This window comes from Rousettus aegyptiacus, unplaced genomic scaffold (assembly GCF_014176215.1).
Source record: "Rousettus aegyptiacus isolate mRouAeg1 unplaced genomic scaffold, mRouAeg1.p scaffold_m13_p_13, whole genome shotgun sequence".
NCBI classification, from domain to species: Eukaryota; Metazoa; Chordata; class Mammalia; order Chiroptera; family Pteropodidae; genus Rousettus; species Rousettus aegyptiacus.
Genome location: NW_023416288.1, coordinates 36,551,958 through 37,105,043, shown reverse-complemented (window position 1 = coordinate 37,105,043; position 553,086 = coordinate 36,551,958). Strand labels below are relative to the sequence as shown.

The window sequence follows — 553,086 nt, the reverse complement described above, 5'->3', positions numbered from 1 at the left end:
TTCCTACAAAGCCGGAAGGTGATAAGGCTGGCATTAGCTTGCTGGGGCAGCTGTCACCAAGCAGCACATTTTATGGGGGAGGAAACCGAGGCACAGACTGTGATTAAGGAAGTTACTTTATCCAACTTGTAAGATGCGAAACAGCTTCAGACCCACGTTTGCCCCTGAGCCGGCTTGCACAGCAGGTAAACCTCGTCTCTTGGACCGCGTTTCCGAGAGTCCACCTGAAAGCGCTATAATGGGGATTGAGATGATACTGCCCCATACAGAATTTTTGAGGGGCTTGCTAACTTGGGGTCAGGGTGTTAGGTGTATTTTAGGTTGAATGTCATTCTATTTCAACATTGAGGAATTTATAAGCAATACTGTCTACCTATATTGTATCAATAAAACTGAATAGAGTGTTACCTACTTTTTTAAAGAAATGCATCTGAGAAAGTTTTTCCCTTGGCTGGTTTTTCCAAATATCCACTAGTTTAGTTAGCCTACGACCACCAGGAAAACATGACGATTCAACTACGAGTTTGTGTTGTTTCTTCAGAACTGTCAGCTCAAAAAAAGAAGCCCCCCCGCCCCATTCTAACACAGGATGTAACAGCGAGTCTGGGGTCCTGGGTATATATCTTTTTTTGCCGTCATTCTTAGAAGCCCTCCGAATCCTTAAAAATGGTCGGCTGAGACGAATACCGGTGACCGCCGATGGGTTTTAACAAGGAAACGACCGGAAGCATTTCCGCTTATTAAAGTTTATTAGGTACAAAGAAATGAATCAGCAGAGGGGACAAATGTCAAGTACGTGGGAGACGCTGAAGGGACCTGGACAGCAGTGCCGGCGGGCGTGCGGGGATCCGGGGGGCGGGGGGGCGCACGGCGGCACCTCCGTGTGAATTTATGGTCAGGGAGCTAAACCTTTGTCCTGCCGGAGGGACTCGGTGCTCCAGCATGGGTCCCGAGGGCCCGGATTCAGGGGTAGGTCTCCAGGAGAGATGTGTGTGACGCCAGATTCCTGAGATTTCTCCCTAATGGTGATTTTTTGGTTTCTGCTCGCTCTTTTTCCTCTCTGTCCTTGAAGAGTTGTATTTCCCTCCCAGCGGCGTAGAGCACAAATGTACAAATGCCGCGTCAGGGCAGGCAGCGCATCCCGAAGGTGGAACTTGGTTTAGGGCGTTCTTATCCACGATGATGAAAAAACCTCTGGAATTATTTTGTACAACTGGGGGGGGGGTACTGTTACACTGCAGAAAGTCTGACCTTCTGGAAACCTTCTGGAAACCTTCCAGAACCAATGAAACAAATCGGGTACGCCCAGGGCCGACGACCTGGGAAAACCTCCTTTGCATCGAGTTAGCTGTTACGGTTTTTGGCATGATGTACTCCCTGGAGGAGCCCTGACCTTGCTCCCTTGCTTCTGCCCGGAGGGAGGAAGCACATGACGACGGAGGCTGGCATCTCGGTCTTTACTCCAGACCACAGCGAGGTGTATGCGGTCACGTGTCTGCCCAGACCCTCCGGCCCAGCTACCATTTTGGGGTGGCTCGGTCTGGGCGCGAAGTCCTTGAGGTGCGAGCACGTGAGTGGACGGTTCCCAAGGAAACGCATTTTTCGCGGCCCTTCCCGCCTCGCCGTCCTCGACTTCCTTTCATCCGCAGCCACTCTGAGCACAGACGAGGGCTGAGTCTGCTTCCTCCTCTGTTCTCTCCTTCCTCTGTCGCGGCCGTCCTCTCCGACGGCGGGGGGCCTGTGGGGCCAGGGGGCGAGCGACAGCACACATCCGCCCCCTCGCCGGGCCAAGACGAGAGGTGCGAGCGCGGCAGTCGGAACCCGTCCTGTCCCGTGCCGCATTCGGGGTGGCTGAAGTCACACGCTGCTCCTCCCACCTCGTGGAACGGGAGCTCCCAGGCTAGTCAGGTCCCCCCCTCGCTCAGAAGGGAGCGAGGTTTTGTCTGATGGTTGGTTCCAGGTTTCCCAAGGGGGGCGGGGCACCGGATACTTGAAGCGGATACTTCATAATAAGTTTTGATGTCCACTTTTCAGTGTTGTATTTTCCATGGAAATCCTGCACCCGGTGGGGGTCAGGGGAAGACCTCTGAGACAGGCTTAGTAATTTACATTCGCGATGAGTCATGTAGGTTTGTAGCAGGCAGGGGAAATACCAAAACCTCATCGGGCTCCCTCCACCTCACTCTGGCTGCTGGGATGGGGCCGGGGACCTGCAGGAAAGTCTCGGGGCCTTGGGCACGAGGGTCACTGTAAACAGTAAGAGCGTTGGCTACTTGTAGGGTCATTGGGGCACAAAAGGGGCCCTGTGGTTGGCGTTGGAGGGACCGAGGCCACTCCTGCCTTGATTTTGCATTATATTTACATTAGGCAGAAAAAAAAGAGAGAGAGAGAGAGAGAGAGAAAGAAAAAGAAGAATTCCCTGTGCTGCGAAACGGAAGCGAGACGTGGCATCTCGTTCACTGGAGGCCGTGTGGCATTGCCTGGGTGTGACACACGACTCTCTCTGCGCCGCGTCAGGTATAAGGCAATATTTGGTCTGACTTTGCAGTATGTGGGCTGAGCATATAAAATCCTGCCAATGAGAAGCCGTCGTGGATACTATGACTCTGGAACTACTTGCAAACCAAGGAATCTTCTAAAAACTGTTTCGAACCTAGGAAGGGCCAGCCTGCACGCATATATTTACAGTCACAGAATGGACGTCGCGGGGTGGGGACTGGGCTTTCGCGGCACCGGCAGACAAATGCCAAGATGCGTTTTTAAAAAAAAAATGGAGAAATGGTGCATGGGGATTTTTTTTAAAAAATAAAAGTCGACTACAGCATTGATTTAAAGCCTGTGCACACCACGTATTTACAATAAATAAATGCTCCATTCAGAGCCTGTATGTCAAATGAGTTACAATGCGAGAGGGGTGAGGTCGGGCACGTTCACGGCATGTTGGCGTCAGCTGACTGCTCACCGGAGTGTCTTCAGGGACAACTGTGGAAACAAGACATTACCAGGTGGGGTTAGAGGACTCACCGTGCCCAGATGACCCGCCCCGGGGCTGGGCGCCGAAGCTTTGCCTCATTCATGCAAGGAAGCCAGGGCCTGAGGGGCTCATGGGTGGAAAAAGGAATGAAATGGGACATGTAGGTCATGGCACGTGGGGACCTAATGCTATCATAAACACATTTATAGGACGGAGCAGCAGCTGATTCGCTAGACAGGGAGCTTAGGGAAGGCAAAGAACTTGCTGGAAGTCCCAAGACAAGGCGATGGAAAGAGAGACAGGGTCCCGGGCCTTCGGCTTTCCCGCCCAGGGCTCCCGCCTGTGCACGGACCACCTGGGCTCTGCAGCCATGAAAGATGAGCACCGAGCACCCTCTGGGGCACCACTCGCCCTATCTGGAGCCCAGCGATTCTCTGGGTGATCGCTTTTTATCTCGGCGAAGTGCAAATGAATTAAGATGGTGCCCAGCTAGACGGGAAGGAGAACTCGACAATGGGATGACCAGGAAAGACTTTCCGGTCCATCCCCGACTCAAGTTGTAGGGGCTCGGGTGATTCAGGCATGTGCTGGCCACGAGGCCAGGGACCAGACACTGCACAATGTTTGATCAACCCTGAAGGTGATGGTGACTCCTGTCCTGGCCAGTCTGACATGCAAGGAAAAGCACTGAGGTATAGTGGAAGGAATACCAGACGAGGAGCCAGAGGTCGCGGCATGTGACCTTGGGCAAGTTCCTTCACCCCTTGGAGTTGCGTTTTCTAGTCTGAAAATGGCATTAACAGTCTCTCTCCAGCTTACACGACAGGGTTAACAAAAGGGTCAAACGAGATAACGTATGCAAGTCATCTGAGAAACGTATAGAGCTATATAGTGTGGGGACGGCTATTTTGATTGCGACTACATTTTTATGATCACGGGAGTAATGCAGTCACTGTAGACAATTCCGAAATAGCAGAAATGCACTAGGGAGAAAGCAAAGCTCAGCCATAGTCTCCCGGAGCGAAAGCCTGTGAACAATTTCATCTTCTTTGTCCCTGCACCCAAGTACTTGTACGTCTCCCTCAACTGCAAGCAAACGCCCAGCTTTCAGCCTGTGATCATCTGGGAACGGTGACTGCAATTCTTGGATTAGCTGTGGCAGAAAAGGGACAGGCGCTTGTCCTCCTTCCAGGAACTCATCCCAACTTCCTCTTTTCCTCGGGTCACTTTCCTTGAGGGTCCGCGCGGTTTCGGAGGGGCCTAATTTAACAGCGGGCCACCCTCTTCGTCACATAGAACTCTGAAACGGTGAGGGGAGAGGAGGCCAGCTTTCCAAGATGCAGAGGGCCTTTAAGATGACCCTGTATCACGTGCCGTGAGCGGCACCGTCCCCGCCCAGAGGGGGAAACACCGTCCCAGCTGTCCCGCGTGAGAATGAGCGCACTTCAAAGAGTGTCACCACACAAGCAGCTGTTGGGTGCCCCTCTCAGCTTTTCTCTCGCTACTAGGATTTGAATTGTGACTAAATGTGGTCGAAATAAATAATAATGTTGATGGGGGAACCCCCTACGGGTGCTGTAAGAAACCATGTGTTCTAGAGATGAGTGAGAACGCTGAGCCATGTCTCACACGTGTCAAGAGTTTCTCAGACTTCTCACGATGAGGGAAGGATGAATGGGGCGTGAGCAGGGTGACCATTGCCAAGTGATTCTCAGGGGGCTCGGGTCCCCAAACTTGCTTCTGTATGTGGCGGTGATTCCAGAGAAGTACCCCCCCCCCCACCCCTTTCATTCTTCAGATGTTGAAATTGTGAGTGTTTCATTCTCACTGGAAACAAAGGTCCACCCAGTGGCTTTCACTGAGGAGAAAGTGTCTGAGGCAAAGGGTAAGGCTGTCGGGGAGAAAGCGCAGCCTCAATATCTCTGGGCTTCTCGAGAAGAGTTCCTGGTTGTGCATTCAGAGACCCGAGGGACGTGTTACCTGAGAGTTTCTGCCTTTGATGTCATCGGAGCTCTGCGCCGCTTCGGTGTGGAGCCAGGGACCAGCTGTACGGCCTGAAAGACATGGGAACAATCGCACCATCTGTTGGCCCAGGGACCGGCTGCGGGCTTCACAGAGAGACTCAGGCTAAACCGGCACTCACAGCGACCGCGACGGAACCGAGGGAAAGGTGAGCCGGTCAACCCGAAACCTTCAGGCTGCTGGCCCAGACCGTGTGTTTCCACCCCGTTTCTACATCACGCACTGTGGCTACGGAGCCGTCACGCTCGGCGTACTAAGGGGAGAAATGTTTATGAAGGCTCAAACGATTTGGGGCGATGTTTGAAATGTAGGAGAAAAAAATTGTATAAATTCAATGACTTCAACTAGTTGTAAAATTCATAAAAAAAATATAAATAATATACTGGAATGATTCCTCCTGAGTTCACTAGGTTTTTTAATGCCTAACAAAATACTTTTCTAGTTTTCTACAATGACCACGAGTCATCTCAAGAATCTGTGAAGGTGAGATACAATTTTTTAAATGAACTGTCACACAGAAGAGTCTCCACAACTTACGAACCCTTAATCCAACAGGCGCTGTAACTTTCGTTAAAGTGCTTTTTAAATTAACGATGTCTGTTCTAGGATAAAGATGATTTTATCAGGATAATGACACAAGGCGCCCTAACTTCTTAGCCAGTTCATTAACTAAGTACGAAGTGAAGAGACACTGATATAGAGCCCCCGACCTAATTCCACGTGGCAGCGTGACCTTGACGTTACTGTGCTTAGGTTTCAGAAACTCCAGTCCGCTACAGGAAAGGGTTCCTCTTGGCCAGTGTTTCCTAACGTGGCTCTGTTGGCGTGTTGGGCTGACCGATTCTTCGCCGTGGGGGCCACCTGCATGCTGCAGGGTGTTGAGAAGCATCCCCAGCCCCTACCTACTACATGGCAGTAGCACATCTGTGACCCAGATCATCTGTAACGACGACAACAGAAGTATCTCTAGACAGCACCCATGTCCCCTGGGAAGCAGAATCCCCCCGCCCCCAACCCCACTGGAGAACCACTGAACAATGAAACAGGCTTCTCTGTAGGTCAGCCTCGTTTTCAATAAAAACCACTGGAAACAGCCGCAGAGCCGGAGGAGACTCCATTTCTTCATAAAACAGGAAGGAAAACTCTGCATCCTGTTAAGGAAATTTCATGGCTGTGGAAGTGGGTGACCAGCAGTTAGTCTGGGTCACTCAGAGTACTTTTGATCCAAGTGTCTCCTTAGAGGACCGTCCCTTATGAGATGCCACCAGAATTCACAATTCCAAGCAATTCTGTTGAAATAGTCCTTCGCTGGGCTGTTTTCTCATACAAGAGTATTTCAGAATTGCTGAAACAGTGGTTTTCGAATTTCGGATACCACGAGTTGCAGTAAGAAATGTTTTTACATCTCGACCCAATGACATGTGTCTCCTGCACTCAGAGCAGCCGGAGTGACCGCTGCTGCCGCCCCCTGGCAATCAGAGGGCGCCCCTCCCGGGCGTCAACCGCCGTGCTACGGGGGCCGGCCCCTGCACTGGGGGGCTTCACGAAGAATGTGCTTGGGGTGAAGGAGCAGAGGCCGGGGTCCAAGCTGGCTTCTGACTTTATTTTTTGTCATTTGTAAACCAAGCCAGCCATGTACTTTCCTTCCAGGGACAGAGATACTTTCATGTCAGAAAAAAAAAAATCTATTTTGTAGCCAACCAATAAGAGGACATGTCCTCCTGCAGGGCTCGAGAAAGGCCGGGAAGGATACAGACTTGGCCGGCCGTCAGTGCTGGGTCCCTCTGAGCCTCCCAAAATTCCTCCCGGCCTTGGAGGACAGTCCCTGGCTGGGAAGTTGGGTTAGGAGAAAGGTGGGCTCCTCGGAGAAGCAGACCTAACCATCAGCTCCAGGTCAGCGTGGCCTCTCTGCGGTCCAGTCCACATGGCCTGAGGTTGAGGGGCAGCAGGTTGGCATAGAGAACACTGGTTAAGGAGCAAAGAACCTCAACTCGAGCCTTGGTTTTGCCACCAGCTGTGACCGGGGGCAGGTCCCTCGACTTCTGCCTTGGTTTCTTCAGCTGTACATGAAGGAGTTGGGCTGGATGACCTCAAAGGCCTCTCCTGTCCTAACACTGGAGGCGGAGACTGAAGGAAATGACAGGTTTCACGGGAAATGATAATTCTAGTATCTGCCAAGTCTAAAGCTTCGGAATCGCATGTCTGGCCTTCGCTCTCCTTCCCACTCACTGTCCCAAGTGAGGCTGGTGTGAGGGGCCCGTCGTTCCTTCCTCGGCCACGTCCCACTTGTGGAGAACTCGGAGGGGTCACCCTCTGAGTTCTACTTCCCCTGCCACAGGTGCTCAGACCAGGGGCGGGGTGATCACAGTCTCTCTCCCTATGATTTGGAATTTTACAATTAGCTGTAATGATTATTAAAAATCATATATTTGTTACAGAAAACTTGGACAAAAGAGTGAAGCAGAAGGAAAACAAAAATCACCCAGCATTCTACCACTGAGTGGCACCATTTTTAACGCTTTAAGCCGTCTGTATTTCTAGCCTTAATTCAGAGAAGTAGTATTTATAGATTATTTAAAAAACACGCAAAGTCGCTTCTCTCTAAATGTGCAATCCCACAGGCCAGCGGAGGAAGAGCTGCCCCGGCAGAGCCTGAGAGGCCCGTGAGCTGAGCAGACAGCAGACCTGAGCTCCCCGATCTGCTCTGCAGGGAGCTGAACCCTCGCCAAGGCACCTTGCCAAGGTCCCTCTGAAAGGACAGGCCTCAGGAGTCTGCTGCCCAGTGCTGGGTTAATCCCAGACGTGATTTTCCATTGCTGGTTCACAAGAGTCTGGGATTGGGGGCCTTACTTAGGATGAGGGTTGGGGACGCATCCGACCCTCACCGCATGTTATTGACTCTGTCCCCCTCTTAGCAAGTTCTGTCCGTTTGGACTGGCTCAGATCCCGACAAGCATTGGCTCACGTTAACTAACAGGGAGCATCATTGCCGTGTGGTCAACACCCTTCTTTGTTTATCTTTGCTTCCTGTTTTCCTTAAGCACTTGCCTTCCCTGGCCTTCCGGCCTGAGGGGCAGGCTGGCCGGTCTTTCCCTCCTCCACCCTTGGAGCTGAACGGGCCAGCCGAGTGAAGGCAGTTCTTGGGGCCTGGCCACATAGGCAGAGCAGCTCTTACTGGGCTGAGATGTTCAGTCTTGGCTAAACATTGGAATCACTTGGTGGCTTTCAAAAATACCGACACCCTGGTCCCATGCATGTATTCTGATTTAGTTGGTCTAGGTGCAGCCTGGCCTTTGAGATTGTTAAGTCCTCTAGGTCAGGGGTCCCCAAACCCCGGGCCACGGACTGGTACTAGTCCATGGCCTGTTAGGAACTGGACCACACAGTGGGAGGTGGGTGGCAGGTGAGCAGCAGCCGAGCAAGCTTCATCCGTATCTGCAGCCGCCCCCCAGCGCCGGCATCACCGCCTCAGCTCCGCCTCGGATCATCAGGCATTAGATTCTCACAGGAGCACCGGTCCCTGGTGCCCAAAAGGTTGAGGATGGCTGCTCTAGGTCATTTTAATATGTAGCCAAGGTTTAGAATGACTGGCCTGAGGACTTTCACCGTTTCACTGTCCGCCACGGTTCTAAATCGAGGGTTTTCAGGCTCTTTCCCAGCGATTAATGCCAAGTTCTTGCATCCCATTTTCTTGGCGTATTTATCTCCCTAGTCAAAAAGCCGCGGGGAGGGGAGAGACACGTAAATTCAAGCACCCAAAAATCTGACACTAAACAATTGACTCTGGCATTCTGTAAAAGCCTCAGAATGAATCCCTGGGGACTGGGACAAATCAATGTTCTGAACCTTCCAGAAGTAGGAATAGCACTGCATCCTTGTTGCATAGGACAGTGAAATTACGACGTTATCCTCTAGACAGCTGTAGCCAATCAACGAGCACCAAGTTCCAGGGGGTCAGGGACAATCAGGGGTCTCACAGGGATGGTACTTTGGTACTTACTTCTGGGGATCTTGCTGGGGTAAACCTTCTGGCATGGTTTGTATTCATCCGGAGGAGGGAAGTCTTCCACGGAATGGAATGTGAATTTAGACTCAAAGTCATCTATACACACGAGAAATGGCAAAATCACTCTGGTTACCGTGGCGACCCAAGTTTCGATTCTTTCCAGGAGCACACAGGGTGTGCGTCCGGTGCAGGCATTTCAATGATATCCATCTATTTCTCATTTTTTACTGTTTAGCTGAGACGAGGGGAATCAGGGAAAGCGAAATCAACAGATCCCCCCACCGCCCACCCCAATGTACTTGAGCCCACAAGGAGCAGACGTGCCAGGGCTATCCAGGGCTCTGCGTCCAGGACAGAACCTGACAGCAACCAATGACCAGAAAAGTCCCTGTGGCCTGAAGCTCCTCCCCGCTGCCCCCCACGCCCCCGAGCTCCTCAGGACATCTTCGGTGGGAAAGGGGGGCAGGACAGGAGTCCTCGGCCTGGCTGGTGGGAAGGAGCACAGCTTCTTATGTCCAGCTGGGGACCTGGGCTCCCCAAAGCAAACGGGTTCTGTCCTGAGCCCTTAGAGGAAAAGGAGAGGGAGCTTGTGACCCTTTCGTGGGTTGAGTCCCTGCTTTATGAGCCTGGCTTTGTGTCTGAGAGTAGCTCAACCTACAAAGGGATTCAAAGATTTTTGGTCACACCTGACCCCAGGTGACTTTTGTTCTTATCTCCATGTTTTTGCCCTGATTGTCCCCCTGCCCGCTGAGCCTTCATTCACTCATTGACCTTGTCTAAATCACTCTCTTCTTTTAGCCTTATGCATAGACTTCTCCATGGAGACACACACACACACAGGATTTGAAAGTTGGTTTTCTTCCCTCTCTCTAAGTTCCATCAAAAGGTTGGAGAGTGGGTTCCGGAACCCACAGAAAACCTCGAGAGAGACCCTACGTTTAACACAAGCTGTAGGTTGTTCTGTGCCACAGTGAGCCCCTGTTCCTGCAAAGCATGTGCCCTAAAATGACAGCACCACAGGCTGGCAAACTCCCCCCTGAGCCCGGGGAAACCGGTTCTTCCCCAGCAGCCAACGCGGCCGGCGGTGGCCCTGCTCACCGATGATGTGCAGGCTCCCATTCCGCAGCTGCCCTCCGGGCGGCTGTGTCGGGGTCCACGCTGGGGCCTGCTGGCTTTTGCTTGAAAGCTCTGTGGTGGGTGATCTCGCAGGCGGTGCTGGGGGCGGATTCAGTTTTCCTCCGCTGGTCCCTGACAGAGAAGACCATGGTGTATTCAGACACAGGGATGGAATTCAGGTTCTCCCACTGGGACAATAACGCAACCTTTTTGTGCCTCTGTTTCCTCATCTGTCAAATGGGAATACTCCCAGTACACACACCTCCCGGGGTTGTCGAGAGGGTTAAGTCAAGTGGCCTGTAGCAAAGGCTCAGTAATTGTTAGCTGCAGCGATGCTATTAACGATGATGATGTCATCAGTCGGCACCGCCCACAGAAGGGGAACCACCGCAGTGTCCTAGTCCTACGAGAGGGAAGGACTGTCCCCAGGCCTGGCTCAGAAGGAGGCTAGGGGAGCGAGCCATTGGGGGCTTGCCGCTGCCAGTTTCTGCTCACGCTGGTTCCCCTGCGTTGCAGACCTCGTTTCTCCCTCTGGTCACTCTAAGTCCACCCCGTCTACCCGGGGCCCAGTTCGCATCCCAGCTACATCATCAGACCTTCCCTGGCGACCGCTCTGGGAGGCGCACTGTCTTTTGCTAGTACTTTTTCGTGTGACTCGTTTGGCAATAAATGGCCATTGTCTCGGCACATCCGTGTGGGTGGTTATTCTCCTGATTCCCTGTCACGAAATGACAATGGCGCTGCCGTGATCTGTGCTAAGTCGTTCACAATTACAACCCCTTTCTCTCCCCTGCGGTTGGCCTGAGCAGAAATGACCTTTGTTCTATTCGTGGAAAACTAGGTTTCACAACCAAAGACACAATGAAAGAGGCCAGACGAGCTTCTGTTCCTGGCCTTGAGTTCGCTGCTCCGGTGCAGGCCAAGGCGTCCGCTTGGCCAGCCGTTCTCTGTCACCTGCCGCCATCGGGGCTCTTCCCCGCCCTTCGGTTCCAGACCCAGTGCGGAAGGGCAGCTCCCAGACCCTGCCAGCCATCTGCTCAGTCCTTGGTCCCCTGCCCTCCAGCTCCCCACATCCCAGCTGTGTCCCCGTCTCCCCACTCTTCAGCCGTACCTCAAGTCTGTCAGCTCTTGGTCACATTCCCAATCCACACCAGGCTCATGGGACCAAGGCCCAGAAACCCAGCTTATAGTTCAAGGAGCTAGGGTTGCCTCCAAGAACCGGCAGCATTCTCTGAGGATAAGAACCACCGAGGGGTCCTGGAGTCCATCCTGTCTGCCCACATCCAAAGAGGCATCTCACGGTCCCACCTTCGGATATGAGCATGAGGCGCCCTGCACCTCCCTCTGGGCCCTGGTCCAAGCTGCCAGGCTCCCTCCCCAGCTCCCTGCACTTTCTGATAGAGCCACAGCCTGAATGTGAGCAAACCCAGGTGGAAGGGGGGCGGATGTGTGCACACAGGTCCATGCCTGTGGGTGGACAAACGGTCTGCTTCCTTTGAGTTTTTTAAAGAAAATAATCTCATCCTTCCTTCTCTTTCTGGTCTTTCCTTCCTCGATACCAGGCTCCACTAATTTACTGGCTCCCACAAGCTGACTAAAGGGGTTAAGGGGCTGCTGACCCCTCTTCTAGATGAAAAGCTGCCCTTCTACCTGACAAGGGAGAAGGAAAGGAAATAACGCCGCCTTGCCCCGGCTACATGCAGAGTACTTCAGGCACGTTTTCTCGTTTAAAATGCGTAACAATCCTATGCGAAAAGTGCTATCATTTTCATTTGTCAAATAAAAAAAGAGCAAGGTTCAAGAACATTAAAAAAAACTGGTACGAGGTTACAGAGGAATAAGTGGGGGAAACCAGAATTTGAACTTAGATTTTTGTAAACCTAAAGCATTGTTTTTTTTCTTTTTCTTTAACCACACGATGAATATTTAAGAGTCACAAGTAACAGAAGGGGCTCACCAGCACTAATGCTGGCCCTTCTGGTGACTAGTCAATGAAGAAGAGAATGATTAAAACCTTGTCTCTTGCAACTAAGAGCCTTAAAAATATTCTTGCCCTTTGTACCAAGAATTCTCTCTGGGAACCCATCTTTAAAAAAATATCCAAAATGTAGACTACAATTGCTATGAAAATATTTCCTGCGATATCCTTGATAATAAAAAAATAAAATCAACTTCGTGTCTAATACTATAAATATGGCATATACTGATTATCACATGAATGTGCTTATAAATTTTAATGATTTGACAAATTTGTTTTCAATGCAATATCAAATAGAATTGAAAAGAGTGTATATAAATAGTATTAACAATGTAAATATTTAGATATAGTCAGAAAAAAAAGAAAGGAAACATCGAAATAACAACAGTTTTACTTTTGGGTGATGCTATTACGGGTGATTGCAATTTCTATCTGTTTGCTCTACCGTGAGTTTATATTATTTTCAATGCAAAGAAATACATTTAAGAGACTTTCTACACCAAAAGACTTTCTGAGAGACCAAGGAATATGCGTACAAGTGCGGATGTGTGTTGAGGAGTGTGTGTGGATGTGGGTGTTTGCATGTGTGGATGAGCGCGCGTGTGAGTGCGTGTGCGTGTATGTGTGGGTGCGATTTCCACTCAGGAGGAACCGAAAGTGAACGTAGCCACTGCTCTCCACACAGATCACGGCCATGGGACACCTGTACTCAATCCAAAGTCATCGCTGCTGGATGGGTGAAAGAATTATTCTTAATATTTGGCTGAAAATATAGACACTCAGTTTTTTGAGTCAGTGGGAGGATCTGCCAAAAATAAGGCAGCGTGATAATCCCATCTCCTGAGGACCGGTGAAGATTCCTGCTGGCAGCCAGACTCGTATAACTCAGCCAAGAACTGAATGGGAGAGCTGGCTCTGCCACGAATTGCACCCACAGCCCCTCTGCCCCAGGGAGAAGATCTGGGGTCTGTACCAGGGTGGCAAGAACAAATAACCCTCCTCTAGATCTCACTGGTGCCAGGCCCAGTTCCAGCAACTGCGCGAGAGGGAGCTACTGCTAGTCCCGTTTTACCGAGGAGGGAAAGAAAGCACAGAGAGGCTAAGTGATGGCCCAGGGTCACACAGCTAGTAAAGGCGAGATCCTGGCATGGGGTCTGCGTGACCTTGGACAAGTCTTCCAGGCTCCCTCACTCTTGCTTTCCTGTCTCTAGCAAGGGAAAGTCCCATGCGACGAGATCTCACTGTGCTTCACAGAGTCACTGAACAGGTCTGTTCTCACCTCAGATCCCAGGCTAAGACCTCCCAAGGTGTTCCCAAGTGGCTCGTGGGAGCGGGCCATTGCCCGCGACCTTCCACCTCCGTAATTGCTGGCAACGGTCAGGCGATCTGCTCCCCTGGCCACCCCCGTCCAGAACAGCGGCGCTTACCTGGGCCTCGGCCTGGCCTCTTCTTCTGCAGGAATGTCTGTGACCCCGGAGGGGCGGGCGGCGCCGGCAAGGCCTGCGCGCCAGGCTTCGGTGGCGGCTGCGCTTGGAAGCTGGGGGACTTAGGGGGCAACGGCGGTGGGGCTTCGCTGCTGCCGTTAGCGCCTGGCAAAGGGGGCGCAGGCACTGAGGGTTTCGGGGTGCATGAGGTATAAAGGGGGAGTGGGGGTGGCGGGGGTGGCGGAGGCGGTGGGGGCGGCGGGGCGGGAGGCTCCCGAGCATCTTGGGTGGGGCTGGCCGCATCGGCATTGAGCCCAGGGTACCCGCAAGGAGGGAGGAGAGGGAGGGGCGGTGGGATGGGCGGGAGGTGCAAGGGGGCTAGCTGAGGCTTCGCTGCCTTGTCACCGAGCGTGGAGGCCGGGGGAAGAGGGGGCGGGGCGGGGGGCGGTGCAGCGGGCACGAAGGGCGCGACCACCAGCGCATTCCCTTTGGTCTGTGGGCCAGGCGGGGACACCAGCGGAACTCTGATGGGGGAGGAGGCGGGCAGGGGTGGGGGTAAGGGTGGAGGAGGTGGGGGCGGGGTCGGAGGAGGCGGCGCAGGCACGCTGGGCCGAGGAGGGACTGCCCGGGCAGCGCCCTGCGCCTCGGAGGCGTTGCCTAGCCTGGGAGACGCTGGGGGGTTCAGCGGGCTGCTGACAGTTTTGGTGGGAAGCCGGGGAGAAGGCGCGCGGGAGCCAGGGGCCTGCCCTGTCTTGCCACCTGTAAGGGAGACAAGTTCCGAGTTAGCTCAGCGACAGAGGAAAGAGACCTCAAGTGCGTGGGAGGCAGGACCAGCACTCTCAAGCCTGATGTCGTGAATCGCATGGCGGATGCTCTCTGCCTGCGGGTCTACCGAGAGGCCCCCGGTGCAGCAGCTGCCACAGAGAGGGCCAGCTGGACTTGCCCCAAGGTCCTGGCCAGCACTCCTGTGCTGTCCAGCTCTGAGACGAGCCCAGCTCAGGCCACCAGCTTTCACATTGCCTTCCTCCATCCGCCTCTGCTGAGCCCTTCCCAGGCTCCCAGCCCAGCCGGGACTCCTCCCCCCTCCTTTGCCCCTCCTCATCCCAAAGCCACCATCACACTCATTCATTCTTGCCCACTAGGTCCATCAACCCTTATGTCCTAGTCTGGATCCTCAGGTGTCAACCAGAATCTTCTGGAGAGGGAGGAGGTGTTCCTCACTTGTCCTCGTGAACGAGGACTTCGTTTCTGCAGAGAACAGAAGCTTCACAATTCCCTGAATATATAAGGTAACTCCCAAGTTGGTGGGAACATATCCTGCCTTGGGGATCCTGGTCCTGTGACCTTGAACCTCCCAGTCTCTTGGCCTCTGGAAGTTCAAAGCGCCTCTTCCCAAAGACGTGTGCCCTTTTCTAAGGGGCTCACTGTCTCCCGGCTCCTGGCTTCCTCACCCTGTACCTCCCCCCACCACATTGACCCCCACCTTGAAATCCAAGGCCTCTGGAGCTCAACAACAACAAATCGCTCATGGTTAATTAAGCATGTGTTTGGTGGAAGACTGGTGTAGAGGGTGGTCCCTGGGAGTGACCTTGTCACTCTTGGCACGCACCCTTCCACCAGACTGCTAGTTCTTACCCTTTTTTCCCTTTATTTACAGAGGAAAATGTTCCTCTCCCTGTTTACTCCATGGAAGTTCTGTAACCACTGCTTACCTATGCCCTCTCAGAATCACTCTCCACCTCGAAGGCATTTAGAAATACTTCTTCCTAATAAGTACAGTGTTCTCCCTAAAAGGAATTCTGGGGAAGACTTTTTCCCTGTTTCAGTGATCCTATATTTTCTGGTTTGCGCAAGAACAGCAAGAGGGCTGAGTGGCCGGGGCAGTGCAGGGCGTGAGCCAGCGAGAGCAGGAGGCAAGAAGGTCGGAGAGGCAGCAAAGGCCAACGTCCTTTTCTCCGAATGACGAGGGGACTGTTGGGAGGGTTCCGAGAGAGGAGAGCCGTGGCCGTCACACTCTGACATGGCATCCGTGCCGTGCATCTGTACCTTTTGGCTCTGCCCTTGAATTTCCGTCCTATAACAGGCATCATTAATCACTTCATTATGGATTTCGATCTCCTCTAAAGAGATCAGTTCTTGTCTTCGCAAACGCAGTGCCTCAAACACCTGACAAGTGTGTCTTATTGGAGACAAGGAGGAATTCTGCCGGTTTCCTGTGGCTGGTCTCTGTTACGACCTGACTGGGGGCTATTTCTCCTATCTTTATCTCTGTGAAGAGAAGTCAGTAGAAGTTTCCCAAAGGATATATATATATATATATTTTTTTTTTGATACCACTCAGAAAGTTTGAAAAAGAAGAGGACACCGAAGAATGCCAGCTCTTTTTTTCAAGTCGACCTCACACTTTCTTATCCAACAAACGCGCAGCAAAAACGAGGAACGAAATGGTCTCTGAGAAGGTTCCAGTTCGATCTCAGAGCATCCTACAGCCCTTATCTCTGCTGAATTTTATCAGTAGGCGATGGCAGCAAACACATCCCATACGGTCAAACAGCCGCAGAGCCCACCAAGAAAGTCAGCAAAGTCACACGGTAGAAGATTCTACACCAGGAATGTTTTGGGCTTGACAGTCCCCAGAATAATGAACTTCCTAGAGTTTATTCAGCTTGCTGGCTAAAGAGCACAGTTATAAGAAAAACACTTTTTTTTTTCACACGATAAATATGTATTTGCCTGATTTTAATGCAATGCTTTCGAAACATCTAATACCCACTAAAACACAAGTGACCGTGGTAGGCTGGTTGCAAAAATGGCCTTGACTATCCATTCAGTCCTGATGCCATAATCTTTGAAAGGTGATTTTGCAATTTTGCAGTTCCTCTCACCGAGAGGTGAAGTCTCTTTTCCCACCCTTGCCTCAGGCTGGCTTGTGACTTGCTTTGCTTTGGTAGGAAGTAACACTGTGCCAATTCCAAGACTAAGCCTCAAGAGACTTTATATCCGTCTGTCTTCTATGCTGAAACCCTGCCACGACTAGGAAAACAAACCCTGAAGAGTCTGCTCGATAAGGAGAGACCACATGGATCAGTCAGGCCAGTCATCCCAGCTGAGGCATCAAAGATAAAGCAATAATATCAAGCTAGCAAAGCCACCAACCCGACCTGCAGAGGGCGCCCAGCTGAGGTCACCCTAAATTGCCAATTCACAGAACTGTGAGCTAAATAAATGGTTGTTAAAAGGCCCTACGTTTTGGGGTGTTTTGTTACACAGCAATAGCGAACCAACACAACGGGAGTTTACGACTAGCACTTTGCCACAGTGACGTCACTGAGATCTTCTCATGGGATCTGCACCTTCTGCCTGTACTCCGCAGCCTGGGCCACGATCACACCGTTGCAACATACTGCGCACTATGGCAAAGTATTCTTCAATTGTTACAATGGGACGATTGCAACAGGACGATGATTAAAAAGATCCCGCGAGAACGATTTTGTGCTCTGGCAACTTTCAGTGCTTAAGTTCCCAAACAGATGATCTCCTGCTCCATGGCTGTTCACTAAAAACGTGTCGCGTACCGGCGTGTGAGGATTTCCCAGTTGGTTCTACAAGTGAAGGAGATAAAGGTCACAAGGCAGCAGGTCTGAGTTCTTCCTTACCTGCCGCATCTCTCTGGCCCGCTGGTCGCAATACAGGAAAGCCACCAGCAAACAGATCTCCCAGGGCCGGGGGTGTGCTTCCGCCGCGGGAGTTTGTGGAGCCTCCTCCTTCTTTGTTGTTGGCTCCTTTAGAACCTTTAGAGAGAAGAGGCAAGTCGATGAGGACTTGTGAGCAGGACTGAGCTGCTGATTCTCACCTGGAGTCATGGTCTAACGCTGCCCACGGAAGCCTTTCTATTCTCCCACCTACAATGTAATCCTTTTAGTTGGTGTCTTTCCCAAACACCCTCTGCCTTGAAACCCTGCAGACTCATGTGCCCAGGCCTGTCTGCTGTCCTCTCTGGACCTACCAAATAACCAACTGTCAGTGGCCGACCACTCTGAAAAGTGACCAAAACAGTCTATGTACTGTAATATAATAGATGCCAATGGACAATCGGAGCGCCTTTCAAATCAGAAAGCCCAAACATGGTTTAGAGCTGGTCCTACTTTCGACTCGATTGTCGTTGTGGGAGCACTAGCCAGAGAAAGCCCACAGATTGAATTCAGTCGGTACTTTGAACTTCCTGTCCACAGAGCCTGGCCCAGAACTGCGAGCAGGAAGTGAAGGTCCGCAGTGATTTGTGCTTCCGCGTTTTCCTGTCCTGTCTCCCTGGCTCTCACTCCCCGAGCCCCGCGCGCTCCCCTGCACCTTTTCTTCCGTGGAAGAGAAAGCGCATGAGCTTCAAAGGACAAGTATCATGAATTCCCGCCTTCTTGATGTGTGTGATTACCGGCTATGTGAAATGAGAAGTCATTTGGCTTAGATAAGCATTCCTGGCAAAAACAAAAAATCTTCACAACCTGAAGCTAATGTGCACAGAGAAATTAAGATGCAGTGCCCACTGGTAGATACACGTGGCCAGGTTATTCTGAATATTAATATTATACACGGCCTCCTCAATGGAATGATTAGCAAGTGAGTGTTCCAATAAAGTGGACTTATCTATTAATTGGGCTGCACCAATTAATTAGTGGGTCTGAGCAGAAACTAATTTTTATTGTGATTGTTGAAAATATTTCTTAAAATAATTTGTCTATCCTTATGTATTAACATATACAGCTATAGATGCAATTATGTTTTCAGGGCTGTCTTTGAGAATTACCATTATGCTCATCATTGAAAAATATATGAAGACATTAATAATACCTTACATTGATAAATGGTTCTGCATATATTATTTCAACCTTCCACAATCTTGACCAAAAAAAGAGCATGTATTATTATTATTATTTCCCCTAATTTGCAGAAGAGCAGATTGAGTCCCAGAGAGGTTCCCTGAATTGCCTGGCATCAGAAGTTGACATGGGTCATGTGACCCAAGCACAGGGCTCCCTTTACCTTACGAACTCCTGAAGATGCAGAAAGCTACAGTTGTGTGATCCTGGGAGAGAATTCTGAATAAATCTTTTTCCTTGGGGAAAAACAAAACTTTGCATTTTTACATGTTGAGACTCGACTTTTTCTCTCATTGAGTTTGCATTTTTACATGTTGAGACTCGACTTTTTCTCTCATTGAGTTTGAGGACCACGTTGAGACGGGACTGTGACGTTTGTTACCTCACAGCAAACAAACGCAAAGTGGTGTATCCATATGAGGACGTATTATGCAACAATAACAAAGAGATGAAGTTCTGGTACTTGCCACAGGGTTGAACCTTGAGAACAAGATGCTACGTGAAAAGAGCCAGTCATGGAAGGCTACAAATTGTATGACTCCACTTTTATGAAATCTCCCAAACAGACAAATCCATAGAGATAGGAAGTAGATTTCATGGTTGCCAGGGGTTGGGAATTGGGGCATGGGGACTAACTGCTAATGGGTATGGTTTCTGTTTGAAGTGACAGAAATGTTCTGGGATTAGACGGAGTGATGGTTGCAACCACACTGCGAATCTTTAAATGCCACCGAATTGGACATTTTAAGTAGTTAAATGGTGAATTTTATATTATGCATATTTCATCATGACAAGAAAATACATTATCTCCCCATGATTTTATTTTTAGTATTTGAAGAGTGATGGAAGATCCGTTATAAACCACCTGCAGACTGGAAGGGAAGCTCTGATTCTCTCCCCATGTGGCTTGTATGCCGAGCAGGTCTGAGATGGCCTGATATGTGTCCTGGGTAACAAGGAGGACCTTGTCCTGGGCAAGCCAGGGGCATCTGGCTGAACCTCACATGGCCGGCCCCTGGCTCCCGGCCAGCCTGGCCCAGGTGCTCACTCACTCTCGATTTGTGGGGCGCTGCGGTCATTGATCTGCGTGACTTTTCGTAGGCGAGTTCCTTGCTGGATGTCAGCCAGCAGTGCGCTCCGGCCTTTGGGGTCTGCCTTTCTTGAGCTGGAAGTGTCTGTACTCACCTGTAAGAAAGTAAGAGGGATTCGAGTATAATCGCATGTAACATTTGTGGATAAGCCCGATGTCCTGTTGGCTGTGTAGTTTACCTCCCATGGTTCTCTGCCTTCCGTTTGCCCTGCCTAACACCATTCCCAAGGCTGATCTCACCTGATCTCTGTTCAGTTACCTACAAGTCTCAGTGGAGATTTACCTCCTGCCCTGCTCACACTCCTTTCCCTGGGGACCTAGAATGGACACCTTCTTGTGCTCAAACTCCCAGAAGTCTTAAGGAGCCCTGAATCACAGTCGCTCTTGATCCTCCTAGGTGAGACCCACCTGCAGGCCTGGGCTTCTGTCTGGGTGCCCCTGACCCCTGCTCCTAGGTTCTGAGTGATGGCCCTGCCTGGTATCCCCAGGTTCTCACCTGGATCGAATCCTTTGCTGACTCCAGGATGACGGGTATTGGTCCTGTTACCCTGTCTTGCCCTGGGCTGTTCTCCTGAGTGGTATTAGGTCATGCTAAGTCCCCAGTACTCACATCCTCCCTGCTGTCGGGTGGCCCAATGTCTCATAAATGAAGCAGATTCATCCTCGAGGAACTGGCATTGAGGGAACAATGGTGGCTCTCATGTGGACATGGAGCAAAGGGGAGAGCTGGGGCCCAGAGGGGTCATAGAATCAGGGCGAAGAGGGGGGCAGGGGATTACGGCGAAGGTTTAGTGACCGCCCATGTTCTGTGCCCGGGTGCATTACACTAATCCTCATAAAACCTTGTGAGTGTCAAGTGAGCTGGCCCTCATTTTATAGATGAGAAAACCGAGACTATGAAATTATCTGTTCAAGGTCACAGGGCTCGGTTCAAACCCAGATTTGCTGAATTCCGAAGGCTTTTTACTCTGCTTTTTGTAATCAGCCACGTGCCATGGTTAGGATAAGTGTCCTGCAGATGGCTAAAATGCTTCATAAATATATTTGCATTTGGTCCAAACTCTGCTTTGCTTCCATTGTACCTGAGCCGACACAGAGGGAAGGGGTCTCCGTGGGCTATGGGAACCAGGGAGACCACCAGGAAGAACATTTGTAGGTTGGCGTCAAGCAAGGAGAGGAGTGGGGTTGCACGGGAAGATGGCCAGAGGGATCCTCTGTGGTTAGAAGGTTTGTCCCACGTGCCCTGAGAGCCGGTTACGCATTTCTTAAAGCAGGAAATACTTCTTTGCACCTGCTATGTGGGGAGTACCATGTGTCTCCAGTTTTCAGCTCAAACATCACCACCTCGGAGGCCTTTTTGACCCTCGATCTAGATAAGGTCTCCCAGTGCTCTCTTTTAGAGTGCCATGTTTTTTTCCCTCTGTCGCTTTTATCACAGGGTATACATTTTTATTTCTCTTTCCACTGTGGAAATTTCCCATTTGTGGTTAATGAGTTTAAGGTTCACTGTCCCACGTTTCTCTCTATCGGGAAAAAGATCTTGTTCATTTTGCTCATTCGTATATCTCCAGAGAGTAGACTAGGACCTGGCCCCAGACAGGCTCAATAACCGCTCACTGGATGAATGAACGGGTAAGTGAATGAATGAGTGAAATGAATGAACTAGACCCAGGGTGTATGACACACTGGCCTTACCCCCAAGGGCATTTAACAGGGAGACAGGACATACATGTAAAGAGACCACTCTATCATGCAGTGTATGACCACGCGTCCACGTGGGTTTCACACAGAGGAAGACCCCGGAGAGTCAGAAACGGCCATATTTGTCAGGCTGAGCAGGAAGCAAGGGAACATCGCGACCTTAGAAGGTCCTTGGAGTATAGATAGGATTTGCAAATCCTTGTTATAGTCATTTTCTGTCCATAAAAGGACAAATCAGTTTTGCTAACTAGACAGTCAGAGACTCTCCAGTGTCAGAGATTAGAAACACAGGCAACTGCGATTTCAGCCAGAATGTGCTGAGTTTGCATTTTCGCTGGCTGACTCTTGTGTGCATTGGGGACGAATCTTATGTGGGCTTTGAAGGACACACGCGTCAACGTCAGGTTCTTATCGCCTGGAGACACGCTTTTTGAACCCTTGAGAGGGGCTCATAGACGATGGTCAACAACACAGCTCCGAGCAAGGCACCCCGACTCGAATGCTCTGTATTTTCCAGGAATGCATGTGAACTCACACACGGCAGGATACTTCCCGCACGGCATGCTTTAAAATGCATATATATAAAACACCGATGTCAATAAGTTATTTTCAACTGAGAAGTTTTGAGATTTTTTTTTAGTCTCCTCTCACTTTATTTACAAACAGTGACAGGAATAAGGGACCCATAGAAATTTCGTAACCCTAGTCAAGACAGGAGGAAACATTTTGTAAAACTCTGGCGTTACCATCTCAGACATGTATTATGGTCAGAGATTAGGGGAGAAACTGCTTTGTCATTTTTTTTCCTAGTTACAAGATAAACAAGACAGTGAATTATAATGACAATTAGGACCCAGATTAGGTGAGGGCCTAGGGAAGGCAGGGTTAGAAAGGTGTGTTCTTCTGTTTAAAGAAGCAACTGGAGATGAGCAAATCTTAGCCCTAATCACCTGGTGGCGAGGGGGAGGGATCATCTCATGTAATTTAGATTTAAATTTTTTATTTATTACCAAAAGGCATCCCCCCATCCCCAACTTCTTTACTTTGCCCATCGCAGGCTTTTCAGGTGAGGGCTATGAAGAATGTTGTATATCCTTAGAATAATGATTTTCATTTGAGTGCCTACTTAGCACAGACCTCCATATGTTCTTGATAATTCTGCATGACAGATTTCTTGGTAAACACCTTCCAAAATCAGCAGGAGGCTATGGCAGGTCATGTCATGTTTACATGACGCAGTTCAACTGGCCAGACTAAATTTAACATGCCCCCTGTGGCTTCTGGACTCTCTTTCCGCTCCACTGCAAGTCCTGATGATTTTCCGCTAGAGGGCTCCCCATCCCGTGACAGCATGGTACCCTTCGATCCTCTCCTGGGAGAGAACAGAGCGAATAACTTCGCGGCTAAGGTGACCAGTATAGGAAGGCTTAACAGGTTTTGTGCAAAAGACCATCCAAGGACTGACGTATTTACACGTTGAAACCTCTACTGCTCAGCGACAGTCATTTCTGTCACCTTTAATATTTATTAATAACTCAAGCATAATTCGCTTTCTTAAAAATCTACAACCTTAAGAAGTCTTGTTACTGTGGTTACAGGATAAAGAAACAGGTAAGAGAAGATTTCCAAATATTCACTGGGTCTTTTATTCTATGGAAATCCTGATAATTGGCAACTACTACAAATATAATCAAGAGAGAGAAAGCCATTTCTGGACAATTTTCCCATACATAAAGCCACCAAACCCACCTCCTCCTCCCCACCCCTAAACAAGAAACCAAAACATCACTTTCAAGTCTGTGTTGGTTCTTCCTTGTTAGCATCATTATGGAGTGTGACCATGTGCTGCGATCCACACAAGGCTTTTGTTGGCTCAGCTCTCTTAGAGTAAGCATCTAATGGAACAGACCTGACCCTAAAAAGATGCAAAGCAGCAAAACGGTAATGCAAATGAGCTCGATTTGGGGGGTTTGCAAAGGCTGAGAAACTTGCAGTGAACCAATAAGATTGGAAATGCAAAAACTGAATGGCAACGCTACCAGAGGCGAGGGTGGGGAGCTGCCTGTCCCCCCACCCTGAGACACTATAAGAGGTTTCGCACATCCATTTGCCATCCCAACAAACAGGTCGATCAGGCTTCAGTGTGGTCTGGGGGAGGAAGGGTGGCAGTTCAGCCCAGATCACAACTTCGAAACGCATGGCCTCCTGCCATTTGTCACCCTGCCACCAAATGCCATGCCTGCATCTGTCTGATTGATACCGGTTTCTGTGGAAACGCTAATAGAAATCTAGCCCGTGGATCCCAATGTAGCATTTTGTCTGTCTCAGGGGTGACTGAAACCCTATCATTTTCATACAATTTCAGCCTTGCGGCCTCCTAAAGATACCTTCTCCCACATGGCTGTTAAATCTAAAATTGGTACTCAGGTTTCCAGGCACACTGCCTGCTCATTAGCCCAGCCCTCGGCCTCCTCCTGCCTCCTCCGGACCTTGGGGGCAGAACAGGTGTCTGCAGCCAGGGTACCGGCATCTCAGGACGAAGTCTGAATCCCGAGTACGACCAGCGAGGCGCCGCCCCCCCCTGCTGCTGTACCACCTTCACCGAGGAGGACACAGAGAGCCTGGGATGCAAGAGAGCGGCATGGAACACTTTCAGAGAAAACCCGGCCTCCTTGTCAGGCCTGACACGATGTTCCTTGCACCCTACGTGCGTAATAGGCAGGCTGTTCCCAAATGAGGCAACAGTTCTCGGCCTCATTTTCAGAAATGCGAATATGCTTTTAAAACCCACGAGTAGAAATAATGGACCCTCTAATCTCCTTTGCTAAAATCTATTTTTTTTTTGAAACAACAGATAGACCCATGACTGTTACCTAGAGCACAGAGCTGCCCCATGCATTGCCTCCTCTCTTATCCAGAGCTAAAGGAGAATTAAGGGCCCTTTTGTTGGGGCCACAGGCTATCGGCAAGTCTGGTCCTATTTTCTACACCTGCAAAAAAGTCATCCATCAGAGTCATCTCATCCACTGGCTTGACTTGGGTTACTGTATGCTGGCGGCTACCTCCTTGTCCAAGGACCTGGGGGCCACCTCAGACCTTTCTCTCCACCTGAATCCCAAGAGCCACTCAATCACACACGCCCATTGATTTTTCTGGAGTGATTTCTCGGGAATCTGGCTCCTTTTCTCCATCCCTGCGATGCTGACTTAATGCTGGCCACAGTCACCTCTGGATTCTGTCGCCCGGGCCTTCACGCCCCTTGTCCTGCTCTCCTCCACACAGCCGCCAGAATGCCCTGGATAAGCGACATGTCTCTCCCCGCTATAAAACTCTGCCTGCTCCCACTGCCCTCAGAACCAAGTTCAAATCCTTTCACTCTGAGTAAGGCCCTTTGTGACCAGCCCGGACCTTCCGCTCCTTGAGCACTCCTTGCTGGAGCTCACCTCTGGACTTTTGCTCGAGCCAATCTCTCTGCTCTTTTTTTACACTTGTCTCTTGGCTACTTTCCAGGAAGTGTCCTGACCCCAGAAGGCCTGGGGAGGAGCCTGTGTTTGTTCCTAGAGCAGCATGCTTCCTCTCAGCAGACCACTGGCCTCCCAGACCATGTCGTTCTGCTCACAGCTGGCACTGGTTTTCCATCTCGCGGGGGATAAAAAATTCAAAGTCCTCCTGAGCAGAGGCTTCCGGCGTGGCTGCATGTCCGTGTGCTGCCTTGCGTTTACTCTGAATGCCAGCATCTCCCTCCCCACCCCAGGGTTACAGAGCAGCTGTGTGGCAAGTGCGACTCCTGGTACTTATTCCCAGCAACAGCGACAATTTTGATTCCAACATGAATTCCAAGTCCCTTTTAGTAGGGGATTCTTAGAAAAGCAGGAGACTATGGGTTGGGAATGGAAAGCATAGACATAAAGAAATATGCAGAAAGAGGGATCTGAGATGCGTATAAACAGGGCCCGTGAGACAGATTTCAGAGGCAGGGATTAGAGCGTCAATTATCCCAGAGCTATGCATTTAAGAAGGCAGTCAACGTAGGGATCGTGGATCAGACGGTGAACAAAAAGACATCTTTCAGTACAGGTGGTGGGTCTTTTATCTATACTGATAGCAAATTAAATTCGTAAGTAGCTCGCAGAAAGTGCTGGAGAGAGGGGGCCCGAAAAGATGGCAAACAGGCATCAGTAGAGCCTTGGTTATTAACGTAACCCAATCCTACTTAAATATTGAGTGCTGACTCGGTGCCAGGCATGGGTTAGGTGTGGGGGGATACAGCATGGGTAAGATTGCCAGCATCCTTTCTCAGAGAACGTATGTGTGAGGGCGGGATTGTCTATGCACGTGCATTTGCATACGTTACATACACACACGTACATATAGTCCTCATTTATTTTCTGGACCAGAGTCACTCACCTGGTCTCCACAGTCAGGATTTTGATCTGTCTCAGAGGACTGTACTGAAGACATCCATCGACTCTCCTCCAAGTGCTTCGGTGACTCTCTGCTCTCTGCCAAATCACGGTATCCAGCCACACCGCCCCAAGGAACCCTACAACCTCATCATATTGCTCGAGGAGTTAAAACTGCTCTAGATTTCCGCCGTGTTTCTTCTCTACCCCCGAAGCCTGTGCTCACGCTTCTGCGTCTTCTGGGACTGCTCCCCCCGCCTCACCCATGACATGCCTGCCGAGCCGTTTACTGCTTTTAAACTTCACATCAAAACCAGTTCGTAATTCTTTTTTCTTTTTCACTTCTTTAACTCATCTTTTCCTTGGATGATCCACATCCGGCACCAAAGTACCTTGTCATTCTCTATGGCACTACTCATAGCTTGCCAAATATTATAGCTTTATATAGTGGTCTTTCCCCTTCTTTTTGAGTGGAGATTCTTAGCATGCAAAAACTAAGCTATTCCCCTTTTAGTATAAGTGTATCTTGCTTTATATATATATATATATATATATATATATATATATATATATATATAAAAAAACCATGTGAGTTATCTACCAGTATTTCACTGAAATGAACTTTATATCAGCCCAAGCTCCTGGAACTTTGAGATCCGTCTGCTCCGACGGACACGCAGTTGTGGGAAGAGCTGCTGCCTTCGGGGTTATGCCACAGCCCTCACCCTTCAAACCGTCTTCACACTTTTTATCTCTAGATATGGGGGTTCAGTTCGGCACCATTTTCTCTTTTTTGATGATGCCAATATTCCCAGGCTTTTGAGACTCAAGCAAAATTAGGAGAAAACCTGATTTTAAAACCTGCATTGGATCTGAAAGGAACAACTTTGTAATCTCAGATAGATAGATAGATGATGATAGATAGATAGGTAGGTAGATAGATGACAGACAGACAGACAGACAGATGCCAGCATTGCCAGTCAAGGCTCTGGCACCAGGCGAAGCGTTGCTAATGAATAATAATACATAAGTTTGAAGAGTGTCTCAAAAACTGGTTAACGTCCTATATCTTCTTTTTCTTTTAGAGAAAATGTACTACCAAAAAGAAACATGCTGCCCCCGCCCCCAGTAGATTAATGTGCAAACCCTCGTCCATTTCAGCTCGTGGCATCAGCATGACCGTCCCGTTAAAGGCTCTCTCCCTTCCATCCCGACTCCCTTCCCTCTTCCATTTGAAATAACTCGCCTTCGCGGAGACCTGGTTTCTCCTCTCTACTGTGCGCACAGAGGTGGTGCTGGGGTCCGCGTCAGGAGGCCGCGACATGCGAAGGGGGACGCCGACCACGGCGGCGATGACCAGGAGGAATGGGGAGGCATTCGTGCGTGCCGGGCACCGCTCCAAGTCCTGCACGAGCACTTCCTCATTTAAAGGGCCCCTAACGACCCCGCGGTCTAGGTACTAGTTACTGCATGTCCTGCCCGGCTTACAGAGGAGGCACAGGGGGACACAGGCTGTCTGGCCCTAGTCAGCGGAGCGCCGAGGGGTGAGCAGGCAAGTGTGGCTCTCTTAACCCCCGTGCTATAGCGTGGGAAATAGTGAAGGTGAAACACCCAGGAGATACGGCAAACCAGAATGTGCCAGCAGAGCGGAAAGGAGGCAGGGGCTTGGGGAGGGAAGGGTATCGGGAGGGAAAGAAAGGGCGGGGGGAGTGGCCGAGGGAGAACTAGAGAGAGATGCTTCTAAGAAGGAGGGGCCCACGGAGCTAAGAGCTGGGCTTTGACCAAGCCAGAACGGAAGGCAGAGGCTGAGTGGCGGACTCTGAGAGCAGTCTGCTCGGCGCAGTAAGTGCGAGCCAGCAGCTGCCCTGGCGGGGGTTATGCTGAGAGCACGTAAAACGGAAACTGCACGGAGTAACCCTAGTAACCCTACGCTGCGAGGCTGATACCCTTGGCTGTAAATAGCCTGCACCTGAAACCCCTTCGTCAGGTAACCAGGTAACGCAGTAGCTGCTGCGGGCCCACCCTGCTGGCGCCCCTCGTTCTCACCAAGCGTCGGCCCCCCAGTCTGCTCTCGTGCCTCCCTGCAGGGCAAAACGCAGGGCCTTCAGCCTATGGCCTCCCTTGCCAACTCCGAAATAGGTAAGGAGTATGAACATTGCCCAAATACGAAAGGAGACCAGAGTAACAAAAATAGCCAAGAGGGGGTAAACCCAAAATTTCTGGAAAGCTCAAGAGGCTTCCAAAGTATTGTACCTATGATAAATAATAGTGTAAATGGATCTAGACCTTCTTTTCTCACAGTCTCTTTTCTAGGTCCTTCGTGTGGTGAGTCCAATGGAAGCTTCTGGATCAGGACTGGATTGGACTGGATCCTAGAGAAACAAAGACTAACAGCTTAGCCCAAGGTCAGCACCAAAATGACCTCTCTGCTGGATCTGATGGTGTTCTCGTGTATTCCAGAGCCTGCTTCCCAGTCTCTCTGGGCCCCTCGGTCACCAGACTTGGGCTGCTCCACGTACGTGCTCTATCACTCTGTAACTACCCTCGGACTTAGGTCAAGCATAAGTAAATATAAGAAATTATTTCCATGCCGCAACTTCAGGAAAAGTATACATTCTTCTTCTAGCCTCGCCAGACTGAGGCTATTGTTCTCATCATTCAACAGGAAATATTCGCTGAGCATCTCCTATGCGCAGGGACAGAGCGGGGGGAAGCCAGACACTTCCACACGTAACTTGCTGGGTCAGACTCAGAAACATGCCAGCAGAGCCGAACCGCCTGCAATCTGCTCAGATTATCTTCGGCCGCTGCTGGCATTTACGCGACGTAGAAGGCTGGCCACAGAGGAAGCTGAGTCCGCAGCCCCGGGCTTAAGTTTCCAACTGGCTGCTGAGTGTCTCCGTTTAAGTGTCCCACTAGCACCTGAAATTCAAAACACCCAGAACAAACTCATCCTCTCCCCTGTGTTACTCCCAAAGACAGACAGACAGACAGACGGATGGACACAGACATGCATACCAGTTACTCCTCTTGCGATAAGGATCTCAGCAACATCCTCTAATCGACCAGGCTCAAAACCAAGAACTTCCTATATCACACTCCGGACATCCTGTAATTGGTCAAATGTACCTACTATCGACTTTCCTTTCAAAACACATCTCTTCTTCCCACCACCTTTTCTCGTTCCGCCACCACTTTTTGTGTTCACTCCCCATTTCTCACCCCCCCTCCCCCACTTAAACCGCGGCTCCATTCTTAGCCATGGGAGTAGATGAGGCTTCGGGTGGGCAGGCGGACGTGGGAGGTCTGAAAGTCATGCATGTACTTGGTCTCCTAAGGGCCCTCTTGCCTTCAAAATCTCCACTCTCCAGGTAAACGTTCATGTCATTTCACCCGCTTTCTCCTTTAGGTCTAGATGAGACGTCTACCGAATCAGGACAGAATTCGCTTGGCACGGTGGTCAGGCCTTCTGGAACCTGACTGCAGTCCGCGTTCCCAGCTCACGTCCACACATTGCACATTCCAGCCACACCTGCCTAGCTTCCTGTTCCCTCTATCGGTCATCCACACGGTGTCTCGAGGTCAACGCATCCCCGCTACGTGATATGCCCTTATCTTCCAACGCCGCCAATTAAAATCCCAATCATCTTCCAAGGCTTGGCTATCAAGCCTTTCTCACAGAAGCCTAAATTAATCCGAGAGTCAGAATTAATTCTTTGCATTTGAGAAACTTAATCCAGATAAACAGATATCAGCTGGGGTTTCCTCAGCCTTTGAGATCTAGAGGAGACTGGCTCAGAGCCTGATGTGTGATGCCCTGGGAAGCTCAAAGCCTCCCAAAGATTTCTCCAATTTCAGGAGTTCAGGTCTCATGGGCATGTTTGCTCTTGGGTTTTTACTTCCATACCTCCTGTCTCTACTCTAATCCTTATGGTCTCAGAAAACACCTCAAACCATTCACATGAAGCATTCATGAGCACGACAGACTTTACTGAAGTGTGAGCGGAGAACAGGAAGGCTTTGCACTGCAGCAGCATCAACAACCTGTCACTGAATCCTGGGCGCCCTTGGCCCTCAGATGGCCTTTGACCATCTTGACACAGGCGGACTTCACCTGGTCTGGCATCCCCCCCTTAGTTACCACCTCAAACCAGTGCTCTGGCTCCTTCCTCTCATTCCCCTTCTTAACCACCCTTTCCCTCTGCCCGACCTCTTATGAATGAAGCAAATTCTTACCCTTGCTTCCTGTGGTGCAGACTAATCATTTTTATTGTTGCCTTGTTCCTGCTCTCAAGTTCCACACCCCGACTCCTCCACAGTTTATCAAGATGTGTTCCCAAAGACAGGTCCCTCCCTAGGAAGAACTCTGGTGTCAGCTGCTGAAATCAGGTGTTACGTCTTGATGTGGATCTGTCTTTCTCCAAGTTAAGTTTCTTGAGGCAGAAATTATGTCTTAATCGACCCTTCAGCACAATGGCTTATGTATAATAAACACTCCAAAAAATTCACTAAAATAAAATCGGTTCTTCAGTGTGAAAAGACAGTGTGAATCAAAAATAAAAACAAGGACTTTAGTCGTGAGAATCACAGAAGGAGCCCACGGGAGCACCCGAAGTGTGACTCATGCAACAGACTTTTATTAACGACATTCCTGTATATTTTTAATAAAATGGGGCCACCTCAAAGCCTCCTTTAAAAATACAGTAGCATCTGTTTAACTGAATGCCAGCAAGTCTAGAGAACAGAAATAAATTGAAGGTCGTGACAGCTGCAATGAATCAAAATGAAATGTTGGCTTTCCTTGTTCTTAATAACCATCAACACGGCTTTGTGACAATTATGACAGGGAAAGAATTTTGTTTAAATGGAACAGGCCTAAAAGAGAATTGTCACAGAATAAAGGGGGGAGGGGTTATTTTTAGTTCACTTCTCTCAGCTGTATTTTTGTCTTACATCTCCTAAAATTAGGCCCGCTGATTGAAGCTACATGTAATCAGAGCGGTGTGGTTCCTGCACTGAGATACAGCCCCATCCGCTGACCTTTTGCCCCGATGGATCTCAGCCACCATGGCATCTCAGAAAAGTAGACTCTACCCTCTCAGGAAGGGGCTATAGCCCTGCTCGAGGAAAGGGCATTTAAAGACCACTAGGTTGCTGGAAAAAGTGATGGCCGCCGATCCTCTCGCAAGCTGAAGACAGGTCAGATGACGAAGCATCTGGAAGTCACAAGACTCTTTAAGGAATATAATATCAATAGAGTCAACAAACATCAACTCCCTTTGATGTGCCGGCTGCTACTCTGATCTCTAGTACATTTAATTCCATTTTAAGAACCAATAGTGCTTGTACTGGCAGAAAATATGACTACATTATATGAATGTAAAACACTAAAAAATTAATACATGAACATTTTTTAAATCACTTGAAAAATCCCACTAATCTTTGGTACTTATCCATTCATTCTGAGTAACAATGCCATCAAAGGAATAATTTTAAAGATTATGAATCTTTAACAAAACAGAGACTTTAAGTCCTAATAAAATCTGATGTTGATAATGGGGGAGGCTGTGAGCAAGCATGTGGGGGCAGGAAGTGCCAGGGAACTCTCTGTACTTTCTGCTCAATTTTGCTGTGAACCTAACACCGCTTGAAAAAAAAAAATAGTCTGTTTTGAAAAAGTCAAATTATATACACACAGAGAGAGGCATTCCAGTGTTTATGTGGAAATATTTTAAAGAAAATCACAATATTAAAGCACTCTGGTCACAGAAGGGTCGTGTGGGGGTCAAGGAATGCTGGAAGCCCCAGAAAACACCAATGGCCAGCAGCTGGTCCCCAGGAGTTGGAGACCTGGAGTGTGTTTTATCATCGAATTAGTGGTTGCCTGTACAGAGATTTTTGAGCTGTTTTGTTAACAAATGAATCAGGCACTTCATAAACAATCAAACAAATCTGTAGAAGCAAGGCACCGTGGGAAGATTTTGGGAAGAGTCTGGAGAAGAAGAATCCTCAACAATGGCTGTCAACTTTTTTTGTGGAATAAGGTGAAGCATAACATAAAAATTTGAAATAGAAATCCGAAAAACAAGTTTGTTTATTTATTTATATTTTCCCCCAAATAACCGGCCAAAATGCTGCCACGATTCTCTGGGAAAAAAACACAGCACGGTTTAGCTTCTCAAATGCTGGGTCGTGAGGGCACAGAGCTTAACTGCGCCATGTCACAGAGCCAGGGTGCGGGCGAGGTGACAGAGGCGCCTGGGCTGCAGAACGAGGAGCTGTGTCCGTGCCCGGAGTGGGTGCCAGGCCTTTCCACCCGACCCCACGGCGACAAAGGTCTGTGATCACCCAGTTCTGGCTCGACCTATACTCTCTTCTATGCCGCAATGGATACATATCACTCTGTATTCTTATTTTTTTCATGTCTCTTATGTGAGGGTAAAGATCAATGGGCTTCACCGATCTGGGAATTGCTGCGGCCTTCCATAATGATTTGCAAAAAAAAAAAAAAAAACCCCAAATGAACCAATGAACAAAACAAAAAAATCCACAAAAACCCAGACGTTAAGAGTAATTTACGCCTACCCACAGGTAGATTTTAAGAGTTACTAATGAGTGGGAAGAAAGTAAAAAGTAAAAATAAAAAAATCCCATTTTCTATTAAGAGCTGGTGATCTGACAAGGCAAAAATAAAGGTAAATGAGAACAACAAAATGCAAATTAGACTATCTAAACTGATAATGACCCCGTCTTATTGGTTTTTAAAGAGAGAACTATCAAATGTTTTACTTCTCAAAATTTCAAAGGGAAAAATAAATTTATTCAGTATGACCAACATTTAAGGAGGGGAAAGCTATAGTTTTTAAAGATAGATAAAGGAGCTATATCATATGGAAAGAGCTGGGGAAGAACGAACAAAGAAGAAAAGAGGAAAATGTAGAAACACCCAGAACCTACGCACGAAGGAGGGGAGTGTGTGCTGTTTACAGGGGGGAGAGAGGTAAGTAAACGCTCTGAGGGAGATGGCCGGACCTATTTTTATCTCTATATCTACACACATGCGTACACATACGAGAAATACATGAAAGAAGGCATATTGAGAGACAGAGAGAGGGTTGCCAGAAAAAACACAGAATGCCCAGTTAAATCTGAATTTCGGATAAACAACCCGATCTCATAGTAAGTCCATATTTGCTTCCTAGTTATACTAAAACATTATTCGTTTTTATTATCTAATTCATTTCGTTGTTTAATTGAAATTTTAGTAGAACTGGGTGTCGTGCAGTTTCATTTACCAACTCTGGCAATGGAGACAAAGTAATAAAGGGGAGGTAGAATGAGAAAAAGTGAAGGAGACAAAAATAAGGGGAGGAATAAGATGATTTGTAAAAAAAAAAAAAAAAAAAGAGCTCTCATTTCTTGTTTCTTCTCCGGTACCATTAAAGACTTTAAACCATTTTGCACTCCTGCAAATTCAGGTCTACACCGGATGTCCTGGGGGTCTCCCTAGGTTCACCCATCCACTCCAGCCATGACCAAGCCTGTCATTACAGCAAGAATCGCTTAGCAACAACAGGGACCCGGGGAGGGAGCCAACAGCTGCTGCGTGGCGTGCGGGCAGAATAGTTTGCTCTGCGATGGCTGCAAGACTGTCCTATAATGGATGCTAAAACGATCTAAGGTTGCAAGGAGTCGTCACAACTCTCCATATGAGCTTCCAGAAATAGCGGTTATCTGTGTGCATTGATTCTGAAATGCATTCTCCCTGCAGCACACTCAGCAGTTTATGTCATTAGAAGCAAAGGCCTTGGAGGCCTTTCGACAAGGTCTTAAGGGCAGAAGTCCTCTTCTCTGTGTTTTTCTGAACAGCAGACAAAATAAGACAAAACAGAACAAGGAAGAACAAAACAAAAGGAAAAAAGCGCCAAACTTGGGGGCATGAAGAAACAAGATGCAGGTTCTGGCTCGGGGTGGCTGACCCTGGAACTCGATTTGCCTCAGGTGACCTTTCCTCAAGGTGTGGTGCAGTCGCCGAGGACAGAAGCTGAGACATCACTGAGCCGATGTGGCTGGAGAGTGGCTTCTGCGCCAGCCTGGTAATGAAGGCAGTGTGCACTCGTTTGCTAGGACTGCCCTACCACAGTACCGCAGCTGCAGTGGATTCAACAGGGGAAATTAACACAGACCTAGGGGCTCGGAGTTCAAGATCAAGGTGCCGACAGGGCTGGTTTCTTCTGCGTCCTCTCTCTCCGGCTTGCAGGTGGCTGTCTTCTTCCCGTCTTCGCACGGTCGTCCCTCTGTGTGGGTCTGTGTCCTAACTTCTTCTTATACACCAGTCACACTGGATTACGGCCAACCCCAACGACCTCATTTAACCTTACTTTCCTCTTTAAAGACCCTATCAGTCACATTCTAGGACTTCAACATATGAATCTGGTGGTGGTGGGGGACACAATTCAGTCCATAACATGTTGGGTCTGTGACTTGGTGTTGAGGCCATATAGCCATAAGCCACACCCCACTACTAGGTACCTCTTTGCTTTACCTGAAAAAACTTGGTGATTGTGAGCAAGCAACCTGGCTTAGGTTAGTTCTGCCTCAGGGTCCTCTGCACGCCTCAGTGCACTGAGCTCCTTCTATGTAAAACAGGACACCCAATTTGACCCTGACCCATTTTAACAGTGTGTCAAGGTCATGTCAAAATTAGTCCACCTGTTGCCACACAATGTTATCTGTAGTAAAACAGTAACACCAATAATCACTGTTAAATGCTGCACACATAGGAATGCCACACTCCAAATTTGAGCTTCCAATTTCATCCCCCTGAGGATTAAAGACCTGACCACAGCTGAAAATTCTTCTGAGGGTCTCAGAATAGTGTTCTATAAATAAAGAGAAAATCTAGGAGGAGTGCATCTCTGGTGCGGCCTTTCAAATTCCTTTTACGCTGATGTCACCACCAGCAGGTGGCTCGGCCGTGTAACATGAGCTTTGGTGACACCATGAACCCATGGAGGGTGCACTCTCATTCACTGAACACACATTTCCTGAGCAGCTCCCAAGGCCATTCTGAAGGTCAAGGCCACATGCTCTCCCTCCTTGAGTTTATCAATGTGCAGTCAAGACAGTCGATCAACAAATCTAAAGTGTAAGGTGTTTAAACTTGGCGAGATTCTCCCAGACGTGAATGCAGCAATGAAATGCGAGCTTTTGCTTTACAATGAGTTCACATGAATTCTAAAGCCAGGAACATGTTAGTAAAAGAAAAAAAGAGCATCCAAACGCACAACACTGGCAATGAACACTTTACAGTTCTATTCCCTGCTAAGTGCTTCACAGGTATTGTCTTCACATCACTATAACGAAGCAGGTAGTATTTTAATGGAGAATGAAACCAAAGCACAGAAAGTGCCCAGTAATTTGCCCCAGGACACAGGATATCCAGGACAGGCACACGGGAAGTCTGGCTCAGGAGTCTCAGAACCCGCATGCTATGCCGCCTCTGAAAGGAGGGTCGGTCGCCTCAGTCACCGGAAGGTCCCCGTGGACATGGAACGTGAGCCGCACTGTCGGGGAAGGCCGCTCTGCCAGTGCTGTGCTCAGGCGTCCTCACTCTCGCTGCCCTGCGGCTGGGGGGACGTCCCGGCCATCTCTGCCATAACCACAGCCCTGGAGGCGAGGGACAGAACACGGGCCGAACTGCCCGAAGGCTCTACCAGCTGCGTGACTCTGAGTGAGTACTAAACATCTCTGGGCCTCAGTGTCTTCCTCCGCGAACCTGCAATGACTACGGCGAATGCTGCCGGCACCCCCTGCGTACCCGCATGCTGTTGGTGGGTCTCTGCCGGGACTCCCTAGAGGGTAACGTACTTCCCTGCAGCACTGCGGAAAGAGCCGGAGGGTGACAAGAGTTAGGGGACGAAACCCCCAGCTCTCCACCCCTCGGTGACACCAGGCAGGTCCACGCAGACTCTTGGGGTTCCCTGGCAGCATGGAGCGCCGACTTCCCACCCCCCTTCACTTCTTTCTCTCCTTCCTCTATTCTACTTCCTCACCCCCTGAGTAGGGCTTCTGAGAATCACCTCCCCAAATCCTTGCCTCGAAGACTTTTACGGGAACCCCAAATGAGACAATGATCTCATCTAGCTCACAGAGGGCGAGGGAAGATCGAACGAGACTCTCTGAGAAGGCGTTTGTTAAATTGTCAAGCCGTTTACCGTACTATGTTAGGGGATCGCTATCGTGAGTCATAACTCGAAGGCACTACTACAACTGCCATGGAAAAGTTTCCATGCCGAAAAGCGACTTTGGACGCACCCCCCCTTTTTTCCAAACTTGTCTTCCCAGCATGAAACTCAGCCGTCATCACGGGTCTGTGGCAGAATCTAAATGTGGCAGCAGAGAGAACCAGAGGTTTGGTGAAATGCACGGACTCCCCAGGAGGGCGTGTCGACAGGAAGGGGCAGCGTACAAGAAGTTACAGCAGGTCGGGGAGCCCTGAGGGTCAGTGGTCTGGATGTCAAAGCAGAGAATTAGCAGACTGGGCGCTTGCGGGGTTCGTCCTAGTCTTAGGTCTTCTGGAGTCTGGGCCTTAAAGCAACACATTCTGGAACAATGTGTCCCAATATAAGCTGTCCTGAGTCCGTTCATGTCGCCTTGGAGCTAAGCCAAGGGCGGGCTTTTGTTAGTTTAGCGTTTCCATCGGTTCCTCGCATCCTCTCTAGGAGGCTGGATGATACAGTCAAGTCCTCTCTCTCCCCTTGCCAGGCCTCCCCATATTTCGTACTAGAGAATCCAGCCTTCGAAGAACAAGTTTAAAGCTCTGGGATAGCCTTTTTCTTTAGGTATTACCTAACGACGATAAAAATGAAACGACACAAAGACAAAATGAAATAAGAAGAAAGTCAGCAGTGACCCCCCCTCTCTCCCACTAGGACTGTCCCCACCGGGCAGCCTGAGAAGTGCAGGGCAGAGAAGTCCAAGGTCACACAGAGCGCACAGGTGAGGCAGGTGGACAGGAAGCGCCACTCGGAGCCAGCCCGACCTGCACGGGGTGTGGCTGGTCTCGCCAACAGACTTCGCCTCCATGCGCCAAAGTGCAGCAGGAAGAAACGCCATTGAACTTCGTAAAGTTCACTGAGCCTTTCAATCAATCACTTGACTGCTGCCCTTATCCAAGCCAAACAGGCCGCATCTGGCTCTGTTACTAAGGGAACATGTATGTGCCTTGAACACAAAACTGAATTACTCATGTTAACATAAGTCCGTGGTCCTCGGTGGCCGTGGTGAGGAGAAACAGCCATGGTTTTTCCCAGATGATGGTCAGGAACTGATGATCCAGGGACATGTTTGGTCAAAAAAAAAAAAAGGGGAGATGAGGTTGGGCTAAAATGAGAAAGAGAAGCCGATGTGTGAGTTTGCGTGTTGCTGAGAGATTACTGGACGCTGCCGAATGGAAATGGAGAAACCAGTGTGCCAAAGAGACAGTCTCGGACACCAGGCAGTGACCCTCACAACTCACTCCAGGGAGCTCCAGGGAGAAGGGAACGGCCGTCTGTCTCCCCGCCCCTCTGAGTCCTCCAGGGACGGCCTTTCCTGGCTCAGAAACAGAAGCCTCCCTGGGCAAATCCCACTAAGGTGAGTGGACCTGACAATAGCCGAATGGGGCGCAAGCGGGTTTACTGTGCTCCCGGAGGGGACACTGTGAATCCCAGGGAGACGGTGCTCCAGGGAGGGCTGGGGGAGCAGGTTACGCGGCTGCCACTAACCGAACTGCACACTCGTCTATGTCAGACACCGGGCTGCTGTTTTCAAAGCCTCATTTAAATTCCTTCCTTTACCACCCTGGAGTGTATTATTATTCCCGTTTTTTTCAGGTAAGGAAACGAGATCTAAAAGGATTTACCCAGATTCCAGTAGCCACCAAGCCTGGAGCCAGGTCCACCTGACGTGGGAGGCTGCGGCCATCCCTCCCCACCTCGGGCGTCCGCCCGCCGCACGGGGCTGGTACACGGGTGCCCCGTTGGCGCAGGGCTCTCTGCCGCCCCGGAATCACCATTATTACCGGTAGCGAGTCTCCATTTTAACTACCTCAACCTTAGCTTTCCTCAGTGATTCTCCAAGGGGGAAGAAGGATGGCCAGCTCCCCTGGGAGGGCCCAAAAGGCCTTTGAAGACGAGACCAATGACATGCCACGTTTCCAATGACTCTCCTTAGCAAATGGCTTTTTTTTTTTTTAATCCTTTCTATTGGATAAAACAATGTGCTTTGGTGCATTTTTTTTTTTTAAGCAATAGTTGTTAATAAATGGCAAAAAAAAAAAAAAAAAGTCACTCATAGACTAGCCCTCAGTCGTGTTTGCGTGAGGACCCTGAGCCAAAGGAATGGGTTTTGCGGGGCCACCCAGCCCGGTGTGTCCAGCCTTCAGTGGAGGCTACACTCCTTCCTGGTCACCATTCTGATCCCCAGCACAGTTGTCTTTTTTTCCTTCTAGTCAAACCAATAATACAGAAAATGTGACGGTCTGCAATGCCCTAGTGTAAAAATCTATTCCACACTTGTGAGCTTTAAAGAAATCCTGTGTACCTGTGGTCTGACCTCTTGAGAATGTTGTTCACCTGCTCAAGAACCCACAAAGTGTTTTTTAAAGCCAAAGCACACTTTCCGAGCTATCTCCACTCCCAGAGATTTTGCATCAGGGTTGGTTTTAAAGTTCCTTGCTCTTCAGTGCTCTCCAGAAGCCTTCTGCAGTCACCAGAGGCATTTAGTCAGACAAGAAGGAATGGAGAAGGTGGAAATTCTTCCCTATCTGGGTGACCTTGGCGTTGAGAAGAATTTCCAGCTGGGAAAGCCTTCTAGGGTCATTCCCACCACTGTCCTCTGTGCTTTGTCTGAGAAGAAAACACCAGATAGTGTTAGATGTCCTTGTACCAGGGCAAAGAACGATAAATGCAACAGTTTCACAAACCACTGTGTGTTATCTGGAGTGGGGTTGGCACTAGGTCTCAAGGTTTATTTAAATAGAAAGTAGCGAGAGAGATTGTGGTGGCCCGCTTCACGGCTCCTTTGACTCGCCCTATCAAAGCCACTTGTATCAGTTCTTAGTCTTAGGAGAGAAAAAAAAAAGCACCTAACCATTCCATAAATCAGCTCGACGATTATGGTTGACACACCGCTGCAGGGAAGTGGCACTAAAATTTTCACCATTAAACGCCTCGCAAAACAAGGAGCCACATTTCATGGGCCGAGGGCAGGGGTGTGGGGGAGAGGCATGCGGAGAGCTCCAAGAAGACATTCTGTGCCTCCGCGGGTCTTATTTTTTAAAATTAAAAAGCATATAATATTTGGTTTTAAACACCCATCTGAATTCGTGAGAGCATGCTACAGAACTCCCTCGTTGGCTCTAAATCACCTCTATCTTGCATATTTTGAGGTTGTCGATGTCCGTTCATTTTTTTTTTTTATTATAGAAATTAACATGTACGAAAGTTGAGGGGCATAAGTAGCACCTGTGTACATCATCCAGTCTCGTTCTATCTTCACCCTGGCCTGCTCATAAAAAACACATATCTGACATTAGACGACGTCAAAAAAAAAAAGAAGAGCTTCTAAAACTGTAACTATAGAATTAGTAAACAGAATGAACTATAGTTTCTGTCACTGTTCAAATTCCCCTGATGAGCAGAGTTTTAAATGGAAGCCTGAGCTAGGCAGAGAAAGACCAAGCCATAGCATGTGCATCTCAGCTTCCTCAAGCTCACACGAGGCCTGAAGAACATCTTTCTTTGCTTTCGATGGGGGCTCAGAGCCAGGCAATCGAGAATTCTTGCGTGAGCGTCACCATTAAACCTTCCAGGAAAACGTGTGCCCTTCCGCTAGGCAGGCTCTTGGTCTGCTGCTGCCAAAGCGCCTTGTAAAACGACAACTCGAAGAGCGGCTGAGAAAACAAAGCATCCTCGGAATGTTTAAAACATTTGAACCAGGCTGCCATTTCACTGGAGTGGATCGAAGGACACCTCCAGACCTCCAGATCACGGTGCCCTCCTCACTCACGGCCCTGGTCCCACCGCGGAGGGCTCCATGCTCTGATCTGTGGCCGGTTCCAAGTATCTCTTGTTACACCCGCAAATTCAGGCCACTGAACTCAGCACGAAGCCCGGAGATAAGAGAAGACAAACTGTTCGACTCCTCAGCAGGCACCGGCATGGCGGCGTCTGGACGCCCGGGAGTGGCAACCTCTGCCCACCTGGTTTTGAACTATTTTCAGACTACTGGCCTGACTTCCTGCTTCGAGGAACTCAGGCTCCCAACCTTGATCTTGACATCTGGGGTCTGACCTTTCACCCTGCACTGACCACAAGAGGCCTCAGGCCTTGACTTATCAGTCCCTGACCTGGTGACTTGCCCGGGTGATTTCTGGTCCATGAAATAAAAGCAGCTACCATCGGCCGAGCCGGCTTTGGGCAAACACAGCTTCTATGGTCTTATTAGATCCTGACAAAATCCCCTGATTACAGATGAGGAAACTGAGTCACTAAGTAACTTGCTCGACACCATGTAGCGGTGTACGGTACAGCAGGGATTCACTTTCCAATCTGCGTGACTCTGAAGCCCGCACGTTTTTGTTTTGTTTTGTTTTGTTTTTAACACACCGCATCGCAACATCCCAGGCCCCCACTGAACCCAACAGCTGGGCATAGTGAGTGCTGTCAAGGCCGAGGAAGATGGAAGATCCAAAGTAGTGGCCGGCTGGCGCGCAGTGGGTCTGCCATGTAAATTACAACGTCTTTGCTAAGCTCTCTAGTTTTGGAAGTAATGCTAGGTACTGAGTGCCTACTATGTGCCCAGTACGGACTCCCTGTCTCGGAGTCACTCACTAGCTGCTCCAAGTTGACTTGCCTATTCCGCAGAGATCTCAAAGCATTAATGAGACACGCTCAGCACCTGATGCTCAGAGACGCAAGCTTAGGAAGGTGATAGCAACTTATTTAGAAGACACGGGGCTCTTTAAAGGTGAGAGTTCAAGGGTCTCACATGCAGGAAATACAGAATGAAGAAGCAATGCAAGGGACGCGGTTCTGGCCCAAGCTTCTCTGGATTCAGGTTCTGATCCCTTCACAGGTAGAGACTGGGTAATTACGCGCAGCAAAAGCTGCGTAAATTTGCATGATGGCTCGGTCAAGGTGAAGGGCACAGTCTGCAGTCACCGAGCTCACAGGCATTTCCTGTACCCACTGTGTGCCCAGCAGACACCCAGCGTACTGAGCCCATCGACAGCTCAGCTGTAACTAAAGACAAGGCGTAACTGGTTTCTTTTGTAGTTCATCTGCCTCTTCGATGCTGATTCTCTGCTGTTAACCCATGGGTTTTATTCAGAGGGTAACTTGCAAAAGGTTTTTTTCTATTAAAAAAGAGGGGAAAAAATAAGCAATTCAGGGGGAAATTATGGAGCCATAAAGAAAAAAGAGAAGGGCAAAATTAGCAGGGGGCTTCGGGATACAGGGAGAAACCAGAGAGCTCTGACATTGGTGTGGGAAGGGGACCCTTGCCTTCCTGGCTTTTACAAGACCGGCGCTCTAACCCCTGAGCTATAGGGTCTCGACTTCCTGGCTTTTAGGTTCAATCCCTGAGAAGGTCTTTATCAAAGGCCAGTGGGTTTAGTGGTTCGGAACAGGGGCTCTGGCACCGTTCTGACAGCATTTGAACCACAGCTCTGCCAGTGACCGGCCCTGTGACCCAGGGTAAGTCACCTCCCGCTCTGTGCCTCAGTTTACTCGTCCAAGAAAGGGGAATAACAACAGTAGTCTGTCTCAAAGGGAGACCGTGAAGATGAACTCGGTTATGTGCTAAGCACTGAGAACGATACGAAGCATACAGTAAGCGCCGCCTGAGTGTCCGATGCGATCGTCTTCGGCACCTTTTCTTCCACACACACACACGTTTGGAAATGGGGGAGCAGAGAGCAGTCAGTCTCTCAGAAAGCCTGAGGAGGAGTCCGGGCTCCGCCACTCTCTGGCCGTGCGACACTGGCACCCTTGGTGACCTCTCCACGCCTCAGTTTCCTCAACGGTAAAATGGCACTATCCAGGCCCACCTCGTGGGATCGTCGTAGATGCGAATTTAGATAACCCACATGACGTGCTTAGCACAGCGCCTGTTACACACGGCTGTTCAGCAGGTGTCTGCTATTATTATCATGTATTAAGATATGACCCAGTTCAGACACTCGGTAAATAATCATTTATTCATTTTTCTTTTAAAAAAATCTTTCCTTCTAATGATAAAAGCAATAAAGGGCCTGTGTAGATTTTCGAGAGAACACGGAATCATTAAAAAAAAAAAAAAGAGTGCAGAGATCACCCATCCCCCGCCCAGGTAAACGCTTGATGTTATCGGTGTCCTATCTCTTTACGGCCTTTGCCCGGGAGCCACATAGACACACAGTTCTGTTTCAGACAGCTGGGCCCACTCCACCCACGTGCAGCCTGCCTTACCTCACGTCACGTCACCTGTCTTCTCATTTAATATTCGGGGAAACACGACGTTCCCCACCGCAGAGATGCGCTCGAGCTAGCAGGGTCCCGGCACCCCTCCCCACCTGCTCGCAGCTCTCTCCCCCGGCTCGCGGCTGGGTATCTCATCGCCAGCAGCACCCTGACATGGGTAGTTTTCTCTCTTTTTTTCTGGCCAGAAAGGGAAGAGCAGCTTCAGGGAAGGCGTGCACGGCAGCAGAGATCCCAGCTCCAAACCTGGGTGGCCAGCCTAAGTACGACAGTGTCTGTGTGAAAAGACCGCCCAGGGGCAGAGGGACGGCTCCCTGGCAGTTGTCTAGGAATCATTAGTTACAGGAATTCTAAAAGATGCCAAAGGCAAAGAGGCAGCAGATTCAAACAGGCTTGGATTGGTAGGTGCTGCTAGAGGCGCCTTCGCGGATCACCCTTTGGCCTCGCGCCCCAGGGCATCTTCCTTCAGCATCCTACGGCTCTAGGATGACGGATGACGTGTGAGAGAGGCTTATGCTCCCGGGTGCCTATGGGATTCGATAGAGGCCTCTCACTCTCACGAGTGAGCGCTGGGAGGCTTTTCTTGCCAAGTCCCAGGCATCCTGAGCACGTGACATGTCTCCAGCATACCACGGCAAGCCTTTTCCTTTTTGTTCCTGCCACCCCTCCGGCCTCACAGCTGTGAAAAAGGAAACACATTTAAATACCGTCCTGAGTCCTGAATGGCCCTTTGGAAGTGTGAGTGGCGGGTCCCGACACACCTACCTCTCTCTCGCACAGACCAAGCATATCTACTGCAAAGGCTGCCTCGGTCCTGCACCGGAGCAGCGCCACCGCCAAAGGGGAGAGGGAGAACCGGGGTTTTAAAATTACTCGAAGACAAAGGTGTCGTTTTGCAAACCGTTACGCAGAGACAAATGTAATACAATCTTAATAGCTTGGATGATGCAAAAACATTCTCTTGGCCCCCGCAGCCACTGCCGACCCTGGGTAAGTGTCCCCAATCCTTTATTAGTGACACTAATCAAAGCGCCAGTGCCAAGAGAATCTAAATGAATGACAGTATTTAAGATTTTTTAAAGCCTTTCGTTATTCCAAATGCACCACTAAACATGCAAATTACCTTTTTCCAGAAGTAGGGTAATATGCAGTTCTAGTAAGCCCCCTTCCACCCAGCACGCCCTTGCCCCCGCAAATTTTTTAACTACAGCGAACACAAAACTCTGCAAAAGGCTCTCATGGGATTTCAGATACCGCTCCGTTTTCCATGTTTTCTTTCACAGAGTGACATGTGTTTCTCTAGGACACGAGCTCGTGCATCCTAGAGATGGTGAGAAAACCTCCCAGCGTAAGTCATAGCTGATATTTCCCGACGCTCTGGAAAGTCTGCCTCGGCCATGAGTCATGCAATCTTTAGGCTACAAGGAGAAACATTAACTCATGGAGTTGCCTGAATGCAGACAAAGACTCAGGCAAATAGTATGGACGGAACAGAATAGCGAGGGGCCACAATATGCTTCTCTTTGTAATGGCCCGTCAGCCTTTTTAAAAGTTACCCCTGGAAGAGGCAGGCAGAAACACATGGTACCATAGCATCTTCCTACTCAAGAGCTTTGCTTTTCATGGTATATAAATGATTATCGAACCAATTTCTTCTTTGTTTTTAAATAACGGTTTCCTCCTTAGGATGTTTAAGCTTGAACAGCAATGTTAAAACATAAAGCTACAAAAACTTATAAATCTTTTTTTTTTTTTTAAATAAACACACCTGCTGTGGCCATGACTCTACTGTCAGGCTTTGCCTGGGCAACCTGGCTTCAAAGAATTTATCAGCTGAGCAGAGACACACATATTTCCTTCCTCTTGTGTAGATAGTGTTATGAGATTGTGACGAGAAGACAGAAATCACGGGCTCTCAAGGAGTTTATTCTGTCATCTCGGACACGATCAAGGGGTCAGATTCGAAAACAAAAGTTCGGTAAAATTTGCTGCATTTCAAAAATCAAATCCATTATCTTTAGATTTCTAAAAAATTACATTCTGTAACCAAAGCGACAATCATGATTTAATGGTAAGTGGACCAATGCACCATGCAGGCAATGTGTATATTGCTATTGCATTTTAAAGGGATGAGATAAGGGAATAGAGCTCAAAAGACAGGGAAATAGGGGGCAAGAAAAACAGGGAAGCAAGATGGTGAGGGCTATCTGGCTTTAGGTAAGCCTGCTCCCCAACTTGCCAGGTTCCATCAGACCTTAGTCTGCTTCCACTTCTACATTCTTGGAAAAAGAAAAGATGCAGTTTAGAGAGGAGGTGGAGACCAGGAGAGAGAGGCAGGAAGGGAAGAGGTGAAAGGTACAAGGAAGCAACCAACAAACTTTGAGGCCTCGTCTCATCCACAGGTCTTCCAGAGCTAAAGCGATGCTTGTAGGATGCTTTTCATTATAGATGATCAGACACATCGCACAACATGCCCTTCCTTGCAAAGATTACATAGAATAAAGTCTGCCATGCTGGCCCACGAGCACGGATGTTTGAAGTCCTGAACGATAAATATGAAGAGGTTTAACTCCCTATCTTACCTCTATTTACACAGATATTCATTCGTGCATGCATGCATCTATCCATTCATTCATTTAGTGAGCGGAGCGCCAATTGCGAGCCAGGCACCATGGACAGAAAAGCCTACAAACCATAAATGTGGACCCCGGTCAAATAAAAACAAAATTAAAAACCGATTACTGCTATGAAGGAGGGTTTTAAAAGTATGTGACAAATGCCAGTTTGAAGTCTCAGGAAGTGATGCTCCACGGAAGTGACAATCGAGCTGAGATGAGCAGTTTCCAGGCAGAAGGGACAGTTTTGCCAAAGTCCTACAGTAGGAGACGTGGCGAGAGGGGCATAGTACGAGGTCTGAGAGGTAGGCGGGAGCATGATCATACAGCCGGAGTGGGCCACAGCTAAGGGGGGATGCGAAGTCCTTGACAAGGGATGCAGGAAAGGGACCTGATCTGATGCAGGATCACTGGCTAAAGGAAACCAGCTGTCTTGTAGGACAGGTGTTGGCAAATTTCCCATAAAGGGCCAGACAATAGATATTTCAGGCATTGTGGGCCAAGAGGCAAAATCATGGATTGTATGCAAATTCTATATAACAAAAAAGAAAACAAATTTCCACGGAATACTTATTGCTGAGATTCAAAATATAATAATGATTGAGTATAATTTTAAAAATACAGGTCGACGAGTGAAATTTTTGTAGAGGGGATAAGAAGTTGTTTAATTGGTATTCTGCCACCGTAGCCATAAACAAGATGTAAATGAATGAGCATGGCCGAGGACCAATAAAATTTTATTTATGGACCGAAATTTGAATTTCATATAATTTTCATGTGTCCCAAAATATTATTTTTCTTTTGATTTTTTTCAATCATTTGGAAATGTAAAAACCATTTTTAGCTTGAAGGCCACACGAAAACTGGAAGCCGGGCTCTGCCCTGGTTTGTCACCCTCTGCCGTGGACGGTCCCACTTTGCAGGTGTCTAGCTGTTTGCTGAGGAGAACCTTCATTTTGGCAGATTTCTACAGGGCGATCGTATGTATTTCTCGATGCATCATATCAAAAGACTTGTGATGTGAGGTCATTCTATTATAGGTAACACTAAGTTTGATCCATTTCGAAGGTGGATTTTCCCCTTTGTAATTAGAAGCCATCTGATGGTTGATACTTGGGATCCTATGAGCATCCTATTCCCCCAAAACCTTTTCCTAAGTGACTTTAGCTTTTATGAATGCTCCTTGCCTGAGTCAATCATCATACTAGAAGTTATAAAATAATTTTGATAATAACTTTTAATAGCTGCCTAGTAGACCACTGTGTGGATTACATAATTATTTATTTATTGCATCACTTGGTATTAAAAATTTAGATTTCCTTTTTGTTCTTTTTTGGTTGCTATTACAAGTAATGCTTTCATGAATATCCTATAGCTAAATGTTTCTGTACATCTATAATTAGTTACGTAAAGAAAATTACTTGAAGTGAAACTGGGTCATAGAGTCATTTTTCAAGGATCTTGATTTAAATTAACAATTGTATTTTAGGGAATTATATGAATTTTTGCTCCCATTAAGAGTGCTCGGTTCCTAACATTCCGGCCAACATTTAAAAAGTGTTATCACCAAATTGATAGATGAAAATGATTTCTCATTATTTTAATTTGTGTTTATTTAATTGCAGTGAGATTGAAACATCTGTATTTCTTCTACCTGGTCAGATCCTATGCCCATTTATCTATCTTTTCCATATTAATCTTTAAAAGCTCTTTAAACACTAAGAACACTAATTCTTTGCCTTTTAATATGCATTATAATTTTTCCTCAGATTGTAGAAAAATACATTTTTTATTAAAACTTACATGGTTATTTTCATCTTAAATTGATCTGATCCTCCATGAGACAGATTACAAAAAATATTAGAAATGGGGAAAGGAATGTAAAAAATAATTAAGCAAATGCAGAATTATTTTTATTATGAACTTAAACATCTTTCAAGAAAAATAATTTCCTAATGAACTTAAAAATTTTATTATCAGCATTCAAAATTCTCTTTTGATCTTTCTTATTGACTGTAATGTTATATAGCTGATTTCATTAAGTTTTTAATCCATCGTTCCACATCTACTTTACATAATTGGCGCAGTTATAACTGTAATTCTTAATTAACATTGTGGCACAACGCAATTTTTAATTAACAGCGCATTTTGTTTAGTTCTCATCAACCATCTAAGATGTAATTTTTCACTAGGATAAATTGCATTGTTGTGCCTATCCCTAGATAAATTCTTTCTGTTCCTCTCGGGTTGAATTCTTAAGTCAGTCTCAAAAATAAAACAACTGGATTACCAGGGGGAAAAGTATGATACATTCAGGTCGATTACTTTCTGCCAGAGAACACTGCAGAAAGACTCGCTCTGCACTGAGCCCCAGGTGTACGTGTGTCACGAGCAATAGTTTAGAAAGAGCTTACTTTCTCAAATTCCCAATAAAATGGGTTCTGGTAAGTTCATTTATTCTGGCTCAGTTTATGCATGTATTGTGGCATTTGAGGTTATTGTAAGGAGCACTTCGGTGCTAACAAGTCTGTGTAAGATCCATACGACAGTTTGATTTATGTTTCCTTCACTTACGCACCTTTATCACCTGTGGGGTCAAATTCGACGCTTACTCCTATTCTATCTACCAGTCAGAGAGCTTTCAGATAGAATTCACCTTACACGCTTGCTTTCCACTCTCTTCAAGGGCAAGGGCCAAGTTTCAGGCAGGCATATGTCCCTGGCATGTCAGATACGGTTGGCGTGCAAAGCTAACATCCTAGGCGGGGAATCCCAAGCGCACCCTTCTGTCTCCGTGGCCTGTGGCCTCGCAGCGCGGCCTCAGATCCCCCTTCACAAACAATACTCCCATGGTCATGTCATCACGGATCTGAGGAGAGGAGTGGCTTGGGAGCGGATGAATGGCAGGTGAGGCTCAGTTCCCGGCCTCGGCCGACTGGGCTCCTGTCATCCCTAGGCGGTTCTGCCTCTGCATGCCATATCGCCATGGCAACCATATCTTTCATCTCCCACTGAAAACAGGGGCTGCGGTTCACGCTAGACCTCACTCTCTGAAGGCCCCTTGGAGCGGCGGCTGAGGGCGTGAGACGTGCCCCAGGTTTTCCTCAGAAAGGTTCACTGTAAGCAGTAAGCACTAACATTCTTCTCAAACAAAAGGGGGTGCTTTGGCTTGCCCCTTCCCTGGGGCATTTAGCAATATCTGGGGATATTTTTGATGGTCACAATTGGGGGTCCTACAGGCATCTAGTGAGCAGAGAGGCCAGGCATGTTGCTAAATATTCTACAATGCACAGAAAAGCCCTCCACGACAAAAATTATCTGCCTTCAAAGGCCAGCGGTGCCAAGGTTGAGAATTCCTGTTCTAAAACGAAATAACGGCCCTCTGTGCCTCTCCTTCTAAACCCAAATTAAACTATTAAGCCAAGACAGAGTATCCGGCAACACAAATTAAAATAGACCGAATTCAGTTTTGTGTAGATAGGGATATTTCATTTAGAGATTTGTATTTCATTACGGCGTTTCGTGTGACACTGCTCTGACTGGGGCCCAGAACCAGGCACCTGAAGCCCAAGCTATGGTTAGTGCCATCGTTACGCTCTGGAACTTGGCTTTGCAGCGCACCTCACTGGCTGTGCGCTTCAGCACCAGCTCTCACGGGGCCTTTCCAGTGAGACAGGGATACTCGGGACATCTGTACATAGCACCAGGAATCAGAAGAGAAACATTATGTAGACAGACGATACTGAGGCAGAGCCGCCAAGGAATGGAGAGAGAGAAATACCTGGCCAGGCTGGTTTGGAAGCCACCAGAGCCAGCTACCGAAGATGCTGCCTGCCACAGGGGAGCTGAGCGGTGGCTGCTTCTGAACATTTAGAACCTTACGGTCAAGTGTATTCAAAGCAGCTTATGCTAGACAGGAAATCAAAAAAAAAAAAAACAGGTCTTACCGGAGGTGCTGACGGTGGGGGAGGAGGAGGAGCCCCCACGGGTGGAGGGGGTGGGGGCAGAGGGGGAGGTGGCGGCGGCGGTGGCACGGGCATGTGTCACAGTGCTGGCGTCTCTCGCTTGCGAACGGTCCAAAGAGAATGGCTTCCGGTCTGAAAATGAGAAAAGGGATAGGTTTCAACTCGAATGCCTTTATGTTCATGCACAGGTCATACATGTCGTGCAGGCATATGAATATTACAGTTACATTCTCTAATTCGCTCCTTCATTCATTCACTACTGAGTGTCCACTGTGAGCCAGGCATTGTGTCGAGTGCTGGAGGTTGAAAGAGCAGCCAGATTCCAGAGAGCGTTAGATGAGAAAAAATGATTTAAAAAATTAGCTATTTACGTCTCAACGGTAATAGAATATATAAATATATAAATAGTGACATCTCATGCCTTGACGATTTTTCCAAATAACTCATTTCTACCTTTTTGGCATTACACTTTGAGTTTTATTCTTTCCGATGCCATTCGAAAGCATTCTGTACCATCTCCCATTTTCCTCTTCAGAGCACACGATGAGACTTAAACTTTTCTGAACGTCACAGGCTCCACGTGACTCACGATGCCAGCCTCGAAAAAGGCTTAACGAGGGGCATTCGTTACTTTCCTGCTTCCCGCTCTGCTGTCAGCTCTGACTTTTCTTGCTGTTCCTCTGTTATTGCTACACAGTCCCCTGGGCGGGGGCCATGACACTTCCCCTCGGCAAAGACTTCCTAGCTGGTATTTGCTACGCAGAGGGCTTCTGGGCACGATTTTGCAAATGCAGTTATGTTTCAAACAGTTAATATCGTAGGCTGTCGGATCTCCAAATAAATACGGTATTTATCTGCAGAGCACGTATGAGCGTGTGTGCATGCGTACGTGTGTCTTGGAATCTGTATCGAGACACACTGCAAAGGCTTAAAACTTATACTGAAGAAATACCCCACAGTTTATCTGAAGGAGGAAAATCTGTGTGAGACTCTAAAAACAATGTAAGCAGAAAACAAAAATACATATCAGACTTAGGCAGGGGTGAATGCGCGTTTCTTTTGTCTCTTTGGTCACTGGAGGGTCAGAACAAGGCCTGTGGTTGTTTCTCCAACTTTAAAATCCTATGACATTTGCATTATTCCATGTTAATATTCTTATCTCTTGGAGATAGAAGGCAATTATGCAACATAGTACTTTATTCTTAACAGAGTCACCGATTTTGCTTATTTAGTAGATATTAGCTCTCTTTATCTTTTTATATAGTGGCTACTACGTGACAGGCTAATCGCATTAATTTCTACAACAGTCTTCTAAGGTCAGTGGTTTAGTCCCAACTTTATAGGCAAGAAAAATGGCATATGGAGGCATTAAACGGTTTGCCCCGAATCACGCACAGCTAGTAACTGCTAGACCAGGGATTGGAGCCTCGGCTGATCAGGCTCTTACATCCAGCTTCCTTTCAACGTGATTCCTTTTATTGTAGTAAGATGCATCTAACATAACATTTATTATTTTAACAATTTTAAACGATCCAATTCAGTGGCATTAAACACATTCACAACGTTGTGCCGTCATCACAACTATCCATTTCCGCAACTTTTTCCTCATTCCAAACAGTAACTCTGTACCCATTAAACAATAACTTCCTATCCCTCCTCTTCTGGGTGACTTCTATTCTCCTTTATATCACTGTGAATTTACTAGTTCTAGGTACTTCAGATGAGTGGGACCGTACGATCTTTGTCCTGTTGTATCTGGTTTATTTCACTTATCCGAATGTCGTCTAGGGTTGTTCATGTAAGAGCCCATGTTAGAATTTCATTCCTTAATTGTATGTATACATCACATTTTGCTTATTCATTCATCTGCAGATGGATACTTGGGTTGCTTCTGTCTTCTGGGTACTGCGAATACTGCTTTCGTCTCTTTTGGGCATATAACTTGGGTGGAATTGCTGGATCATATGGTTCTTTCTTGTTTTCGGCAGGGTCAAGAATCCTCTAAAATTGTACAAAATTTTAAAATGCTATAAAATGTATATGGAAGTTCAACTTTTTGTGGAAAAGAGTCCAAGATAACTTTTCCTGAGTTCCAAAGAAGTGCATGAGCTAATCATGGTAAGAGACCACAATGTTCTTATAAAGTATCCTCCCGAAAATTACGAAAGCCTGATAATTACTGTGTCGCTGCCTCTTCACTTGATTGTAAAACAAGGACAGAAAGACTGAAAAAAAAAATATTCATCAGAGTCCACGGCATAAAACTATAGTAAAATTAGGCAGAGGGTAATTAGTACTTCTTCCAGATAGCATCGATAATATTTTATTACACAGTCTAATCTACTCAGTGATGCAGGGTCAGACAAAGCTGGCATTTTACTGGCTAATTGCTAAAGCGAGTTGGATATGAGTCCACGATTTAGTTGGAACAAATATCAATGATCGGTTATTTGTATTTTAACAGTTTCTTTCACAGAGGCGCTAGGCATATTCTTTACATGACCCTTAATTCAGTGGCGAAAATAGTTTCAGCTAAAAATTTATGGTAGAAATTAAAGTGTTGGTTGAAGTATTAATAGAACAACAGAAAATATAGAAGTCTCATTATATGAGGATTTCATCTTTTAACCAAGACAGGTGAGACAGACCTGCTTACCTTGGTGACTAACTAGATAGTGACTACAAGAGTAACTTTAAAAACTTAAATGTTGCTTACCTAAGAGTTTTGCTATTTATCTGAGGAAAAAAGACCATAGGAAGTGACCTAAAGGAGAACTTTGGCAGAGCTATTCACGTAACCCTTCCGCACACAGCTAGGTTATATTTCCCAGACTCCTTTGCAGGTAGTTATAACCATGTGACCAAGCTCCAGCCAACAGAATAAAGGCAGAAGTGAAGTGTTCTACCTGTAGACTGGTCCACAAAGACATTCTACCCATAACTTTTCTCTCTTCCTCCATCTTTGGCTGGAAGCAAATTTCCTATGTGTGGGCAGAACCAAAGATGTCAGGAGTCAGCTCCTGACTCACTTTTTAATGCCACCTGCCAAATACTTGGTTAGACTTTACGTATATGAAAAATAAACTTCTACTGCATTAAGCCATGAGAGTTTGGAGTTAATTTGTTATAGCCACTAATTTTTAACCTACCTAATACAGGAACTACATAGAACACAGCCGATTCTCTTAATTGCAGTAATTATGTTTTATAAAGTTGCCATGAGCACTGAGTTAGCAAATACTGCACCATTGTCCCTAGGAGAAATACAGGATTAGGTTCCCGTGAACATCTAGTCACAAGACATTTGTCGCATCATTCATACATAATCTTGTTTTATGTGTATTTCTGCTTAAGGACAACTTATTTAATATCCACTGTTGATAGATTAACATTGAACTTATGCCAACAGCACTATCATTTACACCTGAATGAAGCTTATCTAATACACACATATCTTATTCATAAGGCACATCATAGCCTTTTTAGATCAAGAACACTATTTAGAATTTTAGCATTACACTCAGAGGGCCCTTTAAAATAGCAGAATCACCAACAACATGGTCAAAAAATTGAACAACATGGCACTAAACAGAATGTGTAAAGGACTCTTGTTTATAGTATGAATACTGGAACAAAGAGGCAGAGTGTCACCTTGTTGAACCCCGGTTGAAAACATGTGCATCGGGCCACTCAAATTTTCCCCCACTTTGTACATGTCTTCAAAGGACCGTGAACGCGCCTGCGAGTATTGACTTTGGGGTTACACGTAAAGTTTAGTGAGCAAGATTAGCAAACTACGGAGTCCATGAGGAACGAGACTGCCAGGATAAGTTTTCGAACCCCTGCACACGCTCAGCACTGCCTTATGTATTTATAATCCACTGTTTTATTTAATCGTCTCAACAACTCTATAGTAGACACCACACGTCCAAGTGACAGATAACCACATTTTGTCTCAAAGAGGTTATGCAATGGCTACTAAATTTCAGAAAGAGGACCAGAGCTCAGTTAAAGCCCTGACCTTTCTGATCCAAAACCTCATTTCTTTGTTTCATAACTTGGTGTGATTCGAGCCATATTACTTCTCTGCTTCCATTTTGCAAAGATGTAAAATATCTCTGAGACCTTCAAGTGAAAGGAACCTCATTCAAATATACTTCTCCCGTTTGCTCCCCCTAACCTAAGCAGCCTTTTCCCCGACTTAATTTTATCCTTCTAAATCTGAGGATGATTGGATACCGCTGGGCTTCTGTCTTGCTGAAATCACAGGAATGATTTTTCAAACTCTGAGAATAAAGGATATTTTTATATGCAGTACTTGATGGCTGTGAAGGCTTTTTCCTGACAGTATAATAATTAAGCAATTATCAAGAGAAGTATTTGTTAAAATCTGACAGTTAAGAATGCAGAGCTCCAGGAAGTCACAGGCTGTACCCATGAGCTCTTTGATGCTTTGCGTTCTCCTGACACATTTTAAAGTGTTATTTTGCTCTGTAATATATTAAATAATGCTTAGGATAAAAAAAGCTAGATTCTCAAAGGCTTTTACATTTTCTCTCGACTCATGAAATAACCCTGAAAAACAGCGTCAAAATTCAGGTTAGGGATTCAAGCAATGTTGGAGGGTGGCAAGGGGAACAGAGTTACCACCACGTTCAAATGAGACCCCAACGCAGGGGACAGTGTTGGCCTTAGAGTCAGACAGACCTGGCTTCTACTTCTGCCTCTGCTTTTTTCCAGCGGTATGGCCCTGGTCAAGTCACTTACCCTTAGTAGATCTCATTTTCTTTATTTGTAAAATAGCTATAATGCTTAATTTCTAATGTGTTGCCAGGAGTAAAGACTATATGTGAAGAACAGAATACAGGTCATGACACACAGCAGACACTTAGTCGAAAGCTAACTTATCCTCATCACACCACCACCATCTCCATCACCACGAGTAATTGTAATAAAAGGTAGAGTGAGATAAATGCTAGGGAACGTCATCATCAGCTGAAACACAAGGGGGTGGGCGACAATAAGTAAATGTTTGGTAGAAGCTATTGCATTTTTCAGCAGGTGCAAAGGTGGCTATAGGAGTCCATTCTATTCGGAAGAGGACCATGTGAGAAGAGACACTGAGCTGGAATCATGCAAACAGCTTGGGAGACTTTGCATATCTGGGAGGGAAGGAGAGAAGGCTGGACCACAGAGGGGCTTGAATGACCTTAAACTATTCTGCACGTGTCTCCCTCCTTGGGTATGGGTGGACATTGGTCTTGTGGTGGCCATCCATCATCTTTTAAAGACTTTCTGTATGCGTGAGGAACTTCTCACATTATGAGTCCTGCCTCCCCCAGCCAGAAGCCGGGAACTCCTTTTCCCAGCAACCTTTGCGAGCAGGGGGCCGACTTGTGACCATCGACCCAGAGGTGGGGAAACAGTGACGGGACAAGGCATGGAGGGGCCCTGGCTAACAGGCGTGGCGACTGGGGTCTGGAGTGGGTGGCCCTCATCTCAGCTCTGGCCGATCGATATTCAGGGAGAATGCAAGGCCAGCATTGGCCAGATTCCTCCCTTTTCCCCCGCAAGGACCTCGAATCCAGATTTTTGTGTGAAATACAGTTTTGAGATGTGGGTAATCGATTCGAAAAGCATTAAAGCCCAGTATGCTAAAAGAACGTGTCTGCCCCAGTGTGGCCTCTTTAGGGGAACGATAGGGGTGAGGGTGGGGTGGGGGGAGGAGAACCCACTGCTACTGGGTGCAGGTGGTCAGCTCTCCCTCCCACCCCTCTGCTCCCCTTCCTGCCCCACCCATCAGTCTGTCTGTAGCCACTCGGCAAGAGATGTGGACTGGGCTTACTTATCTTGTTAACATAAAAAGTTTGGTAAACCATTTTACAAACTCGTTACTTTTCTTAGACTCACTTTTTCCCCCCTAAGAGTAGCTTCTCAGATTACAGCTGTTCACAAATAGAAACCGTGCCTATTTAAAAAATATGAGCCAGAAGGGTTACTGCTTACATTTTTGACACGACTTGACAAAAGCATCTTTCGCTGGTTCTAAAAATACATTTCAATAGGAATCTGAAAATAAGGTTCTCCATGCATATAACTTTTTATGTTTTGACACTATCCCACTGAGTCTCTTTGGCTAGGAAATCAGGGGAAAGAACGGAGATGTCTCACCTCTGAACTAGTAAAGGCGAACGAGCCCCAGGAGGCAAACCATCTCTCACCTTATGGTCTCAGCAGGGTCCTGTCAGGCTACAGATGAGTCATTTATTTATCAAAAGTGCCCCGCGGCCAGGCCCAGGAGCATACAAGGCACATACAAAAAGGTTCTTGAAAGCATGAGGTGAAGTTGCCAAAGCTCTAAGTAAAATAATAAAGGATTAAAAAAAAAAAAAAACCACACAAAAAACCACCTTTTCTACAGGTGATAGTGAAAATGAGTTGTGATTTGTGAGTGGTCATTTCCTTGTCATTTAAGGAGTGAATTCTTTGGGCACAGCCCTTTCCTGGGACTTCCTGCCTCTAGGTGTCATGGCCACGCACCAGCTCTTCCAGTGAAGACTGTCCTCTTACGGGCTAAATGGAATTTGCTATTCTCACTCTCCTCAATAGTATAAAAGTCCTGGAAATATTTAGCCTTTTGGAGGGGGTGTGACATGTTCGTCTAAGTCAACAGAAAAGCAGGGACAGGGTAGGGGAAAAAAAAAGCACAGGATTAAAAAATCCTTGAACATTTGTAATAGTAAAACAAGTTAACAGTAAAACAAGCTCTGACAAAGCCCTTACTATGTGTTAGGCATTATTCTTAGAGCTCTTCAGGTATTAAGTCATTTAAGCCCCCAAAGACCCCAGTCAGATAGACAATATCATCTCCATTCTTCAGAGGAGGAAACCGAGGCACAGAGAGATTCAGGAAGTTATAGAAGTCACACAGCGAGTTAGTGGAGGAGCTGACATTCAAACACAGGGTGTCTGGCTCCAGAGTCCAGGTTCTTAAGTCACTTATTTACATCTTTTACAGTTTTTGGCACATCCACATACCACGTGAACTTACTTTTAGTTAAAGAAGTTTATTTTTGAAAAGAAGCTTTAAATTATTATTGTAAACGGAAGACTAATATCACTTGCCATAAACAGATGGTAATTATAAAAATAAACACAATAATCATTAAAATGAAAATATTCATCTATGTGTCATATAAACTCATTTCAGGTTTCTCTAATGATACCTATATCTTTGTGCTTTGGGGAACAGTGACCTAGAGTGATGCTTCCTAACTCTGGTGATGGATGCATTAACAAGGGATCTTGTCAAAATGTCGATTTTGATTCAGTAGGTCTAGGGTAGCGCCTGAGATTCTGCATTTCCAACAAGCTCCCAGGTGAGGTCCACACCCTTGGTCTGGGAACCCCACTGTGCAAACATCTAAGAAAAGCACAGTCTCCTCCCCAGACCTCACGAAGCAGAATCTTTAGGAGTATCTACCAACAAGCGATTTTTCTGTATGTCTGCCGAAGTTTGAAAAGACGTATTCTAGAATACTTGGGATGATGGAACTCTCTGCCCCACACAGTCGAATATTGGGTCCTTTACTGAAAAGGCTCTCTTCCTGCAGACTCATCGAATTTCAGCCGATTGGATCCGTGAAAACGGCACACTGGACTTAGAACTGGAATTGACACACAAAAGTGAAAGAGAAACCAAGCTGAGTTTCACCTCTCACACAGGTGATATGACGAAGTTTGGACACCTGAGAAACACCAGCCTTGACAATGGCTCCTGAAGCCGATCTGCTCAGCCCTAACTGGATATTGAAGTTAATGATCTGCTGAAATGCTTAAAGGGTTGTCTGGGTCAGCTCTAAAACAAAAGCATACTTTAATCACAATCTCATATGAAACCCAGTTACACCTACAATGAGCTTGTAAATTGGTTTCCTTTCTTTAGGCTCTTGTAGAAACACACATTTGTTCCCACATCATTCATCCAATTTATTATCATATTTGAACAGTATTTGGTGAAGGGAAAAATGGAGATATTTATTAATAATATTTATCATTGACTCGGGTATTTATATTATGGCTAAATGCCATAAAAATTGTGTGTTTGGTTCCAAAGGGTGAAAGGAGAAAATATTGATTTCCTGTCTTTGAAAAAAAATTATTTATTGCCTTCAAATTAGCTAAAATAAGAACTAGGCTTATTAAAAATACATGATACTAATCACACGTAAGTAAGCCTCATTTTCTATAACAGCGATGCTTCCGAAAAATGGCATCTCTAATTTTGTAATGTCGAGGCATGTTTTAAGTATATAAAAGGAGTTTATTATTCAATGGTAACCCACAATCGATGTTACAGAAAATGACTCATTTCACAAAATGAAGCATTGCCTCTAATTTATTTTATGATGTGAGATTTTTATAAGGATGGCGTTTTTGACTCTCTAAGGCTAAGGTGGTAACTTTTCACTTAGGATTGTAAGTACTCCTGAAAGTGCCGTTCTGACAATCAGTGAGGAAATAATGTGCAGACTGGAGGTGGCACAGGGCACACGTCTACGAGACAAGTCCTTCTTTTCGAGTTCTACGTCCGAGGCTTTACATCAGCGTAAGTATTTTCGCCTTATTCCCACTGCGGTAGCTTGGGCCAGAGAAGGACCATGCTGGTACCTTCAGTCTCCCGTCCAGCAGAACTTCAAACAACCTGCTGCAAGGAGCCACTGTCCTCTCTGTCGCCGGGCAGATTCCGTCCTACGACAGACGCTCAGTTCACTGGCAGCCAAGTCTGATAAACTGACTGGAGGTCCTGCCTCTCAGACGACAGAGAATCACTCTCCAACTTAACGCGGACTCCTTTCAAGGCTAAGGCTGTTGACTATGGCACTAGGCACTCTGGCAAAGCTGTTAAAATGTGGGGGAAAGTTCATTGTCATGTTGGGGGAAACGTTTGTCTGTTTGTCTTGTTTTAGACAATATTGCGCCCATTTCTGAAACTGCTTTATTTTTTCCTCTGATTTGCTGGAGAGCAGCATGACTGAACGAAGATATTTCATTCAAAAATTTAAAAGAGTATCAGAATAAACAACAGCTTTAGGGGATACTGGAGACTTAGAAAATCTATTTCTGTGATTAAAAGGAAGTATAAAGGACATCCTAGGTCTTTTTTCTTAGTTCCGCCACATGGGGAAAAAGTGTCCCTGCTCTATTAGGGCTGTAGTAATTTATGTCAGACATATAGCAAGGGGGCCAATGTCACTTTTTACTATAAGTTTATTCCTTGGGTCAATGTCATTTTTCACTATAAGTTTATTTCTGGGTAGACATAATTGATGTTTTAACACTGACATATATGGTTAAGAGAATGCTTTGTTTAGCAGTTCACTAATAAAACAACAGTTCACGTGTACTAAGTGGATCCCGTGTACTGGGGATTCTGATTGTTATTTATGTAATTACCTTTCACCTGCCCCCCCAAAAAAAAAACAACTACACGACAGACGTTATTATCCCCATTTCACAATGAAGAAACAAAGGCTCAAAGACGTAATTAGCCTAAGATCAAATAACTGGGACATGACCCAACCGTATCCAACCTAAGTGAGTCGACCCCAAGACAGTACACTTTCCATTATCCACTCAGCCCCTGACAAGCACAGTAGACTCGCCATGGACAACGCAATGGAGCAAAGACTTCCTGAGCTTCTTCTGTATGGTACCCACCAGTGAAACTATAAACATGAATAACAGGTAATCAAGAAATATTTGATGAATAAGTAAATCTATCGATTATTTGTGGCTCCTGTCCACAAATGATAGCTTATAATACTTACCTATTGAAAGTTACTACGTGCCAGGCACTTTTCTAGGAAAAGGCAGAAAAGAAGAACAAAGGTAACAATAAAGCATATGCTATGTAAAAGGACAAAATAAATTCCAACATATCAGTAATCACGACGACCATAAACTGATTATTAATTAAATTCCCTTTCTAAAACACAGAAATATTCAAACTGCTTTAAAAATCAGCCATACCTTCTTTATAAGAAATGCAGTTAAAGCAAAATGTTTAAAATGTTGAAAATAAAGGAATGAAAACAATAGCCAAGGTAGATCCTAAAAACTCATGCAGAACCCTCATACATTGCTGGTAGGGACGTAAATAAATGTAACCTTTGGAAAAGTTTGGGAGTGCCTTGAAATGTTAAACAGAGTTATCGTAAGACCCAGCAATTCCACTTCAAGGTATCCATCCAAGAGAAATGAAAACATATGTCCACACAAAGACTTATACGTGGACATTTATAGTAGCTTGTTCAAAAGAGCCAAAATGTAGAAACAACCCAAATGTCCATTGACTTATGAGTGGATGGATAAACAAACTGCAGTATGGCCATACAATGAACTATGATTCAACACTGAAAAGGAATGAAGTCCTGATTCATGCTACAGTATGACTAAACTTGAAAGACATTCTGTTAAGCAAAAGCAGCCAGTCACGAAAGGCCACAAACTGTATGATTCCATTAATAGGAAATATCCGGAATAGGTATAATAGACATAAAAATTTGATTCCTGGTCATCAGGGTTGAGGAGATGGGGGACGGGATGTGATTGCTAACGAATTTCTTTTTGGGATGACGAAATGTCCTGGAAGTAGATGATGGTGAGGGTTGTGTGACTCTGTGAATATTCTAAAACCACCGAATTGTATACTTTTAAAGAGTGTGAATTATATCTCAGCAAGGCTGTTATTTAAAAAAAAAAAATAGGGGTACGGTATGATTAGTATCAGGCAAAACAGAATTCAGGGCAAAAAAAAAATATTAATAGAAATGCAAAGCGCTTTGGAAACATGAGTAATAAGGCAATTAATGGCTTCCACTAGCTATGGACAAGTAAACGACAGAAGAAACCTCTTAGCCAGGCCTTGCATGACGGAAGGAGTGGGGAGGGTATGAGCAAAGCTTTGCTAAGTGCGCATGTGCGGGCCGTGTGGCAACCAGTCACAGGGAGCGTGGTGCTCACAGAGCCAGGTTGTCAAGGAGTTTGAGCTTGATTTTGTAGGCTTGTAAAGAAAGGAAAGTTGTTAGACATTCACGCTTTAAGAACAGCAGCGTAGGGGCCATGCGTGGAAAATGAATTATAGGACGGGCAGCAGCACACAGGTAGACCAGGTTGTGGACCCACGTGATCGAGGACGGATATTTCTTTGAATTAGAATAGACAATGAGACAGAGCCAAGGAGGATATTAGTCTAAATGTCTGGGATGGGGGAGGAGGACGAACCCAGGATAATCCCCAGGCTCCTTGCCAAGACAATCTAGTGTTAATAAGAAAGACAGGAGAAAATGTGTGTTTGGGGGGAGGTGGGGGGAAGGAGGGGAGGATGAATGGGCAGGGAAAAGTGAGTTTAATTTGAAGCGTATGAGGTGCTTTTGGCAAGTGGAAATTTAGATCTGAAAATTGGAAAGGAAGCAGTGCTGGCGATAGTAATTTACGAATCTTTACACAAGGCAGTTGGGTATGTTTCATTCTCTGATGCTAATTGTATGAAGAGCTAGAAAAGTATAACATTTTAAATGACTGAGTCTCCTGTAATTTCCAATGAAACCAGGGACACGGCTAATAGTGGCAGTAAGGCCGGTGGCTGACACTGCTGGTCGCCTACTCGATAACCACTCTCTCTTCTTCCTCGGAGTGGAACCCTTAATTTGAGAAGGGAGCGACAGTTGCAATTCGCTCAGCTAAAAATATTTGATTTCTCAGACTCTCTTACGTTTAGAGTAACCCCGTGACGCCATTCTGGACAATGAGATGTAGGTGGAAGTCCCCGGGGAGGGCACCGCTTGCAGAATACGACGGCAAAACTTCTTTAACAGAAGCGTCCTGACTCTAGCTATTTACACTTTCCTGTTCTTCCTGCCTGTACTACGGATGTAAGCCCCGAGATGCAGCAGCCATATTGCGACCATGAGGCAACCAAGTTTTGGATGGGGCCCTCCAGGCTAAGGACAGTGAAGCAGGAAGATGAAAAGAGTCTGACGGCATTGCTCGAGCTCCTGCATTGGCCCCGGACTGCCTTTCCTGGGTGTCCAGTTCCACGGGACAAACTTGTATCTCTTGAAGCCAGATTCTGACATGTGCACTGTTCTGTTTTAGCAGCTGAGTGCAATCTTAACTAATACGACACACGTACACACACACACACACATACTCAAACCATGAGCATTATTTCAATTACTAAAAGGGAAAGTTTAAAAATAAAATATTGAGAGCAATAAGTGATAGTAGAGAGCACTGATATTTTCTTTTCCCAAACAGTGTGATAAAATTTGCAGCTAAAGGGAGATTATAAGACTCCAGGAATAAGAAAATTGACAAATACATACTTATCTACTAATGGGTATATGTGTATGACGACACCCTTTGGGCTTTTTCTGGATCAAACTGATCTGGTTCATTTAAATGGCTTCAGCCAGAGCAAATAAATGTTCTTAAAATGAGGATTGTTCACCTGACTCTAACAAGAATCATAATCTTTGGGGAAAGAATCTTTCTCCTCCCCAGGCATGCAGTCAACACAGCTAAGGAAATAGCACGTCTTTGAACCACAGTCTTTTGGCCCTTGGCAGAAGGGCATTTACTGGGCTGTGCTCTGGGATTACGTCTCCGGAACTACAGTCAATAACGTAGGAAACACTGATTGTTGTCTTCCACCACAAAACTTCTATTGTCTTCCTGGTAGGGACTGTGGTGAAGACCTAGATCTCTCGGGCAACAGTGACTGCTTTGAAGACCGGCCAGGAGAAAGTTATGCCAGGCTTAACGACCAGGAAAAGCTGAGTAACTGATCTGCTTCTATCTCATGGCCACTGTGGATCCGGTAACAACGATTTGTGTTTTCCTTGCTGTTTTGGCTACTGGGAAGCTCTGACAAATTTATAATCCCATCTCCGGAAATGTTAGACTTTATAGGAAACTCATCTCTAGAAACTACCTGTACCTTACGATATATATTCTTGTTCTCTAAAATAGCTGATTTTATCTCACTTTCTAGTCTGCATGTTCACTTTAGTCCAGTTTTATTATCTATTAATTTTATGTTGTTTACTGCCTACCTTTGTAAACTCCTCAAATGCTGTATGGAACAGGAAACATTTAAGGCAAATAATTTTTTAAATCATCAGATAATGATAATAAGCTAACTTACTGAACATTGCTATGAATAGGGCACTGTCCTAAGCACTGAATCTATCTTAACTTATTTACCCTAAATATGGGGCAAGGACCATCATTATGCCCATTTTACAGATGGAAAAACTGAGCCACAGAGAGGTTAAATAATTTGCCCAAAATCGTACGATAAATAAATGATGAAGGCAAGATTCAAACCCAGGTATTCTGAATTACATAAGTTATACAACAGAAGGAATAACAATATTTAATTTCCAAAAGAAGTAGAAGCTTTCTGATTTTATAGGGTGAGCTTAGCATTCTTCAGCTTTAAGGGAGATCGCTATTATACATCTCATTCATATAGCCATGCCTGGTGATCCATATCAGCAGAAGAGAATGAGATAGTTAGAGTGAAAAGGACAGATAATTCAAAGATAATTGGCTTTCAATCTTGTATCAAAAAGGTATTCGCGCACCCACTCATTCATTCAGGACCCATCATGAGCCAGGTGTGTTTCAGGTGCTGGGAACAGAGATGAAGTGGACCCAGTACCTGCCCTCCAGGAGCTCAGGTGCAATAAGGTCAGGTCAGGCAGGTAAAGGGCACCTCGGAGATATTAGGGCCAACAGCCGCCCGGAGCACGGTGTGACATCGGCATTCTGAGAGCCGTTTAGCTCTTGTACTCTGTGTCCTAATCGATAATGGGAGTCAGAAGACTCAGCTCCCTTACAGGGCTGTCGTTACGATTTCATCCACGTAGAGCTCTTAGCCCAGCCCAGCACACTGTGTTCGGTATGCGTGAGCCTTGAGCTCTTAAGCTATAGTGGATGGCAGCTTGGGCGCCTTGCTCTGACACATGTGTACTCACACGAACACATGTCCTCGGAAGCTCAAGAACTGAGGCTGGCTACTCCCTCCTCCCGCCTCCTCCCAGCAGCTGACTAACTTAGAGTCCGCAGGCAGGCCTAGCACCCTTTTCTGGATGGCCCCATCTCCGATTCCGAGTACATCGCCCACACAGGATGAATATTCCTTCAAGATGCACTTGAAAACCTTCCTCCACAGTGCCTGGCCGACACGATGCCCGCTCGGCATTTCCGCCACATTTTCTCTACTCCATTTTACCTCTTTGGCACGTCAACAGTGCAGGGCACTGCGCGACTCCCCAGCTGCAGAACGGGTCAGGTTCCTGCTTGAACAGGGCTAAGGAAAGACCCAACTAGAATTGCAAAGGGGGAGTTTCAAGTGTGTTATTGGCCAAAGCCAGGGGAAAAAAAACAATGTGCTGCGCCTGCTCAGCATCAGATGGGAACCGTGCGTCTCTTCGGTTTTGTGCGGTGGCTAAGTAAGACGGGATTGATCATTTTCTCACCGAGCCTAACTCATGTTCAAGAGTTCCCTCTCGAAGTTTGTTTTGTCATGCCATCAGCGAAGTCAGTCAAACATTACGGTTCCTTTCTAAATATTCCAGCAGCCAGATGGCAGGAACACTACTGTGACAAGGCAAAACCCGCCTAAAGATAACTTGGTGATGCATAATCATGCTGGATGGCACTCGGCTGAGCGGATTCACCCAGAGAGACCTCTTCAGCCGCCCCGCGGTTCTTCAAACCACAACCGTATAATCCCAAGAATGAGACAAACATGCAACTCTGCGATGTTAAACTGGCTGGTAAAACAAACACGTTTCGACTTCTCTAAGCTCTGAATTGTAGGCAGAGATATAAAATTGCTAGAAGACCACGTATCAGGACAGATTTTTCAAGACTTTTTTTCTAGATATCATGTTACTGTATCCTAAAGTTTCAAATATTTCTGCACTAAATTTAATGGATATTTACAACAATGTTTGCTAGAAAACAAATTTCCTTCTGTCGAGTTAGTTAGTTTGTTTTTTTTACTTAAGCATTAGTGAACACATATTTATAAAATCTAGAATGTAACAAAGTTGACTGTTCCTTCCTGGCGAAAATTCTACTTGTTCTCCTCTAGAGTCAATTACATTTTGGTTTCTCAGATCTTGACTAGGTTATATTATTTATCCTTTGTATGTGCGTTTGAGTGACTGCAAAGTCGCAAACTGTACTGTATGGTTTCTGAACAATAGATCTAAAAAGAGCGTTGCCAGGCTAGACCAGCTGGCTTTCTCCTGTTCCTAAAACTTTATGTTCTGAGACACACGGCCTCCATCCCTTCTGCTGCTGGCTGACTTCAGTCTGTGACACTATCTCACATTCACAATGGTATGAAGACAACAGAGATTCCTGGACAGGAACAAAAAAGGGAACACAGCAGAAAGCCAGCCTTCGAGTCTCTGTCAGCTTGATGGTTCTGCCCTACCTGACTCAGGTGACTGAGAATGATCTGCTTCAGGTCGCAAGCACAGAATTCGAAGTCTGTGCACTCAGATTCTTTACCCTGCCTCCTCTTAGGAAGCCATTTAACTTCTGCAACCTTTTGTTTTCTCATCGGTAAAAAGGCACAACACTATGTCCCTCAAAGAATTGCGAGCCACACGAGGTGGTGCATAGAAAGGCAGTTCGTAAAGCCTCCTGCAGTGCATAGTTCATTTCCTGTAATGCCTCAAATTTATTTTGCTCCCCTGTCCTTCCCCCCTCCCCTCCCCGATTTGGTTTCTGTGGTTTTTAAATGTATCTCTAAAACGCATTGGCTGGAAAACTGCACTAATCTACCTGCCACCACAGCGAGTGGGCTTTAGCGTTAAATTTTATTTACTTTTTAATTGAGGTAAAACTTACCTAAGTGCACAGATCTAAAAGGAAATTTCGATATGTGTACACCTGTGTAACTCCGACTTAGGTCGAGGTGGGGGGGGGCCTTTATGGTACCTCCCCCAGCCTCCCTCATTCCCTGCCCAGGGCCCAAAAGGCACCCCCTCTTCGAACCTTTATTGCCATAATTAGCTTTGCCTAAAGTTAAAGAAAAAATTCGGGGCCGGCTGGAGTCCCAGTGATAACTACTAGTGCCGACCGCAAGAAATGTACTTACAAGCCTTCCTCTGAAGAGATGAAAGATTCTGGAAAGGAGGAGAGGGACGTGAACTTTCTAAATCCCGCAGCTCTTGCCGCACTAGGCCTTCGCGTTGCAGCCAGTGGCCCCGCGGCTCTGACAGGCCAAGTGACAGCCCAACTTCCTGCTACAGAGTAACTTTCCTTCCACAGGCGGCCGGTCACGGCGCAGCCCAGGTGTCTGGACAGCTCTCCCCGTCTCTCACGGCAGACCTGCTCTCCCGGGAGCCGGGCACGCTGGGCGCCCCCGCCGCCCCCGCTCCCGCCGCGGGCACACCCACGCGGCCCGCACGCCGCGTTCAGAAGCCTCTGTTCCTGTGAGCCAGCCCCTGCACCCCTTGGGGGGGGGTCCCCTCCCCCAAGCCTGCTACCCACGCGCCTCTGGGAGGTCTGGGGAGGAGGGGGTGAGGCTCTGCCGCCTTCTCCTCCTCGACTCATCCCAAGGACTTTGAAGCCCATTTGTGGCCAGATCGAAATCTCTGGAGCACAGGCGACTGACCTCAGACGGGGCGCTGGGAGCCGAGTCCCCCGGACCTGCGCTCTGGCCCCATCCCAGTTACCACAAGCCGTGTGACCTTGGGCAAGTCACTTCACATCTCCGAGACTGGCCTCCTCTGTGGGGGCCGCTTCTGCGTCCCCAAAGCCACCTCTAGCTCTGCAATGTCCTAGCTCTTCTCTCCTCCGCCCCAGCTCTTCCCGAGACGGCCCCCGCCTCGGCGTGACCCCAGCCTTTTGTTCTGGGGGTGACGTGGGGAAGGAAAGGAGGGCTTCGCGAAGGACCAGGCCGGGCGGCCTTGGCGCCGGGGGCCGCTCACCGGAGGGCCGGGTCCGGGGAAGCCACTCACCAGGCAACCAACCCCGCGGCGTCCTCGGCCCCTCCGCGACCCCGCTCGCCCCGGCCGGGCAGGCGCGGCGCCGCGGGCAGCGCGGAGCCCCGACGACGGCGCCGGGCGGGGGTCCCCCGGGCACGGGCGCGCGCGCCGCAGCCCCGTCCCCGCCGGGGGTCGCTCCGCCCCGGGACGGGCCTGAGCGGCCGCCGACACGGCGCGTCCCCCCCGCCCTCAGTCACGGACGCGGACACGCGCTCGGGGCTGCTACCTGCGCTGGCCGAGCCGCGGGCCGGACGGGACTCGAGCTCCGGCCGCCGCCCCCGCCACCTGCAGGCTCGCGGCTCCGTGCCGCGGCACCTGGGCTCCGGGACGCGCGGCCGCGGCCGCTCCGTGCTCCGCGCGGCGCTCGGTGCGCCCGGCTCGATCCCCCGCCGCCAGCTCTGGTGCTGCCGGGACGCGGAGGCGGGGCCGTCGCCCTCACCTGCTCCGCCGGCTCCTGCCCCGGAGCCGCGGCCGGGGCGGGCGGGGTTTCTCGGGAGCCCGGGAGGCGGGGCGCGCATCTCAGGGACAGAGTCCCAACCAAGTCTCCGCTGCCGAGAGAGTGGGGCCTAGGAGAAGCCGAGGTGCGGGCGGCACATGGCTCAGCATCGCTGCTCCGGGGACATTCCGCTCCATCAGTGTATCCTGAAGTATTTTGAACCCTTCCTATGCCGCAGACGGCGTCAAAACACAGAACGAGAGAGCATCTGGCAGAGAGAGCATCTGGCCCTCGCAGAGTCCACGGTCTAGAAAGGGAGGCCGACTAATGGGCAGCTAGAATCCAGAACCAAGAGGGGGTCGTCAGAGGAGTGGCCCCTGACCCAGACTTCGAAGAGGTGAGGGATGGCTTCTGGAGAAGCCGATGGCAAGGAGCGGCCTAGGGAGGTTGATTGTCCCAGGTGGAGCAGATGGAGAGAGGAAGCAGATGTGACAACAGAAATAGGTGTGAGGAGTCGGAAGAACTTGTCATGGCTAGCAACTCCCTGGCACACTTCGGGCCCGTCGGAGGAGGTCGAACGTTTGTGCCGAGGCTGGATGTCTTCCTCTGGGTGTAGCGATGGTTTAGTGAGGATTCCGTATCTCCCGTGTCCTGCAGAAGAATCGCTGCGAGAATGCTCGCGGACCGTTCCCTCGGCCCTGCAGTGTTGGGGCGTCTTCTGTGAGCCAGGCACTCTGCAGGGTCCTAGGGTGTGCTGGGGAGGTAAGCAGTGTCCCTACGCCAGAAGGAGTGGCTGGTCTGGAGTGGAGGTTTGTGTGAAGTGCACAGGAACAGGGGTGAGGGGGACATGGGTACCGGCAGGGAGAATCTCACTCATGGGTTGCAACCTGTTTCCACTTTCAGATTCTGCAGCGGCTGCTGTCAGATTCTGTCCCCAAGCAGCCCTTAGCTGGTTTCTTCATTACTCACATTTATAGCCTGACAACGTGTAGGCTTGTATTTGTAGCAAGGATAAATAATGCACTCCTGACGTCTTTCACTCCCGTGTGAAGAACACGGGTTTCCGTTTCATTTAGGTGAAGAGGGGTGTATGTGTAGCCAGCAGAAGCCAAGGAGGTACACACTTCCCACCTGTTTGTTCTGGGCCCCTCTTGCCTTCTTTGGGCATGAAATGGAACATGGACATGAACTCTGAAACACTGTGCTCAACCTCAAATTCACAAATCATTTGCCCAGGTGATCACTACTTATAAAACAAACATCAAAAAGCCAGAAGCATTACCAGACACTCTTCGTCTCTGGATCCCCGATGCTCGTTCCCATTAAACACATAACTGCTAGTATTCTAATACAAAAAGGAAGAAAAATAAATAATCGGACCCCTGGGTAGGAGCCCAGAAATGCCCTGTCAGGTCTTCTGCTGAGTGGCCCGAGCAGGAGCTAGTTGAACGGAAGGGCTGTTCTCTTGAGGGATAGATATGTGCCGACTTGGATCAAATAATTTGTGAAAAAAACGCTACTGGTTGGGAAGGTTGGGGAAGTGATGAGCGAGGAAACTGTTTGTAAAGTGGAGACACTTGGAGCTGAAAGCTTCAGGTGCCCAATGTCTCATATCCCTGTGAGGTAACTCTGCCACCGGTATCTTGTTTCTATGGACATTAGAGAAAGATTCCTCTCCCCCCACCCTTCCCCACCAAGGTGATATAATCGCAGGACAGCACTAACCATTCCATGTTGATGATACTTGTTTGGTGGCAGACACTGTGAGTCACCTTCCCAAGGGCCAAACCATTCTCCCTTTCTCTCCTGTTAACAGAACCAAGTGTCACAATGGGGCCGAGACTACCATTACAATACCATTCCCAATTTCCCAGCTTTTCTTGCAAGTAAGGAACTCATTGACCCAGTTCTGGCCGATGCGTAGGAAGAGGGAGTTGGCTGGGGGTGCTTCTGAGAAACCTTTTGCTGGCTCTGTCCTTTCATTTCCCACGTTCTTTATGCCCTGAATGCAAATGAGAAGCCTAGTGATGCTGCGGCCAGATCACAACCAAGAGACGGCGAACACGAGGCCCCAAAACTAATATAATCAGAACGCCAGTGGAAAATAGAATCAGCGTGATACTGCTGGGCATTTGAACCGAAGCCAGCAACAGCCCACCTCTGAACTTTTTGTCGTGTGAGAATAACAGTCCCCATTTGTTGGAGCCACGGAGACTGGGTTTTCTATTCCTTGTGGCCAAATGTTTCCTGACAGATATAGAGACCTGGGAAAAAGCAAACGTCCTTTCCCACTGCTCACCCTGATGTCTGTAATAGCTCACTTTTCACACCTCTACTTATGGACATATATTTATATCTGCTGTGACTTATTGAGCTCGTCAAGAAAAAGGCACTACAGAACTCTTAAATGTTTTATCCATGTATTCACATCAACACCTCAAGTATTTACAGAGCAACTATTAGATGGTGATAATGTACTGGTTCTGGGGTGCGAAGCTAAATTCACAGCCCTGGCCCCAGGGAGCTAACAGCTTAGTCGAGGGCACAAGCTTGTAAGGTTAGAGTATTGCAGTTCCTTGTGATAGAGGAGTTTGTCCTGGAGAGAGAGGTAATGTGGGAAAAGCAATGATGAACTCCGCCTGGTGAGGGGAAAGAGAGAGACGGTGATACCTGAGCTGGGCTTCCATGGATGAGCCGGAGCTTTCCTGGTCAGAAACTGGGGAAGGGAGGACGTTCAGGGAAGAGGAAGCCGACAGAGCTTGGCGGTCTAGGAGCCTCGGGCTCCACGTGTCTGAAACGGTGCTCACGGTCTTCCTCCTGTTCACTGTGTTGTCCATCTTCCCATCCATCGAGTCAGACCACCCAGAAACTTCCTCAGCTCCCTTTTCCTCATCACTCCTCCCCGTGGTAGATTTTTGCCTCTCGGAACCTTCTGGTGTTGCCTGTCTGCACCATGGCCATCCAGGACCAGAGCCTGTCACCTGTCGCTGGCACTTCTTCAGTAGCCTCTTAGCTGGTGGCTCTGCAACTTAGCTGCTGGTGCTTCTCTCCCCCAAACCTTCCTCCACCAGGTAGTCAGAGGCTTGAAACCCAAACCGATCGTATCAACACCCATGAGCAGCAGTTAGTGACTTCCCTGTGCTCGATGACGATGACCAGGATCCCAAGCTTCTTCTGAAGGCCGTCACAGTCTCGGCAGAGCTTGCTCAATCTCTTCACTCTAGCTGTGTTGGCCTGCTTTCGGACCTTCGAACAGGGGGCAGTCTTTCTTGTCACCAGCCCTGGGCATACGTTTTCCCATCCTTGCAAAGAACATCCTCTGAGTGAACTCTTCTTTGTTTTTCAGATCTCAACTAAGCTCAGCCACCATTTACCAAGATCTTGACTAGCTCAGCTTCTTCTATCATAAACTCTCAATCCCAACATTGCTGCATTGATTTGTAGCTGTAATGATGCCATTTTCTGGTTGATGACTTGATTAAGATCTGTCACCCAGACTAGGCCGTAGTATCCACTTCTGTGACCTCAGCAGCCACTTCTTCACCAATGTATCCTCTTACAGCACAGAGGCAAGCACACAGTAGGCACTCAATACATATTTGTTGAGTTTTGGAAGAAATGAATAAATGAGGGTTGGAGTCTTGAGTTATATATTTGAGAGTCTTTTTTAAAAAAAAAAAACAAACTTTATATCGACTGCATCGAGATATACGATTAAATGCACTTATTTGAATTTCACGGTTTAGTGAATGCCAGCTAAGGAGTACTCTGATGTAACCACTATCTTTATCAACATATAGACTTTGAACCACCTGAAAAAGTTCCCTTGTGCCCCTTCGCAGCCAGGCCCGACCCTCAGCCCCAGGTAACCACAGACCTGTGACTATTGATTAGTTTTGTCTTTTCTGGAGCTTTGTATACTAGCACATACGTGATACACTCTTTTGTGTCTGACTTTTTTTGCTCAGCATAATGCATTGAGTTTTACATACATGTTATATGTAGTTTGTTTCTTTTTACTTCTGGTTAGTATTTCATTGTACGGACATGCCAGTATTCTGTTCATCTATTCACCTGTTGGTAGAATCTGGGTTGTTTCCAAGTTTTGGATGTTGCAAATAAAGCTGCTTTGAATATTGGTATATAAGTCTTTTTTAAGATAAAACATTTTTATTTCTTTTGGGTAAATATTTAAGATTGTAGTTTTAGGAGTTATTAACATTCATAGGTAAAACCTTGGAACCACGATGAGGTACTACTTCTTAGCCACTAGAAAGAGCATTAATTTTAAGAAAAAGGAAAAAACAGGAAAACAAGTATTGGTGAAGATGCAGAAAAGTTGAAACCCTCGTACCTTGAAGGTGAAAATGTAAAATGGCACAGCTGCTGTGAAGAACAGTGTGGCATTTTCTCAAGAAGCTAAACATAGAATCACCATGTGACCAAGAAATTCCAATCCCAGGCATGTACTGAAAAGAATTGAACAAGGAGTTCAAACAAAATGTTCAAACAAATGTTCATAGCAGCACTATTCAAAATAGCCAAAGGTGGAAGCAACCCAAATGTTTATCAACAGACAAATGGGTAACAAAATGTGATCTAGACATATAATGGAGTATTAGCCAACAATAAAAAGGGACGTAGAACTGATACACACTACCGCATGAGGGACCTTTGAAAACGTAATGCTGAGGGAAAGGAGCCATTTGTATACAATGTCCAGAATAAGCAAACCCACCGAGACGGAAAGCAGGTTAGTGGTCTTGGGGTCTGGGGGACGGCTGCTTAATGGCACAGGGTTTCCGTTTAGTGCTGGCTGCACATCGGGAATGCACTTAACGCCACTGAATTATACACGTTAACATGGTTAAAAGAGTAAATTTTATGCTGCACATGTTTTATCACCGAATAACAACAGAAGGATACAAACTTAGAGGGGTGTGAGAGTCTAGTGCTGTGGTTCCCACCCTCCGTAAAGGCTGCCCCCCACCCCATACCCCAGAAGCCCGCGGCATGTGGAGGGTGGTGCTGCCTGTCAGTAGGATTCCTACATGAGATGGGCCTCTGAGCAAGTTTCTGCACAGGGTGGAGGCTCCAGCTTGCTGAGGGCGGGAATTAAGAGGCTTGGCCGTCCCACACTTCTCATCGGGCTGGGGCTGATTCCTGTAGGTTCTTGGGAAGGTTGAGAAATGAAATGACTTCCTAGGCCCAGTGCATAGAACAGAGAGGGCAGTTCTCAAACGGCAATGCTGTGCCAGGCGGGTCGTTCACTGCCTGTGGATGCAGTTTAATCTCATCGCGCCGCCTCCAAAAATTGTCCATTTCTAAAACGTGCTGCCAATACAGAAGGGTTGAGATCTGGCTTCTTCACTTGCAGAGTGAGAATTGGGGAAGATCGAGGCCTATGGAGAGCACAGGACTTTACTGAATAGGTAGAGAAAGAGGAGCCAAACCGTGAAGGAGGAGGGAGAGAAGGAAAGAGAGGGAAAGAGAGAGGAAAGAGCAGGGAGAGAGGGATGCAGAAACTGAGGAGAGAGAGGATGTGGCCAACAGTGTCATTCTGCGTGGAGGTCACATTCAAGGGCCCAAAAATGTGACAATGGGAGGTCAATGCTTACCCCGTAAGCATTTATTACGCACTGCAGTGGACCAAGCAGAAGCTTGATCCAAGTGCGTTGAAATATGGAAAGATGCTGAGGGAGTATAGACCGCACTTTGAGTGTGTGCTATTTTTAAAAAACCTTGACTAAGAAGAGAAGGAGAGAGGATCATATCTAGAAGAGGGGAAAGAGTCATGGGCGGGTAGAGACCCTATTATGTTGAAGGTTAAGAGAAAAAGAACCAGGAGAGAAAAAGGTTTCAAGGTTTAAGAAGTGAGGGAGTTGGAAATGGCACAGGGAATTATTTTTAGCCTTGTTCTTTGAGACGCAGACAAGGGATTTGCTGAACGATATTTCACAAAGTTTTAAACCATTGATCTCGTCTGAGTAAATAACATAAAGTATTAAAAAACCTTGATCTTGGAGACAAAAGATGTGGATTCCAGCTGTCATCGACTAGCTGTGTGATGTTCACTATTTCGGCAGCTTGTTAGAACATTAAAATCTTAATCTTTCATCTATAAATCAAATGCAATAATTTCCGCTATGGCTCAGAGTCATTATCTGAATACCAAGTGGTGAATTCTAGGAAATTCATAAAATCAAAAGCACTCAATTTTACTGATTAGGGCCACAAAAAAATCTAGATAAATTTACCCTTTTTAATGTACCAAATTTTAAATTAATCTGCACTCACTGGAAACACCAAGTAAAAGAATTATTATTGAAATGAAAAGTATTTCTGATAACTTCTCAACTTATAAACTATGTCATGCTATTTCAGAGTTTCCCTCTTTATGCGCAAAATGATCACCTCCTTTTAGCACCATGGGTAAAGGAAGAAGGGGGCGATGGGCCTTCTGAGTCCCTTCCTTGCTTCTGTCCAGGTCTGTCACACTTCTAAGATTAGTTTTCGTCACCTGGATTTTCTTGGCTCTTCTGCAACCAATATGGTTCATTATCCACAAAGAAAATTCTGCTTTCAGGTTGTTGAAATTATCATTCAGGTTATTGTGATTACAATTTACCAATGACTTTCCCAGTGGTATTACAATGATCATCCTAACAAGCTGAGGGGCACCATATGTGAGATGTCAGGATGGACGCTCGGACGTTAACGGGCTCGCGAAAGTCAAGTCTCTATGCTGGCAGGGAGTAGAATTGTGAATGGGCACGAATGTCATGGCAGGACTCTCGCCTCACTGCTCAGCACAGGGCCTGGTGCAGAGCACATCCATTGAATGCACGGCTAGAGGAATGAATGATCACCACCACCTCAGCTCAGTCATGCCCTGTGCAGCCTCCATCTCGGTAAGAGCTATCATGCCAGACTGGAAGCCTTCTTTGGTGGGATGTTCATCCTCCTTCTGGATTACTTGTTTCTCTTAATGGCAATGACACTCACCAATTCTCTCAAGCCTAAAACCTGCATCATCCTAACCTTCTTCCTGACTTCCATCACCACCTTCTGATCCATCGCGACACCCTACCCATTCTGCATTCCAGACATCTTCTTTTCCTGGTAGTTCCCTACTGTCACACGACTGTAGTTTAGGCCTGGTCTACTGCCAACATCTCCAAACTGGTGTGTCTGGCTCCAGCTTCCTACCCACTCCTCCCAACTGTTCCCCACTCGGCATTCGTGGTGATCTTCCTAAAGTGAAAATTTAATCATCTAACTCGCATGCTTAAAATCCTTCAGCTGGTTTCGTTTGATCTCAAGATAAAGCCGAACTTACTATGCCTATAAAACTCTCCAAGATTTGCCTCTCTTACCTCATCTTCCATCCCTCATCTTCCTCTCCATATTGCACTGTGGTCCAGCTACCCCAAAGGACGTGGAACCTTTGGATTGACCATATGATCTCTTGGCTCCGCCTCTGCCCAAGTCATTTCTTCATCTTAGAATACCTTTTCCCTCCTTAGTACCTCCTCATCCTCTATTACCAATGCTCGTTTACTCTAGGAAAGCTTTCTGAACCCTCAAGAAGACAAGTGTCTCCTCTTCTGAATATTTAACACCCTCTTCCTCTACCTGTACTGCAGCACGTAGAACATGGTGTCATAGGTATTGTTTTATTCGCCTGTACAGGAGTTCCGCCTCATCCATGATTTCACTTTCCATAGTTTCAGTCACCCGAGGTCAACAGCAGTCCCATAGTATTAAATGGAAAATCCAGAAATAAACAATTCTTAAGTTTTACATTGTACGGCGTTCTGAGTACCTCACTTCATCTCATCATGGAGGCATTTGTCATCTCACATCAATCGCAAGAAGAAGGGTGAGTACAATACAGTGAGACATTTTGAGAGAGAGAGAGAGACTGCATTCACATAATTTTTATTATAGTGTCTTATAATTATTTTATTTTATTACAGTTATGATGTTGATCTCTTACTGTGTCTAACTTATAAATTCAATTTTATCGTAGGCGCGTGTGTATGTAGCATTTCGTACTATCTGCAATTTTGGGCATCCACTGGGGATTCTGCAACATATCTCCTGTGGATAAGGGAGGATCACTGTATCCTTAAGGGTAGAAATGGTGTCATTGTCCCAGTACTACCAGTACCAAGAAAAGTAATCAGTATTCAACAGGTGTCTCATTGATTAATTACTTAACAAAAAAGTATTTAGCTTTTTTTCTCATCTGTCCAGGGAAAATTCTGCACTAGAAAGACAACACCTTAAAGGTAATAAGGCAGCAAAAATGGATGCTTTATTTCCCTTCATTTTGGTTAAAGTGGAGCAAACATCTTGAACAACAGCTACACATATTTCAAATGTTAAAACAAAAAAGTAGCCTAATGTCAAATAGACATATTTTATTTTTACTTTTTTTATTTTGTCTTTTTGGACTGGCTGTGTTTGTACTGGCCAGAACGGAGACACCCTGTTTGCAAGGATGATCAAGAACTGACTGTTCTTGAAAGTCTTGGAGTTCTACACATTGAGATGATAACAAGGAGTCGTATGTGACATGGCGTTAAATTGCCACTTAATGGCAACAAAGGAGACTGATGGCTCCACTGCCCGGAAGGCCAGTCAACCAGGTGACGCAACCAGGCCTTGGTTAGTCAATTCTCAAGAAAAAGAAACCTTAGTTTTTCTCTTCTTACATCTATAAGGCAGCATGTTAAAATATCAGATTAGCTTTGTTTTCCTTTCATTAAAAAGAGTGGTATTTCTCTACTTTTTTCCCAACGCTGGTATTTCTTGATCAGAGGCAATATAAGTGTGCAGAAAGATTTGCATCCTATAGAGAAAAAAAAAAAGACTAGCATGCTTGTCTAATGGCATCGCCTACCAGTTTTCTACAGATTAGTAAGAATAAAGACTGAATCCTGAAACCACTTGAAAAGAGATGACCATAAATCAGAGTACATTTAAATCAGCTTAAAGTGCTCATCCTTCTTCTTGGCTATTCAGGCGAATAGTCAGAAGGCACTTAGTGAAGATGGGGGAAGGGATGAGGCTAAGTCTGCTGAAGAATGAAACTCCAGCAGGGCTGCCAGATGATGATGCTAAAGGCCATGTGATCCGGCCAAGAAAAAACGTACAGGAATTTCAGGGTGTAACTCCCGGTATATCTCTACACATCCAAAATTCTCATTATAACGTAGAAGATGTGAACAGGTACAAAATATGCCAGACGTTCCTTAATTGTTTGTTGTCTTGGAGAAGAGAGGATCTAGGGGTGGGGGTGGGGTGACAAGAGAGTAAAACAAAAATCTCTTTAATAATAATAGTAGTAGTAGTAATAATAATAATAATAATAATAATAATAGCAGCAGCTAACATTGATTAAACACTTCCTACCTATGTACCAGAACCATTCTAAGCACTTTTTGTGTTAGTTTCCTTCATTCCCACAATAACAATGGAATCCACGCTCTGGCCTCTGCTCTTACCCACCAGCCTGTCTCTGAGGGCGGAGCTCAGTAGAATCTCCCAGGTGTGGGCAAAGAAGACCTCGAGTGGCGAGTTCATTAACAAATCCCACGTCCTCCCCCTTCTCCTTCTCTCCCAGGCAGGCGAGGGTGATGCCTTGCTTTAAAGAGGAAAAAGAGCTCTATCCAAGGTTTCTTTTACTTTGTTTTAAATACTAAAGTAATACATGTTCTTGCCTCCTTGTAGAGAGAATTTGGAAAACACAGAAAATTGCAAAAAAAAAAAAGAGAATTGGTAAATAACCTAGAATTATCCTACAACACAAAGTACAGATAGTATTTTAATGCATTTCTCTGAAACACACACACACACGTATACACTCACATATATGTAACATACATACATACATGTTCTCCTCTTTTCACTTAACACTGTATCATGAGCAAATTCCTTTGTCGTTACATAGTCCAGTGGTAAGAACAGAGGGAGCTAGGTGTCCGAAGCTTTGGAGCAGTCCACTCCTCACTTAATGGCCAACCTGGGAGTGACGTTACTCTCGAAGGCAACTGGGTTTCAAAATCCAGTGTTTGTTTGGGGTGGGACTGAGGGCTGGATGCCACTGAGGAATGGAAAGTCTGCATCTGTTAAATAAAAGGACATTTCACTGTAGATCGAATGGCGATTGAGCAAAGACAGGAGAGCACAGAGCTCGGGGGTGGCAGAATCGAGCCCTCCCTGTTCTTTCTCCTGTTTGGGATCAGCCTGGGACGCTGACCCGGCCAGTGGAATCAAAGAGCCACGTGATGTGGCTCTTATTTTGTTCACTTCTGTCATACATACTTTCGAGGCCTATTAACTGTTTTCCAGTTGTGATCTACAACGGAGCAAAGCTTCCTGGACTCTTCGATCCACTCTTTCGGAGAGAGAAAGAAGAAAGAGAAAGTCTGGGTACTTTGGCACAGGTCAAATAACATGGTACACACATCCCCTTGCCAATGTCAGCCCACGAAAATGCTTCGAGTAACTGGACTTCTTAGTGAGAAGCTGGCACCGTGAGTTTTCAAATAATGCTTATCTTCGATAGATGTTATGTTAGCCGTCTTCCTCCCTGATGCAGTTTGGCAGATTCCTTCCCCCTACAATTTATCTCATTAATGCATTTTGGCCTCCCCCCCACCGCCACTCCCCATCAGCAGTTAAACCGAGTTCCTAAGGATCCAGGAATTTAAGAGCCTGGTACTTCTAAACCATTCCAGAAGATCTATTGTTCTAAAGCCATCAAACTGAATCAGTGAAACACGGACATGAATTCTGTGCGTGTGTGTCATGCTGACCTTCTTGAGATAAATTGTCATTTCTCATAGGTACTGAGACTGAGAGAGACAGACTTCGAATACAGAAACTTCGATTTCTAGAATTCATAGAATTGGTTGAATAAATGTAATGAATCTCAAATAAAGATAAGATTAATCCAGACTCATCCGTTAGTTTTCTCATTTAATATTTTATTTCTCAATAATTTCTGTGGAGGACGCCACTGAAGTAGCTTGAATAATTTAGAAAGGAACAACAACATGGTGGCTCGTTTTCGTATTTTAAAAATGGACGTTTTAAAATCCAAGTGATAATACACATAAGTTTGAAATCAGTGTTAAAAGGCTTATGTGAAAAATAGAATCTTCTTATCCCAACTCCCACTTCCTTCTTCTGCAGAAACACCCACTCTCAACTCTTTTATTTTATTTTTTTTTAAATTTATGCCCATATTTTAAACAATGTGCATAAAGAGCTTTTGCTCAATTAATCTGTTTTAGACATGATCATCTAACTTCTGTCATGGTAGAGACGGATTTTAGCTTTAGTAAATGCTTCGTTTTAAAATTCATTTTCTTTTTATCTATTGCTAAGTTTTCCTACACCCCCTCATAGGTTCTCAGTACACATTTGAGATGCTCTATTGAGTCCGTGCTCTTACTCCAAACTGGGCCAGTTGCGCCCTGGGCCTGCTGAGCAGCTGCCGCCCTGGGAGTTTTCTCACCCTCTCATACTGAATCCTCTGTCTCCTGGAATGTACATTTTCTTCTTTCTCAGCTTTCTCTTGAGCACATTCTTCAGCAGCTGAAAGTTTATGCGCTGGATCGTTATTTTTGCCAGGTATGAAACTCTAGGATAAAAACGATGTTTCTCAATTTTCATGGCACTGCTCCGTTGTCTTCTAGCTTCCAGTGGTGCCGTTGACAAGTCCATTGCTATTCCTAGCCCTGACTTTTTGTGGACTTACCTTAGATCTTGTCTGTTTGGCCAGTAATCTGAAATCTTATAAGGATGGGCCTTGGTGGAATCCTTTCTCACTTATTATGCTTGGTAATTAGGATTGCAACCGCTAGACTTCTATCTTAGTAACACATTGTGATTGCTTTTTTGGGGGGTGTAGATTTGCAAATAAAAATTCAAAAACCATAGAAGCTTAGCTGCTTTGGGAAGTTGAAAACAATTAGTTCATAAGTCTTCTCTATTCCTCACTCACTGCCCCTTCAGCATAGTTTTACGTAGTTGAGCTGATCATGGCACGTGAACATTTGTAAAGGTGCTTGACTGTTCCTGGGTTTGAGTTCACTGGCAGGGGAAGGAGCGGGAATACAGCACATAACCCAGTAGCTAGTCAGGATTACTGTTCATCAATTTTCTTAAAGAAATAAGGTGGGAGAAGAGAAAAGATTGACAGAGCGAGGTCTTCCAGTTTGTCCACTGGACTGGATCCTGATGATTCCAACAGAAATGAATCAGACACACTGAAATTGTCTACAAATTGCACCAAGTCTAAAACTCAGTAAACATTAAAGCCCTTGGATTGTGTCAGGTTTAATATTAACTTAAAAGACAAGATAGAGGGGGACGAAAAACAAAACAAAACAAAACAAAGCACTGTTCAAGCTCAGAACATCGGCTCATCGCATCCTGTTGGAGGATCCAGATTTTTTGCTTTTTGCAATGATCTGGGAGAAAAACAGAGAAAGAGGCAGAGGATGAAAATCTGGATTGTGTCCCTGTATGGATTTGAAAAAGAAAATGTTCCTTAGAAACAGAGTTTCAAGTGCTGCCCAATTCGGGGGTGTCTGTAATCCTTCAGATTGGAACATCTGGGTACAAGCTGTGCCCTGGTGTTTTTCTACGAACCCGTAAGATCACAAGAACTTGCCTGCACCATCTTGTGGGAAGAAACAAGAAGACAGAGAGTCTGCCCTCTCTCCTTCTTCCTAGGTGTCCTAGTCTCTTCTCTCTGAGGACCTTGGCCAAGGCTCCCAGCTCTGACACCCATCTTTATTTTGCTAATATTACTGCTTGACTGCACTCAGGAGATGGAATCACTGTTCATTTTCAGGGTGAGTAACGACAGGGTTCACCATTTTCCACCACGCAGGTTTCCAGGAGCTTTTAAAGAAATCATTAAGGTTAAATAACCAGAGGCAGGGACCTTAATGCACTCTCGTTGGCAGCTGCTCTTCCTCCAGCCCAGAAATGGAATGGTTCCCTCTCCCCTTCTCGACACTTGTGTTTGCGAATATCTTCTACATGGTCAAGTAATGTCAAATTTTTAAAAAGCCCTGAGAGAGGAGATGGGAAAGAATCAATCTTTGCACTCAAAATTGAGAGCTTTTTGGGTTTAATGAACTTAGACAGAAGGTGAAAAATCTCATTAGTCCATGAAAAATCTCTTCCCTTTCTCCTTAAAAGGGGATTGGGGTTGCCCAGGGAATAAGCCCCAAAGAGGCTTAGCAGCCTGGCCTGAGGAGGCCTCACCCCCACAAAGCAGGCCCCACTCTCCTGGTTTGCACCCCATGGCTTCAGAAAGGGTTTTGAAAGCTCCGCCCCAGGCCCTTCTTGCTGGGTGGGCTCAGGATAAAGAATGTGGGTGTTGATATCCCAAGACCTGGCTAAGGCTCTGGCCGCCACCTCCTCTCTGTGAGACCCTGGGCAAGTAGTCTGACCTTCCTTATCTGGATTTCTGAGGTTGACGACAGGAGTAACACCTATTTTGTAAGACTGAGCGTGTCGCATGGTGACATTTATGGAGACCCTTGTGTAAACCAGGGGCTTAATCAATGCCCACGGTTATATGTCATGATATTGTTTAACTGCCCACTCAGCAACTCCATCTGGATGATTCATAAGTGTCTCAAATGTGACATGTCCAAAATGGAGCTCTTGGCTCCTAAGTGCCACCCCCTTCCACGGTACCCTCCCCCAAGCGATCTACCTTTGCCTTCTCTATCTCAGCCAAAGGTGTCGCCATCCACAGGAGGCTTGGGAATTATCTTTGTCTTCTCTTTCCTTTAACCCCTACGACGAATCCAAATCAAGCCCTGTTCTGCCGTCAAAATTTACCGCAAATCCCACCACTTTTCCTAACGCTGTCGCTACCACCTGGTGCTCGGCCATCACCTGTATTACTGCAACACCTGCCGCCCCCTCTCCCCTCCCCACCCCCCACCGCCACTGGTCTCCCTGCTCCCACTCTTGGCATCCCTACAGTCCATTCTCCATGGTGCTGCAAAGTGCTTGCAGACTCTGAATGCCTTCCAAACTCTTTTCCACAATCTGGCTTTCTTGCCTCGCCAACCCGATCTCCTAACTCCTGGCTCTTTATGCCCACGTCATGGTCACACATCAGGTTTATGCTCACCTCAGGGCCTTTGCACATGCTGGTCCCACGTGCCGTCTGGAACATTCCCCCTCCCTACCACCCCCCGCCCCAACCCAATATTTACACGGTGGGCTCGCTCTCATCATTAAAGACCCTGCTCATATATCACCTCCTCAAAGAAGCCTTTCTGACTTTCCCACCAGGAGTCAATGGGTCATTCTCCAGTTACTCCCTATCTGTAAACCTTTCAAATTTTTTCACAGCATTTACCATGATCTGAAATAATAATAAAAAAAGGATATTGATAAAATAAATGTGTCTGTGCTTTCTTCATGTGTCGCTCTGTCCTGGTGAGTAAGCTTTGAGAAAACAGACCTTCCCTGTCTTAATCACAGCTTTATGCTCAGCACCTAAAATGAATGAATGAATGAATGAATGAATGCATTATTAACAGTACAGTGTTTTGACTCCATCTCTTGCTCCTCCTTCCACAGCGCAGGCACATGTGCCTCGTTCACTGGTTCTTATTCCTGGCTCATTCTCTTTTTCCTTTAGTGCTCACCGATGCTCACCGAACGACTGACTAGCAAAGCACTAAGAGTAGGGGAATTCCTATCATAGGATGTGCTTCTTCTAAGTAGAGTTTTTGTCGTCTCATCAATTTGTAGCTTTAATGGTGAAAAATTAAGACTATGCCAAGGTGTGGAGAATATTTCCGGGCCGTGCCCTCCTAAACCTTTCCTTTTACCCACGTGGAGTGGGCGGGAAAGGAAGACTAGCTCTCTTCGTGTTTAATTCACTGAACTCCTCCATTCTCCCACCAGAATTCCTTAAAATAATTGAACGTGACACACGATTGCGTCTTTTTTTCCTCAGGTGGAATGCCTTTGGATTTACCCACTTTTATTGGCATACATTTCTCTACCTGACTTTTGAACATAAAACGAAGAAGGGAGTAAGATAGTTGACCTCTTCTAGATAAGCACTTTGTGGAACACTGTTTTAAGGATATTAACAAAAAAGAGAAAGACAAACACAAATAAACAATCAACCAAATGTCCCTACTTCAAAATACTTAAAGGCTCATATTTCAGCTAAAAGGGGCAAGCTCTGTCCAACAGTTGGCGGCCAGTCTAGTCTGGTGGAGTGACAAGAGCTTGGACACTGGAGTCAGACAGGCCTGGGTTTTATCCTGGATCTGTCTGTTCCTCAGTCTCTTTGCACTCGATGCCCTCGTCTGAAGACAGACATGCTAAGACCTACTTCATAGGGTTATCTGAGGAGCTAACGAGCTAACACGGTTAAAACAGCCCGATCCCTGATGTACAGAAGCTGCTCCATACAGATTAACTCCTCGTCACCTCACCGTGATAAAAGCGTGTACCTGCTAGTAGTGCTTTTGGCTGCAAACAACAACAGACCAACCAGAGAGGCTTAAATTGGTAGAGGTGTATTTTTCTCACATAACGAGGAGCCAGAGGAGGGCGGTTACCTAATGTTGATTCAAGGCTGATGTCTCTGCATTTCTCCTGTTTCCTTTAACTCGCAAGGTGGCTATTGCCGTTCTAGTGTCCCGTTTGTGTTCCTGGCAAGAAGGAGGAGGAAAGCGGAAAGTGAAAGCAAAGGAGGAAGGACCCAGACAAGAAGATGGAATAGCATCCACTACCCCAGAAGCTGCACCTAGTGAGTGTCTGCTTAAATCTCATTGGATGAACTGGATTTCCTGGGCATCTCTAGGCCAATCACAGACCGAGGGGAATGAGTTTGCTGAGTATCCCCTGGAGCAAAAGCGGGGTTCTGCATCCAGGGCGGGAGTGGAAAATGAACACTGAGTAGGCTGTAAGTGGTGTCAGGGTTTGAGGTGGGGGGTGGGGGTGGGGGTGGGGGTGGGGATAACCCAGCTGTATAATTCTGGTTAGAAAAAAACAGACTTCCATTTTGTACCGCAAGTTCCAGCCTTTGACGGATATTAACAGTCAATGACAGAAAAAAAACACTAAATGCCTCAGGTATAAATTTTCTAAGATGGTCTTGTGTACAAATTGGTCCTTCCTCCAACTACTTGAGTTAAACATATAGAAGAATTTTGTTGCCCAAATATCGGGGTCCAGATGGGAGAATAACCCACATGACCTTTAGTGCACTATCCACTAAGTCTAAAGAAAATTGAGACTAGCCTGAATTTAAAAGTTTCCTCTCCAAAACTCTCTCTAACTCCAGCAGAGAACATTTTCACAGGCTGTGACGAGAGGCTGTGATCCAGTATTCCCAAATTGTTCTTGGCAAATGATGCCACTTGCTGAAATTCATGGAACGATGAGCATTGTTCCCTTGTAAAGGCCACAGCAGGAGGGCTGGGTTTCAGAACAGGGAGGAAGAATCAGGCACCAGGAGCACAATGGAATAACCAGGCAATGAGTGTGAAAAAGAATCAAGGATAATTTACTAAATAAGATGATAATCACAAGCATTCATGCTTAATAAAGAATAATTGCCGTAAGAGACTGCATTTTCTCTACGGTAAGCCTGAGTATCTTTTGACGAATAAAACCCAATCAGCATGACAAAGGGCCGCTTGGGCCTGCATTGCCTGGAGATAGGGTAAATCTATCAGCCGCAAAGCTGTGTCTTTGTTTATCCCCTTGAAGTAAGAACAAGTTGTTAGAACTGGAGTGGCGACTGGAACCAGATTAATAGTCTCAGACCTAGGCACCTAAACCCGATGGAAGGAAAGAGAGGAACATATAACGAGGAGAGAAGGACTGTGGAAAGGCCAGCCGGGATCCCCGAGGACACCAAGCAGTAGCTAAGGGTGGCCTCCAATGGGCTCGAGTGGAAGGGAAATTTGGTGTTCACATCCCCAGTCATGGCTCACTTTAATCTTACCCCTACCACTAGGCCTTTTCTTCTGTCTTAGGGCTCGAGGTCTTCACAAGCGAGGATCACCCATGAAGGTGTTTTAATTGACATCCCCACTGGTAGGATGGGGGCTTCCAGTTGCTCGCCTCCTCTCCTGCGCTCGGCACTGTCGGTCTTTTATTTCAGCCCTTCCAGCGGGTGAGTAGTAGTATGTCCCTGATTTTACACGTCCATTTCTCTCATCGTTAATGATAGTGAGCACCTCTTTAGGCCACGTTGGCCGTTTGGGTATCTTCCCTTATGAAGTGCTTGCTCAAGTCTCGTGATCACTCAAATTTTCGATTTTGTTTTTTAGAACTTAATTTGTAGGAGTCTTTTAACACCATAGGTTAGGAAGTCTTCGTCAGACACACGAGTCGCAAATATCTTCTCCTAGTTTATGGTTTGCCTTTTAGCTCTCTTCGTGGTATCTTTTGATGGATGGAAAGTTCTTAACACTGAAGAGAAATGTTTTTATCAATATTTTTCTTTTCTAATCACTTCTTTTGGTTCTGTTTAAGAAATTTTTGCTTACCCCAAGGTCATGAAATAGTCTGCTTTTTGTCTAGAAGCTTGATTGGTTTTGCTTTCATATTAAGTCTATGATTCACCTTAAATAAAAATTTTCTCATTTAATAGTCACTGTTGTGGCATGTTCATATCTGAGACCCACGGAGCCAATTGAGATTCCTTATGAGCCTTTATTAGCCGGCAGGCGACTAACTCTCTCCACTAGAGAATCAGCCCAGAGCTTCCAGAGGAGGCAGTTTATAAAGCCTAAAACTGCATCAAACAAGCAAGCAGGTTTACAGAAGCCGAAGTCAGTCATTAGCATATCTTTGCACAGGATAACTACACTCTTAACTTTAGCATAATTTGGCCATTCGAAAATTTTCCACCCTTAACAGTCACCACCTCTCTTTCTAATAATACCTATCGAATGATTGAAAACATTCTGAAATATTTTAATGCAAAGATTTACAGTGCCATTTGCAAGTCAAGATTCAAAGGGAAGCTATGTGCTATTTATTTCATGCTGGCAGAGTTTCAGAAGCACTCTGGGCACATTTTAAGGCTCCCACTAATGCACAGACAACATCCTTCCTTTACACCCACACTTTGAGGTCAGAATACGTTCGCAGAAGTACGGTAAGCAGAGAGGGGAATGGAAACAGACAGCCAGTCATGACACCCTTTGAAGTCTTGACCTTCCAAAGTGAAATATTTAAAAAAACTCATCGGTGTAGAAATACAATTGCCCTTAGGTTGCATTTTGCCAAGGACTTCAGATAGTGCTTGTAAGCAAACCTCTCAGGCTCCTTGAACTTCTTCAGCTTTTTGAGGCTCCAGAGGGTGGAGTTTCTAACTACAAGAGCATTTTCCTGGGGCGTCGTGCAAGGTGAACTGTTCCGCCACAGCACACCCAGGCCCTGCTGAGTGAGGTGGGAGACCCACCTCATCAAGTGGTCAGCAGCCATGGGAACGGGCATGGGAAAGGCCTCTCTGACTTGGACCCAGACACGTAGATCTCTCTTATTTTGAAAAAGAATCATGCTTTGTAGAAGTCTCTGCCGCATCCTGAGCCAGAGTGGTACATTCCTCTAATATTTATTGCGTGCCTGCTTCCTGGTAGGTGCCTGCACATGTTAGTCCATTTAGTCCTTGCCACAAGCCCACGAGGTCAGTATTATTACTTCGGAGAGGTTGAGTTAGGCGCCCTAGTGATGGATTCACAGTCCTAGTAGCGGCAGAGCTGACCTGTGAATCCAGACCTTCTAACTCTACACTGAATGTCTTTTGCTCTAACCAACTCCGCTGCTCATTTCTATACGCTTTCTTGAGCAGTAAGCTTTCTGAATGTGCTTCTCTTGGGTGGCATCTTAGCTCGGGCTGCTGTAACAGAAGACCATAGGCTGGGTGGCTTAAATCACAATTTATTTCTCACAATTGGTAAGCTGGGGGTTCCATGATCAGCAGAGTTGGGTTCTGATGAGGACTCCCTTCTGGACTGTAGACAGCAGACTTCTCATTGTATCCGCACATAAGGGAGACGGGGAGCTCTGGTCCCTCGTCCTCTTGGAAGGGCATCAAACTTATTATGGAGGCTCGACCTCCATGACCTCACCTAAATCTAATTACCTCCCTAAGTCCAAAAACCATCCCATTGGGGGTTAAGCCTTCAACATATAAATGAAGAGAGCAGAAATATGCAGTCCGTAAAAAATAGTTAGTTTTAAATCTAAAGTCCCCTTTCCATGCTTTTGAGAAGGTGCGACCCCTTGAAATGTTAAGGATATTGTATTTTCTTATGTGATGATTCACACAGAGGCCCTCTCTTCCATCAGATTCCAATGATCGAAAGGGTCCATGAAATAAAAAAGTTTTAGAGTCACATCGCTGGATGGTAATGAAGAAGGGACCCCCAAGGCGGCCTTGTCGGCCTCAAGGCACGGGTGGTCCGGCTCGGAGGCAGTAGGGGTGTCCTATGCTGTCCCCAGCTCCTCAGGCTTCGCACACTTGGCAGTCCTCCTGTCTGTAAACCCTGAGAGGCTTCCCCATCTCCCGTTAACATGCCTCGACTTCAACAATATGCTTTCTTTTCTCCCGTGATTACAGGGAAGAATAATAATGCGGATAATAAATAGTCGGGGCTCCTTGTAAATAAAATAGAAAGCACAGAATGTTCTTTGCAGCTTCTTTCTAATTCTCTTCCCACATGTTTCTCCTCTGTGTGTTGTACACACCTCCCACAGCAGTGAGCAGCATTCAGACTGGCTAAGAACTGTGTGTCGACGTCATTATTATAGTTGCAGAATCTCTGGGAAATGCCTGCTGCGTTCGCTTAGTGAGGAACTGAATAGCAAGAACCCTAGGGAGGATTATTCAACTGAGGCTGTTACACAGAGATCAGAGAGAAGAGAAATAGAAAGGGAGATGGGGAGGAAGGGGGAAAATAACAGCATGAGGAGAAAGCATGAGGCAGCAACTGGATTGCGATGTTTTGCACACGAGAGGGTTTTCACGGATTGTACCAGCCAGATCCAGGAGGGGCCCTGTCTTGAAGGTAGCCCTATCAGTCAGTGTGCGCGCCGGCAGAGAGACAAGCAGAGCCGGTATCTGTTGTACTGAGTCAAGAATTGAGTTGAGTTTGCTCATCAAAGGTTAGTCCACGGACCAGCAGCCTTGACATTACCTGGGAGATTGGCGGAAATACAGAACTGTAGGCCCCACCCACACCTACTGAATTGGAATCTTTATGTTAACGGGATGCCCCTAGTGATCCATGTGTGTTTTTAAGGTTGAGAAGCACTGACCCAGGGGACACTCAGGCAGATGGCAGAGGGGCTGGTTATATGGTTTGGAGTGAGACACCAAGAGCCATTACTGGAAGAAGCCGGAAACCAAAAACGCCCGAATTCTTCTGTTGACAGGTGAACGAGTACGGCAGTGCAGCTGAGTGCTCGGGAATAGTACATGGGTTCAACACCGGGCGGCCCTGGACAACGACTTAAACTCTTTGGGTTTCAAGACCGTTATCTATAAAACTGACAACAATAGCACTTCCATCGGAGTGTGGTTGTAAGAAAAATTGAGTTTATGTATACAAAGTCTTAAAAACTGTTTTGAGGTGGTTAGTTAAAATAGTTGTTATTATTGTGATTGTTGTGATTCTACATCTGGCTGGAGAAACTAGAAACAGGGGGCGCAGTTTCCAAGTTTCCCGAAGAGTCAGATCAGGCTGGGAAGAGAGTGGAGGCGGCCATCTTTGGAACTGGCCCCAGTACAAAAACAGCTGATGCCATCCCCGTGAGCAGCTCTCCTGTTTACCGAGGACACTAATAACAACCAGCCCTTGCATCTGCTTCACACGTCACCTCCCGCCTACACCTGCTTCGGTTCACAGAAAGCTGCCCCATGCACATCTACCCTTCTTCCTCCTTCTGGCCATGGGCATGGGGTGAGTTCGAGCGTACCCTAAACGGGTGGGCAGTAAGATAAATGGGACCGAATTCCAGAAGTCAAAGGAAGTCCTGGCTCGGTCCGGGCCCCCGAGACTGCAGGCACTTTGTCAAACCACCACCCACCTGCCTTGACCAGCTGTGTGATTAAGAGAGAACATCATAGTCGTTAGCACCAGCACTGCCTGGCATTGGCATGAATTGGATGGGCACTTAGACATAGCTCCCTACAGCTCTCTCTCTTGAATTTCCAAGGATTTAAAAGGATTGACAGCTTTTCCAAAGTGGTCGACTATGGGAAGGCTAAGTGGGAGCTTTTATATTTTGAGGAGGAGGCAAGTAGTTCAAAAAATTTGCCTCCCTCCCTCCACTGTTGTAAGTGCTCTGGGTTAGCACCTGTTATAAAATGTGAATACCCTTAGAAAGTAACTGTTAACATTGCAAGTAATTTCTCCTTTATTGTGACTAACTCTCACTCGATAATTTTCTATCCTGCCAGTGACAACATTAAGTGAAGAGCGACTTCCTGGGTGTGCGGCAGGAAGAGCCCGGGCTGGGTTCGCAGAGCAGGGAACTCACCATGGGGCGCAGTGGGGGAGCCGTGTGGATACAGGAAAGCGAAGGCTCTGGGTGGAGGAGAAGAATATCACGGAGAAGGCAGCAGGAGGTCACAAGTGAGGTGGGGTGGCTCCCATGAAAGTCTTGTTGACTTTGGAACTGGGCCCATGGTCAGTGGAAGCAACTACCAGAATGTCATTGCAAATCATCTCCTGGGCTGCTCTGGGCATTTATGGTGTAAAACGCCAATGTTTTGCTTGCAAAATAAACTCAAGGTACTTTGATGAACACCCCCACGATTGAGTGGAGCTCAGCTTCATGCTCATCGCCCACCACCGTCTTGCATGAACTCTCTGCTCCAACCTCCGCTCCGTGAGCAGGCCAACTTCCTGGCCTGACGTGCTCTCCCGCTTCCTCTCGGCCCAGTCACACCTGCCGGTACTTCAAGGTCCAGCAAAAGCTCTGTCTCCTAGGAAACCATTCCTCCTAACACATGGCCCACCGTGAACTCCCCTTCCACTAATTTTGTTTACCATTGGAATATTTTTTTTTTGGCACTAACTGCCTTTTATTTAAGCAAATATTTTTTTATATTAAAAATTAGTGTATGCTCTGCTGATTATGGAAAATTTTGAAGACATAAAAAAGCCAGAAAGCAGAAAAGAAATACAGAACCCATTAAATTCTGGTGTTCTTCCTCCCAGGCGTTTTCTCTTCACATAATTGTTCTTCACATAGCTAATATAATGGACGTATGTATATTGTTCTTATTTTTGTAAAAATAATGTCTACTTTGAATGATTACAAAATATTCTCATTCAAAAATACTAAAAAGTAGAGAAAAGAAAATTCAAATTTCCTAGGTTTCCAATACATAGAAATAATCACCCTATACATATTGATGTGTTTCTCCATAATCTTTTCTACATATATTTTTACATAGTCTGGAGCATATTGTCAAGGTTGTATAGAATGTATTTTAAAGTCCAGTTAACCCAGGAGTATCAGCAGATCCTGACGCTGTGAAGAGAGATCTGGTGATAGGTGATAGCTTCTCCTGGGTAGTTTATTACATGTTTCCAACTTAAAAGACTCCTCAAAATTATTTAAAATAAGTTTAAAGATCCAAAATGCCATTATTCAAGTCGCCCAGTGTAAAAGTGCCCATTATGTTGTTCCATGTAATTCTGCTTTATAAAGGGAAAAAAGACTTTTTGTTAAGTATTTCTTCTGGCACAGTGTTCCAATCAAGTGAAAACTTAGCCATTGTTAGCAGGTTCTGGAAGAACAACAGCAGTTATTGTTTTAAATAGTCATCAAACAGGTCAAGAGATTCCATCTGATTCGTTGGGTGGAGATTATGGCTCAAGAAACATTATACTGAGAAAGGAAGAGAGAAATAAGGTGACGTGTTAACTTAAACAACGCAAGATTAAAATTTATCTCAAGACTGCAAGATCCACTTTAAATTTCTATAATTCAACCAGATTCCTGAAGTTGGGGTGCAAACTGAATAAAGGGAGTTCTTCTTATCCTTTTGGACAACAAATATTGCATTCTTGCTAAGTTAATTTTTTTTTTGTAATTAATCTCTGATTTGGCTGAAGTATATGTTCAAATTATTTTGAAGTATATCTCCAGAAAGTGTATGAGAGGTATCTCTTATGAATAGTTTAACATCATTCATTCATTCATTCATTCATTCATTCAAAATGTTGGTCAGGGCCACCACATGGAAGCACTCTGCTAGGCATTGGGGCTATATAGCACTTACGTTCTGGTGGGAAAGATAGACCAGTAACTTGTAATAAAAATACTGTGGTAGAAAGACAGGGTCCTATAGAATTACATGGGGTGGCACCTAACCAGACTTATAGGCTCAAGGAATCTTTCTCAAAGAAGAAATATCTACGCAGAGACTAGAATTCGAATAGGAACTAGCCAGAAATTATGTGCAAAGGTGTGACAGAGTATGATGTGTTTGGAGGCTCAAAGATAGTATAGCCAGAATGCACTATGAGAGAGAAAGAGGCAAGAGAAGTATCTAGAGAAAGTAGGGGCTAGATGCTGAGGGCCCATAGGCCAACAAAGAGTGTTTAGACACTCTTTAAAGAATATTAGGGAGCAATTGAAAGGTTTTTGGCCACAAAAGAATCTGGTTTCATTAATAGATGGATAGAGGGAAAGCAAGAGTAGACTTGGGGAGATAGTCTGGCAGGCCGTGTTAGTATCCAGGTGGTAGCTGATGGTGACCTGAACTTGGGAAGAGAAATTAGGCATAGAAAAAAAAGGAATGGGTTCATTAGACTGTAGAAGTGATACAACTTTGAACTTGAATGTGGGGCATGAGGAAAGGGAAGGAGGCAAAATGTTTCTGGTCTTTAGTCTGGGAAAATAGATATATGGTCATGCCATTCACTGAAAGAGAGAAGAATGGAGAAGAGCAGGATTTCGAGGGGGAATGATGAATTTCATTCACCTCTCTTGAATCTGATGTGCTTCTTAAAATGTTTTTCTGTTGACTGGCTATAACGGTTGGGAGTTCCAGAGTTTTTTCTACACAAAATTTAATAAACATCATTAAAGTAGTCTCATGAATTAAGAATTGCAAATAAGTTCAAGTTAACCATTTCGTTACTTATTTTTCACCTGTTTTTGTCTGCCTGGATACTTTTAAGACTTTAATTCATCTATGTGATTTAAAAGTTTTGCCAGGACCTAAATGTAGTTCTCTATACATAGATCATAGTCACCTACTGTCATCTATAGGTTGAGTTCTTTTATTTACGCCCTAGTTTGGTAGATCATTTCTGCTCATGTTTTCATGTTTTGAAACATTCGTAAAGTTAAATTAAACCTTTTTCCTTTCTCTTTATATCATTTTTCTCATAATCTTTATCTTTTCCTCTGAATTTGGGAAAAGAGTCTCAGTTTTTTCTCTGTTCTTGGTTAGAGTTCTTTTTTGGCGATTGTCCAAATCTTTATGGCCTCTGGTATGAATTTTTATTCTTCATCAGTTTTAGTTTCTTTGTAATTCTTCTTCGTATTTGCAGGCAACTCTGACACTGTTTTTGTGTTGAGTTTTTGGTGCTTCCAATATACTCTTCTGTTATGTGGACATGACTATGACATAATGGCCATGTAGCAGATCCCTTCTTCTCTCCAGATCTGTGAAAGTAGCCTGGTAGCAGAATGATGTCTCACTGTGTCCACGAGCTTTTGCTGAAAGAAAAGTTCAGATGGTCTGGATCAGCTCAGAGTAGAGTTGGAAGTGAGCATGTCTGATGCAGAAAGATGGGGCTAGACAGTGAATTGTTTTCCTTTCATCCCATTTCAGATTTGAGCAGGGAGTGGAGAACAGCCTTCTGTGGATGTCGCAGGCAATGGCCTATGGTGTAAACCTATCTCTATGTCATCCTTAACTTGGACTGGACACAGAGGATATTATCAATATTCTACTCTCTTAGACAACAATACAGGAGTAGATTCCACCCAACCACGGTACAAATGCTTACATGGCCCTACACAGTATATTCCTATTTTCTGGGCAGATGACATCATTGCCACATTGATGCAGAGGGTCACCCTAAACCAGACTCAGGTTAGCACTGTGTGACCAGGACTGGTTGCTCTATCTCTGTGAGGTAGGCAGGATCATCCCTGCCTTTTCCTTGGACCTAGTACTGCTTGTTTCCTGGGAATTACATGTGACCCTTTTGCAAAGCCCCAAGCCTCGATGGCAACAGTGATATCCTCAGCCTCTGGCGCAAATGTCAGGAATTCCCTGGGGAGGACACAGACACGGTTTTAACCATTTTACCCAGTTTTTTCTCCCAGGTGTACAGACAACATCTTTCAGTAACCCTAGGGCAGTAGTGCCAATTAGATAGCCATTCTTTGTTCTGGATTGTTTGCATTAAAGGCTTGTCTAATAAATCTGTAGTCTTAAGTACAGTGAAGAAAATTTAAAGGCAGACCTTAGGGATGGAAGAGATTCAATTTTTAACCTCAGTCTTCTGATAAATTTTTACTGCAACCAACCAAACAGTAAAAGTATTCCCTAGAGGAATCTTGTTTTTTCTGTTTCCTATATAAATTTGATTTTAACATCGCATCATTATAATTTCCATAACAATGCCCTACTACCTGCATTCCCCAAAAATATTCACAGAATTAATTTCCCTAATTATGCAACTATGCAATTTAGAAAAATCTTTTTCCAAAAGCACATGGACTATCTGTGCTCCAGCGTGAAAAAGTTTTATGACATGCCCATTTAATTCTCTGTGACTCAATCAAACATTGTGTAGGACTATGTTCTGTTTAGGCAGCTCATTTAAACTTTTTGCAACTTTTAGAGAACTAGTTTAACTTCTGTCTCTCAACCAGGAGTCACTCTAAGTGAAGTTCTATTTAATGCTGGTTGTTCCTGAGCTGTCAGAAATGTAGATATTCTGTGGCCTAAAAATAAATATAATAAGTTCCCTTACTCAAAAATGGCAGAACAGGTTTGATACAACTGTTCCACCAAATTTACTGCATGACTCTGGGTTTGGAAAGTGTCAACACCCAGAATAACACCGTGGAAACTTTCAGGCATGAAAACAGGGGCTAGAATGGAAAGCACTTCCTTTCCTTCCATGTGCGAAGAGAGATAACATTAGCTCCATGCTCTGGCAAAGAGAGGAGCAAAGGTACACAGTGTTTCTGGATTCCAAATAGGACCAAAACAAAACCCAAAAAACCCTCAGGAATGCAAACGCAATTAGTTTGCAAAGTTTTCCTTGGCCATTCCCCAAACTCATCAAGAAGAGCTTCCGCCCACCAGCAGATAGACTCTCACTTACTATCACTGTTCAAAATCATCAGACCATTGTTTCCTGAAGATAGTTTCAGGAATTACTAGCTCTAAATGATAGGTGTTATTCGAACGAAGGATTTAAAGGTCAAAAAATATATATTAAGAAACACCGATTTAAACAAGGCTTTATTGGTTTATTTATTTTTGAACCCCAGAATGTGTTGATGGATACGCAATCTGAATCACTAAGGGTAAGCTAGAGAGAATCATTTGGGACTTTATTTTTTCAGCGACATAGTAAGCTAGACATCCTAAAAACCTTCTCTTTACAAAACACTTAGAAATTCTGGATAAGACATAATTTAAAAGGCACAGCTATGCAAAATTAGGGAAATCCCCAGCAGCAAAAATGAAAAGAGGAAACTGGACCAGCAGAAGTCTCATCTGAACTGGGAACATTTTCTAATCCTGAAAACCCAGCATTCTGAGTTTTAATAGCTGCATGAGAGACAAGGTTTGGAGCTAAGACATCTACATTAAGTTGGTATCTTCAAATGTCTACCCTGTTAGATCAATGGGAAACTACAAAAAAAAAAAAAATCCATTCAAGAGAAGAGAAATGACAAGAGACATTTCTATCATAAGCTATGTTATTTGTGTAGGGAAAGTCTCACACTATATTTTATAATAAGAGACTATCTTTATTGTCTGAGACACCACAAGGTAGGAAATTAACTTACCATAGTTTTAGATTAATGCTCTAGAGTACATGGAACAAGAAAACAAAAAACCTTCCTGGAGGGAATCATTCTCCATCTAAGCCTCTCAGTATTCCCACAGATAAAGCTCACTGAACATGAGTTCAAAATAAAAATTATAAAACACATAAAGAAACAAACTATCCTGACTTTGCAGAAACAATTAGCATCAAAGTTTTATCTTTAAGGATTTTATGTACTGGAATTATTGGATACAAAATATAAAATCAAAGTATTTAAATTATTTAAAGAAAAGTAAGAGGGAATTAAAAGCATGAACAAAGAATAAGATGCTTTTAAAAAAGAACAGGTAGATTTGGAAAAGAAACAGAATTTCTAGAAACAAGAAACATCATTATTGAAATTAAAGGTCAATATTCAGATTAAGTAGCAGATAAGCTATTGCTAAAAACATAATTTGTAAACTAGAAGATAAATCTGAAGAAATTATCCAGCACAAAGAGACAGAAATATGAAGAGTTTAAAAGAAATGGCAGAATGTGCAGATGTTACTATGTCAAATGGGTGTTCCAGAAGGAAAGAATAGGAAAAGATATTATACAAATAGCTAATGGCAAAAATAATACGGAATTTATAGAAGGCATACATCTATAGACTTAGGAATTGCAATGAATCTGGAGCAGAATTAATCAAAATTAATTCATGTCTGACTCGATTGTAATGAAAACTATGAAGACTGAGAAAGGATCTTTTATGTTGTCAAAAATAAAAGACAGGCTCCACGCAGAGAGATTCCATTACACTAATGGCATGACAACAGACTTCTCAGTCCCAACACCAAAGCCGGAAAACAGCGGAATGTTGAGTGGGATGCTGGGTGAAAATAATGGTCAACTTAGAATCGAGTATTCAAACTATCTTACGAGAAAGAGGTGAAATAAAGGCATTTTCAGACATACAGACGCTGAGAGTTTATGAACAGACCCACTAAAAGTAAATTTTAGTTCTTTTTCACTAAAGGATGTCCTTTAGGACAAGAAAACTGATCCCAGGAGGAAGGTCTGAGATACAAGAAGGAATGGCGAGCAAAGAAATTGGTTAAAAAAGGTGACGAATCTAAACAAACTTTTATGCATAAAGCTAATGTTTGAAATATATATTTATCATACAGACAACATTATACGTTATGGTTTTTTTATATAGTAAAGTATTACGTAGGCAATAAAACAAGATAGAACCCAAATACTAGACAAGAACAACCTGTAAATGGGGATGGAAGTGTTGGGAGTTAAAGACAATGCAGAGTTTCTCAAATTTACTTGAGCACAGACCTCTAATTTGCATTGCGTGGGATTTACGTTGCCAGGAAGTGGACTTTGTGTTTGGTGGCTCAGTGAAGGCGAGGCTGTCCATGTCCTAGATGTTACGTTAGGGCCAGCAGAGCTGCTGTTCTACCATTTAGGAAGGCTTGAGGCACATATGCTCACGGTGGGCGGAGGCAGGCATGCCAGATAAATATAGAACACCTGGTTAAGTTTGAATTCCAGATAAACAACAAATAAAAGCTAATCCCCGTTTACCTGAAAATCAGACGTAACTAGGTGTCCTATATTTTCATCCACTCAATATGGCAACTGGAGGTGGATGAAGAAGTGGAGAAGGAATGTGGCTGAGGAATGAAGGAGGTGAGGAGGTGATTGTCTACGTGACCTCGGGGTGCTTGTACTTTTAAGTCATGAAAAAACCAAAGCCGAGGGGTTTGGTCACATTAGCAGGCTCTCAGCTGACCTTCGTGGATAGGCAAGTTGTGTGTGTTGTAGACACTCATCTAGGATCAGCTCTGGGGATTTTCATGCTCTGCTGAGGAAGAAGGACTGTGGAATGGGCCGAAAAAGTGAGCAAAGAACCGAGCTCAGGGCCATCGCACAAATCCATGCTTCACTCCCTTAAGCCCTAAGGAAAGCATTTACGTCTTCCATAAAGCGAAGCGATCCTGTAATGCATGCATCACGGACCGATAATGAAAAGTTCTGAAACCTTTCGTGAGGTGTTCACCCCTCCACAGTTTGTTCAGAGATCGATCCTTGGAGAGGGAGAAGCAGACACTGTTCCAAATAGTTTTCTGATGTGAAAGTTCTAGAAATTCCTTTTTTAGAGTTTAATATATCCATTCAGAGTGTCTTGAAGGGGAGTAATTCTCAACTAGGGTTGGCCATCAAGAGAAACCGTAAAAGTAACACACACACACGCACACACACACACACACACACACACACATTTGTGTATGCTAACAAGTTCATGGCTCCTTCTAAATATATGTTATAAATAGTATATAAAAATAACTTAAATATATAAATATATTATATTAATATATAATCACATACATAACTATTAAATACATATTATATAAAAATATATGTTTACATTTTGAAGAAGCCATAAACTTGTTAACATACACAAAATTTTAACTGTTTTTCTTTGAGGTCTGATAAAAACTAATCTGTAAGAAGAGCTCCCTCTGCTGCTACTTGTGCAAAATAGATTTTCTGTCTGGCGATACAGAAAAAAATACGTTAAAAGGCTGTTAGGCTATATCATTCAATCCAGTGGCTGTCTATAACAAAAAATAAAATTACATTTAGAAAATAAAATTATATTTAAACTAGTAGCATCTTCATCTCTTCAAATAACCTCCAGATTTTTTCTGTTTGGCAGAAAAGCCATGTCGCTACATCTTTCAATTTGATTTTTTTTCTTTCAGTGGTTAACTGTAATGCAAATATAACTGGAAACATGGACATCAGATAATGATGCAGTATGCGATTAGGAGCACTTTTTCCAAACTTTTAACTAAATAAAGTAAATCCTTCTCTAGGTGCCCAAATCCATAGGTCGGAGGTCATCATCGTGGGCATAGAGGTCATCACAGCTCCGCACTGACTTGACAATCAGCCGTGCTGTTTGTTTCTGGGGATAGTAGTAAAGAGAGGCGTTGGAGAAGGTGACCATTCAATGTTCTGTACCAATTCCACAGCAGCAACGCCCCAAGGAAACAGAGGATGCGTTTGCTTGGCATTTTGTACTAAGCTGTACTTTGGAATGGATTGGTCCCAGATCCTGAGTGCTCCACTCATACCTGACCCATATGGGCATACTAAACACAGACAGGAGAGGCATCACTGCCGCAGGTGCTAGCCTGGAAAGTTCTACCACTTCCCTGTGTTCATACCTGCTTTCACCTCCGTGGTTTGCAGATTCCCTGGCTCTGGTTTGTGGCTTCCAGAATCAGCTTCTGAGCTCTTGCCCTTTTCTCATTTATCACTCTTGGCTCACTGCTTAACTCAGGATTTTGTAAGAATTTCTTGATTTTGAAATATTTGCATTATTCAGGAAGGAGACATTCTTTCAGCCAACTTTGTCCTAGCCTTTTAGCTAGAAAAAGGGAGTTAGTCATTGCCACATCTCTGAGGAAAGTATTTATCTTCTCTAAGCTTTCTCCAGTTTCCTTATCATCCGTAAATGGGAACAATAAAAGAACTCATTTCATCATGTTTTTGTGAGAATTGCAGCTGTTAAAGCACTTATAATAGATGCTAATTGTTATATTTGATCATAAAGTAACTACAAGGTATTATAGAAATTTTCTGAGTAAAGAAAAATATTAATAGATAAGCGTCTGGTGGTTACGATGAGGTCAGAGGGAGAAAAGGGAAGGCACTTTTGTCCATAATAAATTAAATGTTCAAATACATACTCTATGGCCATGCCATCTGAACAAGCCCAATCCTGTCTGATCTTGGAAGCTAAGCAGGGTCAGGCCTGGCTAGTACCTGGATGGGAGACCACTTAGGAAGACCAGGTGCTGCAGGTGTACAAAATAAAAAAATAAGGGATTGTAAGTTGACAAGGTCCTTGCAATCTGTGACCTCAACTGAGGGTTGCCTCGCCTGAAAAAACAAAAGCAAAACAAAACAAAAAAACAACAAATACATAAAAATAAATCCAAAGATACCAAATGTTAACAATTTTTATCTTTGAGTGAAGAAGTTACAGGTGAGTTTTTTCTTTTCGTGTACAGGTGCAGTTGTTGTTCTGGGTTACAAAAAGATAGGTCTGACTGCCGAGGCGTCGGCTACATGATTTAAAATGTTTAACCGATTCTGTCAGTGTTCTCTAACGTGACTCCGTCCCTGCCCTTTCCTTCCCACTGGCAGTGTTTAAGGGTTCTCGTTGACCCCTCTTTCACCAGTCAAAGTATGCTTCCACTTCTCAATATAATGCTCCAATCACTGTGAATTTATACAAATAACCATCCATCAGCTGCATTAATAGACTCCTTCAGCTGAATACAGTCAGCCGACACTCAGCATGCATTCCTTCCTGATTTTAGTGCACTTTTGGGAAAGCTTTTAAAACAAACTACATTTTTACGCTCCCTCAGAGGCAAGGTTCTGCATGCAAAATCGGTCCTGCCAATGAGATGCTTTCATTGGACGTCTCAAGGTGGAGATGCAGTTGAGGGGCCTTCCTGTTGCTTGGGGGGCGGTTTCTGACCTCTCATACAGAGATGGAATGCAGTGTTATCGTCCCCCCAGAAGTGGTCCGGTGTCCAATCTGCAGATCTGTGGACGATGAGAGTGCCAGCAACTTCTGGAAACCAGTTACTTGATCCTGGATCTTCTCTGCACTGGCATTTTCTTGGACTTGGTGGTCCCAGTGGCAGCCTCTTAATTTGCCACCTTCCTGGTTGGCACAGACGTAAAAGCTTCCCTGGTGGCCAGTTCTGCAGCGTTCCAAGCATCGTTCTTGGAGACCTCGCCTACAGCCCAGTCCTCCAGCCTTTCCACCAACTTCCTAAGCACCTAATCCCTTATATTAAATCCCATTCTGCATGAAATCCTAGGTGGTCTCTGTTTCCTGCAGCTGAATCCTGACTGATGTGTACCTGCCACATGGCATCTGATTTTACTTCTCAATGGCCCCGCTTAGCCATAATAGATGGCTTCACTTCATTGCAGGTAGGCTGGGTAGTGAGACTCTTGGTATTTGGTACAATAGATTCCACAAAAAAAGTATTTAACTGAGCCTCAGCTGCTGGAGCTAACAGGTGAGAGACCATATCAGGCTGTGCATAAAAAGGCTTCAATTCTGTATCCACTGTTCTAGCCTTGGCTTTGCCCCTTAACAGCCAAATGACCTTCATTAAATTTCTTACCTCTTATTGGACTGAGTTTCCTGGACTTTAAAATAAAGAGTTCCAGATAGCTTTTAAGGCCATTTTTAGCTCAAAGACTTTATGATCCTAGGAAATCATTATACAAGCCTAAGCATGAAATGGTTAACTGCTGAATAGTTAATACTTATACTCGCTAAATATTAAAAGCCTTGCAAATGACACACTTACTTTCCTTCCTCCTCGTTCTGCTTGTCAGTCTTAGGAGCTCAGGTTTCTGTGTTATGTCTGCTTTCTTTTGTTTTGTCTTCCATTAATAGTAAATTGACATAAAATTGCAGTTCCAGAGAATTAGAGGTGTTGCTATGGAAACAGCCTTGATTCATTGATGTAAACATTAAGCTGTTGATGCTGTTCTCTGAGGTGCTGGTAAAAAGAAAAACACAAAATAAACATGATAGTAAGAATAACATTTTTTTTTTTCAGGAAAAATGGACCACACTCCGAAGGCTCGATCTGAAGGTGTAAATAGCACATTACCGCAGATTTGGATAGACCCCGGGTCTGTTGAGGCTCCTGACTCAGTGGCTGATGTGATGTAGCAAGACTGGAATGTGGGTGCTAGTCCCATTCCCCGATGCCTGGGTTACAAAGGAGCCCCAAAACTTCCATTGTGATTAACATACAATAAACATACCTCCACTTCAGGCTCATTGGTTGCGGCTCAAAATTGTCCCCTTTTGTGTGTGTGTTGGGGGAACCACTGAAATTTTGTTTCTTCCCTTTAAGCCATTTCATTTACTTTCAGAATGAAGATTTCCTATTCTTGGCTCCTTCCTTCCTTCCTTCCTTCCTTCCTTCCTTCCTTCCTTCCTTCCTTCCTTCCTTCCTTCCTTCCTTCCATTTTATTGAGATGTAATGTATATACAATAAAATTCACTCTGTTTAAGTGCACGTTTGATAAATTTTGATGATTTCACAACAGTCACTTAACTTTCATCAAAATTGGATAGAGCAGACTCATCATCCTGAAAGTTCCCTCTTGCTCCTCTTCAATAGACCCCCTCCACCCTGACGCCCGGCCCCAGACACCCACTCATCTGCTTTCTGTCCCTATAGTTTTTTTTTTACCTTTAGTAGAATTTCACACAAATGAAATCATGCAGTATGTTGTCTTTGTGTTTGACTTTTTTCACCTAAAATAATGTTTTTGCTATTCATCCATGTGGTCGTATATATTATTCCATTCCTTTTTCTTGCTGAATAATATTCCATCATACGGACATGTCATAATTTGTTTATTCAATTAACTAGCAGCTAGGAATTTCGGTTGTTTCTGGTTTCTGGCTATTGTAACTAATGCTGCTACATACCAGTCTTTCGTGGACATACATGTTATTTCTCTTGAGTAAGTACTTCAGAGAAGGATTCCTGGGCTGTATGGTAAGCGTGCAGAGTGTCCTAACTTTACGAGAAACCGCCATGCTGTCTTCTGAAGCAGCCGTACCATCTTCCCCTCCCTCCAGCAGAGTGTGAGTTTTGCATCCTTGCCAGGATGGGTATCGCCTCTCAATTCCTGTACTCATTTCATCTTAGACAAGCACCAGTTTGCGAACCATACTTTGAGTGGGACTACTCCAAGTCTTTCCTAAGAACATGTCATGATCCCACATGTAATCTGAAAAATAACTAGGCGTTCTGGTGTCAGCAACGAGAACAACAGGATCTAATGCAAAACTCCCCCTGGATCAAGAAAAGGAAAATTATACGAGTCTAGTTCTACAGCTTTTTATGGATTCTACTTTCAAAGCAAACACTGCAGTATACATTTTGTTGACGAAGCACTTTGAGTTTTCTTTCTTTCCTAAATAATGGAGAATAAATATGTCCATTTCTTAAAAATGAAGCCTAATCTAGCTCTAACACGCCTTGTGGCTTTGAAAGCATGTCCATTAACATCATTTCCGGTCTCTTTAGCAATGCTTGCACTGAGCTTGGATGAGGGAGATAAAATGAGTGGACGAACAGGCAGGCTCGGGAACAGAGGCCGTGATACCTGTGGTAGGTGGGGGTGGATAGAGTCACAGAGATGCACCTTGAGCCGAGTAGGAAAAAAATCAAGTTGCACTCTAATTAGGAGCCATGGAGGATAGAACATATTGCCAGAGGGAGTAGCTAAAGCAACTTTCCTAGTGCAGGTAAATTTAACATTCAGTGGAAGAAGGAAACACACCATCTATCTGAGATGTCAAGGTGGCTGTTAGCTGTTTTATTTTCTGCCTCTTTAGACGGCAAATTTGAGTCACTGCACAGCCAAGTGAATCAAGTGTCACACAATTATGTGTGTAGTTTTAAATCCAGACTCCACAGCCCCAAGGGCAGGTTGATTCAGCTGCTTATTTGTGATTGAAGAGAGTATTAGAATAGAATATTCAGAAATGCATTAAAACATGCTTATCTGTAATTACTTATAGAGGCTTGGTTAGAGCTGAGTAGAGTTATTTTGCTAAATAGTGCGGAAGAAATGCCATTAAAAGATGAATTCACTAAGGAGTGATTGTGCTATTCTCAAAATAAAAGCAGCCATAAAGTATTTGGAGATTCTGTGGAGACAATGTGGCTGCCCCCGCTAATGGGTTATTTTTGGCAACATGTTCTGGAATGGGATATGGTTAATAAAGACACATGAAGAATCAGACCTGCATTAAAACAGAGCGCACATTTTTTTTTTTTGTACAAGAAATAAAGTTTGGGAAAAGTTTATGGTGAGTTTTTTTGGGTAAGAGAGGGTTACGGAAAATAAAGCATGTTATCATTTTGATTTGGAAAATCTTTTTTTCTCCCTTTGCTATCATCAGCCTTAGGTTACAATGGTTACAAGTATTAAAATGTACTTTTTAATGTATCTTTTAAGAAAAAAAATACCAGGTTAAAAAAACAAAGCTTATGAATAGTGAAGCAAAGCACTGAAAGATGCTTTACATATTTTATGTCCATCATGAATTTATTACATAATTAGTGGGTTGGCAAGTATGAAGTCCTCTCCAAAGGACTGAGTCAAAATAAATAATTTAAGTATTAAAATAATTATTAGACATCTGGGTTAATAAGACTGATAGGCAGCGAGATGCCTAATTTATCACTCCCCCTATATATACACTTTCTAAAACAATTCATGAAGCTTCCATGAATCCTGAGACCCCAGAAATGTGCGGCCTTCATAAAGGGGTGACTGTCAGTGACCTCTCCATCACACAGGATCAGCTCTGTGAGGTGGTCAAGGCCCTCGCACCCTAGACTAATGCCTGGCTCTCTGCTTCTCCTCAAGGGCTGTAATTTAAGAAACGCAATGCACTTGGACGTGGACAGGCTTGATGGGAGGTTCACTGCAGCGAGGAGCAGGAAGGTGATACAAGTGCATTCAGGAAAGGTGAGGGGAGAGGTAGTCACCAGGGGGTTTTAGTTTCTATATACTGCTTCTAGCAAGTGGTGACCTACAAACTGCTTCGAATTATTCTGGAAGAAGGAACCAGGTCACTGGTCCGATAATTATGTAACAGGTCTAAGTAGACATGATAATTTACTATTTCGATAGTTGGTTAACCATCTAGGAAAAAATAATTTAGATCCTCATTTTATATCATATATCAAAATAAATTCCAGGTGAGCTAAAGGATTAGATGTTAATGATTAAGCTATGACACAAAGAAGAAAAGTAATTGAGTTTGGGATGTGGAAGAATTTTCAGGTATAAAAATCAATGGAAAAAAAATGCAAAAGAAAAATTTGTAATAGATTTGACCACATAAAACATGTATTACTTCTACACACGTATTTAACAACCACAACAAACAACATGAAAATATAAAATTGAGTAAACATTTACAAAATTATTATAGAAGTACCCTTATTATAGAAAGATTTCACATGTTAACCAGAACCATTTTTCCCAAATTAAATTAAAATAACAAAGGACGTGGAAAGGCAGTTCAAAAGTTTAATATTTTATGAAGATAGTAAATAATATATTAAAACACACAGCCTCCCTAGGAACTACATAAAGCTAAATGAAAACAATATTGTTTCTTTTTAATTATCAAATGGCAAAGATTTTTTAAAAAGATAATACACAAATATAACTTGATAAACACCCTCTAATCATTGGGTAGAGCAATTTGGCCATATTTGTCTAGTTTTACCATATTTTAGTAAATTTTTCTTTATATCCTAAAGAACTAGTCAGAAAAGCAAGGACTTACATATCAAGATATTCATCTATTAATTTGTCAAAAATTTGAAATGACCCAATACTCAACACTAGAGAAATCTTATATAAACTATAGTACAGCCATAAAAATATATCATTTTTAAATTATCTATTTTAATTTAATTTTCAAAAATGTTAATAATTATATGAAATTGTAGCTAGTGACATGAGAAATATTCAGAATACAGTGAACTTCTTGAGGTGTGACATACTTTATTTCAAAATGAAACTGGTTTATTTATTTATTTATTTTGTTATTAATTTCAAGTATACAGTACATTGACTAGACATTTATATAGTTTAAAAAACGATCCCCCTGATTGCTCTTTCTCTCCTCTGGCTCTCCACCTCTCTATCATATTAATGCTAACTGCATTCCCTCTGCCGTGCTCTCCATTCCCATGACCATTTGAAAATGGTTTATTTTTTTATTATAAAAATAAAATTAAAATTAAAAAACCAAAACAACGCAGAAAGCCCACAGAAATACATAAAGGTAAGTCAAAACACCATCTCTCTGAGATTAAAAAAAAATTAAACTGATTTTCCTTTAAATTATTCTTTCCTATAGTCAGTCCTCCGGGCATATACACAGGCACACATTCTCATGTATTAACTCACATAATATTGTTTTCATGAGCGACTGTTGACTTTGTTATTCCTTGTTCTGACACTGGGGAACTGAGACCCCAAGAGGTTAACTAACCTGTTTGAAACTATTGGAAAGTCGATGACAGCACTAGGAGCCGAATGCGTAATTTCTACTCCTGGTCATCCACTGGTAGGAAGTGATTAGTCTCAATTTCCTTCCCGCCAATTTCCTTGCATTTCACCCAGGGTGGACTTTTCCATCAGGCACAGCTCCTATAGCTCATGACACATTTAGGGGTCCACAGAAAAGGTTCTAAAAAAAAAAGTTACATCAACGTGGTCATAATATAAAGTCTGGAACACTCCCTTAATGGAGGAAGGGGCCTGCGAAAGTCATAATGTAGGTCTGATCACACCTACCTCCCACCACGCAGTGAGGAGACACACTGGCGGGTCCCCCTTCAGGAAGAACAATATTGGGGTAAGATGGCAGCACGTTTTTCAAAATAACACCCTTCAGTCAAAGCTTCTACCCATCTCTCAACTGCCCCATGTTTAAAGTCAGGCTTATGGAAGTCTGATACAGTACGATTCGCTCTTTTTACCGTACAGCTCCATGAATTTCGACATATACATATAGTTGTAAAACCACCCTCACAATCGAGATATAAAACATCCCCGTCACCTTTGAATGTTTTCTCATGTTCCTTTGTAGTCAACCCCTCTTCGCTAGCCCTTGACGACCGCTGATTTATTCTTGGTCTGTAGCGTTTTATTGTCTACAGAATATCGTATAAATAGAATCATACAATATATACCCTTTTGAGTCTGGCTTCTTTCAACTACATATGTGAGATTCATGTACGTTGTTATATGCATCAATAGTTCGTTTCTTTTTAGTGCTGAGCGGTATTCTGTACGGTGCTGTTTGTTTATCTGTTCACCAAAGGAAAGACGTTGTGTTGTTTCCAGCTTTTGAAAATTACAAATGAAGACATTATAAGCATATAATGTTTGTCTCTCATCGTCATTTTTTCATTTTACTTGTGTGAGTACCGAGGAGTAGGATTGAATAGGGAAATAATAATGGTCCCCCAAAGATGTCCACATCCTAATCTCCAAAAACTGTGAATATATTATGTTATACCACTAAGGGGAATTAAGTTTGCAGATGGAAGTGAACGAATCGGATGGCCTTAAAATTGGGAGATTATCCTGGATTATCGGGTGTGCTCGATGTATTCACTTGAGACCTTTGTCTAGCCGTGGTAAGAGATGTGATGAAAGAAAGAGAGTCAGGGAGAGGAGATGCTGTTGGCTTTGAGGATGGAAAAAGGGGCCATGAGCCAAGCTGGCCTTTGGATACCGGAAAAGTAGAAGAAACAAATTTTCCCCTGGAGCCTCTAGAAGGGAATGCGGCTTGGCCGACACCTTGATTTTAGTTCGGTAAGGCTCACATCGGACCTCAGCCCTACAGAACTGTATACTAATAAATTTATATTGCCTTATATTAGTAAATTTGTGATAATTTATTACTGAAACAACGGACAGTGAATACACTGGGTCATATGATTAAGAATAAGCTTAACTGTATGAGAAACTTCTAATAGTTTTCCAAAGGGGCTGAATCATTTTGTGTACCTTCCATCAGTGTGTGAGAATGCCTATTGCTTCACATCCTCATTAAAACTTAGTATCATCAGTTGTTTTTAAAATCACCCATTATTTTGGAGGGTAGTTTTAATTTGCATTTTCCTAATGACTAATGATGAATGATTATTTGCCATCTATATATCTCTTTTGATGATATGTCTGTTCAAATCTTTTGCCCATTTAAATAAATTGGTTTGTTTTCCTGTTATTGAGCTATGAGAATTATTTATCTACTCTAGATGCAAATCATTTATTAGTTGTGTTTTGAAAATATTTTCTCCCAATCTGTGGCTTGTCTTTCATCTTAATATTCCTTTTAAGGAACAGAAGATTTTAATTTTCGTGAAGTTCTAGTCATCATTTTTTTTCTTTTATGAGTCATCCTTTTAAGTTGTATTTAATAAATCTTTGTCTAATTCAAAGTCGATAATTTTTGCCCGTATTTTTCCTAGAAGTTTTATAGTTCGTCACATTTTTTGAAAAAATTAGAGATCTCAAAGAGACAAGCCTGGTGAAAACATGAAGCCATAAATTCATACAGTAGATGACATTAAAAACATGTAAATTTTCAAACTTTATTTGACCCAATCCTGAGATAAGATTGACCACCTCCCATTGTTACCCAGGCCTGAGCATGACATACAGGCATTTACACACTCACAACCTGTGAGGGCACTTGCTGTTTGTCTGCCTTCCTCACACGGCCCCAGAGTTCCCTGAGGCCAATGACTATGTTCGGTTCATCTTCACATCCTGAGCTTTCAGCCTGGTACTCTGCCCTGTTAACAAGGTAACCAACTCAATTTAAATACATCTGCAAAGTCTCTTTTGCTATGTAGGTAATATATTCTAAGTTTGCGAATATCCTTGGAGGCTATAATTCAGCCTACCATAGTAGCATTAACACACAAACTAACAAACAAACAAACAAACAAAAATCTCCAGTGTATTATTGATGACAAACTTACCTCGTTCCGTCCAAAACTTTCTCGGCTTTTAGCACCGGAAATCTTGCGTCCCAGGAGATCCTTCAGTCCCGGGTAAAACGTGATGGCTGCTCATCCTACTTGATAGACACAATAAATGTTTAATAGAATGAAGAAATGAAAAGCAAATAGATCATGAATTTACTAACTTAGAAGGAATCTTAGGATGTCATTTCTGAGAGCAGTTTTGCTTTCACTAGACAAATGCCAACGGCACCACGGAGCTCCCCACCGGTAATATCTATTCATTCCCTGAGACTGAGGGGAATCACAGACGAGGGAGAAGGGATCTGGGGTTGAGACAAAAAGGATATTCATCACCCTGGTTTCTCTGGTGGCACGAATTTATTATACCCATGTGAAGGAGATAATTTGAAAATATAATTTAAAAATACAAGAACTTAAAACATGCTTGTAGATTGACAAAAGTGAAAAAAGCCCACAGGAGGGATTTAGGCCCGTGGGGCAGTCTAGGGTTTCGTTCCAGGATGATGATGGTAAAACCCTGGGCCGTAGTCTCCTCATCTATTACATGGGGTTAAGACTGTCCATTCTTAACTGACAGAGTTTCTGAGGACAAACAACATCTCACACTGAAAATGCTTTGACAGGGGCAGAGGAGCTTGACTATTTTTTGACTTCAGGTAAAATAATGAATAGCTCCTTGCCTCAGTTTCCCCGCCAATAAACGAGGGTTCATTCACACAACAGATATTTATTGAGCATCTTCTATGTGCCAGCGCTCATGGTATACAGTGAATAAAACAGACAAAATCCCTTTTCTCATAACAGTTATATTCTGGGATAGACCAAAAAAAATGTGCGTTGGAGTGATAAGTGCTAAGAATAAAAACAAAATAAGAAAATAAGAAGAAAGAGAATGGCCGAGGAGGGTGTTATTTCAAAGAGCATGGCCAGGGAGGGTAATGTTTGAATAGAGTTTTAAAATGAAAGCAGGAACCGAGAAGATGCCCGAGGTGGAGGGTTTCAGGCAGAGGGAACAGCGAAGGGGCCGCAAACGCTCTGAGGTGGGGGGTGATTGTTGCCTCGACGGAATAAATGGTAAGGAGGCGTGAGGAGCTAAAGCAGAGTGAGTCGGGAGAAGAGGTACGAGACGAGGCCGCAGGAGGAGCCAGGTGGGGCGAGCATGGTGGCCGTTTAGGCTGTGCAAAGAAGGACTTTGAATTTCAACTTGGCCAGATAGGAGGCCACTGGTGCGCGTGAGCAGGTGAGCGAAATGAGCTGACTTTCTTTTTCAAATGATCACTCCAGTTGCTATGGGAGAGGAACACGGAGGACCAAGGCAGGAGCAAGGAGATCAGCTGGAAATCTCTTGCAAAAATTGTGGGGTGGACTAAGATGGCAGAGGCTATGGCGACGAAAAGTGGGTAGATCTAGGTTATATTTTGGAGATAAATTGAACTTTGTGATTGATTGGATGTCAGATAAAACACAGGATGCCTAATTAAATTTGAATTTCAGATAACTAGCGAATAATGCTTTCGTGAAGTATGTCCCAAATGTTGCTTGGGACATACTTATGCTAAAACACTATACATCGTTTATCTGAAATTCAGGTTGAACTGGGCATCTGTATTTTTATTTGCTAAATGCGATGACCCTAGATATGGGTCTGAGAGAAGAATCAAGGAAAACTTTCACTTTTTTGGCCTCCAAATCCCAAAGAATGGCATTGCCCTTTTCAGAGAGGGAGAAGACTTAGTGGTGGAAAAGTACTGTTCAAGCATCCAAATTTAGTTTATTATTATTAGTAGACATTTGAATTGAAATATTGAGTACGCGGTTGGATAAAGGAATCCGGAGTTTAAGGGAGAGGTCTTGGATGAGGGATAGATATTTAGTAATAGTCAAGATGTCGAAGATATTTGGGGCCACAGACTAGACGAGATCACCTCGGAAGTGAGTATGTTGTAGAAGAGAAGAGGCCAGACGAGGAGAGGGAAACAATAAACCTTAATTCATAAGGCTCTTCATTCATAGGTCTTCAGGGACAAATAAACACATGTAAAATACTTAGAACTTAGCACATAGGACATGCTTAACAAATGCGAGCCTCTATTATTTATGTATTCATCAACCTTTTCCCCTAAAGATTTAAGTTGGACACGAAGCAGTGCGTAATTACAAAGATTCCGTAACTGCACAAGTATCTATTGAGCGCACACTGTTCACTAAACACTGATCCGGGTGCCAGGGAAATGGCAGTGAGGTGAGGACGGGCGGGTCACATAATCGACAAAATGAATAAGCAGAGTCTGTAGTACGCCAGATAGAGATGAGACCCGCCGCTGGAAGAGAAGAGTCGGGGGCAAGGACAAGGTGGGACCACGATCTAGAGCTCACGGGAAGCATCCGAGATGCGACGTCTGAAGGTGGGAGGGGAGAGGAAGTGGAGAAATCGAGGTCCTGGCGGAGGGGGCAGCCGGCGCAGAGGCCCCGAAGTGGGAGCCCGCTTGGCCTGCCCAAGGAGCTGGGCGCCTTGAAGGATGTGAGTGAAGGGGGCAAGGAGCAGGTGACAAGGTAGAGCTGGGGACCTTGTAGATCCTGCGCGGCTTCATGAGTAATTATCATGGCTTGGGCGTTCATTCTCAGGGAGATAGGAGCTGCTGGGGGCTGAACTGATCTCTGTCCCTCCCGCTTTATAAGAAACTTTGTCATATGACAGATTTTTCTGAAACACTAAAAGCAGAATTCTCGTCTTAGTGGAAGTCAGTGAAAGCAAACAATAGAGTACGATTCAGAACGACCCGGCCTTAGGAATTTTAAAATTCACTCATTCTTTCGTTCAACCAGCATTTATTGATCGCAGGAAATAAAAACAGGCCTTATGACACTGACGAAAGTGATGGCAACAAGACTAAATGCTTAGTATTTATTTAACAATTATAACGTCGCGTCCTGGATTAATATCAATTTAAAGAAGTACTGCCTAAGCAGAAATTTCAATGGCCTCATTTTACAGATGAGGAAACCGAGGCCAAAAAAAATGTTAAGCAGCTTCCCCAACGGCAGATGGTAGAGAAAATGGTGCCGGTATCTGCCACAGAAGGGCTGACGAATCACGCGATGCACCCTCTTTTCTTTCTGTACCTCCATTAGCACCAGAAGCAGTGTTGAATAAAATAACACGATTCAACCAAAAAAGTGCAGGCAGGTTCCCATGATACTCTACTAGTGAATAAAAAACTCCGTGGTGAATGGGCCTGTCCCTTCCCTTCTTCCCTTTGCCCGTATCAAAATGCAGAAAGTGGTCCCTGTAGGAATCCAACCCCGTCGTCATCGCCACCCTGACCCATTCCGCTGTCTGGGTCATTGCAACTCAAGGAGTGTCCCATTGAACTGCAGGCATCATGGAGAAGCTACCCAGGCTGGGACCTGGGATTTAATTCACTGACCTCATTTTTTTATATCTTTAAAATACAAGATCCAAAGAGATGGTCTCTGAAGTCTCTTCCAGCTTAGAAATGTTAACATTCTAATTGGACAGTTGCTTGGGATTTAGTGGCAAAGGAGACACCCGGGGGGGAAATCAGCTACCTCTATTCTCGCTTTATTTTCTATGCAGGTGAAGCTGATACCTGAAATGTAAACAACCTGGGTCTTCTGACCCTTAAAACATCTCTCTCTCTCTTTCTATTTAACTTCTTTCCTTTTGAATCTCTTTTGTGTTCTCCGATTCACAGTCAACTTTGGGTTTCTATAAACTTTTAAAAGCCTTGAGCCAACCTTTCTGGTAAATCGTTGGGGCGAGGGCGTGGGAAGAAAGGAGAGAAGAGAACGGCTCTTGTCTTCCCCCGTGGAGCAGCATCCGTCCTCGATTCGAACAAAGCAGATGAAAGGAGAAAGCTGTTCTCATTGCTCGGAAGGAAACAGAGACGGCAAAGCACAGAAGCCTCTCCTTGGCCAGCATCACGATTGTGTTTCCTTCTCTTCACTGTCCTCCCAGGGGCTAGACACCTGACGTTCTCCCCAAGGTTCTCATGACATTGACAGTTCAGCGGGAAACCCAAGTCCCGCTCCTGGGGGATTTTCCTTCCCACGGACTGTCCGCCCTGCAGCCCTGGAGGGTGTGTCAGCAGGCAGAGAGAATAAGGGAAGGCCATAGTGCCCGGTGCCAGGTGACACGTCTGCTCTGGGCAGCCCCCGGTGGCCAGACTTGGCCAGCTAGTCTGTGAAACCAGAGACTGGCCCAGCGCACACAGAGACTCTCGGGCCACGCTGCCTCATTACTATGCAACCAGGGCACTGGGGCCCTGCCGGGGGAGCTGCTGCTCCAAACGCCTTTGCTCAGGGAGGCTGGGAAGAGGGATGCCGTGGGCTCTGGGCTCTCCCCTTGCTTCTTGTTTTCCTTTTGTCTTCTTCCTTAACGATCTCTCTCTTGCTCCCCTCTTCTGCCTCCTCATTTCCTCTTCCGTTTCCTTTTTATCCCTCTCTTTTTCTCTATTCTTCCACCCCACCCACTCTCTCACTCTTTCCCCCATCCATTCCCCCATGTCTCCCACCTGTCTCTCATCTGCATCTCTTTCTCTCTCTGCCGCTTCTGCTGCATGTGGAGGGTTTACCCAAGAAGGGCTGACGGGCTTCCCAACCAGCTGCCAGGGCACCAGGTGTCCAGGTAAAGGCACCTGTCTCAAGGAATGCTCAACATAAACACGCGGGGATGGGAGGAGATGCGAGACATTTGCTTTACGCTCACGCCTGCAGAGATTGTTTCCGGACTTCATGCATAAGCTGGACTATTGTCTTTAAAGCTACAGCACTGGACCCCTGTGCTCTGTTGTTTGGACACAAGCACAATGAGAAAGACTTCTCTTCCCGCCATAGTGGGACAGAGGACAGCCGTAAATGGGCACTGCGGAGCTGGCTGTGATGCTGGGTGCGCGAAAAGACCATTGCTACCGCCTCCCAGGGCGGGGCCGGTGGGCATTACCTTGTCGGCAGCCACACGGAATGCTGTTCCTCTATGCAGTCCCAGGAAGACAGGCCCCCGAGTCGAAGGCCCTGGAGGGAGAGACTGTGATGGCAACGAGAAAGTGTGCCCTGTCCATTCTCACCCTTTCTTATACTCAGGCCGGTCCCCTGGAGCAAAGAATCTCATGTTAATTCAACGACTGCTGTGACTTGGGGCTCCACCAACACATCCAGGTGACGGTCTCTGAGGTGGTCTTCAGATTCATTTGTGTGGATGTCCCTGGAAGACGTCTCCTGTTTCAATTTAATAAATTTCAATGAGATTTCATCAAAACCGGCTAATCTTTTTTTGTTTTTGTTTTTTTGGGGGTTGGTTATTTTGCAGTAAATATTGACATTTAAGTAAATATAGTAGTCTCGAAAAACATGATGGTGGAGATAAATGCATTCTTTTCACTGTGGATGAGAAAACGAACTTAACGCAATTCTGGGAACAGAAATGGAAACAGTCTTCCCACTTGGAAACTGAAGAATTAGGGGAGGCACAGTCCGTTATAAACACAAGCAGATCTTACAAATTCCATTGGTTCCAATTATAGAAACAGAAAGTCATGCATCCAAAACGTATTACTTGTTCAACTTTAAATGTATGAGATCTTCCTCTTCTAAATGAAAAATCTACCAAATCTAAAAATCTAAAGTCAAAAAAAAAAAATCAAAACCCAAAAAACAACAACAAAAACAAACTAAAAAGTCTGCTCAAAACTGGAAGAGTCAGTATTACTCCTATAAGCTCCGGTGTTCACATCTTACAAGCCGGATCTCTGCGGCTTCGGAGGAGTGTTCCTGTGGTGTGTTATGGAAAGGGTGTTGGCTTTGGTTTCAGACCAGTGGGGGGCAGGATTCCATCCCCAGATGGCCCTTAATCCCTTGGCACCTCACTCAGAGAGATGGTAACAGCTATAATGCAAGGTTGTCGTAAAGATTAAACAAAACAAGCACAGCGCTTGCTCAGTGAGATGCCATTTGTCATTGTCTTGGGCAATATGTTTACTTTCCCTTCCCCTTTTTGCCCTTGACACTGGGAGGAAACCTGGGCTGCAGACCCTACACCACTAAACCACTAGATGGCGCTAATCTAGAGACTCCTTCCTCTACCATCTAACAGCAACTGGAAGTGTATCGCCATCCTGTACCCTTGGTGTTTACCTAAGTGTTGGTGGTCTAATCTGTGAATTCTTCTCCTACTGGCTTAAACCCAGTTACCGAAAGTGAATTATTTGGACTGACATTACTTTATTAGCAAAGCAGATACTCCACCTAGACCCGCAGGATAAACAGGGTGGAGTCTAACCCACGGAAGGAGAGGGGTCGAAAGAAGAGGAAGGAGAGACAAGGAGAGTGGAAGAGAAGCAAAATAAGAAAGGTCAACGAGGAGAAAAAGTGAGAGAATAAAGGCAGAGGACAGAAGAAGGGAGGCTGGGAGAAAAAGAAAGGAATTAAGTTAACATTTGACTTAAACGGGGGAGAACTTTATTTTCGTTTCACTTGCCGTGAAGCCAAGAGAGATACTTCCTTTCCTTTATAAACCAAGAGGCTTTGAGAGCTGTGCCCACAGAACAGTACGATGTATCTGGCTGCCCAGCCTATGAATACTGGAGACATAGAACCTGGACGACGGCTGTACCACACCCCGGTGACCTTTCAACTGTCAAAGATATCCCCTCCTCCCTGAGTTGCAGAGGTGGGATAAGTGAGAACATCGCCTAACGCTATGGAAAGGTCTGGAGTGTGAGGAAAGGTAGCCACACTGTTGTTTATCACTCTGATAATTCTGAAGGAGAAGCTATTCATGGACCTTGAGAACTTTTTAGGCTTGAGATTAATTCTTCAAGACAATGAGCCGCTAGTCACTAGGAGAAGGCAGGCCAAGGGTAAGTGATTGCTTGTTAGGATGCCGCGAGTGAGGATGAGGGTCCTACACCGAGCAAGACAGGACCCTTAGAGTCCTGCCTGATGTTACCTTATTTCTCAAAAACATGGAAAACAGGACTAGCGATGGCAAGCTGCCTGGCCTTTACCTGCACCCCAACCACTTTGCAATTGGGGCTGCAGGTGGGTATGGGGAAAGAGGCAGCAACTATTTAAGGACTGATATAAACATTCCTGCTCTGGCACTGATATTTGCAGATTTCGCCTCCTCTGTGCTGGGAGAGGAGAGGAGGGATTGTGCATTTACTATATGGTCCACAGAGGAGAAAAACTAAAAAGGAGCCAACCTATGAACTTGCCACTTTGAGAATGTGATGCTGTTGGAATCAACTAACTAAATATTTGCAATTAGCTCAGTCTAAGAACATGAAGTACCATAGTCTCCTGAGATTGGGGGGTAAATCTCCAAATGCCTCACTGTACCAGTGCATGAAAAATCAAAATGCTGTTTTCCTTTACCATCATCCTCACCATTATGCTGATGTTATTGTTATATTGCAGGTTCACTGTTGTGAAAGCCTGCTTAGTTGTCAATAAGGCATTTTCTAGAATGTTTGTTAAGGAACTTGATGGCAAACAGTCTGGGTTTTGAATCGTGGCCCAGTGGCTTTGGGTAACTGACTTAATCTCTCCAAGCCTCAGTTCCTTCATCTGTAGGCGGAGCCAAGTTATTTTTACGCCTCATAGAGCACCTGTAAGAAGTAGATGAGATAATACAAAATAATTAGTTCAGTGCCTGACACAGACTTATTAGCGTTACAATTATTATAATGTAGAAAACCTCTTTTGCATTTCCGCGATATTTCCAAAGGAGACGTATACCAGGCCCTGAAGATGTGAATTAATTTGTGTGCTTTCTTGTAGAGGTCAATTTACTATTGCTTTTGAAGGGCAATTTGCAAAACTGACTCAAGAACTACAAAAGCGCTGAGTTAATTGGAAGCAAAAGCACACACAAGAAGAGAAGAAACAACTGCTACCTCAGGGCAAGAGTCACCAGCCAAGTCCAAGGCATGCAAATGTGTTTTATAACCACCGTTTGCTAAGTAGTCTTGCTCTGTACGAACATACATGTATAGCAGGCGCTCGGCTTTCACTATATCGGGATCAATTGGAACTAATAAAGAAAATCTACTCAGATTACTAGTCTAATAATTTTTTGAGAAAGATGAAAAAATTTTAAGTCTATTTTTCGCTCGTTCCAACAATAAAATCAATCTATTTCAGCATATTTCGAATAATGCTTTGTGAGTTGACTTGGAAACTAAATTCACGTGTGTTTTTTTTTTCATCTTCTAGTCCAACTGAAGAAAACTCTGGAAAATACTTGCTGGTGGCCAAGCTCCCAATGGTTATCTGTCATTCAAACTTATTAGTAAAGATATTCTCCATGCTGTCTAGACAAGCAGGACCCATTTTATTTTTAGTGTGCAGAAATTCTTTCAGTCTCAAAATGTTTCCCAACTCCCACGTGTGTGGTTTTTGGTTTTCCAACAGCTCTGTTTCCTTTCACAGGACCATTTCTTCTCCTCCTTTGGCCCTTGTCTGGGACGGGGCAAGGGCAGGACACACGAAACCGAGCAAAGGCAATCAACCAATCACAAGTTCCGTTCCTCTGGTCCCAGCAATCGACTCAGAGATGATCACCTATTTATAGCAGGAGACAGAACTCATGAGATCTTTGCTGGGAATTCTGGGAAAGATTCCTGGTGCCTCCTGCTGGCCTGGGTGTTGAGAGATGAGAACCTGGATGTCTGCGTCCACTCTCTGAGCCTGAGAAAGGAGCCACTCTGTACAAGCTGAGCCAACATACAAGGAAAGACTGGTGACATCCTTGAAGCCATCTCTTCCCCCGGATTTTCATTTAAGTGACAATAACTTTTTTATGTCTTAATCCAGTTGCAGTTGGAGCCACTTGCCAAGGAAGCAATGCTTACCACACAGAATGGGTGTGTCGATTAATGAGATGATCCTGGAGGAGGCACTTAGCACAGTGCCTGGCCTAGGGATGCTGGATGCGTTTTGTCATCTCTGTCAGCAGTGGCAACTGCAAGAGTCACTAGCAAGGTGTCCTAGGATGCTCGAGAGAGCTTCATAAAGGGTCTGAAGGTTTGGGAAGGGCAGAGAAAATGAAGAAGAGGGAGAGGAAGGGATGAGAATTTCAGGTAGCGAGAGTAAAAGGAGGAATGTATAATGTACATTTGGGGCACGTTGAGACCAATCGACAGAGTGAGGACTCGTGGAGAGGAAAACGGATCAGCCAGCTGGACTGAGGCTGGGATGACTGCAGGTCTTGGGTGATGGCTGAAGAGCTGGGACTTTGCCCTGTATGGTATAGGGAAACATTGAGTCAGCATTAGTCTGACAAATCCCTTCCTGTGGTCAGTGATGTGGCATGGAGGCCATCTCCAGGGCCAGCCCAGGCCTGCGCCAGAGCAGGGTAGAGTGGGGCCGGGAGGGTAGCAGAGGGTGCAAGGGCCGTGTTCTCAGCCCTGTGCACTGGGCAGCTCTGTGCACGAGCTCTTCCTGGCTGGCAATGAGGTGTCAGCCTCAAAGCACCAGATGCCATTAGCCTTTGTCCCTGAGCAAGGCTAATGGAGATTTCATGGCATTTGCTTTGTTTGGCTTCCTCCGTGTTTATCAGTTTTCTGTTTCTGCTCTCTCGCCGCGCCCTCTGACTCACCCTGTGTGCTATAGGCGTGTGTTCCTTTTCAGAGCTTATATAAGACTTTTTTTTTTCTTCTACACATATCTCGTTTTAAAGAGTGCGTTCAACTTACATCACTTTACGTCGACTTTTTGAGAGACTGGAAAATCATCCTGGTAGAATCCTTGCTCACTAAAGCAAAGAGGAATTTAACAATTTGTTGTTAATTTGACACACAGATTTTATGAAAACGTCAGAGGAAAACAAAGTGAAGAGTTGCTTTTCCTAACCGTTGCTTTTCCTGACTGTTAACCTGGTATTGTGAGAGGCCTGAATTCCAGTCTGAGCTCTTGCATTAACAATCTCGTGGCCTTAAACAAGCTCCTTAATATTTCTGTCCCAGAAGGGCAGGATTTCATCTTTTCTTATGGCTGAGTATCTGCTGTTTGGGACAACACGGATGGACCTTGAAATAATCATGCTAAGTGAAATAAGTCAGACAGAAAAAGTTGAGAACCATATGATTTCACTCGGTTGTGGAATACAAACCTGAAAGCAGCAGACAAGACCATCAAAAACCCAGAGACACAGACCACGGTTTAGTGGTTACTAGAGGGAAAGGGGATGGGAGAGGAAATGTAAAGATAAAGGGGGTCAAAGATGTGGTGACGGAAGGAGATCGGCTTTGGGTGGTGAAGACAATGTAATATACAGATGACATATTATTGGATTGTACGCTTGAAACCTATATAATTTTATTAACCAATGTCACCCTGAGAAATTTAATAACAGAAAAGGAAAAGAAAAGCCTCTATCCTCCTCACCTCCTATATATATATAGATATATCTATTTTGTCCCTGAGTTTTCTCATCCATAAAATGAAATGGCTATATCTGAAGTGCTTTAAATACGCTCCCAGCTATATAAGTCTAAACATGTCTCGAGACCAAGGGTTGGGGGCCATTCTCTAAGGAAAAAGTGAAAGTAAGGACTTTGCTCTGTGCGCCACGGAGCAGTACTTACCCCAACCCCATGGCCGCCTCGTTAGTTCCGTTGGTCTGTTGCAAAGCAGTCTAACTAGAACCGATTTTACTCTTAAGAAGTACTATATTTTATTCAACTCTTAATGGACCCGGAGCTAAAATGAGGAAACCATTACAGATTTTTTCCCCATAAGTAAATACGAGGAACGTTTAAGGAGCCTCGTTATTACCCCAGAGGGAGGCCATAACGCTTCATGGGTAGAACAGCTCAAATTCTCACTCTGCTTCTTACAGGCTGAGTGACCTTGAAAGACACTTAACTAATTTGATCGTTTTTAATGTTTAACTGGAGATAATACTACAGATCCAAAGGATTTATCTTGAGGGTTACACGATATAATGTACATAACGTGTTTCACACGGACCTGGCACTTAGCTGGGGCTCAGCAAACGGCCGCTATGAGAAGTAGCGGTGCGAACTCATTTCACAGGCTCATTGTCTGCAGCCTAAGTTCCTTCATCGCGGAATTGGATCTGACCATTTACAGCTCTCATAAACTCCACCCGCATTAACTAATCACAAAGGTACTTTGTGCCACCACGGTGCCGCCGACCCTCCATGTTTACCTGAACCTCGGGTGTTCCTCGACACCTACGTTTGCACACACACAGGTGGTCGTGGCAGCTCCTTTTGTCCTCACGTGTGTTTCCTTCACAATCCCTCTGAATACTTTGTATCACAGGACATTCCATCCATTTAAAACCTTCTCTCTCACCGAATGACAAGTAGCAGACGACGGCGTCCCAGGGGGATGAGCGCCGGGCAGTCGCTTGGTTTGTCCCGTAGCTGTGCTCGTTCCTCCCACGCGCCCGCCTGGCAGCTCACAGTCGAACGTGTGCCTGAGTGAAACGACCGCTTTCCATGCGTCACATGCCATCGGGATAATTGAAGAAAAGCTGAAACTGCTAATTGCTAATCTGCGCGCTCCAGATTCCTGGCTGCCCACCTCCTGGAGCCGCGGGAGAGTGTAGGATGGAGAGGTCTAGGGCGGAGATGAGAAAATCAGGTAGCAGTCCTCTCTCAAAACGAAGAGAAAGAGCTGGTAATTCAAAACGCCTGGGAGTCCCTGATGCGATCTTGTTCCATCGCCCATCAAAATTTAGAAAACAACCCCAAACTAGGCCTGCTGCCCTCGATATTGCCAAAATGGCCAAATGACATGCTAGCTACAAAGCCTTTGGAGCTGTGTTATCTGAAAGAGCAAACCAACCTGCCAAAAATGAAGCAGGAAATTACTTCAAGTCGGACCCCTATTCTTTGCCCTCTGACTCAGAACACCAGCCTAAACCAACAAGAGACTCAGGCAGACACTTCTCTGTTGCACTGGAATTACTATATGAGGTGAAGAGCAAGAGTCAGGACAAAACCAGCTAGCCAGAGGTCCAGCAGAGCTACCCAAGATAAAATTATATGAAATGTGGAAAAATCGGGCAGGAACTTTGAGCATCAGCCAGCCATAGTGGCACTGAGCAGGACCAGAGTTAATCTCTACACCTGACCATTGGTAAAGACTTGACCTGACTAGATCTCTTGAAGTTCAAAGATAAATGAATACAAAAAATGGGACCTGTGAAAACACATTGCAGCATAAAAAATGAATCTTTAAATCCGATTGGCTTTGAAGATAATGCCTGTCAAGAAACAGGAGACTATTCCAGAAAACTACTTGACAGGGTCTCTATGAAAGAGGTGTAGAAAGGCTACACGAATGTATCGAGATGAGAAGAAAGCAATGGGCACGGAGTAGATAAAAGGCTCGATTTGATTAGGATAAGAAAGAATTATACTTAAAATTAAAAAAAAAAATTGAGATTCTCTTTATCGCAGCAACGAGCAACGTTTAAAAAGATGGAAACTCAAACGAGTGGTGCAAAGAGTAAGCTCGACTGCTCTCCGAGAACGAAGAGAAAAGTGATATGTAAGCCGTGAGGCAAAGATGACGACCGTGAAGGTTAGTGTGAAGAGACCTCATTCAGGAAAGAGAACAGTGAGAACAGAAACAGTAATTCAGCGTATTCGAAAAACAATCTTACGATGCGAAAAATTCTTTATACGTGCAGGTAAGAAGAGCTTATTTTGAAAGGAAATCCAAATTCATCGTGGCAGAGTGTTTTGAACTACAAGCACTGCGATGGTTAACTTTGTGTGTCCATTTAGCTACGTCGCAATGCCCGGCTATTTTGTCAAACTTCACAGATGTTTCGTTAAGGATTTTTTTAAAGATGGAATTGACATTTAAATCAGGAGACTTTGAGTAAAGCAGATTACCCTCCATAATGTGGGCAGGCCTCATTCAATCAGGTGAAAGTCCTTCAGAAAAGGCTCCTCTCCCCATCTCCTCCACCAGTGGGCTATCATAACACCCTTTACTCGCCTTCAAACTTCTATCAAAAAAATTGTTTTTTAATTACACATCCATTTGACACCTTGTGATATTGCAATTTATAATAAGAGATATATATTTGGTCTTCATCCTGGTTCGGGGCATGGAGCTCCTAAAACTTTGTAATTTCCTGAATAAATAACAGTGTCTTCTGTTATGTTAATGAGGGGACAAGGGGAAGCCCCTCATAACTTAAGGATTGCGGCTTGTTCCCAGGGGAACCAACCACATGATTAGAGAGGTGGAATTTCCAGTCTCTGTTCCCACTCGTAAACCTCCAGGGAAAGGAGAGCGACTGGAAATTGAGTTCAATCACCGATGACCAATGATTTAATCAATCGGGCCCACGTAATGAGGCCTGTATAAAATCCTGAAAGGGTGGGGTTTGAAGGGCTTCAGAGTTGGTGAACACGTGGAGATTCAGAGAGAGTGGTGTGCTCACAGAGAGAATGAACTCTCTGGGCCCTTTCCACAGACCTCGCCCTATGCCTCTCTTCCAGAGTTATATCCTTTTATAGTATCCTTTTATCAGTAATCTGGTAAGTCAAAGTTGTCTCTGAGTTCTATGAGCTGGTCTAGCAAATTAATCAAACCCAAGGTGGTGGGGGAACAGTCATTAGATCCTCTGATGTATAGCTAGTTGATCGGAAGCACAGTTGATCGGAAGCACTTTGGGCTTGTGACTGGCATCTGAAGGAAGATGGGACAGTCCTTCACTTCTGGGATCTGATACTACTTCCAGGGAGAGAGTGTCAGAATGGAATTGAATTGTAGGACTCAGCTGGCGTCAGAAAATGGCTTGGCGGTATGGAAAAAAACACATACGTTAGACACCAATATAGAGACCAAGCCCGGATGCTCTCTGTGGTAATGTTAGCTGTAGGCAGAGTAGCAGGCACATGGGAAGCACTTGGTGAGTATTGGTTGGATGCAGGAATAAATGAATGAGTGAATTATGGAAGTGAAAAGTGGTCAATATCCTGGAAAACAACGTGGCTCAATGTATCAGGAGCCTGAGAGGAGAACATGCCTTTGGCAGTAAGATAGGCCTCCCAGGAGTCTATTATGAGGAAATAATCAGAAATGGGTACAAAGATTTGTAGAAAATTGCTTACTGAAATGTTTTTAAAGATCGTTGTTACTCTCTTTATGCTTTCAAGAGTAATCATGCTCACCATAAAGCATTTAAATGGCACATCAACATATAACGTACAAAGTAAAAGTGTCTTATAGTCCTATATTCCTGACAGCGGTGTTATTGGTCAGTGTAATTTTCCCCAGTTTTCTTTGCATGTATTAACATTATTTCTAATATAATACTTTTTTCCCTCTTTTTACAAAAATAGGGTTATAGGAATGTACCTCATTTAATCCACCCAAATGATAATTTCACGTAATATTATTTTTCTCTCAAACATTTTCCAAAACGTACATGAATCTATTATAGTATACCACTACTTTCTCTATATCCTGTATTGTTCTATACTCTGAGCCCAACAAGAGCCAGCAGAGCAGATTCAATTGTACACTCTTGGCTGGTGAGGGTTTATCTCCATGCTCTTAGCCAATAAGAGCACCTGTCGTAATGGTTACATAATATATATTATTTAGGCTTCTGTGGCTTCTCTTGCTGCTACTTATTTTGATTTCTGGAAGAAAATTTAACCTACTATTGACTCGTAAAGGGTTTATTGGTGCTTAATACTTACAGTAAGTGCTTATACACCTGCCTGTGTTTAATGGTGCAGCATCTGGGCCAAAGAAGGGAAAGAAGAGAATCATGCTACAACTTCCAATGAAGATGTTATGAACTTTCAAGGTACTTTAATGGAAGGCATCCGGGAGACAGAGGATAAAGATTAACGGGCAGCTAGTGACTGAGAAACTCCTTGACATCATGAAGGGCATCATAAATACCACCTTTCCCATAAGCGTGGGCCTACAACGAGAGACCATTGTAGGCATGCTATTATTTCAAGGAATTTCAGGAGCAGGGAGAAGCAATTGCCAATGCAGAATGTACTAAATGCAGATCCCTAAGGGCGGGGCTGTAATTACCTGACTCAGCTGACTCAGCCAGAGCTCCCGTTTCAGGAACTAATTAGTCCCTCACACTAAGCCAGTGTGTGTGTAGAGTACAAAGTATTTCATATAATCCTTTTAATTTTTAACTTTATAATACGTCAATATATTCTGGACATCTCTCCATGTCAGCATGTATATAATCTATCTCATTCTTTCTAAAGACTCCATAATATCCCTTTATATTAATTTACTATAATTTATCTAATTAATCCCTTCTCAATAAACATGTAGATTGTTTCCAATTTCCTATATTATGAACAATACTGCAATTGCCATAAAGCTCTTAGAAGTTAGTATATTAATTTACATTTCTATACAATTTATGAGAATGTGTATTTCTCAATGTTCTCATCAACATCAGGGATTATCAAGTGTTTTAAAATATTTTGCAATTTATAAGTGAAAATAATCTGATTATTGTTTAATTTGAAGTTCTTTAATATTAATAAATTTGAATATCTTTTTATGTTTGTAGGACATTTGCCCTTCAGATTTGATGAATTCCTTGTTCATGTCATTTGCCCATTTTGATTTTCGGATGTATTTATGACACTAAAAACTTGGAAAGAAATAAGTTGTTTCATGAGTTTGATAAGTTTCATACATTAAAATATTATGTAGTCATTACATATTGTATTTTCAAAGGATATATTTTTAATGATGGAAAGCAAAACAGAATAAAAATTGTATATCATGTATCATACTGGTTTTGTTTTTAAAAACACATGGGGTAATCCAATTTTCTGCACGTTTTCCATCCATCCAAATCCAAATAAAGCGACTCGGCCCTCCTCGCAGAAGCGCTTCCCGCGAATTTCCGGTTGTCGCTCGCCCCGCCTTGTTTTGCTCAGCTGCTCCTGATTTCTCTCCTTGGTTACCTTGTTACCTCCAGCAATCTTGCCAACAGTCTGCAAACCGCAGACTTCTCACTCCGGCTCCTTCCTAATTTCCCAGGGATCACCAAGCAAGGCTGTTGGCATAGCCGACTTGATTGAAGATCGGAGGTTTGCATGCGGCTTTGTAGAGCAGAAGGAAAACCCGGCAGCAGACCAGAGGCCATCAGCCTGTCACCATGACTAACACGGTGTCTCTCCTGTCCCTGGCTGGCATCTGCTCCCTGTACATCAGGGCATCTTCTCCTTCCTCACTCTTCACAGAGTCCCCACGCCTTGGTCCCCAGCACGATGTTAAAATTACCCAGGAGCCCTCAGCACAGCAAATGTGGATCTCTGTACAAAGAAGGTAGTCTTTTCACAGAGAAATTTCAGCCTTGCTCTGTGAAAAACACTCTCGCCCAAATGATGCATAAGCAGAAAGCCCATTAAAAAAAATATCTCTTCCTTAGAATTCTGCAGTTACCGCCTTAAGGTAGGGCGTTTAAACAGCAAAGAGTTCTCAAACAGCAGTTTTTTTTTTTACTGCCTCCTGCTCTATGGTTCACTGACCGCTCTCATTAAGCCCTCTGTTGAAGTCACTGTCACACAGTCCTTATAAAGGCACAAGGCTTCTATTGTGAATGTGGACATTCAGATAATTGCGATTCCAGCAATTTGGGGGGAGCACTTTTTTGTCATTCTGCCTTAGGTGACTGTACTTTTCGATTGAGGTTTTTGTTTTTTTAAAAGTATTATATTTTAACTATATTTAATTATATAAAATTTAATGTAGAAAATGATATATAAGATTTAATTATATATTTAATGTAATTCTACTTAATTATATATTACTGCTAGTTTAGTTTATTATAGGTAGTTTGGTTAACTTAATAGTGAGTAGTGGTGAATACTTTAATCAACAATATTTGAAGTCTATCACATTTCAATAACTTGATTTTTGAGATACGTGTGTGTTTCATGTAAGAAGCATTTAATTCTCTATTATGAAAGCAGATGGATATATACACGATTATTCCATCTCCCATTTGTTTCTACAAAATACTCCATTGTTTTCATGGATTTCCCCTCTGCAAAGGTGTGGGAGCAGGTGCCCTAGGTGAGCAGGGGAAATTTTACAAAGTCTGACAAGTTTGAGAGAAGACGATGTAAGGAGAAGTGATATTAAAACTATCTGGTAAGTGGTAAAACATAGGCACCGGACTGCTGGAATGACTCTGGCTGTTAGGGGGGAACCAGACCCTAGAGTTGCTCTCACAGGATAGGCATTAACTTTTTACTTATTAGATCCTGGAGAGATCCGGAGTTCCTGGGAGATGGAGCACATGGCAGGTCCACAGTGTCTCAACCAGTTTATAAATATCTCATTATTTTAATAGCCAGTGGGATCTTAATAGTGGTACCTGGTGTCAGCCATGAATGCAGAGATACAGAATTATACAATCCCTAAGTTGGAAGATACAGGAAAGTCTCTAAAGAAATCACCTAAATGATGCCTCGAGGGAATGACCCAAGGCAAAGACCACAGTGCCGCCTGCAGTGACTGCCATACCATAGACGCTGTGCAACAGACGACTGAGTCGATGGGGAAATGAGCCAACGCTCGCTGCTGCAGACCTGACGAGTTGTCCCCGGGCCTCTCCTGATCATCATCTCCAGTGACAGGAAACTCCTTCTCATGCGAGGCTGCTGGAGAGTTTGTTTGTGGACGCCTCTCATTCTGTGTAGGGCAGTGTGACCTCAAGTAATTTTACTCTTATTTTCTGAGATGTGCAGCGAATGTCTAGATCTCTATATATTATACATACATTAGATATGTAATACATATCAACGTATGTCTTGATATATGTTTCTCTTCTGGTTTCTGCATTCCTTTTTCAGGCAACCTTCTTTTCCTGTCATAACTCCTTAGTCTCAAATTTTCTATTCTTTATGCTTAAGCAATAGCAGATGAGAATCGCTAGCTGGGAGGTGGTGACATGGATGCAAGAGACATGGTAAAACCAAGAAGAGTGAAGAGCAGAGAGAGAGGCGTAGAAGCAGCCTCGTGAGCACTGCGCACTCCTTTTGACCTTGAGTTAAGATCGCTCTCTTTTGCGGAATCATTTATATGGACCTTGAACTCTAGAGCCCTGCAGAGGGTGGGGTGACAATTAATGCTCTTGGACTCGCCGATGTCTTGGACACCCAGAGAGACCAGTGCAGCCACAGGCTCAAGCTTATCGCGACAAGGTTCTTCTATAGGGACACATAACATCCATGCTGTACTTTCAAATCTTTGGACCCAAATCTAGTGTGATAGAGGGAGATGTTTATTTTGTTAGATTGCCTTTGCATCCTCTTTGGGCTGAATTTGCTATGTTCTCCATGTTTAGTATGAGTATGATTGTTATTGCTTTTATTAATGAGGAGAGCAAAATGCAAGTACTTAACATGCATCGTTTCTACTTCTCATAACGCCACCATGATGTGGACATTATTATTCTCATTTTACAAATGAAGATCACACAGGAAATAAATAGAGCCAGGTAATATTTAGGCCTCAAGTCTATACAGCCCTTCCTCTTTTCATGGATTCATGTCAAGTAACACAAAAAGCCCTGGTGGCCTCCGACCAGGACAAGGCTATAGGCTTGTACTCTTCCCAACTCCAGAAAGATAAAGTTTTCAAATTTCAGATTTCCTTTACTTTCCAAAATAGGAATCTCAGCATTTTCTCATTTAAAGACTATCAGAGAGAAAGAGGGTGGGTTTCGAGAGGCTGAAGACAAGGTGCCATTCTAAGACTCTGCGGAAGTAAGAAGAATGGAAACTTTGTAGCTGTCTAAACACCCCCAAATGCAGGGCTGCCCTGGTAGTCAAACTGCTGTGTAGGAATAACATGCTCTTGTTACATATTAGAAATGACACTGTGGCTGCAAATAGTCACAACTGCCAACCACACTAGTGCAATCTTATTTGGCCATCAGAGAAGTGTCCACGTGAATACACATACACATCCACGTATGCATACGATACCCGTGTTCAGTTGATCCTTATCTTTCACAGAATTCGTATTTCTGAATTCACAGACTCCATACCATGAACTCTATTAAAATTTATTTGTAAGCCCCCAAATCCATACTCACGGTACTTTGTGGTCATTCACACATACACAAAGAGCAGTGAGAAACTTGGGTCACCCCATGCTCATTTTCTCAGCTGAGTTCCAACAAAGTGGCGCTCTGCTTTCTTGTTTCAGCTCTGATACCCTAAACACGTGCCCTTTTCGTGGTCTGTTTAGTGCCATATTATTCACATTTTGGTGCTTTCCGTTGGGAATTTTGCTGTTTAAAATGGCCCCCGCGTATCTGAAGTGTGGTCCAGCGTTGCTGAGCACAGGAGGGCTGCGATGTGTCCTGCGGAGAAAAATACATGCATTAGATGAGCTTTGTTCAGGCACAAGTGATGTTGGCCGTGAGGCGGATGGGAATGAAACAACAGTGCAGAGTAAACATCGTCTTTAAACAGAAACACACGTAAAACAAGATTAGGTATTGATCGGTTGGTGAAAACGTCGTAACAAGGGGCACAAAGGAACCTAACTCTATATTTCTCCTAGGAGCAATGGTTCAATATTTGCTAATTCAGTGTTTGCGGCAACTCTGCAGAACATAACTACCATGAATACCAAGAATCGATTGCATGTTTGCATGCACAGTATGTATGTGTATGTAATGTGTGTGTGCCTTTGTGTGGGGCCTCATCCTAATTCAGCGAAGCCCTGAAAACTTAATTCTACATTGTTCAGTGATACTTGGAGAAAACATTCAATAAACTTCATTTTTCTAAATTAGGGCTTACAGCTTCTATAATTGATGTTTTGTTTTGCTAGCAATATTTTTGATCAGCAATGATTTGATTGCACCAGCGTGATAATGTGGCTTCTGCTTAGAAGCATGGGTGTGTGTGGGCTCGAGTAGTTTGTGAATGTTATTGCGAAACCATTTACTTGAAATATGAGTACATTCCAAGCAACATTTTTACTCCAGAAATCTGCCCAAGAGTTTGTTATCTAGTTGATGGATGGGCTTTTGGACATAATATTCTGTCCAAATCTCTTTGCCATGTCAACATAACCGGTACCCTTGAAAAACAACTCAAACTGAGTCAGATCTTGCAAAAGCCAACCTCGAATCCTCCCAAATCCACTCCTCTCCCTGCTGCCATGTGAGATGGAGCAAGACGTTTGTCCGTCTCATTTATCTGCCTCAGCCATTATCTTCCAGGAGTTTCCAGCATCTTCCTATTCTTCGTGTTTGACCAGATCCTATATCAACGCATCTTAAGTTTGGGAAAGAAATTAACTAAAAATGATGGTGAAAAAATAAGATATAGTTGTCATTTCTTATTTGGTCATCTCCATAATTAAATTATAAAATGTGGCCTGCATGGTAGAAAGAGCCAGCCCTAGACTGAGAGTCAGGGTATTATTTCCATCGATGATGTTAATTGTCTGTACCAACCAGGCAAGTGACCCCACTAGGCCTGAATTTCCTTATCTGCTAAGGTTGAAGTTGGACAAAATATTCTTTAAGATTCCTTTTAGGTGAAATATTCCTGGACTCTATGCTTCCGGCTGGACTACTCAAGATAATCTTGAGGTTTTTTCAGATGATCTTGACATTAGAGGGACTTCTAATGTGCTTTATGTAGACCCTGAAAAATGCATGAGACATCATACTGTAAGTAACACATCATACTGGGTCTGGCAGTAGTCCTATTCAGTCCAGGTTGGTAGAAGAATATGTTCATTTTTCTCCACATCATCCTCAGAGATTGCGGGTGTGATTAATTTGTTAATCATGCACTTAACACATATTACTGAACCCCTATTCTGTTGTAGACACAGAGAAAATAAGACGTGGTCCCCAACCTTAAGCCAAACAAAGATCGTGGGTGCCCAAAGTCTTATAAAAACATGGTGTTCAAAGTAGATTAATAATTCGGTATCTTATCAAATTTTATTCTTTAAAAAATATGCTCAATATTTTAAGCAATGAGAGAAATGTCAGCATCGAAGAGAAATGTTTTTCTATTTGACTTAAAGATATAGGACTAATTTATATGGTTCCCTATAAGAAAATGTGTTTGACAAGTGATGTTGATTGGCATCATGTTTTTCAGTTGTTCTACAGATATTGTAGTGGCTATGAAATCTGCCCCCCTCCCAATCAGCTACTCCAGTCCTACCACTCAATCACCCCGTGCTGCTTCCAATAATTACAGCCCCCCCCCTTTTTTGCTTTCAGTAATCAATTATAAAGTGAAATAAAAAATGTTTATTACATAACTTGGTATAAGGCTATAATTTCTTTTGCTCTGGGTGTCTAAATATTTATTTTATTGTTTTTTGTTATTTTTATAAACTCTTTAACACTCTTTGTGAAAAAAAATGAAGTAGAAATAGACTATGACTTAATTAAGATTGTGACATTTCTATAACCAATTTAGCTAATGTCCTCTGTTTATATTTTAACCCATCTAAAGTTTTTTGGGTTTTTCTGTTTGTTTTTTCGTTTTTGGAAGGGCAAAATCTTCCAAACATATAATCTGCCATGTAGACAATTACATGTTTCCTTTTATTAGATTTTATAGTATCTCCTATAAGCAAATCATATTTTTTCCTAGCTTACATTATAGAGTCAAGTCATTTTTATTTACTTATACATTTATCTTTAATGTGGACCCTCATATTCTCATTCTGGAAACTTTGCTCTTTTATCTTTTCTGCACCTACAAACACTATGGTCATTTTGAATTCAAGAATAATTTTGGCAAATCTTTTCGTAGAGTATTTTGGTAATAAAAATAATTTCTGTCCCTAAGTCATCAGTTCTGTACATTCGGACTTTTCTTAACTTACAGTTTATTACACTGAGACTTATCTATCAGTACGTGACTTTGCTAAGTAATATTTCCTGGACATCTTAAAAGGCAGAGATTAAGATTTCATACAGAAATATTTGAATTACTCAAAATGCTAGATATGGGAGGGCAAGACCAAATAGCCACATAACCTGACTTCACAGAATTAAATTAATTAAAAAACCCAACATTTCTCTTACTATTCAGCATATGTCATTTTTTTCTTATGAAATTAATGAAATCATTTTGTATAGAAATAGTGCTTTTATGATGTATTCTTATCACTTAATTTTGCTAATTAGAAAAAAGAAACTACTGTGCCATTCGCTACAAATCCAAAACCTACAGTGCCTCCTGGAATCTACCTGAACAGAGTGAAAGTTAGTAGTTCTTTCAAGTTTTTATCCCTCATCGAAAAGAAATTATTTGTCTTAAGCATATTTCTAGAATTAGTTTAAAGAAAATAAGATTTTTCTAAATAATTTAGCTGGTTCTTTTTCTACTTTAGACAGTCAATATTTTCAATCGAGTCCCTTACATGATCTTATGTTATCTTATAATTCAATTATAATTGATGTGCCTCTCTCAACTTTATAAGAGAAGCAATGCTTATAATAAGACCTTTGCCATTTAATACTGTGTTCAAAGGAAGAGAATTAGGAAAGATAAGGATGCCTATTACAAGCTGCTCATCAACTAAGAATGTATCTGTTCTTGAGGTAGTTAAGGTGTGGTTGATGTTTAAATGATTTGTTGACAGAAAGAATTTTTTAAACACATAGACTAATCTTTGACCTTCACTCTATTGGGTCAACAGAGTGCAGGAGAACTCCCAGTAATTTTTTTGCTCCTTCTCAAGAATCGAGGGAGGAAATATCACTAGAACTTCCATGTCTACACGTGGATGCTAAGTATTTTATATTTTTATTACTTATTATGTTGCGAAAAGACCAGAGAAATGTAATTGTGTTTTGCTTTGAGTTCTGTTATAACTATGTGCTCAGAAATATTGAAATTTGATCAAGAAAATGAGGAAGAATATTAAATAATTAAAAGCACTATTTCTTATTATCAACCAAACATTATGCTTAGCATTTAAGTAAACAATGAGTTTATTTGATCATAACGATGATGATGACGAGGACACTCGCTAGCATTTGTTAAACAACCATTTTGTGCCTAGCATCAGCTAGGCGCCTGAAATACAATAGTGTGATGCACGGTCCCTGGCCTTCTAGAGATTATGGTTAGTGACAAGGTGTAGACAGAGCAGCAGTGAAGACACGGTATGATGAGGGCTGCGATGAGTTGTAGAAGCCCACCGGGAGATGTCTGACCCCGAGGTTACTGGGGCATGAGGAGAAGGTGTGCATCACACAAGACTCCCTGGATGAACTAGTATCAAAACAGATACGAAAAAGATGAATTGGCCACAAAAAGAAGTCCAAGAACAGTTCCGGAAGGAGAATGAGCATGAAGAAACAGCTAGAGGGGAGAATGCGCACGACTCTTTCAAAGCACTGAAAAAATTCCAATATGGCAGAACTGGAGAGTACAAACATGGAAATCCTAAAACACACGCTTGGGAGGAAAGTTTGCGCCACGTCGAGGGGCTGACACTTGGGATCTGAGAGGACAGGGTCCTGATCAGATATGTCCAGTAGAAAGGTTACACTGCTACCGTGTAGATAAATGATGGCGGTGGGCAAGACCATTGACAGCAACAGAAGTTAGTAAACTTGAAGTAATTTGGCGAAAAAGTGACAATAGCTTCACGCTGGGGGAGTGGCAATGAGAAAGAATAAAATGTGATTTGATTCGGAAAACATTTGGAATGCAGATTTGTTAGACCCCAAATACGGGCATGGCGGAGGCTGAGGGAGAAAGGTATTGCTAAGCATCTGCTTAGGTTTTGGGGAGAGGACATTGGGATTTCATAAAATTGGGAACAGAGGAGAAGGAGCAGGTTTTGGAGTGAGGGCAAATAGAAGATTTAAGTTTTGGTGTGCTGAGTTTTAGGTGGCTATTGACTATTTTATTAAATCCAGTACTTGTATATGAGGAAATGAAACTTACGGAGGTTAGTTACTTATCCATAGTCACAAAGCCGGATTCGAGCCCAGAATGGGCTGGCTCCCAAGTCCCTGCTCTTAACCACGACACTACACTCCTCAAATCTTTGTGCGGAACCCTTCTCCAGAGACATAGATCCTGACTGTCTGGTTCTCTCGATGCTTCTAATTTGATCCTACAGGACAGTGATACTGATTTCTAATTAAGCCGTTTACTGCTTGACACTGGGAAAATCGTTAACCTTTCAAGATCACAACCTCTAAAAGGAAAGAGTCGGACCAGGTCAGTGTTTTACAAAGAGGCTTTGGGAGTAAGCATGGAAGAAGCTTAGAAGGAGAGCATGAACATGTGTCCCTAGAAAAGGCTTATCTCCTGGAAGGATTTCTCACACCATAAACTCTTCCCTAGGTCCCTCTCCTTCCTCTCCATTCTGACCCCCTGCACCCCGAGAGGGCGTCCCTTCCAGCTGAGACTCATGGCCTGTGCTATACCCTTCAGATATGCTCAGAGAACTGGAGATCGATAACCCCCAGACCTCCATCGGCTCTAAGACATTTCAAAATTCTGTCTTTACAAATGGACTTCTTTAAAGTATACAATAGAATAGTGGTTTTGTTACATCTTCTTTCATGCACTGTATATTTACTGAGTAATTACTTTGGGCCAGCTCATGCAGTGGACACTCGGGATATATCAGTAAGACAAAGTCCCGTACTTAGGACACTCCCATTCTGGTGGGGAGGGGCAGATAATAAGCCAAAGGATGGACAAAATAACAGGTGATGATAAGTGCTGTGCAAAGAACTTCAGCAGGATGATAAGCACAGTGAGGGCCAGATAGCTCTGTTAAGATTAGAGAAAGAGCATTTCAAGAAGGAAAGAAAATGGTGCAAGAGCCCTAAGACATCAATTATTTCATAGAGCACAGTGTTCGTAAGAAGTGTTTTTGAGGACCTGGTACTGCCATCCGCAGGACTAAGTTATCTTAGGCTGGTGGCCAGACTGTGGTTCTCGACAACAAATGGAGTTGCGTGGTTTCTTGCCCGGGTCCCAACAATGAACACGAAGAGTCTCTCCTCTGACTATGGGATGAAAGTCCAGTACTCAGTCCTGCACCAGTAATAGTCAGCAAGGAAATACTTTGCATGGCTCAGTTTTAGCGTGGATTTCAGAACCAGTCATTGGGAAGGGGAATGAGATAACTGTAAAACTATTTTAAATTTTAATGAGGACCCATCTCTTGATCTGGGACGGTGGTCAACTTTCAGGTTTTTTTTTTAAGCATTTTAAAGATGTTATTTTACTATGTCCTATCTTGTAATTGTTCTGATAAACTGTCATTATTCTTCTTGTTGATCCTTTGCATATAATGTCTGATCTCAAGATATCTCTGGATATATAAGGAAGGAAGACCCTGAGAACATTAAATCTGAGAGAGTACTTAAATCTTCCCTCTACTACAATTATTCATTAATACAATTTTTTTTTTGGTCCCCATAAATCTATCACAATCTCTAGTTGACAAACATATTTTTTCTTTCCATTCTTACCACTAGTATCAATTTATTCCCTCTTGTACTGCTTTATAGTCCTGACAGTATGATTTTGGAAGAGATAGGCAGTAAATTGTTGACTTAAACTGCCATTTTAAACCAGAATTGTCAGAGATTTCAAAAGGAGGGTTATTAAAAAAAAGAAAAAGAGAGACTTCCACTTCCAGTAAGAATGTAAAAGGATGGAAAAGCCTTTTGCTTTCATGGTAATCACAAAAAAAAAAAAAAAGAAAAAAAAACCTAGACAAAATAAAAATAGTACTTTTCTGTGCAGCTAGTGAAGAACGATCAGCTTAATATTTAATTATCCAAAAGAAGGTCAGTATTTTAAAAATCGATCATATTTCTATATACTAGCAATTAACAGTTGGAAGGTGAAATTAAAAAAATAAGAAACACCATTTATAATGGCTCCAAAAATAATGAAATACTTAGGGCATAAATATAACAAAGTATTTGCAGCATCTTCATGCTGACAACTACAAAATATTGATGAAAGAAATTTAAAAAGAACTAAATAGAGAGAATATTGTGTTTGTGTGGTGAAAGACTAAATATCAAGATGCCAATTATCCCCAAATTTATCTACATATTTATCATAATCCTAATAAAAATCCCAGCAGGATTTTTTTTTCAGTTTTTGCCAATATGATTTAAAACATTATTTGGAAAGTCGAAATAGCCCGAATATACAAAATGATTTTGGAAAAGAAAAACCAGGTTGGAAGACTCATGTTACCTGATTTTAAGACTTACTATGAAGCCACAGTGATTGAGACAGTGGAGTATTTGTAAAAGAATAGACATGAAGAAGAATGATATGATTTTAAAGTCCATAAATAGATCCATAGCAGCATTATTCATAATTGCAAAAACCTGAAACAACCCAAATACCCTTTGCTGGGCAAATGGATAAAGTGGTATACCCATTAAATGGAATACTACTCAGGAATAAAAAGGAACGAATTGTGAATGTGCTGGAGAACATGGACACGTTATGTTAATCGAATATGTTGTAAAAGAATAGACATGAAGAAGAATGATATGATTTTAAAGTCCATAAATAGATCCATGAAAATATATCCAATATTTTTTTGACAAAGATGCAAAGATGATTTACTGGAGAAAGTATTTTTTGAACAAATAATACTGTAATAATTGAATAACATACATTAGTGAAAATGAAAGTCAATGCATCTTTGCATAAAAATTAACTTAATATGGTTCATAGATCTAAAGGTAAAACAAAACTTTTGGAAGAAATCATTAAAAAAATCTTCATGACCTTGCATTGGCAAAAAATTCTTAGATATGATATTAAAGGTCTAATACATAAAAAAGAAATTGCTAAGTTGGGATTCACAAAATTAAAAACTTTTGCTCTGTGAAACATGCTGTGAAGAGAATAAAAGACTGAGAGGAAATATCTGCAAATCATATAACTGACAAAAAATTATATCTATAATATATAAAGAACTTTCGAAATTCAACAAGAAAAAACTCTAAAAGAAAAAATGGGTAAAAGTTTTGAACAGACACTTCACTAAAAAGCTATATGGATAGTTAATAAACACATGAAAGGATGCTCAACACTATTACTATTAGGGAAATGCAAATTAAAACCACAATGAGATACCTTTACATACCTTTTAAAATGTTTAATATAAAAAGAAAAACTGACAATACTAAGTCCTGAAAAGAACATGGAATATCTGTAACTCTAATACTTCTGGTGGGAGTGAAAATGGTCCAGCTACTTTGGAAAACAGTGTGTCAGTTTCTTGTAAAGTTAAACATACATTTGCCATATAAATGTAGCAATCTTACTCCTGTGCATTTATCTTGGAGAAACAAAAATTTTATGTTCACACAAAAACCTGTATTCAAATAATTGTAGCAGCATTATTCATAATTGCAAAAACCTGAAACGACCCAAATACCCTTTGCTGGGCAAATGGATAAAGTGGTATACCCATTAAATGGAATACTACTCAGGAATAAAAAGGAACGAATTGTGAATGTGCTGGAGAACATGGACACGTTTTGTTAATCGAATATGTTGTGATAAGAGAAAGAAGCAAGGCTCAAAAAGTTATGTACGATTCCATTTATATGAAATTTTTGAAGAAACAACATTGTAGAGATAAAAATAAGGTCAAAGGTCTTTCGCTATGATTTATAGGTGTGCGCGTTGGGGTGAGGGGGTGATTTGAAAAAAACTGAAGTCGAAAAAGCTGGAGTTGAAGTGTGGAAGAATTTTTGGAATGAAGGAAGTGCCTGTATCGCAACTGTGATGTTTGCTATAATTTGTCAAAACTCACACACTGTACACCAAAAAAGGGGTGTACAGCTTTGTGACCAGAGGTGTACCAGACTGCACCCCAAAATTTACCATAAGTAAATGAAGAAATAATGTTTTTAAATAACAGAGATCAGAAAAGGAAAAGAAAAAGGAATTAAGTCTTAAAATGCTTAAACATATTCTCTCTATAAAAATAATCCTAAATAAAATTTCTAAATAAAAACAAGAAATTTCAAAAAATGGGTAAGGGTGGAAATTACCAGTAACGAGGTCTTTTAGGGGAACACTACTGCCGGCAGCCACTAGAGGCAGCACAGAGACGCCAAAAGCTCTTCAGCCAAACTCCGAAGATAAACAACAAAATAATCGCGACTTTCTTCTAACCTTTGGAATTTTTTCAGAAGGCACACTTCGCAGTTCTGGGTTAGGTCCTTTGTTTCACTCGCTTGTGTCGTGGGCGGCAAACAGAGTGGGCTGATGTGACCGCAGAAGCATTCCAAGCGGGTGCTCGGGACATCGTAGGTTTTGAGTGCCCAGCCTTGGCCCAGGAGACCCTCAGTGCTAGAATGGGCCTGGGTCTCAGGCCTCTCCTTAGGGTGACAGACGGAATGGCGGCGGGGGAGCTTTCTGGGTGACCATGTGCCTCTGCTCAGGCTTCTAACCCTGGTGCCTGCGGATTAGAAACCAGAAACATGGGATGAGTCCAAAAAAATGTAAACGTCACAAAAAATCAGCTTGCTTAGTGCGACAGAATGCGGGAGGAGGCTGGGAGAGGCCGAGGGAGAGAAGAAAGAGACTCTGTGTGGGGAAAGATGAGGGCAAAGGAGAAGGCCAAATATCTGAGCAGATGCCAACCCGTCTTTACCTCATTTTCCTCTATTTTTGTTTCATTTTTTCTCTCTCTTCCTTCTTTTCCTCTCCCTTCTCATCTTATTCCCATTTCCAACCCCAACCCCACAACCCTGCTTTCTCTCTCTCTTCTCCTGTGCTTTTCGTAGCTTCTTCATTCCCTTCTCTCTAACACTCAGTCAGGTGAAATACATGTCTTTACTGAATGTGGCAGAGGGAAGGCCAAAGGAGTGAAGGACCATTGTTCTCTCGTGGCCACCATAACATATTACCATAAACTTGGCGGCTTAAAACAACACAAACTCATTCTCTCACAGTTCTGGAGACCAGAGTCCTGACATCCAGACGTTGGCAGGGTTGCACTTCCTGTGAAGGCCGTGGGAGGGAATCCTTCTTGTGTCTACCTGTTTCCGGTGGCTCCGGGCACTCCTTGGGCTGTGGCTGCCTAACTCCAGCCTCTGCCTCCCTCTACGCAAGGCCTTCTCTTCTCTCTGTGTCTCGTATAAGGACAGTGTTGACTTTGGGGCTGACCCGGATAATATAGGATAATCTCAGCTTAAGATCCTTAACTTAGGAATCTGCAAATTCCAAATAAGGTTATATTCACAGATCCTGAGGGTTAGGACAGTCTTTTGAGGGGCCATCATTCGACTTATGGCAGGCGAGATCCCAATCTTCAGACAACATTTAGTTCTGTTCCCGCTGATTCGGTAAGCCAACTAATTATTCTTAGCAAATTATTACTTAGCCTCACGCTAGAAGAGAATAAGAAGTAAATGATCCATAGATCCTGTACTTAGGGAATTGACAATTCAGAGATTCACAATAAATCCATTACAAAAAACTCATAAAAACCATATAAAAGCATGAAAAAAAAAAACAACGTAACACCAGAAAGTTAAAGACTATAATAGTTAAGAGATAGTTGAAGAAACAAGACCAGCATATGTCTCATAATTAAAGAACAATTAAACCAATAACATGATAGAAAAATGGACAAAGTACATGAACAGAGTTCACATCAAAGATATAGAAATTAAATGTTTCAAAAGATGCTTAAGCTTATTCATCATAAGAAAAATACAAACTAAAGCCACTTTGCATTCATATCATTTCTTACCTATTATGACGCTAAAATCCAAACGTTTAATAACACTCTCGTGGGGAGGGTATGGTGAAACGGTCGCATTCGCATGTTGCCTGTGTGGCGTAAATTGGCGCACTTATCTTGGCAATGTGACTGTATATAAAATTTGTCTATAAAAAGGTTGTGAAGTATATATTCTTTGACCCAGCACACCTACTTCTACAATTTTATTTTACAAAAAAAAATTTACACAGGTGCAAAATAATCTTCGTTCAAATTATTTTATATAGCATTGTCTTAAAGAGTAACCTATTAAAAATAAACCAAAGATTTTACAGTAGGAGGCCGAGGAATATGACTGTTAACACAGGGAGAGAGGTCAGTGCTGGGGAAGTTCACAAGGGGATCCCATAATTCAAGCCCCGCTTCATGGCCCTGGTCCATTAATCTTTTCAAACGGTGATCATCTTCCATCTCAGTGAGGTTCTCTCTGCAGCCTCGCTCTCCTCCTGACCTTAGGTTTTATACCGCGTTCAGCATTTCAGGGAAAAGGGTTGAGAAACACTCTCTGTGAGGTCCGTAGCTAAGGAGCACATTGAAGCTCGTGCTCACTTTTACCGGGCAGCTGTTCCGGCCAGGCTGACATGGACATGCAGAGTCGGGTCTATTACAGCCAATGAGCTATTATTCACTTGGGATTATGTAGCCTGATTATCCCTGGGCCTGTGCCCTTCACAGAAAATACAGGTACCAGTACATCTACACATACGCACGCCACACATGCCCGCACATATTTACGTACACGCTCACTCACTCTAAAGTCTAGCACATTAGGAATTGACCTGCCAAGAAAAGTTTCATCATAAATCACCCACTTTAATGCATTTATGTCTCCAGACTCTGGGTCCATCTTTCCTGAATTAGAATCGGAGGACAATGGAGAAGGCAAAGGATTTGAATTCAGAAGACTTGGATCTTTAAGACTTCCTAGCCATAAAACCTCGAGTGATCGCTTAATTTCTTTGAGATTCTATTTCTCATCAACAGAATGAGGATAAAAGTAAAATCTGCCAAATCAGTTAGCTTTTGCTGCTCGACAAGCCACCCCCGAACTTAGTGGCTTAAAACACCAACAGTAACTTTCCATGCACAATTCTGCAGTTCGCCAATTTGGACTGCACCCCGCTGGGGGGTTCTGGTCTCATCTAGGCTCTCTCCCGCGTCGACAGTGGCTAGGTTGGCTGGAGGTCTCAGGTGGCCTCAGGGGAGCAGCTTATCTGTGCTTCAGGTGGTCGCTCTGCTCCGGCAGGCTAGCCAAGTCTTGTTTCGAGTTGGACGCAGGTCCTTAGAGAGATAGCCGAAGCTCGTACGGCCCCTTGAGGTGCAGACTTGGTGCTATGGACCGAATCGTTCATATCGCTCCCAGTTCATATCATGAAGCCCTGATCCCCAGTGTGACTGTATTTGGAGACAGGACCTATAAGGAAGTAATAAAGGTTAAATGAGGTCGTAAAGGTGGCACCTTAATTTGATAGGACTGATGTCCTTCTAAGAGGACGAAACATCAAAGGAGACCAGAACCATGCAGCCGAGCCCAGTTCAAAGCGGTGACCTGCAGAATGATGTGTAAAAGTAAGAATACGATTTTTTTAAAAGATGAAGAAATTAAAGCATAAGTGAAATGACAGAGAAAGACAAATAGCGTATTATCTCACTTACAAGCAGACTCTAAAAAAAAAAAATCAAACTCGTAGACACTGAGAAGAGACGTGGTTGCCAGAGGCAGGGGGTGGAGGATTAGAGGGTCAGATGAATGGGTAAATGTGGTTGAGAGGTACAAACTTCTAGTGATAGGATTAATTAAGCCCTGGGGTTGGAATGGTGATATAGCCTGGTGATATAGCATGGTGATATAGTTGCTAAGAGAGAAGAGCTTAAAAGTTCTCATCACAAGAAAAAAATTTTGTAACTATGGATGATGATGGATGTTAACTAAACTTACTGTGGTGATCATTTTGCAATATATACATATATCAAATCATTATGTGGTATACACCTTAAACTAATACAATGTCATATATCAATTATATCTCAATAGAACTGGAGAAAACACAAAAACGAACAAAAACTCTACAAACAAAACGAAACAAGAAAACAACAGAAATGAAAGCATAGCTACATTGTGTACCTCACACAGGTTCACAGATAGAAATGGAAAAGTCAGGATTTAAATCTAACCCATCATCTGCGGCCATGCCGCTTTGAGCACACCCAAGATCTCGTCTGATCTTGGAAGCTAAGCAGGGTCAGGCCTGGTTAGTACTTGGATGGGAGACCACCTGGGAATACTGGGTGCTGTAGGTATTTAATAAAAAAATAAAAATTTAAGAAAACTGAAAAACAGATTTATCTAACTCATCTGCCTTCTGAGTCCACTGTCTTAACTACTGTATTATTCCACTTCTCCTTGGAAGAAATTCGACTTAAATCCTTATAGGCTCAGCAAATATCTAATGAGTACCGTGTGCCAGGAGGCACTGTGCTGGCCACAGCAGGGCCAGCAGAAACCAGAGTCCCTGCTCTAACAGAGTTTATCAGCTGATGAGGAGACAGTGACGATGCTGTTTGTGGGATGGGGCTGTGGCAGGCAGGAGTCTGCAGTACGCTGTGGGAACGCAGGCAAGGGAACCTAAGTCCATCTTGGGGTCCTTACTGGAGCAGCCAATGTCCCAGTTAAAACTTAAAGAACAGGAGTTATAGCACTATTTGTACTGTATACAGAGATGGACATTTCAAGATAGCTAGAAAGACTGATATTAGTGGATGTGATCACAGCACAGAAAAACATGTCAGCGGGGATAGGCACCACGTTGATTGCAATCCTACTCTGGAATTTAGTGCAGGCGTTTGGAGATCCGGTCCATTTTTGAATATAAAGGTAGACACTGCTTCTCTTACACAGACATTAAAATAACAAAAATTTCCAATTGAAGTGTCTGAACTTCTCGTTTTACAAACGAGAAAAATGACAGTCCAGAGCAGGTAAGTGACTTGCCCGAGATCACAGAAGCACTGGTTCGAGAAGGGGATCCAGAACTCGAGCGTCCTGTCAGGCCAGCCAGTCTGTCCTTCTCCAAGTCCCTTCCCCTCCCCCTTCGGGGCATAGTTGCGTCTACCTTTGCACTCACAGCTGCTGTGACGGCTGGGGCGGCTGTTCACTGCTCTGGAGTTCCTGCCTCGGGGCAGTGTGGGGGCTGAAGTCTACCCACCGAGGGAGCACCTTTTTCTCACCTTTGCAAAGGCACTTTATGGGCAAGAACTTGCCTTCTCGAAACTAATGTAGCCCCGGCTACAGCAACACAAATTTCCTTCCACAATGTATTAACACAGTGATATCTCCTATATTTTTATCCAAGAGGCTCAAAAAATTTAGTGATTAGAGCCTCAGTGCCTACTGGCACACACTAACCAGTTCTAGTAGGTGGATTTCCAATAAGTTCCATCTCTGTGGCCCACAGCAATTCTTTCTGCCAATCAGTGGCTTACAGCTGTGCCCTTTTCTACGAGGTCTAGAGGCTTGAAAGAAAGAGGGCGTCTTCCTTGTGGACTCTATCTCAGCTCCAGAGTGGTGGCTGACCTTTATATCTATTCCTGTATTCATTAGGGTTCCCCTTACTTCTTACCAGCCAATTCCTCATTAGTCCAATCTCTGTTCAGGTAATAGTTTTTATATTAAATGCTCCCTGTTCAAATCATCCTGTGTTTTCTCTCTCCTGATTGAATTCCAATTCATGACCCTCAGAAATGTTTCTACCAGCCAGAGATACAAACTGCTAGCCTAGAGGAGAAAAGATTATGGCCCTATCAGGAGCTAAATGTGAGTTACACATGCTACCCAGAGGGCTTATATCCTTGTACATTAGCCTGGAGTTCATGAAGGGGCATGAAGAATGAGCATTGCCCATTGAATTTCTCTGCATTCCCTCGTAAAAGGGAAGCGAGACCCATGAACCCACGCGCATGATATGGCCAGCGGTAGTGGGGAGGGAATACAGGCTTAAAGGTACTGCCCACAGCTGTTTTCCCAACAGAATGATCAGCTCTGCCTGGGGGAGGAGGACCGCAGCGGTTACATGGGAGTAGACTCTTGAGTCTCAAAGGTTGATTGAGGCTTTGCCAGGCAGGTGGTGGGGAAAGAATATGCCAAGCAGAGGCAGTGGGACGGACAGAAGCCTGCAGGCAGGCGGGGCATAGCCACTTTCAGGGAAGTGCCAATCATATGGAACGGCTGGATGTGAGTGGCAGTCCTAGCGAGTGGGTTCGACCTCATCTTGCACCATTGTAAACAGAGTGGAGAGAGGAGTTAGGAGGTGATTGTCTGCAGGCCCCTGTGTCTGGAGGAGATGAGTTCGTGACCTAGGACAACACCAACGGGAATGGAAAAAAAATTGAGTTTAAACAAGAGGAGAGAATCAGGTGGATTAGTGGGGTTCGAAGCCTTTGAGGGTTAGTTTTGAGGAGCAAAGGGACGATAGCTGTGAAAGCCCCCTTTCCTAGTGCTAAGACACGATAATGAGATAGCCTTACTACGATCTGATTCTAGACATGAGCGATGAGGCTGGAGGTTTCCATATAGCAGCGTGGTGGGGGCCGCACCATGCCACCAGGCGCTCGCCTCGTGGCGCTTGGCTCGTCTCTTGGTTCCCCATCTGACCGTCAGTACTGGACTTACGGAACTTTGGGTTTTACAGTAAACGACGAGCATAACATGAGTTAGCTTTTACAACCAGTTGCTCGAAATGGCAGGATCCCGACAGAGAATTTTGAAGCTGGAATGTAGACTTCATCCCGCCATTCGATAGAGGAAGAAACTCACACCCGGATCCCGGAAGACACATCCAAGAGCAAGTCGGAGGGAGGACTACAATCAGGTGTCATGGAAAACTGCGTCTTGCCCTTCTTGTAGGGTGTGAATCAATCGTCATACTTGTCGGCTGGTACTAGAGAGAAATGAACAATCCAGGGTAATTGTAACTCAAGAAAAGTCCCTTTGAAAAAGGCACAGAGGGACACGATGGCCCCATATTCCTGCTCTACCAAGTCATCTCAGGACAAGGGCCCTTTGGCCTCTTTGATAAGAACCCTTCTAATTTTAGGGCCAGACAATTTTGTCTTGTGGGTCAACAGTCTTGCTATACACCTTTTTAACGAATATTTTTATTGCATGGGTTTTTATTAACAACTCTGACATGAGAATTATGAGTCCATCATTTCATCATTGACATCTAATTCGATTTGGAAGCAACACTCCGTTCCTTGCTTTGAATACCCAGAAGGATCGCGATATCCTCTGCCAGTCTTACTTGTCATGGGCTATAGCTATTACATTTCTCTACAAATGGTCAAGCGTCCACCGCGCGGGCGAAGCCTGTGTGGTTCCCTTGTAGCTTATCTCCTTAGTGATAATTTCCTCTCGACACAAATGCTATGCATCCCTCATTTCAAATCTGCAAGGCTATCTTGGACACTGTGGTTGTCATTAATACACGGTGCCTGCAGGGGGCTGGAGAATGTCCCCGCGCCTCCGGCACCCACTCTTCCGTGTTTCTGAGCCTCATCCGAATGCTTGTGTGAAGGCTCAGAGGCACAGTGACAATGGAGCCAAGGAGTACAAGGTGCAAAGAGCAGTGAGACAGTGAGCTTCCCTGGGACGAAGCCGGCCCTGGTCTGCACACTTGTTTCCACTCGAAGGTGTAAAATATCTCTGGTCCCACTTTCTACTTGCCATAGAGATAAACTTGAACTTATCCCAAGAAAGAATCTCCTAAATGTCTGTATAATTATATAATAAAATGTTTCATGAATAAAATAAACTGTTCAAAGATCAGTTTCCCTTACAATAGCTATCAAACTAGGCTTTTGTGTGTCTCTTCCGGTCTAGCTGACACTTCTCAGCCAGGGAAAAGTAATATTTTCTCTCTTTTTCATAAAGGCCCCTTGTGGTCACTGGATATTAGTATGCCATTCTTTTACTTTCAAGTTCACCTTTTATTTTATTCTTTCTGTTCATTGTAACCATTTATTTCCATGCGCCCGAAATTCTCTTTTGAGCATCTCGAGAGAACTGCCTCTGACAAAGCTTTAGCCAATGTTGCCGTTCATTAGCCTTACTAGTTCCGTTCTAAGACTCGGCAAGATCAGTGTGGCTGAGTTCACATTATGTTTCCCAGCAGAAAAAAAATATTCCCAAGTGTTGTACTGAAGCAGAAGCTCCTAACTGCGTATGCAAAATACAGTCTTTACTCTTGAAAAGCAAGTCACAATGGGGGGAAGCACACAGAAGCAGAAACACAAAGGGACTTTCAGGTGACCTGTAATGTGAGTCGCTGCTTGGCCACCGACTTTGCAAGGAGTCACTGAGGCAAAAACTACCGGTGCATATAATTATCATGATTATGAAAGTATTTAGCAAACACATTCACTAGTTTTTTTGTCTCTTTTAAAAATCTCGTTTGAAAATATAGTCTTAAAATTTCTTTAATTTTCAAACGTGTGGATGAAATTTCATTTGCAAGGGGATTAAAAGAAAACAAGAGTCTCTAATCTAATCAACTCCAAATTTATTTATTTGTTTGTTTTAGATGAGGTGACCTTCGGTTGACCTCACAGATTGCAAGGACCTTGTCAGCTTACAATCCCTTATTTTTTTGTTTTTTACACCGACAGCACCTGGTCTTCCTAGGTGGTCTCCCAGCCAAGTACTAACCAGGCCTGAGACTGCTTAGCTTCTGAGATCGGACAGGATCAGGCTTATTCAGGGTAGCATGGCCTTAGACTTAACTTCACATTAAATTCAACATTTCCCCTTCATTGACTATAAATTATCTTGAAGTTTAAACAATTTTTAAATCTGTATACATATTATGAAAATATAATTAATCATTTGTATATCATATAAATCCCAGCAAGATACTTTGTCAGATTATCTCATTTTACTCACGACCTTTTTATCTCACTAATTTTGCTTGGTTTCTGGTTTCACTGAGTTGGAATTAAATCAGGGCACTGCATGATTAGGACTGCTTTAAAACTATATAATTACAAACCTCGATTGCAGATCATGAATTGCACTCACTGTCATAACTGCCATTAGCATGGTTTTAAATTCTGTCAGAACAGTGGAGTAAAGATGTCTTGCGAATAAGTTCCGCTCTATATGTCTGGTATTGATTATCTGCCACAACTATAGACCTGGATGGGATCCAAACCAAGACACAGAACCAGGAAAAATGACAATGTCTTGCTGATCTAAAGGAACTGAGAAAAAATTCTTTTTAACTGTGGATTAAAGAGTTGTAGTCTAAGATTTTTAAATTATGCAGTTGCAAGCTTAATTTTATAAAATCAGTACAGTCCTAATATATTAATCTTCCTGGGAGGGGAGAAGTATTTTGGATACTTATCCACTCTAGTTTTTGTTACTTTCTGCAGAGTGAAATTAAAATACTTTATGCAGGTATTCCAAAGCCTTATTTGACAGCTTCTGCTCTATGCACTCACAGTGCTCCGCCTGCCCACAGTCCCCTCCCTTACCCAAGTTCTTCATCAGAGGCTAGCAGTGGTAAGCCCATTTGAAATTGATGTAAAGTCTTTCTCATCCACTAAGATCACCATGATGAGACTTTGGTTACATATTTTTCAGTTCTAAATACACATCAAAAAAGTCTTTTCATGATTTTAAAAAAAGGTTCACATACTTCCTCTTATAATTCAAGATGCTCATCATCCCCATGTAAACAATTTCTTTCAAAGTAAGTCTTTGGTATGTGAAAACTCATGTATCAAATGGTGAACTCAATTATTCTGCTGGAACCCCAGCTCGATTCACTAATTTAAATCCATTTTAGCCATTTTCATCAAGTTTCTTTGTTACATCTCTTTAGACAATCAACATGGTTTGCTATTTATAAATTACTAATTTGAGAGAACCAGAAAACTGCCTTTTCAAATACCTATAACAAATTCAGAAGCTCCAATCAAGTCCTTGCTTACAATCATCTAAAAAAATGCACTTTGATCATTATAATTTCCCTGCTATACATTTCTGGATGTTTATAAATGAACTGAATCATGGTGGGAAAAGGTCCTGGCGTCTCCTACAGACTACAATAACTCTCTTGTAATTTGCTGAAAGTGACTGGTATTCATTTACTTTCTTCCTTGAAATTCGTAACAAAAGCAAACAGGTAGATTTTTGTTAAGGATCTTCAGGTTGGTAGATCTAAAGACTTTGAAACCAGATAAATGCACAGGTCAGACTAAAGAAGCTTTGAAACGAAGGCATGGGAAAAGAAGCAGGCTTTGAACAAACTAGGAGTCCAGTCCTTTTTTTTTTTTTTTTTGAGTATTTTTAGACAATTGTTAGTAACGTTCACGAGGAGACTGAAAAGAATGATTCCTAGCATTTTGACTTATGTACGAAGATGCACTGAAGTAAAAAAGAAAATGTAGGAAGAATGAACGAGGGCCTCTTCCTCCCTTCCTGGAGTTTGGTTAGTAAGTAGGGATATCTGGCTAACTGGTTCCAGTCTGAGTGTTGCTAGTTTCTGGAACTGTCCTGCTCTCTGCAGCTTCCTGAGAGTAGCTGTTATGTTGTGTGGCAAATGATTAACTCTGTCACTTCGGATTGTGCACACCTGCTTTAAGTATGACGGGCTTCGGTCTTGCAATGGAAAAAGCACAAAAGTCACCTTACGTCTTGCAGTGCAACTATTTTAATAGGCCACTCTAAAAAAAAAAAAAGGCAGGACAGTTTTGAAGTTCAAGATTAAAAAGCAACCTTGCCTTGCTTAATGGGATGCTTTCTGCTCTCTCTCCCTTTCCTTCACGTAAGGTATAAGTCTACAGGAGGGCTTCTAAAGTGCATTTCTCAGGCGTTAAAAACAGCACTGGGATTTGCTGTCCCTTACATAGCAAGTTCTGCATTGGAGCCAGGCTTCCTCGTCCCAGGGGCAGCGCAGTTCTAGTTAAGCTAGCACGTCTTAGAAAAGTACCTTTCCCACAGGGGACACAAGGAGCGGAAGCCACAGGATAACCTTCTGAAGATAATAATTACGTCAGCTTCTCCTGTGGCAGGGATTTCTCTTACCACAAATAAATATTTAATGTGTCCTTGAGTCACAAAATATTGAAAACTCAACCGACACTTCCATTTCCAGGAGAATAACATCTCGGAGGCCTCGTGTGACTATTCTGACATCGGTGGGACCGGACACCAAGCGCGGGGCCGGGGCCAGGATTCTCGGGCTTAGAACTGGGGGTTCGGGGCGGCGTGGCGGGGGAGGAAGGCAGTCCGCCCCGGCTACTGCTTGTCGTCGTAGGGGTCCCCCGCGAAGTCCTCCGCCTCCAGGGATCTGACTCCTTCGGGGAGCAGAGTGGCGCGCATTTTCCTCTTCTCCTTAAAGCGCCCGGAGCGCGAGATCTTCAAATTGCGGCGGCTGTTGCCAGATTTCTCCGCGCCCGACTTGTCGGGCTTGTTGGGCTCGCCGGGACTGGGGGGCCGATTCTCCCGGGAGCTGCTAGTCCAGTCCGCGCTGGGCGGCGCGGGCTCCCCGGCGGCAGGCTGCGCGGCGGGCTGCGCCCCCGGAATGGCCTCCTTGCTTTTCTTCCTGCTGTTCGTTAGCGATTTCCACCAGGGGCCCGAGCTGTCCGCGCCGCCGCTGTCGGCCATGGCCGGCCGGCGAGGGGCCCCGGGCGCCGCGAGCGGGGACGGGCCTCGGCGGCAGCGGCCCCTCTCTCCCGGTGGCCTCCGGGGTCCCCTCCACTCCCTCTGCGGCTTCTCGCTCCCGGCCGGTGGGGAGGGATCCGAGGCAGCGGCTGTGCCGGGGAAGAAAACAACACTTGGTGACTGGGTGGGTCGGAGTCACGTGTTCCGCCCTCCCCGCCACCCCCCACCCCAATTCCTCCCCTTCGCTCCGCGCGCCACGGGACCCGCTGGGGTCCCAGCTCCCGGAGCCGCGAGCCCAGAAACTAGCAGCTCTCAGAGGGCGCCGCAAGGGCGCAGGGGGACCAGTGGTCTCCAGGGCGCCACCGTCTGGTCTCCAGACTGAGGTTGGCGCGCTCCGGCCTCAACCTTTGCCTTCCTGGCCTCCTGGGCGCGAGGGGCGCTCAGGGTCGGGCGCCTGGCATCTGGCTTAACCAGGCCCGAGAGGGAGAACAGCCTGTCCTGTCGGCCTGATTGCAGGCCGATGCCCCACGGTGACTCACTCGGATGAGCACCTGGGAGGAGGGGGCCAGGAAGCAAGCGTGTCCCAGGTATAGGTGAACATTGAATATGAGACCCCTATCAAAGAGGCCGTTGCTCCGTAGACTTCTGCCCCAGGGTCCTTTTCAATGTGATTCTCCGTGGCAATTTACCGAACAGTAAGAGCGAGGGACAAGATCATGGCGTTTGCTGTTTCTTTAAAATTCTGCTTTTGAACTAACTTTTGCCTTATGACTTTCGGAGAAGCGTTAGACTTAACTTCTCTCGAAAACCGCCAGCCTCGCCTTTCCGTTCCCCAGACACCAGTCTCGCGCCTCTTTGCAGCAAGCCGGGCCGATGGTTGAGACGAGCCAAGCGGCAAATGTCCTCTTCCCTCAGTTCTGCATTAAAATCTGCCCCGAGTCTATTTGCACAAGGCAAATCGACTCTGGAGAATTTTAGTTACAAATTAAAGGCTCCAGTTCTTTTCTTTGCGCAATTCCCTCCTCCAAGGAGGGAGCGCGGGGCCAGAAACTCCGAGCCGGTTTGCGACTGACTTCCCAGCTTTCAAAAGGGCATTCGCGGGGACGACCCGGCTGTAGATCGGCGTTTAGGGTGCTCATCTCGGACGCGAGGCTCCCCTGCCCGCCGTCCGCGCTGGGTGCGTCGGGCGCCAGCTCCACGAACGCGCAGGATTCGCGTGCGCCTGGGCGGCCGTCCAGGTCTTCGCCGGGCTCTTTCCCAGCCCGCGCGCCCGGCGCTCCTGGGATTCGCCCGCGCGCCCCAGAGCGAAACTTCGGCAGTTTGCAGTTGGAGGTTGAAGTCCCGGAACCGCGAGAGAAAGTTTGAGGGCCCGCACCAGGAGGCGCGGCGTCCCCTGCTGCGCGCCCAGGCACCCGCTCCTCCCCCGGGCGCCCCGAGGGCACACTCCGACCGCGGCTTGAAAACAACACAAGAAAAAAATGGCCCAAAGTTCTTTCCGTGCAAAAGGCACCCGCACTCTCGGGCACGATTCGCAGTTGGCTGTGCAGCCACCCTGCTCCCTACACAGATCCGGAACGCGCCCCCCGCTTATTCCCTGGTGCTGACGCCGGGACGTCCTCACGCGGCTTTCTGTCTCACCTGCACTTTCTTCTCTGCTATCAGCTCTGTGCACGGAAGGGCTTTGCACGAAAAATGGCCAATTACGCACAGGTACGCAGAACGCCTGCGGCTCGCTACTTCTCGGGCGCCGCGGGAGCCCCCCAGGGTGACACCGCGGAATGTCCCCGGTCTGGAACGCCGAAGCACCCTGATCGCTCACCTGCTCGGGACTCCGCAGCCGCGCGCCGCGGTCTCGTGGAGCGACGCGGAACCTGGGGCGCGGCGTCCCACTGCGCGGGCCCGGGAAGGTCGGGCCTCTTTCTGGAAGATGTGCGAACCTAGATCTCCGCAGTCCGGCTAAGCCGAGTGCCGCTCTTGGTCTCCCCTCGCGCCTCCGACTTCTGCCCGCTGCACGGGCGGCGGCAGACCCGGCTCACAGTGCGGTCGGCCCCGGCCCGAGGGCGCCGCGGCGAGCGGGGGCAGGTTCACTGCCCCCGGCGAGCGTCCGGGCTGCCCTCCTGGTTACTACCCGTTCATTCTCGGGCGCGTCGCGTCTCCCTGCTAGCGCCGCGCGCGAGCCGCCGGGAGATGGGACCTGGGCTGCTCACTCTGGTGCTTTGACCATTCCTGCGCGTTGGCGCTCGCGCGGGAAAAGACATCTGCCCACCTGCTGGTCATTCGCCAAGTGATTGGAGAAACCAGAACCCCGGGGGCAGGGAGAAAAAAAAAAAAAAAACAACTAAGAGGCGGCCACCACCGCCACAGGTGCAGGTGCCGACTTTGCGTTTCCACCCTCCAGGGACGAGATTGGCCCAGGTCGCGGACGTGGCGCCGGCCGTAAGGTGTCTGATTGGAGAAGGGCTGTGCTGCCCAGCCAGCCTGTCCGACTCCTTCTCCGAGAAGAAACGGTGGAGGAGACGCGAGGCCAGGAGACCGAGGCTGAAGGTGGGCATAAATGTCGCCGCAGCTCTCCCTCTGCTCCTACCCTGATTCTTTTTCCTTTTTCCTCGCCAGGTCCCCAACCATGGCCTCTCAGCTCCCGGATCGCAAGGTTCGTAACTCAGAGGGACTGTTTTATATCCAGGCAGAATGCCTCAGTTGAAAGGCTGTAATATTAACAAGTTTACCGCGCACCAGTTAGGCGCTGTTCCAAAGGCTTCTGTGGATTCACTCACTTATAACTCACAACAGTCTTAGGAGGTAGGTACTATTATTACCCTCACTTGACAGGCAAGGAGATCCAAGCACTGAAAGGTTAAACGGTAACCCAGGGTTGCACGGCTGTTAGAAGCAGAATCGCCAGAATCGTATCTGAATCCAGGAGGTCTGACTCCAGCTCCCGCGGTCCTGACCGGCATGTGTTATACGCAGCTTGCCAAGCTTGGGCTTTTAACACGACTAAATGAGGCTGTGACTGTCCCTCCCTCAGGCCTGGAAGTCCAGTGCACAGCCACCCCAGCTGGGGAGTACAAATCCAGCCCGGAGCTGCTGCAGGAAGTGGACCGGTCAAGTGCGTCAAGGTTCAGGAGGCGTTTGCTCCTTGTCACATGCCGCTGATTTTTATTCTTAGGACACAAAGTTATTTTGACGTAGGGCATGTTCATTAGTGAAAGTAGAGATGCAGTCTGCTTTATCCTCCACATGCTCTTCTTTTTTAAAGAACTGGGGTTTTTTTTGTTGTTGTTGTTGCTGTTCCTTGAACTCATGTATAACTCCTCCGAAGGCTAGTATGGAGCAACTGACCTCTGAGCATCTTTGTTCTGAAGACTTTCTGAAGTATAGAAGTAGCAAAAGGCACGATGCTTACCTCAAATGACTTACATTATAGAACTAGTAGAAAGAAATGTTTATAGAGTATTTCAATGCATGAAATATAAAATATGAATAATTTATATTGCTTACTTCTTAGGTTAGCATTCTTGGATTTTAAATGATATGCACAGCAGTGCGTAATTGAAAGTGATGCATTTTCACATATTATTGAGATTAGTTTGAGACAGTAAATGACAGGCCTCCAGCTATGAGAGGAGGATGGGAAGAGTCATCTCATTACAGATGAAGACACTGGCCCAAGGAGGAAGGCCTTGCCAGAGGTATCATTGCCCCAGGAAGTCGTGGAGCTGGGTTGCTACATTATAGATCAAATGGGTGAAAGAAGAAAGACATTTAGGAAAAGAAAATTAGTACCGCCAAATGCCTCCTCATCTAGTGTGATTTAGTAAAGGGGCTAGCAGTTTCTTCATAAAGGAACTTCTACTAAATGCTGACAAAAAAAAAATCATTCTCTTTAATACCTCCCACTTCTGGTTAACAACTTTGATATTTCTGTTGTGTTTCATTAACTGAATGATAACACCTTACAAATCACCCTTGTATGCAGGGAAAACATTTAAATGGAGACAGAAAGCAAAGGAGAAATCAGGCAGAAGGGACTAGGGAGGCGGAGAATGGATGAGCGTTCCAGACAGAGGGGAAAAGCATGTGCAAAGGCCTCAAACAGTAAAAGAGTTTAACATTTTCGAAGAAGAAAGAGAAAGCCAGTGTGGTCTGAGTGCACGGAGAGAGCTGAAGTAGGGTGGGAAGCTGGAAAGGGGACCGTTCAGGACTCTGTCAGTCAAGGTAGGAGTTTTTAACATAACCCATTGAACAGGAGGCGACATGGTAAGATTTGCGTTTCCAATAACGCTGTAGCTGTAAAGAGTGGGAGGGGCCACGGCGGGGCCCCAGGAAAACAAACCATTTAGGGACTGTTGGAGGAGTTCAGGTGGGACATGTTGATGGCTTGTAGGAGAGTGATTGCAGTTGGGGAGGGGAAGAGAATTAGATGTATGCAAAATAAGTTTTGGGGGTAGAATCAACAGGACAGTATTTCGTTTAATTCATACAGACAAGGAGCCTGAGTTTTAACTAGGGTCTTAAAAGGGAGAGATTCTCACAGCCTTCCTCATAACTGGGAGCACCCATGTGATCCATTTCTGATTTATGTGCCTTTATAAGGAAGACTTCTGGAAATGTGTCCTCCCTGGAAAAAAGAGCCTTTGGGAGAAGAGCATCTTTTGTTATACCCTTGATTCTTAACATTTAAGCACAATGTGAGGATGCTGCAGCAACCATCTTGCAACAGTGAGGCGATGGGCATGGGAGTAAAAATCAACATGCTCAGGGTGATGGCTTGGGAGTGTGAGAAGTGTCTGGGCCCTTGATGATACCGATGGGCTCTTGAAAGAACCCTCCCGACTGCTCGTCCAGTGAAATAATACTTATTCCTATGATTTAACCACAGATTTAAACACGGTTTTCTGTTACTTGTAGCCAAAAACACTCCTCCTTGTTCAAATGGGAAAAACGACAATGTCGCATTTTTTTTTTTTTTCTGACCAATCTGAAATGTTCTTCGCGGAAGGAGAGTTTCGTGAAATGTTTACATTACGGGAAGGTTTTTAGAGGCAGGACATGCATCTGTAAAATAAGGCGCTCTCATCGAAAAGGCCTGAAGTTAAAGGAATGAGTAGATAAAGGTATGTGAACGGCGCATAGGCAGATGAATAAGCTGGAGAAAGTCCAAAAGGTGGGACTCATCAGATTATCTGAGACACCGTAGTAATTTGACTTTTAAAGATGGAATTTTAAATCAAAAATGATTATGATGATTTTTTTGAATCTAGAACTCTTTTAATTTATAAAATCTTTCATAACTATCCCTATGCGTGCATACACACACACGCACCCAAAACAAAAAGCAACCTCACACAAAAACAGTTATTGTTTGACAAATATAGTTCTGTTCTGTACCTATTGGCCTAGGAATCCTGCTGTTTGGTTCTATAAGGAAGTCATGGGCTGACCCTACACATCAGTGTTGGTAAGCTGGACATCCATCAGACAGTTGTAGATACATTTAAAGTTGATTTACCTATCCAGTGAATAGTAGGTGTCTTTTAATATTACAGAATTTAAATATGCTCAGACCAGGCAATGCTTACATTTCTTAATAATATTTAATCTTTTCGTTTTGAAATCTCTCAAAAATGTATTGATGGTCTGAGTAAAGACACTTTATTTTCTTTTTTTATTAAATTGCTCCTTTCTCAGGTGACCCTTCAAGTATAATAAATGATCACACTCCAAGGCAATAGAGAATGAATTCTAGAGAGCAAGATTTGCATGATAGAAACTCACATAAGAACTTTAGAGGTTAAACCTGGCATTTGCAAAGCTACCAAACCTAGCATTGCCTAGCCATTAATGTTTAAGTTAGTTCTTTTATTCTTTTTGCCCCTACTTTCACTCTCTTTCCCTTCTTTCTCCTTCTCTTTTCCCCTCCCTTCTTTCATTCCTTCCTTTTACAGACTCCTCCATTCTTTGAAAATTAGATATGTCCCCTGGCCTAGTTTTTTTTAATAGTCTCCAGTTAAATATATATTTTTTCTCCTTTCTGCATATTCAAATCAGTGTTGTTGGACTTGGCTTATAAACGTTTTAAAAATTTATTTTTTATTGAGGTAGTGTTAGCTAAGAACACATTAGCCATGCCTGATGTTGGAATCCGCTTTTCATAACATCTCATTCTGCACTGTGTCAGGTTAACGTGAATGCATATCTAGAAGTACAAAAGTTATAATTGCAAAATATTACGAACATTTCGGTTTTACACATGACCTAAGCAAAGCTGATTTATATAGTGCAGACTCTCTCTGAAATTCAATGAACGCGGTATGAGTCTTCCTAACTCCCCCTTCCTACTCCCTTTGTTCTTGTTTCTTGGTATTCTTGGATATTCTTATATGCTCTTCATTTTCCTTAAAAATCATTTGTAGGAAAATTTAAGACCTAAGGAAGGCAAACTTACTCTAGGCAGGATTTTCAAGAGCTCAGGGGCGCTGGCAGACAGGACCACTTTACGCTAAGTCCACGGCTGGAGGATTTTTGGATAATGCAAACAAGAGGTCCATGGAGTGCTGGCCCATAGTCACGCCCCCTGGGGGACAAGTTCATTTGTTCTTTCCTGCCCTGCACCCCCACTCAGATCTTTTCTTAACTTAATTGTCCATGCAGACCTGTGGGTGGGTATGAATATAGCTTGTTGCTGGGTTGCGCAGACCTTGACAGTATGACCCACTGGGGTTTATGCTTAACAAGAGATGGCTCGCTGATTGGTCACTCTATTTTGGGTGAGCTTTCATTTTAACATTCTGTCCTTTTTGCTCCAGGAGGCTGTCCAAATTGATGTTGTTTAGTGCCCAATTGTTTTCAGCAGGATAAATTATTTGAATAATTTAGCCACCACTGACAGGAATGGGTGTGTTTTAATCACACTGTAAATCACTTGCTTGGTGTTTGTCCCCTCCACTAGACTATAATTTTCTTGTTTACTTATTTGTTTATTGTTTGCCTTTCTCACCAGAAAATGAGCTTTTACGTAACATTTCCTATATACCAGGTATAGTTCTAATTGCTTTGTACATATTAACTCATTTAATCCTCCTAAAAGGCCCAGGAAATAGGCACTGTTATTATAGATGAGGTAACTGAGACGCTACAAACTTAAGTTACTTGCCCAAGGTTGCACCGCTGGTAAGTATCAGAGCCAGCATGTGACCGCAGGAAGACGGCTTCGGAGTCCAGGAACCTAACTAATCACTGTGCCGTGTGTCTCCCCATGAGCACTAAGACATATTACTAATCAATCTGTAGGACCTGGCATGTTGCCCAGCAATATTAACTCTCGATATTGTTGAATTTATTATACATCAAAGGTATAAATATGAATGCTTTTGATGTAATAACATGATTGACTTATAAAAAGAAATATAATAAAAGTGGCAATGAAATAAAATTTCAGTCCATCATTACATCTGATAATAGCCTGATTTTCCTTAACTCTGAGATGTCAGTACAGTAGGTAGACCAACTCATCTGATACATTTCTGTTTTTGTTGTTACAATATTAGAAGAACACTATCATGTTGCAATACCCTTTGAAGGAGATGGAGTTAAGGGGTAGGATACGAATGGTGCAGAATATTGTAATGTTAGAGGATGGCTGCTGAGATTTTTATTAAATATTGTACTTAGGGAATAAATGAATGAGCTAGGGGACAGGACATCTCGAAACAAGACTCCACAGCACAACTTGACTCTCTCAGGAAACAAAGATACTTCAACTTATATTGTTAGAAAATCATCGATATAAATAAAAGTCATATGTAACCATCCAAAGTAATGTTCTCTGGCTGGTCACCTGGTTCTGGGTCAGTGCTGGGAGAAACTAGCTTCTTTAGAAGGTGACCTGCTATCTGCAGTTGAAGGGTTGATTCGGTTATGCTCCATTTGCCAGGTAATATTTTTCTCTCTTGCGGTTGTCAAGGTGTTAGCTCATTACATCACATGAGTACAGCTAGAAGGTGGATATCTGATGGAAGAATAACATGATGCAGGAAGTGAATCTTTTGGTTTCCTCACCTGCAACAAGGCCAATGTCAAACTTACGTATTTAGAAATGGACAAGAAAGAGCTGCTTTCCTAAGTCACAGGCTGCCAAGGGAGGTAGACTAAAATTTGGGGACTCGGCTTTCCTCAGGGCTAACACAGGCAAATCCTACATGGTACACTCACTTAGTGACTATTCAGGCTTATCTTTCTGATATAATTTCATTTATATAGTGAGGGAAACTGCTTCAGTTGCAGTTACCTTATATAATAATGGCAAATCTAAAATTTTTACTGTGGGGTTTTCGCTTTAGGTTTATCCCAAAGTGGATAGTGTTCTTTCTCCTTTTACAATGGAAACACAACCCTGAGAGGTAGATATTATGAATCCTACGGGTTTATCCTAGAAATTTGAAGCAAATTGCTCAAGGTTACAGGACCATAGGAGGCGAAATTATTTCGATTCAGTTTGTTACTCTGTCTCTAACACGGTGTTCTTCTAATATTGCCATTTGAATCTCACATTGCTTTTTAGTTAATCACTAGGTCAACAAATGTTTGTCGGTATCAAAACTACTACATCAAAAGAGATAGTCATACTTTAAAAACTCTAGGTCATTATTTTCTAAGTTTTCCCTTTAGAATGATGCTAAATCGTATATGGATGCTTAAATATTGAAGCCCAATGGAATCACAGAGCACTCAAAGCTCAAATGAATGCTGGGAGTTGTAATTATATACATTTCTTGTGAAAAGACTTGATGGTTGGTTTGAATTGCTAACTGTGCGGCTTTGGGAAAATTACTTAATAGCTTTAGGCTCTGGTTTCCTTAAATGTAAAGCGGAGAAAATACTATCTCTGTGTCTGGGTGGTTGCCAAGATTGAAGTAGACAATACATTTATTAAAGTCCTTAGCACCGTGCCTGACACATAATAGGCACTCAGTAAACATTAGTTTTTCCTTGAGTAATTTCTTTCTTTGGCTATGTGGGAAGATTATGTGAACAAACTCTACAGATCAATCACTTCCAAGTGCTTTTTGAAAGTAATGGTAAAGAGTCTTAAAGATTACTGTCCTTGTTGTTTGGGGCCAATTTTTTTTCACCCCATAATGTAAAAATATACTGGAGAGTATTTAATATACAAAAATTTGCTGTGAATCTAACTTTTTTCAGGAACACACTTAATGAATAAGTCAAACCAAGCAGAAGTTTTTCTGTATATGATTCAAGAATGCTCTTTATGCTTTCGGCACCAAAATTACATTACCTGTCAGTATAGGAGGAAGTGTGCTCAGTTAAGCTTGAAAGCACTGTTACCAGAAAAGGATTAACGAATCATAAGACGAAATCCTTAGAAGTAAGGTCACCACCAGACGGTGGCTAGGGCACGAGCCAAGGGATGTGTTTAATATGTGCAGCCGCCTTACCTCCCAGAATCTTAATACATAACCCGCACCCCCGAATCATGCTGGAAGGAGGATGAGAACAGGGGCATCACGTCTCGGCTGCTTCAGACAACACGGCGCTGTTTCTTTCTGGTTTTGTTTTTGTTTTCTTTTAAAAATTAGTTTTTATTTTATTAAAGTAATAAATGCACTTGGTTTAAAAGTCAAATGTTATTACAGGGCTTAAAACAAATGACGGGATTTCTTCCCTTATTCCTTCCCTCGGTCCTCCTCCTCAATCACTTTCGACAGTTTTGGGTTTTTATTCCTGGCATGTACCCATCTCCATAATTCTAAACGCCATGGATGTTACGCTCTCTTTACATTTATCAAAGAGATAAGTTATTATTTATTTGGATGTTTGAGCTAAGCGTTGGAGTGAACAGATGATGATATTTGCTTTCTTACCTTTCGTCTTTTCCTGACGTTAAGAGTGGCCTTTGCGCCCCCTTTTTAAAATTTACCTTTGTTCTTATTTCTAATTCTTTCTACACCTTCCACTGGCTTCTGGGCACACTTCTATTTATTTATTTTTTTACAGTTTCAATCATATCCACAATATGTGTTCCATTTTTTTTTCCTTAAAAATATCACTCCTACACCTACTGCTCCTTTGATATGGATCTCTCTCTCTCTCTCTCTCTCTCTCTCTCTCTCTCTCTGGCCTGTGGCACAGCTTCCCCCTGGGGATGCCTGAGGCTGGGTCCCCATTTCCTGAAATGTTGCGTCTCCTTCTGGGTAGACTCTGTCATTTTGGCAGAGCACATGGCCAGATGGTGCAGTAGGAGAAGTGTGGCTGTCTCTTTAATCATGCAGTTCCAGACTGGACTATGGGTGCTCTATGCCTAGCACGAGCTGTCCCTTTAGGATCCCCTTTTACCCTTATTCTGGAGAGTCCCTTTGCTTCCTTCCAAGATGACTGGACATCTACAGGCACAAAATCAACCTTGACCTAGACATCACACAATATACTATAAGTAATTCAAAAATGGATCACGGATTTTAAATGTAAAACTATAAAAATTTTAGAATAAAGATAAACCATCTTTAGGACGGACCTAGGGCTAGATGAAGCATTCTTAGACATGGCTGAAAGCACAATCCATAAAAGAAAATAATTAAATTTGACTTTATCAAAACTAAGAAAAACTTTTGCTCTGAAGAAGACTTGGGTAAGAAGATGTAAAGATAAGCTACAAAGAGAAAATGTTTGCAAACCACATATCTCACAAAGGCCTTATACTTGTAATACATAAAGAACTCTCAAAATTCAGCAATAAAAACAATCCAATTATAAAACAGGAAAGACGCGTGAACAGATCTTTCACTAAAGTGGAGATACAGATGATAAATAAGAACATGAAAAGGGGTTTAATATCATTAACCGTCAATGAAATGCAAATTAGAACCACAGTGAGATATCCACATGCACTTACCAGAACGGCTAAAATAGAAAATGACAACACCTAATGCTGGTGAAGATGTGGAGAAACCGAACCACTTACACATTGCTGGTGGCAACTTAAAGTGGTACAGCTGCCCCAGAAAACAGTTCGGCAGGTTCTTAAAAAACAAAACATGCAAATATGACCCAGCAGTTGCATTTCTGGGCATTTATCTCAAAGAAGTGAAAATACATGTTCACCTACAAACCTCTGCATGAATGTTCATACAGCTTTATTCATAATAGCTCCAAACTGGAAACAATCTGGATGTCCTTCGATGGGCGAATGGGAAAACAAACTGTGGTAATAACTTCATGCAATGGGATATTTCTCAGCAATAAAAAAAGGAACAAACTATTGATTCCCACAACCAACTAGATAAATCTCCAGAAAATTATGCTAAGTGAAAAGAGCCAGCCCCTAAGAGTTCTATCCCATTTGATGCCATTTATATAACAAAATTATAGGTCTGGAGAACAGATACTTTTAGGGAACAGGGACGGGGAATGAACACGGGTATAAGGAGACACCAAGTAGTAGTTCTTTGTGATGATAGATTATATCTTAATTTTGGTGGTGGTTACACCAATATACACATGAGATAAAATTGCATAAAACTAGACTCCTAGACATATATACGCAAACATGAGTGTGGAATTCAAAGCTTGTGGAAACTGAATAGGATCCATAGTCTCTGTTTTTGGCGGCGCCTTATAATTATGTAAGGTGTCACCGTTGGGGAAGCAGGGCGAATGGGACTCTGGACTCTACTTTTTTCTCAACTTGTAATTGCTTTAAAATAAAAGTCAAAAACACCCAACCTCTAGCAGAGTGAAAAACAGGACCGTCTCCAGGATGCCCTCCCGCGTCCACAGTGGGAGGGACTGTGCCTGAACTTTACTTCTCACTGGACCAGGGGCCTCTGAGAAGTCCAAGTGCTGAGCAAGCTGGAACCTGAATCTAAAATGTTTATTCCAGGCCACTCACCTGTTCCCTGTAAGAAGGAGTTCCGCAGCCCGGCCCCGATGGGGTGTCCGTCTGGGCCTCTTCTCAAGATGCCTCTCCACGGGGCACCAGAGAAAGGGGATTGCGTTCCCGCTGATCTTTCTCACCATGAGTTCCAGCCTGTTCCGGGTGATGTCCGGTGGTATGTGCATAAGCCCTTTGCTCAACGGCCCCGAATGTGGAGAGGGAGACAGCTGTGTGGAAACTGGGGCAGAAGGAAGAGCGGCCCAGACTCCCCAAGGCGGGAGTGTGCCTGACATGTCTGAGTCTGCAGCGCAGTGTGTGTGGGTGTCAGGAGCAGGAGAGGAGATGGAGAACCTACGGAGATCCGGAGAAGTCACGCATGTCAGCCTCGTGTGTCGCTATAGAGACTGGCTCTTAGTATGAGTGAGACGGGAAACCAGGGGAGGGTTCTAGACTATGTGGAGACGAGATCTCACTTATATTTTGCTGTGATGAGATAGACTCTTGGGGGCGGGATTGAGGTGGGGGGCCAGGCAAGGGCACAAATAAGGAGCTGAGTTAGGAGGCTGTTGCAGGTGCCCAGCGAGAGGCAATGAAGGCTTGGACCAGTGAGGTAGCTGGGGAGATAGTGAAGGTGGTCGTGTGTGAATCCATCCTGAAGTAAAGCCAGCAGGCTTTGCTCCTTTTCTGCCGGGGGTGTGCGGAGACATGAAGGAGTCAAGGATGACAGCGGTAGCTTCCTCCTCCACGCTGGGCAGTGTTTTTAAAAACAATAATAGGGTCATCACCTGCATAGCCTTTCATTGCTCAATATTGAGAATCATTTACAAGTCCGTAAATATAGAAACATTCCTTTTAATGATTGGATAATATCCATTAGGTAGCAATACCAAGAGTGATTTAACAAATCCAATATTGATAGATAGGTATTATATTATTTTTCGATTTTCCTTACATGGTGAATTCTGGGACAAATTGAGTGATCCAGTCATCTTTGCCAATGTAGTAATCTATCAGGTGAATCTGCACGTCGGTTCATTTCCTGAAGCCAGTCTATTTTAAACTGCTTAAATGTTTATTTTTGCAACATGCTTTTGTTTCCTGATTGCCAAAATAATATATCCTTATTTAGAAAAAAATGTATCTTACAGGATTGCAAATGAGACTTTCCTTACTGCCACCAAGTTTCAGCCAAGGCCCCACTGCGCAGGGAATGCTGAGAGTATGAAAACTATTTTTGTGGTCCTTAGTTTACCATCCACCTTGAGGGTTTCCAAGGGCAAGTAGAGAAGTGAACAAGAAGCTTGAAAGGAGTTCATTTAAGAGGGACAATCTTTGGAGTACTGTTGGCAATGCTCTTGACTTATTCTGAATCTGTACGTTGTTTTCATGCAGTGCAAGCATGGCGGACGTGAAGATTTAAGAGCTGAGTGGTGGAGTCCCGGGCGCGTTCGTCAGGAACCTTGGCCGTCGGCAATCAATCACATGCTAGCTGTTTTAAGCAGAAGGGATCTGATACAGGGCACTGGGGTCGTTTATTGAATCTTAGGGATTGTTAAATGTGGCGACAGATGGCATTTGGAACCAGGGTGGATGCGATTGGCCACGGAGAAAGTAGGAAGAGAAGCAGCATTGGGGAGTGTGCCAAGGGACAGCTTATCGAGAGCGAATTGGCAGAAAACTTCGCCTGCGCAGAGGATGGGGTTGAGGGCGGTGTCACAGCAGCTAAGAAAGAGGGTTCTGGGAAGAAGGGAGCCGTCAACTGCGCCAGCAGCTGAGAGGCCAAGGAAGCGGGGCCAGGATGCTGCAGGGGGAGGTCGGTGGGGCTCCAGGGAGGGCCGCCCAGAACAGCACAAGCGCCAGACGGAGCCAGACAGAGCGGTGCGGGGGTGCGTCAGCAGGCGTGACAGCACCTCCGCCTGCCTCTGGCCTCAGCGACAACCCCGGGAGGTTGGTAGGTCAGGCAGGCAGGCAGGCAGGCGGGCAGGGGGGTGGTCAGGGCAGGCAGGCAGGGAGGCAAGTACACAGGCAGAGAGATTGGTAGGGTGGGCAGGGAGGTTTGTAGGGCGGGCAGGGAGGGAGGTTGTTAGGGCGGGCAGGGAGGGAGGTTGTTAGGGCGGGCAGGAAGGGAGGTTGGTAGGGTGGGTAGGCAGGGAGGCAGGCAATCATTCATTTTCAAAAGGAGAAACCCGAGGTCAGAAATGTGGACGGCCTTGATCGTGACCGAGCCAGGCCTCGTGGCCCCGAGTCCAGTGTTCTTGTAGGGCCACCGCGCTGACTTCCCACCACAGCACAGCACGAGACGGGTGTGGTTTGGCTTCGAAACCTCAGTGGGCAGCAAACTGCTAAAATTTCTATACCTCCCTAATTGGCCAGGCAGCAAGAAGTGGGGACGCCTTCTAGCTATGAAGAAAAGACACCCACGGCCTGAGCATCCAGCACCTCCCGAACCCGTTTCCCTCCTTATGTTCTTTTATCCTCCTAAATGTTCGTTTGGTCACAAAAACCAGACTGGTGCGGGGGCGCGGAGGCGGGGGCGGGGGTGGGGTTGTCATTACGTCATTAGTGACTTCTGTCTTCCTTTCAACTCTGGCATCAAATGGGTAAGTCCTGACGACCTCTTAAGTTTCTCTCTTATCTAGGCCTCTTCTCCATCCCTCCTGCTGGGAGTCGAGTTCAGGCGGTCACTGCCTGTGACAGCTTCCCGATCGGCTCCCACGTCTCTCTGGTCTTATGTCCCTTGGTCCCTCCTTCCTGTGTGACCAACCGGATGTCAGTCCGCTTTGTGCTTGGCGCACAGGTCGCTCATTCCCTGGTGCGGCCCTTGCTGGTTCGATCTCCTTCCTCCTCCTCTCCCCTCACACTTCACGCTCTGGTTAAAGCCAACACTTTGCAGTTCTCTGAACTTCCTGTACTTTCGCATGTTTGTGGCCGGCACCTTCTGCGTCCCCTGCCTGGGTAAGCCAGCGTCAGTCTCGGGAAGGAGGTAAACCTTGGGTTGAGGTTTTCAGGATGAGGAAGAGTGTCGTCTGACTGTCATGTGGCGGTATCCACAGTTCTTGATCTCAAAAAGTGTGTAATTCAGAGGGAGACGAAAACCATACGTGATTCCAGTTATTTGTGATAACTGCTGGATTAAGGAGTACAGACTCCAGTAGGAAGGCAGGGAAGGAGGACATTGCGTATTACAACACCTTTTCGACTCAATTTAGAAAAAAAAATAAATGACACTGGCTCATTTGCATTTATAATCATCTAACTAAGCCCACCTTTGAAGTGCAGTCTAACATGGTGACTTGCACATAGCAAAATAAATCTAAGTGGAACAGAAATGCATAGGACATTATGAAACAGACCCGAAAACAGGGGAAAGAATCCTTCTGTACTGCCCTCGGGGGACCCTCCACGCTTTATCACATTAAATGGACCTCGCTTTCCCTCTCCTCTCTCTTCCTCCTCCCTGAACGATGGTGTTCCAGGGAGCTCTGAATCAGGCCTCTCCTGTATTTCTCTGTTCCTTGTCCCTGGGTACCTGTTCCATGTCCTACCCAGTCCTGTGGTACCAGTTGTTACCTCTGGGGTCATTCCCAAATCGCACCTCCAGCCTGGGTCTGTTAATACAATTGCTCACGAAACATCTCTGCTTGTAAATCACACAGGCATCTCCGGTTCATCATGTCCAAAATGGAAGTCACCGCCTTTCTGGCTGCCTCCGCCCCTCCCCAGGTACCTCTACTCTTCTTTTCATCTTCATTTCAGTAAATATTACCCGGTTGTCAAATTAAGCAACCCGAGACTCAGCCTTGATTCTCTAATCCAATCTGTAAGCAAACCTTTTGACTCAGTCCTATTGCCCCCTAACTCAGTCCTGTCTATTTGTCTCACCTGGTCGAGGCTCCATCACCTCAGTCCTATGTGACAAAGATGAACATCTCACCGGCTCCCTGCATATCCCCTACGTAGTCTCTGATGGGTCCACAGTCGTGAGAGTGATCTTTGACAGGTGCAAACTAGACTGTGTCATCTGCCCATTAAAACTCATTAATGCTCAATGTGTGGCATGCTGGATTGTATCGTGGAACAGAAAAAGGACATCAGTGCAAAACCTGTGAAATCTGAGTAAAGTCTGGAGTTTAGTCAATAGTAATATAGCAGCGTTGGCTTCTTATTTTTGACAAATGTACTGTGGTTTTGTATGGCGTTAACTTTAGGGAAAGTGGGTAAGGAGTCCACAGGACCTCTCTGTGGTATCTTTATGACTTTTCTGTAAATATAAAAAATGTTCCAAAATTAAGGTTATTAGAAAAAAACATTAGCAGGACCCCTTCCCCTTATGTTCGAGCCCAAAATCCTTAGTATGACCAGCTTTGTCTCTCTCTAGCCAGACTAAACTTACTAATTCTTTCAGTGAGATAAGCCTCTTCCTTGCTTCCAAGTGTTCCCAACGTCCGGCCCATTAATAATAATAAGTGCCTGAGAGAAAGAAACATTGTATTTTTAAAATCAGAAGATGATAAATTGGGGGGTGGATAGGACTTGGGAAGCGGTAAGCTAACCGAGTTGGGTTTTCAGGCGGGGCCAGGACAGCCCTGGCAACCTTTCGGGCGTGGGGTACACTCTCGCTGTACTCAGCGCCCCCCTCTGCGGCCAGGCTGCTGCCCTGGGAATTCTGCACCGGGCCCCCTCCGCGCTATGGAGACCAGATGCTCATTTATGTTAATGCGGGAAGGAGAAGGATCTTCCCCCATCTCCCCGGCCCCTGTTCCACTTCCTAAACCCTACCTGTGGACAATTTAATATGGGGTTCCGGAAACAACACTGCACCCCTTCAGGTCTACCAACTAGAGTTATTCCCATAAATAAGGAATTTCAAGCCGGGCAAGGGGAGCCATGCCAGGCTGCCCGACGGTGGGGGCGATCGGCCTGGGCGAGCAGCTTTCAGACAGCTAGCTCGAGGGGATCGAGGGCTCCAAGTGTGCCCAAGAAGAGGAGTCAAGTGAACCTCATCGCACATCCTAGAGCCCTGTAATCACACCCCTTAACATCGCCTGGGCTTGGATTTTAACCGGCGACACATCCTTCTTGTCACATGCTTCTTCCCTTCCCAGCCACCATGCTGTATCCCTTCCTCTTCTAAGTCACCGCTCTTACAATACTGATAACAGTGAGACATAACGATTACTAACTAGCTACTGAAGATCGTCATTTCACCTGAGATCTCACCATCGGAAGATCGCCCCCAGTTTCTCAGAGGAGCACATTCATTCCCAAGTTCACGCGCAGCGGAATGCAGGCAGAGCTAGGATTCAAATGGGTGTTTTTCGGACTCCGCAACGTTTGTTCTGCTCTCCCGCGAGAGTCCCAGGGTGATGTGGTCTAAATGTCACACCTCTCAGCGAATCACATAAACTCAATAAGTCTTCTAGAAAGTGCATGTGGAGCATTAGAATCTCCACCTTAAGTAGGCGAAAGCCGGCAGAGGGAGCGGGCCAGCGAGGAGGGGACCCGTGGAATGTCTATTTTCTCATCATAGTTTGGCGACGACAGAAACTTTAATACCAACATCCATCCGGGGGTGATCTTTGGAATATTCTCTCTCCATCCCTGTCCCTCACGACTCCCCAACACCAATTTCCTTCATATACTCCGAGGCGATAGACAGAAGAATTTCATACATTTAATGCTTTTCCTTCCATTTACACTATCATAAATTACAAAGTATTGTTCACTTCACAAAATAAAACCATTTCCAGATATTTTTTTTTTTTTTGACAGTATCAAGAAGTACATAAGCTACAACGCACAAATCTGGACAGTCGGGAGGAGGGCAGGGCCCGAGCGGGAGCGTCTGAAGCCCCACGTGCCCGTGGAGCCCGTCCACACAGCCCTTGGGACCGTCCAGGACGATTGCACCGCCACCTCCTTTCAGCTCACCTGTCACAGTAATTCTTTTCCGGTCACTCCAAAACAAGACGCGTGAGTAATTACATGAACCATCTCAGACCATCAGAGGAGAACACACCATAGTTGGACTGAAGGGGGAAAAAAAAATCCGGATTTACCCAGATTTTTAAAATATTTTTCCTACGTTACAAAATATAGAAATCTTGGGTGTGAAAAGCTCATTCTAAGATAAATATAACCAATCAGTGGGAACCACAGTAAGAAAAATCATATTAAATTATTATCTATCCAGAGCTACTTTTGTCAAAGAGGAACAAATATTCATTAAAAACTAAACTTATTCATTCTTACTTTAAAAGTAGGCTTGTTTATAAAACAAAAAGGAAAAGGAAAAAAATCAACAATTATTCTGCAGATTCACTTGTCATAAATACAGAAATGTGGCAAAACTACAACTTGGCATTAAGAGATGAATTTAGAGTACTTGCTCGAAAAGGAGAGAGAGAAAAAAAATGCTGACTTTCTATACAGCCCAGATCCAACCAAGGTTGTATTTTATGTAAATTAAATTATTTTAGGTAAAATGACCACATTCAGCATGTTCTGGGATATATACACATGATGTGGAAAAACTATGACCAATTCTAAAGCATACTTTGGAATTCCAGAAAATTTTTATGGAAAGAAAATTCGTGGGTGTTTCGGACCATCCTACGATTGCTACAAACATACACCTCACGATAGCAAAATGCCAGCGCTTAACAGCAAAAACTATCGAAAGCAGGGACACAGGTGGCGGGCGAAATTTCATTGCGAAGCGCTGAGAAGGACAGAGGTATGTCGACATAATACTGCATTCGCGGTGAACTTCTCCAGGGATCACAGCAAGAAGGCAGGACAAGGGACACAGGGTAATAATCAATGCACTGCATTGAGTTCTATTTGCTAAAATAAAGTAACATTCTTGCAGCTGAAATAAAAATACGCTTTACAATAGAAGTCTTATTTAACATTTAACATATAGAACTGTCCTCTTTCTGTAAGTGGAAAATGTATAACTGTATCAAGTACCTCTATGAATTAAGCTCCTCTTTATTACTGAGATTGAAGTTGAAAGGTTTACACTGTTCTTTTAATAAGTTAAAGATTTATTTAATCACTCTTCCAGCAAAACAGACACACACGCGAGGCCCGGCAGAGAGCCCAGGAGAGGGGCATTTCTCACTCTCGCCCTTACTGTTCTCACGTGGAGGAGGCAAGTATCTACGAGACGCAGTAGGTGACTTGGCCACCCACTGCGGTCCAGGAACGCTGTTGCTCGCTTGGGAAACAGATTGGCGTGAGAAATGTTTTTACGTCCTGAGCCTCGTCAGCTTCGACGGGGCCGAGGCCCTCCCGCTCATCTCCCTGGTGGATTAAAACAACACATCTTCATTTTCGATTAAAATCTGCACAATCAGCTTCTGGTATCGCATGTCGTGCAGAGTGGTGAGTGTGCTGTCCTCGGGGGGTCTCATCAGGGTGGGCCCGAACACGATCCCCAGATTTTCGGCATTCATGAAATTGTCTTTTTCATTCATAGTCACCCTGTGAAACAGATATATACACAGAGAGACGATTTCAACTTGTGGGCAAATTTATATACTGATGACACACATATGCTCCCCAAGAACATCTCTGGTTTGGGAGACTGCAAAAGGAAATTGAGAATCAGAATTACAGAAAAGTATTTTTAAAAGGATAATTTTCTGATATTTTCCTTTTTAGATTGTTGGCCTTGCCTTCAGCCCACAGAAGCCTAGATCTGGTATCGACGCGATCTTCAAAATTAGAAAATCAGTCCTTCTTACTAAATAGACGTGAAACTGTTGTTTGTGGAATATTGCCTTGAAGGGCAGAGTACTAGCTGGCACACGGCGCACCCAGATCTCAGTCTAGGCTTGTACGGAAGTCTTTCTTCCCCCCTGTCTTTTCTCTGCTTAAGCTCACAAGTAGGAAAGCTGCAGGCAGATTTGTTGTGTGTTGGCAGGGCTAATGCCAGAGCAGAAAGGTCACTTGTAGGGTGGGGGTGTCACGAGTTAAGGGACAGCTAGGCCATTACCATGGGGCAGGGGGATGGCTGGAATGTGGCCAAACAGGAAAGCAGTGGGACGTTATTTCTAGTTCCCACAGGATGAGGTCTGGAGCAGTAATTGCTGTTGGAATTGAAAATCCCCATTTCGACATCCAGATAAGAACTACAAAGCCTTTAAGAATGAAATTCAGACTCCAAAGTTGGCTTAGTACCTTCTAGTGGAATAAAATGACAACCTTCCAGATTCTTGCTTCGCTTGAGGAAACTTAGATTTTAGGATGTTTACAATAGATCCGAAAGGGGTAGGTTTTTCAAAAAAGGGAAAAATATGATGCAACATGGCTAGGTTTTGCAGGGAAGGCCATTCCATTGTGTTTATTCTCTCGGAGCTAATTAAGATGAGCCATTTAGCATTAATTTAGGAAGGGTGATTTGGCTCGCGTTATTTTCATGCTGCAAAGCTAAGGAAGAGGCAGGAAAGAGGACGTTCTTCACTAAAATCGCTCACATCTCTTCATTAAGTCAGGCACCATGCCTGGCCAAACACGATGGCTAGCGGACCGTCTACAATAAAAACACTAAGTTTTTGGCATTTAAGATTCAATTGGGACATGTCAGCATTTTTCTGATAATAATACTTTGCCTTCCAAACTACAATAATTGGACACTGAAAAAAATAATTTATAGCTAATTAGAAGCCCGGCCGACATTCACAATCTATTACTTATCGAAAACTTATCTGTACTCTTAAATTTAATAAACTGATCAAAATGGAAAACTTCTGAGCTAAATGTTACATTTCGGATCAACTTGAATACGAGTGACAGCATTAACTGCTTTATACAGTAGGAAAAAAACCTCCACACCTGATGTTTATGCCTTAGTCTCAACTTGCTTCCTTTCACTTACTGAATGGATCTGAAAATTGGTCAATAGAGATGAGTTTTGGTTTGTTTTACCTAAGAATGGGCTGCTACCATGTCTCTCCCGAAGGCACACAGAAGGGCCCTGCTCCCTCCGACGTCCCAGAGACCAACCCATTGCCCTCACAAGTACGGCGAAGGGCAGAGCCGCGATTTAGTAGAAGAGTCTGGAACCAGAGGTTCTAGTCGCCTGCAACACTCATCCATCTGTCTTATATGTGTTCTCACAGATAGCCGTGTGGCCTTCTGTGGCAGGCCACCTCTGAGATGGCCCCCAGCGATCCCCGCCTCCTGGAATTCGTGCCCTTATGCAATCCCTTCCTTTAGAGTGTGGGCTGGGCCTGGTGACTTGTTTCTAGTAAGTACAATATAGCAAAAGCAATGAGATGTCACTTCCGAGATTAGGTTACAGAGAGACCGTGCCTTTCGTCTTGGGTGCTCATGCTTGCTTGCTCCCAGGGGAGCCAGCTGCCACTCTGTGAGCCGACTGTGGGGAGACCTGCGTGGCAGGAAACTGAGGGCGGCCTTCAGAGAACAGTCAGCGAGAAAGAGAGGCCTCCCGTTCAACAGCCTCTGAGGAACTGAATCCTGCCAGCAACCACGCGAGTGGGCTTCGACGTGGACGCCGCCCCAGTCCAGCCTTCAGAGGAGACTGCGGCCTGGTTGTCAGTCTGACTGCAACCTCGTTACAGACCGTGAACCAGAGGCACCCTGCTGAGCCACACCCGGATTCCTGATCAGAGAGGCTGCAAGGAAATACATGCTTATTGTTTTAAGCCACTCAGATTTGGGGTAATTTGTTACTCGGTGGTAGCTAACTGATACACCAAGAAAAACAAGGGCCCGGGATTGGGAATGCGCTTGCCTCGGCTCGGGAGTCTGGGACCGGAGAGAGCAGAGGGCAGAAGAGCAGGACACAGAGCACAGGGCTCGTCACAGAGGAAGAGGCAGCTATGGAGGCAGATGGTTAAGACAGAGTGTGCGCTCTGGATGAGATGCCTGGGTTTCTGTCCTGGCCTCCTTCACCTCTTCAAATCCACTATAGAACCACCCTAAGCTTCAGCAACCCCATCGGTTAACACGGGGGCCCTAACAGACCCCGCTTCTTGGAGCTAGCACATGTAAAGTGCGTGGAGCATTCAGTAGCTCTGACGGGGCCGACCTGGAGAAGGCGGCCTCGTTCACCTTGAAGGAGCGTCTGTCCGCTCAGTGGGTTGGGGAGGAAGGCTATGAGCTTTTCCAAAGGCATTAACTGCCAGGGCAGACAAGGGTCTGCAGAGGAGGTGTCAAGGAGGCGTGCGCTTACTTCTTGAGGTGAATCATCAGGTATCGGAGGGTCTCGTAGTGGGCAGGAGGCAGCAGCATGAGCACGTCGTGGACCGCTTCCAGCCTCTCATCTGCATTGGCGATTTCTGCGAAGGTTACAAGTAAGAATAATCAATGCAGCCTTGTGGCACGAGAGTCTGCAGAGAAGTAGCAGAAGTTTGGCTACAGATGGAGGGGAAGTCTAATAAGCTCAGGTGATTTCAGGTAACATTTGACCTAAAGTAATCAACTGCATTGTGTCCTGGCTCTTTCCAGAAAGGGTCTGGGGCTGGGCACCACACGCACGTGGAGCTTCTACTAGGTCGGAGCTTCTACTAGGCCCGGGCTGTAGATGCTTGCTCGTGGCACATGCACTAACTGTGCTTTGCCCCTCTTATCCATGGCGGATTTGCCAGAAATCTCAGCATCACAAGCTTTAACTTAACCCTGATCATACTTGGCAGCGTTCTCCTGAAGCTGTCTGATAAGTCTTTCCCGGGCAGGATAACCGAACACACCTCACGATGCAAGGGCACTGGCAGGTGAGCCAGCGCGGCCTGCATTCATGGCACTTCCCACCAAAGCGCTGGCATGGTGACCCCGGGGTCTGGTCCAGGCTGGGAAGTAGATGCTGGGCACATTAACAATGGGAGGAAGCTGCGTGCTTCTGCTTTTTGGGCCTCTGGCAGCCAACCAAAGAAAGCGCTCCTGAGGCTAGGACTGTTGCCAGGACCGTCTCTGCTCAGGGCCACCAGGACCCTGAGGAATGCTCTCACCAGGAGGCAGGGCCACAGCTCTTCCGCCAGGGGCATCTCGCGCCCCTCCCCGCCTGTCTGCCTATGTCCCTGTCTCATCACTGTATTGAGTCACACATGTCTTTAAGGACGATAGAGTTTTATAAAACGTCCTCAGAGTGGGTCTGACATCTATGTCATGCATTCCGGCATGCGGACCTCCCCGTCCTCACTGCGTTCCTAGCGAGAATGCAGGCCCCTTGTCCCTTCTCCACTATGGGCCCCTCTCCTGACAACAGTGGACCCAGGTGCCAGGCCCTGAACGAGCAACCGTGGGCGGACGGAAGACCAAGGCTGACGTTCCATTCCTAGACCTGTGAGCTCAGCTGGCCACGCTTCGCTTTCCTCCGCTGTCAAATGGGATGATAATATCATTTGCTTCGTTGGGTAGGTAAGATAAAACTAGCTGGCACTGGAGAGAGTCCCTAGTATAGGACACGACGCAACATATTCTTGGCATATTATTAATTTTGAACAGCTTCCATGGGCAAAACTCGGGGTATGACTTTAATGGATCAGCAATGGGATTCTGCCTAACGGATGACAGTCGCTAATCTGTCCAGTCCTCATCAGAATGAGATCTAATGTTTTACTTCCGGGACATTCCTGCTTTCAACATGTAACAGAGGAGGCCTGACTGTGCTGGTTCCCAGCACAGAAGAAAGGACGGGGAGAGAAGGATCTGCTCGCCGTCCACCTTCAGCCCAGCAGGGTTGGTCTGGCGTCGGTTCAACTCAGCTGGTGCCCTGTGCTCGGTTCTCTATTAACTGTACCATTGCGCCCACACTTGGCAAAACGACAGGCCCATGCCATAGTTTCAACAGGTCTGACTTTCTTGAATTCAAGAGCACTGTACTTCGAAACTTGGTACAAATGAAAACTTAGTTCTTAATACTTACTCGCTGCCTCTATGAATTTGGAGTAGGTATCGTACGTGATGACGGGAATGGGCAAGTCTCTGAAATACAGTTTAAGGGCCCCAGTGATGATGTTTATGTCTGGATAGGTGTTGGCAGATATATCTGCCTTTTCGCCATCTGAAAAACAATCGACGATCCAGTTCTTAATGAGGACCTTATTTCACCACGTTAAAGCCCAGAAGGAAAAAAAAAAAAATCCAACAGCGAATGTTCCCTTTGGTGTCTGATACCACGGAGACGCAGGAATCAACCAAAGAAGTTCGGTGAGAGGGATTTGGGGTCTGAGGGGAAGTGGAGACAAAAGGAAAGCGAAAGAGACTTAAAAATCGTTCTTTGGGTCCCAGCCCCTGGTAATTCGCTAAATAGAAATTTGGCACAAAGATTCATAATCTGGACACAAGATTCATAACAGAATATAGTAATAACCTAATTAAACAAACAAACAAACAAACAAACAAACAAACAAACAAACAAGAAGCCCTTATATATAGTCCCACCAGGATTCTTTGGACTTGGATTTCAAGACGACAGATACAGAATAATTGTTGAATATCTTCAGTTTCTATTGTCTCCAGCTGGCTCACTGGAGTTTCTTTTAATTCTTCCTCTCCTCATCCCTAGGACTTTAATTGGGGAAACTTTAACGTTCTCTCGTGTAGGGGTAATGTATTTCTTGTCATTTTTATAATCATTCTCAAGACATTTTTGACTTTCTGTTTTTCCATTAAGTAAGTATCAGTCCAATTTAGCTGTCACAGACTATAATATTACTTTAGATAAAAAAGTTTCAATCGTATAAGTACTATCGGCATTTTCTTTTATATAGGGAATTGAAAAAAGAAACAAAGCATCTCAGGAAATTTGGTTTTGACGCTAAAAAAAAGCTGACGATGTACAGAAAACAGTAAGAGTGTGGCAAGTTGCCATATAACACCATTTACATATTCAATAAGCACTTATTGAAAATCTACCATGTATGAAGGACTGTTAAGCCCCAGTGAATCACAGAAGAAAGAACATACTCCCTTCATATAGCTTGAGTGAGGCTGGGGCCAGGCGTGCAACTCAACGATTATAAGGAAATGAGGAGACGGTTTTGTGGGAGACACGTGAGAACATGGAGTGTGGGTGGGGGGGGAGGGGACACAGGAAAAGGAAATGGAACTCCTAAGTCAGTGTGGGGTGGTCAGGGAGGGGCCGTGAGCGAGGAAAGACTTGAGCTGACACCTGATTGATAAGGAGTGCTCGCCAGGCAGAGAGGTGAACACGTTGCAGGTGCACAGAGCAACGTGAGCCTAGGGGCTCGTTCATGCAGACAGGTAAGGTGTACTGCAGCGTTGCTGGGGTGTAAAGTACACAGGGAGGAGGAAATGGCCATGACCCTGAACATCAGCGGAGACCTTGTCTCCTATTCTACTGAGTAGAGGCTCCGTCCCGTAGGCCAAAGGTTCTATCCCTTGATTGGCTGCACCAGAATTATTAATTCAATCGTTCATTAGAAATACAGATTCTGGGGCTCATCCAGTTTTCTGAATGAGTTGCAGGGGCGGGCCCTGGTGAACTGAAATTTTAAATTCTCAAGAGTCGAGAACACATGAAACAGTCATAGAGAACAAAGGGAGTCGCTTTCTGTATGTCCCCCGGCTCCCCCGCTTCCCAGTGGGGGTGCTCCTCCGCCCCTTCCCCATGCTCTCTCATTTGGAGATGGCGGGGGGGAGAGGGAAGGCGAGGAATCAACAGGATCCTAAGACGGGGGATGCAGAAAGGTACCCCGGTCCCATGACTGAGCGTAAATGTTGGGAGGCCAACCAACTCAAAAACCGTAATGGCACCAGAGGCTGGCTACCCATTCAAGCCGTATTTTAAACTCATTTCCCGTGTGGTCATTGTCCACAACTTTTAAGGAAACGCTTCCCCTGGAGAGGCAGGGAACTCTGAGATCTGTGAACCTTTATTCCTTGGCCTCTTGCAGAATAGCCCGCAGTAGCCCTGAAACCTTCGTTCCACTGTGAATAAAATCTGGTTCCGAAAGGGAGGGAGCTAAGGAGGCGTCATCTGGCTTGCAGGAGCGTGAGCCTACCTCTGTCAAATGCCATTTTGACATCTTCGATGTGTTCGGTGAACCCAGAGACTCTGTAAAGGCCTTCTGACTTTAATCCTGTTTTTTTAAAAAAAAAAAAGAGACAGAGACTTTAGCGTCTTGAAATATCTAAAAAAAGACTTATCTCACATCTCCACTGCGTACCATCAGGAAACGAGCAAATATCGTCAATGCTCTTATACATCACACACTGTCGTGTCGGAACTCAGGCTTGTCCACCTCGGTTTCCGGGCAAGTCCGTCTTCACTTGCTCGTGCAGCGGTGGGGTCCTCAGCAGCCTGGGCTGCTTCCTGCCTGGCTCTGCGAAGCGAAGCCGTGTTTGTGATTTTCATCAACTGCTTCTTTGTTCAGCAGACCACTTGGTGCAATTTCACTGCTTTAGGCAGCGACTCGCTTCCTCCCCAGTATCATCTCGATCCGTGTGTCCTACTGCGTGCGGCGCGGTGCTAGGACCACACGCATCCGTGCGCACACGCGCGATCCATGTTATCCTGATTTTGTTGAAACGATCCAACTTTTATAGCCGTTTATGTTTAATCACAAATACAACAATATGTTAGACGTTTCAATATTGATTTAGTTGTTATACCTTCAAATCAAGAATCATACAAACCGATGTAGAAAAATAAAATTCTAACCAATGGTTCTGGAAACTTGATCATTGGATATTTAGGATACGAAAAATACGTTTCTGTTAAATCTTCCTGACTCATTAAGATATGTCCTAAGGCCCAGCCGGGTCCCCGAGGTATCAGAAGGAATAGAGGAACAGATTTCAGACCTTGTATGTAAAAACTGGGTACTACCAAACTCTAGCTACAGCAAAAAACACGCAAACAAATAGCTGCTCCTGCTGCTGTGGTACATTCTGTCCAACTCTTGAGAGCTAACGTACCTTCCTGCTTTTCATCTGGCAAACATTTACTGAGCGTGCTATCTGCCATAAAGAACAGTCTGCATCAGGTCTGCATTAGAGACAGAAAAACGCATGCCGTAAGTATTGCTCCTCCTCTCTCCCAGGACCATCAGAGACTTTCTTAGTTGATCTGAGCTCCTTCTCCCACTGAGCCCCACTCGGCCTCAGAATCCACCTCGATACAGTCGTCCAGGCTGCCACTACTGATCATTTAATTGAGGTGGTTCAGAAGACGAGACCTGCTGTCACCCTGTTCCGGTTGGCGATGCATGTAAGCATGCCCAGCACGGCTGAACCTTGCACTGCGACAGAGGTGAGGACCCCGCGGCACACGGGAGCAGGACACAGGGAGCAGGAATCCTGTCTGCAGACAGAGAGGCTGGGGGGTGGGTCTTACTCGCGAGCTGCCTTTGAAGGACGTCTCGGAGGACGGGCTGGAGTTGGCTGGTGCGGCGGAGGCTGCCAGCTCTCCCTGCAGTGTTAGTTCTCCCGTCCTTCTGTTTTAACGGAAACTCTGAGTTTTAGAACGAGAGGTGAGGTGTATGGCGCCTGGGGCGTAGACGTGAAGAGGGCGAGCAGGCCCTTTCGCCCTCGGCTGGCATGCAGGTGAGATGGGACTGGCCGCCAGAGGAGCCTGCCCTGGGGCGGGCGCTGCTCGTGAGGGACGGATTTGTGTCCTGGTGAAGACATTGCTGGGGGTCACCGTGACAGCATTGAAACATGGGCTAAATAAGTTGGTCAGGCAGATGGATTTGGAGGTGGAGGTGGATTTGGGGTGTTGGTCATTCCAAGAAAAGGCAAAAATAAGTAACACAGGTCGAGTCCTACATGTTGGGCCCTGTACTAGGTCATTATTATGGATCGACTCATTTTAACCCTCACGACCGCCTGAAATCGTACAACTGATTCCATTCACTTCATAGATGAGAAAACAGATATTCAAACGGAGTAAGTGACTTTCCCAAGGTCTTATTATAGCTCGTATGAGATGGGGCTGGAAATCTAACGTTGAGTCCATGATCTTTTCATTCTGCCACCTCATGCAGAAACGAATGGCCATAAAAGAGCATTTGGACAACAACAAGGCCTTTGCTCTGGACGGAAGAGGTGGTACGATGTTGGCAGTGGTGGCCACGGAGCTCGGAATGGAGGAGTCACGCGAATTTCCTCCAGCCCATGCTCCGGTTCTGCCCGCAGGTGCGGGCCCCTAGTGCCTGTAGCTCCAACCCCTCTGCTGTGATGCCTTGGCATAAATTCCTAACTTGTGCCGTTCTAGGTCTTGTCTTAGGCGTGCTTAGTGCTGTGCTCACCGTGGACATGGCAGACATAAGACAGGGTGGTAACTTTGCCCGGGTTATCAGTCATCTCTGATGAGGATCACTGTGGGATGGCGACAGCTTCCCCAGGAAAGCACAGTCCGGACTGCAGGCTCCAGAGAGGCTGCTGATCTGACTCCAAATCGCAGAGCCTTCTAACCAGCAGGACCCAGGGTTATTTTTCCCAGACACTCATCCAGAGTCGGGGAACCCCCTGCTCAACTGTTCTCCAGCTCAGCCCCTTGCATCAGCCCCTCACCAGAGCCCAAAGCACCCACAGCCACAGCAATCAAAAGGCAGGAGGCATTTCTTACAACTGGAGATTAAATGAGCAAGTCTTAATTAAGGGGACAGAAGAGCTAAAGTTTTCATTCTGCATTTCCTGTCTCTAAAAGGTTTGGGATAATGAGCTATAACACTCTCTTTTGTTTGGTTTTGGAAAGAATGGGACAGTTGGCCAGTTTGCAAACACCCATAGAACATATTAACCTATTTTAGACACAATAATGGATATCGACTACAGCGGAGTATATACGTGGCATCACTGAACATTTGGATACTGAAGAGCTGGAGAGTGGCCAAACGAAGCACGAATAGAGGAAAGATGACTCACGCGTAATATAAAGAATCTTTTCTTTGAAATGTTTCTACCCTCCTTGCCTCCTTGGCTATTCAATGCATAGTGATTTTTAATCTTTTAACTCTTCTCTTTGAAATAAACAGAACCAGCATCAGGAGCGAACTTCGATGTGGTAGAAAACGTAGGTGTTGATCAACCATTTCTTTACTTATTGAATAGGAGTCCTTTCTAAGACTCAAATCTCCTCTCTCCCATAAACTCTTTCTGAACTGTTCTTTAAATAAGATTAAAATGTATTCCTCTGTGACTCCACGGGCCTTTGAATACACACACCCACAACATATATTTATCTGGCCCTGTAATTCTGCATACTACAGTATGAATTTCTTAAAGGTGAGAATGTGACTTTTAGATTCTCAGTGTATCGCACATATTAAATGCTTAGCCAGGATGTACCAAATGCACATACGAATGCATTTCATGCGTGAATGGTTTATGTAGGAAACAGACATTGATTTAGTTTGTGTGGAAGGAGAGAGAAGATTCGGCTCAACAGTAGTGGAGAGAGTCGGTCCAACAATTATAAGAAAGTTTTCTTGACAAGGGTAGAAATAAATAGTAAAAGTGAATCGCTACAACAAGGAGTCTTCTCCCAACCTCTTGCTTCGATTTCCCGGATGCAGATGTCCACCACCATGGGCCTCTGGGTGTTGTGCGCCTTCACGAGCGTCGTGAGGTCACAGCAGTACACCTTTTTGATCCTCTTGAGGTCAGGCTGGCAGTCATTCGGGACGTGCTTGGAACACTGTTTGTGCACGTTCAACCCACAGTCTGTAAACAAAGAAGCCACATTAGACTCGCCCGGCCCTTTTGTCAAAGCCAGACACAAATTCTACGTTACCAAAAATAAAAACGAAAACGCCCGACGGTTTGCCATATCTCTCTGGAACATCCATCCTGCTTAGAGGTGTTACTCGCTGTGAGGTGAGTGTGAAACCGTTTTTACCCATGAAACTCGTATATAATTCCATTTTCCTCGTTAAGCTTTCTCTGCCGCTGGACCATAAGGATAGAACATCTCATTGAGATAGGTTTGGTAATTAGCCAGGTTATTTGTATGTTTTTTTTTGTTTCCTTTCGGGACTGGAACCTTTGTACCCACAGGTAGGCTTTTGGGTTTGGGTTCCCAGAGCAAGTTATGGCTCATAAAGGGCACCCAGGACTCTGTCGGGTTGTTTCCATTAAGTCCTTGATGCTCTTTTTGTGGGCAAGACGGCCATTCTCTCCCTATGAACCCATGACCACCAGCATCTTCCTGCACTTTCCTGGAGAGCTGCCCACAGCCTCCACTCCCTTCCTCCTTGCGGGCAGGTTGGGCGGGCCATTTTCCTTTCTACTTGCCTTATTTTGACACCTGCGAGTGGAAATAATGTCTAACTGGACACCAGTGGGAGTATCTGAGAGTATACAATTTAGAGCAATGCCATGGAATGTGATGATTAAAGCAATTATTTATGAAGCTCATATCAAGATCTGAAGCCGAAAAGGTGCCTTTAGGTTCAGTGAACACGGTGTGAGCGTAGTAGAGTCCTGTTAGCAGTTAGTGTTCACTGATGGACTGACTGTGACAACAACAAGGAACAGTTTACATTCCGCAAAATAAAAATTTAATGCTGAAGTTGTTCAAAGTTGATGTTGCTGCCTATTCAAAGCGGTTTCTAACATTGCTTTTTTCTAGGTATAAAGAGTAACAGTAATAATAATATATTCTATTATACATATGTATTACACACATAAATATTATCACCTGCTTTATAAAAAAAACACTTAAACCACATCAAGGTTTAGAGAGGACTTTTTGCGAAACCATCAAAAAAATGATTTTTAAAAATGAATACATTATGTTCATGTAACGTTTACTGGCTGAGTTCTGTCTACCCTCCTTCCAAAGGAGGGGGGGGGGCGGGGGAAACAGTTCTAACCCAGCTTTATCAACATGAGAAATTCAACAAAGCTCAAGCAAACATCAATAATAGTTCAATAGCTCTATTTAGCGAATATAAATTTGGCCAATTGAACTAATTAGAATCGGTTGGTTTTCTTGTTTGGATCTTCTTTTATGAAATAAGGAATCATGACACCTACTTCCAGGGTTATTATGAGAATCAAGCGAGTTAATATATATAAAGTCTGAGTTGTAATGGATACTACATGAGAGTTCAGTAAAAGAAATAGCCAATATGGTGATAGAAAATGTAAGGATAACCGCTCTGCTATTCTTAAGTTATTTCATCAGTAATTTTTATGATATTTGTATAAACTTCATTTAAAACAATTCTGAAGAATTGTGGTAAAATACACGTGACATAAAATTCACCATTTTCACCATTGTTAAGTGTACAGTTCAGTGGCATTAAATTCCTTCATACCATGTGCCGCCATGGCCACCATCCACCTCCAAAACCCTTTCCATTTTCCAACATTGAAACTCAGAACTATTAAACCCTATTTCCCCAGACCCTCCCCTGCCCAACCTCTGGCAACCCTATTCTACATTCTGTCTCTATGAATTAGACTACATTAGGTACCTCATGTAAGGGCAATCATAATGGTATTTTGTGACTGGATTATTTTACTTAGCATAATGTGCTTAAGGTTCATTCATATTGTAACACATGACAGGATTTTCTATAATGTTTCACTGTGTGTATGCACTCCATTTTTTATCCATTCCTTCACTGATGGGACACTTGGGCTGCTTCTACCTCTGGCTACTGTGAATAACGCTACTCTAAACATGGGTGTGCAAACACCTTTCTGAGTGCCTGCTTTCATTTCTTTGGGGTATACACCTGGAAGTGAAATTGCTGGATTATATGATAATTCAATTTTTTAATATTCTTATAAACTTCATTTTAAGATCTGAAGCAACCGTGTGTTTATGCAGAATCAAATACTGGTATTTTATCAAAATGAAGATGCTTTATAATAAATATTCAGTTTTTGTAAGCTAATATAATTACATATGCTTTAAATAAAGCTTGGTTCATTTTTAAATATTTATTTAATCTCCATAAAGATATGGAGATTTAAGCTGCAATGATTGTTTTTTCTAAACTTTAATGGTCGGTTTTTAGTTTTCCTGCTGCTCAGGGGAAATACGAGGCTAAATGATGGTCATTGGAGAATACTAACATTATAGCCTGAGAATATGTTTTATTTAAAAAAAAAAAATTGAAAAAAACCCAAACCCGTTTAACCCAGAGAAAGTCGCTGTTCATAGCTGATCTGAATTCCAGATTTTTGTTTTCATAATATTGACTTTGGACCAATTTCTCACTGAAACTGGATAGTGCCAGCAATGAGGGATATTTTTCATAGGTATAGTCAGGTGGAGCAGGCTGAATTAATGACCACCGAGTAATTCAGATATTCTACCACTCTGCTCCATGGTGGAGCTGTGAGATACTTTGTAGGAAGTATGTCTTTTGTGTTAATCAGGGTATCTGGAACATTTCTGGAAAGCCTGCTTCAAGCCTTTGTGTTCCGCTTGTGGATCTGGGATGGAGCCAGGTACCGTCAACTGACCAACATGAGCCCATGTTAAGCCATCCAGGTATCTCCACCAGCGACTGCTGCATCTACCCAGGAAAAGCTGAGATAGTGCCTTTCAAGCAGAGAAAGGACTTAAGGTCCCTCGATCCTGTGAACCAAAATGGGTAATGTGGGAAGATAGATCATCGCAATGTATTATCATCAGCTTATTTTATTTTAAATGCTTCATAAGAGTTATGTTTTAAAATTATACCCTAGCAAGAAAAAAAAAAATCAGTCATGGTGTTGATGGAAACCCAATCAATACACCATAGAAGGCTGTTCTTGCTCCTGGCCGGGCTTGCCAGAAAAAGCATGGCGAGACGAATCAGGACTCCCAGTTACACATCAATTTGGTAATTCGTCACTATTTTTGTTAGCTGTATCTTCATAAGATGTGTTGTGTGCTGTTAGCAATGGGGGTGTGCGTCCAGTTCTAGGTGGAAAAGCATTCAAGGTTTCGAAGTGTTTTGAAAATATGTGATATCAAATTAAGGTGTGCAGTTTCATCGTTGTCTGATGGCAGAAAAATACTGAGCATGGGCTCTGGAGTTGAATTAATGTTCCACCACTTACCACGTGGCCAAGGGCAATTAACAGTGGCTTGTAAGCCTCAGTATCTTCACCTGTGTGATGGAGAATAATGGCATTTGTCGGTGAGGCTACACGGGGTGATAAATAGAAAGTGCTTAGCTCGGTGCCTGGTGTGTGGTCAGCGTTCACCAGTATTATTATTTTTAGGCCATCCCTTTTGTAGTAAAGTGGGGATGGGAAAGAAATGTGGTTTTTCTATCTATGCAATTCCATTGGAATTAATTTCCTTTTCTTTTAAGGACTGTTACTTATTGTAGGTGGCAGGTAGTTGCCTAAAGACATGTACTTGCTTGGAATTTTTTTCTTTTCTTGCATAAACATGCGATATTAATGGAGTCTTTCCATTAGGCACAGAGATGCCTCAAACTTTTACGAAAGCTAGACTTTTGAGCTTATCTGGACCTATTTTCCAACTCTGGAGAGATGTCTCCAGACATGGTGGCACTTTACATAAATGGAAAATAATAAAGAAAGTTCTGTGTCTACCTGAGCACCGGACCCCTTGGGCGATGAGCCCCCACATGAAGTTGGCACAGTATTCGCACCAGTGCGGGCCTCGGAATGTGTGCACCTGCAATCCGAAAAGAAGAAAAGTGTCTGAAAATTCAGAGTCATTTGGAGGCAGGTGGCCTCAGACATGACACAAATATGTGAAGCCGAGACACAAAGGCCGCAGCAGGAATGAGCATCCGTCACTGGACCTTTTCTTTCCAGTGAGGTCGAGAGTAAAACTAAGATGTGCTTTGATCTTTGAGAATCCTCCACCGATCTACCACACCCAGGGCCAGGGTCTGAAAGGAATGTGGAAAAACGGTAAGATTATAGGGCCATGTCATCAGCTAGAGAATGAGACTCTCACCACCCCGAACGAGACACTACTGTGTGGACAAACCCAAGACAGCCTGCGCTGGTCTCTGTAACCTGCATTTAGCTCAGCAAGTTCTGAAAGGCAGAACTCAATTACCGTGTCCTTTTGACCAAAGTTGTCCCATCTGTAGAATATCCAGGCAGGTATAAATAAAGCATGATTGTGGGATACTTAAAAGGTTCTGAGGCTTTGAATCACTTCCAAAAAAGGGCATTAAAAAAGTGAGGAAAATGGCTGAAAACAAAGGGTACCAACAGGGTCTACAGACCTGCCTTCTTCAGAGACCGGGTCTGTACTCAGCAGGCCCTGGCGTGGCCTATGGATTTATAAACCGGAAGTCGCTCTTGCTGGCTGAGGTAACAGTCTCATTGGTTGGTGCCTCAGCCAGTTGTTAAATATTTTGAATATCATGAAGTAAGGATGGTGTTATCTCTAATTATTCAGGCATAGGTCATCCTGGGACAGGACCACGTATTAAGTCATAATTTAAAACAAAACAAAACAAAACAAAACAAAAATACATGTTCTCTAGCAACAATGAGTTTCAAGAAGCAGAGCTAGTAAATCCCTTGAAAGCAAATGTGGCCACGGTAAACCAAAAACCACCACAGGCAGTCTCTTTGGAGGCATGCAAATATGCATGAAAATGCTTTAAATTTTTACAAAATTAAAATATTATGAGACGTTATATAAGGTCTTCCAAAGTTTAAACCTCCACTAACAAGTAAAAAATGCAGCACAATGTATTTTTTAACAGACTGGGAGGCCTGTATCCTACTTTTACTTAACAAAAAATCAGGATGACAGCTATGGTCACGATTTGGGGAGATGCTCATCAGAGCTCTACCTAAAAAATGACACTGCTTCAAGATCTTTATTTCTACATGCTAGCAATTGGGTAGGTATAAAGTGACAAACAGAACAGACCTGGTTCCCTCTTAATGGAACTCACAGACTTGTAAAAGCACAGAAAATAAGCCAGTTAATAAATCTAAAATAGCACCTTATGACCATGGTTTCTGTGCAATAAAACTAAGTGATGGTAGTCTTTTGGTATTGCAGTTCATCACATGCAGACTGCTCATTACACTATTTCGGCTTTGAAAATCGATGAAAAAAAACAAACCTCAGAATTGTTCTTACTAAAATGGAGAATCGTGCCGCGAGGCAATGATACTGAAACACGACAATGCACTCCTTGTGGGAATGTGGACAATCCGTCCCAGGGAACACACACATTCCCACAGAGCCGAAATGCCACGATCCTCTTAGCCCACTCACACGAAATGCGGCATTAGAAGAATTCCCCAGTAATGCCTCCTACTGAAAGGTGAACATTTCCTAAACGCGGCAATCGAAGGTTCCTTCGTATTTTACTAGAAATGCTCGAAAGAGACTGCTGGTTAACTGTGGCCTCAATGTCTGTTGTTAATACACGATTGGCATTGCGTGACTAATTAGATATGTAAAATTATACAACTCTAAAAAAAAAAGAGATGAGAAAAGGGCTATAAAAGGAAAAATGAGGCTGCTACTGGAGAGATTTAAGAGAGGCTCCAGTGTTGTCCAGGAAAACCAGGAAGGCCTCCCTTGGAAGGTGGTCTCAAGTTGCTTGAAGAAAGAGAAGGAGCCAGTCCCAAGGAGGAACAGAAATGAAGTCTTCTAGGCAGAAGGAACGGATTGAGGCCCTGCAGAAGTAAAAGGGCTGCTGTGACTGAGGAACGGGGCGGCCAAGGGGTGGCCAGAACACCAGAGTGAGGGGTCAGGGACCAGGACGAGGCTGAGGGCAGGAAAGGGCCTTGACGTCTTTATTAATGAGCGCGGATTTGGTTTCAACCTAGTTCCAAAAGAAAGTGCTTAAAGGACTTTAAGTAAGAAGATGGTTTTTATAAAAAATGATATTCTGACCGCTGTGTAGAAAGTGATGGGAGAAGGTTATTTAATAGTGGGAGAGATTCGGTTTCTAGTTGAGAAATGACAGAGGCCAATGTTAGGATGTTGGGGGTGGAGATGGGAAGTGGATAGAGTTGAGATGCATTCTGAAGATAGAATTTACAGGACTTGTTAACAGAATAAATGTGGGTCTTTGAAGGAGAGAGGACTCAAGAATGATTCCCAGATCCTAGCTTTAGAAACCAGATGGATGGTGATGCCATTTGCTGAAAAAGAAAAGAGACTCTTTTGGGGAGAAGAAAATTCAAGAATTCAGCTTTGAACAGTTTAAGCTTAAATGCCACTAATATTTCAAGTACTAGGATCAAGCAGGAATTCACACATAATCGAATAGCTCGGGAGGGGTGAGAGCAGGAGGCATATATTTGGCCATCGCTGACAAATAGATAGCATTTAAAATCGTGGAATGAATAAAAACTATCAGGGGTACAGAGAGAAAATGAGGAAAACAGTGCAATCCAAAGCCGATGGCACTCCAGCATTTGCAGAGAACCAAGAAGATAAAGTGTCTCAGAAGCCGAGAGGTGAAGAGTGTTGGGGAACGAGAAATGTGCCATGCTGGATGCTGGAAAGAGGTCCAGGTAAACGAGGATGGAACGCTGGTTCAGACACATGAAAGTCATTAGCAATCTTGGCGAGAAAGGTTTCTTTGGATCCGTGAAGGCAGAAGTCATAGTCAGGTGAACTGAGGAATAAACAGGAGGAATGGAGGTGGAGAAATGTGTAGGCAACTTCGCCGAGAAGTTTGACGATGTTGTTCAGCATGGCAACGAGGTAGCTCCAGGGACAAATGTGGTCAAGGAAGATTTTTTTTTTTTAATGATAGATAGGAGACATTAAGGCATGTTAATTAGTGGATGGGATTGTTATGACAGGTAGAAGAGACCAGACCTGCAGAAGAGAGAAGCAAAGAAGTAGTGATCCCAAAAAGCTGAGAGATGATTAGGTTTAGAGCATATATGAAAGCAATATTTAAAAAGAGAAACAGTCGAAATCTTTCCAGAATTAGCAAAAGATACAAAATCTTCAGATTAAGACAAGCTAATTAAATCTCCAGCACAATAAATAAAAAATAATTGATATCCACCAATATTACAGTGAAACTTCAGAATAGCAAAAGGCAAGCAAAATCCTAAAAAACAGGGGACCTGCAAGAGGACACTAATTAGGATGAAAAGAGAATACTCCTCAGCAAAAAAAGACTAGTAGATTATGGAATAATAAGAGGAAATTAGTACCAACCAAACCTCAATACCTAGCTATTTAGCATTCCAGAGCAAGGGTGAAATAAAGATATTTTCAGACAAACTCCAAGAGTTTCCACTCACAGATACTCACTCGAAGAAATACTAAGAAATATACTTCTGGAGGAAACATACTGAATTTAGTGGGAGAAAACAGGATTTAAGAAGCCATGGTGAGCAAGAAAACTAGTAAACATGGGTCAGTTTAATCGAGCCCAGTCTGTTTATAACAGCAAGATGACTAATTTCAAGGGGACTTAAAAACAGGGTGAAAAAATGACGTGGAAGATTTGGAGGGCCTTAGCAGACTTAAAGCATTCTAAAGTCCTTGTACTTTGGAGTAATGTAAGTATGGCTACTAATTAATTGACGAGGATTTTTAAGTTCAATATGAATGCATTAAAAATTTTAATGTATACAGAAAGAGTGGGATGGAATCCATAAATTTTAAAAAATGCAAAAAGGCAAAAAAGATAGGGATTTGATTTGGATAAAAAAAGCTTAAAAGGAGAAAAACAAAGCAATAATAATAATAATAAAAGCACAGTAAATATAGAAAAAAAGAAGAAAAATCCTTCTACATCTCTAGTCACAATAAATATAAATATAACTCACGAAGAAGAGAGAGAAAAATCTAAGATATTTTAAAACCTTTGCAAGAAATGCATTCAAAACATAATGCGTTAGAAATATTAAAGGGCTAGAAAAATACAGACCCAGCAAATGCTAGCCAACAGAAACCCAAAATAGATAAGTTAATATAAAGCATATATTTTCATTTTTAGTGATAAAGATGGTCATTCTATAAGAGAGATTTAATTTTTCTATAAAGATATAATAATCCTGATCTTTTATGCAGTAAAACGTCTACCCTCAAGTTGTCACTGATCCCAAATAATTTTATTAAGTTTTATCGAGTTTGTAAGAAACAAATGATCTCTAGCCAGTATGGATTCCTCCGAGTGAGGGGTGAGGGATAAGAAAAACTCCACAATTTGCTTTATGAAACTTATATAATCTTGACTCAAAAATTATACGAGAACATTACATAAAGTAAAATTATCGATCAATTTCAATTATGAACACAAATGTAAAAATCTTAAAAAGAGATCCTACTGAATGTAGTATTATATTTAAAAAAATGTCCTCATTAAGGAGGTTTTCTTTCAGAGATTTAAGGTAGTTAACATATTTTTAGAATTCACGAAAATAACAAAACAAGAGAGAGAAACCACATAATCATTTCAAAAATTAGAATACCAACAATCAATAAAATTCAACATTCACTTATTATAACAGCATTTAACATAGTAGGAATAGAAGGAACAATCCTAAAAATAAGTGATTAAGGGTATATATGTTACACACATAATAAACATCACCTTCAAAGATGAAACATTAGAGTAATTTCCTTTAAAGTTGGCAAAAAGATAAAGCTGCCTGCTATCAATACTTCTTTTGAGCCGTATTCTGTTGAGGTTAGCCAGGATAATAAAACAAAACAAAGAAATACAATATCTAATTGGAAGAAGAAAAAAGGCTACAAAGTATGCTTAATAAAAGAGCAGTATGAAGAGATCAGTAGCATTTCTATATATAAGTAATAACTCATTTTATTAAGTAATAAAAATTAAAGACTCATTCACAAGAGAAGCAAAAATCTAAAATAAATAAATGACATTAAGGAGATAAATAAGGAGATACTCTATATTCATGCATGGCAATACCCAATATTATAAATATGTCAATTATCCTCCAAATGAATCCATAAATCCAATGCAATTTCAATAAAAATCTCCATGGTGCTTTCTACAAAATTTGACAAGACGACCCTAAAATTCTTGTGTAAAAAAAGCCACGATAATTTTGAAAAAGCAGAAGGTAGGAGAACACATCTGACCAAGTCTTGGAAAACCAAGACTTCTATGGTTACAAAAAGTAAAAATACCATGAGGGTAGACAAACAGACCAGTGTACAGAGTGGAAAGGCACACATATTTGGAGACTTGGTCTATCTCAGAAGTGGCTTTACACATTAGTGGAAGAAGGATGTCAGAGAGATGAATTAATTCCTGTTCCATTCACCTATCCACCCATTCATTATTCACTCATTTATCTGGTACTAACATGCTGATTATCTACTTTGAACTTGGCACTGCACTAGTCCTCGGATATACAAAGTCAAAATAAATCAGAGGAGCACAGACCTACCCTCTCTGCACTCAAGAATCTCATCTACAAGAATAAATAGGCAATATAAATAATTGTCCTATGGTAGTATAACGGGGAGAATAATAAATCCTTCCCGGGAAGTCTAGAGAAATTGGTATTTAGACTGGGTTTTGAAGGATGAAGAGGAGTTCACCCTGGGAAAGAGCGAGCTAGTGGGGAAGAGATGGTGTCCACTGGGGAGAGAGAGTCCTTAGGAAGAACGTTCCAAGGAGAGAGCACAGTGAAAAGCCAGTGTAGGTGAGTTTGGTGTTTCGCAGACATTCTTTTCTTGCAGGTCATGCAAAAAAAGGAGTGATCAGGTTCTTCTCTAGAATATCTCTAGTGGATAAAGAAATCTCACAGGAAATATCTCCATACCTTTGGCCAAAAATGAAAAGGCAATATCTAGAAATCAGGAGAACAGCCATCCTATCCAGGTAGAAACTGGTTTATTGAATGCTCAGCAAGGGCAGGACACACTAATCACAGCTTTTCTGAATTTTCACTTTTTGCCAATATTTAAAACAATAATTAAACAGAACAAAATTGCACTTGAAAGTTTATTAGCCTCATCCACATTTGGCAACATCCTTTCTCATCGAAGTACCCCCTTCGCCTTTGATCTCATTTCTCCAGCCGAACAAATGCAGGCAGACATTTCTGCATAGCAGATAACTCTGAGCACCCCCACAAAGACACCTCCCCACAGAAATCAAATGAAATGATGGAGAGGGGCATGCGAAGTTAGTTAAACATTATTTTAGGCCCACTGCCTGATTTCCTCTTTGTGATGGGCCACTGTTTATTTTCATGGCCGATATATTGTTCAATTTTCTTTTGAGTCCACGAGGACAATCTCTAGACAGTAAGTTGCATGTAAATGTTCAGGCACTCTCTCTGAATCCACTTTAGTTCTGGTTGAGTTTATTATGTCAACTCTCCCGATGAAATACCCCATATCTTGAAAAATCACTAATCAGCCTTTTCCCATTCTCTGAAGTTTATTGATTTTTAAGAATATCTTTTCAGAAAAAAAAAAATTTAACAAACTTTAGGGCAGTAACTAAAATACCCTAGACAGGAAGAAAATACCCCAGACAGGAAGAATGTCTGTCCAAGACTATTATACTGGGCAAGGTCTGCCTGGAATTCAAAAACCACACCAAACAGAAAAAGATGATATTGCAGGAGATAAGGTATGTTTGACAAATAGCCCAGGAATGGCCATTTCATAAAAACAAGAGCAAGAAGCATTTGTCGAGAAAATTCTCCAGCGCTCAGCGAGTGTCCCCTGACACGACTCTTTCCAAATGAGCAGGATGTTATTTGTCTCACATCTGCTGAAGCTGGAAGGCAGGAGTCCCTGGTGGGTTCATAACAGGCATGTTTTGATGGGTCAGTGTAGATACTGCCCAAGTGCATAATCAGCTCAGCCCAGGTTCTGGACCGTAAGGAGCAGAAAGAGCTATTTTTGATGTGCTACGGTTGAGAAAGTTTGCTTTTTCTTATCAGTCGACATCAGGGTTTCTCTGCCTTAGCACTGTTCACGTTTTGGCTGGGTGGATCTTTGTGCTTCGTGGATGTTTAGCGGCCTCCCTGGCCTCTAACCCCTAGATGCCGGTAACCCCCGTCGGCTGAGACCACCACAAATGTCTGCAGACTTTGCCACTTGTGGTCCCGGGAGCAAAGTGGTAGCGAATCACCATTATAGACGGAAAACATATCACCTCGGTTTGTCACTTTTATTATTTATATTAAAAATGAGAACTTTACTCTTTTATTTTGCTTTGAAAAACTCATTGGGTCAAAGGCAATGTTTTCGTTGCTACCTTAAATGCATGCAGGAGCAGGGTAGAAGTGACTACAGTCACTTCCAGCCACAAGTCGCTGAGTTTTGGGGTGGGGGGGGGCGGTCATCTAGTCTAGCCTTTGTCTAGAGTTACCTGAGGAGAGCGGGCAGCTTGTCTGCGGTCAGGAGCACTTGGCCTCCTCGTCTCAGCCAAGGGTTTTTCCTATAATCTACTGCATTTCCCTGAATCACATGACATTGAATTTAAATGAGAAATCAGGTTAAACTTGGGACCTGGGATTTGTAAGATCAGATGAAATACTGACCTTGAGGTGAACCTTTTCGGACCTGAGAAAAATAGCGGCATGCGATCGTGACAGAAGACTTCGGGGTTTCCTGAGAGGCCTGCTGAGCAGATGCTGCAGGAGAGCCGGTCTCTCAGCCATGGCACCACTGACCCCCCAGATTTGTCTATTTAGCAGCTGTTCTAGTACATTTAAAATAGGATTTAATTTCTAAAAACACTGACAGCCACATATTGGGTATCTCCCATTGCATAAAGTGACATCTTCTGCGGTAGTAACTTCCTCTCAGGTATATGAAGCCATCGGCACCATTTTTTTTTTTTTTGACATCTCCCTGCTCAAAAACCTCCAGGAGCACCCCCATTGTCTTTTGCAAGTTTTCTCAACCTTGACACTGCTGACATTAGGGCCACATAAGTCTTCGTGGTGGGTATCTGTCCTGGTCATTGTAGGATGGTTAGCAGCATCCCTGGCGTCTGCAAGATGCCATTGGCAAACCCAACTGTGAGAATCAGACATGTCTCCAGACATGGCCAAGTGTCTCCTGGGGAGCTAGACACAGCAGCTGAGAGCCACTCAGAAGAGGAAGAGTTCACATGCTTAGGTCACCACTCTCTGCCTAGCACCTGGCCGTGCTGGCACGTAATGGGCACTCAGTCCGTATTCACCAAATAAAAAATAACTGTCTAAATAGTTTCTTCTTATTAGAACTTTCAAGAACACCCAACTAATATGTACAATAATCACTGGTGCTTTTTTTTCTTCCCACAAAACACAAAAGGAGTAGTTCTCTGGCCTCAAAATGCCAGAATCATCCATTGAGTCATTCAGAATCATCTCTTTGAATTATGTGGCCTTTGGAATAAAACAAACTCTCTATAAAAATAATAACAGCTAAACACTTGATGTGGGTCAGACTTGTTAATAGATGACTTTCATTCGTGAGACAGCTTGGCTAAGCCACTCCCTTGGGGTGTGGCCGAAGCAAAGAGTCCTTGTTAGGTTTCTTGTCAAAGACTTTTCCCTTTCCACGAGACTTGCTGGTTTGTTAAGAATTTATAGTGACAGTGTCCCAATATTTACATAAAAATGTGTCAAGGAGGTATAAGATAAGCATTAGGCCAGATACTGGCAGGCTGAGAAGGCACACACCCTCATGAGAACCTTATCCAAAAATTGTTTCCTCACTTGCCCCAAATCCTCACCATGAATGAAATGCCATTGGATAATGGCCTCGTGTTGTGGTCTCATGAGGACCCATTTAAAGCACGGCCACTAGATTAATTTAGCTGCCATTTTCTTAAACAAGCACTTTTCGAATTTAGCATTGCACTATCCATGGAGCAATAGTGAATCTCGGTGAATCAGAGAAGAAAGGGTTTTCGAAGAAACCAGGCTCGTTTGTCAGGAAACAGGTGATACTTTAAATCAATGGCCATGTGTAGCGTGTCAGCGGAACGCAAACCCTCGAGGAATGAGGTGGAGGAGAAGCTGCGAGCTAGACTCTAAGGTTGCGGAGACTTCGCAGGGTGGTTCGGCGGAGGACCTCAGCAGGCGCCAGCACTGGGGTGGAGGCTGGGCCGGGGGTCGGGGCAAGAGAAACAATCCCCGAGTAGACGGTGGAGAGCTGGAACAACTCGAAGGCAAGGCAAACTTCATCACCTTGAATGTAAAATGAGAGTCAGAGACAAACCTCACTTACTGACTGGTTTTGCTGAGGGCTGGTCCTAGCTCCAAAATGGCACAAGAGGGGTGGGCACACTTTGTAAAAGAACTGAAAAAAGTAGAGACTCTTCCTTTCATGCAGACAGAGGCCAAGACTAATTTGCACTGTGGAATGCCTAGGCTTGCAAGTATTAATATTAATAATAATACATAGGCTTAGAGTAGCTACATGATTTACTTCAAACAGAACCCAGTGGAAAGAATTTGACTTGGATGTCAAAGTTTAAGGGGAATTCTTGAAAATGAGGAGGACGAGATTACAGCTGACATCTCCAGGAGGACTCCCAGGAGGACTCCTTTCTTTTAACCTGGGCACTGTCCACCCCTGGACATCCTGTGGCCCCATCTGCAGGTTTACGGGGTAGGGAAGGGGTGCTCCATGGCCACAGTTATTTGAGCACGCCAGACACCTGGTGCAGGCCAGGCTATTCCGATTCTCTCTCTCTGGAAATTAGGAAATGGGTTTTTGTGGCTGGTCTTGTAACATAATCCAGGGGTCACCATCAACCATATTCTGCAGACCATATGGACTATGATATTTTTGTGCAGGGAAAGAACAATGAGGCTGATAACCAGAAGGCAATGAAGTGGTGCAGGGGGAAGGAGAGAAAAATGAAAGAAAGAGGGAGGGGGAGGGAAAGGGAGAGAAGAAGGAAGGGAGGGAGGGGCAAGAGAAAGAGAAACTGGTCCTCGTGTACTTCCGGTTCCTGTTTCCTCCCCTGCTTGAGTCCTGAGCAGACCCCGGGGATTCTATGAAACCTTCCTATAACATAGCCTCTTATTTAGCTTACGACAGTTTCTGGGGGTTCTATTACTGGAAAATAAGGAGTTTCTAATCATTATAATGGTGGAGTGAGGCTACAGTAGGAAGCAGACAAAGAAGGATTCTATATAGCACTTTGGGAGCAGAAACCATTTTTTCTGCATAAAGCCCAATCTCTCCAGAGCCCATATATTCTTCATCCAAGGCGATGAAGTTTGCCTTTTCTTTGAGCTGTTCCAGACTTGTTTCTGCCCAAACAGCCTTTTCTGATTATTAAACAAAATAAAACCCACAACCAGTTCTGAAGCCGATTCCTGCCTGTTCGGGCATGATTGGGGATGAAGAACCAACATGTTTTTATGAGGTCGAGGAGGACGGAGAAAAGAGAGGTTTGCATATGGGAAGCAAAAACGGCTTGTTCTAAAGCAAATGGCCACTAGACTGATAAGAAAGCAAAGCGATGATAGACCTAGAACCTCTAAATGAGCCACAAAACCTCCCCAACTTCCAGTCTTGCCCCCCAGGATCTTATGGGGCGGACAGGCACGTTAGAAGGAGCATGCTACCTGAGCACACGTGACACCTGGTGTACCAAGGGAAGAGGATGCTACTGCTGTAGCCCCGGTCTATTGAGAGGGACATAAACAAGGTAAGCTGGGAAACTCTTTAATGTTTGTCCAGATGGGGCCAATTTTGAGCGTCACCACAAAGGAAGCCGGGACGAGAGGAGTAAAGCGGGGCGTGTGTCTTTCCCCATCCTGGCTTCCCCGCGCATGAGACGCTGGGCAGCCCTGCCGGCCAGGCCCTCTGGGAAACGAGAGCTGGCCTGACACACCCAGATACGGTCTCCATCTCTGGTGTGGTCTGGTGACACTGGCGAGGGCCCACTACCCGGGAGGACTCGAGCACAACTAACCCGAGTGCAACAGGCCACGGATGAGGCAAACTGTGGGGTGGGGACCAGCAGGGACACTGTACTCTGAGATATCTGCTACGCATGCTTTCAACCAAAACGTACTGACATTGTGCTCTGGACAAGCCCTGCTCTGGACACTGGGGTTTCTTCTGCAAGAAGTAAAACAGACAACAAACAATCCCTGTCCCCACGCCGCCCCAGGGGGGTGGTGGGTGTTTCTATATGGTAAGGGGAGGGCAGACACATCAGTAAATATGTATGATGTCAGCTGGTGGTCAGAGCTACAGAGAAAAGGAAAAGCTGGCGGGGGCCGGGAGAGGGAGGGACGGGGACATGGAAGGAAGTGATGGTCAGAGGATGAGGGACACGGGGTGAGCTGGGGCTACAGCGGTGTGCTCTTCGCGCTTCGGAACTTTCCGGACCTCTGCTCTCCATCTACGTTCCATCTAGGGAGAGAAGAGTGGCCCTGGAAGGCCTGGGTAGCGGGAGAGAAGCTGGAGAAAGACCAGGGATGAACAGACACGCAGCCGGGGAAAGCTGGGAACACGAGCGGCTGAGCGCGGAACCGCCCAGGCGGGCCTTCCGCCGCGATCCCGTCAGCCCCCTTAGCGCCCGGAAGTGACGCGCGCGCCGCTCTACCCCTGCTGGCCTCTTGCCTGCACCCTTCCCCTCCCAGGCTCACTTCTAACTCCAAGCTTCCACGCCTGCCGTTCGGGTTGCCCTCAACGCTCTTTCACTTTTCTGCGCCATCTAATGAACGACAGAGGAAGAGAGCGTTGAGAGAGAAAAGAAAGAAGGGCATGAAGAAGAGAGGGTGGAAAATAAGAAACATAGAGACGGAGAAAGCTAAGCACAAAAACACGAGATAAATGAGAGACACAAAGAGATAAAAATAAAGTAAGACTAGAAGCTAAACTTACTGGGTGCCAGAGACCATAAGTGACTTCTTTAAACCTCACAACGCTCCCGTTTTACAGATGAGGAAACTGAGGCCAGGAGAACTAAGCTCTTGGCCAGTGAGTACCAGGCTGGCCACAGCTACCCCATCGCTGTGCTAAATGGGGACAGTTATCCCGACTGCTGGGGCTCTGGGGTTGGCTGGCCTGCAGATTTTGAGAGCTCAGCCACAAGGTGTCGTTGGAGTAGCCCATCTATAAGAGAGCTATTCCATTTATAAGAGAGTGCCCCCTTAAGTCAACTAAGTAAACAGAGGTACAGTTGTAATGAGAGTTAAATAACGGAGTGATTTTTCTGTTTATCAAACAGTTTTCATATTGGATGGGAGTCTATTACTTTCATCATTCCTTCAACAGCCTAGGATGTGCAAGTAACCCCAGAGAATTTAGGGTTTAAATTAGCAACAACTGTATCTGCATATAGTGCAGAAAAGTACATAATTATTGCATGAAATGAGGCACGACGTTAATTTGCTTCCGAAGTCTTTTGTCGACACGCTTTTCAGAGTAAGGACAATAGAGAAACGGCCTCAGAAGCAGTGACCAGCTTTCTGAAAGAATGCGCCAGGAATCCCCACCCTGTGCCTACAGTGGTTCACTCCGCTCTTCTTGAAGAAGTGCCTGGGGACACTCAAGAGAGCTTTTGACCTGGGTGAATAGTCCAGATCTGGGCAAAAAAAAAAAAAAAAAAAAAAAACATCTCATTATGGTGAGTCATTAAGATTGGCTGGCAGAGAGAGCTAAATCTCTGGTAAGAAGCCTTTAGGCTCATTAGGTGGTCAGCATGAAAATGTGACCCTTGGTTGCTTTTATTGAACACTTACTCTATGCCCTGCACAGAACACCCTCAAATAATAACCCAAATTACAAATCAAGAAAGTTTCAAGAGAAAGCCAACTAGAAGTTAACATAAATAAAAAGTTTGTGTTTTATGTCTTACTCTGACACTAATGGAGATGGCAGGAATCTTCAGTCAGTTTTCTTTCTTCGGTTCAGCCCAGTGGTGTTACTAAAAACCCACTGCTCTATTTAGAGAAGGGACCTGGTTTTAGAAGGGTCTTCCAAAGACAGTTGGGGGTGAGACGAGATCTGAAGGAGGGTGGGAGGGGAGGGAATGACAGAGAGAACCACCCCCTCCTGCCCAAGCCACTCATTCTTAAGGACAATGGCACCAGCGGTACCACTGGAAGCCACAATCAACTGGCACAGCGACTCAAAGGTCTGCTGTGTCTCTAAGATATCTATTTAAAACTGAAGAGAAATGTTCCAGTCTGGCCTGTGTATCCTCTCTAACAACTTGTCTGTTTTCTGCTTTTTATTCTCTGTAGCTGTAAGTTAGAAAAGAGCACACTGAACAGATAATGACTTTCGAAGCAAATTAAAAAAAAACTGTTGGTGTTTTTCGGTGATAACTGATACAGATCGTGTTAGCAACAGCACTGTTTAAGAAAGTAAGATTCCACTCTCTTTCTATTTTAAAGGTCTTCGTTTCCCATTCAGAGTTCTAAGATTAAAAAATTGAAATTATTTTTGAAGATATCAATCAACTAAATACGTTTGTGCATTTTTCACACAAACTCAGGCATGGACAGCTTCTCTCTAGAAGCTGTCCATGCAAACGAATTATGCCCTACAGTGATAATACGTTTGCATGGACAGCTTCTAGAGAGAAGCTGTCCATGCAAACGTATTATCACTGTAGGGCATAATTCCAGTTGTCTCTTAAAGCCAGAAGAATTAGACTTTTCAAGAGGAAAGAAAAGAATGTGCAAGTCCAAGAAGATTCATGTTCCCATCCTTGGCTGTGGGTCCACCAGATGCAAAGGATCAGGATTTTTGCTCAAAGTTAGACACTTTCTTAAGGCAAAAACATTAATGAAGGTTAAGGTAGAAAATAAGAAAGAGAAAAAAATAACTTTTTTTTTTTTAATGTCCCAAATTAGGCCTGCTACTATCCAGTGATGGGAGAAATGTCAAGAGCCTTGGCAAGGATGAGGACACATATAATGCAATTCTTCATCCTCACGCCAAATTTGGAGGGCTGAACGAGACCGTTCCTGAGTTCAATTATAGCATGCAAATGCCTGAGCTGCTCGCTTTCTAAAAACGGAAGCAGGGCAAACAGACCAAACTAACGCAAATGTTTATTTAATAGATACATATTTGTCCCTAAGAAGGATCAGAAAGCAAAGAATAAAATAGGTCTCCTTGGTCACCTCTGACAAAGGGCTATCTAGTTCCAAAAGTCGCTTGTGCTACCGGCCCTAAAGGAAACAAGAGTTTATTTATTTATTTTTTTTGTTTTTTTTTAAAAAGGCGATTCACAATTTGCCTCCACGTCTTCTTTTCGTCTTGGATCCTTCTTCTGCACACTCTCCAACTTCCCAATTGTCAGCCCGTTTGCTGGTGTAGGCGCGTAAAACCTCTACCCCAATCCCATCTCTCCTCCGCCCAAAAGCATCTGCAGCCGAACTGGCATCAGCACCTACTCCCAGCCCTTCTTGGAAAACACATTAGGGCCAAGGAAATAAGCCGTAATTTTCTGACGGCAGGCCGTTTCTACCAGTGCTTGTCTGAAAGGAAGATAGCAGCGTTTCCGGTTTATAAATACATGTGGGAAAATCCACTTAAACTCCCACCGACTTTCCATATCTTTTTGTTTGGTCTGGTGAGCAAGATCAAGGCGAATGGAGGGAGCCTGGCCAGGCAGCCAGGATGCTCCCTGCACCCGAAGGGCCGACAAAAGCTACTGGATGGTATCGCCTGTCATTTGCTTTCACAGCTGTCCACACATAAACCAAAGGAATGAGCATCCCTCAGAACAAAAGACAAAACACAGAATGTGAAACGGCAACTGTTTTCGCTTGCTCGGAGACAGCGATATTCTTACTGCTGCTCTGAGTGGAAAAGTACCTCTTAGCTGTCCCCAGAAGGTCCCCGAATGACACAGAGTGGGCATGCTCTGTTTCTCTTTCATTGGACATGGGAGTCTGAAGAAGAATTGGGTCCAACTCTCCAGAACTAAGTTAACACACATATAGGTGATTCTAGGCACGAGCATCAAGCAGTGTGAACTGATACGAAAAAAAAAAGAAGCTACATGTGGAAAGCCAAGGAATTCGCTGTCTCGTTACTTTACTCTCGAAGACCAGATGGAAACCATACACTGCTCCCGCCCACCCGCTTTTACGCAGAAGAAAGCATGCAGAGTCCTGCTTACCTTGAAGTTGTGCGTCTTCTCGTAGTTGAAGTGGTTGTCGTTGTGCGTGAGGGCGGCCCTCCGGACGAGGGAGGAGATCTGTGGACAGGCAAAGAGTCTGAGAGGGGGCCAAAGAAAGCCGCCTTTGACTCCCACCTTCACCCCCAAGGCCACGGCCAGCAGCTCCTGGCGTTTCCTGCCCGGCTTAGGCTTTCGGACCACCGCACACTTCTCATGTTCCAGCCACAGTTCCTGGGAGAACATAGTGCCCGGACCCTGGATCTTTCCAGTTTCCCCGGCGGAGTCCGGGAAGCTGGGGGCTGTCAGGGTTTTCCAGCGGCGCTAATGTTAGGCAGCGGATTTGAGGCAGCTGCGCCCTGTCTGCAGAGGCCTCCCAGCATGTGACCTGGGAGGGCCGGGTTGAGTGATGGAGGGGGCTCTGCCTCTGAATAAGGACGGGCCTGTTTCGTGCTATGTCTTAAGGCCGACGTGTGCCTGGAACAATAGAACACATTGATGTGCACAGCAACCCCCGGAAGCTGTGTCCAGTCAGCCGCTGAGGAATCAATGGAGGAGGCAGGGGCAGGCGGCTTCCTCCCGCCCGCCACGCACAGCACACTGCCCGGGAGGGACCGCTCCTACCCGCTAGCGCACTTCACGCAGACACACGGACACAGCCACACACACGCAGACACACACACACAGACACACACACACACACGCAGACACACGGACACAGCCACACACATGCAGACACACACACACAGACACACACACACAGACACACAGACACATGCAGACACACAGACACAAGCACACAGACACACACAGACACACACACATGCAGACACACACATGCAGACACACAGACACAAGCACACAGACACACACACAGACACACACACATGCAGACACACAGACACACACACACGCGCACGCACACCCCAAATAGCTCTGATGTTCAAAGCCTGAGACTGCATCCAATTATTCTGGGGCTCTGAACCCCATCCTGGGCTCAACTCCAGCAGATTAAACCTTTAAACCCTGATGATTATTTAATCTTATAGGGATAAAGCTCGAGTCTCTCTCTCTCTCTCTCTCTCTTTAAATCTGTCCCAACCCTTGAAAGCTTAATTTTTATTCTTATGTGTGGATTAAATTAGAACAGTCTGAGCACCGAACGGGGCAAGGAATAAAAGCATAGCATTTCAGCTCTAAGTTCCACAGCCAAAATTTTAAAATAAGAGGTAGATGTCCTGTTCTAGAATACTCCCCAGTCTCCTCCCCGCCAACTACAGGCAACTCCCCACAACCCACACACAAAAGTCCTTAAACCAGTCTGTCAGGGCGCCAGCCTGGTGCCCTCCTTGCTCTTCAAAATCATCATCTGTGTGACAGTCTCCTTTGGGACCACAGTTTTTTGGTCTTCGGTCTCTCCATTAATAGGTCCCAGGAATTGGTGACAGCGATTTCTTTTCCAGATATTTGCTCAGTAGAATTTACCCGAACATAAGACACATTCAGACTTGTGAAGGAACTACACGCTGTTCACATAAGATGTGTCATGACGAGGAACCAGAAGTGTTGGCATCAAGCGAGCATTACTGTGAGCAGTGAGGATGACCTCAGATAACCCCCTCACTAAAGGAAAAATGATTACAAATGTCTCTTGGAAAAAACTTCCTTCTTAAATAATTCCACCACACAGAGTGCTTTTTTAGCCAAGTGTCTCAAGGACAGTGCCTTGGTTTCTTTTATACCTCCCCACAATGACTAATGCATGTTCTTATACACGTGGGCATTTAATACTTTTGCTGACCGCCTTTTCCTAATAAAATTTCCTGTCTGATGGACTGTTATTTATACATACGTTCGTTAGATGAAACACATTTCCCTACATGCTCTTTTTAAATCAGAGATTCTCAGTTTTGGAGCTACTGACATTCGGGGCCAGATAATTCTTTGTTGTGGGAGGCCGTGCACCGTAGGATGTTTAGTGGCATTCCTTGCTTCTCCTCACTAGATGCCAGTAGAGCTCCCCCTCCACTGTGGTAATCAAAAATCTCTGCAGACATTGCCAAATCTTAACTCTGAGGCAAAACTGCTCCCAGTTGAGAATAGCTGGGTTAAATGAGTAATACAAATATCTGTGGCATGCTGCCTACGCGCCAGGTATTAGACTGAGCACTTTGCATGTGTTGACTCATTTAAGATTTATAACTCTGTGAAGTAGGTACCACTACAATGACCACTTTACAGATGAGAAAATGGTAACTGAGTGATTAAGCGACTTCCCCAAGGTCACACAGCGAGTAAGCAGTAGAGCTGACATTAGAACCCAGGCACAACTAACAACCCAGGTCTATGATTTCTCCTCTCCCTCCGAGAACAATTTTTTTTTTATTATAGTAAAATACACATAACATAAATGTTACCATTTTAACCATTTTAAAGTATAGAATTCAGCAGTTTAGTAGCATTAGGTAATTCACAGTTCTGCTATCATTACCTCTACCTAGTTCTAGAACATTTCCATTACCCAAAATGAAACCCTGTACGCATTAATAAGTCATTCACCATTCCTCTCTCTCTCTCCAGCTCTTGGAAATCACCAATCATCTTTCTATCTCTAGATTTGCCTACTCTGAATAATCCATGTAATGAAATCATACAACATACAGCCTTTGTGTCTGGTTTCTTTCCCTTAGCATGTCTTCAAGGTTCATCCAGGCCATGGCATGTATCAGTAGCTCCTTGTTTTTATTGCTGAATGAGAACCCATTGTAGGGAGAGAGCATATTTTGTTTATCCATTCATCAGCTGATGGACAGTTGGGTTGTTTTTACCTTTTAGCTAATGTGAATGGTGTTGCTAAGAACATTTTTGAACAAGTTTTTGTTTGAACATCTGTTTTTAGTTCTTTGGGGTATACACTAAATCTATGCTTTTAACTATTCTCTAAGCTGCTTCCCATCCAAATAATGTTCACTTAAAAAAAAATATCCAGGGGTTAGATGCCAGAATCACTCTCTCCCCACTGTTAGCCTGTTAACGACTCACAGGGCTGGTGTTCCCTGGTCTGGTTTTGAAAAGGAGACTTTTGTTCTCCCTGAGACCTCTTCTAAAGCAGGCACCACTTAAGATACTTTTAGAAGTAGGCGGGGCTATAAATAAGTGGTGAAATAAGCTCACCACTTCCTTTTTCTTTTTTTACAGAAAAGAGTTGGGATTCTGTGTTCTATGGCCTCTCACTGTGTTTCTTTCTATGACTTGGATCCTGAATGTGAGAAGGAATCAGGTAACAAGAAGGCAGCACAAAGTCGTCAGGTGAAGACAAGGAGGCAAGGATGAGTCAATGAGCAGGAAGGCGTGGGAAAACATCCCACGGGGGTGACCGCGCACATGTAAAGTGTCTGAGGAAAAGGGACAGTGGGAGAAAGAGGAATAGCCTTCCCTCAGGGCTGCCTTTGGTGACCCGGCATCATAAGCCTAGAGGGACCTCAGAAGTTCCTCTGACCTATGGTCCCTTCTCTCCCTGGTGCAGGCAGACCCACCTCTCGGGACCATGCCATTCTGCCTCATTAATAGCAATTTCCAGAAAAGATGATTTACCATCAATTGGTAATTCTTCTGCAGACTTCAAGTAAATTCTAGTTCTGTGTTTTAAAGAGGATTTATTGAACATGTCATCATCAGTCCCTAGGTAGTGTGTTTCCCCACTATTCCGACCCCAGTCTTTGTGCTCCCAGGGTCCCCCTCACTTCTCCGCCTCTTGAATTTGAGGTCCCCTTAAGTGCTGAAAGACTGAGCCCAAGCAATACCCCTGCTAGAGACACTACTCCGCAGCTGCAGGCATTGGCCGCCTCGTGGCAGTACATGGGAGGAAATCAATGTCACCAGCGCTAGCGAGGGTGTCATGAGGAGAGCTCTCTGATATGCTGCTGCCGTCTGCATGAAGTGGCTCGTGTCTGGGGAAAAGAGTCAGCAACGTACCAAACGCCTCATGCGCATCGATGCAATGATTCTCTTTCTAGGATTCAATTAAGCTCTTTAGACAAAGAATTAGATGAATAAGTAAACGCATAGATAATCGATAGGCAAATATTCATCATAACAATAATAAAAGAAATGAGGAAAGGCCTATGCATCCAAGATAGGGACAGGTTAAGTAAATTACAGTGTAAACACGTAATGGAATGTTACGTAGACAATAACAAAGATGATTCAAGTCATTTTTAATGATGAAGGGGTATAGCCCTGATACAATGTTAGATAAGAAGTGGGCTCCTGACCATAGACAGTATGATTCCCAGCTTTGTAAGTAGATGCACACAGAAAATAGAAAAAAACAAACTAACATATCTTCAACACACCAAATTGTTGAAGACAAAGCAACATAAATTGACATTTATTTTCTTCTTTCTTTTTTTTCTGTATTTTTTGAGCTTCTTACAATGTTTTGGTTCCATTATTTAAAAATACACAGTTTTAAAAGAACATTGTAAAAATTTTATGATTTAGTGTGTATAGATGATAGATTCCTAACATCATAGGTAAACCTTGAGCTCTTCTAATCCCACCTGTTCTTTCTACAGGTAAAGAAACCAAGAGTCAGAGAAGTTCAATCACCTGTATCCTTGCCCCCAACCCCCTAGCATAGGGCTATTCTACAGCTACATCTAGAACCAGATCCAGACTTCAGATTCTCTTGACTGCCAATCTCTACAACTAGTGCTTCTCACACTCGGGCCAGCCTTAGGCCCCCCAAAAGCTTGTTAAAACACAGACCCAGCCCCAGGGTCTCCAGCTCAGCCCCAAGAATCTGGACGCCCTACAAGTTCCAGGTGACACAGATGCTGCTGGTCGCTGGACCCCACTTTGAGGATCCCTGTTTTGTGCTTTCCACTGAACCTGTGGGTCTCAACCTTGAGAAAACGAACCAACCAACCAACCAAATAAACAATCTCTTTGCTCGAGCACCATCCACCTCAGACCAGTTAGAGCCACAAGTCTGGGAATGGGCCATGTCTTTAAAAACATCTCCCAGGAGATTCTAATGTACGCCTAACGTTGAGAGCCCTGATGCTAATCTCAAGGGCTTCAGTTCAGGGGGGACTGTCAGAGAAGACGGAAGTATGAAGGTCATAAATGCCACTGAAGACCCCCACCCGCACCAAAGAAACCATGCCCTTTCAAACACAAAGTGTGATCATGGTTCTATGCATGCCCACCCCGTGCCCACGTCCCATCATGCCATGGAAAACCTCCATAGATTCTTAAGCTAAAGGCAAAATTCCGTACCATGGCCTACAGGGGTCTGTGCGGTCTGGCTCCTGCCACCTTTCCAGTCTCACTTCCCATCTCATTCTTCCTGTCACCATGAGAATTTATAACCATAACCCAGCACTATGATTTTTATATTACTAGCTACGAACCCCGGTAGACTGCTGGCTTTATGAGATCAGGCACCATGTGAGCTCGGGTTACAGTTAAGACCCTAGTGTCATACCTTGGACCAGGGCTTGCTAAATTTTGCTGAATGAATGAAAGTCCATGGCTACAGTATATCTTGAGGTCGAAGGACCACTATAGAGCTTATCGTCATCATTAGCTAGTATTTTGTCAATAAACTGTTGTCTCTGGTATAAAACCCTAACAGGTGTGTTCTGGGGGATGGCATAAGCTTTCCTGACTGTCTTTCTGTGGACTTGCTGGGGCTCAAGTTGTAGCAAATTCATAAAGCTGGCTACTAGCAGCCCACTGACACCAAGACCCGCCCCATCTCTCTCACACTAGGGGACTTCCTACAGACTTAAATGAGGCCCTCCCCATAGTTCTTAAGCCAACTCTATCTCCGGTGACTAGCATGAGGTCAACACTAGCTTGGCACTCACAAAAGTTTTGTTTTACGAAAAAGAAACATACCCGCTTTTTAGCAGTCTTTCTATTTTCCTTGCCTTCCATCCAAATGACTTCTAATTTTAAAAAGAGTCAACATGGTCATGTTTTTTCCCCTTAATTCTGCCCTTCGCATCCCACACATACGTCTGGGGTTCTGGGATTGGGCGATGAGTCTGGGCTGCATGTTCTCTCCCCTAAACCACGAAACATTAACTCTTGGCCAGAGACACTCAGTAAAATGCTGCAGGTGTTCATTCAGCTCAGAACAGTGGCGGGAAATCTTTTTTCCTTTTCACGATCTGTGAGTCACACTTAAACACTTTTAATGGCTGGTTATGGGTGTACTGAGTGTATGCTTACTACTCATTATTTTCGTGTCTAAAATATCTACGTGGAGAGAGGGGCAGGGAGATTTTCATTATGGTCTTGCCGTGGCTTTCTGATGGTCCACATGGACTTCTGAGATGTAGATACAAAAGATTCTCCACGTTACAGAAGACTTTTTAGGTGGTGTTATGCACCTCATACAGTTCAACATGTAGTTGTTAGCTTTGTTGTTGTTGTTGTTCTGTTTTGTGTGCAATTTTTGAACGAGGAAAAAGAAGTTTTACAGCTGAGTATTGTAATCCGTTTCCTTAACAAGAACTTTAAAAATCTTGGTCAAATGTCTGAAATGCGAGTATCAAAAAGTATGAGAGGGTTATTTTGGAAAGAATAGACCATTTGTCGAGGCAAGCCTCTTAAAATTGCCTTATAATACTCTAGGTAAACTTTAGGTAAAACTAAGACCCAAGTAAACAATTCACGTTTTAAGGGACCAACGGCTATCACAAAGTTCCCAGATGCTGTTTTGCTTTTCAATTTACGTCATTCTCATCTCTTATTCCATATACATCTCATTTTCTTCGTATTTTCCTTCCTGTCATGTGCCTTTCCGCCTCTGGCCAAAGAAGCAGGTGCCCAAAATGATGGGTTTTATTACAAAAGTCAAAGATGCTCAATTTTCGGTGTAAAGCGCCCAACTGTATGGTACCTCATGTGTACTTCTGTCTTTTCCACTCTCTGCCACAGTCACTCACTCAGCTGAGCCTGAGAAATCTCTGCCAGAGGCTATAAGTTTGCTAAATTACATTTTCTCGTCATACAGTGGTATGGCAATTTGCAGAGTGGAATGTACCAAACAGGGCGTCAAGCTGCCATTCTACTAGGTTCTTTGGGTAGCAGCTGGAATAAAGTACACCTTTACTGACAGAGGGAAAAAAAATCAAATTAAGCAGCTGTTTTCTGCATGCAAACTGTCCCACATGGAAAATGATTTTTTAAAATTTCATACAAAAGAAATCTCAAATTTCCTACTGCATTTTTTTTTTTTTTATAGTGAACAATCACCCAAAGAAAAACAGTCCTTGAAGCCATTCACAGCTGATACTGCCCAATACAGTTCCTGGGGATGTTTACAAACTCAGTAGTTGTAAAATATGGATGCTTGCCTATTCCCAACGTGAACCTAAGTTTATTTCTGGTCTCCTCCGTAAGTAATGATTGAAAATTTCAAATTCTACAATTGGACCTCATCTTTGCGTGTTGGAGAGACTGCCCTATGCCAAGTCTGTGGCCCCAGAGCCTCTTCCCAGATGGAACGTGAGGCTTCTTCACGCAGTGATGCAGACACCTCTATCTGCCACCACCTTCCCTGGGAAGAGAGATTGTCGTGCTGCTGCGTGAGCATTAATATAGTCCCGAAAAACAATTCAGTGTGAAATGACACATCCAATTTGACCTCAGCTCTATTTTAATGCAGTAAAATTATTCCTGAACATGTTTCAAACATAGTTATTCCCTTCCTGCTCTCCTTCCTTCCCTCTTTCAGCAAATATTTATTAAGCACTAATTATATATCAGGTAGTGTTTTAGGCCAGTGGGTATAGAGTGATGAGCAACTGACAAACATCTCTGCTCTCTCAGAGGGCAGGCAATAAACAAAATAAAACGAGTACGCTGCAAATTATTCTAGAAAGTGACAAGCGCTATGAAGAAAAAGGAAGCAGGATTATAACTGAGTGATGGGGGAGGGAGGAGGATGGAATTTACAGCACGATGGTCAGCAAAGGCCTCACTGAGAAGGTCACATCTGGGAAAAGACTGGCAGGAGGTGACATCTGGAGGAAGAGCATTCCGGGCACAGGGCATAGCAAATGCAAAGGCCCTGAGGCAGGAGCATGGCTGGGATGTTCAGGAAGTAGCTAAGATCAAGAGCAGCTAAAGAGGCATGCAGTGGGGCATGCGGTGAAACACCTAGGGCCTTGCGGGAGGGAGAGAGGGAGGAAGGACGTCTACCTTCACTCCGAGCGATGCGAGCAGCCACCGCAGGGCTCTGAACAGATTTGTGGCGTGGTCCACATTACTTTTTAAAAGCATCACTCCGCCTACTGTGCTCAGGACTGTAGGAGGGCAAGGTGGAAGCAGGGAGACCAGTTAGAAGGCTAGCGCAGAAATCCAGATTAAAAAAAAAAAGACTGTGGCTTGAACCGGAGTGAGCAGTGGAGGTGGTAAGGAGTGGTCAGACTCTGGATAGCGTTTCCAGGTAGAGTCCCTAGGATTACCCGACAGGTTGGATGTAGAGTGCAAGAGATGGAGAGGACTCTGGGATAACGGCACAATTTGGGGCCTGAGCAAATAGATGAAGTCTCAGACCATGAAAGGAGTAAGAGTGGGTGGAAGGCCAGGAACTCCATTTGGGGTGTATTAACATCAAGTAGGCAGCTAGACATACAAACCTGAGTGCCAGCGAGAGAGGGGTGCTGGGGATACGCTCCTGGGAGTCGTCATGAGTAGATGGATTTAGAATAAGAGAGAGAGTGGAGACAAAGAGTAGCAGATACCCCAAGACTGAGCCCTGGGACACTCCAACCATTACGAGGTCAGGCAATTGAGAAGGAACTAGCCACAGAGAAAGAGAAGGCAAGCTTGATATCCCAGAAGCTGAGTGAAAAGATGACCAGTTGTGCCTAATGCTGCTCACAGGTTAGGTATAATGGAGACTGGGAAAGAGCCATAGGATTTAGCATCATGAAAATGAGTGATCTCCTTGACAAGAGCAGTTTCCAAAGAGGGGTAAGGGAAAACCTGATTGTAGAGGCTTTAAGGGAGATGGGTTCTGGGGATTTATCTAAAGAAGAACAAAACAATAATTTGTAAGGATCTATGCACCCAAATGTTCATGGCAGCACAATTTACAGTAGCCAAGATATGGAAGCAATCTAAGTGCTCATCAACAGACGACTGGATAAAGAAGTTATGGTTCACATATACAATGAAATATTACTCAGCCATTAAAAAAAATGAAATCCTAACATTTGCGACAACATGGATGGACCTAGAAGTTATTCTGCTGAGTGAAATAAATCAGAGAAAGATGAATACCATATGATTTCACTTATATGTGGAATCTAAGGAACAAAAAGAACAAACTAATCAAAAATAGACTCACATATACAGTGGACAATTGGTGACCGACAGAGGGAAGGGGGCTTGGGGAACTGGGAGAATGGGGTGAAGGGCTAAAGAAGTACAAATTAGTAGTTGATGGACGGTCACGGGGATGGGGAGCACGGCATAGGGAATGCAGTTAGCACTAATACAATGGCCAGGTGGAGGGCCAGGGGAGGGAGGGAGCAATTGGGGGAATCGTTTTATGAACTGTATAGGTGTCTGACCAATGTACTGTATACTTGAAACTAATTTAAATAAATCTGAAAAAAATAAAAAAGGCATCTGAAAAAGAATAAAGAGAAAAACTAAGACAAAAAAAAAATAGAGAATGGGAGGTAAACAACTGGAGCAGCAAAGAGGGGCAGGAGAGGTGGGAGCCAGAGAGACCGTTTGCTTTTCCTTTCAAGAAAAAAAGAAAGCCAGCGGGCTTTCCTTCACCCATCAAAAACCGTAGCCCGTATAATAAAGAGCCCGGCTCCACTTTTGGTATTTGCTGACAGTTCCCAGGTCAATCAGAAGGCCTGATGCCCCTCCCTTGGCGCCAATGGGAAGTCTGAACCACGCCAGCCTTTGCCGTACAGGCCGCCTCCCCCACTCGCCCCCTGACCACCACAACACCCAAGCCACTCGTCCCTCCAAGCTCTCTCTCTCAAGCCATTTTCAGACCTGCTCGGGAGTCTGTCTTGCTCTCCCCTGAAAGGCTCTTTATGTGAGTGATGAGACTTTTCACATCCTCTCGACAGACATGGAGCATCATCAATCTCAACAGCAAACTAAATTCTGGGTGGAGGGTCCACTCTGCCTCTGTGATGTGGCCACCACAGCCTATGAGAAATGAAAAGCTCCTTAGACGTGGCTTGCGACTCTGACCTCCCAGAAACCATGTGTGTCTTCCCACTCCCCCCCACAGTTTTTCAATGCTCAGAACCTGGGGTCCAGTCCATGAACACGTGATATTCCTTGGTGAAGCCTCTGCACACATGTCCCTACCACTTAAAATGTAACCAAACATATTAGTATCACATCAGCAACATTACGGAAAAAAAGAACCCTAACAATTATTGGGCACATATTGTGCAGGTACATTAACCACTGTCTCATCTAAACGACAGTTTTGTGACGTAGGCATCGTCACCCCCATTTCGCATATGGGAAAACTGAAGCTAAGAGCGCGCTCACGGCTCAGGCTTGCAGAACTCATAAGTAGGGTTTGAACTCAGGATGGGCCACTTCCGCAGTTCATACTCCTACATTTCATGTGATTCTACCTTCACACATTTGTCCCCCAGTAGAGCGTTGGATCCCAAGAAAGACCCCTGCATTCACACTTTCTAATTTCTTTGGCACTAAGAATCATCGAGAGCATTGAAAGGTTTATGAATAAATGAATGTGACTGGTCCGGCCCAACCTCCACATTTACAAAGGGCACAGTGGTAAGTTAGTCGCCAGGTTCTCACAGCTGGTTAGCTGTGGAGCCAGGACAAAAGTAAGGTCCTTGGACCACGGGCCAAGCTCTCTGCAATGACCACGATGCAACAACCTATCTAATCAATACCCATGCTCTTCCGGGTCACACAAGTTAAATAAGACACATGCGTGCGCGCGCGCACATACACACAGACACACACTAAAAATATATCAAATATAGGGGGGTGGGGTAGGGTGAAGTGGGCAAAAAGGATCAAATATGTGGTAGCTGAAGGAAACTGGACTTTGGGTGGTAAACACACAATAGAGTATACAGATGTCAAATGATAATGTACACCTGAAAAATTATACAATTGTATTAACCAATGTTATCCCAATAAACTTAATAAAAAATAAATTAAAATAAAAATATATCAAACATAGGCAGGAAATTGCCAGATAGTGGGCATTGCTAAAATCATCTCAGAAAGTAACATGGTCATGTGTATTAAGAGTTTCAAACTATTAATATCCTTTAAGATTCTGTAATTCGATTTCTAAGGATCTATCCTAAGGAAATGATCTTAAATACAGAAAGGCATTCATAACGGCATTATTTCTACCAGGAAAAATGGATCATATCGTGCATGCGCTAACATCAGGAAATAATTAAAGAAGTATGACACTCATGTGACAATCAAAAATGACGTTTGCGAAGAGTGTACAGTAGGGCGGCTGTAGCATGCCACTGGAAAAAGGATACGTGTTATAAATGTACTACGTTTAGAAATATATTTTAAAATCCCAATGCATAGGAAATCGCTGTAAGGAAATAGACCGGTGTCTATTTTTCTTTATTTTAAAAAATTCCTTTAGTAATTGGAACGAGGGGGAAAAACTTTTGCTACAGAGAAACAAAAACATTTAGTTTTTCCTGGTTTGCATCAGTTTTATTTTGTACTAGGAAGTTTTTACCTTAGAGGAAAAATTAGGTAGGTTTTAAACATAACTAGAAATTGGATAACTGTAAAGTATTAGAGACTTCTGGGGTCTGGATCTCATAGCTATAATATATTTAAAGAAACTCTCAGATATGCAAAATAATTGAGTAAGTAACATTACTGAAATGAAAACTTCTAACCTAGCAGGTATTAAGGAAGGATTCACTCTTGTGGGGCCTACGACATGCCATATTATGGCCTTTATTGATCTAAATTGAAATCTTTCCAAAATGCAAGAGAGAACACTATTTCATGTAAAGACATGATTTAGGTTAAATTTCTGAAGAGATTCTGACCTCGAGCCAAGAGACATAAAAGTTTAAAAATAAAAATACTGTTTCTATCATACATATTATCGTTTGTAAGACTCAAAAGGTAAAAAAATAAAGATCATGTTCACATAACATAGACTTTCTCTAAATAAATTTATTCATATAAATTTATACGTAACATAAAATTAATTTATTCATTTAAATTTATATGTAATATAGCCATGAGAATTTAGATTTGTAATATTTCGATAATAATTTGGGATAGAGGTGTTTCCATTTTTAAATAATTCAAATATTAAAAAACCTTTTTTTCACTTCACCCTTACAACAATAAAAATGAAATATGGCTTCGTTTTTAACTTTTATCAATATCTAAGTGTTTTCAGCCATCTCCTGGAGAGCCGTATAAGAGGCTAACCCTGTAATTAGACACACACTATTTCAGGTGAAAATGCTGTGTGCTTATCAATCCCCGTGGTCATACGAGTGGCAATTAAACTCTAAAAATGGTGAGAGATTTTTGTTTGCTAAGAATTCCTTGTTAAGAGTAAAGACCCTGGAGCTAAGACGCCTGCGTTCAAATCCCTGCTCCACCCCTTCCCAGCTGGACAACTTTATGTCAAATTCTTAATCGTTTTACACCCCATTTCCTCAAATGCGAAACATGGATAATAATAGTAGGTATGTCATAGATAATTAAATGTGCAATTTAAGTTATAAGTTGTAAATTGCTCAGATCCACGCTTGGCATAATTTTATATGTATGTATGCATAGATAATTTAACGAATAAATTAACTTCAGTGATTATGCAGGTGATGCTTTCAAAGTCAGGCCTCAACTTAGGAAGGTGTTGACAACTGTGTTTACCTAAGGCTGCCTTTACTCCATGGGATATGGCAAAAAAATAAAAAAATCTTTTCTCTCATCTGCCACAACTAAAAAAACACACGGTCATCTTAATTTGATCAGAATCACCAGAGAGCTTGCTAAATAAGCTGGCAGTATTTTCATCACAAAGGGCAGGTCTTCGGAGGCATATGGTGGAGTAAATACAAGGTTGCCTCGAAGATGTGTCAATGCTACAAAAGCAGTCTTGTCTCCCGAAATATTTCGTAATATCAGAAGGAAAAAAAGATAAGAGGGATATATTTTAGGATCTGAATTTATAAAGAAAAAAAAAAGAAAAGAAAGAAAGAAAAGGAAAATAAAAGAAGTGTATAGTGTCCTGGGATGAAAACATGGCTGGAAGCTTTAGTCCTGGGCTCCAGCCTCGGACTCAGAAAAGAACCTTCCAGACTCCTGGGAGTGTGGTGAACAGCAGCCGGGCAGCCTGTGAACATCATGCTGGGCTCAAAACGGGCTCAAAAATCTTCCCTCTCTGTTTCCTCCCGTTCCACCTATGACTGGTCGTTGGCCGCATGTGGAGCTCCGTGGTCCTGACAGAGCGGACCCTTCTGGACAGCTGCGGAGCCGATGACACGTTTCCACACACAAACCGTCGGCTACTTTCGGGAGTCACCAAGGCACCCCTGGTGTATCAGGAGATACACCTGTTTTCAGAGAGGGTCACACCAGATCCAGCTCCGGGGGGTTAGACTGCTACCTGTTTCTCTATGGTTCTTAGACTACTCGCAGGGCACGAAGGACGTTCTGTGCTGACCCGCTTCTCTCCCACCCACCCAGGTCTCAAACTGGTGTCCCTTAAAATATCAGTCATCCCCGGCTCTCCTGTGAGTAACTAAGTTTGAAAAATTCTACATCTATCCCCCCGACCCCTCGGCGAATTACCATTTATATTCCTGAAGTATCGCCATTCCTCACACCTACTTGCAGCCAGGTCATAAGGCTGACGAGTATCTACGAGAACTAGTGTTTGGAAAATTAATACTTGATACTTAACCTCAGTATTGTTCTAAAAATGAAAACAGATAATCCCCACAGCTTGCAGTGCCTCTAACACACCAAGGGCTCAATGGACGTTAACTATGATTATTATTAACAACAATTTCTCTTTAAATAAGCTTAGCTAATGGCCCTGCTGTGTCCTGAATGATGCACACATACGAAAACAGGTCCTGGTTTTGCCAAGTGGCCCTGGTGACAAGGTAGGGAGTGTAGATGGTTACTGCCGTTCTTTGTCTTCCATGTGGTGAGTCATTCGGGACCGGCAGAAAAGGTAACATGAGACAAGGTAAGCACGGCGTGACGAGCCACAGCTGAGGGCCTAAAGTGTGCTCTGGGACGTGAGTTCCAGAAAGGCAGGGCAGGAAGCACTACCTTTGGACACTCATCCCCAGGTGTGCACACCAGCAGAACTCGGACACGCACGCTGGTCCTTGCGGGTCCCTCAGAGTGGGTATGACGCCTCGCTGGACAGAGCCCAGAGTGTCATCTGAATCCCAGCATTCCACATCTTGACCTCCCGGCTCCCTGGTGCCAGTTAGTCTGAAGTTCCAAGATCTCTAGGCCCTGACGCGAGGTCTTGGCATCCACCCACCCTGTTTTCCAAAACCCCTGCTGGATAAAAAAACAATCTCCTAGCCCCAAATGATATGTCTTAAATACTGTGGATCCACAGGAAACTGCCCACTTGCCTGCTGCCCTGAGCCCTTCCAGAAACTGCTGCATTCTGGCCAAAGCCCCAAAACCAAATGACAAGACCCTGAGGAGAAAGAGTCCGTGTGTGGGGCAGGCGGAAGTGTGGAGGGTGTCCCTGCTCTGGGCTGGCTCGGTTGCAGACAGTGCTACGCACGGTGGTAGGTTTTACGCATGATGCATTTGTATTTTAGTTTCTCTGCACGAATGAAACATACATAAAACAATGGGTATTTTTTCAGGATAAGAAGGACACTGTTCCAAATATAGTATTAAAACAGGTTAAATGAGTGGGAATTTCTAGGTACAAATATATTACTGTGTATAAAAAACAAGGTATTTCTATGCTCTCAGACAACAGAAATATAAAATTATAATTTATTAGATGTATATCAGACAGTTCTCCAGATGCTTTATGCTCCCTCTCTCCCATCCACCCATCCACCTATCTTTTTATCCATTCACCCACCCATCTACCCATTCACCTATCTATCCAGCTAGTCAGTCAGACCACCAAATATCCAACTATCTATCCTTTGATCCATTTTTCTATCCATTCTTCCATCCATTCTTCTTTCCATCCATCCATCCATCCAGCCATCCATCCATCCATCCATCCATCCATCGTCCATCCAATCAACCAACCAACCAACCAACCAACCAGTTAACCAACAGATCAATCAAATAATCAGCCAACATTGTATTCAGCACTGCACTAGGCTCCAGGCATCTAAGGCCAGATAAGATCCAGTCCTTGCTCTCACTTAAGACAGTTCACAGACTAGAAGAAGTGTTTATAGCCTAGGAAAGGTGACATGTGCAGGGCTTTGCTCCTTATCACTGTTGCATTTTACACCTGAAAGTCTCTCGTACCTATTTCTTAGCCTTTACTCATCTCTGTACTTGGCATCGTCCTAAGGATACAGACCTTTATTGCCTGAAAATAAAGAAATTCTTCTGCTCAGCATATAACTTAGAATTTGAGTTTATACACACACACACACCCACACACACACACACATACATAATACATATATACATATATACAGACGGTTTCTGGCAAGCAGCTATCTGTGCAAACCTCTCATCGCAAAAAGGAGACTGAGCCTCAGGGAAGTGGAGCAGGGTGTCCCAGGTCCCCAGGCAAGTTGCCAGCAAAGTAGCAACACAGAATGAAGCTTCTAAAATCCTAATCTACTGTTCCTTCTACTTCACCTCCCTGTCCTCAGCAGCCATTTGCTCCCTTCCGTTGTCAGAGAATGACCCTGTCCGAAGAAGCCACACCTGGAAAGGTTCTGGGATCTAGGAATTTCTCATGCTCTCATCGAAAGTCCTGAAGCCAAGGTGATTTTAAATAAATCATTGTTGACCTTGAAAAACAATTAAATGGTGACATTTGGAGCTACGGAACATCTCCCCAAAGTGTCAGATTATTACCCTTTGACCTGAAAATACAAGAGAGACTAATAAGAGTGTCTGATAAACTTGACATTTTTGAGAAATTCTGGTCAAAGTTAACATTCCTAGGGCTCTCCCCAGGAGACACAAGGCTCAGGTGCAAACTCACAGTGTGGGTGGGCAGGGCCAGAGACTAGAGCTGAATGATTTCCCTGTAGATTGAAAAACAAGGTCATAAATAAAAGAATGACTGCTACTAATTAGCAAAAACTTCTAAGGCATGGGAGAGTAAACACATTGGGATTACAGAAAAGGCACATGCGTCTGTTTATAAGACCAAGACACTGATGACCATTTTTGACATTTACTTCCTTAAGCTGTGTCCTATCATTCTGACGACGATAATGATGATAATGATAATAAATACTTATCTAGACACTGTGCTTGTGCTTTACATGCATGACTTCATTTTATACCAAAACGGCCCATAAGGAAGATACCAAATGGGTAAACTGAGTCTCATGATGATAAATAATTTGTTCAGTCACACAGCTAATAAAGGACAGAGCTGGCTTTTGGGACCAAGACTGTTCTGGCTTTACGTGATTTTTGCACTTTTCATAAAAAATCCAAATTCAAAGTTTGGGTACATATTTTAGTTCAGTGTGGTTGGGACGAGCCCCTCAGTTCTTTACTTCCTCCCCCTGCCTCTCTGCAACCTCTGGCCTTGTGAAACCTTCCTCTCTCATTTGTGAACATCACACTGTCTGAGGAGCATCTTGGAAGCAGGAAGCCATAGATAATAAAGATCAGGGTTATACACTTCATCATAAGACGGCTCTTCATCTTTTGAATGGGCACTTGCCAAGAATCTCCCTGCTGCGTTAAAGACTAAGCACAAGAAGTTATCAGCACAGGGCATGGCGCATAACAGGTATTCCGTAAATATTGACTGGATCTAAATCTGCTCCCAAATTTCTATTGGGATGGGTCCCCCAGAGGAAGTGCAGTGGAACCGGTCACCAAGATCCCTTCCGAGGGTATGCGAGGTAGGGTCCGAAGAATTACCTGGCTACTAATACAGTGGTCCCAAACTTTGTTGCACATCAGGATCACCCAGGGAGCTTGACAAATCCAGATGTCTACTTGCCTCCCTGCCCTGATCAATGAAATCAGAATGTCTGGGGGCGGGAAGCCAGGCACTGATAGTTTTCCAAGATGCGCAGGTGATTCCAGTGCGCGTGTGCGAAGGGAAACTCGCTTCCAAAAGGACACTGAGGGACACGGTGAGACTGCAGCTGCTGGTTTGGAAAAACCGGCAAGCGTGCCTGACCTGCCTTAGTGGCAGAGAGGGAGGAGGAGGACGGACGTTGAATGCCCATGCAAACGTGCTTCGCCAGAGCGTTTTCCATCGTGTGGACAGCTCCTCTCCGGCTCCTCCTCTTTCCTCCTGGTCGCTTCCTCTGGCTGCTGCCTCACTGGCCGCCTGGCTGCTAGCCATAGCACTAAGATCTGAAGGCTTCCCAACACTGGATATAGAGGCTTCTAGAAGCTTCTCCTATGCCGCTCGTGGCTTTGCTGGGGCTTCGTTCTTGCTTTTGTGGATATTTGTGAGCCTGGCGTGCAGGGAGGGAGCGGGGAGAGATGACGCTCTCCTGGGCCGCAGGCTGCTGTCACGCGCCTGACGGGTGGGGGTACAGGGTGCCCAGCAGAGGCCCCCACCTACTGCCCTGCGCTGCGTTGTAGGGTTGGGTCTTGCCTCTGGAACTGGCCGATTCATCTCAGAAAGGAATTTCTTATTCTCTCTTCTACTGCACAATTGACCCGATGTTTTACTGCGTCATGAGGCCACTGCGGCTTCTCTGGCTGACCCATGGAGGTCTCACCTAATAAAGACCCCGGAGGGGAGGGGAGCTGGAAAAGTTTGATCTGTGTGGATGAGGGATGAGCTAGGATCACCTCACCCTGATTTGTTGAAGGCTGTGTTCCTTTTTCAATGGAAAAGAAAGAAAGAAAGAAAGAAAGAAAGAAAGAAAGAAAGAAAGAAAGAAAGAAAGAAAGAAAGAAAGAAAGAAAGAAAAAATTTCAAATTACATGGGAAACAGGAGGGGGGGGTAGAAGAATGAAGAAAAAGAGAATTAGTACCGCGTTGAAAAAGAAATATGGATAAAAACACATGAGGGAAGAAATATGACAATTTTTTCCCCAAACCTACAAGTCTTTGAAGGGACATTTGAGAATAAATTCTTAAAAAATTAAAATGTGTGGTCCTGAGCCTTTCGGAGCCCTCAGTAGGAGGAGAAGCCGAGCCCTGCTCACCACGTCCCTGGCCAGGTGTCCTGCCCTGGGAGAGACGGAAGGGTTCCTGAGAACACCCGAAACCACATGAAAGGGAACAAGGAACTAGTCTCTCTTAGTTTAGTGTAACTTAATTCAAAACCAGAGGAGACATTTTTTGTAAAAGAATCACTGTCACATTCAAGGCAACAGAGTTCTTAACTGGTCGAATTTCACGAATGCGTCCTCTGGGCGGGACATCTGTCTGTTCCTGAATTCTGATATTTTGTCATACCCCTGGATCATGACAGAAAGATGAAACAGGAAAGGGGAGGCCAAAGCAAAAGGACTTATCTTCTGGGGTGTACATGTCACACGAAAAGCACGTGCTTTCACATATCCAAGTGATTCAGGGAAACTAAGAATTTTGATAGGAGATACTTGATAAATATTTTGGATCTGATTGAAAAACCTCCTGCTTATTACACATGCGCTTTTTTTTTTTTCTCCCGACTGCACGATCTGGGCCAAGGATAGCAGGTCCTCAAATAACGTCGTTTCACTCAAAGTTGTTTCAGTATAACTAACGTTGACGAGAAAAAAAATTGATTTCCGGCCAGGGCAACTGTGGGTGTGGAGCCCGCCTGTCCTCGCCATGGCTGCGTGGGTTTCCTCCAGGAACTCCGCTTCCTCTCACCTCCCAAAGAGATGCACGCTAGGTGAACTGGCGTGTCTGAACCGTCCAGGTCCGAGTGCGTGTGGGTTTGACTGGCCCCTGTCATGGAAGGGTGTCTGGTCCAGGGTGGGGTCCTGCCTTGTGCCCTGAGCTGCCGGGAGAGACTCTGGCCACCCACGACCCTGAACTGGAACAGGAGTTGGAAAAATCATTCTCTTACTTGTTTTTTCCATCTTTCTCAAATGTATGTAGAGCTCACATTTCTTTCAATGTTTAATATTAGAAGTGTTTTGAGTCTTTATTTAGAAGTTTGATGATGTTTTTTTTTTTCTGTAACCAGAAATAGGAACTGAACTCTTGTTTATACATCAATTAGCCTATGGTAAAGTTGGTTTCGTTATACATCATTTCGTTTAGAGTCATAGTTTCCGTGACCCTATCGACAAAGTGAAGACTTACTGTAATCGGATGTATTAGTTTCCTTATTTCCAAAATGAGGGCTTAGCTAGGATCACTTTCCGTCTTCAAGTGCTCAACACACATTAATGCCAGGCACTAGGACTACACATGCCCTTGAGAAGGTAAAATTTGAGGATGGGGTTGAGACAAGTGACCAGATAATAATATAATACTGGACCCATGGGAATACAGAGACGGACAGCTCCCATTAGAAGCCGACGTCTATTTGTGATGTGTGTGTGTGTGTGTGTGTGTGTGTGTGTGTGTGTGTGGTGTGTGTATTGTTCTCGTGGCATCTCTTAGTAAACTAATTATTTAGTTGTGTAACTTGCCTCATGGTTTCGAGACTCAGATAGAACCAACATATCCCACTACCTCGAGAATCTTCACCATCTAAAACTTACTGGAGACTTATGCTTCGATTATGCAACAAACGCCCCTAATGATAGCCTGTGAAAACAACTGCTCACTGGAGCTGCATTTCACTGGGAAAATTTGAACTTAAGCAAGAGTGAAAAAAAAATGTGTGTCTTTTGTAATACATAATGATAGGGGCCCGGACTCTGAAAGGTTAACGAGGGATCTATGAAAATCGTTTTTTTTTTTTTAAAAAAAGAGTGGGCAATTGAAATTATAGCATGATGACTATTTGCTTGGAAATTTTAGGTGGAATAATGTGTAAGATTTAAAAAGTATGTACTAATTCATAAACAGAGGCTGCTGAGTCTGGGGCAGGCATCACGTTGGAATAACCCGGCACTGAGAGGAAGGCCACCCACCCCCCACCCCCCCGCCCCTGCACAGCTGCACAATTCATCAACGTCAAAGCTCCGCAGGGCCACCGGCTGACCTCCCTGACTTTCCACGCACTGAACTGGAACCTGGCCCTGCTGTGTCAGGACGTCCAAGCACTTCAAAAGCTGCCCCTTTCAACACTTGGTTTCTCCTCATAATTACTTCTCGCGTTTCCCTCCTGATACTCATTTAAATGCTAAATAAACGGAGCTTGTTCTCCAAGGCAAGAGATTCATGGTTGTAACCTGGAGCTACCTCAGAGTGAAAATTAAAATCAATTAGACCCCATGTGGGTGTAATTATAGTAACTTAATGAGTAGGAATATAAAATGATCGTCTCCTGGGAAACAAATATACTTTGTCATGTGAATGAGTGTGACAAGGGCCGCTCAGCACCTGTCAGATTGTTTCTCGAGTTTGGTTCTGAGTTCCACTCAGGTGGGGTCTGCGAGGCCCCGAAGTGCTTAGAGATGGCCTGGGGGTGCCGAGAATGCTGGGAATGTGCTCTTTCTAGGAGGTGACAACCTTGTTACGACTCGGCGGCAAGGACAGAGGTGGCTGTTGGCGCGGTGTGTGTGGCAGCTCCCAGGGTGTGTATGACTTGAGGAGACGACGCTGCTATTATTGCTGGGGCCAGGGCAGCACGGCTGGTCTGAAGGAGGCTCAAGGTCGGCCTGTGAGGTGCTCTGACAGCGGCTCTGGCCGAAGTCGCTGCTTTGCTGCAGGTCGTCGAGACCAGGGTCGCGCCTCATGTTCCTGAGCCATGTCGTCACTGGTACTTGGTCTGCTGTGCAGCTATCCCACGGCACGGAATGATCAAGGAAGGAGCTAGAACTGAAAATGCTCAGATGTGCCCTTCGCATGCCGAAAGTCTGTTAAATATTCTAGAACAAGAGGTGTGGTAGTGTGGCTTCTGTGTGACTGTGGCCTGAGTGAGTGCGGAGAGCTCACGGGCGACACCCTTAGCATCCTCCAGCTCCCGGAGATTTTGGAGAAACAGTGCAGGTTGTGCAGCGCCCTCTACAGGCCAACGGGTACTCTGGACGCGAGTCTGCACCCTCCGGGGACCCAACCTTGTCTGCATTCCTCTAACTATCTGACCGGTGCTTGCCAAAAGTGTCCGGCCGGCCACCTGAGTAGAACCTCACCTGGAGTGCTTGTGAAAAGATTGCTGCTTCTCCCTCAGACCTATACATCAGAATAGGGGTGGGAGGGAAGACAGAAGTCTATATTTTAAATAAACACATTTTGGCGATACTGCCCCAGAGTGCACAGTCACTTGGTGACTTAGGGGCACGAACGGGCACAGAGGACTTCACTTTCCCCAGAGAGACTGCTTTCAGACCTCTCTCTCTCTCTCTCTGTTCCTCCTCACTGTCTGCTCTGGGCTGGGCCAGGCACTATGGCGGGTGCAATATGCTAAAGATAAATAAGAGCTCGGCCTTGACTCAAATATTCAGTCTCACCGAAGAGATAGATATCCGGACAAATAATCGCAGAACACTGGGAAGGAGCCGTGGTGAAGGTAGGTGCAAAGCCTTCCAGGAGCGGCGCAGAAGAAATGCTACGTTAGACCAGGAGATAGAAGGTTCTGCAAGATCAAGGTCGGAAAGCTCGTCAATGAAGAAGTGCCCCTGAGATGGGCCTTGAAGGGAGAGCGACAATTCATTAAACTGAGAAAGCGGAAGAAAGACATCTAAAGTGTATGCTCAGAGAGGGTCACACGAGTTTGAAATATACTTGGGGGATAAGTCTGGCTTTACCCCCAACTAGTCATTATTATGGTAGAGTCAAAATTATTATGATATTATTGGTTTCGACTCTACCCTGAGACCTGCAGAATGGACTCATTCTCCCCAAGGCTTTTCACAGCTACCACAAAGACTGGTTGAGATGGGAAATGCTCGGTGGTCTTTCTTTGAACACGTGGCTGCTGTGACCTTTCTATAAATGTGCGGCGAGCTGGGGGATGAGCAGAAAAGGCCGGGGGCACCCATGGAGAGTGGCTCCCAGGTGGGGGATCCACAGCTCTCAGAAAAGGTGTCCATGTCCCTTCCGTTCTCCCAGGGCAAAACACCTTGTTTGGATTGAGTGGCTCTCAAACAACACCTGACACCCCTCCCCACCCTGCCGGCCTGGCCGCTTGTTCACCGCAGGCACGGCGTGGCTGACTGTGTCGACCTTTTAAAAATAATACTTGTCAGATGGATATCTGAAAGCGAACTAGGAACAATGGTACATATTCAAACACTGGGCTCCCACAGTGCCTGCAGTGGTGGAAAACACACACACACACACACACACACACACACACACACCCACCCACCCACCCACCCACCCCAGGAGATCAGGAAACCTCAGTTTTGGTTCCGGTTTTGCTAGGTGCCTTGAGGCACACCTTTTACCTTTCTGAGCATCCTCAACTGGAAAGTGAACTGCGCTATCTGATTGGTATATTATTATTACTATTATTATCATCACTACTAAGTCTGCATTACTAGCAAAGTGGGAATTTGCACAAGGGAATCCTGGAACGTCGCGAAGATGGCCATTACCTTGCTGCTTATTATAACGTGAAATAGAGCGCAGTTTAATATTTTTACTGGCGTGCTGGAATTGGCTCAAACTGCGTGCATCCCTTCCCAGACTGGTTAGTCACATTACACTGGTAGCTCGAAATCAGCCACGGTAGGAGTATTTACACCGCGGAAACAGGCAAATATCAGGGTTCCCTCCCCGATTCCAGAGGGAAAGCATGTCTGGTTGTTAAACATTTAGCAGCACACCCCCGGTTATGGTGTTTCTAAAAGAAAAAATAAAATTGCTTTTTAGAAATCGAATCATAGTGTAAGTGGCTGTTTAGATCATGATTTTAATAATTTGTAAAGGTGGGCGTTTGTGCTTTTTACAGTCAGAATTGTTGACATATACTGTACACGCAGTAAAACGTACTCATTTTGACCACGGTTCTGAGTTTTGGCAAACATACACCGTCGTGTACCCATCCCTATGAGGTCGGGCTGCACCGCCCTGTTCTTTTTGAGGTTGGGTGTGGCCGTGTGACTTTCTTTGGACGATGAAATGGAAGTAGGGATGGGGGTTACTTTGGGACGGAAGCGTGATGCAGCAAGGTCACAGAAAGAGGACACCACCAGGAAAATACTGTGAGGAGCGTGGAACATGAGTGAGAAATTCGTATTTGATACTTTAAGCCACTGACATTCGGGGGCTGTTTGTTGATGCATCTTAACCCAGACCATCCCCACCGGGACAGTGATGATTACCAGGGAGAGACTAAGCGGGTGGATTAGCTGGCTAAAATGCACTGCAAATAAAACATCTAACTTCCTTAGCACACTGTTCAAGGCCTTTCACAAAAAAAAAAAAAAAAAAAAAAAAAGAAAAAGAAAGAAAAAAAAAAGAAAAGAAAAAGAAATGATTTCCAATTACCTCTCTAATTTCATTTCCGGACCTTCTCCTCCTGTATTCTAGTCATACTGGGAATTTGAAATTCCTTGAACACATTACTACTACTACCACCACTTGCTGAGCACCTACTGTGTGCCGCACACTGTTCTGAACACTGCACAGTTATCATCTCATCCCAAGTACCACATCTTTGCTCCCTGTTTTCTTTACTTAGCATACTCATCTCCCCCTTTTTTTGTCCTAAAAATTCCTACTTATTCTTCATGCTATAGTTCAAATGTCATCTCCTTTTCAAAGTGTCCCTGATCCTCTCTGATAAAATTAATCCCCCACTACTAAGCTCCCAGAGCGTGTTGCACAAAATTTATATTATGCTATTACCTGTCTACTTCTGTAGTTCCCCGCACCCTGTCACCACAATTGAACGACGTACCTATTGCAACACTTATTTTGGGTAGGAGCTAAAGCCAGGGAGCAAAGGATGAGTAGAGGTGGCATTTTAGGTAGACAAGGAGCAAGTAGGAACAACTCTGGTTAAAGTGGTCAACTGTGATTGCATTTTAGACCAAAAGGTCCAAGTGAGTCTTTCAAAATTATACAGAATCCTCTTAAAAGAGTTCATGAATAGATGGATCTAGATTCAGTCTAGGTAGACCCTGACCTATCGAATCTAAGCTAACCACGAACAAATCCTGACACGGCCTAGTTAGATTTTAACCCCGGGGTCAGCATGATGGTCTCTTTTTCCAAGATATCATCATGCTCTCATGACGGAAGGAGCAGGTGTGTGTGTGAAAATGCTCCTAGGTGCACACCCTAGATTATCTATCTGGTTAAAGAGTCATGGGGCTGGGGTTCTAGCTCATTCACGCTGTGCCCAAGCTCTTCTTCCTATGGGACAAGTGGTGTCCTCTTCCCAGGGTGACATTTCTTGGGTCTCAAGGTCCCCAGGCGCTGACAGCCTGCATTCCTAGATAATTCCTATAAACAGCTGACACTTAAATCCAGACTGCCTGGTGCCAAAGTAGTTTTATTATCTCTGCACTAATAAAATCGCTCTTACACTTGGCCCATAAAAAGGGAGATAAACAAGGTGGAGACGGGTCCCCCCCTTGGGACACAAATCCATCCAGCAGAGTGTGTGGCCTCAGCGGGCCTTTCCGTCTTCTCTTGAATGGCAGACCTGGCTTCGGCAGCTTCTTCTTTTCCTCCATAAAGCCTACTCAAGGCCAAGCTCAAATCGCGGGCGTCGTGGAAGTGACTGCTAACCTTGTTGGATGACAGGTAGCAATTCGGGATGGACCCATCTCGTAAAAACGATTCCCCTCCCCAAATTGAGTATTCGTGTCAACGACCAGCTGGCATTTTTAGAATTTGCAGTGGGTGTTCAGATGCATCAAATCTCAGTTCACCGTCCCCTCGCCATGGTCGTGTGAGACAGAGACAGCTTTATTATTCCTATTTCACAGGAGAGAAAACCGAGGCTGAGAGGGCGCGAAGCGTTGCCCAGGGCACACAACGAATGTGCGGTGGAACTCGGGACAGAAGCGGGGTTTCCTGAATTCGCACCGCGCTCCTCTCGTTCTGTGGTGACATGAGGAATGTGGCCACCAGTGCCATCTACTCTTTCACTCTTCCCATAACACGTTTCACGGTATTGACAGTTCAGCTTTGTATTGAATTACACTTACACAGTAGAGCACACACCGGACAGCCACAGCCAGTCTTGCAGAGAAAGAGGAAATACAATTCTTCCTTAACGAAGACTGAATAAAAACACTTTCAGAAAAATCTAAGAAAAAGTCAATAGGTAGGCTTCTGTGTGTTACCTGATCTAGCGGATGAAAATTCAGTGACCGGAGAGGCCCATATTCACTTCCAAAGACAAAGAAAGCAGAGCAGAGAGTATAGGATACTGCAGGTGCGGTCCAGGCGTAGCCCAGGTACACTGCGGAGTGGGACCAGGGTGAGGCAGGTGAGGCACAAAATTTAAGGGGCACTCACTCTTGGCGGCTAAGCCTGTTTTTGCACAACTCTGAGAGCAAGCATCTCCTTATGCTCTGTGCCCCAGGCCCCCCCTTGCCTCACCCAGCCCCCAACTCGGTGTACCAAGGTTCCTTACCCCGCAGCTAACGGCCTCTCTCACCTTGGCAGACAGCAATGAAGGCTGCATCTCCAGAAGGAGACCCGAAGTGAACTAGAAAGAAAACGCAATTAAATCCAAATCATCTTGCCCAGAAAGGACAGGCTGTAGAATGTACAGGACCCAGTGCGCAGTAAACACATGTGAGCCCTTTAAAAAAATTATTGAGAATTTCAGAAAAGTGACAGCAGAGCATTAAGTCAAGTAAGGTTTTTCCAGCCATAGGGCTCTGTGAGGCCACACAGGTCCCATGCCGTTGAAGTTGGCCCTGGGCCCAGGCATGTCGTAACTGCCCTGCCATCCTCCATCAAAGGCGTGGCCCTAGTGGAGATGCATATCCTTCAGCTATGAGCACACACCTGGTTGCCTAGGAGATGACCTCTAGGAAGTCCATGGAGATGTGTCATCAGCAGCCACTGATACGGTACCAGAACGGGGTTCAGAAGCGCAAGTCTGAGTTCGCTCTTGTCTCACTAATTAGACCAGAAGACCCCAGGCCAATCGCAGGATGCCTTTAGGGAACCCTAGCTCCCTTGCTTGGGTTCGCTTCTTACTTGGATCCTTCTGGCTATGGACTTCTAGGGGTCCATGGTTATTCTAGGTGCTCGGAGAATTGTCTATACAGGCAGAGCTCGGAGATATTGTAGATTCAGTTCCATACCACTCAATAAAGTGAGTATCAAAATAAAGAGAGCTTCATGAATTTTTTGGTTTCCCAGTGTATATAAAAGTTATGTTTACAGTATACCGTAGTCTATGAAGTGTACAATACTGTTATGTCTAAAAAACAATGTACATAACTTAGTTGAAAAACACTTTACTGCTAAAAAGTGCTAACCATCATCCGAGCCTTCTGCGGAGTCATACTCTTTTTGCTGGTGGAGGGTCTTACCTTCAATTTGTAGAAAACAATATTTGTGAAATGCAATAAAGCGAAATGCAATAAAATGAGGTATGCCTGCATTTGAATAAATACAGCTCCCCAATTATTTGTCTCTCATATATATATATATAACCATTTTAGAAAGAGATAAATATGATGTGATTAATAAAAATACAAATTCATTGAAAAACATCAGTGAATTTACAGCAGCTTTTAAAAAATCAACTGTTATTGTTTCAATTGGTGGATTAAAAAAAAGAAAGTACTAAGATGAATTTCCAGAGGCATCTGTACTACCGTCCGTATCTCGCCATGAACTGGTAACAAATGATTCTCAAACAGACAATGGTCTGCAGACCCGTCTTTAATCACAGTTTTCATCTGGGATCCCAATACAGTCACAAGTTTCACAATTAAATCCAGAACCTGACCTGCCTTGATTTCATTTACTTACTGAGTAACTATTTGTTGAGCGTCTATTATGTTCCAGGGCCCTGTTCTCAGATTTGGGGACACAGTGAGCATAATATACAAAAATTTCTGCCCATGTGGAGACTACGTCCTCAAGTAGGGAGAGACAGACTTAAACGGATAAGCAAATCTGTATCGTCAGTCTCCGTGCTACGGAGAAAAATAAAGCAGGGAGGGAGAGGGCTGAGAGGGGGATCTCCGCCTGGTGACAGAAGCCTCGGCGGGTCCCTTCCCTCCCACGCTTCCAAGCGTCACTTCGCTGCTGCTTCTTGCATCAGGCTCCCCATGCGCCTCCCCCCCCCCCCAGGCATGAGTTCAGTAACTTGAACTATTCATCATCTTCCCCTACTTGTACGGATGAAGGAAAACGTGTGTGTCCGCGGGGGGAGGGTTGCCTCTTCCTTTCCCCGCTCCTTCCCTCCCTCCCTCGCTGTCTCTCTCTCATTTATTACGGTGCACAAAGCAACGCAGTAATGTACACACTTTCTGTTTGATGAATACATCTGTAGGAGTTTTCTATGGCTGCTGTAACAAATGACTACGAACTTGGTGGCTTAAAGCAATGCAGATTCATTCTCGTCACAGCTCCGGAGGCGAGAAGTCTGGAGTCAGTTTCTGTGCTCCCCCTGGACCTGTAGGAGAGAGAATCTGTTCCTTGCCTTTTTTAGCTTCTGGTGACTGCTGACATTCCTCAGCTTGTGGCTGCATCGTTCCAGCTTCCTCAAACTCAAACTTCTCTTTACCATGACCTCCTCTGGGCCCGTCTGCGAAACCTCCTTCTACCTCTCTCTCACAAAGACACATCTGGATACTTCGGGATAACCTCATCTCAGGATCCTTAATTTAATCACATCTGCAAAAGGACCCTTTTTCCAAATAACATCTATAGGTTCCAGGGATGAAACCTGATTACTTTGGGGCCATTCTTCTGCCCACCAAACATCCTTAACAACCTCCTCCCCCCTATCCCCCACCTTCTAACAGTACATCCTTTCAGGTTACTTGATGCTGAATGAGGAGACCGGTGATTCACACTCATGTGCAAACAGACGTGTGTATTGCAAACAGACAAAACGACCCTTCCTATTTGCCTCAAATATATCCGCCAAGTGAAAGTAAACTACACACCCTGAATTTCTTAAATTTCACCACATCCCCTGGGGAAGATCCTGGAAGCCACTTCATGAAACTCCAAGTGAAACACTGACCACAAAACGAGCTTGGCCCGCCGTCGTTTTCTTTGGAAGTAGAGAGAAGGAAGCGAAACATTCCCCAAGAGTGGTTTTCTTTAGAGCAGAGTAAACGTGAAGTTACCACCCACCTGCAGCTCTTCCCTCTGCCCTTGGCCTGTGCCCAGACTGTCCGGCACGCCATGAACATCTGTGCTCCTGCCTTTTTAGTAAAGCTGTAGGTTACTCAGCCGCCCGGGGTTGGTCCTCAGTGTCTACCCACCACACTGCCGGTCACGGCCAATGTTTGTTTGGGTTCATGATGCGCCAGGTACCCTGCTCAACACATCGCAGACCTTACAATCCATACGTGGTACGGAATGACTCTTGAACGACACGGGTTTCAGCTGCGAGGGTCCACTTATGCACTTTTTTTTTCCTCCAATAAATACTGTAAATGTTTTTCCTCTTCCTTATGATTTTTTAAAAAAATTAACTGTATTGAGGTAACAATGGTTAATAACATTATGCAAATGCCAGGCTCACAGCTTTATAACGCATCTGTGTACTCTATTGTGCGCTCGCCACCTGAAGCCTAGCTTCCTCCCGTCACCGTGGATTTGACCTTTACCTTCCCTGTCCTCTCCCTTCCCCTCGGGTAACCGCCGTTCTCTTGTCTGTATCTATGAGGATTTTTTTTTTTTAATTATTTGTCTGTTGCTCTTTTATATCCCAAATGATGATATCATACGGTTCTTGTCCTTTTCTGTCTGACTTATTTAGCAGAATACTCTCGAGATCTATCCACGTGGTCACAAATAGCACTATTTTACCTTTTTTATGGCTGTGCAGTATTCCATGGTATGTATGCACGACCTCCCCGTTATCCAATCATCCATCACAGAATACCTGGATTATCTCCACGTTGTGGCTAATGATTTTCTTAATAACATTTCTCTAGCTTACTTCGTACTAAGCACATAGTATATAATACATGTAACATACAAAATACGTGTTAACGGGGACGTTTCTGAAATTTTCTGCTCGGAGTGATTTTCAAAAAAGCTTGCCACACATCCCTCAACTCTCAGTTCACTGGCAAGGCGTTCCTCGACACCCAAAGGCCCTTCCCGGGGTTCCAGGCCTTATCATCGCCAAGGAGCGTAAGTCGACTAACTATGCCCTGAGTTTTACTTCCTTGGGTTCACACCACTTTTTGCCAAAGCGCACCTGAAAACTATCCACCTGCACAGCATGCGGCACTGTGCATTCAGCACGAGAGGTGCGTGTGTGACAGGTATTTGCTGTCTTAAGCACCAAATAGAAGAAACAGCACCAAGTGACACAGGTCTGCCAGGAAGAGCTGGTCCCTCTGGCAGGAAACCTGTGCCCGGGTGAGAGCTGCAATTCTTTGCGGTAACCGGGCTCTAGAATGTCTTTTCATGCACCAGGAGCTGCAGAGCTGCCGGCCAGCGGAGAACTGTTGGAGCCACAGCCTCCCCGTTGTCAGCTCTGCCTCCGCATGAGCCTTTTCCTTCTGTTTGCAGCAGCCAAATTATAGCTCAAGAGAAAAACATAATTATCTTCCAAAAGGCCAGGGAGAGCCGCTGAAAATACCCTAAGTATGAGCAAAACAACAACGACAAGGAATAAGGGAGGATTACCCGTGAGGCACAGCTAATCCAAAATATTTCGGGGGCTATTATTAAATAATTTTATGTACACTTTTGTCTTCTGTTCCCCAGTTTAAAAATATTAGTTAAATAGTGGCCAGGTTGACTGACAGGTACAGATAAATCTGTCATATTTCTGTAAGTATTTCTAATTAATGTTGGTTCCTTCCAGCACATACATATACCCACACTCCATACCTGCTCACATAGGTAGCCCTATTTCTAGGAGGCTCCCCAATTAAAGAGCAGAGTGAATTCCTCCATGCACGTTTGTATACATAAGGATCTTCGCAAAATTCTTGCGGACCTATCTGCATTTTGGGTATGGTATCGAGTTGTGATTGTGCCTTAGTTCTTTAGTGTTTGGAGTTCAAGCAGTTTCACGTAACCAGAGCACACAGTTTGGGAAAACGGGAGGTGACAGCTCTCAGGAATGTGATATGCTGTACTTCTGACTGAACGGGTGGGTGAAATGTAGATTCCCGAGCCAGCCTCTTTTAACTGGCTAACCTTGAAACGTTTCATTTCCTTCTGGGTCACCTTGGCAAGCAGACCAGACGCGGCGAATTTACGGAGAGTGGGCAGTGTTGGCGAGAGTTCCTAGCTGACGACAGGAACAAAAGGCGAACACCAGACTAGAAACAGACGAGCCTGGGGCCACTCCCTGGGGGAACTCCAGAACTCCAGTGGCGTTTGGGGATGTCAGGGTAGTGTGGCACAAGGTGCAAGTCATGCCTCTGGGTCAGGACGTTATTACAGAACGTTTCCCTTCAGGCATTGATACGCGGTGTCGAAGTCAGGCGCACCACCTAAAGGCAGCGCGTCACAGGAACAAGTGGAAACCAGCACACGGCTCTCGGACACTCACACCAGAAGGAACAAGAAACAGAAGGCTGCCGCACTCCAGGGAAGGGCTCGTGAGGAGCGTCTTGGCCAGCTCGGCCGTGAGTTGCAAACCCCCTAATCCTGCAGTAATGGAGGAGTCTTTGACTGAGGTGCATGCGACCCAAGCCATCTCAAGGTGAACGCCCACCGCTGTGGGCCCGCGAGGTGCTTCTGGGAAGAGAAAGCATCTCCACCTAACGCAGGGCGACCACAGACAGATGTTACCTGTGGACCAGAAGTGGGTCACACAGCAAGGAGGGTTGCCAAAGAGGCTTTCAAATTCAGGCTTTCGGGATCATCTAGAAGGTTAAAAGAAGTTGGAAAAAGAGAGTTCTCTGTGAAGGGGACAGTGGGAACCAGTGGCTAAGGGGGACGTGGCCGCCGGAGGCGCAGGTGCATTGCTAAGGCCATTCTCGATGATTACCCCAGAGAATCAATGGTCCCAGCTCTGGGCCATTGGCCCATGCACTCTCATTGGCACTGTCTGGAAGTGAAAATGTTTGGAAGATGAGCTGTATGGTAACCCAGGCATTACCTGTGTAATAGTAACTGCAGCTGGGGGATCTGGTGGGGCAGCTTCCTAAGAACGCACGAATGCTCCTACCGGGCCCAGTGAGTGTGAGGCCTTCTTATGATAATGCCAGTCAAGGAAGAGCTCTCTCCTGTCTCTGCACCCTGACTCTGTGCGCAGGGGGCTGGGGAACAAGAGCAGAGAATGGGAGAAGCTGATCACAACTCTGCCAGGCAGAAGGCATCCTCTCTGTCAGCCAGACTTAACCCTGTCTCGAGTTTGGATTTTGTATTCGTCAGGACTGGGAATTCTAGCTATTAAAACAAGACTGTGTTTCGAGACTGAAAGCGATGGTGGGGCTTTGTATTATTAGCTACCAGCGGCTAGAAGAGTCAGGGGGGCACAAGAGAGGCTTTTTCCTAGGAGCAGGAGAAAAACTTCCTCAGCCGTAGGGCTGTAAGTGGGCACTCGCACTTCGAGCACCTACTGTGAGCTGTGCTTGCTTTGTGCATCCGGCACACTTACATGAGTTGTCCCCTGGGGCAGAGCCCCACAGCTACTTTCTCCTTCTCACTTGCCAACAGGACCCTGATTTTGTTTGGGCAGCAATGTGCCGCGATCTAGAAAAGAGATCAAGTCTGATCCAAGCCAGTTCTGCCTCCTTGTTCTCTTCTGCCAGTGACTGGCCTACACAAAAGGGCCCGGGACCTGTGCTGCTGATGAGACGTGATGGGAAGTCAGCTGGGGAGAGGTTTTCTCCTGCGAAGGAAGGGACAGAGAAGTCCCTTTTTGCTTACCTCCCTTGCCCTCTGCTTTGGACATTGTCGTGGCTGCCTGTGATGGAAAGATAATACTGCTATTATTGTGTACGTGTTGACCGCATTGAGAAGGAAGGCCAGAAATAAAAAGAGTCTGGGTCCATGAGGAAACCATCGGCCCCAACCCATCCTGAAACCACCTATCTTGGCAATGTTGGTAAGAAAACAAGAAATGACCTAAGGGTTTAAATCCGTTAGCTGGCGTCTACTACTTACAAAGGACTGTTACCTTTAAACACTAAGAAAATGCCAGACTACAGATCCTGTGCAAAGCTTGCTTCTTTTTAAACACAACAGAAGTGATAAAGAGGAGAATCCTACTTTTTCCTGGGAACAACATGCTTATATTCCTTATCGAGGTTTTATACTTAGCTCCAATACATCATGGCACAAACAGTGAATGAAAGCAAAGATATGGCTATGAATCGTTACACAACATGGTAACGATTATACAAGGCCTTTTACCATACGATAAAGTTCACGTGTAGCATTAAAGCATACCATACTGTTACACATAAATTTTTAAATTTAGGTGTAATGTAAACATCTAAATCTAATCTAGTCGCAATATTTAAGAATCAAATTTCCACCTTACGGTTTTGTCTAAGCCTACGTTAATACCCACCCAAGTCTTGATCTCAAAGTTTTAGTGCTGTAGAATTGAATCACACACTCTAGACAACTAAACTCTGAGCTAGGTGTGTGTGTGTGTGTGTGTGTGTGTGTGTGTGTGTGTAATGCATACTTGTTACAAAAAGTATAAGATGGATGACCCATGATGTAGGCTGTCAAAAGTTATCAATTTCTCAGGTTATAAAGTGGATTTTGCATGAGTGGTATAAGATATCAAAGTAAAAACCAAAATAAACCAAAAAGAAACAAAACAAAATAAAAAGAATCTTTCAGTCCAGCGCCAGCCATCTCTCACTATTGGTTTCAAACGGGATCGGAAACATTTATGAAACATATCACTCTTTTTGTTTAATCACCTGATTGGGTTTGGTTCTAAAAGAAACAGATATCTCTTTTTACTCCTTTGGCTAAATGCATTGCTATTTCAGATAAGTCTTCGCCAACTTCTGAACTCCTAAGGCAAAAAGTAGGCTTATGTTACAACTCTGAAAATTTTTGAAGTTGTCTGATTATGTTTAGCCAAATATTTCTGGTCTTGGAAAACACTACACAAGACCCTTGTGATACATGTGCGCAAGATTCAATAAACCCTTGGTAACAGTCAAATGTGGTAAAGACGGTGAGATGGTGAGCAAACCCATGTCCACCTTCTCTGGGGCGATGGCCAGCTGTATCCCCCAGCCTCCCCTCAGTCTGGTGTGGCTGTGAGCCTCAGTTCCAGCTAATGAAATACGAGCGGAGATAACGTGCTACTTCCAAGACTGGTCCGCGGAAACCTTTCTATGTGATGCTCTGGGATCATCTCGCCCTCCGAATGGAAAAGTCTCCCAGGTTCTATATCGCTGGGTCTCTAACTTTTGGTCTCAGAAGCTCTTTTTACTTTTATTTAGGGCTCCCGAAGCTTTTATTTCCGTAAGTTACAACTATTGAGACATGCCAAGAAAATTTTAGAATCTTAATTTATTAAAAAGTAAAAATATAAACACTATAAGCCCTAACTGTTAATATAAATAAGTTGTTTTTACAAAAATTAACTATATTGGCCCGAACGAAACAATCTATTGATACGTGGCACTATTTCACATTTTTAGAACTCTACGTCTAACTTAATAGAAGACAGATTCTCACGTGTGCTTCTAGGAAACTTAAAAAAGAACTGCCACCTGGTGCCAGTGGGTGCTATTATTCTGATAACGCGTCCTGTCCAGCCCTTCAGAATCCAGATTTCCGTCCATCGGCCTCCCTGTCGTAGCCTTACCAGTGAATCATGACCGTGTGCCGCGCAAGTATCACCACGTTATACTTCCAAGGGTCCGAAGCACTCGCATGAAACAGGTATTACTTTGAATCATACAAAATTGCCTTTTTTGTAGGTTAAAAAATACTATCGAATGTCAACATTTTCATGTGGTTCAACCTAAATCATTTCTAGGTTTTCTACTTACTAGATTTTCCTCTAGTTTTAAAAGTTAGAGGAAAGATGTTACACAACGAGCCACTGGAGACAATTCCCTTCCCTGTGTTCTCCCTTCCTTCTCTTCCTTTTGTCCCTCCACAATCTTAAGTGACCTGTAAGTACCGAAGTCCATCAGCTTCACAGCTGAGAGAGGCGCAGCCCTGGACCCCGAGTGCCGTGTAAGCCAGCACATGGGGACAGCTCACAGCCCAGAAGGGCGGGGCTCTGAGGAAGGTACCGGTGAGATGCCAGCGGGGGTGCAAGGAAGGAAAGGGGGTGCTGGAGAGCCCCGAGGAGCAGTCGCTGGTTCCTCCTGTGGGTGATGGCTTGCTCCGTGTCAGGCACGGAGGGGTGTCAGAGAGATGAAGGGAGCCCGCGGTCTCAACAGCACAGAGATGGCACGGGGTGCAGGTGCCGTGGGAGGGTGGGAGTATACGGGGTGCCCGGGGGCCGTGGTGACGAGAGAAGCACCAGGCCGGCCTCACACAGGCTCACGTCATGTGCCAGGCCAGGCACCGCCCTGGAGTGTCGCCTAGATGAGCTCAGTCGCCTGCACGCCCTTCCCGGGAGGTGGCTGTGGCTGCTTTCGCACGGGGAGAAGGAGACACGTGGGGTTTACGTGGCCTGTCAAGGGCCACACTGCCACTGGCCCAGGAGCCCACGCCCGTCACCTTTGTCATCGACCACCTTTGTGGAGCCACCGGGGAGAGTTTCAGAACAGAAGGGAACATGTCACACAAAAGTGATGACTATTTAAAGAATACTCAGGATGCACTTTGCTTGTAGTCTAGGAGAGCTGGAAATCTATCTATCTATCTATCTATCTATCTATCTATCTATCTATCTATTTATCTAATCTATATCTATATGTATACACACACACATATATAATGTATTATAATATTTAACTCCGGAACTAGGCAAACTCTGAAACTAGGCAAAACAAGTTAATTAATAATATATAACATATTATCTATGTTATAGATAGTATAGTAATGATATGTAGTTAACTGATAATATACAATTATTACACATTTATTATATATATTTATATTATTAATCAACTATTGTTTTGCCCCAGTTCCAGAGTTAGCTACACACAATTGTTAGATATATTACATATTATAAATAATAACATTATTTATAATATATAATAATTACACATATCACCCATCAGCATTGTACCGCCCTGCCCCAGAGCTGCCTTGCAGAGTCAGCAACAACCCTGCTGTGCTGACTAGACCAGCGTTCCAAAGGCTGGTCCCTGGACCAGAGCCTCCACGTCTCCTGGGATGCTGAGTCCCCAGCCCAGAAATCCTGCATCAGCAACGATGCGGATGGGACCTGGAAATCTCTGCATAAACCAGCTTTCCATGGGATTCTCATATATGCTCAAACTTGAGAACCCCTGGGCCAGAGAAAATGCGATTAGCAGCCTCAGCATCGCTGACCCCTATTTACCCCATTTTTAGCTGTAATACTCTCACTGAGTGGGAAGAAAACCTTTGCTCTCTTAAGTAGTAGTCACTTTCATTTTAATATCTTCTAAACTATTTAATCAGCAGGTAAATTTTTCATAGACGGTAAAGGGTAGGATTTGTGAGGTCCAGGTTAATGAGTATTTTTATTTTGTTACCAAATTCAACCTTACTTTTCAAGTCTACGGCTTTTCTAAGGAAGGCGTGCATTCTCTTTCTTTCTTTGCTGGTAGAGGAGGAAATGAGGGAAGAATACAAATGCATGAATTCCTTTAACAAACACTTCTCGGAGTGTATGTAAGGGACGTTGTCAGAGGGCCTTAGAGAATAAAGATCGTTGCACAGATAAGCCTGTTGGGCCAATACGGCTCCGCGGGGCCCAATTTACACACGGAAGAGAGGTAAGAGGTGTCTAGTCCTCCTTGCACACCCCAAACCTGAAAGAACCTGTGAAAAACCCTTTACCAAACTTAGGCTTTCTGAAATTGGGAAAGAGTAGGATAATTAGCTTCGGGAATAGTGTCATCATTTAAAACAGGAGCAGGTGGGCTTCTAAAAATTTGCCAACAGCTATTGGCTTTTGAAAGAAAAGAATGCCGACGCCTCAGTATCACTGCATCTGCCTCCTGCAGAGACCCCGTCTCTCCACTCCAATCCTCCCTCCACGCCGCCTTCAGCTCATCTTTCTAAAACTTGCATCTCAGGCAGCTCCTCAAGCTTTCAGACATAAAGTCCAAACTTGTCAGCCTGCTTTACATGGCCCTTCTCAAGTTTACTCATCCTTCAACCTCCTGTCCGCTCCCTGACCCTTCTGTCTGCCAGAAGCCTCCCTCTTTACGATCTGTCATCCAGGCTCTGCCCACAGTCCCCCCTTCTCTATGTGGCATGCACCTGCTTTCCTCTGTGACTCCGTTAGAGACCTTCCCACTGCGGGAAGCAGGACTCTACTCAAACCAGCACCAGAACAAGAGGAAAGGGAAATGGGTTGGCGCATAAACCAAGGCCGGAACTGCTCAGACGATTCTCTAGAGAAAGAGAGAGTACACCCAGGGGCTCGCGTACTGAGCTTGCGACACTGGCCCACTCTGAACTAGTCACTGGAAGCGTGATTGGCCAGCTTTGAGCAGAACGGGGCTTGGCAGAGATGAGGTTCTCCATGAATATTTAAGTGTTAGCATTAATTATTAACAGTTACGAAGGAATGAATGAACCCTCCAGTACAGTTTGTTAAGTGTAATCAGAATTATATCGAAGCCACAGTAAAGTGGCCAAAGAAAGACAGGTCCAGGTAGGCTTGGGCGGGTTTAGGGAAAACTAACCTCGGGCAGGGCAGGAGATACCTGAGCTTGGTCTACAAAGATAGGTGAGTCCCCAAGTCCGGGGGCATGAGGAAGGGCTGGGTGAGAGAAGGAACCTTGCAAAGAGCGGGTAGATGCTGGGGAAAGGCGGACGGCCGTGAAACCAGCTGGTGAGCTCAGAAGGCAATGGCCAGATGTGCTGGAGTCTTATATACAGGCGGGGAGAGGAAGTGGACAGGGGCAAACGGATGTGTGCGTGCGTGTGCAGGGTGTTGGGGCAAGGGGGCGAGGTCGTGAAAGGCCTGGCGCGCCACCTCTAGGTGCTCACTCTCAGGTAGCGGCAGCTCTTTCAAGCCGGGACGGCCCGGCGTTGGGTTCCAGCTCACTTACCAGCTGGGCGGTCGTGAGAAATCCACATTCGGCGCCGTGATGCCTCCCTCCCAGACCCGTCGTGGGGACAGAAAATGACAAGCGCCCCTCCCTGCGCCTGGTGCATGGTAAGCACTCAGTGAATGCCAGTATTTCTTCCTTTCCTTGTGACCCAGTTGATTTTTATAGTTAACTCACTGGAGGAAAAAAAATCCAGTGAATTAGAAATTCCACGTATCTTGTTTCACAATCCCAGAGTTCAGCCGGTGTTTTAAAGCTGCTCTGAACTGGGTCACACATGGCTGCGTGAGGGTAGCTGTGGTTTCAATTTCCTCTCTTTCCCATTCATTCCATCGTGCTTGGAAGAGGTCAGGTGCAGGCTTGCTGCAGAAGGCATTTCATACTCATCACTTTGGGATTTAGCGAAGCTTTATACAGCTTCGCAATACTGCCGAACCCTTTTAAAATTCACGTAGCTCCAGGCTGAAGATGCACACAGGGATTTTCTTTTAGAAGTCACAGAAGTAGGCATATTTGTCTGTCATGATCACTTGCCTTCTCAAGGAACTCCCTTAGCCATACACACATCTTCATAAGAACACAGCAGTCAAGAACGGATGATGGGTAGAATCATGCCACTGATATTTGAAATGGAAAACAATTCCCAGTATAAAGCTTTGTTTAGAAGCTTCCGAGTTAGACACAAAGCAAATCGGGTTACTTTGTCATTATGGTGGAGTGCAAGGGGCAGCCGCTTTGAGGTCAAACGAGCCAGGTTCTAATACTAGTTACTAGTGACATGACCTGCATGCTACAGGTTCTGTGACCCTGGGCAAAATCATTGGGACCTCCCCCCCAAGCCTCTCTTTTCTTGTAAAGAGTAGGAACACTAAACTTAAAAGATTGTTATGAAAATGAAGGAAATAATGTAGGTTTGTAATGGATTAAAAATTATGCCATGCTTGATAAATGTAAAGTTGGGAAGGTTTTTGGTAATTCTAACTTTCTTAAAACCGTTCGGGATTAAAAATAAAAGAAGTTCCTTATATCATGAATATGCGGAATTTATAATACTGTGATAAAACATAACTGCTCTTACTCTGTTGAAGGCATGTTGGGACTTGCGTAGCTCATAATTCTGTGTCTTATTTCTGACTCTCAATTAAGTATTAAGAAAGATCTGTTGCAAATGATAGTGACTTGACTTCTTAATTCTCTGAAGCCACCAAATCACATGAGAACAGTAAAAGTTGCATTCGTAAACTCTGACTTCGTCTTCAGATGGTTGGACTTCATTAGCTTCATAAATCAGGACTAGGTACAAAGTGAAATATTAACTTTCTGGAAACTTCAAAGTGATTTTGTGTGAGAAGAGACAAAACCAATTGGGATATTTATAAACTGTCACTGAAAACCTGGCCAGACATTTCGTTATTGAGGAATGAGTAATGCCAGTTCTTTAACCTGCTCCAGAGGCAACAACAACAAATAATCTAAAGTATAGTTTTGACAATCTCATTTCCATTAACGTCAGTGGAAATTATTCAGAAAACAAAATCCTTCCTCTGCCCCACAGTTGATCTGGGGGAAAACCCTGCACATTCTTATAGACCGAGTTTTTAATTCACAAAGACTGTGGATGGAATTTTAACTCTTCTTTCTTCACGGCCTGATATCGTCTGTTTTTGCTGACAATCCAGGGGGTCCCGTGTTCAGCAGAGGTCCTCTCTGGCCAGATGCAACCCTGCGGATGGGGCTGTGTTTCTTTCCATTTTGTTAAAATGAGTTTTCTGGCAATATCATGAGAAGATAAAAATCTGGCTTATCAGAATTCGCTGGGGCTCTTTAACCTATTGCTTCAGTCTTATTCGAGGGCGTGTAATTATGAAGAGACTCCAGATACACTTCTTCAGAGCCAAGATGGTGAAATGTATACCGGAAGTTGTACTGGGGTTACTATTACTGCAATCCAGGCAGTGCATTCCTACCCGGTTAGTAAACACTAGATGTCTCTTTTTCTGATTTAACATCACCATGTTAAAGGAGGATACTATGGGTTATTCAATTAAAATTATAATGACCCCGAACCTGAATACCTGAACTTTCTCACTAATGGTGATAGGTAAGGTGAGCAATGAGGGCTGCAGAAAGAGGGCAGAGGGCAGCTGATGGGCAAGGTAAGAGGTGCAGTTCTGATATAAAGACGGTAGATATCTAAGCTCAACACATACATCACTATTGCCCAGGTCAAAGGCTAAACAGGAATTCGCTAACATCATTGAAACACAGGGTGGAGGGCGGGGTGCCCGCGGCAGCTTCCTCAGAGGCCCAGACCGAGTCCTCGGGACTCGGTTTCTCTCCATGTCCAGGCTCCACTTTCTCCGGCTCTGTGAGCTAGTGAGAAGGCTTCCGCCACCCAGACTCTACTTCCTGTTGAATTCAGCCCAGCAGAAAAAGGGCAAATAAGGTTTCTTTCTAAAACTCCCAGTGGAAGTCTATTGGTTTCACTGGTTCTGACTTGGCCACGTGCTCATCCTGGAACCAACCACGGTAGCCAGGAACTTGTGACCCCTTGGTTCGGCTTTGAACCACAAATTCCCCTTTGGGACCAGGGCCTGGGTCTGACTCCCGCAGAAGCACATAAACTGAGGACGGGAGGGGAAGTGGCTCTGGTCCAGTTTTCAGAAGAGGAAACATATAGGTTGTAGGGGACCAAAAACGACAGCTACTCCCTGCGGGGGTGGAGGTGAGGAGATGAGTAAGTCCTGATTCAGTGGACACGAAGGCGGTAAGAGGGGAAGAGCAAGGGGGCGAGTGACAGCTTGAGCTGAGCCAAAGAAAGAAAAAAATGGGGATTCCGGAAAACTGCCTCCGCCCACCAGTGTTCATTGTCACCATGTCACCCTAAGCTTTGGACCTCAGTTTCTCATCTGTCCAGGAAAGAGAGTAAGACCAAGTCAGTGGTTCTTTATTGCGAGGGTTCATCAGAATTACCTGGAAAGCCCTTTCCAAATGACAGGCCCCAGGATCAGTTTCGCTGGCCATCGCCAGCAAGAGCCACCGGGGAGAGCTCCGAGGCTGCAGCCAGGCCCAACGCTGCCGTCTCTGTAGGTGGACCGCGGGGCTAGGTGACAGAATCGTTTCCCTTCCACAGCCAAAGGGGACACAAAGTTGCGTAATACTTCTTTCCGAACACCTCCCCGCAGACATAGAAATACATAAACTCGAAAAAGTGTGCTTTTCATCCATCAAATGTCCACCTAGAGCAGCAGTTCTCAAAGCGCGGTCCCTCAATGTTTGGGGACCTCAGCATCTGTCCAGAGAGAACCATGACGGCCACACTATTTTTCATTCATTGCCTCTTCCACTGATTGACTTTGCAACTAACCTTTAAGAAACTACCCTTTGTTTTGTTCTATTGTCAAAAATAATGACGACATCAACACTCACCTAAAAAAGCTACAAAAAACATTCTTCTTTTTTCCAGTGACATACCTGTGTGGGGACAGAATTCCTTCCTTTACTTCAAACAAAAAACAATATATCATCAGGGATTGAACACAGAAGCAGATGTGAGAATCCAGCTGGTGTCTATTAAGCCAGACACTAAAGAGATTTACAAAAATGTAAAACGATGCCAATATTCTCGCTGTTTCTTCTTTCATTTTGGAAACGGGGTTTTTATTTTCCCACAAAAACGTTATTTGCACATACAGATTTATTAGTTAATTTAAAAATATTTTTAAATTTTCTCAATTTTGCTTTCTGAAACAGTCAATATTAACAGATATTACCCACAAAAATAAAAGCTACTTGAGGTCCTCAGTAACTTTAAACCATACAAAAAAGGATGCTGAAGCCCCAAACTTTGAGCAGCTCTGGACCAAAATCCCAACGAATCGGATCACTGGGACCATTTTTTACATCAAAATGTCCCAGGCTGTTAGCACTGCCCACCTGCTTATGCAGATACGAGCACGGAGTACACAACAGACACCCCAGAGCCACTGCACAGCCTGATCTGTGCCATAAAACCCAAAGAAGCGGGGACGATTCCGTGGATTCATTGCTGAGAATTCGTTCTTGCTCATTACTCCCGCATCTGTTAACCGTGGCCCTTTGAGCGTCGCCAGCATGTAACTCTCCTCTCCGCCACTAGATGGCACTGCTAGCATAGAAAAGAGAAGCAAGGGCTGCATCTCTAGCTGTTTTCGAGAGAGATTTTGGAGGGAAATGAATAAGGAGGGTTTGGCTCATCTTATTCAGATACACACTGAATGTATTAAGTTAACTTTCCTTTTTTTTCTTCTTTTTTTCTTTTTCCTGTAAAGCTCTCGCCTTGAGACCACTGATAATGAGGAAGCGGTAAGAAGAGAAGCTTTCTGATAAAAGATATAAATCCAGGGCACAGAATGACTTAACTCATTTTTAGTTATTCTTCTATAACAGAGGTTCTCAGCTTCAGCTGCAGAATCACCTGGAGCACCCCAAATCCAGATGCCCAGGCCTCGTCCCAAGTAGTTCAGTCTGCTTTGTGAGGTATTTTCTGTTTGAGAACTCCCCAGGAGATTCCAGTGGGGCAGCCGAGGTTGAGAATCACTGTTCTATAAACATTGTCATTAAGAACCACCAGCTGGCCCCTAACGAAGAGACATTGATTTTTCCTTGTTCCTTCATTAAATTCTCTTAGTCCTACTATAATTAAAACTTCCCTATCATTTAATTTTTAGCCAATAATCTGGGAAAAGCAGCCCGGGGAAAAGGGAGCAAAACAAACCTCTGGACCCACCTCAAGTAACCAGGACCACCAGTGTTTACTACTTAACAATGTTTTCGGGGAGGGCGGATGTGTGGGCCGAGGTAGAGCAAGAATGCCAGGGTCTAAACGAGGACATTAAAGACCCCCCCCCCCCAAGTATCTGATAACCTTTGCTTCCCCATCTCGCCTTTCCTCTGTCCCAGGGTGGAGAACTTTAGCATCACCTGGAGAACCTTAAAAACAGAGCCACCTGATCTTCGCCAGTGGGGGCTTTGATTCAAAAAGTCAGGAGGGCAAACACAGGTATTTTTAAAAAGCTCCCGGGGTGATTCTAACCTGCAGCCAGTTTCAGAACCACTGACCTAACCCAATCAACCACTTTTCAGACTGCACGATAAACCCCCCAGCATCAAGGATCCCGATTTAAAATCACGCTCGGTAAAACCTGGTTTCATGAGCAAATGTGATCGACGTTCGAATCCATTCTTACAGCATTACAGCGCGTTCCATTTTATGACTCTCGGTGTGTCATTAGATCAGAGTCAGGGCTGCGCCTGTCACTTTCAGTGGCTAAGTCGGGCTCATCGTCATTTATCCTCGACTCCCGAGAAAAGGCTGGTGATGTCAGTTATGTGTTATTTCCAAGGGACCTCCTGAGGAGCCCATCCACAGGGTTTCCAGACCCTGTAACCTGAGCAAATCTTTCTCGACTCTTCAACGCTTCTACATGAACGATTCAGGCTCTTTGGCAAGTGAACGCTGAGCCCCTGCTCGGCGAAGGGCGATGGGCAACAGACACCATGCTGGAGTCACAGAGCCTCTCCGCCGCCCAGGGCCACGATCACTCCCAGCACGGTGCGGCCGTGGAGCCGTCCAGGGGAAGCGGCGACCTCACCGTCTTACGTTAACGCCCATGATGGCTTCTGAAACTGGCGAACTTTGCCTAGCAATGAGGACGTGCCGACACACGGAGCAGGAGAACTGCTCAGCACAGGTTGTGTGCTCGTGGCTCCTTGCCCTGGTTACCCTCGGCCCCATCTCCCCCACGCCCAAATCCCCGCTCTGTCCGGCTCTCAGCCGTGGCGGGGAGACTGACTCCTGTGCACTGCATCCCGGGCTCCTTTGTCCCCCAGCTCCTTTGTCCCCCGGCCCCCGTGGGCTTTGTCCAGTGGGAGGTACTGGCAGGAGATCAGAGGGTGGGAGGAGAGAGAAGGTGGGCTATCTCTCCCCTGTCCCCTCCCTCTTGGGTGGGGCGCGTGGCTGGAACCTGGCTCCACGGTGGGAGCCCTCCCTCCTGTGGGAGTCCCCGTCCCCGCTCTCACCAGCCTCTAGCAGCCCCGGTACCTTCCCTGGGTCCCTTCAGCGCTGGGAAGGTGACTGCTTCGGCCACTGCCAGCCCCTGGGAAAAAATTGCTCGTTCGTCAAATTCTCTTCAAAATCCCAGTGATGTGTCTTCCATGTCCTGCTGGGCCCCGACCGCCGGGACACCTTCTAGACTAACTGCCACCTACATTTACTTTTCACTTTCCAATCGCTTATAGAAGAGTCCTATAGACGTAGCTCGTGTTCCCCAAAGATCTTAACTTTACGAGAACTTCCGAGCTGCAGGCTACGTTAAAGCCTCCTTGTCCATGCAAGCCTCCACGGCCTCTGTCTTGGAAATGCTCCAGACTAATGAGCTGATGCCTCTGCTCTCTGCTGTACGAGGTGGTCTTCAAGACCAGGCTCTGGCTTCCCACGACGCCACGGGGAGTCGGACCTTAGCCCGGGGAGGAAGGACCTGCGCAGAGAGCACGCGGTGGGACGTGCTGACACACCGTCGTGGTACATCTGAGATGCACTGTTCCTTTGGGTGGCTGCGAGGCCATCTGTGCCATCTTCAAAGTCACCCATCTGTCGTTGATCAGACAGTGCTTACTCTGCCGAGCCCTCACGGCCTCGGCTACAGAGCTGGGAGTGAACCGAAGAATGACCGTGGCCTCCAACCAGTCAACCTCTAGGGAAGGAGAGAGGTGACCAGACCCGGGTTCTCAAGCTTAGGTGTGCACCGAGGCCACCTGGAGGCTCAGCCACACGCGGACGGGCAGGTGCTGCCCCCCCAGTTCCTGGCCCGGTCATGCTGGGTGGGACATGAGAAGGTACATTTCTAATCAGTTTCCTGGGTGATGCCGACGCCACTGGTCCCGAGGGTCACCCTTTTGAGAACCGCTGAAGCAGTATGTCAAATGATCACGAAGATTATGTGCCAAACGCTGGGGCAGTTGCGACATGGGAGTAATTTCTTCACGGTGGGCGAAGAAGGGTGAGTCCCAGCAGGTTTTATTAGAGCTCGTGCTGGACTCTAAAGGGCGAACAGGAAGTGGCGGATCGCGGGAGAGGGAAGGCGTTTCGGACGGCACAGACACAGGGCGGGGTGGCGGGGGGCACACGGGCGTCTGCGGACTGCAGGCCAGTGGGGGGGGGGCAGCAGCGGAAGGCAGGCGGTGGGCGTCTGTCACTTCTCCAGTGCCCCTCCCACCTCCCGGCCCACCTCCTACCCCGGAACTGCTGCGACGCTCGTCTTCTCGCACATTCTACCTGGGAGGCTGTGGGCACCCACTTGGATCTCTGCCCGTGCATCCTGGCTCACAAGCCTGCCTGAGCCGACGGCGGACAGGAGGCGGTGGACACCCCGGCTTCGGTTCCTCTCACGAGCAAGTCCACGTGGCCCCCTCAGTAACGTGCATTTCTGCTGGCTTCCCTCCTCTTCTGTCTCGCTGCCCCGACCTCACCCTCCTGCTCCCTGGGATGCCTCCCCAAATGATGGAAGCACCAAACCCTTGCCTCAGGCTCTGCTTGCAGGGACACCCAGGCTCAAACGGGCTGCAAATGTCCTGCTGAAGAATCTGAGCTTTGTCCTAAGGACACAGAAAATCGGAACATTTCCAAGATGAAAACAACAACGAGAAGAGCAACACTCTGATGAGTAAACATTCGCCGAGGGGCACCGGCCGTTAGGGGCCCTCATGGGCCTCGGGGGAGAACCACTCAGCCTGAGCTCCACCCACTGCTGCGGCTTCTGTCGGCGGGCACCCCTCCTACTCCAGGGCAATGGAGGGATTAGGCAAAGACCCCTGGCAGGCCGGCGGAAACGGCGAAGTGGGCAGGAAGAGGGTCACCCTGGATTGCAAAAAGGAAGAAGCATGGCGGACTGGGGCGAGATCGCTTCCTTCTGAAACAGCCCGCCTGTGAAGAAGGACATCCCGACTGAGCTCGAAGCCCTCGGTCCAGAAAAGGTCGCTGCCCCGGTTTTACAGACCTCCTGGCTGTCACGAGGAAGCAAGTGGGACCTGGGCAGCTTGAGGAAGAAGAGGTGGGGTAGGGTGAAGGGGCACAGAAAATGGGGGGACGGCAGGGGCGGGTCCCGGGGGGCACAGCGGAGAGCAGGGCAATGCCAGGCAGGAAGCAACAGCCGACTTATCTCTGGGGACAGTGTTTACTGGGCGGTTTGGTCCTCTCCTAGCCCTGAACCTGTAGTGAAAGGCTGCTAGACACATTCTCCGTTAACGAGCCAAGAGAGAAATGAAGGACCAGAGAGCTAGCAGGATGGGGAAGGTGGCTGGTGAGAAAAAATGAGAAAAACAGCCTGGGTCTAGAGGGCTGAAATTGCCTACAGCTCTGCGTGTGTGTGTGTGTGTGTGTGTGTGTGTGTGTGTGTGTGTGTGTGTGTGTGAGAGAGAGAGAGAGAGAGAGAGAGAGAAAGAGAGGAGAGAGAGAGAGATACCTCGAGAAGACGTTTTACTCAGCGTTTGCTTTAACATACATAACGCGATCTTTTTCTTCACTTAATTTTGGAACAGGACAATGCGTTTACCACGGTTCGAAATTCAGAGAGTATGAACTGGTATCGCAGAAGAGTCTCCTTCCCACGCTTCCCCCTCAGAAACCTCCTGCCCCTCCCACAGGCAACCAACGGTACCAGCTCTTGCATCCTTCGATGGGTAGTTTATGATTTTGTGAGAAAAAAAAATCTCTAAAATCAGTTTTCCCTGGTTTACATAAGTAAAACCATACTACACACACTATGCTGCAAGTTGCATTTTCATTTAAGAACTCTGGGTCACCTTTCTTTATGGGCCTGCCTGAGTTTCCTCGTTCTTTTCTGTGGTTACATGTTATCCCTTTATGCGGATGAACCATAATTCAGCTAAACGGTGCCCAGTGGATGGGTATTTAGGTCGTTTTCTAACTTCTGCTCTTATAAACAGCAGTGAAGTGAATAAACTGGTAAGATAAAACACATTCTCACATGTGCTTTATTATATCAAGGGTGCAGATGATTTTTCTCCAGTGAAACATAAACTCAATTTAATACGACGCACCAGATTTATCTAATAAAAATGTGCTGTTACGAACATCACTGTCACATATGTTTGATCCAGCCAGGTATCCCTCACAGGATAAAATTTAGTTATTATAACTAGCACTGGCAGTGTATTTTCAAAAACGGAGCATGTAAATATTGAGTGATTTTTAGCATCGGTTGACCTAGGATGGTCAGAAGCGGTCGGAGCAATAAGAACAGAATGAGACCCAGCCGCTGCGCCCAGTTACGCAGCTCTGAACTTGGACTTGTAAAGCCTGTGTTTGATTCCTTACCCAACCACTATGATTTTTTTTTTTTCCCAGTAAAATGGGGATAATGATTCTTGTCCCATGTACCTTGAGAAGTTGTTCTGAGCACAAAATGGGAAATTTTGCATATGGGAAATCTGTTTATGAACTACCGATGTTTAATTATGTTATTCTTACATTGCTTACAGTGCTATTTTTGGATAATCTATGGAATAGATTCTGGAATAGATTTCATAAATGAAATTATACCAGGTATGGCCATTTTCATTAAATGCACCCAATGATGGCCCTGCTATACCATAATGTTTTAAAAACCAATTATATAAAGAATCAGAAAGGAAACAGGTTGCTGCTATTGGCTAACTACCACAACTTTTTCTTTTGGACCCTCCCCATCATCTATAGTTATTAAAATCAAGTTCACTACTAACCACCTTGACAGGAGATAAATTTGAAAAACCACTCGAATCTGATGAGCTAGGTAATACCTTTCTGCCAATTAACACCGTTCATATTCTCAGATATAGAAGTGACGTGGTCTCTCTGGGTGCATTTGGTAATGATCAATAAAATAAATGAGCAAACAAATTTTAAGTACTCTAGAACATGAAATGCTGGGCCCTCTGGGTTTGGGAACTATTAGGAGACTTATCTATGTCACTTATTAAAACCTTCGAAACGCACCATCACCGAAGCAGACCTGGGCACTCTCAGCCAACCCGTTCAAGTTTCTGCCACCTCCTCTCTAGTTGCTGCCTCCATGACAACAGTCCACTGACCTGCCCTTAAGGGAAATATAATTTCTGGCAAGACTGAGACTTTTACTAATTCCACGTGTCACTATAGGTCGGAGAGAGATGGATGTGCCCGTACCAACTTACTTAACAAACCACTAATAAGGCGAGGGACCCCTAGCAAACGACGAGACCCGGTGTTCAGAGCACCCCTCAGGAAAGCCAAACGTCTCATCGTTCGTGTCCCAGGAAATCGGCACCGCCGCCACCTGTCCGTCAAACCCTTCGCCGAGTCTGGGCTTCTTCCTTCGACATTTTCTTGACCTTTTCCTAAAAAGGTTGAAGTGCACCCAGGGGCTCATCCGAAGTGGTTATCAACCTGATTATTAATTTCCTCCAAAATTTAGTTTTAATAAATAAATACAAAACGATCTATAGTAAAAAAGACTATTTTGTCATGCAAGTTTCCTTACAGGAATGTCATCTAGAGATCTAGGTTTCTATTGACCAAACGTCCCTCTCAGGGGAGGGCGAGGATCTAGAAATAATTCCAATATGCGGGATCTAAACTCTCATCCCAAATACACAAGAGACGCTTTTCCTACGCATGTCTTTCCCTGAAAAACGTTCTGGTGTGCAGCCTGCAATTCGGAACAGATTGCTTTTTTAGTGGCATTGCTCCCTGATTCAGAAATATAAAAACGCTGCTTCAGAGACTTATTTTACAATTCATCTTCTGATCTGTCATGGCCGAGGTGGTCAGCTTCCAGATATTCTACTCTAAATTACTTTTGAATACATTTTGCAAATAGACTAGGGAGTGACTCTGGCCTGGACCGGAATGGACTTTGAAAGTTGGGACTCAAGTCCTCCCTCTCTTTTGTTAAAAGGTAAACAATCAGAAACGCCACTATTTCCCAAATCGATTATTTGCAGAAAGAATAAACAGGTGTTTTGGAGACACTGGAGTTATGAAAAGAAAATGGTAAATGATTTTTTTCATGGGCCAGCTGCTCAGCTGATATGATTCTGGGGAAGGGTCTCCTAGGCTCTAAAACTCAATTAGCAAATCAATTAAAATCATCCCTCTGTCTGCCAGCAGGACCCTGCCGTCCTCTGTGTCCCCTCCCCATTTCAGGGCTTTCTGCTGTGTCCCCGTCGCCAAAGCCAAAGTCCAAGCAGGTCCACCTGAGGTTCCTCTGCTTTCCACTAACACTGGACGATCGGGAGGGGAGTGGGTGCCCTTCCGGTTTAATTAAGGATTAGCAACCACCAGAAGGAGCAGTGTGCACGGTTCTGCCCCACTTATTTATATCTGTCCTGATCCCAGATCGCCTCAGGAGCCGGGCTCGGCACACACTCAGTGGGGGCTGAGTGGCGTGGCTGGCTGTCACTTTCCGTCAGTGGAAAACCGACAGGACCAGGCAAAGCAGATGGTTTCTAAAGGGGCACATCCGAAAAATCTGCTCGCGAACTGTGGTGTCGTCTTTCAAACAAACGGCAACTTACTGGAGAGGAAAATCAGATCTTCCTCGCCACATCCTGCCACGACCCATCCAGCGTGAAGCTCGCTCACCCAGGTAGGGGCTTTAATCCTTGGTGAGGCATAATCACTTTTTTCTTCCGGGCAAAAGGCAGCCTGTCTTTCTAAGCCTCCCAGAGATTGCTATCATCGCCGATAATGCTCCCATCTCTGTCAGTTAAGGCTGTCATCTAGGTAAGACCTTCTTCAAGGGACAGCTGACCTGTGGATCACACGTCCTCGTGTATTTGCCCGGCTCAGCGTAACGGAGATGGAGCCAGTAACGCCTCAAACGGCAATTAAAAACAAGTCACTATTTTCATCATAAAACACTAAAGGAGTTTTTTCTTTTTTTCTTTTAAATTCCAAATAAATTCACAGGTAATTATTTGTGGAAGTCCTGGCTCTGACTGTAGGAATTTGGGCAAAATATTGAACATTTCTGGGCCTCAGTTTCCTCACCTGTCAAAGGAAGGGATTGCACTGCAAGGTTTCTAAGCTTCCTTTTAGCACGAAAAGTCTAGACTTTTTAGGGTGGGCTGGATCTTCTCCAATATTTCGGCAAATCGCACATGTAATTAACCGACCGGTTTCTCGGCGCGGAGTAGCCGCGGACCATTTCCGTCCCGCGGGCGGCTTACCTTCTCCACCGCGGTGTGCTCTTCGCTTGTGACGCTCGTTTTCCTCGACTCGTTTTTAGACCTGCTTAACCTCCGGGATACTTTTTCTCTGAGCAAAGTGGCATATCCGATGTGTTCGTAAATGGGGTTCGTCGTCATTTTGGAGATGTACTCGGAGGCTTTAGTTTCTATGTACAGGGTTATCAAGCCGTCCGTGACCAGATCGTGAATCGATTCGAACCTCTTCTCACCCACGAAGTGTTTCCCATCATAGAAGAGCCGGTAGTTTAGGGTCTGGTTCCCAAACCTGCCAGGAGAGAATGAGACATCGCGACCACATTAGAAATGAGACCAGTGAATAACAGTAGCAGCCGACTTTTATTTATTTATTTGTTTGTTTGTTTGTTTATTTTTTGAGAATGTACTGTATGCCAAACGCTGGGCTAAGCATTACACGTGGTCCCCCTCCTCCTCCCACCGCGCCCCATTTAGTCATCAGAGAGACTCCTTGAGACAGGTACAATTATCATCCCTGTTGTACGGCTGACGAAACTGAGATTTGAAGAGGCGAGGTACCTGCTTGTGGCTACATTTCCAGAAAGAGGCAGAGGTGGGATTTAACTCCGGCCCGTCACATGGTAGCACTGGATCCTAGAAATCACTAAGGCCGTTAGGTCCTTATCATTCTCATTTGCAAAAGTTAGATGGCGGCAGCAACTGATTTACGAATATTTCTTACTTATAAACTTCCTGTACCGGGCTATGACCTCTGCAAGGGAAGCTACCACCACTGGCTGTGAAGTTCTCCCTTATTACAGCTTTGTCCGCCACCAGCAGAACATTCGTGCCTCCCACCCCAGTCAGTCATCTGCAGGGAAATGAGGGGAGCCGTGCGAAGCTTCCTGTTTGAGCTGCCATGCCAGAATTCCAGCGATCTAATTTACAGCATCCTCTCGCTTGAGTACTTGGCCTTGGTCCTATGTCTTACAGCTCCTGCTTGGTTCCCCACTGAGAATGCCAGCTTCTTCCTTTGGGGTGCAGGGAAGACGGGCAAATGCCGTGCATATCTAGAGCATTTGTTAGCTTCTGAAGTACTTCCTCACAGTGACATCACGTAAGGCATGTTCTAGCCAGCCAGCCCCTAGTTGCAATTTCAAAAGAATCTTTCCATAGACACAGAATTGGGAAGGTGCATTGAACACACCTTTGCGGGCTGGGCTGGGAAGTGTTTCCACTGAGACCATTTCTTCTTTGGAGACAGATCTTTCCAATTCCAGAAAGTTCGAAAAATGAATTTTTGGAAGACCATCTGATTCTAAAATTGGATACCTTCCCCCAAACTCACAGGATTGTTGTGAGGATCAAATGACATAAAACAGTTGATCGAGGTTAGAAAAATGCAGCGAATGCAACGGCTTTCTGTCGCTGTGCTTGGAGCTCTGCTCCGATGGCTCCCTGCATGGGGCCTCATGATGGCCGCTGGGAGTTCTTTGGGTCAATGCGATCCCTCAGAGAACCTCATGGACAAACCCACACAACAAGAGGTGACAAGATTTTTGACAAGGACCACTGGGGACCAACCGAGGCAGAGAGGCCTTTCTCCTCAGCAGGCTCGATGTTTCACACAGAAGTCACCGTAGGAGCATTAGCTTTCCAGATAATTCTTCGGTTACTGTGTGTGCATAACCCAAGCCTTACTGTCCATCCTGCTGATACCATCTGTAGTCCAGGAAATGTGTAGGACCCCAAATATGTTGCTGGTGCTTTGTAAACAAAGTGGAAATTAAAAATAAATAGGGGGGCACGGGGAGCGATCGTTTAATGGGGTTAGAGTTTCAGTTCTGGATGCTGAAAGAGTCCTGCAAATAGATAGTGGAGATAGTTGCCCAACACTGAGAATATATTTAATACCACTAAATCGTACATTTAAAAATGGTTAAAGCGGGGAACTTTATGTTACATATATTTTACAGCAGTTAAAAAAATAAGTAAAGTCACTTGTAAGGCAATTGCAAAAAAAAAAAAAGAAAGAAAAGAAAAATGAAATCAAGCTCACCTTAGAGCTAATGTGTAGCATCCTGGCTGGCGCTGGCTTTCTCTAAGGATGTAGGCACCCTCCACGCCTCCGAGAAGCTGGTCGGCCTGATCCCGGGAGATGATCCCGTGAAACCTGAGGACAGAGGGGACCATCGTTGCTCCAAACAGGCCACACGCAAAATGTGGACCACAAAGAGCGTCTAACAAGGGTGGCGGGGCCGCCGGAAGCTAGGAATCCACAGCGCCCCCACTGGATGAAGAGGGGAGTGACTCCCGAGCATCTCCAAGATGCAGTTGGAGGCACCTCTCAGCACGCAACCAGACAGATGAGCACTCAGGAAGCAAAACGAAATGAACACTCAGGCTCCCTGGCTTTCTGCTATTGTCTCTGCTCACAAGCTGAATATGAAGGTGGAAACAAAAAGCCTTTTTTTTTTTTAAACCATGGGACATAACAAAAGAGCAATTACCAATTTAGCTCTCCCCTCAGACACAGAGGAGAGACTATGTCTTATCCTGATTGCAAATGAACACTTATTGATTAGCAACCTGCTTACTTCAGGTGTGGGGTGTTGTTAATTTTAGAGGCTCAATTCTCTGGAAAGAAGAGCCGGCTAGAATCGACATTCTTCTACTTCTTTGAAAGTTGAGAGTGATAGCTTATGGATAGTTCTGAAAAACATTCCTTCCTGGAAGGGGGAAGGGAAAGAGGGAAGTGGGCTAGACAGCAAGTTAGGTCTCCCCGCTGCCCCCCCCCCCCCGCAGGCATGCAAAGATTAAGTCAGAGGACAAATGTAGCCTGATAATACTTTTGAAAAAATGCCCATCACAGTCTCTATTTCCTAATTCCCTTCTATTCTTAACAAGCAGATCTTACGAGCTGAAGCTTTGGAGCTGAAGCTTTGGTCCTCGGGGAGCGGGGATAGAAGCTGTGGCTTTGCATTTCAAAACTGACTCTCAGAAGTCTAAGGCAGTGACAACTTGGGAGAAAAGGGTTTTCTGGCTTCCGCAATTTCGAGAGCCAATGCGTGGCGATCTCGGAGCGGTGCTTTTCCGAAGTGAGGGTGAGTGTGCTGTGACCTAAGAGAAACCCTCCTGCCCGGAAAGAAACCAGTGTCCTCAGTTTTTTCGGGAGGGAGATTTGGAGAGATTTCAGTAGAGCCCAGGTCAGTGGATCCACGGGGTCCCCACAGAGCATGTATGGGACTGGAACCGGTGGGTCGGTTCCTGGGGATCGTGGAGCTGAGCAGAGACGTTTGAGGCTTTGAACCTGAATGTGGCCACTGGACCCTGCAAACCTCTTGGGGAAGTCCCCTCTGTGGCCTGAGCTGGGGCCAGAGAGGGCTGGACAGACGGCCTGTGCAGAGAGCTGATACACAGGGCCAGTGGGGTGGGAGGGAGGGGAGAGAGAGGAAGGAAGAGAGAGGGAGTTGGAGGGACACAGGGGGATAGGTGGGGCATTGGGCATCATAAAGTTTCCCACGCCAGAGTCAGAAAGGACAGGGCTGGTGCCACAAGAGGTTTGAGGCTGGGACGTCCAGGCCACACCCTGACTGTGGGCCGGGGCGCACAGGGGAGGGCGCAGGGGTCCGATGCTCCTGCCCCAGGTCGCTCTCGGGGAAGGCAGAATGTCCTAAACAGGCAGTTAATCTAAAAGCAGTCAGTTTTTAATTAATCATTTTTTTTTTTTAGTAGTAAGTTTTAACTCTCTCGCATTGACACATTCAAGTGATGGCCAACAGCTGACATAGAGCATCAAGAACCAAGTTAAATTTAATAGTTTGAAAAAAGAAAATTACGATTTTTTGAACCCAGAGACCCGGTCTATGGCTCATCATCCCCTTTATGCATGGATTTAAAAACATCCATGATGTGTCTGTCTATCTTACGATCTCAACTCTGTGAAAAGAAAGCACGCCCCAAGACTGGAAGGACGAGACAAAAAGCTAAGCATGATCTTTCATGGTGGCTACGGCTGTTCTGCATCTTCAATACTCGTATATTTCCTAATTTTCCCAAATTAGAAGCTATTCATTTATTAACTTTTAGGAACGAAAAGAATACCCATGCGCAGTGGGAAAATTCGACATTCACAAGTTAAAGACACGAAAGAGGTAAAAATGTCACCAGTACATAAGTAAAAATTCTACTTCCCTCAAGGTATCCATCATCAACAATTTCCTGTGATTCCTTCCATGGGGGGAAAACCCTATATATTTCCTGAATAGAGCATGTATTACTTTTTGAATGGAACAAAAAACGTTTCATTTTGAAAAAAGAAAGGGAAACGTGTAATCTGAAGGTTTGAAGCAAATTTCCCTCTAACACAACATGTTCCTTTTCTGTGCCTGAGAAAATGTTTCCTGGCTCTCCTCTCACTATCGGGGGTTGTAAGATGAGAATGAGAAAGTTATTCAATAAAATTTTTATGCCAAAAAAGGAACTGCCCCAAAATAAATGAAGTTCCGTTTGGAATTCACATTCGACAGTGTTCCCTTTGAGAAGTACATGATAGGTTTCCATTTTTGCTTGTTTTATGAATCACCCACTGTGAGCGAAATCCAAATCAGCATATCGAATTTAAAAAGGTATACTCCGACGAACTAGCTTGGACGTTAGGGGTGACGTAGGGACGTGGGGAATGATGAGAGTGGAGGCGCGTACCCCAGAGGCGCCGGCTGAACTCCCAAGGTCGGACAGAAAGGTTCGGAAATGCAGCCTTGGGTCATTAGGAAGTGGCTGGGGACTGGGAGAAATAAGAGGCTCATGAATCAGGAAGATGAGGCTCTGATGGGTAAGGGAATATAGGAAGAAGGTTTGGGATTGGTCGGGAGGCCTTGGGAGGTGGACTTAAAAGACACTTAGCCTCCTAATGCCTCCAGGTTGGATGTGGGAAGAAAAGGGACCTGGTATCTGCGCCCACTCAGACTGTCCTGCCTGCCCTGTGAGCTGTTCTCCAGGCCACATGGCCCTAACGACTGTAAATAAATAACAAAGCATGTTCGCTTTGCAGTAGGTTTCTGAGAAAGTTAAGCAAAACGAGACTAAAAATTAAGAGGAAAACGATTTAGCTAATATAACCGAGTCAAGTGAGAAGATCATTTTGGTTTTATGGGACTGCAGGGACGTGCGGATGATTTTCCTGAGTACTGTGTTTACTGAAGCACATGCAAGTGAGGAGTTTAGCTACCGTTTATGACCTTTGACACCTGCATGCTTATGTAGCATCGAAATAGGAAGTGAACCGTAATGCTAACAGGGCCTCGGTTGTGGAAAATGCTGCCTTACGTTTCCGAGACTTGCTAGGAGGATCTCAGTGTCTGCTTCTGTGGAGAGAATTGCAGTGGGAGATACTGTCCCTTCCACATTAATAGAAGCCAAGACTTGAGTATTTTAAAGAAAATTCAATATACAAAGGAATCTGATTGCATTCATCATTACTATTAAACTCTTACACAATGGACATTTGATGAAGACACTATGTTAGAAAATTTAAAATATTTATATATGAATAACATATGAAGTGATTATTTATTATATTATTAAAACAAAGAATAGCATAATACATACTCTCTTCCATAATATTTTGGTCTGTTTTCCACCTATATTAAAAAGAAGAAAAAATATTAATAATGCGTTTGAACTCAAATCAGTTAGATAAAAACACTATTCAAATAAACAGAGCTAGAGTCCTGAAGTAATTTTATTACAATTATTCCCCAAATCAGAGATCTGTGAAACTACAGAGTTAGCAAACACATTCCACTATCTGGGGTAGGAATGATCTAGAATTGCCATATTTCTTTAATCATTAGGCTCATTCCTCACCCAAACCTAATCACCCAATAAAAGAATTTTCAAAGGAAACAAAGTGATGCTTATTTTAATATTAAGGAACTTATAAAGATATTACAAGGCTTCATCCTGAAGGATAGGATAAATATTTTTAGCATGAATAAAACATAAGCATTTATTTCAATCTTCATCTAATTGTTTCGTTATGTAGTTATGATAAAAACGAGTGTACCTGGATTAAAAAATAACTTTAATTTAGTCTCTTTCCAGATAAAATCAATATTCTAACATTCTTCTTTTTTCTTTTTTTTTTGACAAATGGCTAATGAGCTAAAATTTACTTGACACCAGAGGTAGAGGATATAGAGGACAAGATTTATGATGCGACTAAAAATCGCAAGCATTCCAGAAAAGATTTTTCAATCACGACTTCTGCCTTGGAGTTATCCCATCGGATTTTTATCACATATACACAATAATCTACTTTCATAAGAACTTTGTTTCCTCATGTTCATCTTTTGTTCTTCTACTCCGACTCCAGGGACACTGAAAATATAGTCAGGCCACGCTAAGTGATGGATTTTCACTGACGCACTGATGGTATGACAGCAAGTTGGTGTTTATTTACTGCAGTAGCCTGCGAGCCCACAGCTGTTTTATTTACAGTCATTTCCATCGAAAGTCCAATGGGAAGTTTTCTCAGCAGGCCTCACAGGTGGGCACAGTGGTGGGATTTCAAGGTACTGGGCAGTCTCCCGGCCTATGTCCACCCTCCAAAGGACGCAGGGGATCTGAGCGGGCAGTAGGTGCCTATGGACTAGAGGGAAAGTTCATTCAGGAAGGGCGAACCGGGAATCTGAGAACCACATTCACGAGCCTGCTCTGGACAGCCTGGCTGGCATAAAACTAATCATCTAGACACTTCTAAATATGTGCCCACTCTTCTGTGCGTTTTATACTTGAAAAGCACTGAACCAAGAGAGAGCATTCATAACTCTTAATCTTCAAGGTTTGAAGCCGGCTCAGTATCATTTACAAAAGGAAGCTCTAAAAAATGTCATTAATAGAAGCACAAAGTGTGCAAAAAGGCACCTTGTTATCTGATGTGTACCATTACTCTACATGCTGGAAAGCTTTTTAATATGCGTTGAACATTTTGTCATTTATATCAAAGTTCTTTCTTACTTTTATGATACTGTAGATACCAACATGCCATAGAAGAAATTTAATACTAGAAAAGCCAATGGAAGGAGACAATATATAATTAGCAAGGCATCTCTCCATTCTTCGAGAGTCAGTATTTCACATTTTGAAACGACTCTCTATATAGGACGATTTTATCTCCATCTTTTTGGCTGAGCCTTAACACACGTTTGCAAATCAGGGTATAGCTTCCAATGCCATTTCCTTCTCCTATGCGAGCCCCCTCAAAGGGAAGAATAATTCATCAGATTCCCCAGATGGACAGCATGGTGGACAGAGCCTACGACTAATTCCTGACATGCAGGTAACTAGTTAACGAAGATTGAATTTAATGGACTCTTGACAATTAAATTGAATTTAATTGCTTTCAGTTCATCAATCGATCATAAAAACAGATGACTCACTTACTATGCTCGGTGCTAAGCCCTGTTCATTGTTCGTGAAATAATGATTTCACAGATATGAGAGGAAAGGTATAAGGAGCTCAGAAAGCGCTTGAAAAGTCTAACATAGGCCCCCCAAATGGGGAAGTCAATATTTATGGTGCCCTGAGGGATACCAGAAAAGACCCAGCCGGAGGGACAGTTGGATCTAACTGAGGGACAAATTCGCACATGAAAAAATAAAAAAAATGAGCGCCGAGTGGTGTGGGACAGGCTACGGGTGGAATACGGCCTTACAATATGTCCCAAACATGGCACGAGACATATACTAAAATATTATTCTTTGTGCCCTTGAGATTTAAACTTAACTAGGCATCCTGTTTTTATTTCTCTCTTCTCCTCCTTAAATTTGGCAGCCTACATAGGCGGAGAAGAAAGGTAGGTAGGAGACAGCCAAGGCAGACCCTGTGGTCGTCGATCTGGTCACCGGCCGTCCTGGTCCGGGGCTGTTTCGGTGGTAATCTGATTCAGTCTCTCTTCCCTTGGTTCTCTCTGTAGCTTTAAAAATATATAGCTGTCCTTGTTAATGTTAAAGAGAGAAATAATGACCGGGAGAAAAACCGCACAAACAATAACCCCTTCCTTTTCCTAAACTTTTGCTCACAGGAGTCTAACACAACCTCTGACTCCACACTTCACTAAGCCTTGGACCAGCCAACAGCTTGATCTAATGTAGATGATCCTAGAAAAATCACGGAATGGTCCTACATGTTCAAAGTGGGTAATATCGGATCCTTAGATCCAGACAAAACACAGTCAAAAGTATCCATGTCCCAAGTATTACTAATATGCTTTCAAAAAACCATAAAAGAGTCTGAGAAGAATTTCTGCATAAAACGAAATATTCAGATACCAAGTACGTAACTGTTGAACACTTAATGGAGTAATGAACAGGGGTGTTTGTGTGTACAACAGGAATTTGTTTTCCTTCTACACTGAGTGTGTAGTAACAACGAAATGAAACTGCCGAAGATACTCTCTAAATTGGACCTGCGTGGGTAGTGGCACCAGGCACCCGGCCTAAACCCTCAGGGGAAAAAGTAGGGGGACATGTGGATATAACTAACGTGCAATATGCTTAAACGCGAGGCCGACAGGAGAGCACTGGGACTTCAGGGGAGTCCCCCTTCCGTCTTCCAGCGGCCTCGCAAAGGGCGATCTGGGGACTGGCAGCATCGGCATGATCATGGAGCTCGTCAGAAATGCAGAATCGGTCCTCCGAAGGGGAGCCATGAACGCACGGCAGGCGAGAAGCTGCCACGCACGTGAGAACTAGCCACGGCAGGCTTTAAGCTGGAAGAATGATGTGGGCTAAAACTTTTTGTGAGTCGTTATGACCCACATTCGGACAGTGAGTGTTCGCAGAGCAAAGGGGGCCTCGTGCTCATTAAGTGCTTGCGGAAAGAGGCAAAGAAGATGAACGCCGAGCCCCGCTGTTCATTTAATTGCTGCGTGATCCCGAGTAGGTTATTAAACTTCTTTGCATCTCATTTTCTTCAATTTTCAATAAAACTGGAGTTATAAAAACGTACTATTTTAATAAAGCTGTTTCGAAGGTTAGATGAGATGATGCATGTGACAACCGTGAGGCTTGGAACATCGCAGGAATACGGGGACACTTATCGAGTGGCTACTCTGTGTCAGGAATCGTCCTTAGGTTTTCACATGCTTATCTCATTTGAGCCTCCACTGGGCCCTGGGAGGTGAGGGAGTGCTATTGTTTTGCAGAGAGCCACTAAATAATTAGCTTGAGGTCGCAGAGCTAGTTAAGCGGCTTCAGATTCAGCATATTTACCTTTACCGTACTTTCCGGCATCTTTAGAGCAGGTACCAACCGATGCTGATGCCTTTGTTGGCTCTCACGCAATTCTACACTTGGATTAAATGACAGATATGCGACTTGTCCTTGATTTTTCTTTGCCAGGACTGAACACCTTAAAATCTCTTTGACTGAATTCTGTCGACGAGTTAGACTGAACACCTTAAAATCTCTTTGACTGAATTCTGTCGACGAGTTAACAAATGAGGACTTAGGATACATTTGCATAGATGTAATGATATTTTAGGTTTCTCAGCTATTTCTCTGTAATTTAGAATTATATGTGTTCCAAGCTACCTGGCTTATTTTCCAATTTATTCTTCGAATCTGAAGGAAGAATTCTCATCATTTTCGCAAAGATTGAAAGAAACAGTAGGGTGACAGCTGCAGAGTGGGAGACAGGGACGTAATCCTTAAATGAGTTTGCTTTATAGTCAGATTATCGTTGCCTAGATAAACACGAGTTCTTTTATATTCAACACAAAGACGGTTAAGGAATATTGTGAGTCCTCTGTAAACAAGGTTTCCAATTATTGAAAAAATAAAGCTTTTATAATCCCTCAGCAGCTGGTATATGTTAAGTTTTTACTTAATAGAAATAATTTAATAACCTAATTTAGCAGCCTCCTACACAGGGCAGCTAGAGTGCTGGAGTTTCTGAGATACAGACCCAATGAGGAAAAAAGGCTTTTGATGAAGGGATTTGTACTGGTGATACTGGGGCAATTTCAACCAGAAAAAAACAAACGTGGATAATTCTCTTCTAATTAGAAATCAAAATTCTGTATTGAAAAGGAGAGATGGAAAATCGAGTACTGAAATTTACATTCTTGTAATCAAAGGGCGTAGTATAGAATAAAAATTGAGCAAACTTTAAAAATTTCCCTATTAATTTAAGGCTTCCAGAATTCTGATGGGGCACTGAGGAGGTGAAGTCCTTCCTGCCTTGATTAGAATGTATTATTTGCAAAAAATCTGCTGGCCAGTCTCTTCATGATAAACCTTACAAGGTCACCCATGGCTTTGCAAAGTTCTGTAAGTGCACACAAGAAAGGCACTTGACTAACTGACCGTAAACGGTCTGCTAACTTACAGGTATTCACACTCCGTCAGGTTGGGGTGCTCAGGACAAAGCACTTCCCATCCACTGGTTGGTTTTCTGCTGCCTTTTTCTTCCAGATTTTCCCAGGAACCATATTTTTAAAACAAGTAATAACTTATTAGAACAAATAAAAAGTAAAAGACTTTTCTTAAACCAGTGGTTCTCAACTGGGAGGGGAAGTATTTTCATTCCCCAGGAGACAGTAAGCGATGTCCAGAGACAGTTTTGACTGTCATGACTAGGGACAGGGTACCACTTGTATCTAGTGGGTAGAGTCCAGGAATGTTGGGGAATGTCCTGGGCCGCACAGGACAGCCCCCACAACAAAGAATGACCCCACCCAAAATGTCTCCGGTGCTGAGGCAGAGAAACCCTGCTTCAGACTTAAAAAATTCTGGAGTTCTGAGTATTCCCACAGAAGACTGTAAAAAAAATTTTTTTTGGAACCAACATGCAAACAAATAACAAATACTTTAAGTACATCAAGTAAAATGGAATAAAGGAAATGTAAGAGAAAATGTCTGTTTTTGATAATACTGATAATTTATAAAAGTACCTATTAAGACAGAAATACCTCCAACTACGCTGGGAAGCAGCAGCTCAGGTACATACAAAACTGAACAGACTAACATTTCGATAAGATTAATAAGGGAACCTTCCTCTCCCCTTGGAAAAATTGTAAACAATGCAAAGTATAAAAAATGGGAAAGAAAAATTTTAAGTTATTACTTGGGCGTCATCAATTTTAAGTTATTACATGTGAACTGACATGTAACTCACTCCCTACCATGGGACTCCACGCCTCACAGCACGTTGTTTATAAATTTTGCCCTGATCGCTGCGTTGGAAACAAAAATTCTACCACTGCTGGCTTCCCTGGGTCACAGAAGACACCCCGGGAGCTGAAGCATGGTCTGGATGGCTGTCCAGTACCTCAGTGATGCCCCAGTTTCCTAGGTTTCATTATCATTATACAAGCAACTATCCAAAATGAGCATCATACAAGAAGAAGGTGAATTGCTCAAATGACTTATATTTGGACTTGAAAAGTAATGGAAGGGCAACTACACTCAAATACACACTCATACATTTAGCCCCTTTTCCTGGTCCTGGTTTTCTCCAGGTTTAAATCCACTGACTGTTAGTTAGAACCACCTGAGGCCCAGGAGGATAAGAGGAGTCGACACTTAACAGGTGCCTTTGGTGTGTGTGCTTTAGTTTTCACAACAGGCAAGTCACCTAGAGATTTGCCATTCCCATTACAGACGAGGAGAAGAAGGCCCTAGCATTACATTACTTGAAGATCATGCAGAGGCAAGGAGACAGAATCAAAACCGATGTCTGGTTGACATCGAGGCCCATAATCATCTCCTATATCAAGAGGAAGGGAAATCATCCAGAGGAAAGAGAGATGATGCACTCATCATCTGCTGATACCCGAATTGTTAAAGCCCTCTGTGTGCTCATTCTGGAGACCCGTGTGGGATGAATATTACAGGATGATCTTTCCATCACATCCAACCTCTTTTACGCCTCGTCCTTGTGAATGATACCACCCAGAGCATCATCCGCCCAGCGTCCAAGCGAGAACTGTCATCCTAGATTCCCTCCTCTCTTCCAACCACAACTGCAATCTGCTACTAAGTCATTTCTATTGCATGTAACTTCTTAATTGCTCTTGAAATGGTCTCTTTGTCTCCATGATATCGATTCGCCTGGGCCACTGAAATAGTCTTTTTACAGGTCTCCCTATCTGCACTTTGATCACCTTCCAATTAATCTCTCACACTGAGATCAAAAAAATGCAAATCTCATCATGTTGCTCCCTGCTAGAAATTCTTCACTTGGCTCCACGTTGCCAGGTGGTCACACCTGTACAACTTGGTGGGACCTCTCCAAACTACGTGCTTAAAAGTGGCACCTCCTCTCCTTGTCACATTCCGTCTTTCTTTTCTGGTTTATTTTCTTCCCACTACATTTATCATCATCTAAGACACTACATATTTTGCTTGTGTGTCTGTGTGTCTCTGTGTGTGTGCGCACATGCTACTCTCTCCCATTCAAATGGAAACTATACAAGGGTGGATTTTGGTCCACTTGCACATTAAGCTTCCAAGAATACCCAAAGCCTAGCCAGCCATGGGCAGCGCTCGCCTCTCTGGCTGGCCCAGGTCACCTTCCCAGCAGCTCGTTCCGAGCCAGTCTTCCTTGCTACATCTTCCCTGGCACTGATTCCTTGGCTCCACATGTTGACTGCCAACACCCCTCTCAGGCCTTTGTTGTCTGGACATCCCAGTTAGATGTTCTGCTCTGGCTCTGCCCTGATGCTCTTTATCCTAGGAGTCTGTACTCATCCTCTGGCATCCCAAAGCCACAGCTGCAGGTACAATGGCTCTTCCTTCCTTTCAAGCCAGTCCCCACAGAGGCCAGGCTGCCTGGCTGGCTTCCCACCAGGCCAGAGAACCAAATGTGCTGGATCCACCTGCCCAGGCTCCTGAAACTTCCTACAGACAGGCGCCTTATTATTAAATATCCCATAAAGGAGAATCAAAATCCAACACTTATATCATAGACAGACATTTTCTCTTAGCATCTAGTCTCCTATTCCTCTTGCTTCAAAACGCACGTTTGCCCTTCCTCTGGTCTTCAGTACAGATGAGAACCTGAGAATATTCTCTGTAGGATAAGGTATCCACCATCATGGCCAAGTCCGTGCCACCTCGTGGCCCGTTCTTCTCACACTAGATAGTCCTTGTTCTTTAAGCCTTTTATAATAGATTCTATTTTTCACCCCTTAATCCATCTTCATTACTCTCCTTGGAACTCTTTTTAAATTCTCCACATACCTCTTAGGCTCAAAAGAGCTTGAAGTACCCAATAGAATTGAATCAAATCAAGGGAAAACTAAAGCTGCGGTTAAATTCCTAGGGTGAAAACGATTGGGTGAATACACTCGTTTAATTTCTCATTCTTGTTAATAAATTCCTTCCTTTAAAGTTTAATGGTATTCGGGTTTAGTGATACTATGTGTGTTTTGGAAGAGGCAAAGAATGTCCATCATTATCATTCTTCTTTCCTGTTTTTTTCTCCTTCCTTCTAGAAATGTAAGAGTTTTCAAATGTAAGTGTTCGATGTAAATATTCAATGTAAGTATTCGAATGTCTGTTTTCAAATTGATGGCTAAAATTAATCTACCTAACGGAAAAAAAAAAGGGAAACAGAACTTGGGAGATCGCAGAAATTAAAGATCGTCCGATGAAATATTCTGAACCGTTTTTCCATTATGGCCTCCTATGGACTCTTTCTATACACATTTTTTTTTTCTCCCTAATCATCTCTCCCCAATGGAATTTTAACACTGCAGATATTTTCTGTAGGTATATCTGTTCTTTATACATTAAATGAGTATTATTTATTTTTTTATTTTTTTATTTTTTGCATGTCCTTCAGGAACCAGTTCCCCTCCCTGCCTTGGGAGTAATATTGCTGCAATTGAGAACTCAATCTGGTGAGCTCTTCATGGCTTTCAGGATGCTTCCACCAGGAAGATGGAATATATGTCTTTGTATCTTTCTTATAGATGAGAAGGCTTTAATTCAGAGTGGTACATTGATTTGCTCATAGTCCTATGCTAGCAGCCAATTTAGGGTTGAAGCCCAGTTTCCGATTTCAGGTCCAGTACTCATTTCTCTATATTGTGAAGATAAGATCTAGAATCCTGTTCACTATTACTTTAAAGAATTACTTAATTTAGCATTTCTAAAACAGGCACTCTCCCCAAAATAACTCCCAAATTGGTAGTAAATAAGAGTAAAAGTGCCTTATTAATATTTGTCCTTGCTCTCCAGTCCTGTCCCCTACAAATTATCCCTGGTTAAAAATTATTGAGCTAGAGCATGCCCTGTCATTTACCTCCTTATACAATCTTTGCTTTTTCTTCCTGGCATTTTGTTATGAAAATTTTCACACTTGCAGAAAGAATGAAAGTCTTTTACAGCAAACATCCATATGCACACCACCTGGATTCTATAACTATACTTGTCTTATGGCAGATCTATTTATTCACCCCTCTATCCACCTATTAATCTAAGCTTTTTTTTTTTTTGGATGTATTTCATAGTAAGTTGCAGACATAGCATTCTTTCCCTCAGATGCTCCGGCATGCACATCAGTAGTCTGAATTCAATAACATACAGGCTTTTAATATGAGGCTAACACCAGCTTTGTTTCTGAAATTAAAGAAAGCGAATTTAGTTTACATGTTCAGATAGGGTTCCTGAATAAACAGATGCCACACGCCTCTTTAATTTCCTGCTTACGGAGTGAGTATTGTGCCACCTTTTCTAACAGGCCACCATTTCTTATGTGGGGAGAAAGTAGCCAGGAGAAATCAGGTAGAAAGAACACCTGCTGATTGTAATTGCCTTGGCCTCTTTTGTCAACTCGCAGGGGTTAGATATGAAGGCCAGAACATTTCTTAAAATGGCTTGGGATCAAATTCTTCCTAAAGTAAGGACCAAAATTCCTTTTTTAAAAAAACATTTATATAGTGCTCGGAAAATGGTCAAAATTAAAGGCCATTCCTTCCAATATATAAATGCCAGGCACTGCTCTGAGTGCTTTATGTGTATTAATTCCCTCTTCAAACTGACTTCTAGAGCAAGACTAGGGATCAGCAAACTTTTTCTGGCGAGGACTAGATAGTAAAACCTTTAGAGTTTGAGCACCTGTCTTAAGTACTCAGCTTGTATGGGAGCATGAAAGCAGCCAAAGAGGACATGTAAAGGAATGAGCATTAATGTGTTCTAATAAAACTTTATTCACAAAAATAGTCAGCAGGCTATAGTTTGTCAATGCCTGTGCTGAACTAACAAACGTTGAGTCCATTCTCAAAAATCGGTTTCAGGATGTCTTATAATTAGCTCAGAACTCAAAGCTTGCCAATGCCTCAAAGGCCTTTTTAGCTAATGGTGGGTCAAATCATTCTTTGTGTTTCTACTGTTCTGTCTCTTACTGAAATTGGAGAGGATTATGAAATTTTAATCTACGACATACCAATGCCAACTTAAAATGAACTAAGGCAGGAAGTGGCTGAATTATATTGTAACTGAGAATACTGTAGTACTAAGGGATCTGACCCGCATCCTTGAATTGAAAGGTATTGCCAAAGCATCGTGAAGCATGGTCTTTAAGAAGTTGTGGAACCCTGAGAACCCCAACAGAGCAAGGGACAATCCGAACAGTGTCATTATAGACTTAGTGAAAATAGTCAGGGAGCTACAAGAACAATTCACCAAATTACTGATGTGTCATTACCTAGAAGGACACAAGGGGTTGGATGGCAACCAATATGCTTTTGTTGAGCTGTGCCAAGGCCATTTAATTTCCTTCCACAGTAGATGGGGTGATGACACTGGCCATGTAAATAAGGAGGAGGAAAGAGATACCGTTGCTAAAGCAAAGCTTGCTATTCTGTTCCACGAGACAAGGAGATACAATGTAGTTAGAGCGAATGTCAAGAGGGGCTACAATCTGTAAAAGGACACAGCCAAGGAAATTGATTACCAATGGCCTGAAAACGACGAGGAGAGTGGGAAACTGAGGCAAGGAGGCGGGACCAAGAAAGCGCCTGGGCTATACTGGCTTTTATTAGCAAATTAACAAACTCGTAACCTAGTCACCTACAATCTTGAATTGAGAAGCGCTCATTAAGCACCCAGCTAATCCCCTGAATTAAGGGACCAGCCCTCGGAAAACAGAAATATAATTTAAAGTATTCCTGACATAATGACAATGGATGTGGTGTTTTTATGAATGCGAAGGTCCATTAAAAGCAAAAGTAAATCTAACAAGGATTTGCGCATAGTCAGAAGATAAGGAGAACACCTTTAAAAAACTGCAGTTCATTATAGTATATACCAAGTATGAATCATCCTGGAACTGAATTGGAACATATTTGCTAATTAGTAAGGCGAACATAACAAACTGGAAGGTGGGCGTAGGAAACCAGGATAAATTAAGCACCGACCATACTTGCACAAGAATTCATAGTTGGCCTCTGCAACATACGGGGGTGTGGGAAAGCTAGGCATTGCAAAGAAGGAAAGCAAAGACAAAAATATTTTTAAAGGGTGGAAAATACCGTCTAGGAAGAAGTTCATCTAGAAAAAAATACTACGGGGCTGTGGGGTGACTGTGAAGTCCAAGAAAGGTCTAGCACAGCGCTGGGAAAGTGGTAAGCATCACCAGGAGACAGAGCACCGTGATTCTCCTCTGGGGCACAGGGGAGGGAGGACAAGATAGTAAGCAGAGGGAGCGGTTATGACAGGGGACCTCATGCTTGAGTGCATGTCAGGATCACCCTAAGGGCTTGTTAGAGCCCATATTGCTGGACCCCAACTCCAAGCCTGTTATTCAGGAGGTCTGGGGTGGGCCAGAGAATCTGTATGTCCGACAAGTTCCTGGGAAATGCTGTAGCTGCTGGTCCTGGAACTACATTTTGAGAATCATTTGGGTTAGAAGCCCAGCCCTGGATTTGCTCTGGGTTTGCCTCTGGCTCTACCTGTCCTGAGCTATTTGTCTCATTTTCTCTTGTAAAACAAGAGGGATAACAATCCCCACGGGACTGTTGTGAAGAATAACATATGTTAAAACTCTTAACCCAGTGCTCAGGACTGGGTTAAGCACTCCACAAATGTTAGCCCTCCTTACTATTAAAGACTGTCAACAAGCAAATAATTAGGCGATATCACTTAGGGTAGTCGTGTTAAAACTGGGATGATCTGAGATGGTACCATATACGTTTTTCTGATGGAAAGTAGAGTTGAGGTTACAATTGTGTTTTCAAACATCTCACTGCTTGGTTAGCCAGGCCACCTTAGGACAGACATATGCTTGCCTGGGGTAAGGTGGAACCTGCTTTTATCAGCATTATCTCTCAGCTAATGTTTAACCAGGTGAGTAAAATGTAAAGCATGTCTTTAAAATTTCACCAGTGAGCCCAGTGCTCTGCACCTGCTGCCTTTCTCAGATGGTCCCGGCCATACATGAAATTTTATTGGACCGCTGAGTCGTGAATCAGACATACCCCAAGTAGCTCAAAGAGCAGTCATTGTGAGGGTGTGCTATCTGCTTTCTGTTTGGATGCGTAAGGATGGCCTTACAAAAGCTTGCACCTCCTCATAAGCATTATGCCTGCAGTCTGGACCACCTCTCTCCCACCCCCATCAATGAGTGATGGTACCTTGGGTTAGGGGTGTTACAGCCCAGGTACCGCTAACAGAGCATGCACTGAGATCCACGATGCATGATGCTATAGGTAGTTCTGTTTTTCTAAAAAAAAAAAAAAAAAAAAAAAAGCTAACTAATGTAATATTTCATCTCTAGTAATTATATAAAGAAATACACATCTTCAAGTTAGACTTTAAGAAGTAAAAATCACCGAGAGAGATTAAAGAAGATTCTCAAGAAATTTTACTTATTATCCATCACTGTTTAATCGCCCCTTCATTTTCCTTATTCTGTTTTAAGAAGAAACCTTCCGCTTTTGCTTCGACTTCTGCTTCAGCATACACACTGTTCCTTGGTGGTCCTCTCCAGGTCAGGCTTTCTGTCCCCCGAGCCTTCAAATTCTAAGGCAGCTCGTCCTCAAGAGCCCTTTTCACTGCTCGTGGCATCACCTTGGAAATGACTAAATATTTTCTATGTGCAAATGTGCAACGTCTGCATTACGTTAGGCGTTCCGAGTATTCCAAGGAGAGAAAATGCTTTTTTTGCAGGGTTATACATTTTAGTAGGTCACAGTACTTGTCAGTTAGAAAGTTTTTATTTTTAAAAGCAGAAAACTTTTGGTGCTATCTTTAGGGAAAAAAACCCACGTGTCTAAACTTTTTTTTTTTCTAATATTCGTTTTACTAGTGTTTCCCCTTCAGTAGTCCAACAGGTCTGCAACCAAAGCAAGTCTGGTTTAGGACCAAGAAAAACATGTGACTACATTGGGAAGTGAGATGAAAGCCTGGGAGGAATAATGATGGGAAAAGCCCTTTATTCTAGGTTGTGTGATTATTAAGGGGGATGGGAATAGACAAATGGAAAAAGTCTTGGATATAAAGAAAAGAAATATTTCTTACCAGGGATGAAACAGCCTTCTGATTACATAAAAGCCAATTAAAAGGCAATGGGATTGATTTTTGTTTGTGGCTTGCAGAATCGATCTCATTCAGAAATATATCTTATCTGGATATCTAGAATCACTAGAGTTTTCATGTTCCCCCAAACGCACATTTGTTTTAAAGTATTTCATTTCAGTGAATAAAAGGAGAAAAGAGAGAGGATTATAGTATGGTCGGAACCCCTCTGAGTTTACTTTAAATCAGTGGTTCCAAATGTACTGAGTTAGTTGAGTGAGATATAGTCAATCAATATGGCTTGTTAAGATCTTCCAGACACGCCTAAAACTGGATTAATGCCTGGAGCTACAAGGCTACAAGACCATGAAGTTTAGGCGTGGCATGTCAACATTTTTAAAGCATAAAGATAGAATGAAATGCTCTCACAGGCTTAAGAGAACAGTTTTTGTTACAAAGAAAGGCAGAAGAGAATGAAACGGGCAGATATTTAGGAGCATCAAAAAAGCACAGAAAGCGAGGAAATGCACAGGAAGGAAGGGCATGTAAAGTGGTATTTAAAAAGTGAATACAATTCACCAAGAGATAAAACACAGTGTTGCAGCAGTTCAAGACAGGTCACTGTCATCTGTAGTTGGCTTAACCTTTGGCAATCAAGAAAAAAATGCTGTTTCTGACCATGAATGCTAGAAATATCAGTTCATCAATTTACTTCTGCATTAAAAAGGTTTGTTTTTTTTTTTCCAAAGTAGATTATTCTATGGCAAGGGAGATGGGAAGCAAAGCTGCATAAAATGGAGAATAATTTGAAATAATCACATGTAATTTTATTTCCTTTTTTTAAAAAATTGCTTTTTATAATCCCACATTCACTACAGGAATTTCAAAAAAAGAAACACAAATGACACCAAATCATTTACAGTTACAAAAGAATTTCTACTTAGTGTGGATGTTTTAAGTAACTCTAATGGAATTTAATTTTGTATTAGTCATGCAAGTGAATCTCGCTGTTGGCCTCAAACAGAAATTTCAAATATTCCAGGAAAAAATATTAGTCTATGTTTAAGTAAGAAGCCGAACTGCCAAATACCCAACTCACTAGCCTAATAACAGCATTGAGTAAATCTGATATGCTATTAGTAATAGCATGAGAATTCTAGATGTCTTAGATTAGTGGTCTCTATCCTTTTTCTCATCATTTTACCATGTAGTTACTGGTTGCCCACTGCTGCTTGGCATTGTGCTCAATGCTAGGGAAGAAAGTACCTACGATCAAGACTGATGAAGTCTCTGGAGCTGGTGTTCTCCTGAAGTAAGATGTACAAGCACCGCGTGAACAATGACGTCTGATAGTAAAGTATATCGGAGAGTGTACTCCGTACTGCGAATAAGACACATGATGTGACAGGACAGAGGAGACCTGTGGGTGCTCATTTTTGTAGGGTTCGGGGAGTACTTTGGTTCTCTGGTGAGATTTGTTCTGAAACCTGGACACGCAGAGGAATGGAAGCCAGGCAAAGAGCAGACGCGGAATGGAATGGAAGCCAGGCAAAGAGCAGTGCCGTGGTCTGATGGAAGAGCTGGCGGGGCTGCAACGATGGTCCAGACGAGGCAGTAATGGACGCCGGGGCTCCACCATGGCTCGCAGGCGTAGCGAGGAGCCTCGTCTTTATTTAAGGAACAATGGGAAGCCGTTGAAACTGTTGAATTTATAATCTACAATGATGATTTGGGCTCCTGTTTGGTGGATAGAGTGTGTGTGCATGTGTGTGTGTGTGTGTGCATGCATGTGTGTGCATGTGTGTATGAATGTGTGTGCATCCATCTGTGTCTGTGTGTGCACATGTGTGCGTGTGCATGCATGTGTGTGCATGTGCGCATGTGTGCATGTATGTGCACGTATGTGTGTATGAATGTGTGCGTGGCCGTGCATCCATGTGTGTATGTGTGCATGTGTGTATGTGTGTGTGCATGCATGCGTGTGCATGTGTGTGTGCGTGTGTGTGTAGGCTGCAGGGAGAATGCCAGGAGTGGAAGCAGGGAGACCAAGCAAGAAGCTGCTGACTTGTAATAACCCAGGCGAGAAAGGATGATGGTCCAAACCACAAGACAGTCATGGAGATAGAGAAGAGTGGGCAAATGCGAGATATATCTGGAGGTAAATTTGATTATTGCTAAGAGAAAAGGGTAAGGGCCAGGAAAACAGACGTCAAGGTTTTTAAAGTTAGGTGACAGTTAATGGAGTGGGGCCCTGTTCTGTTTTGAACATTAGACTAATTAGACTAGAGGTGGTCTGTGGGACATCTACTTAAAGAGGTCAAGTAGACAGATGGAATGAGGTGCTTAGGGCCCCGGGGAAAGGTTTTAGCTAAAGATACAAATTTGGGAGTCGGTATTCTGCACAGTTCCTGGTAGACCACCCAGGAACGCATTCAGTAATTAATAAGTGTTTATGAAATGACCGATTGATAATTGACAGAAAGGGCAAGTGAGAATCTTGCATACTGGAAGAGGTTCTGAATCTCCTGGCAAGGAGTCCTCGGGAAATGCCAGCAGAGTGCCAGGTGCCAAGGCTGCTCAATAAATATTAATTTACGGCGGTGAATCTGAAGAAAGCAATGAACTGTTATTTCAGTACCCGACCGGAGCCGTCGTTCGGCTGCTTGTACCCTCCGTTCCTCTTCCTTACTGTCTTTTCTCCCGGTGGTTTAATTCCGAACCCAGGCATCCTGCTTGGTTCTTGATCGCTGCCTTTTTCACCCTCACGTCCAGAAAATCCTGTCGCCGCTCTGACTCTGTCCCTAGTGCCTGTCTGAGACCCTGTTCTCCACGGGTTTCTGAGTCTGCCGCGTGTCATGACTGCTGAGTACCTGTTAGGTGCCAGGCACCCAGCAGAGCAGACGTCTGCCCTCGGGGTAGCCCTTAATCCCCACCGAGACCCCCGAGGGAGTAAGAACGTGGGCGTAAGTCGGCGAGCTATCAAGTGGTAGGGCGAGGATGCAAGACAAGTCTTGCCGGCTCTGCCGCCAGGCTCCCCTGCCTGGGTTTGCAACGCTCGTCGGACTTTTTTTTTTTTTTTTAATATTAGTTTCATCTAACCATTCATTGCACGGTATACCTGACAGCTCACTGCTGCCTGCTGAATCGGTCTGCTCCCATGACTCCCCCGGTTCCCCAGCAAAGTCCCTTAGGTGGTAGGTAGCTGTTGACAGCCACCAAGCTTTCAAGGCAGTGTCTGTACCCTCGAGCGACAGCGTTCCATATCTCTGTGACTGCAGGCTCACTCAGTGCTCCAAGGTGGGTGTTTGCCACATTCAATGAGAGGACCCTAACCAGAACAGCCCATCGTCTGGGAGGTTATTAGTCATCAGAGAAACAAAGAGATTGAGTACGTTGGAGCAAGACCGTTGGGCAGGCTGGCCAGAGACAAGGTGGCTTAGAGGAGAGATGCTGAAGACAAAGAAGGGTGTCGGGAGGACTGCGTGTAAAAGAAAAACGTGGACTCCTAACAGCTAGCCGAAGGGTGAGATGGCAAAGACATAGGGAAAAAATCATAACTCATTGTTCAAAAGAAATCGCCTTTATGGCTTTATGTAAATGCGTTAATAAAGCTTCACTCTCCCTGGCCAAACTCACCAAAAGGCTTTCTGTCTTCGTTAGGCACGTCCCCTGAGCATGCAGGTGCGCTACGAGGCAGACAGACATTTGCACAAACACGATCCACTGCAGGAGCAGCGGTTTCGCCCACGGCCAGGAGGAGGGCGCGCCTTCACTAGGAGGCCGCGTCCTGGGAGGCCAAGCCAACTGGGCAGGAGTCATTTGCAGTTAATGCCACAAGGGAGGACAAAGGGAACTGAAGCCACTCCTGCTGGCACTCATCAGCAGCACCTGTCTTTCTAGCACGCCCGACCCTTTATCGCTGACACCTGTCTGGCTGGATGGGCCCCACGCTGCCTGCTGAGGAAATGGAGCTGAGGAACATCCATTTCAGGGTAGGTTTCACGGCAGGAATGGGATATGGAATTTCTAGAGGCAAGCTACCTATGAATCCACCATCCACCCAGCAGAACTTATTAATGAATCAAATTGATAAAAGGTCAAAAGGTGAAAAAGCGAGATTTAAAAGACAGATGAGAGAAAAAAAGCTGCACGGGTATCGTGTCCCTTAGTCTCAGCAGATGGTGGTGGCTGTGGCCAGCCCTGGTTTGCTAAGGCATCTGTAGCATTTCCTTTCAACACAAGTGCCACGTTAAAGAGCGATGTGGTGGACCCTCAGGCTGCCGGATGTCTGAAGAGTTCCAGCCGGACCCTAGAAAGAGCATCTACGCATCTAATCCGAATTCACCAATTTCTGCTGCTAAAATTCCACCTGGCTTATAAGGACGACTGACATGGTTGCAAGGATTCTGAGAAACAAGAAGTCTGTCTGTCCATCTCTCTCTCTCTCTCTCTCTCTCTCTCTCTCTCTCTCTCACACAGACACACACACACACACGCAGGTAAAATCTTAAATATATCTTTCATTACATGCATCATGACTTTGTTCTCTTTTAATGACACTCAAAGTATCGATAGGTTCTTTGCTATATCCTCAGCACTTAGATCAAAGTCAGAATACAGTAGGCTCTCCATACACATTTGCTGAATAAACAAACACATGAATATTTACTATACCCTTGGGTTTCTGGTGCTCAACCTTGGCTGGAGACTTTTTTGCTAATACTCCTAGGAAGAGTCCATAGCTGCATTCTAATCTCACAAACATTCTTTTCATGAAGACCGTTAAAGTCCTCTAGCTCCCTATACACATAGCTATGTTTTTTTCTGATGGAGACATACTAAATGTAAAATAGGAACGAAGGAACTTTTAACAACCCATTCTTAATTCTTACCAAAAACACTCTATTTAAAGCATTTTATTAAAATTGTATCCTAGTCTTCTCTTATTTGGATATTATTAGATAACCAAAGGACACCAGTCAGCAGGGTCAGTAACAGGACAAGATCGGACTACCAAAGAAGTGTGTAACTTCATTCTGGATTTTTCCTTAAGGATTAGATACTTGCTCCTCTTACGCCATATTCTTAGCATGAGAATGTCGATTCTGTATTAACATTCAGATTACTCGATGAATTTCAATGCCCTTCAACAGAAGTAAAATTTTATGTAGAAACAGTTATTAAACAGCACTAAGTTGGCTTGGGGTGTGGGTCCCCAAGTCTGAGACAGGTTCAAAACCGGACCTAGTCAGTCTGGCGCAAAGTATCGATGTTCAAGAATGAATCTCAAGAGTGTTGGAACTGGAGACTTTCTCCTGATAAAAGCACATGTGACCTTTTAAAAGACATCTGCTACTCTGTATTTAATCAAAGTCATAATAACAAAAATAAGCAAGGATCAACGACTTTTGTTTGAAGAATATTAATTTGGCTGTTAAAAAAACTGGTCAGTATAAAAATAGAAAATAGAGCCTTAGTTTTGCCTTTCAAATCTTGCTGGCATCTCAGACAATAAGGAACTGATTAGTGAAGGAGGGCTAGGGAAAGTTTGTGGGCTGGTCAGCGTTTTTATTAGTTGATATATTGTTCCAGCTTATCTCCAAGAATAAAACCGCAGTCACTTTTCTCGTAGACTTAAAATGTCAAGTCAATATGACCAAGTATAAAGGTTTGCTAAATATGGGTGCTGAGGGTATCTAGATATCTCTTGTTCTCTATCTTTTCTCTGTTGGAGCATTCTATAATTAAAAAAATGATAAACAAATCAAATCGGCAGGAACAAGGAAAACAATAAAAAAAACCCATGTTTTGGGGGGTTTACAAAGTGTACTTACTTACTTCGCCAGTGCAATCGTTAAAAACATGAGACATTTGATTCCAAGTCTGTTAGTATTTTTAAAATAAAACCTGTCTTCAAAATATAGGTTAAGATGTTAAATTTGGTGACATTCTAACAAGTGTTACTAGAAACCAGCTCCCAGGAAACCTGCCATCCCTCCTGAGTCAGCCCCGTGCTGACAACTCATCACATTTAACAAGGTGCATTGCAAAGAGCTGAGTACTGACCTCCCCAGGACAAATAATCCTCTTGGGGCGAGGAGCCTCTTGCTGTAACTGGTACACTGCCAGAAACAAAACAAAAGATAATTATAATTAGACCACAGTAACACATGTCAACCTGCCTCATGCCTTCACAGAGTTCCGCCTGAGCACACCTCAAAAAAGGCAAGTGTTTCGAACCAAGAAAAAGGATACGGGCCGTTTTTAGACCACATAAAGTCAGATCATTTATATGGAAATTAGTCACTGTGAATGTAAACTGGCAAAATTGATTTTTTTTTTATTCTTATAAGGCCAATTTACTTCCGTAATCATTACTGGCATTGTTCGCTTTATGGCTTTCTTGGAAGACTAGATAAGGACTAAAATTCTCCTATTTATTTTAAAGATGAAATTCTACTTGGAAAGACCTAAGCAGTAAGATCATGTACTAATAGGGTTCCTGAATTTAAATGCGGATGGCTCCTGACATAGCTGGGAAAGACAGGCATTATTAGAACAGGAGTGTCATTTTCTGAAACGTTACAGTTACGTACAAAGACACAACTGAGTCTGCGAGCGGATGGAACCCAAGCCACGGCTCCCTTCACGTGTCCCATTTCTGCCCTGTCACCGTGGCTTCGCAACTGTTTGACTGCTCCTCACACGTTGTCATTCCTTTTTCTTGGGCTCCTTCGTATCTGAAATAATAACTCTCTTACATCCCGTTTTAAAAACTGGCCTTCGGGCTCGGGCATGGAGAAAAAAGCAGGCGATTCTATACAAAAATATCATTACTCAGACTATTATTTGTGATTTTTTTTTTTTTTTCACATTATGACTGATTTTCTGCTGCTCAGCTAGTCTGGTTACTCCTCTTGGAAGACACGCCCCTTTGTGGGTCCCCGTGGATTCTACTCCCACGGAAACAGAAGCCGAAAACAAGCCGAGCTGTCGTTATCTTCAGAGTCTTGAGAGGAAAGAATTCATCTTAGATGGAATAAATCTATGGAAAGTGAAAAACTTGATTGTATAAAGTACAGATGATGTAATAAGATAAGGAGAATCTTCTGAGTTATCCTTAGGTCTAAAAATAAAAGAAGAAATTTTAATTGAAGTGCAGATGGTTATATGGAAACGATGATGGAAATGATGGAAATGATCGGATATGTTTCATAATTGCGGCTCCCTCCACCCTATGCCTTCGGCTCAGTGTGGTTCTTTTCGTACCTAATTAAGTGTAGACTGCCCAGCTCTAGCACAGAGAAGAACCTATCTAACTCTCTTACAGATGCTTTAATGTACCACATTTCTGAGCTTAGGTTGCCTGTACTAATGAGGATGCTTAGGTGACCGAACGAGAACTACACCCATGAATGGTAGATAGAGAAGGTTTTATTTACTTATTTATTTTGTTTGTTTTTATCAACAAGGAAACGTGGGAAGAACTGGCCAAATATAGAGAAGTAACTGTGGACATTCCCCTGACCATCCCATAGGGCCCACACTCTCCTTAAACGATGAGAGGCTCCTTTAGGCTTCATGAATCAGCCTCGACAGCAGGGTGTGTAGTTGTTAATGAGGGTGACGGGAACCAGAGGGGCCGATTCCTAGAATCCTAGAGCTTTGGCGCTAAGGGGAATTGCAGAACCCACATCCAGAGAACACTGTCTCCTCTTCTCTTCTCGCTATCAGTGTCTCTTGAAGCCAACAGCTACATGCGGAGGGCGTGGCTGGACCGGCTTTGTGAACGCCATTCTTCATGGTTCCCTTGGAGGTGACAGAGGAAGTGCATCTCGTACAAGAGAGAAGCATTTTTAGCTAAGCGTGCCTTCGCAATTCATATCAGAAAATATTTGAACATCTGCTGCAGATACCCTAGTCAGCATTATGTGGAATTTTCTGAGGATGAATGGAAAGGAAGGAAAAAGAGAAAGAAACCAGCACGTTGAGTGTGTGCTATGCGCTAGGAGCAATGTTTTATTGAATCTTGCGGAGAACTCAGAAAAAAAGAATGTTGTATCATTCTCATTCTCATTTTTTTTTTTTTTTTAGATAAGAAAACAAGTTCAGAGAAGTGTACTCAGTTATTATGTATCATTTTGATCCAGAGCCCTGGTCTATTTTCTTATGCCTCAGGGCCTTTGCACGTGTGACATCCCCCTACCTGCGGGCGACTCCCTCTCTCCCCTCATTCAGGTCTTCCCTGACTTGCCCGACTTGGGATAGAAGGCCACCCCATCGCTCTCATCCCTTACACCATTTTATGCTTCTTCAGAGGACTCCTCACCATCCACACACTTTCGTGTATTGTCTCCCTTGACTTTAGTGACAACTCATGGAGGGCAGTGACCTTGTCTGCCCACCGTGGTAGCTCCAGCACCTAGAACAGTGCTTGGCACATAGGAAGTGCTTAATGCACTTTTGGTGAACGAATGGGCCACGATCTGTGACCTTAAGAAAACTCTGATCCAGTGAGGGAGGTGTATGTGAAAAAATACCACCCACAAGGGTGGGCCAAGCACTTTAATGAGGGGCAGAGGAGGGAGCAGTTCTTTTCACTCAGGTGTTCAGGATGGCTTCCAGCGGGGAGAGGCGTGGAGCTCGCTATGCAGAGAAGAGAGAGGGGCCACAGGTGGAGGCAAGAGCCCCGGAAGGAAAAGGGAATGATGTTACCGGTGAACGTCCGGTGTGTCTCCTGCGGATGGGGGAGGAGGCCACATGGAAATGAACCTCGAAGGTCATGCTAAGGAGCATGGATGTTCTTCTGTCTGCAATGGGGAGGCGGTGACATGTTTTGAGGGGGGGCGATATGATCTGGTCTGTTTCAGAATAATGATAATAAAGACAAGGCTATTCAGAATAAGAGAAGCTGCCATTTTCTGGACACCTTATCTACATCTTCTCATTTAATTTTCCCAACGAACTTTCATGGTCACTGTTACGTCCCTCTCCCTGATAAAGTAGTGGAGACGCCAAGCTTTGAAGGAGCTCAAGGTCACACAGACGATGCGATAAAATCAAGGTGTAAAGGCTGGTTTCCAGATCCCAAGGTCTGTATCTTCCAGCCTCACCAGCAGTTCCCTAACGCAGATGGCGAGGAGGTTCCCATGTGGGCTGCTTGCATTAGAATCCCCGAGGAGCCGTTATAAAAATACAGATTCCCAGACCCCATCGTCCCTGGTGATGCTCACTCTGCTAGTCTGGCAAGGGGCCCCGACATGTTCTTTTCAAAGCTCCCCGGAAGATTCCAATGCATGGCCAGGAGTCGGGGGAAGGGGCCATGGCCCTTTGCCTCGTGGAAGGAGGGATCAGAATGGGGACCTTGGGTGAAGGAGATGGCGACAGTGCGAGTTACGAGAACACTGGTGGGGGTGCAGAGGAAGACTTTAGTGACAACTCGTGGAGGGCAGCGACTTTGTCACACATCGAGTGAAGAGAAGGACCTCAAATGACCAGGAGACCGAGATGCCATTAACGATCACAGAGGACGAAGAAACATTCTGGACAGTTCTTCTCCTGTGTCCCCAGGCTGAAGCCCACAGCTGTACCCTCTAGGGGTCCCCTGAGGTTCAGTAAAGAGAAATGCTGTAGTTCGCCAGTTTCGAACCGGGGTCAGTACGAGCCAGGGGAGATTTCGAGGGGTTCCTCACAGACTCTTCAGGCCAGGGACACCTCTCCTCTCCTCCTGGGTCCCTGGCCAGCACACGTCATTAGTCACCTACTATTTCCTGCTGAGCAAATCTCAGATTCCACAAGATCTGTTTGGTGCTGTTCCAAATGACAGAAATCGGCAAATAGGCAAAAGCCCATTTGGCATCCGGATTATGTGTCTCTATAAAAATAAATGAGATGGCAGCCAGTGGCGTGGTCGCCATATAGAAATGGGGCCCTAAACCCTATTATCTTAGCTTCGAGTGGGGGCCCCAGTACCTCATTTTCAGAGGTGAGCTGTAACAAAACAAACATCCATGGAGAAAGCCTCCAAGGTACATTTAATATAACAGAAACATGTCACATAATCGTGTCATTTCTTTCATTTTCTTTGTTCAACAAACACATTTTACAAGCAAAATGCAATAATGTATGTCACTTCTTGGGTGATTCTGGGGGCTAAGAGGCTAGACATAATAAAGTTTGCTTCTACAGTAATCCTGCAAATATGTTCCAGGTACTCCCCAGCCTTGGGCCTACTCCCCAACATTTTTGGCATCAGAGATCAGTGCTCCTATGAGAATCCAATGCCTGAGGATCTGAGGTGGAGCTGAGGCGGTGATGCTGGCGCTGGGGAGCGGCTGCAGATACAGATGACTGGTTCCTAACAGGCCCTGGACTGGTACTTGGTCTGTGGTCCAGGGGTTGGGGACCCCTACTCTACAGCGTATGAGAGAATTCTTAGTGCTAAAATAAACCTTTTGGCAGGAGTGGAGGTGGGGGTAGTGACCAGGGAACATGGAGATGAGAAAGGGCCCTCCTGAAGACACCGGAAGCTGACTGAGAAATCCAGAGCTCACTGAGAGAATGTTTTACTTTTTCTTCAATGAGAAAACTTGGCCACCTTCTCCTGGCCACAGAATCAGCCCCCGCGGATGCCTAGTGAAAGCCTGTGGCCTAGGTGATGCTGAAGCCCAGTCCAGACCCATCGACTCCTAAGAGATCCTGCAGGCATGTCCCCTAACAGCCACTTATCTCTAAAGAGACCACACAGACCCAGGGGCCGAACCCAGTCCCTTGTCCATGACACTGAACCGGTACCGCCCTGCCCTCTGCTTGAGCCTTCCCAGGTTTCATGGGAAAAAAAGCTCATGGTATGAGTGAGAGACGGTCGGTGCCTCAGATGCCTTCTCGGCTCAACCCCACCTCACCTCGACCTGCTGCGTGAGGGTCCTGCCTGGCTAACATGACGTCCAGGCTTAATGAGGATGGGGCTCTTCTCTTGTCTGGGGGCACCAAAAATCCTGAGGAGAAGGCTGTGGGGACTGGAACCAGGGAGTCTCAGGTGTCAGCGTGCCTGATGAACACATGTGGGGTGTGACGCATTGCAGATCCCTTCACTCTTCTGATTCAGACATCTAAGGCAGGGCTGAGGAATAGATGTTACATCTTCCTGGGGTGGTTCTGATGCAGGGCCTCTGTGGATCAGGGTTTTGAGGTTCCAAGCTCCTCTTTAAAACCCAGGCACAAGCTACGACTGCATGACCTGCTGCCCAGGAAAATGTCCTGGGAGGGCTGTTGGGTGCCTCATTTGCCACTTAATTGGCAGTTAGCCTCTGAAAAAATAAAATCTTTCAAAGTCTACCCACGGCGTTGGCTTTCGAACTGGTCTGATTAAGGCATAGAGTTGATACATTTCTGGCTTAAAGTTTAGAATGTGGCTTTTTTTTTTTTTTTAAGTACACTTGAAAATAGTTTTTCTTTTAGAGAACTGAAACCAAATCTTTCTCAGTGACTTCATTAATGTTTTGGGGTTTGGTCTTAAGTACTAAGGGCTAGCTGCAGATACATGATACTTGGGGACAAGATTATTCTTATGGAGACAGCCCAGTAAGTGACAGCATTAGCTTCTAAGACAGGGAGGGGGGACTGAAGGGGCATCATGGGACATCCTGGTTCTTCGAATCAAGATCCAGTCTTTATCCATCCTTGTGGTCCCAGAGCTTCAAGTCCAGCGCCTGGCTTAAGGCAAAGACTTAATGCATTTGTTGAATGGATGAATGGATGAATGAATGAATGAATGAATGAACAATTTACTCTATATAAAATATTGAGAGAGCTGATTTCTAAGGTTCCTTACTCATCTAGATTTCTAAGTCAGACATTTATGGTTGCCTTCCCAGCATCCATTTCTATCTCTCCTGTTCTAACACTACTCCACATTTTCCAGCCATGTGGATCATCTAGAATCGATCTCTCCCTGAGTTTGACTGGTTTTAGGGCAGATAACATATCCCAGCTCTGACTGCAGTGATAGAAGCCAGGCTTGGTGACTCAAGTCAGTCAGGGCTGAGACTTGATTCTAAAACTTTGCCTGCTACTCTTCAGTAAGAGAGTGGCAGCCCTGGTGTGTGATCTAGGGATCACAAAGGAAGAGCCTATTCATAGTGGAGCCAACCCTAGGAAGGTCCAGCCAATAGAGGAAGAGACACACTGGGTTCCGGTAATGTCATCTGAGTGGCTGGAACAAGGTCTGTCTGAAGTCGGTTTGCCTGGACTTTCTGCTTACATCAATCAAGGTGAGTAAGCGGAATATTCTGTTATTTGCAACCAAGAACATCGCAATTCGCATTAAAACTTAGAAACAGCTTCTTAAAGTGGATCGTTATGGAGTAGACAAATTTTCTTTTGAAAAAAATATCATAATTGAGACTAATGCTTCATAACAAGAATCTGACGTAGGTCAGAGTACGGCAAACAACAGATGATGGAGGAGAGTAAAGACATACCTACGAACTTCCGCAATCACTGCAAATCATCAGTTTTTAAACCAGGTCCCATAAAATGGCAAAAATGCATTGCATGCAGTAATATATGAGAGATTTCAAAGTACCAAATAATCGTTGGTTAAAAAAATAAGCGTGTGATGTAAAAATACAAAGTCCACTAATGATATGCTGATGAGTTTGACATCACTATTTAAAATCAATCTCTCAAAGGATGGTTTACGAGCATTTCCAAGAGGATAGCATGGGAATTCCTGAAGTTCAGAATAGGTTTACTAGCAAGTTTGAAAAAGAAAAAAAGGATTTCATATTCTGATAGGTTTATTAGACTCCTGGGTCAGGAAAAGGCTATAGGTTTAGTATATATGAAGTTTCAAAAGTATCTCGTGAAGTTCTGCAAGAGCCTCAGATTCCTTCTCCCACTTATCCTTCAAGACTCACACACAAATTTAACCTCTTCTAGAAAGTCTTCTGTAATCCCAGGAGGTGAAGGAGTAGTATATTATTACTAGAATCCATCTGCATTTTAAGTTAAGTAATTTACATCAGTCTCCCTTACCAGACTGTAAATTGGAGGAAAGTATGGACCATATTTTATTCATTGTCGATTCCTAATACCCATCCTCTGACGTTCAGAAGGTGTTCACTGTATGTTTGCTGAAAGACCAAATAAGTGGATGATAATCTTGGGAATAAGATAGAGTAGCATGAGCTTGGGAATAATATTGTCAGGCGAGTTTACAAGTGGTCCAACACCCAAACTCAAACAATTCATGGATCAGAACAATGAAAAAAGAGAGTTCTTTCTTAGTGATGCTCTGTAGACCTTCGGGCAATGTGTTTTTGGTGTTGGGGATGGCACCAGTGACCGCATGCTCCCTTCAGTTTTGGAATGCCATGTCACTAGAGACCCTCGAATAGAGTCTGGATGACTAGTAATTAGTTGAGTGTAAGAAAGAGGAACTGCATATATGTCATCAGGATTATAGTAAATGACCTCAACTATCCCTTCTGCATCTGAAGTTTTATGAGTCTAGAGCAAATTAAAAAAAAAAAACACAGCTTGGTTAGATCCAAAAATTAAACTTAAAACCCATACACTAAGGTAAAATCGATATCGTGAAAACATAATTATTAATGCCTTTTCGAGCTTCCTTAGAACATATAAGTGTTTTTAAGAGATATTGGGTGGCCCAAGGTCTCCTAGCAAAGGGTGAAATAAAATTGAACCAATGCCATCTTTTCGCTTCAGTAAAGCTCTCTGAGGTGACATTCGCTCAACAAATATTTATTGGGTAGTTAATGAATGCAAGGCTATGTGCAAGGCACAGCAAGCCATAGAACGCCCAGTACCTCTCACCACAGATATTTCGTTGATTTACTGTCAGAGCACTTCACACTCCATTAGCAAACAAACAAACAAAAACATCCAATTACTAAGTCATTAGCGCTGGCTTTTAAAATAGAATATCAGAATGCAGAATGGAAAATGGCAAGGGCCCGCGGAGACCCAGCGCGGCCTCTGATTTCACAGATGGAAGAGCAGACTCGCATAATGAAGAAGGCGATGGCCCTACACATGCTGACGCGGAAGGAGAAAGACAAGATATTCGCGAAGTGAGACAAGCAAGTCGAAGGGCACCGAGATGAGCCTAAACCCATTTTTACAAAGAGAAACGAGGAGGGCAAAACACGCCTTAGGATTAGGCACGTGTGTCCTAAGCGTTTGGGGGATATGCCTTCTAACATGGACGGGGGTCAGCTCCTGGGCACGTACCGGGATATGGGGCTGGTTTGCAGATGATGGCTAAATTTTTACTCTTAGCTTTAGGTCTTTCTATAATGTTTGTTACTATTATTGTTTTTTTTTTTTGGCTCCCAAACAGGGACATGAAATGTTTGTCTTTTACGTGGTTTCGTATTGCTTTTGTAACAAATATACACATACATGGATGGGTATATGCATATGCGTGTGCATGTCTGCATATGTATATCGTTATTTATGTACTTACGTATACAGTTTTAAATAGAAAGGAAGAAGCCTTAGAAACTTGCAGGCTGTGGGGCAGACTTGCCCCTGGGTTCCACTCTACATGCCCTCTCAACGCTTTTTGTAAAACCTTTGTCCCATTACTGAATCTCCCTGAGCTGTGGTTTCTTTGTATGTGAAAGATATAGGGATAATAATGGTACCCATTGCTTAAGGCTGTGGTGAGAATTTGAGAGTCCAAGAACTTGCTAGTGCAAGCAGCTGGCCCAGGGCAGGTCTCAAAGGGCAGGAGAAAGAATGCAACATCAATGACGATAGTACTAATTATTTCCATTGTTGTCATCCAGGAGCAGAGCGTAAACAAGACCCTGTGTCCCAGGCTCTCCGCACAGTGAGTTTCCATCCTCCCTCAGGTAGAGGATGCTGAGCAAAGACAAAATGAGCCTGAGGTAATAACTGTCCGCCCTCAAGAGGGGAGCCGAATGGTGACCATGATCAGATAATGATCTCTGTTTCTAAAGAGTCGCCCTTAGTGACCAAGCATTACACATTATTTTCTGCAATTTGGTAATTAATTTCCTTGTGGTAAATGTCATATGATATTACAGCCTTAGGATGATGAGCCAAGAATCTATTCATGGAAGTCAACACATTTACCCTTGCTGACCAACTATGCAAGAGAGAGAGAGAGAGAGAGAGAGAGAGAGAGAGAGAGAGAGAGACAAGAAGAAAGAAAGGAAACAAAGAAAGCCCTAAATCAAAGGCATCTCTTTTTCCTGAAGTAGGGCACAGGCAGCCAGCTCTTGGGGTCCTGGTTGGGGGAGAGCACTTTTTCAGCCACCTCTGACCAATATCTCATCTTGGTGGAAAAACACAGATTTGGGTTTTCAGTAGCGTGCGGTAAGGGACTACTCGTGTGCACTAACCCAGCAGTAAGAATTGTTCAAAAGGTAGGCTCGCTAAAGGCTTCCGAGATTCTCATTTCAGATACTCACAGTACGATTTCCATATTGGAGGCTGGTATTCTTCAGCATCTAGAATAAAAAGAAAGAAATCAGTCTGTCAGCCTGAGCATCAAACTGTCAACACGTGTCTTCTCTGGAGGAACAACAGTCTGTCAGCAGTACTTGCGTTCTGGCCTCAGGGGGCCTCGCTACTCATTTATGGGACAGTTCCAGGCATGAGGGAGGAAATGTGCCTGGCGACCCTTGTGGACTCAAACACCACTCTCTTCAGATCACTTACCATGACAGAACCAATTGCTTAACCATTTTCATAGAGTCCAGTAAATCAAAAAAGATTTTTAAAGCAATTAACTTGATTATACCCTCAAGTAATCCTTTCAAACAGTGTTTACTTAACTTGGCATCATAAACATATAATTTATCTCACAGTTTCCAATCAGACCTTTAGCCCATTTATTAAGACTTGAGGGCAAGATGCAAAGTGGCAAGTATGTAATATTAAATCTGGGAAGCTGTGTAACTCAACCAACTCCTAAAATACTAGGTCTGACAGCAGACACTGATGATTCAATTGAAATCGCATTATCTCCTTGAATTTACTCCACTGTGTGACTTAGAAAATTTCCAGAAAACCTCTCGGCAATCAGAAGTGTCAGAGAAAAAGAGCTACAATAAAATGGAGAGGAGGAAATTCTTATTCATCAACCTAGCAAACAGACAATGGGGGAAAATCTGCTTGTTCAGTCAACTCCACAAGCCCAGCGCTGACAGCTGAATTTATAATTCTCGTAGAGTTCTTGGAGTCCTTCTGAGCTAGTAGCTAACGCCTTGGGAAAACACATTCTAGCTTAAACAGCCAGAGGGAAAAATCCTTTTCCCCACATCGCAGAATGTTGAGCTGGGGGAACCTTAAGTGTCCTCTAATTCGGCACCTTAGGTAGAAAGCTCTGTTTTTCTGCCACAGCATCACAAGGCCACGCTCATATTGTCCCTGTCCTTGTGCGACTGCCACACATTACTTTCATGTGAAGTGATAGGACTTTTCGAATCCCACACACAAAATAGTTTGAGAATTTTTCCCCTCCTGATGTTATGGTGCGATCAAATTTAAGACCCACGGAGCCAATTGAGATTAATTATGAGCCTTTATTATATTAGCCGGCTGGGGAGTGACTCTGCCCACTCAAGAATCCGCCCTGAGCCTCTAGAAGGAATAGCTTAAAAAGCCCCAAAACCCCCTCTAGCAAGACATATCTTTACACAGGATAACTACACCCTTAACATTAGCATATCTTTGCACAGAATATCTCCTAGAGCTACACCCTGTTTAACATTAAACAATGGAAGCAGAAGTTGGCCATTTGAAAATTTTCCACCCTTAACACTGCGAAACAAATGTTATTTATAAACAAAACCGAAGTTGAGAGTGGTGACCGTCCCCAAATCTTACTCAATTACACATGTGTAGCTTAAATTATATTCTTTCACAATTAATATCTTGCTCTCCAGGGCCCATCCTAGCACAGACTTATCACAAATAAATGCCTCCCAAGGTAGTTTCATTCCAATAAATTTATACTGTTAGGTCTACACTGTCAGAAAACTACTTATGGAGAATCAACCACACAGACACACAAACAAACCACACAGACACACAAACAAATACAGTGCATTAATAATGGTTTAGGTTGTTATTCAAACTTAGTTTGCTAAATCAAAGTGAAACTCAATACCTTTGTCAAAGTAAGAGAAAAATAGCTTAAATAGTGAGCTTTTAACCTAAACAAGCAATTATTTTCATCCTATATGTGACATAAACCCGTTTTAATGGGTTCACATAGTGTTTGTTGATAAAAAGCATTCAAATAAAATAAATCAAGTTGCTGAGTTTACAATAAAATTCTAGAACCATCCATACAATGCCACCTCACCAGAAAAGCCAGGTCCTATATCTTAAAATGTTGATAACACTTTCAAAAATATTTTTCGCAGATGAAGACCGACATATACTCATACACATCAGATTGCAAAGAAATGCAAATTCCTGAGATGCCATCTACCCAAAGCTGTAATGTCTTGTTATTCTGCATGAGATTTATTCTATGAGGTAAGCGCAACCCCCTGACCAGGAAATGGTCATAACCTAGCATGCAACTTTCTGCATGTTGAGGGAAGGTCCCCCCAAAAGTAGTAGCCCCCTTTAGGCAGGTTTTAAAATACAGTTCCAACACTCCACTTGGATTTCCTGAGGTTTCCTTACCCAAAGTGGGAAGTTCAGATTAGATGACCTGTCATTGTCAATTTCAGTCTCGTCATTCTGTGAAAAACCTAGAATTTTGTTTCTCCTGAAACTCTGGCTCCGAACTTTCTAACTTTCATTTAGGTTGCACTGCAGGTAAACGACTTATCGCTTTCCGGTTGCTCCTTATTGGCAACATAACACGAAGGCGCAGAAACCCGCCTACAGAGACTGGAGACTAGAACGTGCCTTCGCTTGCAATCTGCCAGCGTCACCCCTCGGCATCTGTAATAAGCATGCGTGTCGTCCCGTGGCCGACGAGGCCCTGCGTCATCTGGTCTTTGCCCACCTCTTGATTCCACTGCCGACATTTCCCCCTTTACACTTGTCATCCAGCCACACTGGCTTTCTCTCTGTTCCTAGAACAAGACCAGCTCTTCCAAGCCCCCAGCTTTTGTTCTTGGGGACCCTCCATGTAAAAAGCTGTCCAACAGACCTTTGCATGGCTGATTTTCTCCAACATGTAGGGCTCAGCTCAAATGTCACCTCCCGGGGGCCTTCCCTGCCAATCTCGTGTAAAGTAGCCTTCCGCAAGCCCCAGTCACTCTCTGTCATAGCATTAGGACCAACTAAAATTATTAATTGATTTGTTGGCTTGTTATTACCTATCTCATCCCATTATTAGTCAAATTCCATGTAAACAAGAATTCTGTTTTGGTCACTTGTGCATCATCAGCCCTAAGAAAGGTACCTGGCACATTCCAGGCAGTCAAAAAGTATATATTCAATAAATGAATACTCTCTCTGGGTTCGGATCTTACCTCTGACAACTACTGCCTGAATAACTTGAGTATTCAGGCAGTAGTATTGGGAGGCCTCTTTAAGAGCCTCCCAATACTCATCTTTATAAAACAGAAAAAGTAAAAGAACCGACCCCTTAACCCGTCTCTCAGGGTTATCGTGAGAATTAAATGAGATAACGTGTGCAATGTTCTTGGGCTAGCGCCTGACAAGCAGCAAGCTCTCAGGGAAGCCCCTCAAATGTTGCCATTGGTACCTCACTCTGTCCCCCTTCTTCCCAGGCGAGCTCATGCTCTTGGTCTCCTGTCCCCTGACTGTAGCCAATGACTATCTCTATTCTTGCTCCAGATCTGGAGCCTGTAATTAAGTTCCAGGGCTGTTGTCATGGAAGGTTTTCCTTTTCCATAAAAGAATTCAAAGCGAGAGGCCATTTGTCATGCTTCAGTGGAACAACCATAATTACCTTGGTCTTAGAGGCACGTTTCACAAACCACTAAAACACCCTGCTAAGAGGCCTTAGTCACGTGATGAAGCACAGAATATTTTTAATATGTTGAAACGAATCTTTAGCTGTCTCCAGCACTGCCCTACCAACATACACATTGGCCCCATTTCACACGATATTTTTCGAAAATCTACTTCACTCTCAGATAAGCTGACACTTTTATTTTTTAACCTAGAATAGGCTTTCTAGGTCATTTAGCTCACCTTTTTCATCTGGCAAATGAGGAAAATGAAATGCAGACAATTAAGTGGCTTTCTCAAGGTCATAAAACAAGTGAGAGGCAGAGGCAGGATTCGAGTGGGAGGTCTGCCTCCCAGGCCTCCGACACATCAGTCATCCTTGCCGAGCTGGCCACCCTAATTTACATATACTGAAATCAAGAAAAAAAATTACATGACAGATTTGCTAATTCAATTTTTGTGAAGCTCGAAAGAAAAAATAAAATAGAGAAAAGACAGAAGAGTAATAGTGTAGACTATTGACATCATGTTAAGTCGCAGGACAGTGTTCTATCTGTTCTTATAACCCCATCTAAGAGTTAAAATCCAGGAGACGAAAAGCGCTCGATGTACTGACAACACAAGACACGATGCTTTTGGAAAGTGCATTGTTTTGTTAGACATTTTAGAGAAATGGGTAGAACGCAGAAGGCAAGAAGAGGAAGTAGAACAGAAGATTTACCACACACATCCTAAGAGAAAAATTATCATGGAACCCAGAAGACACTTATACATTTTTTGGAAAGAAACGATGAATTGTAAAGGTTAAAGAGGCGTTGAAAATATATTGCTTAAAAATATGGATTAGTTTCTAAAAATGTCTCACCACTGTGCTGTACACCTAAAACTAAAATAAAATAATACTGAATGTCGATTCTAATTGAAAAATAAAAATAAATAAATAAAACAGGAGAGAGCAATTAAAAAATTTTTAAAAATAAAAATATTAACTAGTTTAAAGCAGTCCCATGTGTTTATTTTTGACTATGTTTATCTCGCTCAAGGAGACATATCCAAAAATATATTACTTAGACTGATATCAAATAGTTTACTTTTCTATGTTTTCTTCTAAGAGTTTTATGGTTTCAGGCCTTTAACTCATTGTGAGTTTATTTTTGCACGCGGTGTAAGAGAATTGCCCACTTTCATTTTTTTGCATCATCTCTGTCTAGTTTTCCAAACACCACTTGAAGAGACTGTTGTTACTCCACTGTGTATTTTTACCTCCTTTGTCATAGATTAGTTGACCATAAAAGGGAGAGTTTATTTCTGGGGTTTGTATTCTGTTCTATTGATCTATGTGTTTGTTTTTGTGTCAGTACCATACTATTTTAATTATTATTATAGTTTTGTAGTGTTATTTGTGACCAGGGAGTGTAATACCTTCAACTTTGTTCTTTCTCAAGATTGCTTTGTCTATTTGGGGTCTTTTGTGGTTCCATATAAATTTTAGGATTATGTGTTCTAGTTCTGAGAAGAATGACATTGGTGTTTTGATAGGAATTGCATTGAATCTGTAAATTACTTTGAGCAGTATGTTTATTTTAACAATATTAATCCTTCTTATCCATGAGCATGGTATATCCTCCCATTTATTTGTGTCCTCTTCAATTTCTTTCTTCGTTATCTTATAGCTTTCAGAGTATTGGTCTTTCACTTCCTTGGTTAGGTTTATTCCTAGGCATTTTATTCTTTTTGATGTTATAATAAATGTGATTAAAAAGCTTCTTCACAGTGAAGGAAACCTTCAACAAAACAAAAAGGCAACCTACTTATTAGGAGAATATATTTGCAGATGATATATCTGATAAAGGGTTAGAACACAAGATATATAGAAACTCATACAACTAATGAAAAAAAAATAAACAATCTCATTGAAAAATGGGCGGAGGATTTAAAAAGACATTTCTCCAAAGAAGACATACGATGGTCAATAGACATGTGAAAAGATGTTCAACATCACTAATCATCAGGGAAATGCAAATCAAAACCACAGTGAGATATCACCTCATACCAGTCAGAATGGCTATTATCAAAAAATCAACAAATAACACGTTGGAGAAGATATGGAGAAAAGGGAACCCTTGTGCATTATTGGTGGGACTGCGAACTGGTACAACTCCTATGTAAAACAGCACTGAGAGTCTTGAAAAACTAAAAATGGGTATACTGTGTGACCCAGCAATTCCACTTTTGAGTATTTATCCAAAGAAAACCAAAACACTTACTCAGAAAGATATGTGCACCCCTATGTTCACTATAGCATTATTTACCATAGCCAAGATATGGAAGGAACCCAGGTATCCATTGAAGAAGACTTGGAATATATATAAAATTGAATATCATGCAGCATTAAAAAAGAACAAAATCTTGCCATTTGCAACGACATGATGAATCTAGAGGGTATTATGCTAAGTAAAATAAGTCAGGCAGAGAAAGACAATTCACTTAAATGTGGAATCTAAAAACAAACCAAACCAAAACAAAAACAGACTCCTAGAAACGGAGACCAGAGGGATGTTTCCCAGAAGGGTGGGGGTGGGGAGATGGATGTAAAGAAGAAGCGGAATATAGTCAATATTGTGATTTGTGATAAGTTTGCACGGCGACAGATGATCATTAGAATTAGTGGGATGATCACATTGTAAGGTATAAAAATGTCGAGTCACTATATTGTACACCTGAAACTAATATAAATAACCATTATAAGATTGTATACCAACTATACTTAAATTAAAAAAAAAAGATTTAAATAAAATAATAAAAAAGTATTAACTAATATGTATCCAAACTATAAAAAATGTGTAAACCCTTTGACTCAGCAATTCTATTCATGGAATTCAACCTAAAGCTGTAACAGAACACATGAACAAAGGTGAGTATATGAATAAGGTATTCATTGCTGCTTTGTTTACAAGAGCGAATCCAACAGCCCAGAAAGAAGAGAGTAGGTAAGTAAGTTACCATATACTCTAGCCATGACAATGGTTGGTCTGGGTCAGAGCTTTGTGGTCAAGACATGACCTCTGGAGCTAGACTGTCTAGGTTCAAAACCTAGCTCCGTCACTTATTAGCTGTGTGACTTCAGGCATTTTTTTTAAATCTATAAAATGGGAGTAATAATACTACCCAACATATAGCACAAAGTGAGGATAGATGAGTTAATACATATAACATACTTAGTCTGGTGTTTGGCACGTAGTAAATTGTTTGCTATTTATATTATCCATCTTTAATTATATAGAAAAATATTCATTCTACGTTAAGTATTAAACAAATCAGGTTTAAACAATTAACTAAATATAATCCCATTTTTAAGATAAATATTTATATACATGGAAATGATGTACAAGGCTATGAACCCAATTATTAATAGTTGCTATACCTGAAAGTGAAAATAGAAGTGATTTCTATTTTTCTCTTCTCTCGCTCACCTACATTTTCTAATTTTCTGTTCATATTGCTTGCATAAAAAGTAAGATGCATGAAAAATAAATTAACAGGAGTGCTAGGTGGTTTCTTTTTCTTTTTCTAACATGCTGTCTAAATAAATCACCGCCTTAAAAATAAACAGTAAAAAATAATTCTTATAATAACACATGCAGCATCTATAGCATTAGTGCAGGATGAGGTAGAGGAAAGACAAAAGAGTCGAGGGCTTCTGTAGAAAAAGGCCATGCCCCATTCCCTTGGGCCTCTTTTCAAAACTGTGTGAAATAAACGTTAATGAGCAACGCTTAGCAGGCGAGGAAACAGGTATCTCCTTTCACTAAAGAGAGGGGACAAAGGGAAAAAGAGATAGATACTTAGAAAATGATCAAAACCTTACAAAAATAGGTAATCAGACCACTCGAATAAAATAACTCGTAAAGAATCTGAAAATACTATACAAAAAGAAAATCTGGTTAAAAGGGCCTGGAGGTGCTGGTGAAAACTTGGGAGCGGTGTCGAACGAACCTTACATGCTGAAATCACTTAGCCCTGAAAAGACATCTTTCTAGATCAAGAGCATGACAAAAATAATTTAATATCTCTATCGTTTTTAGGAAACGTAAGAGTGAGAAGCACTAAATGTTGCAAACAGAAAGAGACCAATTAAGAAATGTAAGTCTCAGAAAGTCCCCGATCTCTGAAAAAAAGCACCGTTAAGAGATTTATGTGAATTCTTCCAGATTTTGTCCTATAAAGGACTAGAATAAAAATTTGTTTAAATGGTCTCATATCACATATACTGTTCTGCAATTTGATTTTGACTTTAATACTATTTCTTAGGCATCTTTCCATGTGAGTGCACATAGGTCTGTGCTGGCTTTTTTTTTTTTTTTTAACTGTGGCTTGGCCTTTTGTTGTATGAGTACACCAAAAATATTTTTAATTCGTGTATGTAATAATTTCCAACTGAGGGACATTTAGGCTAGTTTTAATTTTTCAAAAGGACGCTGCAACAATATGTTATAGGTATCGCAGATTCCGGAAAGAGTAAAGAATCTATTATTTATTATAAAAGCTGTTTTTAAAATAGCCTTCAAAAAGATGCGTCAGTGGGACCTCTCACCAACGTGTGGAAAGCATGACTGTTTCCCCACACCCTCGCCAACACTGGTTGTTATCAATAGACATTTTCATTTTTGATGCCGTGAAGACTCAATTAGAAAATACACAGACAGACTAAGACTGCATTTGCAGAGAAGCAAATCGAAGCACAGAAGGCTCGTGGGCACGAACCCGAGAAACATACGGCCGTGGAGCCAGGTGAAAACCCGACTCTCTGCAGCCGGGGCTGCAGCTGGGGGCGGGGGTGGGGGCGGGGGCCGGGGCGGCTCTGCTCTTCCAGACATTTTCAGTTCCAGAAATACGATGACTGGATGGAATCACCTGAGGAGCACGTGTAAAGGAATTTGGAGACTGATTAATGAAGACAAATTAGAGAGTGCCATGTGTGCTACACTTGGGTAAGTGACAACTGGAAAGGGAGTACCTGCAAGCGTTCGGGAGAGCCAGATGCCGGCACTCGGCTCGGTGGAGTGCGACCAGATCAACGGAGAAACACACGCAGGGGCTTTGGAAAATGACAGGAGTGAAAGATTCACCAGGGTAGGGAATGATCTACCCAGGAAGTTGGAGACGACCCATTTTTAAGAATATTTCAAACAAGGCTGCGTACGGGACCCCAGAGGGATCATTTGGGAGAAAGGTGGAAGGATCCGGTCCCTCCCTCTGCCATCGCTCTCCCAGGAAAGCCCGGCCTCTGCTGTCGCTTTTGATTTATTGACACACACGTCTGCAGATGGGCTATAGCTTGTGGGCCTTTTCCAGGGAAGTTGGGAGGAGACGAGCAGGCTTGGGACAGCCTCACAGGGAGAGAACTTGTTGGGCGATTAGATTCATGGGCTCACATGGGTCGGAATCCAAACGAAAGCGAGCAACCGCTGCACACGCAGTGCACTACGTCTGTGCACACTCTGTAATGTGCCCTCGACACACACACATGTGCCCAAGCGGGGTCCTTCGGAAGGACACAAGAGTCCAGGGTGTGGAGCCCATGGCTGTGATCCCGCTGGGCCATTCCAGCCAAACGGTGGCTCGCTGAGTGTGAGATGACCTGGAGGTCACTCTAACCATTGCAAAATGCTGAGATGTGAAGGCCGTTACAGAGCTTGCTTGCTGTCACACTGGCTAAGCGGGTGCCGATACTTGTCATCTCTACAGGTTCCTTGCAGCCCCCTGAGAAACTGGACGTTTGTGTGTCCTCTTTGGAAACTGCTGCTTGGGCAATGAATGAAGATCTGATGGGCCTCTGACTGCGGGTCTCGAATCAGCTCTGATTTGCAGAGAATAGTTAATAAAACAAATTCCAGGAACTATTGCTGGGCCCGTGGGCCGGGCCCCCAAAACATGGCTAAGTTGGAGTTCCCTGAAGAAGATGAAGCCATCAAGCGCCTGAGGCTGGAGTCTGTGGTCACTAGAGGACAGGAGGCCACATGGAGCTTCTGTTCTGGGCCACTTACTCTGTATGCAGAGGTGTGATGAGGTTATTTCAGTCAAGAGGTATTTACTGAATAAATACAATTAGCCAGGCCCTGGGTGTGGCTCAGCGAACAAGGCAGGTAGGCTTATGAAGCTCTGCATGATCGGGCTGCTGGCCACCTCTCCCTGGTCATCACATTTGTCTCCCCTCTTGCCCACTATATCTCGACCACTCTGGCTGTTTGTTGTTGTTATTGTTGTTGTTGTTTTGATCCTTAAATACATCAAATAAGGAGGCAATTGTATGACAAGGGGATGTGTAAGAGGTGAGTGGGGCCTGGGGCAGGTCGGCCCTTCCCCATGTTTTAGCCAATTACCTCTGGCTTTGAGTGGCCTTGTCCTGGGCTCCTTCAAGAGTTGTTCCAGAGGAAGAGAGTCTAACAGCAAGGTCTGTGATCCCCGAAGACGGAAGAATCGTTATTAACTTCCAGCACATTAAGCCTAATCAAAGAGGTACTGTGTTGCTTTGATGTTATTAGTACAGACGCCAACGGCAAGAGCGCCTTTGTGGGCAAATGGGCTCAGGGAGCAATGACTCACAGACCGAGATGTGGTCTGTCAAGGCCAAAAGCAAGACAGGATATGGCTTGGAGAGCTAGAAGTGGTTCAGCCCGCTGGCTGAAACAGAGAGACTATGGTGTTGTGTGTGTGTGCGCGCGCGCGCGCAGGTTTCACAGCGGTGATGCATTAAATTCAAGAAGCAATCAGGGCCCAGATAATCGAGGGCTTTAAAAACCATGCTAAGGGCTTGCTTTTGTTCTAGAAAGAAAGGGAAATATAAGCAACAAGACACAGCATCCAGTTGTATTTTAGAAAGATCACTCCAATTGCCATGTGAAAGTGGATGGGAGGAAGAGAAGATGGGAGGGAAGGAAGATGAGGAGGGCTACCAATCAGGGAGCTGGGCGGTAACCCAGGCAGGTGGCACTGGTGGTCTGAACTCTAGTGGTGGCAGTGGGGATGGAGAAAAATGGGATGGATTCGGAAGACATCGAGAAGATAGAATCTGCAGGACTTGGCGATGAATTGGGTGTGAACAGAGAAGGACAGGAGGAAAAATGACTTCTGACTTGGATAGAATAAAATGAGTGCTTTTTGGCGTAAGCAACTGGATCAAGATGGTGATGCTACCTGCAGAAATAGGGCAGACCAGAGGAGAAGTCAGTCTGGCTGACAGCAATGCACTTGGCTTCTCCCTGTTGGAAAAGAGACATTTAGGGGACAGCCAAATGAACATACCTAAGAGGCTTGGAGTTCAGAGGAGAGATCTGGGCTGGGAATTTAGGAATGGAAGCCCTAAACATATGGCTGGTGACTAGAGCCACTAACGTAGATGACATGACCCAAGATGGGTATTCGGAGTAAGGAAAGAAGGTCTTTGACAGGGACTCCCAAGAAGCACGAACATTTCGGGGCTGAAAAATGAGGAGAATGAGGAGACAGCGAGATAAGAGAGAAACCATGAGATGGGGTAACATGAAGGCGAGGCGAGAGACGTGTAAAAAGTGGTCAACAGCATCAGAAGCTGTTCAAGTGAGATAAGCACAGGAAGATCCATTGCGCCAGCAACAAGGAGGTTTTTGTAACCTTGCAGTGGATTGTGGGTAGAAGCCACAGTTAAGCGAGATGAAGGGTGAATGGAAGTTGAGAACATAAAACTTGTGAGTGTTAACAACTCTTTGGGGCAAGGTGGGGGTATGGCAGGGACATGGAGGCAAACTTGTCTCCGCACCCGCCCCCCCAAAAAAAATTAGAGGAAGGGTTGAAGTTAATAAAAGACACAGGAGCTCTAATTTAGATATCATCATCATCTTGCCAAAGCACTTGCCATGTCCCAGGTCTTCCTCTCTCCCAGGACATTCTCCCTACTTCCTAGTCCTAAGTTTCTACAAAATGCGGATTCCTCCCAGAATGATGGACTGCTTTCCTGGTGGATAGTTACCTTCTTTTTCATTCACGCACTTCCTCCTCTGCTGTTTCTCTAAAGACAATCCATGCTCACTACTTCTGTTCAGCCGAGAGCCCTGCCTCTCTTCCTCCCCAGGCCCCTACTCCTCGCCTCCAACATTCTCCCTTCCAGCATTTGCCTGCCTCCTCTTTTCATCAAAGGAATGTCTTCCTGGCTCTTCTCCAGAAGCCCTTTTGGGCATTCACTTTTTCATCCAACAAATATTTATCTAGAGCTTACAGCTTACTTGGCACGAAATAATGCATGAGATACTGGTGTAGATAATAAAAGTGAGATGAGGAATCTAACCCCAAGGAGTAAGTTAGGAGAAATAAAGACATCAACCTACCTTTTCATTCAACAAACACTAACTGACCGTCTGCTAAACATTCAACTCCTGGATATCTGTGGATGTAGCCGTAATGTCAGGTAGAAAGGGGCACATTATACAGCAAGGACCAAAAAAGAATGGAGAGGAAAAGGAGATTACTCAGATACTTCTTGATGATTGTTCTTTCACTCATCTCCTTCCTAAAGAAGATGTCTTTTTCCTTAGGGAAGTCAGGTTAGGTGTACCTTGAGCCAGCTCTCCACTCCTGCCATCCAGAAAAGCCTCTTTCTTCTTCTATAATATCCCTCTGTGTCTTGAGTTTACTGTGGATGTTTGCGTCTCTTCAGGTGTATAATGGTGGTGGTAATGATAGACTAAATTCTCGTGAAAGCAGCTTATAAATCATGGTCCTGGCAATGTTGCTACTGGCAAAGAAAGAAAGATTTTGTTGGCTGTATAATACTCAGAGTCAAATAGAGGAAGTTCTAGTGCAGAGACAGGAGAGGAAGTGAGGTCTTCTACAAAACTGGACAGGAATTTTAAAGTGCCTGGTAAATTCCGGATATACATTATCTCCAATCTTTATAATTTTTGTGAGTCATCTGTCCTCACATTCACCTACCTATCTACCCATTTATCTATCTATCCATCATCCATTCATCCACCCACCTACCTCATCCATCCATCCATCCATCCATCCATCCATCCATCCATCCATCCATCCATCTCAGCAAATATTTATGTGTTAGCCATTGTACTACATGACAGAGGTATAGCACTGAGCAAGGCAAACATAGTCACTGCTTTCAAGGTACCTTTAGTCCAGTGACAAAGGCAAACAAACATCACATGAGTAACACAATCGACTGTGAAAGGTTTTATGATAGACAAAGTTTAAGGTGCCAAGGAAGCAGATAGCGGAGATCCTGTAACTAACCATTTTTATCTCCTAGAGTTGAGGAAATTGAAACTCAGGAGAGATTAAGCAGAGTCACATGGTCAGTAGAAAAGTAGAATTCAAATCCAGGCCTGGTTTGCTTCAGAGCCAACGAATTCTTCTCCCCAATGGCCTTAGTGCCATAGGAAAGACAGCAGTGACAAAATTCAAGTGAAATTTTCAGTCCTTTCCTATTTCTGGTCTGCTTCAGTGATATAACGGGGTGTGAATGTTGTAGAAACAGCACAGAGGAAGTAGAAAAACTCATGACACGATTCGGTTTTCTGCCATTTTTTAGAACAACAAAAAAGTGAAATCTCTCTAACTGAAATCCCCTCCCGTCCTCTCTCCCTCCTTCTTTTCCTCTCTTCTCTTTCTCTTACTCCCCTTTTATCTCCGTCTGTCTGTCTTCCTCTCTATCCATCCATCCAGCCCTGTTCGTCTTCCTAAAGGGCCCGCCACACACCAGCTACTATGCGTGACTTTTCCCCAGTTTCATCATCAATAAAAATATTCAGCCCATGCCTAGGCCTGGCTTATCAACTAGACACCGGTCTGGCAACAAATGGGCCTTCTGGTTTGGCACAGCCACTCCGGATGACGGAAGAGGTTTATAACAATAGGGGCTGTTAATGCAGTTGTAGTAACCGATATCGAGAATGGACATGTCAGCAGCCACTCAACCTGGCCCATGCTCGCCAGGTCGCTGTTGGTCTCACGGGATGAAAACAGAGCCAGTTGCGGGGAAGCATGACTTTCAGGGGGCCACTGGCGATATCCCACCGTGAAGGAGAGACCCGGCTTGGATGAATGGAAAATCTGGAGAATTCTCACGATGGGCTTCTCAAGCAAAGGCTGAAAACTGTTCTCATCAATAAGCCTGGGAGTTTCTCTCCTCAGCTGCACTCCCGGTTTACTGCCAGATTTTTGACTACTCTTCCAACCCCAACCCAGAAGGGCTCAGTTTTCTCCTCTGTAAAGACAGGAAGTGGGCTTGATGCTCTGGTGGACGGCTCCAGGATTCCTTATATTGCCAGTCTTGGAGCAGCTGCAATCTCTCCACATGTGACCTTTCTGGTCAGAGCTATTCTATGTGACCCGGAGGTTACAAGGCAGCATGCTGACATCAGCAGTTCCGTTGACGACCTGAGAGAACACGTGGACCCTTCATGTGCCATGGGATAACCTAACTGCCTCATGTGTATGCTTCATGCCCAAACACACTGCGTTAGTGAACTCCTGGCCTCTGTCTGGGCCTATATGGTATCCCTGGGGAGATGGCTTATGTCAGCCCTTGGGAGCCCTGCCCTGGAGGTAGAGAGTTGCCTTCCTGGTGGTCTAGATGTGTAGTACCTGGGGAACAGGTAAGCTTGCTTTTTTTTTTTTTTTCTGAGGTTCAATGCTTGGCAAGTCCACCTAGCTAACAATCCTTCTGTCTGTCCTTGGTAATAAAGGGGACATTCTAGTCTATGCTTGCTTTACTTTATTTGATTTCCATTTGTTTAGAATAGAACTGCTAAGTATTTGGAGGGCCCTAAGTAACTCACAGCAGAAGGCAGCCTCCATTTTCCTATGAGAAGATCCACCCTGAAAAATTTTTAAATACATAAACTTTTAAGAATATCAGTGAAACTATTAGCTATCTACTTATAATATTTAATCCATTTACATGTGCATATTTAAAATTAGGTATAATATAATACACAAATTTAGAGATACCGCTTTCATCAACTCACATTTCATGGAACAATTTTATTTAAATTCTCTGTGTATCTTTCTCACTTTTTTGAGCCATCTAAGGTATTTTTTTTCCCTAAGTACATCATATACCCTCTTTTCTGAAAGATAATTTGGGGCATATATCATATTTTACCATACAGATATTTTACCAACTGTTGACAAGCTTTCGTTATACTATATTCTTAGGTGTTTCACATGCAGTCTAATTTAATAGTCACAGCAAGCTTACAAAATAGGTACCTTTAGTCCCTTCGTACAGGTGAGTAAACTGAGGAATACTGAGCTTGCTTAGTCACATAGTTAAGAAGCAGTAGAGCTGAGTATTCGCCTCCAGATCTCCCCAACTCCAAAAACCATGCTTTTCCTATTATAAAGTCCTGCGTCTCCTACTGAACCCTGTTACACTGTGGGACTTACTTACATTATCACACGGGATCTCCAAACAGCACTAAGAGGTGGGTGATAGTCTCCCATTTTACAGATATGGAACCTGAGGCCCAACGAGGACTGTACCTTGCCCAAGGTTGGCCAACTCATTTGTATCCTATAGAAATAATACTATGTTCACTCCGTGGTCATCTTGAGAAGACTGACCTATCATATTTTAGCACAAAAATTAAATCCATTTGCTTCACAATGTTAACCCTGTTTGCTTAGATCTAAGATTAAGTTAAGTCTCCATCTAGAACCAACCCTAACTGTTACTGTAAGCCAAGGGAAAGCAGATGTGGCCCAGTCAGGCTGCCTTGTCTAAGGCGGCTGTACTTGACTTTGAGACCTGAAGGGCCTCGAGTTTTGCTTTTCCCCTGGGTTTCAGCGCTCTGCGGTTTCTTATCACTTGCTTTAAAAATAACTTCTTACCCGAGAAGGTATTTCTAACGATCACAAACTCCTGCACTAGCAACACTTCAGACTTCTCACCAGCCCTACCGCAAAGCGACAAAAACAGGGCAGGAAGCACAAGTGTGATGCACAGGAAACCGAGTGAGGACCAGGTAGTCAAATCGATCCCTCGAGACCTGCACGATGCTCATTCAAACATCAGCTCAACGCTAAGCCCAGCAGGAGCCTGCGTCTGCGCCACTTTTATGCCCAATGCTTATGCTTAAACGAATGTACGCAGGAAGGACGGCCTTCCTGTCTGTGTGTGTGGGGGGGGGGGGGGGGGGGAGGGGGCGTGACAGCATCAGCAGCCCTGTAATTAAAGGGTTAAGAGTAAGGCGCACAACGAGTGGTCCTAAGGATTTCTGAAAGAGAAAGTATTTACATTACATAACAGACCAGGAAGAATAGACCGCCCCCCCTTCCTCCTAGTACCCCGATGTTATCTTAGGGTTGCATGTCTTCAGAGCACTTGGGGCAGCTCTACCTTGTGCCAGAGGGAGAGTCATATCCTCCTGCTGTTTGTACAGTGGCACATTTGTCTTCCTAATCACTGGATGTGCAAGTTCCTGCTTCCAAAATCAGAGGCCAAATATTAAAACAAGGCCTTCCTTAATATTAGCCTCCTGTCTGAGGTTGTTTGTACTTGTAACCTCTGTTTATCTATTTTCAGCAGCCTTGTCATGAGGGTAAATAATGTATTGACTCACCTGCGCCTCTGTAAGAGATTGCTGTCAGTTTCCTAGTTTGCCCCTATAACAAACATTTACCTGCTACCCTGATCCTGAGCCCAAGTTAGAAGCTGGGTACACACGGGTGAGTTTTTCCTCTGGAGCCCATGGGAGGGACGTGTGTGAGGGCCATGGGTGCCCAGAGGCAGGGCCAGGCCTCTGGCAGGGGCGCGCGGGAAGGGGGTGAGGACGATTACACAGAGGACATGACCCTGGAGCTGGGCCGTGAAGGATGAGGAGTTTGCCAGGCCGTGTTACAGGGAGGGCAAAGCGGAGAACGAGGAAAACACGGGGCGTTAGTTTCACTTCAAGCATCCTGAGGAGGAAGGAGACCTTTTGTGGGTGTTATCTCACGAAGCCGAGTTAATCATTCCCACCGGGAGTCTACTCTTAACAAAAGCCACCTTTCTCTGCCTGTAACACGCAGGTGACCATGAGAGGGAAGGCAGGCTTTGGATGAAAGGGCCGCTTGCAGTCTGTCTAGGGGCAGGCGAGGGCCTGTCACAGGGAAATCGTCAGGGTGCTCTGCCGTGTTACCTTCTCTTCTCAGTGGGAAGCCTATTAACTCCCGCTCATGGCAGAAACCTCCCCAACCATAGCTGCTCCTGGTGAGCGCTGTCTGGCTTTTGGTGGAATGAAAGCGAGACATGAACCCCGATGGAAAGCCACCCTCATGTCCCCAAACCCCAATGCTCCCCTGCAGCACCTCTAGAAGCAGAGATTCATACACACCAAGTGTTCCATAGATGCTTGTTTGATTGGCCAACTGAATGACTACTATCAAAGTTGGGAGAAAAAAAGTCCTTAAGAATGTCCGTTCGGGCTGTCGGTACCACATTTTCAGAGCAAGGTTTAAGCAAGACACATTATCTTTACTGTTCTCAATGCCCACATGACCAGTCACAGGCCGGCTAGTGGGATTAAAATGAAACAGACCAATCGAGCTTATTGGAAGTCTCCTCCTTAGCTGGGATTTGCAGAGGGCCTAACCTGACATCTGTAAACTATGATTCAGACCACTAACTATTGTGGCTACAATTTGGCTGTCAGAACTCAAAAAACCGGAAAAGGAAAAAGCAAAGAAAGCAGCCAGAAATGACTAGATTTCAGGCCCCTGCAGAACACAGTGGAAGGTCCTATATCTCCGGTGTCTGGGTCCCAGCACTTGGGGGAGCTCGCAGCACCCACGCCTCCGTCTCCTCCAGCAGGAAGTGGGTGTTGCTCTGGGCGCTAACAGACCACTTATGCCAAAGCAGTCACAATTCACTAGGTCAAGCAGTTCAGCCTTCAGCAGGAGCTGTGTGTAGGTTTTCATATGCAACCTTCGGCTTTTGAGAATTGGTTCTAATTCAGAAATCATCGTTACATTGTAATAGGTTCTCTTCGTGCGTCCACCATTGTGACAGAGGATGCTGGAGCGACTCCACTGTTCCAGTCCCCTGAGCACCACCAATGCACTGAATAGATGGTTCCGGAAAGAAGACATGCTCTGATCTTGCTCACCGCTTTTTACAATGAAATTTTAGATACCTTTCTAAATGCATTTTATATCGCCACTATTTTCAAAGCTGTTACATTAAAGTATGTTAAAGGTACCCACTGATAAAAGTAACTTAGCTCTCGGCCATAGTAAATGACTCAAGGTATCAATACAGCCTTAGAAACGATACGATTGTATACATGTATTCCCACACACAGGCTTCCTGCATATTTAGAGGTATTTCTGCATTTGACTTTTTCTCTCTACTCTAATCCTTTGACTCTAATATTTCTACTTAGGGGATAGTTATATGTCAAACATGCAGTCTGATGGACATTTCCTAAAACCATTTCTTTCCACATAGAAGTACAAGAAGAATGTTTCTAATTTCTCACCAGTGTAGCTTTGTAATGTCAGATAGTCGCGACTTGATCCATCAAAAGTTTCTACACTCATCTTATGTGGTGAAACAGTAATGATGCGATTGAATGTATCATCATATGGCTTTTTAGATGTGTTTTAATCCTTCCTTACAGTAGGATGGTCAAATACACTGACCGTCGAGGGCCAGGCAATCTTTAAAATGTCAGGGACCGCCAGCCCCATCCCACAGTGTATTTATTATCATCATCTAGTCCTATCTCACCAGCTCACACACACTCTTCTTGTCCCTGATTCTTATCCATCGCCGCTAAAAATCCAGAGATCGCCGCTATGAAAGGCACAGCTTCTGCAGCCGATGGGTTGTCAGTGGGCTGGGAATTGGGAAGGGGAATAAATTAAAAAACAAAAAAAGAAACAAAAAAAAAAAAACCAGAAAGAAGTTGAGGGCTAGAAAAGAAATCAGTCAAGAAAGTGCTAAGTGCTACTGGTAGGCATAGAACTTATTCAGAATGAAACCGTGCCATAATTTCAGGAATTTAGAGCAGAATTCTGCTCTTAAGTCCCAAGTCCGCTAGTGCCATTATGTTCATCCAACTTGCTTCCAGGCCCCGCTCCTGTGGTTCTAACTGTCCCCAAGCTCCAGGAACACGGTTTCCCGCTGTCGCCCCTTCAGGGCCCAGCAGTGGGCACGCTTCCCACTGTGGCAGCCCCCGGGGGCTCCACCACCTCTTGGTTCTCTTGGCCTGTCTACACCTCTGTAAGTACGTTCCTTCGTTAACTTCTCTTCAACATCCCAGCTACGTGTGGCTTCTGTTCCCTGCCAGGACCCTGACAGAAACCCTGGAGCATCTCCTAGATCACAAGAAAGGCTTTAAAACACCCCCAAACAAGACCTAAATAGAACCGAGGTTGTTTATTTTCGTAGAGACTTTTGACTCACTTTTTATAAACGGGAGCCAAATATGATGCCCAAAGGAGAGGAGGGAGCTTGGGTGTCTTTCCAGTTTCCACAGCTCGGCCTCTGATCCGCACGGCAGTGGAGGGAGAATTTCAAGCCCACAAACCCAAAGAGCGAATTCACTTCCAACTGCAACGTTTAAGTTGGTGGGTTAAATTTAGAATATGAATAAACATTTACCCTTGATACATACTGCATAATTTCGCATCTGTAATAAACTTCCCATGCTGTACCGTATACCATTTCCCAACTCTCATTTCCCAAGCTCTCATCTCAGACCCTGGTTTTTCTAAAAATAATAATGATAACGACATTGCCAACGTTCCCCTCTTTACTCTTTTGTGATATATTCTGAGCACAGCAAGACCTCATAGTTCACTGGGCTATTTTTCTTTTTCCATATAATATGCCTTTCACAAACCTATAATTATGGGGTTTCTAAGAATTTAAATGATATGCCCTAGACACTAAATTGATTCCTTTGTTTTTCATATATACGCAAACACAACATCCAAGAACATGACTTCGTCTCTTAAAGGTCAATTCGTGACCAAAATTAAATTCCGAGACCACGTTTCGGAAAGGTCACCTTCATTAACCTTTTTATTAATTAGAACACGTAAGTGTCCACTAAGAGGGGTGTTCTCTCTTTCTCACGTTCTCTTTGTGGAAGCTCTCTGAGTGGTAATGGCTCCTGATTACACTCACACGGAAATCATCCCATCTGGCCCTGTGCGCCGGGATAAAGCCCATTCAATCCAGTAGCGCTGGCTGAAAGTAGCCTTATTACCCAGACCCTCTTACACCTTCAGAGCCCAGCAGTGAAGTACTTGACCACAGACCATTGTGCCGAACGAGGCCGGGGTCTCATTTTAGAATAGGGAATGGCAACCATACTACATTTCAAGATGAATTTATGATATTCAAATAGAATGAGTTGGAATTCACTGTTTTAATAAGAAATGGGTTAGAGCACGAAGCGTGATTAAATACATAAAATCCTGTTACAACTGCCCTACAAGCTGCTGACTCCGGCACTTTGAGAAAGATCAAAATATAGGAGATGCTGCTTATCTTCAAGGAGTTTATAGCAAGGGTCCCCAACCCCTAGGCTATGGACCAGTACCAGCCTGTGGTCTGTTGGGAACCGGGCTGCACAGCAGGAGGTGAGTGAGTGAAGCTTCATCTGTATCTGCAGCCGCTCCCCAGCGCCAGCATCACCGCCTCAGCTCCGCCTCAGATCATCAGGCAGCAGATTCTCATAGGAGCACCGGTCCCTGGTGCCGAAAAGGTTGAGGACCACTGGTTTATAGTATGGTCAGGTTTAGGGCATAAAAAGAGAATTAATGGCACATAAGTAGATACTGAAAGACGAGAAATGAATAGTCTAGCCAGTGAGAGCTCTGGGAGTTCAAAAGAGAGAAGAACCACAGAAAACCGCCATCCAGATCCTTCAAGACAAATATTTCCGTTCATTCCTGTTTTAAAAATTACAAGAGGAACTTTTACATTACCTAACTCAATCAAACACAATGTTTTCTTTATTGCAGAGGTTTGCAGACTAAACATTATAATATTAGAGTGCTTGAGAATCATCCGAACAATGATTAAATGCACTTATTTCTTGATAAGTTTCTGCAGATTAAATACACACTCCACATTAATTATTACCGAGCCGACAGGAAGTACCTAGACACCATGCGGACATGACTGGCTTTCGGGGAGGGGAGGGCAGTGAAGGTACATCCTCGTTCCTCATCACATTTCTATCGATCTTCTTAGAACCATTTCAGAAACATCGCAAACAAATAATTTACACCCCATAGGAAAAGACAAGCCCTGAGAAGATAAGTAATCAGAAAAATGAGAAACTATCTCTGGCCGGACCGTCTTCTATTATGAGGGGCAGGCCCGTCCCCTCGGCTGACCGTTTTTCTCGCCTTATCTGAAGGCTTAACTGCCAGCTTGGAAGATGAGGACGTGTTAACTCTTCCATTCTGTTTGCTGTCAACCCTCACAATTGGCCAGACATGCTACTTTTTTATTTCACTGCAGAACTCAGCAAATTGCCAGTAAGCTTGGTGGAAGCAGAAGCCATTCTTGGGTTCAGCCAGCGCTTTTCAATGAAAGAAAAGCCACAGCCTCTTTCTCTCCTCTCTCTTTTTTCCCTTACAGGGAATCAGCTGTCCAATTCATTTCGACTTATTTGGACTTGAAAAGGAAACACTTCAGTCTGCAATGAATAACCCTAGGCAGTTGTAAAGTTAGACCAGCTTCTAAAAGGATTCCACCCTGGCCCTTCTAAGTGCAAACATGGTTTCCCAGGTAATTCATAATTAGTTAATGGTCCCCCGAATGTTTCTTAGCTGTCGTAAGTAAGCACCATTACTGTCTTCTGAAGAATTTAGAAATGTTTCTTCACAAACGACAGTAGCTGTTAGCTTTATTGCAAAATTCTTCTTTCCATTAGCAGATGGTTGAATTTCTTTCTTATTTCCAATTATGAAAACATGTCTCAACTTGTTATTTTAGGCTATTGTGTTTGACCTCTACCATAAGGCACTTGGAGAAACAATCCTGTTTACTTGAGACTCGGTTTATAAATTAGTGAGTTGATTCAAGGTCTGGATGATTCTTTTCCTGCTGTTTTTTTTTTTTTTTTAAAATTCAGTAATAGTGTATAATTTAAAATGTCAGGAAATGGTAATAAAAGGGTGGAGGTTTTTCCCCCCTGTCCAGTAATTATGTTCCAATGTTGAAGTTATAATATACAAAATAAAAACTATGGTTAGTTAGCATTTTAGAATTTTTTCTTCATGCCACATTGTCAGTATAAAAGCCTCTTTTATACACATATCTTTGCTTATCTATCCACATTCGTATCCTCCATATAAATTCAGCCCTGGTCATACTCTCAAAAGAAATTCTTTTCCTGTGTCTTCATTTGGGTCTTTCTGGCCATTCATCTGTTTAAGATTAGGGTTTGGGAGAAAGACTTTATATCCAAGTAAGACAAACTAGCCTGTACTCTTATAAATCTAATCTAAATTGAGTGTATACATAGGACAAGCAGTCTTGCCTAAAAAAGGAAGTATTTGCCTCACTGAATAAAGAAAGACCATGTAGAAAATATTATTCAGGCTTCCAGGGTTCAAAATAGGAAAAGGAGAGGTACTGTTAGAAAGACGAGCAGAAATGAAAATGTTGCACAAAATGAGCCGTCTTTAAATAATAATCTCAGCGTGGAATCTCAGCGAACTGGCATACCGTAGGCACCAGCTCTCTGCCCATGGGGTCTCTCTCACCTTTCTGGTCAAAACTTCTGTGGAATCCATGTTTGACAACCAATCAAGCATTCTGCTTTGGAGAGGTTATTTTCTCATATGGTCCTGATTTTTTAAATGTGTGTTATTTTTTTCTTTACCCACTTTCTCTGGGAGGTTGTAGGAGGCATGCACACACACACACACACACACACACAAACACAATTTTGGAGTAGGGAATAAAAAATAAGTGCAAATACCAAATTGTTAAATTAACTTCAAACTACAGTTCAGGGAAGAAAAGTTAAATGTGTCAAGTCGTAGGTGGCATTTAAGGCCGTAAACTGATTATTATCCTACTGGATTTATATGGTGCCCTGGGCTCCCGGGCCTCACAACCACTAATTACACGTTTCTCTGGCTATCCCAATAAGGGAGCGAGGCATCGTTAACCACATTTTACAGGCAAAAAATCAAGAGTTAAGTGATGGGCCTCAGGTTACAGACTAAACAGAAGGTAGAAAAGGAATCTGATGCCTAAGAGTTTCTCAGTCCAAGCAAACATCTTGTCTGGCCTCATTGTAAATATCAAAGAGGAAAATGTTGCTGCGGATTTAAAACCTTTATCCCGACAGTGAGAAAATCAAAAAAGCTTCTCTACTACAGAGATAAAACCGAAGTCACTGAAGCTGTCCACAGCAGTGGTTCTCAAACATTAGCACGCATCAGAATTCCTTGGAGGGTTTATTAACACACAAACTTCTGAGCCTCACCTCCACTTTTGGGATTCAGAAGGTCTGGAAGGGGGCCTGAGAATTAGTATTTCTGGAAAGTTCCTGGGTAATGCTGATGCTGGTGGTCTGGAGAACTCAATTCTATGGAACTGATCTTCTCCCTCAGATCTAAGCCTGTTCCCGTAGACCATGAATCACCACCCCTTAGCCCTACCTAGGTATTATCTTGAGATTGATACTCCACCTCCTTTTGGCCTGGCTTTTCAGCTTCCTCATCCGTCCTCTTACTTGGTATGTCTCGTAGACAGAAACAAGGCCAAGTCCCAAGGTGATGAAGAGCCTCTGTTTTGATATATATCAGGTTGCTGCCATTTAACTTAAGTCTGTATCTGTAAAATGGGAACAAAAAGGTCTACCCCATAGATTTCGCTCAAGGGTTAATCGAGGTAACCTATTACGCTCATTAATAATAATCATTATTATCATTACATATTTATCCAACAAGCATTTGTTCAACATCTGCTATACTTTAGGCTCTTTGAAGAGTAATGAAGACAGAATGGCAAGTCCTGATCCCTACTCTCAATGAGCTTAATCTAATTCTTTAGCTAGATGGGGGCTTCTGAGTCACCTATGATACGACACTCTATAGACAAGTACTAATTAGTAGGCAACACCAAAACAAAAGGACAGCATAAATGTTCCTTTAAATGAAAGCCAATGCAGAAGGCCGATGGGTAAATATCGAGTTGTAGTTGGACAGGGAGGAGGGCAGGAAGTCCCTCATCTACACCCCTCCCCTGCTTCCCCCCAGGCTTCTGTGAGCACTGCTCATTTAAGAAAGCTGCACAACTAACCATTCTCCCCTCTTTACAACTGGGGACACGAAGAGTCAGAGAGGTGGCATAACTGAGATAGGACACAGAGCCAACAATAGTGGAAAAGATGGACAAAGTGTCACGGAATCATACTGGTAATGGCCTTACAGATGAGTTTAAGGTGATCTAGCTTTCTTATTATATAGATAAGGATGCAGAGGACTCTCAGTCCATTTAGAAGCGGATCCTGGGAATACGACCCAGGTCTCCTAACTTCTAATCCACATCCCTCTCTGCTGTACCTCTTCTTCCTTTAGTTCCTGCAAATGATACTCTAGAAATGGAGCCTTCTCCCCCAAATGAAGCAAGCTTTAGATCTTCCCCATTTGATGGCACCAGGCCCAGTGTCCCAGGAAGGTAAAGTGTTCCAGCCCCACCATAAGTGAGCGATTAAGGGTATTTTCCTTTAAAACCCACCCTCTCCCCTGAAGCTGCACAGGTTTAGTTTACCAACCCTTCTCAGAGGTCGCTACATTTTCAAAAGTGTCCCTTAAAGACCAAAAGTAGCATTCGAAAGAACTTGGTGTGGCTCGGAGCCAGGAGAACATCAAAGAAGGCCTGAGTCAACTGCCTGGTATCCACCATGTGACGCTGACTTACAGCAAAGAGAAGCGCAACTCCCTCTCCAGGGACCACTGGCTTCCTTGCCAAGAAGAGCAGCCTTTCCATCGTCAAGGACAAAACAATGACTGCAAAAAAGAAACGACCCCAGACGTGACGTACGGGGTCGGAGGAGGACATCTAACTGCTTCAAGTGAATTTAAATCTTGCACCTGGACAAACCGTGCCACGAGCTCAGAGGACACCTGCCAACGAATGAGCACCCTGTTAGCAGAGGCCTTTGAAAAAGACATGATCCATGAGAATGAGGCCAGAAGCAAGGAATTAGGCCCATGTCTCAACTTTTCTAAAGAGAGGAAAGAAAAATTCTTTAAGATATAGGTGTTTGAACTGGAAATACGTTCCAGACATTATAAATGGGATGGATTGTAAAAAAAAAAAAAAAAAAGTCAATAATGGTGGTGCCATAAATGCCAATTAAGTTTTACTAAGAACAACCCAAGTCATACTAATGCCAGGCATTTCTTCCTGGAATACAGTCGTATGATTTGGATATCAGAAAAAATGAAGTAGACAAGAAGGACTTCTGCAAAGAATTTTGGACAGGGTTACAAAACACAGCATAGAAACCAGTACGATTAGGCAGATAAACAACTTGATGATTGATAATTACAAATGACATGAAGTAGTTGATAGAAAATATTTCTTGGCCTTATCCTAGGCAATATTTTTATTAATAATTTAACAAAAAAACAAGAACAGCTTACCAAAACTATCCATATACAGGAGATCTAATTAAATATAACTGTAGTTATATTTTACCCTTTACCCTTTCTGAAATAAAGATGTAGAAGCTTGAATTACCACCTGGGAGAGGTAGATAATATATGAGATGGAAAAATGTGGATTTTAAATTATCTAAATAGCCTGGCACCAAATTTAAGAAAATTTCATCTTGAAAGGATAAATGTAACTTTTTGCTATGAATTTTTAAAAAAATCACCAATATTGGGGAGATACAACCTTGCAGGGGTACATATAATATATAGAGATGTGATCAGCATAACTTCAGCAGTTGTAGCATGAAAAGTCTCCGAAAACTCTGATGTTAGGCGGTGCTAACAGAGTGATAAGGTGGCTATGTGGTCAGGTTACCTGGAGCGCGGTGTGTGGTTCTGGCAGCCACACTCGATGGTATTAGGGAAGGACCGGAATATGTCTGCAGGAGAATGAGTAGAGTGAGAGGATTCGAAACCGAACCACGTACGACGGGGCTGAAGGAAGCCGGGTTAGCGACATCTCTGCGTCAGCGTGGTGTATCAGCCTCCGAGCAGCTCGAGGGCCACATGCGGGCGTGGTCTGCGCACAGGCAGACTGCGGAGATGCTGTGGGTTTGGTGCCAGACCACCGCAATGAAGAGGGCGTCACAATAAAGCGAATCGTAATCTTTTTGGCTGGTGGCAGGTTTTGCCTTCAGTTTGTACAACAAAAACAAAAACAAAAACAAAAAACAACAAAAAAACCATCTGTGCATCCTAATAAAGCAAAGCGCAATAAAACAAGGGATGCCCGTAGCTGAAGACTGCGGAGAAACAGAATTACTGTCATTCCAAGGAAGCGCTTCCTAATGGTCTCCTATTCAGAAGGTAGGGAGGTCCCCATCGTAGGAGGTTTTCAGGCATGGCAGACCGTGCTTCCCAGATGGGGGCACATCCATCCTGACTCTAGGGCTGTCCCTGACTTGGATAGTGTTAACTGACTATACTTGCAGTGAATACGCCCTCTCTGGAATAAAGCTCTGAGACTTCACACTACCAGCTTTAAGACCTACTTCTGTGAGCCACAGAACCATATAGAAATCCTAATAAAGCCTGTTTAATGATATGTTGGGATTATTCAGAGCTTTCAACTAGGGAGCTCAGGGCATTTTCACATCAATTATTACCTTTTATCTTCCAAATACTCCTGCCAGGTGAGGAGGAGGAGGAGGAAGCCTGTTTTATTTTGCCCACGTCTTGGCTGGGGAAGCTTGACAAGATTTGGTGAAAGCTATTCCATCCTGACGGGAATCTGGGATGGAATTTGGAGTCTGGCTCTTTCCCAGTTTCTATTTTAATGGATAAATGCCACATCGCACCTTTCTGCAGAACTCTCCCTGCTGCAAAGCCTTTAAAAGAAACAGTAATCAGGGACTGAATTCAAACTTTTGATTCCAGGAAAGGCAGGGACTCGCTGGCTGGCGGAGACAAGCAGAGCCCTTGGGAAGCAATGTGAGAAAAGCCATTTGCCCTTTATTAGTGGTGAGCTACAAGGAGGAGACGGCTCAGGTACAACGCTGCTCACCCTACAGCATTTTCCTCAGTTATCTGAGGAGCTGATAATTCTCTGGGATAAAAGGCAGTTCCAAACATGGCTCTTAACAACCCAAGAAAATATCCAGGGTTCCAGAGCCCGCTATTTTATGTTTCTACTGGAGTATTTAACACAGTGTGCCTTAAATTAGATTGGCAAATAAATGTCTCTCTGATTAATCCCGAAAGCTCTGTGAAGGGATTGCTAAACCTTCCTTGTCTTTGCGTCAGGAGCAGGTACGAGTCTCTGAAACCAGACTGCCTGGGTTTAGATCCCATCTCTGCCACTTGATGAGCTGTTGTGACTCTGGGCAAGTTAGTCTACAGCTCGGTGCCTGGCTTTCCCATGTACGTAAGGGGATCATAAGAGTACCTCCTCCCGCCGAGAAGAGTGCGAGGAACAGACCAGCAAATCTATGAGCGCCTGGCCCCTGGTGCGTGCTTCCTGTTTTGGCCTCCATTATCACTGTAGTATCATATACTACAGAGCACAGAAAGCCTTTAGCTTGGCGGTTAAAGTCAGCCTACTCTCTATTCACCTGCAGTAAGATCCTGGGCTGTCCATGCCAAAGGCAACCTTGGGAATCTGTGCATAAATGTAATGTACAGATAACTCTGAAACCTAATTTCTGCAGGAAAATTCCACTGTTTTCCACCAGCAAAGCTTTGCACCAGAACTGCTAATGATCTGCAAGAACTTTCCCTAGACTCTCTGTTTGGCAGAAGAGATAATGGTCTTTTAAAGAAATATCATTCCAAAGCAAGTTTTAAAAGAAGACACTTTCTCCCACGAAGGAGGAATTAACCTAATTGCTCCCAGCATTGGGTGTAATTTCAAGTGACTTAGATTCTGGTGTTTGAAAAGTAGCGATGGAACCACTGTGGTCCCTACGGTTTCAGCAGATGCCCCCCTGCCAAGAGGATGTGAGGTGACAGGAAGAAGGCTGGAGGGAGAGGGCGGGAAGCAGCCCACGCGACAGGTCAAGGTCCTCCTCGGCTTGGAAGGACCAAATCAGAGGGCACTGGAGAAGAGTGAAAGAGAGCCTCAGGGAGAGATGAACCCCAGGGACGTGGGTATCCAGGTGTGGAAAGACTAACATTAAGAATAATATTAGTATTCCATTTAGGGACTGAGACCCGCCTGGCTGGTAGATGTTAGTGAGGGAAGTTGCCGTATTCTAGAAGTTGCTCTGTTGGTTTTGATGTTTCTTTAATATTTACTTGGCTTTTGCTCTTTCAGAAAAGAGAATTTTTTATAATAAGGTTGCAGAGAATTGTACAGTCACAAATCTGTGGAGAAGCCAGCTAAAAGCTACCTTGGCAAAGCTCTGAGAGGATGCCCTTGTTCAAAATTGCAGGGTCTGTCACCCCTGGTTAGCAGTGTGTCTAACCCACAGGGGAGGGGAGTGGCAAATGGATATATTCCCTTGAGGCAGAAATTGCAAAAGTCAGAAGCCACAGTTTGGCGGCGTGGGGACTCAAATCTCCAGCGTGTAAAGTCTGTGTTGCTGTCTGGCATGGCAGTTAAAAGCCTGCTTCGGGTCTGACAGGTGAGACATGGTTCTTCTGCACGAGGGAATACAAGACAACGGCTTCGTGCTAGCAGAAAAATAAGGCGATGGCTGAACTTCTGCACCCATCACGAAGGTGCCGAGCTGACGCCCATCTGCATCCTTTTTCTCTTCCTCACCTCGTCTTATAGAGACCGCTCATCCTCATCTCAGAGCCCAGTGCCTAACACTAGCTGTGCTATTTATCTAACACCGGTGGGCTAAGAACTGAGGCCAGAGTCCTTTTCTTTTGGTTGGTGATACCATTAAAATGTTTCCTACACAAAGACCTATGCATAACTCCTGAGAAGTACAGTTTGTAGCACCGAATGGCTCTTAAACTTACAGATTTGAAACACACGCTCCCCTTTTTATGCCCTGAACTATTTCCTGCTCCAGAAGCTTCCTGCCTCCCCTCTCAGCAGCCCTCTGTATCACCACCTTCCCATGAATCTGAGGCGAGCGGCAGCCTCACCGCGGGGCAAAGCATGGAGAACATGCCAGCTTGTGGTCATCACTGCCTGGGGACAGCATTAAGTGGACGGGGGTTTTGCAAGAGCCGTTGACACCTCTGCACACCCCCGCCAGTCAGGAATCAGGCGAAACAAATATATGAAGAAAGGAAATATTTCCTTTCTATTTCACAAGGAGATGTTAATTAGGCCCAGGCTACTATGTTACTCACAGCTTTCATTGACATGTAAAAGTTATTTGTTACCATATATAATCCGCTAAATTATTAGGGCTACAAATTATATACAGAATGGTTCATTGAATTTAGTGCAAATGTCTGGGCTTAATAAGTTTGCAAGTGCCAAAGCAAATAATAATAATAATAATAATAATAATAGCTGCTACGAAAGTTATCAGGGAAAAAAAAAGGGATTTGAGTGGCCAGGGAACTGCCACGGGCACAGGAAGCACAGGACGCACACGGAGCAGTGTCTCTCACGGCTCTGACTTTGTCTTTTTCTCTCCTCACTGCGCGTTTTCCCAGGATGGTCTCATCAACTCCCCGCCCCTCCCCGGCTGCTATAAATTCCACACCGCTGTCTCTAACCCAGAACTCTCCACCGTGCTCTAGGAAAGGAGTCAGCAAACTTCCCCTGGAAAAGGCTGGAGAGAAAACACTTTAAGCTTTGTGGGCCACATGGTCTCTGATGTACCTACTCAAGTCTGCCCTTAGGGTGTGACAGCAGCCATGGACAACAGGTAAACCGTGAACGTGGCTGTGTTCCAATAAAACTTTATTCGGAAAAAAACAAAGGGTGGGCAGGATTTGGTTTGCAGCCATAATCTGACGACCCCTGCTCTCCACTCCAGCTGCCTACGAGACATTTCCACCTGCCAATTCCACAGCAGGCTCAAAATTTAATGTTGCAAGGATAGAGGCATTCTCTTTTACTCCTAGTCTGATCTAAACATACCACTGACACTCACGTGCTCAGGGCTAACACTGGGGCGCCATCACTTTCCTGCCCTGACATCCCATAGTCAAACACAGATCCTCTGAACTCTAACTTTCAATGTATCTCACATGACCCACTCCAGTTATGTGCTCCTTCCTGAAGTGCAGGGGCCTCTGTCTTACATCTGTCTGTAACTCTCTCTTTCTTTTATTGTCTAATCAAATGTCTGGCACATAGAAGGGACTCCAAAAATGTCTATTGAATGGATAAATAAATGAATTAATAAACTGTTACAACAGCTTTAGGTCAGTGCTTCTAAAAGTTCAATGTGCCTGTATATCTATCACCTGGAGACTGTTAAATGCAGATACTGATTCAACAGGTCTAGAAGGGGGCCTGAGCTTCTGCATGTCTATCAGACTCCCAGGATGCTCAATGTTGCTGGTGCATGGACCACACTTTGAGGAGCAAGGATCTAGGATACATCCTTCGGTCTCAAAATGCCATATACAAAGAGATTTCTTCCCCAATATTGATGCACGTGTTGAGCCCTTTCCACAGTCGTTTCATTATATCATTACTTGCACTTACTCAAACCCCCAAAGAAATTAACACAATAGTTCACGGCACCGAATGCCTTTTCAATTTGCAGTTTACACACATTTCCATTTCTATGCCTCAGACTATTTGCTGCTTCAATTACCTCCTCCTTTCCTATCTACTCCTATTCCTTCGTGCCTACTTAATTTAAGCATAACTGTGCTCATTATCTGCGTAGTGGTCTTTCTACAGATGCTCTGCCCATGCAAGGCTTTCTTATCAAGACATGTAACTTATCATGATTGTGCAAAGGTCTTAAACAAATTATTATTGTTTAGAAATTCAAAAGAACAGTCTGTTTTCCCAGAACTCTAGGACAATGACCAAATCGAAACCTATTTTCAGGCTACCTACATCCCTTTTAATAGTATCAAAACACTTTTTTTTTATCAACAGAGCAAATAATTGCTTACAGAGCTCCAGGGACCATGATTGCCCTTCCCCTCCCCCCAAAAAGAATATACCCAGGTTATCAGGAGAAACGTTATACTCCATGAAAGCTGAGCTATTCGCTTTGGCAAGATAGAAGTACGAGTCCAACATTGTGGCAAAAATCGCTTTTCTTAGCATGAGTTCAGGAAAGTTAGATGTCACTTTGGGGACAGCACTTGTGTCTACATTCGGCTCTGCCTGGAAACTAGGTTTTCCTCTGAAGATGCCATCGCAGGCGACTTTACACCGAGCACTCTCAGCATTTTGGATAATTACATCTCCCGCGACAATTTCGGAGGATATTGAATTGTGTCAGAAAATAGGTGTCATAGTGAATAACTGGTTCTAAATAGGCTTTTTCACTACTAAATTGTAGTAAAGTGCACTATAATCAACTCATATCATATAAATCGCTCTCTCCCTATATTTATCTCCAATGAAGAGAATCAAATTGCCTTACCTAAAATTATAGAAGAAACCTATCACAAAGGTATGACAGTTTTATAACTAATAACTTATAATACTTGTGTTTTAGTCCGTTTGGGCTGCTATAACAAAATGCCATAGACTGGGTGGCTTATAAATAACAGAAATTTAATTTTCATAGTTCTGGAAACTGGAAGTCCCAGAGCAGCAGGCCACCTGGTCTGCTGAAGTTCCCCTTCTGGGCTGCAGACTTCTAGGACATGAATGCCACTCATGAGGGCCCCATTCTCGTGACATAATCGCCTCCCAAAGGCCAGCCTCCTAACACCAGATACACGGATACTAGGATCCCATTATGTGAATTTGGAAGAGATCCAAACATTCAGACCATCGCAACCTGATTTTTATTATGCATTTATAGATACAGCAAAAAAATTTGAACGACCAGCTCAAATAAAATGGGTTTAAGTAGGAGCAAGTAGCATCTTTGGCCTTTGCGCTGAAGGACATCAGAGTCTGCGACTGGCCAGACTGGAGTGCGTGGGGTAGAGGAGGTGCCTGCCACATTGCTGAGTATGGCGTTTCTTCCAGCTGAGTGCCCTGGGGTGTGGACCCGGACTGCACCTGCCCCGTTTGCAATGAAACCAGCTGCCAGTGCCAAGCATCCCATGAGAAACTGACCATCGCTCAAGGTCGCTTAGCAACATCAGTTGACAGGCCTGTCAGGGTATATGCAGATGGAATATTTGACCTCTTCCACTCAAGCCATGCAAGGGCACTTAGGCAAGCAAAAACAGCTGCTTGTTGGTAGGAGCCTGCAGTGATGACCTCATTCACAAAGTCAAAGATTTCACTATGATGAATGAAGCAGAGAGATATGAAGCTCTCGGACACTGTCCCTATGTAGATAAAGTCATCAGAGATGCTTCATGGACACTCATACCATGGTTTCTGGGAGAACACGAGGTTGACTTTGTGGCCCATGATGACATTCTATATTCTTCTGCTGGCTCTGATGACGTTTATGAGGATGTAAAGGAGGCAGGAATGTTTGTTCCAATGTGGAGAACAGAAGGCATCTCAATATCAGACAGCATCAGTAGAACTGTCTGAAACTATGATGCTTGTGGCTGAAGCAACCTCCAGAGAGGGTACACAGCCACGGAACTGAATGTCAGCTTTAAAGATGAGAAGTTTCGTTTCCAAAACCAGGTAGATAAGATGAAGGAAAAGGTCAAGAATGTAGAAGAAAGATCAAAAGAATCTGTTAACAGAGTGGAAGAAAAGAGTCATGATCTAATTAAAAAGTGGGAAGAGAAGTCGAAGGAATTCACTGGCCACTTCTGGAACTGTTTGGGCCTGAGGTGTTCCAGGAGGGGAGGAGCCAGATGCTGCAGGCCTTGTCCCCAAAGCAGAGCCCTGTGACGCCAGGTGCTGGTCCCTTTCCCGTTCCCCATCGCCCACCTTCTCATGGCTCCCAATCAAAATCTCATCCTCTCCCTCACCCAAAGCAGCTGCAGCCTCCATCGGCAGCCCGAGTGAGGTGGATGAAGACAAGAATAAAGACTGCTGGTGGACAAGAGCCACACCACCCAGGCTGGGGAGGAGGGTGGGGTCCCTGGGGATGCTCGGGTGGTGTTTGAAGGGTAAGAGTCACAGGAGCTGCAGCTCAGCAGGGAGACCCGGAGCTCTGCTAAAGGCAGGCCTTCGGACCAGCTTGCCCTCAGTCTCCACTCAGCCCAAGACTCGGGGTCTGCATGGAGGTTTCCAGCTAGACAACCTGGACAAAACTTCTTAGAGTCATCTAGAACCACTCTACTTTAAACTCGTTAAGGAAGGATGCAGAACAGCCCCCGGAGACTTGCACCAAGTGAGGTGTCCTCTCCTCGAGTCCTTACACCCACCCTTACCAAGTGCACCCCCTGTAGAAGCAGCTGTTCGCTCAACCTGCTACTTCCAGCTCCTAAGGGCCCTGCACGTGGCCTCCTGGCACCCAACCTCTGCCGACGCTGTCTCCGATAAAAACAGTTGCATTAAAGGCGATTCCAACCTCAGTTTAGCTACTGGAAAAAAAAAAGAAAAGACTTCAAGTGGTTTTCATATTGACAACTCTGGGGAACTGAAAAATCCTGAAGGGTCTTCTAAATCATCAACGGAGCATTAATACAGAATTTTAGAGCTGAAAGAGATTTGGAGCTCATGCGGTCCACCGCACACGTCTGACAGCTGCCTGCTGTCTAGTTTGCCGAGAATGACCGAGCGGCAGAGCAAGGCCTAACCCCAGTGTGCCTCAGAGTCCCACAAATGTCCTGTGCACTATCCTGATTGAATGATGTTAGGTATCGTGATCTTTGGTGTGTCCAGATTCTTAGGAAGTTCATAATTCATGTGCGGCCCATCCTATCTAGAATAGCACCCAGCATGATGTTTCAGAAATCCTTCCTACTTTCTCTGCTTTTTGGCATTCTCAAAAAAAATGATTTGAATCATCTGTCTCCCCCTTAGAAGGTTAGATTCCTAAAGACAAAGACTTTTTTCTTTTTTTCATTGTTGTATCACTTAGAATAGTGCCCAGCATAAAGTGAGAGGTCTCTAAATACTCATTGAATGAAAGGAAAAAGAATCATATGTGATAATCCTCAAACCTATCACTACAGGATCGGAACACCCCATGCTATGTCGTCTATTTGACATTCTTCCAGAACCTCAGCTATGCCAGGCATTTTACAAGACTGAGGTGAACCTCAGAGTAATAGGTTTATTTTATTCATTCAGGGCACTTTATTGAAGGTGATCCTATTACTGTGACCTCCTAATGCAATGGCATCGCTTATCAGCTTAATTCTGCAGACTGTACCTACACATTACTCCCTGAAGGAATTATTTCACCTTCAGCTTGAAGATAGGACTCTTAAGATTCAGCAAGCTGGTCCTAGGATCAGACGGGAGGGAATCTTTGCGCTAGCCTGCCAAAGCTGAGAAAGACGGAGCAGATCAAAATAAGCTCGCTTTGCCAGGCAATTGGGACATAGTCTCTCTTTCGGTTCCACCCATCACAAAGTAAAGCATTTCATAACTATGAGAAGATCCTTGAGTTAGAAGCACATATGCTATCAGGTATGTTGTCTACTGTATTTGCTTCTGAGGTAAAAAAAAAAAGTAGAAATGAATATATGGCTTTGTTTTCTAAGACTATGATTAAAAAAATCATAATTTCACAATAATTCAGGAAATCGAACAATACTTTCACAATTGAATGCTAAATGATTGTAGAGTTAACTCTTCTGCATCGACAATGCTGGTGTTTAAAAGCACAACAAGGTCTGCGGGGTCTGGTGGCACTTAGAAATCTTTATGGAGGGGATACGTGAGCTTATGCCATCTCAAAACGATTTGAAAAATCAAGGGCAATAAAGTCTTAATTGTTCATCCTTCAATGCAAGTTCAAGTAATTTTTAAAAATATTTAACTTTAGATTCCTACCCATCCTTCTGAGTTCACCTTAAATGGTCACCTCAAATGCTCTACCTCCCACCGAATGCGAACTTGCGTTTCTTGGAATTTTCATTTGATTAATATTCTGTGCACATTCATTTCCCAGACCACATCACCATGTCCTTGGGGATGAGAATCATGCTGGATTTATCTTTATTATCCTTCTTGGCTCTTACCTCAGGTACACCGCTTAGCTCAGGTACACCGTACAGAGCAATCGCACTGACCAATAATTGCTGTCAGTGAGTTGTAAAACTTTTTGTTATTGGTGGTGGTATAACGTTCCAATTCTTCTTCTCAGGTTAAAATTTTTAAATTTTATTTTATTTTCTATTGTGTCAAAATACACACAATATAAAATTTACCATCCTAACTATTTTCAAGTGCGCAGTTCAGCAGCGTGAAGCACATTCACATTGTTGCATCACTAACCTCCAGGATTCTTTTCATCTTGCAAAACTAAAGCTCTGTAGCCATTAAACACCGACTGCCCATTTCTCCCTTCCCCCAGCCCCTGGCCACAACCACTCTACCTTCTGTATTTGTGAATTTGACTACTCTAGGTACCTCATCTAAGTGGGATCCTACAGTATTTGCCTTTTTGCGACTGGCTTATTTCACTTAGCATAATGTCCTCAAGATTCATCCATATTGTAGCATGTGTCAAAATGTCCTTCCTTTTGAAGGCTGCATAATATTCCATTGCATGTATATGCCACATTAGTTTATCATGTCATACGTTAATGGACACTGGCTATTTCCGTCTTTTGGCTATTGCGAATAATGCTGCTATGAACACAGGTATGCAAATATCTCCATGAGATCTTGCTCTTAATTCTTTTGTATATATACTCAGAAGCGGAATTGCTGGATCATATTGTCCCAGGCTCACTTTAATTAACATTGGTTTATATAGCGACAAGCATGAGGGATAAGAGATGGAAAAGAAGGATTCCAAGATGACACTGGACAGAATGAAATGGGGAACAGTACCCCCTGGATAGAATATTGAGACTGTGATTCTGAGAAGCTCCTGCATTGTGTACGGTTTCTATAAATGATCAATACCCACAGCGAGTTATGTTCCATAAACTACCCTAAGACCCTCATCACTGCCCAGAGGAAATCGGGGTACAGACAGGAAGAGCCTGAGGGGAGAGGAAGGAGAGTTCAAGAATCAAGGTATTGATAAAAACTTTCTTGGAGAAATTTTCCCAAGTGAAGGAGCATCATAGGAATGAAAGATTTCGTGCTTAGAAAGCTTAATCTTTGCTTCTTGGCCCAATATCGTGGTCCTAAGGACAGCCTTTCTCTAAACGGGCTGCTCTCCCAAAGTGCAGCAGTCACCGCGAATGAGGTGTGTTCCCACCTGCGCGGTCAGGAGGGTGCTCGGCAGAGTACTGCAGGGAGTGACAGGTACCGGGGGGGGGGGGGCCTGCATTTTTCTGGAGTGAACTGACACCTCTGGGAGCTCAACCAGCAAATCATTTGCCGTCCCAGCTTTGCGGAGGTTTTATCACTATTCCCATGTCCCTCTGTTTCAGGGGAATCTCCCAGGTTGGGTTCACATCCAGCAACCCAAGAGGCTAAGGCTCTGGGTATTTCTCCTCCAATCCTTTTTAAAATGTGATAATTTGTTCCTGGGGGAAAATCTGAATATAAGCATTATCCAGCAACCGCATCTACCCTAGGAACGCTGAGGTGCCCCGGGGCTGGGGGAAAAGCTTGGCTTTGGCAGTGAGTAGGTCCTGGGTGACCTATGGGCTGATATGGCCAGGCTAGAGTCGCACTGCCAATGCGTAAAGAAGCAAGTGGACTAACAGATACAGGAATACTGACCATATTTTTGGAATAGAGTTTGACAAAAAGATTATCTGCAAAAAAAACAATGTTCTGGAAACCAGGGCTGTATGATGGCTTTCGATACAGGGAGACTATTGATAAATGCAGGGGCTTCCTATAGGCACACTCTGGCTACCAGAATCTAATATAGGATCCAAAGAATAAGGAATTTCCGTGCGTGGCGATCTCAGTGTGAGGAGGGAAAAATGAAACGGCATATTCTGGCAGTACATTTTTAATAAAAGCTAGTGTTTTGCAAGTATAATAGGTTATTTCTATTCCTGTAAGAATCCATTTGTTTTAAAATAATGTCATTATTTGGGAATAGCCTGAGTTTCTTAATACTTCAATTTCATTTTAATAAATGAGACCCCAGAAAAACGCATTCTTCAAGCAGAATTTTTTTTTTCAATGTTCTTCTCTGTAGAAGGTGGTAAGCAACACGATGTTAAATAACGAGTTTTTCTACGCGTTCTCCATTGCTTAGGCCACTTTAGACAATTACTCCTTCTTAATCTTTCCTTTGTTATTAATAAAAGGGAAGTACTTTCTACACTGTGAGCTATCTCTGACCTCTAAAGTTAGCCTCGCTTCTTCCTTCTGTATGCAAATGAGACCTAGAGCCCTTGGTGACACAAATTTTGGTCAGATTAATTCCTCATCATTTTCCCCCTATAGGTTGAAAGAGAAAAATCATATTGCCTTTACGAGTTCTGATCAACTGTTCAAAAATACAACGGCAGCAAGGGAGAAGGACAAGGAGACCATGAAACAGGGGAGACAGAGAGAGTCAGGGTAAAGCAGCAGGAGGCACTGAGATGGTTCCATAAGAGAAGAAGGGGAGAAAAACGGAAAAAAATAAAAAAAGAAAAAAAATCTTGAGCAAGAAAGAAGAGCACAAAAATGAGAGGTTATATTTTCAGATATGTACTGAAGTTTCAAAAAGTCTGTTTGGAAGCGTCGAGAAGTATCAGGCAGTCATTATTGAACACTGACACATCACTTATATTTGATCAGTTGCAGAGCTGTGATATGACGAATGCAGGACTGTATTAATTTCTAGCATTGCGGTTGTCTCAAATTACGCCCCGAATTTAAAATGTAATCTAGTGAGGCCTGAATCCAGAAGTAAAAACGTCATCTAAATGTGCCTAAGTTGTTTACCCGGCTTTCCCCTGACATTTGCACTAGAATCGAAGTCACTCTTCTGCTCCCCACTGAGGGAGTTTTGTATTTATTTTACTTTACTTTTCGCTTTACTTTACTTTATTATTTTATTTTATTTTTATTTTAGGCAAGACAACCCTTGGATGACTTTACAGATTGCAAGGACCTTGTCAGTTTACAATCCCTTATTTCTTAATTTTTCTATGCCTACGGCACCTGGTCTTCTTAGGTGGTCTCCCATCCAAGTACTAACCAGGCCCAATCCTGCTTAGCTTCCAAGATCAGATGGGATCAGGCTTGTTCAAAGTAGCTCGGCTGTAGATTGTTTTGTTACTTATGTATTTCTGTGCTTAAAACAATGCATATAGTGGATGCCCAATAAACACTTGCTGCACAAACAGTCATTTGGTCAATGTTTATGAGGTGATTGCCATATGCCAGCCTTTGGGCTTGGCATAAAAGAAATAAAGATCCACTTAAGACATGATCCCTCCTCTACGATGTGGTAGGAGGGAGAGGCATGTGCAAGGCCATGCGAATACAAGAAGCAGCAGCACATAAATACGTTCCGAGTAGAGAGATACCGGAGCCGCACTACCCTGGGGTCGACACTGTTCTAGTCTCTGCCTGTGATGCCTGGGACAAGTTACTTAACCTCTCTGTGCCTCTGTTTTCTCTTCGTAAAGTGGAGCTGTAGCCCTCGTGGGGATGTTGCAAAGAACTGCATGGAGCACTATGGCGGAAGCGTATAGCACCTGGTGTGAAATGAGGGCCAAGAAGTGTAGCAGGAAAACAATAATAATGATAAAGAGATTGGAAGGGATTTGGGGAGGAGATGGATATGACTATGGCCTTGATGGCGGGGATGGTTTCATGAGCGCAGCTGCATTCCCAAACTCATCGACTCCTAGGCATTAACCACGTGCAGCTTTTACATGTCAATCACAGCTCAATAAAGTGGATGTAAAAGAAAAAAGAAGCTCAATAGAGAGGTAAGGCTTCTAGAGAGCGGTCAGAACAAAGGGTGAGGCATAAAAAAGCGTGGATTCTGGGTAAGAAGTGGTGACTGTCAGGAATGACTCTAAGAGAATGAGTGACCTTTGATGTCAGGTACCCACTGGCCAGGCTGTCGGGGGAACAGGACAGCACAGCTGAGAATAGTGTGCACAAAGGTCTGGAGGTAAGAAGTCCCCTCAGAAGATGACAAGGGCTAAACTAAAGCAATGGCAATGGGGATGCGATGGGGGATGGAGACCAGAGAGGCTAAGGACCCTCAGGCGTCCATGTGGGCGGGAGGGAAAGTGAGAGAAAGGCTTTAGGATGGAGATGGGCGACAGAGACAGAAAAGCAGGCTCGGGGCATTTTTACTGCACTTCAGTGAATTGTTTTCTTCCTTATGTCTTCCATCAATGGTCATGGTTTTTTTTATTTTTATAAATAATTATTTATTTTGGGATTTAGTCATCTAATCTGTAAAATAAGATTTTAGGTTTTTATGTCTTTTTAAAAAAATATGTACATGTTCATTATAGAAGAATTTAAAAATACCATTGGGAACTAAGAGAAAAATTCACCTAGCACCCCATTTACCACAATAACCATCCCATTCGGATATTGATCTTTCTTGTCGTTTATGTATTATACATTAAAATTTTTTTTAATTGTAAAATGGGATCACATGGTGTCCACTCTTTTATAGCCTGATTTTTAAAAACTAAATGTGAACATGACTACATATCATTTAATATTCCTCTACGCAATCAATTTTAATGACATTTGAGTGTTTCATTATATGGATGTATCATAATTTATTTTTTATCTACTCCATTACGTGAATGTGTAAGTCGTTTCTGTTTTTTTCTTTTACTGAACGTTTCTGTTGATACATCTTTGCACACATTCTTGATTTTAGTGTTTGCTTTAGTATATCTCATCTGCACAATAATGCCAAAACAAGAGAAGGGAAGTAGTTGATGGTACTTGTCACCGCATTTACCCCAACCTGTTACTCTCTATGAGGGGCCAATAGAATTACAGAAAGCTGGGCTTCCTAGGTGTGGTCAAAGGACTTTGTGGGAAAAGAAACAAGGAGCATTATTGATAAGATGTAGCTGGGTGCATCCCACTCTTCTTGTCCCCCAAATGAAGGTTTAAGGCTGAGCCCTTGAAAATGTCATCACAATAAAATTATATTCTTAAGACTAAGGGGGCTGGGACATTACCCATCACGCCTGAAACACAGAGGACTAATTATTATACACGCATCACACCTCTGGAGGGAAGAGCTCATTAATGTGTTATAGGACAGAAATCTGGCAACTCTGCCGAATGCAAATCTCCCAGAGCAATTCCACCTGAGCTCACCTGATTACCTTCCCATGTCATTCTTCCAGGATGCTAACAAAGCTACTGGGACAGGAGGGAGTTAGTAGGAATTCTGACATGTCAATTATCCTTCATCGAGTGGGCTGCCACAACATTTAAATAATAAACAAAACACTTGAAAAATCACCCTGGACACATGATTCCCTGGACATTCACTCTTAAAAGGTGAACCTGTCACAGGTCAAGGACACAGCAGTTCATGCGGCATCTGGTCTACCGCTTTGTTCTTTCTTTGAGCACCTAGGATTTCCTTTTCCTGCTAAGTCCCTGAGTTTATACCCACTTTCTTAGCAATCGGGACTTTCATTAGTGATTCATCATCATAAGGGGATTTTTGTCTTCTCGTCACTATACTTCCTTTTACATTTTTTTGTCTGTGGGTCTTCTTTATTGTTTATTAAACAAGGTATTTAATCAGAACGCTTGCCTTTCCTTTGCATGATGCCAGTCCTTCCATTTTCAGAAGATATTAATAATTAACTTCCCAGGAAAAGTTTACCTCGACTACAATTTCTAAGCTTGAAACACCCTCCCAGAAAACTGATAAAACAATGTGATGCTTTCAAACATACTTCTTAAGACACAACTAGTTTAGGAACTAAAGATTTATTGGCTCGCACTGTGCATCACTGATAAAAACCAATCAATATTTACATACTAGCTTCCACACCAAATCCTAAAGGAGGCCTCACAATGGGACCGAAAACAATCACGGTACTGGCGACATTCTGAGACACCTGCGTGACACCGATTCTGCAGTTTGCCTACCTGGATGTACGCGCTTTCGACACGGAGCACAGAAATCGGATACACGAGTAAGATTCAAGTATGTGTCCAAATTGATTTGGGGAGGTGGGAAGTAGAGGAAGAAGGAAAGAAAAAAAAGAGAGAAGAAGAATGAGGAGAGGAATAGGAAGAGAAGAAGGAGGAGGAGGGAAGGAAGAGGCAGAGGGGGAGGAGGAGGAAAGAGGAAGTGGAGGGTCATTAACAGAGATTCGCATCATGTGGATGGGCTTTTTTATTCATAAGAATAAAATCTGGGTGTGAGGGTTACTTTCCGGGCAGCCGATGCGGCTTTCTATACCAGTGAACTTTATCAGACTTCGCACTCTCTGTGCACTGCAAACCAAATAGCTAACTACAATCGCTTTGATTACTTGGCCTCTAAAAATATCCAGCGATTGACTCGACTTTCCATTTTATCACGCCTCTAAGATTTAACAAATGCAAATTTCTCTTACCAATCACAAGCTTTGTAGTAAAACCAGGGTGTCAAAGTGAAAAAACAAAATTTATCTTTGTCAGAGAAGAAACTATCCAGGTTGACATGCTGAGTCCTGAATAATTATTTCAGGATTTTCAGCATGTGGAAAATGAACAGCAGATGAAAGGATGTTCTTCCCATACCATTCTGGTCCCTGATAGGATTGCCTTGCACAGCAAGAGCTTAGGAATATCCACCTGTAGGATACGGACATTTTATATCTCTTCGAAACCTTAATCTACGTGACTATTATTTTGCGTGAGCTAAATTTATAGGCTACAAGGAACTTTACTTTTGTCTCCCATTGTCCAAACTTTAGCTTTATTCTGGTTAGGTTAACTCTTCCTCTGCTTTGAAAGACATTTAGGGCAAATCCCATGTCTTTCGGATTGCTTTTAGAGAAAAGAAGTGTGTCAGCAACTCAACTCACAAAACAAAGTCTGTCAGCAACTCGACTCGCGAAACACAAACGTTTCAACGTCGCAGCTTCCCCGGCTCTCTGCTTTCAGCTGGTTGCCTGAGGTGGAAGAACTCTCTTCCTTTCCCTTTTTTTTATCCATCCACCTCCATCTTGCTAAACGTAATTCCAAGTTCCTCTAGATTAGGGTGGAGAGGAGAGCGGGGAAGGAAAGGTCTTACTCCATGGGTGCTGCTAAGAAATGGCCTGGGTGCTCACAAGGTGACTTCTTAAAGTACAGCTGACCCTTGAGAAACATGGGGGTTGTTAGGGCCACCGACCCACCAGCCCCATCGAAAGTCTGAGTATCACTTTCGACTCTCCCCAAACGTAACTACTCATAGCCTATTCTTGACTGGAAGGCTTCCCGAGAACGGAAATAGTCAGTCAACACATGCGTCATATGTTATGTGTATGACATACTGTCTTCTTACAATAAAGTGAAGGAAAAGAAAATTCTATTAAGAAAATCATAAGGAAAAGAAAATGCATGTATAGTATTTCTTGAAAGAAGTCTACCTATAGGTGTCTTCTGCCCTGACAAATTTCCAATACCCAATGGGCCCCCAAGGTGACAAGCCGAGCGAGGAGGACACGCTCCATGTAGCTCCTGGAGAGGGTGGTGAGGTTTCGAGCCTCGCGCACGGCTCCCTCCAAAATGCTATTCCTTCACCTCGTCACGGCTGCAGTGTGTAACAAACCAGTTTGTGCGCATGTCTTTTGCGCTCCTGCGTGGTCGTCTTTCCCAAATTCTGAAATGGTTACATTTACCGTCTTGGTAAAAAGCAAATTAATCAAAACAGTTATTCTCCAACTTGATCGCATTTCATAATGTTTCACTCTGTTCGGTTTTAAGGTATCATCTCTCTATAATTACAGCTGATCTAAGCCTCTTTAAATATGCTTTTTTTTTTTGCTCCCTCAGCCTTTTCTGGTTTCTTAGCTCTCAGTTGTGCCTCGCATCATACAAATCTCCTGGGGACACCAAAGGATAAGGTCTTAGTCATCCGTGCGATTGGGTTTGGTTCACTAACTTCTGTCCTCTACTCTGTCCCTAAGCTTTTGTCACACCATGGAGCTGGGACGTTACAGTTAGGAGAATCTTTTTAAACACTCACCCCAGTGGCTTTTTTTGTGTGTCTGTTTTGTATTTTGTCCCTGTGCCCAGTGACCCTCGCTCATCCAATCTGCTCAGACTTCTGCTTCCATCGCTTTAGAGAGAAGGGAAGGCACAGCGCGGTGGTAGGAAACAAGGACATCGATTCTTTCCTGTTTCGAAATCTCGGGTCCTGGCATGGGCCAAAGATTCGCAGGGATGGGTATCAAGTCTGCAAAGGCTCCGATGAAGTCCCGCAGGCAGGGGGCGGCTAGCAGGCAACCCAGATAGCAACCCAGCCCTGTGGCGTGCACACACTTGCAAGGCCAGAGCCAGCATTCTGTCAGAACGCTCTCAGGCAAACTCCCTTGGAGGCACCTTTTGTCCCTCTGCAATGTCCAACAGCTCTCAGTTGTTTTACTCCAGAGCACTCGGCAAAACTCAAGTCATCTACCAACATCATTAGGAATCCTTCTAAATAGAGCATTTTAGAATCTGCTTAATGAAAGTTATCGGATACGACTAGATTTTTTTTAAAAAGGTGACAGGAACAGACCCTTCCCCTTTTGGGGGAATCCCAGCTGCGGGTTTCTCAGTCTCAGCATGCGTTTCTTCAACATGGACTATTTCTAGCATGTGGTACTCTGGGACAGCTCAGCCAAGATCATGACAACTTTCCCTCCTCTAAGACCCCATGCCCAAAGTCTGAGACATCAGTGAGGCCTCCCACACGGCCCTGCTGGCTTCTGGCCCTTTTCTAATTTGCCTGATCCTCTCTGCTGGCAAAGGCAGTAAGGCCTCTGAAGGCAGATCTGCATTAATCAGCAGTAATCCGCTTCTCTGGCGCTCGCTTCCGGCCTTACTACAAATATCGCAAGAAGAGGTGGGTAAGGAGGCTCAACAGTCAAGTGTCACTGGGATTCATCTCTGCAACCAGGTGAAAACATTGGTAGAAAAGCCTCACTAACCCTCCATAACCATGAATAGAGTGCCTTGTGTTTTTATGTACATGTCTTGACTCCTGAGAGTTCTGCTTGTGTAGACAGAACTGGCCTGGTACAGACGCAAATTATTCTTAGACCCCCAGACTAGCATTTCAGAAAAGCCGATGTTGAAACACAGCTCTGTGTTGTAGGACAATCTTATGGGAGTTGATTGACCTATTTCTTCCTCCTTCCAAACGAGACTAGGATGACCGCATCGGCCTCTGTCTGCAGACACGTCGCAGGGCACCCGGACAAGCATGGGGCGCCCCGGACTAAGTAGGAGGTTTTGGTACGGTGCACAGTGGTTCCCCTTCAGAATGTCCAAGCAGACACGAAACAGGAAGGAAAGAAAAACAACTGGCAGGAGGGGAATTTAGAAGAATGGCTTCTACCTAAGGAAAAGGAGTTTGTGCCCATTTTATCGTGATTCTAATGATGTTGAGCATCTTCACTGACCAAGGCATTTCCATGTGTTGAAAACATCAGAAAAGTAAAATACAGTCCCTGCCCGCAGTGTGTGCATGCCGGAGCGTGTGTCTGTGTGTTGTACCCGTGTGTGTGTGTGTGTGTGTCTGTCTGTCTGTCTGTGTTCACAGCTAAATGGAGGTACACTGCAGCTTGCTAGTCTAAGGAGTGCAGTCCCTTGGCGGGGGGGGGGAGTCCACGCGGACAGGCAAGATCTGGAAAGACTTCACAGACGAGTCTGCGTCTGTGCCAGGCCTAGACAGGAATCAGCTAGCGGAAACAGAAGAGAAGGGATTTTTGGAGGAAGGAAAAAAAGAACGCTTGGGAAAAGACGGGGAGACAGGATAACACGAGGCACGTGCCGCGTACACCGATGGACTGACGTGCAGGGGGAACGTGAACTGGTCACCTGCGAGGTTTCTACCTGAGTAGGAGGCGCCAAAGACAGGCAGGAGGCGTTTGCTATGTTCCAGCAGAGTCTCTCAGCCTGCACTGGCAATGCCTCTGAATCAGAATGAGCCGCATGAAGGCAAACGCTCTGCTCCTCCTCTCCGATTCCGCCCTTGTCATTCAGTTTGGCACAGGAACAGCCCTGCCTGGTGCTTACGAGACAGCCTCTAAGGATTATACTTGAAATGTAGAGATCCGAGGAAGTGTTTCTGTGTGTACAGAAGGGCTGGCACAATAAGAAAGGCATTCCACCTACCCAAACACCCTTATGTTCCCCAAGTCAGACAACTATAAGAAAACTAGGAATCTTTTAAACTCTTAGAAGGTGTGAAACTCAAGTGCTTCTACTGAAAAATTTCTCTAAGCACATGAGTAATGATATTGAGAACATTCGTCATTCATCAACAAGTATTTGTCGAGTACCTATCACGCCCCAGACACTGTTCTAGGCATCGGAGATAATATGGTAGAGAACACGGCAGATAACCCCTCGACTGCCATGGAGCTTACAGTCCAGGGGCTGGACACGGACAGTGAGCGAAACAAATAAGTGACAGAGTAAGACGGGGAAAAGGGGCAGGGGACAGACAAAGGTAGCCCTGGCGACATTGGAGCCAGTGTGTGAAGGAAAGAGGGGCGGGGGTCCGTGCGGATATTTGGGTGAAGAGCATTCGTGGCAGAAGGGACAGCAAAAGGCAAAGGCCCCGAAATGTACCTGACGCGGGAGAGGACCCACACGGAGGTCAGCGCGCAGGAGGGCGGTGAGCAGAATGCGGACCGTGGGAGCAAGGGGAAGGGAATGTCTCACGGCAGAGGACGTGAGCGATCAATATCAGCGAATGCGACCCAGAGGGCAAATCAGCAGAGGACTGAGAGTGGACTCTCGGAACGAGTGCCGCGGAGGCTGGTGGCGACTCTGACTAGAAGACGTTACGCAGGGGGAGGAGGGCAAAATCCTAACTACAGCCAGTCCAGGGAGGAGTGGGAGGAAAAGAATGAATGACAAAGCGTTTGGGGAGCAGAGAAACGGACTGATCGTTGGAGGAAGAAATGCCGTCAAGAAAGGCCGTTTACATGTAGGGAACTCAAACAGCTCGGTAGCAGAAAAGCAAATAATATGATTTTAAAATGAGCAAAAGACCTGAATAGACAGACGTTTTTTTTTTTTTCCAAAGAAGACATGCAAATGGCTAACAGTTACATGATAAAGCTCCACATAACTAATCATCAGGGAAATGCAAATCAAATCCACAGTGAGATAGCACCTCACACCTGTGAGGAGGGCTACCATCAAAAAGACGAGAGAGCAAGTGTTGGGGACGATGTGGAGAAAAGGTGGCCTTTGCGCACTGCTGGTGGGAGTGTAAATTGGTATAGCTGGTGTGGAAAACAGGAGGGAGGGTCCTCAAAAAATTAAAAATAGAATTACTGTATGATCCAGCAATCCCACTTCTGGGTATATATCCAAAGGAAACGACATCACTATCTTGAAGAGATGTCTGCCCCCAAGTTCACTGCAGCATTATTCAAAATAGCCAAGACATGGAAACAACTAAAATGTCCCTCGATGGATGAATGGATAAAGAAAATGTACTGTATATATACATAACGGAATATCATTCAGCTATAAAAAGGAAACTCTGCCATTCTCAACAACATGGATGAACCCTGAAGGCATTATGCTAAGTGAAATAAGTCAAACAGGTGAATAACAATACCACACGATCTCATTTATATGGGGAAGCTAAAAAAATAAAAACACGTATAGCATGGTGACCGTAGTTACAATGCTGTATTGTAGACCTGAAATTTGCTGAGAGTAGATCCTAAATGTCTTCACCACACACCAGAAATGGTAACTATGTGAGGTGATGGATGTGTTAACTAATCTTATTGTGGTAATCATTTTACAACACATACGTGTATCCAATCATCATGTTGTTTACCTCAAACTTACACAATGTTATTTATCAATTATACCTCAGTAAAGCTGGTTGGGGGTAGGAGAGGGAGAAGGAAGGAAGGAAGGGAGGGAGGGAGAAAGATTTTGTTCGATGGATCATTTTTGTTTTTGTCTTCTTTTTTAAATGAGACATAATACCTCGTTAGGCTGTTAGAAATGGCCCCAGAAGAGGGGGTTTGACTGAGCGAGAGGGGAATAGGAGGGAGAGGAGAGAATCTAGCGAGCAAGTGAATGGTGCTGGCTTAGGCCGCAACAGGGACAGTTCACGGTCTGGGAAGACGAGGAGGGGAGGCCTCCGGTCCCCGGGGACGGGATGCAGACAAGCACCAGGAGCTCGCGAAGTCCTCCCCGAGGCCCTCCCTGACAGCTCTGCTGTCTTCTCGACGGAATGGCCCGGGGGTACGTGGTAGCAGGGGACGACGTGGAGACCGAGGTGTTGCCTCTGAGCGAGGAGGGGAGGTGACAGGATCTGACCCCCATGTTAGACGCTCCCCTGGCTTCCGGGCTCAGAACACAGAGACCCGCAGCCGGAAGCGGAACAGCCAGTTAGGAAGTGATCGCGTAATCCAGGACGGAGATGACATGTCTGTGACTTTCTGGGGACGACCAGAGCGGTAGCAATGGAAGTGGAAAAAACGATTAGGCCGTGAAAATATTTTGAATGCAGGTAAGTATGGAAGAGTCCGTGAAGCACAGGGTATTTTATTATTTTTCCCCAAAACGAATACAACGAAACCAAGAGATGTTTTTACAGCATTTAAACCCCAAACCAATAACATTTCGGCTGCTTTTACTGACAACAATCCAGTTTGTAACTGGCAAAGACTATTCCAGAACTGTGGCAATATCAATAAGTGATGCCAAAGAATGCATAAAAATCCGCTGGCACTGGAAAGCATTAGAGAAATTGAAGCTATAGTTAAAAGCAAGGCGCCTGTGTCTGTTCCAATAAGCCGATTGTCAGGAACGAATCAATAAATCACGAAATGTGTGTGGGAAAAAAATATTCCAAGCTTTTCCGAGATCAAAGACTGGATAGTAAAATATTAACTTGATGTCCTTTTAACTTTCTTTTCTCAATATTTATTAGCGTTTGACCTCCCTTGAAATGAGAATTCCATTACGAGCGCTTTTGATAAATGGACTGAAAGGGTTGTCGAAGCGCTCCATCGTCACTAAGCATTTCCTATTCTCCGGCGAAACACCATTAGTCTGAATGTTACAGTAACTCTCCTCGGTGTATCAAAACCATGTATCTCTGCTCAACACAGGGAGGAACTCGCAGGAAAGCTTTCTCTCCCTCCTTGCACACCCGTCACAATCGTCACAGACATCCCTACAGAGAAAGTAGGGACAAACATAGCAAGGTTAAAGTGTCGTTATAAAAAACGTCCACTCCTGGCCACGGAGGAGGTCTATTTTAAACATATTTAACCTAATATGAGAGCTTGGGATAACCAAAATGTATGAAGGGCCCAGTTCCTTCCCTTCAATTTTATAACAGGCGACAATATACACAAAACTTCTCAGAGAGCAGAGGCCAGAATTTTTGTCCCTCTTTTGTTTTCTTAGGTCCGATGTGAGAAGCATTAGGTGCTAATTTTTGTCACCCAGGTGTTCCATGCCGTCTCAAAGGGCATATGTATATGGACAGATTCCTGTAAGAATCGTGGCAATTTTTGTTCCAATAATTAAATGTCTAGAATTTAATACTAAAGAAATAATTAGAGATGCATAGGTTTAGCTACAAGAATGTTCATCGCAAGATGGTTTTTTAGGAAAAAAAAAAAACCTGAAATCAACCTAAATGTTTAACAGTAGGTGACTAGTTAAAAAATGTAAGTTCCATCCATGCAACTGAACTATGCATAGTCATTAAAAATGATGTCAACTACTTAAAGGTATGGAAATTCGTTCACAATGAATTTTAAAATAAACTAGTATGAATGTTCTGACCATATTTTGTAAAAAAAATATATATATATATATAATTTACATGTATATATGTACATAGAAGGAAATTAGAAATATAAACATCAAAAGATTTATATTTCTAATATAGGATTTTCAGAAATATCCTCTTTGCTCATCTGTGCTTTGTTTTGATTTTCCCACAGGTATCATTTTATTACTCGTGTACTTGGAAAAGTGTAGTAGTAAGTGACTGAACATGTTCACGGTGGCACTCAAGTGTCACAAGAAGTCTGTTCGGCCAAATGCACCGCCGTGACTCCTGACCTTGCTTGCTTTCTAGATGTGTGGTTATGTTAGCGTTTAAGCCCTAACGAGGCCCAGAGATGGCCTTCTTCCACAGATCTGTGACAATCTGCTCAGCAATCAGGCCGACTGCTGTCCTCAGGCATCAAGTGGAAGGCCAGGAGAACGGCAGCAGAGATCCAGATACCCACGGAACTGCAAATATCAAGGCTTCACCTGTAAACTTCAAGTGGGATGTGTCCTAATGTCAGTTGTCTTTGCGTGAAAGCAACAGGGACTGTCTAGTCACAAAATGCAGCCAGAACACCTATAGGGGACACAAAGAAGGTGGAGGCGCAAAGGGGCACAGCCCCAGAAAGGTAATAAGAACCCAGCACGTATTTGGTCAACTAAGCCTTGTGCTATAAAACAGCACAGCGCAGTGAGGCAAATTCCAGGTAATTTCAAGAACAAGACTCAATATCTGGGCCCGAGCAATTACCAAAGATTCCTTTAAATCAAAAATAAAGTCTCCAAAGAACTAAATTCTTATACCTTGAACTTCAAACAAACTACTATAAAAGCAACACTGAAAACATCTAACAGAAAGTAGATTAGGCGCATGTTTCATCTGTAGGACCTCGCTTACCACAAACTCGATTACTTGTTTCAAAATAAGATACGGGCTTGTTTGGATTTAGTGATAGGCTTGTCCTGATAAAGGAGAATGACAGATCTCTTTCTTCATCTCACTCAAAACCAAACCTCCAGGTAAATGCGTAAACAAGGAGCTACTCTTTGCAATGCAAAATAGGACCATATCTATAGGCAAAGCTAACTCTACTATCGACTTTTATCTTTTGTGCCATCTATTTGAATATATAAAGCACTAGAGCAAATTTATCTCTGGAAATAGTTTTTCCTTCGGGATAAAGTTTATTCCAAATAAGTATTTTCTCTCTGCCATCACCCTCTGTTCAGCTCTGGATTTGCTCGTATTTGCGTTTGGCCTATTTTTCAGTCCCGAGCAGAGGGCAAAAGCATGTGTGTGCCTTGCTCTCCCATTAGCGCACTCATGCCTACTTTCAGTCCTGCTGGCCTTTGTGAGGCTGCCAGCATCCCCCTCTCAGAGACATCTGCTGCCTTGCTAAACCAAGAAGCTCCCTAAGCATGTGATCGGGCCGTGCAGAATCGGAGAGTACCACCTCCAACAAGAGGCGTCTGTCCACCTCTCCTCTCCCCTGTCATTTCCTCCTCTAGCCTCAGCCTCAACAAGTGGCCGAGCCTCACACAAGCTGTCAGGGACAGATGCTATGTGAAAAGAGGAAATTGGACTCAAAGATGCTACAGCTTTTTTAATTAAGTCCAACCTAAAAGCCAAATAGTGAGGCATGAAACGAATACTTACTTGCAAATAAGCACCATGGTTTTAAAAAACAAATGTGCTGGTTCGGGTTAGCAGGCAACTAACTTATCAGCTTCCTCAAATGTCGCATTGTTCCTCATTCAATGCCTGATATTTTTGCTTCTGTAGTGGAAAATGCGTTTTTGCACTGGTACCTCAGGTATCCTGAGGTTTCTTCAGTTATTTCTTTTCTCTGCTGTCCCTAGGCCAGTTGGGCTGGCAGGATGGAGTGTGTCCACACACGGCCAAATGCTCATTCTCATCTATTCCTCACTTGTGCCCTCCCTCCCCCGCTCCGTAAGCATCTGCCTAGTGCCCACTACACACCACGCCTAGCTTTACATTCCAAGAAAAAGGGAGAATGACCGCATTCTGGCTTCCCTCTTCCCAGCTCCCTGAGCTAATTCTAGTCATTCGCCTTGCCTCCAATTCTTTGTCTCCATTTTCTCTAGTTTACAATTTGTTTTCTACTCTGGTTCCTTATTGTTCCTCTCCCCATGCTGCCTGCTAATTAAAGCTGACTAGAGGCCCAGGACCTCTGCTGCAATCCTCAGCTTACATGGCCAAGATCCTTGTTGATTATTAAGGACAGTGAGGACTTGGGGAGAAGACCACGTGGATTTTTTTAGAGAGAAGAAAATAGGAATAAAACACAACTCCTCGGATACAGAAAGAAAACAGAGAGGTGAGACCTCAAAATATACATTACAAATTCTAAAGAAATCACAAAATACAGATGGATTTCATTAAGATTTATTATTTTTTTAATCTCCTTTCCATCGTTTCAACCACAGAGAAAATTAAGTATATTATTTAAGGTGCTTAGGAAAGTTTCCATACGTTTTGAAATCCTTAAGGAGGAAATCTCAGGTATCATCTTGCCTGTTCTACAGACGAGGTTCTATGAGGAATGACCTGTCCAAGACCACCCAGCGAGGTAGTTGCTGAGGCCAAGGTAGAGCCCCAGGCTTTATGATTTGCTCCCCCCTCCCCACTCCCACCCATAGCCCTCGCCAAATAACCTCTTCCCACCGAATGCCTTCTATCCTATCACCATTTTAAATACTTCACGAACTGGAGATAAAGGAGGTAAAGCATATGCTTGCTATGAAAATCTAATTACGATGTTCTAAGTTTGCTTATCATGACATGCAGTATTTTTTTTTAAAAAAAAAATTTGAAAAGTAAATTTCAAACAATGAACCAGGAAGATGGGAAGGAGAAGAAATTAGCCTATTCCACGATCATGCTCACCACTGGATAACAATCGGGAAAGGCATATCTAACTTGGGGTTATTTTTATCTTAATCTCACTAAGGAAGACAAAACTTAAAACTGAATAAGAATTTCATGTCACTGAATTTACTCATTATGACTCTTTGGACTAAAGGATGAAAAACTCAACCCAAATTTGCTAATGAACTGAACAATCAAGAGAGGAGTCTCATTTCAGGCATGGCTGGACGCAGAGCTCAAACGACGACCACCGCTTGCATGGTCCATACTGAATGCTGAGCACTGTTCTCAGCATTTCACGTGACTCGCCTTATGACCTTCTGAGTAAATATTGTAATGATTCCCGCTTTACACTAAGGAAACACTGACTCCGAGACTAACTTGTCCTGAGTGACCTTGTTAGTAAATGGCAGAGCAATTCAAACTCAATCTGGCTTCACCGTCTCAAAGTTAGTCACTGCCTCCTCGTACCACCAGAAACCAGTTTTGCTCTATCTCATCTCCCCTCCACTATGGTTTCATTCTCTTTGAGATTCTCCTCTCCTGGAAGCAGATCGTTGGAACAGTTTGAGCCTGAAAAGGTGACAGTTCCAAGTCCAGCATAAAAGATCAAAGGCTTCTTTTCCAGAAGTTCCAGCAGGAGTCTATCTGGATAGCAAAGCTCAAAACAAACATGGGAGAATGCTAATGTTCTGACTGGCCAAACGAACCTGGGTCACACCCCCCCCCCCCCAGGGAGCAGAATGTGGAGTCCCCTCCACCAGAAACACATGGACAGAAAATAGAGGAGGTGAGCAGACCTCCTCATGCAGAGAAACTGAAATATTTAACGGAGATGTGGATGAATAGTGGGTGAACACTATACTGTAAAATTTCACCACGATAATTAAAGTACTTATTTTCCCATAAGCCAAGTCTTCAGGAATTATGGGTACCTTTGGCAACTCTCATTTTTATAAAGAAGAAAGGTCTATGAAAAAAGAAAAAAGAACGAAGATAGGACAATCGTGATGTATTTATAATCATGACTACTACCACGACACACTCACATCAGTTTTATGATTCCTAACTGTGTAATCAGAGAAGCTTCACTTAATGGTGGATATTGGAGCTCGTCCATTCTCAGATCCCACAAGGAGCAGAGGCCATCCTCAGTACTGCCAAGGACGATGCCCCCTACTTTACAAGTCCGATCTGATTTCTCACCTTGCCCTGTTCCCATCTAAGGCATGACTGGCAGATAAAGGGTAAAAGGGCAAATGAACGAAAAAAACGATGCTGCAGAAGACACTGGTATTTACCTCCACCCGGTGGAAACCACAGAGCACCCCCAGCCTTGGCCCTCCACCTCCCTCACCGCCCCATCCCCGCATGCGGACCTTGCCTTTAACGACACTCACCTCAACCTGTCATGGTTTTCACAGCAGAGCCCCTGGCCCACTTCTTATTAAAAACCCGCTTAGGGTAGGCTCCGCTTCTGAAATAAGGGTGAGCCCAACCTCGGTCTCTTAGGTACCCCAAGATTATCCTCCAAATAGTCTCTATACTTTCCCTTGGGAGGCTGAGTGGAAGTAAACAAGATGACAGCGAACGGAGTTGTGGGAGGAAATGTTTATCTGAGGAGGAACCAAACTACGGATCAATAAGTATGATGTACAACGTGGAAAAGATGCTACGAGTGTTCCTAAGCATCTGCTAGGAGCTACCGTGACTTCCTGGCTGGGAGGTCAGGGAGCTTGACTCAACACCTTGTACCTGGACTCCAGGAAATATTTCATTAGGTTGCTGAGTACACTTTTATGAGTCGGATGACAGCCAGGAGATGATACAATAAGTTGGATTTGCGATTGCTTGAAGAACCCAAACACTGGAAGTTGGCCATCACTGTGTTGCCAGAGGGCCCTGACTTCAGCCTTGTCCAGTTCCAAAATTCTGTCAATAACCCCAATGAGGATATCTACGGCACACTAATCAAACTGAGAGTTGAGGTGATGCTCAGAAGAAGAACAATATTGTTAGATGACACAGTCAAGATCAAGCAAGATATACCAGATCCCTGATGAGACAGAACGGTGATGAATGTTAAGCCTGTGGTCAGGTAAAAAGAAACACACCCAAGTCCACGATCGTGGAGACACGTTTAGCAGCCACATGTGTGAGAGGGTTGTTGTGCTTGGCTCTACTTGTGCTATGACTCAGCACTGTACTGTGGTCGCCCCAAAGCTAATGTGGTCTAATGCTGCACTGGGGGGAACAGAACATTTAGCATGTGGTTTGTGTCCGACATGCTGTGTTCTATGTGAAGCAGGCCACACCAAGAGTCCCATGCCTAGTTCCTGACCTTACTCTGAGAGAAACAGACAGCCCGAGGTTCAGCAGAAAAGGAGTGACCATTATGGTGAAAGAACTGGAAATTCCCTCAAAGGCGTGGAGATGGTTTGCCTGGAAAATGGAAAGCTTATGCGAATAAGACACGAGACTGTCTTCGATGATATTATACGCTGCCCCGCGGAAGAAGGGTTCCCTTTGTTCGGTTGTCACTTATGCCTGGACCCGGACCAACAGTGGGAATTATGGGGAGACGGATTTTAATGAAATAGAAAGATGACTTTTCAAAGGAACGGTCCCCGGATGCAAAGAAAAGTTTAGGGAGGCATTCGGACAGAGGTCAGGAGATGGCAAGGACATTGCAGAAGGAAATATGAAGTCAGATGGGTTGTCGGGTTAGATCGGTGGTTCTCACACTGTGTTCCTGAGATGCCTCGGGGAAGAAATGCAAAGAGTAGAAGTGGCTGCGGGAATGGGGCGCCACTGTTATGCAAGCTTCCTGTTCCCACACCCCATTTTGAGCAGAGCAGCTCCCCTGGCCTGTTTACACAATGGGCTTCTGCTGTGAAGGAAAGGTTTATTAAGCCACTGAACTGGATAATCTCAAAGGTTCCCGTTCGACCTCCTCGAAGTTCCAGCAATTAATGATTTTGAGACGTGCCTTCTCCTGAGAGGCGTACTGGGGTGGTGGGGGAACATGTCAGCTCTGCAGCCAGAATCAAGAGGCTCAAATCCTAGGGTATCAGTCGGCCACTGCTGCGTATCAAATTAACACAGTCTTGGTGGCTTCAAACGACATGAGTTTATAACCTCACAGTTTCTATAGCGTGGAGGTCCAGGCTTAGTTCTGTCCTCTGCTCTGGGTCTCACACAGCGGAAATCAAGGTGTCAACTGGACTGTGTCCCTTTCATGAGCTCGGGGTCCTCCTCCAGCCTGGCAGAATTCATCTCCCCAAGGCTGAACTCTTTGTCTCTTCGCCAGCTGTTGGCCAGGAATCACCCTCAGCACTTAAGGCCACCCTCATTCTTGCCACATGACCGCTTCCACGGGCTTTCAGAACGTGGCCGTTGGGTTCTTCAAGTTCAGCAAAAGAATCTCTTGCTTTGATTTTCTCTCCCCAGGGAAGGCCTGGACCCTGGACCCTCTTATTAAGTCGGGCCATCCCAGGAAGAGTTTCCTTTTGATTAACTCAAAATCAATTGATCAGAGACCTTACCTAGATCTTCAAAATCTCTTCCTCCTGGCCATATAATGCAACCTAATCAAGAAGAGGAAATCTCATAATGTTTACAAGCCTTGTCCAGGCTGGAGGGGAGAGGATTCTCGGGGCGTGTACCCTCAGAGGCAGGACTTTGGGGTGGGGGCTACCTTGGCATTCTGCCAGTCACCTGGAGCTTGTCCACTCACTGATTCCGATACCGAGCGACCTGTTCATCCTCTTTGTAACTCAATTACTCCCTCTCTAAAATGGAGATAATGGTTCACCGCATAACCAGGGGTTCGATGAGTTAACGCGCAAAGCGCTCAGAACAGTCACCTGGCGCCGGCCGGGGTAGCACCCGAGGAGAAGTGCCAGGTGTCACCGCGCAGGAACACGTGGTTTCCTTCGGCATGACCGCGTCCGGCGGCGCTCAGGCACCTCGTGGTCCACGTGCTCCCGGGCAGGGGCTGCGAAAGTGGGTCGGACACTCAGCGCCATGGAGAGGCGGCCTCTGCCATCTTCTCTTCTCGGCTTCATCTCCTCCGCCACTTAGGGCGCCCATCGCCTGCCGTTACCCTGCTTTTTCTCTGTTTTTTCCCCCCCAGCCTTTTCTTCTTCCTCTCTTGCTCTCTCGTTTTCATTTTTCACACTGGCAAGATTTCTAATATTAGCCTAGCAAATGAGACTGGTGTCTTTCCTTCAGACTGGCTAACATTCTGTCATGTGAACTTTAAGACACTGGTTTTTTTTTTTTTCTGTTAGTATTCACTGCTCATAAGCTCTTAAAAATATTCTTTTCTTTAATTTTTTTTCCCCCCTGATTCCTGAAGTTATTCAATTTCGACTTATTTTCTCTTTAGGTTAAAAATTCTCCTTTATCAAACAGATAAATCAGAAAATAATGTTTCACCTTTCGAAATACTTCAGCATCACCATTTCCTTTTAATAGGAAAATCCCCCAGTACGGTTTAAACATTATTCATTTTATAACAATTCATTTTCAAAAACAATTTTCAGGAATGCTTCTATTATGAATCCCTCTTGGTTTGCAATCTAGTTTACCAACGAAAACTATAATGAGGGGCTAGCAAAGGGAAAAGACGATTCAGTCTGCAGAAGTCAATGCAAACAGCCGATACAGCTGTTGTCAGCGGTATTTAAATACCACACATTTCAGTCCTGTGACCTGCACATAGTCGGTACGCAGTAGAAATTTCCTGGGTCGAACTGAGGAGGTGTCTCAGTGACAATCTGTTGACCTGAACTGAGGAGCAGTCTCAGTAAGAGCCAACCATGAGTCCACCTACTTAGAGTTCTTTCTTCTATCGAATACCTAACTCCGGGGTGAAATAGAGTTTTCAAAACAAACAGAAGAACCATTCATAATAAACACAACGTTCGATGCAAAGGGCTTGCGCGGACAAAGGAGCTGACCTGCGTTATCAGTTACATCTTCAGTGCTCCCTGAAAACCAGGGCAAGTCAAGTTCCCACGCTGACCTGTTCTCTCCTGCCGCTAAGAGTCCACACGACCTTCTTTTATGCTGCTTGTGTAGGAGGCCGGGAGGGAGTCTGGAGCACCCCCACGACTTCACCATTCCTGTGCCCAGGCAGCAGAAGCCATCGGCTGTCGCCCTCTGATACACAATATACTGTGGCTGAGGGCTATATGCGCCCCAGGAGCTGACGCCCAGGAAACAGCACTGCTCCCAACGCCATCCGTACCTCAGGGGAGGTTAGGCCACTGAGCACCGCCCTCATGTCAAACACCCCACTGATGAATATCTCTTCAGAGGGAATGGCTGGACGAGACTCTAGAGACTCACCTTTTACATGTAACTGTCACTGTTTTCATGAAAATGTCTGCTTTCAAGTTTATTGTCGAATGTTTTCTCTTCTAAGCTCTGTGCAACAGAGCACAGGAACCACGTCTACACCCAATGACCAGTCGAGTGTCTTGTACTCAGCAGAATATACGTTCAATTAATGAATGAAGAAAGAAATGAACGGAGTCTTATATCCTGAATGGTAGGAGTAATGGCAAGGTTCCCAGGGTATTCAAAATACACTGTAGCCCATCTAGTCACACATCTTATTTTATTCCCAGGTGTTAGGGCCCCGTGCACTAGCCAGCGCTGCTCCGTTCACGGCCAGTCCACCCGGAAAGGCCGTGTGCTCGGCTGGCTCTTCCTCCACTCAGTTCCTTAAACGCTAGCGCGCCTTTGGGTTTCTGCTTCGGACCTGTTCCCTTCTCTTCCTTTCCCTTCCCTTCCCTCCACTCCCCTTCTCTTCTCTCTCATGCACTCTTTGGGTTAACTCATTCACTTCCACGGATTTTATTACCACCTATGTATCATGTTTACCTCCAACCTCCGTCTTGAATTCCAGCTCCCATAACCCACAGACTAATGGGTAATTTCAACTGAATATTCCTCAGACCCCTCAAATTCAGCAGACCTGAATCCGCCTCATTAGCTTCCTCACTCTTCTGAAATACCACTCCTTGTTCTGTGTTTTTGATCACAAAGAACTACTCGGCGCACACCTTCATTACCCCGTCAGTCTGTCTCCTAAGTATAATCACACCTTCTTGCTCCTTTCCATCCTAGCTCCCACATTCTTAGTCGAGGACTGCTTTATTTTTAAAACAACCCTGCTTCCTTTCCTACCTCTCACCCCAATTTGAGATCCCACGGCTTCCAGATCTTTCTAAAACAGAAACGGTGTTGTGTTACTCCTCTATTTTAAAGCCTTCTACTGGCCTATATCATCCTGTGAAGTTGGAGCTCCCAGTCTAGTTTTCAAACCCCTTTGCCATTTTCTAAACTCAACTCCCACCCCCTCTCCCAAATCACACACTTCAGTCCCACAACCACACCACACTCTAGTCACATGACCACACCACACTCCAGTCATTTGACCACACCACACTCCAGCCACGTGACCTTACCACACACCAGTCATGTGACCATACCACACACCAGTCACGTGACCACAGCACACTCCAGTCATGCGCCCTCACCACACTCCAGTCCCAAGACCACACACTCCAGCCACACATCCACACACTCTAGTCCCACAACCACACACACCATGCTCCTGCCTTCCGCATGCTGGTCCCCCACCCAGCAGTGAGTTTCCTCCTGTTTTCTGGGTGGAGACCTTATTCAACTAACTCACCTCTCACCCCCTGGGAGACCCTTTCCCTGAAACCTCAGGCTTCCACTCCACCCTCTCCACCCAGAGAGCTGTGTACGTGCCTCTGTTACGGTATCCGATGAGGTTCTGTAGTTATTTCTTTATGTGATGGTCTCTCTCGAGTGAGGTTGAGAGACTTCTCCTATGTCCCTGACATGCGGAACAAACTAGAGTCTCGATAAATGTTTGTTGAACAAATGCATTCAACGCATAAACGAGTAACTTACAAAGATACTGTGTACATGAAACGTTGACATCTTAAGTGCCACCTGTGTGAGCAGCCTTCCTTCGCTCTGCCGTTTTTGCACTATCTCTGTGCCTCGTGACCAAGGACAGTTGACAGATGAGGGAAGATATGGCAAGCACGCTTTGGTTTTTATGTTTTTAGGGGGTTGGGCTATAATTCTAATCACCATGAGCAATTCAGCAGCTTTACTTTCCAGCTGCCCTTTCGATTTTATAAATACGAACAGTCTGCGACTTAGGATGGCTCGACTTACCGTTTCTCAACTTTACGATAATCCAAAACTGATACGCATTCAGTAGAAACCATACTTTGAACTTTGAATTTCGATCTTTTCCTGGGCTAGCGTTAGGTAATGTTAACGCCATTTCGGGATACCAGGCGGTGGCCGTGAGCAGCAGCTCGCCAGGCCCGCGATCGCGAGGGTCACCGACGGGTACTCCACAGGGTACCGCTGTCACTGTCATTTGGACATTGTGATTAGTGTTCTCCACCCCATCATGTCTGTAAAATGCTTATCTGTGTCTCCTGATTCTGGCGAGAAGAAAAAGAGAAAGGCAACGACTTGAGACGAAACTCAAGATAACGGCCCGACTGCAGGCTCATGCAAGCGTGCTGAGCTCGTCTGCGGTCGGCGAGGCTGAGCTGTGTGATGTGCGCTAGGTCGGGTGTAGTAAACGCATTTTCTATTTATGTTATTTTTAAGTTGCGAGTATATCGGGACAACCCAGAATTTTAGGAACGGTACCTTAATATTCCATAAAAGAAAACTAATTGGTATACTGAATTCCTCCAGCTACACAAGGAAAGGCCAGCGAGTGGAGTTCTGGGCAAGGAGCGGGTGGGGACCAGGCCTCCCCGGGGGTGGGCTCTGGGAGGAGCCCGGCTGGGGAGGCAGGCAGCAAGGGGAGGCATGCTCACACAAGGCCAGTCCTCCTATCGGACAGACAGGTGGCAGCCTTGCAGGTCCAGCTAATCTTCCTAATTACAGAGCACCTGGCTGCTGGCCAGGACCAAGGGGGGCAATTTTAACTCCTCATAGAGAAGGACAAGCGAGCCAGAAAGGACCCCCGCCAAACAGGTGATGGTTCATGGCAGGATTTCAGACCCGGGGGAAAGTGGGGTCTTCGGCAAACAAGAGCCCTTTGTAAAGTCTCAGTCACATCACGGGGCCAACACTGCCAAGCCTGCAGAAAGGCAGTGAATCGGAGGCTATAGAGGTACCCAGGGGTCCTCTTCCAAGACTTCACAAAAAACCAGACCCACGAAACTCAGGTCTGCAACATTCTCACTGGCAATGAGCAGAATCTACGAACAAGCGGCCTGACTCGATCAGCTGTTGGCAAACTATGGCTCACGGGCCAATTTCGGCCAGCCACCTGTTTTCATAAATAAAGTTTTACTGCAACACAGACATGCTCATTTGTTCTTGTATTGTCTTTGGCTGCTTCTGCTCTAAGAAGGCAGAGCTGAGTAGCTGTGACTGAGACCATATGGCCAGCAAAGCCTAAATATGTATTATCTGGCCCTTTACAGGAAGTCTGCCAACCTTTGGTTCAGAAAATGCCCAGGCTGAACCTCTGACCAACTGAAATCAGAATCTCTTGTGGAGAGTTCCAGGCATGAGTATTTTTTAAAGCAAGGCTGCGAACCACTGGTCCAGCGTCTGCGGCGATTCTGAGAAGCCGCTGAGCAAGTCATAGACTAAGTTTCCTTCTCAGCTGAAAGTCACACAGAAGGGTGGTTTGGGGCTTGAGCTTTGGGAAAAGAAGGGCCTAATTTGCATCTCTACTCTGCCACTAGCTGTGTGACCTAAACAGCTCGACCCCTCTACACCTCAGCGTCTCCATCTGTAAAATGGGCATAAAAACAACACCTACCTGACAGGGCCGATGGGAGGATTAAAGGGAAATGTGCAGGCAGAGGGCTCGGCATTGTGCCTGGCATGTGACTGCACTTTATAAATGGCAGCTGAAATAGGGGATGGGTCGGCCAGAGTCCGGCCGACCGGCTGCTGACTCCGTCCCGGCTTAGAGCCGCCGGAGGAACTGGAGGAAGCCTCAGGGCTGCCACAGGCGGAGCCTGAAGAGAGATGTTCATGTGAGAAGCTGGGCAATGACTTGGAGATGGAAGCTGCTGGGAAGCCACCGTGCGTGTGTGATGACTGAACGTCCAGCCTGTGTGGGCAGGCGCGTGTGGTCCAGGTAAGCTTAAGAGACCCCGAGATGGCTAAACTCTGTCCACAGCTCTCCTATTCCCGGGGCTCCCTATTTTGGGCCCTGGTTCACATTCCAGATGCCAGCGGTCTGTCGTCTCCTTAAAGGCTCTGGTAGCTCCTGATGAATATGTGTTAGAAACCTGGATGCCAAACCCCAAATCCTGCTGCTTGGATCACACACTGGGGCTGTGGTGCCGTTGTGGGCGCCTGAGACCTGCCCTGCAGATGCCTGCTTCCTGCCCACCTCTGCTCTGCCTCCGTGCGTCTGCTTGAACATCGGTCTGCTGCAGTCTGCAAACTTGTACCCAGGCAACACAGGAGGGCTCTGGTCTGCCATGCACAGAGAACTTCTCCTTAGGGCAGACAATCTGGCCCCTAGAGATGCTCCAACAACATTTGTACCTCGACCATCCAATTAACGAGTAAAGGGCATGCATGTTGCGAAATTCTTGAGACGTCTTATTCAGCTAATGACCTGCACTGGCGGGGGATGGTCCCTGCATTTAACAAACAGGCTTGGATCTGTTTGTTAACCTCTCCCATCTGGTATAAAGATGAGTGCTCCCTCAAATGCATGACTGGAGTTCTTAGGAACCCTGGTAGGGTTTGGAGACTCACCAAATTAGGAAATGGTGAACCATGAGCTTCATCAGCTGAACCAGGGGCTTGTCTGTGTCTGCAGCGGGTCGTCTCTTTCTGCCTACTGGTTTATGGCTTGGGCTAGAACCAGATCAAGCTGAGTGACCAGTTCCAGAAAAGCCTGGCCGATACCATTCTAAACGTAATACCTGTGTAAGCACCATGCCAGGCTCTTATCCCTGGGCCCTGTACCTGAACTGGCACCACATATGATGATCGGAAATCGCTGGAGGTCAAGCAATGGTTCAGGGGCAGCCCGTCAGCACAACCGGAAAACCCAGTGACCAGCCCGTGGGAAGTTCTCATTACAACGGTAGCAGCAATACCGACAGCTTCACTCATCAGGGGCGTACCAAGTGCCAACTGATCTCTTTATGTGCAATTTCGTATTTAACCGTTATGACCATTTTATGAACACGTGGAGAATTAAGTACTTGCACAGCTACACAGCTTTTAAGTAGCAGAACTCAGACCTGAATTCAGGTTTCTGACTCTAAAGGTGCCACTCAACATTACTAAGTCATACAGCCTCCCCAGAAGGCGCCAGTTGTGCCTCTGCTGTGGCATAAACTTGTGCCACCAAAAAGCACTGGACCAAGACAGGGGAAGAGCATCCAGGCCCCATGGCAGAGCCTCTAGTCGCTTTAAGAAAAAACGCATCCCTCTACCCTCCACGGTTCTGCCTCACGCCTGGGCCTCACTCCCTGGGTACCTTTTTTACAGAAACTCCTTATGGATTTCTTTTCCAGACCCCTCCTCACACTGTTCCACTGGCTGATCCTTGGATAGCTATTAGTCTTGCCTCCGATCTCTCCCATCTCAAAAATCTGCTTTTAGCTCCATCCCTGCATGATGTCTAGTCAACAACATATTCACCTAAGGGGCAGCCACCTCCTCTTCCCATATACTGATGATAAAACATCGTGTCTTTTATCTTATCGAAAGAGCACAAAACATCTAATTCTTTCACCTGCAGAGCACAACGTTGTGGCCTGTTGAACTCAAACCGGGATGTCTCCCCATCCACGTCCTAGACCTCCAGACCTGTTAATACTCTGCAAAGAGCACCGACGGGGGAACCAGCCTGCCTGGGTTCACACCTGGCCTGGCCAAGCACTACCTGTGCGGCCCTGGGTGACCTCTCAACATCGCTTTCCTCATCTGCAAACTGGGAATAATAACAGCATCTCCTTCAAGGGGCTGTGGTGAGAAGTGAGACAATATATTACATGTCAAGTATGCTAACTCAGGATAAACACTCCACAGATATGAATTATTATTACTAGTTTTGATTATATCGCTGTTTCTCCTCTGGTGATTAGTATACATTCACTTAATCAAACTTAATGGCCCTACCTTCAAAATGGTGCAGAAAAGCACACGTTACTGCTCAAGAACCGAAGTTTTACAATGGAAAAGGTATAAAAATTGACTTGTTCTGTTGACTTGCCTCCAAAATATAGTGCATTACTTTTCATGTTACATGGCATGTTTTGCAAGACTTGACCATATATTTTCTAGCTGAATCCCCACACCAACCAGGAAAAATGAACTTTTCAGATGAAGAAACTGAGTTTCAGAGATGTCAAATAATTAATAATAATAATAATAATAATAATAAAATAGTATTAATAATAACAACTAACATTTATTCTATGCTTCCTATGTATTAGACACAGTTTTAATAAACTTCTTATACATATTTTTCAATTTTCAGAACAACCCTCTTAGATGTTATCATTATGCCCATTTTTCCAGATGGGGAAACTGAGATACGGAGGGGTTAAGTAACCGCCCAGGGCGACGAGGATCACAGAGATAACGAGAACTGGATAATTCTCATCCCCTCGTGTGGCGCCTGGGTTCCACAGCTAGGCCTGGCAGAGGACAAAGAGAGACGATGCCCACAGACCTTTGCTGTGACGACGCTGTCCGTACCCTGCAACCCCCTCCCACACACGGACGCTGCACACGCCACGTGCACCCTTCACTGCACACACCCACACGCACCCTCCCCGCCTCCACCCTGGGCGAGAGCGCGAACTCTCCTTCTCTCTAGAAAATGCCGTGACTGTAGCAGAATCTACAGAGAACACGTGCCTCTGGGAGTCTTGGCGTGCCCGGAGCACCGATGCCATGTAGCTTTTCCAAGAGGCTGAGAAGGAAGCTAGAGATTTTCCCAGCCACATTCTGTCCCTCTTTAGAACGACATCAACACGTGTTTGGTTTGGTTTGTTTTCTAACAGCCTTTTAATCTGCATGTTGGCTGCAGACTGGCTGCACACTGTCCTTCCCGAGAGGGCCGAGTCTAGGTGACAGCGCGATCCTTTATAAGTCCTGGCTTTCCATTCACGCCCCTCTCGCAAGTGTCACAGCTCCGTCCCTGCCCTGATGAGTGCAGGAAAACTGGAGTTACGATTCAGACAGATCTGTCCTGCCTGGGAGAGACCAGACAAGCTGGTAAACCGCCCAGTTACTGGCCACTTGGAAAGCAGATTTCAGTTGCCCTGGGCCCTGGAAATGCAAAACTCAGAGAGACGGCGAAGCCGCTTCCCTCTTACAAAGCTTTTGGTGAGTGTGGCGAGGAAAACGGTCTGAGCCCCCCAGGCGAAGCGGAGCTCAGACAATCCGAGGTTCACATTTTGAAAGGCCTGGAAAGGCGACTGTCTCACTCTCTGGATTATCTCGTTTGCCAGTCAGTGAGCAAGAACTTGGCCAGACTGCACAACAGGTCATTCGGCATCGATCTTATTCTAGCCTGTCTCTGGGATGCTTTGTGGAATGTTCACACGCACCGTTCAAATGGCAAAAGCTTTAAAAAGAATTATCCGCTTCGCTCACCATACCCGCTTTCTGCCAGTGCAGAAATGTCATCATGCGAGGTGGCCGCGTGTTAAACACAGAGAAAGGCAAGCTTTGTGGAGTTCACACCCAGGCAAGCAGTTCTCACAGGGTGCCGTGGGGAACCCTGGGAATCCCTGGGGTCTGAGAGATCAGAACTGTTTTTATGAAAACACTAAGACGTTACTTGACTTGTTCACTCTCCTTCTCTCTCAAGTGTATGGTAGAGATGTCCAGAAGGTACCTGACATAGGCTATGTCAACAGGTTGGATGCATAAACAGGTAAGACGATCCAACCATCTCTCGTTAAGCCGGACGCTAAAGAAATGTGCAGCAAAGTAAAACAATGCCACTATTTATGTAATATATGATCGGCATCTTGTTTGAAATAAACTAATAATGAATATCGATCACTATAACCCACATGGAAGTAGGCGAGGCTCTCAATAGTTTTTAAAAGAATAAAGAGATCCTGAGCCCCAAAAGCCTGAGAACCACGGATCTGGAAATATCTGATAGCTTTATTTTTTCCTCAGGGGAGCGCTCCTGCTCCAACTCAGCAGCCAAGAACCCACCTGCTTCAGACTCAGCACTTTCTTGGACGGGGGTGAAAGTTCTCTCCTCTGTAACCTTATTACCTGCGTTGCCCCAAATCCTTACTATTGAATTGTCTTTGTTCTGCCCATGACATGGGCCCGGGAGGTTCTCGGTTGTTCATCCTGTCTGGCAAGGCAGAGAGAGTGGCTTTCCCTCGCCCCTCAGTTCTCGGTGCCCACATGCATCCGAGGACAGCCACTTCCGCCTGGACTATCGATCAACCAATGCCATGGTGGGGCCTATGAGGGAGATGCACATCTATGGGATGACAATGGGAGGGAGCCGGACCTGGCCCCGGGAGACGAGAGACAACCCCGAGCCTGGGCTACAGAGACTGGGCGGGAGCCCCACGTCTGGGGTGAAGGGCAGGAGATGCCAGCCTGTCATTCCGTGGGTGGTACCATGCAGGTCAAGCGTTCCCCTCCATGTGTGAAAAACACTGTGACTGACACCGATGCCGCAGGCAGAGCCACTTTCTCTGCAGGGACCTCAGATCCCCTCTGGACAAGCAAAGCTGGAGCCCTGTCTCCATTTCTCTCCAACAAATGACAGTCGAATAGTCACCTCAATCTAACCCGCTTACTAACAATGATTGAGCTCCTCCTAGACACCTGTGTGTGTGAAGTGCTGGTGGGGAGAAGTGCAGAGAGTGATCAGAAAGGCTCCCTCCGTGCCCTTCGGGACGGGAAAACCCTTTAGTGGAGCCGCTTATTAGCAGCATAATGGTCAACTTGAGTTTTAACTCGTGTCGCTCACCTTGTCTGTTTTCTACAGGGAATGAACTGTGCAACGTGAAAAAGCAAGGCTGCTAAAGAAAGCGGAGAGACAAAAACCCTAAATAATTCATAAGACTGGATGATACAAGAATTGATTCTGCGAAAACAGATACTCTCTGTTTCTCCTTTATAAATGTTATTTCTTAACCTCAAATTCAATTTTTGCCCTGGACACAAAGAACCTGATTCCCTACTAAGCTGAAAACTCCCACGTCTGACCTGGTTATACTCAGGCTCCCAGGCAGGGTTTACCCACAAGGCTCTTCAGAGGCATCCCCCCACCCCCAAAAGGGCCCTGACACCCAGCCCAGAGGGCACATGAGAAACACAAAGGGATTTGGAAATGTTTCTGAATTGCAAAATGCTTCATCTTTAAGACAGGCTCTGGAATCATAAAGTTTTACGTTAAAATGGGCTTCCTGATCATCACCTGTTTATTCATCAGCCCAGAAGCATCCTGGGCTTTCACTCCATACAGGCAACGACCAGACAACCCGCGGCTGAAACTAACCCGCCTGCTGTCCGTTGGGCAGAAACCCGCCATGGCCAAAGCTGAAAACTGCGCTTCGTGCACGAAGACGCGGAAGGGGGAAGATGCGTACAAGGCGCCCTCGAAAGCCATTTCGCCCTCCTCCTTCCCCTTTCTCTTCCCGCTTCCTCTCACCTCTTCCACCCCATCTCAATTTCAATCATTTCTATTAAACCAAGTTTTAAAATTCAGGAAATTGTCTCACTTTTAAGTACTTTCTAATCTTTGATGAAGATTACCAAGATCATGTATTTCTAGATCTCATGCACAAGAACATCAAAAGCCCATTAACCAATTAATTCTATGATTTTGAGGATTATCTGCATGTAAAATGTTAGAAAATCACTATTCCTCTCATACACAAAAAATTAATTACATCTTTTTTTCTTGGTCGTACATTCTCTTCCTCTTTTCTCCCTTCCTCTTCTGTCTCTTCCTCTCTCTTTCCAGTCTTCTCTCTTCTCCTCTCTCTCTCTCATTCTCTCTCTCTCTCTCTCTCTCTCTCTCTCTCTCTCTCTCCCTCCCTCCCTCCCTCCCTCCCTCTCTCTTCAGTAACCACAATCATGTGCCATGCTTTCTGGCTTTCTGGTACACCCAAACATTAAAGAATGATCCCAACAATTGACAAAATTTTAAATCACTTAAAAAGTGTTAAAATTGAAAATGAAGGATACAGCTCCTTCACTTAGACAGCAGTGAAAAAGGGAGTGCATGGGCTTTTCTAGAAGGCCAAGAGAGATTCAGAACCCAGTGCTTATGTGAACCGAAGCAGTAAGAGTACCAACCAGGAAGTTCATCGTGAGGATTAAATAAAACAATGCCTGTAAAGCATTTAGCTCAATGTCTGGCACATCAAAAATGCTCAGCAAATGATAGCTATTATTATTATCGGGCAGTATTTACGATCGATATTACCCACAATTCGGAGGAGGAAGAGAATTAGAAAGACGCCACACATGCCAGAGACTTTCTTAATTCATCTGTGCGTTCTATTTAAATTGCTTTGACTGTGGACAAAGCACTTACATTAACTTCTCTGATCTCCAGAACGATCCCGCGAAGTAGGCAGGACAGATGGTATTATCTCATCTGATAAACCAGGACATGACGAAAGGCCGGAAAACTATTAAGATGGTTTTGGTATGAGGGTTAACAGACGTCACATGGAAGAGCTGGGAATACAACAGGAGCCACGCAGCTCGAGGCCCTGAAGGAGGACCGTTTTCCCTACCTGCCTGATATCCTCAGTCCTTTTAATTTATGGTCCTGCCTCATCTCAAGAACTGGCCTCTAAAGAATTTAAGATTACAATGCCAACGTCAATGCATCAAAAGCTAACTCCTGATTATCCAGCTATGGCCCAGCTGAGTGAATCAAGGTATTTCATCCCAACCACTGGAGCAGTGCTCGCTGCTTAGGGGGCAGAGTCCCTGCAGATGGCTGTGGGGGAGCCAGAAGCCCAGCTGTTGTGTTGCTATCTGTGGCCAAAGCCCCAGTTTAGCGGAGAAGATTACAGGCTGGCAGCTATCAATTATTCAAGGCAGATGGAATCTCCATGGCATTCCACATCTGGAGAAGCCTCCTTGGGAACTGATTGATGCAAAAGTATCCATGCATTCTCACCTCTGTTATTATCTTCAAAGCTACCTAGAGAGCATTATCTTCCAAATGCAAAGACTAAGAGAAAACGAAAATGCATAGAGTAGTAATTTTTATTGAAAAATCTCGTAGCCAATGCTACACAGGAAAACACTATATATACATACATTATATGTATATATATACATACATTACATATATAATATATACATTATATACATTATATGTAATATATACATTATATAATATATATACATTATGTATATACATATGTGTGTGTGTGTGTGTGTGTATATATATATATATATATATATATATATATATATCATAGAATACAGAAGAAAAACCTGAAAAATACATTAAGGATGGCTGATAAGTCATCAAATAATTCATACTTCCTCCTATGTTCCCTAAAATTGATGACACTTTTGAGCCAATTGCATACATGAAATATGGATAATTTATTTCTCAATCTTTAATTCTAAGGTTTTAAGTAAGCAAATAAAACAGATACTTAAAAGGACTTTCCTCCCATCACGCATAGGAGAAATACTCTGGGTATAGGGAAGAAAAAGGTTTCGGCATGAAGCGGGCAGCCTCCTCAATGGCAAAGAACCTTCTACGACACAAATTGCTAAGTCGGGCTGCACCCCTGCCCTGTTTGCCCTGCTTAACTGGGGACTTTGCTGTAAAATCTGATTACTGTTATCAGCAGGAAGCTCATTTGGCTGTCCTGCTTCAAGGAGAGTCATCCAAATTACAAATCAGCCAAAACACGGGCCGGGTGGTCCTGGCATGCGCAGACTGCTCCAGACCGTCTCCTCGTTCTGTGGTATGGGGAGGGTCCTGTGGCCTGACGCGACTTACACTGTTCATGCGGGTGACAAACGCCAGACTCCCAGAATAGGGACACACCGACATCCCAAGTCATGGAAAACTAGAGAAAATTCAAAAGGGTACGAGTGCCTGGCTCGGGGTTCTTGCACCCACGCCCATCAAGTTTCTCTTCTGGAGAATCGTAGTTTGCTTTTGTTCCCTTTAATTAACCATTGAGAAATGTGTATTTAGTGCCCAAGGTGCAGAAGATCCTGGGTCGTCCACACAGAGATTTGGGGAGTTTACCCCAATGACATGCCTGCCAGGGAGAAATACAGGAGAGGCTGGAAGGCACTTGGTAAGGCTTCTGGAGCTGAGGTGTGGGTGGGGCTCAGGCCAGGTAGAAAAGCATCAAAGGGAAAGAAGGAATTAGACCCCTGTGGAGTCCTTCCATTCAGAGACAGGCAGGACTTCAAACAACAAATGATTTGGCTTCTCATATGAAGCAGAGAGAAGGACCAAGATAGTCGATTTGCTATTTTTCAAAAGACGGTCGCTGAAGAGCAGGCTGGGCTTGAGGGATGCTGGTTTTGGGAGAGCTGGAGGTTTGCTGGAAGGGGGTCTGGCGCTTGTTGTCGGCTACGTGGTCAGTACTTTCGACAGGAGGAGATGGGAGGAAGGGGAATGGAGGGCAGTACTTGGAACCAACCTGTCACTCATGCTGAAGATGGGCTATCGATGAAAGAACTGGGGAGGGGACCTCGGCTCAAAATCTGGCTCCACTCTCCCTGGCTAGGTGACCCTGGGTAAATTACAGTCCTTCCCAAACCTCACTGCAAAATGGGGTAATGCCTGTTAATTAGGATTAATTAATACATTTCAAACTTGAAACACAATATCTTACAAACACATAGTCAGTAAATGCTAGATATCGACCCCTCTCTCCCCCTCCTCAAACCATCTCGCTGCACACTGAAGTAACAATTATTAGGACCACAAGACATGGATTTTTCCCAAATATGCATAGCTTTAAAAACTTGTCTTGACGGTCTGTCCGACAGCCAATATGGTCTATTTGCAACTTAGCAAATACATTCTTTCCATTAGAAGGTAATACTATCACCTGATCAGTGTCTTGTTGGATCGTCCATTCTTCAGACACTTCCGTAGGGGATGGTGATATGGTAGAGAGGAGAAGGGAGGGAAGTTAGGAAAGAAGGGAAGACTGATTGAGTCCCCCATCCCTGGACCAGGCTTTCTGTTGGGTGCTCAGTGAGAAAGGTGGTCCAGTTTCCTAGGAAACTCTGCTCAGAGATCTCACAGTATAAGTACATTGGCCACACCGGCTTTGTAGAAGACATACACATCTGGGCGATATATCACACAACCAACAGCATGAATAATATCTGAATCAGGTCTTGCCGAGATACGTCTTCACTAGCGTGGCAGTCAAGTTTTTACCGTTTAAAACAGACTTTAGAAGTTGACTCAAAACTTAAGCTTTTCCTTCTCATTACACTCATGAATAGCAAAGGGCGTCCTTTGCACTTACTCTACTTGGCATCAAAATGCTCTATTCCTCGGCAGTACTCATTACCAAGGTCACAGAATTCTCCTTCCTGAGTGCTAGAGGAGGTGCTTGTGTGTTGCCATCCTGGACCCAGAGATTTCCCTGGTCTTATTTCTCTTGAGAAGGCGCTTCCCATCTCCAGTAAAGTCCTTTAAATTTAAAGAGTGACAAGCAGGTACATCTATCCTAATGAGAGAAGATTTTTATTTAATTACCTTGTCTTTGATCTAAGATTCCTTATTGCTTACCCACATCTCTTAAGCAGTTTACACACCTCCATCGGTTAATTAATGACCTGTTTAGCTTCATAGCCAGGATCATAAGGAGCCAGGGCTAGAACTCAGAACAGATCAAAGTTTCAAGAGATTTCATGACAGTTAGTTTGGTCAGTCTAGTCTAGAAGGGCAAGGAAAAGTCGTGCCCTCTTTGGCGTCCTTCAGGTTGTAAGTCTGAAAATGGGTAGTTTTGTAAGCGCTGTTTTCATTCTTAACTTGTGTCTAGTCATTTCACAACTTCTTTATTTTTGCTCCCCTTTGTCTAAATGGAGTCTCAATGAGGTTCCAAGACGCATTTTCATAAGAGCAATGTCATTCTGCAAATCCTTTCATGTTATCTTGACGTACAGCCCATCCTTGATTTATTAACCTTCTCTCAAACCATCGGCAAATGAGAAGAGGAGAAACCCAACCTCAGTCAGAAACCCTAAGACGCAAAAGGTCATTTAACAGGACGAACACTAATGTGCTCCGTGAACAGAAGGCTGAAAGGAAATCCAGGGCCCCCAAACAGTGCAGCTCCCCCAAGGAATCCGGGGGAGAGACCAAGAGTGCCCAGAGGAAGCAGGGAGATGACTTAGTCAGGAGGCGACTCAGAGACTCAGAAAACTTGAAGCCGAACACGTGGGAGAACGTGCTGTGGCGTCAGGAAACGTTGCAGGAGTAGAGACAGTAACAAGGACTGTGCAGACGAAATAGCCGTGACCCCTCAGGAGAAGGGCAGGGCCCAAAGGGCTGTAAGCTGGTGTGTGTGTGCAGGTGGGGGCGGGTGGGGGGTGTGGAGTCTTTGAGGTCCTCAGAGAATCCATTTCACGGTATGTTTTGTGACTCTCTTCAGCAATGTACAGTCAACACTCAGAAAATGTTCGCTGAATCAGAACACCCTAAAACTCAACATGATGGGGAAATAAATAATAAAAGCTCTAGGCTCTGTCCTGACTGCTTTCCATGTATTAACTCGTGTAATTCTATGAGGCTATATCAATGTGACAGGTGACAAGACTCTGAGGCACAAGCAGGGGTGGGGGTTCACAATGAGTCACCCCAAGAGGTGCCTCCATGGCAGGCAGATTGCTTGGAGCGAAAAGGAACTTTGGCTTTGGGCTCAAGAGAAACTTCTGCCCCTCCCGTAACTACCTAGCTGAACTTGAATTAGAGGCTTTGCCCATAATAAGAGATTAGCAGAGATACCCTCTTTTGACCTACCTATGCGGCAGGGAAAACTACCAATTACGGAACATGTGCTCTTCCCGCAATGACCTCGTGAACTGCTGACCTCATCCCTCGCCCGAGATGGCTCACATACCCACGTTCCCCTTCTGTCTCCGAACCTCTCGTGCATGTGGGGTCTCTGACTCTCGTGTATGCGGGGTTCCCATATATATGCATGTATTACACTCGGTATTTTCTCTTGCCAATGTTCTCATGTCTATTTGCTTATCAGACCAGCCAAAAGAATCTTGAGGGTAGAAGAAACCTTCTTCCTCCCCCGCACAAGCAAACTAAATTGCCCTAGATCACACTGATAATCGATAATGGAATTTGGATTCAAACCCAGGCGTTTGGGCTCCAAATTCTGTGAGTTCAACCGTTACACCACACAGACCACAAGGAATCCAGTCTTCTGGGTAATTCCTGGATCACTCTTTAAAATATATCCACACCAAATGAATGGTATCTTCAGGAATTATGCTGGTTCTTAAATTACTATAGCTTTATCAAATATGAGATTTTTAATGTTTTTTCTTTTTTCTTTTTTGTCTAGGAAATAAATTTTATAGAGGAGGAAGAACAATTATGGTCTAGTTATCATTAACTGAATTGGGCATAGATAGAGGTTTTTTTTAGAACTTCGCGCTTGTTCATGGAATTCCTCATAACAGCTACTTACTACCCTCATGATCTCACTGTGATTTGAGAGAAATAGTTTTGATATCACTTCTCAGTGGGCTGAATTTGTGTTGAGAAACAACAAGTCTCCTTTTAAAAAGCCAACGGTTTATTCCATCTAAACCCAGTTCTTTTTTTCCCCCTGTTAACAGTCAATTGTCTTTTTAATGTTTTAAATGTTTTATTATTTTTTTAAAGTGTGGTAAATACGCATATCATACGTTGTGCCACCTTGACCATCTTTAAGTGGACAGTCCTGGGGCTTTAAGCAAATCTACAACGTTGCACAGCCACCATCCAGCTCTTTTCATTTGGCAAGACTGAATGCCGCACCTGGTAAAATCTACTTTCTCTTTAGGAAGGAAGTTTCGCTTTAATAGACAAAAATAAAAGAAATGATTAGGCAAAGAAAAAGAGAGGGAGCTGACTAAAGACAATCCAAAGAAAATTATAATCACTCTATCCTCTATACTGATTTCCAAAAACCCCAGATCCTTGACATCTATTTTGACAGTCTAATCCTGGTAAACTACCATTCTCTTTAAGGTAGTATAACTTATTTTAGCCTAGAAAAGAGAATATAGTTTAAAGTATTAACTATGGGCTCATGTTTGTGATCAACACAAATCAGGGTTAATACTTTCTTTGAAATGTATTACCTCATTGGACCCCATGCCCAGAATTCTCATTCAATTGATTTGAGGTTAAGCCCTGATCATCGGTATTTCTTTAGCTTCCCTGAAAAGCCTCATATGTGGTCAAGGAGAAATCCTAGAATTTAAGGGACCGATAGGGACTGAATATCAATCTGAAGCCATAGAGTTAATAGGAAGAAAGCAGTGGGTCTCAGCCTTTTGGTTTTTCTGAAATCGGAGACCACTTTGAGAAGGTGATGACGTCACAGACCGTCTCCCAGAAATCCGTGCCTACCCACACGTACTCACAAAATCCACATCACATTGCAGCAACCCATGCACGGCCTGCTAGAAGCCCATCTTGACATTCCGAGTACAGAATAAGCGAGGACAATAAGCCAAGGAAGAAATCAACGAGTAATGAGCCAGCTGAAAAGTAAGAGCCAACCCAGGAGACTTGAGAGGGTGCAGCCAGGGAGGCGGGAGGAGGGACGGCTGAGGCCAAGGAATGCGAGAGTTTCAGGAGAAGAGGCTGTTGCAGAGTCAGATGTTGTGAATGGGTCAAATAATGGAGTTGGAGATGGTTTGAGAGCAGAGCAGCAGGACCTGAGAAACAGCAGCCCAGCTGCTCTGCTGGGACACAGGCCTGCGGAAGACACCATACCACGGGAGAGGCACGAGGGGGAGGTGCGGAAAGCCCAGCGGGAGCAGCCATTAGGATGGACCACGAAGAGGTATCTATGTCGGAGGAGTGTCAGGGCAGTGGGGAGTGCGGAGGCCAGAATGCTGAGGGCTGAACCGAGGCCGTGAGGTTGTAGCGCCGCACGTGCTGGCGTGAACACCCGCTGGCCCTCTTTCCCCGGACCTCACCCTCGTCCTCCCCGCATCTCCCTGTCGACCTCCGTTCCCTAGCTCTGTGTGAGGCGCACGCAGATTCCAAAACATCCAACCATCTCGCTCTCTAACCCTGCGACTTCATCCAGCTGCCTAGCTCTCAGTAGTTCTATCTGTGGTTCCCATCACTATTTTTCCAAATGTCTATGCCCTGTCCTTCCTCCCTTGTCCAAGCCTCATCCATAAATAACTTGTCTTTAACTCTACAGCACTTCTGCTATGCTTTCTGCCTTCTCTGACTGCTACATGTGGCCTGCCAACGTTCTTCGGGGACAGCCTGTATGTCCCCAAAATGGCCACAACGCTATTTCTCTTCCCACATGATCTCCTACAATGTCATGCTGACACTCCTGCCATGAGACGTGGGGTCTAGATCCCCTCTCCCTGGACAGACTTATGACTTGCTCGTAACTGAAATTTTGTGGCAGGAGTAACAATGGGCCATTGCTACCAGAAAATGACCAGGCCAGAAAAAGGCAAGGCAGCTTCTACCTTGCTCAATGGAACTTCATTGCGCTCTGAGCTACACGTAAGAGGTCTGACCCTACTGTAAGGCTGCGTCATACTGTGAGGAAGCCCACTGCCAGCGAGTAAAGGCGCTCTTAAATGATCCCAGCTGAGCCTTCAAGTCTTTCCAGCTGAGGCCCCAGATGTCAAACTTGTCCCCTCCTTGTCTTTCTGAAATTCCTGATCCACGGAATCCATGAACCTAATAAAACGGTTGTTGTGTCACGTTCCTAAATTTGAGGAGGTTTTGTGGCAATGAGTGGCTATTAAACTTCTCCACTGGGCTGTTAATGTCCTGAGGGCAGAGTCTGTATCTAATTTTCTGTGAGTGGTACGCTGTTCAGACACCAATATAATGAGACCCCGAAAATAAAGCAACTGTCCATTTTCTCAATGAGAAGATAAGGAAGTTAGTTTTTTGGTCAGTTTAAGTAGATAAACTTTTAAGGCTAAAGATGAAATAGTTAATTTTCCACTTATAAAATTTAATTTACATTTTCATATTCATAATCACACATTGTATAAGATGATACATTTAGAAATATTGCTCTTTTTCATTCCTATATTTTATAAAACAATTTTATTAAATTCCTGACACATCCCTGTCGACAGTCTCTTAGTCACTTTTTGAATCAGGGAACAGATTTCTAGGGCCTACCATCTTCATATCACTTACACAATTTGAGATAAAGCACTTGGGATTCAGCATATGATGTTGTCACTGGAAATTTTACCCCGGACACAATGGTGCGTTTATACAACATGAGACTAGTTTTTATTTGATTGTCTGTAGATATGCATTCATGAGCATCACAAAAGAAGTGATCACCACTGTGCTGCTTTTTAAAATAATCTGAAAAAGCTTGCGTCCAATGGCATCTCGTGTGCATTGCTGTGAGGGCAGAGCCCATGAATAATCACTGTGCTATAAAGCTGTGCAAATTTGCTTCCTTTTAGAAGCCATCCCATCAGATGACCTCTCTGAGCATTCAATGCTGGTATTTATTTCAGATAATTTCAAGTCAGTGTGTCCTGCCCGATGTTTATAGCTCAAAGTAAATAACTGAACCACATTCTAGTAAATACAAAAGACTTTGTGAGAACTCAAATTTAAAACAAAGTCCCACATTCTGAGGAATACTTTTTTGAGAAAAAAAAAAATCATTATGTATTTGGGTAGAGACTCCGGAAAATGCATGCGGAGTGGAGGAATGATACTTGTGGCCCTTTAGGGAGACCGAGCTCGAGCTGGTAAGGAGGATCTCTAGGATATAAGAGGGAAAATGTGGAGACACTGCCCTGCTGGGAGGAAATCACAGTGCTTCAGGCGAGAGGTGCTGATGACGCTAATAACTGTTCCAAGTGGGTTTGGAAATTATGTGAAAGATACTAGCGAAGGCCGAGTTAGGGAGGCAGTGAATACAGTGAAACACCTCTACAGACTGAGGGACCTGAGTTCAATCCCCCGGCCTGTCAGTAAGGGGCTCTCTGACCTTGAGCCAGTTATTAAACCTCTCTGAGCCTCAGTTTCCTGCTCTGTAAAAGAGTCGTTGGGAAAATAACAGGAGATGATGTATAAAATATAAGTAGAAAGCCAGCTGGATAGACATTTCCTGAAGACATGTGATCAAGGACATCTATTATTATGATTGGCAGCTGATTGGATGTGGGGGGCTGAGGGAGAGGAATCATTATTGCCTGCAGAGTTTCTCTTTGAGTTTTCTTAGAATGAGTCATTCCAGATGTACACATTAAAAAAAATAATAATAACATATTCTAACTTCTCTTTCCTTCACAGGAGTCAAAGTGTATTTGAAGGAAAGAAGAATACATTGCAATGTGGTTGTTTTGTTTTTTTTTTTTTAAATCGGGGTTTATTTCTAAGGGACATTCTCAAAGAGCTGTAACTTACATTTGTCAGAATGAAACGTGGTGAGTGGAACAAAAGGTCTCTTTCCTGCTGTCTCTGACATCAGAAGAAGCCACCGCGTACATCATCAAAGAAAACAAGCCTGGTGTCCACAAGAACCGACCTGGGAAACTGCGCTGCTCAATAAAACGTTCACCTGAGGACACTCCAAACCGTGACGGCCAAGGCAATAAGAGGGAAATGCTGAGACACGGGGCCAGCAAATGACGCTGTGTCTTACCGGGAAACCTGGTTCGCAGAGCAACGCCCAGGGCGGGAGCCTGGGGGCCCTGGGCGCTGCCCCCAGGGGGGTTGTCACCCCTGCTGCGGCCCTCCCCTTCCCATGACCTCGTCCCAGGGTCCTCACTCAGCAGCCGAAAGGGCTTTCCAAAGCATGACTCCGACGTCCCTCCCTTGACTTGACAGTTGCTGAACCCCACAAACTCAAGGGTGAAAATACCGCCGATGAAGGAAAGCCACTTTAATCGCACTGCGTACTACTTTATAAAAGAAAGAATTTCATAAAATAAAGTCCTAAAATGTTAAATTAAAAGTAATTAAATTACTGAATCATTACGGTGTACCCCTGAAACTACTGTGTTTATATGTCAATTATACTTCAATAAAACAAAAATAGAGAAAATCGTAAACGGATTTTCTTCCTTGTTCATTAACTTGCATGCAAGCTTAGGCTTACTACTTAATTACAAAAAGTACTTAAATTAAAAATATTGAAACGGTAGCACACGGTATCCATGCTTCTGCGCCTTGCTTTTTTTTCCTCTGTGCTGTAGGTCTCTCCATATTCAGACACAGAGATCTTCTTTATTCTGCATAGTTACACAGCTTTTTTAAACAGTGACACAGTACTCCGTGTGCGCTACATCACAGTCCTCTCAGCTAGTTCCCTACTGCTGACTTTTGAGATGACAGCAACCCCACCAGCAATAACCTCATACGTAGGATATCTCGCACAGGTGCAGGCGGAATCACGATTGCATTTGTACTTCTGTTAGATCCTGCTCAGTTCTCCTTCGTAGAGGTTGCATGGGGCTTTACGCATTCCTCAGTAAAATAAAGTTCTATTTCGAATATTTTGCTCATTTTAATATTTTCCCTCTGTGTTAATTTCGTGGTCGCTCTCTCTTATACAGCAGACATTTATTTACAGAGGGACTGATCGGAGACCATATCTCTGGGGGAAAAAAATCAAACCACCTCATTTTGCCACTTGTATGTGCCAAATTAGTAGTACAGATAGCGAGTGCATGACTTTGGGGGAGCCACACATCCTCGGGAGATGAAACTGACTTCGAAGACTGTATGGGAAAAAGGGAACTTTATTAGGCCCTTTAAGAAATCAGAGAAGCCAGGGAAGCAGAGAAGAGGTTCCAAAGCAGAAATATACATAAAGCGTACCAAGAAGGATGAGAGAGTTGGCTGGAGCAAAACGCTGTGTAGAATACTTGAGGAAGGACTTAGAAACGGAACTGGGGCCTGAATGCGGAAAAGCTTTCATTCCGGAGAGCAAAGTCTGGTCTTTAGGATTCAGGCTCTAAGACGTATGACCATCCATCCTGGTTTTACCAGGACTGTCCTGGTTTATGTCCATTGTCTTAGCATCTCTGTCACTCTCAAGAGTCCCAGTTTGGATGATAAATTATATAGTTAGTTGTCCTAGCAATAGAAACCATGAAAACTCTGTGGACGAGAGAGAGAGAGATGATAAAAGAAATATTCTGGCAAAATAAATGTGAGTACTGAGCACACAGAATGGATGCAGGCAGAGAGGCAGGGGGACTGTGGCGTCACCAGGCAGGACAGCAAGAATAACGGGGCCAGAAAGAAGCCTGCAGGCCTGGTCTAACTCGTTCGAAACAGAGTAATTTGTTATCTAAGCTCTCTGGAGCTGCCGTTTCCTCGTTTTTAAAATGAAGACACTGAATTAGTTGCAAAAGGACCTTTTCAGTTCTAATACTCTAATAGTCGACCAGATTATTGCTGCAATCTGTAGGAATACGTGGAAGAATGACAAGGAAAAAACAGCATGGAGAGATGGTGAAGGACAGGGAACAGTCAGAAGCAACAAGGAGAACAGAGTTTTTGCCACTGACATATAAAAGGTTTGCAGACTAGGGAGCCGAACTGTGAGACAGCCCATGAGGTCAGTTTTACACGCACTGTATTTCAGATGGCAATGTGGCGATTTAAAGGTATGTACAGAGGGACACAGTGATGTAACCAAGCCAACGGAGACTAGGACTGGGCTGGACCACACTCAGAGACTTCTAGCAAGGGGCCCGATGGATGGCGGTCACTCATTCCTGGTGCTCAGGTGTGGTCAGAGAAGATGGATGCAAAGACAACAGACGAATAAACAAAGGTTGGGGATCTGAGTTTCAGGCTAGACAAACCAGAGTAGATTCTTAAAGGCAATGCCAACTGCGAGTCCCAGTCTTCATCGCCAAAGGCCCCGAAGGCAATTTATTACTTTTACTCAGGACGTATTTAAGAAACACTCTACCTGGGTGGCTTTGATGCCAACGAAGTACCACATCTACTCCTTTGCATTTTTCCCCTCAATGACAAAAGAAATTTGCATCCAGAGCTTCTTATTATTAGAGAGTTTGGCCAAGGGTGTCAGTTCATCCTCGTACACTATAGTGTTGACTTTCTGGACTGCTGAAGTTTCCCTACCCTGGAGGTCACGTGTCCCAGTCTCGAAAGGTCACTGAAGAGCATCCTCGCTGGGCTATAATTTATGGTGAATAGAAAATGGGCTTTAAAGTAATTCCTTGAACAAATGATGCATGAGCACCAGCTTCTTATCAGAAGAGGTTAGGGAATGAAAAGTCTCTCCCCTAGGCTCCACCATTTCTTTGAGATGAGATCGGAAGCAGATAATTAAATCACCCAGAGGCATGCTGCACTACATAAATTCAAAACCGAAAGGTGAGAGGTAAAATATTGTAATTGTGCTCAAGGTAAAAGAATGGGAAATGGCTTTCCCCCTCCTTTGGAATGTTCACATGCTAACTTTTTCTTTTTTTTTTTTTTTTAAAAAAAGAACACTTTCGACTGAAAAAGAAACACTAAAATCATAGGGGAATGAGTCATTAAACTCCAGGCTTATTAGAGGGAACATGTTCTCAAATGATCATATGATTCTGTGATTCTAAAATAGAGCGAGAAATAGACTGGGACCCGTTCACTTACCCGACAAACATCTGACACATTCATGACAATGGAATCAAGCGATCATTTCTGATACAGCATCTTTCTGTGTCTAGAATAACCCAACAGTTAATACTGACTGTAACATCACACCAAGATGATACCAGGAATTGAATGAAATAGAAGAAAGAAAAGAAAAAGGCGCCTGTTACAAGCCAAAGTGCTCTGTCTGAGAAATGTCTGTTCCAGCTGTCAGGAACTTAAATACCAAAGGAAAAGTAAATTGGATTAGGTTGCATTTGGAAGAGAGTTCCAGTAAGATGCTTGGTAACTTCTGATTGCATTTAATGCATTAAACTGAATCGGTTTCTAGCAAATGGTTTTTGCATACCGCAAGTTGCATTTATAGATTCTGTCCTGACCAAAGATATACCTGAGTAAAGGACCGAGGTGGATACAGCCTGCAAAGAAAGAAATGATGGCAATAAACCAGTCAAATCCTCCACGAGCCCTACAAAACAGAATAAATAAAATGGTGGTGGCGGCAAACCATGGCTGGGTTACGTGGGCGTTTTTTGGTTTTTTAATTTTTTAATTTTTTCTTCATTTGTTTTGGGTTTTGGTGGTGTTGTTTTTGTTCTACGAAAGATCCTTTCTGAATTTTGAATGATGCAACTTGCCACCTTGGCTGCCTACAAGATCAATTCCTGTCCCGTTGCCTATATCACACAGTCGATAAAACACAACTTAAACATAAAAGAAAGAAAAGGAAAAGAAAGGAAAGAAAAATAAGAGCACATTCCCTAACCAAGTTTTGGGGTTTTATTGAACGATCACTCAGCTTCTTTCCAGTCTTAGGCTTAGGAGGTAGTAACGAAAGGTTCCTCGGTATGGAGGATGCTCCCTGTCCTCCTTGCCTCCTGGTTATTCCCTCCCCCGGCTGATGCTTCAGGACCACCTGGAGGGTCATATAGGCCAGGCCATGGGAGGCTTGTTTGTCATCCCTGCTTTGTTGGGATGGATGGGGCAGGATGGGCAAAGAAGTGAGCTTGCTGGCCTTGCTTGGAGCCGCACCTCTATCTGCAGCTGAGCAGCTGGGACAGTTACCAGGAAAGGGAAATGCAGGAGCCCGTCTCTCTTTGCACACGATTTACCCAGCATGCATAACCGGGAGGCAAGGAGGACAAGGGACATTACATCTGCCCCTCCTCCTCCCCTGACTCTGTCCCCCAGTCAGCAACACACTGCCCATTCCACGGTGCCCGCTCTGCAGGCCCCTGGGGTCTGTGGGCCTGAACTCCTCACCGGGTTCCCCTGGTCTTCCAGTGCCTCCTCTATCAGCCTCGACCTTCTGCGACCTGTAGGCTGTCATGGTGGGACAACGGCACATGGCTGCTCAAAAGGACTTCTGTGCTAGACTCTGTATTAAGTAATCCCCTTTTAGCAAACCTGCCTGGGCTACAGAGGCTGAAAAGCTAAACACTACATTTCCCAGTCTCCCCTGCAGCTACATGTGAGCTAGCCTCTGATGAGGAGACCATCCACATGAGATCTGGAAGGGGGAGGTGTTGACATTGGCTTTATAGAGAGATTGGTTTCCTGCAGGCCTGGTGCGTGTGATCTGTCTGGGGCAGCCATGGCAGAGAGTCTCTTGCCCAGGGCCTGGTAATGCCAAAGCTGAGTGTAGGTGGTGATGGCAATGGAGTGACTTCTAGAACAGTCCTGGTTCCTTAAGGTTCTGTATAGTTTGTTACTAAGCCATTGTCTGCTTAGAGGGGCTTCTGCTGTCTGCAAATAATGACAATGATCAAAACAACTCCTTATCCTTCTATCTTTGTTCTTTTCCCTTAATGTAGAGTGTTCCCACCTCACATTTACAGAAGGTGCTTCAGATACGTGCACCTAAACCTCAACTGAGAAATGACGAATCTCAGTTATTTTGAGTGTTCTGTATAGAAGACTTATCACCAGTGATCTTGACCATTTATTCACTTAACAAAGGTGTGAGTGACTGTGCACTAGGCACCCTGATGATCACAGCACAGTCTGTGGGGCTTACCACCTACTAGGAAAAGCACAGCTACATTTATTTAGTCTCTGCTAGTGCCAGACACTATAATTAACACTTTAAATATTTATAGTAATAATAATAATAATAATAATAATAATAATAATTAATACTATATAGCTACTCCAAATCCATGATCCCCTTACAAATAGAATATCTATATTGTTCAGGGCAGCAGCACTGAGTCCAGCTAAAAACCAAATTCCCTAGACACTCTTACATTTAGGAGATGTCATGTGACCCAGTTCTGGCTAATGAGAATTACATGAATGTGCTGAGGATTTCTGGGAGAATGTTGCTTTCTTAATATGGGCAGCCCCTTCCTCCTTGATATTGTCTTCTTCTTTCTGCTGGAATGAGGCATGTGAGGGCAGCCAACCTCGGACAGCAAGGGTGAAGGACATGTAAGGATGACAGGGCAGAAAGAGAGAAGGTGCCTGGGCCCTGATTGACAGGCTGGGGCTTCCATACCAGCCCAGGAGGCACAGCTCAGAACATCGTATCACGTGAGAACCTTGTTGATTACCCTATTTGGTTAACCCACTGGAGTTGGGTTTCTAGTATTTGAACTGAAACATAGTCTCTAACTAAAACACTATTCTCAACACTCTAGATGACTAAGACTCTGCTTAAATCTTTCCCATAATGAGAAATTAACTGCCCAAAAGATGCCATTTGCAATTCTGGATGGTCCTGTAGAAAATAGTTTTCCTTTTCCATAAGCTGAACTCTCACCCTATATAGAGATAGTAATTTGGTTCATAAGAATGTAATTTAAGAGAAAAAACATGCATTAAATATTTGTAAATACAATATCTCATGTAATCTTCATGTAATACCTGTGTGATAAGTTTTACTGTGCCCCCTTTAAGAATAGAAAATAGGGCATCAGTGAGCCGAAGTGCGCTTCTGATAAGTGGCTGTATTAGAACTACGAATGGGCTGGCTTAGAACAATAGAACTATATTCTTTCACCGTTCTGGAGACTAGAGGTCCAACATCAAGATGTCAACAGGTCCATGCTCCCTCTGAAGACTCTAGAGAAGAGTCCGTCCTTGCCTCTTCTAGCTTCCCATGGTCGAGGGCAATCCTTGGTGTGCCTTCTCCTGGCAGCACCACTCCGATCTCTGCCTCTGTCTTCACAAAGCCTTCTTTCATCTGTGTCTCTGTCTACTCTTCTTATAAAGACACCAATCACATCAGATTTAGGAACCACATTAATCCAGTGGGACCTCATCTTACTATTTACATCTGCAAAGAGCCTATTTCTAAATCAGGTCATATTCTGAGGTTCTGTGTGGGCATGAATTTGGGAGTCAAGGGAGGGCAACTATTCAATCCCTTACAGAACCTTTACTTAGGGCTTTTCTACAGCTGTCTGGGGGTTAAAGATAATGAGTTTGTGTCTAACCCCGTATATATAGCATGTTAGGTTCTTGAGATCAATATAAAATTTAAAGCACCATCAAAAAAGCTAACATAACAAATCAGTGTCATCTGTTTTTAATTGCTTGCATCTTTAAGATAACACTTATCATAAAGATCCATGCACCAAGTCTAACATCATCTTGATTTACATCCAGGTAGGTTCTGTTTCTATACTGAAACCATACTAGTACCAAATCTGGCTTCAATTTCCCAGTTGAAAATCAACATTCACAGATTACACGGACTTACACATTTCTCTTCATTTGAATCTTAGAACACTATATGGGGAGAGTGAAATCTCTGTTTACCCAAACATTACTGACAGGTCTGAATTGTCTTAATTCATTCTCTCTGAAATTCTGCACATACCTTACACAAAGTTACTTTAAAAATACTACCCAGCATTTATTCAGCACTCACCAAGCTAGGTGTTTTACTGTATCTCATTCCTATAACACCCCTGAAAGTGGTCTTATCAGAGGAAAGTATTTTATTTTGAATTATAATCCTTTGCAAAGCATCCTGCATAGTCGATACGTAGCAAATGTTTGTTGATTAACTTCATTATTTTCATTCAATTTTGCAATCCTTGCCTGTAATTAATACATAACAGAAACATTACTAAATTGTAAAGAAGTTCCAGGCATTCAAAAGTAAAGGAGAATCTACATAGTAGGAAGTATCTTAAGGTTTAACAGGAAATCAGAGTTCCTAGTCTAAAATATTGAATTAGTTGTGAAGTACTTTTATATCTCTTAATGAGTCATGCTATGATTCATGCACGTCTCAGGTCCTCTGTACATTCCTGAATCAGAAACGTCTGCTGCCATTGCCTGGTTCCCCAAGACATGCACTCCTTCTATTGGTGAAGCATAACTAGGTTAATATCCTGTCCGTAACATTTTAAATTAAAAAAAGAATTTTAACTGTCTTATAGAATTATCGAAGAAGAAGATTTTGGTCATTTAAAGATTAGGAAGAAAACACTTCCAATCCAATAAATCTTCTATCTAATTTTGGTAATGGACATATAATTTCATTTTTTCAATGCAGATAAAAAGATATTTAAAAATGGGACTATGTCAATAAAGGCGTTGTTATAAAAGCTATAAACAACTGACTCCTGATATCTTCCTTTCAGAAAATGCCATAAAACTATGCCTGTTAAACAGAAGCCTGAGCTAATTGGTGTCTCTGCTGGTGAACAAAAGCAAACATAACAGAAAAAAAAAATGGTTGCAGGTGAACCATAAAATCATAAACCTTATGTTATATAGGGTTACATCAGCAAAGTCTCGGCAATAGATACGTTCAGAAGCCTGACAATCTCTTTACTAGGCAAGGCAATGAAAGAAAAGAATTCTTATACAAAGTTTAACAACTAAAAGTGCAACTTGTTTAAATTCACATGTCTGAGTTTTTTAAAAAATGGAGCTCATTAAAGGTATTCATACCAATTCCACTCCCGAGATAGCTTTTTTTTCCTTGTAGATGTAAAATAGTACATAAGTGAGTACAATATCTATATATATTTTTTTACTTGATTATTCAATTGCATGACGTCTTTCACGTTTGAGCAGCTATAAAATGTTAAGTTGGTTTCCTGGAAGCTGCAAGATACACGCATAGGAATAAAACACACTCCCTACACTCAAGGAACTTATAATCAAGCAGGAAAAAGATGAATGGCAGGCCAAAGGGCCAACCTATAGGGTGGAAAAAGAAATCATTTTCCACTGCTGAGCTCACGGAGCTCTTCAAGGAGGAAGTAGTCTCTATGTGGACGCAGAACGGGTAGAATTTCGGTAATGGGAGCGAGCATGCCAGGACTCGGGAATGGTGGGGCAGGACAAAGGTGACAGTCCCCAGGCCTGGCTCACCCACAGAGTCACTGGGACCAGAGTTTTAAACGTGAAGTGTCTGATTCCAGTTCCCAATGTATTGGCGAGCGCCCCTTGAGGTGGAGCCTGAGAAACTGTACGTTTAACAAGCCCCCCAGGGGACTCGCTGGGCAAAGAGATGAGAGTTGGAATGTGCAGGAAGTATTCAGGGCACGAGAGAATGGGACGGAAGGTGGCGCGAGGCAAGGCGGACTGCCCGAGTCCTTGAAACAACGGGCTTCACAGGGTGGGAACTACCGAAGATGTGTCAGGTAATAACGTGATCAGAACCGTGTGTCAGGTAAAGACATCTGGCACTGGTCCAAAAGGCAGAGTGATGGGGAGAGACTCGAGGCAGGGAATGACTTCATCACCAGGCCAATAAGGGCGAGCTGGTGGAGGAGCGGGGCCTGTACGGACATCCCAGCCGCAGAGGCGGGGAGGAGGAGAGGCACGCTGGATATAGTGGGCAAACCTTGGACAATGAGCTGGAGGCAGAAGAAACATAAATTCGCAGGTGAGTAGGCTGAAGGCAGGTCTGACTGCAAGGCCCAGTGCCCCACGTGGCCATTCTGAAACTCAGGTCTCAGGGCGAATATCAGATATAGCTTCTTGACAATATCACCACTGCCCGCTCTAGACCCTCTGGACCTCGGCCTCCGGTTGCCCAGCCAAACTGCCTCCCATCACCTGCAACAAAGTCAGATCCAACAACTGCCCTTTGCTACAGTGGGCAGGGGCTGTTTTCCAAGCCCCAGGCACCTGCCGGATGGATGCTCTCTGATCTCTGCTCTCGCAGGCATGGTGCATTGGTCCCTCCCGGGCAAATAACTTCTCCCTTAAAAACAATATCAACAACAAAACAAAAATAAAAACAGTGTAACACTGACCACCTGAGCATTTAGAGTTGGAAAAAACCGGGGGTTGGTTTGGTTTTTGTTTTGCTTTGTTTTAATTGGAAAGCCGAGCCGCAGAAAGGGAAAGCTAGCAGAGGAAACAATAGAACCGTGTCAACGCTCCTGTCTCAATGGATCGGGCCGCGGTACAATGAAGGTCAAGACTGGCTAGTTTAAGGTCATGACTTGTGAGGTACCGTCAGGGGAAGCAAGGCTTCTATTTGTTTGTTTTGTTTTGTTTTCCGTACCTCGGGGACTGGCGATCTCTGTAAGGGGGGGGTGAGGACCAAACAAGTTCTGGCCCGTTCCAGGCCACTGCACAGGTACCATACGCTGTAAGGGTGCCAGGGTGGTCTGCGGGCTCGCGACCCCTGCAGCCGCACAGCGCGGCAGCCTGCATCCTCCTGGCAAGCTGAGTGCAGGGCGCAGGGCACGCTGGCCGTGGGCAGGAGGATGGGGAAGCACGTGGACCCAGGACGTACGGACAAATGGGTACTTGTTGTCATTCTCCTTAGGGTGCTGGGCAGCCACTTTCACAAATCATGAAGAGGGAAAGAAGGAGGCGCCCGTGTGTCCGATGTGGCAGGGCGGAGGTGCCTGTTCTGGCATCTTTGGGCGACTGTGTTACTTGCATAAATGTCAGCAATATTTGAAACTGAAAATCCGGAAGTTGTGGTTGTTACTGGACCTGAGTCCTGCGCTCCGCGAGCTCCAGCTCTGCCAACCCGCTCTCTCTACGCTCGCGCTGTTCCCTGTTCCTGGAGTGCTCCACCCCTCCCCCCTTTCTTAGCTTGGTCAAACCCCATTCATCTTTCAGGTCCAGTCAAGGCATCCTCTCCACAGATTGTTCCTTCCCCTGTTCTCTGACAGTATTAGTGCACACGGCCACCATAACTCACGTACACAGTGCGTGCAACTGTACTTAAGTTAAGTGAGCTACCATTTGGCCACAGTTTGGCTTTTTTACCTTTGAATCCACAGCACTTGCAAGCAGTGGTTCCATGGACCCTGTGGAAGATGTAGAGACCACACACCAACCTCGTTGCTTACTCACAAGAAGATCATGAATATAAACTATTCCAGCAGTGGCCTCACTTTGACCCTTCTTCACTTTCCTGGATGGAGGAGGAAGCTCTGATTCTCCTCCAGAAACCTATTCTGGTTTCTCAACTCCCAGCAGGTAAGTTCCTTCTGAGACTGTTCGCTCCACCCCAGTGTCTACCTCCTCCAACCCCTCAGGGCTGCATGGACCAGGACCAGGAAGAGGACAAGAGAACTCTGGGAAGCTCTCTGCTTCTGCCCAAGCCAGGAAGTAATTCTCTCCATGTGACATAAATCGCAGACGATGATCTCTAGCCTCTCCTATAAAGCAGAGGACCGTTGTTCTAACACTGGTAGAGTCCCCCTCTGTTACCAAGGCTTTGCCAAGTGCTAAAGAGACGTTCGTTAAATGGAACAGAACTCTCTGGTCGCTTTTCATTAGATGTTCTTACTGCACCCTTAAAACACTTTGCAGTAAAAAAAGAGAGATGAAGTTGTCATTAATGCGTCCATTTTACGTATGTTAGACAGTCTCACATGTTAGAGGCCCAGCGACAAAAGGGAAGCAGGAAAGACTTCAGGAAGGAGATATCTGAGATGCATTTGGAGTGAGGAAGGTACTTCCGCAAGCCGAGAGGGGCGGAAGGGGAGGACATTCCACGTGGCCTGAAGAGCATGAGACAGCAGAGGATGTTCAGGCGCCCTCATCATAGGATCCCCGCTAGAGAGGCAATGTCACACGCTACCATTGGCACAGGTTCTGAAGTCAGTCATTGCCTTACCAGCTGTGTGGCCTTGGGTAAGTCCCTTAACTTTTCTGAGCCTTAGCTTCCTCATCGATAAAATAGAGACAATAACACCTTCAAGGGCTGTTCTAAGAATTCAGGATGTAGGTAAAGGATATGGTAAAGAATATGCATTAAATAAATGAAAGATACAATGATGATAATGTCATAAGCTTCTTGAAGACAGACATCATTTCTTTCTCTTACTTGCCCCAATGAAATATCTGCCATTTTTTTTCTCAAGTTTCACAGGTACTAAGAATGTATCTCCTTGACACTTTATTTCTATCATTAAGCCTTTTTTTTTTCTTCTTTAGAGAAATGTTTCCTATAATATGTTAGCCCGATTGGACATAGAAGAGAGTCCATTGACAGTGAATGAATGAAATACAGATCCTGACCATCATGAATTTTGGGCAGAATCTATAGGCAATCTGGCGAATGCATAACCAGTTGGAATAGCTTGTCAAGTATTAAAGGTTCCACAAAAGGAAAAGTTCTATTAGACTCAGAGTCTAAAAAGTATGAGTAGGAGTTTGATAATCAGAGAATAGAGGAAGGCAGGGCATTACGTTTAGCAAGATTACTGATAAAAAAAAAAAGAGATCAAGATAAAAAAAAATTCTGGAGTATGTTTGGGAAATCATGGGTATCTGGCCTGGCCAGTAAGTGTAGGAAACTGAAGACCAAAAGGGACTTCGAGGCCAAGATCAGTACTTATCTCATGAAGAGTGGATACCCACGAGTGACCTGGCCCGGGATCACAGACTCTGAGACCTGGAAGGCTCACAGTGTCCACTCCCCTTTGAGAGGCCAGAAAAGCAAGGCCAAAGGAAGTTAACTTGCTCAAGGCTACAAGGCTCATTAGGGCCAAAACTGGGACGAACACGCTGGTTTCCTAATTATTAATCAGGAGCTGGAACAGCCATTGCAGGGAGATGACAGTATGGGGCACATACACCACCTCCTTCTCCCTCGCCCTAGGCAGACGTTTCTGATGGATCAGGGCACTCTTCCCTGCTGAGTCCAGACCTCGCCATCTGCACCAGAGCCTTCCAGTCTTTGCCAGCGGGCCGCGCTGCTCCCGGAAGCGAAAACCATCACCCATCATGCTCCACTCCGCCTCGCTGCCTCAGCACAAGGACCCTTGCTTCGAAAGTCTTACAGAGGATAATGAAAGTGGCTGAGGAGGACTTAGTCGCTTAGACGAGTCACCTGCTTGGTGCATCCCTCTGTGTAAGAGGTGAACTGTGCCCTTCACAGTCTCAGACGTTTTGTCCCCAGTGAGGGTGATTAGCCACGGCCACCTCTGCTCTCTGGGCCACCTTCTCTCCCCAGCAGTTTCTCTTCTATACCAACATTGCAATCAAGAAGGAGAAGGGGGGAAACCCCAGCCTCGGCAGTGAGAGCACAAGAACATGAATAAGTAAACACACCACTTGGGGTACGGCAGGGAGAGGGAAAAGTGGGTGTGGGGAAAGAAAATAATACATTCACCCAGAGTCCTGAAATTAAGCACCGTTCAATGTTTCCTCTTTAGTTCAGAAACCACTAAATAAAAATGAGGAAAAAAAATCAGGAAGTTCCCTCCTTAGCGTTAACAATAGAACAATCCAGGGTGCTGTAACTCAGGGCAACTTATTTTTTAAAAAGAGGCACTGAATGTTCAGATCCCTTCGGACCCTGCCTCGTAGTCTAACCCGGGTGCATTTCGGGTGTCTAAAAATAGACTAGTTAGGGATGGCGATGAACTGCAATTAACTTCAGATTTATTTAAACTTTGTCATTTTAGATGTACTGGCGAGTGTACTAACAACGAATGTGGGCATTTTGGATTCTCTTCCCTCGACAGCCTTGAGGCTTGGCAAAACTCTTCTTGCCTCTGTGTTGTAATTTCTTCCGCCCCAATGAGTGGTAACAACTACCTGTACATATTTTGCAAGTAAATTTCTGGAGTATTTTAAGCTTCTTCTAATTCAGAATCTGCATAACATACACAAAGTAAAATTATATCTCTTATAAGTATAAACATGCCTACTTTATTAGTAAACTGGTATACCGGAATCTAAATTTTAAAAACAGGGAAATTAAGATATTCTCACATAAAATGTTTTATTCATTTCCCAAAAAAGACTCCCCCTAGAACCCCTTTCAGATGAGGAGTTATTTTTATGTGAGTGCATTTTAAACGATTCAACTCCGGAAACTGATTTGTACGGAACTGTGCAGGATTATACCTGTGACCCAAAGTGAAATGCACCTGCATTAGGGAGATGGCAATAGTCTCAAGCTGATGGAAAATGCTAGAAATGGGATTTGTTCTATACAAAATGAGACATAAGAACACTAGCAGCGTAGTTTTAAAAGGTTGCTTTTTCTGTTCTTTGTGTTTCTCCACAGCATGAAAAAAAAAAAAAGTTCCATTTTCTGAAAAGTAATTTCCTCCTCTTACCATATTTTTAAAATGTCATAATTAACTGATTATATTACAATGGAATCGCAAAATAACTAGGCCATCTCACAGAAAACAGAAAATATGGCTATTTAAAATTTTCACAAATATCTTTCACCGATAGTTATTTCAAAGCTTATTTGTTGATTATATAAACAATAGCGTCATTAATGAAAAATGAATTTATTTTCCTGCGCATGGGAACATTTTTCGCATATGTGGAAGGTTCGAAATTCGTTTTCAGAAAAAAAGGTTGTCATGATTTAAAAAGACAAGCATTCATCCTGAAAACTATAATTACTGCTTTCCTCACAGAAATACCATCATCTGATTCTTTCGCTTTTTTTTTCTTTTTTTTTTTTTTATGAAGAAGAGTCAATGCTGCAGATTTTTCCAGATAACAATCAAAGAATCTCACTTTAGGATTTCAGCACCTAGACTTGTGCTGTTCTTCATCCAAGAAGGCTCTTAACTAACGCACAACAAGCATCAAAGAGAAATGCTTTCTGAACATAATGGATACTTATTCTGTTTAAAGGTTCTTCCCACCTGAACTCAGCCCTGCAGAGATCTTGAGGGAAAAAAAATGATCTAAGGTACGGAGAGATCTATCCTGTTTCCAGCAAGACAGATCGCTAACTGCCTTGAAAGATGTGGCCACGGGCTGCATCATTTCTTACAAACGCCGTAGTGGCATCAAAACCAGCAATGCACAGGGTGCGGCCATCGTTAGAAGTGCAGCTCCCACTGCCCTCTGAATGGAGGCAGAGTCTCTGGCCATTTGCATTTACAAGTGTTACTGCCGACCACGCCAAAGCAAGGGTTTGATGCAAACACAACAGCCCCGTCTCGGCTCTGGTTGCTGGATAATTGGTTTCTTATGGTGCCTTCCAAAGCCTCCGGTGAGAATGACCATGGCATGGCAGACGGAGTGTCGCAAAAGAACAGTCAAGGGCAAGGACTCTAGAGAGGCAGCCCGCCATGGTCCCACGCCCGCTCTGTCACTCACGAGCTGTGTGATCTTGAACGAGTCACTTTACTACATCGGAACCAAGCACATCATAGGGAGGTTTTGAGAATTCGGCGAGTTGTACGAACGCATTCGTATACAGAGCCCTTGGGACAATGCCTGGCAGAGTAAACGCCATACAAGAGCTTGAGATTATTACTAGGTTCCATGGCTCTTGGGAACGGCATGAGGTCTCAAGGGAATTCATGAAGATTAGTTCTAGCTTTCTTTTAAAGTGGCCTCGGATCAATGGTAGCTCTCCTCTTGGTATACATTTTGGAAGAAGAAATGGAACGTTTGTCCTTTGCCTCGCAACCACGAGCGAACTTGCCACGGCAGCCTTCCAGTGAAGACAGGGAATCGCCCGTCCCTCCTCCTCCTCCTCCTCTTGGACAAGGCCCTGCCGGACCTGGCCCCTGGGGCTCTTTCCCACCCCGTGTCCTCACGCCTGGCTGTGTCCTTTCCATCGCACTTGAAGCTCTCACAATGACTAGAGTTCTTGAACGAGTCCAGGTCGCTCCTCACCTCTGGAACCGTACGCGTGTTATTCATTTTCCTAGAATGCTTTCCCCTAATCATCCGCCTCATCATTTGTCAAATCCTGGCCTGCTAGCGCAGCCTCCGGGGAACCTTTCTCGACTCTCGCTCCATCTTTGGTCTTTGCCCGGGGCATCTCCGTCCGGCAGCCCTTTTCACGCTGCTCCCATGTGCTTCTTTTCATACTTGTCTCCTGCACTGGGCTGTGACTCTCTCAGGAGCAGACTGTGCTTTATTCTTTTTCGGCGCACACATCACACAGTAAGAGAACTGGTAACTAGCAAGTATTCGACCTATAATTATTGAAAAAACATATAGTTCCTTCTATCTGCCCTAAGATTAACTTTCTCCCCCACATTGTCATTTAGCTACTACTTTGCAATTTTTTTTTTTTTTTAGCATCAAGCATTTGAGACAGAGGTGCTGATTTAATAGTCTCTACCTGTCTCACCTACGAAATGAATCGATACTCATTTCGCTTTTGAAGTGAGATACAATATCGGGTGGCAAGAGGAAGAAAGAGAACAGGACACAGAATATTCTCCAGTGAGGTCCTGGGGAAGGTGTCTCGTCATCTTTCCAGAAAAGCAGGGCCCTTGGGAGCTGGGCTCAGGGGACAATGTGCCTTGGAAACCTCCCTGGGGTGGGTGGTTTGTGCCCTCTGCCTGCACTGGGGAAACCAAAGTGGACAATACAAGAGGTTCTGTCCAGGAGCCAAACCCCAAACCCAGCCAGGCGGCCTGTCCAACAGGCTCCACAGTGGTAAAAGGCTGGCCGCCTGTGGACTGGATTTGGTCCCCAGATATATTTTATTTGGCTGACAGTCTTGAAAATGTGTGTCAGCTGCCAATGTTTAAAACTCAAGAGACTGCACTTTTTAAAAATCTAGATTTCTAGCTTACTTTTGAGAAGCACTGGCAACAATAGATGCCTTCTGTGGCAGGAGCTCCAGGCGGGAGCAGAACAGTGCTGCCCTCTGTAGGTGGGGCATGTGTTTTGCAGTTCGCCACTCTCCCCAGCCGCTTTAACTGCCCGGGGGCGGGTCACTGTGCAAACTGAGTTTGCAACCTCAGGACTAGGCTCAGCAAGGGCATCCAAGCCTTGCTGGAAGGAGATGGGAAGTGGAGGAATCAGACCAGAATGTGGGAAGATGTTCAGAACCAAAGGGCAAGAGCTTCCTATAGGACCTTAGTTACCTAGGCCAGGGTAGGGGTGTGCCGTGGAGAGCAGTGACAGGTGGAGGCTAAAATTAAAGGGTTTTAGGAAGTGCGACCATGGAGATCAGAGCCGACAGCTTTGTGGTGTGTGTGTGCATATAAATTCCTATCTCCGGCCAGAACCTCTTTTCTCTGAATTCTAGACCCATATATCCAACTGCCTAACTTGACACGTTTGATGAATATCTCAAACTGAGTACGCCCAGATTGAACCATTGATGGTCCCCCCAAACCGGCTCTTCCCGCCTTCTTTTCTATCACAGTTACTGGTCCTTCACTTGTTCTCCCAGTTGCTCAGACCATTGACTTAGACGTCGTCCCCGACTCCACCTTTTGTCACTTGCACGTCGAGTCCATCGACAAATCCCACGTTAGCTCCACCTCCAAAACACCTCCAGATTTCACCCCGTGTCAGCAGCCCACCGCCATCGCTCTGGCCCAGCCCATCGCTTTTCTCCAAGGTTACTGGACTAGCCTCCGAAATGGTGCCCCCGAATCTGCCCACGGCCCCCGCAGTGCATTCTCGACGCAGACGCCGGAACGAGCCTGTGGAAATGGAAGCCAGGCCGCGTCGCCGTGGCTCTGCTGGGCACCTTCCAACGATTTCCCTCCCACTCGCAGAGTGACAGAGCCCCTGCTGAGACCGACGCGCCGCCCCCCTGCCCTGTGGACCACCCTGCACTCACACAAGCCAGCTCCATCGCTCACTGCTCCGCCCCCACTGTTCACACGACGACACCAGCCGCACTAGCCGTCTGGCTGTGCTTTGACTGCTCCAGGCATATCCCTGCTCCGGGCTCTTTGCGCTTTCTGTTCCCTTGTCTTGGGTGTTCTTCTTCTGCAGATGCCCACTAAGCATCCCCCTCATTGCCTTCAGATTTACCGAAATGTCCCCCATCTCAGGCAGCCCCTCCCTGATCACGCCCTCTCAATTCGACCCTCCCCCATACCTTACATGCCCATCCTTGCCCTAGTTTTCCTTCTTTAAATTTTACGTATTTTTGTTTGTCGTCTGTCACTCCCAGCTAGAATAAAAGCTCCTCAAAGACAAATTCAGTGTAGTTTGTTAAATACTGTATCTTCAGTGCCTAGAAGAATCCTCGGCACATAGTCTAATAAATACCGGATGATCAATAAATATTCGTTACATAAATGAATAGTCTGTACTTTAAGATCATACTTTCATGTGATCATTCCCAATGGGAAAAAATATTTAGCAGTCTGCCTGGCGACACTCAATTTGGGCATAATAGACATATTAGGCTTAAAGCTTCCATTTTAAAAAGGATGGATGTCAAAATGCGAGTGAGTGACAGAGGTTCAAGTGCTGGAGTGACAGCCACTTACGCCACACACGCAACACTGTGCCGCACAGTTGAAAGAGCAGCCTGTTCCTTTTAGGTCCCACCCGGGCCCCTGGGAATCATGTACCAGAGACGCCGTGGCTAGAATTGTTCACGCACAGGACGCGGCCACTCCGCACCATGCTTTACTCAGCCCCTGTTGTCCCCCTGGCCTCCTGTGTGCATCTTTTGCTTCTCTGGCTTCGGAACCTCTGCTGTCTGGACCTGAGGCTTCCAGTCCCATTGCCTAATCTCCTGGCTCACAGCTGATCTCCTGTGTCCAGACTCGGCCGTGAGACCTGTTTTCCTCTCTGCTTTAGCCTGGAGTATAAAAATTAGACAGGAACCCAGGAAAGTAGTTGGCAAAGGCTCCTGATCCGTTGTGAGGCTTCCCTCCCCACGCGCCCCTTCCCTTTTCCACTAGACTTTTGAAGTTATCTGAGTAAAAATACACAGCTTCGTAACGACGCCGAACTATGAGAACACCAAGTTGAAGTCTTCGTAACTGCTTTAGAGAAACACATGTTAGGAAGGTATGGCCTCTCTGTTTAAAAACGCACTATGAAGCACATGCTCAAAGGCAACAGGGCGAGGAGTTACTGAAACAGTCAGGAATCTGATGAGGAATTTATAGACCTGCAAAGGCAAGGCACAGAGCCTGGAAATCTGCTGTTCTCCACCAACTCTCCCCACAGAGCCAATTGTGAGATAAGACGTTGCTAATTCTAATCACATTAAAACCCTTTCTATCACGTACATTATGTTGGAAGATGGACAATGGGCCATCTTGGGGTTATAAAGATTTATCTGGCTCCAAAACTGGATGAGGCTGAGGTGCTGGTTGGAAGGCTTTTAGCAAAGCACTTTGTCTGTTTCTGGTACTGTCATCCTTGACACGTTGTGGCAGGCAGAATGATGGCCTCAAAGATGTCCATATCCTAACTCCTAGGACCTGTGAATACGGTACTTTATATGACAAAAGGGGTTTTGCAGGTCTGATTAAATTAAGGATTCTGAGGTGGAGAGACTATCCTAAATTAGAGGTTGGCCCAATAAAATCATCAGAGTTCTTATTAGAGGGAGGTAGGAGGATGGAGAGAGAAGGAAGTGTGAGAATGGAATCAGAGGCAGAGTGACACAGAGGCCACGTGTCGAGGAATGAGGGCAACTTCCAGAAGCCGAAAAAGGCAAGAAAGTAGATCCTACCCTCGGGCCTTCAGAAGGAATGCAGCTCTGCCAACCTATTTTGGAATTATGAACACCATGGACTGTGAGATAGGAAATTTGTGTGGCTTTAAGCCACTAGATTTGTCGTACTTTGTTATGGCAGAGATAGGAAATAAATACACGTGCCTCCTCTCACCCCACGTCTGTTCCTTCAGCCAGGCTTTGTTCAGAATGTCCTAGGTGTTCCAGCAACCAGGCTAGCGTAGAAGACGTCGAGGTTGTTTGCAAAATCATATCTCATTTAGCGTCAGCTCTTAATCATCTACAAAGGAGCAGCCTTGCAAACAGCCACGGCTAGCTCCATGCCGGACTACAAGAAGTGCCAGACACACTAGGTGCAGCCCAAGTATTCACTGAGTCACAAAGATTGGCTTCAAACCAGGTCTGAGCAGGTCACAATGACCGCCTGTGGTCACCCCACGCCCTCTCTATCACTTAGACACTCTTTACGGGGACTTTTAATGAATAGTCCTGATCCGTCGGAAGAGAAATCCAAGATGAGTGAAGGTATTAGTCCCTGGCCCCATGCTGCTCTTGTTACCCTTTCTTATCTTTCCACAGAAATCCTACTCTTCCTCCCAGGCTCTCATTGCATTCTACCGTCCTGTCCTCTTCCAGCGGAAGTTTATTTTCAAGACGAGATCTGATCGACTCATTCATTATGAAGTACACTGTGGCTGTGACATTTAAACCACACCTCCATGGGGTATTTACTTTCTAACAAAGATAAGAATAAGATCGTAAGCCTGTGGAGAACAGGGTCCACACCCGACCTCTCTATCATTGGCATCCCTCGTCCTTAGTGCCACGTCTGGAATTTAGTTGGCCTTGGATCAAAACCTATTGAATGAATGAATGAAATCATACCAGCAGACAGAGCACCTATGTTATCTCCTGTGAACATTAGTACTGCCCATGGTACTGAGATAAATCTGTGTTCACTGCCGTGAAACAAGCGAGACCTTGGAAATAAGGCCTGCGAAGAGTAACCATCACTCTAACGTGATGATAAATCCTTCCTAAAAATGAGGCCTATGAGTGCAGAAAGGTCATGTGACTTGGGACATAACATTGCCACAGCAAATTGAGGAACAGAAGATCAGGTTCTAAACTCTCAATTTAACTAAAAAGGCAGCCCGAATCTCTGAATTCTTGTGGGCTCCTAGGTTCATCATTGAAACCTTGCCATCGGCTGTCTTAACAAACCCTGCGTGAACCTAGCGTTATAACTGGGTCGGCGGGGGCCTTCAGGGTGGTTTGTGGGCCCCGTTAGATTTTATGTAAAACAATGCTTCTGTGCATCTGCGTTGTTTTAAAGCAGGAAGTCTGGTTAAGGAAGGCTGAGGACCCACTGCTTTAGGAAATGGTCCCGACCGGTACGCCTTGTTAATGTACAATTTCTGGCATTGGTATCTTTCGTTGGTGTCATTGTCTCAAACAATTAATGTGAATTCAGTCGGTTGGTCACCACATTAGCTTCCCATTGCTGCTCTCACCAACTACCGATACGGGGTTGCTTACTTAAAATGATGCAAATTTATTACACGACGGTTCGGAGGCTCTGAAGCCCGAAGTGGGTCTCACGGGACTCCAACAAAAATGCTGGCGGGAACGCGTTTCTTCTGGAGACTCCAGGCAAAGAGAATCCATTTCCTTGTCTTTTCCAGCTTCTACAGGCTGCCAGCAACCTTAAGGCTCCCTTGCCGTGTAATATGACACATTCACAGGTTCTAGAGATGAGGACGTGGACATCTTGGGGTGGGGGGACATTATTCCACTCACCACTGCTACTTAACACATTCCTTGAGCACCTGCCTTTATTACGAGGTTCTGCAAGGGATTTTGAAGGTAGATTGCTTTCCACCCAGTCCTTATGCTTCAGGAGACAACAATAAAGACGACGATAATAGCTGCCTTGTGCGAGATCACCAGAGGAGACACATTTAATGAAGTCAGGCACCAAGATGCTAACACCCGGTCCTGGAGAGAGAGAGGGGGGTTAAGTTCACTTGTACTCAAAGAAGAAATCTACCTGCAAGTATCTGGCAGACCTGCATTACTTCCTTCTTCGCCTTGGAGCCAGGAAAGACAAATGGTGGTGATCGGAGGAGTATTTCATCTCCTATGGAAAGTCAGACCAACAGAGAGTCTAAGAAAGACGCAATGCAGCTAGAACATCTAATCCAAGGCTTGGGGGATGATTGCGTGGCACCCCCTTTAGCCACTTCAACCCCTGCAGACGTCCGGGGAGCTGGACATTCTCCTCAGTCCCTCCAGGCTTCTGGCCGCCACAGAATGGGAACCCCATTCTTGACCATGCTGTCTTTGTCCCAGACTGACACCTTAGTCTGTGCTGGAGAGAGCCGAGACTCACCGGCTTGCTCCTTCACCCAGGACTTGGAAGTTCGTGCTTGCCGGACCAAAGAGAGAGAGAGGATTCTTCCCAGAAAAGGGAATGGCTTCATGGATCTAAGGAAAAGAGTTGTCGGGGAATAGAGAGATGCAATAAACCACTTGGGGGCAAGGGTCATCCGTCCTTGGACAAGACTAAAATGGAAAAGTTGTTGGCCAAAGAAAATAGGCCGGCCACTGCCCCTTTCCAAACATACAGGGACTCCTGGAGCGGAGAAAACACAGAGCGGCGAAACAAAGCTCTTGTGCTGTTCCTAAGAATGACAGGGGCTCTCGGAGTCAGACTTTCACTGAGGAGTCTCAAGGTCATTGCCTACAACCCTAGCGCTCCTTTCCAAGATGTAACCAACAACCGGAAGGAGGGCTGAGGGCGGTTTCCTGACAGCCCTTGGGCTCAGTGCCAGGATAGGCCCCCTCAGTGAAATCTGCAGCCTGACTCGCTCTTTACCCAGGACTCAGAAGATAATCAACGGATCAGTCACCACGTCTAAACATCTTTGTGTTTGGTTCTAAAAGTACCTTGAAATGACAGACATAGGAAAATATCTTGGGGCAAGGGTTGTTGGGGGTACTATGTTTGGGTAGGAGGGAGGTATGGGATGAAGTTGTTATTACTGAGCATTTTTTTCTGTGTAAATAAAGCAGGTGGTACACTTGGGGGAAAAAGAAAAAGCTGCCTTGTTGAGCATTTACTACTATCTGCCGGGCTTTTTTTTCTAAACACACTGTATGACTTAACTCATTGAATCTTGCAACCACCCAAGAAGTTAGGTAATATTACTATGAGCATTTCAGAGAAGAGAAAACTAAAGCAGAGAGAGACAGTGTTTCTTGGCCAGATCATACAATTAGTTGGTAGTAGCGTGGGGTTTAAACACGGGCACTCAGCCTCTGGGACCCGAGCTCTGAAAACTTCCATGATTAGTTTCTTCTTTAATGTAACACTGAGAAAAATTAAAGAGGAAAAAAAAAAGGCATTAACTGGGTAAACAAAAACAATATAAAGTGTAGAAATAATGAAAATCTTCAAGCAAAAGAAAAGGATAATGGAAATTAAACAAGTCATAATAAGGAATGTTAAAAAGATAGGGCCATATTATAGACTGATGAGGGTAATTCAATGAAAGTAATCAATGAATAGTCATTGTCACCACTATTCCTTTAAAATAATGTCTGTCATAAAAATAACTGAAGTTTTTATAGGGTGTATAAATAACAGATTAGAAAGAAGACTGCAAAGTTTAATGGCATCTTGCATTCAAGGGACATTCGACAGCTCTAAAATATGTGCGTTCACATCACAGGGATACACGGTCGGCTCAGATGGAAAGGAACGGCCTCAGCCAACTCCCAAGATTATAAAAAAGATGTGCCTCTGGTCTCAGACGGAAATGAATAGCAGGTCGCCCATGCTGTTTGCAGGTCTGAAGCTGGCAGAATGAAATTCAGTTTGTAAAATTTAAGGGCGACTGCTTCTTAGACATGAAAATTGTATCTGCTGAATGTAACTCTACAGCAAAAGAAAAAAGAAAAAGAAAAAAAAAAGAGAGAGAGAGCTGGAGTATAGTGTTTCTCAAAGGAAGAAAGCAGCTGTGCTGCTTGCAGGGTGATTTAGAAAGGCTTCCTGGCTGGACCCATGAAAGGCTGAGAAGAAATCTGACAAAATGAGAATGAGAGCCGGCCACTAAACTAGTGAAAAGGTTAGAGAAGTACAAAAGAATTTTTTTTTAAGTAGCTTTTAAAGGAAGCCTAGAAGAAAGGGTCAGAAAAGAGAAATTCCTACTTTAAAGTACCATCTCACTCTAATTCTGACTATAAAAATGACGGCAAGGGCCTGATCTACTGTGTCCAGGGATGTCCTCATAAAATATCCTAGGTTTACAAATCTGTTTACAAACCAAAGGCGAATCTTCTCACTGATCTTTCTCAACCACAGCCCGGGGTCTCAGCAGTCGAAGGGTGAATTTTCTGCTCCTTACATGATCACCAGGAATTATGACTCAGAAAAAGACATTGGAGGGAAAAGTTGCTACTATTTGTGTAAGAAAATGTGGTTTAGGCTTCAAATGATGACTAGTATTATTACTAGTAAAAACAAATACTTAAGCTGCAGTAACCTGTAGACACACGAGAAACTCAATCAGAAAGATGACCTGTGTATCTAAGGATCACGATTGTGCACCATCATAAAAAGGTGAACGACAAGCAACATACAGCTAAAAAAGGAAACACAGTTAACTTTAACTAAAAATGCAGAATGTTTAAGGAGTTGCCTACATCACCCTTAAACACTGCAACCAACAATTTAAAGTGTTAGTGATAGTATCTGAGCTATAATTTGGTCTTCAAAGAAACATCTGAAATACTAAAATAAGTAAGTTGGAAAACATCCATCACCAAAAGTGCAGAAATGATTGTTAATATTTCCGCAGCAGTCCCCTTATGCTCTCTTTGTGCTTTCTTGAGAATATGTTGTTTTTAAGGAGATATCTCTTTGTTTCTGTCGCTTAACATTTTTATCAATGACTCTAAGAGCAGAATTTCATGTTAACACCCAATGGCGATGAGAAAAGACAGCAGAGGGTATCTTCAGAGAGAGACTCCAAAATCGAAGTAATTTTGGCAAATTAGGGTACTAAATTCAGCACATCACAAGAGGAAATCAAACGGCACAACACAAAACGTGAGGATGGGCCACCATGAGTGATGCGGAAAAGATTTGTAGATAATACTGCCCTTTATATTAAAGAAAAATGATGCCACTGAACACTCTCCGCCCCACGAGGCACACGCGTTTTCTCCTACTGGTGACGGATTTTTGTTAGTTTAACCACACTCTCCTTCAGTTTTTCTGCTAATTCATCACCTTGTCAGTTGTGACCAACAGAACGCAGTGACGACATTTAAATGGTAGACTGAGGACCCACTTCTCACTGGTCCCACGTACGACTCTGAGCTGAAGCTGAGCCAGTAGATATGCAATGAAGGACTGAATATCTCCACCCCGAAGCAAGCACAATATTGTGCCAGACACGTGCACTGTAGCTTGTGGGAACTGTTGCCGCATCCTCCTTCCAGGCTCATTATGAAGCCATGGACAGCGTGGTCTGCTAGGAGAGGTTTATCCGTTCCTGGCTGTGTGGCCTTGCTGAGCCTCATTGCTTCTCAGCCACAAAACGGGCATAGTACACACACGAGCAGGCTTCACGAGAGGTTTTGAAATGCAAACTGATTAGACACCTGGATGCACTTTGTAAGAGGTAAATACGATCAGTACAAGGTCCCATTCTTTGTTTAATAATAATATAAAAAGAATGTCATTACGGGAAATGGAAAAGATTTCGTGGGTAAGTCACAAAAAAGGGTCAAGATTTGGGAATGTTAAAAGGAGGGGAAAATAAACAAAATCTGAGCCTTTTGCTAGTCTTTAAAGCTATGAAAAGCTTTCATTGAGGAGTTAAAACAAAAACAACAGAACTGAAGATAAATGGGTTTACTTTGTATCATGAAGGATTTAGGTGAAGTTATCTTTACAAAGAATTTTTCGATAATAAGAGTTGGAATACAATGAGACAATACTATCTTCATCCCTAGAAATCTTTACTAACTGGGCAAATACTTTTCCGAGGCAACAAAAATACAACCATTCCAGAAAATAAACCAATGAATTTAAATTGCCTTCCAAAGTAAAGTCAGCAAATTTTCTCTGCAAAGGGCCAGAGAATAAATATTTTAGGTTTTGCTGGCCATACAGTCTGTCATAAGTACTAAGCTTTGCTGGTGTAGGTGAGAGCTGCCACAGACATCACTTATGCGACTTGGTGTGTCTGGGTTCCAATAAAACTGTATTTACAACAGGTGGCAAGCTGGATTTGGTCACCAGGTTGTAGTTTTCCAATCCCTCTTCTAAAGGTTCCTTCCAGTTCCAGGATTCGAACCTGTAAAACCCAGCTAAAGCAAACGGTGACAATCAAACCAAGAGGAAAATACCATCCTACTCACTATACTATGCCGCTGGACTGGATGCCCCCTTTTCTTACCTAGATCGTGAGAATATAATAAGTTGATCTTCGTAATCAGCTCATTAGGATAATACATCATCGGTGATTTTTTTTTTCCTTTTTAGCAAAACACGAAAATGTTTACATATGTTTATGGCTGTAATATCCAGACTCTGTAATCCAAGTGTATAATATTACAATCTGGTGCGCTAGGAAGCACATGCCATCTGCTCTGCTTTTTAATCATTTCTGCCAAAGGGAAATATTTTTTTTAAAAGGTAAAACCGTGTGTGGGAAGATGTTCCCTTTGTTCTTTTTTTTTTTCATCTGTTAACTCTTTCACCTCAATCTTCTTCCTCACCGCACCTTACTCTTGAAAACGAGATGCAAACAGCAACTTCAGCCCAGGGAGGAGGCCAAGAGAGGGCAGGAGCTGGTCAGACCAGGCTAGGGGGCCCGGGACCTTTAACAGTGAGAGCTGGATACGGAGTCCAGTCTGGACTCCACGGGCCAGGAAGGAAAGCGCGTCACTCGGCTTGGAAATCAGGCCAGACTGCAGCAGATTGGGAGCAAAAGGAGGAGTGGGCGTGAAACGCGAGTTCAGGAAGGAAGAACGGGCTTCGGTGCCAGAGGCCCATCCACCTGGCGGCCTGCCCTGCAGCGTGTGGGCGGAGTGGCCTCCTCGAAACCCGGGGTCACAGGAGACAAACAACCCTCCTGCACTTCTGTGCCTGCAGCCAAATCATCTTGGACTTTGATTGCGTCAAATTCTCTACCTTGGTGTATTTATTTCCTGCTATTGCTCAATGGGAAGGTTGTTTTTTAAAATCTAACAGTCTAATCAAACATTGCTGTCCTGGTCCTTCTAAAAAGGTAACACACACGTGTGTGTGTGTGTGCGCGCGCATATATGTAATTTATATTACTTTATAGTTATATGTACGAGTGTGTATACACAGATACACGTCTATGTATGTATTTTCTGTATATATACATATATGTTTTTTAAGGTAGCTCCTCTTTAAATGAGAAGCAATGACTTGTAGGTGCCCTGATTTTAGCAACTTGCTACCATGTTTAGCACTGAAAAAAGACAGGACCGAGAACTTATTTGTTGTCCAAGTTGAGGCCTCAAATTCAACAATAAGCTTGTTGGGCGCCAGCACCCATGGGTGAAGAAAGCTTTTGCAGACTTGATACATTAGTGGGAACACCCAGGATAAAACAAAGGAGGAGTGAAATTCTTCTGAACTTGGACTATCAATACTGGGCTTACATTTCTTATGACAGACGACAGAAGCTCCAATTCCAACTTGTTTGAGCTAAAGATAAAAGGCTACGGGAGGTAAAATGCCAGGGGTAGAACACCAGGTACTACTGGACTGAGGCTCAGACACTGCGAGTCAGAACTCGGTTCTCCACCCCCCAGCTCTGTGCCCACGGGGTACTGTCTATCTCGGGTCCCAGACGGGTGATTGCAAGATGACTAGAGTTGAATCCAGCCAGCAAAAGCCAGAGTGGACAGCTGATGGGTCCAACAAGGTCATGTGCCCTTTCTGGCCCAATTCCTCAAGCTCTTCTCAGTGAAGCCGTGGTCGCAAGCCACCCTCAGAGGCTCTGGAACCGTGTGAACTGAGAAGCTTAGGAGAAAGTGGGTACCCCTAAGGAAACTGGCACTTTCGCCACAAGCACGGGGAGTCATGCTGGACAGGCTATGACCCTTGTGAAGGAGCTCAAAGCTTCCGTCCCTGTGGGACAAAGGACGACTTAATGGGGAGTGCAGGCAGCTGACGGAGGAAGGCACCCCGCAATACTCTAACCAAATGGCGACATCAGGTCACAGCGCTAATGACTTGAGATCGGAGAACTCCCATCCCTCCTTTGAGAAGCACAAGATAATCGGCACTGCGTGTCCATAAACATTACAACTCGCTTCTGAGGCCATGAAAGCCCTCTATGCAGTTCACAGCCATGGGCAGCCTTTTCCATTCTCCATTTTGTAGACGGGAGAAGTAAAGACCGGATTAAGAAATTCATTTCAGGAGGGATACAGAAAAAAAGTTGGGGGCCATCAAATTCTCTTTTCTCTCCTGACCATAAAATTATCTTCTTTATGTTAATTATTTTGGGCATGCCTTGAGACAGGTAAAAGCAAAATTAAGATCTCCAGGATAATTCTAGAGAAAACCTGAAAAGTCACACCATAGGTAAATTGGCATGAATTTGATTGTGATTTGTATCGATTTTTTTTTTATTTTAATGGTATTAATTGGTTAACTGTTCAACTCTGCTTTGCTTAAGACCATACGACGCTTTAGCCAACACGTTAAAATACACAGACCCAAACCGATGCTCGGCACCACTATGCACAGCTAACACACAGGATAAAGCTAGCTCTGTGACATTTCTAAGGAAAAACTAAGCAACTGTCTTCACATCAGGAAATATGACCTATTTTTCTTTTTTAAAAGTCATACTAACTGTGCTGCTTTTCTAGCTGATGATACAGATCATGTTAGTCATGTTTGTGTTTCATGCTGGTCTACCTCAGCTTTACCTTGCTAACGTCATGAAGTTTCCAAAAAGTCGAAATGTTTTCGGACTTTAGTTCATGTCCCCCCACTCATCATAACAGATTTCTGCAAGATCACTTTTAAATGTTAAATGTCCCTTCATTTTTCAAAGCATTTAGAACACTGCAATCAATTGTTCCACATTTTTTTCCCCACAGAGAATTTATGTCTCAAAAGATATTTTTAAAAAAGGAAGGTTATTTAATATGTCCCCTTGGCCAACCCAGAAACTGCTATAAATTCAAAATTCATTCTTGTCCAATGTTCTTAATTATAAGATAAGTAATCTTTCCGTGTTAGTTTAATTCCATCCTATTTATCTTCTCAAGTGGAATGACACACAGCAAATACCATTTGCGTAGTTTTATTAATAAAAGCCTAATCCCATGGCTTGTAGGACATGTCTCAGAATAATGTTGTAACTACAGGAAAGCTCGGTGATTGTAACATCCACTCAGTAATTACAACTGTCCCCCATGTGAGGTAAGTCGTCTTTTCTAGTGTAATTACTGGTGATTCCTTAAAATGGGTCTCAGAGAGCTCACAGCAGGTGATGGGCTTCAGTCTCCTCCTGTCTTCGAGGTATGGCAAGGATTATTAGCTTTGCTCTACCTCTGGCCTAGATTTTCCATGTCATGGAAAATCAGGATAGGAAGCCAAGAGAGATGCTAAACTACATCATTAACGTCCTACAGAATCTGTTTTACGAAGAGAATTTTTGGAGATTTTGCTCTAAACCTACACATACATAACTCTATACAGATGGACAGTCAGAAGGCACACGTGTACACACACCTGTGCACATAGTTTTTTGTATGTTGGTGTTGGTTGACTGATCTAAGAAACTTAATGACTATATATATTGTTGTCTTTCTTACATGCCGTATGTATATAAAAGTCTTACAACTATTTTACAATAAAGTTTGCATATTTGATAGATAACGTATCTCTCTGGGCTAATTTGCCATATCCAGATACAACAGGACAATATTATAACTAGGCCATCTTTCCCCCATCTTGATTTGGACAAATTATGGATTAATTTAAACAATTCGTGAAGTGTGCGATGACAATCAGGAAAGATCACATTCTTATTCCATCTGCTTTAAACACATAAGGATTTTGCAAGAGGCTCGGTTTCAGAGTCTCAGAGCTCTGGCTTCGGCAAGTCCTGCAACTAAAAGCAATCTCGCTGTGATTGAAAACGAAGGTGTCAACTCAGGCAGGCTGCAAATTGCCAACAGAGGGGAGAGCCGTTTTAAATTACTTGCAAAGCCCAAATAAATTCTCCCAAATAGAAATCTGCCTTTATCCTTATTTTCTATCTCCAGGAGATGATATGTGTTTTACTCATTATGCATGGTCCTCTCCATTCCTTTCTGCTGAGGCCGAGGAGAATGAGCAAAATGTACTTCTGGACTGCGTGTGCTACACTGGGCTCTGCTTATGGCAAGAGATGCGTCACAAATAAGACTGTCATGTGAAAATATGATTTGTCGTATAAAAAAAAAAAAACATACCTTACCTTTGAAAAGCACATTACCAACTCTAAGATTATTTTAAATATAGAAATGAAAATATGCGGAAAATGCTTTGACCTTAAATCTCCATATAGATTAGCTGCTATAGGCATTTCGGCTGCTTCGCGCAATAACCTTTTTGGTAAACAGAGAAGATACGATGTGCCATAGCTTTTGCTTAATGTCTGAGACAAGACGTTAGGTGACTTCGTTCACGAAATTACCAATGACAGCAATGGCTTCGGACTTTCTCTCCTGTGATCCCTCTTTAAGCAATGCGGGGTTTTAGAAACAAACTCAATTCGCGCATTCGACAAACAGAAAAAATATTTGCACTGTGAGGTTTCTTCTCATCATAATTTAGTTATGTTAGTTATGTACGTACTTTAGTTAAAACTTAGTAGCATCTGATCATGGCTTGAAAGTTTCTTGATTATATTTACTGTGTTCACATATAGTATCACTTAATCAGGATGAGTTGCATAGTTTTTCATAATTGGGACATTTCTGGGGGACAAAAATCAGTTAATGATTAAGAAGTAAGGGTTTCATAATTGGAACAGTAATTCCGCCTAAATGTTCCTCCTTCAGAAAGTGGCCCTTGGGATCGTCTGACTTGTGAAGATCTGTGGGAACTGGCCCTTCCAACATGTTTGCTGCTTCTGCTACTGCGATGGTTTTAACGGTTTGGTAAAATGTAATTATCTTCCCCTTGATGAAAAGCTTCTTGTTCTTGAAACAGAAAAGCACTGAATTTTCCTGCCTGTAGAGTTTTAGAGAACCAAGTCAACAGAGTTTTAAGCCGCCAAAAAATGGGGCATGGGAATGGCACAGGTGCACCCCAACTGGCTGCGGATACACTGGTGGGTGGGAAGGGGAACCGGTCAAAGCCACTTCAGAAAAACATTCAGTCGTATCTTGGATATACACATACCCCGTGACCTAAGGATTCCACATGCAGATATATACGTAACACTCACTGCTCTAGTACAAGCATTTCCTGAGTCATCAGAAACTCTTCCCCAACTTCGTCTAACTTAGAAAAATTCCATTGTGTGGACACACTTTTCCTCAGGCATAATCACCTGTGGTTTCGATCCTATTTCTCTCATTTATTGAAGGGTTTTTAATAAATGTTTCTGAAACTTTAAAGTACACAGAAATCTTTTGAGGATCTTGTTAAAACTCAGATTCTGATACAGCAAGTGTGAGGTGTGCCTGAGAGCTGTAATTCTAACACGCCTCCAGGTTTCCAGGTGGCACAGGCATGAGGGACCAACCACCTCCTGACTGTTCCAGACTCATCGTTTGGGACGTTGGGCAAACACTGAGTGTCTCACTACCTTGACGACATGTGAGTATCACTCAGCCATCTCTTGGAGATTCTAATTCTAATTCTAATTCTTTAGGTCTGGACCATGGCTCGGGCCATCGTTCTTCGAAAATTATCCCTGGTGATTCAGGGTTAGGAACCACTGTAGCAGTCTCCGACAGAGCCTGTCCTCATCAAAAACAACTTAAACATCCTGTCTGTGTTAAAACGTAACTTTAGAAAGCAAATCTTAAGAGGACACAGCCTTCGAAGAGAGTTATTACGTGATGCCACCGCTCCTCACGCCTACCTCCGCCAAGCAGGACTTCTGCCGTCTAGCGTTGAAGGCGCTGCTCCCCTGGCAGGGCTCAGGGTCAGGGGGCAGGCGGGAGGGACCGCCACTACCCCAAATAACACGAGAATGACCCGGGGCCCGTTACAGCTTTGAAATTAATCTCAATTCATTGTTTCTCTTGAATTGTCTTTTTTTTTTTTTAATGTGAGATTAAGAGAGTTGAAACTACACGCTAAGCCTAGTTTTATTAATATCTAAACTCCCCCAGTCACTATTATGTTTTAAACAAAGTTAAATGTCTTCTAATTGCAGTGCTAGCTAATCAGGATGATAAGCCATGCAGGGTATCCTGATTAAACTGTTTTGCTGCCAGTTCATTCAAACCCAGGAAAAGACACCTACTTTCTTGCACTTATGCTTTAATTCACATTCAGGTTAAGCTATTGCATCGCAGCCTGCTGCCCAAGGGATAAAGCTGAGATCGCAAATTATCGGAAATGTATCTTTTATTCAGATAACCTTAGAAGCATGCATACAATCTAAAGGAAATCATCCCTTACTTGCTCCAAGCAACTAAAGGAAGAACCAGAATTAAAAACAGGACACCCTAAGGGACCTTAGGCCTGTAAGACATCCTGTAACCTATATCCCCACTAAATATTTATATCCAAATGAAAAGCATTGTTAGGACTCTTTCATCTTGAAGATTAATTTTCTACGTTAATTAAAACTGATATGTCGCCATTTCCAAGACATATTTCAGCTCATAAAAGTGCCAAATGCTTTTATTCTCCCAACGGCCCTCCCAGTCTATAAACGTCGCTGGTCCAGACTTAAGGTTTCTTTCCCATACAGACTGAGAGACTGACACAGAGTACTTGAGCAGCCTCCAGACAGAGGGCTGCTGAAGTGAAGGAATGTCCCACAAGCGTATTTAGTGAAAAACATGCTGAGTCTCACATAATTACTGCGTTGAAGAAAAGGCAATGGTAGGACAATAGGTCAGATAACTACTGTGGTTTACTTTCTGCAAGGCACAGCCCGAGATGATATAAAAATAATTATACTCGCAAACCAGATTTTCCAAACTGCTTACTTAGTTTTCTAGGTCAGGATAGCTGGTCAAATCCCTCTGAAAGTTAAGTTTTCCAGCTGACCGCAAATGGGGAGTTCGCTTACATTATTTCTCTGCAGTGCTGCATATATTTAGAAGTTCGAGAGATTATGATGTTTATTCCCTGTTCTCTGAAGGGTTTTCCCCTCTAATAAGTACTGTTAGTAGACTGGGGAGAAAGAGCAGATCAAAAGCCATGCTACTATAAAAGCTTAGCACCATCTTCATTATCGTGTCATTAAAACTTCAGGTACAAACAGATAAGTTCCAAACGGCTTAAAACTGAATCCACTCTAATACAAATTTATCGTTCGCATGTTGAAATAAGTATAATTTTCTTAAGTATAGACGGCGCGATGAGAACATGCTAATTTTCCTTTCGTTCCAATTTATCCTGTCCTCAATAATTTGCACCAGAAAAAAAAAATGCAATGGTATTATTTTCCATTATGGAAGTAAGAGTTGATGTATCGATTGGTCCTTGTGATTTCCAGGCTACATCAGTGGTCTCAGAAATTTAAAGCATGCATTATCATAAACGGACTTGAACCAACTCACTGAGATGTTGATTGTTTGGGAAAAGAAAGTCCCGAGTTTGCCATGAGCAGAAAGCAGGGCAGGGGCCAAAATCTCTGCCTGTCGAATGATGAGCAAAAAGGTGACCAAAAAAGCACTCCAATTTGACAACAGAACTTATTTGAGCATTTCCATAAAAAGACACATTTGTCCCATTAAGAAGAGCCAGGGCTAGTTTTTGGCAGGCTTCCAGCCTTGTCAATTATCCCAATCTTAGTGCAGTCTTCGGTCCTGGTGGGATTCCCACCTACCCGAGGGTCCCCTACCAATTTCCCCAATCCTAATTGTCTTTGCCTTTCTCTCAGATATACTGCAGTCTCCCTGTCTCTGGAAATTAATCACTATTTGAGAGATTAATTGGAATTTTAAGACTATTAATTGTAATTTCCTCTTCGTCTTGCTTTTTTAATTTTGAGGGAAACCTACCAGGACTTTTTCAACAACTAAAACGTCTATTTTTTTTTTTTTTTAAAAAAAAGGACGTTCCAAGACCCCAAAATAGCTGCTTTTCTGACATTTTAAGTCTATGGCGTGTCAGTCATTATGCCTGGAGAATTACTCAGGCTTAGTTACAAACTCCACCTGGGGATTAAAAATAATTGGTTTACACAATAAGAGGAATTATATATAACCAGGAAAATATTAAATGATACCGTTTCCACTCTCTAAAAGAGCTCTTTCACATTCAGAATCAGTCATTTAAGGAAGAAGAGTAAATAATTTAAAGCTAAAAGAAAAGACAGTAGCTAAAAACTTATCCTATAGATTATGGTCCTCTGAAAGCCTTTTTTCCCCTAGGAACTGAATCTGCCTATGACACAAAGACACACAAATATGCCCCATATCCCACAAAGACATACTGACCCACAAACACAAACCTATTCACAGATACATGTGTACGCATACAGCAACTCACAGACACACCCATAAATGCAGACACTCTCTCTCTCTCTCTCTCTCTCTCTCACACACACACACGCACACGCACACGCACACGCACACGACACTACTTTCCACCAAGCAAATCTTTGCCCTGGAATGACAGAGCAACAAGTATTTTTAATTCCTCTTTAACCAGTAGTAAATGTCTCCTGGCACCACAGAAACCTAAAATCGCAACTCAGAAGGTAAAAACTTTGGAAAACAGACTTAGACTCCTACGCTGGCTTTCTTCGAGGTAAGGAGTTTCAACTACAGGCCTGCCCCCAGGCTAAACAAGGCCGGCGATCAGGACATCCGGGAGGCCTCCCAAGACTGACATTTGCAGAACCAGAGAGAATGAGAAACTGGGAGGCCTCATCTAGCGAGCACTACCTGCCGGGAGAGGTCGGCCGTGAAGGAAGTGGACAGCCTCCCTTTGTGTCTTCGTGTTTTCAGTAGGAGCCACACCTGTGCCACTGTTTCTAAGGATCTCCACGTAGACTTTCTGGCATCTTTAAGAGGGTATAAAAAAAAAAAAATCTCAGAAGACAGCGCTCCAGGGGGTAGCAATTTTAAGGGAAGGGTTCCGAACTACAAATATGTATAACTGATGACTTTACAAGTTCTAAAAAGTGCCACAAAGTCCACATTCACTATCAAGCCTTGGACCATAAACTCCTTTGTGGTTTGGCTCACGTCTCCATTTATTCGGTCATTCATTCAAAAATGTTTTTAAGAAGCTATGATCTGTAGGCCTTCTGCTAGCAGCTGGCAGCCTGAGGGCTGCGGCTTTATACAGTAACAATTGACTGGGGACAGACCGAACAATACCTTACAAGGAGGCTGCTTCTTATCTCCTTATGTCCCCAGAGCCACGCATGGTGCCTGGCGCCAAGTATGCGCTCAGTGTTGATGGAAAAGAGAAAGGAAAAAGGAAGAAGAAAGCAAGGATGAGAAGAAGAAGGCTCAGAGTATTGCCACCTCCCTTACCAGTTTTTCATATAAAGTATCGGGGCGATTCAGTAAAGAAGGACTATGCTCACCAGTGGATTAGCATATACCATACACTCAAACATGGAAATATTTACCTACCTCCATCTGAAATTATGTCTGTTAAACATACTCAGAGGTGACAATGTTTCCAGTAATGGAGCCCGTATCAAATCAGTCTCTGGTCAATCAGTCGGTGGCGATTAGGGCTGATATCATAGGAAGGCAAACACCACACCCCGTTGAGTGAGGGTAACATGCCCATAGAACACAAAGGACAAAACTGCTCTGCGAGACACAAGATGAACACCTTGACAGTTCCTGCCAGAGTCAGTACCGACCCAGGGAGCTTTCCATCCTAGCAGAGATAATGCTTCCTAGAAAAGTCAGGTTCGAATGGGGTTACAACATATGGCCAAAGGAATAACAGGCCAGAGAGCCAAGGACAGGTTCCTTACTCCAGCTCCGCGTTCGGACAAGTAAAACATTAGCAAACGTGTGAGGGCTCCTGGGTGCTGGGACCCATGTTAATCCCCTGGGTGGTACAAAGATAAGACAGCCAGGACCTCCTCCTGAGGCACGAACCAGCGATTAGTCAAAAGCCATAGGAAAGGAGGCCATATGTAAGCAGAAATGAAAGCACAAAAGATACCGAAATGGCTCATTTTTGACAGCAAGAAAGAATTTCTTCAATGGTGGCTCTGGCAGCGTCCAGAAACATGTCTTCAGAATCAGGGGCGAGAAAGCACGGCCACAGCTTCATTTCCTTAAAGTTGCCGGCATTTTCCTCCTCAGACTAATGAACAGAGATACTGCTGCTCAGACAGAAAGAGAGGAATTATTGCTCACGTGTATGTGTGTGTGTGTGTGCGCGATAATAGTAATTATATCTAGTAAGTGACATGTACTTTTTAAAAAGAGTCCTCATCTTTTAAGATCCAAACCAAAATAATTATAGATGAAATGATACTGGGCCTGGGATTTTCTTAAAAATAATCCAGAGGAGGTGGTTATAGAGTTTAGAGGAAACCAGGCCGTACGCGCATCATTGCTGAAGTTGGCTGATGGATCGCTCATTGTATTTTTCTGTTTAAATATATTTGCAGTCTCTTTAAAAAGTTGTTCAAATTACAAATGGGTAATAAAAAGCCTGCTGAATATGCAGGAAAAGATACAACTTTTAAACGATCATTCGATAAAATGGTGCTATTCAGTGTAAGTTAAAATAATGAACAAAAGCTCCTTGAAAATTATTCTTAAATACGAACACGAAGCCCGCACAGGGCGCCGTGTGTACCACAGCCATGCGTTAAGCAAGGAAACCCTACGTCTCTGCAAGTTCTAGGCCCTTTGATAAATGTTCTTCAAACTGTCAGTTGCCACCCTATAGTAGTGGATCCTGATATCAATCCAAGGGGCCTGACCAGTTTCTAAATGAACGAATCAGAATGTAGTAGAAAATATCAGAGCACATCACACATGAAGGGGGAAGCACTGTGTGCGGAGCCTGTGTCTGTGTGTGTGCATGTGCATGTGCGTGTGCATGCGCACACACACACACACACACACACACACACACAGTGTGTGTGTTCAGTCTGCTCTCAATATAATAGAGCGGTTCTATTAAAGCCCCAGTGAGAAAGTGTCACCCTTCCGGAACCCTCTTGGGACAACCTTTCTCACCCAGGGTAAAAGCCGAAGTCCTTACACTGGCCCAGGAGGCCCACCTCGATCTGCCCCGCCCTGTTCTGTTCGGTCCTGTTTACCCCTCACTCGCACCAGCCCCCCAGCCTTATTCCTGGATGTGGAGCACACCAGGCGCTCTCCTGCATCCGGGCATTTGCGATTGCTGCCCCCTCTGTGCGGAATGCTCCTTCTCCAGGTATCTGTGTGCTGGCTCCCCGCCCTCACCACCAACTGCCATCTCAGGGCTTCGCTGACCACACAATGTAATATTCAGACCCCCACCCCAATATTTTCCATCTCCCTTCCTCCTCTATTTTTCTCCATAGAACCTACCACTTTCTAATATACTATACAAATTACGTATATTATAATTATATATAATGATGTATATATTTGACAAATACAGATAACATACAGTTTCTTTTATTATCTCTCTGTATTCAGAAATGCCATGAAGACCAGAATGTTACCTGGTCACTGCAATGATAGCTCTTAACACTTAGCATACGGTAAATACTCAATAAATATACAATTGTGTGTGTGTGTGTATACGTGTGCGCTGATGTAATATAACATGTATTTCTTCGTGTGAGTCACACTCAGAAAGGCCTGTGTGATACCGCCGTGGAGCACATTTGGAACAGCTCTGGGCTTAGCGCGACGCCTGAAAAGTAAGCACAGCACAGGCGCCCAGCAGTGCACGCTTTCCAAACCAGGGGCCTGGGATCGGCGGTGCCAACGGTAATTTCCATGTGAAGCCTGCGTGTGGGGAGGAGCGGCTGTTCCCTGGGGGATACCACCAAGGCACCGTAAATTGGCAGGAGGAAATAGGCAGTTGGGAAATCATAAAATTTTCAAGACCCTCAGAGATGATCGGGTTCGGCCTAATAATTCTACAGATGAGCGTCAGAAACTTACGAAATGATAATGCAATTTGCCCCGGGCCATACAAAAAGCAAATTCTGAGATGAACTGGCATCGACTTCGTTCAATGGTCTTTAAATAAAAGATCCTGCCATAAAAATGAAAAACAGAGTCCGCTCTCCAAAAGCCTTCTGCCTGTTCTTTTTTTCTTTAGAAATAACCTGAGATTCTTTCTCCAATTAGGTGCCAATCATTCATTCCACTCAAGCCTTGACAATTTGCAGGGCTCTCTGTTTTAAAAACAAAGAGCTGCTAATGATTGCCATTTCCCATAAATCAAAGCTTTAAAAACTCCTTACCATAGCAACCAGGAGTGGTTGAATCATCTACTATTATTCCCTGAATTTCTAATAAAACAATTCTGACACCAGGTCCGGGGATGTTCAAGTCAGTTAAGAATCAAAACCTTCAACCATCCCTGTCCTGCTTTGCGTTAAAGTTAAAGAATCTATTTTTGAATGAAAAAAATTTCTTTCTAAATTTTTCTGTAGCCGTAAAACAAAGTGCTTCAGACCGTAAAGTGCTAACGAGTGCAAACAACGCATCAGTAAAAACCGTCAGTCATCTTAATTTGGATGGGAAGCAGAACCATTTTTGTCAGGGGGTGAACGTCATTAGAGAGTGAATTGGGCCCTGATTGTTTGGCTCTCCACTGGACTAATAAGTCCTTTGACTGGGAGAGGCCAGGTTTCTTAGAACTCGCAGTATTTCTGTGGCGCCCTCAGGGGTTCCACAGGCTGAGGACGTTCATGGCATAACTGGCAGACATCCTTGGTTCCTATTTCCTCCTTCGCAGACCCCTGCTCTGTTCAGGCGTCCTCATTCCTTCAAGGAGACGGACCCCACCCCCATTCCACGAAGGGGTCATGACTGGACTGAGTACAGCGTGGGAACCCTGTGCTCCTTGACAGCGACTGGCTCTCACACAAGCATGTGACAAAACTGCAGCCAACGAGGCCCGGGAAGCCTACCGGGGCCAGGCGTGCTTCTGTGGAAGGCTTCCTCACTTTCCGCCCAGCCAGGAGGAAGAGACTACTCCTTTTCTCCTTCCGAATGCGATGCCCGGGACTGCTGTCATCTCTTGACACCAGAGGAAGGACACGGCTGAGATCAGAGCCCTTCCGCCAAGACAGCGGAGTTGCGAGAACTGTAGAGAAGGGTCGGAGGCCTCTGTGTGCGGCGTCTCCATCTGCTACGACATCTTAGGATTTTCTGTATTTGTAGCCAAAGCATCCTAATCCGTACAATCATTGCACCCTGGAATGTTCCAGTCAGGAAGTGAGGAGGTGCGAGCGCGCTACACATGCTGGTGACAGACGAGAAAAGCGGCATGAGCAGCAGGTCTCAGGAACAGCGCATCTTTTGTTAGGGAAAACGTGGGCCTGTGACATCAGGAAGTAGAGGCCCAAGGTATAATAAGATCCGCCCTTGGACCGAGATGTCAGGGCAGCTGCCGAGGCCGGTGCAGGGCACAGGACCTCACCCGTGCGTGCTCCTGTCTTGAGCAACTCAGGGAGGCAGGATTTCCCCCGAGGGAGGACAACGAACGACAAATCCACTGCAGCCCATACCCACTTCCTCCTCCGAGTGCCAGGAAAATACTCTGAGTGGGTCCTTAAGGAAAGAACTAAGGAAATGTTCCAGTGCTTGCTGCTTTGCCTTCATACTCCCATGAGTGGGTGGTTGTCTTGCGTGGGTGCTGACCTTCATTGTCCCATGCACAGAAAGAGGGAGGACAGGCCATCCTATAAACTCATACAGGCCACTGAAGACTGAAGCCTGCCCATGAAAGTGGCCACCCAGGGACTGACACCCGAAGATACCAGTCTTTATCTCCATAAGCTCCCACTAGAGGCAGATCGGAGTCCAACCTACAGAAGGTATCTTGCTCTAAGAGACTCCACACCTGGGGGGAGAGGATGACTTCCAACAACAACCTGGCACTCAGAACCAACAGGAATTTTTAAAATGTTTTTGGATTGGATTCATTCTGGTGAACGGCATGCGGTTCTAGAAAACTTCATTTTTCATAGTCATGCTTTTAGATCTGATGAAATGCATTTTTCTTTACTTGTTCCAGGCGAATTATGTAAATACTACGAGAACCTCCGAGACAGCTGTACCTGTGTAATAATTTTGTCTTCCTAACGCAGTACTTACAGCACAATACTGTGATCTGCCGTGATCAAAGGTGTCGGCTCTTTGATTAGAAACAACAAAAGAGGCAGCAGATGACACCCTCGGAAACGTCTGTGCACGCATCCATCTAGCGGGACCGATGCAGGCAGAGCAGAGCTGCTCTGCGCTGAGAACACCGGCAGCACCACGGACGCAGTGGGACATCTGGGCCCCGGCGACTCACGTTCCACCGCGAGGGCGTAAGACGTGTGCCCAGGGCTGGAAACGCTGCATAAAAATCTAATTAACTAGTCATGAGAAATGCACTCGCTGCTTCGTCCAGCACCAGCAGAGGAGACCTGCTGCTCTCCTTCATCCCTGGGGAAGGTTGAGCTGACCCTGCGAGCTAGCCACTGAAACACCTCTCTCTAGAAACTTCTGAGGAGATCAGGGCTGGCAGCAGAAAAAAAAAAAAAAAAGATAAATGTGGAAATAAAAATGAGAAAAGGAGGGCCCCACCAATGTGCTGATCAAGATACCAGTGACTTCGGAGTGCACGCTTCCTATCTGACTCTAAGCATCCTGTCCAGGAAGGACTTGATTGATGGGGGTTTCCTGTCTGCGCCCTTACGGCCTTTCCACATTCTCACTCTCACTGTGCCAGCTATTTATTTATTTATTTGTTTGTTTGTTTGTTTGTTTATTTTTGGTCTCTTTAATAACAGCTTTATTGAGATATCATTCACATGCCCTACTGTTCACCTGTTCGAAAGTTTACACTTCAATGGCTTTTAGTATATTCACAAATAGGTGCAACCATTACCACAATCCATTTTAGAACAATTCGTCCACCCAAAAGAAACCCTTACCCATCGCCAGGCACTCGGGTGTCCCTCCGACCCTCTCAGCCTGGGAGACAACCAATCAATCCCCTTTCTGCCTCTCTGGGTTGCCTATTCTAGGCGCCTCATATAAGCGGAATCCCCTAAGATGTGGTCTTTTGTAACTGTCATCTTGCGCTTAGCGAAATGTTTTCAAAGGTCATCCCTGTTGCGGCATGCGTACCAGATCGCTTTTTAAAAATTCCTCTGCAGCCTTCCCCGATGAACTCCAGTTTTACTTCTTATGTCCCTAGAGTTCTTCTTATGTTCGCTATTTACTCCCGAAAAGTGCTTGTGAGCTAGAAATCAAGTTTAAAAAAGTCCCGCTTCAGAGAAGTCCACGTGACTTTGCTGGGGGTCTCCTATTGCAACGATGTGCCAATAATCCATATCATGAGTTTTTTTAAAAACTAATGTTTTGAAAATTATGAAAGGCATGTGGCTAATATGAACCAGTGACGGGGCATTATAGAACTGATTTACATACGAGAGATAAAGGAGCGCCTATGGCAGCATTCCTGTGATAGAGCTTGAGATAGAAACATATTCATTCACCCAGCAAGTAGTTATGGACTGGCTACTGCATGCCACACAGTACCCTAGGCACTGGAGATTAGCAGTGAACAAAAACAGACAGAAATATTTGCTCTCGTGGAGCATGTATTCTAGCGATATGTAATAAAATTACTTAAAGAAGGAAAAACGAGGAAATAACAAGCATAAAATTCAAAGTAGTGGTTACTGTTGGAGGGCGGGAATGAGAGAAGGTGGAGGAGGGAAGGGAGAGGGAAAGGAGTATCCAGGAAGAGACAAGGTCAACGTCCCTAGGTTGGGTGGTGGCTTTTCCTATAAGAGTTATGTTGCGGTGCTTTGTAACTTGCATGTCTCGTACAGATATTCATTTGCATACATTGAATCTTAAATCAAATACAATTTTAAAAAGAACCACTCCTCTGAATTAGAAAGTATAAACGGTGGTGTCCATTTAGACGAGAGATTTGTCCAGGCTAATTTAAAATGTTTATGGGAATATGTAATGGACCATGGCGTCTTACACCGAGTAGGGAAATTCTAAACTGGAGGGAACAGAATTCAAGGTTCAGAAAGGCTGTTTAAGACCAAGGAGAGATTTTTCCAGTTACTTTAGAAGATCATAAGCTCTAAATGATCACTGATTGTCCGGGCAAGAAAACTACAGAGCATCTACATTAGATTGGGAGCTTCATAAGACAAGAGATTTTTAGGTTTTATTTACAAATTTTCGGTGTTCAAGATTTTTTTCATAGACATTATCTATCCCATTGGATTCTTATAACCAGTATTCTTAGCCCAGTTTATGGGTAAGAAAATGGACATTCAGAGAGGCCCAAGTGAACACGGCCATTGGTGCTGGTGTTTGGGCCAAAAAGATCCTCGGTGCCCCAGCACCTGTCACACAATGCCATCCTCGAAGTCCGGGGTTCACGCGAACCCACGGTTATTTAAAAAAAAAAAAAACAACAACCCAAAACAAATGTTAGAAGTAAGTTTCAGAGAGCTAAGTCGAAAGTGATAAAAAGAAATACCAGTCTACGCTGGGGTTAAAAATGACTGGAACTTATCGCCATGAGAAGGAGCGCAAGCCGAGACCACATGCAGACTCAGAAACAGGTTTTCACGATTTCCTGAATGACAGATCCACACGCGGCAATTTATGAAAACTACGCTGCCTGCAGGGCACCTCGTCCCCGAGAGGCTGCTGTGCACTTTTACAAAATACCCCTCAGTGCTATCACTGGGGTTAGAATATAGACCCAAATAAGCACTATGGCAATTATGTTCTTATGACGGATTACACTGTCGAACTCAAAACCCTGTCTCCCATTTGTAACTGCCTAGGATGCGCTGTGGTTATGCTCCCAATCTTAATCTGATGCAATTCAAGACAGTTTACAAAGTCCCTGTCAATCGCTTTTTCCTCTCAGGAAAAATTTATATTTGGGGTGGGGAGGGGGAAGTGTGTGGGTTAGTCTGGCCGCTTAAAACAAGCACAGGGCTCTCACGTGGTACATTAATGTCACACGGAAGAAAAAGGTGCCCCGGTCACTGTGAGTACCTTTAACCCTGGACATTGGTCACTTGGGGGATAACAGAGAAGACGCCTGGCTTTGACTAACTATGGCCCCAACCAGAAACTAACAATTCACAGGGCACTTCCTAAAGGAGACATAATATTGCTCTCTTTGCATATAAAAGTCAGCAAAATAGTATTATTTACCCAATAAACATGGCTTAATGGTTTCACGGTCTGCGGGGACAAACGCTGTAAAACAAAACAACTAATTTTTATATAACAAAGTGAATTTGAACGAGCAACGTAAATCAATATTAGGAAGCCAAATTATGTGTATTAATATCTACACATCATTAGCGTATCCCAAGTGAATCTTTTCATTACTAAAAGTAATGTTAGGCTTGACTTTTCATTTCCCTCGATATTAATTTATATATTATATATTTGGTTGGAAATCGCTCTTGCTTGAAACCTAATTCACTTCTGCTTTCTGTGTATGCATATACACGCAAACTCATAGCAACAGACATGCATTCCCATATACAGACATCTGCATGGACATGTGTGTGTATACACATATACATATTCATAGCAAGAAGCCTCAGTGTGAAGACTATCAGACGAGAATTTCCTCCTCCGATCAAGAAAAAAATGTGTCCCTTGTTCTCTTACTTACCTTCTCTTCCCAACTTGATAGCATTATAGCACTGCAAGCTTCCTTTGGAAGGAGGGGTGTACGTAAATCTAACAAGTAAATATGGAAAGTCTAGAATTATAGTGAAGCAAAAAACAGAAACAAAGCACAAAACCTGTATTAAACAAGAATCTAATGAAAGCCCAAATCTGTCTCTCTCTGCAGTATTTCATTGCAAAATCACTGTACAGACCCAGGAAAAGGAAGACCATCTCTCAATGCCTGAGAGAGAACCAAAACAGGGACCTGAGAATCAGTGCCGAACTGGGCCTCGGTAGAGGGAGGGTAAGGATCTGGCCAGGAAAGTGGACAGGACCACAACTGTGGGAGCCACCGGTCAGGGAACCAGCAGGTTCTGTACGGTGGAGTCTGTGATTAAGGCTAGAGCATGCTCACTGGCCTCAACCCGCCCAGTGCTGTCTAATGCAAATATGAGTGACATATATAATTTTAAATATTCCTCTTAGCTACATTAAATATTTTTCAATAGAGAAGTTAATTTTTAAGATGTTTTCTGTACCTTAATATCCAATAAAAGTTATCATTTCAACATATAATCAATGTAACATTTGTAATTGTCTTTTCGTTTTGTGCTACGTCGTCAGACTCTTTCTCGAGAGTTGCTTGACGTTCTAAAGATACCTTCTACCTTTCCAGTTCGTTGTTACACTTGAAGATGGTAACCGAAGTTCCAGGAGGAGGGCGGCTGCCTTTTCTTAGGCACCATCATGTTTTTGCATCTTATTTGCATGCATTTTCCCTCAACTAAATGCACTGAAAATTCCAAAAGCTAACTTTATTTTCTCAAAACCAGTGCTTTTGCCTTGCCCCGCATGTGGGCCTTTTGCAGAAGCAAAACACTTTTAGGCCAATGGTTTGCTGATGACCAAGTTGGTAGAAAATCTCTTTTAAATAGCACAGCCTGGGTCTGCCCCTGGCAACCTCAGTCCACCCATTCACAATTTTCCTATTTTCTTTATTATGTTTTAGAAGACATACAATTATAAGATCCAAGCTTCTTCTGGATGTGGACATTTTTTCCTTTTTGAGGGTGAAATTACAACTCATCGGGGGTTTATTTTTTTAAAAACGGGGTTGCCTAGGGAAACTACATACCACTTTTCATAAAGCTTGAATCAAACTTCAGGACTAAAAGAGTTTACAAACATTTTAATTACTTTCTCTGATATCATCCTTCACTGTCATTCCACAGTTTCCCTCGATGTTATGAAAAAATAATTTAAAAAAAAAATCATTTTCAAAATTAGTTAATCCAGCCTAAGTAGCACAGAGAATAAACACAGGAATAGGAGAACATTCTATCAAATTTTCCATCCTTAGCTTAGTTTTACATTAGTAAGGTCCCTGTCTTAAAGCTACTGACCCAGTATTCCAGCGCTGCTCAATAGAATACTCCACAGAACGATAGAAATGTTCTATTTCTACGTGATCCAATATGGCAGCTACAAGCCACATGTGCTATTGAGCACGTGAAATGTGCCTTGTGCAACTGAGGAAATGAATTTTTTTTTGACTTAAATTTAGTAGCTACATGTGGCTAGTGGTAACCATACAGGACAGCAGCACTTAATGTAGTTAGGGCAGACAGTGGGTCGTGTAAGTCTTTGTGCCTCTATTGGCACAACAGCCTTGAGATCAAAGGCCCATTTAAAATACAAAGCACTCTGCGGCTTGTTTTTTGGAAATATTAAATAATTACGTAGAACAGCCTCTGTGAAGCCAGACAGGAAAAACGTCTGCAAGAAATTCTCTAAGGATGATGCTACTCTTTAAAATGAGCTGGGAAGGGAAGTGGAGAATTAATATTCTAAGAACACGGGTCCTAGGTAACAGTACCAGCAAACAGCTCCACCTCCAGCTAGCTAAGCGGCACTAGGCAGTCCCTGGAGTCCCTTGGACCCTGATTCTCTCTCACTTATACAATGTTGGCATCTGTTAAACAGCCTCCAAGGTCCCTCCTTACTCTAAACCTATGATGAAAGGTAAAGTCAACCCAGCTAGGGAGAAAAATAATTCTTAGGTAGGAATTGTTGCATGCAATCTACCTGAACTCCTTCCGTAACCCAGTTCCTTTACTTTTTCACTTAAGACATTGGCTAATAAACCTATTTTGCTGCCCAACGACTCAGAATCTCTGAGTTTCATGAGGTGGTAACAAGACTTGATACGCTCACCCAAAATGGAATGCTGTTAAAACTCCAGTAAGATAATCAACTGAGTGCAATGTATTTCCATTCTTTTTTATCCTTGTTTTTTTTTCTTTTATTTAGAAAATTTTCAAGCCTTTAGAAAAGTTGCAAGACTAGTACAACAAGAACCTGTCCACCCTTCACCTGGCAAGAGCATTCTTAAGTACATACACCGGCAAGTCCAATTCCCTGGGTGTTCTCGCTGCTGACTGATGACCTGGCAGCAACTCCTAATGCTGGTGAGAATAAGCTTTTGTCCGGCTGAGTGAGGGTAACAAAATAAGGCACAACCATACTACTGTGTTTTCTCTCTTAACAATGAATGCGTATATCAGACGTAAAGTTTAGATATCAGAAACTTTTCAAACAGAGATAGAAACAAACCAACACTTTCTGTTTTGAGAGGGGAAAGAGTGATCTTTGGAATCTGGAGGACTTTGCTGAAATCCTAGCACCTCAAATCCAAGCGCTGTGCCCTCTCTGCACCTATTTCTTTGTTTGTAAAATGGGATATAATGTCTACTACCTCAGGGAAATACTGTGAGAATTATATGAGAGAATGTAAACAGAATGACACGTAATCGCCATTCAGTACTGTTAGTGGCTTTTACAGTTTATAAGCATTTTACCAAGCGGTGCTTCAGGAATGATAAACCTGTGACATAAATTAGATGTCGCTATTTCTGGTTGAAAGCCAAGAGAACTGAGGCTCAGAGACATTAAGGGAAGGAGAGAGGGAAGGGGGAGAATTGGCCTCTAAGGAGCAGACATGGGGGCCAGGTCTATGCTTCGATCACCCCATCAATGCTCACGTCAACTCCAGGAACCCGGCTGTCACATCTGCAGCTTGCAGTGAGTATTCAAGGCTTGGAGAGGCTAATGTCACCGAAGGCCACACAGCGGGCTAGCTACAGAGCTTGGCTAAGTGTCTGGTTTAAGTGCCTATGTGAAGAGTTTAAAAGCCTTGGTTAAGGGTTCGAGGGCCCTTTTCATGGTTGTGGGGTCCCACTTAAGAACCCAAGGGCTCTGTGGGTTAAAGGGCCTTGAATAAGGCTCTAAATGCTCTGGCTACAGGTTCAAATGTCCAGATCTTCTGGCTCCAACTTTAGGGGCCTTTCTAGAGCCTCTAACGAAAACACGTTTCGGACTGTGGTTATCTCTCACCAGCTCAAGGAAGCTGTCGTCCTCCAGATCTAGCTGATTCAGCCAGGCAGCTGGCATCCAGCTTCTCTTCTTGAAAAAGTGCTCTCCCCAGCAGGCTCGCCAAAGGCTAGAGGTGATTGGCAGCCTGCACAATGTGTAGGTGATATCTCAACTCCAGAAATCTAATCAATGTAACCTCTGACCAGAGATGATTATGACATTTTAAGTAAGGCTATTAATATTAGAGAATGTCTATGGGAACTTAAACGTTGAACGATTTAAAATAACACTTTATACTGCTGAGGTTATATTGCGAATGGGCTGAGGCTGGGTGACTTTGACAGGCCACACTGTTGAAACAAGGCAATGCTGTAATTAGACCATACTGTAAAGACTCTATTCAAAGATCGGCCCCCACAAAGATGTCTGATTAATAATAAATGAAGGAACAAGCAGGCTATTTGCACAAGCAGCTGGCGGATGGCTCTCCCTGGGCGCACAGATGAAAAAGTTTTATCGATACTTGGCAATGCACACATGCCAGGCCTTGGGCCTCAGACCCTGATGGACTGCCACGTGGGCCCCTGGTGGAGCAGACTGCGTGTGGGCCAGCACATTCCTAATGGGGTTTTTCCTCTAGCCACGGAGACTTTAAATAAACCTCTGCTGTGGTTAGTAACTTTGAGACACGTGAGCATGTCTTGTCACACCAATCAGCTTGCACCCGAGAAAAAGGCATCTGTCTTAACCCTCTGACGAGAATCCACGTGAGAAACAGAGTCCCAGCTTCCTTCCCCACTGAGAAGGGGGACGGTGCTAGAAGATTTGGAAACTATTCACGAACAGTAAAGCAGACCAAAGGCAGGATTTACCAAAACAAAACCAAAAAAATCTAGAAAAAGAAATCTGACCAACATAATAACAGGTGAGAAAAGACAAAGGAAGAGAGAGCGGGAGGGAGGAAGAGGGACAGGAAGGCAAGCCGACAACTCATTCTGAAAATTAAACGGCATATTTCAGGCGCCATGAAATGTGAATACATTCGCATAAGACAAACGATTGGTGGGTGATAGATGGATGCTATTAATCACATGTCCATCACTAGGCCTGTTTCTCTCTCTCAGGCTGTGTCTAAGTATCTTGGCAGGAACCCGGATCTCCTGGCGGAAAACTCTTTTCCAAAACCTACCATTGTGACACTGTCCATGTTATAGGCTTTCAAAACCCAATGTCCGGTCATTTTCACCATTGCGCAAAAAACAGGAGACCCCGCAGAGCAGCAGACGGCTCTCAGCGGGAATGACACTCCGGCCGAGCTGTAGGCGGCGGGCAGCTCAGGGAACACACTGTCCAGCTAAACCCTACGCAGCCTGGCTTCAGAAAATACCTGGCGTTCGCATCCCCCAAAAGTTGAACAAATGACAGAGACATTCAAAGCGCGTCTCAAGGTTAGTGGGAGTGAGGATACTCTGGCATTTTAGCAAAAAACACACAAGTCAGTGGGCCCGTGTCAAACACTGCAAACACAGAGCCACGCTTAAGTAGGGCCTTCCTTCCTCTCAGGCTCTCCATGCCTGGGTTCATCTGGGTTACTGCAAATGGAGAGCGGAAAATCTAATGAGTTAAAATGAGGTATAGAAAGGTCATCAGAAAAACAGTGAGCAACAGTACTCCACCTCTGAATGAATGATTTCTCTTAGGGGGTTCATTTTAGCTTTGCGATGTTGTTATTTGTGATTTCCGAAATAGCTATTTTTTCTTTTTGTGTGGGTGTGTGTGATTTAAAATAACAAAGGTAATCAGGTCTTCCAGCCACTCAAGGTAATGATGAAATTAAATTACGGCGATTATCACTAAAACAAAGGTAAAGAAATTGCTTTTACATATAATTGGATACTTCGGAAGAATCCAAACATCCAGAAGAAGACTTCTCATTGTGAAAGTCTGTCAACAAAGACACCCTGTTTTGTAGTGTTAGGTCCATGCAGTTTCTAATTACACATATGTAAGTCTTGGCAGCATTATTATAGCCCAGTTTTACCTTCTGCATCTAGGAATATGAAAGATTTGTATATGTCACTGGTTGTGACCCTCCAGTAATGAGTAATGACATTCCTATTTATCATCTCTAGGATCGACCCCAGTGCGACAGCGGAAAATAGCATTACAGTCGGCCCTCCATTTCCATGGATGTGGAGGGCCAACTGTATGCACTGATCTATGTTTTTTATAGAAGGGACTTACGCATCTGCAGATTTCGGTACCCATGGAGGTGCTGCAACCAATGCCCTGAAGACACCATGGGATGACTGCATTTACCAAGCCAACAAACTGTTGCATATGATCTATTCAGGAATGTCCTCTTCCCAATTAAAGTTTGATGATTCTACACCTTATACTGTTTTTACTTTTTTCCATCTGCATTTTAATTTTAAAAGGTTATAATACAGGATGTTTATCTTCTCAAAATCTTAACAAGTTCTTATCTTGGGGTACCTTTAATATTTAATTTTTTACCTAGTTCAGTTACTGAAAAATATCTCATAGTTTATTACTTGACTCGCGTTGATTTTTTTTCTTTACTCTGTGAAATTATCCATTTGGCAATCACATTACTATGTGCAAAAAATTCTTATTTCAATTATAAAGGTAAATATAACCCATGATTATTAAGAAAACTATTTTGCAAATCAACCATTGTTTATTTCTGAATATAATCAAGTACCACAGGCTAGATTAAAGGCTTATGGATAGGGATTTTTTTTCTCTATTTAAAATGATAAAGGTAATCAAACCTTCCTGCCAATCTAGGTGATTGTGAAATTTAATTATCAGCAGTTATCATTAAAACAAAGGCAAAGCAATTTCTTTTACACATAATTGAATATTCCAGAGGAAAATTTCTGAACAGTTCTCAGGAAATGTATTTAAAAATTAATTTTAACCTGATTATTTCATTTGTTATGTCTCGATTAGCAACAGAAAATAAATGACACACACAGGTGACATGACTGACCAACAGCAAGTAAGAACATATTCTCAGCAAAGTCAGGTAACTTTGGGCTGGAGACTGAGTAAATTATCAGATCTTTACTCTTTGTGCAAACACAACCAAACCAAAATCTCCCACAGTTATTCCCCTGAGAGAGGTTTAGCCCACTTTATTTGAGCTTACCTCTCGGATGCCGGACATTACAGAACTGACTGTTCATTTTTTTAGTGCTCAATTGCCTAAATATGTCCTAAGGCATCTAGAACTGTGCCACCAAACCCACTGCTACCCGGAAAGAAAGAAAGCCTCCCACATTAGCAGCAGCAGTAAGTGATCTGGCAGCTCTGAGCCTATGAGTGTAATTGTGCAGAGAAAAGAAACCAGAGAAAAAGAATCAACGGCCCTAAGAAAGGAGATTGAAAACTGGGCCCTGAACTTCAACTCCAGTCCTTTGCCTAAGATTTTTCCTCTTCTCCTTCCTTTTACTAAAACGCCTTTCCCTATCTCTGCTATCGGGAAAATTCCTACTCATCCTTCAAGGCCCAACTCATAGGTCACCTCCACTGACCCCTCTACACTGAGGTCATCCTTTCTTCCCTGCACTTTCCTCCACGTAATTCGTTCCATCCAACTAGAATACAGACTGATATTTGCTCATCCATCTCTGCTGCTGGATGGTGAGGGAAAGTATCTTGATTCATCTTTCTATTCCAAATACTTGGGACTATGCCTGAAATCTAAAAGACACTACATAATTGCTTGTTTAATGGAGCTCCAACCTCAAGATCAAATTCAACATGCAACGTTAAGAGGCAGATTTGATGACCACTGGACTTATTTCTGTACTTGGAGTCTGAGCCAGTGATTGCTTTTTTGTTTTTGTTTTTGTATTCCTCCAAGGAACAAAATTTATTCACGCCAAGCACTTAAGGGCCATACCCTGTGCTAAATGCTCTACACACATTATCTCATTTAATCCCAACATTCGTATGAAGTAGGTCTTATTACTAGTATTTGCCTCATTTACAGATGAGGAAATTGAGGCTTAGAGAAGTTAAGTAACTCACCCCAAGTTACCCAACTCATCAGTGGTGGAGCCGAAAGTCAAGGACAATAATCTCAGAACTTCAGAGCTAGAAGGAATCCCAAAATTATCTTCCTCCCTTAACCCCCTTCAACCTGAGGTTTATGACTTACTGCCGGGAGCCTAGTAGGTCCTCAAAAACGGTGAGTCATTGATTGACGGAGAGTCCTAATTTCTCAGATTCTGACCTTTGCCTGGAGGAACCCAGCTGCCACCACAAACAGGCTCTATTCTTTCCTGCCCAACACCTCTCACAGGTGTGAATTGCTTGTGTCACCTGAATTATTCATGATCCACACCATGAGAAATACACTTAAAAAGAGAACTATGGTTCTCATTATTTTTCAAGACAAAGTGCCTGATTAATTGGTGAATTAGACAATATAAGCTCATGGCCCAGGTTGATGCGCACCAAATAATATATCCGTGTCTGCTTTCTGAACTTCAATTTTCAAGTAATTTCCCAGTTTCCATTAGGATTTAAAATAGTGGTAACCCTAAGCATCTCTATCCTATCTGCAAAGCAACTACCATCATCTAAAGCTTATACTGCACTGCTTCAAGCCTATGTAGTCTTCCTAAGGTTGAGTTGGCTTTTTTCAATGAGGTTTCTTAAGCCCCATCAAGACTGAAAATTCAGATGCCACAGCATCTGCAACTTATGCCATCAGTAAATAATGTGACACACTGCTGCCTTCTTGCCCTTTCTCCACTCTTCTTTCCCTCAGCCACCTTTACCCCACAAGGTGATTTTCTAGTGGGAAGTTCTCTGACAGGGATAACCATATGCTCAGCCTGAGCCAACATCACTGTATTTTAAATTCGATGTTAGTGAACCTCTGCAGCAGCAGTGGTTTGGGGGTGCTAAAAATAAACTGTAACATTCGCTGAGTTCTCAGAATTAAAACCACAGGCGGTCAACTTGTTGCTGCTCTTAATAAGACGTGACTGTTCTGTCCCATTGGCTGCTACTATGTGAAACTTGAACTTTACTGTACGCCTAACGACACTGTGCTTTTGATTAGCTGATAGAGATCAAGAAAGGAAGTGCCATTTCCCTGGAACTAAATCTGCAAAAAAAAAAAAAAAAAAAATATATATATATATATATATATATATATATATATATATCAGATGGCTTTCAAGTGATCGCCGTGTGCCACCTCACAATTGCACCTTAGTCAGATTCACCTTGCATTTATGATTTAATTAGTCACACATGTGTGGGTATGGTTCCTGATGCCTGCCTTGCTGTCCAGGGCCTCGGACAAGGTGTTTCTTCCCTTGAGTTTAATTTTTCAGTAATAATTTTTAACAACACAATAAGAATTAATGTGATACTAATACTTTGAGCATTTCCATTAGGACTTTGAGACCTTCTTGACCCCTGGATACTGTGTGCTATACTAAATGTCTTAACAGCTGTCCCTTTAGGGTTTGTCATTAAAGTTTCCAGTGACCGGAGACGTAGAAGAATTCTACCTAATGCATCATTCTGATGGGAAACCTGTCATACTCAAAACCAGTGGATCTGCGTCTACTGATTCCTACTCCTTCAGAATCATTAGCAATTTTTGTCTCTTCAATTAGAACCACTGATGAACCATGGAAGAGCTGAAAGAAGCCCTCCGTTGGCTCAGCTGCACTTGGGAAAAAAAAAAAAATGTATGCCTGGAAAGTAAAATTACAAAGCGTAATCCAAGAGGCCACACAGGAAAATCGCTCGTCCATCTCTCTCTCTCTCTCTCTCTCTCTCTCTCTCTCTCTCTCTCTCTCTCTCTCTCTCTCTCTCTCTCTCTCACACACACACACACACACACACACACACACACTTGTATAACCAGGCAAATTCTCAGAGGCTGGGCTCGACCTCCCGTGCCCAATCTCGCTTCAATCAGGACCAGAAAGACCCAATCCCTTCCTTACTTCTCTCTCCAACCCATGCCCCAAGCGTGTCTCCACCGAGCTAATTTCTGAAACAAACAAAGAAAATCAAGTGTGTGAGGAGCGAGGGTTTGCTCCCTTCTGCCTTAAATTCGGGCATCCAGCGCAGTGGACGCCCCACTGCCAGCGGGTCGGGGCGCCCAGCGTCACCCTGACCTTCCCCGCCCCGCCAGCCCCGGTGCCAGCGGCGCCTGAAAGTGCGAGCCTGCCCTGCTCCTTCCGCTTCTCGCCCGCTGCTCCCCAAGTCCCCCCGACACCCGCGTCCGCACACGGAGGGCGCCTCCGCTATGCCACCCCTGCGCGGTCAGACGCCAGGCGCGGAGGCGCTGCGGGCGCCGAGGGCGCTGGCAAAGCGAGCAAGTGCCCCGCCGGACAGCTGCCCTCACTCCGAGCGGGCCGGCGGGACGGCCGCAGGTAGGCTCCGTGCGCCCCGGGGCGCGCGGGGCGAGGGCAGGGGGCGAGGGACCCAGCGCGGCAGCCGCGCCCGCCGGGCTGCAACTCACCCGAGGACACGGAGGAGCCGGACAGGCTGGAGTTGCTGGACGCTGCCATCTCCGCGCGCGCCGCGCGCCGCCGCGGGCTCAGCCCCGGAGCCGCCGCAGCCGCCGCGGCCCCCAGCCCATGGCCAAGTCCCGGGGCCGCGCGGCAGGCACCAGCCTCTGGACTCTGCCTGCACTTCCTGCTCCGCCAGATGACGCGCTGCCGCCGCCGCTATTTATGTGCGGTTTCCGTCCCCCCGGCCGCCTTCGCACGCTTCTCTCCGCTTCTCTCCGCGCGTCGGGGGTAGGTGCGAGCGCAGGGGGGGCGAGGGGCGGCCGGAGCGCAGCGATCGAGGCTCCGGCCGAGCCCCCCTGCGGCGAGCGCTCCCACGCGCGCCGCGGGGCCCTGGCGGCCCGCCGGCTCCCCGCGCCCTCCCCTGGGCGCCCGCCTTCCCAACGGCACTTCGAGCGGCCCGGGCGAAGGCGGCGGGAGACAGACAGACAGAGCGACCTCCCCCTTCTCCCTCCGCCCCAACTCCGCTCGCGCGCACACAAAGGAAGGAGAGGAGACGCGGGAGCTCGGGGGCTGGTTCGGCTGCCGCGGGCTTGACAGCTCCCGCTCGGGCGGCTGGAGGGGGAGGCTGCGGGCGGCGCGGCGGAGCGGGAGGGGCCCGCGCTGGACAGAGCAGCGCGGCCGGGAGGTGCCGGGGAGGCCGCCGGGGGGCGCGGGGCTCGCGCGGCTGCGGTGCGCAGCGCCGCCGCGAGGGTGTGAAGGCGACCGAGAGCGGGGTGGGTGGCGCGGCTCGCTGCGCCCAGCCAGACTAGGGAGCAGCGAGACAGCCAGGGTGGGATCCAGAGGGCGAAGGTGGGGTCACTAAGGACACGACGTTGGGCAGAAGGGGGTCTGGGATGCCAACGCGGGCTGCGGCGCGCCCCTTCCGCTCCCCTCCAAATTGTCCTTTGTTGCTCTGGAGCTGATGGTCCCAGGCCGGCATGATCGTGAGTTTCCCAAAACACCCTCAAAACACCCAGCAAGCCAATCCAGCTGCACCTGAGAACCCCAGCCACGGACAGAACCCGACGGGTCCACCGGGCTTTTGATGTCGGCCTGCAAAGAAATAGAGACGTTCTAAATCTGTCATCAGCCCCACACAAAGCCGGGTGTCAAAGAGAAAGGTTCTCCGGCTGCGCCTTGCAAAGGAAAGGATCCTCCTCACAAAAGGCAGAAGACAGGGAGCAGGGCCCACGGTGCCTTTTCAGGGTGGGGGGCTGCTTAGGTGTGCAAGAGAGCCGAGTCCGAGGTGTGTCCCTGCTCCTTGTATTTAAACCTAAATTAAATTTCACTGGAAGGAAATATCATGCAGATTTTTTTTAAAGTCTATTTCACGCTCCCAGCAGGATAATCGGTTCTTTCAATGCTGAAGCAACAGAAAACTGTGAAATTTGAACAGAAATTGCTAGATCAGAGGGAAAAGCAAATATTAAAGGGATGAAAGTACTCTCATTATGTCGCAAAGTGGAAAGTGTTCACATTGGGGAAGTTCAATTTTTAAAAACATGGTTAAAAGGACACCGTTTAAAAATTGTCAGGACTGACACAGAAACAGCAGCCAGTCCTAGGGGGATCCCCATGAATCAGGCACCTCGCATACAGTGCATAATAAACGTCGAATAATCACAGCATGCACTCACGTCACACTTTCTAGTCGATCTAAACTTTATTTTTAAATTCTCTCTAGCACGCCGTCCCAGTGTGTCTTCCCAATGAGGCTCATTTTTAAAAGTGCAACTTGATGAACGGTTGAGGGCTCATGAGCAGTCTCCAGTCACATTGGACTAAGTTTTCCTGACCCTCATCTAAGCGAACTTGAAACATCCCCACCTAGTGTAAGGAGATCTAAACACCTCCACCCAGCCACCATTTCTCTTCTTTTCGTGCTGTGCAGCCTTGACGCAGCCTAATCTGGAGCCCTTTGGGGGCATAATGGCACATCGCGACCTTGACCTCTCTCTCGGAATGGAATATGCTGTTTGCCCAAAGTTCTTCTGATCAAAGGCAGCATCTCCTTATTTGACAAGTAATCTTTGTGTCCCTCCGGATGGGCAATATCTGATTTGGCTATGTCACCCAATGGTCACCATTTGGAGCTTCGAAGAAGACAGCATTTGGGCTCAAACTCCGGTGCTGCCACTTATTAGCTAGATGACCTTGAGCAAATTACTTACACGCACTGAGCCTTAGTTTCTCCCCCTGCAACCAAAGTCCTGCTAACACAGGGTGCTGCGAAGATTAAATGAGATGCTATATGTAAAGCCACAGTGTACCTGGCATGAGGCTCAGGCTCCATAAGTGATTGTAAGTTGTTCACTTAAAAGACTGAATCTACGGCTTCAACGATGTTTGCTTCCTCCATTGCATCTGGAAATACCTAGTCAGCAGTGACTCGTTCTGTGAGGGGAAATGCCTACTCTTTGGCCCAAGGTTAATACCTTTCTTGTATCCAAATCGAGCAACAGGTTTCAACTCTTCCCAGAAGTCTCACAAAAGGATGCCAAATTCTATTTCTGCAGTTTGAATGCTAATACTTACCTTCGTAGAGCTTTACAGTCCTTAGAGAAAGTGAAGCATGGCCCTACGGAGTAGATTATTTTTATTGTCCCAAATTGACAGATGAAGAGACAGAGGGAAGGGCCACCCCAAGGTGCCCTAATTTTTTCCCACTGGGTAAAGGCCAGGAGGATATGAGGACAACAAACATACTTGCTAAAGAGAAATGGGGTAACTGGGGAGGCTTAGCTTGTTGGCCAGAGGTGGATGGTAACTCTGATGGCCATTATTTTAAAGAATCCACGAAAAGCTCCATTTCAGACTTAAACTCTGAAAGTTGATCAATAATTTGGATTTTGAAAACCATACCCAATGGAGAAAACTCAGCTGGCATGCTCGCTTACTGTCATTTTTCTTAGATTCAAAGGCCTCGGGTTCTTGCCGCTCCTGGCAAATATTTACTATTAGTAAATGAGCAGGAAGTGCTAACTCCCTCCGCAGTAGGCTCAGGAACCTGTTTGTGGACCTTCCAAAGTATTTTTTCAAACGCAACAGTAAGAAAATTAGTTCATGCATTTTACTCACTCAGGTAATGCCTACTTTTGCCAGTGGAAAAGGAAACACTGGTGCTAAAAAGATCTTAGTTCTGTTTGAAAAGTAGGATTTTTTTTTTTTGACATTTCTACCTTCTTCCTTCAAATACGAAAAGACTTGTGGGGGATAAAAGGAGTTGTGTCGATAATTTGGCCCATTTAGGATTTAAAATCGCCATCTTGTTTTACCTAAGCTTTCATGCTAACTTAGTATTTAAAGCCTTCCCACCTTCCCTTTCCAAATATATTTCCATTCTCCCCTTTGCAATGCAACCCCTTCTTCTCGGTGCCTGTACCGCCCAGGGCTGGCAGGACCTGTCCGATCCCATGTCCTCCCTGCAGGGCATCCTCCATGTTGTAAAGGTTCGAGTGGAATGCTCCTTCCTGGAGAATAGCCCCTGACCCCCAAGCCAGTAGCCAGCTCTCCTTTTGAATTCTTTGTCTTTTCCCTGGACCCTCCAACTAGCAGATGCTCTGTCTTGTTCTAATGGTAATACTGAAATACATTTTATCTCCCTACTCCATTAAAAGCTTCCAGGGGACAGGATCCCTTTGAATTCTCTAGCATGACTTGCACACAATAGGCACTCAATAAATGCCTGTTGAATAAATGAGTAAACAAAGAAACAAACGACTCTGTACTTGGTTCTCGAGGATGCCGATTACATATCACGCCAGTAGCTGCAACCACTGACTAACACATCCGCTGACAAAAAAAAGTCGATGTGCGTGTCATGACACTTTTTCACTGTGAACGAGAAAAACTGAAATGGCGAAAACATAAGAATAACATTCTGACGGAGTAATGTTTGCAATCCACACCCCCCCATCACCGGCTGTCACAACTCATGTAATGTATTGTTTACAGAGGAGCTCTTATGTTATTGTAATTTGTTTATTTTTGCTTTACTGTTCCTTTGAAGTTTAAAAGCAGACGTGAAAACACTGCAAGGTGAATGTAGCCGCTGCGGTTGAAGCTCGGCTCCCACGTTCCGGGCACCCTGGGGTGTCTGTGAAGGTCATTCCTTTTCTCCGTGCTAAACACAGAATGACATATTTCTTACTTTCAAGATTAATCCAGTGACCGGCACTCACGGGAGACTCGTGGGGCTATCTGTCAACTAGCTTTAAATATTTTATGGCAAATATTCCACTCTACCCTGAAAACTGGTCCTTTCGCCATCGATTTCTCAACATCGATATATTCTTTGTTGCAGCGAGAAATATTTCCCTTTGTACTTTAAGCCGTGTTTCTAAATACAAAGATACCTAGTCCCGTTAAAGAAAAAAAAACCCTGGCTCTTCGGGGTAACGCCAGGCGTTAACTGGAGGCAGAAGGTGAGAAACGCTCCATTTCCCTACAAGAGGTGCGTAGGCAGCCCAGGGCGGGCTTCCCCAGCAGACAGCTCCGCGGAGGCAGTAGCGGCCCAGCCTCTGAACAAAAGGAGTCCACACCTGGGTGCAGACAAAGGGAGGCCGCCTCAGCTACCCGAGTCCCAGTTCGCATCGCCTGCCGCTGAGGACCCCTAGTGGCCACACGTGGTGCAAGCACAGGTGTTTCGAAATCTTCACTCGGGCGTAAGGGGTCCAGGGGGATCGGCCTGACTGTCCTATTTGTCCGCCTAACTTGCCAGATCAGACACCGGCACGTGCACACTTAGGCCACGTGGTCAGCTACAACCTCTTTTGACTTGAAAGAGAAGGCGGGGGGAGGGGAGGAGAGGAATAAATAATAAATGAGGGTGTTTCTTTCTGAAGAAAAAGGAAAATCAGACTTACGATAGAGTTCAGAAACACACTGAATGTGCTTTCTTCTGCATATTGCGTTTTCTGGCTTTGTTCCCTGGCATGTTAGATTACAAAAATGTTTTCTGCCCTCAATGTTCTAAGGGAAATTTCTAGGCTAATTAAAGTGAAGAGAGTTCTAAGTCCGTTTGGGGCAAAAGTGTGCAGTGAGTTTGTTAATTGCATCTTCTGGGGTACTGATGGCTCTATGTTCTTTTATTATCAAAATTTCCTTTCACAAAAGTATCCAATGATTTATTCTCTGCTGTTCATTCATGTATTCATGAATTCACCTGCAGTGTTTACTGAGCACCATGAGTGAGGGGGTGGGGGGAGTCCCAGGTCCTGATGAGGAAACTGCAGCCTCAGCATGGGCACCGTGCAGTATGGCCCCCTGCACCCTTCCTGGGACATTGACATTTCCACTGGGACAAGGTACAGTAAGGTTCTCTCATTGAAAATTATAGTTAGATATTATCCATGCTGATATCAACTTTCTTTTAGCAGGTTAAAAAAAAATCTCAAAAATCAAGCCTAAAAGTCTATGTCCTGATAATTGGAGTTTTCTCATCCACAGTTTTAGCTTGGCAGCTCCATGAACCAAGCGGATACATACTCTGAATGTTCTGTGCCATCACCCCGAGAAAAAGTTCTGAATCAGTATTTTCATTCCTTTGCCTATGGCTGCTATAGATCCAACAACAAAACAGGAGAAACCTTTTTCACTTATCTTTTAAGGAGGGAAGGTAAATGGGCATTGGAAGAAAGCTAACAGATACAATATCTGGGCCAATCTTCTGATATAGAAAACATACTTTAGCCTTCTGCAAATATTCTAGATTTGTTTATAAAATGAGGCACAAAGAAGTGATTTCAAAAAGTTTAACGCTTATCTATGGAGTCAGACAGACCTGCTTCGATTCTAGTTCATTGATTGATTAGCCATGTGACCTTGAGCTAGCTAGTTATTTAATCTTAGCTTTCTGATCTTTCAAATGGGGTCAGTAACACCAACTTCAGAGCCTGTGAGGACTAAATGAAATAACAGATACAATACAGTGTCTCCTGCACAGAAGCCCAGTTATTAGTTCTGGGTGTCGTCCCTTAGAGCAAAGCACAACACTTTTCCAGAGCAATGTGGACGAATAATGAATGGCCTGATGCAAAAGTAATTTTCATCTCTATCCGCCACCCCTACATTACATCGCCTGTATGAGAGCATTTGAAGACGTGGGAGAAAAAAGTTAAAAATCACATGATATCACTTATATGTGGGATATGAACCTAAAAGCAACAAATGAACAGGACAAACAGGGACTCGTGGACATGGACAATAGACTAGTGGTCACTAAAGGGGAGGGGGAAGGAGAGGAGGAGGTAGATGGGGTAAAGGGGGTCAAATATGTGGTGACAGAAAGAAATCTAACTGTGGGAGGTGAGCACACAGCGTAAATATATATATGCCTTATTGCTAAAATGTACAGCTGAAACGTTGGATCTTGTTAACCAATGTCACCATAAAAAAAAAAAAAAGACATAAGAGAGAGGCCTGGGCTTTGGAATTAAATCCTAGTTGAAATTCTAATTCTGCTGCACACGAACTGGTGACCTGGGACAAGGAACTTCACTTATCTCATTCTCTTTAAAATGGAAACAGTAACATCTCGTTTTTATATAAAAGACAGGGGTGTGAGTATACACAAGAATAGTAAATAAAGCAAATACTTTCTAACTGTAGCAGTTTGGGGGAGAAAGTGGACGTTGCGGGGTAGGGGGAGAGTGTCTCAGAACCTCCAGGGAGTCGCATGTGGAATATAAAAAAGTACACTCAAGTCCCTCCCCACCGCCCCCCCCCCACACACACACACACGATGGTGATGCCTCACGCTGGGACATTCCTCCCAGCATCCATGGATAAGAATCCGGGTAGAATGTGAAAGGAAGGTCCAGTGAAGGACTATAGTCAGGCTCCTTAATCTCTATGCCAAATTTGGCCCCTAAAAGATAAGGGGGAAGGAAATGAACATTTGGTGACGACTACTATCGCAGTAACTCAGTACATTCCCTGCCACCGGTGATACAGAAGAATCGCCTTTCACCTAATGACTATTTACTGTGCGCCAGGCCATGCTCGGTACTCTGTATGTATTATCATATATTTGCAACAATCCTGAAGTGAGAATCATGAGCTCCATTTTCCACTTAGGAAAACTGAGGCCAGAAAACTTACGTTGTGTCTTAATCAAAATGCACGACACCCGTATGGTCGGTATTATCATCCTCACTTTGCTTGGTTAAGAAGCCAAAACTGTGGGAAGGTAAATAATTTATCAGGGTCATAGGCGTCGATTTGAACTCAGCTTCGGCTGATTCTTTTCAGAGCATAATAAAAGAAAATTTACCCTTTAGTTTTTGTTTGAAGATTCTTTCTGCATTTTTGGTAAAAAGTTTCCTGTTTGAGCCTTTACTTGCGTGAGAAATGAAGTCTTCGAAATACATTTTCTTGACATGTCATTGCTATTTGAACCTAGAAGGGTATCGTCCATTTCCCTTGCCTAAAACACAATCCTTTGTCCAGTATGGGATCTGAAGAACACACAGGCCTGGTACCCTGAATAAGGGGCTGGGCAGGGACAGGCATAGAGTTGGGGAGACCAAGAATCCATTTGCCCAAGTGAGGGGAATTTCAAAGAACAAAGAATATTCCATCCTATCCAGCTTTCAGATGCTGCAAGTCCATAAACAAAACTTTCATTTCTTTGACTTAATCCAACAGTGCTGTGAACACCTGTTACAGTTCAATCACTTTTGGGGGACCTAGGACATTAAACCAAATAGCTATTTTCATACGAGTGAATTTCCCTATGCCCAAATCTGATTCTACTACCAAGGGTGAAGAACAATTCAGAGGACGGAGCTATGCACCCTTTCCTGTGTCTGCAGAGTACCTGGGAGTCTTGTTAAAATGCAGATTCGGACACAGCAGGTGCGGGACAGGCCCCAATTCTGCACGTCTAACAAGCCTCCAGGTAACACAGATGGGGCATCCCCATGCTCTGCAGTAACGAGGGGCCAAGGGCAGGGGTTCGCACCTGCGGCTGCACCTCAGCATCACCCAACGGCTTTTAGAAATCCCAAAGCCCAGAGCGCATCTGAGAGCAATCGAACTGGAATCTCTGTAGGTGGAAACCAAACATCCATATTTTTTAAAACCGCCAGGGGATTCTGATATGCTGCCGAGGTTTAGAACCACCGATGGGAAAGATGGGATTTAGAGAAGAGACTCTACTGGAAGGAGTCACCTGGGAATGGCGAGGGCTTCTGTTGCCCCACGACTTCATCAGGACCGTCTCTGGTCATAAAGGAAGGAGAGAGAATCAAATTCTTGCCCAGACTTTTTATAAGACTATGTAACCACAGCCATCAAGATGTGAGGAAACAGAATATAATCTAACGAAAAGTTTTCAATCAACGCGGGGGCGATCCTTTTTCGAATTTTAGTCCACATTGTGATTTTAAAAATGTACTTCTCGATGTATAAGCATAAACAATATGCCCTTTAGGGCGACCTCCATGAGAGCAGCCAGCTGTCAGTAAGGTGGATGTTTCTCGGCAAATCCACTCTATCATTTCTCAATCAGAAAGAAGATTAGAAATGGGATTTTCAGCTCAGATGGGATTGAAGGGTGATGTTCATGCCAGAGATATACTTCACGCCACAGCTAGAAAAATTGCTTTGGGGAAAGAAAACCCTCAAGATCTCATCTGTTATGAATATATGAAAATAAAACCCTTCTCTCAGAAAGAGGTAGTATCACAGGTGAATGCACCTGCCTTCCACTTCCAACGGCAATAGCAGCAGAGAGGCAAAAAGTACTGTAGCTGACTCCTCATACCCAAAGAATTTATCCTCATCTACATACACTCCTGTTCTTCAGAGTCGAAACTGAAAAGGTAGAAAGTTAAATGAATCAAAACATTGACAGAGGTTAATTCAGGTGTAGTGGTTAATTCAGTGTCATCTTGACTAGGCCACAGGTGACCAGACATTTAGTAAAACATTGTTCTGGGTGTGTCTGTGAGGATGTTTTTGGATAAGATTAAGATTTAAATCAATAGAATTAATAAAGCAGATTGTCCTCCCTACTGCAGGTGGGTCCCATCTAATCAGTCAAAGGCCTGACTAGAACAAAAAGACTGACCCTCCCAACAGCCTTTAGACTGGGAGGACAGCTCTTTTCTTGCCTTTGGACTTGAAGCATCAGCTCTTCCTGGGTCTTAACCCTATCAGCCTTTGGACTGGAAATAAACCATCAGCTCTCTTAGGTCTCTAGCTTGCTGACTCACGGCAGATCTGAGGCTTACCAGCCTCCGTAAGCAGAAGTCTCCATACATAAAAGAATTGACATGAGCCTATATCAGTGTAAATGTGAACATATATATGATCTATTGGTTCCGTTTCTCTGGAGAACTGTGACTAATTCATAAGGGTAATTATTTTCATCTTTCGTATTCCTCCAGATTTTCTAATTGAACATGTATACAGTAATCATTGATTTTAAAATTGTATTATTAAATGAACAACATAAAGAATCATGTCCTCTTACTTCACGAGTGTCTGCACTTCGGAGCAAACCTGCTTCTCAAACTTTAGAACCTATATATATTTCCTGGATAGCTGTTAAAACTGGGTCCCACCTCAGAAATTCTAATCCAGGTGGTCTGGGAGTGGAGGCCAAGCGTCTGCATCTCTCACAAGCTCCCGGTGATGCTACTCCATGGACACTGCTTTCAGTGGTGATGACAGTGGTTACGACCTCTTCCCAGGAGACAGACTGTCCTTTAATCCTCCCTTCCTGTGTCTGTATCACCAATCCATCCCTTTTAAAAATTCCACTATGTTTTGCTGTTGTCTTTCTACCTGGCTCTCTCAAGCGATGGGAAGTTTCTGGATGACAGTGAAGGTGTTTTACCATTTTTACATATCCCTTCCCTAACCCAAGAGCCTTTCCTATAATAAATTTCAAAAATGTCTGTAGAATCCAATTGAGTATTTACTTTTGTTCTGGTTTTCCAAGCCATTTAAAGGCAGCAGGCTGTCCTGATTTTCCACACAAAAGAGCAGAAACAGAATTAATACAATAGGATGCTGTCTGATAGTCTCTTCTGCTCTGTTCAAGGAATTTGATTTTTTATGAACCTAGCTCCAATCTCTTTGGGACAGCTGTATCAAGAACCCAGTGTTTTATATCTCTTATAAAACTCAGGCCTTCTCTGTTGAGTGCTAGTGATCTTGAGAACTCTGAGTTTCTAGACACGCAAATGTAAAGAATTGTATATACGAAATGGTTGAATGTTGAACGGATTTGTCTCAGTTTTGATCCAAACGTTCGATATTGGATAAGAATATTTTAGGGTTACACGTGGCTGATATTTACTGAGCCATGTCGAGTAGTTGAATACGATGATCTGGTAAGGCTTCGGGAGAAGTCTGAGCAATATTACAACTTCATACATTTTCATTTCGATGCGTGTCTTTATATACCCATTCTGGTAGACTCTGTGTCATACACAATAACTAGCTTTTGTTTCTTAATGCTGTTTCTGGTCCTATTTTACTATTATTAGACAGAACATTATTAGGTTAAAACCATTCCTTTAAGGCATTCAGAATAGAAATCTTCCACCACTGCTAAGCTTCCTCTGCCCTCCTATTTTTCAAACTCTATCATTACCTTCTCTTTTGCAGAGCATGCTGTCAGAGCCTCATAATAGAAGTTCGGCTTGTTTGCATATGCATTTGCATGTCTTCATTAAGAGGAAGAAGGCAAAGTGATTAATGAGTGTTATTTCTCATTTTGCAAAAAGGATATGTCTTTTTTTATATTCTATATTCAAAGCACTGAAATAGTCATAAGTTAACTTAACATCAAATCATTTACAGCATTTATGTTATTTAAGATGTTTTTCTTATAATCATGCTAACTGTAGACATGTTAGAGGTAAAAAAAAAAAAAAAGAGAGAGAGAAGTAAAAGCAAAAAAATCACCCATATTCCCGCCAAGCTGAATAAGTACTTTAATACTTTTGCTGTATTTTTCTCCATAAAGGGATTGACAATCTGCTTTTTTTTTTGTAGTTTACATTATGTAGGAATATGTATATATGTGTGAAAAAAAAATTTGTTTAGGACTTCTGTTAAAAAGTGGCTGTCTTCGTGTGTTGAAATTATTATGACTACTTTAATATTTCCACATTGCGTAATTTTAACAAGGATTTTATTTTACAATAAGAAAGCTACTTTTGTTCTGAAATGAAGTTATATGAATATTCCCCATATCATTATATGTTCTTTATTTGATTTTTAATGGCTATATAAAATTCCATTGTATGAATCTGCAATAACTTAACTCATTGCTCCTCTATTATTTGAAATTTAAATTGCTCCAGTTTTAGCTTTCTATGAATAACGCTGCAATAAAAATCCTCGCGCGTAAATCTGTAGGTGCCTCTCTGCCTATTTTCTTACTCTAGCTCACTGTGAGGGGAACAGGTCAGTAACAGGACCAGCAGCTACACGACTCGAGGGTGCCAGACACACTGTATCCTGCACCAATTTTCTCTTCTGCTGGTTACTTATCAACTAAATAGCAATTCATCCGATCTGCTGTCTAGCAACTGAATTGAATGTACAACTTCGATTGTTCATTTTGAGAACTGAGTTTCACTATTTTTCAGACCATCGTGTTTTCGTAGGCCCTTGCTCCTTTCTCATACTTATAATTTCCTCTCACAATTTTTAAGCATTGTGCTAGGCATTTTCTTCCTGTCCCTTCCAAATTCACCACCCCCCCCCCCGCCCCCGTCCCTGCTCCACCCTGCTGGGTGCCCTGAGAGGCGGAATCAGGGCACCGCACTGACGATCCCTGAACCTCCCCCAGCGCCAGCAGACTTTCGCTTTCTATTGGTGCAACATTTGGGCCCCAAAGCGTTTCACTGTCTCTCCCCAGGGGTGGATGGCTTTTGCTTCTATCCATCTCCCAGGAACAATAAATCTTTGCCCGAACACTGAACATGGCAAGAGGGGTGTGCTGTGCTTCCTCCACAGGTGGAGGGCTTTGCTTCTGCCGTTCCCCAGCAGCACTGGAAGCCTCAAGCTTTGCCAGTTCTTCCCAAGAGCTTAAGGCTTCTGCTTCCTGTGAGAGGGACACCAGGGTACAGTGGCATTGGCTCCTCCTGTGGCCCGTGCCACCGAAAGGGGCTCTCTCCAGCCTTCTGACCTTTCCCCACACCTCCAGGCTTTCTCGAGAGCACCCAGTGGAGACCACAGAGCGGAAATTGGGAGCGCGGACAAACTGCTTCCCTTTGAATCTGGGCCCCCAGTCATTCTACACCAGATCAGTGCATGCTCAGCCTTTAGGATACTGGTTTTTAATTTCTTCTTCCTCACTCTACGGCTGCTGCCTCTTCCGCCCAAGCACTGTCAAAGGTGAACAAATTCATGTGTCCTGACTCTCCTTGGGGAGGGGGGACTTTTTCCTTTTTGAAATTCCTGGTTGCCACATGACCTCGGTTCCATGATAAGCTCAAGAAAGTTATGATTTTTGTATACTGTGCAGCATTTTCTTGTTAGGATGGGAGTGACATTCTCTTGTGGCTTTCTACACCCCAAGCAGGAGCAGAATTCCCAGTGTACTATTAACAGCACTACCTTTCGCCTCGCGAGCACTCTGGTTTGGAGGATAAATTACATGGCCACAGATGGTAAGGCCCAAGCTCAAAGCCATGAGGACCCGGCGGATGCTTTTGGGGCAATGCCAACTGCAGGGCTTGTTGCCTCTTCGGGTTCCTGCTGTCTTATTTTGCTGTCCTGAGAGAAGTTTCCTTATTTTTTCTATAAGATCAGGCATGCATTTAAAAAGGTGGGTTTTTTTTGTGTGTTTTTTTGTTTAAGTATCTTATCCAGCATTTTTTAGATGCTATGTAACAAAAAGTCTCCTCTAACTACCTGGTAGGTCATATAGCCTTAAACAACAGTTGAAAAAAGTTTGTTAGAATTTTAATAATGTACTCTTTTCCTTATTAAAATTAATGATTCTTGAAACTGTGGATTAGATGGCTGCATAAGTCAAAAATCAATGGTTAATATGAAAATGGTTAATGTTTTAAAAATGGAATCCATTAATATAAAAGATTGACTTTATGAAGCTTTTCTTAAATACTCTAAAAGTTCAATTTATTTGGAGATTGTTGACATGAATAATTTAAAATTAATTTTCCAACTGCAAGAGAAATAAAATTGATATTGAGAGTTTTCCTGAATCCAAAAGCGCAGTTATTTTTAAGAAAAGAAATTTTTGACAAATGATGAATGGATGGTTACATGATGATAGATGGACGAATAGATCGGTAGACCGTTGTGGAAGACTAAGAGAAACTTTAGATACTGACCTTATAACCAAAGGTGAGCCTAAGATTAGAAGTTAGAAGACTCCTGGGTCGTCAGGTTAATCAACTGATGCAACCAATCAGCTAACAGAAATCAGCTAAGATGCCTATAGCACCTACGGTCCAAGACTGGAGTGGGACTGGATCCTGGAGAGACTGCGATGCTGAATTTTAATGATCTACAGTAACATGTTTCGTCGAAGGACTGGGTCATCGCAGAAATTGTTGGGTTCCATTTAGGCGGCAACAACATCCAGCTATGTTAACGGGTTTTTACTGACTCCCCATCTGCTTCGGCCGATCTGGCTGACTAGCTGCGTGTTTCCTTCTTCATCATCATTTCAAGAGTTTTTTCCCCATGCACAGCCCACACTGAGAACGCAGCTGAGGAGGGAAATCTTTTCAGATAAAGCCGATTATTCTTTACAGCCAAGAATATGGGAATTGAGGGCTTCCCTCCAAATCAGCTCTTAAGTTCCACCACTTGGAGAAATTGTACATGAGGGCATGCGTGAAAGCTTCAGTTACAATTACTTCATTCCTTAAAAATGATGGATTCAATGGTTTATTTTTGGCATTTTCCCACCCCTCTCTGGCAGGCCCAATAATGGCCTCCTAAACATATCCTCGTCCTAATGCCTAGGACGTATGATTACGTTACTTTGCATGGCCAACGTAAGTCTGTGGATGTGATTAGGTTATAGATCTTGAGATGGGAAGATGATCCTAGAATATCCAAGGGGGTCCAATCTAGTCAAATAAGCATTTAAAAATTAAGAACTTTTTCCAGCTACAGCCAGACAAACCCAATGGAAGAAGAGGCAAGAGAGGTTCAAAACAAGGTAGGGACCCGACCCGCTGTTGCTGACTCTGAAGATGAAAGAGACCTTGAGAGAGCAAACACACACAGCCTCTAGAAGCTGAGAGGGACCACGACCAACGGCCAGCATGACAATGAGAACCTCAGCCCTAAGGCCACGCGGAATCGAATTCTGCCAACACTTACATGAGCAAGGAAACAGACTCCTCCCTGGAGCCTTGAGAAGGAATGAGTCCTTGAAGACACGTCGATTTTAGCCTGGTGAGACTATATCAGACTTAAGATCTGCAAAACTGTGAAATCATATATTTGTGTTGCTTAAAGCCATTAGATTTATGGTAGTTCGTTATGGCAGCACCAGGAAGCAAATACGTCCTCCTTTCCCACGTCTCTCATTGTTGGTTGTTTGCCTCACTCTGCACTGACTCTGCCCTGGCAGTCCGGTGCCTTTATGGGCACTTGAGCTGGTCCAGGCAGCACCACTACAGAGAGATAGGGCTGAGCAGAGCCAAAACAAGGCCCTTATGAGTTCCATTTGGGATTGACAGGCATGTTGGGGGAAAGCGTATACCTCTCCTTTTGAGATGGCAGACCAAAACCGGAAGCCTGTGAACCTGGAGAGCTCATGTGTTGGAGAGAAACTGCTTGAGAATAAGGATAACTAAGAAAAAAAGTTAAGAGATACTGAATAAAGGCATAATTCAAGCACCCGGATCCAGCCATACCTGAAACAAATAACCGCTAGACTCTTTAGTTATCTTACTTCAAATAAACAAACAAACAAAAAACAAAAAACAAAACAAACAAAAATCTTTGTTTATGTTTGGTTTTGTTCTCTGCCACTTCCAGAGGCTTGGCTGTTGAAACACCAGTGTCCCTGAGTTTCTAGGAGAACTCCAGGAACTAATAGTGACAGCCTTGGGCACAATGTCTGCAACATAACAGGCTGCAAATTACGAGTTTTCTTTATCTTTTGGCCTTTCCCCAGGAAAACCTCATGCTTGAGATGTGTCCTCCCCACTCCTGTCTCCAGTCTCAAACTCTCTGGACTCTCAAAGAAGACAGAAAGCCGTGGAAAACCTTACACAAGATGATAATGTTGATTGCTGTGCTCATGAGTCCCCTTTCTCATTGAAACTATTCGAGGTTGAAACCTGGGAGATACTCTAGCTCCCAAGAGCGTAGTGTGAATTTCAGACACAGTAATGTGGATATGGAGAAAACATTTTGGACTAGGTATCCTCTTATTGGTACTCTTGAAATTATATTTCAAATAAGTATCATTACTCCATTCATTCAGAAGGCTGGTTCTGATCATATATTGATAGCTTTAGAAAAACCTTGTAACTGTACTGAAAAAGGATTTCCACAAGTTTGTTATTCTGCACTGTCTATTTACAGAACTTTCTTGTTTTCCTGTCTATCTGTCACACTATATACACTGGAGACAATGCCCACGTGAGAGAAGACACCACATTTTTATTTTCCAAATCAAGGAATGGCCATCTTTAAAATAGCAATATCAGCATTTTAACTTGACTTTAGCTTGAGATTAAGGCCTAGGCCTTTTTTGGCACGTGTTTATATGGAAAAAAATCAAAATGCATTATTTGTAGATAGACACACTAGTAATTTTCTGAATTGTGTCACATGCCTGGATTTGGCTATGACAAGTTCTATGCTCCAGATTGTCTCCTGGCTGATGTTTAGTTTGTGGAATTTGAATAACTCACATCTCTTAGGCTTGGGAGATGGTCTTCCCTGCCCGCAAGTGAAAGAAATATTAAAAGTCTCTGACCTGACACTGTGTACACAGAGGACCCTTGATAGAAACCTCAGGGCTGAATTCAGGAGGATTCTGGGTAAACTTGTCTCCCTTTGGGATCCCCACTCTATCTGCTTATTTGGGGTGTGGTGCTTTTTTCTGGCAAGCTCAGCCTGAGGGCTCCAAACTGGCTAATGCTGTATGTTATTCCATTATGCATGTGTTAGGTTGGATGATATCTGCACAGAATAACCGAGCACAATTAACAGGTGGTTCTTACAGACCCGTGAAACCCCCTGGGCACTGCTACCCGCAGAAGGAATGTAATGGGCCACGTACGAGGTGGCCTCGGCGCCCGCTAGTTCATGCGACGGAGCAGCGCATGCGCATGTGAGCAGGACCAGGGTGATGCAATCGAGTCAGAACCGGGAACCAAACCAGCACCTCATTCTGTTCAGCACCTTTCACCCCGAGTGACACACCTCGTAAAGAGTCATTTTCAATAAGAGAAATGTAGGTTTGTATCCATTAGAGAAAGGGATCCGCTGAGTCACAGAGCAATATACGCCATTTTTTTGCCTGAGGTTAGACATTACAGAGAGTCGCTCAGAAGCATTCCACGGAGTTTGGGAACGAAGACATCAGAGTACGTACGTTTGTCATGTAATAGTTCCGCTTTCTTCAAAACATTTACTAAATAGATAAAAGCCACTATAAAGTGGGGATAGGGATAAGTTACTTAAATGAGTCAGCGGATGAACAATTAGAGGAAATACGAACAATATGGGAGGGACTAACATGTACGGTATCCAAAATTAGTTAAAAGGAGGAATCCAATAGAGCAAATGTTTTACTAGGAACGCGGGCATGAAAAGGTGTGATGGCTATGTGTCTGCTTGACTGATCTGGGGTGCCCAGATTAAACATTGTTTCTGGGTGCGTCTGTGAAGGCATATCTGGGTGACACCTGAATTAGTGGACGCAGTAAAGTGGATCGCCTCCCCCAGTGTGCCTGAGCATCATCCCATCCGTTGAGGCCTGAATAGAACAAAAGATGCATGAAGGAAGAATCTGCCTCTTTCTTCCTGCTTCACTGGTTAAGCTGGGGCATCTCATCTCATCTCCTGCCTTTGGGCTGGGATTTCTACCATTGACTCCAATGTTTCTCATGGCTTCCGACTCACACCGAATCACACTACCGGCTTTCCAAGGTTTCCAGCTTACAGTTGCAGATCATGGGAATTCTCAGGCTCCATAATCGCATGAGCCAATTCCTCAAAATATATACATGTATATATCCTATTGGTTTTTCTGTTTCTCTGGAGAACTCTGGCTAATACAGGAGGCATATTAAAATCCTGTGTTTGAAGATTTGCTGTTCCTTAGAGTTGCTCTGGTAATGAAGATTGTAAAGAAGAAATATGTCAGATATTAAAACAAAGGCAGAGTTTCCTTAATATCACAAGCAATCAACTGTTCAACATAAAGTGGCCACGAAAGCATATTAGACCCAGGTTGGAGAGCTCAGAGAAAACCCTCTATCCCCTGAGATTTCTTGCAGTACAACTCCCGAGAACGGGCATCACCTGGAAGTCTAGGCACGCTGGATTAGTCAAGAGGGTCAGATATGAAGATCAAAGGGACATACAGGTCTTATGCCCACCAGACAACCATGGAATAAGGGCAAGGAGAGCTATAGGCACACAACTCTGCAAGCAGTGGCAGAGGGAAGGGAGGCCCTTTTCTGAATCGAATAATCTGTCAAGCGGGCCCTGAAGAAAAGAGACAGAGCCGCAAACAGTGGCAGCCCCACAAAGCACACGAAATAGGCGGAAACTGAAGGAGAAAAGGCAGAAAAAGCCAGTGGCCATGTACTGGTCTTTTCAGTTCCTGTTCGATACACTGTCAGGTACTTAATTGTCTCCAACCCCCTTTTTAAGTGAATGATAATATAACAATAAAACAGTTGTGTTTATTTTTCTAATTGACATAAAATCATCGCATTTAGATATTTATATAAAAATAATATAGGCTGGAATCACTAATAGAGTGTTGTTTAAGATGACAACTAAAACACTATTTTAGAGTGGTATGTAAATGGGACTGTCGAACTCTGCAAGACAAAGTACACTATACCTGCAACTTGATGAGACGATGCATTAAGGGACTGAATGACAGAATGCTCTTTCCGACATCTGTAATAGCGATATCATTGTGGCGCCTACATCCCTAGTGCAACCACATACTTTACATTAAGCGCTTTTCTTTATTTCTTTTTTATTTTTTTAGGTGAGGCAACCCTTGGTTGACCTCAGAGATTGCAAGGACCTTGTCAGCTTATAATCCCTTATTTTTGATTATTTACACCTACAACACCTGGTCTTCCTAGGTGGTCTCTCATGCAAATACTAAGTAGACCCGACCCTGCTTAGCTTCCGAGATCAGACGGGATTGGGCTCGTTCAGGGTGGCATGGCCGTAGACGCATTAAGTGCTTTTAAATAACAACAATGTTGAACACACGATGCATGGACTACCTAGCGTAGGTATGGAAGAGAGAAAACTGGAATGAGTAGGAAAAAAATCCCGCATTTTTTTCCCATATGTGATCAATTTCTTCTTATAGCCACTAGAATTACGTATAAAAATCAAGGCATAACTTGAGTTCATTTCCCTCACGATGTCCTAACAATCACCAGAACTTTCTTTTTCAGCAAATAGAATTTAATATATACTTAATTCCTAACCACATTGGGCTGGCCATTATTTAAAACGAGGCAAACAGAAATAGTTCATGCATTTTAGAGGTGTATAGATTGGAATGGATAGTGGTAAAACATACACACGCGTGTAGAAACACAGAAGCATAAAACACACCTACTAGTAAGTGTTTAAGCAGCATGAGTACATACGAAACTAGGCTATTTTTAGTGCTTTTAACACAATGTAATAGAAAGAACTTTTAAAAAATGTCTTAAGCCACCTGGTTAGCCAAGACACAAGTGCTACTAAGAAAGCTACAGACTAGGTTCGGAGGAACACCTTCAGCCTGTGCAGGTTAGAATAGAATTCACACAAAGCCGAGTCTCCAAATAGAGTTTTTATCTTCAGAGATACAGTTGGTATTAATATTTTTTATTTTATTTTAGCCATTCCAAAAAATGTGTAGTGCTACCTCTCCGTGGTTTTAATTTGCATTTCCCTAATGTCTAGTGATGCTGAACAACTTTCATATGCTTATTTGCCAACTGTGTATCTTTGGTGTAATATCTGTTGAACTCTTTTGCCCATTTTCTAATGATTTTGCTCACTGTTGAGTTCTTCATATATTCTACATAGGAATCCATTATAACGTGTTTCGCAAAAATTTTCTCCCAGTCAGTGGCATGTCTTTTCATCCTATTAACAGTATCTAATACAGAGCAAAAATTTTTAATTTTCAATTTTCACTTTCTAACTTCAAATGGGATTAAGTTAACAATTCAGTATAAAGAACAGTCACTAGGCAAATTTCAAGTACCCACATGAAGCTGTGGCTACCTATTGTCCAGCACAACTTAGAGGACAGGTGGGATTCGGCTAGACATTATTCCAGGTAAGGGACCAATACAAACAGGACCAGAAGCCTGAATGAATAAGTTAAAGACAAACAAACAGGCCCAACTGGATAAAGCGTGAGACTCAGGACAAGCAGAAGGGCTCTGGATAGAAAGGTGAGTTGGGTCTAGACTGTGAAAGATGTTGAATGCTAATAATAGAGTTGAAGCCTTGTATGGCAGGCTCTGCAGTCTCTGGGATTTCCTAAACAGGAACAAGATGTGCTTGCTGGCAGTGTTTCAGAAAGATTCATCAGTAGCAGGGTTCAAAGAGGGCTGGAAAGGCTGCGACCATGCTCTCCTCTCCTCCCTTCTGTTTCCATCTCTTTCTTTACTTTTTCCTACACAGCCTCTTAAGTGCTCAGCGTGAGAGCCCCGTCAGGGCTAATGCTGAAAACATTTCAGTTTTCCCCCTAATTTTGAGTACCTTCCCTTATCTTGTTAACTATAGATAAAGAAGAAAGAAGGAGCTTCAGATAATATCTAGTAAGGAGTGAGACAGAAAATTAGTTTATGGAAATAAGTTTTTATTTTAAAAAAGGGTAAGAAAATAAAGTTAAAATAAAAACTCAATGATAGAGGATAGGCTCAAGGAAGTAAAATCTTTTCTTAATATCATTATCCTAAGGTTGATGGACATTTATAGACAAAACTAGTCTATTGTTTATAATGATAAAAAAAAAAAAAAAAAAAAAAAGGAAAAGCTACCTAGCTGGTATCAATGATTAAGAGATATCACTGGAATGTGATCAACAAGTAAGAAGATAGAGTGATCTCAGGGCGGATTTTCTTGGCTCTACAATCTCACTAAGAGCCCGGGTGCCTTCAGTCCTTGCTCTCTGCCATTTTCAGTGCAAGGGTGAGGATTTTTCCACATGGTCGCAGGATGGCTACCACAGCACGGGGCATCACGTTCTCATCTCATACCACCCAAAGAATCAAGCGATCGAGACTTAGAGTGAGGATTGCCAAACTTCCCTTGTCTTTTAGCAAGGAGAAAAATCCATCCCAAGCCCTCTACTAGAATTTTCACTACAGTTCACTGACCGGGACCAGGTTACGTGCTCACTTGTGGAACAACCATTTAAGGAAAAAGGGGCCGCTATGACTGACTAAGTCAAACGTGACTTAACTCTTAGCACACTGCTGCCCAAACAAAACTGAAATAGCACATGGGAAGGGGAATGGCTGATATATAAGCAAGAAATAACCTTGTTTGCCACTGAGACATACAAAAGAACTGATGGAGAATATCAAGGAATTAGAGGAGCTTTAGAGGACACTGGTCTAATAAGTTCCAGAACGTACTACTCATGTCTGTCTGTCACCATTGAAGGTATGGCACCAATTTCCTACATTGTGGGTGCTCAGTATACATTTTAGGATAACTGCATAGAGAAGGTGGCGAACTAAGAAGCATTTAAGCACGCAGCTCCATTTACGAGGCTGAGAAAGCACACAGGTGTTAAGAAAGTGAGCTTTCTTTTTCAGAGAGCCAAAGAGAAGCAACGTTTTTCTTCTAATGAGGCAAAGTCATGAAAAAGCCTGGCTATCCACTTTTACTGTGTGCTGATAGACATGGCATGTCCAGACAGAAGACAGCGACCACCACCAAGAAGAAGAAAAAGGCATGCACCTTCAACGGCCCAAAGAATGCCATTCGGGGACAATTTATTAACCGCTCCCACAAAGTTTTATTATATGTCAGGTACTGTTCCAGGCGCTTGAGACACGTGAGTGAACAAAAACAAAAATTCCCTGCTCCCACGACCCTGTGTCCCAGCATAACAATGAGTGGGTGACGTGGTTAAGTTAGCGGCAGGGTAAGGGCTACAGACAATGAAGAGAGCAGGGTGCACAGGATCGGTAGTCCTGGGTGGGTGTGGGGGGACAGGTGAAATAGGGTGGTCAGGGACATGTCTTGCTGAGAAGGTGACAACTGAGCCAAATCTCGAAGGAGGTGAATGAGAGCCATGAGGACTCCCGTGGGAAGAGTGTGCCCAGTCTTAGACACCCCGTTTCTCACTCCACAGGGACTTTATTATTGGCCCCTTCCCCACTTCCAGTCCTCCAGGTCCTTGGGCCTCCCCGGCCGTTTCCTGAGAGATCTCCGTGTGTCGGGGAAGGCAGCCATCACCTCCTTTCAAACAAGCTTGACTCCTGGATGCCCGTTTCCCTTGTGCCATTGAGATGGATTTCAAACTTCTTTGCCATTTCACCTTTGACAGCAAAATGCAGCACTCATACTTAAGTGATTAAGGATGAATCCCCTCCATTTCGTTGCTGTTTGTTATTGTCACACTCGTATGTCTCTTCCAGTTAATGCTGAGCCGTGAGAATTGTCAGTGAGAACTGTCATCTGGACGAGGCCATGGGCACGATCAGTGCTTGACACGCTGAATCGGTGCACCGTAGTCAAGATTTGGATGCTATAAATTCTACACAAGTTTAGAAAACATCTGTGAAGTCATGATTCTATCCTGATGTTCCCCAATTGAGACCTTTTACTTACATAGGAAAGGAAAACAGTCTTTTTTTAGAGTCCTGCACATCCCAAATGTGCCACTTATTGGTTTGTGTGACTTTGGGTACACTCAGTGGGTCTCAGTTTCCTTTATGCACGATAAAGGGCCAGATTAGCGGATTTGCGCGACACTCTCCAGCTCCAAGATCCTTTGACTCTAAATAATCGGTTTCATCGAACCATGCACACACAGATTCCGCTTGCTGCTTCTTTAAAGGAAGACATTAATGGTGGCCAAATTGCATTTTCGAAAGAGCTAGATTAATAATTTTGAATTACCTTGCTTTCCAAATTGTTACTCTTTAGGTAGTGGTCACTGGCAGTTTTGTTTTCATAAAATGCAGATTAAATGCATATCTTAGCGCCACAGAACCAGGATCAATAATAGCACGTGACATTTTACAAAATAAAACACATTATAAATGTTCTACTTTTTTTTTTTTTTTTTAGATAGGTTTTCATTCCATCCAATGGAACTATCAACCCAGGTAGCTTTCCAATTCCACCATCGAAAGCACATCAGCCTAGAATAATTCACCCCACCTTCAAGACCAGGTGGGCTCTGTGGTGTCAGGATGCTGCAGAGACCTGGGGCTTAACCTGACTCTTCCCCTAATCAGCTGCGGATCTTGGAAAAAACCACTTAACCTCTTCAATGCTCAGTTTCCTCTTCTGTGAATTGAGGGAGCAGAAGACAACAATGCCCAAGGTCCAGCACATGTCTAAATTCTGGGATTTCTGAATTAAAAAATAAGTAAACAAAGCTGCTTGCAGGAATCTGCAGAAATCTCTTCACCCGAGGGCTCCTTTTGCCCCACAGCTCAGCAGGAGAAGGAAGCTCACGAATACTGAAGAGCCACCTAATGACTTAATGGGCTTTAATATGGGTAGCTAGGTTTTAATTTTCTCTTAGAGTACATTCCCTCGGGTAAAGTGTGCTTTCCAGTGGAATAATAACCACGCAGGATATTTTGATTGTTGGAGGATTTCTCATATGGAAATCAGGTTTAAGTCATGTTCCTCTGTAGTTTTAACTATTAGAACAAAATAAAAGCCCCCAGAGGAATGTTTATATTCAAGTTTAAATCTGTTTGAATGTCAAAAGTATCTCTCTAAGAGTTGAGCATCTGTAAATATTTAAAGCAGGATGAAATCACAAATACTGCTTCTAATAATCTCTTTTCAATTTGAGGAGAAGCCAAAAGAAACCAGCAAAATCCCAGGGAACACTTTGATATTAAACTGTTGACTCCGTGGTCATGTCTAATAACTCATATTAGACAGAGAGTTGGGGGAAATGCAGAAATTGTCCCTACAAGCACACGACCAACTCTGCAGATGAGAAAAAGGATCATGTAGAGGATGCCGAAGAGTGGCTTTTTCCTCGCTGGTAGATTTTGATAGTAATGCTAACCACATAAAGTCCATCCAGCCCTTACAGGAAAATACAGCACGCCTTTCTGCCTGAGTTTTCCGGATTTGATGACCCCCACCCCTACACATATGCATCACAGCTTTACACACATCATTCTAGTTTTCTATGATCATGGACCAGACCTCACGTTAACTACTTGATTCACATCTTATTTAATCTTCTCGACAGCCCAGAACAGTTGCGACTGTTTGCTCTGTTACGTGATGGTAGAAACTGAGATGCCAAGTGGTTATGTGTGAGCTGTAAATCTCTTTCCGCCGAGTGCCAAAAAACATTGAAGGAAGACAGCCCTTAGTCACAGCCATTCATTTGTTTGTTCATTCGTCCGTTTATTTATCTCCTTCCATTCATTCAAGAACTCATATTTTCAACATACTCTAATCTAAGAAAAGCCACCTATAAATCCAGCCCACTCCCCTTTTCTTATTCTGTGGAGATGGAAACTCAAAGAAGTGTTCAATTGTGTCTTTGCCTCCATTATCTGAATACCCCTCCATTTTGCCTTTTCTGGGTTAAATTCTAAAGTTTCCTTTCTGGTTTTCCTCAGAACCACTTTCAAAAGACACCTTCTCTTGTAGGAGCAGAATTATACACAGCATTTTAGTAGGGAAGAGAAAAATAGAAAGATTGCCATGGAGTTTTTATATTAGCATCATGACATTTCTAATAATCTACATAAAAGAATATTTTTTTTTTTAGCATCTTCCTAAGTGCCTCTTGAAAACCTCTGTGACATACTCAATAGCTACTGACTAATTTGTTCTGGCAGAAAAATGAGTTCAGTATTACTGAAAATATGTTTCCTATCACCAGATCTTATTCAGGTCATTGAGTGGCTTTTCACTGGTGGAAGGGGGTAGAATTTACCTTCCACAAGACGTTATGGAGAGGAGAGAGAAACAGCATTCTGACCTACTCCAACATTACCAATGCCAATCACAGACAATTTTCCGTAAGGTAATATTCCAATAGTATGCATTTCTGGAGCTGTGCATCAACCTGATTTTTTTTTCTTTTTTTAAGCAAGGAGAATAAAGGGTGCATGAAGCAGACTGTGAAAAAACACCTGTGAAAAACTAACTTAAAGCAGCTTTCAGCTTAGTGGCTGAGATTTCTCCAGAGAAGGACTAAATACAGAGGAATAATGGATAGCAGTTTACCACAAACTGTGCAGCTCCCTCAACCAGTGGGGGCCCTGCCTTGACTGGGGGAGGGTTGTACAATCCCACAGCAATTTCAGAAATTAAAGATTCACTAGTGACAGGCTCCCATGGGTGTGGCAGGGTGAGGGGAGGAGTCACATCTCACTCTTTTTTTTTTTTCTTCCCATGCAAATGTGTGGCTATCTGCAGTGTAAACTGTACATGTGGATGAATAGGGTGCTAAATGGAAGAAAAGAAATATCTTCATGATTCTTCTTTTGCAAATACAGAGGGATGAAATCCAGCAATCATTAAGCCTTTTCATTGCCCTACAATTTGTCAGCACTGTTAAGACACTGGCTTCCTTTTCATAGGTGAGTCTACTTCCTACTGGCACCAAGACGGGTAGGCTGCACAAACGTGTGAAAAGAAAATTAAGCTCTAAAGGTAGCTTCGGTTTTGACATTTGCTAAGCATCCTTTCTTGAGTTAAAATTAGATGTATCAGCTACTGGCAGCCACAGGGTTTTAACATTGCGAACATAGAATAGCGTTCTCCATTCAAATTTCCAGATGCATAAAAACAATTCTTAGTTTTAATAAAATTACAATTTCTTGTACTTTTTCTTTAGCTATGCAGAACAAAAAAATTGGAAAATTTAGCATGATGCCTTGGGTGAGCTATGCCAGAGAGTAACAGTCACTTCTACACTAGTGAAAAGCTCCCTGGTCAAAATCACATCAATAAATGCATGTTTAATTAGAGCTTATAGACATCTAAAGAGAAAAAATTCTAAGGTTCCCTCATAGATGACCTTTATAAGAGATATCTTATCATCAGATACCTCAGGGCAAAATTTCAACCCAAATGAAATGAGACGTGACTGGTTATTTAACAAGACCATTGTCTTTAAATAGAATTTAACTTTTTTTCCAGAGTTAGAGCTTTATACATATTTTGGAGGTGACTTGGTGGCACAGCAGCTTAGACTGATAATTTTCTAATTCAAATGTATGCTTCATATCAACTTTAGGGAAGTAAGTAACGAGATTAATCCATGGCATTTAATCATTGAGATTAGTTTTGACATTTTTAGAACATGGTACCTAATACTGAGATGTGATAACTTCACAACAGATTTGCAAGAAAAGTGACATGCTGCACAAGAATTTACAAACAGGAAAACAAAAAACGGTCTAGTCTCGTGAGGGAAGGGAAGATAGAAAAGATATCTATGTCAAAAAACTCAAAGGAAATACATGATTTTCAAATTGTCTCTGTCTGAGGTCTGGGAATATTCTCATACACATTATCTAAACTTTCCTCCATCTCATCATGCTACATTGTTCTATCCGACGGCCCTCGTTAGATTTAAAGGGAGAAAAAACAAGATTCAACGAGAAGGTCGTTTTCCAACCAGTAGCCCAAGGGCGAACGCTTGGTCTGCTCTGCAGGAAAGAGCGCGTGGCTTCTTCTCAACCCATCAGCTCAGGGCTCACCGCCCAGCTCACCGACTCTGACAGGATGTCCTAATGCTGCCCGTACAAGAACAGAGGGTATCTGAGAACTGTCCTCTGCAGCTGCCCTGCACCCTGTAAGAAATCTACCATGAAGAGAGATTTGTCAACTGGCCCCCTTCAGCCAGCCTACCCTCTGGGTCCCAGACAAGGGAGGACTGTCCACTATTGACCTTGCTAAAGGGACAGGATTTGGAAACAGGGAAGCAGAGCAGTGAACTGAATAACCCAACATTTTATTTTAAGCTTTGCAGTGGAGGCTACTAGATGGAGATGTGAAAAGAATGGGGGTTTTGGTATCAAGGGACCTAAGTTTGGATATTGATTCTGACACTTGGTAGGTCTTTGACCTTGGACTACAGGACTGAACATCTCTGTTCTTCAGTTACTTATCACAGAATGGAGACTATACTACCTACTATTTAGGCTAAGTGTATCACACACATGATAATACCTACTATTGAGGTCTAAATGAGATCATGTGTGTGATACACTTAGCTTGGCTTTGAGACTTAATATTTTTTTAAATTCCTTTCTCTTCTCTGGTCCTTGTCTTCCCTTCTAGCTTTGAAAAAAGATTTAGTTTTTTGATAATTGCTTTTTTACTTAGGCTGTTAAAAGTGTATTTGTTTTCTCTGGAATGGTCTAAATCAAGTTTAGATGATAATAATAGCATTTTCCATATTGGTATGTGTGTACTGTTTCATGAAACTTGGAGAATAAGAAATGTCATATCTTTTCATATTTTTGAAAAAGAATCCAATTTGAGCTCATGCTTGCTGAGTTTGGCAAGAAGTCCAAAATCAATCAGTTTAGAGGGACAAGGAAGAATGTCTCTTCTCCCATTTAGATCCTACAAATATGTCAGGAGCTAATTCCTTGCATGTAAATGGGAAGGGGCCTGATCTTTAAGGTTCTTAATCTCCCTTTCCCTGATTGTCCCTTCACATGGTGCAGCTGACTGGTGTTCATCTGTCTATTGGCATCCTGCCCTGAGCAGATTACAGAGATGCCCCTCACAGCACCCCTCGCCACAGGCTACAGGCCTGTCCTTAGAGTCTTCCAGGACTCCTTGCTGAGTTTGAACCCCTCCTGGTGGCCACGCTGCCATTTCTATACCAGATCATATGGCTATAGAGGTTCTATAACCGAGAAACTCACCACCTTCCTCCCCAGGTGTAAGAATCAGAATAAACTAGTTTACGATGTGGTTAACAAACAGGTCCCAAGCATCAGTATCTTAAATCAACAAAGGCTGATTTCTTCCTCAGCCTGTCTCGTTCTTGGGAGGCCTGGGGCAAGAGTACAAATGAAGGTCCATGTACCTACCATATGTCTAAACATTTGAAAGTTGTAAACCAAGATAACAAACATTCAATGAAATGTGTTCTACTCTGCGACTTTGAAAAATATGCCTTCGTAGGTTTTTTCACAACCTGAAAAAACGGATATTAATTTAGAATTCTGAGACGCCTTGGAGTTCCATGGCGGCATAGAGCAAGACAGCCTGTTAGCCTGTCCTGCTTCTGGTCACTCTAGCCCAAACGTCCTGCTCCTCGGCCACCTCCCAACTGGAAGATGACACCAAGGAAGAGAGGCGTGCAGGCTTCCGGACATTTGGGCAAGGAATTCTGGGGGGCCTTTTATCCAAACCACAGAGGCGAAGTGTCAAATATGGAATCCACAGATAATGAGGATTGACTGTATTTTGTTTGGCTTTGTTTGCTTGCTTTTCTCAAAATCCTCCTGAGAGAAATTAATAGTTGGGAACACAGAAAGAGGAAAAGTGAAGTTCTTAGCTCTTCTGATCGTCCTGGTGCAAAGCAGCCCCGAATTTAAGAATTCATTTTCCCACTCTTTCTGCTGACAGATCTCTGGGCGGAAGGGAAGGGGACAGACTAAGTACAGGCGACTTATGTGACCGGATGATCACAGTGCACACGCGACAAACACTGCATAATCTGCCCAGGGTATCCATAGTCCTCTGCTCACGTAGGCATCCCCACGCTCTGGGGGTGAGATGGGAAGGAAGGGCGGACGGTGGAGAGGAGTTGTTACAAGCTCCATTTTCAGACGCGGAGTCCAAGACTGAGAAATAGGCTAGAGCCAAGGACAGAGAACAGAGAAGGGAGACACCTGGGACTGGTGTCTCGGCGCGCCCTTTCACCCCAAATGTTGTGCGCCCCTAAACTGTAGCCATCTCATGGGAGAGTCCTTGAAATCCAGAGGAGTCAGCCATGCAGCAGGTCCTGAGCAGTTCAGCCTGAACTGCCATGCCAAAAGAAGCAAATTTGGTTTTAAGTAATTTCTCGAGCATTCCTGCCAAGGACTACACTTCGATATTTCACTTGTATCCCTTTATTGGGTGATATTACTTATTTCTAGAAGTTCCTTAAGCCCTCAGAAGGCTATAGAACTAGGTCAGTTCTGCTTTGAATCATGTAATTAACCATAAGCACAACAGTTTGTTAGTCAATAGAGCACCTAGACAAACCGCTATTTGTGTTACAGAAAAATAAAATAAAACCCAAATAAAAGACAAAGAGGAGACATTGCACGCCATTTCATTTAGTTTCTTTGATCTCCATTTATTATTTCTAAGTTTCTCACTTTCAACAAACGGCCTGCTTGCTCTGGGCCAGGCTTTGTGCTACCAGCTCTACATGTAATTTCATTAAATTCTCAGATCAGCCCTAAGGCTGTCCTCTTTCCATGTTTGAGAAACTAAGGCTTAGGGAGGTTAATTAACACAGCAAAGGTCACACAGCTAATGAGTGGCTGTGCTGGGCTTCAAACCCCCATCGGTCTACTCCTAAAACCATGCTGTGTCCTTAATCAGACATTGTACAGAGCACACTGGCAGGCTCATCATAATACCTTGCAGGGTTGGTGTGCAAATTAAAGAGATGATGTATATGGAAAGCATTCAGCAAAGCACGGCGCCCTGCAATGATTTGCTGTGATTATCCCTCACGGTCTTACACAGGGTTAGCTCTGCTGTCGTTAGTGGCCGAGTCTATATTAATTCCATAATTCATCCTTAATCCACCAAAGTCTTATATGCCTGGCATTCTCCATAGCCAAAGCAAAGTGGAAATATACCTTTTGTAAGAAAGGTTTCACACCTGCTGCTGTAGGTGCTGGATCATCAGAGATTCACTTAACAAAAGACTTAGATTAATTTGGACAGTTTTCCTACATAAACCAGGCACACAGAGGCAAGCAACCTAGGAAAGGATAATCATGCTGAGAGTGGAAGCACTTATTATAAATAATTACCACGTAATTATCCACAACTTCCCTGAGTCTATAGCCCCAAGCTAGTCCTAGGAGGCGGCCCTTCCTTACTAAGAGTAAGGAGACTGAAGCGCTTCCATGAGCTCATAAGGGCATGTATGTGTCTGTGTCTTGCAGCGGGGTCACCGCCATCAGGGCCTCAAAGTGATGGTCAAGGTGTGGCACAGATGTGGGGTCTCTGCAGCTGGACCCACTCCCCTCTCCTTTTTAAAAAGCACAATACCTTTTTGCAAGTGTGTGAGAGTATCACATCTGACTTCTTAAGCAACATGTTTGTTGGGCAAGTTAATACATTGGGCAGGCTGTGCTATTCCTCATTTTGATGTGCCTTCGAGCTGTGTTTTCAAGCCTTGAAAGGTGACCCCGCTGAAGAGATGTAACAACACTTAAAAGGAGCAATGGGAGAAGCCTTGACAAGCACAGGGAGAGACAGGGACACTTCCAAGGGGGGCATGGTTGTCTACGAGGTTAATCAATTCCTCTCGTTTTCATTCCAGTTGCACATCTATCTTAGTGGCAGCAGCTACAAATGCGAAATCAAACCTTCGAACCTAAATGACTGAAACCGTATGTACCTGTTTGAGACGCGTAAACAACCCACATTATCTGCATCTTAGCTGGAATATTAGGTACGCTGCAAAGCTCTGGCCATAGCTCAGTGACAGGCATGCTGAGTTGAGAGGATACAACTCAGCACCTCGGGTGCGAGTGGAGAAGAACGACAGTCACCAGCCCGGAATCTCCCAGTCATCCTGATCATCGTCATCATTATCACAGCGACCGTTTACTGGGCCTGTTCTATATGACGAGCACCTTATTTGCATCATCTCATTTCACCCTTGTAACACGGCACAAGTAACTAATATTATTTTTCCATGTATGGATGAGAAAACCGAAAGCAGGTAATTTGCTTGAGGTCCCCAGATGGAAGGTTCCACATCTGCATGCGGGTCTAACTCATGCTCTTAATGACCAGGGCTTAACAAATCGGAACCTTCCATAATACAGAAGTACGGAGAACGCAAGGGCTGGGGAAACCCGAAATCATCCGGATTGATCAACCTGACAATTTTAAATCTCAGTTTTCCAAAAACGCCAATGACAGAGGAAGGCTTAACCAATCTTTTTGCAAAGCCATTCTTTTGCCTATCGTGGAGTACTCTTAAAATAGAAAGGGGCTAAAAATAATACTTCCAGAAATTTGATTCTCCTCCGTAAGTTATATATTTTGATTCTTTAACTGCTGGTTCTAGTTATGGTATTTGGGGAGAAATGTAAAGAAATAGTCTTTAAAGTATTAGAAACATTTGGCCAACTATGTTAAAATATGCTAATGAGTAGTGTGAAGATGAAATACAGTTGACCCGTGAACAACATGAGTTTGAATTGCATTTATATGGGGATTTTTTTCAATAAGGACACAGTAGACCCTCTGTATCCCTGGGTTTCAAATCTGCAGATTCAGCCAACCACGGATCGAAAACAGTATTTTCAATACGAAGTTGAAAGACTGTGGAAGCGGAGGGCCACCCGTATGCATTGTTCTACACCACTTTATACAGGGGACTTGAGTAGCCACAGGTTCGGGATCTGCGAGGGTCCTGGAACCAGCGCCCCACAGATACCAAGGGATCACAAGTTTTGTAGAGTCAGAAGTCATAACAGGATTTTTGACTACATGGAATGCGGGGGTGGTTGGGTTCCGGCACCCTTAACTCCTGTGTTGTTCACGGGTCAACTGTACGTGTATCTCTAGTAAAAGACCTGCACCCAAATCGCCTCTCCAAGCTGTTGCCAACCGTACCTGCGCAGTCTGACCGGAAGCACTCCTTGAAGACGATCTCTTCCACAGCAGCATTGCTTCTGAACAGAATCTGCTCATGGGTTCACCAGATGTGCGCCTTCGGAGGCCACAGTCCACTGGAGAATGGATGTTAAGCAAGACAGTGCAAGTATTATTTAAGGGACATAAACAGACTCATCCTTTTTGCCCATCCCCTTCTTAAGGGTTCGCAAATCCTCTTAATGCATCTAAATATCTTTCGAGATTGTACCCTCCTTGAATAACGTCCCCTTCAAAATTTGAGCCTACACAGAACTTCAAAATGTGACCTGTTTTGGAAACAGAGTCTTTGCGGATGTAATTAGTTAAGATAAGGTCATACTGGGTTAGGATGGGCCCTAAATCCAATGACTGGTGTCCTTACATAAAGAGAAGACATGTAGATATATGCACAGAGGAACAAGCCACATAAAGACGGAGGCAGAGACCAGAGTGAAGCAAGCTAGAAGGCAAGGAACCAAGGAATTCTGGGAGCTGGAAAAGGCAAGAAAGGCTTCTCCCCCAGAGCCTCGGAAGGGAGAGCAGCCCTGCTAACACCTTGATTTCGAGCTTTTCTGGAGCTACGAGAGAATGCATTTCTGTTGTTCTAAGCCACCTGGTTTGTGATCATTTGTGAGGACACTTCTAGGAAACTGTCAGAGTCACTACCACATCCTTGACTCAAGCCCTCATCATCTTTTGCCAAAATTATTTTTACTATGCTCTGTCAACTGACCTTCACCCCCATCCCTCCCTGTAATGTTGCACCCGCAAAGTAAAGTAATTTGTTAACAGAGTTCCCTTTTCGAACCTAGATAACATTCCAAAGATCCTCTGACTCAGTATTTCTGCTTTCCAGATGTTTTTTTTTTCCTAAGGAAATAATCAGATATGCATACATTTTTTTATGAGAATATTTCTCAGTGACTTAATAAGGAAAAATTAGAAGCAACCCAAATGACCAAGCGCTGGAAATGGTTGAAAAAATTATAGTACATTCCTATGATTGAACATTATGCAGCCATTAAAATTACAGTTTTGAATTAACGATGTGTGAAAATAATTGGAATATAATGCTAACTGTGAAAAGCAGGATAAATAACTTCATATAATATGATTCCAATTTTGTTTTCAACATGTGTTTGTATAGATAAAAGATTAGCCTGAATAACATAATTTGGTTATCTCTGAGGAGTTGCAATAGGAGTTTTATCTAATCTTTTTGCATACCCCGTTTCTATAATAATCATGTATTAAACTCATAAAAAGAAAAATAAGCACTATATCTTAGTCAAAAAATTTAGAAGACTATCAGTGCAGTAGCTTTCGACTTATTTTAACATTTCATAGTAAGAAATATAGTTATCATCCAAGTCCTTAACATTGTCGATAGGTTCTTGGAAACTGTGACTATAGGCAAAATGATACATAACGGAACGAATTTTACCATAGAGTAATTCATATAAACAAGAGTTAAATTCCTATAGCCCATTTCTGGTCACAAAACCATGACTGAACTTCTAAATAAAGATCCAAAATGCTTCTAATATGAAACATTGAAATAAAAATGAGCTATACGTACATTTGGGTGCCCCCCATATGTTAGTGCAGTTTTAAGCTTTAATTACTTCACAAGTATAAATGCTACAAACTTTCAAAACTGTCATTTGAAAGCTTACTTCTTCTGATTCTAAGTTTAAATGATTTTAATAAATGTAACTGTTAAGTTTTTTTTTTTTTTTTTTTTTTTTTAGTCAATGTATGCCATTTTTCACCCAGGAAACTCAAACAAAAAATTAAAATTAAATAAATGTGTTGCTCAAAATTCACAACTAAATAAGTATAAAGTATATTTAATTAAACTTTCAAGTGATGTGTTTTATAAGTTGCAGCATTTATACCTCCAAAGTTACTAAAACTGCAGTAAATAAGACTTTTACATCACCCTGTTATTGCATAAGTATGCTAACGTATGATTCGTTTTATATTTACTGCAAAATCCAGTTTGGTTTTCATTTAAGTGGCTCTATTTTGGGTGCAAGTATTCCTTGGACAGTAGCTATCCTGTGCTGAGGCCACAGGGGCCCTTGCCCAGGGCCCACACTTTAGAAGGCCCTTCTCTGGCCCTTGACTGGCTTGGCAATCCTTCTCCCGATGGGGCGAGGTGTCCAGTGGGCTGTCTATTGTTCCCTTGTCCCCAAATCTACATCTCCCCAAACCTTGATCTGAGTATCCAGGATCCCCAGATTGCTTCCCCAAACGGTACTGGGCCTCATTCAAGGACCTGCACACAGTGTTGTCTGCCAATGCCTATACTCCACAGCGGGAAGCATTGTAACTGGTGTGCACATCCCTAGGCCCATGGGGACTGGAGTTTCCTGGGAAAAGAGGAGGTGGCTGCAGACGATGGCTGGGAGCCAGCTCTCTCTGCACCCCACATTTAGGTGTAGGTCATCAAGTATTTGAATCTGGCCTTTCAGGTCATAGCGAAGGCATATTTGTCAGCGTAGGAAGGTTGAACCTGATTTATTTATTTAACAGTTTGTTGCCAGGGGTTGGGGCGGGAGGTGGAAAGCTGGTCTTAGTATTAAAGGAAAAGATTTTTCCCACGAACACATTTTTCTCCATAACATCATCAGTGGGCAGGACACATTTCCACACATAATGTACAATGGCAAACAGTGATGGCTGCAGTCACCCAGCACATACTCTGGCCCAGATGATTTGCATGTAGCTTCTCATTTAGTCCTCACCACAACCCAATCAAGGAGGTACTTTGGAGAAAACTGAAACTCCGTGACTTAAATAATTTGTTCCAGATCACAAAGTCAGCCTTAGTTGCATAACGAACTACTCAAAGCTGAAGTGGCTTAAATGTCATGGTTGGGTAGGCTTCACCCGGCTGGCTCAGGCAGCTGCCCTCAGCTGGAGGCCAGGAGTCCCTCCCCAGTTCCCCGGTGGGTGCTGCTGTCTCAGAGATGCCCCCCGTTCTCCTGCAGGAAACCTCTCACTCTAGGAGCCACACTGGCTTCTTGGCATTGTAGTCACACGCGGTCACCTCAAAGCAGAAGCTGCAAAGACCTCTGACTCGTGGAATGGAAATGGCACTTGCCCACATTCTAATGGTCAAAACCCGTCACAAAGCCAGCCCTGATTCAAGGGGAGGAAAGACAGAGTCCACCTCTTGAAAGGAGCATGGGAGCATGGTGACTTTTTTTTTTGGTCACCTTTAAAAACAATGGATCAGAGTTAGCAGCTAAGTAGCAGAGCCAGAATTCAAAGCCAGGGGGCCTGTCTGGGGTGTTCCAAGTAACTGCCATCCCTAAACTACAGGGCGTTTGGGGGACTTAGACTTGTGAAGAGTTTTGCATTTTGTCTTATCTCCTTGTTCTTGCAATCAGTCTCCTTACCTTCGAATACCCCACCACTCGGTGCCCAGCACCTGGTGGTGGTGATTAGATTACTTACAAGGGATGTGACCCTGACTGGGATACTTAACCTCTCTAAGCCTCAGTTTCCCACCTGCGAGATAGGGATAATTACAGTACGAAACACACCGAGTGGCTATGGGGTTCTGACACGACGACGCAGAGAAAGCGGCTGACGCAGAGGCGGCGCTCGGTGTCCTCAGGGCACTGGCGTGACTGGAATGCGGAGCAGCGAGAACGACGCGCGTGGGCGCGGCAAGGCGAGAGCGAGACACGGATCGGTCTCCACCTGCGGGCGCCAGGCTCGCACGCCCTGGCGTGGGGAAACACGTTCGAGACGCAGCGTCGGAGTTCTCAGAGAGCAGCTTTGTAAAAAGGGGAGAGAAAATGAAAACATTCAAACCAACCAACCAACAGATCTTCGGGTTACATCTTGAGAGTCCATTCCTGCGGCCGCGGGGCATCTCCCAGGATGCGACGTGCTGACCGGGCGCGGCCAGGGCGCGAGCGGGGCGGGGTGGGAGGGTGTGGGGGAGAGTGGGGACGTACCTTCGACCTGATAGGTCTGGGTCGCTCGCGTGGCCGAGAGGAGCCCTGCAGGGTACCTGTGACCGGGCGTGCGCGGGCAGAGGCTGAGTCGCGGGCTGAGTCTGCGCGCGCGCGAGGCGGGAAGGGGAGCCGACTACCTGCGTGAGTGCGCGGGGCCACCGGGTCGCGCGGCCGCAGCGGGGCGGGTCCTCGCCGCGTCCCCGGGGCGGCCGGAGCGCAGGGCGGGCGGCGTCGGGCGCTCTCAGCACCTGGGGCGAAGCAAGCATCGTGGAGGAAAACTGGAGTCGGGCGGTCTTGGCCGGCTCGGAGTTCCCAGGCTGGGGTACTCGGGATGCTTGGCACTGGGCTCTGGGTACCCTCAGCCCCGGGAACACCCCCGAAGGCGCCTGGCACAATCCCAGGCGGTCGCACCCCGGCTTCTTCCACACCAGGAGGCTCCTCCTCCTAGCCCGGGAGCCCCTCCAGGGAGGCGCGAAGCCGTGGGGTCCTCCATTAACTGTCGGTGCGCGGCGGGAACACCCCCTCTTTCCTCCCCCAGCTCGTCTCTTCGGGATGTTTTGATTTCGGGATGTTGTGGAGGAGGGGCCTTCGATTTGAGCGTGCCCCAGAAAAGACTTGGCTTGAGCGAAGGAAGGAAAGCGCGCCGGAAATGCTCCCGCGATGCAGGATTAGGAGAAAACCAGGTCCACGGGACCGGGGGAAGCAGCGCCTCGCCGAGGGGCTTCGCTCCGCGCAGGGGTGTTTGTTGGTAGGACGAGCTGGTGGGACTCGTAGAGACGTGTGTGGAACGGACGCATCCAGTACCTTTCAAGTCAGCTTGGTGTCACGAGAAAAAAAAGCAGGCTTTGGCATATGTATGGATTCGAATCCCGGCTCTGCCTTTTGCTGGTTGGTGACCTTGAGCAGATTGTTTAAATTCACTAAGCCTCAGTCTCCCCATTCAGTGGATACTTGTCTTCCCTTCCCCCGCTCATTGTACAACCAATTTTTACTTTTTTTTTTTTTTTGGTGCGGGATGAGTAAGAACAGAGACGTAAGGAAAAAGAGAGATCCAATGAGAATGCATTTTGCCAACTTGGAAAATTCTTTTTAAGAAGGTTACTCAAAAATAGTGATTGGAACATTTTGGCAAAAGAAATGGCACTGACTTTGTTGGTATATGAAAGTCCAAACCCTTTGGCATATGGGGCTCTCCAGACTTCTACCCTGGGAGACCAACAGAAACCCTTTGTCATGTAAGGCCAGTGTTCTTTGCAAGAAGATGCTTTTTTCTTTTATAGGAGTTGGTTGTTTTTTGAGGGGCTTAATTGGCCCCACACTATATGTAAATCCAGTTTATAAACCAATTTACAGTGGGGTTCTACTAGTCTGATTTTATAGCCGGATAAATAAGTAGGTTTTGACTGACAGGAGGTTCAAATGATTTAGGAGAGTGTCCAGCAAGTCTGCTGGGCTCACCAGTTCTCGCCGCTTGAAAAAATAAAAACAAAAGCAAACTGTATGATGCGATTTTGCTAATGGCTTTGTTTTTGTTTTGGGAAGCATATGACTTGTCAGAAGAAAAACTAAGCATTGAAATACCACCCTGGTATGTACAGAACTAAGTGAGAGAGGAAGAACTTAGTTACTGCCTCAGATAGTGTCACATACCTGTTCATTAGCACCCAAATACCCAAGGTCAGTAGGTAATGTCCCATTTTTAATAGGAAGTATAGTTCATTTAAAAGAGTGAGCATTACTTAGCTTAACATTTCCAGGGGTTTAATAATGTGGAGTTTTCATGGACTGAACCAAGAACATTTAAAAGCAAGTAGGGGAGTTTCTCGTGATTAGAAAGATACCTCTAGAATAATGACTCATTTGTATCTATATGATTTGGGAGAGAGACAAGCTAGGCAGAAAGCTAAGAACTGTACTTTCCTGGTCAAAACCAGGAATGGAATTTGAATTTTTATACTCTATATTTTCAAGTTCAAAGATTTAAGCAATAATAAATTTGCATCACAGGACAGTGATCAGGTGCTTTTTTCATAAAACCTAGGCTCCTAAGTATAAATGGACTAAAGCAGAGCACTGAGATGTCTCTCCCTCCAAAATATGGCAGGTACAGCCTTGAGCAAGAAAGCACATGGTCTTCTTTTATTGCTTTAACCTAGAACTTGGGGAGCAAGACAGGGTTGGGAGGAATGACTTTAGGTCTGAAAAAGCAAATCTTAGCATCTTATCTCTCCAATGTCCCTGGGTCTTATCTCTTAACCTTTTCTGTGTGTTCTGATTCTAGTCAGTGGCTGTCTTTACATTGCTACAGTTTATTGGCCCAAATATTTATTTAGGCATCCTTTAAGGGCTTTATCCTTTTCCTTTTGGGATTCCTTATCCCATCCCATTATTCATCCTTCAAAAAGACCTCTTGACATATGTTATTTTGCCTCCGTGGTTCTCTGGGGTGGAGGTAACCCAGCTCTCAAGAGATACATTTTTTTTTATCCTTTTATTCATTGTACTGATATTTTTCAAATGGTCTTGAAAATTTTTCATTCAGAAAAGTTGTTAGAATTTTACAGTTCACACTCCCACCTAAATTCTCTATTGATATTGATTAGTGCCTACTGTTTGTCTGGAGCTGTACTGAACTATAAAGACGTAAAAGGCAGAGTAAAGTTAGGGAACAAGGAAGGTTTAATTTGGTGGGAGGATAGAGTTTGTGAAGGATCATGTGACTTTGATCTAGAAGGTTTTGCTGGAGCCACATTGTGGAAGACATTGAATTTCATAGCGGGAAGTGTATACTGCATCCTGGTCACAGCCCAGAGCCACGGAAGGCACTTGAAGAAGGGGGAGCATCTTATGCTTTGGAAAGCTCTTTCTGGCATTATTAGGGCTAGGCTGAATCGGAGTGGAGGGGACTGAAATCTGAGAGATGAGTTAGAAGGCTTTGCAAACGTCCCAGGGCCAGTAAGGGTCAAACCGAACAGGATAGATTGCTGAGAGAGAAAGGAGGAAGAAGGGTGGGGCTTTGTGAGCAATTTGGCAGGAGGACTCAGCTTTAGAGCTCAGGCATCTACAAGGATAGTGTGTCATTAATAATTTATAAGACTCCATTGGGTTTGAGGAACCCATTGAGTACCCTTGTGGAGGTGCCAGATGAGAGTGGAGGGGCCAAGAGCAAGATTAGGACCAATGAATTACCAGGACTAGCAGTTAGTGACCAACGGGTGGTCGAATGAGAATGTACAGACAAATCAAAGAAGGACAAGACCTTGAGGGAGAAATCTGAATCTGCGGAGTTCTCTCGAAACAGAAGAAAATACAAGTGTTCAAGTATCAGTTAGTGTTTCAATGACTATTTTGTCTATTGTGTTATTGTAGCTATAGTTCTTAATAGCTTACAACAGTCACAAACTAAAAGGCATATCCATACCAGTACAGGGAGTCGGTCCTACCCCCATGGGGGGAGGGGGGAGAGAATAAAGTAGGAGTCAGAAGGGAAAAGGAGAAATTACATACTTTTTAAACGATGACTTACCTAGAATATACAGTTCCTTATCTATGTAAACCATTTCCAAATGTCAGGAAGCCAGGCAATGTAATGAATTTTTCTGTCTTTTCACAAGGCAGCACCTACCGAGTATGGGAACTGTAACGACCTATTCTGATGGTGGCCATGTTTTCCAAACTAAACTTAAGGTGTGACACATATTCTAGAAGCACGGTCAAGTCTTCATCCACATATTTAGTAACCCAAACTCCCCCTTCCCCTTCCACTGTATTACTTTAGTACATGCTCTGCGTGCTGAATAAATAAATGTTTAGCTCTGTAAACCCATCGTATTATATTAATTTCCCACTGACAATGCAAGGGAAATTAGATTCATTCATCATCTAGTCTATGCCCAGGGGCTGTTCCGAGGCCTGTTAGAAGGTGAGAGCGGGGTCGACCTTTTGTCTTTCTGTAGTATCTGGTACGCGCTTATATATGTAAGTACATCATCTCCCGTATGTCGCTGTAGCAGTGATAGTAGTGCGGTTCCACTAAGAACAGGAGTACTTTGTCTAAAGGTACAGAATTTTGAAGTGGCGGAGCCACGTGTGAGACTGTGTGGCTCGATCCTTCCTGCTATTCTGATTGGGCAGCGTCACCTCCCCAAAGGCTTCCTGTGCGCCAGACATTGTGTCAGGTGTTTGTGTGTGTGTGTGTGTGTGTGTGTGTGTGTCCTTCCTGCAGCCCCTCTGGTCTGGCAGGTTATCCAGCTTGAAATCACTCAGTCGATTATTATTGGTGGGCTATGTGCCCTCTTGCCCTGTCTTATTTTTTCCCAACTTCTTGAACTCTGCGACAAGAGTCCAACTGTCTCAGAAACGTCATCCCCTAAGGCCGAGTTTAACCATCGCTTCATTTATTCTTCTTAAGATCACACCTTCAGTCCTCTCCTGTTTTCTCTGAGCGTGAACTGGAGGAAAGCTCTGTTTTTTAATTTACTTGTTTGCTTTGCTTCATCAATCTTCTGTGTTCCCCGCGTCTCTCTTGTTTACATGTCTGAGGTCACTTTCCACTTCTCCCTTACTTTCCATCTGTTGTGTGTCTTTGGAGAGAGGGTGGGTTAGGATGTGGGGCCTACAGCAAAATTGCAGTTGACTCTGTAATTGAGTGTAATTGACTCTGGTAGACATAAGGATTAGTCTCCATATTCTATATTCTTCTTTCCTGAAGTTCAAAGTAGCCGGTTGCATAGTGAGCGACAGACAGGATTGGGGTTGAGAGTGAGGTCACCATCCACGAGGACTTGAAGAAGTGCAACGTTGACTGTGGCTTAGAGAACTGAGTTTCTTGTCCCTGATTACAGCACTTATCCAGTCTGCCTGTACTTGCCAGGTTTTGTCCTGGTCTCTCTTCTCCTTGAAAGCAAGTACTATGCCTTTTTCATCTCTGACTCCTCGACAAGTTTTGGTGAAGTATCTCACACCTTAGTAAATACCCAGAAGAACTTAAATGAGTTCAATTATGTTAAAGGAGAGAAAACCATGTGTGGGAAAGAATGTGCAGCGGCCTCTGTGTTGGAAAAGACCAGGAAATGTGATTGTCACGCGGAAGGCCTGGCTGGGACAAAGTTGAGTAGCAAGAAGCGAATAAGGTAAAGACGGATCCATTCTGAGGCTTGCATAGCCCAGACGACGCAGAGCTTACGTTTGAAATGGGGGGAAGGTGACAGTGTAGCTGACTCTAAAAATGAAAAAATATCCCACCTGGGTTTCTTAATGAATAATATTATTAGCAGTCAACACATCAGCTGGAAAGACATTTTTTTTCCTTCTCCCTCTATGTATCGGAGTGTCTGTAGCGTTAACTCACCTTGAGAGAGAGTTACCCTCTCGTCCCATTGCACAAGCATTTTCTGAACTAGCAGACCGCAGCATTCGATGGGAAACCCAGGCCCCTTTTCGCAGGTCACTGTACCCTTGCACCTGAACGCCGGCGTCTGCAAAATCTGAGACATTTGCTTCAGAGTAAACTTATTGGAAGCCACCGGTTTAGAATTTGTTGATGCATATGTTTTCAAATCTATGCTCAAAAAGCATATAATCCGACCGGTCTTGTAGTATAGACCAAAAAATAGCCTTTCCCAGGTTTCCAGCCTTGCAAACACTTTGATGGGAGTTCATGGTGCCCAAAACAGGCATGGAGGTCCTTTCACCGAGGTAGCCTGCAGGAATCATCACTGCGACTCAGAGACTACAGCAGTTTTGTCCCTATCCTTGGCTACTTTTTGGAACCCTAGAAATTCCAAGCTGGGAGGGGCCATTGAGAAGTATAGAGATCATCAAATCCCCTTAATCTGCAAATGTGGAAAATGAAGTCCAGAGAGAGAAATGAAGTGATGTGCTCAGGATATGTTAAGGGTGGAAAGTTTTCAAATGGCCAACTTCTGCTTCCATTGTTTAATGTTAAACAGGGTGTAGTTCTAGGAGATATTCTGTGCAAAGATATGCTAATGTTAAGGGTGTAGTTATCCTGTGTAAAGATATGTTAATGGCCAGCCTCTGCTTCTGTAAACCTGCTTGCTTGCTAGAAGGGGTTTGGGGGCTTTTTAAGCTATTCCTTCTAGAGGCTCGGGGCTGATTCTCGAGTGGGGAGAGTCACTCCCCAGCCGGCTAATATAATAAAGGCTCATAATTAATCTCAATTGGCTCACTGGGTCTTAAATTTGATCGCAACACAACAGATACATATGTCGCCCAAGTAAAGGCTGGAAGTTGAATCTCTGTACATTCAGGAACTGTGGCAGAGGGTTTCCTGCTTGTCGCGGAATAATCTAGAGAGCCCTCAGCTGCCCTTGAAGCTCTCGATTTCTGGTTCTATGTTTTGTGGTCTCCCTAGCTTCTCTACCTGGTCTCAGTACACCTTTCAAGGGGGATGATAAACCACCTGATCAAACACTACCAGGAATACACTTGTAATGACACAAAGTTAGTTTTATGAGCATACCTGCAGCAAAAGGAAGACACACACTCAAAGGACTGGGGACATAGGTGTAAGGTAGACACGTGACATGCTGAGAGAAGTTTTAAAAGCAAGTCTTTGTTGGGAGAGCACTCCCGGGTGAGGGGTTCTCTGGCCCCGAGAGGAGGGGGTGCGCCCTGGGACAGAAGGGTGTAGTTTTTATAGGGTTATGTGGGGGTAGGGTATAGAATGGGGAATGTCAGTTAAGCATCCAGATTAGGGTGGTGGCGGATTAGGGCAGTGGCTCCAGAGCTTTAGGGTGGGCCCTTGTCTGGATTCGATGGCAAGCTGGGAAGCCTCCAGGCTTTCTCCCACCAACCTAACAATAGGAAGAGGCCTCCGAAAGGTTTGGCCCTGCACTGAGTGGGTCTAAGGATGAGTCGGTGAAGAGGGAGTCCGTTGGACTGGCTGCCGTCAAGTCGCCATGGCAATTTGACAGCTGACTATGTCAGCAGTCTTTGCTCAGGACCTGCGAAGGACAAAGTGTGTCTGGGAACACAGTGGTAAGGACTGTTGTGGGTCAATCAAATCTAAGACCCACGGAGCCAATTGAGATGAATTGTGAGCCTTTATTAGCCAGCCGACAACTGACTCTCTACCAAGCAGGCTTAGAGGAGATCAGCCCTGAGCTTCCAGAGGAGGCAGCTTATAAAGCTTAAAACCACATCAAACAAGCAGGCAGATTTACAGAAGCAGAAGTTGTACATTAGCATATCTTTGCACAGGATATGGCCTAGAACCACACCCTGGTTAACATTAAACAAGCAGATTGCAGAAGTTGGTCATTTGAAAATTTTCCACCCTTAACAAAACCTGTACCTGCTCAAGGCTGGCTCTACCCAGAGATGTGTTTCTTGATCTCCTTTAGCCCACACACTTTTTTTGAGGGCATTTGGAGCAGGGAGGGGCTAGGCTATACTGCCAGCATATTTTATTGAATGAATAAAGGACATAGAATGTATGTCATTAAATTTTTAGATATTACACAATAATAGAAATCCTTTCCTGATCAAATATTGTTGTTTTGGGAAATACTTGGTTTAAGTTTTGTCACATTATAACAGAACTTCTCAGTAATATAACAATATAACTCCGGGGTGATATAGTATGTTGCATTTCCAAACTTACTGGATTAGGGAGGAGGGACCCTGGCCCACATGACACATTTCGGGAGATGCTAGTATTGTAACAATTGAATGGTCTTTGGAAACTGGTAAGGACTGGCTCCAATTCTTTACTCTACCAGTTACGAGCTATGTGAACCTGGGTGAGTAACTTAAATTCCCTGAGGATCAGTTTCTCGACTGTAAAATGGGATGGAAATAGTACCTGCATGGTAAAGGTTAGAAATAAAAAATATGAAGCCATGAGCACAGTTTCTGTACACAGGGAGCATGCGATAATTGCTAGCTGTTACTGGCATCATCATCGTTGTGATGATGCCTTTGATTGTGGCGATAGTCTTTCTATTTCAAAATTGTTATTAACATTTTGGGACATGTCTGCTTGTTATTTCCCACACCCTCTCAAAGTTTTCTTCTGGCTAGAGTGAGGTTTCGAGGTAAAGCTTCCTATTACAGTGTCAGATGATATTATTTTCTCCTCTTCCTGATTCTCTTTACTCTCTACCTGCCACACAACTCAAGTTCGTCTCTCTTTCCTGTGAGTCCAAGGATATGGTGGCAGAGATAGGGACGCCTAATTCATTAGCAAGATCCGATGCCACTGTCTGATGCCAGAGGGTTGGCCTGTGGGAAGGAGATAGGCACCTAAGTCTCAGTGCCACTTCAGCAAAAGGTTGCCCATTGCCTCGTGTGTCACGTGCTGTGTCCTCTTTGGGGAAAGAGTGCTTCAAATATCAATTTTAGAAATTAAAATGATGTCGTAAGAAAGATAAATAGTCGATCCTTCAAACACAGGGTTTTCTTTTACCATTCGTTTGCATGAAAATCCTTTTTGAGAAACAGAGGGATTTGGGATTTGGGTCGGTATTTAATTCAGGGTTGCACAATAGCCTTCATTAAAGGATTCGAATGCTTTGGATGCGCTTGAATGATCCTGAGAGGTGACCGAGTCTTTTTTAAATAGAGGAGCCACTCTTTTGTACCTTCCTTTTATTACAGATTTTGTGAAAATGTCTGTTCCTAGTTGGCCTGTTTTAGTTTGTTTTGGGGAATGTTTTTATTGTGTTGGGAGATTCTAAAGCCAGTTAAATATGTAATGGGAATCCAAATAACTTTTGATTGCAGATATAACATTACATAAATGATTTTTATCGTTTGATTGGAGTAATTTATGATATAAAATGGAGAAGTGAGAAGAAGAGAAGAGAACATTGACTGAACTGGTGGAAATGCTTTGTGTTTTTCATCCTCATGCTGGAGTTTTTGTTTTGGATTCTTTTTCGTTGGTAGAACACACACTTTTCGGTGGGTTTTGCAGGTTTCTTTTCTTGAGGCCTTGTGTATCTAGGCACGTTATTGGTTGTTTCAACACAGAGATGACAACGTGGCAGGATTTTCCCTCTTTGTGTGTTCTGCTGGTCATTTCGATTGGAATTGGAGTGTGAATTGATGGGGACTGCTTTCTGGCTCACTTTTCAAACAAGTAGCATGAGACCAACCTGTGCAGGTAAATGCTGAACAACTAACTGACTCTTGGGGGTGGGGGGCAGGAATTCCCTCACGACGTTTCCTGATTTCCTGGGTATAAATATTCCCACCATGGCTAATTACAAACTACCAACATGACTGAACACAGAATTGGAACTAAACAGTAGCAAACTGTTATATCATCTGTCCACCAGATCAAAAGAGAAGAAAAGAAAAAGAAAAAAACTAGCACTAGAGCATAGATAACAGTAAAATAATTCTGAAGTGATGATGACTTTTAAAAATATTAGCTATTTAATGGTTAGTTCTTGTACTTTAATTTCTAATTAATTAATTAATTTAATTGAAGAAATGATTTAAATCATGGCCTTCCCCCACCCCCCAGCCCCCCTGGTCTGCCGTCCCCCTTCCCCCTCTCCCCTACTCTCTGGTATATAGTTTAATTTTTGACGATGGCCATGTCGGACAGCTGGTTCTCAGAATTCCTGGAAATCTAATCACTGGTTCTCACACACTGACTGGGACCCACAGACGTCTCTGTCTTGCCCCCATGTCCCCTGAATGGGCCATGGCAGAAGTGAAGTAGTTTGGTCTGTCTCTAAAAACCAAATTTCTCAAGAAAGGTTTACTTATTAATGTTTCTGTTATTTATTTTATGACATCCTCTGATGATCTATGAAAGTGTTTAGGACCGTTACAGGCTGTTATTATCTGTGACTTCAATAACAGTCCGAATATCTGAATGTGAATGTAATAATCAAAGATGAGAGCGTGAAAAGCAGATTGGATTTAGAGCCATAAACAAATCCTGGCTTTGAGGCTTGCTTGGCCTTCCTGCTCGCCAGTATTTTATCAGTGCCATAGTGGTCATTACCCTTGAGCTTCTTGGGAACCTAATTTCGATTTCTAAATTCATTTTGTTCTTTATTATAGTCAATAATAGGCAAGGACGCTTTTTCACTACATACTGCATTTGGATGGACCTGTTTACATTCAAGTCACTTAAGCAAGTCACTTACTTACCTCTCTGGCTTCAGTTTTCCAGTCTGTAAGATGAAAGAATTGGGCCAAACGAACATCTATTATCTCGTCTAGATCTAAAATATCTTGATTCATTATTTGGATCCATCAGTTCAACAAATATTTGTTTAGTACCAATTATACGCACATTTGTTATGGATTCTTCTCAAGGCAGGATTAAATACAAATGTAATAACAATAATTACTATTGTAACACCTCACAGTTATACAGAGCCCTTCTTATTTAGCAAAGAAAAAAGATACTTTGAGTCTCTGAGGTTCTATAGCTTTAGGAGATCAGGACACATTTTCACAGAATGTTGGAGAAGGAAGGACCTATTCTAAAAGAACAAACGGAACCTTACTCCTAGGAAACGCAAGAGGTCATAACCAGGTAGTAATGAGGAATAAGAAACAAGCATTTTTTCCCATGTCTATCAGTCGCTTCACTTTGTCTTAAAAAACCAAACTAAAAATTACTTTTTTGTGATTATAAGATTAATTATTGTAGAAAATTTAGAAATTCTTAACAAGTATTAAATAAGGAGAAAATACCATATATCCAGTTTAATAGCCTGCTTTTATTTACCTAATATTTTAGTATATTTTCCAAAAACTATCAGTAGTCATATTAATTGCTATATATAATTTCATCTTTTTGATGTACAGTAACTTACTGATCTTAAGTTGTTGACACTGTTGACTTTTATTATTCTACAGAACACTGTGATAAATAACTTTATTTGTATAAATAATTGTACATTGGACATAGTTTCCAACTGTAATATTTAAGATTTAATAAGATAGGTTTAACAAATCATATACTTTTGACCTTTAGCTTATTTGATTCTGCCAATGTTGCTATGTATTTGCCTAGATTTTATTCTGTTTCTAAACATTTATTAAGAAGAACAGTGCCTGAATCCTTCAATATGATATATTTGAACTGGAAATAGCACCAATGTTTTCATATTATTTCAAACAGACATATGATAAAGTAAGTGTATGGTTAACAATTTTTTCTTTCACTTTCTATGGGCAGTAGTTTCTGGTACACGGTGTATTAGTTTAGAAAATACTCAATAAATGTTCAATAAATAAAAAAGATTCAGGCTGATCTTAGGGTAAGCAAAACCATTTGAGAAGGATGTTAAGTAAAAACCACTTCCATTCAGGATAATAGCTTTCGTTTCATTAGGAGAGATGACAGCTAAGCACAGTTCAGGAATTCTGACTGTTAAATGAAAAGTGTGAAATGGAAAACATTGTTGCTTTAATTTACCTACGTGGGAAACCAGAACTCGAATAGTCATTTGATTAAATGTTAATGAGATCTACTAAATTGACCCAGCTCTCACTTTTATAAATTAGATATGTCAGTTAAAATAAGACCAGCTTTACCTCTTACTTTGACATCTTTGAGTCAACATCTGCTTACAAGCGAAGTGCTTTAACTACCCTGGTTATTTAAATTTAATGACATCCATTAAAGGGGGCTGGAGGTTTGCAATATGAAGATTGAGAAATTGGATGGTGTGATTATTTTCTTGTTTCTGCCCCCAGGAAAAATAAAACCTTGCTGGCAGAACTTCTTCTAGTGTATTTTTAATACCACAGATTTTTTCCCCCTGAACCAGAGAGTAAAATTGTTGATTTCAAGCATTCCTTGAAAGTAGCTGTTATTAAAACATAAGCGTAACAAGTTCACATAGTTTAAAAAATGTTTTATCAGCGCCATAGTGGTCATTACCCTCGAGCTTCTTGGGAACCTGATTTCGATTTCTAAATTCATTTTGTTCTTTATTATAGTCAATAATAGGCAGGGACATTTTTTCATTACATACTGCATTTGGTTGGGCTCGTTTACATTCAGTATGGCGAATTCTATTAAGTTAACCAAGAGAGACTTTTCAAGGATTATATATTCAAACCAATTATAATTATAAACTTTTATCTTATTGGAGAAATGTGACTGAAAAGCTTTTTAAATTTGCTACAACCAACGTTTTCATATTATGCCAAATTAGGTTGTGATAAGCATGTGGTTAGTAGATTTTTACACATTTTGTGTTTTTAAGATCTTGTAATGGCTTGGTATTTCAAAGCACCCAACAGTCAAAAGCTGGCATTATATTTTCATAATTACATATTTATTTTTGTATCCAGAAATCTGAGTGAGCAGAGTATTTATTCATTTCACGTATTTCACTTAGACTTTAGAGCCATGAGTTTGGATCATGCTCAAACATCAGCAGTGTGGAGTAATTTTAGGCATCCTAATACTTAGCAGGGTCAGCATTAAGGTGAAGTAAGTGAGGCGCCTGCCTTGGGGGTAAAATTTATGAGTGCTAAAAAGCTTAGTGATGAAGATAAATAACATTTTAATATACCATTTGAGAAAAAAAATCATAATTAAACCCCCTCCCCCATCTATGATGAATAAAATGTCAAAATTTTAGAAAAAAGATGAGATCCGACCCTGCACCTCTACCTGACTCGCCTTCCCCTAGCCCTGACCCTGGTCCAGGTCTAGTTCTGCTTTCTCCACTTTTCTGTCCTCGGATAAGGCACTCCTTCGAGCCAAGTTTTCCTTATCAAACACCTGTAATAATAATCCTTGCTTTTCTGGTTGAGTTATTAAGAGATTCACATCAGCTAAAAATACAAGGGAAATCCCACTGTAGATACAATTTACATGTTTATTTACAATTTAGGCGAATCACCATACGATTTTAAGCCATTATTATTGTGAGCCCAGATGAATACTCTAAGTAAACATCAGATTTGAAAAGCCTTGGAAAGCTTTGTGTTAATAAAGTTTGAGATCTAGCTCTTGAATTTATTTATCAAGCAGATCTAGGAGGAGAGATCTAAAGATAACTGAAGGACTCTCCCTCTCTCTTTTCTTGTTTGTTCTTGGACGCAAATTCTGCTGATTTTGTTAGGAGGTAGCAGAGGGCACCAGAAAATCATTTCGTTTGTTTTAAATCCCCCTGGGAAATGCCCATGAACAACTGAGGCGTCGCCTTTGCTCCAGCCACTCCGGCCACCAGTGGCGCCACCCCCATTTCTCCTGTCTGTCTGAGTTCTAGCACCTTTTATTCACGTCTGACCTCTGACCTTGGTAAGGCTTCCTAGGCTCTCTCGGCCAGAAATGGGCTCTCCATCTTCTTTCCTCTCGTAGTGGATAAACTGCCTCTCTACCACTCATTGGTGGTCAGTTACATAGCCATTGTTATCTTGAGGCTTTAACTAATTCTGCACTGAATTTAGTTTCCAGACCACAGTTTGAGAAATAGAGATTGTTTCTCCAGTTACATAGAGAATCCCTTGAGTAGCGCACCCCATCCCCCACTATAGAGTGTTAATTTCAGGGTGAGTGGGGTTTGGGGCTGTTTTAGCAAAGGGCCTTTACGCACTTTTTTTGGGTGGACTGAATAAATGAATGTCTTGCATGTAAAAGGGCAAATGTTTACTTTTCTGATTCATTTGTGGAATTTTATTGTCTTCACCCTAGGCCTAGAGAAAATGATTGGTGCCATGTGGAAGACAGCTGTATTGTTGGTCCTTTCGATGCTCAGTCCTGGTGGTGATGGGCTCTTTCGCACCCTCTACAAAACCGTCCACACGTCCAGGCCACATAAGGGACACGTAGGACAGCCATTATTTCTTACTCCCTATATTAAAGCTGGGAAACTCAAAGAAGGTAAGTTTCATCAGAAAACCACTGGTATACTTTCAACACTTTTTCTTTTTTTTTAAGCAATTACCTTACAGGATTCCAAGTATATTCTGGTATTTTTACTCACTTGTTTTATTTCAAATACTAGTGATTTGATGTTGAATATTTTCAGAGTTATGAGTTAAAATGAGAGCTCGTCAGGATGAGTTTATCTAATGGTCGAGTCCCTGTACTTCTCTTTATAAAATTAGTACAACGCCTGTCTACCACCGGGCACTTAATAAGGTTAATACTAACCTCAGAACGTACTATGTGTCAATTACTAGTTCCAAGTATTCTACATAAACTCGTTTAAGCATCTCAACGACCCAGACAGGTATACTCATTTTTACACACAAGAAACTAAGCAAAAAAAGAGATGGTTACTTATCAGAGTCCCACAGACACCAGCTTGTAGATGCAGAATTCACACCCAGACAGCCTCACTGCAGAAGCTATGCTCACAGCCACTGTGCAGGGCCCCTTGCCTGGCAAGTTACCCAAACATTTGAGGCCTCGGTGTCCTCATTAATCAGGTGGAGATGCAACCACCTACCCAAGGTGCAGGGATATTGTACGAATCAGATGAGCAAATGCACGTGAAAACTCTTTATAACCTTGAAATTGCTCCCTAAATATCAAGTGTTTGCAAATGAGGTTTTCTGCTATTATAATTAATAGAAAAAAGGTGTCATCTGGTATCATCAGAGACTAAAATTCATGACCTGCCTCTCTTCTTAATGCTTCTTCATGCTTAAGTAAATCACTGTGTAGATAAATCACTTAATCTTTTGGACCTCAGTAGGCTCCTGAACTCTAAAATAGTATGTAGGCAGCTATTTTGAGGGGCTGTTTGTAAAAAGAACCAGGGAAATGGAGCAGAGGCTGAGGAGAGTTATGGGGGCAGGAAAGGTCTTTAAGGGGGAAGGAGATAATGTGTTTTGCTGATGGAAGTGATCCAAGAGAATGGGGAAGGTTGCTTGGGGTGTAGGTAACTCTTACTGGTGCACTTTCTTTAAGTAGATGAGAGACATGATATCTGGGGTTTGTTCCAGAGAACCAAAGTTTATCCCTGGTGGCAGGTGGGCTGGCAGAGGTAATGGCTGCGAGGCTGACAGGTTGGTAGATGTCATGGGAGTATGGAGGCGATACTGGAAATTTTAGGGAAATGATCATTTTAAAGATCAAAAAGAAATCTATCAACTCCATATGGAATTTTAAAATAAAGCACCTTTTCTTCATTTGAAATGTTCTCATAGCCAAAAGGATGTCATTGTTGTTTTTGCTTGGTATAAAACCAAAACATTATTGTATCTTAAGGGTGCATTTGAGTCCTGTTCATATGTCTTTTTCCAAAATACATATTAGTTCCGTGTTTCACTGACTCTTTTCTTAGGAAAAGTGAAAAACTTCGATAATGTAGTCAGTGTATGTTAGTGGATATTTGATAACGTAGTCAGATAATATAGTCAGGTTTTTTTTTTAAAAAAAAGAATCATTTTTACTTGCTGTAGAAAAGTCATTAAAGGCGGTGGCCTACTAGTATGCGCTCATATCACTAGGCATAAACGAAGAGGCCAAATATCATTAATTCAAATCTACTGAATTGAATCACATGCGTTCATTCTGGCTTCCTCAATAAATGGATTCCAATGAAATAGATTATGTACATTAACAATAAATCAAAGCAAACCATTTAGTTTAGAGTCGAAAAGGAATTAAATACTTATAACCAACTCTACCAATCGACAGGTGAGACTCGAATACCTTACATGACTTGTCCAAGGGGATGCAGGTAATAGTAGAAGAGATGCGTTGGGGACCCCAACTTTCTGACTTCTGCTCTGTGATATGCCTGCTGTAATTTGTTTGTCTTTGTTTAAGAAGCTTGTGCTCTTCTGGAGTGACATGAAATGATTAAGGGCTAAGGCAGTGCACGTTAAAATACTCAAGTGTGACATTTGGGATGGACATGCTGGAAATTTTGAGAAGGAAACTATCCCATTGGTCGTCATAGTTCAGGGAGAAAATAGTACTAGTAGTAGTAGTAAAAATAACAAGTGGCTAGCATTCAGTAATTACATGCTTAGGACCTAGCACAGTGCCTGTGTGTAATAGACACTCAATAAATATTTGTAGAATCTAAATTTTAGATCTGAATAGGTGCCAGGCATTGTACTCTACACACACACTAGCTCGTTGAATCCCCAGAGAGCCACCCCAATAAGGAATGCATAATTATCGTTCCCATTTTACAGATAAGAAAATTGAGACCCAGAGAAATTAAGTATCTTACCCAGGGCCATTTAAACCTCATCAGGGACAGAGCTGGCATTAAAACCTAATTTTGCTGACTCTAGAGTGTGAATCCCTGTGCTATGTGACCAGCTCCAGACCTTAGTGTGTTAGGTAAGATTTGGGTGAATTGAAAAAGGCACTGAGTGAGAAAAACAGCTTAAACAAAGGCATTCAGTGCAAGTGACCGTGAGGTGTCTGCATCAGGTATCTGGTAGGGTCAAGTGAAAAGAATGCAGAGAGACCCACCTGGGAGGCTGTCCACTTCCCTCTCATGCCTGTGTTCTTTGACTATGAGCATTTCGGTTGTGGTCATTGGCAGCAGCAAAGAAGGATTTCGAGGGAGGTCGTTTGATCTTCTGTCCTTAATGCGAGCCCCGATAGATCACTATCTGATGAGTGACAACATTTAAAATATTAAATCTGATATAATGTCACTTTGCAATGTTCAGTGACACAGTCAAAAATCTTCGAATGGAATTTTAAGTGGCCGATCCAAAAAATGGTACATCTGGGTATTCTAATGTAGCCCTGACAACATTAATTAAGGGTCGTTTTATTCATCTACCTTATTGAAAGTTCAGGAAGCTCTGGACAGATGGTCAGCTTGTTGCCCTAAATCTCTTGTGTTTACTGAGTCTGTCAGAACTCTGGGAGTATGAGTCTTAATATCACAATGGAACACTTTTTAGATAAACAATCATTCGCAAAAAGACAAGGGAAATTTTATTTTTTTAATCCCCCATTAGCTAGTTTAGTTTTATGTAATTGTGATTGCACGTTTACTTTCTCTGTAGCTAGGATAAATCCTGTTCTCTGAAACAAAACAAATACAGGAGGCAGATTTTAGCATGTTTACAGAAACTGCATTTTCATAAATTTTAAAGACTATTTTGCTATTAGGTCTTAATTTGTTATGAGTTAAGGCCTGGTAGTGTCTTTGTCTATGCCGATGGGGAACCGAGTCTTAGTGAATTGAAGTCATTGCACCCTCATGAGTTGGATTATGCCTTTCTTTGGTCATGCTCCCATAATTTTGAATGTGGTGATTTTACAAACGCTGGTGGTGGCAATAAATACAGGAGGAAGTGAAATCGCTTCAAAGAAAACCTTCTTCCTTTCTTTAACTGTTTTAAACATTGTGTCATGGTACTAGGAAGAAAGAGATTTCTCCATCTTGCGGGTTTATTTTCCACAGCCCATTAATAGGTTCTGGAAGGATGAACGGAATATCTGAAAATATAAAAAAAAATCATTTTAGTTGAAAGAACTTTCGATTATTTTGGTGTGGTTTAGTTAAAGGAAATTGAAAACTTGAAACAGGGTGAACCACATTTTTGTGGGCCAGGAAAAAGGTTTTCTAAATTTCTTAAGATCTTAATAAAGCCTGCCTGCCTTAAAAAGGTTTTTGTAGTAATAAGCTAATTCTAGTGCATTGTCAGTGTGGCCTGTTTTAGTTCACTAACTCATTCATTCATTCATTCATTCTTTAAAAGCACATATTGAATATCTTAAGTGTGTAAATCAGCATGCTATGTCCCCAGGGGCACAAAGATAAACTGGACAAATCTCTTGCTTTCTGAAAGCCTCTGCTCTAGAAAGGAAGGTAGGGAATGTACCTGAGTACGTACAGGTAGCAGAGAAACAACCTTGGAATCCTTAGGAAGGGAAGGGGCGGGCTGGCTTCGGAGTCGTCTTCAGAGCAGGGCGGCTGACCTCGGGCTGTGCTGGTCTCAGACGGAGCGATGCGGTCATCCTCTCCTACGTTCCGTTCCCTCCAGCTTCTTTCTGTTCCGTATTTTCTCACTCTACTTTGACCGTTCTCATTTCTCTCTGTCTTCTTTCTCAGAGCCTTTCCTGCTCCCTTACCCCTCAGTGATTCATAGCCCACTCATTCTCAAAGTTTCACCTTTTAGCCCTCCTTCTTTTTTTGGGGGGGGGGGGGGGTTTCTCTGATTTTGAGATGAATAGTTTCGTAGAAAATGTTTCAAGAGCATTTTAAATATAAATTTTCAGTTATAAAAAGAAGTTAAGTCCCCGGGATGTAATGCACAGCGTGGCAACTAGTTAACAATACTGTATTGCATATTTGACAGCTGCTAAGGGAGTATCGTAAAAGTTCTCATCGCAAGGGGAAAAAAATGATAACTGTGCAGTAGACACGTTGTGGTGATCATTTCTCAATATATGTACAAATGTCAAACCATTCGGTTGTACATCTGAAACTAATATAATGTTATATGTCGATTAAATCTTGATTTTAAAAATGGCCCCCAAACAAGTGTTTTAAAGGCTGTGCAATGCTAGAGGTTGATCCTTTTGGAGGCTGATTGAGAGTAGAAGACGGGGAGAAGGAAGAAATGACTGCTGGAGGGAGGGGCGCGCCGTGGGAGGGGGCCGGCCCCACCCCTTTCTTTTTCTTCAAATTCTTCTCTCTCCTTTTTCCTTTGCTTTTTTCTGGCACGGAGGGTAGATCTCGTTGGAAGAGAAGGGGAAGAAACGCTGGGTTAAGCAGTCTTCCCCAGGGACCTGGCCCGAGCCAGATAAAGGCAAAGTCTTCCAGACTGTACTTGGGGTGGCCTGGGCTGGTGAGGGCCGTCCCTCCCTTTGCCTGGGCTCTTTTTAATGTGCAGCTTTGTGCTAATGGCTCACCTGCAAGTTTTCATTTGACCCGCACAGGGGGAGCCAGGGGTGGGGGAAACAGCATCTACATTTTACGTAGAAGGAAAGAGGGTCTCAGAGCGGTGAAGCCGCTTGCTAGGGAGCCTGGTCAGGACTGCGAACCCAGGTCTGTCTGCCTTGGAAACCCAAGCTCTTCCCATTGTGCTGCCCTTGCAGGACCCTTTGGAAACTGCCCGCTGACACCCTTCTTGTGTCCCCACCATCACCTCGGATCCCAGATGCCCCTTGTCCCCGGTCAGCGGATGCATTTCACAGAGATCCGCAATAGCGATGCTCCCTACAAGCCAGCGTTTTTGTACAGGTTTTGTATGCGTGGATTCTTAAGGCCATCCATCTTTCATACCTAGGAACTGAAACACAGAGAGGTTGAATCCCTGTCTATTTATCACAGAGCTGGTCAATAGTAGCCCTTGGATCAGCAAACTCCTGGGGAAGAGGAACGGTGTGGTAGAGGCGAGGGTTTCTCTTCGGGGAGACAGATCCGTTTTGAAAGAGGCACGGTAGCTGCAGAGCAGTGGTGTGCTGGGGAGTGTACCCGCCAGCTTTCGGGGCGGGGTCCCTCATTCTCGGCCCTGATCCCCTGAGTGCAGCTGTTCTCCCTGCGGCTTATTGTGCCCTCTCAGTAATGCCCCTGAATGCCACATGGGTAAGACGTGAATGACTCGGCACTCCAGAGTCTGCGGGCTCCGGCACCCACTGAAGCCATCTTTCGTGGGTGGCATGCGTGAAGGATCAAGCTTCCCTGCCTACCCCTGCCTACTAACCTGTCTCCACCTTAATAGGTCTCAGACTTAAGTGGCTCTTCCGGAATGATTCGTTGGGGAGGGGAGGATATTTGCTTTGTCACCATGAAAGGACTCTTCTCGACCCGATATTCCCCTTCTCCTTTCCTACCACATCCTGCTACCTAATTTCTGTTCCTTCTTCACCCCTTTCCTAATCACTGCTCCCCCTCCCACAGATATCTTATGATTAGTTTCCAGCGGGGCAGTGCGGCAGAGTTGGGGGAGGAGCGAAGTCTGCAGCCCGCCTCCTGGGTTTAAACCCCAGCTCTCCTTTGTTAGCCGCGTGACCTCGGACGAGTTACTTCGCCTCTCTGCGCCTCAGTTTTCTCATCTGTGAACCGGGAATAATAATTATACCTGCTGCCTAACGAAAGCCCGTGGTCCAGTGGCCTTTTAAGCGTCAGCTCCGATTATTATTATTTCTTCCCATGTGGCCTTAGCTGTCCGAGCGGTTCCGCTTCCGCTGCCCTGTCCCTGTCTGCCTGATACCATAAGAAAGCCCCACAACTGTCCCATTGGCCTATTTGGCTGCCTCTGCGCAGCCATGAGGTCTCTGCCAGCCTCTCCCCACCCTCCCCAGCCATCTTCGCTCCCTACTCTGGAAGTAGCAGGCCTTTCGCCTCCACGATAAGGAGAATGTGGAGGGCACGGGCCTCCCAAGGCTGAGGGCCACTTGGCTGTGACGTTTCTCTTGCAACTAACTCCGCTTTGGGGCTCTGGTGACTTTGTCCTGCCCTGGTTTTTCAGGCCCAATGTGAACACTTCAGTTTTTTTTGTGATTTTTTTTTTCTTCTTCTTTGAATAAAAATTCTATTATCACTCATAAAATATATTTTAGGACCACCCCCCAAAAAGCTTAAAGATGTCACCGTCCTTGGCTAAATTGTTTATGTCGAATATGGGGAACAGACCAGGGCACCTAGGGATTTGGTACAGTAAGCACCTGCTGCCAGACCTTCGTAGCCGTTCTGATCACTCTGTCCCAGACGTGGCCCCTGGGAGAAGACTGGAGGAGATGGAGATGTGGCTAACCTGTGTTATCTCTCTAATCTTTGGGTAAATTTTTCCCTCGCTAGGGAAACGACTGAGTTTGGTGGCCCCTTACCCAGGAATGACGATGGAGAGTTACGCTGGCTACCTCACTGTGAATAAGACTTACAACAGCAACCTGTTCTTCTGGTTCTTCCCAGCTCTGGTAAGCCCGTGACAGCATCCCACCTGGACCCTGACACCAGCGGACCGTACTGTGCCAGGCTGGAAATGTCAGCCTATAATCAACCGAAGCGTTTTGTTTTTTTTTTAATTGTTTAGATTTCCCCCCTCCCCCTAAAAATAAGTGCCAGTGACTGCGTAGTGTTCCTGTTTATGGGCAGGAAACAAATGTTTGCGGGGGAGGTCCAACTTTTAAATTCCTTGCAGCCTTATTCACAACGTTAACCCTACCACCTTCTTCCTGCCAGTCATCTTCCTATCTTTTCGTGGTTCTAAAAATACCCGAGGCAGGGATGGGCAGTGGAGGGCAGACAGAGGGGAGGGGTGGGGAGATTTCTGAAGTTCACAGGTAATGAATGCATTTCCAGGCACGTATACATTTAGTTGATAGTGGTCTCATCTGGCTGCCTCGTCTGTGGATTTTGCTGGGCTAATTAATATTCCGGCACTCACTCTTTTATGCAGCCAGTAGCACTAATTGAGCAGTACTCTGTGGGGACACAGAGGAAAGGGAGCTGAACTCAATCTGGGCCTTTGGGGGTGGGGTGGGGAAGACTGGTAGTCAAGGATGGCTTCCTGGAGGAGGGACCCGTCACCCTCCCAACTTCGTACAGACACAGGTAAGTATACCCTTGTACTTTATTTCAAGTGCAACTTCAACTAACTTACTTCAAGGTCACACAGTTCTTCATCACGAACAAATCATTTTAGGCCCATGGGGGTGGGTATTGGTAGCAGTGCTGAGATGCATAAACAAATGTTATTCCACCACAGGGTAATTTTCTGTTTTTATTTTCCAAATTGGATTTGCCTTGTAAGCCAGAGAAAACAAATGAAAACGCTGTCTCTATGGAGGGTGATATTTTTATTTGCATGCGATTTGCATATAGCAGTGTTGCATATGTAATGACCAGATAAATTGCTTAATCCAGGGTAGTTTTCAAATTAAATCACTTCTGTTGGTACTGTTGGGTTGTATTTTCTTGACCTCTCATTTCTGCTTTCTCAACCATGACCTCTGATACAGCTCACCACACAGTCATGGGAGGGGGGAAGGCATGAGGAATTCTGGGTATCTTTTTGTTGGGCCCATATTAGTCATCAGGCTGTTGTCGCCCGCTCTGGGAAGCCTTTCTTGGACCCAAATAGGGTTTCTTATTTCTTCCTCAGTGTTACTGTTGAGTGGGGCAAGTGAAGATCCTAGAGCACAAAATTTAAGGAGAGACTCGCTCTCAAGGTGGTCCAGAAGCAAGCTGGACACCTGACTCCCCTCCAGTCTTGCTGGTACCTCCCATTGGTGGAACCCAACTGGAAACCAGAGGGCGAGGGAGTCTGGTCCACAGAGGTCTGCCTTCCAGGGCACCGAGCAGAGAACAAATCTTCAGGAGCCATCAGGAAAACATCCAAATAGCCAGCACAACTGTTTTAAGGAGAATTGATATAAATTAAGCCTAGCAACATGACCTAATTCTAACAGGTGGAAATTTTCCTTGTCTTCTTGGAAGCTGCTTAAATGTTATGCCTTTCAGAAACCATTTTTGAGATCACATCTATCAATATTATTGAGTACATTCATCTATCATGAACTCCTTTGTATTTGCTTTCTATTGCTGCTATATAAATTATCACAAACTTAGTGGCTTAAACACCACAAATTTATTATTTCGCAGTTCCGTAGCTCAGAAGTCTGACACAAGTCTCACTGGGCTAAAATTAAGGTGTTGGCAGGGCCTCAGTCTTGGAGGCTCTAGGGGAGAATCTGTTTCTTTGCTTTTTGCAATTTTTAGAAGCTTCCTGTTTTCCTTGGTTTAACACCTTCCTCAGTTTTCGAGCCTGCTTCAGGGGGTTGTATCCCTCTCACTTCGCATCGCTGGCTGGCTCCGTGGTCACTTCACCTTCTCGGAGTCTTCTGCTTCGTTCTTCTGCATTGAAGGGCCCTTGCTATTACCCTGGGCCCACCCGGATAACCTCCCTATTTGCAGGCCAGTTACTAACAAACTTAATTCCATCTGCATATCTAACGCCCCTTTGCCATGTAACTTAACCTATTCACAGGTTCTGGGGATTCGGCTGTGCATATCTTTGGAGGGCCATTATTCTGCGCAAAATGGATACTTGCAAAATTTGCCTAGATTAGTGATTCTCAATATGTTCTCTCTCAGTGATTCCAACATTTTATTGTATTTAAGAATTATCTCCAGATTTCCCCCAGAGATTCTGACTTGTCAATTGGGAGAGTCCAGCAAACCGTAGAATTCACGGGTAGAACACGCTCGAGAAACCGTCGCTCCAGCCTAGGTGCCACCACCCTGTTATTTAGTGTCTCTGGCTCCTAAGTGGCCCACGTTCCTTGTGCTGGAAAGAGACACCTAGACTAGGTGCACCCAGATGGAGGTGGTGTGCTGCCCCGAGCACGCACCTGGGGCGAGGACTAGGATGCAGGACCCAGGAGGCGAGTGCCGCCTGTGGGGGTCACCTTCCTAATCCTGCTTGGTGTCCTCCAGGGCCTCTTGGGGCTCAGCCTCCACTGCACTCTCTGCCCTCCTCACCCTCACCTCACCCACACTGCAACCCACCCCGGCCCGTCCAGAGAAACCTCATTCCTTCCTTTCTCTTCTGCGTTGGTAACTGTTTGCGATACCTGTAAGTTCCTCCACGACTTCTGCCTATTGAGTCTTCTTTAGTAAAGGTTCAGATGAGTGAAAACAGGAATTAATGTTGCGAGAAGAGATGAAATGAAAACAAAGACCCAGTCTTGTCTTCCATGGATTACTTCTGAGCAGGGGAACCTTTGTCTAGAATGTAGGCGATGCATCGGGATAATAAAGCTGGTCAGGAGCAGGGGCTTAGGTCCTGCACCCTCCCCTGGTTACCATGCTGAGGTCCAACCCCCCCCCCTCCCACCACCCCACCACGGCTTTATACAATCACTGAACTGTTGGGGGTCGTCCCCTTAATTAAATAAAGACTCAGCTATGCATCTCCTAACTGGGTTTTGTTTTAGGAGGACTAATACTGTAGCCCTAGTCATATTCTGAGATCATTTTGGACATAAACGTGAGGCTGCCATGACCGGAAGGAAGATGCTTAAGCACAGAGTGTGCTAGTGGAAGAAATAGACTAAGCTTCGAGGGAGAGAGGCAGAGTCGACAGCTGTCACCCTGTGACAGCCAGGATGGATTGTTCCAAGACCTCCTAACCGGGGCCCTACCTGCTGAGCCCTGTCTCTGAGGCCCCAGAGCAACCATTCCTGCCGAGTCAGGTGGGCTATAAATTGCGGAATGGGTCAGTTTGGGTGAAAAAGATAAAGCATGTGAGAAAGAGAAGCAGTGGTCACCGGGATGAGGGAGAGTCCCTTTCATTTGGCAGAAATATTAGCTCATGGCCTGTCTCAGGGAAGCAGCCGAGATTGTCATCAGGAGAGAAATGACCCTTTACAAAAACCGAAAGTGGAGAGAAATAAGGGCTCCAGGAAGGACGCCACATTCGTAATGTCCTCTGAGTGTTTTTCAGGGCTGCTGTTTCTCAAATTAGTTTTGTTTTCCTGTTATTTCTGTCAGACGCCCCTGTTATTGTATTACAAATCAGTACATAATGGATTCTAGGACTTGAAATTGGTGTGCAGTGGGGATAAAATCCGCAAGAAAAATGAATAGGCATTTTTGCAAGGGATAACACAAATAATGACGCCAATAAAAATGTAACAATTATGATAGCTATTGTTAACCGAACGCCGACTCTGTGCAAAGCACTGTGCGTTTTTAAAATTTAACCCTTACAAATAATCACATGAGGAAAGAAAGATCCTCATTTTATAGATGAAGAGGATTACAGAGATTAAGTAATTAGCCCCAAGCTGCCTAACAAGAAATTGGCAGAACTGGAATTTAACACTATATCTGGGACAGAGAAATCTTTGTTCTTGATCAGCGTGTAGTGATCTTGAGAAAACAGCCGTGGAAGGCACTCGACTCCAGTCTTGAAAAGTGCAGCTCTTGAGTTAGTCGAGCTGGCATAAAATCTTGGCTCCGCCACTTGTGCCAAGTGTGACTTCGAGCACGCTCTCTTAACTTCTCTGAGCATTGGCTCCCTTGTTTTAAAATGGAATTCGAAACACCTACCTGACCGCGGTTTTGAGACAAATGAGATCATCTGGGAGAACCCTTAGCTTAGTGTCCGATGCATAAGAAGCAGAGTTGCCATTGTAGTATTTAATTACTATCAAAATCATTATCACGATTAGTTTTCCTATTATTAACATAAATACTGTGCAGAACTAAACCAGTCCCAATTTGGGGGGTTAAAGAAGACGGGAACTATGGGGCAATTCCAGAGCAGAGGGAGCCGAACACCAGTCCAGAACGTGGGTTAACTGATGCTGGGTCAGAAACTTACAAAGGGAAATTGAGATTTTTCACATTTAAGAAGATAAAAAAGGCATGTAGATTATTAAGTTTTTAAAATTAAAATCCTTCTCATTGGAAAAAGACATCCAGTATTCGACCCTCCTCTAGGAATATAGGTAATTGGTTGGATCCATTTAGCCCAAACCTGCAGATTTCTTACCTCAAATGTCATGGAGCCCAAACCTGCGATGTTTAGAGTTAGGCCTAGGCCCCTCCACTCAGGGCTCCCTCTGTTCCTCGAATGGCTGGGATTCCTAGAGTCTGAGTACCTACCGACTGAGCATCATACCAAGGAGTCAGCAAGCCTGGGATAGGGCAAGGCATGAGGCACTTGAAGGCAACATTTGAGCCGTTCCCTCCCTCTCGGGATCAGGCAGGTACCGACCCTGCTTAATCAGATGCCAGGGGTTAGGTTAACGCGATCCACAAATCCACAATACAGTGTAAGGACAGTGAACGCTCTGCTGCTTCTGGGCCAAAGCAGAAAGCATTCTCTGTGAGTGGGTGAGCATGTCCCCAAGCGTATCTGGGAGCCTGCGGGACAGCCTACCCTGGGGATGAAGGCCCTGGATCAGGCTCCACTGGGCTTCAGCCGTGCTAGGTTCACTCCCTCCTCTGGGTGGCAGAATTTCTTAGGTTACAGTAAAGGCACAAGAGGACAGTGGCTCTCCCACTTGCAGCTGCTCCTCAGAAATACCTGGGGAGCTTTACAGATAAGACAGATTCCTCAGCTCAGCATCCAGCCCCTCCCAGCAGAGATTCGGGCCCAGTAGATCTGGAGAGGGCCCAGGGACCGATATTTCTAACAAGCACCACAGTGATTCCAGTCCAACTTGTCAGTCGGTGGGCTTGAATTGGGAGAACTAGAGATTCAGACACCGGGGTTCTGGGTCTGGGTGTGAGTTCCTGACTGCTCTTGGGACAGAGTATTCATGCTCTCTGGGCCTCAGTTGTCTCGTACAGAAATAACGATGTGAAACCTAGTTGATTTTTAAGGTCACTTCCCAGTCTTACATTCTACAGCTCACTAGTTTTAGCTGGTGTGCCTACGAGTCACGCCCACATGTGCAACCTAAGGTATAAAAACATCCAAGAAGTCCAAGTCAGGGTCTGGGTTGAGTAAGTGAATGAGCCCTTGAATTTGTGGCCTCTGTGGTAACTAACCTCCCAGATCGTCCCCAGTGATCTTCATATCCTGGTACGCATGCTCCACATTGAATTCAGGCTGGGCTTTGTGGCTAATACATTATAGCAGAAATGATGGCGTGTGACTTCCGAGACCTATTATAAAGGACAAAGTCCCTTTTCTGCCTTGGTCCCTTGGATCACATTCATTGTGAGGGAAGCCACATGCCATGCTGGGGAACGCCCATGTGGAGAGCAAGCGAGGCCTCCACCCTCCAGGCAGCACCGACCTTGGATGATGTTCATCCTCCCCAAGTGAAGCCTTCGGATGGCCGCAGCGCTGGCTGATAATGTGGCCGCAACCTCCTGAGGAAGCCCGAGCGAGCGCCACCCAGCCACGTAGGCCCAAATTCCTGAGCCACAGAAAACAGGAGATAATGAGTGGTTATCGTTATCTTAAGCTACTAAGTTTGGGGGACACGTCATGCAACATTGGAGAGCTAAGACAGCCTCTTAGCATGTACTTTTGGGCTGCGACTGTAATATCTGTGATGACCAGAACTTTGGGAGTGGTGACTACAGTGCCAGGTTTTTGTTACCTGTCTTTTCAGTTTGGTTTGGGGTCTTTTTTTGCCCCTCAGCTTCAGTTCTACCCTCTTACCTGCTTTCACGGAGCTTCAAACACGTTCCTGCAGCGAACACGGTGTCGAGGGTGCTGGGGGACGCTGCGGGGAGACGCGGGCCTCCCTTCCTGTTGCCTCACCTTGCGTTCGGCTCGCTCTCGGTCCTCCTGCCCAGCCTGTCAGCCACACGCGTGTGGGGACGTTCAGCGATGCTCTGCCTTGCCCTGGCACTCGGAGCACGGACACCCTCAGCACGCATACGGTCCTGGCTCTGCCCCAGTGATGCCCACCTGGCTGCGGACCTCTCAATGTGGACACCCTCAGGCCTTGCCAGAGAGCAGGCCGCCTAGGCTCGTCTCTCTCTGCCACCCTCTCACCAGCCGTGACCTGCGCCCTGGGGAGTGATTTCCCGCAGGCCTCCCATCGTGGACACTGCAGTTCTGCTTGTGTACCAACCTCCAAGCAAAGATTTCCTCAGCTCGCCATCCTCAGCTCGCCATCCCTGGAGGCCTTTTCTACTTGCCCAGAGATGGCTGGCCATTTTCGAGCTAGGCACCGCAGAGAAATTCTCGGCCACGCAGTGGGCTACAACCACACTTCTCCACTGGTTTGTACTATATCCTTGAGAAGGGCCCCATCCACACCTTATGAGCTTGGCTACCCTCAGATACTCTCCTTCGGCCCAGAGTATGCTTTAGAATTCTCTTTACATAATTATAGTTTTTCTCCCATTATAACAAATACCTCTTTATGTTAAAATTTCCTGTTCTTTGGTGGACGCAGGAAGTCTACCCAACATGTTCTTCTTTGCCCAGCACCGAGGATGTAGCCGATGGGAGGTCAGACCCGCCTGACATTTCATCTCCACTCTCACTCATGGCTGTAGGGGGCCTGAACAAACACTGAGACTTGTAACAGAATTAAAGGTCAAGGTTTCCTGGAAAAAATAATAATAATAATAATTTAAAAACAGAAAAAATAAAAAATGACTGTGTGTGGTTTCTGTCTTCTGATATAGCCTAACCAATGTAGCCACCCTCTTCTGAACCCTCCCCTCCTGCCGGGAGACGCCAAGTCTGGCCTAAGGAGCCGGAAGCCACGACAGCCAGGTTTTCTCAGCCTGATTCTGTCCAGAGCCAGCGGATCCCCCATCTGTGCTTCGTTCGTCTCTCTCGGCAGATCGACACGTTTTGCTTCTCCAGGAATTCGGCAGAAGGTGGCTACCCTATAGTCTCGGAGTTTACCTGTCCTTGGACCATGCAGTCAACAGAGCTTAACTCGCACTTCTCAGAAGGGCACCGTGAGATCGGCCCAGTTTGGGTCAGGTGTTCTTTCTCGGTCCTATTGGCTAAGGCTGAGGGTGCTGGGTCATGTGATATAAACGTGGTTAATGGGCCTTTTCTATTGGTAAAAAGAGAGTCAGTTCTTAGAGAAGGGGGTGTGTGGGCTGGACAGATCTCTTAAAATATGTTTTAGCGCAGATGGCTACAAATCTGCTAGTCATAGAGCAAAGATTTGGAGGTCACAGTCATGTGCGTTCTTCGAACTTTCACTTTATCTAGCTTCTCTTTGCTATGTACTTAGAACGTCATGGGTCTGGAAGGATAAAAGATGGGTGACAGAAAACAAAAAGAAAGTAGCTAAAAATGAAAAATTATGTATCCTCCCATCTATGGGTATGTTTGAACTCCGAAGAAACCTTTATGTGCCTGATTTCCCTTGAGAAATGAAAATTTTAACATAGCGAAGAAAGGAGCTAACGTTTTTAGCCATTTTCTTCTTTGCATCAGGAAGGGTAAGCCAGGACTTTTCTCTACCATCCCACCCACCCCTAGTCCTTCTGAAGTCCAGCTTTCTATCAAGAGGCATAAGCAGAGAAGCCATAACTACCTCATGAAAGGACGAGAGAAAGGAAGGAGAAAGGGAAGGAGAAAGGGAAGGATTCTGGTGGCGTGTGAGGGAGCTCAACGAACGAGACGATTCGAAGCTTGATGGAGTCAGTGAGAGCTTGAGGGTGATGTAAGGAGGCCTCAAAACAGAAAAAAAAAAAAAAAAGGTTTGGAAAAGTTTATTTCCCATACGGTGGCGCAGCGGCAGCAGTCACACTAAAGGAAATTTCGTGAGTGGCCAACGCCAACCACGGCAAGTGAAATTCCTCTGAAAAGCACAGAATGTCTTAAGCAGGTTATTTGTATGAGTCAGGAGTCAGTGTGTAGAATGAAAATGTTATTAAGTACGTAGTTAACAATCTGGTTACAAAACCAATTGCTTTAAATAAAAAGCTCTTCTTTGATTAACACCGTTTAGTGTAGCGGGTGAAGTATCAACTGAACTGGGGACTGCATGGCAAAATGGGAGTCCATTCAGACGTACTTGGGGGAATTTCAAGACATTTACTTGGGGTACTAATGACTTCAATTAAGATAGAACACATTACTTAAACCAAGCAAATGATCAGCCTCGGAATATAGAAGTGTGAAGGGAGCCTTAATTAATTTACTAATTGCGCTTCTCATCTTAAGCGGTACCATTGATTTGGATCTGCTGGTGGTTTAGTTGCTGCTTTCTCTTACAAACTGTGGGAGAAAGGGGGTGGCTAGAATATGTACCTAACCGTGGGCATTGGCAGAAAATTTTTCCCTCATACTTGTCAAGATACCTGGGATTGCCTAGATCACTCCAATAAGTTCTCTGTATGAAATACAATCATGATACTTGAGAATACGGAAATTAGCAAGTGTTAAGTGCCCTCCACCCACCCGGTGTATGAATTTACTGCCCCAGTGATATGTGTAAGGCCCGAGTGGAAGCCTACCTCTCCTATGTCATGCAGAGGAGGAACTGGGAGGATGGAACGGAAGTGGGTATGGTTCGATGGGGGTTGGGGGTGAAAGGGAGACTCAGAGCCTAGGAGGATGCTATCCATGGAGGACATGTCCACATGGAGAACAACCGGGCAGGAGGGTTAGTTCTAATTTAGTTCCATTACTGTTCCCATATAGTCTCCACTATGCTCACTTAGAAGCAAAAAGAAAGGAAGAAACGGGGTATTTCTAAGAATCTCTTAATGCCAAATAAATGTTTCACTTCAAGTGACAGTCCATTGAGACATAGGGTAGATGTTTCACCATCGTCGTGAATAAGTGATGAAATGTGCTAATGCGAGAAATTCCTTCTGTGGAGAGTCTAGAAATCTGAGTAGATACCCTGAGTCCTCCTGGGCTGTTCATTCTGGAGCAAACCCCGAGGAAAGAGTGTCCAACTTTACGAATTGGCCACCAGGGGTCACCAGAAGAATTGAGAGGGCTTCTGAGACAAAGCCAGAGTTTCTCCTTAACCAACACAAAGTGTTGGTTTGTGGGACCTGCGTGCCCACACGCTACTGTTGCCAGAGAGACCTCTCGCTTGAATATTTAGGATTCCTTTTATATCTAGAATTTCGTGGTCCCTTCTTTTTGGTCATCAGTTCCTGCTACACCTATATGCTATTAATGGAGACTTTTTAAAAATTAAATATATAAATGCCTATCAATAGGAAATTGCTTACCTTTCAGGTCTCACCTCAAAGTTACCATCACCAGAGGCCTTCTTTAAGTATTCAATCTTATGTCTCTCCTTTATTAAATCACCTGTTTACTTAATAACTTATTTACTTTCCACCTCACCAGAAAGATAACCAGAGCTAACATTTAAATAAGTGTTCCAGGTACTGTTTTAAGTGCTGAGCACGTACTAACTCTTTGAATTTGCATAACAACTGTGTAAAATAGACATTCTTCTTATTGTTTTTAAGCCGCAGACACAGAGACACAGAGAAGTTAAGTAGTTTGCCCGAGGTCACACAGCTGTAAAATATCGTAGTTGAAATTCAAACCTTGGCAGTCTGTTGCCAAAACCCATGCTCTTAATCATTTAGTACCCAACCTGTCCCTGAGTGGGAGCTGGTCTGCACCCCAGCCCTAGAGCCATGCCTGTGAGTAGTCTGTATTATTCGTTCAATGAATGAATACATTATGGTAAATTCAGATATGTACTGACGTGAAGAAATTTCCACAACATGTTGTTAAGTGAACATAGCAAATAAAGAGTATTTGTAGCCTGCTCCTATTTTGAAAAAAAAGTATTTATATAATACACACACACACACACACACACACACACACACACACGGGGGGGTGCATCGAGAAAAATCTTGAAGACTAAATAGCTCATGATCATGTCTAGAGAATAGGATTGGTGGGGCAAAGGGGATTTTTTTTAATACCCTCTTTGAAAAACATTTAAGAATAAGTACTTTCTTTATAATATAAAAAGTTTTAAGGACTTTTTTAAAAACTTTTGACAAAAATAAATGCCCTATTTTTCTTTTCATGCGCTCTTGAATTATAGCATCAAAATAAATACTTTAAAAGTCCTAAATTTTATAAAACTGTAAATGTATTAAAGCAATGATCTCTTACTTCATTTGATCCTAAGCTTTGTAATGTAGTTTTGTTCAGGATGTCTTCATTTCCTTTTATTCTCTCCTGGGGGGGAGGGCTGTGTTCTCACAACTGAGAGCTAAACATACCACCCTAGGAATTGTCACATGATAACTTTATGCCACTCTTATGACATAATTATTGATATGTCATGACATTGTGATGTCACAGTGTACAAAAGTCTGCATGCTGTGATATAAATAACTCTTGAGTTCTTAGCATCAAACATGTAAACCTCTTATTTTCCGGCATCTGGCTTTTGCATTTCATTCCAGATTAGGGCAGTATTAGCTCACAGGTTGATTGGCTCATTGAAGTGGAAATGTGTGTGCGTGGAGTTTTCTTTAAAAACAGGCTTGTTCAAGGGTTGTTGAGTTCATTCACCTCCTTCAGGAAAGTAAATTTGAGGAGCAAAGTCAGCTGAGGTTAGAGGTGTATATGCAGATCTCTTATTATCTAAGCATTCCAAGAATGCAGTGTCCTGGGCTTCAAAGTTACATAATAAAGATGTTTGGCACCGAGGTGTTTGCCTTGACTTTGTAGTGTGGCCTCTCAGGGTCAGGCTATATTTCTGAGAGCAGGGAGCTCCCATCATTGTGCCAGGTCACAGGAAAGGACATGAAAAGCCAGGGGAGGATAGGGTGGAGACCAGAGGTTCTAGGGCATTCAAGGGGGCAAACCCTCCATGGCCCTCACAGCCCCTCAGCCCTGCCTGGACACAGAACCACCTGGGAGCTTTGAAAAAGACTGATGTCTGTCTCACCCTAGACCAACCGACTTGGAATCTCTGGGATTTTGGCCTAGGCAGTAATTCGATTTTTTTCTTTTTTCTTTCTGAGTTATTTTAATGGGCGATCAAGTTTGAGAACCGCTGTTGGTGTGTGGCACACCGTGGCTTCTAGAAGCGCATGTGCACCTTCGGAGGAAAGTGGGTGAACTCACGGTATCTCGTATTCCAGGGAGGCTGGGACCGCTGATGTCGAGTTCCCTCTAATACGCTCCCACGGCAGAGCGGACGCACGTGCGAGGCGCTCCGGGTTAGTGGTATTAAAGAGCAAGTCGGAGGACCCGAGGGGAGACGGAAATCACTTATTTGAACAAAACATACCCAGCTGGGGCCAGGCAGGTCAGGGCGGAGCTGGGTGTATTTATTGTCGTACAGTATCAAGTCCTGACGCATTTTCTTCTCACCAGGGCCTCAGGGAAGCCTGTGAGGCGGGCGTTATTGCCATTTGATGGATGAGGAAACTGAGGGCCAGGAACCCACAGCTATTATGTGGCCAAGCAGAACCAGAATCTTTCCGGTACCAATTCCGGGGCTCACTCTGCTTCTCTGCAGCCGCTTTTAAGGGCTGTCTTTGATTTTAATTTTCCCTGCTTCTACTTACATGACAAGTCTCGTTTTCTTGAATTGTTTATGGTAGCGGCAGCACTTGAAGCGAGAGGACTAACGAGTAAAAAACTGATCAGGGAAGATGTCAGCCAGCGGAGCAAAGGAAAACACCAAATTTTTTGTTTTCTTTTAATTTTTCCTCTTCTCATATTTATAGATGTTTTACCTTAAAACCGTTTATAGATTTCCAGTGTTTCTCTATTATAGCAAGAGCTAACACTGGTAGAACAAGTACTATATGCCGGTCACGGGACTTTAAGAAAATTAATTTATTTACTTCTCTCAACCACATGGCATAGGTACTATGATCCCCATTTTCCAGTTGGGAGAACTGCGGTCCAGAGAGCTTAGGCAACTTGCCTAAAGTCACACAGCTAGTGGATATAGTAAAGGCCAGATCTGGATCCAATTTAAGGCACGAGCTCAGAGACTTATCCTTACCCTCTACTGACTTTTGGAGCCCAGCAGTGTGAGTTCCTTCTCACTCTGGGCTCCCACCTTTTCCACCTGTTTCTTTAGTTACAATAATCGTTGACACTGATTGTTCTTTTGTCATACGTTAGGCATTGTTCCGAGGGTTTTACAGATAGTTCCCCATTTAATTCCTTGATGCTGGAGAGGGGGCCCCAGAGATAGCCCCTCATAGGGAGGCTGTTCTTCCCACCTCTTCTTTCAGCAAGGCCCCTTTCCCAAGCGGCTACAGGTCTCTATGTCTGACTTTTCATGACTGGGGAAGAGACAACCCTCTAACCTCTCTGTCTTCATGGTTAGAAGCCTGGCTGACCAGCTCTTCCTCCAGGTCAGTGGCTTCCCAGATCACCTCCTCCTGAGTTAGTCTTGCCTTCTGCCCACAGCCTTCTCACACATCATCCAAGTAGATGAAGCCAAGCCTCTCGGACTTTCTAATGAAATGCTGATTTGTCTCTATGGCTGGGCAAAGGAAGAGGTTGCAGGATTTTGTTCTGGGCCGAAGCAATAGGATCTTCGCTTGCCGAGCCTGGCCGACTGAAGGTGAAATCACCCATGATGTCCAGTGAGGACTTGGTCTCATCCACTGTGAGCCGTATGGGGACCAGGTGGAGCTTCCCTGAGATTTCTAAGGGGTCGTTTTGGCCCAGGCAGCCTCTGTACTCACTGCCCTCAAACCCGATTCTTTTTACTTGAGGATTTTCCTCGAGGTTTCCTTCTGACTCCAGCATTATCGCCTAGCCGCATCTTTCTCTCCTTCACCCCGGGATCTCGTTGACTCTTCCTCTGACGACTGTGTCTAAAAGAGGCCCCTGTCTTTCTCTGCCCTCTGTCACTCTCTTAACGTCACCCATACTTTCTTGTCACATTCTTTAATTGTCACATTCATTTACTTATTTATTTACCGACTGTGTTCCCCATGAAAATGTGAGCTCTAAGAGGACCAGGGGTTTTCTTGGTCCCTTACTCTTCTGCCGTGTACCTTCTCCTAGCATGACCCGTGTGAGGTGCTCAGTAAATATGTGTTGGATGGAGGAATTAAAGAACCTCTGTCATCAAGAGTGATGGTATTGACATTACTGCCAACGGTCAGTTTTCAGCATCCCGGCTCTGCCAGTGACCATTTTTTATCTGCTTCTCACATGTCCCCGAAATAAATCTGTACCTCGTTGAGGGTTTTGTCACTGTTGTTCACATGGGCTAAATGTCCCCAGGCCTGTCCACTTCTTCTCCGTTTCCTCATGTTGAATGAGGTCGCTGTTGTCCCTGTGGACGCATCCTAAGTGAATAAAGTCAGAAAGGCCATCTGGGCTCTCAGTGAAGGGGGCGAACTGTCACCAAGGATGATGGCCTCTTTGTCAGGCCCCTTTGGGAATACGTTGGTCGAATGGAAGAGTCCCCCGAAAGTTTAAAGCGCTAAAAAAATATGACCATGCCCTAAGCAGCATGCTGGGTATCTAGGAGCATGCAAAGGCATCCTTCTACATTCAACGGGTGTTCTGAGTAGAGAAGACTTAACGGCACAAGACAGACCGCAGGAGGTGAGGCACATGCTGATTCAAAACAACGACAGATGACCACTGCTCTGCTTGCAGCTGGGTCGCTGGAGTCTGGGAAGTTATTACAGGTTTATCCCAGGCCAGGGAAGACCGAGGACTGGGGCAAGCTGCGGCAGTGTGTCGCACACCCCTAGTGCCCCGTGTGGTCACCGGTCCTTCTGCCCCTCAGGTAGATCCAGCGAACGCGCCGGTGGTTCTCTGGCTGCAGGGCGGGCCAGGAGGTTCCTCCCTGTTTGGACTCTTTGTGGAACACGGACCCTATGTTATCACACACAACCTGACCTGTAAGTACTGTTCGGACTCTATTTTCGTAGGGCGAATTCTTCATCTGAACCTTTTATCCGCTCCAGAAATAATTAAAGTGTGCACTGAGCCAGTAGGAATAATTTAACAGGCCCAGATTATAAAAACATAGCTTTCTGGCAACGTCTGCCCGAGGAGGAGGAGCCCCCAGAGTGAGCGTCCAGGCTGGGCTGCTTTCTCCCTTGAAATTTGGGTAAAAGGTTCTAAACTATTTTCTTGCAGTCTGCTGCTAACTCAAGCAATCTGGCCTTATGAAAACAGGTGGTATTTATTACTATTTGGGCAAGCTCTTTTGCGTGGAATTATATCCCTAATTATTCACATGAACTGAACCCTGTATGATTCAGTCACATAAATGATCAGATATCTTGGAAGCAAGACACTGTTGGGGGAGGGGGAGGCTGGGGGAAGGGGAGGATTGGAGAAGGAACCACGGCTGGCTCTAACCCGGGTTTACCTCCATCTCTTCTCTTTGGGGGTGGGGAGGATTCTTTGCTTTCCCTGGGCTAGAATTTGGAGGGCGAACCACTTTGTGACTCAGTTGGAAACCACATGTGCCGATTCTTTTGAAGTCACTCTCTTCTGCCTTGGGCGGGAGGAAGAGGGTTCAGGAGGACTCGATGTCAGGGTGGCTCATTGGACGGGACAGGCGGGTTTATCACGTAGGTGGTTGATGGGTGCTCTACCTGCACCCGCTGCACTGGGTTTTGTTTTCAAGCTTCATCCTAGATGTAGAAACCTCTCGGGTCTGGGAAAGCAAAGCGGAGGAGAAGGAAAAGGGGCCGGTGTCTGTCCCCCACTGCGGGAGGACGAAGCAGCGTCAGGGGGCCCCTGAGAGTCCGTCAATGGGATGAGGACGGGCGCATCGGCCTCCTGACCGGAGAGCGAGGCCTTCGGGGGGATGTGTTGTTCACCGCCCGAGCTCACACCTTCTCTCCGCTTCACTAGTGCACCCCCGAGAGTTTCCTTGGACCACGACGCTGTCCATGCTTTACATCGATAATCCGGTGAGTACCCGACAGCCTTAGGAAGTGGCGATGTTGGCCTCGCTTGCCTTTGTTCTTTCTATTAAGTACACTTAAGAAGCATGTGTGTGGGGGGGATGGAAATAGAGATTTAGGGGTTTTTTTTTCTTTCTTTCTAAGATAGAATTTAATCTGTTAAAATTTTATTTTGAGATCTTGCTTTTCTAACAGGTATCGTTACATCCGCGTTTGGGGGTTTTGCTTGCGACTTCCTCCCCTGCCCTCATATTTTATGAAATGGCCTGTCATTGAATTATACCATCCAGGATGAGGGATTCGTTTCGTGCCATTGATGATGTGGCTTCCCCACGTCCTGGGTTATTGTATCATGCCGGGATGCCTAATCTTTCCAATAGAATTCTAGAGATAAAACGTCAGAATTGGTCTCCTTCACTTACCACAGGGAGCAGAATCAGAACAAAAAGTGAAATTCTCCTTGGGAAGTTCTTCCAAAATTGAGTCCAATAAACTGTAAAAGAGGAGACTCCCTCGAGGGTCAGCTTCTGCAGGCCGGGCGTGCCTTTGCCCCCTGGCTTCTCCAACGTCTCTCACTCCCCAAGTGGTTTAGAGAAAACAGGTCAAGAGGGAGAAGACAAAGTCACAACATTCTTGTCTCTCCACGGTCCATGTTTTCTCAGCCATCCTCTTCCCTAGTCTGTAATTTCACGTTTAAATAAAAGTTGAATTAAATGTCCTGTTTCCTCGGGTGTTTGAGGAAAAAAACAAACAAACAAAAATATTTATCCCCGGTGGGTGGTACATTCCTTACATGTTATTTACACAACGTAAGCAGTAGCTGCTGCTTTTGTGTACAGCTCAGACGTCTATGAACTGTTAGATACAAGGAAATATTAGTTGAAAACTAGTTCTTAAGTGTTTTAAAGCCCCTAGTCTGCTGAAGGTGAAAGGGCTTAGTGGCCACCTTTCTCACTGATAAGGAAATGAAACGCGTGCGCGCGCGCGCACACACACACACACACACACACACACAACTATCTTTTATCTCCAGCCTAGAGGGTTCCTTCTTGGCAGGACTGTGGTACATCCTCCAGATGTCAGAGAGGGGACACCCTTTGGGTCGTTTGATACCATAGCAGGGGCCAGGAAAAGGTGAACTCCTCATCCTTAAATCAATATCTGGCCGGGTCCGCACTGGTGGATCAGGACAGCTCAGCCACGGACCCCGGGGCAGAGTTCTGTGCCGATATGTTATTTGGGCTCGGAGGAGGGGAGGGGACCTAGGTGAGATGCGGGATCCTCCCGTGAAGATGACTAAGTGAACATGCGTGATGGCGAAAATCCGAGGCCGGAGGCCTGGCCTTCAGAGTGAGGTCGATGTCCTCCCAGGGCGGTTTCTCTCTGTGGGCTCCGAAGAGCCTGTTTCTCTGCGTTTATACCCGCTTGTTTATTTCACCTTCAGGTGGGCACGGGCTTCAGTTTTACTGATGATCCCCAGGGATATGCCATCAACGAGGATGATGTGGCTCGAGATTTGTTCAGGTAAAAGGCTCTGGCTCCCTCTTGGCCTTCTTCGGACCTAACATTTTACTGTTTCAATAGGAAAATTCTTTCTGCACCAAAGGTGTTATTGATCGGTCCTCCTGGTCAAATTCCTAAAGACATTTTAAGACTACTTCTACACGGGTTCACACACACACACACACAATTTTCCAGTTTGTTACATTATCACAGATAACTGTGCAAGTGGCCAGCAGAGAAAGTAACAGCGAGAGATGTTATCTCAAGGCATAATCGTAATTTGGTAAAAATACCCTTTAAGAAACAATGGAAACAGGGAGCAATTATTCAACCAAAGATGATCTTCAGACTTTCAACCAGACGTCTGAGAGGTGTCTGCTTGCTTTCCAACATTGTATTTAACTTTGCATTTGCCAGGAAGCAACATCTTCTCAGACGTTTGTTTTTTTCTCAGGATTCTTTCTTTTGTGACTTTCAGATGCAGTTTTTCACTCTTTTGCTGCTTCTCATGATTTTTCATGCTCCAAGCTCAGCTCGTTAGCTAGTTTCTTCCCTTTTCCCTTCATCTTACAAAATTATTGTTTTACTAAAAAAAATTGAAGGAAAATGTAAAGTTGTAAGCCTGATCAAATGGTATACATATAATTTCTTCCTTTTTTTTTTAATAATTATTTTTAGTACAATTTTTTTAAGTAAGTGACCTTTCTTACTTGGTCACATTTTTTCCAGTCTGTAAATTATTACTAGAGACCAAGTCCTGAATTCTTTCCAATCACTAGGCTACCACTATTTATGCATTATAATAATTTACTAAAAGAACCTTAGTGGCCGGAAAGAGTTAACCAGCTCCTCGACTCCCAGCCTCCCCCAAACACTCACTCCGCTCATTACTTGGTGAGCAAACTCAACCAAGTCCAAAAGCGAAAGCGAAGCTGATAGAGTCAGAGTTTTTTGATTTCTGACAAAAGCGTTTCCGTTTTCTTCCTTCTCCCGGAGGCAGGTGGCTGGGGGAGAGGGGAACAGGGACTTCCAGGCGCTTCTCCCAGGGACGCGGTTCTCTCTCCTCTGCTTTCTGAACCAGAAGAGAAAAAGGCCGTTGTCTGCCACGCTTTCACTTGCCACACGCCTCGTCATGTGAACATTTTCATTTAGTCTCCGGGTAGCAGGGCGCCTGGGACCCCACACTTCTGCTTCCAGGCACAGTGGATCCTGGAAGGGGTCCCGCTTTCCTCGCTCCAGCTGACACCCCTCCTCCTCAGTCCGCAGACATGCTCTTAATGGCCGTCCTTACAAGTTTACTCAAGTACCACGTCTTTCTCCTTTAGTCCTAACTTTCTGCCCTCATTTTTCAGATGGGAAACCTACTTCTCTCCCCGCCCCCTCCCGCCAACAGGCTTTGGGTTTAAATCCAAACGAGCTTAGTTGTTTATTAGCCCTGAGGGCGGAGGTTCTGTGTGAAGAAGCACATCAATCCCCTCCCAGCCAGAGTATCGCCACCCTGCCATTCTTTTCCTGTCTCTCCTTCCTGCCACCCCCCCCCCAAATGGTCACAGCTTCCAGTTGGCCCTCCCCGTGGATGTCCAGTGCTGACATGTGGTACATCTCTTCCTGCATGACATGTAAAGAGAACCTATTTCAAAGCACCCATTGTTTATAGCTGCTTTAGTTCTTTTTGCTTCAGGCCCTTAGAACTGGAAAATGGCTAATCAAGGGTAGTGCAGAGAACTGATTTCAGCTGTTTCCTTTCTAGTTTACACTATGCCCCCCCCCCCCCACTTTGTGACTACATTCTTCTCTCTGGCTCTCCAGATGGGTGGGTAGAATAAGAAGGTGGCTTTGAAACCTGTAAATGGACTACTACAGGTTTAAAGAGTGAGCTTTTCTTCTTTCCCTTTGAAAACCATCTCTTTTCTTCCCCCCATTTCTTTAGACTATTACTAGTGCCTAGCCGTAAGAATAAGACTCCTAAAGGGGCATTTGACATTCACATTCAGGCTGCTTTTCTATGTGTTTGGAAATGAAACTTCATCACTAACAAGATGTTTAGTCTTCTTTTTCGCTTTTTTCTCTGTCGGGCCACAATGCCTCTCTGGTTTAGAAAAAAAATCAATCGACTAGATGATGATAAATGACTAACTTTGATCTGGAGTGTACCAACTGGTGCCTGTCTCCTTCCACCACTGCGTATGGATGACCTACTGTGCGCCAGGTGCTTCCTGGTGCTGGGGACACAGTGGTAATCGAGGCTCGCAGCCCCTGCTCTCGTGATGTGCCCGAAGCCTTTTCTTAGCAGCCACACGGAAACCCGACCCTCATTTTATTCCACACGTTGGTTTGCATGGGAAATAGGATCTATTGCTAAACAAAGCTTCGTAACAATGGGACTATGAAATAGGTTTCATATATTAAATGAGAACGTGGCATGACCCCCACGCATAGGAGATCATGGCTCGGCCACGCCAGAGAGAAGCAGTCCGAATGTGGGGGGCTGTGGCGGGGGGTGACTCCCCGTTCACCGCAGTGCAGCAGAACCACCAAGATTCCTGTCGCTGAGCTTGTGTCGGTCAAATTGCCAATGACTGAAGCTGCACCGCGTTTGGCTTTTGTGGTTATGCAGCTTTCGCACAGATTGTTTTAACCTCGGTTCTCCTGAAAGTCTCGTATTTTATTGTGCCTCCGGCGGCATTAGAACTTGGTCTCTAGAGTCTTCTCATTTCCACACACCTTCTCTGCCCCGAACCCACCATCTCTCCTTTTTGAAAAACTTAAATTTTCTTCTAGTCATTCTCTCCTGCAAGCTCTGTCTCTTCCTGTTGTCCTTTAACGCACCTTTCTCCCAACGGGTAGCCTTTGACTAAAATTAAAATTATTAGAGAAGGCCTTGGCGCTATGCGAGCAGGGTTCCCAGTGGAATCACCTGGAAGAGGTGTACTTCCTGTGCCGTATCGCTCTCGTGCCTGAATACATGCATGGAGTGTGTACACACACACACACCCACACACACACGTTTTGTTTATTAGCAATTCTGCTTCTAAAATTTGAAATTTTATGTGGCCGTGACTCTACATTAGATTTTGAAGCAAACCATCACCAGGTAATAACAATCCTTGACTAAAACACAGTTGAGGGAGCAAATGCCATATGTAAATCTAACTTCCTAAATTTACCCTTTTCATTTTTCAATCTCATTTAAGAAAGACCTACCAAGGGCTGGCTACTCTTGGCCAATTTTTCTATTCTGGTGTTTTCTGTTCTGTGAAATTAAAACTGCATGATAACTTCCTCGAGTGAGGCCTCGCTTTGGATACTTCAGCTAGAGAATCCTGGTGTTTTCGAGCTAGAAGCCACCCAGGAAATTGTCTCCTTCAACTAAGGCTGCCAAATAAAGGACAGGATGCCCCGCTAAATCTGAATTCCAGATGAACATTGAATAATTTTTCAATTTAAGTATGTCCCATGTAATACTCGGAATCTACTAAAACATTATTTGTTGTTTCTTCGACATCCTAATTTAACTGGAAGGCTTGCATTTTCATTTGCTAATCTGGCAGCCCTAACAATTCGCCAGCACATTCTCCAAGCAAATAAGTTCTAAGCTAAGGCATATGCCTTCATTGAAATTTACTATATTATACTATCTATTGCTTCTCCAGCCAGCAGCGAGAGAAGAAGAGAAGTCGATTTTTAGCCTGAAGTTTAGAGGAGGAAGGGTGGAGGATAAACTCCTATTTTTATCTCCGCTCTAAGTCCAGCGTATTGCCAACACAAACATGGAAGCTACGTAATGCAGCTTTCCAGATTTAGTTGCTACAAAGATTTTAGTTACTGTAAATAATAAATAGGGAAACAGACCTAAACTCTACAGTAGTGCTTAATGGTGGATTATTTTTTTAGAGCCTTTGAAAAATTAAGGATAGCCAGGATCATGGTGATTGTCATGACCCAGTTTGCCTGTCTCTAACCCTTAAACCTCCTCCTTCTCCCGGTATCACAGGGCCTTCTCGCCTTTCATCTTCATGGGATGGCCCATGGCTTCTAGTCCCTCGGCAGAAAGCTGGAACAAAAGCCCTGTCTAGAGTCTCTGGCACTACCATCTGGGTCAAAACATTCATAGTGCTTCCGAGTTCTACAAGTGTTTGTTTCCTTTTTGAAAGATTCTGAAGATCGAGTAGGGAATCATTTAATCATCTACCCTTTTCCTGCTTGTTATGAAACAATTTCTTGAGTCTGTTTAAATCCATTTCAGCATAACTCACTGACGTGGCTGTTGGCATTCTTTATAAATGTGATTTTTTAACCCCAGAGGCCACTGTTTATTTAGTTCAATATCTGTGGCCATTTGGTGGTTTGCTTTGGACTGTAGTCATTTTGCAGTGTTTCTGTTCTTTGGTTATTAAAACACTGAAATTCTGGGAGCCCTGGTAGAAATGTTCCGGGTGCCCACAGGGAGAAGTTGGTAAGCAGCTGAGGGTCCCATTACCTCACCACAGACCCAGGTGAATGGGGTCAGAAGGTCTGCAGAAGTGCCTCCAAGACCTGCTAAATAGTAGGTGAAAGCTGTATGATTTGGCTCCAGGGTCCCCTCTGCAAGTGTGGGATCCAAGGTGGTAACCCAGAGACTTGGAAACCTGTCCAGAGCGTTGATGTCCACTTGTCTGAACTTCTTAGTGTCACAAAGCAAGACCACGAGTATTTTTTAGCCATCTACAGAGTATGGAATGTTATGCACATAAGACTAGAAAATAAAATGTCCATATGCCATAATGGTATCTTATCTTATTGGGACCAAAAGGGGTCTGCCCGCTAGGGTCTAAGCCAAAGAAGAGATATATGCAAGTTTTGCAGCAAAGAAAGAAAGTAAGGTTTTTTTTGAGAGCTGCAAGTTCTCGAGACACTGGCAAGCTATCACTCAAAGCCCTGGCTCCCTGGGTGTTTCGGGAGTATGGATTGTATAGGGAAAAATCAGTAGTCATGGAAACTAAAGTAGTTGGGGTCGTGGGTGCTACTGATTGGAGGGGGATGAGGTAATTGATCATTGTGTATGGTTCTGGAATCATCCTTGATACTATCCTGGCTGGGCCTATGGCCTGGCGCCCTGGCCAGTGGGGTGGTTGTTCTGCCTCCATGAGCCTGGGGTTGAAATACATCTACAGCCAAGATGTTATCCTTAGTCTAAAGTCCAACAGAAGTCTATTGTCCTCATGATTATAGACCTGAGGCTCCTTTAATCCTGTTTCCTAAGGCTTAATGATTAAAGGAGCAGGCACGCAGAGGATAAGGCCAGGGGTGGCGGGTAGGGGGAAAGCAAGTGAGTCACAAAGCCATCGTCTGGACAAAACCAGATTGATCAGAGAAAAGGAAAAACCATTAAAGCAATGAAGTTTGCGTGCTTTTACAGTTTCAAAAGTCAAAGGGTTAGACTGGGTGGCACAGCTATGTGAGTTTCATTGTTGTTTTTCTTTTCGCAGAGCATTAATTCAGTTCTTCCAGTTGTTTCCTGAATACAAAGAGAACGACTTTTACGCCACTGGGGAGGTGAGGTGAACTCATGTTTTCTTCTGTGCTTCCAACTTCATGAGGACTGAAATACATTATGACATTTGTGGCTTATTCATTTGGAATGTGTACACACACACACACACACACACACAAATATTAAATCAGCCTCTATTAAAATTCTTCAGTTATCCCCCAAATTTCCTCCGTAAGATCTTTTTTAAATCCAGGGCCGAATTAAGGTTTATATATCAGAATTGGTTGCCATATCTCAGTCTCCCATGTTGTTTTTTGTTGTTGTTGTTATTCGTGATAATAACTTTGAAGCGTTTAGGCCAGGCGGCCTGTAGAATGTTCTATTTTCTGAATGTGTTGGATTCTTTCCTCAATGCTTAGACTCAGTGAAAATATTTTGGCAAGAACGTGACACAGATGATGTTGTTTACTTTCTATGTGTGTGTCACACCAGGAGGCACATAATGTCTGTCTGTCTCATTACTACTGATACCGTTGTACCACCCACCTCCCCCGTTTATCCCCTGCCCCCTCGTGTAATAACAGATTCAGACAGGAGTCATCAATGGATGCTAAAATACTGGGTGGCAGATCTTAGGGTAACAGGTGTCCACCTGGTCTCAGATTGTTTATTATTTTCGAAAGGAAAAAGGTACCTTTCCAGCATTAAGATCTGGTAGATACCAAATTTTTCTGACCTATCTTCCTGTGAATCGCATCTGTTAGTCTATAAAGAAGATCTTTCACTCCTATTCTCATTTTTCACATTTTAAAATATCAGTGTGGACTCATGGATTGTTATTTCTATTTGATGTGTTACAACTTATTGCTATTATTGGGTTTTTAATACTCAGATTGTTCCATATTTGGTCAATGGGAGCCCCTCTGTCTGCCTTCAATGTCCGTTTGACAGGTCCCCATTAGTCTGAGTACTTCCTCACTTTGAGACACAAACATATCCCTAGAATTATCTTGTACTTTTGCTGCCTTAGCCCTGGAATCAGTCATGTCTTCAAGGACCCTGAGTTCCTTTTAACGGGGAATGGTATTTAAAAACCACAACCTGAGTAACTAAGTGTGCTCATTGCCACTGGGATGCAATTTTTTTAGAGCTTGTGGGCAGAGCTGGGAGACAAAAAGACTTCATATACCAATTCCTGTAATTCTAATTCAATATCACAAGGTTCTTTTATTAGGCCCATTCTCTATTTGTACACGCCTTCTTTCACATTAAGGACTTGGGGTCCCAATAGCATTGGAGTATTTATTATTTTGCTCAGCCCTACAATATATGCAAAATGGTTTCTGAATGACTACATTAGTACCACTGCCAACAAGAAACCTCCAGGTTAATATTAAATATTAAACCTCTTTCAGTATTTTTTTGCTATAATTATTTTTATCCTTAGATTATATGTCACCACAGGTTTAAAATTAAAGTACTATGTTTGAAAGTTATAAGAATTAATTCCATTTTTTAAGGTGATTTTGTTACAGTTTAATACATAGGTTCACTTGCATATATTGGTTTCAATTTAGGAGTTTGCATTTTTTTTTCCTTTTAAATGTAAGGTTATTTAAAAAATGGGTAGCAGAGAATATTTTGAGAACAAAGAAATTCTAGGTGCTAAGAATACAATTGTGACCAAAACAGAAAAATCCCCTGCCTTCAGGCCTTCTAAAGGTGAAGACTGGTAAATAAAAAAATAAATACGGACTGTACAGTCAGTCAGGCAGTGATGAGTATCATGCCAAAGATAAAGCAGGGTAAGATGAGAGAATGATGAAGGTGCTATTTTGGATCAGATTGTTGGAGAAAGGCTCTCCAATGAGGAGACAATTGAGCAGAATCCTGAGTGATGTAAGAGGGTGATGGCTGCAGTATTTGAAGAAGAGATTTTCTGGAAGAAGGAACCACGAGAGCAAAGACTCATGAGCGGGGACGAGCTTGGTGCACTCACGGAGAAGCACAGAGCCACTGTGGAAGAAACCGAGATCGCCCAACGTGATAGAGTTTGGACTTCATTCCACATGCTAGGGAAAGCACTGGAGGGAGCCAGCTTCACCGAAAGAGTAATTAGACTCAAACTCAGTTCCATCCAGCAGACATATATTGAATGTGTACTATGTCTGGGGCATTGGACAACTATTAGAAGTTCAATCATGAATAAGACATTGACTCCATCCTACATTTGAAAGCTTAACAATTTAAGTACAATACAAAATGAGAAGCACAATTAGAGAAAGGGCTATAAAGACAAATAGCATGGGGGAGTGCGAATAGCTCTCTCTCAACATGGGACCCTCAGGAAAGGCCAAACAGAGGTGATAATTAAACCAGACTTTGAGGATGAATAGGAGTATATTAGTCAAAGCTCCTTTGCTTGCAAGCGACAGAAACCCTATTTAAAGTGGCTTAAGAGGACCAACTGGGTTGACAACAGGTTCGGGTGGATGTGGGTGCTCTCGCATTGTCATCAGGATTTCGTCTCTCTCTCGTTCTGTTCACCTGGCTTTGTACGTCACTGGTTTCATTCTCCGGCAGGTTCTTCTCACCTGCGCCCTTGCCCCTCCTCCCACTCCAGAGCTCTGGTGTAGACTCCCAGCTCAACTTCTCTTTCTCGATAATTCTACTTGTATTCCTGAATCTCATATGATCCATTTGGACTCCCATTCTAGAACTAATAACTGGGGAGAGGGGGACAGAATATACAATTCACCAGAATGGGACCTGAGGCCCACCCCTGTGCCCTGGGAGGAGAGGGATCACAGTGGAGCCCTCAACTCTGAGGGTGGGGTGTGACTGGTCTCCCCAGGAAGATCCAGGTGATGATACCAGGGGACCGGAAGGATGCTGGGCAAGTACAAGCCACGGATGTCCCCTCTAAGGAAGTCAAAGTGAAAAAACAGTCTCAGATTTTCCAAGGCTGTCCCGCCCGCGGGACCGGTTATTTGGTGGGAGAACCGAGGAGAACCCAACCTAAAGAAAAGAGGGGTAACACGGACGAGAGAAAAGAGTGGAGGCAAGACAGTATTCTGATCAAGCCTCAAATTTTATTTTTGGATAACAAACATATTTATACGGCAAGAACAAAGGGGGGCAGGCAAAGGGTACCTGTTGCAATATGATTGGTCTTCAGCTGGTGGTGTGAGGAGCGGTAAGGACAGGGGGAAGTACGAGGTGGGGGGGAGAGCAGGAGACTATCAGCACCTTTGGTGGTCAGCCAGCTTCTCGGAAAGGCTTGTTTATCATGGGTTTGGTTCTCACAGCCTGAGGGCTTGAGAAACCAAGGGCGCAGCTCCCAACATCTCCTCCCTTTCTATTTTAGAAAGGTGGGCCTTAACCGAGTGGGGGAACATTGACCTGGTTCCTCCCGTGGGCTATATACGCCCATCTATTGTTGGCTCTTGGTATCTTTTGGGGAGGAGAGGCAGAGCCGGTTTTAGATTGTGATTTGGATACCAACCTCTATGCAAACCAGGTATGTTCTCAGGGAAGGACAGAGGGGACCCTCTAGTGGGTCTTCCCTTGCAGTAGCTTTGCATCTGCACCCATCTCGATGCCCATACCTTCCCTTGGTCTATCAAAGGTGAAGGTAGACATTTCTCTGTCCCTTATGTCGTCCCCGTAGGGAGAGGGGGAGGTAAGTGTCTGGCAGTCCTCAACCTTGGGACGCCCCTGCAGCTAGGCGACAAAGGTCTGGGGTGAGTGAATTCCAAGGTGTGGTGGCCGCCAAAGAGGACGTAGAAAGGGCAACATCGCCCGCCTCGTTAATGATTTGCCATGTGTAATTAAATATTTGATGAGTATGGACGGAGGCAAAAAGTCCGTAAAGCAGGAGTAGGTACGTTATTATATGCAGGTGCAAAGAGTACACGCTCCTAAGAAGAAAAGTGTAAAGAACAGCAATCCTAATCTGTGGGTAAGGGGAATATTAGAGTCAGTGCAGAGGAGGACGAGAAACAGGAGGAAGAGCAAAATTCCCGTGAGGAGGAGAGGGGCTGGAGACTATCCTCTGCAATGCATCTCCGGAGGACGAGGCGATTATCTGTAAGAGAACAGAGGGGAAGCGAGGTCTCAGGGCTGTGGATCCCTGGACGGATTATAAAGTTTTAGTAGCCGGTCAGGTAACCACCGGGCGTTTTGAGCCTGATTATCATAGATGCAAGCGTGTCCCTTTCCCCAGATAAGGACAGGGTCAGGGCCCTGCCATTTATTCGTGAGGGGATCTTTCCAAAGTGCTTGTGTATAATCAGAAGCGGTGGCCGGGTGCCAGAGACGATCACCAGCTGTTTTGCCGCAGGCGTCTAAGGTTAGGAAGTTAAGGACAAATAGGGCATGATTTATTAGGGTTTTAGGGCTGGCTCTTGTGTTAGAAAGGGCAGTATTTCCGGACTGTATTTTAAAGAGCATATTTTTTAGCGTTTGATGAGCTCTCTCAACAATGCCCTGTCCTTGGGGGTTATAGGGAATACCCGTGATGTATTTTATTCCGAGCTGCGCGCAGAATTGTCGGAAGGAGGCGCTAGTGTAGCCTGGCCCATTATCAGTTTTAAAAACTTTTGGCTGGGGGATGACGGCCAAAAGAGCTATGACATGTTGAATAACATGTTTGGTGGCCTCCCCGGTTTGGGGGGTGGCATAAATGAACCCACTATAGGTGTCTATAGAGACATGGATATATTTAAGTTTTCCAAAGGGAGGGTGATGAGAAACATCCATTTGCCAGAGTTCTCCAGGAACTATCCCCCGGGGGTTTATTCCCAGGTGAGGTTCAGGTAAAAGTGTCAGACAACCCTTGCATTGACGGACAATCTGGCGGGCCTGTTCTCTGGTTATGGAAAATTTGAGGCGAAGGGTATGTGCGTTGAGGTGATGTAGAGCGTGAGCTCGTTGTGCGGCAACAAAGGGGGTGTCTTCCTGGGCGGCAGCAATCAATTGGGTGGCCTGGTCTACTATATTATTTCCCTCTGTGAGAGGCCCAGGTAAGCCTGAATGAGCGCGAATGTGTCCAATAAAAAACAGAGCATTGCGATTAATGATTAGTTTTTGTAATTTGGAAAACAAGGGGGAAGCATTTGTGGAGGGACGTATGTAGGGGACTGTTTCAAGTAGGGGTACAGAGACAGCTACATAGGCGCTGTCAGTATAAAGATTGAAAGGAACCTCGCTTAGGAGTTCAAAGACTGTAATTATAGCTGTTAGTTCAACAAGCTGTGCAGATTGAAAGGCTGTCTGTATACGGGTAACCTGTCCATTAATACTAAAGGCTGCTATGCCTGAAGAGGAGCCGTCAGAAAACACTAGCGTGGCTCCCGCAATGGGAGTGGCTTTGGTTCTCCGGGGAAAAACAATGGGGGTTTTCTGTAAGAACTGAATTAATCTGTCAGCAGGATAATGATTATCAATTGTTCCTTGGAAGGAAGTGCAACTAATCGCCCAGTCATCATCGTTTTGAATTAGCCATTGTACCTGAGCTGTATTATACGGGAGGGTTATAGTGTCAGGGTCCTTTCCAAAGAGTTTTAAGGCTGACTCCCGCCGCGAGATTAACAGCCTGAGATACCTTGGAGGCAAGGGGGTCTATGGCCAGCTGCATGGCTTGGGACATTTTAGAGGTGAAGGGATCAACGTCACGGCACATGCGCAACATTTCATCAAGGGTTTTATCTCGCGTCTTTCCGCGCAGCACCGCGCGGCAAGAGGCATTGGCATTTTCGTAGGCCAATTGTTTAACGAGCCTGTCATTAGAGGCTTCGCCCCCGAGGGTTCTTTCCGCCGCCTCTAGGAGCCTACTGACAAATTCGCTATAATCTTGTTGTGGTCCCTGAGTGATTTTTGTAAGAGGAGTAGTCGCAGCCCCTGAAATAGGGAGTGCCCTCCAGGCCCCAAGCGCAGCGCTAGTGGTCTGGGCGAGGAGTGCAGAAGGGAACCTTCTCTGTTTAGCCTCCGCGGAGGTGGCAGGGACCGCATCGGGCCCCTCCCTGTGGAGCTTATCGTTTAAGTCACGACCTACTTTCTGCCATTTTTTAGGGTGGATTTCAGGTCCATTAACAATGAACTAAGGGCAAACCTTGTCTATAAAAAGAAAAAACTTAATAAGATCCTTTTTCTTAACTCTAACTCCTCTTTCCCTAAGAGATTCTTTTAGGTCTCGAATAAAGACCGCTTCTTTAGAGAGCTTGGGGCCCATTTTTCAGGGCGGGGGCCATTTACTATGCACCAGGGACAGACTTCATCAATGAAGAGAAAAAATTTGACTAAATCCTTCTTTTTTACTCGGATTCCTCGCTCCTTGAATGAGCATTTTAAGTCTTTTATGAATTGCGCTTCTCTGGACAAGGTTTGTCCCATTTTTCTTTGTTTTATTTATCTAAAAAGAAAGAGGGATAGGAACTGAGGAAGTGAACATAGGTATCAAGGCAAAAAGGAGGAGAAGGGAACTTAACTTCTCTCCCGCGTGGGCAGCCGGTTAGTACAATCCGCTAACACGGACCCCCTGGGGTGCGTTGCCTACGGACGTCCCGCCGGCTGTGCCTTTGGGCATAGACAAGGCTCTTTTACAGAGGCGGCAGAGGAGGGATTATACCAGAGGTCTCGACGTGGGCAGTCGGTTGGTATAATCCGCCAACACGGCTCTCAAGAGGCGAATCGCAGACCTACCGCTCTCTCCAGGGCGGAGGGAGAGGTCTACGACCGGGATGCCCTCTGAGTGGACGACTTCTGCCTTAAAGTCGACTGACACACTGTATTTTCCCAACTCAGAAAAAGCAGCCTCTAACCTCGGGGGTGGACGGCTTGTGCCGAGAAGCGGGCTAGAGAGAAAAGTCCCAAATCCTTTGAAAAAAAAGGAAAAGACAAGAGGACCTAGAGAAGACAGAGGGAGTTATGCTCAACTCTTTTCCCCGTTTAAAATTTGTTACTTATGATCCTAGCAGTCCGTGCCGAAACTAAACTAAGGCGGATGAACACTCACCGAAGACGGCGATCTCCGGTGAGCCGAAGACGAGGACCTTCCATGAGCGGTGAAAGGCAGTCTTCCCTGAAAAACTTCTTCTCTGAAAAACTTCTCCTTAACGAGCTGCAGCCTCTGTTATTTCGTAGTCCGCCTGGGTAAGGGTTCTGCACTCGGGCCCCACGTTGGGCGCCACTTGTCCCGCCCGCGGGACCGGTTATTTGGTGGGAGAACCGAGGAGAACCCAACCTAAAGAAAAGAGGGGTAACACGGACGAGAGAAAAGAGTGGAGGCAAGACAGTGTTCTGATCAAGCCTCAAATTTTATTTTTGGATAACAAACATATTTATACGGCAAGAACAAAGGGGGGCAGGCAAAGGGTACCTGTTGCAATATGATTGGTCTTCAGCTGGTGGTGTGAGGAGCGGTAAGGACAGGGGGAAGTACGAGGTGGGGGGGAGAGCAGGAGACTATCAGCACCTTTGGTGGTCAGCCAGCTTCTCGGAAAGGCTTGTTTATCATGGGTTTGGTTCTCACAGCCTGAGGGCTTGAGAAACCAAGGGCGCAGCTCCCAACAAAGTGAAAAAACAGTCTCAGATTTTCCAAGGCAGTGGCACATTACTGGAATGATAAACTTCCTTCTCATGCCCACTTTCTTTTCTTTCTAAGCTGTTTGGAAGAGACTTCTGACTGCTTTTTTTTAAAAAAGCCAATTATCCAGTCAGGATTATTTAGGTTCTCTACCAGTAATTCCCTGAAATTCCTTGCCTTTTAACCCATTTCAGAAGCAGGCTGGGGAAAACAGCAGGAAGAGACACTTCTGTCATTTTTGGTAGCAACCTTGGAAGATGCCCATTCTCCACCTCCGACAGAACACTGATATGCTTAGTGTGTAATTCCTTGTCTTGCAAATAATGTGGTGATGTTGTTAACCACACAATGTCTAACTTTCAGCAAAGCTGCCAAATTCCAGATGAAAAATTTGTCTATTTCATGTCTGCCTGATTGCTTCACGCATGTAATTTCCGAATGTGTGTATGAAAGGACAATTTTCTTTTGACATTCTTTGCTGCCAGAACGAATACTTTAAAGGAAACCTTTGCCTTCTGGGTGATGAGGAAGATGTGAAGGAGGGCAGGCAGGGCCTGGGGTAGAGATGCTGATGCTAGGCAGCATCGTCTTCATAAGAACTACATGGGTCACGTTAAGTTTGGGGGTTCATCTCTTTCTAGAAGGAAGAACACTGAATAATGCCTTAATGGTTTATTGTCATTAGAATGCTATATTTCTACAGTCTAGTTTGTTCTTGTCTAAAGGCAGAATGGATAAGTGGAAGAAGGCGTTCGAGATAAATAATCAGGAGACCTGAGATTCATTGCTGCCTATCCTTTCTCTGGATGACTCCAGATGTGGTCTTCACCGTATCTGGGTCTCTGTTTTTCATCTTACCATCAGAGGGGTTGGTTTTAAAATTAGATCACTAATTTTTACTAGATATTCAACTGTAGTTACCTAGATGCACTATTAAAGCATCTGTGTATAATTGTAGTTTTAACATAGTACAAACCCATCCCCCACTCACTATCACCAAAAAACAAAATGTTGTTATAGAGTTTTCAAGATGGGGAAATCCTTTCTCTTGTGAACTCTTAATTTCCTCGCACTCTTAGGGAGATTGAACCAATAATGCCACTCGATTTGTAGAAACATCCTTGAAAACTAAATACATAAACTAAGAAATGGTTTTCTGCTTTTCAGTGCAAGTGTTTTGGACCTAAATAAATATCCTCGACATTTGTGTGCTGTGAATGAGGGTAACCTGATGCTCAAGGGGTCTGGAGCAGCTGTTTGGCTTTCTGCGTTGGTATAAGCGAGTCTGGAAGTAATAACAGTACCTACTGCACAGGGTTGTTTTGAGCGTTTAATTAGATAATCCTCCTCAGATATTTAGCAGGGTGCCTGGCTGTGGAGAGTCCCCAACACATGATGACTATTCTTACCATTCATGTTGAAAAGCAGCATTAATATATTACGGCTCCAAAGCATATGGCCCGATGCCTGTGGACAGGGGCCGGGTGGTTTAGAAAGCTCTGCTCACCTGTTTTGGGATGTGGCGTTGTCTCCCTTGTTATTTTGAAATCATTTTTTGAAAGGAATAGTTCCTTTCATCCAAGAGATGACAACGGAGCTCGGAAGGTGATGCTAGAAGTTTCAGATAGCAGCAAGTTGTGTCAGAACCAACCCCAGGCTCCTGGCCACTGTGACGCGGACCGCGGCGAGGACGCCGCCAGAGGCGTAGTGCCCCGCTGCAGCCGAGAAGGAACTGCTTCTCCCCGTTTCTGCCCAGAACACCAACTGGAATTAATTTTCTCTAAAGAGAGACAAATGTGTCTGTAAATCACCCTCCTCCGGGCATGCAAAAAAAAAAAAAAAAATGCACTTCAAAAAGAGAAACAAGCTGCGTTTAATCCACATAATTAACTTTCTTTCTAAGTGTTATCCTTTCTGAGCCAGTAACTATTAGAGAGATTGCCCTTGTTCTTGACATATATAGACACACTTTAGAATCTTCTCGAGTGCACATGGCCCAGCTAGAAGTTAAAGCAAAACAGCCTTCCGTGGAAGGCAGGGTGGTGGCGTGAGGAAGGGGGACTGCCCATTGCCCTCTGAGCATGCGCCCTGATGTGCAGTCCCGTGAAAGACTCGGGACTTAGGGTGGTTGTGGCAATGAGTGGGAGCCCTTCCAAAATGGCAGGGTGTGTTGTCAAAACTGGGCATCTCTTCCTCAGCCACAGGGAAGGGCCTATGCCCTCTTGGAAGAAGTTTTGCAACCATGGTTAATTTGAGGGCCCAGTAAAGGCAAAACTTTGAAGCTATTTAAAAATTAGTGAGCTTAATAGGATACTTTATCTTTGTCTGCATGAGAGGAGTCCTGCTGGGGTCACGTGGTCTGACGGCCTTTTTTGAAATCCGCACGGCTCACTGGGTTCTGATGGCAGGTTCCCAGTAGGTGAGAGCCTCGTTTGTTTAATTTGTTTCATACAATACCAAGCACAGTGTTTAATGAATGCTATAGAGTGGCTTCATGCAAGGCAGCTGCTAGATAAAATTAAAATATCAATGATATTTCTTTCCAGCTTCCTTTCATCTCCCTTCCACGGCCCTTCCCTGCTTTCCAGGCCTTGGGGATGCTCCTTTCTACCTCTTTCTTATCAGGGTCGTCCAGTGCCCTACCGCCTACCTCTAGCCTTCCTTTTTCCTTAGCTATATATTCCGCTCAGGTCCTATTTCTGGACACTTTCTTCAATCCCCATCATGATTGTTCTGTTTCTCTCCCCTGTTCTGACTTGCCATCAGCTCACTGTCCATTAGAAGGGATTTGATACATTAAACTTACTCCCAACATACTTATACTTGAATAGAAGACAGAGCCTAAGCCATAAAAAGATACTTGTAGTTGGGAATTTTAAGCACTGACATACTAGTGGAGGCATGGCATCTATTGTGGGATGGGAGAGATATTCTAATGTGGGATGGGAGAGATATTCTAGCAGTAGGCCTATACTCACTTTATGTGGGCCTACGCCGTTATTCTATTAGCCCAGGCTTGTGATCATTGAACGTGGTATCCTAGAAGGGGGCCTTCAAGAGTATCTAGTTCATGTGTTTGGTTTGTAGATCTTATTATTTGAGAATATTTATTGAGTGGATCGTACTACAGGCATGATGCTAAGCACCGTTTTATGCCTTGCCTTGTTTAATCCTCACAGCTGCTACCCTATGAAGCTGAGACTATTGTTATCATCTCCATTTTGCAGATGAGATGGCCAAGGCTTAGAGAGGTTAGTTAGGCCTTCAGCTAAGGTCTCCCGGCTAGGATTTGAACCTATGCTTAGCTGGACTCCAGAGCCCAAATACTGCAGTGAAGGGACCGGCTACGGATTGTAACCCCACTTATGGAGATGCTGTCTGGAGGCTGCGTGCTCCCTCCTCGAAACTGCACTGTCTCCAAGACCTGCCTCTTCCCACGGAATAGACCCACTTTCAGGAGAAGGGAATTAAACATCCCTTCCATATTTTGTGCAGAATCTCTAAGGGTTATCAGCCTTATACAAACAGAAAAGAAGTTCTCTAACTTCTTGGATGTTTCTGTCTTTCTGGCCAAGACTTAGTTTTAATCATAAAGACTTGGCTTTAATCGTAAAGTTTTATGGAATAAATGGAAGTTTCAAGTGATGTAAAAGCTTGAAGTCCTTGGAATGCAATTATTTCCAAAAGCTTGGAACTTGCTGAATTTTATTAGATAACATTCAAGCTGCTTTAAGTCTTGAGCTCATGACAAATGTCTATTTTCAGTTATGTTCATCTGACTTGCCAATATTTTCTTTTAGAATTGAAAACGGATTTGTGACTGTTTAATGAGTTTAGTATCAGAAGAGTTAAGGTTTAAGCTTCAACCTGAAAACTTGAACGGAGCATATGGAAATGTTTGCAAATTGGGCTTTTGGATAGCATATCTAAGTCAAATCAACACATATTTACTGATCCTTTAGTTGCATGGAAAAGAATATGAGTAAATCAGAAGTCATTAGAAGCTTTTTTTGGTGACTTACCATGCTGGATCAAGTGGCATGGTGACAGAAATAGTGCCTGATTAGGTGAGATGTCTAGGTTGGGGACAGGAAATGCTAAGTTAACTTTATTATGCAGCTTCAACCTTCGGAATTCTATCCACAGTGAGCAAACAAAGGACTCAATTTGTTGACCGTGGCTCAGTATGTTCATAGTCTTTATTTAAAAGTCAAATTAACTATGGTCTTTAAACAAAAGGGATTTATTCATGTGGTTGAATCACCTGGCTTCAAGCTGGGTTTCTCCAAAATTAACACCAGGTCAGTTGCAGAGGAAGGAGGGGACATATTTTTTTCATCTACTCTTGTCATTGATAGATTTTTTTTTTAAAGATGCATCCTCTCAATATGAAATAAGAATATATCAATTGGAAGGCAGCACATACCTTTGCATAAATTTATGTGACCAAAAGTTGGATACAGATCAAACAATTTTTCTTATATATTTATTCCTATAGATTCTGCATTTCTTTCTAAGCTCATATTCAAGAGAAATGGATGTTTAGATAAAGTCATATTCTTGTTAGAAGCCATATTTTTTTCTTTTAATTGTAGCAGTGTGGTCTTGAAATTAGATGACGCACAGTCTAGAAATGTCTAGGAAATTGTAGCGGTTACCACAGTACTGAAGTGCTTTCCCCATTCATTAATTTTCTGAAATGACCATTTTCAGACCACACCTTCTTTCTCCTCAGAGAAAATAATGGTGCAAGTGAAGTAAGATTCTACCCGGAGGCTAGATGAAGTCAAGGTCATCCCAGTTTAATCCTGTCCTCTTAGCTGCCGCTTCTTGTGTTACTCCATTAAACAGGGTTTTCAACAGTATTTTTGTGGTTTTCAAAATTCTCTTCAAGGCATATTTCCTATCCCCTCTGATCGCCCCCATAAATGGGGGTGGCGCCATCATCATCTGTGACTCAGGATAGCGTGAGAACACCATGCTGGCATGACTCTCTCTGGAAGGATGGCACACCTCGGCTCCTTCTGGGCACGTGAAGGAGTTGTCATCAGCCCCAAAGTGAATTCTTCGGAGAGATATTCGTTCCCGTCGGAGTGGCTGGGGGAGCGGGGGCGGAGTGGCAAATGGGTACAGAATGCCCCTGACCACAGACAGTCTCAACATACCGTGGCTGAGCTTGACAGCTCGCCCTTTCCACTTGCTAGGCAGAGGTTAGGAATCGGGGCCTGTGGATAGTGACATTTTGTTACCGGGTTTAGGTGTGTCTCATTGCAAAGGCCATTGCTCATTGTCACCCATAAAGTTTCTCCATGTTTTACCATATAATGTATACTTAGAAGCATGACAGAGAATGAATAGAACTGCTTTTTTTTTTTTTTTTTTAACAAACGTTAGTAAGAAATGTAGACCACTGAGAGAAACTTAAACAATAGTAACTGCTAACATATGTGAAATTTCTGTAAGAGGACATTGTTTCTATTATAGTATTATTCTCTGACATGATCTTTTTTTTTTTTTTCTGGGGAAGGAGCTGATTGAAGTTTGATTTTAGATATGGAATCCTGTTTCCTCCCTTTAAAGTCACCGGGTGGCGGGGGTACAATGTTTGCTATGAATATTGTTGAAACATATAAGGCAGAGATTCAGACAGAATACATAATTACAAGTTTCTTTAAGTCCAATTCCATTGTGCTTTTACACATCTGGATAATTAACCAAGCATTACATTTTCTCTAGACTATTTTTACAAGTACAATATGCTCTTAATGTGATTTCCATTAGGCTGCTCCAAACATCATTTAGGAGCTCAGAAAGATTGCAGACCAAGATTCAAAACCACTATTCGACTGTGATATTGAGACTTTTTTCCCTCATGGGGGAAATAAAAGATTGAGAGCTGAATTCTGAGATCTTTCTGATATAAGAAGGAGGACTAGAGGTTTATTGCTTCTTTAAGCTCCAGCAAATATAAGCAGATGCAAACACACCTCATCTCTGGTCCTTTTTGTCAGAGGTGAGCTCAAAATTTGATCACCATGGAAAAATGAACCATACCAGAATTGTGCTGGAAATTGCAGCTTGAAGCTTCTTTAAATACTAAAATGGAATTATAAGGGCAGACTGAGAAGCTGATGTGTTGATGCTAACCTAGTCTGAATTGTTGTGTTAGATAAATACATGTATATGGCCAAGTTCCTCATTTCCAGGTCACCACTGAATTCTAAAATAATATGTGTCCAGATAGTTCCTGGCCATGCTCGTCTTCTTTCCTTTTATAATCGCTTTGATGCCGTTCTGAGCTTTTATGAGGCTAGGGTCCGATCCGACGGTAGAAGGTTAGTGTTAACGCACAGGCTTCAGGAGCCTCATTGGCCAGCTGCTGCCCACATTGGCGAACACCAGTGAGAGAGATCAGAGAAACCGCAGGGCTAATAGTTGTGGTGGTGGTGGTGGCGTTTGTCCTTGTTACAGGCAGAATTCAGAACAAAAGAAGCACAAGCTTATAAAATTACGGGATCAGAATTACAAGGCCTAAGGGGCCATTTCTGATTCATCAGACAGCCACACCTAAATTCTCCCCCCCCCCCCCGACATAAAGGATTCTATTCTATTTAAAACATATCTAGCAAAGCAGAAACTGGGTAAAATAAAACATGCTTGATTTATTGTCTGGTTGTCTTTGAATGTGCTTTTGGTGGTCAGAGACTCGTTAAATTGAGAAATAAATGATTGAGGGAGAATAAACCAGTCTAGCCTTGCAAAAAAAAAAAAAAATGAAGAAAAAATATGTGTCAACAAAGAGAGCGAACATAATTGAAATTTCACTATAACGGTTCAGTGTCTGTTTTCCGTAAAGTAATCCTGTACTTGTCTACTGTGTGACAGTCTGAGTCAGTCAACCAATGGAATGATTAGTGAAAACGGCAGTGAAGGATTTGTCATGCTGGCAAAGGCAAAGAAGTGTGTGATCGTCATTAGGAAGCAAAAAGTGAGATAAACGTCCTCGTCGTGAGGTTAGCAAATGTGGACCAACCATTGAGGGATCTGTTTTGGATATTGTTATGGAATTACCCTTCTTACTGTCTTGTTTTCCATGAATGGTCAGCCTAGCAAGTGTGTAGTGGATGAACCCAATGTCAGACTCCAGCCTGGGGGACCAGAAACCCATTGTCTATTCCAGGACTATTGAATGAACTATGATTTGATGTAAGAAATGGGAGGCAGCCAAGCCTACATCGAATTACAGCTAGAGTTTTGACTAAAATTTTACAGAAAGACCCTTGTTTTCATCCTTTTAAAATATAGGAAGATGATGTTAACCTTAAATCGGCTCAAATTAAAGTAGGTATAATAGCCTGGTTCATAGTGGATGCTCAGAAATTGAGTGGGTGTTTCTTCTTCATTTCCTGCCTAGATATATCCCAGATACACATGATGGTCACAAGGGGGGAGGTGTCATAAAAATGTAACTGTTTTGGCCTAAGTTTGTCACCACTACCTATAAAGCAACTTAAAGTATATACATTTCTATCTCATAAAGAGATGAGAGAAGTGTTCTATTGCCAGGTTTTATAATAGAACAGCTGGAGCGATGTTATCTCTAGAAGATATACTTTTTAGCATTTGTACTAATATCCAATTGAGAAAAAATGTTTAGAAGTAGTGTCAGATAAGTCGTTCATGTATCTAATATGTGTTTATGTACCCACTATGTACTGGGCAATGTATACGTAATAATCCATGAGGTCGTAAACTTTGCTTTATCGCATTTGAGTCAGGTTTTCCATAATGTATTTTCAAAAGAAATTGTGAACTTTACAAGTTTTGTGCTTTATTCATTTTTGTGTCTTCCGAAGTATTTGGTATAATGCCTTTGAGAAAAAATGTGCCCAATAAACCATCACCGAATGAAGATTGTGTAATACATCTTTACCAATGAAATGATTACTCAAGGAAATTTGCTTTTTTGGGGTCATCTTATAGAACTTTTACTTGATAAGTGTTCACTTATTGTGCCTAATGAGAGAATTGATAGCACAGTTATACAAAACCAAATTTCAGACACGTAAACACGTCTTTACAGAATCACAAGGCAGCTAAAATGTGTTCATGCATATGAATGGATAAATTGCTTTGATTCAGTACTTCGCCTAAATAATTATTATTGCACAAAGAAGCTGCATCAGTGAGGAGATTTTGTGTGAATTGTGTAAATTACATTTTGTTACCATAACTTGGAAGGAGTTTGGATTTTGGAGTAGGTCAGGCCAAGTTTAATTCTGGCTCTGCAACTTAACCTCTCTGAGCCCCAGGGTCTTCACAGTGAAAAGAGAATGATGCTATCTCCAGCGTATGATTACGGTATGGAATAAATGAGTGCTCTTGGGAGTTCCCAGGCTTTGAACTACAAACCCGTGGAGAGCCTTGGAAGTATTGCTAAGGGTCTGCAGATTCAGATGTACCTATATGATGCCTCTAGGCTACTTTGAACGTATATGCATTGCTGTTTTTCAAATGCGTGCAGGTTATTTCAAGATTCATTCATTCAACAACTGTTTATTGTGCAGTAACAAATAAACAGCATCAGGCACAGAGGATACACTAATAAATACACTAATAAATAAAACAGATGAATATCCCTATGTTCGTGGATATTCTATTCTAGCCCTGATGGGGGAATAATAATTCAAGATAAGTAAGTAAAAATTTGTTGGGAGTGATAAGGATTCAGATGGAAAGGAGAGAAGGGGAATAGAAAATGTCACCAAAAAAAAAAAAAAAAGAGAGAGATTGAAAATTTTAGATAGGGTGGCCAGGACGGCATCCCTCAGAAGGCTTCACTTAGGGAAGTGAGGGGGGTCTGGGGGAGAGCGTTCCAGGTGAGGTGGAAAGGACAGTGTGGGTCGCAGGTATGACTCTGCTGAGAGGAACTGGAGAGGATTGAGCAAGAGGGGAGTAGGGGACGGTGTTAGTGAAGTGACCAGGTCATCTCTGCTCTTTGGTCTCAGGAAAAGCACTTTGCTTTTTTTACTCTAAGGGAGCTGGGATGTCACTAGAGGGTTTGACAGAGGAGTTGCACAATCTGATTTATGTTTTAACAGACCTCTGTCTTGAAAAATAGACTGGAGGAGGATAAGGATGAAAGTAGGGGGCAGTTAGGAGGCTCCTGTAATAATCCAGGTGAGAGATGGTTGTACTTGGAGCAAGCTGATGAAGTGGAGGTGTGAGAAGACCCTGGATTCTGGGCATACTTGATAGAATAGGTAGCGTTGACAAGATTCGCTGATGGACTTTTGTAGGGTATGAGAGAGATCAAGGACATCGAGATTTTTGGTCTAAGCAGTTAGAAGAACAGAGTTAACGTGAATCAAAAGGAAGGCCGTAAGGAGGGCTTGGGAATTGGAGCTTTATTTTAAACATAATGAAGTTTAATATTAAACATCCAAGTGGAGATGTTGATAAAGCAACTTCTTAATGGAAAAAATACAAAATATTGTACAATATGCTGAACTAATAGTAGCTTTTCCAGCATATTTAAAAGCAGCATTTTTATTATGTTTGTGTTCACAAAATCTTTTGAAACTGAAAAAAAAAAAAAAAAGCTTGTGCTGGAAAAGGTTGGAAACAGGTAAGTTCAAGTGACAATCTTAATGGCTAATAAATATTTTCCTTTTCTTTCTCCTTTAATACATGCTGATTTCAAAATTTGCATCATTATACAGATTTTGAAATCTTAATTTTTGGCCTCACGATCTTTGTTTTTTAATAAAGGTTTTCATGGAATTCTCTGGTAAGAAAAGCCCTTTAGGTGGCGTAATCGTGTTCACTGGTCCATTTTCATTATTATTATTATTATTATTATTATTATTATTATTATTTTGGAAGGAAATGAAAATGTTCACTTATTACACGATGACGTGTTGTATTTTGTGTGCCTAACCCGCATCCTGCATGTCACTCGGCGCTATCTGGGATGACAGAAGGAGTGGAAGCTCTTTGCTATTGCGGGATTTACAGTGCGAGGTTCAGAAATACGTGGTTTGTGTCATGGGGGGGGGGGGTGCCGCCGTTCGAGTGCTATTTGCATTAGCTTAAGCACAGAATTTTACCGACATGTATTCGTGAAGGTTCATTTTAACGTCTACCCTTCTCAGTCTTACGGAGGGAAGTACGTGCCCGCCGTTGCACACTGTATCCACAAGCTCAACCCCCTGATGACCGAGAAGATCAACCTGAAGGGAATTGCTATTGGAGATGCGTATTCTGATCCCGAATCGGTGGGTGTCCCCTTGTCCTTTCTATTTTGTTTCTTAAGGAGAATAAATCCCCCTTAATCAGATGGAGGCTCCTCTTACCTTAGAGAGCTAACCTGATAGACGGAAATACGGTCGCCCAGTTGCCTCTGATATTGTCAATCGTCTAATCTTTACCAAATGTTTTGAGGTGTCAACTTACTATGTCAGCCTAGATTGATTGTGAGTACAAGTGTAGGAGTGTGTGTGTGTGTGTGTCCTTGTGTTTTGCGTACGTGTGTGTTGGATGTGTATTGTGTGGTGTGTGTTGTCTGTGTGTGTTTTGGGTACATGTGTGTGTTTGTGCGTTATGTATCTATTGTGTGTGTGTGTGTGTGTATGGTTTGCGCAGCATGTGTGCAGTATGTGGCCTGTGGTGTGTGTTGTTTTCTTTTGTTTGTATGAACACATCATTGTGTTTGTATTGTGTTTTGTGGTACGTGGTGTGTTCGAGGGTCATAGGGGTGTGTGTGTGTGTGTGTGTTTAATGCTCTTTTTTGACTAATTCCAGCACGAAACTGACAAATTACAAAGGGTTATTTCACCTAGCACATGGGCTTCCCTAACTTCTCTCTTTCTCACTCTGCGGTGTTTGCATTATGTCTCTTTTCTCTTCAGATCATAACGGGCTATGCGGAATTCCTATACCAAATTGGCTTGTTGGATGAGAGGCAGAAAAAGTACTTCCAGAAGCACTGCGATGAGTGTGTGAAATACATCAAGGAGAAGAAGTGGTTTGCAGCCTTTGAAGTGAGTCCTGGGGCCTGCACCGCCCGGAGCAATGAGAACCAGCTGAGGAGGGTCCTACAAGCACGTGGTGCGGGCTTTTGTTGTCATGAGGGCCAGTAAATCTGTTTTGCCGTCCCAGGTCAGGGGGCAAGATGAGTGGGCTCCTAATGAAGGAAAGAACGGTCTGGGTTTCTTTGAATTTGCTTTGGCCGTATTGTAAATCTGAGATCACCTCGGGGTGTTTATCTAACTGGGTCTTTCATTAACTGTTTGATTTCTTTAAATGCTGCATAGGCCCTAAAGGCACACCCTATCGTGAGGAAATCAGAAAAAAAGGGCAGCCTGGAAAGTGGATGCATATGCTTCAAAATGCGTTCTAAACCCTTCCAAAAGACAGTATCCACACACAGGGGTTTGGCTGGGGAAATGACCACAGCGTGTAACAAATGTCTTTGTTCCTGTGTGTCAGGAACAAAGATTATAAAGCGTAGTAATTTGAAACTTTTACAAATGGCTATTGGTCTTTGTAAATATTGTGACATGGCTCCCCTAAAATTGAAATTGAGAATCGAGTAATATGGCCATATTTTTCACCCTCTTTTTGTTATTTAAAATGTAAGACTATGTTAAATATTAGATATAGGAGGTAGGGTTTTGCTTGTGTCTGTTTGTTTGCCAATGCAGACAAAGATCTTGTTTAAACAATCTTCTTTAGGGTTAATTTTGACCTTTATCATAAGGCCATCAGGTTAGAAACATGCATAAATGAGGCATAGATTGAATTTTAAGGGCTTTAGTCTTTTTGTTATTGGAAGCACATCTTGTAATAGTTGATCTAACAGCGTTATTTTTTCTTAAGACTGAGGCCCGATATTAAGTCTTCTAGGTCAGCTGGTTCAGATCAAAACAGGAGACAAACTTAAGAAGAAGGGGGATAAAATCATTCTCGCTCCATCTTACAAGTGGGCGTCAGGGCCCTACCTGAACCCCCCATGGCCGTGACTGTCCACGCTGTGAATTCTGCTAGCAGACAGCTGTGCCACTGGATTGAGCTCAGGAAGTCCTGAGCCATCTGCAGGATGCCGGCAATCTCCCCTTTGTCTCTGTCAGGACACCTGCTGTGACTGCAGAGCACAGATTCAGAATTTCTTGTGCAATTGTAAACGCAAAGGAAGAGAGATCTTATCGGGGGCATGTAGGATCATTTTTCAACTTGCAATGATGGTATTTTTGAAACTGGTTTTAGGCTATCTGTTGTGGTAGGCAGGCAGGGTAAAAGGACTTAAACCTTTAGAATGTAGAATTCATATCAAATTTGGCATTGCATAAGACCAGTCTGCAACTGAGACATTTGATATGTTTGTGAAGAAGCACACAGGGAATAAGCAATGTCAAGAGCAAGTGTGTTTGATAGGCCCCCAAGGGATAAAGAAAGCAGGAAGATGTCTGCGGTAAGTGATGTAGTAGCTATAGGATTTAGTGGCACCGTTGAAAAGGTGAGGTATTTTGTGTATTCAGAGATAATGAGAAGATGGCCCGTGAGGTTAAATAGGGTCTCTCCCAGACCAGATACATCAGAAAACAAGCAAAGAAAAAAAAAACACCAAAAAACCTTTAAGGCATGCAATGTCTCTCTGCCTTTGAGCCCAATATCTTGAGTGATGAATTAAAACATAAAGATCTTTGCTTTTTCAAAGGAAATAGAGTAAACGATACTTTAGAAAGTCAGCAAGTAGCAGTCAAATGTGTTTTAACATCTGCAACAGAAGTTGCCAAGGAATCCTGAAACCCAAGAGAAAACCAATATCGACATCTCAAGCCTCAGTAATGAAGCCTGTTTGGTGCTCTGATCCTGTAAAATGCTTTAGTTGGTCAAAGAGCAGTAACTCAGAGCTGGAGGGAACTTCAGAGACCTCCTTTCCCTCCTGACACACGCGCACACACCCCCATTTCCCTGATGGAGACTGAGGCGCGGAGGGGCGCAGTCAGTTGCCATAAGCCTTGTAACAGATTGTGGCAGGCCTACGGCTAGAATTGCTCCCACCATTCCCCTCCCCCAGTGTTTCTCCTGCGGTAATTTTCAGCCATTCTCTAACACTCCTGGTACATCTTGGAGAGTCTACAGAGATGCACGGTGGCCGAGCTCTGATACTGGCCTGTCTCCCTTAGCACGATGATATTCTGGATTGCAGAGTTGTCTTTGTGACAGACGTTTTGACCAGAGACTGGATTTCGCAGGTCCTGACCACCCACCTTATTCGTCTGACAGCAAATGATTTTTGACGGTTTCTGAAATCCAGCCCATTCTTGAATTCATGTTCCTGCTGGTGTTGAGGATAACTTCTAAAGATTCATTTCAACAATATGTCATGCGTTCAGGACCACGGCTCATCTCCGTGCCCCCTCTGGGAGGACAAATTTAAAAAAAAAGACACCTCCTCTGGGCCGACATAGCCCAGTGGGTTCAGGGTTTGGCGAGCAGATACCACCGTTGCGTGAGGATAAAAGGTGGTCATTTCTCCAAATGCCACCCCAAGCCGGGGCACCCAGCTTGGCAGCAGAAGCCCTCGGCCAGCGGCCCCGGGGCAGTGCAGTGTGTGCAGACAGACGTGGCCCTGAGCGGTCGCATTGCTAACACGTATGGGCCCCCCCCCCACGCCACACTCTCCATAGTGATGACCCCTTTAATACTTGGGCCTAACCCCGTGGCCATGGTAACTTCAGTAAACTAAGTTGCTTCACGTTTGAAAAATAGTGAAATTTTATATTAAACCCAAAAGCACGGCCAGCGAGAACCGAAGACCAGGAGGTGCTGCCGTGTGGCTGTCGGGGTGCTGCTGTGCGTGGCGTGAGCATGCCGCCCGGGCAGTCGCGACCTGAGTTCGACTCTCACCGCTGACATTATCTCTCTCTTTTTTTTTTTATGTTTGCATGTGTATTGTTTTGATATTTTTAAAATTCCATTTACTTATTTATCGTTTACTTTCTTATGGCAACATGGGTTAACGAAATCCAGTCAGTTTCAGGTGCACGCCTCTGACATTATAAGCGAGGCGCCCTTGGCACATGTCTTAATCTCTGTGTGCCTCAGTATTCTCACCTGCAAAATCAAGGTACTAGTATCCTACCTCCTAGGAACTTTAAATGTATACTTGGTCGATGTTTCGAAACGTGCTGCGTTCATTTCCTAAGATCCTTCCCCTAGAGGCCGTTACGAGTCCGCGTCATCCCCCGAAGCCCCAGCGTTCTGTCTGCTTCGACTTTGTCCTTCATCTCCTCGCTCCGCCTGGTGCTTTCCCTGCGGTCCTCCCAAGTGGGGGCTGTTTCCTCTCTCAGTGACTTGGCATCACTTGGCTCACAGATGGGTTGGTGTCCTCCTCGCTCCTCCTCGCTCCTCCTCGCGCCTCCTCGCGCCTCCAGATCGTGTTCCCTCCCTCCTAAAAAAAACACTGAGCTTTGAATTTCATGCCCTCACATGACCCCCGCCACCCCCAACTTCTTCCTGTAGTTATCTGCCGGCCCCTGGCTTACTCCTTCTCATTCTCTGAATATATATATATATTTTTTAGCTCCTGCCTCACCATCCCTCTCTGTGGCATTAGTTTGTCGTCATTTCCGGTAATTGCAGTATCCACATTGATGAGCCTTTAAATACTTGGCCCCTCGGTTCCTTAATTATCTCTTTTTCGGTGATCTTGTTCTCCTCTCTACCTTGTTCTCCTCTGTACCATTACAAATATATATATATTTTCGACGTCCACAATCACTCCGCGACCTCAGATCCAAACATCTTCCTCCAGCTGCCACCTCCCGTCCTCCCTCTTCTCACTTCTGTGAATACACCAACTCCAGGGACAGTCCTGCAGCCTCGTTGTCTTTCGGTCCCTTGATCCTACGACTTCTTCGTGACCCCTACCCCCCTCAAGTCTTAGTTTCTCTGATGACCCTATTTAAACCCAAAGTCAGGCATTCTGTGCATCTCTAGCCTGTGCCCCTTGCGCGCTGCCTTCAACTCCTTTGGCCAAAGCACAGTCCTGGCCGAATGCACCTCTCTGCCAGTCCGCGCCCGTAACCGAGTGTGACAGGAGGAAAGCGCACGGCCAAGTGACTGCTCTTGCCCTTAGCCGATGTCTGGCTTTTTAGTTAGACTCCCAAAGACAACTTCCCCCAGCTCCAGGCACTGGCACGTTTGTCCATAGCCTTCATCCCGACGTTCCTCAGGCTATGGCTGAGCAGTCAATAACCCACATGATAGCAGCCTGCCCCGCAAGGCTCACTCCCCACGGTCAGGGGTTTGGGGCTTGCTGTTTCCTCTGCCTGGAATGTTCTTTCCATGAATGTCTTCATGGCTCCCTTCCTCCATTCCAGGAGGTTTTGACCCAAGTGCCGCCTTCTAAGCGAGACCTCTGTTTCTTCCTCTCTGTCGCGTCCAGCAGACTCACGCACGTACACGTGCCCACATGCAACCACGACACTCCCTTCGTATTTCACCTGGTGATGCTTGTTTTCTCGCCCCCCTCTAGAATATAAGCCCCACGAGGGGGGGCTTTGGGTTTGCCTTGTTCACGCTATGTCCCCAGTGCCCAGGACAGGGTCTAGCATAGAGTAAATGTGAATGAATGGTCGGTGAATGACACCATGCAAGAGTAAAAAAGTTATTGAATAAATGCGGTGACGAAGCCTGTGCATTTCTACCCATCTTGACGTTTTCCTTCTTTCTTTCTCCCCTCTCTCCCGACCTAGGTGATGGATAAACTAATGGATGGCGACTTAACGAATGACCTTTCTTACTTCCAGAATGTTACAGGATGTTCTAATTACTATAACATTTTACAGTGCACGGTAATGACATTTTAAAAACCACGATAGTGTTTCTTAAAAGTTTTGGCAAAACTAGACTTCCTCCTGTTTGGGAAACATAGCTGACTTTATACTAGACAAATAGACCCAAACTGGATTTTATTATTTGGTCTACTAATCTATTGGAGTTCCCCCCTCCCCCCATCAATGTTGTATACATTAAAATCTGCACATTGAGAATGTGTGATATTACAGATAAAATAATCTCTGATTAACACAATCTCCCCCCTCTCCCCCCACCTCACCACCAAAAAAAAAGAGCTTCTTATGCAGAAGTTCTTTTGTGAAGGATAGAGGCCAGGATTGCAGTTCTGGGCATCAGGCCGCAGAGTTTCAAGCCTGTAGTGAGTTTCTTGAAAATGCCCACATTATTTGTTCTGTACTTAAGACAACTTGGATAATCAAAGCTGCCAAAGCCTTTGTGAAATATTTGCTTTGTCTTGCTTTTAACTTAAGATGTTTCGTGCATTTAGTATGGGCCTCACTTCGAGCCCTCAGAATATTTCTCAAAGTATTCAAGTAGCTTCTTTCATAAAAGTAGGCCAAAGTTGATGTATTTTATGCAGAATTAATCAAATAAGACAGAGTGAGCCAAAGGGAGTATTTGGATAATAAACTTTTTGCATAGTGTTTATGAAAATGCATTCTGTTTATAAAATTGCCTTATTTATGAACTATTTTGTAAATAAACTATAAAGCTAATTCCAGTGGAATTTGCTGGCCTTGTGGTTTTGGACTTAGATTTTTACCAAGAGAAAGACATATGATATCAACAGAGAAACAAAATTTCTGACTAGATTTCTTTCAAAGTAATATATTCGCAGTTAGCAAAAATTGTTGATGATGCACAAAATTTTCGATCTCAAACTCCAACAGCTTTTTATCCTTTTATAACTTATAGTCCAGTGAATATTACAGACTTTTATGCATTACTTTTTTTTTTTAACAAGGCTCAAGAATAACTTTTCTTGACTTAAAGTATCATCTTTATCTTACAGTTCATATGTTCCTTCTTAAATCATGTCCAGCTGATTATTTTGCGTGTGTGGTTTTAATAAACAGGACGTGGAGAAGCAGCCCTTAGCTTGTACCCACCATGCCATCGCCCTGGCCTCTTGTGGTCATTTGAGCTTCTTCCCATAGATCTTTCAACAAAGAGTAAATTGATTTTGATATCTCAGCTCTTCTGTTTCCCCTATCTTTGCCTCCAGTGAGGGTTATTAATTGGAGTCACAGATTGCAAAGGAGTAGTTTCCTAAAAGGAAAATCCAGCATTTGCAGATTGGGCGTTGTGTCTGAGAGTATCGGATAGTCCCCATTTGTTGTGCGTAAAATTTAAATGACCGCAAAACCCCCAAGTTACATTTTTCTGGGCGGAAACAGAATAGTCAGATCACATCTCGTTCATTTGAGCTGTCTGTTATGAGAAATTTGAAGCTTTGCCCAGATTTTAGCTGTTCTGCCTCCCAGTCGTATCCCTAATATCTTTCTGATGCCCCCTTTTGCCAGGAACCTAAGGACCAAAGTTACTATGGGGAATTTTTGTCCCTCTCAGAAGTGAGACAAGCCATCCATGTGGGAAACCGCCCTTTTAATGATGGAGCCGAAGCCGAAAAACACTTGCGACAAGATATGATGATGTCAGTTAAGCCGTGGTTAGCTGAAATCATGGATCATTATAAGGTAAGAGACTCAGTTCACTCACTCCCTATCTGAGCAACTTTTCAGGTTGCCCAAAGCAGAGGGGACTTTCTTCGATTTGTCACTCGACTCCTGCCATTTTTTACTTTAATGATGTTTTACAAATATAAATAACAACTCCGTTGTTTGCTTGAATGAAAAGTTTTCTTTTCCCCTCTAATTAAATCACTTTTACCAGTAGTTCTTAAAATGAAATCATCTTTGGCACATGCCACCTCTGGTCGTTTCTTGGGAAAAGATGTACGTAGCAGAACTGAGAAGACGGCTGGCCTTCGTAAGCCAATTTTCCCTTATTGTTTTCTTTACAATATTAATTCCAGTGAAGTCAGGGATAAATGAAATCAACTGGTTGTTCCAAAAATGCATTTTGCCTAATAATTGTATTCATTCACATTGTGCAACCATAGTTTTCCAGTATCTGCGTTAAGCCAAACACCCAATGCTAGCTAGGCTGCCGCGTTTAGATAAGGAATGAGAAAGGGTCCCGTTTTGAGAATGCAGAACATTGCCATCTGATCGAGATGCTCTGCCTGATGTGCGGCTGGCGGCGCCAGAGGAAAGTGAAATTGCGGAAGAGAAGCCCTGAAGAATCGAGGGCTCTCGCCGTGAGGGAGGACTCCACGAGCGATCGGCTCAGGGAGAAGCCATCCTGTGCGTCCTTCCCCACTGCTGTTCTCCTCAGCCCCTCTGATCCTCCGGGGCTGCCATCATCTGTCCTGTGCCTGGTCTGTGGGGTGACTCTGCAGGGTGAGTGTGCTAATGCTGGAGGAGACCGCCACCTGAGAGGATCTACCTCCTCTCTGTGTCCTGGCGGAAGCAGGAGTAGTAATGTTTGGGGTGAATGAAAAACAGAGCGGCCAGTAACCAAATGCCTTTGCACAAATTAGAAAAAAGGCAAATTCTCCCCAAGATACTTTGTTCCCGTCTATCAAAAATTGTCCTGATACACTGCTTTTATTTGAACCAAACTCTTTACTGCCATTTTCTGCCATGAGGCATACACATTTCTATGTTAGGAATAGTGTCTCTTGGGATTGTTCACTGTACAGACCTCAGCACTGTCCAGGGGAGTCCTTGCCAAATGCACCATGACTAGGTTGTGTTTTGGAATATGCCAGGCCTCAAAGGCCCACTTTCTAGTCCTGCTTTTGTACGGAGTTTAGTCCCTAGACACATAAACCTTTTTGAAAATAACCTAAGGTCAATGGCATGCAGTCTACAAACCTATTATAATCTGTAGACGTTGACGAAATACTTTCCAAGATAGAAAGGGTCCAACTAGATGAGGTCAGAATTTCAATCGTCCTTGTGTTTGGTTCCGTCGGGGAAATGTAGTGGCCCTTCACGCTTGCTTTTCTGGAACCTTCTCAGAGACCTTCATAAAGCACTGCTGGTTGTCCTCTTCTTAGGACTCTCAGGCCATGTTGTCTCTACTGCTCTTGTCACAGTAAACACACTGTACTGCCATTACGGGTTGTCAGGTCTAGCAGCAACCTGGAGCAGACAAGTGAATGAATGAATGAAAAAAAATCATTCTATAAATTAGTACTATATCAAAACTATACCTAATAAACATGCCCATAATCCGTGAGATATTTCTTATTCGCAAATTTATTAAACCAAAAACAGCTTTTGTGTTTCAAGACATAACCAGTGCACCGTAACATTAAGGAATGCAAAGTGGTCTTTTTTGAGTAAAGAGCAGATAAGGAAGTTCTCATGTATATTTTTCTTGTGCCCTTGGGAGATATAGTTCTCACCGTATAAATTTAACTAGAAAATGATTCCTTTCTCAGCCCGGTGAGGATAGTTTATATCATCAGATGAGCTGATATTAGCTAATCACCCTCAAGTGTCCACTGGATCGATAAAGGTGAACACATTGATTAAAGATGGTCCCATATTTTGATGTTTAAACTTCGCCGTTTCTGTTTCCCATGTATACTAAACTTACCAATATGAATGTCAATGACATCAGAATATTTGCTAAACTTTTGAACTCTGAGTCAGTTATCAGAAGAAGAGCATGGATGAGCATGGATTAGTGGTGCCGATACACCAGGTTTCCATAAAGAAAGAGGAAGTGTTCAGTTCGTCTGAGTGCAGACCGAAAAGTAGCTGCTGCTAAAACAGACGGCAAAGTCATTGCCAGAGCTATCGTGGCCCACAGGGCAGCGATTATCTCTGGCTTGTCTGCAGCCGCGGTGAACCTCAGTGTATACGGAATGGAATCAGAACAATCCAGACTGGCTTAAAACATTAGTACCCTCAAAGTGGTATTTATGTAAGACTCGATGCTAATTTGTCATAGAAAATAGTGCACGTGTTTCTCTTCTTAGGAACCTGTAAGTATTTTTCCAGTACTAGGTTCATTTCAGCCAATGTGGAATATCTCTGGTGGGCTGAGGAAGACTTTCATCAGTTTCTGGGAACTGACAGAACTCCTGTGATACCTCCATTTCTGGGTAGACTGCATGAAAATGTAATCCTTTTCTTGAAATAACCTATAGGAGATGTATACTCAAAGTCATTCTTTTTTCAGCAATTTCAGATGTCTAAGTAGTAAAGCGAAATATCATATTAGCAATTTCCAATATAACTAGAATGAGAAATAATCTGTTGGACTATTGGAATTCTTCATGCTGAAATAAGGTCATAATATTATCAGGATTTTTAGCATTCAGCTGGGTCATAGAGCATGTAAGTTATGAGCATGGGGTTCTCAAGTTAGATGTTTTGAGTTTGAATTCTGGTTCCATCATTCAAGTGTTCCTTTGGGGGAAGATGCTCATCTTTGGCTTCCTTCTTTGTGAAATGGACATAACTATAACTTATAAATGAGTTCTTGTGAGGTTTAAATAGAATATATATGTAAAACATATATAAAACATATATGTAAAACATATGTGAAACAGCAGTGACTGGTGGTTAGAGAATACTGGAAAATATAAACCGTTACTAATGATAGTCCACAAATTTTAACAGAAGTCCTTAATCACCTGCTATATACAAAAGTTATATCAGAAACCCTGGAAAACACAAAAACAAGAGAGGCTTGACAGACTTACAGTTTCTAGTCCAGCCCATAGGGAGCTTAGAAGTTACTACCTAACACATCCTAAGAACAAGTAAAAAGCTGAACAAACTGAAAAATCAATAACTCTTTTTAGATCTGTCAGACAAGTGAGGTCACAGGGCAAACCACTTCCCCAGGGGAATTCAGTCATGAAGGGGTGGGGGGTGAGGAGGATGCACACTCTAGGTAGTTTTAGTTCCAGAAATTCCACCAGGCTCCTATGGTGAATACTGGAGGAAAATCCCCTCTTCTTTGGGCAGAGGGAGGAAAAGGTAACCATTTTGAAATACAGCAGAGCCACTCTGTTTTTCTTAACAAGCCCTGCCTTCAGGAAACTATTTTACCAGAGCCTAACCTGCTGGGGTTTTATCAGAGCCTAACCTACCTATGGGAAGGGAAATACTCAACTTCGGCTCTAGCCTTCCATGAGGAGGAAAGGAAGTACCGAATTCTAGTTTCCTTTAGCCATGCTGTCCCACCTAAGAGGGAGAGAAGGAACAATGGCTGTGAAGTTCACAGTCCAGGGGCACAGGCTCCTAAAAGACTAAGACCTAATCATATAGGATTTCCATCCCTCCACACCTTACCACCATATTGCTGAAGGTTTATTTACCAGAGTTCCCTTTATCTAGTATATCACTTCCATCTTTCAACAAAAAAAATACCAGGCATACTAAAAGGCAAAAAAAAAAAAAAAAATTAAAAAGATACACATAAGACTCATAGTCATATATGACAGGAATAATTAGATCAGGAATTTTTTAAATATATGATTAATATGATAAAGGATTTAATGGAAAAAGTGGGCAACATGCAAGAATAGATGGACAATGTAAGCAGAGACAGAAATTCTCTGTCAAAAACACCGTAATCAAAATTAAGAATGCCTTTATTGGACTCCTTGGTAGACTGGACATGACCAAGGAAAGAATCTCTGAGCTTGAGACTATGACAATAAGAACTTCCAAAACTAAACGTCAAAGAGAACATATTCAAAACAAAAACAAAATAGAATATCCAAAAATTGTGGGGCAACTACAAAAAATGTAATGGGAGTGCCAGAGAGAAAGGAACAAAAAAAATATTTGAAGCAATAATGACTGGGAATTTCCCCCAAGTTGATATCAGACACCAAACTACAGACCCAAGAAGCTCAGAGAACACTGAGAAAGATAAATGCAAAAGGAAACTATACCAACATGTATTATATGCAACTTTAGAAAATCAAAGATAAAGAAAAAAATTTTACCTATAGAGGAGCAAAGATTAGAATTATATCCAGCTTCTCAGAAAATGTACAAGCAAAAAGAGAATGTAGTGAAATATTTAAACGGTTGAGAGAAAAAAATCACCAAACTATAATTCTGTGCCCTATGAAACTACCCTTCAAAACTAGAGGAGAAATAAAGACTTTTTCAGACAACGAAAATTGAGGAAATTTATTGCCAGTGGACCTGCATTGTAGGAAATGTTCAAAGTTCTTCAGAGAGAAAGAAAAGGATATAGGTCAGAAATTCAGATCTACATAAAGAAAATGAGTATTGGAGGATGAATAAGTAAAGATGATATGATTGTCTGTGTAGAAAATCTGAATGGATCAAGAAAAATATTCCCAAAACTAATAAGTTATTATAAAGTTGCAGGATATAAGGTTAATACACAACAGGCAGTTACGTTTCTATATACCAGCAATAAATAAGTGCAATTTGAAATTAAAAACCCAAAACCATTTACATTAACACCCCCAGAATTGAAATATGTATAGATTTATATGAAGAAAACTATAAAATTCTGATGAATGATATCAAAGAACCAAATAAATGAAGATATTTCTTGTTCGTGGATTGGAAGACAATATTATCGAGATGTCAGTTCTTTCCAACTTGATCTATACAATGCAGTCCCGATCAAAATCCCAGAAAGTTATTTTACGAATATTGACAAAGTAATTTTAAAGTTTACATGGCGAGTCAAAAGATTCAGAATAGCCAGCTCAATATTGGCGAAGAACGAAGTCAGAGAAATGACACTACTTGATGTGAAGACTTACTATAAAACTAGATAATCAAGAGAGAATAGTAGCAGTTAGAGAACAGACATGTAGACCAATGAAACAGGATAGAGAGCCCAGAAATAGACCCACATACATATAGTCAACCGACCTTTGACGAAGGAGCAAAGGTAATTCAATGGAACAAAGACAATTTTTCAACAAATGGTGCTGGAACAACTAGACACTCGTATGCAAAAAAAAAAAAAAAAAAAAAATCTAGACATACACCTTATGCCATTCTCTCTCACACACACACGCACAAATTAACTATACACACACACACGCACAAATTAACTCAAAATGGATCATAGACCGAAATGTAAAAGCAACAAACTAGATAACTCTTAGAAGAGAACTTTATGAGAATAGCTAGATGCCGCTGGGTATGGCAATGACTTCTTAAGTACAACACCAAAGGTATAACCCATTAAAGTAATAACTGATAAGCTCGACTTGATTAAAATTTAAAATTTCTGTTCTATAAAATATAATGTCAAAAGAATGAGAAAATAAGCCACAGACCGGAAAAAATATTTGCCAAGGCACATCTGATAAAGCACTTATCCAAAAAGTGTAAACACCCTTAAAACTCGACACTAAGAAAGTAAAGAGCCCAATTTTCAAATGGGCAAAACCATTAAGACCAAAGACCCAAGCCTTAAGACCTCGACCTCACCCAAGAAGATATACAGATGGTCAGTAAGCATTTGCGAAGATGTTTAACATCATTGTCATTAGCGAAATGCAAATGAAACGATGAGATACCACTGCACACTTATCAGAACGGCCCAAATCCAGAACACTGAGAACATCGAATGCCGAGAAGGGTGTGGAGCAACGGGAACTCTCCTCTGTTGCTGGCGGGAATGCAAAATGGTGCTGCCACTTTAGAAGGCAGTTTAGCCGTTTTTTACTGCCAAAAACGAAACAATTCTTGTTTAGTTTTGTCCTCATGTCCACACAAAAACCTTCACATGTATGTTTCTGGCAGCTTGATTCAGAACTATCAAAACTTGGAAATGACCCAGATGTCCTTTACTAGATGAATGGATAAATGGTAGTACAGACAATGCAGTATTATTCAGTGGTAAAAGGAAATGAGCTATCAAGCCGTGAAAAGACTTGGAGGAAACTTAAATGCATATTACTGAGTAAAAGAAGCCAATCCGAAAAGGCTATACGTACTGAATAATTCCAACTACATGACGCTCTGGAAAAGGCAAAACTATTGAGGCAGTAAAAAGTTCACTGGTCGTCAGGTGTTAGGAGGAAGGAGGGGTCCATAGCAAAGCGCGGAGGATTTTTAGGGCAGTGAGATAATTCTGTATGATACGATGGTGGATACATGTCACACATTTTTCAAAATCCATAAGATGTACAACAGCAAGAATGAACCCTAATGTAAGTCATGACCTTTGGGTGATAATGAGGTGCCAGTGTTGTCACGGCAACGAAGGAAATGATAAAAGTCTTGATAGAGAGTAAATTTTACTTAATACATCTTACTTCCTTTAATCTCTTTTTTCCCTGTCTTTCTAAAACTGTACTTCCACTTCAGCTGTGGTTTGCATTGGTCCCCTTGCATTAGAAGCACCTGGGAAGCTTGGAAATAATACCTAATCATGGTCCACTTTACCAAAGGTTCTGATTTAGTTGTCTAGTGTAGCAAATAGCACATGATAATGTAGTGACCTTGGAAGGAAGGGTGGGGGGAGGGGAAAAAAGGACAAAAGGAAGTAGATGATCTGCTCATTTATACCATAAACTGTCTTTACAATAAACTTATGTTCAATTTTAGTAACGGCCAATAATCTGCCCGTTCTAATTACATCAGTTATATTACGTATATTATATTCCTCCCGTCCTCTTTTAACCAACCATCTTTTAAAAACGAAAACAAAGACACTCTCATACATCGATTATAAGATATAGCTTGATTTTAACCATAATAAAATGACGTAAAGGTTGACTAGGACATCTCTAAAATCCAGGAAATTCAGCCCATGCTCTACAAGAGCTGTTGGCTTTGAAAACCCTGCTCTTTGTGCAGGCCTCCGCATCCTTTGTCCCTTCTGATAAAGTAACACATTCTCGCTACAGATTCCGAATATGTTTTCAACCTCCCTTTCTCTGGTTATAGTTCTTGCCTTTCTAAAAAGATGTGGGCTATATTTTCAAAGACATGAGAAAGAGGGAGGGAGAGAGGGAAGGAGGGAGGGAGGAAGAGAGAGAGGTGTATATTTCCTGTGTGAAACCTTTGTTTCAACAAACAGGAGCCACAGCTCTATACACAGAGGCCATTTGGATCCAAAGCAAAACATTGATCTTGGATTTGAGGCTGCCTCCACCGCTAAGTTGCTGGAGAGCTGCCTCAGTTTCAGAAGGTCCCATCTCCAAATGCCAATTCTTAACCTCCACATGCCTGTGCTTTTAAAAGTTAAATTGCCCTGGGGTAGGGCTTAGTTTGCTGTGTTTAAGAGTTCATCTAGTCAGGAAATTATAAATATAAAGTTACATTTCCCTGTCACTTATCATTCTGCAGCTCATTAAGTTTCAACTAATTGCATCCTCAGAATTCAGGATCTTAACGTTTCTCAGCTCCTCCGCCAGACTGAAATCGTAATACCCAGGTCGTTAGAGTTTTATTTACTTGTCCTAGGCTATCAAAGGATCTTCGTTTAGAAATGGGCAGTTCCTGATTAATGGATGTGACTTGGAAGTTTGAAAGGTAAATATGTCTAGTAAAATTAACTCATTTTAGCAGCCATTCTAATTGCTCGTGGCATTTTCCTTAATAACATCTTCTGATAACGAAATGTCAATAGTAAAAGTGGCCAGGAAACTAGATTTGATAAGTGTTTAGCACACCAAGAAAAATTTAACACTTAAATGGGCCTGATTCTTCAGCTGCTCAGTTGGAGTGAAGCTTCCATCAAAACACATGGGGAAAAGTCTGGCTTTGTTGCCTGTAAGCAGATGTGATCACTTTCTCCCCAAACCTTTGAAGACAATGAAAGGGATGTCAGCCATTTCATGAAAACTTCTGGGAGGAGGAAGTAGCTTAGCTTCCAGTGAAGCATAACTAAAGAGGAGGAGGCTGATCCTGGGGCATTGGTCTGATGTAATCATAGCCTATAGATAAACAACTGCCGCTTTATAGGCAAATCAAAACAGTGTACGCTCGTACTGCAGAGTGCCTCGTAAATTCATTTTACCTGCTGCAGTTATACTCCAAGTGCAAGAGGAGCTTTAGATTTTTGTTTTTTTGTTTTTGTTTTTTTGTTTTTGTTTTATTATGAGACCTGCTTCTGGGTTTCTTTGATATTTAAGCATTTCGATGAATGAAAGGAAAAAAAAAATACCCATAAATTATGAAACAGACTTTGATTTCACCCAGATTTGCCATTCTTTTGACACTTTTTCGTGTTTGCTCTTAAATTTATGTTGGGACGAAATGTTTAAAAGAGAACCAGCGTGCCTTTTCATTTTCTCTTATTTCTTTAAGCCATGTGGTATCATATTCTGCTGTGCGAATCGGTTTGTTTTGAATTGCTTTGCTTGGTGAGGGGCGTCGTCGTTTTGCAAGGACTTCATTTTGTTGTCGTTTGAAGTTACCTCATACTCACAGCATTAGAAGCTACATTTGTGACTTATGACAAGATAAGTAGAATTGATTCTGGAGTCACCCAAACATGGCTGGGTGAGGGTGGTGCGGGAGGAAAGATTGTAAGCGACAATACCATTGCTCTGCAGATTCAAGGGGTCTTAAAATCAGTAAGACTGAGAAATGCATAATCGGCCCTCTGTGTCTGCAGGTTCCGCACCCACAGAATCAACCAACCGTGGATTGAAAATATTTATTTAAAAAAGATTATGTCGGTGCTGACATGTAGTTAGGCCTGTGACGGTTGCGTCCATACTGAATGCGTACAAACTTTTTTCTTGTCATCCCCTAAACAATACAGTATGACAGCTATTTACATAGCATTTACACGGTGTTAGGTATTATAAGTAATCCAGAGGTAATTTAAAGTATATGGGAGGACGTGTGTAGGTTGTATGCAAATACTATGCAATTTCACATAAGGGACATGAACATCCACGGATTTTGGTGTTTGTGGGGAGTCCTGGAACCAGTCTCCCAAGGATACTGAAGGATGCCTGTATTTAAATTCAGTTGCTATGAGATCCAGCTGCTGTGAAACAAAGGCAATTACATCAGTTGACTTTAGTTTGAAAAGATAAATAGAGAAAGGGTGTATGTATGGGGGAGGGTGGCATTGATTGAACAATAAATGCCCCCCCCACCCCCCCGCTGCAGCGATAGCTTCTCAGTCTTTACTCTCCATGGCATAGTACACCAGGAGAAGATGCAAAGCAATGACGGAAACGAGTAGTCTGCAAAGTCGTGTGTGCCTGCCGCTCTCCCCGGGGGTACGGGAGGAAAAGAATAAAGCTTTCATTTTTTATTAAAAAAAAGAAAAAGAAAAAAAGATAAGCTTTGCTAATGTTTCATGGGTGGATTAGCACTGGGGTCCTTATTTGGTCTGTACGTTAGAGAGTTACATATCAGATGCGAGGAAGCCAGAATGCAAAACCGGGGTTTTGGTTTTTCCAGTCCTCATTGTTATCATCATCATCATCATTTGAGTCCATTTGCTACACAGTGTGACTCCAGGTCCAGTGCTCTTCTCATTGCAGTCTCTTCTTCCATTTGAACATGGATAACCTAATTCAGTGGCAGCTGGCCCTGTTCTATAGTCCAGAAGTGAAAGCAGCATTCGCACCCTTCCCATTGCCTGAGGAAGCCACAGTCCCAACCTCTAGGGCTCTTCCTAGGGGCTTTTCATCACCGGATTGGTCTGGCCTGCACTTGCTGCTGCCCAGCCACACCCCTGCATGGGTCAGTCTGTGCCGTCTACTTGCTTATGATGAGCAGCTCCCAAGCCTTGTCTCTGAGTAATAGTCAACACCACAGCACACAGTTCCTTTGCTGAATGACACACGATTGAATGAAAGCCAGATGCTTCAACCAAGCTTTTTGACAGCAGGGCTCCGGGCGCGAGCCCCTGACCTTGGTCTTGATTTTCCTGTCTCCCTGTGCTTTTTTTCGCGTCTCTTTCTTCAGCCTCCTGACAGCCCCGTATCTGTTACAGCGATGTGCACAATCCTTTTGAGTCTATTGAACATTCTCTAGAAAGAAAACAGAAAAGGACGCTTTACTTCCAAACAAGGGAAACTTGTGTTGGGGGGAGGAAAAAACTAATTGCAAGCTAATGAGGTGGCGTTGATGAATAGCGCCATTGAGACTATGTGGCGGAGAAGAGAATCTTGCACCTGAGTGACACCAGGCCTTCCTGTGTAGATGAAATCATAAAGAACATAGAGCATCAGTTAGACGTTTTGTTCGTTTGTTTGTTCTTTATTTGTTTGTTTAATTTGGCAAGGAAACGTACATTGTGCAACCAGGTTCTCGCCTTCTTTCATGAGGAGATTCGCCTGGCTGGAAACTTTTCACTAACTTTGCTATTCACCTGGAGGTCGATAACCACAGGTGGGAATTAGACTTGTAGAAGTGGCTTTGCTGGCTCTTTGGACGAGTGCCTACTTACTGTCACTTTCGGTTTTCTCTTAAGAGGAAGGCAAAGTGATCCTTCTTTACAGAGAACTAGAATTTTCTCAAGCTGAAAGGCAGGTTTGTTATGGGAGAAGGGGATGTCAACAGGTCCGATGATGCAATCTCAAGGCCAGCCAGAGTCCAAGGTGGACCGCACCTTGGTGAATGCTCTACTCGCTGGACACCCTAGGGCCTCCCTTCCCACTGTCTGTATTCCTTTAGGAGTTCCCGAGCACCTCTCAGTTGATGCCTTTTACAGGTTGTTCAGCATTTCTCCTGCAACAAGGTCACCTTGCTCTCTGCCCCCCATCCCCCTACCGGATAACCTCAACAGGGAGATCATTTTCCTGTCCGCTCTGGGCAGAGGGGAAAGTAGGCCAGCGGTGATACTGCATACTCAGCAGGGGCTCAGCTTTCCTGGTTTTTCCCCTCTAAATACTTGGCGAATCTATTGTTTTTTTGGAACTTGAGTGACGGTGAGAACGTTGGGGAGCAGGGAGCAGGCAAGAGGGTTTTCCAACAGCTCCTGTCTGCTCTTCCCATAATAACTGAGGCTGTAAGAGCATCTTCCACTCCTCCACGTGAAATATCTTCCAGTTTTCCTAACCCAGCTGCATGAACTGCAGCTGGCTCCTCTAAGAGCAGCCATCCTTGGAAGTTACTTCTTCCAAGTATGAGAACTGTTGACAAAGGGACCGATTATCTTCATGGGATGTATACCAAAACCAAGGTGTCTGGGCATTTGGGTACTGTCCAGTAGATATAGAATGCAAGCCGCATATGTGATTTTAAATTTTCTAGAAGGCACATTAAAAAAGATAAAAAGAAACAGGTGGAATTAATCTCAATAACGTGTTTTCTTTCACCCAATATATCCCAAATGTTATCGCAACGTGAAATCAAAATTAAGAAATTATTGAGATACTTTACATTCTTTTCTTTATGCTAAGTCTTCAGAATCCAGTGGGTATCTTAGATTTACAGCACATCTCAGTTTGGACTAGCTATGTTTTGAGTGCTCGCCAGCCACATGTGGCTAGTGGCTGCTGTATTGATGAGTGTGGGTTAATACCTATAGACGTACCTATTATAAATGACGGCATTTTTTGTTTGCTCCGTGGGGCTGTTTCTTGTTAGTTAGGTTGTGTGCAATACTTGTCCATTTAATAATGTGGAAAGAGAAGGAAATTGGCTCCTCGGCTCCCCTTCTAATGGGGTAATATTGGCAAGCAGATGGCAGTGTTTGGCTATGACCCTCGGTGTGGCCTTGAAGCTGACATTCTCGCAACCAGGAAGGACATTCCCTTTTGGAGAAACTTGTCTGGAGGAGTGAGCGACCCTGCTCCTGGGTGCTTTCAATACCATAAATCCAGTTATTGACAATGATCAGAGGAGACCCTTGAGAGATGAGAAGATCAGGAAAGAGCCATGAGAGCAGGCTCTGAAACAGGAAGCAGGGAACAGAGTAGGCCCTGGGATGTTTCCATTTAAACTGGGGGGAAAATGTTATTCTGGGTCATTATTAAAAGTAATTTTAAGTGCGCTGTTCTAGATCGTTAAATTTTTTTTTCAAAGATCCCTGGTTTGGAGGGATGGCTTGCTGGATCCTTTTCAAGTTGGCTTTGCTTCTCGTTCCCCTCTGAAAGCAACTAATTATTTAGAGTTAAGCTGCAAGAAAGCAGGGATAATTTTCTTTGGCCAAAAGACATTGTTTGTATAATCGCTGGATACTCGCTCAACCTCGTTTTGCTCCACTCTTATTTTTCTTGACTCGTTTTGGCCAAGCCAGCTGATAGGGGAGTGGCAGGAACACGGGGGTGTTTATTCTAAGTCCATTTTCCCTCTGTCATTGTCTTCCCTTCTCCTTAAACTTGGAAGCAAAATATGTTTCTTTCAACGGACAACTTGGTTGCAGAAGTGACTACTGTTTCATTCAGTGGTTGCAGTATTCTTCTATTCAGCCTTCTCCAGGGGACCTGGGGACTCAGGCTTCCTGAGCATTATAGCCCAGTATTCCTGCAGATTCACCAGAAAGAAGGACCAGGAGTGCAAGTGATAGACAACTGGGACCCAGGCATTGTCCATGAAAGGATAATAACTCTGCCTTCAGTTGGGAATATTTCTTGAACCTCATGTTCCACAGCTGAAGTTCGGTTTATTTATTTTTTTGTTTTTTGTTTTTCTGTTTTTGCAGCTGAACTTTTGAGAAACCCTTGGGAACTACCGTAGGTCGAGTTGGGTATTGGTGAAATTAATTCTTTTCTGCTCAGGAGAGAGGGACTGGTGTCTCATGCTAATTGTTTCAGGCAGAAAGAACTCCCGGGTAGGCTGGAGTTTGTAATAGAAGAGTGATCAGTAAGGCAGCCAGGAGAGGAAGTATGGAGAGCTGCTTTGTAGGAGTCTCATTGATTTAGCATCTGTAGGAAAAGCTTCTTTAAAAAAAAAAATTTTTTTTTTTTTGATTGGTGAACAGGAGAAGATTTAAAACTAAGACAGATAGCGGGCAACTGGGAACACTGCGCAGCCTGGAATAGCTTAGGCTGCTGTTCAATCCCTTCCCCAAACAGGAAACCACAAAATGTTAGAGAGTAAGGTCACTAGATCATTGGGAAAAGAGCATAACTTTGTCTGCAAAGTATTATGATGGATTGTAAATGGGCCAAAATATAAGCATAAATCTTTCGTCTAAAAATGCAACAACAAACTCCAGCCTTCTCACAAAAGCAGTTTGCTTTCCTGTCGCGCCAAGAGTCCAAAGCCTCCTTCTGCGACGTTTCAGTAATTTTCCTGATAAGTAGAGGAGTGAATGGGCAAATAGAAAAGTTTTGTGTTCTCTGTCAGTAATATGTGTGTTTTTATTCGGATTAGAAAAAAAAAGTTAAAGTTTAGATCAGTAAATGGTGACACTAAAACATACATTTCTGCCCCAATCCCTTCTTTCGAGTATTCATCTATACAGACACCATTACAAGCACAGATGTTTCTTTTCCCCTTTGAATATCATGTGGCATGTGGCACCCCCTAATTTGCCTGAGATCAATATCTGAGTTGAGAGGCTGTGGGATCTTTTTGGTTGAGTCTGCAGGTAAACCAGTCTGCAGGGATCTTTGGTTAACATGGTTGCTTTATACCTGCCATGTAAAATATTTACCTTTCAGAGTTATACACTATGTAAAGTAAGCATTCATCATCATCATCTGATTCTGTCTATTAGGTCTTTACTGGGGAGAGGTTTTTCTTGCCGAGAGTTAAAATTATGAATAATTTTATATATCCAGAAGTTGAAAAATTCATGGCTTGAAATATTAAAATGACTATATTTTAGAAAGATGTAAGCAAAACTGATTTTTATTGACTCTCCTTTTAAGGAAATCTTAGAGGATGAATGAGTAAACTTGCCTTGCCTCTTCTGATTTATTCACTTTTTGCAAAGTTAAAAAAAAAAAAAAAAACCTCGAGTGTCAGGAAGACAAAGGTCACATCTTTTCATATCTGGCCCCTGGGTACCTAATCCTTAGGCTCTTCAAAAATATTTGCTGTTGAATAAGTAGAGATGTTATAAGAGCAGATTAAACAAACAAACAAAACACAATCCTTACGTGTGTGAGCATGCACTCTTTTCTCCGGCTCAGACAAAAAGCCACTTCCTTTCCATTTCGGATGGAAGTGAAACTCAGCTGCCTGTGGATCCAGGAAGGAAATGAAATAAATGAATAGAGTTGGATCAAGACCTCTACTGATCTTTCTGTTTAATACACGACAAAGGCATGGATACCGAGAAATATTTTTCTCTTCTAAGAAAAACAATAGCATAAGCACTGAGTAAATGACAGCTGCCCTCGCCCCTCTGGCAGAGGGGACAGTAAGGAAGGGCTGGGACCGTGTCTAGAAGGGACAGCTACCGCACAGTGCTCGCTCATCACGGCCCAGTGGACGAACAGACCCAGCATGGTCAGATCTCCCAGTATTCGAACGCTGGCATCTAATTGCAAAAACAAGACGACGACACTGTGTAGACTAGATGAACATATCTATAAGCTGCATGCAGGCCGCGGGCAGCCAATGCAAAACCTCTGCACGCTACTGTAGAATTTATTTTTCAGATTATTCTTGATAAGGAGTAACAAAAACATTGATGAAACCCTGCTCTTCAGGCTAGAGGACATTTTTATATCTCATATCCCAGCTGGCCCTCCTAACAACTCTGAAGTGTAGATAGATGTTCCACTTCACAGAGGCGAAAGTTAAGGCTCAGAGTGTGTAGGTGACATATCCAAGGTCACCCAGGAAGCAGAGACCTCAGAAGGCTGAGCCGGGGCTGAAGCTCGAGACCTCTGTCTTCCAGTGCCATACTACTGTCATAAGCGCCTGCCGTTTGTTTTATCAAATCGGTGACCTCATGCAATTGTGTTAGAATTCTAACTCTTACATCCTAAGTCACAATTGTAATCCACAGGTAGCATCTCCTTTAGAAATTATGGAGCTATTTGAATTGCTATGTTGAGCTATTCAAATATGGTGATGATAATAATAATAATAGCCAGCAATAACTGAACACTTATTATAAGCCCGGGATGCCCAGAGCTTTACATACATTATGTTGTGTATGTAATTCTCCCAATGTCATAGGTCTTTCTCTTATACCCATTTTACAAATGAGGAAACTGAGCTCTAGATAGGCTGAGTAACAGAATCAAGAGAATCTTGCTAGTGAGTGAGAGAGAGAGAGAGAGAGTGCTCAAAACCAGCCGCAGAGCTAGTGCTCTGAACTTCAGACATGGGTCCTTCATTCCAAAGGGTCACACTTACCTTTAGGTTTGCTCCTTGCATGTGGAATTACAAATGTAGAATGCACCACTTGGGGACGTGGCTCAGGGAGGAGGCAGCATAGAAAGCCCTCTTAGAAGCACACACTTTAGACTCGGGCAGATCTGAACTTGAATCTGTCACCATTTGGCTTACTTCCCTGCACCTCTGCCTCCTAATACCTAAAATAGAATAAATAACACCTGCCTCCTGGAGGTGTTGTGAAATCGTGGTTGTAAAATGGAGCTCCGGAATTCTTATGGCACCATTCTTGCAACATGTTGAGAATGCAAGAGTTTGATTATTATTCAAAAACGGCCTTTACAAAAAGCTACACTCCTTGCCATCCTTTTCTAGTATTCAAGTATGGAGAAATTCCCTGTGATCTTGAGTCTTGTGCTTCAAAACTAAAATTTCCTTTAAAAGAATAATTTATGGACTTACTTTTTGACTCCCAAGAAAATACTGCCGAGGTGCTGTGCCCGATGTGTGGAAGTTGTCATGAAAGGCATGTTATTCCAGGAGTCTGCATATATAGAGTTTGAGTTTATCCTGGCTGGATTTCCACCTACCGTAGGCCTTTGTCTGAAAGAGTTAGATTAGCAACCAAGTATTTGACCACAAAGACATCCATATACTCTTAAGGTTTATTTTAGAAGTGCTTTGTTGAATCACGTCATGATCAAATCATCAGCCTGCTTGAGAAAGAGGAGGACCTAATACTCATTGACTTCTCAGTTCGCGTTAGTCACTGTCGCTGTCTAGGAGCTTTGTGCACATTATCATTAATTCTCACTGTAATGATATAGGGCTTACCATCTTCTTGTTCAGGAAAGGGAACTGAAGTTCGTGGGGGGTAAGCCACATGTCCAGGTGTCCCCGTTACTGCTTGCTGGGGCCATGCGTGCACAGGCCTGATGGCGCACGAGTTTGGATATCATGCTCTTAGCAACAGAAACAACTCGGATTACTTGGGACATGAAAAGAATTGATTGGAAGACATGATAGGTCACAGAATTCACAGAAAAACTGAGGAACTGGAGTGAGGAAAGATGGGAACCAGGGGAAAATCTGGGAATCCAGGTGGCAAAACTAATGGGCAGATTTATCAGGAAACCTTGAGTTGCTCTGTCTGTTTTTCAAATTCTAGCATGTGAGTGCCCTAGCTTAGGTCACATGCTCATCCCTTGCACAGAAGAGGCAGCACTCTGTGATTGACAGTCTCCACTCGGGCTGTATCCCTTGAGGGGACGGAAGTCCAGTTACCAGGAGAAGGCGGGGTGGACCTTGGCAAGCCAAAACAAAAGACGTTCTATAAGGCACTGCAGAGAACCTTTAAAGAGCGTGACTCACTCTACCTGATAGGTGGCCGTGTGTTTTATGGGGTGCCAGGCACCGTGTCAAGGCCGCGGATGGACAGAGTGCTAAGGGGGCCCCCTCCTCAAGGAGTCGGCGCCATTCCACAGCCGCTCCTTCAAGGCCACTCCCTGAGATGGAAGCAAGGCATCTGTTCACCGGCCGAGTCATGCCCTTGCACACATCCTTGTGCATGGAGCCAAAGTGAGCAATGACTGAGAGATGTCACCAGCGTTGAACAAACAGACCGAGATTGTTTCTGAACCAGAGACGGGAACCGCATCACACGCAACCAACTCTCCGTTTCGTAGGATTTTGGCACTAAACATTCAGCTGTGGGGAGTCAGTGAATGCCTGTTGGTTTGGAGGAATTCAGCTCCTCTCACGTGGTTCTAGGTAGACATTTGGACATCTGGGATCTGGGACACATTCCGGCACCTCACTGTGTCACGATTTCCTGCGGCGGACATGGGCGATGTGACTGACACTTCTCGTCTTCATCGTGAACCGCTATGAGAATAAAGCCCCATGCACATGAGAGCACTTCAAAAAGCAAAGAACGTAATAAAAACGCTTTTCTCATCTCTGCCTTTTGACAGGAAAAAAAAAAAAAAAAAGATGCTCGTACCAAACCACCTAGTGCCATCTCTTATAAACGTTAAAATTAAAAACTCTGAGTTGAATTTTTAAGATCATTTATGAACAAACCGAAGTTATGCCTTTTACCTAGTTGCCATGAAAAACTGAGAGCCGGTAATATTTGAGTTTACACAAATTATTCCCCAATAAAGACCCATCTTTTGCCAAACAAAGGTGCCTGACCTCTTAGTGTTATTGTTTGTTTTACTATTGTTTCTTTATAAAAACATCCTAACCACATTTACCAAAACAACTAGAAGATAGTCAAGTTAAAACAAATCACCCATATTTTAACTATTTGAATGGCTATATATTGAGGTATTCTTTTCACAAATTTGAAGCATCTTTTTATAGTAATTATAGAACACAAATAGTGGAATCATAGTTTTTCATTGAGTTTTTATTAGGAAGTATTTTTCTATGTTTTCACATAACCATCAGTTTCAATAAGCTAACCAGTCAGGCCTCAGAGCACTAAAATAAAAGGATATTCCCTGAAAGGAAGGCCTTTGCTCCTGATCTGAGGCCTCAGAGATGAGCAGAAAAGAGAGGAAACTGGTATTTAGGGTCCTGCCTGGTAAACCAGCCCCAACCAGCCCTGTTCTTGCACCATGATTTTTTAGACTCACTACTGACAAGGGCAGTGTAGCTAAAGGCAGCATTCATTTGTCTCCTCTCTGCCTTTAGACTTTGTTGCTTAAAATACAAGCAAGCCTCAGGGGGAGGTTCGCCCCAGACTGTCCCAGTTTTAGCCTGAAAAGTTCTGCATCCTGGGAAATTGCTCAGTCCAGGGCAAACTAGGACAGCTGGTCACCCTACAAGGAAGAAATGAAGCAAATGCGTGCAGATCCTTTGTAACTGGCCAACTCATCAAGGTTTATCCTTTGTCCAGGATGTGGGTGTGGGCTTCAAAACCACCCGCCCCTACACTCCACCCACCTGACTTCTCAGCTCACTGTCACTGAATCCTGGGCTAGCTCGCCCACTCACCCAGCCCCACAGCCAACTGGGATAGTCCTGTGGGGGCTGATGAGAGTAAATGTGACATTTAGATAAAAATAGAAGCTCCGGAATTCTTGTATTTAAAGCTGGCAGCCTTAAATGACAGCTCCGAAATCGCTTCACTCAACCATTAATCTGATTTCTTTTTTGGTTACACTTGACCTACGTGCCCTTTAAAAGTTAAAAATGTTTTCCTTGCTCTGCAAAGGAAGGATTTCCATTTGCCCTCCAGAATGTTCCCTCCCCATATCACATGCACAAAATTATGCAGTTCAGCCCTTCACTGCCTCATTCCAGGGACGCAGTGCTCATGTATGATGAGTCTGGATGATCAAGGGGCACAGCTCCGGGATGGGCGTCATTTCCATCCGGTTCAACAAACTTGTACTCTAATGCTGTATGTCTAAGCCTGTTTTTGCCGTAATCTGTGGATTTTCATCCCTTAGAGATGAAATCAATGGAATGAAATCCCTTAAATCAATTTCAAAATATACTGATGATAATAAGGTAGCTAGGCGAGATGCTCAGAAAGACACAAGCTTCGTTTAGTGGCCACCAAGAAGAAAACACCAGATAGAATCATGTATTTGCTAGTTAATCAGCATTTGTTCATTGAAGTCTAGAAAAGGAATTACTTTATTGATGATTATCTTCATTAATCAGCTATAATCAGGCCTTCCTAGAATTAGCGAAGTATTTAAGCCTTGTTTGCTGGTACAGATCATCTATAATTGTTTCCAACTGTTGGCAGAACAGCTGTAGGAGTTTTGCATGAGCCATAAGTATTCGAGGTCTTTGAGGCAATTTTTTTTTTTTTTTGGTATAAACAATGCAAATTTTTATGGCTGTAGTAAAGTTGCGTTTTTTAAAGAGCCTTTAAATCGACCAGGATTTCTCCCTGTGGGACTTGACTTAGGAGAGTGGAGGTGGCGATGGTGACCGGAGGACCCAGAAGACCCCACGTTCCTGCAGCAGAGGCCCAGGGCTCTTTCATCTTGGGCTGAATCCTGGCCCACGGCTGCTTGAGGATTTGGAGTGTGTAAAAGTCCTGGGCTTTTTAATTATGTGCAAGCCTTTTAAGAAGCCTATCCCAGGAAAGCAAAGATGGAAGCATTCACAGTGAAACGTTTTATATCCAGTGTGAGGATTCAACCAAAGGTCTTCACTTGAGCCAAACCAGAGTTTCCAGCTAGATCAAAGGGCAGTGAGGAGGTGAGGAAAGCTTCCTTGCTGGGCAAAAAGTGACAATACTTTATGAGAATTAATATTGTGTTCCTTGCATAAAGATACCCTAAGAAGAGTAGAAAACAAAGGGAAAATTATTCACGTTTCCTCCACCTACACTGATCAACTGTATTCATTTTTTTAAATTTTCATTCCTTATATGTAGATATATATATATCTATTTTACATATCCATAATTGTAACATATATTTGACATTCAGCTTCACACTTAATATTTATGCAATAAACATTTTCTACATTGCTTTGTGGTTGAGTCAAACATTTTAAATGGTTCTGCTCTACCCCGTGGAATCTCTATATCTCAGTTTATTTAAGCTCTTACTAATTATGGGACTTTTAGATTGTCTTCAAGTTTTTATTATAAAAGACTAATGAATAGAGTTATGTAATCTATTTTTTTTTATTTCTTTGGGCTATTTTTTATAAAATACATTCCAAAACATTAGGATTATGGGGATAAAGAGTCTGAACATTTAAAGTCTATGTGTTAAAAGTGGACCATTGTGTTAGTGGCTGAGTTCTATTTCCAGGAAATTGAAAGTCGTTTGGGGAGAAAAGGGTTGTCTCAGAGTTGTTTTCACTATAATATCCATCAACTTTGAAAAAAAAAAAATATTGTGTTTCGGGAAGAAAGGACATTCCTCACTGTTGACAAATGGCTATGACATTGAAAGGATGGAGGTATTGGAAGTCGCACGCCAGACATTGTTGCCTCCAACAAGTAAGGAATCTGAGGCACCTGCATCTGTCCGTCTCCCTAAAAAATGGTACTGGCTGCTGCGAGATCACTGTGGGAGGAGAGAGCCGTGTGGATTATCAGCCCCCTAGAGAACGCCCAGTTCTCCTGTGACTGCAGTGCCTGAGGGCGGAGTTAATGACATGCCGGCCTCCTGGAAACCCTAGGACGTAGGGTTGCTCAGCTCCACTCACTGTAGTCCTGTTCTTTACCCTAGCCATGCGCCCCAGTACGGGATGTCACTGGGTAATGTAGCACAAACGATTTTGCAACCAAGAGAGGACTTCATGCAGATTCCCATGAAAAATCAAACTTTTCGAAGAAGGAAGGGGTTGAGACAAAGCTCGAGTTTGTTTCGGGTTGTTGGCACATGTGGCCAAGAGGCAGAAAAAGACCCCAACCGACCTGCGGGGCAGGCCTCTCTGAGCGTTGCCTCGGACGAGCTCGTGGTCCCTTTTCTCTCTTGCACACGTGCGCGCTAGAGATAGAGGCACGGGCTTCACTTTCTGGATCCCGCATTTTGACCTGGCTTGATTTCGTTTAGGTTCTGATCTACAACGGCCAACTGGACATCATCGTGGCAGCCCCCCTGACGGAGCGCTCCTTGATGTCCATGAACTGGAAAGGGTCCCAGAGATACAAGAAGGCGAAAAAAAAAGTTTGGAAGATTTTTAAATCTGATGATGAAGTGGCTGGTTATGTGAGGCAGGTGGACGACTTCCATCAGGTATGAATACGCTCGGGGGGTCCTGAGGTAGTGGAAATGGGATTAACAGGGAAGCCTGAATTCCAGCAAGGCAAGGCTGGCCTTAGGCGAAGTCGCCCTCCAGCAAACATGTGTTTTCTGCAGTCCTGCTTTCCACAGAAAGCAGTGCTCTGGGTTTGTATTAAAGTACATTGGACTTAATGTAAAACGAGATGAAAGTATAGGTATCATTCAAGAAATAAGGTAAGAATCGAGAAGACGTTACTCAGCCCCAAAACGTGAATTATTAATGAGAGAATTAGTCTATCGGAAAACGAAGGTGAGCTTGAACGAATTTCCCAAGGAAGGTTCAGTTTAATCTCCTCTGGCAAATCTGGGATGGCATTTACGTGTTACATGCGGAACCCAGAGCAAAATTTTCTCATGTGACAGGGGTCAAGTGTTATGCCTGACCAGGGCCGTCCACTGCACCTCAGGTGTGCAGGTCTGAGGAGAGACAGGACCTCTTCTACAATCGCATGACAATTACGCTGTTTATCTCCAGAAAGTTTTTGGAGAAATTAAGAAAGCCCCTTGGAAAGCTTTTGTTCAGTCAATCAAGAGAAGAAATTTAAATCTTCCAGACTTGACTTTTTTTCCCCATGATTTTTTATTTGGGGCAACAGCTTTCAAAATGCTCACATTTTCCAGTAAGCACCTCCGTGCTACAAACAGAAATTATTCAGAGACATGCTACCTTAAAAGTACTTGGCTTTGGGATAATAAATGAGAGTTCACGAAAAATTTCTTAAGGCATCCCTGGATTATGATATGTTACTCATTTATGTTGGAAGAAATGATAGATCAAGTAATGTTATGGGCACTCTAACGTAAAAGGGTACCTTTGCCTCCCCTCCAGTCATTGTAACCATTAAATAACATGTAAGAAATTTAAATATTGTACAAAACGTTAACTGCCTTGGACAAAGGAAACAGTTGAAACATATTTCTGGGCTCAAGTGAGAGGAAAATCTACCTTGGAGAAGTTATGTTATAGTTTTTAAATGAGATAAATTGCACCCAAGAATTAAAGACTGGTAGAATGGCAGACAAGGCTGGGGAAGGTCAGAAAAAAAGATTGTTTACATGCATAGCGGTCTGGAATTAGAAGGTGCTATGTTGACACCAATTTTCGTCTCCCCAAAGCTGCATTCACGTTTCCAGACCCTTAGCTCCAACTTTATGGTAGTTTGTTGGTTTTGTAGCCTCTTGGCCTCTGGATCAGCTCTTGCTTTCTTGGGGACAGATGCACAGAATGTCTGACTCCCTTGCTTTTGAAAGGGAGACAGAATATGGGCCCCCAAAGCAGTCGTCCTCCTGATCTCTGGAGCCTGTGAATATGTTACATCATATGAAAAGGGATTGAGGGGCTACAGATAGAAATAAGGTTGCTCCTCATCTGACCTAGAGCTGGGGAGATTATTCTGGATTATCCAGAGAGGCCCAGAGTCATCACAGAGGTTCTTAAAAGTAGATGAGGGAGGCAGATGAGTCAGAGTCAAGGAGAGATTCAAAGATGCTGGCTTCGAAGACAGCGGAAGGGACCATGATATGGGCGGCCTCTGGAAGCTGGGAGAGGCGTGGAAACGGATTCTCCCCTATAGCCTCCAAAAGGAACAGAGTCCTCCCCACATCTCGATTTTAGTCCAGTAAGACCATTTCAGACTTCTGACCTCCAGAAGTACATATAAGAAGTTTATGTTGTCTTAAGGCACTAAATGTGCGGTTATTTGTCATGTCAACAATAGGAAACCAATATGTACATGCCTCATTCCTTGCTTTGTAGGTATTCAGGACTTTCAATGAACGTGTTCTGTATATTGTCCACCTTTTCTAGTTTTTCTTCGTCGGAGGATTGAGAGCAACAAATTTCTCTGCTAAGACAAGATGTGTCACTTGCTGCTCTGTTCTTTTAACATCATATCATACATATTTCTGAAGTTACAGTATAGATTTTTACTCATCTTTAAGTCATAGTCCATTGAATTGATATAATTAATTTTCTTAATTCTTCTCTGGTTGACCATTTAATATCTGTTTCAGCAGTTCCAATCTGCGTCGACTATTTAAATAAGTCAGTTGAAAGATATACTATGATATTTTGTGTGCGAAATAACAAAAGAGAAAAAGGAACAGAAAATATAGCAATAAAAGATAAGCATTATGGGGTGGGTTCATCTACCTCTATTTATCTTCAATAATGATAAAGATAGTTTTAGCTTCTTGAGCACTGAATGTACGACAGGTGTTATTATTGGTACTTCATAGATGTTATCAGAATAGTCTTGCCCATGACATGATATCATTTCCATTTTACATATGAGGAAACAGACTCTGAGAAGGTAAATAATAAAGCCAGTATCATCCGATGACAGATTGGGATTCAAACATCATTCAGTTTGCTTGCATAGCCCATTTGTATCATGTCGCCTCTGACATTTAATTCCCAGTAAGGTGGGGAATGTTAAAAAACTTGTTTAATTATTTTTTCCATGTCTGAAAGATATTTGCTAGGCAATCCTCGTGTGCAGTATAAAAGAAATACTTATCAATACTTCTCAGGATCTAAACTTACCTCTAGCAATATATTAGAACATGGTGATATTTTGCCTGTGGCCAGAATTGAAGAAATATTAGTTTAATGATAACATGTCCATTTTTTTAAATTTCTGACTGTATCATCCCATTCACTGACCAGATGGTCTGGCTGCTATGAGCTCAGTAGGATAAATACAATAAAGTCCTATCTATCGAGGAGTTTTCACTCAAAGTTGGGAAGAAGTAAAGGCAGAAGATAAGTATACATACACATTATTAAATAAGATGATGTTAGAAAATAATACTGGATAACATGGAAAGGCATCCGTGGTGGAGTGTGCAGGGACTAGTCTGGGTAGTGGATCTAACAAAGAAAGCTCTCCGAAGAGGCGAGACGATTGGACATGAAGGGGTCGCCTCGTGCAGAAGTAGGTAAGAGTTTCTGTGCAGAGAATCTCTAAATGTGCCAAGGGGCAGAGATAAGCTGGAGGTATCTGAGGAAAGGAAGGACCAGTGAGATCAGGGTGTGGTGAGGAAGAGGGAAAGGCAGAAGACGAAGCGGGAGAACTGGCTGCGGCCGCGTCAGGTGGGACCTCGTAGGTCGGAGCAGAGTTTGGATCCAGAAAGTTGATCAGCTCCCATCTAAATTATACATAGGTATGTATATGTATATTCCGTCTTCTGGAACGTCGTTAAACCTCAGCCAGTAGATAGAGCTTGGAACTGGGAGTCTTCACTTCTTGCCCTGGCTCAGGATCCCTTCTGGTTCAAATTCTGAGTTGGTCATGTTATCTTCTTTGGCGTTATGACTTTCAGCATGCAGGCCCTTAAGTGGGATCTCTTCTCCCACAGGGAAATTTAGTTTGCTGTCAACATCTTTCTATTGGAGAGAATTTTTTGCTTTAACCACTGACTAGTTCAGGAGTGGTAATTGTTTCAGGATTGAACCGTGTACAGTATCTGGTTATATACCCATGTGTGTGTCTTTGTATGTATATGTATTTATTTACGTGCACATACCTATAACTTATGTAAAAACAGCATAATGTAGTGGTTAGAGACATGAGTATTTTAGTGAAGAAGACCATGATTTGCATTCTGAATATTCTATTTAATAGCTATATGACCTTGGGCAAGTTTCTTACCTCTCTGTGCCCCAATTTCATCAACTAAAAAATAGGGCCAGTAGCAATATCTGCTTGCTAGGGACTGAATTGTGTCTCCCCAAATTCATACTTTGACGCCCTCACCAATGATGTGACTGTATTTAGAAATAGGACCCATTAGGAGGTAATCAAGGTTAATGAGGTCGTAAGGGCAAGGCCCTGATTCTATGGGATTAGTGCCTTTACTAGAAGAGACACCAGAGAGCCCGCCCGCTTGCTCAATCTCTCCTCCTTTCTCTGCCATGTAAAGACTGCAGGAAAGCCAGAAGGATCTCTCACCAGAAACCAAATTGGCCAGCACCTTGATCTTGAACTTGTCAACTTTAGAACTGTAAGGAATAAATTTCTGTTGTTTAAGAACAACAGTCTGTGGCATCCTCATAGGATTGTTGAGGGGATTTGATGAGCTAATAAGCTTAGAGCAGTACCTGACTCATAGTAAATGTTTGTTAGTATTATTACATAACAAAAGGAAAATTATAAATAGTAAAAGTCGAGACCAAGGAAAATGTTTGATTGAAAATCAGCCCTTAGGGGAAAGTTGAAATATGAATATTTAGGTTATTAAGGGCAAACATGGACGTCGAGTTGCCAGAAGGCGATGGACATGTCGCCTGCCTCGCTTTATGATGAGGACCCCACCAAGCACAGTCGGCATGTTCTCCAGATCCTCTGGTGGCCGCCTGCTACTTCCTGTCCCCAGCCCGCCTGCTACTTCCTGTCCCCAGCCCGGCCTTGCGAGCGCTGCAGTGCCTGGCGTCACGTATGGCACATACAGCTCGGGACGCCAGACTGCAGCTACAAGGGCACCATGTGCCACAGAGGCGGGAAAAGGGATCGGCTGCCACTCGGAAACATGTGGCAAATGTCCCACGAAGCCCGCCGACTCTTCTTGTGAATGCGAAACACATTGAGAGATGAAATGGCACTCCTCGGCTGCCAAAAAAAAAAATGGGCAACAAAAGACCAAGGCCTCCATATGTTTGTAACAGGAAGTGTCTCACCAGGTGGCAAAGGATCTGCCTGTTATGTAAGTGATTTAAAAATGTTGGCGGGGCTGTGGAGATGAGGGTAAAAAGAAGGAGGTAAAGAGCCCCAGTGTTTACGAAGCCATTCACTGTGGGCTTTGGGGTGAGGATACTGTCCAAAAGTCAAATATCTGATAATGAGAAAAAAACGGACCTTAGCCGTGGACTTGCGTTCCAACAGGAGACGCACAAACAGGACCGTGTGTGTATGTCTGCCAAAAAAAAAAAGCTCACTCTCTGCCAGACTCCACAGCTCTTAATTTAAAGGTTAAAACCCAGACTTGTCTTCTGATGGTTATTTGAAATGTCCACTTAAAGGAATGGCAGCTCCCCTCGAGGGAGCAGCAGGGTACAGAGGCAGCAAGTGTCCACAGGAATTCCGGACAAGTGATGCCCAGGAGAACCAAAGGCAGCTCCAGCCGGCCTCTGGAGATGAGGTGAAGAACAGGTCTGCTTGTTGCCCCTTGTTGGTCCTGGCCTGTGGGTAGCAGCCTCTGGTGTCTGGACCATTCTAAGAATCGGACACGGCCTTGTTATATCGTTGGCGGCAGTGGCCTTTTCTGAGCCTCAGTTTGTTCATCTGTCAAATGCTGAGTTTGGACTGAGTTATCTCCTAGATATCTTCTAAGAAAGATCTGAAACATCTGTGTTTCATTAAAGCCCAGAGGGGCTCATTAGCAGGAAATGTAGAGTAGCGTAGTGTCCTTCAGCGTATATATTTGTGGGTGTATATATAAACATACACCTACAATTTGCACACATACAGCCCCTCTACTGGTATTGACTCTGGGGTGTGTGTGTGTGTGTGTGTGTGTGTGTGTGTGTGTGTGTGTGTGTATGGGACACTCCGGTTGGCTGGAGGGTGGCTACGGGTCTGCCCTTGGGGTGTGTATGTGGCGATGGCAAAGGTGGAGGTGGACAGTCCTTGGCAGCGCATCCAGTCCACATGGAATGCTCTGGCTCCTGAAAGGAGAGGGGAAGGGCTCCCCAGAAGGAGGAGAATGGAGACAGCATGACGCGCAGCCAGAAAGCGTAACCACCGCTTCCTGAATGTGCTTTCTCTAAATCTAACGCGGACTTCATTTTGTTTCTTTGACTACATACAACAACAACAACAAACAACAACAACAAATGGAGAAAAGAATTACCACAGTCCTCGGAGCAGAGGGCAAGGTTGGATAAGATTTGAATGTTTCCACGGATAATCCACAGAGGGAGTGACAGACAGCTGGCTACCTGCCTTTCTTGGACTTCCCACTGGCCATTTATTTACTTATTTATTTATTTTAAGAATTTAAACAGCTGTGGGAGCATTGTGAACCATTTCTGAAGGAAATAACTGTGCCAGAAAGGTCTTCAGCAAGTTCTTGATTTCCCTGACAAGATCGCAATAAGCGAAGAGCAGTAAACGTGACTTCTGCGTTTGACTGAGTGGGGATGAGAAGTTAAGACAATATTTGATAGAGAAGAGTAACTGTTAAACAGATCTGAGAGAATGATTACCAAATGCAGCTAATTCCCTGGGAAAACGCTTTGGCTTCCTTACAGAAACCGTTCAACAGCATCTTCGGCTCTCTCCCCATCTGTTCCTTTCTGCACAGAGGGAGGTTGTGATTTGTGGGTTCTTTGTCTCCATCTCCTAGACCTAGGGAAAGTTCTGTCCATTTATGGGGTTCAGACTGTGGGCAGAAAACCAGAACACAGCAACCAAGCCACACCCCCACCTCCCAAATAATGACACTTGCTATCATCAAGGAGTGTCATGGCAGTCACAGGTTGGGTTCTCCAAAGCAGACATAGAAGCAAAGCTTGGGGTACAAGATGTTTATTAGGGGTTGACAGCTGTGACAGTAAGGGGCAGGAAGCAGAACTGGCGGAGGAGGGAATCGAACTGATAACAGACCTTGGCCAACCACGCGGGGAGTCCCAGAGAGTGATTTCTATCAGTGTCCCACATCGGGCCAAAATGACCAGGCCTTTATACCCCCACCTCACTCTGTCTCCAAGTGTGGGTGGGCATTGTATCGGGAAAGGCTGCGCTCTGCAGCCGAGGCAGACCTCGCGGAAGCTGACAGCTGAAACCTGTGTGCTGACTGGCTTCCTGCCACGGGCAGCAAGTCCCTCCTTGAATGGGGATCTTTGGGACACCTCCACGTCCCCACGAAGCCCACCCAGATAACACAGCTGCACGCTCTCAGGGTGGGGGCAGGCGGCAGGCGGGCAGCAGCAGAGGCTGGGGGTTTGCCGAAGGCCATGTGGGATCTTGGTCTTTTTTTTGCCTGATGTTGGCTTTCGCCTGAGCTCTCGGTGTAATTATGCCTTCTGTCTGCATTAGAAAGACAGATCAGCCTTGCTTTTCAATTCATATCAAGAGTCCAAGAAAGGAACATCAGGAAAAAGAATAAAAAAACTGCCAGCAATTTTTTTCAGTGATTTATGATGGAGTAAGAAATCACACCAAAACTTAGTGCCTTACTACAACGACAATTTACTAATCCTCACAGTTATGTGGGGGGAATGGGATTAGCTGGGTGGTTCACCTGAGGTAGACTGAGGTCACATGTGCAGCCGCATTTAGCTGGGAGTTTGGCTAAAGCTGGGACATCCAAGGTGATCTCCTGTCCTTTACGTGCTTTCTCCACGTGGCCTCTAACCGTGTAGTGTCCTGGCCTGTAGTGTCCAGTCCACAGCATGGTGGCTAGTCCCCCCAAATTGAGAAGTAAAAGAAGCCGGTCCTTTTTAAGGCCAGAATTCATAAGTCCCAGAATATTATTTCCATTGCATTCTCCGAGTCAAAGCAAATCATGGAGCAAGGCCAGATTTATCGCAATGGGAAGAATGGCAAAGAACTTGGGACCATTGTTAATCCACTACATTTTCTAAATCAGTTTCAACCCTTTAAATATAGATTCCCATGCCCCATCTCAAGATATCTGATTTATTCATCTGGAGTAGGACCTGAGGGTCAGCATTTAAACATCTTAGGGAATTTTAACGAGTAGCTGGTTTAGAGGAACGCTGAACTGCGATGTCTTTTGTCCCTCTACTGATACTGACATGGCCTTCATCTCACAAGAATGCCGTGGGGCTTATATCTGGATAACTTCTGTTCTGCCCCCTGAAATATTTTCTAGGTCCTGACCCATTTTACTTACTTCCAGGCCAACCAGAAAATATGAGAAAACAGTTTTACTTTTCACAAACCAACCATGGAGCTGAAGCGTCACGTTGAGTAAAGTGGCCTGCAGTCCACGGTGTCTATCCGTGTGGCTCTAGTCCTCTGACATCTTCATCCAAAACCTCACGCTAAATTTTAGACCTCAGTCTCTGCCATGCGTCGTGGGTTTAAAAGTGGCCTCTGTTCTCTCAAAATACTGATAGGCCGTCAGTAATTTAGACTTGGAGAAAAACTCTTTTATTTGTTCAAAACATGAGCTTCCTTTTCCCAGCAGAAGTTTGTCTTTTATTGAAACGACGTGACTCTCGGTGCCAAGCCTTTAGGTAGTCGTGTGTCTTTGTTACTTTCCAACAGATACAACTAGACCAAGCAGGGTCTATTGTAAACGCAGTCCAGAGGAGGTCTCAGCTAAGAGGCGGTCCACCAGTCACGGTGAACCCATTTCTGGAAATTAATTACTTATTATCTGTGGCCGGATAGTAATTAGTCAAATGCTATAATGAATTGATACAATTAATTCCCCGGCAAAGCAAAAATAGAAATGCATTGATTTAGACTGCAGCCTTATGAAGAATGAACTTAGCCCTTCCATTAGGCACTGTTAGGTTATTTAATAGGGATTCCTAATGCAGGGTAAGGGCCTGTGGTTAGGATTCAAGGGGTCAGTGAACTCAGAAGAGAAAAAAAAACCTGCATCTTTATTTTTACTAACCTCTAACCAAAACAGCATTTCCTTCCATTATGAATTATGAGATTTAGCATTTCCTGCCATTATGAAAGCAGGCACTGAATCACAGCGGCATTAGCAGTGCCTTTGACTTTGCCGGCAATAGAAAGCAGAAACACTTTCATATCAAAAATGTGCACCATCGCCAATACCTTCAAACAGCGTGTATGACCGCCACCACAAAATTACAGTAATAATCGGGCCCACGGTTGCTTTTAATGAATGTGTTCATACAGAAGTATATATCTTGCTCTATCACAAATTCATATTTTTTATATCGATGACTTCAATGTAATGGCTTCATTTGTAATCTACTTCATTTATATGTATGTTTGATTTATATATACACATATCTAATATATTATGTGTGGACTAGAGGACACTTTACTAAATGTGAGGCTTCAGATCAATGGCTGGTTTGTTAAGATGATATACAAATATTTATATAGAGTCTATTTAAAAACATTAGACAGCCATAGGGCACCATAGCACAAAAGGACCAAAAACCCATGTGTTAGACTATCTGAATTATTAAAAATAATGTATAGACTCTCCCCAGCCCAAACCATAGACCACTTTTGGTGACCCCAGATGGAGAAGTTATGAGCTTAGCTAGCAATCAAGTAGACTTGAATTTTCTTTCTAATGTATTGTCTTGGCAATTCTAACTACTTTTTCTATCACCACACTCGAGTGACGTTATACTATAGGGCTTAAGAGACTGGATACTGTGTTTGACCTGCACTAGCTCCCTGCTCCGCGACTTCCTAGCTGTGTGACCATGGGCGGATTATATAACCTCTCTAAGCTGCTCCTCACCGCTGAAGTGGGATAATATCAATACCTACCTCTTGTGCAGGGGGATTACTATTTAAGATTAATTGAGATAATGCTTATACATTACTTGACACTCTATCCGGAACCTAGTCGGCATGTAATAAATATTGATTCCTACTGCTTTCATCGGTGTCTCCTAGCATTAATCTGTTTTCACAGGGCAGGAAGCTCTCCCCCTGTGTAATAGGGCCCTTAAGAGATACTGTGCTTTAAAGACTTGCATGATGAAATGGGCTAAATATTATTTATACCATAGGCCTGGAACTACTGTACCTGTATCTAGTTTTAGCTTCACTGTAACAAGGAAACTGTTTTAGTAAGAGGAGGAAGAGGTAGAGAGGGCAGGGGAGGTGTCCCGCATTTTGCCACAGGGCAGTCTAATAACAGTAAATAAAAGTGGCCAAATTGAATAATGTTTCTAAAGCATTGGATTCCTTCTAACTGAAGACTAATCTGAACCACCCCTGTTGACAAAAATGAAGCCTCCAGCCTTTTTACTTGTGTTTGTGTTTTTCCATTTGTACTCAGCTTCTGACATATGGAAACAGGGAAGAGGGGAATAGAAGAGTTTAGATTTAGAGAGTCAAACGCAATCTAGCAAAACAAAAAACTAAAAACACAACCAACTATTTGGCCACATGCTCTTCTGCTGCCCAGCATGGAGTCGTGGGTGTTTGTTTTTGTTCCTTATATTTATTTTTTTTATGCAGCAACCAGAGTCCCAAGATCTAGCTTCTGGCGCCAGCACTGTCTTCTTAGAGCTGCCTACCAGAGGGGCACTTCCCACTTGTGTCTTTGTTTCCCTTCAGTTGCTTCTCTGTATCCTCCCCACTCACCGTTTTCAGGTGTATGGCTCCTCTCATCGTCTCTATGTTGGGCGGAAGAAGAAAGCGAGACAGAGACCATGCTAGGTGTCTTACAAAGATTAATTTTTGTGAGCTTGACAGCTTTTATTTTCTTTTTATTTTTTAAATTAGAAATTGGATGATAACCAAAGAATATGTAAAATACTTGTGTGAAATAAAACAAACAATGGTAAATGAACACCCTTGTACTGACCAGCTAGTTTAAGAACTGCAATGTAGCCAGGAGCTTGCCCTCCCTGATTTTACCTCTTCTCTCATTGCCCCTGGAGGTAAACCACTATCCTGCATTATGTTTTTAATCATCCTTCCTTCTCCCACTTTTCTTAAAAAAAAAAAAAAAAAAAAAAAGATTAATAGTTTTACTGTAGATATATATCTCCATAAACAGTATTTATTTCTCATATTTAATTTTAGAGGTAGAAATTATCTGTGTGTATTTTGTAATAACACACTTTTGCTATTTAATTCTTTGTGCAATTTATCCATGTTGACATGTTCAGTTGTGCTCCATTCTTTTTCATTGCTGCATACTATTCCATTGTATAATTATATCATCCATCAATTCTACTACTGGTGGATATCTGGGTTGTTCCCAGTTTTTTCCTACTTTAAATTTTGCTGCCATGAACATTCTTACACATATCTCCTTGTGCCTTGTGCAAGAGTTTCTCTAAGAATAATGCTTAGAGGTGAAATTGATGACTTCACTGATCTTCAACTTCATGAGATAATGCCAAACTGCTTTCCACATTGATTGGTTTCTTGCCAGGAATGCATAAGAGTCCTGGTTATTCCACTGTCTCACCAACTCTTGGACTTGCCTCTCGTCATCTTCCCTGGGCTTGTTAAATCAAAGGGGGGCTTAATGTTCTTTTCTACGTCTAACAGTCACGGTTTGCCTTATTTTTCTCTTGCTGTCTTTCCCACCTTCCTCTCTGGCGGCCATCACCCTGAAATGCTATAGCATCTAAACACAATGCAAGGGTGGCCTGAACGTGTCATGTCTAAGTCTTGGTGCCGCTTTGGTTGTGCGAAGGCATTTTTCTTTGGGGATGTCCTGTGCTGAGGCTGACTTCCAAAATATTTAGCTTAAAAATATTATAAATGTATTCCTTCAACACCAACTCATTAACAGTGGTTCAGATAAATTTCGACTCATTCCCTGGACCTCAGGCAAGCCCTCAACCACTGAAAGAAGAACCTGAATCATGTTCAACACAGTGTAAGACCCCTCACTTTATTCAATGTCAGTTGAAACAACAAGGAAGTAAAGCGACTTAGCCTATCGCGTTGCTGTGACTCTGACCAGAAAATAAAGAAAAAACAGTGATTGGCAAATATTACTCACCCAGTGCCTTGGCTGGCATTCCTCACATCTGCTTTATAATATCCTCCTCAGTGCCCCGATTTTATTCATTTCCTAGTGCTTGAGACAGAAACCACGAAGAATTACTTAAAAAGAAAAACACTGATTTTCTACAAACCAATAAAAAAGTACAGCATTTTAGGGACACTGAAAAAAAAAAACAACGATGACTACGCCACATTATAAATTCTAAAATGAAACAGTTTTTGCCTTGTAGTGTTTTTTAAAAAGGCACAGGTTTTCAAAGCTGCCGTTCAAGAACACTCTGCGTGTGTGTTTCCAGCTGTCGCGTAAACTTTTCTCCTCTTCCAGGAGCTTCCTTAGCTGGTTTTAACTCGTCTGTTTTCCTCCTCTCCACTCTACCCTCCCCTCTGTGCTTTTTCCAAAATGCAAGTCCGATCGTGTTTTTCCCTCATTGAAAACTTCTCACCGATTCTCTGCTACCTGCGGAATAAAGTCCTGTCTCTTCACAGAGCACAGTGAAGATGTTTGATCTGGCCTCTGCTTCCTTCCCCAGCCTGAACTCTCTCTCTCCCTCCCTCTCAATTAGAATTCTGAGAAACAAAACAAAACACCTTATCGTGACCTCGCCCTGTTGTCAGCCAGCAATTCCCATGGGATGCCCTCCCCTTTCTCATGAGGCCCTTTCCACTCCTCTGACTGCCTGGAAAAAACCCACCTGCCCTTCACAGCCATGCTCCAGCATCACCCCTGGGAAGCCCTCTTCCTCCCAGGACACCCCCTTCTCCGCACCTCTCTCTCCACGTACCTCTCCTATTGCATATACCACAGGGTGGGGGGGGGGCGGGGTTCGTTTAACTCTTTAGTTGCCTTCCTCCCCTGCTTGGCACTGAGCTCCTTGAGGACAGGGATAATATATGATTTGTCATTGTAGCACAGCTCCCGGCAGTCAGTAAGTGTTCATCATATTAGAATTAAAATAGAACTGGCCTCCACCTCATGCCTATACCCCTCTCGTGTGTGTGTGTGTGTGTGTGTGTTTTAATACTACGGTTATCAAGGAATGCCGTGGTTGCTCACCAACTGTACACACCGCAATGTCTTCTAGGAAATAGACCAGACATGTGAGATAATGAATAGTTCGAAACAATACAAACTAAAGGATGCATTGTTTATGTCAGCTGAAGACTATTTCCTTTTCGTGTTACATGGGAGGAAAAAAGAAATATTCTAGGAAACAAATTTATGGAAGGAATCGTAGAAGTTTTATTATGTCGGTGGCTAACTAGAGTATCCTCTCTTTAAAAACTTGAAATCTTGGTATTTGGATATTTTTCCTTTTTTTTTTTTAAAAAAAAAAAACAGTTTTCTTCCTGAAAACAAAGGAAATAATAAACAATAGCAACTCCCAATTTTACTCTGATTATTTGCCAAGAGTCCTCTTAGTTAGTGTGGTTCTTTTTCATTAAAGAGGACCGATTAGCATGAAAAGAATGCTTCTAAATTAAGCTACTTAAATATGCACTTAGCTGATACTCAGGGAGCTAATTTATTGTATTATTTAAAATATAAATTGGATAGCAGATCTATTTACTAAGGTATAACAGCTAGGCAATGATGCATAATTTTCTCTTAGCTGTTGAGTGGTTTTTAAATAATCTATTGAAATTTAATAGAGAACCATTTCATTATGGGAAGTGAATAAATACTACTAAGAAGACTAACATTTGAAGTATTACCCACATGTGGAGGATGGGTTTTAAAAAATTAATAACGTTTGAGGAACACAGAGGGAATTGGGGTTTGCTCTACAAACAGTAGCGCCTTTTGTTGTTTTAGCTGGACGTGTACCCAGATTCCCGAAACTGCTTGTGGGAATGTTACACAGAGCCAAGGAACAAACCCGGTGAAGGGTGGAGCAGGGCGGAGCAAAGAGCAGTGCCACGGGACAGGATAAAAGTACGCTCCGTGATTGCCACGTTGTCATCTAGACCGAGGGCCCTGCTTTTGCTTAGCGCGGCCTTTGGCGTGGTGGTAAAAACCGTGTGACTTGCTTCGTTTCAACAAATGGCACCATAACATGTTCTGCATCCTCCATTCCTGGAACCTGGGGACATTGGCCAAGGCCAGGGTCCCCTGAGCAGGAACGGAGTTGAATCTAGATCCCTGTCTGGTCAGGAGTTGTCCCAAACAGGCCAGCTCTGCGGTGTGTCATGTCAGGGGCTCTGACGCTACCAAGATGCCCGTGAGCGTGGTGGTGTGGCCTCGAAACTGTTATTGCCAGTTACACTAGAACTCGGTGGGGGAGGCAGGAATGGACGCAGGTGACTGGACCTTCTTGTCTTTCTGCAGATATTTGAAACCTGGCCCTTCTGATTTCCTGAGCCAAGGTTTCAGAGAAGTCTTAGACCTTAAAATTTACCCTTTTGAATAGATGTTTCTTTGATGTATTTTGGGAAAGAGGAAGACTGCCCAAACATTTCATCTTTTCCCCAGGGGAGCCAACATGTCAGAGAACCGGTGGTCTGAGGGGCAGTGGCTTGGGAGGGGGGACGCTGACCTGCAGTGTTTGCCAGTTTCCGTGGTGTGAGGACTCCCGCCGTAGCTGATTTCAAGCTACCAACGTGACGTCGCTGAATATGGAGTGAGGCGGCAGCGTGCACACGTGCGAATGAGCTCCAGCATACCACGGCTAGAGCCGGCCTGCGCTGCCGTTCGCAGGAAATAAAACTTCGGCAGGTCGGCTGGCTCTTGTTTCCATGTTACCCCGAAGACAGTGAGCGAGTCAGGCTCTAAGTCCTCGGAACACTCTTGGCGGGTAGCATTCATTGCTATAACCTCTGCCCTCTCCTCCCTACGCTCGATCTGTCCTCTAAAAGAAAACTACACATGCAGATCATAAAGTTAGACATTGACTCAGGGTAATTAACGAACTGGACTGTGCTTTTTATGTCAAATATAAAAACCGGACGTGGAGACAGTAAAGTTTTGATTACTTTTTAATTCCATCCCATTTATGTTGTGAAGTGGCTTCTTCAAAGGCGAAGAAAGAACAGCTTCCCGTCATCCTGCTAAGACAAGTGAGGCCTCACTTGCCCGACATTTCCACGTGGGGCAAAGCGGTCGTGGCCATTGCACGTGGTGAAGGAGCTGGAGGCGAGGAATGGGATGGGCCGCCGAGTTGGGTGGCTTCAGGGATAAAATTCACTCTAGCTAGTTAAGCTAGATGAGGCCGAGCTCATAGTCAAGCTGCTTTCTCACTTTACTTGGGATGTTTCCCATGGGAAGGAAGGATTCATATCATAGAAATAAAAGAAGCCTGGAAGAGAAATATTCCCCTTCCTGAAGACTATATAGCAGTCCTTTCTTTCTGAAAAAATATAATAATGAATTTTGTATTTCTTGTAACTTATGCTCTTCCTCTACTCTTAAGGGAAAAAATATTCCTTTGACCATAAAGATAATAGTAGTATGATAATAATTGCTTGAGAGCTTGTTATTTGTCTATACGGCACATGGTGCAAGCTTCATTCATATTTGTAGACAGAGTGCCGTGTAACATTTTATATGCGGTATCTCTTTGCCACCTCACAAAAAATTAAATATTCTTAGCGTGCTCAACCTTACTAAACTGCCTGGCACTTTTTCAGTTTTCGTATTGAGAGTTCTATGGTCTCAGAAGCCTCTCCATCCTGGACAAACAGGGACAACTGGTCACCCTGATTCTTATCTCCATTTTACAGATGAGAAAGTAGAGGCAGCTAAGTTACTGTGCCAAAGTCACAGAGCCAGGCTCCGCCCCAGATCTGATGAATTGAATGGCGTGTTCCTGTGGACTGGGGCTAGTCTGACACATGCTATTGTGTCATAGTCAGAAGTGGAAACCGCAAATGACGGTATCGTTGCAACTGCTTAAGTAAGATGGCGCATCTAAGAAGCGATTTGACAGCTCTGGAGTATATAGCACTGCGATGGCTACATGTGGGCGGGCTAAAGCAGCCTTCCCCTCCTGTTGAGCTATCACTGGCTACGCTAGAACTGTACAAAGGCAAATCTCAGAGAATGTGCCCTGGGGATTATGGAAGCCACTCTGAACCTGGATTTCGGCTTTTTCTTTTCTTTTTTAAAGTGACTTTGTTAGGAAGTGGCTACTAACAAACTTGGGTTTGCTTTTTATTCTCCTTCCCGAGTATCTTTTCTTGTTAGTACATATTTTATTGGAGTGCATGTTTATTTTATTTCTGCTTATGGTTCGCGTCTGAAAGCTAATAGGTAAGATTCCATAAAGGTGGAATGGAGTAAAAATAGTAAAAGAAACCATAACGAACGAGACGCTCTTGAGCATCTTCATCATTTTGTAGGGAAAACGAGAGCTATAAATCTATCCTATATGGCCTGCCTCCCCAACCTGCTTCTTCTTTCTTGGTTAATACCACCACTCCTTGCAAAGCTGCCCGTGTGAAAAGGCTAGAATGGGGAGAATGCGTGTGTTTTGGTAGGGGGCGGGGTAGTTCAGCTTTACCTTTGTATCTAATAATCACTAATTTTACTGCTTCCACCCAGCATCCTTCCTCTCCTTCCCCTTCTCACCATCTGTCCTATGAGCCTCCTGAACAGCTAGTCTCCTAATTTACTTCCTTGCCCCCTCCAAACCAGCCCCCTCATTACATATCAAGTTATCTTTCTATAATGCAAATGTGAGCGTGTTACTACCCTGAGCATATCTAACCCTTTAGGATATATCGAAAGTAGGCAAACCGATCGAGACAGAAAGCAGATTAGTGATTGCCAGGGACTGACAGGGAGAGGGGCGTGGGTAGCGCCTGCTAACGGGTGCGGGGTTTCTTTTGGGGTAATAAAAACATTCAGCAACCAGACAGCGGTGACAGTGGCCCAGCATTGTGCATGTGCCAAATGCTGCCGCGTTGTTCACTGTAAAATGGTTAGAGTGGTCATTTTATTTTCCGTGGGTTTTAACACACACCCACATATCCCATAGGACGAGGTCCGCACGGCTCCGCAGCACGTCATATGGGGTTTACCCGTTCCCCTCCACCTCTGTTTTCCCTCTAACCCTTCGTAAACGGAACCATTTAAAGCTCGCGGCATGAGCCATGCAGTTCCACGCGCCGCCGCAGTACCACGTGGAGTTTCCTGTGTGCGGCGGGTCGCTCCCCTCGGCCCCCGCCCCCGCCACCACCGACTGTCCAGCGAACCCCACCCGCCACGGACTGTCCAGCGAGCCCCACCCGCCACCGGCTGTCCAGCGAACACCACCCGCCACCGACTGTCCAGCGATCTGCTCCTCCGAGGCCCCCATGGAACACCCCCCCCCCACACACACACACACACAGCTTCATCACCACGCTCATTGTGAATTTCTCTCTGTATTTCATCATCTATAAAGGCACAGCCAGGAACCCTTGACTGCCAGGTCCATGTTCCTAGTTCCGGAGAGAACTGTATCGTCTTCTAAAAAACAAAGGGGATCGAAGCTTTGCAGTGTTTTATGTGCCCTTTTAAAATTCGTGACACGTTCGTGACGCCCTGGAACCCCTGGAGCACACGAGGGCAGCAGTTTCGGCTCTAGCGTGGAAACAGCCCCAATCTGTAGTCTCTGATGAGGAGGCCGTTTCTCTCTAGGGGGCCTCGAGATTCGCCCTGTCACATTTAAATATGTAATCACAGCCTTGTCGCCTTTTGTCGCACACCTCTAAAAACTATAGAGTGGTCCGTGTCCTTGACCTGTGAGCGGTGAGCAGCTTGGCTATAAAAGACAGAGTGGTGGCTTATTTTCAGCGCCCAGATTTATTTTCGAGGTTCATATCGGTAAAATGCTATACATGAATTTGCTGGAGAATGTGCTTTGAGAATTTGTGGCACATGACAGAGACTTTGTTTCTAAATGGACTTTTTCCCATCTTAATGACACCATTTATGACGTCATTTGGTCATTGCATGTGGCAGCTCAGAATTGGACCTGGGGTCAGGTGGGTCCCTGAGGGTAAGAGCTGCAATGCTCTATCATTTCTTCTTCACTTGATTATCATGGACGTAGAAGGTGTGTGTGTGAGTGTGTGTGTGTGTGTGCGCGCGTGTGAGTGAGTGTAAACATCAGGAGAGTATCATGGACATAAAAGCGTGTGCATGTGTGTGTGTATAAATACCAGGAGAGCAGATGATCAGGAAGAAATACACAAAGGTGAGATCATGGGTAGGCGTTAAACAAATTTCTATTTGTATTCTCCATCAATACAAATAGAGGATTGCCTAGTTTGTCACCAAATAGATAAGTTCTCCCAAGCAGTGGTTCTCAGAGTAGGCTTTGGACCAACAGCATCAGCATTGCCTTGGAACTGATGGAAATGCAAATTCTTAGGCCTTACCCTGAACCTTCAGAATTGACAAATCTAGAGGGGAGGCCCGGCAGTCCATTTTAACAACATCAAATAATATGATGCATTTTTGAGTTTGAGAACCACTGTTTTAAACAACTTCTTTTAGCCAAGATTGTTGATGCTAATGTGAGAACATCATATTCTAGAGGAGTCAGATTGGTACAAGCCTTTTTGTCATGGATTTCAAATGAAGGTGATTGTTAGAAGAATGACAATGGCTAATAGTTTTTGAGTACCGTGGGCTTTATTCCATTAGTTTCTCACACAGTTCACAACTATCCCCAGAAGTAATACTTTTTTCCCTATTGTGTGGTTATTGTGTTAGGCTTAGAGAGGTTAAATTACTTGCCCAAGGTCACACAGCTTGCTGTGCTCTGAGTGACACTCCTGCACTCCGCCTCCTGAGCCCAGTCCATGGAGAGCCAGGCTAGTCTCCCATCCGCTGCAGCTCTGGCCCAGGAGGCAGGGTGACCTTCGCTCCTGGGTATTCAATTTATTGGTGTTCTGGACCATTGCTGCCAAACTCATTTCCAGTTGAAGCAGCTGGGTTTTGTCACAAGCATGACTTCATTAAGTGTCCTCAGCTGAGCTGAAGTTGCATAAAAATCACTCATCAGATTCCTGTCAAGGCCAGAGATTTGGAGGGGAATTTACAGGAAGGGACTTCTAGCCCGAGAGTATGGGAGCAGCAAAAGGGGATCTTGTCACACATCTGTTTACTTTCCATCAATGACAAAGAGCAGGACATAGTGGATTTCCAGATGCAAGCCTGAACAGAAATGGTAGATAGGGTCCACTGTCATTGCAACAGGGCACAGATGACCTTCGATGGAGCGTGACATAAAGCAGGTGTTTCCAATTGCATTCGAGGAGTAAGTCCAATCTCACATGTGTAATGGAGCTCTTCTTCCCTTACCTACCTCAGAGGGCTGTCGAGAGGTGGGTGAAATGTTCTGTGACTAAACTAGAAAATTTGGTTGAAGAGTAAGGAACTATTGTACAATGATTTGATTAAAAACACTGGTGTTTGCGTCAGAAGCCAAGGTTCTCACTAATTCTCCCACAGTCGTGTGACTTGGACAAGCCACCTGACAGCTCCAGATGGCTCCGTCACCTCGATGCAGAATGATGCTCTCTGCAGCTGGGCAGTACGCTACTTGGATTTCCATGGGCTGCAAAGTCCATTTTATCTAATAACATTGATCCCGCTGACCTCACAGCAAGGGCGTGTATAAGATGGTGGGTGGGAGGGGCTGGTTAATATAATTAATGCGCTATGCAAATATATCTGTCATATCTTTCCTGCCTCAGTTCCCTTCAGACTGAAGCAGGTAAAGCGAGCACAGCCTCCCGTGAAGGGATCTTTGTCCAAGGGATCTTTGCCGATTGTGTTGCAGCAGCTAGAAATTACCCAATGTCATTCTTTCACTGTAGGTGATCACTCACCTCACCTACTGCCAGCTCCTGTTTGTTCTCCACATGTGCCGCAGGACATCACGGGCCACATCGATCTCCCTGCATATGACCTCCCAACACTCAGTGTCAGTCCTGTCCTTTTAGGTATTGAATCTTGAAGGCTTCCCCTTGTCCTCTACTTGGGACATTTGCTAACACTAAAGGCTTTCCGAGTTCAGAGACCAGTCCCTTTTCTGTCGGTGTGGAGCCTAGCACAGGGTAGACCCCTTGTAGGTTCATGTGTGGGTCTGAAGTCGCCTCAATTATAGCTGTTTTAAGAATGGTTTATACAGCCTGAGAGGTGACACAGGTATCCACTATTACCCTAACTCTTCGAGTCCACACTTAAGATGACTGCATGTAATTGTAAGCTAATTTTGTGTAAATTTAGGGGGAATTGTACTGATGTCTCTATTATTTTAAAATGTGTCTAAGATAAGATGGTTTAATAGATTGTAGGATTCATATGGGAGAAAAATAAGTAAAATGGGTATTAATGAGAGAATCTAAATGGTGAGTATAAATTTGCTGTATGTTTGAATTTTTTTTCATAGTAAATGTTGAGAAAAAAAGAATTTCTAATTCTATGCTGCTCAAAGAAATGGCCTTTTAAAACTTCAGGTGGCAAGGATTTTTGGTTTTAGTTTTGGAGAGAATCGCAATATCCTCTTTATTAATGGCAAAGGCTAAGATAGAAGGTATAGCTCAGTGCGGGGACCAAGTAGATTGGTTAATTGAAGGGCGAAATGGGGTAGATTCCTCCATCCCGTTTCAGGCAGAGCTGACCTGAGGTAGGTCTCCCACCTCAGGGCCCTAAGCAGGTAAGAATTATAGCAGAGCAGTGGGGAGCAGACAGCTCCCTCCAAAGAGAAAAAAGACAAGGAGGAATTTTCCATTTTTACAGAAGTGAACGATAAACACATCTTTGTGTAAAACTCAATACTATATAATTTTGAAATTTTAAGGTACCTGCTATTAAAGCTATCGAAAACAACACAATGCCAAAGGCGTGGATTGAAAGAATACATTTCTGTACCCATGTAAGCTTTAAGAACATTTTCATCTGAATTATAACTTTCCATTCATTTAGAATATCTCAAAATTTTTCTTTTTCTTTTGTTTTTCTTCTTAAGGTCATTGTTCGAGGTGGAGGACACATTTTACCCTATGACCAGCCTCTGAGATCTTTTGACATGATAAATCGATTCATTTTTGAAAGAGGATGGGATCCTTATTGATAGATAAGCTGTTTTTCTGAAAGAAAATGTGAGGGGGTTTAATCTTTGAGAAGAAAATTTTCAAACTGGAGAATAGCATATAAATAAGAAAATTATCTTTTTATATCTGCAGAATGTTTCTCATTAATAAAAAATTACCCTCGAAACAAGTGTGTTTTGTTTTTGGGGAGAGATGGTTCATCGCAAAATTAACTTTAAGAAAATGCTGTGCGTGAGTAAGAATTACATATTTTAACTGAAAAGATGGGGAAGAGATGGATTCTGAGACGCCGATTCAGATAGAAATGAACAAATGGGA

General features: G+C 44.2%; 5 protein-coding genes and 5 pseudogenes across 11 annotated transcripts; 4 read left to right on the top strand and 6 right to left on the bottom strand.

Annotated features, from left to right (window-relative positions):
• Positions 1-2,764: 2,764 nt before the first annotated feature.
• WIPF3 (WAS/WASL interacting protein family member 3) lies at positions 2,765-65,128 on the bottom strand. 2 transcript variants are annotated; one of them, XM_036230436.1, is made up of 9 exons: positions 64,857-65,128; positions 48,653-48,802; positions 19,447-19,579; positions 17,177-17,311; positions 13,524-14,279; positions 10,101-10,250; positions 8,997-9,098; positions 4,955-5,028; positions 2,765-2,982 (listed from the first exon to the last, which is right to left on the bottom strand). In XM_036230436.1, the coding sequence occupies exons 2-9, from the start codon at positions 48,743-48,745 to the stop codon at positions 2,959-2,961; spliced, it is 1,467 nt and encodes a 488-aa protein (XP_036086329.1). In that variant the 5' UTR covers positions 48,746-48,802; positions 64,857-65,128; the 3' UTR covers positions 2,765-2,958. The 2 variants fall into 2 exon arrangements, with proteins under 2 accessions (XP_036086329.1, XP_036086328.1); XM_036230435.1 differs by lacking the exon at positions 64,857-65,128 and having other exon boundaries at positions 48,653-50,949.
• Positions 65,129-137,917: 72,789 nt separating this feature from the next.
• Positions 137,918-138,038, top strand: LOC118610936 (annotated as a pseudogene).
• Positions 138,039-142,391: 4,353 nt separating this feature from the next.
• On the bottom strand, positions 142,392-142,510 carry LOC118611117 (annotated as a pseudogene).
• Positions 142,511-144,059: 1,549 nt separating this feature from the next.
• Positions 144,060-147,427, bottom strand: PRR15 (proline rich 15). The gene is made up of 2 exons (XM_036230434.1): positions 147,221-147,427; positions 144,060-145,550 (listed from the first exon to the last, which is right to left on the bottom strand). The coding sequence occupies exon 2, from the start codon at positions 145,402-145,404 to the stop codon at positions 145,036-145,038; it is 369 nt and encodes a 122-aa protein (XP_036086327.1). The 5' UTR covers positions 145,405-145,550; positions 147,221-147,427; the 3' UTR covers positions 144,060-145,035.
• LOC118610668 lies at positions 145,403-157,793 on the top strand. The gene is made up of 5 exons (XM_036230212.1): positions 145,403-145,526; positions 146,640-147,111; positions 147,800-147,945; positions 148,015-148,051; positions 157,301-157,793. Exons 1-5 carry the CDS (start codon positions 145,403-145,405, stop codon positions 157,320-157,322), a joined length of 801 nt encoding a protein of 266 aa, XP_036086105.1. The 3' UTR covers positions 157,323-157,793.
• Positions 157,794-162,948: 5,155 nt separating this feature from the next.
• CHN2 (chimerin 2) lies at positions 162,949-407,779 on the bottom strand. Of its 5 annotated transcripts, XM_016135958.2 has the most exons (14): positions 407,184-407,779; positions 375,270-375,359; positions 277,971-278,009; positions 268,573-268,628; positions 249,589-249,620; positions 246,038-246,151; positions 244,003-244,288; positions 194,263-194,340; positions 178,799-178,883; positions 174,782-174,955; positions 171,292-171,369; positions 169,191-169,328; positions 167,499-167,604; positions 162,949-164,782 (listed from the first exon to the last, which is right to left on the bottom strand). In XM_016135958.2, the coding sequence occupies exons 1-14, from the start codon at positions 407,230-407,232 to the stop codon at positions 164,611-164,613; spliced, it is 1,497 nt and encodes a 498-aa protein (XP_015991444.1). In that variant the 5' UTR covers positions 407,233-407,779; the 3' UTR covers positions 162,949-164,610. The 5 variants fall into 5 exon arrangements, with proteins under 5 accessions (XP_015991444.1, XP_015991446.1, XP_036086325.1 ...); XM_016135960.2 differs by lacking the exon at positions 375,270-375,359 and having other exon boundaries at positions 407,184-407,776; XM_036230432.1 differs by lacking the exons at positions 249,589-249,620; positions 375,270-375,359 and having other exon boundaries at positions 407,184-407,776.
• LOC107505647 lies at positions 298,017-371,418 on the top strand (annotated as a pseudogene).
• LOC118611108 lies at positions 315,815-315,933 on the bottom strand (annotated as a pseudogene).
• A 17,703-nt stretch (positions 407,780-425,482) lies between the features above and the next one.
• On the bottom strand, positions 425,483-425,601 carry LOC118611236 (annotated as a pseudogene).
• A 16,872-nt stretch (positions 425,602-442,473) lies between these two features.
• Positions 442,474-552,874, top strand: CPVL (carboxypeptidase vitellogenic like). 2 transcript variants are annotated; one of them, XM_016135961.2, is made up of 13 exons: positions 442,474-442,568; positions 456,076-456,264; positions 463,118-463,236; positions 477,478-477,592; positions 478,560-478,618; positions 480,057-480,136; positions 485,584-485,650; positions 503,328-503,450; positions 504,084-504,215; positions 508,938-509,036; positions 510,564-510,737; positions 531,830-532,012; positions 552,684-552,874. In XM_016135961.2, the coding sequence occupies exons 2-13, from the start codon at positions 456,087-456,089 to the stop codon at positions 552,786-552,788; spliced, it is 1,434 nt and encodes a 477-aa protein (XP_015991447.1). In that variant the 5' UTR covers positions 442,474-442,568; positions 456,076-456,086; the 3' UTR covers positions 552,789-552,874. The 2 variants fall into 2 exon arrangements, with proteins under 2 accessions (XP_015991447.1, XP_036086323.1); XM_036230430.1 differs by lacking the exon at positions 442,474-442,568 and adding an exon at positions 453,433-453,555.
• The last annotated feature ends 212 nt before the right edge of the window (positions 552,875-553,086 follow it).

Excerpts from the sequence above, each read along its gene's own strand:
- CHN2 (XM_016135958.2), bottom strand. The coding sequence starts at position 407,232 with ATGGCAGCGTCCAGCAACTCCAGCCTGTCCGGCTCCTCCGTGTCCTCG. Across the intron at positions 278,010-375,269 it reads GGTCTGCCAGATACTTGCAG|ATGCTGAAGAATACCAGCCT; the intron begins GTAGATTTCTTC and ends TTTTTATTCTAG. Across the intron at positions 249,621-268,572 it reads GGATTATTTGTCCTGGGGAG|GTGGAAAACAGACCAAAATA; the intron begins GTCAGTACTCAG and ends TTTTTAATATAG.
- CPVL (XM_016135961.2), top strand. The coding sequence starts at position 456,087 with ATGATTGGTGCCATGTGGAAGACAGCTGTATTGTTGGTCCTTTCGATG. Across the intron at positions 504,216-508,937 it reads AGTGGTTTGCAGCCTTTGAA|GTGATGGATAAACTAATGGA; the intron begins GTGAGTCCTGGG and ends CTCCCGACCTAG. Across the intron at positions 510,738-531,829 it reads AAATCATGGATCATTATAAG|GTTCTGATCTACAACGGCCA; the intron begins GTAAGAGACTCA and ends GATTTCGTTTAG.
- PRR15 (XM_036230434.1), bottom strand. The coding sequence starts at position 145,404 with ATGGCCGACAGCGGCGGCGCGGACAGCTCGGGCCCCTGGTGGAAATCG.
- WIPF3 (XM_036230436.1), bottom strand. The coding sequence starts at position 48,745 with ATGCCCGTGCCACCGCCGCCGCCACCTCCCCCTCTGCCCCCACCCCCT. Across the intron at positions 19,580-48,652 it reads CCCCACCGTCAGCACCTCCG|GTGAGTACAGACACTTCCAG; the intron begins GTAAGACCTGTT and ends ACTTTCTTACAG. Across the intron at positions 9,099-10,100 it reads TGGGAGCCTGCACATCATCG|ATGACTTTGAGTCTAAATTC; the intron begins GTGAGCAGGGCC and ends TCGTGTGTATAG.
- LOC118610668 (XM_036230212.1), top strand. The coding sequence starts at position 145,403 with ATGGCCGGCCGGCGAGGGGCCCCGGGCGCCGCGAGCGGGGACGGGCCT. Across the intron at positions 145,527-146,639 it reads CGGCTTCTCGCTCCCGGCCG|GTCTTCGCCGGGCTCTTTCC; the intron begins GTGGGGAGGGAT and ends GCGGCCGTCCAG. Across the intron at positions 148,052-157,300 it reads CTCAGCTCCCGGATCGCAAG|GCCACTCACCTGTTCCCTGT; the intron begins GTTCGTAACTCA and ends TGTTTATTCCAG.